This window comes from Hypoxylon fragiforme (assembly GCF_022984875.1).
Source record: "Hypoxylon fragiforme strain CBS 206.31 chromosome Unknown GGS25scaffold_10, whole genome shotgun sequence".
NCBI classification, from domain to species: domain Eukaryota; kingdom Fungi; phylum Ascomycota; class Sordariomycetes; order Xylariales; family Hypoxylaceae; genus Hypoxylon; species Hypoxylon fragiforme.
In genome coordinates, this window is record NW_026054765.1 from 619657 (window position 1) to 1146278 (window position 526622).

A 526622-nucleotide genomic window follows, 5' to 3' on the forward strand; every position below is an offset into this window, starting at 1 on the left:
CTTAGTCCAGCCCAGCCAGCGTTATCCGTGGTTTAGCGTCGCCCCCTAGCCAGGGGTGCGCTAGCTTATGCACAGTACTACATACTAGGTACCTACAGTAGGAATGTACAGTGCTGGATACCGTACAGAGGTATCGATCCATAATTACAGGTGAGGCGTCTAAGAGCATATTATACGCATTTAACGTTGATACTCATGTGGATAAAATATCCACTCTTTCTTTAACACCGACACATCCGGCAGCCTGCGAGAGCAGTTTCAGTGAATTTTTAATTTCCTATCAAAATTCATACGTACTGTATGTAGGTACCGTATGAAAAGATCAAGATCGAGATTCAAGACTACAGGTCAAAGACTGAAAACACAGTACCTGCTATGTACATAGTATGGGATTGTGGCTGTGTATTTCGAGTTGCTTCTCTCAGTATAGTGCTACGTATGTAACTATGCATGTACCGTTGAGATGCTACTAGGTTAGGTAACTGCTGGACATGGAGGCCAGAGTGGAAATTTATGCGATTGAGCACTAACTAACTATGTACACACCTTCAGGCTTCTATTTGAAACCAACATTGAACATGAAGGTACTGTATCTATGTATGCATTGCATTAAACGAGTACTAGTTGGGTACGATACTACTAGTAGTACAGTAACTTACTACGTCGTAGTAGAGTTTTTGCCATTGCCAAATCAAGCCGTCTTTGATTCATCAGTGGCAGGAGTACGTGTTCTATTGGTTGAGAAATCCCATTAGAACAGGGGTACATAATTAGGAGTTGCTTCAAGCCTTGAATGTCGCTTTGAATGTCGCTTTGAATGTCGCTTGAAGGAATTGTTCCAACCTCTGTGTGTCTGCCTGTCAGTGTCTGCCTGTCTGCCTGTCTACCTATCTATACATACTGTGCTTATAACTAGTTATGTACATACCTATCTGATCAGACACCAGACATCAGACAACCTCCATACCGGAGCTGCGGAGTTCAAACCCTTTGCTTCCTGCATTCCCTGCATGCCGAAAGAATCTTGACAGAATCTTACCATGCTGCCACATAACTATAGTATACATACAATACTGCCCGCCTCTGCCCGCCTACCTAAAATCAGAGTTCAACTTGTCATCTGAAGTATTTCCACTTGTCACCATCATGGTTCATCTTCACTACGGTCGGCTATACATAGGAGAGTACGATAGTTAGAGTTTCTGTCCTTTTTTTCTTCATGCATCGGACCGGCCGTTCATGTCTCTTCCGTCGGCTGGCCTAGCCAGGCCAAACCTACGCCAAGGACACAGTATATCCGATAGTACTAGAGATTAAGGTACTTGTGTACATACTGTATTATGTACATAACACTAACTACGAACATGTACTAGTGCAGTACATACATAATTAGTATGTACCTTTTAGAGCCAGAAACCGGCTCGTTTCACCACCAACACGCAATCGATCTTCAAATGTTAAAAAGCAAAACGATTTGCAAGTTGCCCCTTTATAAAATTGTCATGCAGCCCATGTACAATAAAGCTTCTCTTTCCCCCAGGAATAAATACATGATCTATTCAAAATGAAACGACATACAACTATTATTAATACTCACTAAAAAAAAGAATATAAAGAGGGTCAGACTGAGAATATCAAATATCGTATCGCACTCAACTAAAGATCGTGTTGTCTTCGTATTTAATTGTCAACAGCTACTTTTCGGCAAGGCATGTAACCCACCCAAAGCAGCTCAAGCCAGCCATTTGCAGCCATTTGCCACCAGTTCGGCCAAGTTCGTCTAAGATACGATACACCAAGATGCTGTCCACTTTACTTAGTATACTACGCCAACGCATGCCGTTTGTATAGTACTTAGGTATCTACACTTATCTCGTCGTGCCTACACGAATTGGAATTTTGATGATACATGTATGGAATATGATACATTCATATGGTACATTCACTTTCTTCGATCATCTAATTATTCATTTGTTCATTTCAGTCAACTACAAAGAGTGACGCGACTTCGATAAATGCGCCACCGGGCTACAAATCCTAAGAGGCGGGTGGTGAATGGTGAATAATGAGACAATGAGAGATAGTGAGACGGGAGGATGGGAGGGAGGGAGGGAAAGCCCTAATGACATGTCCGCTTCAATGTTGGGTATGTAATGTACATACTAGGTAACTAAGTATCTTATGTAGTATGAATGTACATATGTACGTCTGATTGACGGTTTGGCTGCCTACCTAAGTCAGAAAATCCGTGATGAATGTGCAGTGGCGTCCAATGAACGATACAGACGAACATTATTAACACGTTGACCTGCGGACTAGCGAATGGCGAGCCCGGTTTACATGCAGGTACCGGCCATTACTTTTCTTCTTGTGGCTTTTGATGACGAAATGCTCCAATTACATACGTATGTACATATCCATACAGTGTCATCATACGCGTAGCGCAATTTAAATATTCTGCAGGTAGTTGTAGTGAGGAACTGTCTATAACTCCATCATGATATGTGTAACTATATACATATAAATACTTTCCTATGTATGTAGGGCATCGTATGCACATAGAGAAACGGCCAGGAATCCCGCTTCCCACTGAGCGCGTTCAATGCGTCTGATTACCGATGTATGCACATAATAATGATAGATAATTTCATGTAGCCCAGCACTAGGTAAGCGTTTAAATACAAATACTATGTACTTTCACACTTGACTTAAACTTAAAGAATCAAACCAGTTTGGAGGCAAACTAAACTGGAAAGGATTTCCGAACAAAGTGTTCGATCTATTTTGGGCTACTACTAGTAGTACTAACTAGTATTATCTAGTTTAGGGGGCATGGGTCAATCTCGATGGTTGGTAGGATTCATCTTCCTACTAATATGCAATTCTTAACTTGATCTTCCTAGTTGGGAATTTCAGGGGGTGCAAAGCATCATCTCTAATATTCTGGTTGGCTGCACTCACGATATCTACTACTTACTAGCTACATAGTAAGTAGTGGTAGCACTGGTAGGTAGTGTATACTATGTTGGTTAGTTACCTGATCACTTACCTTCTAGGAACATTCGATCGAATATAGCAAAATCCTGAAGAAGAGGGAGAGAGAAAAAATTCGAAAAAAGTCAAGGTGGGATTCACTATTTTAGCGGACACAGATTCAACTCCGCTGTTCTCAGATAACTACATACATACCTCGCCATCAATCGATCAGCTGTAATCCTCTAATTCTCCCAAGTTCCACCTGTATTATGTAGTTGTAGTATCGCAAAGGCTTTCAGCAACCGATTTTAGAATGCACGTGAGGTATGACACTTATGATGCTTAAGTGTGTATGTTACACATACTACAGTACTATGTAGGTAGTGTGTGGTATTGTTCTATCCACCAGGTCAGGGGCTTTAATAAACGCTTTAAACGATCCATCAAATTCCTGTCAGCTCAAAAGTGCATGGACCTTAAATACTATGTACCCTAGGTAGGTAGGTAGGTAACCTAGTTAATTTGTTTGGTTGGAGAATTGAGTTTTAAGTTTCAACGTTTTAGTTACATGTATCGCAGGCAGGTCCGTTCGTCTGTAGTAGACTCTGTACGACGTATGGTACGATCGTATTACATAACTACCTCACCAGGCTCACCTAGGGTATTTATGTAGGTAGTAGTAGGTAGCACTGTGGTCCGTGACTCCGTGGTCTTTAGACGCGATCAGCCCCGCGTGTTGCCTGGCAACCAAAAAAAAACCCACTGTAGCTTACTAGGTATCAAACTTCCCTAGGTTACTTTTCAAAATCTTAACACTCCATGGCAATTAATAATTAACCACTTATAGCATTCGTTATGAAGTGAAGCACTATAAGCATACCGTCACCGTAATTATGTTAAGCAAGTCGGGGTTTAGTAGCGAGGACGAGTTCCCAGAAGTCGATGTGCTCATCCAACGAATCCAAGACAAAAACGAACTCAAGAGATTAAAAGAAACATCGAAACCACGGATAGAACGCATTGCAAAAGATGGACCTGCCAATTTAAACACGACAGGAAAACCTACCCCTCTTCGACGAAGAAAACTTGGCCAAGGTCAGACTATGGATGGCTCTCTCTTGAAACCTTGGAACGATACCGTACCCAGCAAGGAGAAAGAAGGCCGAACGTCCAAGTTTAGGGAATCTCGTCCTAGAGCTGGGGTGAGTACCGAGGCTGACGACCCCTCTGATGATGAATCAGAGCCATTAGCAATGAAGGCCCGACAAACGAAGGCTCGTAAAGCAAGCTCCCGTGTAGTTGCCTCTAAGATACACCCAGACAATCTATCAGAGGCAAAGGGTAAGGAACCACTCAAGCAAACCCGCACAGAGAAAAACGACTTTGTGAAGGGTGGAAAAGTCTCAGAGAAATCAACGAGCCGTTTGACACCCTCGACTCAGTTAGTTAAGGATTATGATGCCTTGAAAGACCTCTTGGAATTTAGCGAAGAGGAAGAGGAAGAGGAAGAGGAAGATGAGTCGGAATTCTTGTCAATGTCAGATTCCGAGACGGATACATGGAAATCAGATGCGGAACCAACCCTAACGCCACCGGGGCGACGTCCAAAAGGCTCAACATCTCAGTGGGCCAACCCCCAAAGAACGCTATTCAAAGATCCAAGCAAGAAGATAGCTGTTCCTGCTGGTAGGAAACCGATGGAGGCAATCACCGGCCCCAAAAAGCAAGCGTCTCGGAAACAGGCGCGCGGTGACTCTGTCCTCAGATCCTTAAAAGCATCTCAGTCCGGAAGCCTAGAAGATACCTTCCAGAAACTTCAGATGTAAGACCCAACAAAGACCTTGCCCCCCTTACTGTTATCGCAGACATGACGAACCATACTGATTATTGGTCTAGCTTTGACGAGGATTCGGAATCTGACGAGTCTTTGGTCAAGGGGCCTAAGAAGCATACTCTAGAACCCACCACACCGAAAAAGACACTCCCTGCCTCGCCCTTTAAAGCGCCTCCCATACCACCGTCGCCATGGAAGCCCGAGCAGAAGGAGTTCTGGGACAGCAACGCACACTTCGATTGGATCGACCAACACTCACCAGAGAAGAAGCCTGATGACGGCAGCAAGAATAAAGCGAAAAGGGACGACGCCAAAACCAAGATGAACCGCCAACATAGCATCAACCTCGAGAAGCGGAACGCGAAAAAGACGTTCGATGCGATCAAGGAGGAGCTAGCACGATCCTTCCTCGCTGAGCTTGATCAGCGTGTCACAGACGGCCAGCTAGGACAACTCACGCAAAACACGGGCGGGCTACAAATCACATGGTCCAAGACACTCAACTCCACGGCCGGGCGAGCGCACTGGAAATGCAAGACAGTCTCAGTAAGCACGCCGGCCGCGGACGGCAGCTTCCAGAAACGCGATACGCAGCAGCACTACGCGTCGATCGAGCTCGCCACCAAGGTCCTGGGCAACGAATCATCCCTGCTCAACACCGTGGCCCACGAGTTCTGTCATCTCGCCGTGTTTCTCCTCCACGGCAGGGTTAAGGCGGCGCACGGCTCCGAATTTAAATACTTTGGGGCACTATGCGGGCGCGCATTCGCGGACCGGGGCATCGAGGTCACCACGAAACACAATTACGAAATCGACTACAAATTCATCTGGCAGTGCGTCGCGTGTGGGTCTGAGGTGAAGCGGCACTCGAAAAGCCTGGATACGGAAGCCAAGCGGTGCGGTAAGTGTAGGGGACAGTTTATCCAGACCAAGCCTGCGGTGCGGGGAGCCGGTGGCGCCAGCAACGGCATGGCTAGTCTAGCGGGTGGTACCATCAACGGGAAGGAAACGGCAGTGACGACAGCAGCAGCAGCAGCCACGGCCGCGATGACTCCGGGCAAGAAGAAGCCGAGCGCGTACCAGGAGTTCACGGCCAAGGAGATAAAGACGCTGAAGCAGACGAACCCGAGCATGTCTTTTAAAGAGATGATGGCAATTGTGTCGGTGAGATGGAAGCAGCAGAAGGAGCAGAATGGGCTGCTGGAACAGAAGAGGGGACAGACTGTGAAGGAGCTGCGGACTGCGGTGGAGGTACTGACGATTGAAGACGACGATGACGATGATGGAAGAGGAGGCGGCAGTGATATGGGAAAGCGGGGCATGGTTAAGGCTACGGTTCAGAGCACCTACGATATCTTCGGGTAGTCTCCGTCGTCGGAAAACCTAGGTATCTCATCTAGGGAGCACTACGGGGCAATGACGGAAATTTGACGGTTAATTAATTCAGGGGCAAAATTGTGCAACCGATGGGATGAGCCAACGGACGAACGTACCATATGGACAGGGCAAGCATAGGAGCAAGAATGCGAATTCTAGCGAAACATATCACTGTGAATACCTACCTAGATAGTATGTATCATAAAATACCACCATGGAGTTGTTGTACCTACATAATCCAGGTCTGAAGCCAATATTGAAAAGAAGCACCTACCCGTAGCTAATATGCCTTGGCGGAACAGTAAAAGTTTGGAACACTTTATTTTTGGTAACATTCCCGAAAACAGGATCAAGTGACAAAGTAGGCGAGTAGTTACCTATAAAACAACCAGAAGAACATTTGAACTACGTCTTTTGCTATTGATCTATTGGGATCTAGCCGACCGTAGGACACGTACGATACACACTACCTAAGCTATCTAATGCGCATCACATCACATCACATTCCATCTCCTTTCATTCGATGTGAAAGAAGGCGATATATCCCAATCTCATCGTGGCCTTGTCGTAATGCCACCAGTTTCTTACCCGTGAGGTAAGTTACATAATATTTCGTTCGTAATTTCGTGTCAGTTCTTGAACCCTTCCCCATTCCAAAGGTTTCCAAATACAAGAATATAAAGAAAAGCAAGCAAGTCATTCCTCCAAATGTGGACCGCCATTCTCTTGTGCTCTCCCATCATCCTTTTTTTTTCCCCTCCTATCCGTCTCCCTACTTCTTCGAACCCAAACCCCAGATTCTTAAGTAGCGATATGTAGAAGTATATGATCCCATTAACGCACTAGCGGCGCACTGTTCCTCCGTGATCCAAGCTTCAGGAGCACTCAGACCTCATTGAATAGACCCCAATCCTTAACTTTGAAGGTCTCCCAGATCTTGGAAGCGTGATCGACGGCGTCGCCGATGAGCTTTCCCTGCTTACCGAGCTGCAGATCGACTTCCACCTCGTCGTACTCGCCGCGGATATGGGGTACGTTGATGGTAATGAGGATATCCGTCTTCTCGCGCTCAAGGCGTACCAGGGTCATGAGAAGGGCCGTGAAGTCAGTCTTGTTGCTAGCCGGGTTCGCGGGATCTGCTTTGGGGGTATGCGTTGCTATTAAGGTGTATGCCGGTATGTCATCACTGTGAGTTGTGGCGATTCCGGCGCAGGTTAGTTTCCCATCACGTTATGAGGTATTACAGCACAACACCAGGGGGGGGTAGGCAATACGTACTCTAGTCTCGAGAATTGAGTTGGGGTACTGTTCCAGACCTTGACATGTTCGATGTCATCTGCGACAAGCTCCTCCAGGTGTATGGTTAAAGCATTGCCATCGATCTCGGGGCCAGTTCCGGGGCCGCCGACGCGCTCAATGATATCGAAGATGATACTGGTGAAGCCATCCTTATCGATGTAGACTTCTTGGTTGTCGGGGACCTGTCTTATGGTACTAGCGTAGAAGGGTCCAAGATGTAAATGTTAGTCTTACTATTAATGTTATATTCATAAGGTATACATATGAATGCGACAAGACTTGAAAGAAGCAGGGTGAACATACCTCACATCGGCAAAGGTAGCAGGGAGATCCGCGATGAGGGCCCCTCCAAATAGCGGGGTGCTCTTGTATTCGGCCATGGCTTGTTTGTAGATAAGGTAACGTTGAAGACAAGATGTTTTTTGTTTTTGTTTTTGTTTTTCGGATACTGTTAGAGAAATAGAAGACTGTAATTCCTCAAGATTTCACACAAAACGGCCAACGTTAGAATGACTGAAGTTGTATTTAACTAATAAAGTTGGATCGGGCGATTGTTTTGCAGGTTTGCGACTTTGAACATTTGGTGGGGCGCTCGATGATGTAACTTTTGCTAGGTTCTACTACTTTTATTCTTACACAATCGTTGCTTCCCCAGGACTTCCTTACACCAAGCAATCGCATTCATTCGTTTCATTCACTTGTTTCGTTCATGCATTCTAGCTGTTCTAACCTCAATAGGCAGCATAACCCCGGTCCAAAATCTCAGTCATACTTCCAAGTTCCAAAGGTTAAAACATACCTACTAACTACTACTAGTATACCATGTCCATATATACTACTAGCAGTATAGGTATCAATAAATATTAGGTAGACAACTTTGAACATTTCTGTGTCACTATTTCACCACTTATACCTACATCTATGAATTCTGTATTGAGTCACCCAAAAGAGCTTTGAGTCATTTCTTGCAGAAATACCTACTAACCTAGGCAACAGGATATATTCATATCGAAATCATGAATACAGTATGCAGAATACGAGATTCTGGATATTTACAAATCGAAACTTGATATAGCAATATGAGTCACTTTCAAAGAATGAAAGTTGGGCTATACAGGATCGGATCATCACATGGTTTATAGGTGCAGGAGAACTTGTTATTGGGTACACTACACCCTTTATCATTTTCTCCTTCTCTAATCGTCCTGCCTGTTTACAAGCACAGTTAGGGGGGGTGCTTGAATGCCACGCTCCAGCCATAAGAAAACACCGTACCTCTCCATCAAGAATTTCATTAATGAGAAGATGAATAGGTCGATCAGGGGTCAGAATGAGCTGGAAAGAAGCAATAATGTCGGCTGCACTGCCACACAGTCAACATATGCAGATTATATCAGCCATGACACCTAGGAGCCTATAAACATCTAAAGCCGGATAATAGGCATGTTGGAGGCAAATCGCCCCCAACAGCCCATCGTCTACATACATCTATTTATCGTTTGCGTCCACCTCCGCTCCCCATCCACGGTCTTGATCAACCCAAGGTAGGTCACGGTAGGGGAAGATTCACATGTATGGAAGCCACAGTGGCAAAGGAAGGATTCTGGCCTGGAGAATAGCAATACTCACCCGACATACTCTCTCGACTATCGATTCCAGACCTGTAGCCATATGTTCAAGCATGATCCTCGCAATATTTGAAAGAATCACTTGCGATCTGATACCCCTTTGGGTACATAGTCTATAGATACCGCTGTTCATATTAATTCATTACAGAGTTGCGTGACTACTAAACTGTAGGGTGTCCTTCTACTCAGTCATGGGAAGCACAGAGGACGCTGTGTTATGTTTAGGTCGCTTTTGGGTATCTACAGCGAGTGACATTGAAATCACACTGCATCGGGCCTCAAAAAGGGGTCCTCGACGTGGTAGAGGTTTAGGGGATGGGTAGTATATTACCTTTATATAAATACCTACCTTGACACATAACAATGAAGTAATTCGAACCTGTGAAGCTGCGAGGTACATACTCAAGTAGGCAACAAGGACAAGGCGCTGCTTGAATGTAAGTTGCCCAAAAGATGTTGCTCTCATCGTCTCCCTATGCAGATCTCTTTACGATGTCTAATACACCTTAAGAATAATTTCATCATGGTATAGAAAAAACCATCGAATTGCAAGCTGGGAAATGCTTCACTGTCCATAGAAGGTAGGGCTATGTACGTTGCTGATCGCGTATTGGAACCTAACTTAACAATACTAATCACGAACTGACCGCAGTACTTCTAAAACAGGCACGATTTCAATTCGAAGTTGCAATATGATACGGATTGATTTATTCATTGTTCATTAATATAGGTGGTAAGCATAAGCTTTCGATTGGTATCGGGTCATTAAGTAGTCCATATCATCCCACAAGCCCACTCGTTCGCCGACGATCTGACTTTTTAGGGCATCTAATCCCCATGATATAATCCAACCGGCAAATCATCCTCAAATCCATGCTTCTTCTCCCTAGGGGTATCATTGATAAAAAGAAAGTCCAGAATGTGAAAAAAGAAGCTGTAAAAGAATATAGAGGAGTATCTGGGGTATATCGCGACAGACCGCCACCTACCCCTATGCGCCGTAATCTAAGAATTAGACCTGCCAGTAGCCGTTCATGCATTATGGTTAAGGATATCCGGGCGGGTTTCTATGTAAATGATTGGTGTTTTGAAATATTATCTTTTTGAAGTTGAAATTATTGTTTCGCTGGCGGTGAAGAGCTGAAGTCCTCTCAGGCACGGGAAGTTAATGCCCACGATTTAGAAGATCGATTGGATTCTCGGCGAACAGCCCAACCCTTTAGGGCCAGGAGTACGACAACCCATGCCATTAGAAGGCCGACAAATCCCATCGTAACGGTGTAGAAGAACATGGCATCCAAGTCGTAATGAATCATTCCGGAGACCGTATCGCTAGCCTGATGTAATCATTAGTACTCAAGTTACAATCCATGTTTACTAGTGTAATAGAATAAGTACTCACGCTCGCCATAAAGATGGTGCCTCCTGCAATGAGGCCGAAGGCAGTCAACAGTTCTGTCGGGGGCCGAGACGGTAAAATGGAACGTGGAGGCTTCAGATACATGAGCACATATGTGAGAGCTCGAGCAAACGATGCACCAGTCAGGAGATTGCCCCACTGCTTGTGAACCATGCTGGAAACCATAGACTGTTGCGTGTGCGAGCTCATCATGATGCCTAGAAGTAGAATCACGAGTGCTGGAATAGGGTTAATGGAAAACTCATATTCGCTCGGTGCCTGCAACGCTTCGCGCTCCTCGTCGCTGTACGCATGACTAGGATGCGCGAGAGCGGCGTCGTACACTGTGGTATTTAGAAGATCGCGGATTCGAGTTGACTCGATGAGCATGGAGAGCTACATCACCTTGTGAGCAAACATTCGACCTACTGGACTTGAAGGGAAGAAACTTACCAGACCACCTCCAATGAAGAGAACGGTAATGGAGATATGCTCCAAATCTTGAGCGCTAAACTCTTGCCCAGCATTGCCTAGATGCTCAAGGAAGATATTGGTCGCACCGTAAGTAAAGATGAGAGCGCCTTCGACAAATTCGGCTGTAGGCCTCCACTTCTGAGAGCTTTGCTTGGGACGGATATTCCATGACTACAAACTGTTAGTAAAAGGGGGAATAGTTCATTAAAAATAGAATCTCCAGTAATTGCTCCGACTTACCCAGCCCAGCTCACCGAAACTTCCGGACCATCTTCCGAGAGTTAATAAGCCGTACCAGAAGAAAATACCACCCTTGATCCAATGAGCTAGTCCACTAAAGATACCGTGTCCCTCCTATTTTCTCTAGTTAGTCAACAACAACCACCCTCGGTGTGGATTGGCTTACGAAGAATCGCGCAAATGTAATAATACCGGTACACAAGGCAATATAGCCTAGGATCAGAATTGTCCTGTCGATGAAATTGTAAATAAACATGAGAACCTTCCAAGCTCGGCTGGGAATTTTGCTAGTCCATTTGGCGATAAATGAGTTGGGAGCCTTGGAAGAGAGTAGCTCCTCAGGCTTGAAGTGAAGGTCCTCCTCCTCGTCTTCGTAGTGTGCTCCTCGATCGCTTAACTCAATAGGTGATTCTCGGCCGATAGTTGTTGAAACAGAGTTGCTTCGTAGAGACTCTGTATGTGGTTCCGTGCCTTGTCCACTGTCGTTGGACGATCGATACTGCTGAGATAACAGAGGGCCATTCATGCGCTGGTGCTCGGCCATGGCCTCTGTAGAAACCGGAATGAACGCCTGCTCCTCCTCCCTCCCAGCCGCCTGAGAAGACGCGCTCCTACTAGCTGCGCCCGCAATGCGGCTTATGAGGCTGATGACCACCTGCGCACTAACTACCCAAGTAACCAGCCAACCTAACTTGTGGTGCGCGTTGTTTGGATACAAATCGGGAGTTTTCGCGTTATAGGTAATGCCTAGCAGAAGGCCGACCGCATTCGTAACGAGGAACAGAAATTGGATCGCAAGGGTATATCGTGATCGCGCAATCGAAAACATGACGGCTGGGAAGATTGGTTAGAATTACTACACATGGCTATTATGGTCACTAGAACTCTTTTCCTACCTGATGGTAGAATGACTATCCAACTTATCACCATCAGTGCGATATGCGCATATATTTCCACTACATGCTCAGGATGGGAGAAATACGTCGGCGGGTAGGAGTCGAGGTCCGGCTTCGGGTCCTCTGCCATATTCATGTCCATGTCGGTTGCGTCTTGGTCATCGTGGCCGTGAGCAAGAGCTGTAGGAAGAGCGCCTGCTACGGCGACGAGCGCCAACAGCCGGAGCGCAAACCGGGTAGTCGACTTCATGTCGCGAGTTGGCTGTTTAGAATATATGCTGATCCGAAAGATGGCGCGTGTTTAACTGGAAGAGAAATTGTTACATGCCCAACCCCCGGCTCTTTGTCTGCTGGTGGGTTGGTCCGTGGATAAGCTAAGCTAGTAGCAAGCTTGGAAGCGTCTGATGGTCACTTATACACTCATACGCCCCCCTAAGGTTTGAAAGTTCAACTTGACTCCCACGCCTCTCGAAGCTTATGTGAGCCTGAGCAAGATCAGAGTGTAGAGTAGGTTAGTTTTTAGCTGTGTACGGCTGATCAATGGTATAGAATCAACAGAGATCAGATGAAGAAGCAGTGGAATCTAGTCCTCGTGTACTATAAGAGTAGGAAAGAGGACGGGGATAGGCAGAATAGAAAAGAATAACATCATGGTGGGAGGAAGAAAGAAAGCGCGTAGGTAGGCTTAGATTATATATACTTCGTATAATCTAATACCTACACGTGTATGTATACTGTGTATAAGTAAAAGTAGCACTTGAGGTAGATAATCTACCTACCTCGGGCTATGTATGTAGGTAAGTAGGTAGGTAGGTACAAGGTAGGTTAGCAGTCTTAGCAGTGACTTGAACTGTAAAAGTAAGAACATCAATGATTGAACTTGAATTCAGTAGTTACAAGTACCAAAGTCAAAAGACCAAAGACCAAAGACCAAAGACGGAAGATGGAAGATGGAAGATGGAAGACGGACATAAACGTTGTCAGCGATTTCCAATTCGTGCCCAGTGCAGTTGCCCACGAGGTCGCAATTCCGAACTTGTGGGTAGCTATGGATGTACTTCCTTTTTTTTCTGGGTACAACGGTACCCATTATGGATTACATGATGTATGTATGTAGTATTGATGTATGTGGGTGGGTTCACTGGGTTCACTGGGTTCAGAATAACTAAAATAAAACGGTAAGAGCTAGGTAAGAGCAACATCAAATGATTGAAACAAAAGGATGGGTCCACCTTAAGCGCATTTTCATTGTTCATCCGATCGAACCATCTTTTTCCATCCTCCTTCTAATTCTCATGTGGCTCTGGCCATGAAGCGATAGCGTGGTGGAAGTAGAAAATAGTACGATGGATCATCCGAGGCTTCCGAAGTAATTAACCAAAACGGCAACAATGGGTGTTGAAGCTGTCAAGGAATTAAGGAATTAAAAGAGGTTGAAGAGCTTGGAAGCTACAAGAAAGACCCGGCTATGGATTACCAGGATAGCAGGAATGGGTCCTGGACTAGGGTGAGATGGTGGGTCTAACTAGGAGATACTGTGGCAGGTGCCACCTACTATAGATAAGATAAGAGGACACAGGTAAAAGGCCTGTCCTGCGGGGATTGGTTTTTGACCTTTTCTCTCTTTTAATACATAGTCTGTTCGAAACTGGTAGATCTTTTCTGGTGATTTCGTCCAGGCTGTTTTTTGGTTTTGAACAAGTGTCATTCATCAATGTCTTACACGTTTCATTCAGATTCATCGTAAAAGATATTACTGTGGTATTCTGAAGGTGTTTCAATACTTCTAAACTGATTTTTATCGACCCTGCTGGGCCTGTTGATAACTATATTGTTGTTGAGAATCACTCGATTCAATTTGCTCATGTCCATATCCGAAGGGTCCCTGGACAAGTTACCTTATTGGTCTGATCTTCCCGACCGATTCATCGAGACAAATCACAATCCCCTTTTCTCCATTCTAATCCCTGCTACTTCATCAACTATTTCTCCCCTCTCAGAATCTTCCATGTCTGGAACGCCGATCATTCCCCAAACTGATCATCACCAACCCTGTCAGTTCCATCAATCCCATCAAACCAATCATCATACACCAACAAACCCATCTCCTGTATCATCACCTGTGGACCCCATTGTGGACCCTGTAGATCCACACACCAACAAAGAACCAGATACCGAAAACTCCATCCCATCTCCATTCCAAAATACTCCGGCTAGTCCAATGGCTACCCCACATTACTTTCAAGTCCCAGACCTGTCGGGATGTGGTCGTTTCAAAGGTGGCGAGTCAGCGGCGAGATGGCTGAACCGCCTGAAATGGCAGTTTCGGCGTGCAGGGTATGACATCCCTCCTATCTCCGGCATATTGCAGGCGATCGACATGCAGTGTGAGGGCGAAGCTGCGACCTTTTTGGATAGCAGCCCAGCACTCAGAGAGGCACTCGACCGAGCCGAGAACGGCACCGCCGTGCTGAAGGACCTCACAGATGTCGAGCAGGCCCTAAAAGACAGATTTCCAGCGACGCTGGTGGATAAGCTGAACGATCGGCCTGTATCCGATCTGAACGAGCTCGCCCAGGGCAAGGATGAGACACTCGCCGCATACTACTCACGGGTACAGAACCTTTTGAGACGCATGGGGGCCCGGGATCGGCCCCGAGAGCAGACGCCACAGACAAATGTACTGTCGCCGGCTCTGACCGCTCTTGAGATAAATATGCTTGAAACAATCATTGGTCGCTTTGTTGATGGCCTTCGAAACCAAGTTCTGCGGGCCGAGTGCATAGACAAGAATGCTCGGAACTGCAAGTCACTGTGGTTGGCATATGACGTTGTCCGGAACTGCCAATCGATAATCGAGGAAAAGGACAACATTGCGAAGTCCTATCGGTCCAAGACTCGACAAGAGATGCTGGAGAAGATGGTCGCTGATCGGACTGGAGTATCAGTTGATCAAGCTCTGGCAGCACAATACCCCTGGACGGTGGCATCAGGCATGACGACACTTGCCACATCGGCCTCTCCTTTATTTCCTCCGTCGGGCCCCCCGTATTTTCCTACATCGGGCTCTCCATTGTTTCCCATTGCACACCAGTCGACATGGGCATCACAAGGGACAACGGGACCGCGCTGGCCTCTCCCTGACTGGAGTGGCAGACACCAACATGCCTCGCTGAACACAAGGGGTCCCTCGATTGCTCCAACCTCTTCTAGCTCCTCTGGCAGCTCTAACACTCCCCACACTACTGCAACTGCTGCAGCCCCATCCGCTCCATCATCAACTTTTCCTCCACGAGATGCTCCGTTTGGAAACTCAACCTATGGCCGAGGCCGTGCCGGATATGAGAAGATCCCACCGAGAGAGACGTCGAAGAACCCAGTGGTAAATGGGTCGTATCAATTGAGACCATTCGAGAAAGTGTGCTTTCGCTGCGGCGAGCTCGGACATGTCTCCATGGCATGCTTGGCAACGAAGGAACAACAACTTCTTCCATGGGAGACTGCGACACTGAAGGCGATCCTATTTCCCCAGGGAAATAATGGTCAAGCTGGAGCAGCCCGAAATCTCAACTCTCGCAGTACAACTCTCGATTTTGGGGGGGGCTCAGCCTCGGACGGGTATGAGGCGCACACAGCTCAATTGTTCTACGAACAAATCCAGGACTCTTCTCCCTGGCAGTTTCAGGAACAGAGGTCAGGCAAGCCCGATCTCCATGTACATTTCGAGGAGGACGAGCGCATGTGTCGAGAGGCCCGGGAGACGCCATCCGACTCTGGGATCGATGATCCAGAGGCGTCAGCTGAGGGTGGACTTAGGTCACAGTCTCTCACGCTGGTTCTGGAAAAGGAGAGCCCCACATCTCTGGGTGGCCTCTCAGAAATGGAAGATGATCTGCGCGAGGAGGTCGTCGAACTTGCGTCGTACCTGGGCACAGCCTCACACGATGAGCCGCCACCAAAGCGTCGCCGGGACGGCTCTGGGGCCATCCCGATTGTTGTCGAAGGAGAGAAGAAGGGGAAGGGGACGAAGCCACGGAAGGGCCTTCAACAGATCCATGGTCTCGATGGAGAGGCGGTGTTCGACTTCAAATCCCTAGCCAAAAAGATACAAGTCTCCCTAACGCTCATGGACCTCTTTCAGATCTCCCCTGAAACGTCTAAACAGTTTAGGCATTTTTCAACACGAAAAAATGCAAGAGCTGAAAAGCGAGCCGCGCGGAAGATAGCCGCTTTGAAGAGGTCGGAGGCCGCCGACCCGCTGGGGTCGAAGGCAGCGGAGGTTGAGCGAATCGTGGTGCCGTCACGAGCCGGTTCCTTGGAGATTCTGGACAATGTCACGTCCAGAGAGCACCAAGAGGAGAACGGCAGCTCGTTGTGCAAGCTGGTCCGCTCTTTCTGTCTAGATGTGGCACTACGTTTCAAGAGGGGAGACGAAATGATGTCTACCGTGCTTCCACCCAAATCGACGCAAGCTGACCAGGGGAGCGACGTGAACGTAATTTCCAACAAGCTGGTGCAACAGCTTGGTCTGAAGCGGAGATTACTCAAGGACCTTGTTACGAGACCCCTTCACCTTCTGACCTCAGACGGAGGAAGATGCGAGATTCACGAGTTTGTGTTATTGAATGTCGGTGTGCGGGGGATCTGGCGTTCCGTGTGGGCAATTGTAAGGCCCAAGAGCCAGCCTGGGGATTGCCTGCTTTTGCTGGGAATTCCCTGGCTCTGGGATGTCTTAGCCAAGTTCGACATTCGAGCAAGCACGCTCACGATCGGGGACGTTCATGATGGTGAGACACAGACCACTTTGGTCGGCCCCTTGCTGGCCCCTGTGGGACGACATCGCATCGCGCTTGGTGCGGCAGGACCAATCGCTGATCCGGTCAACCATCTGCGAGTCCCGCCGACATCTGAGGAGCAAGCCTGGGATTCGGAGGATTCGGACGATGAGTCGTCCGACTCGGACTCGACAGATGAGTCGTCGGATTCGGAAAACTGAGTCGACCTGAGCATGTCGGGAAACTGCGTCGGAAGAGGTCGTCTGACGGTGACGAGGACATGGACACCGTTGATGCATACCACGATTGGGCTTTCTTCCATGCGCCTCGGCTTTCGGCGTCGGCCCCGCTTGGAGTGCGGTTCCGAGCAGCGCTGTCGTCCCGCTTTGCCTCCGTGTCGATGGAGGAGGCCCATACGCCATCGGCTGGGCGAGAGATGGTGCGGACCAGGATTGAGGGGGAGAAACAATCGGAGACGGATTGCTCTGGTAGAGTGCCATTTCCTACGAAACGGCGCATCGTTCGCCTGCCTCTGGTGTCTCGGGAAGAATTGTCGGACGCAGACGCGCTTGAATGGCTGGTGAAGACGGGTGTTCATGTTGGGCCGCTGGTGTCGGACAAGTTGCGCCTGAGGATAGCCAGGGGGATGTATACGTATCGTGAGCTGGATGCGAAATCTATCCTCGACATCCCACCCTCAGATCTGCATCAGCACCGCGTGAGGCTGACAGAGGGGACGAAACCGTGGAGCCGGTCGAAGCGGCGGCGATGGACCGTCCCGCAAAAGTACTGGCTGGATCACTTGATCCAGCTAGGGCTCGATGCGGGAATGTACGAGTCCACGAAAGCAGCCAATGGGGTCCTTTCGGACTGGTCCGCCGAGCCTGTCCTCGTGTCCAAGGACAAGGATGATCCAAATCCAGACCCTTGGGCCGAGCCGCGGTTGACGTTCAACTATTCGAATGTCAACGAAGACGTTCCGGGCACGAACATTACGCTCCTGTCAGACCTCCATACACACCTATCGGATCCCAGCATTGGGTCGTATTCAAAATTCGACCTAAAACATGGGTACTGGGCTGTCGAAGTCCATCCGGACGATCGGCATCTGTTTGCATTCTCGGTGGCGGGGTTTCCACAGCTGCAACCGACAAGGATGCCCCAGGGCTCACAGACGGCGAGTTTTACGTTTACGGAGATGATGCATGTCGCGTTCGGAGAGATTCCACCGCCCTCACCGGAGCCATCCCTGATCCGGTCGGCGGGGCCAACACAGGTTGCGGACATGGGCTTCTATATCGATGACATATTTCCTACGCATCGGAACGTGGAGGAACAGTGGGACTGGATCGAGGAACATTTCCTCCCTCGACTGCTCTGGGCCCGTCTGCGGCTGGCGTACAAGAAGGTCTACATAGGCTTTGAGGAGATTCTGGCAGTGGGGGTGGTGCACCACGTGGGCGGCCGCCTGTTTGTCAAGCCAGAGCGCTGCGAAAGGCTTCGGATGTGGCCGGTTCCCACGGAGCAGTCCCACATCAGGGCTTTTATGGGTGCGATCGGGCCGTGCAGGCAATGGATCAATAATTGCGCGGAGATTTCCAAGCCGCTGACACGACTCCTGGGAAATGTTGACTGGAAATGGGGCGAGGCGGAGGCGCTTGCATTCACGCTGCTGAAGGACTTGACGTCGGCGGTTGTTGAAATGCATGGTCTTGCATTTGACTCCCCGGTGGAGATGTACTCCGATGCCTCTGGACAAGGCGCTGGGTGTCTCGTGGTGCAGCTGAGGGACGGAGCCTACGTCCCGATCGTGTATGACAGCTTCACGTTCACGAAGACCCAGCGGAATTATGGCACGTACAAGCGGGAACTGTGTGCCATCGTGGAGTTCTCACGACGGCACGGTTTCATGTTTCAGGCCCGGGAGGTGTCAGTTATCCACACTGACCACAAGCCCTTGACGTGGTTCCTTGACTCGGCGAATGTAGATGGAATATATGCCAGGTGGGCGTCGGAGCTGCGCATGCTGAATGTGAAGATTGTGTACATTGAAGGCAGGCGGAATCGGGTAGCCGATGCATTATCGAGGACGATATTCCCGGGGGACGAGTGTGACCAGGTGGAACATCTGGCGCCGTTTGGTGAGAAGGGGCCGGATGGCTCTTGGGTCTGGAAGGATGGTGCCGGCGGGTACCAGGCCCTCCTCAAGTCCATGAAAAAGGAGGAAGGAGAGAAGATGATGGACGACATCTTCAACTCGCACAGGCGAGACCCGACGGATGTTGTCTCGCGATTCACCAGACTGGTGGAGAGCGGCGAATCCGAGTCTGCTATCCGCCAGCGGTGGAGGTGGAGTGATGGCGAGGATGGGTATGAGGCGTTGCTGGAGTCGTTGAGGGGTCCGGTACTGACCTCACGATCGGCGGAGTTTGAGGCACCTTCTGAGTACGCCCGGGACAGCTGGTATGCGGATGTGTACCAGGTGCTCACGGAGGGGATCGTCGACCCGCTGGATCGTGTGAGATCACGCCTTCTGCGGAATAGAGCGAGATACTACAAACTTCAGAACGGTAAACTGTGGCATGAATACAAGGGCCACTGGCAGAGGTGCCTCTGTCGGGGAGAGGTAGCCGGGGCACTCCAGATGGCTCATGATGTGGGCGGGCACTTCTCCAAGGCAATTACGCTGAAGCGGCTGAGTCGGTCTGTGTACTGGCCTTGCATGGCCCGGGATGTAACCAACTACATCGAAGGCTGCCTCTCCTGTGCGTACCATGGGCCGTCCCGACCTCCGATACCCCCGCAGCCCGTCACTGTGTACGCACCCTTGCAGGTTCTGGCCGCCGACTTTGTTGGGCCGTTTCCGACAATGCCGTATGGAATGCGACATATCCTGGTCATTGTGTGTTACTTCAGCCGATATGGTTGGGCCATTCCGACTGAAGGGGCCACGTCGGCAGACGCGCTGAAGGGATTTGACCTGTGGGTCGCGAACATGGGGACAAGACCTCTGGCCTTTTACCTCGACCCTGGGTCTGCGTTTGTGTCGGCGGAGACGGTGGCCAAGGTGAAGTCGATGGGAATCGCGGTGATCCATGGATCTTCGGGCTCACATGCCAGCGTGGGCCTCGCTGAGGTGTTCAACAGGGTCTTCCAGGCTGTGCTGAAAAAAACTGTCAATCCGTTGCCGACGGAGACACCGGTGGAGTCTGTGGACTGGGTGTCCCAGCTGGCAGGAGTAATGGCGAATGTAAACCGCCGGCACATGGAGAGTATTGGATTCTCGCCGTACGAGATCCTTTACGGGAACCTGCCGGTCGGAGCATTCGAGCAGGAGTACCCCCCGGAGAACCTGGGCTCACTGATGCGTCATCTGCGAAGCGGTGGGGCGGAGCTCCTCCCGGTTGAGGATCGGCTCGACGACTTGGTGATGGACCATTTGGCAAGGCTCCAACACTGTCGGGAGACGGTCCTCCAGCTGGGGGAGGAAAAACGGCTGGCGCGCAGCCGTGTGCATGCCTCTCGCACGCCCCGAGTGGAGAAGGATGACCTGGTGATGGTCTGCCAGGAAGGCAAGACCCCGAAGCTTCGGGAAAAATGGACGGGACCCTTTATCGTGGGAACACGAGTTGGGCGGTCCTCACACCAACTCCGCAATCTGGACGGATCCATTGTCGGAAAGATGACGTATCATGAGAACCGCCTCAAGCGTTTCTCCCCCCGGACGGGCTATCTCCGGACGGATAATGAGCTGGCCCTACCCCTATGGTCACGATTGCAAAGGAAGAGGTCAGGGAGAAAAAAGGACAAATAAGTGTGAGAGGGGAAGGGGACGCCTACTACATCCTTATGTTTCCTTTGTAACTGCATCCTTATAATTTTCCTTTGTTTATTTTTTCCTTTGTTAACAATTTCATTTGTCTATATCCTTACCTCTTTTTTTTCTTCTATTACAATCTCCTTTGTTACCATTTCATTTGCCGAGGTTTCCTTTGTTGGCGTTCCGTTTCTTTTCTTTTGGGACTTTTATTACTTTCCTTCATTCTTTTCCTTTTTGCTGGGAATTGCGAGATTTTCTCTGGGGGTATTAGGCTTTACTACATGGTTTGAGGACTCTTCTCATTATGCTATCACAACATTGTACCTTAGAAAGCGGGCCGCTCGCCCGACCTGTGTCCCCCCCAGTAGATACTGTGGCAGGTGCCACCTACTATAGATAAGATAAGAGGACACAGGTAAAAGGCCTGTCCTGCGGGGATTGGTTTTTGACCTTTTCTCTCTTTTAATACATAGTCTGTTCGAAACTGGTAGATCTTTTCTCTAGGGTAGCCTCACTTATCCATGTTCCATGTTATGTAGTCATTGCATGTACATAGTACTACAGTACTACTACTACATAACTAGTAGTACATAGTTATAAAAATCTGTATAAATCTTACAATTTCTTACATGTAATAAATCCGCTTCCGTGTCGGCCGTGTCGAGATCTCTGGGTGATCATGTGTGTTAGTGATGACACATCTCTCAGCCTTTTGAGCTTCTTGGGAGCCGCGCTAATACAACCGGTAGTTATTAAGGGTCTTGCTACTATGTAGCCTCCCTAGGTATGTATCTAACCTAGTAGATTTAAATTTTCCTTTTTTTTTTGGTGGGTGAGAAGGGGGGGGGGGGTGAAAGTCGGTTGCATTCATCCGTAAAATATTTCAAGATGCAATTCTCAACTTATACCGGAATTTGAAGATGGGCTTTTCGACTCGGTGCAAAAAAAGAAGCCCCCATCTCGTACATTATAATAAACATGCCCATAGGTATAGCCAAACTGCTATGAAAACGACATACTCACTGGGGACTTTTTGTTAATCTATACTCTATCTTGAGCAACCGCTGTCACAAAATTAACTCCGGTAGGATTGATTATCTGTATAGTGCAATAGCATCTATGGACTGCGTCGCTCATCGTTGCCCCTCGTTCGTCTAGTGCTTCCCGGAAGCCATCATGCAAGAGACGGCAGCACTAGCCGCACCGCTGTAACCCACCAATTGCCGATGGTGAAATCCTTCCATTGCTAGCCAGCTGTAACATGTGCTGACGATGAGCTTTTAAGAGGTTAGCAGTTAAGCTGACGAACCCCTCCTTGGATGGATCTCTGACTGGTCTGGTTTTAAGGCAAATGCAAGCATAGGTATGGTATGTATGGAGATAAGGATAGAAGAGTGGTTAGATACATATCCGTAGACATAAGATGGCAATCTACTGTGGCCTTGGGTCGGACGAAAAAAACCGGAGGGTGACATCTGCAACAACGTAGTTGCATGGACACGTTGGAAGCAATGGAAGCGACGGAAGCGAGTAAGACACCGACAACTCACATCTATATGCTAAACTTCTTCTTTCCATAGCTGCCTAGTAAGAACCAGTACATCGTTAGTTTGCATTAACTGTAAATATATCTCAGCATGATAAGGATCGAGAATCAAAATCGAAGGTATGTAGTAATGTATGTCGCTTATAAATTGTGACATATGGCAATCGTCTACTCGCCCAGCCTTACCGTACCAGTCTACATCGCAAAATGGAAATCTGAGATGCCTGATGTAAGGATCGTACCAATGTGCCATGCACTTGCATGTGCCTCGTGCCTCAATCGGACTCCGAGTTGTCCGCTTCACGTTGAACAGAAGCATCTAAAAAGGAAGAAGCAGCCCATAGCACTTGGGGGCTACACACCACTGACACCAGTCCTATGTAAGTATTCGAGACTAGCCTCGCAGTAAAACCAATCAACTGCTAGGCATTGGAAAAGATCGACGGCAACGACATACATGCATACCTAGGCACGATACACATGTACATATAGCCAACGACATTAGCAGCCATCCTAAGCGAGCGTTGACCGCAATCTTTTACCTTGTCTAGTAGGCACGTCACCAGGTAACTAGGCAAACGCCGATTTCCAAACTTCCCGAGCTCTTTCTCCAATATAGCCTCTTTATAGCATAAACTTCCACGCTGCTATGTACGTCTGACTTCTCTCTTCTCTCCACGGAGAACAGAGAAAACACAAAGAGGAAAAATAGAAGAACTTTGGTACAACAACTATTACAAATATTACTACTACTGCTAACCACTACCACCTGTGCCACCTGCCTTACTATTGCCTAGGTCTTGGTCACATTCCTTGGCCCTCTCGGCCTTCTCGGCCTCCTCGGGGCCTCAATTTTAACATCGTGAATGAGTATTGGCAGATTTCTTTTGTTCGTGGGCCCCGCCGCGGCCGACGGGGAATCCCCATCACCTAGTGGGCTAGTTTAAGACAACACAACCCCGTCGTCGAAACGGAAGGACGGCGAAGGAATTTCGCAGCATCAGCAGACAGCTGTTAGCTAGTATAGAGACGACCTAACGTGAGTATATCTAAATAAAGAAATGAATCCTTCTTGAAGCCTTGCCAGAGAAACCGTTTTCAGCTCTGTGTATGTAACCCGTAACTACCCTTCCCTTTACCTGCTTACAAATATCGGACTTCTTTTCTTGGCCCCGAGCTTCCGAAGATCCGGGTAGTCTCCACGGCTCCTAGAGCTTACAGCCGAGTGAAAACCCATGGTCGAGGTTGCAATGTATGTAGTTCAATAAAGGCCTCCTTGCATCCCCGCGTCTCACAAAATCTACCTGATAAATCTAAAAAGGGGCCCTATCTAAGATCTAAGGGGGGCTATTGACGTACATAGGTTGCTATGTATGTACGTCCGTCTCCCTGCGTGCCATATTAAGGCTGTGCGGCTCCCAACATGCTGGTACTACCCCGTAATGATCTCCATCCTGGATCCGTGACCCCTAAATGCTAGATTGAGGCGATATCTCTCCTAAACTAAATATATGTATGCGGAGGGCCGAGTCACGTAGGGCGAAAGCATTGAGTTGCCTAAGATCCGTCTGTCCCACTATGGCTTACGTGGTGATCGTAGCTTGCAGATCAGACTCAACGTCCATCATTCAAAGCGTTTAATTCATGTAAAGTCATCATCATCTCTGGCTGTCATTGATCCAATCCAATCTGTTTTTGTGCGAGACCTTCCCATCATGCTTCACTCCTGCATACTTAATGCTCTCCTTATAAGCTTGATCGATCTTTGAGGCGCCATCTATCCTCACCCTCTTGTACGACCTTGTCTTCGTCCTGGAGCTTTCGGAGTATCTGAACCACGCCACTTGCCGCGGGGATGTGTAGACTCTCGGGAACGCCGCGATATATGATCTTCACCAGCTCCATAGCCGTCCACAGGCTATCGTCCTTTTCAGATCCGAGAGTTTGTAGGACTTGCTTCTCTCTCTCTTGCCTGTGACTTATATACTCGGCGATCGTGGCGCTCGCTTGTGGCAGCACCGGACCGTGCCCTGGATAAGCGCGGCCCGAGACTAAGGTTTCCATCTTGGCTAGACTGCGCAGATAGGCGCCTAGGTCTTCAAACACGGCTGTGCCATGACCCAAGACGTTGTCGCCCGTGAACAGCACGCCTTCCTCTTGTAGGATGAAGGCCATGTGGTCAGTAGTGTGACCTGGGGTGTGTACGGCGGTCAAAGTAGCCCCCTCCACCTGGAATTTCTGACCTTCTGAGATACTCAGCTGGCCTTGGGTTGGCTCACATTTGTAGATATCCGTTTGTGGCGAATGCTCTAGGAGCTGGCTAATCCCGCTGGTGTGGTCATGATGCCAGTGCGTGATCAAAGCACTTTGGACCGTGGCTTTTTCTTCCTCGAGAGTCCGTTTTAGGGCGGCAATCCACGAAGGCTTCCCCTCGCCAGTATCAATTAATAACCTAGCTGACCCGGTCCCAACCAGGTACGTGTTGGTGCCCTGGAGTGTGAATTTGCTTGGATTGCCGCCGAGAATACGAATGCAAGCAGGACTTAGCCGTTCGACCTCGGGTAGATGCGCAAGCTGGACGGCCATGGTGAAAGCACTTTTTCGGAAAGCTTGCATATACTACCACTACTGGAGGTAATGAGTATGATGAATATATAATATTTAGAGGCCTGAGCTATCGAACACGCTATTGCTGTTAGTATCTAGGTGGAGGGAATATAATTAAAGTGTATTATCATGTTTGTGGCTGATCTGACTACTTAGTATAGTGTTAGTTGATGAGGATATAATGAGGCTGGATTGTGCCATATCGTAAATTACTAGTAATTGGGTTCAGGTTTGTATGATGCATGCACATTGAAATACCGAGGTGTCTTGGTCAGCTGAGTTTAAATGTTAAAATGTTATTACCATGTACATACCGTAGTTATGTATGTATCATGATGTAGGTGCTATCGCGAGAGTTCATTCGGTCGGTGGTCGGCATAGTTATTTCATACTACTAGGTTAGGTAGTTATTTAGTAGGTACTAGTCTAAAAGTACTTTTCATGGTTCAATGTATTTAACTTGAAGTAAATAGGTGCCAACGAACCCCTGGATCTTTTTTGCTACTAGTGTGTCGGATAAGAAGAATTAAAGCTATTAAAGGTAGCTTAATTAGGTGGATCAGGTGCTGATAAGGAATCGCAAGCATCTCGCAGCGCAAGCTTCAATTGTTCATCTGTGATCCATAATCCGTAATCCGGTAATCTTTCCTGCGATTTGTTGAAAGACAATACCAAGACTACACACGAGCAGTTATTTACGCTTCATAGAGTTCAACAACCTGTCTAACTAATATCTCAAAATTCTTGTAAGCCAAAACCTTTGGCCAACACTTGCCTTACTTGACTTATACTAGTAGTAGAAGACTAACACTAAAGGTGCAAAAAAGTGAAGCAAGACAAGAAATTTGGCGACGAGATCGCATTCATCTTTAATTAGGAGCTTACAATAGCACGCCGGCTCGGTGTAATCGCTCGTTATTTTGCTACCTTGGTCTACCTTGGTCTACCTTACTTTAGCATTACCTTTACCGACCTACACCGGAGCCTTACTCGTCCTTCTCTAGTCGAACTTACCTACCTACCTACCAATCTACCAGCCTACTTATTCAGTAGCCAATAAATTCATGTGTCTTCACTCTTTACACCCATTCCAATCACGGCAGAGAGCTGTCCCAGAACTTGAACCAGACCAAATACTGTCATCGTGATTACAAGCCCACCTGCCTTTCGTCCATCGTCCATCGTCCATCGTCCATCGTCCACTCTCAATTGTCCACTGTCCACTGTCCACCGTCCATCGTCTACCGTCTAACATCCACACAATCTATCTTCGTACCGGCCGCCACCACCAGAACTTCCAATCCACACCCCGCGCCCGAATCATCTTCCTTCTTACACTTCCTACACTTCCTACACTTCCTACCGTAGCCGTCATTCCATACATAGTTTATACTACATTACAATTGCGGTGGGAATCATGGCTGCGCGACCTACTACCCCGGCATCGCCTAAGAATGTCAAGATCAAGTCTCCCACCCCAGGAACACCTCTATTCGGTTGTGGTCAGTATTATAATCCCAAGAGAGGGGCTGAGTGATCTTGCTTGATCGCATGCTAACATCTTCCTCAGAGCACGTCCAGCTACTTTTGTCCAATAGCCCGGATGTTATGAATAGTTCTATACAATACTACAAGATGCTTCTGCGTGTCATCTTTGATAACACGCCCCTGGTCCCCCAGACTTGCAAGGGCCCGGATGGCCAGATTGTTACCTCTCTGACTTCCAACTACCTCTGCCTTCAGTGCTCTACCATTGTTCCTGAAGAAGAGCGCTCGAAGCATGGAAACAAGAAGAGCCACCGATTCTGTAAGTATTGCTCCAGTCCTACCAAGTATTTGTCCCTAGTCTCTAGTGTCTTTACTGACATACTGTAGATGTGGATTCGCGAAGTGGCGCACTATTCTGCCAATTCTGTCAAGACTTCGTATGGGACCCAACCTTAGAGGAACTGAGAGTAAGAAAGATAGGTACTGGATCATTTTCAAGTATGTCTACGCCCCTCTTCGTCTCATCACTCATGGCAACCTTTCTGCTGTAGAGTGTTGGGGCCAAGTTGTTTTGCAAACGATGCTTTGACTGAGCAACCGGGCTAACGTACCTAGGCCGTAAGAGAAAGCACGAGGAAATGTTCTCGGACTCGGTGAAAGATCCCCTGAAGGATGATCCTAGATATATATCCACCAATACCACCATCGCCTCATGTAGGGCGGATGGGCTTCGGGGTATTTACAACGCTGGCGCCACGTGCTACCAGAATGTCGTCCTACAGAGCTTTCTTCACAACCCCCTACTTAGAAATTTCTACCTCAGCGATGGACACCAGAGCAGTGATTGTCAAATACCTGCCTGTCTCAGCTGCGCGATGGACGATATGTTCCAGGATTTTTATGCCCTTGAGAATACTAACGGTTACACGGCGGCGAATATTCTATCTGGGTTCTGGATCTCGGAGAAGAAAGCTTTCGAGAATCTAGTCACAACCAAAGAGCAAGATGCTCATGAATTCTTCCAGTTTCTCGCCGAGGAGCTACATGAGAGGAACGGCGACGGTAAGAAACCCGAGACAGGCAGCGAACACAGCTGCAACTGCATCATCCACCAGACTTTCTACGGAAAGCTTCAGAGTCAGACGACATGTCAGCATTGTGGCGGAGTCACAAATGCGGTGGAATCGTTTCTGGATCTGAGCTTAGGCTTGGAGAACCTATCGCAGAAGAAGGGCAAGAAAGCTGCTAAGACCGCATCGTTGACCCTGCAAGAGTGTCTTGACGAGGAGTACATCAAATTCGACAAGTGTGAATATCGCTGTAGGAACTGCAATTCTTCACAACAGGCTCGACGTGATCATAGCATAAAACTCCTGCCCAACGTTCTGTCCATACAGCTTAAGGTAGGTGCCCCCTATTAGGCCAGCTTGTCAGTACACGAATGCTAATCAATATATTTAGAGATTTGAGTTCAAGCAAGGAAGTCGAGATCGCGTTGCCTCCAAGATTAGTACCAAAGTACAATTTCCACTGCAACTAAACATGCTTCCCTATACTACCCGTGGTAGGACGGCAGACGCACGGGACAGTCAGGAACTGAGCCGATCATGCACGTACGATTTACTAAGTGTCGTTGAACATGTTGGAGAAATTGACACAGGTAAGTACTCCTACTCTTGAATCTTGTAGAGTTCTATGAAACTAACCAAGTCAGGTCACTACGTGACGTATTCACGAGTGGGAGAACAAGTAAGTTACGCCTATCATGTATCCTTGGATGACTGTCAAGCTAACGTGGATTGTAGTGGTTTTCATTCAACGACCACCGTGTCGAACTGGCCAAGAAGTCGGATGTCCTCGGAAGCCAGGCTTACTTACTATTCTACATCATCCGATCACTGGCGTAAAGGATAATGTTGGAACCCACTTGGGTTTCCATGGAGAGGCGGGATCGGACCTGGGCGTTTTTGAAAGCATTTACATGGTTTAGGGGGGTTATGAGATGTTTTTACGCGTTGCGTTGCTTACTACGTGTACATTGTGTTGAATAGAGAAAAACACACATGCACATACATACACACAGAACGAAAGAGAGAAGAAAGAGACAGAGAAAGACGCATTAAACGAGCAATCCTAACGATGAACTCCAGTTTCCAACCTTTTGTGATGATATTGCTAGTTCTGATTCTATATGAATAAGGGGCGTTATTGAGCCGGCCCCATCTAATCCTGACTAGATATTTTAAGTAAATCACTAATAATGATGAGATCTAAAGAGGTAAACTGCATAGATGTAGAGATATATCTACCTAGGTATCCATCTATCTATCTATCTACGCCGCCTCATCCACAAAGACCCTCACCCTTCCTTATTAGGATCCCCCGTCGTCTCGGAACTGCCACAGGCCATCCCGCTCGTAGTTGGCGTAGCAGTAGAACTCGTTGCTAAGCCCGCGCGCGTGCCGCGGCTCGTACGTTGTGGTGCGCAGGCCGAAGAACCGGTACAGCTTCGTGATGAGGCTGGCCATGCGCTCACCTGTGCAGACTATGAGGCGTGGGGTTGCTGTCTTTGTGGCGCGGGAGAGCCAGCGGACGGTTAGGGCGGCTTTTGGTGTGGGTGAAGAAGAAGTCTTGTTAGTTGGGTTGGTTGGGAGGATAGGGAGGTAGGGACCTGAAGTATATGTATAAGGGGATGTGAGGGGGGGGGGGGGGGGGGGGGAGCAGGAGGGAAGAAACAACGAGAAAAGTAAGTAAAAAGAAGAAAAAGGAAATACAAACCTTTGGTCTGGCAATCCTCGCTAAGGAAAGGGGGGTCACAGATGATGCGATCCACGGCGCCTTTCAGCTGCGCGGGGAGCTTGGTAGGTTGTTGGAAGTCGTAGAAGACGAACTCGGGGAAGACGGCGAACCGCTGATCGTGCTCGAGAAGGTAGACTTGCTTTGGCTTTGGTTTGGGGACGGGGGCGCTGGTGTCGGAGGGTGTGTTCTGTGAAGACGGTGAGTGGGTGTTACTTGTACAGTATGCCTTTTGATATCAAGGGGGGAGGGGGGGTTTAGGCTCAGAAGCAACGTTGAGAGAAATATAGTACTTACCAACAGATTCTTCAGAGCGACAAAGACACTTGGCGCGGACACCACCGCAATAGTCTCATCCTCCCCAACGCCATCGAGCAGCTGTGTAGCCAGTAGCGTAGCCGTTTCGTCCGAATACTGTATTAAGTACACTTCAAGTCAGTCTCGGCCTACATAGAGACTGAGAGGCAGGGAGAGAAGTAAAAAGACGCATCACACACCCAAAACTGAGACTCATTCCAATCCTCAGTAAAGGCATCCATAGAAAGGGGCTGTGTTGGTGCGCCAGCAGTAGCAGCTGCATCGTCATGCTGCTTCTCCGCGGCCGTCTTCAGCTTCTCGAACTTGTCGGCGTGCGCATCACGCTCGCCGTAGAACTCCTGCAGCGCCGCGAGGGCGTGGGATGAGAGAGTTCTAAATGAAACATTAGTACTGGCTTTTTATTTATCTTTCGACATGGTGAGATGAGGGGAGAGTGTGTGTGTGCGTGTGTGCATATGGCATGTAGCCTTGAGGTGTTTCTTACATTGGTTCGTCGTCGCTATCGGTCATATCGACAACTTGAGTTGTTTCAATTTGGATATATATGCACTGAATATACCGATTATACCGATTATACTATGTAAAAACCCCCTTAGATGGAAATTTGAAGTTTTTGGATTCTTGTTTGGCTCGGCTTATAATAAAGAATAAGAATAATTGAGTTTTTTACAAGGCAAAATCACTACTAGTAGCAAGTACAAATTCAAGATAGTACAAGTACACAATTCATCCCGAGTTAAGAGCAGAGAAAATGGCTCTCAACACCAGAACATCATCACATGATAACAATACAACAATACAACAACATAATATGGTAGAATATGTTCATGTCAAAAATATTCATATAGTTACTACGTGACTTTTGTATCAAGGACAACTACGTAGGTCTTTGTATATTATTTACAATGCAATGACTTTCCATTTCTGCTTCTGCTTGTGTGAGAATTACAGAAAAAAAAGAGGAAAAAACTAAAATACTCAGGCTCAAGTTTCCTCTATTGATCATCTGCCACATGCAAATACTTTCTATCTTCCCTCTTCTCCTTCTCCGTTGCCGGCGGGAGATCGTACGTCGCAGAACTTCGGAACCCTTGCTGTTGGGCTGTTAGCCATACACATACACCACTGAATCAAGAGAGGGGGGTAATGCTTACTAGGTAGTGGTACGTAAAGTTGCTTATTTCACCAGGCGTGATATCTAAATCAGCAAATGTCTTGGCCTTCTTGTCGATCGTCTGGTCAATGAATTCCTTGTCTACATCTTCTGCCGAGAGTACTGGCCACCAGAGTACTTGGTTGAGTAGTTTGGCCGCCGGCCTCAGTATCGCCTTGGGCAAGTTGATATGCCTTCGCTTCTTGTGAATTTCATTCTCTACCATTTGGGAAATCTCGGCTGTCGAGTAGTTCGTAGGCCCGTAAAGCTCATACGTTTGTCCGGCTGTCGTATCGTCGTATAGCATGGTTTCTAGCGCTTGGCCAAGATCAATGGACTATATTCACATCGGTCAGATCCCTACTATTCCAACTTGTATCTTTCATGGATACGCACGTGAACAGGCCAGTATCTCTCCTCCATATTGTTTGACGTAAATATGTTGGTGATGCCAGCTAACCGAATGAGGAGTCTATCCTCGAACCCGAAAATAGGGGCCGGGCGAACGATGGTGGTTTCTGGAAAGATGCTTCTCGCAACCTGCTCTCCTCGCCCTTTGGTGGCGAAGAAGTCGGAGGGTGAGTTGGGGTCGGCATTATAGGAAGAGACGTGGATATAACGGTCGACATCGTACTTGGCGACAGCCTCGACAATGCGCTCAGTGCCCTCCACGTGAACATCTTCCAAAGTGAAGTTCTTAGTAGGATAATTCCGACCAATGAGGTTATATACCACATCGGAGTGTCTGACGCTGGCCTCGATCGATTCGGTGTTGCGTAGGTCGTACTCGATAAAACTGACACGACCCAGATCGCCAGCAACTTTGAGATGGCGCTTCGCCATCTCTTCTCGGTAAGGAATGACGACCGAACATCCTTGGCGTGCTACGACGTATCATTAGTTTGGAACGTACATCGTATGCGCCTAGGTTATGGCAAATTGTATGGTCCTTCGTTCGTACCTAGCCGATTCACGATATATCTTCCAAGTTGTCCGGTTGCGCCAAATACTGTCGCAGTGTGGCCTATATAGTAAACGATCAGGATTTAAAAGCGTCTGTAGTGGTTGGTCACAATATACCTCCGAGAGATGATCTAACAGTTAATACGGATTAGCAATTATCACTATATCAATTGTCAATTGACACAAGAGGATCATCGCAATGACTGACCTTCCACCCTGTACACGGAGGATGGGTTTGCCGGTACGGGTGATGGTGAGGTCGGATATGCGACGGGCTTGGATAATATTGAATGCTAGTCTTGGACTGGACCGCACTGCGGTGGGAAAGGAAGCCATCTTTACTTAAAGAGGCGGCCTTTCCAATTACGATACAGCTTTGGGAATGTTGAAGCTTTGACTGTTCGCTGTTCGCTGTTCGCTGTTCGGTACTTTGGTGGGATTTGGGACCTTGAAAGTTGAGCTCCGAAGAAGTCAAGCCACAATATTCAAGTTGGTTATTTGACGAAAGAAAGGCAAGCCACAAGGAATTATCGATTACACTAACTTACATAAGTTACATGTAACTACTAGGTATGTAGTACAATGGAACATGGAACTAAGAAAGTACCTACGTACCCTACTCAGCGCAGCTTCCTGGACAGGCTGCACACCAGCCGCGTATTGATTGTAGCTTCTTGAGCTTCATCCACATTTACATACCTAGGGTAGTTACCTAGTACTTCTTCCTCTTGTAGGTACTACTAGTAGTATCCACTTCAACTTTACTCAGCTCAACTCAACTTTACTCACCTTGAACATCCAACAGACAAAAGAAACAAACAACACCTCACTTACTGACCAAAATCATATCCGAACGGAAGGAAACAAAATTTACCAGAGCACAGAAGTCATAAACAATATCATGAACGTCGACACTATCGCCGACTTCCTCGCCGACCAGCGGGACGAGACCCCGGACGAACTTCAATACCTCATTATTCAGTTCGAGAACTATTGGGAGCGCAAGCTGTGGCATCAGCTTACTGACGCTTTAATCGAATTCTTCGCCAATCCCAAGAGCGAACCTCAGCGACTCAAGTTCTACAAGGTCTTCATATTAAAGTTTGCTGACAAGATCAACCAACTGAAGCTTGTCGACCTTGGACTCAAGGCTGCTACCCAATGTAAAGGTAATTCACTCACTCACTCTCTGTAGCCTGTTGGATACTCTGTTGGATACTCTGCAAGGAGTATCTTATATACGATGCGATACTAACACATGGCATAACAGATGACCAAGAACGTCTTGACTTCCTCCTTGACCTCGCCAAGAAAGTCGATAACGAAAACTCCCAAGATGCATTCGTATACGCTACTGTCGCCGTCTCCCGTGTCGAGCTCGACCTGCACAACCTTGAGGCTGCACGTGTAGATCTCGATAAGGCCGAGTCAATCTTGGACTCCTTTGACAGTGTCGAGACCAAGGTGCACGCTGCCTTCTACCAGGTAAACGCCGACTACTATCAGGCCAAGGCCGACTTCGCTTCGTACTATCGAAATGCCCTCCTCTACCTCGCCTGCATTGAGTTGTCCTCTCTATCCCCCGACGAGCGCAAGGCCCGGGCTTACGACCTGGGTATCGCCGCCCTCGTTTCCGACTCCATCTACAACTTTGGCGAGCTACTACAGCACCCTATTCTCGCTGCCCTGACTGGTGATGTCGCCTGGTTACAGGAGCTGCTTCTAGCCTTTAACCGGGGCGACCTAGCCGCTTACGATATGCTCTCGGGCCACATTTCGACGAACCCATTACTGAAGGAACACGTCGAGGATATCCGACAGAAGATCTACCTAGCGGCACTGACAGAAAGTGTATTTCGTCGGCCACCGCACCAGCGCGCCATGAGTTTCAACACTATTTCTGCTGATACCAAAGTGCGCAAGGATGAGATCGAACACTTGGTCATGAAGGCTTTAAGTCTGGGACTGGTAAGAGGTACGATCGACGAGGTGGATGAGCTTGTCAATTTCACATGGGTCCAGCCCCGTATTCTCGACATGACGCAGATCGCTAGCATGAGCCAGCGTCTCGGCGAATGGGGCGAGAATGTGAATAAGCTGGGCAACTGGATTGAGGCTACGGGGCAGGATATCTGGGCTCCTTGAGCTTAAGTGTGTCTGTCCATTTGCAATACTCATTTGAACACTTTTCTAAGTGGAAAAGTGTTGTCGAATTGCATGCATGAATATACGCCACAGGCAGAAACTTCGACAAGGAAGTGTCCACATCCCTTGCCCCCTTGCCTCTCTCTCCGAGAGGCAAAAATGGAGAGACAGATGAGAGGCCAACAAATAGCCTTGTATGATAGTCCATACTAATAGACACACGTCCTTGGAGGCAAGAAGACAAAAACATTATTAGTATTACTGCTATCACCGCGGTGCTTAGGTGCTTAGGTGCTTAGTGGCTAGTGCAAATTATAGTCGTAGTATGTAACTGATGGTATCGTGATATGTTTGTACACGCGAACTAAAGGCTTTGTAGAGCTGTTCCAAGTGATATGAATAGGTTCCCCCTTTTTCTTCCTTACTTGAGTTGAGGTAGGTACCTGAATGCTTTACCTTGAAGGTTGGAAGCGAGTGCGCACGAGTACAGTAGGTAGGCACCTAACCTTAGGTAGTTGGGTAATTTTCTTCCGAGTTTCGTTCTCTCCTATCTAGGTGCTATCGTGATCGAAGCAAGGACAAAACCTCGCTGCTCTATCGCTCTATCGTGTCATATGTAGGTACCTAGGCAAGTATTTACCCACCTACCTGACTAAATAATATGAGTAATGCATGAGGCAAGACACATACACATACTGGATGCTAGTACACCCGCTCCCTTCCTAATTCCCATCTCTCCCCATTCCCAGAGAACCAAGCCATGCCAGAAACATCGGATGAAAAGGAACTAAAAAAAAATAAGACTAAAACCAAAAAATTCACGCCTTCTTCTCCTTCCCTTCCCCATCGCTAACCGGCCGTCCCAGCACAATGACCTGGCCGACAAACCACGCAGGCCACCAGACGCACCACACGATGAGCGGGGTATACAGGCCCCAGACGCTCCAGCCGAACGCGGCCTCCGCGAGCACGGTCTCGACCCCGACGCCCGCGAGCAGACAGCCCGCGAGCACCACGACGGGCGGACTCAGCACGTGCAGGAGTCCCGAGTGGGCGTACCTGGCGACGGTGGCGGACCAGGGCTGGGAGAAGGTTAAGGGGGAGGAGAGGAGGCCGATGAGGAAGGAGAGGGAGAAGTTGAGGGTGGCGAGGGTGGAGAGGAACATGCCGAGCAGAAGGAGGGAGAAGGATTTGATGAGGTTGTACTGCTGGGCCGTGGGGGACTTGAAAATCCCGCTTGCGTTGCCGGTGTTGGTTAGGAGGTAAGAGACGAGGTGCGGGAGAGCCGCGTTGAGAAGGGTGAAGATGGCGAAGATTGGGGTGAGTAGCTATATTGGTGGTACGTTAGTTTAGAGCTGTATCGAAAAAAAGGGGGGAATATAAGGTGGGCATATGAGATAAGAGTAGAATAACACCATGATGTGAAGGGGTAAAGAGAAGGAGAGAAAACTTACACCAGACGGCGCCGTATTGAACACGAAAAGGGGCACAACGCCTAAGAACTGAGCACCCGCCACAAAGCACAGGGGAAGAAGTACATCTCGCTCAACAGCCACCGAGGCTGGTCTCACCACCTCTTTCGCCGCCTCCCCTCCCTGAGCAGCCCCCTTTACCTCTCCATCCGCTTTCTTAAGCTCAGCCTCCGTGCCCTCAGCAGCAGGGTCAACCTTTCTATATCCGCTCTTAACCCATAGAGAGATCGCCATGATGGTGAAATTGGCCGCGATCAGCATCGCACTCGGCAGATACGTGCCGATGCTCACAAATCGGTGCTTGTGGATCAGCAAATAGAAGAAGAAGCTCTGATGCAGCTTCTCGAGTAAGTTATTTAAACTTCGGAACAGGCCTTCCACCAGCCGTCCCAACTGCATCTCGTCGTGCCAGGTATTGCCCACAGGCTGCAGGGTGATTGCGTCGACGTGATACGGGATGAACGCGCTATGTGGACCGGAAGCGTGTCCCAAAGCCTGGGACAGCATGCCGCGGAGCACGGTCTCAAGGTTGTCGTCGTACTTTTGGGAGTGTTGGTGCTTGTTCTGCAGCACGGACCCTATGCCCATCTGGCCGCTAGCGATGCTAACGACCGAGTTGATCAGGTCGAGGTTGGGCAGTTGTCCGTTGACGCCGTCGTAGACAATGTGTACCGAGTCGAAGCGGCTGTCCTGCGTGTAGTCGAGCGCGAGGGCGCCTTGCAAGGCACCGGATTTGATGGGCAGCGGGGCTACCTGAGATGGGTCGTGGGCATCGTGGTAGGCATCGACCCACGCCTGCGGGCCAGCCCGGCTATCGTGTGGGACCACGAGAATGATGTCTTTGGACCACAGCGACCACCGCTTAAAGTACCGGGTTAAGGCCAGAGCCAAAGCCAAACCATTGCGGTTGAATTCGTCCTTAACGTTCTTCCACGCGGCGATGAGTACAATAGCTTCGGTAGCGTCGCCGCGGGGAGCTTGTAGGATCGCATAGACGTTTTCGCCGGCGTATGTGTGGCCGGAAGAGTGATACGTGTAATTTTGGCGGCCAACCTTAAGACCGACACCCTTGAAGATCTTCTCGAGCTCGTCGTTCACCCTATAAACCTGTCAGACCTGCACACCCAGTACCTGTAAAGAATGACAAGCAACCCACTCGATATTCGTCTTATTCTGTAGCGCATCGATCTCATGCCTATAAGCGCGGAAGACATTCTGATCGCTTCCGCCAAAATATGTGTGGACCTGACCGGGCAGGAGCGCATTCTCGCTAATATATGTACGGCGGGAGTATTGATCGAGAGGTAGCATTAATAGCCAAACAACGCCGACAATAATGCAGAGAAGAGACAAGTACGGTGGGAGCTTCTGTAGTCGAGGATCGCGCCGCAGGACGAGCGCCGCAGCTAGGAGTTTGGATATCTAAATTAGCCAATGCTTTATAGAAATTCGTAACGAAGAGAACTTACAGAGTAGACGCGGCATAGCTGCTCAAGTCTGTTGAATTAAAATACGAAACGAATGAATGGTATAACTACATCGAGCTCAACTTGATGTGTGTTTAAAGGGAACCTTGAAGTGTTCAGTTGAGAGTTCAAATGTTGTAAAGTAATTGAAGTGTGCAGATCGCGGTATACCTAGTAACTACTACATATGTAACCTAGGTAGTACATAAGTAGGTACCTACCTTAGTGTAGATACAGCACGAATTGAGTTAAAGTAACACGAAGTCTAACCGCGAACTTTCAGGGGTCCTCCTTTGGGTCCTTCTTTGGGTCATTAGGTCCTTTAATTTAGCGCTTTTTACTACTTAAGTTAGGTAATCAGCCTTATGGTCTAATTGACTTAAGTGACTTAATTGACTTAATTGACCTAATTAGCTTAATTAACCATTAACTATGTATATCATTGTATGCTTTACATGCTTATTTTCTAACAAGCTGCAGTTATACTACAGTGTATAGATGCATATAGGTACACGATGCATCGTAAAAAGGGTTCAAGGCGCTCGAGATTACTATTGATACAAGTCAAACAAACCCCCTTTTCTATGCTATTTTGGCCCACAAAGTATTCCAGACCTCATAACACGAATATACCAAAGTTTGTTTCCCTTCCAAGACTCCTGTGTCATGCAATGCCTGAATGCTGATTAAACGCATGCTATATACAAGGTAGCATTCTTTCACCTTGATCTTCTCTCATCTTCTGCTCTGTCTATGGCCACGCTGCGCAAACCGTACTACGGACCTAACCTCTGTGAAGAGCCTATTAGCCCTAGTGGTGTTGTCGAGCTGGTCGAGTTATTCGTCGGCAACACCCCAAATCTTCCGTACGTCTTCTGGTCCACGCTGACATAGTGCGGTAATCGTCCTAGTAGGTTTAGACGGCTTTCGATCCATCGTAGTACCTTCTCCGGTGGCGACAGGAATTTGAGGTATCCCAATCCGACTAGACAATTTCTCATGAGCGACAAGGAACCAAGCGCGTAAAAGCTGAACAGAAGGTGGACTTACATAGGTAGCCCGTGCACACTCCACACAGATGACCAACAAAGCTGGTGTTGGGGATGAGCGCTTCGACGACCAACACCATCACCAGAGGTGTTATCCAGGTCGGGACATGGTGTGTTCCGATTACAAGGTACGGGTTCGTTTTATAAGTGCGTATAGCTTCCACTCCAAGTAGGAGGAACACCCAGATACTATCCCGCCCCAACTGTCAGCACTCCAAATTGAGTCTTCAATAATATCGAAGGGTGATGTAAGTACCTAGCTCCCATGACCGCCGTGTTCCCTCTCAGTATAAACTTTTCTATGAAAATGTATGCGAAAGCAGGTATTGTCGTTAAGGCTATACTAGAGTGTCAACTTTGAGTTCGATCCAACTAGACACGGCCAGGAGTATTTGCCGCTGGATATTACACTTACGACCGAAGAACAGGGCGAGTGACGTCAATGTGCCGAACTCGGTCTCGAACCTCTCTAGCAGGGGCGTCAAGGAGAGTATGTTGAACAAGGCGTGGAAGAAGTTGAGGTGGATTAACGGGAATGTGTTGACCCGGTACACTGCATAGGAATCGCATTAGTCAGTGACAAGTTGGACCTCAATAACAGACGATCCACGAGGGCGCATTGCTGCGAATAAACTAAGACTCACTTGTCGCGAGGCCAATTTCATCCGGAATGAGCGCGCCCCATTGCCGCAGATCCCATACAGACTGAAGCCCGCCGAGCCAAAATGCCACCATAACGACTATCATGGCGCGAGTGAACAGCGGCAGCCGAAACACGTACGAGCGCGCCCGCAACGTACTGAACCCTTGGACCGTAGGCATCATTCCTCAGTAAAAGTTAGAGGTGACCGGTTGAGGTCGTGAGGTTGGGAGGGAATCGTGTCCACTAGTCGCTTGGTCTTGGTCGTTTTTTCTCAACGGGTATATCAGGTATTTTTTGATAAAAAAAAACAAAGTTGTTAGGCAGATATCTAGCCTAGGTAGGTAGTTATATATCGACAAAAGCACAGACAGTATATGTTTCTGTCTCGCTTAGATATATAATGGATTATTGGCTGCCAATCCGAATCACCGTAGAAGAGTGATGGGAGGCGACTTGGAGGAATAAAGTTGAGTGGTGTGCTTTGACGGCTGAAGTGTCAGTCCTACCAATAGTTACACAGGCGGCAGTAAGAAGAGGTTAATAATGTTGACAGGGGTTGAGTCTATTGAAATAAGCCGAACATTATTATACCTTACATACATACATGTAGTAAGGTACGAAGATGACACGCTAGAAAGGAACTCGATTGCAACTGCTATGTAAAGTACGTACTATGTATGTACTAAGGTAGCCCAGTGAACTGATCTACATACAATGCCTTATCGATTGCATTTAATCCAATCCCGGAAGTCCCGAGGCAAATATTTAATTATTATGTTGGCAGGTATTGTGGGAATTGTGGGGAACAGTCACGTGACCCACATGGCCCGTGCCCATCTTTGTAGCTTACTTCAATTGGGAAAGGATCTTCGATCCTTTCCATCCTACTTAACAACTTCAACTACATTCATGATTCTGACCTTTTATTTGCAACCCACCGTGATCACGGAACCACCTTATCTGTTCCAACACTGATCAGTGGTTGACAAGATAAGTCAATCACAGACAGCAAGGAGATTCATACCGAATAATACCGTCGATGGTATTGGGATAAGAAGAGACGGAGACCCGCAACTCTAGATTTGGTTGGAAATTCCTGGATAAGAAATTCCATCTGGAAATTCTGGACTGAAACTCCTCGAAATTCACAACCACTACAAGTACGGGAATCTTGTGCTAACTTGAAAACCTCGGGGCGCCGCATTGTGTCCGCGTCCACAGGTTTGCGTCCATCACGCACGAAGAGACCAGACCGAGATCTATCGGTAAATACTCGAGGCGCCGCGTACGTCTGTGCCAACAGTACCCGAGAACATCACGAGAAAGCCCTTCACACAAACGATCCGACTGACGATCCCTTCACTGGGCTACGAGACGACGTTTGCTTCGACAAAATTCGGCCGATTCCTCTACCCAAGCCGAAAACCTACCCAAACCGAAAAGCCTACCCGAGCTGATACCTATCCGGGCCGATCTGCTTGGAAAATACAGTTGGGAATAGACCTTCAAGACGACTACGTCATATTTTGACAGCTGAGTATTTGTGCGCTATCCATTTTGTGGACCCTAGCCCCGCGTTACCTCGCGCCAGTGCGCGACTGCACTATTGAAAAATTTTTCTTTGACCCGCGACTGCACTATTGAAAAATTTTTCTTTGACCCGCGACTGCACTTTTTGTGCTTGGACCCACTATCTCAGGTCACACTTTTTTTTTCACTACCCACAAAGTTTTTTTCCGCAAAAAGTTTTTCTCAAAAAACCTAAACCCACAAACACAAACCCAATTACACTAACGTCTATCCACTCTTTCACAACATCCACACCCAACTTCTTACTATCACCACACCCGATATCCACTCATTACAACAAGCTCTATACGTTCATTATTTTGCACTTGCATAAGTAACCGCCAAGATGGCGGGCCCTTCCAAGAAAGGAAAGGGACTAGCTACTACCCCGACTCCAGAGCCGGATCCCGAACGAAAATATGGCCGCCCGACATGGGATACGTATATCAAGGACGAATACAGCGGCAAGGAGGTGGACTTGGAAGGCATCGACGAGTTGGATGCCCTGGCGCTGGATACATATTGTGCGGAGACATTCCTGATGTACGACGATGACCTCTGTGATGAAGACCTCTGGGAGAAATACCGAGTCGACTTTGACGGTTGGGAAGCAAGACATTTCGACAGACTAAACCGAACACTGAAGTCGAAGATGACTGACCATCTCTTTAAGCACGGCATACGAACTCCCGGTCGCGCTTTTGCCGAGAAACTCGAGAGGGCTGCCAATGCAGAAGAATTTCCTGCACTATCAGAAGACGAGGCTGCGAACGCAAGTACGAAGTACCCTACAACATTTGTCTCCATGAAAAACCCCAGTTACCGGAGGAAGCTGCAGCAAGATGCGAAGAACATGAGTGGTACCGACTCAGAACGATCTTTTGGAGGAGACGACCAGAGTGAAGTTTCGGAAACCCATGAACGACGACCCATGGGATCGAACCAAGGCACTCCAAAAGTTGAGGTGACCGCTGCCACTCCAACCCCCGATGCGAACAAACGGGCTGGCTCGAACAGACCAGGTGGTCTGTTTGCCCCAAGCAACCAAGCTGGACGAAATCCAGCTCCAGCTCCAGCTCCAGCTCCAGGTCCGGGACCAGGTCCAGGTCCAGGCCGAGGCCAGAGACCCACTGTGTCTGGCCGATTCTTCGGTTATGACGATGATTACCCTTCATTTGGTAATACAACTGCTTTTCGACAGAAACCAGCTGCAGGCCCTTCGATTCCACAACGCAACTCACGACCCCCTGACCCTCCAGACATGAACCCAAGTTTCCGGTCAGGAACAGCCAACCGAGCCCAAGACAATCAGGACGACCAAGGATGGGACAACCAAGGGAACCGAGGCAATAGCCAGTCGGCAACCCCTTTTGAACAAAGACCGTCGTATGAACAACGACCGTCGTACGAACCACAATACTCGCGGGCGATTACCGACCTTGTTAAGATGTACAACAACGACAAAATCAAATTCGGTGGTGATAAGTATGATATCCTTGACGAAAAGATAAAGATCTTCAAGGATATGTGTGGCAAAGCCGGAGTCTCACCCTCGGGTTACGCTGCCGCCTACTCAACCATGCTAAAGGACCGCGCCTTGCAATATTACTATAACCAGATTGCCCAGAAAGGACTTACTTGGGAGCAAATGGTCGCCAAGACCAAAAGTTTCTTCCATACTACCGAAAATCAACAAATGTACATGCACGAGTGGAGAACGACCACGATCCATACTACGATGAAGGAGAATCCTGATAAGGATTTGCCTACTTGCCTCGATATACTGATTGAACATGTCCAACGTCTCCAGAAAGGACTGTCAATCGACTACATGGAAGATGTCAGCCTGAAGGATGGCATGATCAGCGCCGTCCAAGGCCACCCAGCTTTCAGCATTGTTGTTCTGAAACCATCTGCTACATTCGAGAGCATTTGCTCTGACCTGCGCAGTGCAGCCGGAATTGCCCACCGCTGCAGTACCCATAACTCACAGTACCTCGCACCTGACGATCAATATTGGACCGATCGAACATACAGGAACAACAACAACAGGCCTCAAGGGAACTACCGTCCCAGAAGTGCCCAATCTGGACGCCGCTATGATAACCGACAAGGCAAGAAAGACAAGAGATGCTTTGTCTGCGGCAAGTTTGGTTGTTGGTCAACGAAGCATCCGATGAGTGAACGCAAAGCCAAGAAGAACAAATGGCGTCGCTACGTTCAAGAAGTCGGAGAAGGAGATACGAATGAGGATTTTGCTGCCTTCCTCTTGGACTATGAGGGAATTGATGTCGCCACAAGCGACGATGGAGAGCAAGACCAAGCTGACTTTGACTCGTGGTATGCTACCCACGAAGACCAAGATGATATTTACGACGATGGTGAACAAGAACCGACCTTCTCAACACAGTACCTGACCCAATATGGTGCTGTTGATGGCGAAAACATTGCCAACATTCTTGCAAACCAGGCAGCAATGCATGCTTTCACTGGAATTGATTTGTTCGACAACGACGATCTGGAAAAGGCAACGGCCGCAACCCCTCACGAGACTTCCAAAGTACCGACCGCGTTCTACTTGGAAGACCGATATGCCAACGCCTTTCAGGGCATACTCCCCGATACGGGAGCAGCCGGGATATCATCGGGCGGTGAACCCCAATTGAAAGCTCTGCAACGAACCCATCCGAGTATCCGACTCGACACCACCACTGCCGGTCAACATACAGTTCGCTTTGGGGACAACCCAGAACAGCAGAACCTGGGCACAGCACGAGTCCCAACACCATTTGGAACAATCCCGTTCCAGATTATGCCCACAAACACCCCCTTCTTGCTCTGCTTGAACGATATGGACCGGCTGGGGATATACCTCAACAATGTGAAGAACGTGCTTACCCATAAGAATAAGGATTACCCTATTGTCCGCAAATGGGGCCATCCATGGTTCTTGGTGGAACGAGAACGCTCTGTCGCCTATTGCCACTTAACAGAGAAGGAACTACGCCAAATACACCGACGATTCGGCCATCCGGCGACCGAACGCCTTCACAATGTCCTTACAAAAGCCGGATATGACGATGTCGACCCTGAAATCATCAAGAAAATCACCAAATATTGTCACCAATGTCAACTGCACGGTAGTGCACCGGGAAGATTCAAATTTACCGTCAAGGATGACATCGATTTCAACCACACGATATACATTGACGTCATGTACATTGGTGGTCGACCGGTACTTCACGCTGTCGACAAGGCAACCTCATTCCAGGCCGCCAAGTTCTTGAAAGACATGTCTGCAAGACAAGCCTGGGACACCTTGAGAATGATTTGGATCGACACCTATTTAGGACCACCTGACAACCTGATATTTGATGCAGGTACGAACTTCACGGCAAATGAGTTCAAAATGAACGCAAAGGCCCTCGCCATTTCGGTGGAGGAAGTTCCTGTGGAGGCACACAACTCCATCGGCAAACTGGAACGATACCACGGACCGTTGAGACGCGCCTACGAAGTTATTTCCGAAGACATGAAAGAGCACCGCATGGAACCATCCTACATTCTGCAGATGGCTGTGAAAGCCGTCAATGACACAGCAGGACCCGATGGTCTGGTTCCGACATTGCTCGTCTTTGGGGCATATCCACGATTGGTCGAAAGCTCACCACCCATGCCATCACTGCACCAGCGAGCTGCCGCCATCAAGAAGGCCATGGTGGAAGTCCGAAAATTGAAGGCACGACGACAGGTGAGCGAGGCGCTCGGTATGCGAAACGGCCCAAATACGTTGAGCACCCTCAACCTCCCCCTGCAATCGGAAGTTCGAGTGTTTCGGGAAAACAAGGGCTGGAAGGGACCCTACAAGTTGGTAGCACGAGACGGCGAAACGTGCACCGTCCAGATCAACGACAGACCCGTCAAATTCAGGACAACTGTCGTGAAGCCCTATCACCGCGATGAGACTACGCACATCCCGATCGAATCCGAATCCGAAAGTGAACCGGAGGATGAAGACGATCTAGACGAATACGTTCCAGAGCAAGCACCGGAACGAGATCCGGAGCCACGCGTACCCAAAAGAGGACGAGGACGTCCCCGCGGTAGCAAGAACAAGCCAAAGGAGAATGCTGCCAATATGACCCAGAAAGAAGTCATCGATAGACAGCTGTCGATACAGCTACGTAACGAAGGCAAGATTACCACGCCGGGACAACCATTTGAAGCCTCCGATGCCCAAGAAATTGAAGGCTTGATCGGACGAGGCGTATTTTCATTTGAAAAATACGACCATGCCAAGCACGGCAACATCCGAATATTCAATTCACGAATCGTCCGTGAAATCAAGGGCAAAGCAACGGACAACCCATATGAGAAATCGAGACTTGTTGTCCAAGGACACAGTGACGTGGGAAAACGAGTGATACTGACCCAGTCACCAACGATCCAGCGAGCGAGCCAACGAGTTATTGCAGCTCTTGCCCCTGCGCTGCTACAAGAAGGCATGATTGTCTGGCTGCGTGACGTTACGCAAGCATATACACAATCCAACACGCCCCTTAATCGCAAGCTTCTAGCACGACTACCTACCGAACTTGTTCCGAAATACCCGGAGGGTACTATTATGGTAATTCTCAAACCGGTTTACGGGATTGCCGAAGCCGGAACACATTGGTGGGCTACTTACTTCAAGCACCATCGAGAACGACTCAATATGAAAACCTCAACCTACGACCCCTGTTTACTCGTCACGAAATCAGACGAACGTTTTGGTTTGGTCGGTATGCAAACCGATGACACCCTCGGTGTCTCCGACAAACAGTTCGACCGCCTTGAAGACGAAGAACTGAAGAAAGCCAAGCTTTTGGCCAAGCCTAAGACCTACCTCACCGACGAAGAACCCTTGATCTTCAATGGTTGTATTCTATCTAAAAATACAGACGGATCACTGTATTTGCGTCAGAAAGAGCAGGGAAAGAAAATTACCCTTGTTGAAGAGTCTGCTGACGATGCTGCCCAGCAGTATATCCGACAGAGAGCCCGTGGCGCCTACATCGCCACCATATGCCAACCGGAAGCAACTTGTGATATGTCCGAGGCAGCACAACACAAGGAGCCTGGGAAGGACGAGATTGCCCGACTGAACAACAGACTTCAATGGCAACTCGAGAACCTAGACAGAGGACTCCGATACGTTCCCCTTAACCTCCCAGATGCCAAACTGTTCTTGTTCGTGGACGGATCCTTCGCGAACAACAAAGACTTAAGCTCGCAGATAGGTTACATAATCGCTCTCGGAAACGAATTGACGAATAACGACGACGCGATGAACGACGAATTCTTCAAGGTAAAGGGCAACCTGATACACTGGAGCTCGACAAAATGTCGAAGAGTTACCAGAAGTGTCCTCGCCAGCGAGATATACGCGATGATCCATGGTGTTGATATGGGAATTGCCCTTGGCGAAACCCTTACAATGATCTTGAACCAACGAGGCATCCCGCCGACGGTTCCAGTCGTGGTTTGTACTGACTCTTTCTCCCTGTATGAATGCTTAGTCAAACTGGGTACTACTAAAGAGAAAAGGTTGATGATTGACATCATGTCACTACGACAATCATACGAACGCCGGGAAATTGCGGAGATCCGATGGATCCAGGGAGAGGACAACCCGGCTGATGCTATGACTAAAACGAAGGCTAACAAGGCACTGAAGACATTTGTCGATACTAACTGCCTTACACTACGATTACAGGGATGGGTTAAGAGAGGTTGATACATTGGGATGAAAATGGGAATGAAGTGATGGACGGAAGCAATGGGCACGAGAAAAGAAAAGATAGCCAGTGTGGGAATTGTGGGGAACAGTCACGTGACCCACATGGCCCGTGCCCATCTTTGTAGCTTACTTCAATTGGGAAAGGATCTTCGATCCTTTCCATCCTACTTAACAACTTCAACTACATTCATGATTCTGACCTTTTATTTGCAACCCACCGTGATCACGGAACCACCTTATCTGTTCCAACAGGTATGCTACGTGCTATTTTACCTTTACTAGGGCAGCTTGCTAGCAATCCATGGATAAATATTCAATACCCCTGGATTCCTTACCATTTCAACCTTCATGAACAAAACACAGGACACAGGACACAGGACACAGAATACAGAAGAGGTATTAGGTAGACAAGTGTTTTTTAAATAGGTATCTTTTAACGACTTCATTTTGTACAGACGTAGAAAATGTTCTGGAAATATCAAAGGTAAAACGTCACGGCGGGGTTTTGGAAATATAATGATCCCACGCAACATGACATCCGTACACCCAAACCCTCCCTATACACTCCATGAGCTTGTAGTAATTCTAGCATGCCTCCCCACAATACGCCGGCATGCACGTCCCCTATTTATTGCTGATTTCTTTTTACCAATTTAGGTCCTAAACCTTTTCATTTCCCCTTCTTGGCCATCGTGTTCAACGCGCTACCGTTCTTGAACCACTCGATCTGTGCCTCGTTAAACGTCTGGTTCAACTGGACGTCAAATGGCTTGCCATCCTTGGGGTGTACCCTCATCGTCATGGGCTTGCCAACAGCAAGTTCCGTGCAGAGCAGGTCAATCTAGATAGGAATGTATATTAGCCAACTTTTGTCTCATGAAACTGAATAGGGAAAAAAGTTTCAAAACTCACTCTGTCATCTGGCTTGATCTTGTCGTAGTCGGCAGGGTCCGCGAAGGTAAGAGGAAGCATACCCTGCTTCTTCAAGTTGGTCTCGTGAATACGGGCAAAGCTTCGTGTGATGATAGCAAGTCCACCAAGATGGCGGGGCTCTAGAGCGGCGTGCTCTCGCGAGCTACCCTCACCGTAGTTCCAGTCACCGATAACAACCCACTTAATACCCTTAGCCTTGTAGTCGCGAGCTACAGCCGGAACCGCGCCCCATTCCCCAGTGGTCGAGTTCTTGATCTTGTTCGCCTCGCCATTGGCCTCGTTGATGGCACCGATCAGCATGTTGTTCGAGATGTTGTCCAGATGTCCACGGTACTTGAGCCACGGGCCGGCCATGGAGATGTGGTCTGTCGTGGTCTTGCCCTTGGCCTTGATTAGAATAGGCATATCTAGGGCATCCTTGCCATCCCAAGGCTGGAAGGGTTGTAGGACCTGGAGACGGTCCGATGTGGGTGCAACTTGGACAGAGACGGTCGAGCGATCGGAAGGAGGGGCCTGGTAGGTGTTGTTACCAGGGTCGTATCCCCTGGCTGGGAGAGCATCACCGGTAGGAGGCGTCAGCAGGAATTCGTTACCATCCTTATCCTTTAGCTTGTCGGCCAAGGGGTTGAAGTGAAGAGTGCCAGCAATGGACAAAGCGACGACTAGATCGGGGGAAGTAACAAAGGAGTGGGTGGCAGGGTTGCCGTCGTTTCGACCAGTGAAGTTACGGTTGTAGGACGAGATGATCGAGTTGGCCTCGCCCTTCTTGACGTCTCGTCGATCCCATTGGCCGATGCAGGGACCGCAGGCATTGGCAAGGACGATACCGCCAAATTCCTCGAAAGTTTGAAGCTGACCGTCGCGTGCGATTGTTGCTCTTACTTGCTCACTTCCTGGAGTCACCACGAACGCCGCCTTGGCTTTCAGTCCGTGGTCCATAGCATCCCGAGCAATTGAAGCAGCTCGAGACATGTCCTACAAAGACGTTAGTTTCCAATTCCTGGTTCTGCATGGAACAAAGCTTATATCTTTTAAGACTTACTTCGTAGGAGCTGTTTGTGCAGGATCCAATCAAGCCGACCTTGAGGTCTTCAGGCCAGTTGTTGGCCTTGACAGCCTCGCTGAACTTGGAGATGGGGGTGGCCAAATCGGGGGTGAAGGGACCGTTGATGTGCGGCTCGAGCTCGGAAAGGTTGATTTCGATAAGCTGGTCGTACTCGGCGCCCTCATCCTCACGCAATTCCTTGGCGTATGAGCGAGCAAAGTCACCAATTTGCGAGCGCTTAGTGGCCTTCAGGTAATCGTATTGGCGTTCGTTGAAGGGGAATAGAGATGTAGTAGCTCCAATCTCGGCACCTAGTTCATAGTTAGTACAAGGGACAATGAAACTAAACGATAAAGGTCATAGAATGATATTGAGAGACGGAGGAAAGTGACATGAAAAGGGAGCAAAGACTGACCCATGTTGCAGATTGTACCAGCTCCAGTTGCACTAAGAGTCTCGACACCAGGTCCGTGGTACTCAACAATAGCACCAGTACCACCCTTGACAGTAAGAATACCGGCAACCTTGAGAATAATATCTAGAAGCTTTATTAGTATTTAGTAAGAATGCCGAGGAAGATTGAACACACCTTTGGGCGAGGTCCACCCGCTCATTTCACCGGTCAGCTTGACACCGATGACCTTTGGCGCCTTCAACTCCCAGGGCAGGTTGGCCATAACATCCACGGCATCAGCTCCACCAACACCAATAGCGCACATACCCAGGCCACCAGCGTTGGGGGTATGCGAATCAGTGCCGATCAGTAGACCACCGGGGAAAGCGTAGTTCTCGAGAAGAATCTGGTGGATAATACCAGAGCCAGGTCTCCAGAAACCAATGTTGTACTTGGCGCATGCTGAGGAAAGGAAGTCATACACCTCCTTGTTGATGTTGATGGCTCGTTCAAGATCCTTAACGCCACCGATTTGTGCTTCAATCAGATGGTCACAGTGGACGGTAGTTGGGTTAGCAACGGAAGGCACTGGAGTAGTGAATGTTAGTAATCATCGCTTTCAGTAATGGTCTGCAAGAATTGGGGTATATTTTGGAGTAGTTATGATGCAGTTAAGGAGTGGTTGCTCCTAAACCAGCTAGCTCCAAGAAGATATCTTTACTCTCAAGACAGAGGGGGGAATGGGCACATACTGCCGGCGGACATAAACTGGAGGATAGCCATCTGAGCAGTGGCATCCTGGCAAGCAACACGATCTGGTCGCAACCTAAGGTATGAGACACCCCGCTGGATGTCTTGGCCATGGGGGTCGTCAAGGTGGGAGTATAAGATCTTCTCGGCATAGGTCAAGGGTCGGTTTAGGCGGCTGCGTACAATCGCCAGGTTCTCAGACATCTTCTTGTAGTTGATAAAGTTGCCCTCTTCCCAGTTGTTTTGTTTGACCTATAATGTGCGGGAAATATTAGTCTTTGATCGCGGACATCTTAACAAGCTCTTGAGATTCGCGAACGGGATGATAAAGCTACCTTCTTGTCTAGAGGGGAGTCTGTCACAGTGGCCATGCACCTTCGCAGGTTCATGGCTGGCATGACCCGCGAGCGGGCGACATTGCCCAGGACCTGTCGAGTGGCCAACATGGTGACAACCGCGGTCCTGAGGAAGAGGTATGAGGGGTTCAGACGTGAAGGATCAGTCTGGACAAATCTACTATTAGATTATAGAGGTTGGAGGAGGGGAGGTAAGAAGATTCGTAGAGAAACACAATGGGTCTCTAGGAATAAGCTCAGGTGAAAGGGAATTGGTATGTTCGGACGAAGAAAGGGAAAAAAAAGAACGTTGTGATGGGAAAAGAAGAGAAAAGGTGGAGAGTTTTGTGGTTTGCGATTAAAGATGCTACTAATGACGGTACGACGGTACAGCGTTATAACGGTGCTACGGGAAAGGGAAGCTGGTAAGCCTACTGGTCCAAATCGACGCTTAGGTGGCTAGGCTTGCTGGGTATCAGGGAGTGGTAGGAAGTATCAGGGTACTTCGGCTAAGACGAAGAGGTACATCCACTGTAAATAATGTTACCCGGCTGAATGGACCAATCACAGTGAATCCGATTACTTTCAAGTAAAAGCTGTGACCTCACCCTGCCTTCTGGGATATGTCAGCCACACTGCATCGAGATAAAGAAAACGCCAATTTTATTAATTGGTCAAGAATTTGAAAGCTACGTATCGTCCTTATCAAATTCAACTTAACTCTCCATCTCATCCGCCCGTATATAGGTGTGTACCATTAATTTTTAAACATTTCCTTCCGTGTTGTTCATAACAATTATCGATACAAGTAAATTCTTACCCCGAATTAAAGAGTTCTGTCAAATTGTGCGGTTTGTGAATCGGATGAAAACGGTCTTGATGCTAACTTAGGCACCTCCGGACCCAGGCTTCAGTTTACCTACCTAGTACCTAGGTTAGTAAGTTAGTAGGTTAGTATTTGCCTAGCAGCTTCAATGTTAGTTCCAATGTTGAAGTTGACTAGTTACTAGTTATACATAGATTTCATGATAGGGAATATTCAATAGGCTTGTTTCCTTCAATCACATTATAGACATTGCTAAGACCTCCAACATTGAAAATACTGTAGGTACATCTCAAAGCCTCATTGGCAAGCTGAAAAGATCTATGACCTAACTTTGAAGTCGATCCCTGCCCATCTCTATAGCTTGGAGGGTAGCAAGCGCCACAAACCAACCTTGGAACTGATGTCTTTACACATGGCAAGATACTACCAGGAACTTCCGAACTACCTACTCTGCTACCATAGATACATGTAGTTAGGCTAGCCTTCCTTGTCTTGCTGCAACAAACTAAGCACACAACACTGAGTCCAGATTCTCTCTTCGTTGGTATGAGAGTCGCAAGACTGATAACACAAGTAACATCAATGCCTCTATACACATACATGTAGGTATATAGTTACCAACTTGGCATTCAACCTAAACTCCACTGTTCGTGCCTGAGCCTGTGAATGTATCTTCGAAATAGCCGCAGGTACCAGTTCGCTGTCCACAAAGTACCGCCGCAAATGCAGGAGCCCTGAATCGCTTCACGAATGCAAGTTGGCCCACATTTTCGAGGTCTGCAGGCCAAATTCGATAGGCCAAGACAAAATTTTGCAGAGTCTGGAGACCAATCGGGTGGGCCGCCATTGGCCAATCGGCGGAAATGCTAATGACAAGGGGAATATGGAAATCTTGCCTCGGTGTATGTTCAAAATTGTGGCCGAATTGTTTACACTAGGTTAGACTGAACCGATTCGGTAAAGAGGGAATTGTTAATTGCAAGTTGCAACACTGTTATTAGATCATAGATGCTATTATCAATATTGCTATTCAATATTCATTTTTAGATGCTGGCAAATATTGTGTCCCAAGGAGAACAAAAATAAGAAAATAGGAGGAAAATCATAAATGAATACTAGTAGTTATTAGTTTAGTGCTCGTTTAGTACTCGGTGCTTAATGCTGATTGCGTCAGCGTTAACTAGTTATTATTGTTCAAAATTTAACAATGTTTGTTAAAACTACAATGCCGCTCGCCCGGCCCTGCAACGCGGAATGGGTCCCCGGATCAAATTCGGAGGCACGGCACATGTAAATTTCCATAAAAAGAGAGTAAGAACGCTATGACCACCTTTTAGAACGCGACGGGGCCCAAAAAAAAGTTTGACCCCACCAAAATTTCTACAGTCGAGAAATCTGCAAATCAACTTACCTAATGTCATTTGCTACTACCAATGTCTACCATACCATCTTCACTCCATCATAGTACCATACAACATCTACACTACACCATATTCAGCCATCACGGATAGATCATGGGAGTCACCAACAAGCGCACGCTAAGCAAGACCCGTCGCAAGACGAGGGATCTTGATCAGATCAAAGCCGACCTCATCTCCCCGAAGCACCTTGCCCAATTCAAGGGAATGAAAGCCCCGGAAGATCTTCCAGACTTGGGTAAATGGTATTGTACCGAATGCGCCAAGTGGTACGAGAGCGAGGTGAACCTCGTAAGGCATAGGAAGGGAAAGCCACACAAGAGAAGGTCCGTTTGCATTCATCATTTTGGGTATCTAGCCTGCCTACCTAGTAGCTCATCTAACATTATCAATGCAGAGTCAAGCAACTTCGCGAAGAACCATACACTCAGAAGGAGGCTGAGGCAGCTGTGGGCCTGCAAACCAACAACCAAGAGCCCAGCCAAGCCGCGAAGACTGCCGACAACGAGATTATTATGGCAACCTGATTGTTTCCCATCTCACTTTATGAACCTCGAGAGACGCTCTCGTGATATAGGTCTCTCTCCATAGATCAACCAAGTGTCGTCGATCAAGCGCATTGCTGGGCGCATTTTACTATGAATTAGTATGCAACAATGCGGCAATGCAACTCCAGGCTTTTCACCACCATATAAATTCGTATGATTGATGGTCAATCATCAGCATGGCTCATCTTAACCCACGAGCTCTCGGCCTCACAAGACCACTCGGACGACCTCTGCTTGTCCCAGCTCTACCTCTCGATTGCGTGCCACCTCTTGATGGACCAGGCATACGGGATTGGCGGGTATCAGGTGTCGCGAACTTCTTGGGGGTCGCTTTGGACACGGTTGGTGGATTCTCTACGAAGGATGTATCCGTAGTCCTAGAGAGATAATCAGAATATTGGCACAGAGCCTCAAACAAACGGAATTCGCATACATGAATGTTGTCTCCCCATCCATCATCTCTCCTCGTTCTGTGCTTCGTGATCGGCCCGTGGTAGGTTGTTGGTCCTCGTTTAACTTGACTCTACGAAATGACTCGGCAATTGGTCCCTACAAACACCCCTTATTAGACCTTATCATATCTTGTATGTAGCTTTGTAAACCCTCCAGCCCACCTACCTCCGGAAAATCCACGCAAAAAGCGTTCATGTTTAGTCCGTACAGGAAGCTTGCGAAGTCCTCACTAAACCGAGCGAGACTTTCGTGCATAAGTTGGAAGTGCATCATGTTGGCCTCTAGATCGGCAACCGCGTCGGAAAGCTCGGCGAACGCTGGCTCGAAAACGTTCAACGGGAAGGGTTCGCTGCCCTCGACGCTGCGCTGGGCGGATTCGCGGAAGGAGGAGCGGGAGGAGGGGCGGAGGGGTGTTGTTGGACGCGATCGCGACGTGGAGCGCGGCCGTCGCACGCTTTCGTGGCCTTCGTTTGCAGACATTGGTGCGGGATTAAAGCCAATAGTAGTTTGTGTGGTCGAGTCTCGAATGTTTTCTTCTGATTGCCCTTGGTAGGTAGTTAAGAATTATCTAGGTGTTGCGATTTAGGTTGGTGACTCCAAGGGTTCAAGGTTGTCTTGCATAGGAAGGCTAGCTAAAGTTGCATGTACATAGTAGGTGTACAGTAGGTCAATCAATGCTTGGCAACGATGAAATAACCTGAACTTCGAAGGATGGTGGGGGTAGTTACTGTGCAGTGTGCACGTGCCATATTGCTAGTATTTAGATGTCTGAACGGTTGCGCAACGGCTCGGGTAGCACGATCCTAGAACTTGCATAATGATATCTTATATCTTACTAAAAGTGCCAACTGGTTACATAATGAAAGTCTAAGTAGTAAGTACTACACATGCATCTTGTATGGTACCGGTCGGAATACAGGGTTTCAGTTCATTCAACTTCAATGTTGTTAACCTTGGAATACAACTCCAATGTTACCTACGAACTAATTAGTACATACATATAATACTACCTTTGACCTAAAGATTCTCTAATAAAGATTCTCTAATAAAGATTCTCTAATAATACTTACTCCGGGCTCAAGGTACGGCATAGTACAGCTGACTAGCAAAATACGATTGGCTCATCAGAGACATACGAAAACTCGTATACATAACTACGTCAGCATTGGTAGCTCCAACATTTCAGACCTCTTTCTCCTTTATCTTTTTATTACTCGAGGCGCTACTTTGCGCCTTGTCACCCACGTCGCCTGTTTATCACGCAAACAAGCTACCCTCTTCCTTTTTCCTGCCACAGAATAAACAGCTAGCCAAGCTCGATACGCGGAAAGGGAGAAAAGTGCGCTTACACGGCGATACGGTAGCTCGGGTCCGTCGGACATTGGCTGTTCCTGGGCCATATGAAAGTATCAGCATCACAACCATTTCGCTTCTTCAAAGCTCCAAGGATAGGTTTAAATACTCTTACCGGTCTATCCGCAACCTGTAAAGCTCCCATTTTGCACAGCTCTCCATTTTGCTCTTCTTTTAAACCTCTACGCGCATTCTCGGCCACTGTCCATTCTCGAGCTCATCTAGCTTGGCCGTCTGCACTGCCCCGTGGGAAACCACCGCATCTTCGCATAAGCTGTACAAGTACGCGCGCATTCCGCTCATCGTTGCGCCCCTTCCTCACGAGGAACACGTATTTTGAGGCGCGGAGATACCCAGCCCACCACTGCGAAGACGAGAAGTGTTTGAAGAGTCAGATCTCTCTTGCGCTATATATTGCGCCCTTGTTCGCACTCGGCGCATTGGTACTTTACAACCTAGTACCTTTGGATTTAGCTTCAGCTTCAGCTTCGAAACCAAACGTTGGAGAGTACTCCAGCTACGACACTGAAGAAGTCATGGAAACCCTTCCAGGTAGACCGGGGAATTTAACCCCCGAGCAGGATGAGAAGCTGCGCAAGTTCTGGGAGATGTTTTTGCAGGTATGCGCCGTGATTGGCGAGGAGGGGACAGCTGAATCAGAGACCGCCTCTGAGGCACCGGGGAAAGCCAACAACTCGGGATCCGAAAAACCTAAGAAGAAACGAATGTCCCTTTTTAAGAAGAAGAAGGACAAGGATAAGGATAGCAGTAGCACGTCTTCCAAGAGTTTTGCCATGGATAGTATCAAAGAGAATGACCCTGAAGATAAATGGGGCGAGAACAAGACCTATCTCGAGACCCTCGCTACACATTCGCCAGAGCAGATAAGAGCCACGATTTGGTCTATGGTGAAACATGACCATCCTGACGCCCTTCTCCTCCGCTTCCTCAGAGCTAGAAAATGGGATTTGCAACGAGCACTCGTTATGCTCATGTCGACTATGAACTGGAGATGCTCGGACTCGCGCGTTGACGAAGAAATTATGGTGAATGGCGAGGAATATGCCGCCATCAACGAGAAAACAGCTGAGGGGAAGAACAAGAAATTAGCAGAGGATTTCCTATCGCAGTTGCGGATGGGGAAGAGTTATTGCTATGGAACCGACAAAGCAGGGAGGCCCATCTGTTTTGTTAGGGCCCGCCTGCACAGAGCGGGCGAGCAATCAGAAGAGGGTCTCGAGCGATTCACGGTCTACCTTATCGAGACAACCCGGTTTATGTTATCCCCCCCTGTCGACACTGCTGTGAGTTCCTCATGAAATCGAAATCTACCTAGGTACCTAGGATATAAAAACTGACCCTCAAAAAGTGCGTCGTCTTCGACCTAACCGGATTTTCATTGGCCAATATGGTGAGTTTCGCTCTTTTTTTCTTCCTTTCTCTTTTTTTTTTTTTAAAAAAAAAGGAAGAAAAAGGTTGTAGTGTCACTATGAAAGGCGGAAGCTAATTCTGCATAGGACTATGCGCCAGTTAAATTCATGATCAAGTGCTTCGAGGCGAACTACCCCGAGAGTCTAGGGGTAGTCCTTGTACATAAGTCCCCGTGGGTCTTCCAAGGTTCGTCATATCATGATATCATTAATATCCCCATCTCGTGCATGTGTAATCTCTAACCGAAACTATAGGCATCTGGAAGATTGTTCGTGGATGGCTTGACCCGGTAGTCGCAAGCAAGGTGCATTTCACCAACACTCTCAAGGACCTGGAAGAGTTCATTGCAGCGGACAAGGTACCAGATGACCTGGAAGGCACGTCAGGCTACTCGTACCAATACGTGGAACCCGTACCTGGCGAGAATGCCAAAATGAAGGATATCGAGACCAAGCAGAAACTCGTGAAAGAACGTGAGGCACTGTACGAGGAGTACGAGAGCAAAACAATCGAGTGGATCAACGAGACCGACGCCACGAAGAGAGCGGCCCTACACTCGGAGCGCGACGCCGTCGCCAAGCAGCTGAGGGAACAGTACTGGCGTCTGGACCCCTACCTCCGATCGAGATCCCTCTACGACAGGATAGGGGTCATCAAAGGTGATGGAAAGCTCGACTACTACCCTTCCAAGACAGCACCAGCCACCACCACCACCACCACTAACGGAACCGCGGCGGCTTTGGCAGCGGGAGAGACGTCGGTGGATGATCTGGATTGAAAACTCCAAGGAAGCGGGTAGATGGGTTGTGTGTAGAGGATTAAAAAAATTCATGGATAAAGGGTCATGGAAGTGGGCAAAGCGAATAGACTAAGGTTTAGGTACCATTACTATTACTACTACTTTGGTATCAATACATATCACCAAAAAGCGATCAAGGCGAATTCTGGAAGTTCTTTTTTATTTGATTTAGGTATTTATTCATGCTTATCACGTCACGTTCCCCTTTCTGTGTCGTGTAGGTAAGGACCTATAACAGAGTGATCTCCGACTGCAAGCTTTCGGCCCTCAGCGGAGGCCCCATCACATCTTAGACTTGAGCTCCTCGCCCAGGGCTTTGAGAGCTTCCATGTCGGTCTTCTGCTGAGGCCAGCCCACGCCAAGTCCTTGGTCTTGGTTTGGTTTGGGAATCTGGTGAGCGAGTTAGTTGATGTCAGTATCGATAACAAGGGGCTGACTGAGTAGGAGTAGGGGCAGAAGAGAGTAGGGAGTTAGTTGTCTTACCATGTGGAAGTGGACCTAGAGTTAGAGATGATGGTGATTTGGTTAGCTGTTTGCTCAGTACTAGGAGAATTTTTCTCTATTTCCTTTCTTCGAAATCGTCCGCTTCTACCTTCAATTACTCCACAAAACTGCTCGTGTAGAATAAAAGAACAGAGGACCAATGAGGAAGAGAGGAAGAACAGTTAAGGAGAAGCAGGAGGGATGATATATATATATATATATTAAAAAAAAAAGAAAGAAAGACTAAAAAACTCACGTGATCGACCTCCTGATGCGCAATGCGGCCATTGTTCTGGAGGATGTTGTAGTTAGAGGCGCCGGTGGCAGTCACCAGCTTCTTGGCCACGGGCAGGATCTCGCCCAGTTGGTCGTCGGGGATGTCGGTTAGCTTTGCGCCGTGGAACTTGGGGATGACGAGCTAGCGTGTTGTGTGAGTAGGTGGTGTTTACTTGATGTAGCAGGGGAAAGGGGAAAGGGGAGGGGAGAAAGGGGGGAAATCTTACAGCATGGCCCTTGCTCAAGGGGTTGATGTCGAGGAAGGCGAGGGTCTTGTCACTCTCGAAGAGCTTGAAGCAGGGGATTTCTCCTATTATTATTTTATATATACTGTTAGTTTGGCGGTTGCATTTCATATAAAGCTATTACTTTGTTTGTCCTGGGTGATGAAGTGACAATACGGGTATCTCGGGACTTGGTTGGACGCTTTAGCTTGCCTTTGATGATCTTGCAGAAGATACAAGCGGCCGACATGTTAAATATCTTAAATGTATAGTACTAATTAATTACTCAATGGTTTGGGATTGGAGATGGAAACGTGGACCTTGATGGCTGGCTTTTTAGATCCAGATATAATCCGTAAAAATAGGTAGGTAGATAAGTATAATTGAAGCTGAGCTTTCTCTGTCACAGCTAGAATTACTAGAACCTTTAAATCTTTAATAGCACGTCACTTCATTACATACACCCATAGCAACAGAGGGGCACAAAAGTAACTAGATACCTACCCCGCCTACTCTCATAATGTCTCATTGTTGGCACCGCGGTAATATCTCGGTAAGCTTTTCAATTGAAATGGGAAGTAAAAAAGGAAGTAAAAATAATTGCATGCATGCATCGACAACATGCTATCCATGAGGTGCAATAAAAAATATTAATAAAAAACATTAATACAAAACATCAATAATAAACATCAATAAATGAATTAATGAGTGTTGGTTGTTGGCGTTGGTTGGCGCATAGAAAAAAGAAAGGCCAAAAAAAAAAAAGAGAAAAGCAGTAAAACTAAAAATTGAATCTGGGTGTTCCAGAATAGTGTTTCCAAAGATTAGTGTAAAGGAGCATTGTGGGTTGCACAAGGTTGAGTCAGGTAAAAGGCATGAGTCAAGTACTTTTATACAATCCCGCTCCTGAGAATTTGCTGCTGTTATATCTTGCTATAAGACCTGTTTCCTGGTGCCGGTGCACGGACTTGGGTTGATGAGGATAGTTTACCCGAGATCCGACGCACGGTGCGTGTCGCTATTATACGGTAGGATTGATTGATATAGTATCGCGAGAGACACTGTTAAGAAACATGTTAGTCGAGCACAGTTGTAAGCGGTTACATGTGATGACTTTTGACTCATTATACCTATATGGATTCCTATCTACCTGTCTACCGAATACCCTCCTACCTGCGTAGTGGGTAGGTTTGGGTTTGTAGACGACTTGGTGGCCCACGGGTAACTTTTCATTCTGATAATATCCTCCCTTGATATGTCCCGCCTTTTAAGTAGATTCACATGTCAATGAATGTCATGATATATTCCCTTAGTCAAGGGATGTTCACCAGCTCCCGACCCCGACATGGTCAGAAACTGGTCCTTTTCTTCTTTTTTTCTCCTGCAACACCTGTTCCCTAAAATGTAGCATATGGCTTTGCTAACCTAGTCATCTTCTTTTCTTTTCTTCGGCCTGGTGATAGTTAAAGATCAACTATCAGGCCATGGGGAGTGAAAACTCCATACACCCCCTCTTTAATCAATCCGCTCTAATTCAATTTGCTATGCATCTTCCCCAAAGGCTCCTGGTTGAAAGAACCTATATCTCGTGGCCTGTAAATGTGGCATAATTATATTCCGCCCGCCAGCTGAACCCACCGCGGCGTAGGCAGCCTCATGACAGGCGGTTCCTGTAGTTTCGTTTTGTGGCCTCCTCCTCCGCCTCATTGTAGTGGTATATGGGTTATATCTTCTCCTTCTTGATCGAGGCATCCGGCTTGAAAATATTACCCATATGGTATATCATTAAAATCGTAAAGGGTGTATAGGTATATCGCAGCAACAACCGGAAGCCTCCAATTTTGGCGACGTAGTAAATTCAAGAATCGAATGACGCCGGAAATTTCGAGCTGAGAAAACTCCGTGTTCGGCTTGTAGCAAGGAGGTTTCAGAGACCATCCATGCTCAAGCACCGAGAGCAAATAAAAAGGCATAAACTCCTTCTGCAATGCAAGCTCTCCCCTTTTCCTTTTCTTTCTCTCTCGTCGTTGTAAGGCGCATCGTATCTCGAAGCCAGCCACCGGGCAGAAAACTGTCAAAAAGAAACAGTGGCAGGCCTCATTCCGCAGCCGGTATCCCCTGCGTCTTGAGGAACTCGACAACGTCGTCGACTCCCTTGGGTGAGTTGATCCAGTGGCCGCCGCTGGGATACTCGTGCCACGAGACATCCATGCCGAACCCGCGCAGCGCATCCCGCAGCTGCTTCCCGTACTCCACAAACACGATCGGGTCGTCAGCGCAGTGTCCCAGAAACGCCGGCGTCCTCCGCACGAAGTCGTCGTTCTCTAGCTTGTCTTCTTCTTCTCCTTCCACCTCTAAACCCCCTTCCTCTTCTAGCCCGAGCACTTCCCTTGTCTCCTGCAGCGAACCCCCTGGGAACGGCAGCCACGGGCAAAACCCAATCAGCCCACCGAGCCTCGACGGACGCACACCCTCCACCTCCCCATCCTCGCGATGCCCGAGGTGCAGCAGGGTATGCACAGCGGTGGCGCCGCCCTGGCTGATGCCGGCGAGGAAGACGCGGTGCAATCCGCCGACGCGCTGTGCCTCGGCGCGGACGATGCGGCGGAGGCTCTCGACGCTCTCGCGGAGCCCAAACACCTGGAGCTCCTCGTTGTCGGTGAAGTCGAGCATGTTCCAGACGTCAAACCACTGGGGTACCTCGACGCCCTGAATCTCGGCGAGCCGGTCCTCGGCCTGGGGGAAAACCCACCGCACGCTCGGGAACACGTCCATCAGCGACCGTCCTTCGGAATCGCGCGACCACCGCAGCAGCGCGTCCGCCACGTTCGTCGACGTGTCCCCCCGCCCGTGCAGGAAGATGATCGTGTGTGTGTGCTTCTGCGGGACAAGCGGCGCTACGATGGACCGGGCTAGATCCATTGTAGCTTTTTTTTATAGAAGTGTTTTGGCTCTTTTTCTTTCTTTTCTTTTGTAAACCTGCTATTAAGTAGGAGGTAATGTAGGTTAGTTTACCTATTAGCTGTTTTTCTCTTTCCCTTTTTTCCCTTTTACCCTTTTTGGCGGTGGAGCTTTGTAGATAGGTTAACTACGTAGGTAGTTATTTAAAATAAAATGGATGGATACAAAAACGTAGCACCCAAAAAGAATGATGTATGTAGGTACTAGGTTAGATGACGATGATGGTGGATAATTGTTAGTATGTATAGATGGTTATGTAGGTAGATATCTAAGATACTAAGACAAATAGATAGATAGATAGATACTGAATAGATGGATAGATGGATAGATGGGTGGATGAATGGCGTGCATGCACTGCCTCCCCGAAGGAGCGGGTGGGCAGGATTAGGTAATAATGTCGTGAGTCCTGAGTCTTTGAGTCTTGACTCGTGACTCGTGAGGAAATGCCAAAGTTTAATAGGATTCAATGGATTCTATGGAATTCTTATATTAAAATGCGCTTTAATGGAAGAAGGAAGAATGTTGATAGGTTTAATACATACCACTTAAGGTTAGACTTTAGTAAGCTTGACTACTAGTTAGTATTTACCTAACCTCCAGGGCTACGTACTACGTACTACGTAGTGCTGAATTACGTAGGCACGTAGGTAGGTCATGTACTTGTACCTCTTACCAGAATCAATGGTTCAATACAGTAAAAACTCCGGCCCGACCCGGTCCGCTGCCAAGCCAAAACACCACGGCGGAGTGTATCCAGAAACAGGTCCCTAGGTATCAACCGTATCATGCATGATGTATCATGTCTACCTACATAGTACATAGTACTATAGGTTACATATGTAGGTAGCTAGGTAAATATAGGTAGCATCTCCTGAGCAATATATATGTAGTATTTATAGGTCAATGTCACAGACGTGCATTCGGTATAACTTATCCACATCATCGAGTCTTTTTATACTTACTTACCTAGTATTACTTATATACTAGGTTACCTAAGTATTCTTATGTTACTTATATACACCTGCCTGGCACCTCCTCGTGTCGAGCATGTCGAGTATAACATGTCGAGTACCTACAATTCATCTTTAACTCTCTTCGTCTTTGCCTCGGTATCCTCATCAAGTCGTCTGCTCTTCGTGTTCTTCTCAACACCACCGTCATCTTCCCCAACTAACTTCTTCTGAGCATCACTATCGCCGATTGTGCTTGTATCTGCGGCTAACCCTCTCCGCCGTCGGTCAACGGCTGAGATCTCGTCGTCGTATGCAGTCCACTCCGGAACCTGCCTTCTCGCCCGGTCGAGCTTCGGCTCTTTGGTTTGCGGATTGTTACATAGATCGATAGTGCGCGCTTCCTTTAGACTCTCATCGCTGCACCACGTCTCGCACCAAAGCCACTCCTGCGGAAGGCTGTGGATCGGAATCACGAACTGCATATGATTTGGTAAGTCTTGATCGAGGTTGGAAAGGGATCCCGGATCGGCCGATAGCTGGTGGTAATGTTGTCTAAGTCTATCGCCGGCAGCGAGCTGTCGGAAGCGGCGGAGATCAACCACGTAGAGGGCTGAGATATGGTACGGCTTTCCCTTGAGGTAGTTCTTCCAATAACCCTGTTTCCAAAACCGGAAGCCCTCCATCTCTGTTCGGGAGTCGCACATCGGCGTAAATCCATAAGGCGCGCCCTCTAGGTCAAGATTTACGAGATCCATCAGGTCCGTCCTGACGATCTGATCCGCATCGACGAAAATGACCTTGTCGAGCGAGAGAGGAAAGAGCACATCGAGGAAGAGGATCTTGTAACCCCAAATCTCACGTTGCTTCTCTTTCTGCTGTCGTAGCCAGTGGGGCCATTTATATGTGACCATCTCGTACTTGAAGCCGTATTCTTCCGCCAAGTGCGGTATAAACTCCTTGAAGGAAGGCGATAGAAACTGCTCGATGAACCAGAACTTGACCGTTTGGTTTGTATTCTTCATGACAGAAACCATCATGATGTTGAGCATGCGCTCGTAAAGATGACCGCTTGCCACAGAGAAGACGTTAATATCGGCATGCTCCTCCGCCGAGACAGACTTAGATTTTGGCTTCGATCCGCCCAAAATCCCCTCGGCAAACTTAAGGCCACGAGATAGGAGGTCCCCACTGGAGTCTGCTGTACTCTCCTCGAGAACGTCTTCTAGCTCCATACCAGCTTTCCTCTCTAGCCGTGGGTATAGGGTGGTACCTTGGAAGTCCATAAGAGCCACTTCCGTGCCCTCATCGCCTGGAACGGCGTTGTAGCCTTTTGCGCCGACGCTGATGATATCGAATATCTCTGAGCTTCTCCCTTCTTTGAGGTAAATATTGTAATAACCAGGGTTGGCCTTGAATTGGAAGTAGCCCAGATTGGCCATGATGATTGTGTCATCAAAGTGAGTATTACTCTCAGTACCAAGCAATAGTTGCACACCGCGGGGCGCACCGCCCGAGGTTTCTCGAGAGTGGCCCTCGATGAGGATATGCTCGAGTTCGTACCCGGCGTCCACGTCTGACTTGATCGAGCTCAATTTGAGATTGTCAAGATCGTGAATCGAGTTCTTAGCTGCTACTAGCCAGACAGGTGGAACGTCCATGCCCAGATTTAGAAGAGCTTCGGAAGGAATCCCTTTGAATGTCGCGCCTCGAGAGATGACCTTTCCAGCATCGTCAAATGAAGGTGCTGAGTCTAATACGTAGCGGTAGAATCTCTTGACTGGAAGCTCACTGAGCTTCTCTTGGGGATTTAAGAAAATACGCATGTAGACACCATCAAGTTGTGACAAAACTTCGAGTATGGGAGCCCATTTTTGTCCCAACTCGCTAGCAGGGTTGATGACGGCCACAAAGTGAATACTGGCCGTGGAGGCTTCGCCGACATGGATCATTGTATGGGTTGAGTTCCACTGGTCAAACATGGTCGTTCGTAGGGTCGGCGCAGACTCAAATATTCCTTCTGGAAGGTCTGAAATGGTCGACAAGGCGGTGATTGACGTGAGCTTAGCCGCAGCTAGCGGATTTGAGATTTTATCCGTCAAACCCAGTGCTTGAATCGCATTATATACAGGATTAATACGAGTAGCCTGTTCAAATTCGAGGAGGAGCTCGAAGTCCGTTTCTTTGAACGTCGACTTGGCAATAAATGGACCGACAACACGACCGTTGATGATGAGAAGCTGGGCACCTGGCGCAAACCCAGTGGCTGATAGGAATCGAGACAAGGCGGCGTTATATCCGCCCTCCTTTGCATCACGCGGATCTTGCTCGAGGAATTCTAGCTCGTTGAGGTTCGCGAGTTCCAAGAGCTGGGTAGTGAGCAATTCGGCAATATCTTGTACATTGCTAGATGGTGGTGGGTTGTTGACAATGTCAATGCGTATTCCCGGGTTGTTGCGTCGGAAGGCCAAAGCAGAAGATACAAGATGCAGACCTTGCTCAGAGGTCAAATCAGCCACGATAGTAAGGGTTGCCCAAGATTCTTTGCTCGTATCTTGGTTGGCTTCGATGACCGGGATTTTGTTAAATAGGTCGCTATGTTCCGAGTACAACTTATTGACGTCTAAGACGACAAGGGCATTATTACTCTCTGGGAAGATGTAGGGGTTACGCCGAGTCGGGGCACCTTCTATGAAGAGTCCGGGTATCCACACATCGTCGCTGACTTTGCCCATGAAAATGCCTTGCTGGACCATCTGTAAATCGTTGCTCATCTTCATGCTCATTGTCTGAAGCCAGTTATCTTCTCGCGGTATAGCGAGTCCATTAAGAAACATCGGAGGTATTTCGGTATCAGCGTTGAGCCGTTCTACCCAATGCTTTGCAAGTTCGACTTGTTTCATATAGGCTTCAGACTCGATAACTTCATTAAACGGAAGAGCCCTGCTGTCCTCATCTTTCGGAGTTCGATTTTTGATGGCCTTCTCAAAAATCGATTGCTCAGTGGCTGTCCCTATGCTGCAAGCTTCTAGATAAGACATAAGAGTAGCCAGACCATAGTTCTCAAGCACGTAGTATACTATTTTTGCTCGTTCCTCAGCCTCCTTGGTTGGTGTTAATGGAACCAATCCAAAGCGGACAGGTAACAACCTCTTAATGAACATTTGGAGCTGCTGAACGACCAGAGTCAGATCTTCAGATTTAGTGAAGTCAATCGGAAGGACCAGATTGAAAATATCTTTTCGAATTGGTGGGATCTGCCCAGGGTATGTCCTTTGCATAAGCTGTCAAGATGGTCAGCCATTCAATAGTGCTCCATATTATCGGTGAACGAATACTCACAGCCATGAGACTTGTAGGGTATTCAGCATATCGCTTGTCTTTTTCAATATTGTTCAACCAGACAATAACACGACCCTCTTCAATTTCGTCTCGCCAATCAAATCTACTAGGCTCGTCGTCAGACTTGGCGATTGTCACTTCACGGTGGCCAAGTAAAGACACGGCTTCTTCCCCAGTCAAACCTAATTCTGTGACGCCCTCGATGAGCTTTCGTTCTCTGCGGATGCCATCAACGAGAGTAAATGGATCTATTTGTCGCTCGATCAGCTGAACGCCATTCATCCAAAGGACGTTCATCCCGGCAGGAACACTCAAAGCTCGATTTTTTCGGTGTTCTGTAACGAACGCGCTTGAAGCATTATGAGCTGCAATTGACGCAGAGAATTTGGGAAAGTCTTGAGTTAGCTTGATTAGGGTTTGAAAGGGGTCATCGCTTTGCATGATGAACGACCCAGCCTTAAGCCCTAACGATGATAGTTCGGAGCTCGATAGGGGTTTGAGATCTGTGACTTCCTGCTCCCCATCGAGCACCACTTCGGTAGGCACAGATTCGATAGCCGAACTTGTCTCAGACTTCTCAGCATCGCGGTCGTCAATAACGATGTAGTCTGTTCGTTTCAACTGAAGCTCCACCCCATATCCACTAACCGGCAGCGGCTCTCGTTCCTTGGCTTGGTCAATACGGTATCGTAGGCGGTAAGAAACTTCTCCTTTTCGGGCCATCTGAGCTAATGATTTGTGAAAAGGGCCAAACTCAGGCCTAGTGATATCGGCGTACAAAATGGCCTCAGCCCCAGCGCCCAAGGCTCGGTCGAACGGGAGTGAGCGTATTTGTCTGTCTTTTTGTAAGAAAAGGCCGATAAATTTGAAATAATAGTACATACGTGTCTCCTGAGACTTGACCTTCAGAGTTCGCAAGCGAGGCCGAACAATACTGTTTCCCACCCAGGAGCACCCATTCATCGCAGTCATTTCTAGCTTGTTCTAGTGACGGCACAACGGCCGTGTCATAGTATTGGTAATGCGCTTCTATCCTGGGAGCTGCTGATCTCATGGAGAGAGCGAGTCGAAAGGTGGACAAGGCCTCGGGACTTTGAAAATGACCATCTTGTTGAAGGATGTCAAGAAACTTTTCGTATAGGTCCTTATCCGTTTTTGCATTTGCGAAGGTTCCATCGGCGATTCGGTCGAGTAAGGGGAAATACGATGTTGTGTTCTCCCCCGCGGCAGTCTCTCTACGCTACATTTAGTTGTTGTTCATTATAAAGTCTGTCTCATATGTACGCAACCTACAGAAGCTCGACAAGATATGGAGGAGCAGGAAAGGCAGCCTGCATAGCAACATTGATAGATGGCCCGGCTACGACATGGCCAGAATGCAAGCAGAGAGTGGCCAAAAGAGTGGCAGTAAGGCCACATGGCAATTGGAGAAGTCGTATCATGATATCTTGTAGTTAGGGACCTACTAAATACTACTGGACACTGTAGGTGAGGCGTGTAAGTGGAGGGGCAAGAAGTATAATAGCTCTGTCGCAAGCTCAGGCAGGCGGCAGAGCTGAGCTAAAGAGATTATGAACAACACATATGCTGTATGTTGTAGACTGGCTGAAAGTAAGAATTCTTATTCGGTCGTCATCATAAATAAGTCTGTTATTGAAAGGCGCAAAGTGGCTTTTTCGTAGGTCTGGAACAAGTTATAAATGATGTATGTCACTGGTAATATATAATTATTTTAGGTATACCTAGGTAGTATAGTACGTCGATGAAGCAACTGTATTGTACTAGTATCAATTGAACACCTAAACAAATAGATAGGTACGTACAAGCACTGTACATGCATGCATGTAAGTAATAGCAGAGCTACAGAGGAACCTTAACCAATGAAGTTTAGCCAAAGATCCAAAGATCACCAATGAGAAGAAAGACTTGAGAAACTACATAATAGTACATAGAAACTTGAAGCTTGAAGCTACAGGGGTTCAATTTAGCGGATGTGGGCAGCCAGTTGACGTTACACGTTATTAAAGCTAACTTTATTAACTTTATTAACTTTATCAGTGCTACTGCTAGGTGAAACCTGCCCCTCCATCTTGTAGCTAGTACCTATATTCACTGGGGAAAATGCGTGTGAGTATCGTACCCAGTACACATAACCACTGTAGTGTCTGGAATAATAATTAGTCCGTCCGGCACAATCAGGACAGCTGGTGGACAGGCATGGGCAGAACTTGGAACCCAGTCAGGAATTAATCCACAGTTACTTTTGGGCCACGAATTGACTTGGTTAACTTAACGATTGTAAAGAACAATCAAAGTTGGTGTTAAGACATAATATTTCACAAAAATACAGAGCCACACAGCTCACCCACCATTTATCACAATTCCTTAATTCTACTTTCACCACCTCTAATTCTCTTCACAGCGTCTGGGCGCATCTTTTCTTTACCCTTCTTCATGACAGAAGCTTAGGGGCCTCCTGCTGCCTCTAATATCCTTCATAATGCAGGCCTCTTCGGGAATGTTAACAAAGGTATGCAGACACCTATTCATCTGCCCACACAGCTTCAAACCTAGTCGCATACCTTTCAGATCTTTACCTTTGCTTACTGATGCTTTCTACTATAGTTCGAGTCCAAGTCTTCAAGAGCGAAAGGCATTGCCTTTCACCCTAAAAGGTCGATACCTTCCCCCCCTTCGCGATATATCTCTACTTGTCGTCACCGCTGTTCAATACTGACTCGAGAACATTATCAGACCATGGATTCTTGTTTCCCTACACTCTTCGACCATTCAATTATGGGATTACCGCATGGGAACCCTTATTGACCGCTTCGAAGAGCACGATGGCCCCGTTCGAGGTATCGATTTCCATAAAACGCAACCTCTCTTCGTTTCCGGAGGCGACGACTACAAGATCAAGGTTTGGTCTTACCAGACGAGGCGATGTCTATTCACCTTGAACGGACATCTTGACTATGTCCGAACAGTCTTCTTCCACCACGAGTTGCCTTGGATAATATCTGCTTCAGATGACCAAACTATTCGGATATGGAATTGGCAGAATCGCTCGCTAAGTATGGATTACACCGAAAGAAGGCATTTCAAGGCAAAGATTTGCTGACATGGGGGTTTTAGTTTGTACGATGACTGGACATAACCACTATGTTATGTGTGCTCAGTTCCACCCCAAGGACGACCTTGTAGTATCCGCCTCCCTCGATCAGTCCGTCCGTGTATGGGATATTTCTGGGCTGCGAAAGAAGCACTCCGCCCCGACATCTATGTCATTCGAAGACCAGGTTGCCCGATCCAATGCGCAGCAGACCGATATGTTTGGTAACACCGACGCAATGGTTAAGTTTGTGCTCGAGGGCCACGATCGCGGCGTTAACTGGGTATCTTTCCATCCAACTGCTCCTCACATTGTCTCGGCCGGTGACGACCGACTTATAAAGCTATGGCGATTTAGCGAAACCAAGGCTTGGGAGGTTGACACCTGTCGCGGCCATTTCCAGAACGCCTCAGGTTGCTTGTTTCATCCTCATCAAGACCTTATCCTATCTTGTGGCGAGGACAAGACGATTCGAGTATGGGATTCGCAGAAACGTACCGCTGTCCAATCCTTTAAGAGAGAAAACGACCGGTTCTGGGTTATCGCAGCCCACCCCGAAATCAATTTGTTTGCGGCTGGTCACGACAATGGTGTAATGGTATTCAAACTAGAACGGGAACGTCCAGCTTCTACTGTCCATCAGAACTCGCTTTTTTTCATCACCAAAGAGAAGCACGTTCGCTCTTACGATTTCCAGAAGAATGCTGAGAGCCCGACATTGTTATCCCTGAAGCGACTTGGTAGTGCCTGGGTCCCGCCCCGGACATTGTCTTATAACCCTGCTGAACGTTCCGTCCTGGTTATCTCGCCCGCCGAGGGTGGCTCGTATGAGCTTATTAACCTGCCCCGGGATGGCTCTGGCGCGTTGGAAGCAACTGACTCGAAGCGTGGACAAGGAAATTCTGCCATCTTCGTCGCTCGGAATCGCTTTGCTGTCCTTAACACAGCTGCGCAGACTGTAGACATCAAGGATCTCTCAAATAACACGGCACGATCTTTTAAGCCTCCTGTGGGAACGACTGACATTTACTTTGGTGGTACCGGAAATCTACTCATAATCACTCCCACCGCAGTTCACCTTTACGACATCCAGCAAAAGAAGAGTGTTGCTGAGCTGGCCGTGAATGGTGTCAAGTATGTTGTCTGGTCTAACGATGGTCTTCATGCAGCGCTTTTGAGCAAGCACAATGTCACCATCGTGACAAAAACACTTGAGCAGGTCAGCACACTGCATGAGACTATTCGGATCAAGAGTGCAACTTGGGACGATGCAGGAGTCCTCCTATACTCTACCCTTAATCATATCAAGTACACGCTTATGAACGGCGACAATGGAATTGTTCGGACTCTTGACCAAACAGTATACCTTGTGAGAGTCAAGGGCCGAAGTGTCTACTGCCTTGACCGTGGTGCGAGGCCTAAGATTCTGAATATTGATCCGACTGAGTATCGCTTTAAGCTGTCGCTAGTCAAGCGCAACTATGAGGAGATGCTTCATATTATACGCACTTCTAGTCTGGTTGGTCAATCCATCATTTCGTACCTTCAAAAGAAAGGATACCCCGAGATCGCATTGCAGTTCGTACAAGACCCGACAACCCGATTTGAACTCGCTATCGAATGTGGAAACCTTGATGTGGCTGTAGAGATGGCTAAGGAACTAGACCGCCCTAAGCTTTGGACGAGATTGGGTGCTGAGGCGCTGGCGCATGGAAACCACCAGGTTGTTGAGATGGCATATCAGAAATTGAAACAGTTCGACAAGCTTTCATTCCTGTATCTTGCAACTGGCGACCACTCAAAGCTAGCAAGAATGGCCAAGATTGCTGAGCACCGAGGTGATTTCACGGCGAGATTCCAAAACGCGCTCTTTTTGGGTGAAGTTGAGGACAGGATTCAAATGTTTAAAGAAATCGACTTATGTGAGTAATCCGCGTCAAAATTGCTGTTTGCAAAAAAGAAGAAAAAGCTAATACTCCTTTAGATCCTTTGGCATATGTGACAGCCAAAGCACATGGCCTTGAGGAGGAGTGTCAATCTATCCTGGAAGCGACTGGCGTTACTGAAGACCAACTGAAACTGCCTACATTTGGCAAGGGCCTCACCTTACCAAAGCCAACTGTGCCAACTTACAAGGCCAACTGGCCCACAAAAGCGACGTCGCAATCATTTTTCGAGAAAGCTCTCGCTAGTGAACTGGAAGGCATACATCTTGAAGACGAACCTTCAGCAGCTGCCACTGGCTTGGAATTAGAAGAGGGTGCGGATGAGGCGACTACCAAGAGAAATGGCGCACTGGATGCTGAAGAAGATGAGGACGCTGCCGGATGGGACCTAGGCGACGACATTGTTCCCGAAGCTGAGAGTGACTTCGTGAATGTTGAGAGCACAGATGCTGGAGGTGCTGGTAGCAGCGAAGCGGATTTATGGGCTCGCAATTCTCCATTAGCTGCGGATCACATTGCTGGAGGTTCGTTTGAGTCAGCTATGAACCTCCTCAACCGACAAGTTGGCGCCGTCAACTTTGCGCCTCTTAAACCCCGTTTCCTAGAAATTTACTCCGCCTCAAGGACCTTCCTACCTGCCTCGGCTAACCTACCGCCCCTGGTCAACTATGTCCGCAGAAATCTGGATGAGACAGATCATAGGAAGGTTCTTCCCATCATCCCGCGCGACATTGAACACCTTGCTACCAATGACCTTCACAAGGGCTACGAGACGATGAAGGCAAATAAGCTCGAGGAGGGTGTACAGATTTTCAAGGGCATTCTACATGCTATGCTCGCGAACGTCGTTTCGAGCGAGAGTGAAGTTGCAGAAGCTAAGAAACTGATTACTTCGGCAAGTGAGTATACTACTGCAATGTCGATCGAGCTTGCGCGAAGGAAGTTAGGCCCCACCGACGTCGTGAATGGCAACCCTGCCCTTCTGAAGCGAAGTCTCGAGTTGTCTGCATATTTCACAATTCCCAAGATTGAAGTTCCTCACCGACAGCTTGCTCTACTCAATGCAATGAACTTAGCTTCAAGAAGTAAGAATTACAGCTCGGCATTAAGCTTTGCGAACCGTATTCTCGCCAACGGTGGTGCTAACAGGATTCTTGAAAATGTAAGTTTCTACCCCTTATGCATTATCCTACTATAGTTGTAACTTTATAATTAACTGTTTTGAATAGGCCCGAAAAATAAAAGCAACATGCGAGCGCAATCCGCATGACACAGTCGAGATCGAGTACGATCAGTTTGCAGAGTTTGAGATATGCGCGGCCAGTCACACGCCTATCTACAGCGGCACACCATACGAGGAGTGCGCGTTCGACGGGTCCAAGTACCACAGCAAGTACAAGGGAACTGTCTGCACTGTCTGTGAGGTGTGCGAGGTTGGAAAGCATGGAAGTGGGCTACGGTTGTTCTCTTGATGGGTGTAGTTCTTATGACTCTGGGCTGAATGAATGACGGAAACGAAGCACTGCTGTTGAACGAGAGGGGGGCCGGGAGGGGTCAAAAGATTCTAATGATATTAGAAATTTGGGATGGAAAGGAGTTGTCTGCACGAAAGTAAAAAACCCTGCTTATGTTGTCGAGGCGAGTTGATAGTAGGTACTTACTAAACTAACCTTAGGTAGTTGTCGTGTGGTAAAATAGGAGAGAGAATTATCGATCACAACACAAACTTAGGTTAGAAAAGAAAGTCCTTTTTTTGAGTCTCAAGTGGTGGCGGTATGACTTTACGGGTTCACTCGTATATATCACCCGTAGGTGCCTAGTATAGGTCATAAAACACGAATAGGGATGGTGATAACTTCAGTTCTTGGGTGGGCTCATGCCAGTGTCTATTGATTGATGCTTGCTTGCTTGTCCTTGTCTCTTTTTTTTTTATTTACGTCTGTATCATACACAAATACATAACGCCTGGCTACGGATAAAAACGCATTCCTTCCTTCCCAACTTCACCCTCTTTTCCATAGTTGGGTTGGATTGGGGTTGTCTGGCCCTGGACCTCTAAGATTGATAGATAGATAGATAGATAGTAGCTTGTTGTTGTTGTTGTCCCATGGCCTGTGTGTGGTATTATTAAACTTCATCGGAGATTTCCTCTCCTCTCCTGTTCCTATGTTATGCGAGCTATCATTTATTCATCTCATCCCATGACGTGTGTCCATGTGCTTGCTGCATGCCACTTTGCCAACCCATAGCGTTGTTCTTTCTCGTCTGCATCTGCCCCAGTTCTGTAAAGTGCATTTCAGTTTTATCTGAGCCCTCGTGGTCCAAAGAAGAGTTGGAATTTATAAGTTCTGCCCTCCTTAGATGAGATAGGAATTATTCGTCGTGGGACAAGCTTAGACGATAGTCTCGAGCTCGCGGGCGTAGCCGAGCGCGTTCTCGATAACCATGCGGCTGAACTCCTTTTCATCCTCGTCTTCGACCTCCCCGGCGGTCATGGGCTCGCCCTCGATGGTGACGGCGGTGCTGGGGAAGTAGATGTGGCCATCCCTGATAAGCCAGCCACGTTGGCGGGCGAAGTCGACGACGGCGCCCTCGGAGTCGAGGAAAAGGAGGGACTTGGTGCTGCTTATGGGGAGAGATGGGTATGCGCGCTCGCTGCTGGAGGCGATCTCGGAGCGGATTTGGGAGGTTAGGATCTGTGTCGGTGGGTGGTTAATCTATATTCAACCTTATGGTCTGGTAAAATGGGATCTGGTGATGGTGGGGGGGAAGGCGAGTGTGCTTACCTCTGAGAAAACACCATATTCCTCACTGGGAACCTCACGGCTCTTCATTGCCTTCCACACGCGATCGTAGCTGCCCTCCATGAGCCATCGCTCTAGCTTAATCGGGTACCCCAGGAACCGATCTCCCTCAATCTCGGTCGCACCACCACCTTCCTTGGCCCGTGTGCTCAGGGTCTCGAGCTCGGAGTGAAACTCGGCATATCGGCCCTGCGTGAGAAGGAGCAGCAGATACAGACCCGTCACCTTGTTTCGTTCGCTTGAGGACTGCGGGGCTAGGACGGTGGTGGGCAGCTCGTAAAAGGGCTGCAGCTGCGACACATAGCGGGTGAATGCTTCTGGATTGCGCGCACGGATACCGAAGAGGGCTCCTTGCTCGTAGACGTCACGGGCTAGTGCTAGATGCTGTGGTGTGGTGCCGGGTGCGCCCGGTGTCGCGGCCTTAAGTTGGAGTAGGGCGATCTTGGCTTTGGAGAGGAGGGTAGAGGCCTCGGAGTAGGGAAGTCCGGGGTTGGAACGGAGTTGGGTAAGTATCTGCTGAAGTGTTCGTTCGGCCATTGTTTCGGTAGACTGTGGTGTTGTTGTTGTTGCTGTCGGGATTAAGAAAGATGAGGATGAAGATGGAGTTGGGATGGTAATAATGGCTGCTTCGTTGTCGGGCTTAAGCTTCGCTACGAGTGAAGATGGCCTTGAAGGGAGTTTCACGATACGGGGTCCGGATAATTCCTGTTTTATTCGATGGGTAGATGATAAAGAAGAAGAGGACGAAGACGAAAGTGGTGTTTGGTTCGAGTTTGAGGAAATTGGTGAGGTTGATGATGTTGGTTTGGTATTATTTCTGGTATGGTTCAGGAAAGGCAAGCAGGCTGAGAGGCTGACGAAAGAGAAGGAGCTTGACCCACTTGGCTCCGATTTCGATTTCGATTTCGATTTCGATTGATGAGCTTGGTGCTGTTTGTGGCTGGAGCTGCTTTTTCTAGCAAGACAGTTGAGGCTGCTAAGCCTGTTAAGAGCAACTGTGGCTGGAGAGCCCGAGGTTCTTCCAACTTGAACCGTTGCTTCTTTCATTACTATTAGATGTATGTACAGTACTATGTACCTAAAACATTAATATTTTAATTATTAAAGAGTCTACCGCAAACTCAACTCATTCTTCGATTGGAATTCTATAAACTACCAAGTATGGATTATCATAAATTACTTAAATGTTCTGACTTTATACACCTGACCATAGCCGTGATGTGTTCGTTTTCTACATACATACGTGTTATAGACAGGTACCTGGGAAGCTAACGGACACTTTATCTTGTTAATTCACCAAACTATCGGTGGATGACCTTCACATGTTCACGAGGTATTGGTCACGCATCACCTCTCTCCTGTGTCTATTTCCACTTATGGCTTTCGCTTCTTTTGTCGCCTCTTATGTGTCAACCCCCTTGGGAACACATGGCACATTAGATGAACCCATGTTTATTGCATTATGCCCACTCCGACAAACACGTACGTACTGTTTACCTGCCTACATTAGTATCTACCTACCCATACAGAATGCTGTTAATACTTAACTTACTGCTTGAGATGTCGAGCAGTGATATTCTATGTCCTATGGATGTTGATGACATGCCTACCCGTCTCTTATATAATAACCATGGTGCTCTATTTATTTTATAGTGATTACCCCTTACCCATCCCAAGACATCATAAATTTGATAGGCTGATAGGGTAACTATTTGACATCTGTGGTTGCGTTTCCTTTTACGAGCACCCCTGTATAACATGTTAGCATGCCCCAAGAGGATCGTCATGAAATTGGATTGGGATCAATGGCGCAAATGGCTACCATAGTAATACCTCCTCGAGCCTTCGCGGCCGTGACAGCTTGTTACATCCTGATAGGTAGGAAAGAAGGTGACGGGCTAATGCCGCTGATCTTAGAATAGAAACATAATGAGGCTATGGCCCGTAACCGAAAACAGAGCCCCTTCAGCCTACATCTCTGCAATCTACCAGTTTACCTACGGTACCTAATCGTGTTAGTCTTTGGAGCATGCTCACCCGCAGACAAACCTGGCTAGGATGATACTATTCATTCCTCTCCTGCCCTCGTAGTATTCTTAACCTACAGGATGCGAAGGCTTCATTTCGCACCGGATGATTAGTTGCCTAAGTGAGAAGCACACATGTGCGTTGGACGATCCCTTCATCTCGCCTCACCCCTCAGACAATATTTGTTTGCTTCTGGGCTTGGTTTAATGCATCTGTTATGTATCAAATTTTTCTAGGGTGAAAGATAGGGAACCTGTTAGAATAGAAGCAATCGTGCTATATAGACGCCCGAGGATCCCAATCAAAACCTGAGGTTTTCGAGTTCTACAAAGCATGTTTTCTTGCCTTGCTTACTAGGTATCATCATGACATTGTTTCTTTTGGTCCTTTGATCCAGATATAACCTGAATTGCCATAATCATAACAAGGTCAGCACAAGGCTTAGGCCTTACCTAGTAGGGTTGCGAAGGCGATCGATTAACAAATCTGACAACGGCACCGCCCACCACAACGACAATGATGACGCAGAGTTCACAGGGTTCAGAGGCTAACGCGCGGCCTCAAGAAAGGGCTTCGGATATGGGACCTGGAAATGGTGTAGGTAAGTAATAAGCATAACAATGCTTTGCTTTCATTTCATTTAATCCTTTCCTGGATAATGGACCTGGACACCTGGACACCTTGACACCTTGACACCTTGACACCTGGACTCCGGGACTACGACCGAATATTGGTTAAGGCCTTCCCGGGTTGTTGGTCCACCATGGATGTTGCCGTCTGTTGGGACCCTCTATATGACCCCCTTATCCGGGTCGATCATGCAGGTACGCACTCTAGCACTACCGCCCAGCAGCAATATTTGTTTCGCACAGTCTGTGCCGGGTCGGCGATTCGTGTTCAGTCAGACCTTTCTCGGATACCTGCTTAGTACTTACTGGGTATTTACTAGGTATAGAAAAAGAAGAAGAAGATAACTAGTAATAGGCTTCAATCATTGATGTTGCTGAAGAAGCCCCGCGGAATATCAAATACCAGACCAACATACATATTTCTTAGGTACTGGCGGGACGTCGATACTTGTTGCCCAAGCGTTGGCTCACATGGATTTATTTATCGCAACCCTCCATAAAGAATCAAAAAGAATTTAATTTAAAAGATGAGATACGATAGGTGGACTGGATGGCCAAAGCCTCCAACGTTGGAACATTTAGAGAGGCTTTAGGTACCAGGTAGCCTATCAGACTTCCTAATCTACCTATACTCCAGCGCTATTTCCCGCCCGCCTACTATCTACCTGCTAGGTACCCATACCTTCCAAGGTTGCTTTGGTTGTTTTGGTTATGCTACAAGTACATAGCACCTACTGCCAGTCTGCGTTACATGTACTGTCTGCCACCTACCCAAGTATCTACAAGGTACCTAGGGCCTAGGCATATTCATGTATCAACCTAAGCACTTCAAGTTAGTAGTGGAAGGTCACTACAACCTTACAACCTTAGGGAGGTGGCAGTAGCGAGGACCGGTGCATACCTAAGCCTGCCCTGCCCCCCTTCTGCCCCTCAGCAATTGCAGCCGGAACCAGTTACAAGTTACTTACAGCAACTCATACACAGCAATTCTAACCCGACATTGGTCTTTCTTAAGAAGAAGCACCAGCCCTGGGGATAATCATTTGATACTGTTCTGAACTATGAACTGTGATCATTTATTACATTTATTACATTTATTACATTTATCACTATTATTCTTTTAACCCCCTTTCTATCGGAAATCGGCAAATAACATCCTAAGAACGCCTTTTACCACCAAAGCACAACATACACAGCTGCAGACTGCAGTACAAGTACAATACAAGTACAATACAATACATACCTGTAGCCTACAGGCCTTACACACCTGTAATACCAGCCGTACGCCGTGAGATCTATTCTTGGAACTCTAGGGCCTCATCATCCTTGTCACCATCGTCTCCATCATCCCCATCTGGATACAAGATACCGTACCTTAATCTGCTTAGGTCAAACTACCAAGTTAGCCCAAGATCAGATCAGAAAAGCAGCGCAAGTTTACGACCCTTGGAACATCTGGAACCTTGGTAGAGGAGGAGACGGAAGAAAATAAACGGAGAGGAACCCCGCCATAAATTGAAAACGGCTCCAGGGCTACAGCATCGACTCCTCCTTAAAACCAAAATCAGGACAGCGCAGCACAGTATAGGACAATATTACGCCGAACTGGACCTGAACTGGGGTTGACTATTGGCGCAAAAGAAAAACGGCGCGGGCTGACAGTGCATCTTTCTTATATTTATGTAGGTCCTCACCAGCCGCAGTCAAGCGAAGACGATTTCGATATGCCTAATTTCGGGGCAACCTTCTATCCCGGGGGCATGGACGACTATTATATGCCTGAAGTAGTGGCACCCTCACCACAAAGGTACGTGTTTTTTTTTTTGGTCTTCTTTTTTTTTTTTGGCGCTTTCTTTACTTGTTCCATTTTTCTGTCTCTATTTCTACCTTTTATCACTACTACGCCTTGTATACTACATACATCTTGAAACATAATCCTACATGCCAGACATATGTACCAGATGAACATTGTAACATACCAGACTGGTTCTTGTGACTGAATGCTGAATGTCAGCTTGCCACAACTTGCCCACACCACACCTGACCCCGACCCGACCCGGCCTGACCTGTCCTTCTCCCGCTCTAACATATAACCTAACCACTTATAACGTAATAGGGTAATGCCAGAAGTTCCTCAAAACATGCAGCAAGGTCTACAGCGAATGGAACTGGAAGCTCGATCTGTCGACTCGAGAAATCCATCCTCACAAACATCAGGAAATGGTCCGCGACACTCACGCGAACCATCTTTGTCGACTGTATTGAACACTCAGGTTGGAGGGTTTGGGCAGCAATACCAACAGGGTCGGAACCCCGCCACTGATTACAGTCCCGCATCCAACTTCGACAGCTCCACCTACAGTCCTTTTCACGAGACGCAGGACCGCAATCCACAATTCGAAAGGAACCTTCAGGATATGCGCGAATTACCCTCATTCTCCCCATTCCCCAAAGTCCAAGGAGAACACATACCTCCTAGCGATGACGAGAAGGAAGCCGTCTTGGCTGAGAGCCGCGAACATGTTCTTCACTCCAACGACCCCAATATGCAGATTTGCTGGGCTCGCGATGTCCTTTCATACGTCGAGATAGCCGCCGAGGCAGCCATTCGGGAAGAGGAGGCCTTACGCGTTACTAACGATCGAGATCCCCCGCCGCGCGTGGCAACGCCTAAGATTGAACATGAGTTGCGCATCGACGCTATCAACATAGTCTCTTACCTTGCTGACCAGGGTCATCCCGAAGCTCTATTCATTAGAGGCAAGTGGCTCGAGTTCGGTAAGTTTGGCAAGCGACAGGATAAGAAGGAAGCGTATACAAGTTATTCGACCGCTGCACAGGCTGGCTGGGGCCGTGCTGATTATCGAATTGGTATGCTATTTGAGAACTCAAATGACATGGAGAAGGCTATGAATCATTATCGATTGGGTATGACTGCGAAGGACTCGGCAGCTTCATATCGACTGGGAATGGTCAATCTTCTAGGCCAGCGAGGCCAGCCCAAAGATATTCCCAGAGGACTGGATCTGATACATTCCGCCGCTGATACAGCCGACGAAGATGCGCCTCAAGGCGCCTTCGTGTACGGAATGCTTATCGCGAGAGACCTCCCTGATGTCGCGATCCCCGAAGGAGTTTTGCCATATGATATTGGTGTTGCTCGGCAGTATATCGAAAAGGCTGCCTATCTCGGCTTTGCTAAGGCCCAACTGAAGATGGGACAGGCTTACGAGTTGTGCCAGCTCGGCTGCGACTTTAATCCGGCCCTATCGTTACACTACTATGGTCTCGCTGCCAGACAAGGCCAGCCTGAGGCATGTCTAGGTGTCAGCAGATGGTTTTTATTTGGATATGAGGGGACCTTTGCCAAGAATGAGATTCTTGCCTTCAAGTACGCCCAGCTAGCCGCTGCGACTAAGCTACCAACTGGTGAGTTCGCAATGGGCTACTACTACGAAATCGGAATATCGGTGGACAAGGATCTGCGAGAGGCCCGGAAGTGGTACGAGTTAGCAGCGGAGCATGGTAATAAGGACGCCGTAGGACGGTTGGAGAGTCTCTCGCAGTCTAAGACACTATCGAAGCAAGACCACGAGACTACGGCGTTGACGAGAATCAAGTCAAAGCACGGTTCTCAGCGAGGCAACAGACCTGAACGTTTTACCAAACCGAATAATGTTATGCCAGCAGTATCGGAAGACCAGAATTCGCCCCGAGCGTCTCCTCATCCATCTCCTAGAGTGCCAACTTTCAACCAGACCGATATGCCTGATATGTCTCGACTTGGTTTAAGCGGTGGTAACCGTCCCCCAGCCTTTACTGTAAACCTTCCCGAAAGGTCACAATCAGCAGCCCCGTACCCCGAAGATGACAGACCATCGAATTCGTCGATGCGCCCAGTATCTGCTGCTGTACCCTACCCGGAAGACGATATGTCAAAGCCGCAGCTGTCGCCCCACTTCAAATCAGGCATTCGGCCGTCTGCAGGCCCAGTCGCGGACCGCCCAGGAAGTTCCTTTGGAATTCGAACGCAATCTCCGGGCCACCCCGGAGGTTTACACACTTCCCAATCTGCCGGTCAACTCCCCATTCCTCCTGCTGGGATGGACCCGAACCGTGGTCGGCCAGTCTCTGCTACTTGGCAACCACAGGCCCCAGCCGGTTATCGGCAGCCCAGCCCAGGACCTAGAGGTCAAGCCCGTCCCGTCACGGGACAGTTTGATACACGGCCACCTCCGCAGGGGTATGACCAACGACCCGGATCGGGCCACAACCGACTCACTAAGCAAGGACCCCCACCAGGCCAGTACCCAGGTGGGTATGGCCCGAGAGAATCATCTATGCCAATGCCGCATGCTCCTGGCCCGAGGGCTTCTTCCGGCCCCTATGACCACGGCGGCCGGGTTCCAACGATGTCTACTCCGACTATGAGTGGTGGCCTTGGACCTCGCAATAGTTCCATGCCAATGGGACTGCCTCAAGGAGGTCCCGGTGGCCAGAGAATATCCAGCGGCGGCCGACCTGGACCTGGAGTACCGTTAAAGGAGCGACCTGGTCCAGCAGCGGATCACGTAGGCCGTGCAAGCGCACCACCCCAACCCGGACGGACAGCACTGGCGAGTCCGCCCCCCAACACGCCCGGCTCAGCCGCTTCGGCCCCTGCCTCAAAACCAGGGTCCAAAGTTAACCAGGGCCCTTCCACCTTTGAGGAAATGGGTATCCCTCAAGGAAAGCAAAACGACGACTGTGTAAGTTTCTCCCCCCTTGCTCCTCTATGTTTATCTCTATTCCCGTCACTCGTCTCGTAATGTTGTACACGTACTAATCTTCTTGATTCTAGGTTGTTATGTAACGTGTCACGTTTTATGCCTGACATATATTGGCAGTGGCTTTCCTGACTTATACATATGATACCATTTTGTTTGAAATGCACACAAGCCACATGCAAGTCCTGGCCATTCCCCAAACGAAGACGTCTCGACCAGCATTTCTCAGTTGGGTTAATACACAACAGCCCGCTGGATTAGTGCAAGGTATAGGATACGACTATAGCAGTCCGTGGATCTATTGCATTGTAGATCAAGGCATTAGATGCCTGGAAGTAGACTTGCGAACAAACTAAGGTGGCTTAGGTACATATAGGAAATTTATGAGAGATTTCCATTGTGCAGATGATTATTCATGCTTTACTTGCTAGCTTGCTGTGAGAATATAGAGTCTTGTGCCCAGGACATGTGCTAAGGATTAGATCTCATAATAGAAGAAAACTTGCCTTTATTTTGACGATGCTTGAGACATGCATACAAAGTTTGAAGAGATGGTACTTAGATGTGATCTGATGCGTATATCCAGCAATATCACGGAGTATATATATAAGATTTCTCCCGTCAAGCCTACATACGGAGGTGTACCTACCTAAATATCAAATGGCTTATAGCCAATACCTACGGAAGATATGCGAAGTACTCCTATCTTTGAAGAAAGGCAGGAGACATATTACTAGGTTAGGTAGGTACTATACTTCCGTCCCCCCCGTTACTTCGCATTCAGTACTTACGTGCTATATACCTACCTATGGCATTAGTAGGTAGTAGGTAGTTATAGAGTAGGTATGGAAACTGACATCACCTTCTAATATCCGTCATGACATCCATCACCACGACCACGATATTCTATTCTGAGAAAGGGCTACTTGAGAGCTTCCAGATCGGTGCTAATATGTGGTGAAGAACCTCGACGAACTTGAATAGCCCAACGGTAATAGCTTTAGATATCTATAAACAGGCAACGAATGAATAGTTAAGACTGGCTGGCTGGCTGGCTGGCTGGCCGTACAACAAAACATCACGAAAGCAACCATGCAACGCTCAACGCTTAATATACCCAAGGAAGCCAACAGAGCAAGTTTTCGGCCAATGCAACTTTATATACCTAGGTTAGGTTAGTCATCTAACAATGCATCATTCCTCGTGAAGCAACACCTCCGTGATTTCCTTAAACGCCCTTTGCGTGCAATGCCATATCATGTCGTGATCCCTCCCATCCGTCTGTCTTTACAGCACTATCAGCACTATATGTAGGTACCAACCCAACCCAACCATTAGATACACTTCCCGTAAGTCACATCGCCATACATACGCCCCTCTCTCTTCGCCGTTCCCAAGAATGAAGCAAAGCAAGTATGGGTATCTCGATGCCCTTCCTTAATGTGAGATATACTGGAACACAGCCGAGACCTCCTCCTCTCCACACTCCTGCCTAAGCAGCAAATCTTGTATAGGCTTCAGCCCGCTGTTCACAAAGTGATTCCAGGTACTCGTATCGCCGTACAGCATAGCGGGAGCTTTGATGAACTGCTTGCCGTCGGGCTTGCACCTCTTGCACTTGAACGTGTCGTGGGTGTCGCTGCGTGTGTCACCTCTGTACTGGAAAAGCTCTCTTAGACTGTCGAGCGAGAAGTGGCGCTCGACGTCCTCGGCTGAGTCGACGACGCAAGAGGATAGCGATTGCTTGTGGCTCTGCCGTTGGAAAATCTTCTCTTCGATCGTACCTGTAGCGATGAACCGATACACGAAACAGTCCTTCTTCTGTCCGTCACGCCACACACGCGCGAGCGCTTGTTGGTCAGCTGCCGGGTTCCAGTCGGGATCAAAGAGCACGAGACGATTGGCGCCGATCAGGTTGAGACCACAGCCACCAGCCTTGCTGGAAAGAAGAAAGACGAATTCGCTGCCATCTGGGTCGTTGAATTTGTCAACAAGCTTTTGGCGCTTGCTGACGTTCATGGTGCCATCGAGACGCAAGTGGCCGTATGCACGGTGGCGGCAGAGCTGAGCGAAGAGGTCGAGGGTGGAGGTATAATTGCTAATGAGAACAATCTTGTCGTTTGTATCTTGACGGATTCGTGCTAACATTCGGTCGAGGACCCGCATCTTTCCAGAGTACCACGGCTTGACATCTCGATCGCGTCCACGTGAATCTTTCGGTGTGTAATCCTCCGGCCAGAAATCCTCACAGCCAGGCAAATCATCGGCGAGGTTGAGTAGATCTGGATGATTGCATAACTTCTTGAGTAGGGTGATGGCTTTGAGAGGCTGGCTTCCTTTGCCACGCAGAAGCGCTTGAATATCTGGACTCTTGATGAAGTAGTTGTAGAGATCAAGTTGGAAGGGAGCCAGATTACAGAATACGACGTGTTCGTATTTAACTGGGAGATATTTGGATAGAATATCGTTGGTGCGCCGGATGATGAATTTGTTCACGACGCCAAGCAACTCACCTAAACACTCGTCCCCTTTGGAGCGTTCGTGTTCACTCGCATCGGCATCTCGACCTCGCAGAATAGGAAGCTCGAATCGTTTTCGAAATTCCAGCCGGTTACCAAGTAGGCCAGGATTTGCAAAGCTGATCAAGGAGAAGTATTCGGAAAGATCATTCTGGATGGGTGTACCAGAAAGAATCACTCTTCTAGTGACCTGAAGGTTGTTTAGAGCAGTAAACGTTCGACTGTCGCCATTTTTTAATCGATGGCCCTCATCACACAACATCAAGCCGATTTGAGTGTTCTTAAGCTCCTCAACATTCAGCCTAAGTGTCTCGTAGGAGACAATGATGACTGGCCGTGTTACTGCACGTCCGCTAGCAATTGCCCATTGGCGTAATTGTCTAACTAATTCTTCCTTGGTCGCCTTTCCATCGATTGCAAAAGGGGTGATGGCATCAGCACCAAGCCATTTAGTCAATTCGTTAGCCCAATTGCGGACCAAACTAGAGGGACATGCCACGATCGCTTTTTGAATCGTCGTCTTGCCGGCCTCTGGAGATTGTTTAAGTAAGGTCCAGAGAAGCGTGATGCATTGCAGCGTCTTTCCTAGACCCATTTCGTCGGCCATAATACAACCATTGGCCTTTTCGTCGATCATCCCAGTGACACATTGGTACATGAACTTGACACCTTCGATCTGATGTGGCCGCAACACTTTGGCGAGCCTTGGATCGATGACAACTGGAACTCTCGGGTGTTCACCCTCGACCTTCTTTCGAATGCCTAGAATCTCAGCCAAGCTCTTGTGGACCAGAGGCGCATCTATTTTCTCCTCATCCTTGACTTCATCTTCTTTCGGCTTATCTCCCACTTTGGGCTTGTCATCAATGGTAGGATCGTATAGCACAATGGAGAATTCGCCGGTGGGGTCGTGTAGGGGCTTGGCTACAAAGGCAGCGCCTTGTCTTAAGCCGAGGGTGGGTGGCGGACGGTTGGGGTTGTAGGAGCCATTGTTTTTGTTGATAAGAGGTATGCTGAAGGCTTTTCTGAAGACCTTGTCCTTGTCCTTTGGCTGGAAGACGGGAAAGCGGTTGACATCTCGGTTCGCTAAAGCTAATCGGTCGGCATTCGTATAAGGCTTGTCCTCTGAGTCATCACCACCAGCTCCTTTGTAGTCAACCTTTTTTCGTTTTCGAGCTGGACGGTCTGCGGCTGGTGTTGCTCTTGCCGCGCCAGGACATTTGAATGGCTTGAATAACTGATCCTTGGATTTTTGGGAGTGAAGACGTTTTCCTGGGTTATTATTCGGCTTGACTGATGGGGTCAAAGGTGAGTCTGTTGCCCTATGTAATGTTAGTTGCCGGATAGCTCAACGATATTGGGAGAGCAGGGCCAAGTAGTTACATTTGATCCGGGTTGATTTGTTTTTCTTGTTCCGTTTTTCTCTTTTCCCCGGGAGTATGAGTAATTTCTGGAATTATGATAATTAATATAATGAGTTGGAAATTAGTTAAAGGCCCAAGGTCAACAATAAAGTTCCAAAGTCTTGCAGCCTAGAATTTACAATTTTACATACTACTAGGTAGGTAGTACTTAATAATTATGCATGTACTCAGTAGGTACTTTGTTGATCGCTGGAAACCGCGACGCGCTTCATTAGCATTGTCTAGCGGGGGATTGACACCAGATCACGTGAAAATAAAACTCTAATTAATAATTGGCGATACTTAATTAGTTACTCATCATTTTTTTGTTTGTCTTTCTTCGACTTGTTCAATTTTGCTCCTATAACTTCGCGGCACCAGAGCTACTTCACATATGTAGGAAATCGGCATATCTCAGCTATTTATCAGATACTTAATATGCAACGCCTGTGTAGCAATGACAAAAGGTTAAAGCTGTTAACTTCTAGAGATGGTCGATACCTATGCACTAACCAACCCACTAATCATGCTTAGCTTCATTGCCCCGCATTCCAGCATTAACCTCAGATCACACCTTATCATTCAAGTAGTATCCGTTTGGTAACTTGTGTGTTTACCATAATCATAATTGTTAACGAGTATCTTATTGTTATCTTCCCATATGCTGCTTTCTCAATCAATACGATACTCATGGATTGGAGGTGACAAAATTTATGAATTGATAAACCAAGGAGCTGCATTTATTCAGGGGTCCCGAGGCATTTATCTGCCTTTGCTTTCCGCAGGCAAATGTCTGCCGATTTCTGGGCTGGCTATGTCAGTGGCGCTGTTGGCATCCTGATTGGCAACCCATTGGACCTCATCAAAGTTCGTTTACAAGCACAAGATGCTATACCTGCCCAGACGGCCACCTCCTATCTACGGCAGTTTGAGAGTAGGTCTGCCCTGCTCGCTGGAACAGCAGCGCCAGTACTCGGTTATGGCGCCCTGAACGCCCTCCTTTTCGTCTCATATAATCGTAGCGAGGCTGCTATAAATGGCGCACTCAATACATCGTCGAACCTCTGGACCACCTGGGTCGCTGGCGCTATCGGCGGCTTAGCAACCTGGGTAGTAAGCACTCCCACCGAACTTATCAAATGTAGGGCTCAGCTGTCGTCCCCACCAGCCTCCAGCTGGAGCATCGCCAAGCAAGTCTTTAAAGCCGAAGGCATCAGAGGCTTATACTTTGGAGGTGTTGTGACTGCGCTGAGGGATAGCATTGGATATGGATTTTACTTTTGGTCTTACGAGCTGAGTAGCAAATGGGTCGAATCCAATCGGCAAAGTTCTTCCCCTTGGTCGCAAGATGCAGCCAAGGTCTTGCTTTGTGGAGGCTTGGCCGGTGTTGTTACCTGGGCTAGTGTGTTTCCTCTTGATGTGATCAAGACCAGAGTTCAGACACAGACCTATGACGTGACGAGAACACCGTTACTAGGCTCATCTTTACCCGCAAAAAAGCGCTTGGGTGCTATGGATATAGCAAAAGGTGCATATAACGAAGGTGGCATGCGGGTCTTCTTTAGGGGATTGACTGTATGCAGTATCAGAGCCTTCTTCGTGAACGCGGTACAATGGGCCGTCTACGAATGGGTTATGCTTGAACTGGGCCAGGGCAGACAGAGGAAACTAGAGCCAATATAGATGTAGAAGAATGCTCATAGTGATGCAAAATGACTAGACCAAGACCAAATTTCCATCTCACGAAACAACCGGAATGTGAAATTAATTCTGGTAAATAACTAAAAGCTATTGTTGAATGATAGTTACCTATGAAATATTAAAAATTGAAGCTGACCAACCTGGGGAATATCCTGAATCACGTGTTTCTTAGCATCTGCGGCTGCTCGTGGCGTGATGCCGCACTGGGCACACTGTGAACTGCATAACTAGTTACTTAAAGGCACGGACGGATAAAGCGGCTTCCAGTTTACAAGCTCAGCGGGGTTGGGGGCAGTACATAGGAGTTTCAGTGCTAAAACATCTATTTAAAACAACAATGACGTATAAACTAGGTACGCTTATTAACTCATCAACCTTTCCAGTTAATCCATTAACATTGATCCTCAGCTTACCTACACACAATACCGTGATTACCTACCAACCTGTACTATCGCAGCTATCCGCACCTATAACCAGCAATATTCAACTAACCTAGGCTAGATTAATTAATCTATCTGTCTAGGTAGGTTAAATACTTAAAGACACTGGAGACATTCAGGGATAGGATCAATCGAATCAAGCTGAACTTAGCCTAACCTATCCTTTAAACCTCTAAACCTCCAAGCCAAAAAACGGAAACCTGACTTAGGAAATACTTGTGTTTGAGTCATGGCGAGCTTTTTTCGAGGAAAGCAGTCTGGCATGCAAAATGACCTGTCTGCTGGTATTCTCCCAGGCTCTTTTATACCCGACGATCGCGCGCGATATGGAATTAATTCTCAGATTAGGTAAGTACATAGTAGGCTATTACCTAGCACTATCATCACATCATCGTATATTATCATATCCGTATCCTATGGTTCTGCAACTGACTCCACTATGAAGCTGCATCGCCCATGAGCCTGTCCAGTCTCTTCTGGCTGTTGGCACAAATGAGTCTAAATTCGGAAGTGGCAGAATATATGTCTTTGGACAAGTTCGGGTCCATAAACTGCTGGTCCCGTCCCGATCATGCTCATTTTCAGATGTGCAATTCTGCAACAATCGCTTAGTCAGCTTGGATACTAAGAATGAGGTGACCATATGGGATATCGATACTGGCAAACGTATCGTGGGCTTTCGTGCCCCTGGTATCGTTTGTTGCATGCTTACTGATCCCATGCTGGATTGGTGTTTTCTCGGCATGCAGACTGGAGATATATATGCATACGATCTCGACCGGGAACGAATGTCGCCATTTCGACTACCTAATTTCTGGTTAGAGAAAGATCCAAATGCTAGAGCTGTGGCTTTAATATCGATGCAGTTACACCCCCGCGATATAGGGAAGTTGCTTATTGCCTATTCGCATGGTGTAGTGGTCTACTCATTCAAGCAGAACGTGCCAAACAAATTCTTTGAGTACCAAGTTCCACCAGGGGCCCCTGGCGGTTCTTGTCTAGCTTTTGAATCTATGAGAAGGCCAAAAGTCACACACGCATTATGGCATCCCACCGGGACTTTCATATTGACTGCACATGATGACGGAAGTTTGGTATTCTGGGATTCCAAGGACGGACGTCTGGTTATGGCCAGAACATTATATGACACCAATATAGACCGAGCTGTGCCACACCCGGGATCCTCAAGTCCAAAGCACCCTTATGAGCGTATCGCCTGGTGCTGTAAACAGAATCCCGAGGATAGCGGGCTTCTCATTGCTGGTGGTCAGAAGATGGACGAGCCGTCGAATGGTCTGACATTCATCGAACTTGGAGTAACCCCCAACTATGCAACCTCCACTTGGCAGATATTATCGGATTATCTGAAAGGTAAACGTCAAAATACTCTGGAGACTCCTCCTGGTGTGGGGATTGCCAACTTCTGTTTGATCCCACGCCTGTCACCTCACTTTTCTGGTGCTCAGGATCCTATCGCCGTCATGACTTTGCTCTCGTCGGGAGAAATTCTCACATTGAGTTTCCCAAGTGGCTATCCTATTTCGCCGACGAATCAACTGCATCCATCTCTATCCTTTGTTCATCCCTTTGCGACTCAGTTCGCCATTACCACCCTCGACCGTGGTCGCTGGCTTGGAATGATCGAGAACCGGACTCAAGGTGAACCTCTGGTAAAAGGAGGAGCCGCAGCGCCACACCCGCGCCGACGATTTGAGGGGCGGACTATTATTCAAGTTGCCCACGCGGACGGCACGGTGCGTATTTGGGATGTGGGTCATGGTGACGAGATTGAGAATCCTTCGCAACTACAAGTTGATGTTGCTAGAGCTCTCGACCGGTACGATGACGTGAATGTTACCGCAATGACTCTGGCTTCTGCCACTGGAGAATTCGCCGTAGGGACGAGCAGGGGCGAAGTTGTCATCTACCATTGGGAGGGCAATCAATACTTTGGGAAACCCACAACCCCACAGGTTGAATCCAACCCTGGCGGGATAACTAATATTAGCACGAGAGCCGAATCTTCTCTCAAGAGTGGCCTTCAACCACGCTCATTATACGAAATGATGCAAGGTTCGATAAGCGCCCTGAAAGCCTCGGATGCTGGATTCCTTGCTGTTGGCTCTGAAAATGGGTTCATCAGTATCATTGATCTTCGAGGTCCTTCCATCATCTTCCAAGCCTCGATGACCCAATTTGTGAAACAAGAGAGGCGATCATCCTTTCTCAAGAGCCGTTCAAGCGTATCAACGAGCAAAGAATGGCCAGTGATAATTGAATTCGGTGTGATGACCATCGACGAGGATAAATACTCTAGTATATGCTGCTTTGTCGGCACCAATCTCGGCAAGGTTATAACCTTTAAAATATTACCTTCTGGCGGTGGCTACAATGCTGCACTAGCAGGAGTGGCACAACTAAATGACCGAGTCGTGTCTATTTGTCCGATCGTTGCTGACACCGGCAAGCCTGCGCTTGCTACGGGCCACGCTGTTGCCGGACTCCGAGAAGGTAAACATGTTAATGGCCTGCTTGTAGTTGGTAAGTCGCCCGCTCTATTTGGCCACCAACATTCGAAGAAATTGCTAACCCCGTTGTAGTCACGCAGAGTGAAGCTCGCATTTTCAAGCCTGCTACTTCCAAAGGAGCGTCAAAATCATTTGACGATTATCTTTGTGATGCCGCTACTGTTACGGAATTTGAACTGCACGGAATGGCCTTAGTTGGCGTCTTTGGAGACCTAACAGCAAGAGCCTTTAGTCTACCGGGGCTAAAGGAAATCGGAAGCTATCCAATGCCGATGATAGATGGTAGTCGGGTTAGTAACTCCGTAGTTACTGAGGATGGCGAAGTATTTTGCTGGACCGGGCCGTCTGAACTTGCGATTCTTCAAGTATGGGGTACTGGTAAGGAGATAGAGAACACTGCTGACAAACTTATCAACCCCGAACTTGAAATACCACCGAGACCAACTATTTCGAATGTACAGTGGCTCTCGGGTACTCAGTATGTATCACCGACAGACCTGGATCTCTTAATTGGTGGCCCAGACCGGCCTGCAAGCAAGCGGATGATGTCTGCAACGGCGGCGATAGAACGGAACGCAGGGCAGTCCACTCAGAACTATGCAGCGGCTGGGAGCCAAGAGGGCTGGGGTGATTACCTTACCAGGCAGCTAAACGAGCGAACGGAGAAATTAAATCTCATGAACGATAGTTTAGACAACGCTGCCGACACGAGCCAGAAATGGGCCGACGATATGGGCAAGTATGTCAGCCAGCAAAAGAGGAAGATGATCTTTGGGACGGTTACGAGCAAATTCACATGAAATGTACGCTTATTTGTGCATGCCTACCTTTGTTTTTCCATTCTATTTTCTTAGGTGCCTACCTAGACGTTACCTATCCATGGATATGGGTTCTGTGGAGTGAAAAGGGGTAAGCTAGTGGAGGTATTCATAACGACGTTGGTGGATGACTGATAACCCCTTTTACTCCTACTTTCTCTGTTGGAATATTTTGTCGTGAATACCCTTTTAAGTAGTCTATATTCGAGGAGTCGAAATTAGAAATATGATTTAGGGCCTGGACATTGCTGTCTCGACTTTATCCTATGGTAGATCTTCCGGATTCTGCCGTAAATGAAAGACTCAATAGGCAATCGGACACCCGGTTCATTGAACCGATAATTCCTTCTGATTGCTTCGGTATGTTGCACCCCTTGACGGCAATCTAGATCTATGGGATACATTTATGGTAATTGGCTCCGTTCATAGATCTTAATGACACGACCAGACCACTTCGATTAGTTGCCTACTATGTACCTACCTTGTAGATACCTACCGATGAACCTAGAAGCTTCATCTTCGATCGTACTTGACGCTCGTCCCGATTTAACTGTGTATAGCTCGCAATTATTGCGGCCATAGATTGTAAGACAAACGAGAGAGAGAGTGGGAAGATATTAACACCATGCGAATTGTAGTAGCAGCAATCGTCGCTTTAGCCGCGGGTGCGGGCGCCCAGAAGAAGGCTACCTTTGAGCCATCGTATCCTTCGCCCTGGGGTACAGGAGGACCCGGGTGGGATGAGGCATACGAGAAGGCGCGGGAGTTCGTTAGCAAACTCACGTTGTTGGAGAAAGTCAACTTGACAACGGGAACTGGGAATCAGGCTGACTTGTGCACGGGAAATACGGGGTCGGTCCCTAGGCTCGGATTGAGACATTTGTGTCTGCAGGATGGACCTGTGGGGGTGCGGTATAGTAAGTTGCGTTGCATTTCCGACATGCTTTCCAAGGGGGTGAAGAGGGAAGGAGACGAGATGACGCAAGCAATGGAAATATGCTAATTGGCACGTACTGTGTCGTGACAGCCGATCTCAACTCCGTATTCCCGGCCGGTATCACCGCAGCGGCGACATGGTCGCGATCTCTTCTCCGGCGACGAGGCGAAGCGATAGGCCAGGAGTTTGCGGGAAAGGGAATTGGTAAGTCTTACGCACAAACCAATCCCCTGTTTACCGAAACGAAGAACATGACCCAGAAGCTGAAAATGGATGCGCCTCTGACGATATCTAGACATCCACCTCGGCCCCGTCGTGGGCCCACTCGGACGAGACCCGGCAGGCGGACGAAACTTCGAGGCCTTCGGGCCAGACCCGTTCCTGAGCGGGGTGGCGGTGGCGGAGACGATTCTGGGCACGCAGAGCGCGGGCGTCGTCGCCAGCGTCAAGCACTACGTGCTCAACGAGCAGGAGCACTTCCGCGGCAGCATCAGCAGCAACCTTGACGACAAGACCATGCACGAGCTGTACCTGTGGCCGTTCGCCGACGCCGTTAGGGCGGGTGTGGGCAGTGTCATGTGCTCGTACAACCAGGTCAATGGCAGCTTCGCGTGCGAGAACTCGTATGTGCTGAATAAGTTGCTGAAGAACGAGCTGGGGTTTCAGGGGTTTGGTAAGTTGCCTACCTAGTACTTACTTTCCTGTCCATCTAGCTATTTCAACATCGCAGTTGCTTGCCTCCGTGTCTACCTCTTGGTGATTCTCCGTCATTGAAATTATGGCAAGGTTGATAGTGAATCTAGTGGTCTCCGATTGGGGCGCCCAGCACAGCAACGTTGCTAGTGCGCTCGCTGGACTGGACATGACGATGCCTGGAGAGGGCTTCGGGACCAACAACGCGTACGGGACATTCTGGGGCGGAGCGCTGACGGAAGCCGTATTGAGCGGCGCCATCCCCCAATGGCGTCTCGACGACATGGCGATCCGCATCATGGCGGCGTTTTATAAGGTTGGGCGAGACACGAAGCAGGTCGATATCAACTACTCATCTTGGACGAACCAGACCGAGGACTTCCAATACTGGGCGGCGAAGATGGGGAAGACGACGGTGAATCGGCATGTGGACGTGCAGGCGGACCACGGCGCGTTGATTCGCGAGATCGGTGCGAAGGCGACGGTGTTGCTGAAGAATATCGGCGGAGCCCTGCCCCTCACAAAACCTGAGAGCATCGCGGTTATCGGTGAGGACGCGCAGGATAATCCGGATGGACCCAATGGCTGCGTGGACAGAATCTGCAATAACGGAACTCTTGCCATGGGGTGGGGGTCAGCGACAGCGGAGTACCCCTATTTGATCGCGCCAGCTACGGCTCTGGAAAAACAGGCGGGGGAGGATGGCACGGCATTCACGAATATCAAGGGGAACTTTGATCTGGACGCTGCTAGGGAGGCAGCGGCAAGTGCGTCTGTGGCTATTGTGTTTGCTAATGCGAACTCGGGAGAGGGATACACCACCCTCGATGGCAACATGGGAGATCGAAACAACCTAACCCTCTGGAAAGGGGGTGATGAGCTAATTCAGGCGGTGGCTTCGGTCAACCCTAACACCGTCGTGGTTATACATAGTGTCGGCCCGGTCCTGATCGATCATTTCAAAACACACCCGAACGTCAGCGCAATTCTTTGGGCAGGCCTACCTTCTCAGGAGTCGGGCAATTCGCTAACAGACGTACTATACGGCAAGGTCAACCCACAGGCCAGAACGCCGTTTACGTGGGGCAAGGAGGCGAAAGACTGGGGGGTGTCGATCCTCTTCAACTCGACGTCATCCACGCCGCAGCAGGACTTCGCTGAGGGCGTGTTCATCGACTACCGGTACTTCGACAGAGAAGAGATCGAACCGAGCTTCGAGTTCGGCTTCGGACTCAGCTACACCAACTTCACGTACACGAACCTGGTAGCCGAGCTTCGAGACCCAGGCGTGTACACACCGGCCAGCGGGACGACGCCGCCGGCGCCCACGTATGGCGAGCTGGACATGGACCCCGCGCATGCGGTGGCGCCTGAGGGGCTTGACAAGATTCCGAGGTTCATATACCCCTACGTCAACAGCCCCAGCTTCCCGAACTCCACGGAAAATATCCCGGCGGGCAGTCACAATGCGTCCGCGCAGCCGATCCTGCCGGCGGGTGGGCCGTCAGGAGGTAATCCGGATCAGTACGAGATCTTGTATGTCATACACGCGGACATCACGAATAGCGGGGACGTGACGGGGGCTGAGATCCCGCAGCTGGTGAGTTCTTCATCCATCCATCCATCCTATCAATTTACCCATCCTGGCTGCAGCGGTACTAAATCTGAAACAAATAACCAGTACATATCGCGCGGCGGCCCCAACGAACCAAAGGTCGTGCTGCGCGGGTTCGACGAGGTGCCCCTGGAGCCAGGCGAGACGGAGACCGTGGTGTTCAACGTCACGTACCGCGACTTGAGCAACTGGGATGCCGAGGCTGGGGATTGGCGGCTCACGGGGTCTCCGAAGAAGGCGTATGTCGGTGCGAGTTCGAGGGATTTGCGTTTGTGGGTGGATCTGCCGCTTCCGAGGTGAAAGGGTTCTTGAGGATGTGTGGCTGTCTGTTGAAGTTAGGTGGGTAGGGTGGTAAGTAGGTTGTGTGGCGGTAAGGGGGGGGGGGGGGTAGAGGGTGAACCATAGCCTACCTATGTAGTACCCTAGATACGAAGTACGTCGATCTTAGATGCTGAATTCAGAAAGTGGGGGCTATATCCCCGATATAGGTAACGGTACAATGCCACAAAGCTGTATGCATATGTACGTCATTGCATCCCGGGTATCTAGCAGCCAACATTAAAATAGAAGTGCCCACAAGGCTGTGGTTTCATTAGAAAGCCCTCCAAAGATCTCACCATATTCCCTAACCTAGTGCCTCATACGAATCGATTGGAATCCATATGAATCCCGCCAGCCCTCATACGAATATTAGCAAGTGGAATGACAAGGTGCAAAAATGCCTAGCCATTTCATCCTTTGGAAAAGGCCCGAACATTATCTCTAAATTGATCATTGATCGGAGTCGGTACGACACGCTTCATATCTCTGTTAGGCCTGACGAGGCTTTTGCCATGCCCATGCGAGATTATGTACAGTCCAGCAAAATCATAGGCGATCTTACTAAGGCTCCCAATAACCTGTCTATTCCCTTAGACAAGATTCACGAGGATGACCGTGGCAAAATTGTTGTGGTGTGCGGTACTCCCCGCCCCTGCCTGCTCCAGTTGTTGGGCTCTCGACTGAACATCGCTCCCGAGTTGTTTTTGGGCCACATTGATCCGCCAGTATCATTTAGGCCAGGTTCATTGCCGTCTCGACCCACAAACATTTTCACTGTCCAGTTCATCAGCATAGGGTTCTACCCAGATAAGGAAAACCGACTGGACATGGCACAGAAACTTGGAAGCAACACGGTAGATTATATAAGAGATCTTCTACAAGGTCAAATTGACGGGATGGAGAGAGTCCGGGGAGTCAGTCTGCATGGAGATCTATTCTTCACGGTTCAGCAGTCGGCATCACTACTCGTGCACCAAATGGACAACACACAATGGTCTGGTATTCTGATGACGGATTGTGGTCCTCGACTGGCTTCGCCCCCTTGGACCCCCATTTCACAGTACGGGGCGTACTTCTATCCTCTAAACACCTCCCATCCAATGAGTTTAATACATCCCCTGCACTGGGACTCCAACGCCTTTATTTCCCACCCGAATCCATTCCTCGCAAGAGCGGAAGTAGACACAGCCATGTCGGAAGATATTCGAAGATCCGCTCCACAAGAACCCCTCGCTTTTGTCGCCGATATGCTAGAAACCTCGGCTCTCTGCTGGCTACAATTCCTCGCATTCGTCCAGAAATGTCAACATAGCCGTCTGTCGTCGTTAGCAAATGAGCGCGCCGAGTATCTACAACGAGACAAGCTGGCCTTAGATCACGCTATACTCTACTTTACGGAAGCCATTGACTTCCTCGATGGGTGGGGCGACAGTGATAATCTACCACGGTGGCCAGCCTGTAGGCCAGTTGGATCAGGTGTAAATGTGTCAGATATGGCAACTTCTCTCCAACGCGACTTTCGACACCTCCGTGACAAAGCCGAAACACTATCTCAAAAGTGTAACGAGAACATCGCCATCGCCATGAACACCATGTCGATCTGGGAAGCTCAACGGAGTCTGGTGAACGCACATCGAGCAACCGTAATCACATATTTGGCTTTCTTCTTCGTTCCCATGACGCTTGTTGCAAGTCTTTTTGGGATGAACGTACAAGAGTTGTCAGATAGTCGAGCACCTGAAACGTGGGTTTACTTCGTGATTGCCATCCCATTGACCCTCCTCTGTCTCTCTGTTCCGTGGTATTTCCAGTGGAACGAGTCAAGGTCATCTCAAAGTGGTTGAGGAGATTGCATTGGAGTGACGAAGAGAAAAAACTAGACGGACTCAAAGGTCAACTATTTGAAGGTGATGCCCCCTCCACCAGAATAGGGGGAACCGAGCACGTGATGTGAAACTTTGGAGGGGGCATCTCAAAATTGAGTTTGTTAAGGGGTGGTGGTGTCACGTGGGCTCCCCTAGAGCAACCAGCTCCAGCCTCCGGGTACAATTAACATCATATACATACTACCTACCTACCGACTACGTAGGTAGGTATTGTTGATTTGGCTTTTAAAGCGATTGTTTCAACCAATGCTATGTTTCAAACAATCCTTTATTGCTTTTCTTTAATTCCATACAACGTCATTGTATAAAGCAGACCTAAGAAAAACAACATGCTATCATATTTCGAAAGAAAAAAAAACAAGTACAGCCAACTCCCAGGTATATATATGTCGATACATGCAGCGTAGATTCCAGAAAAATTAGAAGAAGCATCCACACACTCCAAACCCAAGTCATAGACTACTCTCTCAACTCTTCACTCTTCACTCTCAACTATCAACTCTTCACTCTTCAAACACTACAAAAAGCTCCTTTAGGACATTACCAAACCCCAACCAAAACATCCAAAATGTCTGCCATTGGCTACATCGTCCCTCGCCTCGTCCTGGTGACTCTCATCATCATTGCCCTCGCCGCAATTGTAAAGGGCGAGCCCACAGCCGCGACGGGCCAGGCGCTGCAAGTTGCAAATGCAGGTGGCTTCAACGCGGCATCTATCGCGCAGAAGATCTTCATCGCTATGCTGATCTCTATCACTGGCATCGTTGTTATGCTGTTCAAACCATGATAGACCATTGAGTATATCTACCTATCTTAGTATATATACTAGGTAGTATGTTTATCTGTTTTATAATCACCGATCAAGTGGAATAGTTAGCTGTTTAGATAAAAATCTTTTATATATACAAAAATAGTAGTTAAGCACTTATAAATGTCTGAATATGAAAAACGTGCTTTGTAAATTGCCATATTGGCAGTGATTCATTATTGATCGCAGCAGTGGAAGTGCCTGTGTCATGGCTTCCAACATATCGTGCTAACCTACATGATGATGCGTGACTTGGCCTTAAATGCTTGTATAATGCATTTTCATCCCATCTTGAAGATTAGAGTCATAGAACTTACCGTAGCAAATCCATGTTAAATAGACCGTCGAGCTCCTTCATTGGCAAGAACAATTCAACACCTGCTCGACAGTTCGACCAAAAGACCAATGCATATAGAAATGTCAAGTCACCGGACTTCAATATACACCGACCACGACAACCCATGCGAGAAGTGCCTGCAGAAAATAGAAGTCGCCGATGTCCTCATCGTCGGCACCGGACCCGCCGGCCTCGCAGTTGCGCAGTCCGTGCTAGACAAATCCAAGGACGGCTGGTCGCTAGATAGCCTAGTGATGGTGGAGGCAGGAGACGAACCCGGCCAGGGGAACACGTACTCCTCGAACACGGACGGCACCATCCTGAACCGGCGCGACGACACTATGTCCCTGATCCACGGCAAACCCAACGACTTCATAGACTGGAAGAAGAGTAAAATGTACGAGGATGGAAAAGGGGGGGACTACAGCGACAGAGAGGTGTACGGCCGATACCTGCGCGACACGCTGCGGAACATCAACCAGAAAGCCTGGGACCTCATCGTGGACTTCCGCTTAATTCACCGCGAGGCCGTGGATCTGAGTCGCTGTCAGCTTGGGGGAGAAGACGCCTTCGTGTACAGAGTCGCGTTTCCAGACGGGTGCTCGGTGTATGCGAAAAAGGTGGTGCTGGCGCTGGGTACCTTTCTGGCAAAAAAGACTACCTACCTCAACGGTGAGCAGAGTAACTTCCCCAGCAACTGGCCCGCGAAAAAGATCGGCGCGATTCCAAATGACGCTGCGGTAGGGGTGGTGGGCACTGGCTCCTCGGCCATGGACGTAGTGACAAAGCTGTACGAGTGCCATCACGAGGGGCCGATAGTAATGATGAGTCCCGACGGACGCTTCCCACGCGTGGAGGGCTACCCGCGGAGCTACCCGCTGACCTACACTATCCACACGCTGGTGCGTGGCTTGGAAAAGGGGGACGTAACCCTGGAGCAGCTGCTCAACCAGCTCGATCACATGTTCCTTCGAGCCAACGCCATGAATATACCCCCTCTGGAAACGAACGCACGCGAGAGGAGTAACGTGGTAGTGCGTCAGAAGACAAACGACGAGATTAGTAGTTTGGCTGCTAGTGGCGTCAGAACGCAGGATATCCTCGATGCACTGAAACCTATTGCCGAAAGAGTGTGGAACCGCGCGGCGTTGACGGGGAGTACCGAGATCTTGGAACAGCATCCGGCCTGGAGGGCGATATGCCAGGAGACTATGCCATTTTATGCCGCGGTGGTTCTACTCGACCTCGCTAAAAGAGACAACTTCAAGGTCATCAAGGACGAGGGCGTCGGCAACAAAAGGGGAACATTTCTGATGGGGCAGGAAAGCCGCATCGGCGTCGACTGCATCGTGCAGGCTGCGAGACTGGAACACGACATCAGCGTTATACAGCTAGAATCGCCTCTTATTAGACGAATGATCCGGAAAGACCTCGTAGAGCCCGACCAGCTGGGCGGCATCAAGGTCGGCTTCGCAGACCACAAAGCCGGCCCGGATCTCTACGCCATCGGCTCGCTCACTCGTGGAACCTATCATTTCGTGGACGATATCGGCAGGATCGCGAAACACGCCTCGCAGATCGCTGATGGCCTGGTTGGCCTACCGCCTAGCAAGCCTCTCCAAATAGCGCTGTTCGTCGACCGCGACCTCTTCTCCACAGTCATCATGATGGACCTCGTGCCCAAGCTTCTCGCCCAGGGCCACATGCCATTCGTATTCCTCATCGACCCCCCCGACACATCCATCTACCTCCCCGACAACGAGAAATGCTACCACTACTTCGAGTCCACCCTGATCCCCCACGTCATCGCCCCGCACCACAAACTCCACGGCGGGCCCCCCCAAGCCGCGCTAATAACCGCCGCCGCCCCCAACACGTACGGCGTCCTCGTCGAGCACGTCAAAGACCTCAACGACCCCCTCTTCACCCAGCGCCTGCAGCAGCAGCAGCAGCAGCACTCCCTCGACGCCGGCTTCCTCATCGGGCCCCGCGCCGAAGCCGCAGACACTCTCCGCGCCACCCCGCACCTCCTCCCCCTCCTCTGCCAGGTGAGGCCCGGCCAGCCCCCTCACTACCGCGACCTCCTCAGGCAGGACGGCGGCGCGCAGACGCGCTTCGGCTACAGCCTCACGCTCCTCGACCCGGCGTCCCCGCGCCGCGACCGGCTGATCGCGCGCCGCGACCGGGGCATCGCGGGCGCCCCGTGCGCGTGCACGGCGATGCTCGGGTGCCGCGCGCTCGCCGCGCAGCTGGTCGTCGAGGCGGTGGACTGCGTTTCGCGGGGCAGGGTGCCGGCGGGCGCGTCTGCGGCGCGCGGCGCGGAGAAGAGCAGCAGGGGGAGGAGGAGGAGCGGGGGCGCGTTCAAGCTGGTGGACGTGCCGGCCATGCTGAGGGAGGTGGTGGATATTTTCGCCACGCCGGAGACGAGGGAGGGTTTGCTGCGGGTTGTGCGGGAGGAGCTGAGGTATTGGGTTGGGGGGAGGGAGGAGGGGGCGCGGGATGGGCGGGAGGGGAGGGGGCTGTGGATATGATTGATTGATATAGGCACCACCTAGTAGTTGGGGGAAAACTTTGGCTTGGCTATGCTGGTTTTTGTCTACCTAGGTACTTGGATCTTATTATTAATTAAGAAGTGACTACGTAGTTATTGTTAATATACCTAATACTCATACGACTTCATAGACTGGAAAAAAAAAAAAAAAAACACTCGAGTTCCATGTTCATGACAAAGCCCCCTAGTGATCCTCCAACTCCCTACAAGATCACAAACCTCCCAATTACCCCTATTTCGAAAGCCCCACACGAACCGCGGGGTAAAGGGCTAACGATGTATTAAAGGGGCTCGCAAGGAACAAACATTGAACAAGTCTTTAAATAAACCCAGAGTCTAGAGAGCGTCCCCATGTATAAATAAGCGCACAGCTATTTGCGTGACAAACTTTTTTTTTTTTCAAATTGATTACATTTTGATTTGGGCATGCGACAAATAAAAATGATAATGGAGGGGAGCTGCAGGATACCCACTTTTAAAGGGGTATCCTAATCCAGCTTGTAGTCAAGGTATCAACTGAATACAGCTACGAGTCGTCAGAAGATACGTACAAATACCTTCCCCTTCCTCTATGTACCTATAAACCAGACATCTGACAGTCATATACCTACTAGGTACTTACCCTCACATCCCCAAACTTGGAGTACCACTCGCCGAACTAGAATAGGGGTAATTCCATTCAACCATTGTAATGACCTTAAACTATCAATTTGGGTACCTGTTCACCTGTAAGAGTTAAGATGGAAAACGAAACGTTCATTAATCATTACATAGTTCCTAACCTAGGCAATTACATTAGCCTAACCTAGTTATATGCAACCCCTAAGATCGAAAGGCGTGAAAGAAACCGACTCGTAAAACCCAAGCGACAAGCAAAGCAGGGAAAGAAAAGCCAAGCAAGATCCTATAACAATCACACCAACATCTGACAAGCGAAGATAAAAAAAAGAAAAAAGAAATCCACCTCACGTGGCCCTCTTCTCAGCACGAATCTTTCTCTGCTGCCTGACGGAGGGCTGACTCTCGTCGTCGGAGAGCTGTATCCCGCTATCATTACCCCGTTGCAATTCGGATTCATCGTATTCAATCTCCCTTTGCACTTCATCATCCAGAACCTCCGCTGAAGGGTCATGATTGCCCAACTCCAATCCCTCTTCGGCATACTCCTCGTCAGCGTCGTCGCCTTGCGCCCCACCCATGGGGACTAGGCCCACCGGCCGCGCCGTGTCTTCAGTGCGGAAGAATGGACTGGACTGGTTCAACAATTTGCCACTGCACAAGAATCCCATGGGAGTGTGGGTGAAGTCCTGTCCCCGCCGACGAACGGCTAGATACTCCTGCGTGAAAGTGTAAGGCTTCGATGTAAGTTTGGACTGATAACTGGACAGTTGACACTTTTTGGCAGCGGCATCCGATGAATCAGATGGGGCGGAAAATGCCTCGGTGCTTTGATCTTTGGCAGAGGTGGATTGTGGCTCGGCCGTGTCTACCTCTGAGCTGTCGAGCTCATCAACCCCTGGTGCCGATACGTCAATGCCGAGGAACCTGCATATGCTACCATACTCAGACCAATCGAAGTACAACCTCCCTGCAAAGTATCCAAGCTCGGTGGTGAGCCACTCGGATGGATTCCAATCTTCGGGGAGAGGCGGCATGGCAAAATACTTTAATTGGTTGAAGTGCATCATGCGTCTGGTGACTGGTGCTGCGTAGGTCATGAGATGGCTTATGCAGCCTCTTCGACTCCTCTGCGTTTCTCGGAGAATTGGGATTAGGAGCTCAGCTTCTTCGGGCGTCACCACCACCGCCACCTCTGGGGACGCAGTGTAGAGGATCCATTGTACAGGACGCTGTTAAGGAGTGTTAGCAATATACTACGTATCTAAGGTAAACCTTTGGACAAAGGCAGAGAAACAGTACCAGAAAGTTATCGTTAGCTGACTCAAATACCAGCTTCACGGTCCGTTCAAACTCGGATGAAACGAATAGCTGCGATGAACTCTTCCCGTGGTTGATTTTGTACTTTTTTCCTAGCGCGGTTTTTGAGAGAGCCTGCAGTATATGGACGAAGGTGTGCGAGTCAGCACCAAGCCTTCCTGTTCTAGCAAACGTTTCCAGATCTCTGTGTAGGCCAGGGAACTTCAGAGGTGTGCATGGAATTGGCTTTTTAACTTGTCGAACAGCCTCAACTTCTATTTCCGTCTCTCTCTCCTGTTCAACTTCCTGCAGGGCCGAGGCATGAACAGCCTGGCCAGTGTCTTGGAAAGATTTCTTCCGATTCTCAAGCTCTCGGACGAATCCCGCAACTTGAGGATTGGATTTCAGTGACACATCAACTTTAGCTTTAGCATGAGGCCCGTAGAGCTGTTGTAAGCTCTGTCGTTCCTTATGCCTGATAGCGTCAATGAATCCCGACCTGTCATCATCATCCTTCAAAAAGTCTGGGAAGTCGTCTGCTGCTTGCATTCGGTTACAGAAGTCTATGCCTTGGGAGTAATATAGCGGCTGCAGCTGTTCAATCCCATCGCATGTGTTGTTGATAAGCCAGCGGATTCTAGGACGTCGTTAGTGTATTTACATATGTAGTAGATATGGGTGACAGATGCATTCAGACAGTAAAAACATGCTATAACTTACACGTCATAAGAGGATACTTTCTCATGTTCTCTTTTATTACACAAGTCTCGAATGCTCTGGTTGACTTCAGGCGGAGCGAAGAATACCACGGATTGCGTCGTGCCTAACTGACGTAATCTCATCGCAGCTGATTAAAATCAGTTTGATGGTCTTGATAAATCCTGAACACATCGAGTTTGTTATGTACGTACCTTGTACAGTATGATCCTTAGTCTGGCCTAATCCTAAAGTAAGAGCAGCACGAGCTGTTCGTCCAAATTTGAGGTCTGTTCCTCGTGTATGAGCCTAAGGGGGTGTGAGTTTCATTTCTTTGAAAATTTCAGGGTGCTATAAATATACCTCGTCTAGATATACGAGAACCTCATTAAGATTGTCCGCATATGGTGAAGCCAGCAACGGTGTTCTCGCACCTTGCTTGGAGAGGATCCAGGGGCTATCGCCATCAAAATATAATGCCACAGTCGCTCGGCCATCTACCTTCAACCATGTTTCGGCAAGCTCTCTGTTAGACTTCTCAAGAATTTGTGCCCCAGAGTCTATGAGAATGCGAATGTCATGTCGTTTCAACACATTTAAGAATTGATCTTCATCGATCCGTTTCTGATATGAATCAACCATTATTTCGTAATTTCTAGACCGTGGCTGTAGCAAATATGTAAGAACCTCTGCGTTTGTGTGTGCCAATGATGGCAAGTCATCTTGTCGAATGGTCAAGGGCAGCAGTGGTTTGATGTCATTTGTGCCTATGAGGGGAGGATATCAGTGGGGCTTCATCCAAAGCTTTTACCTATTCCCAAGAACGATTAAAGGAGGAGTGCTGACTTGGTGAATACCTAGTAGGGATGGCTCTCGGGGAAGGTGATGATATTGATTAGATAGGTACTTACCAGAAAACCCAGTGGTTAATGCTCTGCGTGTGCTCAGTGTCTTGCTATTGGTTCCGTTATCATGCTGCACGTTGAATAAAGGTATATCCCAACCATTGGACTGCAATCGAATCCTGAACTGCTTCGCGTGTTTTGGAAACACAAAGTTGTTCATAAAGTAATCGATGACAGAAACTTTGTAGCGTACAAACCCCCAAATTTGAGTCAATTGCCGTGAGTCGTCAGTGTTGACTGAATGCCAATCACTGAGATACATTGGGAAGTCGTCGTCTTCTATCCACTTATCATATTCGGCAGCAGGGTCGTCAGATTTCAAAACAGCTTCCAAGGCCTGTCGGGTTTGCTCTACACTGATACCACGGTAATAAAAGGATAACGCTGTCAGAAGGATGGCCACCTATCATATCCATGTTAGCATATATATATATATCTCAACAACAAAGTACCATGTACAATAGTTATTGAATCAACAACTCTCGCGCTGAAATTACTCACATCAACATGTCCAAACTCAGACTGCTCACTTGGAACCCCCTTTGCGTGAAAGGGGACCGCCACGGGATCTCTAAGGGGGTGAAGACCATATTGGACGCCGTATCTCTTTTTGAGAACCATTAACAGAATCCGGTGGACGAATAGTCCTCGAAGCAGATAAACCGTCTTTTTGACGTGGGGCCGATCAGGACATAGGCGATTGATGCGGTCTAGGATGGAATCTTGGATTTTACCGCCAGATAAAAATTCTTTGATGGCTGAACGGTCAGCAGGCTCAAGCGAGTCAATTGGGATTATACCTCTTTCACCCATACAGACATCATATCTGAGGCGTCTCATCAATTCATTCTCCACATCTGGCCGAAGGAAGAAAATGAAAGGAAAACCACCCTGTGGACGTTTGACAACCTCGATAGAGTGGGGATATCTAACGGCAAGATCATCCAGATGCAGAGTCATGAGGGTTAAAAGTTGCTCGGCAACTTGCCATCGATGAGGATGTCCATCGACGGTCATTTGTGATCCAGAGGGGTAAATAAGTTGCGTTTTGACTGCTAGTGTATGGTCAGACTCATCCAACACATCTCGAGCATACAACTGGAGCCATTTTTGAACTCGAATCATCAAGCTGGCTTCTGGAATTTGCTGATCCAGAACACGTTGGAGGCCGCTGAGCATGAACGACATTTGATGTTCTGGAAGGCAGAGCATAACGCCTTGCCTTTTCTGAATATCGCGATGAATTCTCTGGAATAACTTTATGTGGTCTTCTTTTGTGGAAGTTTTTCGAGAGAACGGTACGTGGCATGTTTCTCTGCCAACGAGTCCGCCCAGACGTCCATGAAGTAGTTGAGCTGTCTGTTGCAATAGAGCTTTGGGAACAGAGACTCTTACGAGGTTTCTGCCATTCGCAAGGAGTACCGCAACCATGGGAATAATGCACGAAGTTTTGCCCTCACCCATGTTCAACTGAAGTACACTGTTGGCCCTGGACTCTGGATTTGTGATGGCCAATGCGACTTCAACTTGAGTTTCGCGAATGAGTAAATCGGATTCAACTTCGAGCAAGAGCCAGTCTGGGTAATCTTCCACGCGCCAGTTATGATGGCCCAAGTTCGCTAGCTCTTCTTCGTAGCGAGCATTTTCTTTCGACAGCAAATAAGATTGTAGACGCATTTCTCTTTGAAGGTTTGTTATTGATAAAGCAAAGTGAAGAATAGTTTCTTTCATTCCACTACCGAACGAGCAGTTTGCCGTCGATCGAATTTGTTCGAGTAGGGCGACCGGGGATATGGCAGGCCACAGCTGCCCCTTTTGCAGCCAAGTGATCTGTCGCCAAGAATGCGTAGCAGTCGGCTGTTGTAGTGCTGATTCAATCTCTTTGAAGAGATCCCGAATGAGCTTTTGAAGTTCAAGAACTGTATAGTGACTTGTATGCCGAGGTGATGCCATGACCGTTGCTATTCGCGAGTTACGACTTTTCAAGACAGCCAAACTTTCATTCAAATCACTGGCGTATCTCTGTTTTATAGCTGATTTTGATGTAGATAATTCCCAAATAATTTGTTTCAACTGCTGCGAAGGCCACGTCGAAGTGCCATTATCAGAGGCTATATGTAGCTGGGCTTTCTTTCCACGTGGATTCGAGTATCTTTTGGCGAGGGCTTGTGTGAACTTGGAAATAGAAACTCTCATCAATTGGCTTCCAAGACCAGGAAGATCATAGCCTGGTTGTTGAATGGGAAATGTTAAATCAGATGGCACAAAAGCAGGCTTTTGGAACTTGATATCCGAATGTCTTTGATCCAAAACCTTCTGAACTTCTTCAAGATGCATACAGAATTTGTAATTGCGGTATAATATATCCCACTCACGACGCACATTCTCCAGAGCCGCAGGCAAGTCTAACAGAAAATCATGATTGGCATCAGGGTTGAAATTCTTTCCGCTTGGGCTGGGGGTAGGCCACTCAGATATCAGGCACTGCGCAAAGTCTTTACAGTCTGCATTTGCGTTCTGGTAGTGTGTAGTTCTAGCTTGCCACCGCTTCCGTTGCTCCCTGCTGCTCGCATATTCCATCAGAGGTGGATCTTGTGGAGGGGGTGCTTGGAAGGGCTCGATAAGCTTAACAAGCACGTCGAGTTGTGGTGCTTGGCCTGGTCGGAAACTATGGTACTCTACACAATCAGGGAGAACTAAAGATTTCAGCATATCCCATTGTGCAAATGCAATTAATATTCGAATTAAGGGCATATTGGCATCAGACCGGAACGAGAGTATGCCAATGAAGAACATGAGCTTATACTGATCCTGCATGTCTTTCACCATGTTCACCAAAGGGCCCCATTCATGCCGAATATCAACATCGAGACGGTCTTGAAGAGTAATCCTCTCAAAGGTTTGTTGGTAACCCTTGATATCAAGGGACTGTGAAAGGTTCAGTGCGAGATCTCGTATGGTAGACATGAATACAGGCTTGTTGCGTATTAGACTGACTGCCTCCAGAACATTAGAGTATCTCAAACTCATATTGTTAGGAAAATGTCTGGATTCGTATATTTGGTCTTGTGGCTTCTTAATTACCAAGTCGTAGTTATTGGATCTCTCGTGTAGGCGACGTCGATGAAGGGCGCGAATGTTCAGATGGGTATCTCCAGATGAGGGGAACTCCACCGGTTCCATCTTTTGTGAGTGAAACTGGGCTAATCTGGTAGATTGCGAGACAATTTGATCTACTAGAATACTGAACTCTTCCCGCTGGATCATCGTGGGGAGCCGATGATCCCATATTTCCTTCTTCATTACTTTAGACTTTTCGGGATAATATTCCCGTTTTGGAGAAAGCCTTGAAATCGAGGATAAAATGGTAGAGGGAAGGACAGTTAAGGGTGACCACGGTTGAGATATTCCAGAATTTAAGATGGCCAAAGAACTCTCAATTCCAGTCAGGCCTGTAAGCGGGTCTGGCAAGAGGAAAGAAGTGAGGGCGTGTATCTCTGCTTTTTTGTAGACCAACCCAGGCTCAGCAGCACAATCAATCCGGCCAAGAGTCTTGTTTACTTTGAAGCGGCGATAAACGACTGTCGATGATGTATCTGACAATTGGGCACACACCTGAATGTGGCATCCTCTTTTTCTCGCTTTGAGAGGTCCTAGCGGTACAAGCACAAACTGCTCTTGAGGATCCATAAGACCGCGACAGACTAGTTTGCTATCAAATCCATACCACTAGATATACAGCTTAGTCTTCATCCCAAACGAACGATTTTAAGTGTTAATGTTAGATATAGTTCCAGGGGGTTACATACTGTGCCAATACATTGAGATGGATCAATCTCAGCTCGTAAATGCTGACATTGCAGCAGCGATTTTGGGTTCACAAACCATCTTAAGATCATACGTGGCATGTCGACAGTGAGCGAATAGCGGATACCTGGCTGATAGATAGTCAAATGCATAGGCTTCTCGAACCAGGAGAAGATGTTCGACACGCGCTTGAACAATGGACAGTAGGGATCCACCAGTGTCTCTTTTATTCTGGTATATGGAGTGAATCGTGAACATATAGATGTTGCTATATCCAACTTCCAGTTCTGCGGATGTGAACGCCATATGTTTTTGGTTTTGGGACGGATTTCGAGAATCCCGGATACAATATCGCTATATCTCATTTCAGCGTCGAAACGATTTTGAGGAATTATTTATCATGACTTACAGCCAGTGGATGCAATTGTCTAATAAAGGCGCAGGGAGGTCAAAATCACTGTCGTTGCGGAATACTTCTCTTGGGATAAGCTCTAGAACTTGTGTGCCTTTGATGGCGCGGATGATGAGCTTTCCATCGTCGTATCCAATATGAGTTTCGTACCCTTCCTTTTTGAAATCCAACACTAAATCATATCATATATTAGTGACGGGTCCCCCACTTTGGCTGAATCGAGCTATTGGAGAAGGGAAGGACATGGATACTCACCATGTGTCATTCCAGGACTATTGGATGGGTGTCTCATGAGGCTTGTCTGGCTTCCAAACAGTTCCTCTAGGATGATGGTACTTTTAGGGTCGGTAGGTAGTTTCTGCATGGACAGTGATTAGCAAAACGTATAGGGGGTTCATATGCCTGAAGAACACTTACACCCAGTGGCTCGCCATTTATCAGCAAAATACCAAAAATGTAGTTGAACTTGATGACATCAATTCTGTCATTGAAATCGTTCAATTCAATTTGCATCCAGTCATCAGTCTCGAATGTGATGGAGTTAATGAATTTAGATTTGGCCCCTGGCCACGAATTTTGTAGAAAGCTGAGTATAGCGACGTTTCCAGATAGGTTGAATGATCGGCGTATATGATTTTTCAAATTGTACATCATTCTTAAGTCGCGAATGTAGGTCTTCTTCAATATCGGCCCCAGAGAGTCAATGTTATCAGGGATATTATCGTAGACAGCTACACTACATTTCAGGAATGTAGGCAACTCACTCATTTCGAAGTCTTGATTTATTGCCATCTCATGAGAGGCAAATGTTCTCTTACAAAGGAGTGCAGCCCATAGTAGGTACGATTGACAGTTCTGAGCCGTCTTCAATGCATCTACCCACTCTAGAGTACATCTCCTCGCATCAAGGATAAGACTGGAGGCAATCTTAGACAAGTAAATGGTATCCGTGAATAAGGCTGTAAATGAGGCGACCCGCAATGCTAACATGATGACGATTTCCATCAAGTGCGTTTCACGCCAGTTGGAGGCAATCCCATCCAGTTTCACCCGGAGTTGACGCAATATGGCTTCACAGAAGGACGGATCACGGAAAACGTAGTGTATAGATCCAAAGAGTTCCTCACCAGTGTCAACTGCTCCGGTCTGGTGTATCAGGTGATCAAAGAGAAGCACGGCCATTTGGGTAGACAAATTGATATTAGATGACCCAAGCTCCGTCAAAATGGTGAGCCAGCGTCGACGCTTGCCAGATAGGAGAGATTGGAAGCCCATGTACTCATGCGGATTGATGCCAGGGGGGCAAGATGAATAAGATGCCGTAATTTCATAAGAAGATGGGCCATTCCCGTAAACGTTGAAGCTTGGAGATTCAAAGAGCGTTGAAAATGGTGATCCTTTGGGTAACATCAATTTGCAGTGGTGCTCGAAGGTGAATGGTACTCTCTCACGACCAGGCCATGATTGGGTAGCCTTATCGAAGTATCCAAGATAGCGGTTCAGTCCATTTGGGAGACATACTTGACTTAGCTCAACAGGAAACCTTTTCCTTATTTTGTAATGTGTCATCATGACTACACGATATTAGTGAAACTGCTTACATAAAGAACATAGGGAGTCAAACGCTTACAGGGTTTGATCGTTGACGCAAGTGATATGGTTCCGGGTACTTTAGAATATGGCTGCAGCCCCACGTATTCTTGAAGGCATATCTTTGGGTTGACTCCTGGCCCCTGATCTTCCTTTGCAACTCGATACAAGATTGCCCACGTAGCATCTCGATAAGCAGCAAGCGTCTCTGGGCATCTGAGTTCAAACACCACGGCCTTCGCCATGATGGGATCCTCAGGTAATGGGGACTCGAAGGCTCTGATTACCATTCTAGACCTTTGGTTATCAAGTTGGCACTTTGGACAAGAATGAGGGTTATGAACTGGGTAATCGCTATCGAACTGTGGAACGTAAATGCATGTCGCCGACTCAAACTGCTTCGTTAGTCGCTCATATTCACCATTCAATTCCCGCCATTCCTTTTCCTTCTCCTCTCGTTGCGATGCGGAGGTCGCTTGTATCTCGGCAAGGAGGTTTGCTACCGCGGCCGCACCAGGCGAATCATCAAAGTATCTGTCTGCAAAGCACCCCCTTCCGGGATCATCAAATAAAGTGCTCCTGGTTCCACCACATCTAGTGATGCGACTTTGAATATACGATTGGACGTTCCGTACTCGAGCAACATCGGGGACGAGAGGGAGATGAAGGACTTCCATCAACCGTGGGGTAAAAACGGGATGGAAGTCATACAAGATGGGAAACAAGGTACAGGCAATATCGTCGAGGGATTTCCACATTTCCATCACCGTTATGATCATATTGGACTTTTGTTCAGCATTATTATCGTAAAGGCCCTCGATTTTATCGATATAATGAAGAATAGCTGCGTGTAGTTTCCGGACTCGTGCCGACAAGCTCAAGGGACTTGTGCCCATGTTATCCACAGTATCGCGAATCTGCTTTTCTTCATCAAACAGACCAAGGAGTTTGTTCCCGAAGGCTTGAATATGTACCTTAGACTGATGTGCGTTGGAGTAAGTTTGTGGCCGTCTGTATAAGTCTGCATCTCGGAACCTGTTTCTAGCCTGGTCCAGGTAACCGCGGCTCAGTGTGAGACTCAATCGTTGATCTTCCGATTTTGCGCGTCTAGGTAATGGCGGGATGACTCTAGTTATCTTTGGCTGTTCTTTATCCCATGCACTGGCAATTCTGGTGGAACTGGCTCCAATTATACGGTTTAACTGAGGCATCAAGGCCTCGGTCAACTGTTTGCATGATTCTTGAATATCCTTTGAATGTCCCAGGCAATCCCTGTCAAGTTTATAGAGACGTCTGCATAGCTTTCTCTTGAGGAAGTCCTGATCCTCTAGATCGATGGCATCATGAGTGTCATTGAGGACTATCCCGTGAACCAGGCACATGAGAAATTTGTATTGAATTCTGCCATGTATTCCGCCCATCATTAAAGCCAAGTAACGTGCAATGGAAACACGCAAAACAAGCCAATAAGGAAGCCTTCTCCAGGGAGACTCACGGTCAAACCAACAAACATCGTCTTTGACTCTTTTGGAGAGTACCTTTGGTGAGATGCGCCTCCCATTGGCCTCAAGGAATGCCGTGAAGAATGATGTAATCAAAGCTGGATCAGGGGTTTCTCTGTCCTCTGCTACCGCACGTCCTGCCTTGGTGATATATTCAGAGAACTTTTGAGTCGACTCGACAGAAGATTGCTCGAGGAAGGCGGAGAGATTTTCAAGAAAGGAGTCTTCGTAAAACACTGAACAAGGTACTAAGACAGCTGTTCCCGGAAATTTCCATGAAAGAGTTTGCGATGCTAAAACATCTTCACGCTTTGGTGAGGCTTCGAAGGTTTCAAATAGGATATTTCCGCGAAACTCTAGGCTGTAGATATTTCATGAGTAAGGTATTCTATTGTGCGGGTTATAAAAACTTACTCTGTTGGTTTGTGAATCAGTACCCCTGCATTTTGAGCTTTTACATGGAGTATGACCAGGTCTGAGTTGCCAAGTCCTCTGAGATGGGAGATCAACTGGCTTCTCTCCAGCCTCCGACTCATATGAAGCGTCTTGCAGAACAAAAGCGTCCTCCGGATAGAGTCCCAAATTTGCCAACTGACGTACGGCTGTACATCTCTCATATGTTTGACGGCAATGATAAGGCGATCCAATATTCCAAGTTCTATCTCGTCGATATAAGATTCGGAGCCAGATGGTAGCTTTGCGGGTAGTGCAATATGATGAAATATACTTTGGAGAACCCTCATCGGGGTTTGCAGTTCTTCGAATTCCATCGCCGTGAGTAATTTGCCATGGATAAAAATTCAAGTTAAACTACTGTGTTTTCTCTGCTATGGAAAAGTTGTAGAAACTATGAAAAATAACTTGGGGAGACAGTCGAGGGCTGTTGAATGAAAAGATTAAAGGTTAGGGTGAGGGGGGTACTACTCTACCGGATCGTTGAAAATAATCGGATTATGCTAGATTTCGGTAGATGAGGATATGGATATGGGCGAATAGGCTGAGGATTCAAATGATAATGATGTAGATGGACATGTTGGTGAGTTGTAGGTAGAGATATGCAGTGTCTGGAGTCGTTCAGTCGAGTGGAACCACATGGCAAGATGGCAAATTCTATAAAGATAAATGATTTACTTTGAAACATTTGTTTGGATAGGCGCCGTGACGGGAAGCTGGCATCGGGAGGGGAGGCAAATGAGGCAACCGACACGAGGCTACATGTACTAACAAAGTACATACTAGTAGCTGGAGGTCTGGTGGTATTGGCCCAGCGTCCGTTTCAGCTGCAGGCAGCAAGGCAGTTACACCTAAAACCCCAAAGCCCAATATTTAAACTGCCTTTAATTGGTCAATACCGTAGTATGTAAACAGGTCGCTCCTACCTACATGCATACTATTAATATGATAAGTCATTACTACCCTACTATGTACGTATGTACCAACATCATTGAGCACTTACCTGAGGTGGTTATACTTATATACCCTATGTATGTAATATTCAACGCTATATGTGTCTAATAGGTAAGTATGAATATATACATACATCATTGATGTAATACAGTTGGTAGATACATATATGTACTACTATGGGGATACATGCATGCGTATAGGCATATCCCAATGATGAGGCTTGCAAACGACGCCCATTACAATGTAAATAAATTAACATGTACATACATAGTACATATATGTAGTACCTCCAGAAGTCTTCTTAAAATTGATTGACTCAACATCTGATGTATTCAGAACCTCGAGCGTAGCCGTTTATGCCTGGTTAATTTTACCAAGACTTCTACATTACTCTCGTGTCCCCCTCTTTTCTGTAGTTATTAGGGCTTTGACACGAGAAACCCGTTTCAACGTTTTGGTTGCCCTCTTCTGACGCCAAGATGCTGGAGAGAAAAGGTGATTGATCAGAATACATGTAGATACCTACTCATATGCCTGAGACATGGGTAGCTGCATCCATATCTAGATAGTAGGTATCTGTAGTGGCGTCAAACAAGAGCACGTTACGGAAGCCACAATCTGCAAATGCATGGGGTTAGAAAGGAAAATACAGTACACATTCATCAATGTTCTTGACTTCGTCTAGAAATGGTGCTTGCATGATTTCACATGTACACATGTGCAATCGTTCAATCTTCAACCTTAACTACTATGTATATGTATCTGCTTAATTTTCTATTGCCATACATATACATGCAGTTCAATGTTGCTGATATGATGACTCAATATGATACCAATGTAGATAGAGCGCGGATAGCGCCAGGGTGGGACGGTAAATTTTACATCGTCAAATTATGTGATTATAGCTATCCAACCGACCTACACAGCGAATAATTGTATAAATCAAGTATAGCATGCATATGCACCTAGGTATACATACAGGTATGTATTGGCTTGGCATTATATCTATGTTGCTGAGTAATGAAGAAGATACACATGTAACGTTAGGTAGGTAGGTTAGAGCATTGAATTTCATTGGCTTTTTTATGTCCGGTTCGCCTAATGCGGCTTGCTTACACTTTCGGGACTATTCTGGACTTAGGGTTCCAAAGACCGTGGACTTTGTAAAGATGCCACCCCGATTTAGTGATCTCACGCCTTATGCCCTATCTACATCTTATTTGACATATGCTTATTTTACGCCTCAAAGTCAGCAGCCGCATTGCCCCAGATCCGTAGACCTACATACTTAGGATTTAAACTCTCATACACCAAATCTATCAGACCCAGGAACAGGCGGGGAGGAGCTGATGGCCATTAGTTATCCATAATGATACCTAGTATATCTGCCTTGCAGAATCTCGATAGAACATCGATGTCATGATGTCTTACAGAAGAAGAGCTATGTAATGCGTATGAAGCCTTTACTAGTATTGAATGCGGCCTGTATACTACTATGCCGTCGTATGTCTTGATAAGGAGAGTCTTTATGGATTTGATTTGACTTGGTTTCGTATAAAGTAACTGGTACAACACCGATGCTATTTGGATTCAAGGATTTGTTGCTTTATGAATGACATAGCCAAACTGAACTTGACAACTCTGCCACGGTATTGTCTGATCGTACTAGATATCCAGAAATAAATGACACAGGACACGAGGTTCATCGGTTGTCACTAGATAAGCGGCGCAGTTCATAAGATAATCTTTCCATTGCCTACTACATGTGCACAAGTCACTAGGATCGCCAGCTTCTTCACAGCCTCCTAGATTCAGTCTTTTGAAACATTTCGATTCTGTGGTGCCGTTGATGAATGTGACAGCATCAGGGACGTGGCTATAGGAGGGAAGAAAAGATACTGTGTAGGATCCAAAGCTTGGTGGCTATACATACCTACACGTGCATGAAGCGTGCGGCGCTGTCTTCATATGTTTAGTAATCTCGGAACCTTCCACGCCAATGGAAAACACGTGGACCCCCCACCCTTAGGAACGCCGGAGAGGATTGGTCTCTTATATGGCGCAGTGCTGGTACAGTACATACATAGTATTACGTTAAATAAGGAGTTGCCGATTAGTAATCCTATTAACATCATGGATGCTGAGTAGTGTAGAAGGACCGATGCTATTCAAGCTGCAACGTAGTGATGAAAAGATGGAAATAGAACGTTAGTGCATAACCACTTATGTAAATACCGAAGTGATTTACCTACTTAGGTAATTTACATAGTAGTCACAGTCACATAGCCCTGGGGCAGTTGTCAAAAGGACTTGTGCCGTGCCTACCCTAGGTAGTGTAGGTGATTTCTCGATTGCCAAGGCAAGTAGATCAGTTACATGGTAGTAGCTGTTAAGTGAAAGTGAAAGTGAGGGGTGTTAATACTTTAATCGATACCCCTGCATCGTGACACCCCCACCTTCGTCTACCACTACGTCACTCTCCCGGGACTACGCAAGCACATGGCATAACCTTAAGTATGTACAATACCCAGCATGCATAATACCTACCAGGTCCTACCTAGTACCTACCTTAAAGGCTTAGGGTACCTGGTAGGTAAACTTCGAACCGAGCTAGTGGGGCAGATCCCTGCATGGTGCTACGAACAGACCTTCGGGTAAGTAGGAGCTACTTCCATTGTCATCGGTAGATAATGACCGGACGCCCGGTGCTTTGGTTCCGGGAGTAGGAAGGGGGATGGCACGTGTTTGTCAGACCAACCAAAAGCACAAGTGGTGCAAGGTTTTGGTCCATCTAGCGGTCTACTTTGGTAGAAGGACAAAGACAGCTGCAAGGGAGACATCATACATGAAAGCTGGGTCGAGGCTTAGTTGTAGGGCTGAAGCACGGCAGCAGACTAAACCCAATTAGACCTAACTAGACTTTCAAGGTTTGGAAATGTTGCTATAGATAGGTTAGTGTCAGTTACTAGGGTACTCAGATAGCCTGACAGTCTGTGCTAATAATGTAACCCCATATAAATTCGGCCGAAACTCGCTTAGTAAGGGCGCACGCCGCCAGCCAGCGGACCGGATACCAGGCATTCTAGATCGGACAACCTTGGAGTTTCTTATTCCAACGCCATTTTCCAAGTTTCCGTTCATACTCGATTACTCGGTCCCGAAAGCTTGGCGTTCTGAGGCAAAGCTTACGTTGAGTTTACGTTAACGTCTACGTTGACATATGGACATCATGTAAATAATTAAAAAGAAAAGGGGGAGAGAAAACAACCCTTGAATGATCCAACGTCAAATGCACAAAATAATAACATGGCTTTCATAGAAAATGAATAAGATTATAGACTTTTAGGAAAATTCTGAATCCTCTAAACTCTAAGCAAACAATCTACCTGTATACACCTAGCTATTATTATAGTATCATCTACTCATCGTGAGATGTCCCAACTCCATAGTGCTCTTGAAGCCTAACGCTCAAGGTGTCACAGCAAGAAAAACTTTATATAATAGTACCAATTGACTTCCAAGGTTGCCAATACCGCCACCAGTGATCCTTAAACTAGCATAATATTCCGAGATGTGACGTAGAGTGTCTTTGTCGAAAACTTTGCTTTGATGGCTTCGACGATATGATCGTTCGCAACATCCACCACCGGCAGTCCACTGCTCGATGATCGACTAGCGAACCGAATTGTCGGCGCAGAAAAAGTGACATGTCTTCCATCGCTGCAGCTTCTGTCACCCTCTGGGACGTTCACCCTTTGGCGCATCTTTCCAGACCTCAAATCGATCTCAGCGATGAAATCCTCAGTTGTCCTCTGCGCACGCCTCCCCTTCTGTGATGGTTCGAAGTTGGTAACCACTCTCGAATGAAGGTCGATCCAGATGGTCCCGCCATCAACGTGGACGTGAAGATAAGAGCATGTCGAGTCTAGCTCCATACAATGAGGACCCGTGTAGGGGCTGATGTCAACAGAGGAGACGATGTCACCAACTGAGATATCAAATATGGCGACCTCATGGGAAAGCTCGATGGGCGCGAAGGTGTTGCCTTGCCTGTGTCGTTGACTTATGTATAAAGAATTTCGACTCCAGTCATGAATAATCTCTTGTGGTTCTGCGAGAAGGTCGTCAAGTATATACATCCGGTATGAGACTGCGACATCCGCAAAGGCACAAGGCATGATTTCTGATCCCATACTTCTGATTCTTGGGGGACTCTTCGAAGCTTTCAAGTTGGTATTCTTTGTAGGAGAGTCACCTGGAGAGCGGTCTATGGCAGGAGAAACTTGAATGGGCTCTCCCTCCATCTTAATATCTTGTACAGACATGTTGACGTAGGTATGTGCAAGGTCAGCTTATACTGCTCTGTACTCGATAGTCGCTTCCTTGAACGAAGTCCCCACTCCTCCTCACGCTCGGTTTGACTACGAGGGAGGTATACTCGGAAAAGGAACAAATTATTCAATGTACACCCGAGTGACGAGGTTCCGTTGCATTCGTAATTGATGCCCAGTATATTAAAAAATATGTCAAGTATACAATGTCCTGTACCAAGCCTTGTCGTTTCTATGATGTAGGAGTTGGAGGCCGAAGTGACCGAGGATGTTAAGCCCCTGGGATTTGCAACAAAGCGCCTCGCCCTCCGCACCCACCGAAAGCCCCCGATAATGATCTCTCGTCGGCGTTTAGAAACTCTTCTATAAGAGGGCTGACCAATGATGATCCTATACGGCACTGTCGTATGGGGGAGCCACTCAGGGGAACGCTACGCTACCACGCCGCTTTGCCGCATCCTCGCATCGCCCCCCTTGAGACATGGGGAATATGGGATCTGGGTAGTGGGGAGATAGGATTCCATAAAAGAAGACGTTGATTTTTTTTTTTTTTAAAAAAAAGTCTCAAGTAGGCAGGAGTAGACGAATATGCAACAAGTATCCCAGTCCAAACCTAACGTAGCATTTCAAGAGGAGCTGGTCGTCCCACACTAAGAACCAGGGACATTGTAGATTGACGCTTTTCGGCTGAGAACATTTATATTTCCTAATTTATACTTAATCGATAATGCCATAAGTGTAAACCGATCTTTTAAACACGATCCAAAATTCGATTTTCATTTACCTCGGCGCGTACTCCTTGCGCATCAATGCATCCAGTTGAGTTTCTAGGTTAACTCGGCGTTAGACATTCTCACAATTGCCCGCTTAATTCCGAATGTATTTATTTGCCAATAACACAAGTCTACCTAGGTAGACAAAGGCTAGATGTTGTACATACTTTAATATGAACATGTGAATCTATAATATTGCCATGTGAGCACACAAAAAGCAAGTGCACTACAACAAGTGATCAATTCAGTGATGCATGGCCTTGCCACTACTGTATAGTCACCTATACGCTACGACTAAGAGGCAAAGAGCCTGCAACAACCCTCTAAAAGGTCGTGCTTTTAGTCCATATAATGCATTACACTTTTTATAGTCTTCTTAGCTAGAGTGCCCACAAGGACTATACCGCCGCGTAGATGCTCACTTTCAAACCTCGTCTTTAGCTGTTATGCAAGAAACAGAGCACCATAGTTACCTATGTTAGTAGGTAGTTAGGTACGTATAAGCACAAGGTGGGCTGTTTCAGTTAATATAATCATACAACCTCACCAATCAGGGATTTCCAACTTTCTACTTCACGAATCAAGTTACAAGTAGAAAGAACTAAGAAGACTATGGTAATTTGGATGCTACTAGTCATGGGATATATACCTACTACGTGATTAGTATAGGAGAATATACTCATCAAGTTCAAATGGCGTGGATAAATTGCTAAGTGCACATTATTCATTTTCCCAGGCTCCATCATTACCCAGTACAACTTCGATCAAATCGATTTGTACAGCGTTAGGTGTGAGCTTCATTAGGTTCTAAGTGCTATGAGCGCATATCTGTCCAATACCTAGATAGACTCGATACGGATAATCGTCATGGGTCTATGGGTAATAAATAGGTACCTTACCTAGGTATACACTTGGATTTCCAATACGTGACTGCCGGCCAGTCTCTCGCTCTCTGGCAACCCATATTGGTATTTCCCATATAACAGAAAGTACCTAGGCACCTACCTAATGCTACAATATCTCATACAACTGTGCAGTTAGTAGATAGTCTGTAGCGAATCGACTTCAATGTTGATGTTGCTTTGTGCCTTGAATGGCGCAACATTCACAGGAAATGTGCTGCCCCTATGTCATGTTTAGTGCCTATGTATGTACAACCTCAGCTGTTGAATTTTGACCTTTCCTCCTCTTCTCTGATTTAATCCAAGAAATAATTCAGCTCACTAGTTTCATCTAACGATCTTTTCCTTCTTCCCTCTTCCCATACGGCATCAAGTCAACCTTCTCCCTCTCTCTCATACCCACACACACACCCACTTACAACATAAAAGCAACTCGACTATTCTCCGTACTCATCTAGGAGCTGACTAGATAAATCATTTTCCAATCTTGCTTGACATTAATTGCAAACCCTCTCACCACAAAAGCAGAGGGGACATTGAAACAATTTGTGATACCTACTTTCTACGTTGCCAACGAAGGATGAGATCCTGTGGGCATTTCTGCCCCAATATGGGCAACGACGCCCGCGAGGCGACTTGTCAGCTCGCACTGGAGGGACGGAGCCTTTCTCTTCCTTGCGGCCACCTAATTACCGCACCTCAATGCTGGCAGGTTCAGGAACCACATCTCATCCAATGCGATGAACTTGTGAGAAAGACTATACCGATTTGCGGTCATCAGATAGAAGTTCCTTGCTTCCAAGATGTTACGGGTGCCAACTTGATTTGCCGGGCACCATGCGGTCGCAAACACAGCACCTGCACGCATGTGTGTGCCGAAGAGTGTCATCTTGGAGATAACTGCCCGCCATGTGAGATGCCATGTGAGGTCCGATGCTCGCATTCGAAGTGTTCCAAGACCTGTTCTGAGCCTTGCACGCCTTGCAATATGGCAACTTGCGCGTCCAGCTGCCCACACAGCCAGTGTACTTTACCGTGAGTCTACTATCCAGCACATCGGTCTCTATTTGTGCTAACTACAGATCTATTAGATGTGCGGCGCCGTGCAACTGGACACCCTGCTCTAAGCGTTGTAGCAAATTGTTATCATGTGGCCATCGATGTAAGTAGATACTTCAAGTTGCATCTTCAGAAGCTCCAGTGTTAATTTGTGCTTAACCTAGGCCCTTCGCTGTGCGGAGAAATCTGCCCTGATGCGAAATACTGTCAAGTGTGTGGCCCCGAAGAAATCAAGACCACTATGGTTGTCGTATTCGATGAACGAAAATACTGTGATATTGACCTGGATGCCGAACCCTGCATCTTTCTCGATTGCGGCCATATCATACCAGGAACTGCCATGGATTTCATCATAGGCTTTGAACAATATGAGCGTGATGCGGACGGCAAGATCATTTCTATCAAAAGCTTTCCTAAGCCTTTCTGGGAAACCGTCATCAAATCCTGCCAGCAATGTGGTGGCAGCCTGCGAAACATTGCACGATACGGTATGATTATCCGTCAATGCTTGCTTGACGATTCGGTCAAGAAAGTTGCTAGCTGGTCTCACTCCCGCATAATGGAGTTTGAACGACATCTCATTGACGAACAAGAGCAACTGCAGCAGTCAACGACATCCAACGAGTATCTCCAGCGGTTTGGAGGGCAAGGGGTTCTTCGTATCAGTGGAAGCTCCATCGCCCAAATGCTGACTATTTACGACTGGATTGGGAACAGTCGGTACACTGCGTTTATCGAACTTCACACATCCATTTACAAATTCCTACATGAAGTCATACGAGAAGAACAGCCGTATGCTTTAACTCAACACACTGGCCAGATGGCGGGAAGTGCAGTTCGTCTAGAAATTGATCAGTTCAAGTTTCAGCTTCGCGGCGAAATCATGCTGCGAATGCTGCTCATTCGCTGCTACTTGATCGTGCTGGGTGATTTTCTGCTGCTGAAGGGTAATGTATCAGAATCCCATACGACGGTGAAAATTAAGACAGGCGATACGGAGAAGGAATGTGAGCAAGTCATCCGCATGGCGGAAAGGCGAGGATATGCTCGTCAGGAAGAGGAATGCCGCATGCTATTGGCGAAATTCGTCGCCATGGCTCATCAGGCAAATCACAATATGGGAATTTACCCCCCTACACCAGAGAATCGCTCCTTCTGGGACGCGATAAGGGAAGATTTAAAGGAAACTGGCCGCTGGCGTAGATGTGTCCGTGGACACCCTTTCACCAGCCAGGTCAACGGCTCTAAGTGCCCAGATTGTGGTGCGCCTGATCATGGAATTACAAATGAATAGGCGAAATGATTCTGGCTATGAGTATGGGGTCCCCGCTTCAACGTCAGCAATTTTTCACTACTAAGTGTTGGAAAGGAGTCATGTTATTGCAACGGTGAATGATACTATGTACTCCGTAATCATAATTGAACCCCTATTCCCCTCAATGTCAAGCCTGGGTATACTGTGTGCCTACAACGTATGTGTTATGTGTACCTAATAATAAACTCATAGGTTCTAGGTACCTACCTACCTGAGTAATTGTATCATTATTATTTTAGGCATTTTAATATCTTCCTGTTGTCAAATTCTGTTTGTAGGTGAGTACTTCGTACTTTTGCAGGCATAGCATGGTTGTGTATAGTGGGCCACCACCGTCACCTATTGTAGTGTCACATAAAATTAGCACGTGACCACTTACATGGCAAATAAATACTTCCCACGTTTATTAGGTATTTTGAAACTTCCTTACAACTTCCAACTTTTCCTTCTCCTTTACAAAAAAAAAATTAAATCAAGCAACGCAGTTAACAAAACAATTATTCGCATTGTTGGGCAACAATCTGTAAAGGCGCTGCATACTGTGCCCTATGTTGTTGCGCCACACTATCAAGACCATCGAAGTCGTGTTGAATTAGAACGAAGAATTTGTCCTAATTGATGCCCGCCTTCGGTGCACGTGATCATTCGATAAATCACATTACTTTGTCCTCATCATATACCGAGTCTCGCCAGTCTTTCATTCAAGGGTACCGACAATATGTCAACTGAGAAAATGACAATGGAGGATCTCTTTGTGATTGGTGGATTACATTCCGCCACTGAATACCAGTTTGACGAGGAGCAGGCCGACGCCATTGTTCGAGCCACCGCCTACCATCGAGAAGACTTCTTTCGCTCTGCGATACATATCCCGAGTTACATATTAGAAAATGCTGAGTCAATAGCCACATCATTCCCACGGATGTCTTACACGGGACTCGGCTCCCTCAATCGAATACCTCTTGAGCTCTTGCAAGATGTGTTGTTACGCCTGGACATGCGTTCTCTAGCCCGATTTCGACAAACAAATTTGAGATCAAGACAGACAGTGGACTCTCTTAGGGAATATCAGGTTGTGACCTCCCATGGCATGAACCTTATCTGCGCCTTGGGGCGAACCGGGTATGCCCCCTTTGTTTCTCTATCTGAATGCTACTACGCACTATGCACCAAGGAGTGTGTTTCTTGCGGCGAATTTAGCGGATTTATATCCTTCTTAAACTGGCATCGATGCTGTTTTAAATGCCTGAAGGTGGCTCCGGAAGCCCAAGTGAAAACTTTAGCCGCTATCCGGAAACAGTTCGGCATGACCAAGGGCAGATCAAGGCAACTGAGGTCGTTCAGAACGTTGCCTGGAATCTACTCGATGGAGGAGTCCGTATACGAAACCCGTGTTAGGATCGCGTCTGTTTACCAGGCCATGCTAATTACTGGACGAATGTCGGATGCACCACCGCCGCCCAATCCGGTACGAGATCAAAAATTCAATTTCATGGGGGCGTGCGAGCTCCCTTATTATGATAAACGAACCGGCAAAGCTGAGCGAGGATTATCGTGTGCCGGATGTCAGCTCGCTCTCGAGGAAGGCCTCTTCGGCACCTCAATTGGAAATTGGGTATCCGAGGTTCGCGATAAGTTATATTTACGGCGCGAGTTTCTAGAACATTTTCGGCGGTGTAAACAGGCACAGCGCCTGTGGATATCCAGTGGTGAAGGTGCCCGCCGGGCACCCGAATTACCGGACTTTGCTTTGATGGGAGGCAGCTGCAAGGCTTTGCGTGCGTGATGATGAGAGGAAACTGCAAGATATGCTAACATGGATGGGGAAACGACTTCAATGCATTACAACTAGGCTGTCTACATAGCTACATAAACTAGAGCGATGAATTATCACAATGGCGACTGATTATCCTACTGATTGTCCCCAAGATGCGGAGGTACATGTAACTGTAATCATAAATGTGTGACAATTTGGTCCCAAGGGAGCCTCGATTGGCATTCTCTGCATACATGGCCTTGGATAGAGCGCAATCCAACCCCTTCAAGCGCTGCCCGTCTCCACAAGCCAATGGCGTCTGATTAAGCTTAAACGCATCCAGTACTTCTGGCTCGTCGATCTATTTACCTCCCCATCTAACCAGCAATCGAAAAGTTATATGTACAAGATGGCCACCATCCCCCTTACGTCAAACGCCTCGAAGATCGTGCTGGCCCGACAGAACGGGTTATCACGTCACATCAGTGATGATCCGGGTGTTCAGCGGCAGATCCTGGCGGGGAACGAGGGAGTTGCCCCGCGGACCTATTATTGACGAATGAGATTAGCGTTCCTTGTGCTCCTATTTGCCAAGATCGAATCAACAGCATTAGATTGTGTAAACAAAAATGGCAGTTGAAATACTACCTAGTACTAGGTACTAGGTAGCGACTCGGTAATTGTCACTTTAATTGTACATCATCTTAGAAATCAGTAGGTATGATGGGAGAACATGTTACATTGCTTCTATAATTCATGGTATCAAAAGAAAGTACATGTAAAAACTATATAAATATGTAACTACCTAGTATTTAGGAAATAAGTCTTCCTTTTCCCATCCTGGCCTACCTATCCGAAGAAGTTCCCCCCCACTTCTAAGACATCGTCATCACATCGTCATTCGAGCACAATTACCTAAACACTTTTTTTTTTTCTTTAATTTAATTTCTTTTTTTCCCCCCAACCTGTTTAATACATTTATTCTATTAATGAAATACCCATAACTCACTTACCTACATTATGTAGATACCTACCCAGTTATGTAGCCACATGTGCACATGTGCAGGTAAAAACGCTAGTGGTCAGTTTTTAAGATTAAGACATCAATCCATAGACGTTGGTAATTACATACATGTACTCGATGCCATCAATGCCATCAATACCATACTACCGGCCGGAAGCTGCTCCGCGCTAACAAAAGTCGCCACGGTCGCCACGAGAAAATCCAGTTGTGAAGATTGCCATTAGATTAGATTGCTATATGCGAGTCCTGCCTTTCTTAGGTTGTATCCATCACAATATTGATTGATGATCCATCATCATGTCCCCCGCTGGTGCTGGAACCAGGCGCGCTTCGAGTGTAAGCAGCACCGAATTGGCTAGGCAACGGGATCTAAACAAATATTATCAACCATGGCTTGATTCCAAGAAGTTGAAGACCGTACCAGATAATGTCGGTTCCGATGAAGCACCAACCGCCCGCTGCTCTCATGATACCACTCTTACCGCCCTTGCCCAACTGGCCGCCTTGAGATTGAACGTCAAGCGGGGCATGATATCTCTCATAGACTCCAGTTCTCAGATAATTCTCGCCGAAGCCACACAGACCCTTTCCCTCGTTGACGAGAGGCGCCATGCCCCAGAAGACCACTTATGGCTTGGAAATGTCTCTCTACCGCGCGACGACTGTATGGACCAGGAAGTTTTCGGAGTCACCGCTACATTCAAGGACGCTGAAGGCAGGGATGTACACTTTCCTGCTTTGATCGTTAACGATACTCTAGAGGACGTCCGCTTCAAATATCGCCGTTATGTCACATCCAACCCTGGTGTAAGGTTTTATGCTGGTGTACCCATCACCACAAAACAGGGCCACGCCATTGGCGTGTACGCCGTTTCCGACATGAAACCAAGGCCTCAAGGTCTCACTCTCGATGAAGTCCAATTCATGGAAGATGTTGCTCAGATCGTTACAAACCATCTTGAGAGGGTTAGTAAGTAAATAGTCGCTTTATCCTATTTGCCTGTGCTTTGTGGTATATTGAGAATATAGGGAGAGTAGAAGAATCTTGATCTCAGGTACCCAAACGGGTTTCCCATAACTCAATTACCAAGCACGTGAAAAATGAGATTTATTAACTCGGTGCATCTTAGTGGATACTGTCGGGCGCCTTTCAGAACGGGGTTTCATGAGAGGCATCTCATATTTCCTAGAGGATCTATCTGAATATAAATATCAATTAAGCAATGGCGATCGTGCCCAGGAATCCTCCAAGGCCAATCACAATCCAGACGTACCCCCAGTTGATCCTCAGCTTCCCCCCGCAAGAGGACGATCTAGCCCTCCAAGATCGGCAACTGCGACAGCATCCAATTACGTTTCACCTACCCGTGTTACGTTTACGGATGGTAAAGAGGACCCAAACCAAGGGCCCCAACACTCAACTGGTAGCAATGCGAAGAACAAGGAAAAATCAGACTCGTCTAAGGGTAACATTCGCAGAATCTTCACACAGGCATCGCAATTGCTCTGTCAGCAAGCACGGGCTACGGGATGTGCATTTGCAGACGCTGGATCCGGATTGTTCAACGGTCAATCCGAGGGGGTGGTTTCGCCTCCCACCAGTGCCCATGCCAACATAGCCGTAGATGACAACTTCGAGTCGACTGAAGATGAAGGGAAGAGGGCCGACAAGGTAGGGAGAGACATCATATCATCCCCTAAATATGGAACTAATTTACCCCAGGCAGTCTTCGGTGATCGATTAGACGAAATGGCAGATCTCCTGAGTATGTCTGTGGAGAATGGAGATGATGAAAAAAGCTGTCAAGGTATAGTGAAGCGAAAAGGCTTGAAGAAGCTTATATTACGATACCCTTTCGGCAAGTGTTTCTACTTGAGTAAAGGTCGCGCTGAGCCTGATAACGGTTTCGTCACCGACGAGGTAGTGGCTGGAGGCGGCTCAGGTCATGCTATCAAGATGTCTCTGGATCTCGAGGACCAATCTCACATTCTACTACCGCGAGAGCTATTGAGTTACCTTTCTGGTGCAAAATGGCTCATGTTTCTACCCCTTTTCAACTACGCCCAAGGCCAGTGGTTTGCAGCTGGGTTCCTTTGGGGCAACGATTTTAGCATGGGCGACCCTGACGATGCATTGCCGTACTTTAAGACCTTTGGCTCCTGCATGATGAGCGAAGTTGCGAGCATGGAAGTTTTAAATACGAACATTGCCAAGTCCACTTTCATTGCGTCTATATCTCACGACCTGCGATCCCCGCTACATGGGATGTTGGGAAGCTTAGAATTCCTCGAAGATACCATGACCTCAGCTTATCAGATGAGCTTAGTCGGTGCGATAGAAACGTGCGGAAAGACGCTCCTGGATACCATCGACCACCTCTTGGACTACGCAAAAATAAACAACCTAAATCGAGCGAGTTTGAAATTGGACTCCACCAAGGAAAGAAAAACATGGAGAGATTCACGCGATGTGACGACGGAACCTATGTCTACCAAATTTGATCTCGCGCTCCTCACCGAAGAAGTGGTCGAGGCAGTGTTTGTTGGACAGACGTTTCGAAAGATGAATCTTCGACATCACGATCCCGTCGATGAGGCATCTGAGCAAATAAAATCGATGGCCATCGACGACAGCTCGACCACTGAAGAGCAGATACACGCTGGCAGTATCAAGTTCTCTGGCAGGGTGTTTTTACTACTTCATATTCAGAAGCTACAATCTTGGTGGTTGGAAGGGCAAACAGGAGGGCTCCGCCGGGTCATTATGAATGTGGTTGGAAATGCGATTAAATATTGCGAAGAGGGTTGTATCGATATTTCGTTGAAGGCTAAGCCAATCACCCCGTCGGAGGTCGAGATCGAATTTTCCGTGAAAGACACTGGCATCGGCATGTCTGAAAACTTCATCAACAACCATTTGTTCCAAGCATTTTCACAGGAAAACTCCTTCACGCCGGGGACAGGACTAGGGCTTTCCATCACTTCACAGATTGTGAAAAATAGTACGTATAGTTCAGATTCAACATCCCCCTCCCCACCTCCCCACACACACGTTCTTCAGCCCCTCCGTCGCATCTTTCGAAAGACAGTCTTTCCCATTGGATATGTCCAGTTTCTATGATTATTTATCCCCCGTTGTCTCTTTACATCAAGATGCGACCGCTAACTTACTTTTGGTAGTGCGAGGAAAAATCAAAGTTGATAGCGAAAAAGGAGTTGGCACACAAGTTAGTATTACTATGCCCATGAAGATTGCCGATGGAGACCGTAATATTGGGATCCAAGAAGACCTGTCGCGCGAGACTATCAAAGTTACAACGGGTAAAACAGTCTGCATCTTGGACCCTCTCCTTGGCAGCGATAATTATATCTCTGGGGAGCTTTCAAAGCTTGAGTCTTCCATTGCTACTTTCTGTCGAGACTGGTTCGATATGAAGGTAATCCAAAGCAAGACTATTGAGACAGATCCCGACACAGCAGTATTCATTTACGCCGAGCCACCGCCGATTGAGCATCTAGTCCAGCAGCATTTTGAGCGAAGGTCGAAGGGCATTTCAGGCAAAGAAGCGGCACTGCTCGTTATATGTACAAATGCCTTCGAAGCTGCAGCTCTAAGGGCAGCCGGTATCAAAGATCTCGTGTCGTTGGGTAGGGTCATTGAAGTGATTAGCCAACCGGTGGGGGCGCGGAAGCTGGGCAAAGTACTTTTGAGATGTCTTCAACGTGTTGAAGCTAGTGAACTACACTTTAGAGATTCGTCACCAACTAGCAGTAAGTCCCCAGGGCGCGCCACGGAAGCTGGGTGGAATTCTCTACCAATCATCTACGACCAGGCGGAAAAACGATATAGGCCCTCACTTGAGATTTTAAGGTGGAAATCAGAACAATTGCGGTTGAAGACACCATTTGACAAGAAAGAGGTTACTCGACTGCTTCCAATACCTAGCGGCCAGCCCAGCAGCTCCACGACAGCTTCACACCTCCGCGACCGATCCAGCGATCGGGGGAAACGGATACCCCGTGTGCTCTTGGTGGACGACAACTCGATCAACCTCAAGCTTCTCGTGACGTTCATGACCAAGATCAAGCTTCCCCACGCCGAAGCCATGAACGGGCTAGAGGCAGTCAATAAATTCAAGGAAGCAGAGAAGCCATTTGACTTTGTGCTTATGGATCTGCAGATGCCAGTCATGGACGGTCTCGAAGCGACGCGGCAGATCCGCGAGTTTGAGAAGGAGAGAGGTACCCTATATGTAAAACCGTCGACTATCATCGCTATCACGGGTGTCGGTAACGAGGATACCCGCAAGGAGGCGATGGAGGCCGGTATGTCGCAGTTCTTGACCAAGCCGCTTAAATTCAAGGTGCTGCAGAGCTTGCTGTTGGAGGAGCAGGAGCTATGAAAGGATGCACGATGCGGAAAGTGGTTTAGCTACTTACGCGGTCGGATGAAATCTTGCTTTTTCTCTCTTTTGATATGATGGGTTATGATAGAGTAGACATGATGGTAACGTTCAGCAGATCATGATGAGAGATGTCATATCTCGACAGGTTATGTCATTACCTATACATACCTAGGTTCTTAGCATGGCGAGTTCAGAGTGCATTATACACGAGCATGTTGGGAGTTGATAGACGGGGTTATTTTAGAGTAATGCTATTTTTTTATACTACCTAACTGCATAATCCGTCTCAAAAGCGACCGAGAGAAAAGGGGTAAATATGGCAGGGGAAGAATCCTAACCTACCTAGTCATGTGACCAGGGTAGTACAACATATCGCTGACCTAACCTAACCCATTCACTGCCTTGGCGCCCTTTTCTTGCATCTTTCTCTTTCTCTCTTTCTATTCAAATACACCAGGGCCCAGGCTCTATTTCAGCTATTTTGGTCCTCTATTGTTTCCATTTCATTGTATGTAACATAACACCAATTTCTTGGTCTTTTAACTTGGGGGCTAATTGTTTCGTGGCCGCAGGTTGTTCTATAGAGGCTGAACCGATTGGCTCAGAGGTCTCGTAACCGCCCGCTAACAAAACCACGACCGCCTGAACGACCAATAACACGCAAGCGCGCGTCTCAATCTTTGACTTGTCAAACGCGAAATGAAGGGACTCAAAGAACCATCGCAGCGCTTAGCCAACCTTTCTTCAAACCCAATCTATACATGATACTGTAGGTAACAGCGAAAATGGGTTACCCTCACTCTAGCCGTTTAATCCAGCATCGTCGAAATAACCTAGGCTAAGACAATTTCATTGGATGAATTCTCCCGATCTATCTGGTATATCGGTTATATCGGGCCCTCTCCATGGCCCTCAAGCTGCTGTTATGAGTGTTCAACGTCCCATACTGGCCGAGACTACTGGGAAACCTAGTCTGTTCGGATCATGCGCGTAAAGGTCACGGTGAAGATAGGTCGGACAACATACCATGGCATTCCACGGTCTTGTTTCACTGCTCTTGTACAAGATGGCAGTGTTCCCCCTGCTTTTTGGGCAAAGATTTTCAAAAGTCGGTAATTGTCATTCTAGATTTCGTAGTTCGCCCTCGCGCATTATTGCGACTCTTTATTCTCCGTTATTCTTTTTTCTTTGTTCGCCTTCTATTATCATCATTGTTCCTTCCCCGTCCACTATTGTGTCCATATCCCTCCGTGCTCTTGTTCGATTCTAAAGATATTTTAGGCCTTTCTTTTAAGATAACTCCGTTCTTTATTAGACTGAGGTAATATGAATCGCCGTTCCATGCCAGCCATATCTTGAACTGCACCTACGATTCCCTTTCGGTTTTTGTATTTCCTATATACGTTCTTTTCATTTCTCCTTCCCAGGAAAAAAAAATAATATCCAAAACCATATTCCAAATGTTCATTCTAGTTTTATTCTCACACCTTCTACTATTCTCCGAGGCCTCGGCGGCAGGTCCGCTGAGGCGAGGAGAAAGGTATGTACTGAAGAAGATAGTCCGACTGGATGATGGTCGACTAATACCTTACAGCTTGAGATGGCGAGATGTAGCAGGAACCTCCAGTGTCTACAGCTTTGCGAACACGAGCAGCATAGCCACCACCCCCACGACGTCCTCCGATGCAGGCTCCTCGGCATCAGCGCTCGGTGAAGCGTCGACGCTATCTTCATCTCTAATCACCTTTTCAATAACAGATTTGAAATCAGCTACTTTATCAGCCTCGTCGTCGACTGTAGTTAGTTCCAGCACACACATTCCCTCGGTGCCGGGTAGCTCTGTATCTTCCGTGCTTTCCACACTTTCTGCATCTTCTACAGCATCTACAGCCTCTATTTCCATCTCTCGATCGTTCACTCTCAACGACAGTACTACCATCCCCACTGTGAGCATTTTTCCGTCTTCCACAGTGGCTATCGAGTCAGCTTCAACCACCGACGTCACAAACTCAACCACTAGCGTATCGAGTACGTCGTCATCAGTTCTAAATGCGACCCCGTCAACGAAGTCTACCGGGATGTCGAGCTCCTTGCTTCTTCCACTCACGCCAGCATCCTCGACCGTTTCCAATGCTGAATCGCAGGATGTCACATTGCCGAGTGTGACTCTTGTCACGGTTAGTTCCGCAGCTAGTTCAGCCTCGGTCACATCCGTTTCTACGCCTGCGTCCCAAGCTATTACAACGCCGCTTTTGACTTTCATCACGACTCCGGATAGCTCCACAGCTAGTTCAACGTCGGTCGCATCTGTGGAGACGCCGTCTACCAGCAGCACAAGTGCATCAGCGTCTAGCACCGTTACACCGTCTAGTACTGTGACCCTTACGTCTTCTAAAGTTAAGACGGTTACTGCAGGTTCCCCTTCAAGTACGCAAACTGCTTCTACCGCTTCAGCCAGCTCTCCTACTTCAGTTGCTGTTACGTCTACGTCAGTTTCTGCTACGTCCAGTTCAGCAGCTGATACATCTACAAAATCACCAGCCTCGTTTGTTCCGGTGGTGAAGTCATCTTACGTGTCTCACGCAGTATCAGCAACGGGCTCGCTAAATGCAGCGATCCCGACTATTATCAGTTCCGTTCCAGCCTCGACCGCCACAGTCTCCCCCGAAGTGCTCGCTAGCAATTTGGCTAGCGCGAACCAATACAACGCGGTATTTGCCGGACTAACTGAGGAGTCTGCATGCACAGCCGGGCAGGCTGCGTGTGTCCACGGAAACGTTGGGAAGTGTTCTAGTGCTGGGACGTTCGAGATCGTTCCTTGCCCTGGCGCCGAGACTTGCTACGCCCTACCCATGAACACGGTGGCAGGTGTGCAGATCGGTTGTTGGGATGACGCTACCGTAGCCAAAGCACTAGGGGGCGCTGCACCTTCTGCTCCCAGTTCAGCCGCAGCCAACTCCCCTACGGGATCCCAAGGCTCTGGCGGAGATGGAGTTACCGTGACGGTCACGCCGATCATCACCAAGACGGCCGAGACTACTGTGACTGCGGGTGCGGGGTCGTCTACCCAGACGTCTCCGTCGATCGCTAATCCGCTGCCTGCTGAAACTTCGAGCACAGAAACGCCGCTTAAGGAAACCGTAACGGTGACCTACGTGCCAACCACTTTCAGCACGTTGACTCGATCCAGCCCCATCGTACCACCGCAGACCGTCACGGCAACTGTTACCGTGATTCCTACCAGCTCAGAAAGCTCCACTTCCATCGCAGAAAGTTCAACATCCACTTCGGAGAGTTCGACATTTACCACAACCTCTGCTACTGCTACTTCTACTTCGTCCGCCGGCTCCCCTCTACGACCGCCCACACGCACCACATCCACATCCACATCCATGCCCGAACCCTCTCCTACTAATGATTCCGGCGCCGACGAGAACGGCCCGATCGTGAACCCCCTCCCGCCCTTGACAGCGATTCTTGGCGGCAGCAATCCGTTCGGGCCCATCGTGCCGACCGCGAACCGGGTCGAGATGACAAATGCCGCGGTCACTCCGGCGGCAGTCACCGTCACAGTGACGGAGAAGGAGATCGTGACGTCCACAACGACTGCTACGGACTTGGCGACGGTTACTGCGACGGTGAGGGCGTAAAAGAGTTTGGATTTTTGAGAATTATTATTTTAGCCGGAGTTCAGGTTCAGGGGGTAAAGGGGATAGGGGGAGGGGCATATTTAGTCGTTAAAGCTGTTACTGTCTGTTCATATTTGACTTGCTTGGTCTGGGAACATAAAAATGGAAATGGAAATGAATACCCTTGTGCTTTTTATATTTTAACTTAACTATCTAATTAATACCGAAGTAGTTTGAGCTTATGGATTGTTTCGTTGTATAAGAACTTTTTTACTTTTCATTATTGACTGCGTGGTAGAAGTACGCACCAAAGCGGGAACCCCTTAACTACCTGCGAGGATCATTGTAAACTTCACCCAATAATAGAAACTGGGAGAAATCATTCAAACTTGGGGAATTATTCTGATTAAAAAGTTATTTAACCATGGTAGGTTGGATACTGGGTCATCTTCTAGATGCTGTCATACATAAGTGGTACCAATCACGTACCTACCTGCCTTCCAACCTAGGCAGGTAAGATATGTAAGTCAAATACCAAATCTCCGATTCGCAACCCCCCCTATGTCATTCGAAGGGCTCGGGGAAATACGTCCTATGCCCGATGCACGCAACACAAGACCATCGTGATTGGCTTCGCTGGCCATTTATACGAAGCGGGGTTGGGAGGTAAGCGTAGCGTGTATAGGGGGGAGTATGGTGCAATCCAGTCCGATTTGATAGATCTCGGCTGCTGCCTACTGGGTAAGTAGGTACTCTATAGGAAGGTAATATTCTGATAGATAGGTGAGTAGGTACCTACCGAGCTTTTACTTGCATCATTAATCTTCAGCGTCCTCTATCTTATATAGGGACTATGTATCGTACTTTATCCAACCTTTGATCTCCTCACCTCCTAACTTACAAGGAAATCTTAATCGGCCACCCTTCGCACCACCGACAAGAGCTCGACTTAAGGAGAAAATGGTTTCCCGTCCCCTGGGTCCCCTAGAGAACAAGGCGATAGCCGAACATAATCATCATCATCATGATGACTTACAGAATAATACCTCACATACCACAACCCTCAGCGCAAGCAAAGCCCAAGTTGGAGAAGGCCAAGAAGGAGGAGAGCTAGACGGAGAAGCAGAAGACTCAGAAACGAGAAGACTCTCGACCAAATTCCAGTCCCACCGGCACCTCGTCCCCCTCGTCTCGCCGCCTGACTCCGACGTCCTCTTCCTCAACGCCGCCTCCGCGCCGCCCTCGAACCTCGTGATCCACGAGGCCATCACGGTAAGTAAGAAGCCAAAAAGAAACCCCCCCCCCCCCAAAAAAAAAAAGAAAAAAAAAAGAAAAAAGAAGTTGAACTCTGAACGCAACGCAACAATTTCTTTACTTAACTTAAAATCCCCAACAGCGCTACTCCTCCACCGCCCTCTACTCGTCCACCCCGCAGCTCCACTGGCAGGCCGCGCGCGAGGACACGCGCCGTCTGCTCGCGCGGTGCATCAACGCCGAGGACGCGGCCACGATCGCGTTCACGCGCGACACGACCGAGGGCCTGGGCGGCTTTATCGGCTGTTTGCGGTGGGAGAGGGGCGACAATGTGGTGCTGCTCGATACGGAGCACCCGAACCAGGTGTACGGGTGGTTGGCGCTTAGGGAGAGGGGGGTGGAGGTTAGGAGGGTGAGGACGGCGGGGTTAGGGGAGGGTGGTGGTGGTGATGGCGATGGTGGCAGGATCGACGCGGTCGACGCCGAGACCCTGCGCCCGTACGTCGACCACCGCACGCGCGCCATCGGCCTCAGCACCATCTCCTTCGACGCCGGCCAGCGGCACGACGTGGCTGGCATCAGCGCCGCGTTCGGCAGCAGCAGCAACAACAACAACGGCCGGGACATACTCGTCCTCGCCGACCTAACCCAGCACGTCGGCTTCGCGCCCGTCGACGTCCAGCGCCTCGGCGTCGCCGCCGCCGCCTTCAGCCTGCACAAGGGGCTCAACTGCCCCACGGGCCTCGGCGCCCTGTACGTCTCCCCCGCGGCGGCGGCGGCGATCGGCAGCGCGCCCCCGCCGATCGTGAGCATGTCCGCCGTGAAGAACCTGCCGGCGGACCTGGTGGTGAGAGGGGAGGGGGGAGGGGGCTGGGGCGAGGTGGAGCTCCGGGAGGAGGGCGCGCGGCGCTTCGAGCACGCGAACCTGAGCCTGCTGGGCGTCGTGGCCGCGCAGGCGTACCTGAGGTTCTACCTCGAGGTGCTGGGCCCCGAGGACGTCGAGGCCCATCTGTGCCGCCTGACGGGCTTGCTGGCGCGCGAGTGCGGCCGCTTGGGGATACCGCTCCTGGGCCCCCGGGAGGCCGGGAGGAGGGCGCCGCATATCTGTGTGCTGGGGCTGGATCCGGAGGGGTGGGGGGCGTATTTGAGGGAGCTGGGTGGGGTCAGGGTCACGGTTAACCGGTTGGGTTTGCGGGTTTCGTTTGGCTTTTATAACTCGGTGCGGGATGTGACGAGGTTTGTGGGTGTGTTGGAACGGGGGCTGGCGAAGGGGTTGTCGGTGAGGTAGGTGTTGGGGGAGAGGGGAGTTCGTGAGTCAATTTCATTCAGAAAATTTATTTATGGTGCATCTAGGTTGCCGTAGTAATATGTGCATGCCTCTTCCCTTGTAGCTGTTGTTTCTTCATAATATTTAATGAGTGTGTCAAAAGATCCTCCACCGCCTCCTCTCAGCGCTTCAAGGAGATTCTTCATGTCAAAGCGGTTAGACAGTCAAGGATCTCCTTCATTAATTCGACGGTATGTGAGTAGTTCAGCTTGTATTGCCGCCCGGATCAGTCCCAATTGTTCGTTGCTACAATAAACCACTTTCATTTTGGATTCCCTCTCAAATTTATGCATTTTATGATTGCAGTTCAAATCATCCTCCGAATCAAGAGGTTGTGATGGCCTGCTAGATGCTAGGTAGGTCGTGCTGGACGATGGCAACAAGAACTTCCCATCCAAGCCTAACATCAGCACTCCACGATTCCACAATTTCCAAAGTTGCCCGTGATGCTAGATCGGCTGCATTCATAGGTGTATGTTCGCAATAGTCCTCTGAGCTACCTATGTCCGAACAGTGCAGGAATGGATATCTCCGCAGTATCACAAGGATCGACCCGATAGACTAAAAGGCAGACAAGACAAGCTATCATGCCGAAGAGATTCTTGCCAGGCAGGCAGGAGTTAGCAACATGGAATGCAGTCAGGATAAGAGCGTGAAGAGATCCAGTCTTTAGTTCTGATCGGCAGTTTTGACAGCGCTTAGTAAACAAGCCACTCTTCGCGTTGATATTTGGTCGCCATGTCCCAAGGCACATTACTGCCACATTATGACAAACACTGTCAAACAGCTTGAACAAATGTATGGCAAAACATGTGCTTCCATTCAAGTGGAACTACTGGTATTCTCGAGTTGTACAGGTGCTGCATGCAAGGAGAGTCGGCACCCCGTCTCCCCCGGGGGTCAACCTGATCGCCAGGGAATCGAGACTGACCGGCAAACGTATCTCCCAAAACATCAGGTTTAACAGTACTATGAGACCTAAGGATCGTGATGAGCAAACTGTCCCTTACAGTATGCCCAGATGCGTTGATGTAATTGACACCAATGGAGTTCACCGGCACAATTGCGTTGGATTACTATGTACGTTTGAATAAATTACCGCGGGGGGTGAAGCCGGAAGGGTTTCTTGATCGATTTGGGGATCTAGATTAGACGACAGAGAGAGACCTTGCCTTGATCAAAGACAGGGTTCAAATCTCTGGCCCCTTGCCCCTGTACTCGGTTGTCATGAAGGCGTACATCCAAAAGTCGTGAAGCCATGTTCCAGCAGATCTAATAGCAATGATAAACGAGAAATATTTTGAATCCAGCAATCAACTTATGAACCCACTCTCTTTCTACTTTTGTCATTGGTGCAATAGGAATTTAATAGAAGTATGATAGGATGGCTAACTGGGCATCAAAACTATATTCGGTCTTCATTCGTTCGGCAAGCTGACCGAGCTTGTTGTTTTCTCCCATGTGAACTCGGATGATAACCTTCTTGAGATATTCCCACCTTTGGTCATGCGGAATATGTAAAAACTTTTGCAAGGGGCCTTCAGGTACAGAAGTTGTAGCTTAGTCCATTTTGGCGATGGGTGTTCAACTAAATATACTGAGGATTTTGTTGTCGTGTTGAGGGTTGTCTTAGGTAGGTTAGGTAATGGAGAAGTGGGAGGGGGTTATGCATGAGGCTATCACGGGTCGCAAATTAAGCAAAAGAGCCTCGAGGAACTTGAATCGTAGGCACGGGTACATCAGGTACCATAATTATGCAGGTATATTCATCATTTCACTCGTTATTTATTTATTCGTAGGCAAGGACCAATCTAGGCAAGATGCCGGTAATCAGCGACGGCGTCTGAACCTGCTTCCAGCTGCGGGTCCTTTAGCTCCATGGTTCTTCAACTTCAGCCTCTTGAAGTTGGCGTGAGCCAGTTCATTAACCTTCCTCACCGCCTTCTTGACTGTGCCCTCCTTCTTGTCTCCCTTCTTAGTCTCTTCTCCCTTCTTCGTCTTGTCGAGCTTCTTAGTCGGGACCTTCTTAGCCGGGACCTTCTTCTTTGGCTCCTGGCGCTCATCCTCGGAGGGGTCAAATTCATAGTCGGATCCCAAATCCAGCGGAGGCTCGCCACTACTCTTGGTGGTATTCACCTGCGTCTCAGGCACATCCTCATCGTCGACATCCGATTGCTCCTCGGTAGACTGCTGTGGCCGCTTACTCTGAGTCGGCTTCATGTTCACCTTTCGAGTAGTTCGCTTTTGCCCCTTCTTCTTGTAGACTCTCAGAGGCTGCCCGTTGCGGCCCAATGCTTCCTCTGGTGCGCTATCATAACGAGTGTCGTCATCAAATCCACCAAGAAGTTGCTGAGCTTGGCTATCTGGCTCAAGAATTTCATCATTCGGCTTCGCAGGCTTCGCAGGCTTGGTAGTGTTTGATGGATTTGTCCCACTCCCCTCTTCATTCTCCATCTCATGCAAGGCGTCCATGTCGTCCTCATCAGCTTCTTCTTCCAGTTTTCGAAGACCAGCAACTACGCTACTCAAACTGCGACCTAAAGGCTTGCGAGGAAGACGGAATGGAGCAGGGGAGATGAATTCACCATTCTCGTCTACCGCAGCAAGAGGGGCTCGTCTAAGGAAAGATGGCGTGGAAAATTGCAATCTGCTAACCGAATTTGGTGTTTTACCTAGGGCTGCGTTGTCGCTTTGTCGCTTTGAGGGTGTTACGAAAAGCATTGTGCCCTTATTTGTAGATGTTGGGGTTCTGCCCAATTTTGCGGTATCGATCCCTCCAGACTTCTTGCTAGGCGTAGCCTGGATGTTCATATCCTCCGAAGCATTGACTTGCCGACACGTCGAGGGGCTATTCTCATTATTTTCCTCCAGCAAGTCAAATAGTCCTAGAATTCGTCCATCCCTCTGAGGAGTAGGCCCAATTGAAGTAGGCATAGCAGGGCTGAAGAGCTTACGCGTGGATGGCGTCGCGAACATTTCGGGATCTATGATCCATTCTCGCATATGAGGGGGTGTTTCGGCTTCGACTTTCTTTGACCGTTTGGAGGGTGTTTCGGAGAGGTCTTCATCTGACTTATGCTTTCGCCTATTCATAGACTGCCGATTGCTTTCCTTGTCCTTGGGGGGAGGGATCTTTCCAGCAAGGATGTCACGAACTTGGTTGTATTTTTTATATTTCTGGGCTGAAGCCAATTTTTATTAGCCATCAGGTAGAAAAATCAGAAGCATACTTTTGTAATTAGCATACCTATTTCAGGATTCTGTTTGATATCCTCGCGTCGTGGTTTTGCACCGCTATTGCGACTTGCCCATTCAGCTTCAAATAGCTTCAAGTCTGCCCGCAATTCCTTGGACGTCGCTTCATATTTTTGTTTCTCAATGTCATCCATCTTGGTCGAATGTTTATGTGAGGAAGTTGAACGGGAGTTGTAAAGTTAGCAAGTTTAATTTCGGATTTGCTCAAGGGTTGGTGGCTTGCTTAAAAGTGATTTAATAGGAAATGTTTATTCGCGTATTGCTAGTGACGAAGTTTAATGGGGATTTATTAATTGAAGACGCGACGCGGTACAATACAAACCCCTTAACCTAGCTAACTAAGTGATAATGTAGTGGAACTAGTGGGGTTCTAGGATAAGTTAGTTATCATTGATGCAGCTACACAGCTTTCACCTGCATGCCAAGACAGCTCTAATCAATAAATCGTTCACGTTGACCATCGGTATATCTATCTTCCGAACAGTGTCCTAAAAATAAACCTTGATGAACTGAATGGGATCTCCACCTTTATTTTCCATTCATCCATTCTGCGGAGTACCTACTACCTAGTACCTAGGTCCTGGGCTAGTTACCAGGTACCTACCTACCTACGTATTATCAATTAAATCAACTAATCAGTCAGTTGCTTTGTTACCAACAACAACATTAACAATAACAACGACAACAACGACAACGTCATACGACTTGTATCTCTGTCGCTGACGCTCTACCAACATGGAAACAGACGTAGACGAAGCTGAAGTACCATCCAAAGTACTTCAAAATGCCCTTGCCGAAGTAGTATTACCATCAGAAAGACAATCCGGTAACACCGCCAACCAAAACGAAATATGTTGTGTTATTTGCCTCGATCGCGTCACTGAAGCCTGCGAGGCTCGACCTTGCGGTCACCGAAACTTCGATTATGTTTGCCTGATCAATTGGCTTGAGCAACAGGCGAAGTGCCCCCTCTGCAAGAGCAACGTCAACGAAGTCTGGTACGACTTCAACCATAATGGAGCGGATGCGAAAAACCAAGTATATCTAGTCCCTCCTCCAAAAGAGCCATCACAAAACGTATTACCCAACATATTACCAAACCTCTCACAACAACAATCTCAACACCCACCATGGCACCATGCGCAGTTGCGACTTCGGCATCAACAAACTCGATTTGCCTTACAAAGATATCTTCGCTCTCGGTCTCGGTACCCGCCTACAGCTCCAAGGCAGCTAACTTCTGAGGAGGCTCTTCTTCGTCGTAAACAAGTTTATCGTCACCAACTTTATTCTCTACACGTCGGATCTAATCATATATCTGGATTCCGCGACTTGACTCCCCAGTTGTTTCAGACTGACCCCGAGATGGTTTCTCGGGCACGATCATGGTTGAGAAGGGAATTGCAAGTCTTCGAGTTTCTCCATACCCCACCTACCGCGCAATCTAACGACGATGCAATGACAAGACGACGTGCAACCAACGCGGAGTTTCTGCTCGAGTATATAATTGCCATCCTGAAGGCTGTGGATATTCAAGGAAGTCAAGGCCAAGCAGAAGAAATGCTTAAAGACTTCCTGGGTCGAGCTAACACGAAGTTACTCCTTCATGAGCTTGCGAATTTCTTACGCAGTCCTTGGTCGATCGAGGATTGGGATCGCAAGGTCCAGTACCCCATCGTGAGAATGCATCCAGTAGTGCAAGATGAGCAAGAGGAGGAAGGGGGATTCCCTACAGGCCACAGACAAGTGGAAAGAGAAAGTTCGGACACGGGGACACTCACGGGGACACTCATGGGGACACACACGGGGACACAACGGACGGGGGATTTTTATCGTCCTAACTATTCTGACCAGAATCATAGAAGGACAAAGTCAACAAATGAAAATCAAACAGATTAAAACCTACTTGTCGGTTCAAGAGAATCAATAGTGCTGCCATAAATGATACTGACATCCCAAAAGCACGAATAAGAAATACAAAACGTTAACTAACCTACCTACCCTAAGTACACATGGACTCGCTACATTTCTTCACATGCACTTCAGAAGGCACCCACGCCTAGAAAAACTAGTCAATGCATTCAAACCCATCGCCTTATTTGCACAGGCACCAGGTGGTCAGATATTTAAAGGGATGATGCGTTTCGTTCAGCTCACAGAGTTTCTACTTCTGCCTACTTTTGTCTACGATATATGTCAAAGCTAGAACTCTAATATCACCCAAGTGCTAATGGAAGATCTGAGCACTGAGGATTATAAAGTCACCCTCCTCTCTCCCACATCCTTTGTAATTTTTCAAGTTAATTTTGCCCATCTCACCCACCTTATAATTCACAATTCTTGAGAAAATCCTGCTCTCCCCTCGCCATTCTTTCTCTGAAGTAGATAGTCACTAAGAAATATGTTCCCACTTTCGGATACAGATGATCAGACCCCGCTGGTCAACAATACCTCGCGCAGTTCTGGCATCCGAAACAGACATGAACGAATTTGGGGTCTTCCCGATCTAACTAAGAATAGCTCTTCCCAACCAATAAATCCCCTAAGTATGGAAGCCAGTGTCTCCAATGAGGTACCAGGAGACCGAATCATATTCCAGCATTCTCCTATTCACCAACGCTGCTACACAAGCTCTTCCACTGGGGAATTTAATATACCTCACAGCCCACAATATCCGACCAAGACCAGACAACTCAGGCGCGAAACTCGTGCCATACTTGGTGGCGCGTTCGATGCTAATATATCCGCGATGTATGGGGATCAATCGGCGCACGCCACATGTTTCCCAAACGAATCAGTACCGCCATATTCAAGCACAATGGACAACGCCATTGCCAAGATAGAAGGGTTTATAGCAAAGGTGAACAATACTTTCAAGGCAGAGAGTTCTCGCCCAGACCCCGATACAAGTCGCTACGAAACTGATGCAGAGAAATCGCCTGCCATATCCGACTCTCGCACCATCGACACAATCCCCACTCGGAAATCTCGCGGCAATATACAAAACTACGTGGGTAACTCGCACGTACGTGGTATGCGCGAGACATTTCATACGTTCCTCCAAGACGCGCGCTCAGAACTCTCGGACTGTCTAAAAAGAATGCGCGAGGAGTTTGATCGCTACATGTCGGAACTGAGGGCGGATCGGATGGGGTTTGGGCACCTCCCGGCTAGCTCGTCCCCCGAGTGGCCCTGCACCGAGTGCCGACACAGGGCTGGCCACATGGACTATTACCCTCGCCTCTTCCGTGACGAGGAATTGCAATCGTGGTCAGCCGAATGGGGCTGGCGAGACAACGGAGACGCTGGGGCTTCATACCAGGCGCAGAGAGGTTCTTTTACCTCTGCTATGGGCGATGGTGATATGACTGGTTCTTCCCAGCAGGCTCTGAGAATGGATCACCCAGGGCACAATAAACACTCTATCTTCTCTACTTACCAAACCTTCTTTCCCCAGTTTTCCTCTTCCAATCTAGAGAAAGAAGAAGAGGAGGAGAAGGGAGTCGCTAACGACAAAGAGGGAGGTGCAGTGTATTGTGAGCCAAGTGAAGAGGTTTGCTACCCCAATCCCATCGAGGAGAGCGACCAACAAGACGAAGTTGGGGATGACTACAAGGACTGCTGGAATGAAAGCAAACCCGAAGACAGCATCGTATCCGCAGTCGCGTATCCACAACTGGAGTCGGAGGGTTGGGATGTCGTTTCATCGGAGTCTGGCGAGGATAATGACGGCTTCGGCTGGTAGCTTCCATAGCCCTGGGGAGATGTTAGAGATCCCCGCGCAATAACGGTGTTTTGCGCCTTCGAGGTTCACTATAACTTAGTCATTCTAATCGTGAATAGTAACAGAGCTAGAATTCAAAGATTAAAAAATATATGATCTAGTTATCTAAGCTATCAGAAGGAACCTTGCACACTCTCCTGCACTCTAATCGGAGTAAGTCCTGCTGGTTGAGTTGAGGCCATGGTGACGCCGGCGTATACGTCGATAGAGTTCTTCGCGCAATAACTTTGTCTCGTTCCCAAACCTTCTCCTCTGGTCATGTGTCACCAAAATGCCTAAGCTGACTTCGGGAATATCTAACTTAACAAGGCGAGACATGCCAGCCCAAGTACTCGCTTCGAGGCCGATTTCTTGGCATTAGCTAAGCTATAAATGCTCTGTCTTCTGCGAACGGCTTGGCTAACCCTACTGTGATGATTATTTGAGGAAGGTCGTTGGAAACAGGTAGTTAGTCACAGGTATTGTGAATAATCAGAAGGATTTTTGTGATGATCAGAGAATTGTCGTCAAGAATTTACACACTGTGTAGAAGTTTGCTGGGTACAGGGGTACATAAGGACGTACTGTGGTAAATAAATAGCCAATCAAAATTCAGGATCGGTGCGCCGGATAATCAAAATAACTAGATCGGTACGTACCAATTGTGAGGGAAGTTTCTGTTTTAGGAAATGAACAAGGGTTCTGATTGGCCACTGTATTCTCCCCACCACAATGGCCAAGTCACTAACGCCCCCACTGTACAGAGCCTCAATATCGGAATATCAACCTTAGGCACAGTATCATCAGCACTACCATTGTCTCGCTACCACGACTACATTTAAGTTTTATTTAATTAATCCCAATGGGCTTTTTGCAATCAGAAATCAAATGGTACGAATCCGGATTAGCGCGTAATGGCTGATTCTAATCAGTAACTAGCCCCACTCCTCGAAAAAGTATTTAAGCAAGGCCGTCCTCCCAATTTTCCATCCTTCTTTTTCCATCCTTCCCAACTTTCGCCCGCAAGCAATCTGCCCGCCAAAGGTTTCTACTTTCGTGGGCAAGCAATCTGCCACGAAATGTCTATACACAGGTATGTCCATCTCTCTCATCTCTATCTAATATTGTGCTAACCTTTCATTAGGTGATCTATTCATACGATCTCTTCATGATCTATAGCGATCTACTTTACCATTTACATGGCCATCTATATAGCGATCTACAAAACAATCTACAAAACAATCTACAACACCATCTACAACACCATCTACAACACCATCTACAACACCATCTACATACATGATCTACCCTTTTTTGGCTTGTCTCCCCCCCTCCTCTACTAACTACTTACCACAGGGACTAACCACAGGTACTAACCTCACCAACATATATGGCTACTTGGCAAAGCACCTTCTTATGCGCTTATGCCTGCCCAACTATGTTGAAGAATGAAATGGGTATTCCAGCAACAGGGAGAACTTCATTGTCTCTTCTGCTCTGGAAAACACCCGACATTTGAACATCAATCAATAAGTCTGGTCTCAACCAGACTCCTCTAGTAGTAGATAAGTCATAGTAGCATTTCCAATCAAATCAAACCATTCTTCAATAGTTTTATCTGGTGACTTGGTTTCTGCGTAGGAATAGCACACCAAGTCTTCTCGTATATATTTATTTATCTCTGACTACTTGCCCATCCACCTGCTCACCTATCCATCCGCCCACCTGCAATTTTTATGTGTCCACACGATGGTATTCCCATGTCCTTTTTCTGGGATCTTCAAGACATCTTGTAGCCACCGAAATTCTTTGCGGTACGTGGGGTTGCCCCACTAACAGACACTTACAGAACAATACGAAAATACCTGGACACACTTATTCTAGATGGCCTCCATACCACTGTTACTCTATTCAATAACTCACTTTCTCTGTTCCCAGACTCCGACGCGATATCTTCATCAGACCCCATGCCGGTGCGCTCTGAATAGCTACAGGAGTTTCCGAAGCGCAGTAAGAACTACGTCTCAGACACGCTTGCTACCTAGTGCTTCATCAACTTGGCATTGCTGTTATCGATCCCGGGTGATATACGCACGAGGTGCCGTTAGAAGCCTCTCCCCATGGCAACATGATACACCATAGCTTGGTGTCACCTCAAGGCACCTTTGGCGGAGGCATCATCTGAAAGAGTCGTGAATTGCCACTCTGCCAATTCAAGTCCTTTCGGGACGCACCGTTGAAGCATGGATAAAGTCAAAACGCGATGAGTACGCCAAACCAGAAACACGGATATACCAACCACGAGTTCCTTAGCTATCAATTCAGGATCTATGACTACGTAGGTAGTCACAGAGGCACCACCGCGACCAAAGGCCTCCACCTCCACCTACGTTTCAACGCCATATCACATCCACCATCGTTTGCTTTGGAGTCCTAAGTGGACGGTCAAAACAGAGATGCCAGCAAGCCGTGAGATGGGAAAGAATGCGTGGATAGCATGTTTATCACCATCATTCTACGCGACAAACGTTTTTGCATATATTGCTACTTCCCCCTTCCTCCCCCGATACCATTAATGGCCTCTGATCCCAACATTCGACCAGCCCCATATGATGAAAATGAAGAATAAAGTTCCCAGTTCAACGCGAAATCGAGGTAGTTGTCTTTAAAAAATGACAGCCCTGTCGTACAGTGGTGCGGCGATGATTCATTTGGCTACGATTTGGGAAAGTAGGCCAGATTATGAGAAAGCCCTCTTCTACGGAAATATATCAGGTAGTGTGTATTGTACATTCAAGAAGCGGTCACGTTGCCCCAGTATTGTGTCGTGTTACTGCGATTCCTTTCTCAGGGGTCAGCGTTACAATGCCTTTTTAAACAAAGCATTGTTGCGTGGAAGCCGTGGCCATACACTCGCCAAACATAGAACCATTCACCAGCTGGCAGGGAATCATTTACGCTTTGTGCGCCGAAACAAAACAAAATGCCATTTCAACAAACAACAAGGGCATTTACCCGTAGTCCATTGTAGGCTAGTAGGGGGGGATCAATTGTCGAAACCTTGGGGCATTGCCATCCATCTTCTCAACAAACAAGAATGGCTACTTCGTATAGTACCTACCTATATATAACAACATTAACTCGTCTCAATAACCAAGGCCCTCCAATACCATCTCTCTCCCCTCCCCATCTCATCCCCAACCACCACTCCCTCCCCCCCCTTTCTCCGTCATTTTTCCCATACTAGGCAACCTCCTACCTAACCCCACACAAACCCGACACATAAACCCCCACCAACCAAACAATGTGCAACGCCGACCTAACCAACCTCTACTGCCCGCACTGCACGCGCTGGTACTTCTACGTGCGGAACTACGACCCGTGCCCGGAGCCCCTGGCCGGGACCCCCGAGTGCCCCAACCTGCGGCCCAACAACCTGGGGAGCCGGGTCATGGAGTGCGAGCCGTGCGAGAACAAGATCAAAGAACAGCAGCAGCAGCAGCAGCAGCGGCGGCAGCGGCGGCGGTAGGTTAGGTGAGTAGTAGTTGTAGTAAGTGTGTGAGCGAGTAAAAGCGTAAAAATTCCAGCTGGCGTTTTTTTTGGTCCGGCTTGACTGTTCTTGCCAGGAAGTCGCAGGTCAGTACCTAGGTAATATTTGCGTACAGCGGAGTACCTAGGTACGACGAATTGGCTTATGCCGTCGAGGCTGCTGAAGTTGGTTGGATACTAGGTAGTAGGTATGCGGGTAATACTACTACTAGCGGGGTCGAGGTATCTGTGATATCCTGAGTTTAGGTGATAAATAGTACCTAGCGTTTGACATACCTCCTGATAGGGAATTCGAAATTGAAAGTGATATTTTTACTACGTGTAAGCACCTAACTTAGGTATTTTACTTCTGCCGTAGATTGCTACTTCCCATTAAACAACGTATCTATGGAAACCTATTCAACACATACTTACTTGAAATACCTAGGTAGGCATTTAGTGCTGTCCATTGCTCAAAGTCTCTTTGAAGATAAGTACAACAGTAATTAGTTACTATAGCGATAGTGATCGAAGGTAGGTAACAATATGGATCGCGTATGTAATTTCCAGTCATTGCTAAACCTACACGTCACAGACAGAGAGTCAAGGTTGGAAATCTACCTAGGTAGTTAGCAAATTGCCAAGGTGAATCATATGCACGGAGGCAGTTGGATCCACAAGATAATCATTCGGAATGAAAAAGCTTCTATTCTAAACGAATGACCAATTCTATGTACCTAGCGGCTGTTCTCAGCGTTTTATTAAACAGTGGTTAATTGTACCTATGCTCTGGATCTGATAATGTAGCAAATACCCATGATACCAGTCTATCAGCTCATTGTAACGAACCTAGTTCGCTTTATTTTCACAGGAATAGTGGCCGTGGCCGTTCTGGACGACTCTTAAGCCCAGCACGCATGATTAAAGGTGGAATTGGGTGAAGATTCCGCCAATAGGTATGAGACATCGGGTCGTTCGCGCTATCATATGGGACTAATACGCCGGGGGGGGCGTCTCTTGGTTTTTTTAACTGGGGTGCTTCAGCATGGTGGAGCAGTGTTGCTACCGGCGGAGGCGAGTTTTGGGATAGATAATGAACATTGCTCGTCCATCCAAACGGAGTTGGCATAGTCAAGTCTCCAGCCTCGGAACCTTCCCAATCCTCCTAGAATTCTAGCGGCTCGTCTCCGAAGGCTACTTCTCCGTTGCGATGCTGGAAATACCACATCTCTGTCGGCACTTGGTAGCTCCCACCACCAGATTCATGGCCTTCGGTGGATAGGGGTGGACCCATATCGTCGTCAGCGCATCGTGAGTAATGTTGAATCTCCCTATGAATGTCCCAATGATATCTCCACGAGGGGGCTTCTTGTAGATGTTTGAGATGAGAAGCATTTTCCCTCGAGACTTTATCATAAGTGTTTGCCAAGTCCGACTCATTATAGTTAATGCGTGAAGGCGTGATATCTTGGCCGAAGGGCTCTGGATAGGGCCAAGTGGCACAATACCACAAGTCACGGTTATCCGAGTCCAGCAAAGCCATTTCCTCTTTCGAGTACGCGCGTGAGAATACACTCTCTCCATGGCGCTCCTCAATTACTGCTGTCTTCCAACCGCCTAGCTCCCAACCAAAATCCAGATTGCACACAAATGCAAACTCGTTGAATCTAATCTGCAGTGGTATCAGGTCATCCTCTTCTTGCGCCAGATATTCGTGGGCTGGAAGTCCCAACACTGACAAGCAGTGGTAGTTTTTCGTATGCGTGGGTACGATAGAAAGTTGCTCTAACTCAAGTCTATCTTCTCGTGCCAGTTGAAGGAATTTAGGGAGGACTTGTGGTTCAATGTTATCATCGATTCTCAGCGACTTTAAGGTCCTTGCGTGCCTCTTGAGAATTTGTAGCAGTATTCTCGGCTCGGTTCTTAATTCTGATACATGCAAAAAGCGCAATTTCGGTAGATGAAACTTTTGATGGCTGAAAAGAAGCTCGAATGCACCAACCTCATTCGGAGACACGTGAATGAGTGAGTTTTGGTGCTCAAAACATATACGGAGGTGAGTGAGCCCTTTCTCCGTCATAATGTAGTCCCGCAGGGCCTCCACATATTTATATTCTACTGGACGACTGATGTACATATCTAGATGTGTCAAGGTAGTGAAAAGGGAGTGAATATGTTTAAATTGAATACTAGGTAGGGTACCATATCTACTGCCCGAGTCGGAAAAGTAAAAGCGACTGAATGGACCACGCTTCAAGGGATAAGTATGGCGACTCTTCGTTATAGCAGTTCTTACAGCAGTGCTCACAGCAGTGCCCAAGAGCGTATGTTCGAGCATGGGTATAGGTATATCGGAATCGATGGCATGAGGCATGCCATGCAAAAGTTGTGCTGTTGCTGGGTAGGCTGTGGAAGAAGTGGTGAGTAGGCGGCATGGAGGCATTGCTTGACTGATAAAGGTACGTAACTGGGGCATGGCGTCCAGGGCAGTCCAAAACTGAGGGAAGAAATCGTCAAGGGTTGATGCTTTTTGTCGGAAGATTTCCTCGTCTAGGTCCCCGTCTGGGTCTCGCGTCGACTTTGGAGAGAACCAGAAGGTATCGAAGAGTATCTGTCGGGCGATATCCATGAAGAACTCTGGTGGATAATCTTGGTCCATATCATACAGAAGATCGTCCATATCATGCTATGATGTGCCTCTCTCTAGTTCGTACCACACGAGCATGCGAGGAATGGTGGATAGACGTGGGTGTCTTGCAATATTGAAAAATGTATCGCGGTCTCTGATAAGCGCAGAGAGGTACACTTGACGAAATAGCTCCCTTGTAGCTATGCCTTCCCATGACTTCTGGACGAGCCTCAGCGACTTTAGATCTTGGCTAGATATGGCGCAATTGGTGAATATGATGAGTAAGACTTCTGGCGGTAGCGACAGAGTCATTGTTACTGCATATAAGTCACCTGGGACTTGAAAAATGCTGCTTTGTGTGGGCTGGAGACTACAAGTGGGAGTTTGGTGCTATTTTTATATACTATGTAGTACATTGATCGATGAAAAATGGATGTCGTGATGATGGAGCGATAATGGAGTGCAGTCCTTTGGAGTTGTCATTGTTAACTTACTACTACCCTACTAAGTTAGGTATATACTTGTCAGGTACTACTGGTAGAACTACTAGGTACCACACAGTTTACTTTAAACTGTTGAAGTCAACCTTGAAAGTTCAAATGTCAACTGGTTCCAAGTTGGAGATGGATGGATAGGTACATGTGGATACATACATACGGCATAGTAGTACTTACTTACATAATTGCACCCCACTTTAATGCAGTAAAATACCCGGCAAATTGCAAGCAATTTAAATTAGTAAAACTTTATTAATTTGATATCTGGAAAATCGTCGCTCCGCAACAATTTTGATTTTAAATACTATTTTACTTATTTCATCTTTTGTTTATTTGTTTTTATCTTATTTAAACAGTAAACATTTAATCATGCCTCCGGCGGCTCCTGCGGAGTGCTGCTCGCTCCGCTCGAAAAGAAGAAAAACAGGTTTAAATCACCCAAATGTTTAACCCAATTAAAGGCCAGCCATTGGCCAGGTTAAATGGGCCCTTTCTTTCACGTGAGGCGATAGTTACATAACAATCACGTGACGGTAGGTTTCTTTAATATCAGGCACCGATTACGTAATACTCACGCGAGCGACGCGAATATCACGTGACTCCATTTACTAAGCTTAGATCAACCTATGCGCCGGGACTTACAGGTGTTAGGGCTGGAATCGGCTTGGCCGGATGGGGAGAAATTGTCGGATTGGGGGGATTTTTCGGAGTATGGGAGGGAGGTTCGGAGGAAAGCCGGTTGTCGGAGGCCGGCTGTATTTGGGAACCGCTTGCGGCGATGGGACTGCCCCGGGGGGGGATTTACGGCTGATGGCACATGTTAGCGTCAGGGATAAACCCTCCCGAAAGCTCTGAAAGCTCTCCTGGAGCAGGTCACGGCAGCAGCGGCGGCAGCGCAGCATTCCGGGGCCGGCCGACCCGCCTCGGAATGGGTGCATCAGCCATTAATTGAATGGATCAACTGGGTTGAGGCTGTGTGGCTCTTGAAAAGCTCTTGAAACCTGAAAGGTGGTTGAAAGGAGGAAGAAAAGAATTACAACAGCTTGGGGGTTGAGAGCCCTTATATAGACCGGTCTAGAGCACGCTCCATCAGTACGTACCCCAACCATCCAAGGCAAACAGTTAGGCAAACTAAGCGCTAGTAAGCCTATTGAAATTGAAGCCATCCTATTGGCTCAAATCTGGACCTATTGAGCCGCTAGTAAAAAGTGAAACGTTTGGAGCCAACTTTTCAAGCTGTTGATTGATTGATTGGGTGCATCGCTTTTCAGCCCCCAAATCCAGCAAACCACCTTCCACACCACCTTCAACACCACCATGTAAATCAATTATTTCAAATATTTCTTGAAATATTTGATTTAGGTGGTGGTGTTGAAGATGATTAATAAGATGGATTGAATGGATTAAATGGATTAAATAAATTAAATGGATCAAATGGATTGAATGGAAAAAAGTTGAAAAGAAGAAGTCGGAATGGAAGAATTAGAAAAGATGGATTGGATTAAAAAGATGGATTGGATTAGTCAGCTTTGATTATTAAGAATGGAACTGAATGGATGGAATTGAATGGAAAGTGGCTGAATTGAGGCTGTGGAGGCTCAGCTCCTTATCTTATCAGTTTTTGCAAGGAACGGGCCCGAGCTTTTTTTTTCACTCATAGGCTTATCTTATCAATTTTTGCAAGGAACGGGCCCGAGCTTTTTTTTTCACTCATAGGCACGGCTCCACAACACGATTTTATTAAGTAAAACTTTACATTTAACTCGTCCCTCCTTAGTAAAGTTTTACTAATTACTATGTAGTTCATTACTGCCAAGGAACAACTTTTCTCACTGCGTGCGTTGCTGGAGCTGACATAGCTGACATACTTTGATGCGGGCATTGGTGAAGTCCGTTCCGAAATATGCCACTCGCTGCCCTGATTGGTTAAGGGCATGTTGCGCTGGACAATCCTGCCTACTAGATTCTACCAAGAGATGTAAGCTTAGATCTCTTGCGTCCAAAGGGAGCGAAAACCGTCCGTAGTGCAAGCGGACGCGGAAGCGGAGTTTCTCTTGTCCCTTGCCTACTTGGTACAATTTATACCCTACTGTCCACCTACCCAGGTACCCAACAGGGTGACACTATTTTCTACTCAATTCCTCAATTTTATACGCCTCAATCTTTCAAGATTAAAGATTAATACAACGCCGCTATTGTTTACTGTCACCGCCCATTCTTCCAACTATTTCCAGCGTTGCATGATTAAACTACGTACCCGCCACACACGTCAACATGGATATTAACGGCGCAGACTCAACATTGCACCTACCGCGCATTCTCTGCTTGCACGGCGGTGGGACTAACGCTCGCATTTTTCGGGCGCAGTGCCGCGTGCTGTCGCGCACGCTCGAGCCCCACTTTCGCATGGTCTACGCAGAGGCCCCGTTCTCATCCACCGCCGGACCAGATGTCTTGTCAGTGTACGCAGAACACGGCCCCTTTAAGCGGTGGTTGCGCTGGTTACCCGAGCAGTCTGAGGTAGAAGACCACACCGCGGTCACTGAGATTGAAGCTCAGCTAAAGGAAGCTATGGATATGGACGACGAATTAGGCGCCACCGGCCCTTGGGTTGCTCTCCTCGGATTTAGCCAAGGCGCCAAAATGGTAGCTAGCCTGTTGTTTCGACAGCAAATCCGCACAGAAAAGTTGGGCAGTGATCGAGCGGGATCGAATTGGAAGTTCGCAGTTGTAATGGCTGGGCGCGCACCTCTTGTGAATTTAGACCCCGACGTGTTCAAATCATCGATGTTGGCCCACCCGTCGCAGATTGGCCTCACAGGTGGACCGGACCTGATGGAGATGATGAGCGGAAACCACATACTAAAGCTACCGACCATTCATGTGCACGGCCTTAACGATCCGGGCGTGAGTCTACACAGGGAACTTCTCGAGGAATACTGCGATCCCAACACCACGCGGTTAGTGGAGTGGAACGGCGATCATCGAATTCCCCTTAAGAGTACAGATGTACAGCCTCTGGTAAATCAGATCCTGGAAGTCGCGAGAGAAACGAAGGCACTGTAACTAGTGCTGAGACACTAAAATATTGTCCCCCGCGCCCGCGTGGAGCCGGACATGGGGGCTGAGGAGACGATTACGGCGCAGAGCGTAGGATGATGAGAACCCCACTAAAAGATACACCTGGATACCTGTTAGATTTCAACGCAATCCTCTGTCATGCTAACTAAATAGACATCAATAAACATTCTTTATCATTTTAAACAAAATGAAACGAAGGTGAAGCACCTCGCTCAAAATTCCAAGAGGCGTATAACGGAAAACAAGGAAGCATACTCGGCAACCGATGATTGATGACTGATAACTATACATAAGATTTCCGGGCCTTGGTATCACGTAAGCAGGCGGTGCAAAGCTAGTGCACCTATCTATACACGATCCTATCGCCAGTCACTGACTGCAGTGGTGTTTGTTATTATTGAGACCATACGAAGACAGGGGCCAAGTACCGCCAACCTTGAAGGCAACTGACGGACAATAGTACCGAACCCCGCCATTCTAGGAGCGGGGACATCGAGTCATATGGCGGATAACAGTGGGATTATAGGTGCCTACTAGCCTACTAGGTACCTAGCCTGGGTAATCAGCATACTATCAGCATCCCTCGGGGCTCTTATTAACGACCATCCGACAGCACATCCCTCTTACTGGAATACTATATGAAGTATGTCAGATCCTAGAACTTGTTTGCTTGCTCTGAGCTGACATGAACTTTTATTGCCAGTTCTGATAAACTTTCCTCTTTTTTTTTGGTTTGAAAAAGGTTCCGTTTTCACTTATAGTAACTTATAGCAGGAGATGAGATATACATAGATATACTTACTTACACCTCATCACAAAATGTTGAAATTCACCTCCCTTGATACCTTACCCGACGAATTAGTTCTCCTCATCCTTGAGTTCTCTACTTTACCCAACAACACTTTAGTTTGCAGGTGTCCCAAACGCCCAAGCCATGACACTGCCAAAGCCTTGACACTGGTATCCCGGCGTCTGAACCAGCTAGCCACGTCTTTCCTCTACCGCGACCTCACCTTTACTGTATCGTCGTCCGCCGAGCTGCATCGCACGGATATATCACTCCGCCGCTATTGTCGGCACTTGCTTATTTGGGGCACCGATCGTCCACTCCTCGCCACACCGGAATGGGACCCGCTGATCACAGATGACTTCCTAACAGGCTGCGCGCGAGTCCGGTGTCTGACTGTGCGCGGGGGCTTTCAACGATACCACAGCGAAACCTGGGACCTGATCTCCCGTCTTCTAGCCAACACCCCGGACCTCAAGCACTTGCGTCTCGAGAAACACAACGATGCTTTTGACCTCCCCACCGTGGTGAAATACGTCCAAGGCTCGGCGCTCCAGCACCTAGCTCTCCACGGGATCTCAAAATCAGCATCAGCCGAACCCCTTCTGGATAGCGCGCAGGCCGGCACCGCCCCCTTCACCTCCCTAATGCTCTCCGACTACGAGGAAGACGCCGACAGCACCGCCACCCTGATCCGCTGGCCCGCGCACCTCCGGCACTTCAGCCTCGAGAGCCGGCCAACCGGGCGCCACAGCATCACCCCCTCCATGGTCGGCTCCTGGCTCTCCTCCCACCAAGACACGCTCGAAAGCCTGACGCTCGGCGCCCTGTCCGCCGCCTCCACCACGAGCCACCTGCCCGACGCATCGCGCTTCCCGAAGCTGAGGGTGCTCGCGCTGTCGAAGTACTACTTCGCGCACCCGCTCGCCTACGACGAGGCGGAGGCGGCGATGCTGCTCGCGCCATGCCTCGAGAGCTTCACCTGGAACCTCAACGCGTACGCCGGCGCCGCCGAGTCGTGGGATACCTTTGGCGAGCGCGAGGAGCTGTGGCTGCGGCAGTTTGCGACAGCGGCGTCGAAGACGGTGCCGCTGAAGTCGATCCACGTGGTTTTTGGGCCGAACTTTTACTCGCCGGACGAGGAGACGGGGTTCCCGTGGGATGGGCTGGGGAGGGTGGCGGGGTTTTGTAGAGGGTTGGGGATCGAGGTTACGTATACGGAGCCGCCGTTGAGTAAGGGGGAGTGGTTGGCGTCGAGGCGGGTGCTGGAGAAGGAGGAGGTGGTGAAGGCGTGAGGGTTGAGGGGATGGCGGGGGGAGTGTGATTTAGCGAGCATGTTATTTTTGTGCAATGGCATGATTAGTTGAAAGGCGTATTCGTACTAAGTGAAAAATATCTATGGATTTTATATCAGGTTACGCGGTATGCTCGCGGGCAGTATTGTGGGATGAAAAATATAATCTGGCATACCAAGACTCGCAACATAGGTACCTAGTACCTAGGCAGGTACCCCCTATTTCGTGGAGTATGGTAAGTCAAGCATCTACTTCGTTAATACACCTACTTTGTCTGTACCTAGGTAGGTATATAAAACTGCTTCCAAGTTTATTATGGGTTGATGCGCATTACCGTGGTTCAAAGTATCACAGATGGTGAAGCCCAGGTTTAGTGACGCCTTGCACCCGGGCATGCGGGTTGATTTGGAATTACCTACCGGTCAAAATATTACGCCGAAAATCTCTAGACGTTTCTTTGGCAGCATATGCAAATAATGTAGATAAGCCTACATTTAATAGGTCATGGCTTGCTCGAGGGCAGAGTATTCATGAGTCCAAGATTCAGGGGGGTGGACAGAAGCCATCTGTGATTCGTGGAGTCGAGGTAGCATCCGCCATTGCCTAAATGTGCCAATATAGAAGCAATTTGAGAGGAACCGAACAAGATAGCGCCCAGCGGCATATGTCCTGGATGAAATCGTGGCAGGATCATCTCAGTATATAGGAGTTTACGACCCAATCCAGATCCATGGCCCAAGTTTTATCCCGGTTTCCTCTACCCAACCACCACGACAAGCCATTTTTATAATTCCTCGCCAACAACGGTAGGTACCAAGACTCCAAAATGCAGTGGAAAGCCCTCGCCCTCTTCCTCCTCATGGAGCGCGGGTACAGCCAAGGTGCGATGCCGATGATGCGCTTCAGCTGCTCTCAGCTCGTCGTCGACCGTCTCGACCCCCTCGTAACCCCCGGCTCCATCCCCTCGCCCCACCTGCACCAGATCGTCGGGGGCAACTCGTTCAACGCGTCCATGGACCCGGCGACCCACGACCTGCCGAGCCAGTCCACCTGCACCAGCTGCACCTTCTCGGAGGACTTCTCCAACTACTGGACGGCGGTGCTCTACTTCCGCGCGCGCAACGGCACGTACCGCCGCGTCCCGCAGTTCGCGAGCGAGGGCCTCCGCGCCGACGGCGGCATCACGGTGTACTACATCCCGACGCCGGACGGGTCGTCGCCGGTGACGGCGTTCAAGCCGGGCTTCCGCATGCTGGTCGGCGACGCGGCGCTCACGGGCCCGGGCGACGCGCCCAAGGTCTGCCACCGCTGCATGCCGCGCACGGGCGACAACACCAACATCAACTGCGGCGCGCCCGACAGCCAGACGCTGCCGAGCGGCTTCTGCGACGGCGGCATCAGATCGGTCATCACGTTCCCGACCTGCTGGGACGGGAAGAACACCGACAGCCCCGACCACAAGACGCACGTGGCGTACCCGAGCTCGGGGGCCCCGGGCACCGGGGTGGGCGCGTCGGGGGTGTGCCCTCAGAGTCATCCGGTTAAGATTCCGCAGGTCATGCTGGAGGTTATGTGGGATGTAAGCGTTGTTGATTTTTTTTCTCTTGCACGTTTTTGTCTCGAGGGTCAACGGACTCAGTTTGCGAGTTTTTTTTTTTGTCTCCTTAGCAAAGGGGCTTTGAAAAAGGGGCTCGCTATTATCCCCAGCTCAACTTTTCTCTGCGCTGTTCGATACGATACAGGCCACTCGCTAACCCCGATGTGTGAAAAATGACACAGACTCGAATCTTCAACGACAAGAACTTATGGCCCGAGGATGGCTCGCAGCCGTTCGTGTGGAGCACCAACGACAAGTGAGTTACTTTTAGCCCCCCCCCCTCTTTTCTTTTCTTTTTGTTTTTTTCTGTGAAGGATCCTTCCCCATAATTCGACAATACCCCTAACCACAATCGACAGGAACGGCTATTCGCAGCACGGCGACTACGTCTTCGGCTGGGAGGGCGACAGCCTCCAACGCGCCATGGACGCGCGCTGCAACGGCGCCGTCTGCAGCCAGCTCAAGACCCAGTCCTCCGAGGAGGCGATGAAGTGCACCAAGGCGCCTGTTGTGAAGGAGGAGATTGATGGATGTAAGTTACATCTCCCAAGTATCTATCTTAGGGCTTGTCCGGCTAACAGTATTACAGGGGTGACCTCCATTCCGGGCCAGGAAATGTCTGCGTAGGTTGCTGTTCAGGAGACGGTACCTAGACTTGGATGGTGGTAGGTTACGTCGTGTTGGATGAAGCCGTAATGCGCGATGCCAGCCAAAGCATGTAGGGCCTTGAGGTTTCTGTCTCGTCTATAATCTATATGTATTTGCAAAATAGAGCTGTTCCAATCATTCGTATGAATTGATGAGATTGATGTACCTTGTCTCCGTAAAGTCCATGTAAGGAAGTCAAGCTTAGGCCATATTACCATAGTAAGATCTCCCCCAGACCGAGATGGTCTTAAAATAAGCTTATGAATTGTGATAATCAAGTAATAATGCGACTGCTGACTGATAGAGATGAGAGTGGATTTATCGCTGTGCCACGCGGGATGAACCACGCACCTGCACGACACGAATTGCCTAGTTTAGTAGAAGTTCTCATACAAGTCCAATTATGAATGGCGTATTTCAAGAATGAAGTTATACTGTGGGCAATATATCCGGCATGTCAAAAAGAAATTGAAAAATTTATGTTAGCCAGCTGAGGAATCGAACCCCAGGACCTAGTGGCGGTTGTATTTGTGATTTGAATTTTTTTTTCTATTCTTCGAACACTTCGAACCACTAGGTCATTCCAATCCGGCTGAGAATTCTACTGCTTTAATGGTTTATATACTGTCTCTTGGTCCGGGTTGAATCTCGGATGTGGTTGCGCGGTGATGGGTGAGGGGGGAGAGGTTGTTGTTTGTGGCCGTGCGGAAAAGGAGCAAAATAAAGGACCGTGCGTCAGTGAGAGATCGCGACCGGAATAGTTGCATTTTAGTTGGCTGTGAGATACCTTATGTGTATAGCTTGACGACCTAATAGAATCGATCTAGTCCTGGCACATATCAGAAGCGTTTTGAGCATCGAAAAACACTACGAAGAAATAGCATCTTAATCTCTTGCGACACGAATTGGTCACAACTTATGATAAACATCTATTGACTGTAGGCTGTTGTGAATAGCGTCATAAGTCGATATACCCTCTTTGTCTAATGCTCAAACCGGAAATCCAAGCGCTTATTCCCTTCATCCGTAGTCGTCGACAAGTAATTGAGCTTCTCTGCAGCGGTCATGGCGTTCCACGTTCGATCCCGGGACTTGTTCCTCCAGACATAATATACCTTGGTCAAAACGTAGAGCACAATATTCATGGCGAGTATAGCCAGCAGCTGCTTATTACCCCTGCGGTATAAAGGAGCGTCGTCGGCACGGTAGATGTTGGATGCGATAATGCCACCGGCCTGCACGAACATGTTGTAGCAGGCGGCGGAGACCGTGCGAGCTCGGACGGTGTTTGAGTTGCGTGAGTTCCAGGCGACTTGGATGGGATGGGCTGATGATCGACGGTTAGCATTTTTACAGAAAGCAAATTGTCTTAAGGGGAAAGCGTTACCATTGGGATACCCTAACAAGAGAGTTGTGACTGTGTAGATAACCCATCTGTTGGTGTTGGCAGTGTCGGCGACGTTCAAGTAAATCAGGAAAGGCAGAATCCAGAACTGCCCAACCATGGCTATCAAAGTAAGCTCTCCAAATATCTCGGCTGCAAATGTGTTTGCAAGCATCATGATAACTAACCCTCTTTGTTAGTCTGTCGAACTCATGAACACTTCTCACTTGCATGTTTCAACTCACTGTGGATGACTGTATACGGGATAGACAAAAGGTTAGACGTGAAAGTGTCAAACTTCATCTGCCGAAGTGATAGCGTCAAGTATTGCTGCTCTGGAACCGCCGGGATCTGAAAGACGAGTCCTAGGATATAAAGCGGCCAGAGATCGTAATCCTTCAGACACTTCCACAACAGCTTCGGCGTGATCGGCTGTCGGTTGTGCATGTCGCTCTTACTCGGGTCCTCGCGCAACACCCGGTTGACAATGATCGTCTGTTCGCGAGGCGAGAACCAGCCGTTCTTCCCACGGAACCAGCTAGCGGTTTGACAAGGGCCAGCGGGCATGAGGAGGAAGGAGAAGACGCCTACTACGAGAGTGAGCAAGCCTTCAAGCAGGAACAACCAGCGCCAGCCGGAGTACCCGAGCACGCCTCGCAGGTGCAACAGGCCAGCGCCCAAGAGCGCTGAAATAATGTCGGCTACGCTCATCATAGTCCAGAAGAATCCAAGACGAAGAGTCAACTCGTGGTGTTTGTAGAAATACGACAGATAGAGGATGACCTAACATCATCGGATTAGTACTGGGTACCTAAACATAGGTAAGATTCGCGGGGGTCTAGAGTCAAATACTCACATCAGGAATGAAACCTCCTTGCAGTATACCGAGCAGAGCACGTGTAGCTAAGAACGAAGTTCGGCCTGAGAGCCAAAACTGCGCCCCACCTACAATGCTCCAGAGAATCATCTGCGAGGGAATCCATCGATCCGGACCCATCCACTTAGAAACCAGCTGAGATGGAAGCTCAGCGAGCAAGAAAGAGAGCTTGAAGACGGTGTTTCCGAGATTATAGTCTGCCGCCTGGTTAGTAATGTCAGTTTAGGCAGATGGGTAAACAAGCATACCGTTCGTAGTCAAGTTCAGATCCGTCAAGAAGTTGTCAGTCAGCGCCTGCGATATATTGGCTCTGTCTAACTCGAGCGCCATGAACATGATACACGCCCATACTGTGATCCTCCAGTCGATTTTGCGGACGATCGCATATTCTTCAGCCCACGTCCATCGAGCGTTGGGGTCGAAACGGTGCGAGTTCTCCCTATTGTCATGTGTAAGACTCCGCGCTTATATGCTTGGTAGGTAGTTGGTTTAGAGTGTGTGCAGCATACCAATCAGGGCGAGGAAGGTATTTCTCGGCGGTCTGGGCATCATCGAATACACTAGGCTGTATGTAGCAACTCGGGGTTAGTTGGTGTTCTTGGAGGTCAATGGCAGTTATAGGGCTGGGCTGAGCTGGGCTTGGGTTGCATTACCTGCGTAGCAATTGCGTTTTCGTCGAAGTCTTTCGTACGTTGAAACCAAAAACGTTTCTCCTCTTTGGGTGCACCTAGAGGTGGTGCGTCACTACCAAGCGATGTAGTCGACTCGGTGACTGTCTTTTTTTCGTCGAGGCCTCGAAAGAGTACGGTTGCCATTTTGATGTTGCGTCCTATGAGGAATCTGAGACGGTCGACCTTATCGAATTGAGAGGTCAGAGGGTACTACGTCTGTCTCTATATAGTAGCACCATTGGCTCAGATGAAGGCCGCCACAGTATCACCAACCGACCCACCAATCCAGCCATATGGTATCATCGACATGGATATGAAATCTCGACTACATATATCGGCCGAGAACCCTGCTTCTTCCATGTTTTCCGGTGTGGGGGTTCTAGATCTGGGTATAATGGGGTTTATTCTCGTAGATAACTACCCAAGTAGGTATGATTTGATCTCACAATGGAATGGCAGCTATGGTGTGATTGTAGATGAATAAAAAGCTGAGATATTAGAACCTGTTTTTCCACCCCGCCTCCTTCTGTCAAAAGCTTCCATTCTCGGGAGATAGTCAAAGGTAACCTACATTCGGACAGTGTCCGCTCGCCTGTACGCCCCCCTTTCGCACCCTTAGAAAACGCGCAGGTACTTCCAGGATTTCGGGAATAGCTTGCCATATCTAACATCACAACTGCCAATGATATTTGGTTCCGATTGAATTCGTACCTGACATAGTAGCGCAGCAAGGAACAGCACGTCACTATCAGAAGGGTCTTGAGCTATTCCACCCTTGGAGCTTACACCCTCCTACTACTAATACTCAACATAAGTACAGTAACGTTAAGATAGCACGACCCTTGAAGATATCACCATGCATTTAAGCATGAACGTGCGATAAGCCAATAGAAAGGCTCTGATTGAAGATTGTCTCAAGCATGTACCCTTTGAACTGCATAAATCTGATGATGAAAATTGGAGGTTAAATGTCGCGATTTGTCGCCATCCGCTCCGGTCCACTTTCATTGGCAGTCTCAAGCCAAAATAAAATTGTGGCAATTCAACACTTATGTGTGCTACAAGCATAGGTACATGCGTAGTGGTATCTATCGGTGTTTTCCTCCTAGATCATCCATGTGCTACCTGCTGGGGTGTTACCAAGGTATCGGTATGGCTTCGAGAAGGAAACGGGGGCTTCAAGCCTCAGCATGGAGTTGGGACTAAAAATAGGTATTCAAGGAAGCCATTCGCCTTATATCCTATAATATATATGCATATCTCATTCATTCATTCATGATTATTGTAACCTAAGTCAATTGTGGCAAAAGCGGCGAGTTACACTCAACCCAGCAGCTATGTAAGATATGCCTTCAACCATTGTGACAACCCCAGGCTAGGTACCTAATACATGTCAAAAATAATTCAGGGCTTCCTTTACATACTTCTAGAAGCAGGCCCACGTGCAAATATTCCTTATTTACCAGCCATCCCGCTAGCCTCCACTTAGATACATCATAGAAGCTAAGCTTTCTAGTTAAGCTACTGGTCCATAACCCATCGTGGGGAGCTACGATTCAAATGATCTAGTTCAAGATTATAGCCTCGGAGAGACCAAGAAAATGTGAGAGCTTAGGGTCTATTTGCTCTTTCAAAGCTTGCCTAGACCCTCTCTTGTTTCCCACTACATTGAGTTATCAGATCACGTCAAATATTAGCAAAACGCGAAATTGTTCCCTTAGGTGACTATTGCAGCTAAGCAGCAGCCAAGAAATGGGAAAAGAGAAACACCTGGGCAAGAAAGCTTGCTGTTGCAGTACAACTGCAATCAAGAAGAAGAAAGAGGAAAGGAAGAAAGCTTGCTTTATTCCTAAACTATGGATGGCGGAGTGCCAATATATATGGCCATAAAGGCCATATGGCTAAGGATGCCTAAGGCATTTGTAACATACCTTCGTTGGCATAAAGCCATGCAGCTATTGCCATATTTATTGTCGGTGGGTGGTTTTGAAGCTATGTAGTTAGGTAATTAAAGTATAATTTTCCATTTCTTTTTGAAATAATAATCGTTTTTTTTTTTTAATTTTTTGAAGTAATATTTGTAGGTTTATTCTTTCTATTCGTACTTTTCTAAACCTATTAATCGGATAAAGGCTTTGTGTTTTTCTTTTATCAGTGGTTTGGTTAGTCTATTTGTTATCATTTCTTTGGTTCCAACATGTTAGATTTCAATATCTCCACGTTAAACTCTGTTAATAATCCATTTATACCGGATATCGATATAACAGGTTCTTACTATATTTAGAGGATTAAGAACTGTAGCAATCGCGTTGGCTGAATCTGAGAAAAGCAGTAGAGGCTTTGGTTAGGGATATCCTAACTTTTGAAGGAATTTTAATATTTATATTCCCGATAGTTTTGCTAGAGATAGATTGATAAACTTTGTTTTTGTATTATTTAGTACGACTAGTGATTGTTTTTTTAAACTCCAATGTATAAGGCCTTTTGCTAGGGTCATTAGATGGGCTTCTGTTGATTTTCTTAATCTTAGATAGTCTGCAAAAGCAGTATCTGCCCAGATTGTCAACTTCAGGTTCCCAAGATTGTATTTACCACTAAGTCCTTGTTATTTGCCTTTTGTGTGAATTCTTCTAGGAATAGTTGCCAGGTCAGGATTCCCTTTTGGTAATCCCGTTTTAGGAATCGATATTAATTTGGATATCGTTCCTTAATGGCTTCCATCATGTTAAATATCTTTGCGGTTTCAGATAAATCAAGATTTAGTTACTTAAATCTGTCGGATATTTTCTTGAATTTAATCATATAGTCACGCAGAGTTATTCTATTTTTAAGGGTAAAATTTTTCAGTTGGTAATATAATTAGGATACTAATTGTTCAAAGATTTTGGGTATTGTTTTCAATACCAGATTGTAAACCACTTTAGGATCGTCTTCTTCATCTTCCCAACCAGCTGCTTCCAATTAGGCAGTTACGTTTGGATTGCGTAATGAATTTGTCAATAGAGCTATATAATGGATTTTTTTTTTGCGATATTTTCGTTTCACTTCATCGGATGCTCCTTGTAGAAACGCTTATCGTATACCATTAATAAATCTATTAAGTCTGTAATATTAGCAATGTTAGCATACTAATCTTTTCCATTCTTTAAATCCATACTCGTCGAAAAGCAATGGAATTGGTGGGAAATGTAATAAGCCTTCTGCTATTTTGGCGGGTTTCTTGATTAATTTTAATACTTATTTAGTGTTATATTTTATCGTTGATTTTTTGTTATTATTGATAATTAAGTTTATTGTTTTAGGATTTTTCCTGTCGTGTTGATATTTTGAATATTTTGGTGGCTTTGTTTAAAACCTTATTTGGTGGGTTCTTTTCAAAATGGATAGGCACGATACTCAACCTTAATACCTTTTTAGGCTCCTTCCTTAGTAACCTTATCTTTTAATTTGGTTTCATATTGGATAGGTTTTTTGCCTATATTTCGTTGGTTTAATCTTGGCTTTATAAAAACCGAGGGAAGCAATATTTCATAATATTTCCTTTAATTATCTGATGTCTTTTGGCATCAAATCGGCGCTTTTTAAGCGGCACGGAGCTCATAACTTGTTGTAATACAACTGCAATCAAGAAGAAGAAAGAGGAAAGGAAGAAAGTTTGCTTTATTCCCAAACTACGGATGGCGGAGTGCCAATATATATGGCCATAAGGGCCATATGGCTAAGGATGCCTAAGGCACCTGCAACACTTGCTTATTCTTAAATATGCTGGCGTCGTGCCAATATAAGGCAGCTCATAAGAAGCTAACCATACCCTAGTGGGGCCAGCAGCACCCGCAACAGTGACTGTAGCCACTGGCCAGAGTATCTGTAGTCTTGGCCTGAGTCCGTATGAGGTAGAGGTGAAAGCCATGTGTCTATCTACTCATCCCAGATGCATCTAACGCTACACGAGACCTTCCATGTTGAACATCCACTTACAGACACAAAACTCGAGGTTCCCAATATTACAACGCTAATTCGCAGCTGGATATCAAGCTCTAGTCTTCCTCCCTTGGCTTGACAGGACAAGAGGTATAGCATTGAGGATAGCGATCGTAGACCATATACTAAGGACAAGAAGACGCCTGTCAAGGGTCTTCCCGGGGGATAACAAAGGTAGGATAGACTATACGGGGCCTAGTTAGAACAAAGACGACAATACCTATGTCTACTGTCTAGGTACGTAGGTATGCAAGCTCCATAATCTCTGGGGAGATGTTAGAGATATTATATTCCATCCATCTCAGGATCGTTCCAATACACTTCACAAGTCACTTCAAACCACAAGGTTTCCAATTAACGTCTTCTATTTCTATTTCCCTCTACACCCCTATGTTATTGCACCTGCTGTTCCGCATCGACCTCCCTACCTATGTACAACGGTCTCCCATCATTAACCGCCCAGGTCCTTGTGACCGTAATCGCGTTGTTCCCCCCCGCCTCCAAATCCGTCGCCGTCGCCAGATCTTCAGCCGAGTGCGTCGCGGCACTGATATTCGTGATCCTAATATCATCGTCCCATGTCGCGCGACTGCCGCCGTCTGTCTGCTCACCACGCCTTGGATTCACAATACTACCACCACCACCACCACCTCCAGCTCCGCTTTCCGAGTCGGAGACTTTCTTATTCTCGTTTAGTTGGCGGCGGGCCTGGTTCGGCGGTTGTTGTCTCCGTTTGGGGAAGCATGTTCTTGCTATCTTCTTTATGACCGGTTTCAGGGTAGGCAGGCAGCAGTTCACGATCCCGAGTGCGGGCTCGAGGATCGAGTAGTTCGACCCGTCGGCCAGTGTGTAGGTGAGGTCGTTCAGGTCCCAGCTGTTTATCCAGATGATGCGCAGCAGTGAGATGATGCAGATTCTAAGTAAAACACCTAGCCATTAGCAATTTTTTCCCCCGAAGATGAGTAAAATCTGCAGGATTAGGTATAACTCACACTGAGCCCAAGCTGAACATAGCTATAAGACCTAGCTTCTTAGACAGCGACATACGTAAACCCAGCAGCGTCGGTATCGGCAGCGTCACAATAAACGCATCGATGACCAAATTGGTTATCCCCGTAGACAGATACGCGTGCACCTCGCCGTGACAGCTTCCGGGAATCTTCTTGTTCCAGTTATACTGGATGGGGTGGCAGAGCGCGAAAGTGGCGACCATGACAATGACGAAATATGCCCACGCGAGAACCATCATGGCGTAGCATATTCTGCAGAATTGCTTCCGCGGGAAGAGCCGCGTGTAGAGCGAGAGGATGGAACACTTCACGCATGAGTTTGCGACGGCCCAGAGGACTTGGCCGGGCACGAAGAGCTGGAGTGAAGGGGAGGGGCCCAAGTCAGTCAAGGGATCGTCGTTTGAGGCTAGGTTGTACCAGGGGGGGTCTGATACGAACCTGTAAACTGATGTCGAGCATCCTATCATCAACCTCGTTTAGATGAAACCCCAGAACTCCCATAAAACTAGCTATACCGTACCTATGTTAACCCTGATTTCACGAAAAGCAATACCGGTGGGAAAGGGGGGTGACTCACGTGCAATAAATGTAGCAGCTGTTGCGGCCGAGAACACCATGGCTACAGCTGCCATATAGTCGCTAAAGGCGATGCGAGTGCCTTGGATATATCTGGACCAGAATCGGAGGATAAGGCATGTGAAGGCTAGGGCGTTTGACACGAAAGCTATGATCGTGAACCGAAGGCCAGTAGACGATAGCGCCATGATGACTACCTACACGTAAACCGTAGCTGCTATAAGCGGATATGCATTAGTTCGGTATTTGTGTGAGATTTCTGGTTTCTGTGATGTGGTATAGTAGGATTTACTCGTCTAAAGACACCAAGTCAACCCGAAAACAAATGCTCGACCACCCACCCCGTTGCGTAGAAGACCTAGAAGACCTACGATGCGTTTTTCATGCTGATAGCATTTCGTAAATCCTCCACTCCCTCTCTTCGTCTCCAGTAGCCAAATCTCCTGTATAGTGGCGGGGGGTGAAAGAAAGGATCAGATAACAGGGTTAGCCTACCCGCGCTACAATGGCTTTGAAGTATTCCCGATGCGCCACCATACCCGCCAAACGGGTATCCCGACTTTCGGGATCCCGATGAACAAAGCTGTTTTCGGAGTCCATACCTAGGTTACCTTCTGAGACCTACCTCGGTAGCTACAGTTACCGACTTGCCATGTAGCTGGAATGTAGCATACTTCATAGTCCCGAACAAAGAGATCAAGGTCAAAAGCGTAAAGAGGCAACATAGGTACTCGACTCAAAAGTGTAACGAGACACAATTGTCTATCTAGGTAGTTTCGAAATCACAAAGGATTTTGCTTAGCAACAGCTTAACCATAAGTCCCGGTCTCAAATCTAATACCGTTGGACTATGGCAGACTCTGAGGCTGATAAGTTTCAGTTCGCCACAGGAGGCTGCCCGTAACACAAGGACTTCACAATTCTGTAATGCTATTAGTAATTTCTCTTTCAAACTACATGCCGCTTCTCTTTTTGGGGATGTTTGAGAGTTATTTTAACTCGCAGAAGTTGTAGGTTAATGTAGGAATGTTGCGGCCAAAAGTAGGTATAGAAATCTTGTACTTGAGCTACGTTGAAGCTAGCTCAGCAAGTAGGTAATTTCACAAACATGAAGTCACGATCTTAGAGTATGTATGATTTAAATGAGATGGCATTTCTACTTCCTCGGAGAAACATCAACAGTGCTGTATCTAGTAAGTAGGAAGAAGACTAGCCCTTTGTTCCCCCCCATAAACAAGACACTTTGTGACAACCCCCCGGGACGCCCGCACATACGTCAATGATGAAATAGGGTGGATCAATACAAGTCATTACTAATACGGAAGCTTTCCATCCTCGTAAATGCCCCCCCACGTTGCCTTGTTGAAAGGGAGGAGCCTTCTTTCAAGGCAGTGTTATATTCACCTGGGCAAGTGTAGCCGAGGGCCCTCCTCACTAGTTAGTAGATCTTCCCTGGTCATGTGTTTGTTGGATTTGCCGCTTCTAGAATCTTATTGTTAGTGGTGACACGGCTGGACTTTTGCTCGCGAGCTGCTTTCCTTAAACGTAGTAGTTATGGCCTGCTGGTCAACGACTTCCTCGTTTTTTGACATTCCCATAGGGTAGACCTCGGGTGGGCATTATGAGCAAGCCTTAGCAGTATATACACAAGTATTCCTTTATTTATTCCAAAGAAAACGACCTCATGTTATATTAATATGAGGAGTTTCTTAGGGAATAAGGGACATAACTAGGTCGACCTTCAAAGCCATCATGCTAAGGCCCACATATGCCTAGCCATCTGTTTGTCGATGGCCTGAAAAGAGGCCTGGAAGCTAGCAGATAGACAGCTAGTAACAGTAGCAATGTTGCTCAGTAAAGTCATAATACGAATGCTCGTTGACGACTAAGGTTAGGTAAGTTAGTTTCATCCGACCAGTAAATCTCAGAAGTGCCCCGCCAAGCCCGGTCCCCCGCCGGAAGCAACCCCAGCGCCGGTCTACCGTGATATTGCCGAAAAGTAGCTTCTCGACCCGAGCAAATGGAACAAACCGTAGGGTCTCGCTTAGTCTCCCGCTCGATCCAAACACAGATCCGCTTTAGAGTCCCGTATGCATCCACCCGCCCCCCCCCCCCCAAACAACCCAATCTAGTGCAGCGACGTCGTGGATACCTGGGTACCTGGCTATGTGAAACATGATCAAACTCCAACGCATCGTGGTCTCGCGCACGATCTCCCCTTATCAGCACAGCACATCACAACCAGCCTGCATATAACCGTACACGCCATAGCGGCACGGGCCGCCAGCACGACCGAAGAGAGACGCAGGAAGCAAGGGCTGGAATAACGTTTGGGTACCTATCTACCAGCATAGGTAACCTAGGTAGGTGTTCATAGATAAGTTCTAAATCGGAGGTGTTCCTTTAGAAATGACGTTACAAGAGTATGAATGCAATCCCCAACGAATCATGAACACAAACAAAAATAGCCCATCGAATCGCGATCCATATCCCCACGCAAACCAATAGAATTGTGGTTATGGTAAGTCGTATGTACCCACAGCTCACGAAGCCAAGGAATCAAGCAATAAAGCCGCAATCCAGAAGAGGCTCGCTAATGTGCGTCACTAAATTTAGGACACTGTGGAGAGTAGGTAGATGATACCCAATTAGTAATTCACCTTACAGCACACATATGTACACCAGACAATGAGGTTAAAGTGATGAACGGGTCCCAATGTAAGCAATAGCGATGCCACGTAAGTGACTGGAACACGTCGAGAATCATGATTCACCCCATACCGTGTGTCCTGCCAATGGCGGTCGTTTTAATGCCACGAGAGCCCCAGTGGGAATCTATTGTTCTATTCGCGCCTCCACACGACTGAGAGCCACTTACACACTGCGTTACCTCTGTTAGCCGACAACCTCATCACACCCGAAAAATAAAGAAAAAGCCGAAAAACATAAGAGAAGACAGAAGATTGAAGTTTGGCCAGATAGATGTCATGGAGGATAATCGGGGGAGCATTGGCGAGACGAATAGTACACATTCTTACTACACAGCATCCGCCGCTGCCACCGCTGCCACCTTTGTTACCGCCACCGCTGTTACTGCCCCCGCCTCTCCTTCAAGCGCACGCGCCGCCCCTGGGCCTCGAATATGGGGACTTCGCAAAGGATCAGTAACATCTGAGTGCACCTGTCCATCGAATCGGGGATCGGTGGCCCTCCGCGATAGCGTCGCATACCCCTCTTCCGACTCTACCTTTGAGGCCAGCATCATCAAGGGTACGGCGCAGGCCTGCCAATGTCACCCAAGCAAACCTCGGTTGATTGATCTCGACAATTTACGCCTCAAAGTAAAGGATCTTCGGCGGAGCATGTCCAGAAACAACAGCATCGCAGAAGAAACTTCGTCGTGGTCGAGAGACATCGAATTAAGCCCGCCCCAGCACATAGTTATCCACCCACCCACAGAGCAGCGAACCGCGACCGATATGTCCAACGAAACCCAGAGTGATAGCTTCAAAGTTGCCAAGACTCGATCACCCTCTTTGCTTATACCTCCAAAGAGATTTCGTGACAAGATTCGAAGTAAGCATTTTAATCGGACACCTGAAAATTTGGAGCTCGAATGCCCGGGCCACACGGAAGTCCAAAATGAGCGTAGGATAAAAGGAGTGTGGTCCCCGTGCTGCGTGATTCTGTAACCCGTGTTATGAGAAGAGAATCATTTCAATTGAGCAGTATCCGTGGAATTTTCAGGAAAATAGGGGCGTTGGAAGGAATAAGGGTTTCTCAGGCCTTGGGAAATGACTGATTCTTTATGGTCCGAATCAACAATTAGTAACAAACAGGTGGGGGTCCTTATTTTAGGGGATTGCACTTGTATAGGAATTTTAGGTGCGGTGTTCTATAGAGGGGCGGTAGAAAGGCCAGTTAAGCTCGCGACGGGGCCGTCAGCGAGCTTCGAAAATAATGACAGGGAATGCGGGGTGTATTATATGACATTCGAGGCATCTAGTAATATTAGCTTCCCGTACAAATTTGACAGAACAAATCAACATGAATATTAGATACCATTCAAGTTCTCTGTCCCTCCTCTGGTTGCCTTTCGGTTTCTTCAGCAGCTCTTTTGCGTCGTATCCTGCCCCTACTGGCAATATAGTCAATGTCCAGGTTGTGCTGGTTAGCCGGTACGTACATCCACTTCTCATGTTCAGCATTCCATCCTCTGTTGGGCAAGTAGGCCTCTAGCATATAATAGTTGTCCCTGTGAAAGGGGAAATCAAAGCTTGGAGGGCCACTTCTTTCTAAGAATAGGTCGGCACCGGATTCCATCTCCCGCCGGGACATGCGGAAACGATGCCTTTTATTGCCTTTGTTGGCGGCATGCCGACTTATTGACCTCACTGTTGAGCTCAAATGGGCCTCAAGTAGTCTAGCATACCAGAGAGGGCTATGGAGGGCTTTCCGTACGATAGCTGCATTGGAAGCTATTAGATTCCGATTCCATTCAGGATTCTTGCCTCTTCTTATCATCGGAATCGGTTCTCCCATATCTAAGTTCTTCTGCCAGTGGGAAAAGTCGACGATGAGGCATAAAGACAGCCAGCGCAACAGACAGGTTAGACAGGTGCATATCTCAGCTGGATCCGGGGCTTGAACGTGTTTATATGGTTTCTGATGAACGATGTGAAGGTCCAGTCTTTCGGGACTCTGGATGAAAGCTTGAATGCTTGGGTCAACCTTTTCCATGAGTACAGGCAACCTGAAGCATTTCTTAAGACAGGCATAGCGCCAATTCATGATAGACTTGGCGATCCAAGGTCCATCCTGAACAATGAATCCATGGTAAGCCTTGCTAACGCGTTGCAAGTTGAAGAGGTCGCTAGGACGAAGAAGCGTCAGAATTTGCAACACGAGTTCGTATGGCAAGTTCATCAGATCCTGTGATTGCTCTCCTATCTTTTTAGTCTTCTTCGCCTGCTTCTTCAATGCTCTCTCAGTCCGTTTGGAGCGCAAGGGAAGCGCCTCTGTTTTATCTTCCAATATCCCTAACTCATCATCCTCAGAGGGCTCAACTTTCCTCATGGTAAGGGCCTGAAGTTGGTATCACGAAAGGGAATTACGTGCTGTTTGTTGTTCTTGTCAAACGTTGAATATTGTTTGGATGTTTGAATTGACGTGGCAAATGTAAAGTTTCACGACTGAGCTGCAGGTTACACTGACGGTACTTGTTGGTCGGAGACTCGGAGTTAAAGAGCCTTAACAATACTTAAGAGATTAGTCATTGGAATTTGGTGGTACGGAGTATGTACGGCGTAGTTACAATACTATGTAAATACAATGTGGTGGGGTTATTTAAGCCGATAAACACATAACTTCCCGCATTGCATGTGCATCCTGACATAATACGTCAATGTATCACATAGTTACATGGTATAGTAGGGTACATATGCACAACTTCAAGGTGTGAACATGAAAAGGTACACACCTAAGTGACCTACATGTAAGTTTATCAAAGGATAAGCCTTTAATCAGATCTGGACTATGGGTTTGATAGACATCTTGTAAATCATGAGGCCTTTTTGAGCTAGAAGGAACCATTAATGCGGAGTAAGCGACATGGTCAGTTCAACGTCAGTCAGATGCCAGTCAGCAGTCAGCACACTCTGGAACTATCTATCCGAATCATCCATTGCCCCAGACAAAACCCAAATATGATTCTTGTTACCTCGTTTCTTTACTTGTCTCTCAATTTCATTCATGTCAAAAGCTACAATTCATAAAACCTGTCTGGCATTATAATCATTCACATCATGGCCATTTATCACCTGGTCCTGCTAAAGTTCAAGGATCTTATACCTCCCGAGGAGGTCAAATCTGTAAGACGTCCAAGCCACCTTATGCTAGTGTACCTGTCAGATGTCTATCATGAGGCACTTGCCTAGATTTACTAACCGTTTTCTGTCTACTTATTTAGGCTTGCAGTAAATTTCTTTCTCTGGGAGACAATTGTCTTCACCCCACAACTCAGAAAACGTATTTCAAAGTAGTCGGTGGAGGAAAAGACAACAGTCCAGAGAACCTTCAGGTCCGTTAAATCCCATTTCGTACATTTATCATCGGCATTCTGTTTGATAATCCCTAGTCAATGCTGATAGGCTCCAAAATAGAATGGATTGACACACGCATTCGTTGTCTACTTTGAGAATGGAGAAGAAGACAGGGAGTATTATCTGAAGACCGACCCTGTTCATATGGAGTTTTCCGTGGACATCAAAGAGCTAGTCGAGAAAATCCAAGTTGTCGACTTTACACCTGGAGTGTTCTAACCAAACATCTTACATATCTATCTACGTATAGGTTTGTTATGGCTTCTCGAAGGTCACCGGGCCTGGTCTTTGGTTGAGAATTAGAGAATTGGGGGAAGATGTAATGACGTCATCAGAGACTGCAATTAGCTTGTGATCTTCTATAGGTGTTCCAACTCGTAAGTACCTGGAGATGCTAAGTTGAAATTGTCAAAATGGGTTGGACTTTTAAAAGTATCTACTCCAAATTCGTCATTCCATATAATAGTTATACACTATTTACAATTGCAAGATTTCTAGGCAATGATCGCCATAAATACCTCTGGCGGCCTGGACTGCTAGGCTGATAAGGTTAGTTACCTAACCTAGTACCTAGTAGGTACTCATTGTAATTGAAGCCACTATCTTTCCAGGGCTACTTATGTACCTAAAACTTAAAAGAGGAAAAGGGTAAAAGGGTAGCGTACGGTAGCGTACCTACTTGGGAGTTAAAAGATGGAGATCTTTCAACGCTAAAGCCAATTGGGATTAATTACAGCCCTACGTCATCCCCCACCTTAGCTGCACCTCATACTACTAGCACTAGTAATGGTTTGGGAGGGCCCTGAAATCCATTGGGCGTGCAAATAGGTACGTAGGTACCTAGAGCTGTCCAAGGCAAAGCAAACACGCATCAAATTGATTCCAGATAGTTATGCCTTCCTTGTGTGGTATGGCTCCCTGTAATTCTTATTTCCTTCACTGAATCTTAAAAAATCAATGGTATTTCTTTGTCAACTGTCAACAATACATATACCTAATCAATCTTCGTCATCCCCCAATTAGATATCGTCTTGTTGTAATAATACATCAATAGCTTTTTTTTGCGCTGAACGCCTTGACAAAATAAATCGGCATTCATCATTGATCTATTTCTTCTCTGTCCCCATTCAAATCGTACAAACACTTTGCTTTCTCTCTTCCCCCCACCACACCAAGAACATCAGCCCATCTTTCCCATTCGTCATCCAACACGCCTTGTCGTGTCTTTGACAAGTCGTGTCTCTTGTCTTATCTTGACGCGCCAACCACGCGAAATAGAATCCCCGTATTCACCATTTGATCTTTAACCACCTCAGAAGTATCATCCACTACCAACGTCATCAAGATGTCGCAACAACAGACCGCACCAATGCTCATCAATGTGCCTCCCCCACCATCCAATCCGGATACTCCTAGTGATATGCCGTATGTTATCAATATAAGACATCTCCATCCCCATCTCTATCCTTATCCCTATCTATCCTATACCCCTTGCTTTCTTGATTCATGTTGGATATAGTAGTGACTAACTAGAAACATCGAGCAGTGGTACTCCTACCAGCACTACCACCTCCCTCTCCGCCCTTTCTACTACCGCTATCAAGGATGGCCATCGAGGTCATGCCTACCACGGTCTCGGAGGTCCCCGAGGCCATCAACATCACTCATCCACCAATAGCCTAGAAGCAGAGCGTGCAGATCGCATCAGTCGTCTTGCCGGTCTCGAGCGTGTAAATACCGTCCGCGCCCCCAACCAGAACCAACCACACAATGGCAATCCGAACGCTCTTCAGACTACGCCTACATCCAATGCCGCGCAACAGGCCGCTGCCCTCACACCCGCCTACTTCGACTCCAATGGCCAACCAGTCGCAATCACCAAGATGAGCACGGTCGGCACGGCCTCCGCGACGGGTAGTGTCGGAGCGCGGACAACTACCGAGGCCGAACAATTTGACATGGATGCCGACCTAACCGAAGTTGATGAAGACAGTAGCATGAGTATGGACACTAACTATCGTCCCATGGATGTTGATTCTACCTCCGGCGCCATGGATCCTATGGAAGACATAACCGGTCGTTCCGTTGGTGGTTTTGAGGACCGCATGAGTGATGACGGTACAGCCAGTCTAGTTGGTTTCGGCGAGGGCGCAAACAGCACTGTCAGTGGCCCTATATACCACCGTAGGCCCCTACCTGGTACCGCTGGGGCGACAGGTGTATGGGGCCTGGAGCGAAGCAGCTCGGGTCTAAGCCAAGAAGCTTCAGCACGCAGTCGAGAGATGCGAGACAATGGTAACGACACCCCCATCAGCGCGTCTGCTGCCGCAGAAACACGGCATGCTAAATATGTTGACGGCGTTGCTGTAGATGGTGGTGGTCATGTCGGTACTTCTGACGATGACGTTTTTGTCGACACCACAACCCGCGGTCCCATTCCTGTCCAACCCGGGCAGCCACGAACAAGTGCTCTTAGAGAAGGAGTTGGTGGACCAGCCTCTCGCGAAGCTGCCGAGCGCATTGTGCGAGAGCGCCTCGATGGTGGTGAGGCTGCCCGAGGCCCGATCCTAGGTAACTCGAAGGATGGTGATAAGCTGGGAAAGTTCTATTTTGAGGATAAGAAGTTGTAGTGGCAATAAAACACAAATGCTGTCATCAAGGTAGTTCAGAACATCAGGGAGGAGGTATTTGTCTTTTTTCACGATCCACGTATCGTTACGGAGTTATATGGGCGTTCCGCGGAAACACAAAAGCCAACCATAGCAGTCCGACCTAGGACGAAGACAGTGGCTCAACTGTCTTATTATAGATTGAAGACGTGCAGTCAAGAAGAGGCACACGCACTCGCCTCATATCTATGTCAGGCTTTTTTCAAGGAGAGGGTCAAGGTTTTATTAAAGAATGGTCGTATTTGATTAGGATTAGGTACCTACCTAGGGCAACATACCTACTTAGGATTGGGAGACGACCTTTATATGGTACCAAGTGAGCACTCGTGCGTATGATTATGCAACGCTTAGTTTTGCTTTTAATATAATGTTTGGCTGCTTTGGCCCTGTGATTATTGGCTTCGTTGGTTCGTTATGTATGTGTGTGTAGTTGTGCATGTGAAAGGTTGAGAGTAAATGAGAAAGACTACGGGGCTAGAGTATAGAGATGTGAAATGGCTTCCCATTATGCGTCTACATATGTGTACTTATTTTGCCAGGCACCGAGTAAACAGCCACTCATGTGAAAACCCCTTTATTCGAATGAGCCATCAGCCTACTTAGATTTGCTGACGAAGGTAAAAGATATGAATGTCAAGACGTAAAATCCTCAGGTTTTTTTTGTTTTTTTTATTGTCTAGTGATTACTACTTACTACACAGGCATGTATCATGATATCTCGTCGACAGCTTCATAAGCTAGCACCTACCCCCTTCTACCTAGCCTACCTAAGTATATACTTGCATATTAAATATCTCTACCTACCTACCTTCAATCCATTTCCCAAGGTACGCATATCAGATGCCACCCCTTTTACCCATCTCTCCTCAAAACAAAAACAAAATGCTTGCTTGCTTGCTTGCTTGCTTACTCTCTTTCCAATTCTCTTTTCATTCCCCTCTTCCGCATTTGCGGTTTCCATTTCCCACCTTACACAATCGTAATATCCACAAGTTTCGACACATCAACATTCGTCGAGTTCGCCAGCCCGAAGAACCGCTTCGTCTGGAAATCCTCGCCGTTCATCGCCCCGTGCAGGTACGCCTCGCCGACGTACTCGTACGTGGACTCTTCTTCCAGCGCCGCTGGGTTTCCTTCTCCCTCTCCCTCTGCCTCTGCTCTCGTTTCCGTACGTGGTGGTGGAAGCTTGGCGACGGGCCGCAGAATATAAGGAAAGAAACCCCCCACACACGCCACCACCAAGTCCCCCTTCATCACCCCGCCCCCCGCGCGCCTGCTCTCCGCCTCCTCCTCGCTCACCCCCGGCACCTCGCCCCTGAACGCGCGCGCCGCCACCTGCGCCATGTGCGGGTCGCGCTGCGCGAGGAACTGCTGGAACCCCTCCATCATCGAGCGCGCGAGGGAGTCGTTCAACAGGCGGCCCAGGTCGGGGCGTCTCGTTCCCTCCCCACCCCCCGCCTCTCGCTCTTCCGCCTCGGCAACCTCTCGCTCCGCGTCCTCGCCAACAAACGCGCCGTCCGCCGCGACCACGTCCTCCACGGCGCTCATCCCGAACCGCCCGTCCGCCGTCCGCCAGAACCGCCGCCCGACCGCCCGCGCCCGCAGCGCCTCCTCAAACGGCGCCGCGGCCCCGCACCGCGGCACCAGCGCCATCAGCTCCGCGCTCGCGCGGATCCGCGCCGCGTTCTCCGCCGTCTGCAGCTCCGCCAGCGTGCACCCCAGCATGCTGAGCACCGTCTGCGACCAGGCTCTCGAAGTGCGCTGCCATCGAGGGAGGGGGGGGCGGGAACGAGCGCAGGGATCCCGCGGCGTCGTGGGAGGTGGAGGTGTTGAGGAGGAGGGTGCGCCAGAAGCGGTCTTTGGTGAGGGCCAGGGGTTCGTTCGGGTAGTAGTTGTTGGGGGAGTTGGAGGTGTCGAGGATCAGCTTCTGGAACTCGGAGAAGCAGAGGCGTCGAAGGTTGCCGCCGTTGAAGATGGGTGAGACGTGCGTGATGCGCCCGAGGGGCCGCGCTTGTAAGTGTAGCCGGGCGGCGGTGCTGGTGCTGTCGTCGGCGTCGTCGTCGTCGGGGTACGAGACGCGCAGGGGTTTGCGCGCGGAGGCGGGGGTGATGTGGTCCCACCACCCGCGCATGTGGGTGTTCGGGTTGAATGGCGCCATGTTCTTTTTAGGCGGCTCGGCGGTGTAGTCGGGGACCCAGGTCGGCAGACCACCGCGGCGGGCGTGGCGGCGGAGACGGCGCGCGCAGGGGGGCCGCTCGCCGAACCAGATCATGAGGTCCTGGCGTTCGAGGACGGAGTACCGCGCGGCGTCGACGAAGACCTGCGGCACCGTCTTCGTGTAGTCGATCGCCGGGAGCGGCTGGGGCCCTTGGTCGTGGAACTCGATGCGGCGCGACGGCGTGGCGATGAGCTGCATGGAGAAGACGGTCTCGCGCGGGTCCTTGGTGGCGCACTCGCGCGCGGTCTGGATCATGGGGAGCAGCTCGACGGACTCGTTCAGGCGGCGGCGGCGCTCTGCAATCTCGATGGAGTTGGCGATCTCGAACCCTTTCAGCACGTGCGGCAGCAGCGGCACCCGGAAGAACTTGCCCTGGAAAATGGGCATGCCGCGCGACGCGGCGATGTAGTCGTGCCACCGGATGTTGCTGCGGCCGCACACGACGATTGGCGCCTTCGCGAGCACGATGTCCGACACGCTCTGCACGGACTGCCAGTACGACGCGCCGAAGACGTCGTAGATCACGTTCCAGTGGCTGAAGTCGAACGAGTTGAGATCGTCGAAGGCACAGTCGAAGAGCTTCTCCCGCAGCGCCATCAGCTGCTGCATGGTGATGCGGGTGAAGGCGTCGTCGGGGCCCACGCCCACCTCCTGACAAGCGGCGGAGTAGCGCCGGCTGATTTCGTGGATTGTCTGGAAGGCCCTAGTCGTTTTCTCGCCGTTGTCCGGCCCTAGCCAGCACAGCGTGCGCTCCGCGTTCTCCAACACCTGGCGCTGCATGCTCGCCTGTGCGCTGCGCTCCTCCGGCGTGCGGCCCGCCAGCAGGTCAGCCCAGAGATAGCGGGGCCGAAACTTGCGGCGAAACATGCGCAGTGCGCTTTCGAGAGCGGAGGGGATGGCCTGGTCCTCGCCGTCCACGGAGATGGTCACCAGGGTTTCGTTAGCTGAATTGGCCAAGGAACGATCGTACGAAATGCATTCGTAGACAGTGTCTTTCAAGCTCATATTTGTCATAACGACCTTGATAGGAGCATCGCGATCAGCGGCTGGCTGGAGGGAGGCTAGCTTAGCGATGGCGATCGAATCATGCTGCCCGAGAAGGGTTGAGAAGGGATTGGTATTTGTCATTGTTCCTATATGTCTTGTCGTAGTTTTGCAAGCAAGAGAACGAAAAGGCTTGGAGGAATGGCGATGCCAAGCAGGCAGCAGATGATGGGTCAGTTGGGCACTACTACTACTTCGCGCCACTGCTCTTGCTACTCTTGGTGATCCATCGCGATTTATATAGTTGGGTATCTGTCCCGAAAATGGAAATTTCATCTGGAGGCAGCAGTCGTTGCCTAGTATTTCATAAGGGGCGATGGTGAACGACTAGGCAGGTCGATGTAAGAAGTGAGTTGGGGAGTCACATGTAATTACCACATGTAATTAGTCACCTGACTATGCAGGTATCCCCCTGAAAAGTCCCGCTAACCCCAACCTACTACTAGTAGTAGTCCATCGCCTCTGGTCTGGAACAGTGCTAGGTACTTAGGCTAGGCATAGCACTCCAAGCCCTGGAGACTTGTCCATGAATTAATCACCCATAGGTACATAGACTTTTTAACTAGGCGACTGCTCAGCCTAGAATTCGGACAATAGGTACTTAGCAAACGCTAACTCAAGTTCCTCAAATGGATTGAACGACGCTATTCACGTTAATGCTAGGTTAGTTGCTACTATAGTCGAATCGTCGATTAATTAGATTAGTCCAAGTCTTAGCCGTCTCGGCGATTCGAGTGGATTTATATGGGTAACACCCGATCGATCGGTTCGCTTATAGATAGATCGGCTCAGTGGGTCTCGGGGGTCCGGAGACGTTGTGATAGATATAGTTGGTACATTCTGGCTTCCTTTTTTGGTTGCCAGTTGATACTAATATGGGGAGAGGGCATAGTAAGATGGCTAGATGGCTGTTGAAAGTGCTCGCTCAGTACCTGCCTAGGTAAGGTATAAGGCGTGCAACAAAATAGAAGCGTCAAGAAAATGGCAAACAACCGCCTCACAACAATTCGATTGTGAATAGCCTCATGTATTATTTTGTAAAACAATTGTAGTTAATGGTTCAAAGGTATGTGCCTAACTACGAAAATATGTAGGTACTCTACATATCACAACTTTTCCAATTCGCATAGTTTACTGAGTAAAGTGTTTATTTATTGTGGTTATCATAACTACCTAAGCAAGTGACCTCCCTCGACAGGCGGCACTCTAGCCCCATCTGCATCGCAATGCTTAGGTACCCAGGCAGAAAGTTCATTTTTATATTCATTTCCATCGGCCACCCTAAGCGACCGCCACCTTCTCCTCCGCCTTATTCTCCGGGATCTTCGCATCAGGGAACTGCACACCCATGTACCGCAAGTCGCCCGTGACACCGATGTTGCCCACGGGGTTCAGGCCGAGCCACTCCTTCATCTGGGGGTCGAGGGTATCCTGGATCTCCTTGGGCAGCTTCGCGGTCCAGTTGACCTGCTGGCGCATGAACGGCGCCGTGTAGTAGCCAAACAGCAGCGCGCGGTCCTCGTCCTTCGTCACGTTGCTGCCGGACGTGTGCCAGACGCGGCCGTCCATGACGATGATATCGCCCGCCTTTCCCTCAAAGGGCACCAGCAGGTCGGGGGCGTTGGGGGGCACCTCCTTGCGGTAGACCCACTTGTTGGAGCCGGGGATGTACTTGGTGGCGCCGTTGGCCTCGTGGACGTCGGTGAGGCACCAGATGACGTTGAGGGCCCAGATGTCCTGCCAGGGGTCGGGGAACACGATGCTCTGGTCGGAGTGCAGCGCCATGCTGTGGGACCCCGGCCGCGCGATGTTGGCGGTGAAGTTGCTGATGAGGAACTGCTCGCCCAGCACCGACTTCACCATCTCCACCGCTGTCGGGTGCGCGATCAGCTCCCGGAACAGCTTGTCCAGCTCCATCAGGTAGAACACCCGCACGTTGTTCGCGTTGGGGTCGAGAAAGGCGAGGTGAGAGTCCTCGCCGCGCGCTTTGGCCTTCGCGTTCGCCTGCCACAGCCGGTCCAGCGCCTCGGCCGCTTCCTCTTTGTTCAGCACCGAGGGGATGCGCGCCCAGCCGTGCTCCTTGAGGTGAGCCTTCGCTTCTTCGATGACCTTCGGCGATGTAGACATGATGGTTATTTTAAGTCTTGGGTTAGATGATAAAGGGGTGTGTGTGTTGTAGGTTGGTAAAATTCCAATCACGTGGTATATCGTGCGGGGGTGGTGGTAGTCGTTTTTTAAGGGGGAGGGAGGGGGTATGGTGATATGTGATAGATGGGATTTTCTGTTCTGCTGGATTTGGACTGCGGCTCGAAAAGGCTTATTTAAGTAGAATGCGTATCATGTATGATGTATGAACAAGCAAGCAAGTCATTCGGATTTGACCGCCTCTTACCTAAAATGTTTCGGTTGTATGAATGAGAGATACCTTCACCGCCGACAGAGGGTTGGATCTGAAAAAAGAAAGATTGATTATGATTCCCTCCATGGTTGGGTCAGGAATACCTAGTAGCTGCCTGATACCCATGTAGCCATGGCACGGGTAGCATAGTGCGGGACGGGTGGTAGGATGCGGCACGGGTGGTACTGTGTTAGTTCTCGGGGCAGTAGCCCGTGACGACCCGACCCTTACTAGTTCCGTGTCTCCATACTTGGCTCCTACCTTTAAGGGGCCGTTAGTGGCGGATTGCCCCAAGGAATCATTCCACTTGTTCTTCAGAGCTACAGCCTACAGCTACCCAGTACTTATATGTCGTAGAATGAACCCCCTGGCTGTTCACCATCACTAGCAAGATTACCACTATGAAGAGCCTCCTCTATTTAGCACCAAGCCTAGAAAGATATCTACTAATATCAAGGTACTCAGGCTCCAGGAACCCAGGCCTTTCGAGGCTTCTCAACGTTTGTAAGTAGTATGAAGTCTATCAGAATTGGAACTCCACGCAAACTAGGCATCTACGCACTATCCCGAAAATCAAGGGCCCGAAATTTGCACAGTTCCACTCTTGATCTACCGATGGATCATGGTTAATTTTCTGGAGTTCCTCCTGAATGACATTCAAAACTCCGCCATTGGCGTTGAACAGTGGGTGCGGGAGATAGCCAGGGGGAGTTCTGTGTAGGGGCTGATAATATATCATATTCTGGTATTTTGGTTTGCTGCCTGGCTGACGGTTGGTCTGTATACGTGTTGTAAGGTGGGGAGAGGGGGAGGGGGGAGGGGAGGATAGGCCATACAAACGAACAAACGTTCATATTGGTATGGGATTAGATAGTAGACCATCCATACGCACATGGTGAGATTAGATTTGGGAGGTACATATGTAGGGTAGGTAGGCTGGTATGCAGCAAAATCTTCGTGGTTACCTTCGTGGTTACCATTGTGGTTCAAAAAGAGCACTAGGTTAACCACGTGGTATTTGATGAAGAATGAGGAATAGTATCATGGATAGATCCAATCAACCGGAATCATAATCGCGTAGGTGTGCATTCTGCATGTGCCACTTAAGCCACCATCGGCCAACGTTCATCGGTTCGTCGTCAATTCAACCAATCAAATTCATCTTTTACTAAGGCCTTTTAAAAATCATAAGATGTGCATGTAAGGCTTTAACGCACAGACATACCAACCTACATATGGATACAATATCAGCTGCATCTGTGTGTAGGTACAGTATTTTGCTCTATAACTGTCTGGGTATATAAATCGTATACAAGTGGGCAAGGTAAGTACTGTATGTGCAATAGTATCATTATCATTTTATGGGTTTGTATATATTACATATCATATATCATGGATCTGGTGAATTATGCTACTCAAGGGGGAGGCAAAGGGGGGCAAATGGGGGAAATACACAATAACCAATTCAAGGTTCAAATGTTCTTATTTTGGGAAACGGAGAAATGGAGATGGAGATGGAGAAAGCCCCTGTTCTTTTGTCAGACAAAAGGTATTGTAAGTACTTACATGTGTCATGTAATATGCAGATGCAATGTCCAGTTCTATTGCTATTCGAATCTATCCAATCACAAGTATGGCACGGTTCATATACTGACCATAGACTTGACCTTCAGTTCAGCTTTGGAACTCTCTCCTATTTTGAAACAACACCGATTGCCCAATTGCCCAGTTGCCATAACGAAAAAGAAATCATAGGTAAAATCACCCTCGTCAATAAATAAAAATGGGCAGTTGAGCGACACAATCAACCCCCGTAAGCTCGGGAATTATTGCAACAACTTGGCCTTAATCTCTTTTATAACCGTGGTAGAAATAAAATCCACTACGTAAGCCCTTGATCAGTAAAGAAGAAGTCCCAGATGTCCCAGAAGTTCCAGACGTATCCCCCCCCTAATCCTGGTTTACGCTATGAACTATGTGCCTCTCTCGTCAATGAATGTAAAGGCATAACAACTTACAATCAACTATATGTACCTTCCTATATGTACCTGCATGTTGAATTCCAAGCAAAAGGAGTTCGTACCGTTTTTTCCGTTGACCAGGATCTTTGTAATTCTGTATTTTTGGATATGTTATTCGGCCGCGGATAGGGATCCCCAGCATCACGAACCTTGCAGTCTTGTGTATCGAATGTTTGAGGTTTCGAAAAGAAAAGAAAAAGAAATGCTTGAGAGATTCTAGATTTAAATGTATTAGCTATTTCTCCCCCCCCTAGTTACTACTACCCATATTTCTAGTCACTCTTTTATATCATATCCTATCATATCATATCAAGAGGCAAAGCGGCGACTGGAGCGCAAATTTTACTGTTTAAGCCCTATATTTGTGGAAAAGAAATAATAATACTACCTAAGAACCTTGAAGGAAATAACAGACCCAGAATGGTATATTTGCCTACCTCGTCCAGTTTCAATATTACCAACTTTTACTCCCGCCGTGCCAGTCTCCATACTTAATTCTCTCCCAACAGCAGCAAAAGCCACTACCCCGAGGAAGCGTGGCTGTGAACAGGTTCGCGAAGCGTTATCCGACGAGGTTTGAGGCCGGTGCGGTTGCCGTGTTGTGGTTGATCCGGTGCTTTGGAAGCACCTAGGTGGCGAAGATGGTCGAATACACGGATTCTATGCGGCCGGCTATCCATGCCATCATCAACATCCTATTTTTTCTGGGCGAAGGGAGCGCGCTATTGCGGTTATGGACGAAAGGCGTTATGTTACAATCTTTTGGCTATGATGACTGGGCGATGACATTGGTCGCGGTAAGTAACGAAGTAGTTTGCGCATAGTCACCAGGCCCTCCTTTGGCGACGATATTTGCGATTATCACCGACAGTCTTCTATACTTACTGAGTTACTAACGTCTACACATAGGTTGTCAACTGCGGACAGCATGCCATATTATACCTTTTCATGAGTGCTGGTGCTGGACTGTAAGTACTTGATTATTCTTTCCGCAACCAATGGCTCAACATATGTGGGTAGTTTACAAAACTAACAGTTTCGTTACAGACACCAAAAAGAAGTATTAGCAAATGATCCAACGGCATTGTCCCGTATGTTAAAGGTGGGTGGAAACAATATTTAAGAAAACGAAAGAAACAAAAAAAGAGCCTCCGCGCTCCCCAAGATCCCATACACAGAATCATAAACTGACGAGACCTGCGAGCCCCTTAACAGTATCTATTCGCCGAGGAGATCCTCTACCTTCTACTCCACTTCTGCATCAAGATGAGCTTCCTGCTCTTCTTCAAGCGGCTGTCGCCGGACAAGAACTTCCAGCTGGCCGTGCACTGCGTCATCGCCGCCAACGTCTTCGTGACGACGGGGACCTGGGTCCTGTACTGCCTGCAGTGCGTCCCCATCGAAGCATACTGGGCTCCCGAGAAGCACCCCGGCGTGAAGTGCGTTGACTTCGCGATTTCCCTGTGGTTGCCCGCCTCTTCGGTCAGTAGTCTAACCTAGTCCTCTCTCCCCCGTGTTCGGCGAGCTATCTCAGCATTTATATTACATGGGCGCGTAGACTAATCCATAGATAACAATAGCTCATCGCCGTCGACTGGGCCATCTTCTTCCTGCCCCTGACCACCGTCCTCTCGCTGCAAATGACACTGAAGCGGCGCCTCCAAGTCCTCGCCGTCGTCACCACCGGCGGCTCCTCCGTCGTCGTCTCCTGCCTGCGCCTCATCATCATCCACCGCTTCACCATCACCGACGACATCCTGTGGGAGATGGGCAACATCTGCACCGTCTCCGCCGCCGAGATGGAAGTCGCCATCATCGCCGCCAACATGCCCGGCATAAGCGCCTTCTACAAGGCCTGGCGCGGCGGCACCCTCAGCGGCTCCAGCCACACCGCGTCCGGCGGGCACCCGTCGCAAGGCTTCACCGGGGGCGGGGGCAAGAACGGCGGCGCGAGCGGGAGCAACAACAGCCACCCGCTGGTGACGTTCTCGCAGAAGCGGTCGCGCCCGCCGCCGCTGAACGACGACGAGCTGCTGCTGACGCGCCACGAGGACGAGACCGCCAGCAACCGGTACAACAACAGCACGACGAAGTCGTCCGACCTGTCGCGGCGGACGGACTCCGAGGAGGAGCTGACGCTCAAGAGCGGGGGCAAATCGAATATTGTCGTCAACTACGACGTCGTCATCACGGAGGAGCGCCAGGGGCCGGGCGACGCGGGGGCCCGCGATCCGTTTCCCTGGGATGAGGAGAATAATACGCACCAGCGGCGCTGACCTACCTAGGTTAGGTTAGTAGTTTTGGCCTCAAGGGGATAAAAAAAAAGGAGGGTGTGACAAAATTTATATGGGACTTTGGGATGTTTTAGACAGACATGGGATATAATTAGGTATTCTTCAGCACTTCACTAGAGATGGGAATACATAGGAGGATATTCAAACTAGGGTACTCTTATGGGATTGGGTTGCCATTCAATATATATATATTTAAGCATAACCATGTTACGCGCGGGCGTAACCTCTTCAACTTCATTACCTGGCAGATGGAATCTTCACTTAGTAATTTATCAAGTCTACCTAGCGTTTGGATTGCTTGCTAGGGAGATAAGCAAAATGACTTTATCATGACATAGGACGGTGTTGATATACGAAAGATTCAATACGAGGCCTAAGGTTGATCAGTGTAATGAAAAAATTAACTTGATAAGTGTTTGTAGCACCAAAAAACTTCGCGCCAATCTACCTGTGTCGGGCTCGACCCCTATCTATGGGATTATTCTGCGATACCCTAGGCGTATGGTGACATTACAACAATTACTATTATCCATTCTGACCTCCTGCCAAGCAAGTGAGCCCAAATCACTTACAATTACACCCCATTACCCATTATGCTCCAAGAATTGGGTTTCGTGTTTTTATGCTTCGACCAAAGTTGGATCGCGCCCATGTCACGAAATGGCACAGCCGTGACAGAAGAGTGAGACCTCATACCTAGTGATTAGGCGTGGATGGCCACTTGCACTTGAGGATAAACTCTTACCATGGCATCGTATATGTCGGGATGGTTCTGCATCAATGCCTGAGGCTCCCACGCAGTCGCTACGAAGATTGTGTCGATGCCGCTGCTCAACGGTGTTGTGAAGATATTGCAAATTTGTAGACCGATGAGGAAAGCGAAGGCCACCACAACTATTCACATTAAGCATTAGTTACGTTCCCAGCAACCATAGATACGATCTACTAAGCCCATATAATAAATAGGGTTCAATAGAAGCTTGGGAATACAAGAATTTACCAGCGGTGTAAGAGCCGTCAGCATTGTACGCTGGCCTAGTGAATACCTGTGATGTAATGTAAGCAAGTCGTCCGTAGTGGTTTTCATGAGTAAATCCTTACAAGGAATAAGTAGGCTAATAGGCTTGTTGCATAGCCCACAAACGTTGCTCCCATAGAAAGTACGGGGCCGATGAGACATTCATTGATGAGAGCGTCAATACCTCGCTGCTTGATCATATTCCATGTATCCTTAGCAGCAGCGATGTAGGACTTGCCGTAGAGCGCGATGTACGAGAAAGCGTAACGGTTCAGGAACTGGACTGCCCAGTCGAGGATTCCGATAAGACACCCGAGAATCCAAAACATGACAACCCCAATGATATTACCCTGGCCCGCCTCGTTTTGCCGAGCAACTGAACACATTTGTCTTAGGAAGTTGATGATGGCGACAATTAAGGAGCCGAAAGATATGGAACCGAAGCTGTATGTGAGGGCTCTTTTGAGGCTGCCTCTAGTAGCGCCCCTAGGGAGGTTGTGGGGATGGAAATACCAGGATCCATAGACTCCGGAGATAGTGGTGTGGATGGTATTCTTCAGCCATTCCGACATCCAGTACATTGCGAACGTGATGAAAACGATCAGGCCAGTAACTTTAGCGCTGCTACAGCCACCAGCCCCTTGCGCGCAAGCTGGATTTTGCCCTGGGGAAAACTTGGCATACACGGCTACTAAGGTGACAGAGTACCATGCAGCCAGAGCGGTTGCACAAAGGCCGCCAAGCGCACTCACTAGGTAAACATGACCGTAAGTCTTCGACACATCGACAGCCGTCTTGAGCATTAGCGCACTGAAAGGGATACGTGGAATCCAGGACTAATAGGTTAGCAAGTACAGCTCGTTTCAGGCACAATGAAGGACAAACTTACGATGAAGGCGAAGATCAGGAAGCCCACAAAAATCAAAAATACGATGCCGCCAGAGTAGTAGTGGCGGGTGAGCATGTAGATTGCGGTGACGAGGCCAAAAACGATGTTGAGAATGCCACTACACCGAAAGTCAGCTTCTGGGCATCGTCACCAAACGGGTCTTCTGTATGACTTACGTTATCCAGATAAACTGTTTAGGAAACTGGCGTGCCAGTAATACATAGACATAGCTGAAGACGATGGAGACACATAGCACAAAAGCGAACAGGATGAGGGTGTTGGTATTCAGTCCGACTTGTGAGCCGGAGTCATAAATGCCACCCCCCTGAAAGTGTTTGTTGGAAGCTGGATGATTGGTTAGAATGTGTGGAAGACAACTGGTGGCTGGAAGGAGACTAACCATAACCATTGATCGAGATACCAGAGACAACAACGAAACCAGCGACGACGATGAGGAACTAGAATGAGGTCAACAACTATATCTTCAAGTAGGATATGCGACGTGACAAACAAGAATGCCGGCCCACAAATCGTTGTATTTGGGGCGTTCCAGCTTAAAGGCTTGATCGAACATGGGTTTCTCGTTGCCATAGCCATTTCCATTATTCGGACCTGGGGCTGGACCTTGACCTTGAGGGCCTGGACCAGGTTGTCCATATTGAGGTTGTCCGTACTGAGGTTGTCCGTATTGACTAGGTGCCTGTTGTGTGTTGTTATAATACGAGGCAGCTTCACCTCCTGGCTGGTTGTAAGCCATTTTGACCACAATCGCATCTACCTACGTAGACGATCGACACGGCAAGATGTTTTGATTGACGGAAGAATAAAGAAATAGAAATAGAAATAGAAATAGAAATAGAGAAATGGTGTTGTGTTATGTTATGGAATGAGAGGCTCTAATTCAACAATGTTTGTGATTGAGCTAGAAAGGCAAGCTTGACATCATGAGGCGCTAATGAAAGCTTCTGAAGCTCAATGTGGAAATTCCTAGCTAGTGCAATTGTAGCTGCTTAGAGCGGAAGCCTACTAGTAGTATTGTATTGTACATACATTGGAGGTGCCGGCAGCCGGGTTGCACTAATTTTAAGGCTAATGAGATCCAGACTTCTAATTCTTGTCGAGTATAATCTTGTTTGAATTATATGATTGGTAGATCGATAAGTCAATGGCGTCACGGTTGTCCCACCACAAACGGGGAGACAGACAATACCTAGAGTAACCTGCGTGTCTCAGTCATGTTACTCAAATATGCACTTAAAGGAGAATTCAAACATGACCATAAAGCCAACATTGAAGCCGTGCATCTACAGTAACCTTAGCTAGGTTATGGTAGGTTGCCTTGGCGTCTGCATGATTTGCATATGATTATCATTTTGCACCTTGGAAAATATTTGGTCTAAATGGCACCACCATGCCGTCCCATCCGTCAGCACGCGGCCTCACCGCACTTTAAATGCAGCAAAAACAATAATCGCACTCAAATACAGAGCCGCGCTCACGAAGTAAGGCACTCCTAAGGTACCTGTTGATATGCCCCGAACCCATAGGGTTGCCATCAATGGCGCCCCCACCAACGAACCAAGAGTTTTGACCATCATCACAATGGAGAAGATGTGCGCTTCTGGGTCTGGTGAGCTAGTTGGGTCATCCCCCGCCTTTGGCGACACCGATGGCGACTTTAATAGGCCAAGAGTGAATACAGGAAGGGCTGCACCCAGAGAGTATAAAAGAAGGGATGGAAATAATAGCCACACCGTCACCGCCAAAGCGATGGCCAATGCGCCTAAGACTGAGAATATCAAACAGATTCGAACGTAACGAACATTGTCTCGATCCGAGAGCGATTGGGACTGGCTAGACGAACTTCGAGATCTGAGAATAGCGGGAATTACAAAGGTAAGCAACGTAAAGTTGACGATAGCCTTTCCAGATAAAAGATACCCCGCCGAGGCGAACGGCCAATGATACCTTTTTGATATATATTGAGCTAAGAGTTTAGTATCCGAGCTTGCGAGGGACGTGATAAAGAAGCTGGTCAGCAGAAGAGTAAGATTTCTGGGATGGCTCTTTAGGATAGAACGGAGAGTACGAAGGCGTTCGGTGATGGGTCCCAATATAGTAGACCTAGACGCTTGGGCCTTTAGAGTAGGCGACGATATAAGAGGCTGCCGCTGCTCCTCCTCTACTTCTGACGCTTTACGCGCGGGGTCCTCGATGAGTGAGATGGTGGGGATGGCCAAGACCAATAAGCATATGCTGATCCAAAATGGTAGGAGCAAGTTTAAGGTCATAGTTGCGCCAGCGAGACCTGGGCCAACGAAGGTCACAACATAAGATACAGCATTTGTCCAGCTAAAGTATGTCGCCCTGCGATAAATTAACTAACAGACACCTGAAGAGGTCAGTCACGGGGTTCATACCTAACTACATTATCATCCGTCAAACCAGCGGCGAGCGCATAAACAATGGAATTAAATACGCAATCACCACCGAGGATGGAAAGACTCGGGCCGACAACGATGGCCCTCAGGGGTAGGCTGTCTTCAAAATAGCCCACTATGACAATCCAAACCAGCATGAATAGTCTTGGGATGAGATTAAGCCAGAGTACTGTTCTTCGGCCATACTTTTCGGCGACGAAGCCCAGGGGAATAGTCATTACAAAATCTTATTTCATGTCAGCGTTTCCATTGAGCTTGGGCTTCGCGAGGCGACTCACCACCAACAATCCACAAAGTATCCACCATTCCCATAGTCCATGCTAGACCCTGCTGCACAGCATCAACCCCTTTGCAAAGCCTTTCATCGATTTTCCCATCGTCGTCGATGATAGAAGGGTCATGGACACTGTAGTAGTCTAGACAGAGGCGTCTCTCGATCAAGCGGTTCAGAGGAAGTTGGTAAAGGCTGGTAGCTAGATTGACTAGTAGCAGCAAAGCCAAAAGCGCTAGTATGGCCGACTTGCGTTGCGGCTTACGATGCGCTCCTGGTAAGGGGGCTTCTAGGCCGTTGTGCGTGCCCTCCATGTTGAGCCCTCGTCAATCAACACGGCACAGATGTATGTGCATCTGTGTAGTTACTTGGTACAGTAATTATCATGAAGTGTCAACCCTGCGCTCCAAGTTGAGGTCATGTTATCGAAATTAATGTGGGGAAGCTAAGTCAGCAAGATAAGAGACCTTGACTTTGAGAAGCGCCCTTTTAATGCATTATTTCTTTTTAGGTAAATATATTCCGGAATATCCGGATAATATCCCTAAAGAGTTTAACAGAACGTTTAGGGGAATGATTTGTCTTGGCTCAATACGACCGTATCTTACCAATCAAATACCTGAGAAGACATCTACAACTTCAATGTTACAATTCCAAGTTATATCACTACCTAGGTACCTACCTACCCAGGTATCACCTACCAGAAATGAAATTTAAACTCGTTAGTGCCAAGTAGAGGTACTGAGGATTAACTCCTTACACCTTTTTACGCGGCAAGTTTCCTGCATTGGTCTATTTCTGGTGGTGTTCATCAACGGCTTGAGAATAGAACCCGTTGTTGAACACCACAGGAATATGTGTCCAGGCAGTTTCTTTCTTCAAATATACAAAGGTCTTTCCCGGTATTTGGGTTCGTCTACAAGTTTTTTATAGCATTACATGGAACCAGATGCCACAACCTTTTGTGCTCTTTTTTATCCCAACCCTTGTCGTTGATTTAGGGCCTTCCGAAAAAAGATCCGGATATGCAACCTCCGCCGATCATTCACGGCAGAGCGATGTCCCCCAACCCACCGCGATATGTTACAGCACTAGGACCTTAATAGATCCTGGGCCGTCCCGCTTCCGTGCAGCGCCTCCGTGCCACTGGTCAGTTGTGAGGGAACTAAGCCTGACGGAGACACCTCACTACATATCTTCCGCTGTTTAGTAGTATTATTGAAGATGTGGTAGGGCCCGAGATTCCGGGCTGGGTGTTGCCAATACGGACATGGATATAGCAATTCCGGCTATTTATAAAAGATCATGTCTCCGGTTTACGCACTTCTAAATTAATAGATCTTCATTCCCGCTGATCTTAGCTATCAACTGAACACCGCATCAACCTTAATATACTCCTGGCATACAAGATGAGGTACTCTTTGCTAACAGCCGCCATCACCAGCGTGGGCTTGGCAAACGCTCATACTATATTTCTTCAGATTGAGGCTGACGGGACAACGACCCCGGTCTCATACGGCATCAGAACCCCATCCTACGATGGGCCTATCACGGATGTAACTTCTAACGACGTGGCGTGCAATGGCGGCCCTAACCCAACAACGCCTTCTGACAAGATCATCAACGTGAAAGCAGGGTCTACTGTCAACGCTATTTGGAGGCACACCCTGACGTCGGGTCCGGGCGACGTTATGGATGCTAGTCACTTAGGGCCTACTCTGGCCTATCTCAAGAAAGTTGACGATGCGACGACAGATAAGGGATACGGCAATGGCTGGTGAGTGCTGAAGACTTCTCACTCCAAAAGTCCAAATATCTGGTGCTAGAGTGATGCTTACTGTCTGCTAGGTTCAAGATCCAAGAAGATGGCTACAACAACGGGGTATGGGGCACCTCGAAAGTCATCAACAACCAGGGAAAGCATCCAATCACGATTCCCAACTGCCTTCCAGACGGTCAGTACCTCCTTCGCGCCGAGATGATCGCGCTGCACGGCGCCGGTTCTAACCAGGGCGCTCAGCTCTATGTATGTTTCCGTATTCCAAGTTCATCAAATACTTAACCGTCAACCTAACTATGTCTAGATGGAATGTGCGCAGATTAATATCTCGGGAGGCTCAGCATCCAAGACACCCACAGTCTACAGCCTCCCTGGTATCTACAAGCAAAACGACCCCGGCATCCTCATTAACATCTACTCCATGAACAAGGATAGCAAGTATACCATTCCAGGTAAGCATTTAATCTAACGTTGGGTATGAAGGTTTCACTGACATGTATCTCATTAGGGCCGGCACTATTTACCTGCTAGTACTTAGACAACTTCACTGGGGGGAATCTCAAATGTATGACGCATATGTCATCACGCAGACAGTTTTCAATACGTGTATGCGTATATTATCTAGCATGTGGAAGAGCTCGTAAACAAGATAAATCAATTCAGTCAAATCATAATCTCAACTAGTCTATCGATCCGCGATCCAGTCTGTCCTTCCTTGCCCCTGATTCACAAAGCCCGAACCCCCCACCCCTTTTTGAGCTTTGGGCTACCCATCCGGGCTACGCAACAACGAACCAGTTGCACCCCAATCCCGGATATCCTAGGTAGATATCCTGCTCTAGACATGTTGAAGTCATCGAACCACGAACGTAGATAGGTAGGTAGGTAGGTAGGTAGGTACCTAGGCAGCGCATCCGCCAGGCCCCGCCGGAACAGACATGACCAACGTGATCTACCGCAGCAGCAGCACGATCTATCAGCAGTGAGACTTGGTCAATACACAACATCACCAAGAAAAGAAGAAGAAGAAGAAAAACAAAAGTGGAGGCGGGAGGGGATCGAGACGAAAAAGGGGGCAAAGAACAAGCGACAAACCACACGCACCACAATCGTAACCGCAACCGCAGTAAACAGCACATAGTTGTGCCCACCCCCAACCAGTCCCCGTCCCCGTTCCGTCTCAGCCCTCTGCATCAGTCTCCTTTGCCGCGGCTGCGGCTTCGGCTTCGCCGGCCCCGGCCCCGTGGTGTCGGTCACGTCGTAGCCGCTGCGGCCCATGGGGCTGGGGCTGGCGCCGGTGTCCGTGTTGTCGGAGCAGTCGCAGCTGCCGGCGCGGCCGGGTCGGGCTGCTGATTGCGATGACATTTTTTTTTTTTTCGTACGATGAACGCGGTGGGATGCGAGTGGTTTCTTAGGTATGTTATGTTATGTATGTATGTTAAGTGTTGCGAAGACCGGTGCGTTGATGGAGAGCTGGGAGGCTGGATAGGATGGCGGGCGGCCTCCTGTGCTTCTTATACGCGAGGGGATTGGGGAAGTATCATCGTGGATAGATAGATAGGGGCGTGAGGGTTGATGGAGAGGTAGAGCGGCAGCAGGCCTGGTGAGCAGGTTAGGGGTTTGGGGGGGCCGTGCGCGTGGATGGGGGACAACGCAGAGCTGATATGATATGATATGTGTGACAAAGAACGGTGCTGGGGATCGTCATATTTCTGAGGGTAGAAATCTGCGCGCTCTCTTTGTGGAGGGGTGCGGCTGAGAGATATGGGTGGGTGGATTGGGGAAAGATGGAAAGCGTTGTATGGTGAGGTCGTGGCAGTTGGTGTTGATCTTGGGATTGCTCATTTTTTTTAAAAAAAAAAAAAGTTATTGGGATATTGGGATCAATGGATGGATGGATGGATTTGACTTGTTCGATGTAAGTTGTTACGGACATATATTATCACCGATATTCTTTGTCACACGACTGGGCGATGCCTTTCCCTATTCTAACCTTACATATGGTCTTTGCTATGCCTCCAGACTCTCTCGATAACTCTTCAAAGGTCATATTCATGCTAGCTTATATGTAGAAAGGAGGTTATAACCAAGTGTTGGAGGTGACTTGAGCCCCTCTCTCAGAGGAATCCTACGACTGGACTGACCTTTGGCAATTGGAGCGAAGTAAATAACCTACTTACACAGGTCATTTACGCTTCCAGATAAGTGTCATGATATGCGAATGGCGACCTCTGACCTTTGATAGTAGTCTGGAATGCTTCTTATCACATCCAAAAAGACATCGCGGCATATAGGTACAAAATGATGTGTACCATCGTATATATCAATGATATATCCTACATTTGTATTGAAAGAAATCGTGATTTTATCGCAGCGTCAAGTTTCAAAGATAATCCCATCCCTCTTCTTCGCGTCATCGTGATAATGTCAAGGCAAGTCCTTTGATGGTCTTTTATGTCCAATAGAGATAACGACAGACTAAGGTTAGACTAGCATATATATAGCTGGATTGGAGTGGTGTACATTTGAATGATCTTTACTACTCATCATCCATTTACAATTCATGAGCATTGGTTCCTTCTCCCCTTCCAACTCATAGCCACTGCTTGTTACCAAAGTGTGACAAAAACGCACCCCCGTCACCCTTCTCAACGCTGGCGTTATTGATAACGTCCAAACACATCTTGATGGATTGTTCTGGCGTGATTGCGCCTTTCCATTCCGGCGCATAGGCACTGAACTGGGCAATCATGTTATTAAGCCCCTGTTTTTCGGCGTCCGTGACTTATCCCCCGAGTATGACGTTAGCAGCCATCCTGAAGGGCGAAGGGGTCCTCTTCAAGAAATGAGGATAAGAACGGGAAAACTTACGTTCAAACTTCTCCTTCCCCTCACTGCCCGTATCCACAAGCCCTGGCGAGAGAGACAGGAACAAGATCCCCTCGCGGCTGTACTGGCCACTGAACTTTGCAACCAGGATGTTTAAGGCGGCTTTGCTCATGGAGTACGGGACAGCGGAGGTGACTCCGACTTTGTTGATCATGTCGAGATCAGCGTGGCCTGAACTTATCGCGATGACCTTCTTGGCGGTGCCGCGTCGGATCAGGGGTAAGAGGAGGTTGAAGAGGTGGAAGTTGCTGATGACGGTCGATTTGTACGCGTCTAAGCAGCTCTTCTCCACGAGCTCGGGTTCGTCAACGCTGTTTTTGTTAGAATGTGACTTGACACCAGCCTCACAACTGAATTTCTTTCCATAGAGTGTTAAGACGATGAAAGGAACTTACAGGGCTCCGATATCTCTGTAATCGACTCGGTCAGATACCACCGCGTTGGCAATGACATAGTCGAGGCTCCCGCCGGTAATCTTGGACGTGTCTTCAGCTGCTTTCTATTCATCACGTCAGCATAGTGCTCTCAAGAGAGCTTCAAGAGTTTTCAAGAGTTTTCAAGATCCATGGCTATTCTGACCTTCAAAGATGCATAATCTGTCAGATCCACCTGCAGGATGTGGATGTTGGAGCGTCCCAGTACAGAAGCTACTTTCTTTTCAGTAGCCTCCTTGTTTCGACTGGTTCCAATGACAATGGCGTTTGGGTCTGCGGATATCTGACGGACAAACTCGAACTAGTTGAGAGGTTAGTTATGGTCATTTTGGCTTGTTATTCTTACTATGGCACTTACGCCTAGTCCCCGGGACACTCCTGTTATAAAGTAAGAAGGCATGATGCTGAGATGTGTGTGGTTTTGATATAAGTATAGATAAGGGTAGTATGTCTTGTATGAAGAAGTGACTGTGACTGTTTTCTATCACTTAATCTTATTCAATGGGAAAGAGTTGGTTCTTATAAGGGGTAATCTATTGTTTTCAGATGCCAGCGAATACCCATGATTATATATAGAATTTTGGCATGCCAAAAGGAGTCATCGTCATATTCCATTGTATTCTATTATTACAATGTATTATAAAGAACGGTGCAATGGTATGGCCGCGTTTACGAAGGTGATTGTATGATTGAGTGGTAATAAGGGGTAGAGGGAGCGGGTTATTGCCCAAGGAGCACTATCCCGAATTACTTACTCATGCAGAATTTCGTCCGTCCGGCGACCGTTCACCGAGGGGGTCGATTTTTAATCACTTAATATGACCTAATATGACTGGTCGGTCAAACGCCAATCAGATGTCCAGTTGTTGAAGAAGCATGCCGAAAATGGTAGGTCCGTACTTTAGTACTACTAGTAGTATGCGACCTACTAATTATGTATATAGGGTTAATGCAAGAGCACTCGCAAATACTGTAAGCATTCCTTCGATTTCTATTTAGAGGTTCAGTCTCATCAATTCATGATACAACTTATTGAAATCATTGAGAACATTGAATACATTGAATACATTGAATACATTGAATACATTGAATACATTGAATACATTGAATACATTGAATAGTTACATTGACCCCGCCATGTCATTCCACTTTACAAAGCGGGATCCACTGTGAAATGCACATAGACTGACATAGTACGATGTAAGTTTCAATCGTACATAACAATAACTATAGTTATGTGCATGTGCCGCCTTTCCACTCTCCTACTAGTTACAACATTTGAAGTTCAATGTTGTGAAGCTACCCACTATGTACGCATTCAATAACCTAATATTCTACCAATATTTGTTTTACCTCTTTACTAGAAAGTTCAGTGCTTCAATAAGCCAATCTAAAATGACATCAATCTTACTTGAGAATATTCAGTCACTCAATGATATTTACGTACAGTATCTCCGTACTGGAAAACTGTACTATATTGTAACTACCATTGATTAAAACTTTGGAATGTTGAGTGGCGGTACGTACTAGAATTTTCTGAACCCCGCAAGGCTTTTCCGGACCAATTACAGCGGATTTCCAGGACGAGTCAAGCAAGAGCCAGTGGCCCAGAAGTGAAGCTAACGGCTAACGGTGGCTAACGGTGCCTGAAGGTGGACCACCTGGCACGCCGCTAGTCGCTAGGTCAGCACATCGTCGGCCCTGGCTGGGGGGCGTATTTTTTTTAAGGTTTCACCGTCTCTATGAATTCAAACATTTGAAGCTTTCCAAGCTTCTTTCTCTCTTAAACCGCTTACAATTCAACCCAACTCAACTACATCTCAACTACATCTCAAGCTATACATACGCATTATGTCCTTGGAAATATCCAAAGTAGGCTTATTATAATTATATGCGTGTGTAACTAGTAGATCTATTTCTCCGCCTCACATCTTGCTTCGTATCGTATCGTATCGTATCGTATCGTATCGTATCGTATCGTATCGTATCGTATCGTATCGTATCGTATCGTATCGCGTATCGTGCCGAGTATCGATCGATCGATATGGCGGACGCTCCACCATCAGACCAAACCAGGCATGAGGCCCAAGTTGTCTCCGAACACCTACCATCTGGGTACTCGGCTGCATTTGACGGGGAATTAATCAATGCTTCTTCTGCTGCATCATCGTCTAGTCCCGATATAACAGAAAATGTCCCCGCCGAATCTTCGCTGAAACTCCAAGGAGGTGACATTCACCGTGACCTCTTCAAGACAGCTGCTCGAGTAAAGATGCACAAGCGAGCAGCAACTTTTCACCATCCCCAAGATATCATGGGAGGCACCGATGCCGATGGACTAACCGTAAGCGACCAATTGGCCCCGGGAGGGTTCCGCAGAGCTTTTATACAGCAAAGACTCCAGCGGAAAATATGGGCCGCTAGGAACCCCATCACCAGAAATTTCGTCGAGTTTTTGGAGTTATATGGGAGCTTTGCTGGTGAGGATCTCGCTGATTCTGACGATGAAGCAGTCGCTTCTTCCGAGGAGGGGGATGACGATGACGAACGGGCTCGTGAAACTAGACCACTCCTCGGACGTCGTAAGAGCTCACGAGGACTGCGTTCTGCCACTGCTAACACCAAGCAAACCTTCTTCACCTTACTGAAGGCTTTCATCGGAACCGGAATCATGTTTCTCCCAAAAGCCTTCAAGAATGGCGGCATCTTATTTTCATCTATCACTATGTTGGTCGTGGCGGCAGTCACCATGTTAGCATTTCATCTGCTTCTTGCTTGTAAGTCACGGCATGGTGGTGGTTATGGAGATATCGGCCAGGCCATCGCAGGGGACCGAATGCGCGGGCTCATTTTAAGCTCCATTACTTTATCGCAATTGGGCTTTGTATGTGCAGGCATAGTGTTCGTGGCTGAGAACATGACATCCTTTCTCCAAGCCCTTGCCCATGGTGATAGTCCCCTATCTCCTACGACCCTCATTCTCATACAGCTCATCGTCTTGATTCCCCTCTCTTTTATCCGGAATATCGCAAAACTTGGTCCGGTGGCGCTACTCGCGGATTCTTGCATCCTACTCGGTGTAACCTATATCTACTATTTTGACATTGCCCACCTCGCAGCGAATGGCATCCACGAGAGTGTCGTCCTCTTCAACCCGGCCAAGTATACCTTGACTATTGGTGCAGCTATCTTCACATTCGAAGGCATCGGCCTCATTCTCCCGATCCAATCCTCTATGGCGAAGCCAGAACGGTTCGAGTGGCTTCTCGCCGTGGTTATGCTCATGATCACAGTCCTATTCACTGCTGTCGGTGTTCTCTGCTATGCCACATTCGGCGTAAACACCTCGATAGAGATTATCAACAATTACCCGCAAGACAGCAAATTCGTCAACGCCGTGCAATTCCTCTACTCGCTTGCAGTCCTCGTCGGAACCCCCGTCCAGATGTTCCCTGCCATTCGTATCATCGAGGGCAAGGTTTTCGGAAGCCACTCGGGTAAAAAGAGCACTCGCACGAAGTGGATCAAGAATGCTTTCAGGACATTGATAGTCATACTCTGCGGTGCTATTTCCATCGTCGGCGCCTCCAACCTCGACCGCTTCGTCGCTTTGATCGGGTCTTTTGCCTGTGTTCCCTTGGTCTACATCTACCCGGCATACCTACACTACAAGGGCGTCGCAACTTCGTGGCAGGCAAAAGCGGGTGATCTAGTGTTCATGGGGCTCGGAATCATCGCCATGGTTTATACAACAATCGTCACTGTCATCAACAGCTTTATGTGAATTTAAATAGTTCAGCGCATTTGGCGGTCTACATACATACCTACAGACTACCCATTCAATTTTTCCCCCCCTTTCCCCCTCTTTGGAAATAGGGGGGTTAGAGCGGTTGCAAGCGAATACAATACAATACCTACATACTAATAAATAAATAAATAAGATGAGATTGGACATTGCATACATAGGTACTTCTCTTTTCAATACGGAATGGAACGAAGTCGGAGTTTAGGTATTATCTGGGTATGTAGCGGGTTGAATACGAATAACATTATATACAGTACCTACCTAATAAACCAATACCTACATGTACATGACGGACTTTAACTTGGACTTGACTTGCTTACTACAACCCTCTCAGTGTGTGTGTTTTTTTATTTTTTAGTCGCTTTCGCCCGGGAACGTGGTAATGTAACGGTATGACGAGATGCATCCCTAGGTAGGTACCTACTCTGCCATGTGAACGATGGTTCCCGATCTATGTAGGCACGCAAACCCCCTCCCGTCACACGACAGGCACCTACCTAGGTACACATGATATCTAGCACAGGGAAACAAAAAGACTACCTAGGTACTTGAGTTTTTGAGTACCTATTTTTATAATTTTTTAGTACATAGTTACATATAACTATCACCGAACCATGTACACGTGGTGTTAACGTAGAACAGGTTACCTACCTGCCTCACCTAACCTGTATGTTGCTGTAGTAATCAAGACTTTTTCTCCAACAAATCAAAAAGTACCCAAACGTACATACATACTGCCTGTCATATCACCGGCCAGGCAACATATAGACAAGATTGTTGCCCTCCATTTGCAATGTACCAAAACCTAAATAAGAAAAAAGGATCCCAGCTCGGTTTTCCCGCTAGATAACCGACCGTTCCCGGTTAGAATTCCGAGAAGAAAACCCCGAGCGCAAAACTCGTCAAGCGAGGGTGGCGCTCTAGTTCGGATCCTCGCCCATGTAGTTTTCCCTCTTGCGGCGCTTCATGAAGATATCCCTAAGCTCGTCGCGGAAGCGGGTGGGGACCTCGGTGTAGGTGGCCTCGTACGCGTCGATCTGGGCCTTGTCCCAGATCAGATCGGCCTTTTCAGGAGCAACGAAGCTGGTGCGTCGGTAGATCTTCCAGCCGAAGTACGTGCAGAAGGCGACGATGGCCATGCTGTAGTACGAGAAGAAGTCGGCGATGTTGAAGCCGCCGGGCACGAACACCGTGTAGCCGAACGTGGCCTCCACGAACACCATCCATATCAGAGCGATGTATCCGCAGTATGGTTGGAAGTAGCCGTAGTATGGTAGCGTCTTACGATCGAGGCCTTGTGCCTTACAGGCTCGATGGAAGAATATGTACGTCAGGCTCATCATGATGTAGTTGATCATCTGCGCTCCCTGCGTGAGGGTGGCGAGCCATGTCACAACTTGGGCCGTGTTGTTTGACACTTGCAGGAACGACAAGAACGGGAAAACCATGACAGCCGCGAAGGCATAGACGGGAATACCGTTCTTGAGGGTCTTCTGAAAGATACGGGGGGCCTGACCGTCACACGCAAGTCCGTACAAGGATCGCATCGCGCAATAGGTGTAGGCATTGCCTGCGCTAAAAATACTGGTGATCATCAGGGCGTTGATAATGTGCGGTAGAATTCCAATGCCCATGTTCTGCATCGCGATAACATAGGGCGAGCCCGCGGCAGTTCCCGTATCGGCATTCTGTAGCGTGTTGTCGTTATACGGAAGAACAATACCAACGCAGAGCGCTCCTCCGATGAAGAAAACAGCGAATCGCCAATACACGGTCTTAAACCCATTCTTGAGATAAGTTCGTGGGCGGGCGGCCTCTCCGGCGACCATAGCGAGGTATTCGGGTCCGACTACGGTGAAACCGGCGGAGTAGACAGCACCTAGGAAGCCTCCAAAGCGGCCTAATGCGCCTTCGTGGAGGTGCTCGGCGAAAGCTCCTGGATTAGACCAATACCGAAAACCATAAGCGTCATGCTGAGGGTTTCCTCCGCACATGGTAACGAGCGTAAACGTGTATAATATGCATATAAGCAAGATTTTACCAGTGGATAGCCAAAACTCTGCCTCACTAAATCATCTAAATTAGTACAAAATACCAACTAAAGTAGGTAACCGAGGTAGAGCTAATTGGTTGGAGGCGGATGTGGTGGGGGTTGGGTGATAGTAAGACTGAGATTCTGGGGGAGATCCGGGGTAGAATGGGGGGAATGGGGGGGCCAAAACCAAACACTTACCCGAAATATTTCACGGCTGCGACATTGATTATCCTATAAAATTATTAATTACTTTGATACTCCAAGATAAAAATAGGGGCTAATTCAGGGATGGGCAACTTACGCGTAGAGTACAATACAAGCTACACAAATGGCTGCCGGAGGTATGTCATCTCGCCAAAATTCGAGTACCAGATTAATGGCGGAGATCTCAAAGGGGATAAGACAGGCTTCATAGAGAAAGAAGTTCCATCCAGCCGTAAACCCAGCAGCATCGTCGACCCATCTTCCAGCCATGCGGATGAAGGAACCCGAAACCGGCATGTACGTCACCATCTCAGCAAGAGAGTTGTTCACCATGCCAACCATGACGGAAAAGATAGCATATCCAATAAAAAGACTGCCGGGGCCGCCCTTGGCGAGACCACCACCGATGCTCACGAAGAGCGCGGTGCCGATACTACCTCCGATGGCAATCAATTGGATCTGACGATTGCCCAAATGACGAAGAAGTTGGTTCTCGGACGTAGCCTCGACCAGAGCCTCACGGTATTCGCCGCTCGAGGCATCACCACCCTTCTCGTCTCGTTTCATACTTTCGTCGATGATGCGTTCGGGCTTATCGTGTGCTGCCGCCATATTGAGAGCACGAGAGCGAACTCCGCTGAGAGAGCGGAATGTTGGAGATGGTGTAGGAAGTTTGTTGAAAGCGCCGTGGCCTCGATATCATTATAATACGCACGCAATGGCGTTTGGGGATTATTTCCACGGTCGGAAAATAACAGAGAGTAAGTAGTATACTCTGTATTGCTTATAGCAGAGCAAAGCAACAACAGCAACAACACCGAACAACAACGACTTGGCTAATGAAAACCGATACTACTACCTAGACAGATGATATTCTCTCTCTCTCTCTTTTCAACTGCCTTTTACCAGAGGGGTGGGATAGATAAGCATTAAATAAAAAGAAAAACCGTTAGGAAGATTAGTTAATAGGAATAGAACTTGAAGGCTATCGGCCGGGTGGTTACATGGTCTATACATGTACCTAGGTACCCTGGATAGGTATTGCCGTCAGGTACCGCTAATGTGAGGGCTACAAGCTATGTAGCCTTGTACTGTAGTTACTACAAGCATTCCCATAATGGTAAACCGCCAGAGTACCTAACTATTGATGTCATCATTACCGACAGGGTACTAGGAAAACTAAGCAGGGCTAACCCCATCCTGCCCGCCAGCTAGGCTCTAATTGTTTAGATAGTGGGGGTTACACCGCTGTTCGCGTGACGCTTGCTTGGTTTGGGCTGTGCCCCAATAGGTAGCACGCTGCACGAGCCATTCGGGGGTGATCTACAAGGCACAGACGGGGTAAGTTGTAACGTTTAGTGAATGGAGTACCTAGAATAGGTACCTCTGTAGGCTCTAAACCTTTGAAGCCTTGCACTCTAGGGCTACATAGAGGTGTCCTATGTAGTACTTGCTTATAGCCCGGTAAAATTGAATACATAGATCAACTATACCTACCTACCTCGGTACACATGCAGCCTCTTTGCAAAAACTGTCACCGAGAAGACGTATGCAGTGATGCAGTGTCACGGCTGAATCTCAATAGACATCTTAACTTAGCTGAGTATCAACATTCGAGCCAAGAAATGCCAAGGATACACAACAAACCTATGAATAAAGGAATGAGAAGAAATACCTGTGTCAAAGCAATTTCTACCAAAAATGCCCACTAACTCTGAACCGGCCCGTTGCCAAGATCATCTACACATGTCTGGAGTCACAGGTATCAGTCCACTGTGCCTACTTTTTTGTTTCTTTTACATGGTAAGCACTATGTATACTGTGAAAACCCATGCTACGTTTCTACCAGGTGTAGATAAGTTGCGTCAAGGGTCTAGCTCCACTAGACAGGCTGAAGACGCACGATGCCGTAATACTGCAGGACTCCAGGCGAATGAATTCAAGCGAAAGCCACGGCGAAGACTTTATTTTCGTTTTTTTCGTTAAAGGACATCGGTCCCGTGCCGCGACGTTCTGAGCAGCGATGGAATCAAACTTGAGCTGATATACCGACCGAACATAATATCATGTCGCAGGGTATGTCGCCTGCCTGCCTGCCTGCCTTGCCTGGGCTTGATAAACATACCTATTGGATAGCGCATCAAGGCTCAAGGCTCAATACCGAACCCCCGACCATGCAGATAAGAACTTTAAAGGGAAATAACTTATTGGAGGAAAACTGGCGGAGGGAAAAGAGCACGCGTGCGCGCAAGGCAGCTGAAAGATCCTCGACCTACTTTCGTTGATCGGACCTAAACTTGGCATAGCAGATCCTTCTTAAGCTACCGAGCCAGCCAGCCTCCGACTTGCTGGCTCGGTGCTAAATGCGGCGACACTTCTTGATTTGATTACTTACATAGTTAAGATAAGAGTTGGCAAGGCTCTAATTTAAATGGCAGCCTACCGACGTCGAAGAGTGAAGTCAAACGGAGATAATTCGATTTTGGTATCAATAGATGGGCTGCTGCTACATAGGAGACATGATAGATATCATATAGAGATAAGAAGGATCCATGAGTAACTGATATAAATGATATGACTTGAATACTTATCGAAAAACTGATATCAGGAGATATCGTTATCTTTTGGCCGCGTCAGGAGAGATGGCGTCGCGATGGAAATGGAGGCATAATCAACTGATGGCTAATGCGCATGGGCACCTAAGTATGCCTAGGCATGCGAGATATCGATCTGATGAGATACTGAGATAGTAGTATGCCTTCGAGAAGTTCTAGGGCTGAAACTCAGCAGAGGCTCTTCATACTACATAGGTGTATTTATTGTGTAGCCTCGAGTAGGGCACTAAACTATACGTATAGTCAATCATTATACGGTATTTATTCATACATACCGAATTATACCATTATACCCATACTAAAGTGGTATAGTATACCGTATAGTAAATTATCACATACAAACCTTTCATTTTTCATCTTTTTATCATTAAATCTAAAGCTTTCTTTGCTTCATTTCTTATCTTATCTCGATTATGTAATAAAGTGTTTATTTACTTATTTATTAACTAAGATTTTCTAAAATTTATCACAATTAATGTTAAAAGTTAAGGGAAAATATCGAAGATATATATGTGAAATATGAATAACCCCGTTATTTGTGGGCCCGGGAAGGGTTTTTCCGTTCCGCTATACGTATAACGAATCATTATACCGTGTAAATACATGTATCATACGTATAATACTTATACGTATAATAAAATTTCGTGCCCTAGCCTCGAGGTGCACATGTTAGTACTACATATGTATGTATGCATTCATTGCATTGGCAGCATTGCTGATCGCTATGTATTGTTTGGTACAAACATCAATTGAAGAACAAACTGTCTCTTTGACCTCAAAACATGCGATAACAACACACTACACCAAGTACCCAGTACATGCTAAATTACCTGAATTGTTATCCCTACAAGGGTCAGATGAACCACCTCTGGGAGTCATCGAGTTGCGTATTCTAGCGCTGCATGAAACCCCCGAGAAGGATACATGGTAGCGTGGAGATTCCTGTATTCGTAGGAAATGTGACAAGGCCCTCCCTGAAGGACATACCAAGCCGCTAAGTTGACACTGGAATCCTCCACGTTAAGCTAATTGTCCTACAGGAACCCAGCCAATAGAAACACCTAAACTTAACACCGGCCCATTATAATCCTCGCCTGTATGAATCCTCCCTGCGTACTTTGGTACCTGCTATGTAGTACTAAACGTATCTCATTTTCTTTTTTTCCTTCTTTTTTTTTTTTTTTTTTTTTCTTTTTCTCATCTTGTTTCTTTTTCGCCTCACCGGACGTTTAGTGCAAGAACATTAATGAAACTGCAAAAACTGCAGAAACTGGTTTACGGCCGCCCAGCCAGCCAGCCTACCTAATCGCAAGCGTTTTTTCTTTCATCCCACTGGTTGGGGGCTTGGGGCATCCCGAATCTTACATCCAGTTTGCCTATACCGACCGGTCTAGGGCCTCTCCCTCACCTTTAAATGACGGCACACCGTTGGCTTGGCCGGAACGCCTGTGCGCCGTGATTCGAACCGGCTCGGTCGAGCTAAAACGGGAACGGACAGGTATGTACCTAGGTACGAAGTAACTATATCGCGCATGAAAGTTCGTAATTTTAGCGAGCAACGTGTATCTTTCAGGACTGTAAATTGGGTCCAGTCGTGATCTGGATAGAAAGGATTTGGGATTTTGGGATTTTGAAGCGCGTCACTTAAGCTGGTGCGACTTAGATATTCCTGGGTATCTAGGGATTCAATTCCCATGCGCACTCCTACATCCAATCCTATATTCCACCATCGGCGTTATTCAACAATTAATTTTCTCCAAGTCCACTGACTTTCTGACTATAAATTTGGTACCTGTCTATACGAAGTTGTGACCAAACATACGAAAGGCCTGGAATTGCACAGTATCTACCCGTGTGGACAAGCATCATAGCGACCAATTGCAATCTCCTTGTCCCTCTAAAAAATCGAGTACACTGGCGTACCATATGTAAGGCGCATATTGGCAATTGCTAGCTTAGAATACTAGCAATGGCAGAAAAGGGGGGATAGACGGGGCGGCTCTCTACACACGTGTACGTGAGGACCCGGACGGCTGTCGGCCTGCAGAACGGCGCAGACTCCACATTTATCGTCCCCTTGGAAGGGAGGGACAATGATCGCTTAGGAATGTCGCTCATGAGCGACTCAGTGCTACCTGCTTGCGGCGTCTGTCGACGTGTTCAAAGGACTTGTCTCCTGAGGTGAATTTGGAGTGAGGAACTGCCAATTCTTCCCAAGGCAACTTCTGGTTCTCTCGATTTTCATCTCACATAAGCAGTATGTTGTCTACCAGAGGAGCAAGCTGGGCAAAGATCAGCTTCAATCATGGATACCAAAATTCTTATGACCCTGTGAGCAACCCGAATGGGGTTGTGAGTTTCTCAAATGCAGAAAATGTTAGCTGAAAATCTCACGGATATCTATGAGCAGTAGGTATCTATCTATTATAGACTCCTGACGACTGACATATTCGCAGTGGCTGGTGCAAGATGACCTCGCTCAATTCATCAACACCCATGTAGGCTATACCTGCAAAGCTATTTCCAGCCTCGGAATCACTAATAATATTGGTATTAGTGCCAATTTGATAAAATATGCTGCACGTACGGCGAGGGATTCACAGGTACGATCCGTCTGCGGAATGCGACGGCGAAGCATTTGAACGCGCACTTCAAGCCTGCGCAAAGCATCGATCCCGAGCAGATCACATATGCCGCCGGCGTGACGGGTCTGAACGAAGTCTGCGCTTTGGTAACCTGCAACCCCTACAGCAATGATTCCATTCTTCTTGGGAGACCTATCTACGGGTCTTTTTCCAAAGATTTGACCATGAGAACTGGGTAAGGAGTGATATATCACATCGATACCATGTTCCTAGGCCTAATGCATTACGCCCCTATAGTGTAACCCTGGAGTACGTAGATGTCGGCGACACCGATCAGTTTTCTGTAGACTGCGTTGCCGCATATGAAGCTGGATTCGAGGCTGCAAAGGCGCGCGGCATCAATATCAGAGCCTTGTTAATATGCAACCCACATAACCCCCTAGGTAAGTCAGTCGCTTCGTAGAAATAGCTGACTTAGCTACCAACTAACCCAACCCGATTAGGCCAATGCTACCCCCGTGAAACTCTCATTGGGTTGATGCGCCTCTGTGCGTCCAAGGGAATCCATATTATTAGCGACGAGATATATGCTCTCTCGGTGTACAAATGGGATGATGATAACCGCCCGTCCGAAAAATTCACGTCCATTCGAGAAATTGATCCTACAGGCATCATCGACCCTCGCCAAGTTCACGTGCTCTATGGAATGTCGAAAGTGGGTGACCTCTCCACCATCTACCGCCAGGCTCTAACACCGTGAATAGGACTTCGGCGCATGCGGAATGCGTCTCGGCTGCATAATATCTCAGAACACGGAGTTCACGAACGCCACACGTGCTATCTGGTAGGTCCCCTGCATCCGTGGACAGACATCTAGCGTGATTACTGCTCATACGTATCCTGTGATTAGTCGCTTTTCGTCCCCGTCGCAGTTCGCCATGGAGATAGCAGCTAAGATTCTTGAAGACCAGGAGTATGTCACGGGATTACTGGAGAAATCACACAGGCTATTGCTGCATGGTCGGCTGGTAGCCGAGGACCTTCTCGCTAAAGCTAACATTAGCTTCCATAAAAAGGGGTGCGCTTCTTTCTCCCCACACTGAGTATCAACTATGTGTCCATTCTAACGGCCGCTCAGCAACGCAGGCTTCTTCCTCTGGCTCGACCTGGCACCTTACTTACCCCTGGATGAAACCAACGGGGATGCATGGGCAGCTGAAAGATTGCTATCCAAGCGCTTTACTGCCGCGGGGGTCATCATGGCGACGGGAGAAGCATACTCAGCTGCCAATCCGGGTAGATTCCGGCTTATATTTAGTCTCAGGGAGTATGCCGTGAGGGAGGGGGTAAGGAGGTAAAAGCCCCCCCACGCCGTATCTATCTCTATGTGCTCTTTGGGTATGACTGTGTTGCTGACTTTTGAGGTTAGGATAGCGTGTGTTTTGGGACAATGATCTTGGCGATGTGGTTTTGCGAGTAGATTTACCTGGACGACGATGGTAAGCTGTGGTTACTCGGCCTAGTAGAGTGGGCATTGATAGCTTCAATTGTTCAAACACTGATGGTCAAAGCATGGCCAATACCTAGATACCCATCTAATATCTAAGCAGAGACAAGTGACAAAATAGCATACACGACATCTAATTGACCCAGACCCAGTGCCCCTAACGCCATGAAAACCCTCTCCTAACCTCACACAATCAAGCAATCAATCTTAAACCCCTGCAGCAGTATCAACCAATTCGTATCCGCGTCTCCCGGCCTCACCACTTCCCCCCCTGCCAAGCCAACTCCTTCCTCTCCATCACCACCTACCTCCCCTCCCCCTCCCGTCACACCAACCCCATCCCTCATCCTCCAGATCTGCACAAGCGTCTCAATCGTAGACGTAAGCATGCCCCACGGACAAATATCCCGCATCCCCCTCAGGCGATCAAGCACCCACTTCCTGCGCGCCGGGTCCGCCGTCTCCACCCCCGTGAGAAACGTCGGCCACGTCGCGAACTTGAACAGCGGGCTGTGGGGCGGGATGAACGACATGTGGTGCAGGATCGTGCTCGCGAGGTCGGGGGTGGACGGGAGGGCCGCGAGGAAGGTGAGCTGTTCCCCGCTTAGACTTAGCGGTGCAGGCACATCTGTATCTGCACGAGGTTGGGATTGGGATTGGTGCTGCCGCAGCGCCTGCCCCCTCGCCCCCGGCGCCGCGAGCAGTATGTACAGCGCGGCGGCCGCGCGGAACGTCGCCGCAATGTGCCTTCTGTACTCTAGCTCGAGCGCCGCGCCGTCGACCTCGCCGACGACCAGCGCGACCTTCGCGCACGCCTCCTCCGCCCAGCGCCCGCTGTCGAACGCGCGCGTCTCCTGCAGCAGGCTGACGCACCGCCGCATCTGCGCGTCGTCGAGGACCCCGCTGTTGCTGTTCCCGCGGATGTCGCGCGCTAGTTGGGAGGTGCGGAAGATGGCGTGCAGGAGGTGCGCGGGGCAGCTGTGGTAGCTGTTCGCTTCGGTGCGCAGGAGGATGTGCAGGATTTTGGAGGAGTCGGCGTCGGTGTCGGGGGTGGGGGTGGGGAAGAAGGGGGAGGGGAGGGAGGGAAGGGAGGGGGTGGTGCCGGATGAGACGAGGGAGTCGAGCGCGTGGTGCCAGACGTAGTAGGCCATGGAGTCGGAGACGACGTAGTCGCAGACGGATATGGATAAGGAGGAAGAAGGATATGGAGAAACCCCGGAAACAGCTCCCGATGGTTCAGCAGCGTCAGAGTAAGGGGAGGGGGAAGGGGAAGCTGGGGGGGTATCGAATCGCGAATCCAACTCCGTTGCCAGCGAAGTGTCTTGCTGCGGCGAGGAAGAAGGGGAAGAGGAAGAGGAAGAGGAGGAAGAAGAACTCGAACCCGAACCCGCTATCCGCATGCCGAGCAGCTTCCCCACGAACTTCATGTGCGCGCGCCAGTCGTCTTTACCAGAGTCGATCAGCGAGAAATTGACAAAGAAAAGAACAGCGGCAAGCAGGGCGTCTCTTTCCGTCTCGCTGTCCCAGAGCGGGCCCCGCTGCTGCTGCTCTCGCATCACGCGCTGCAGCGACTTGATGGCATGGTGACGCGCGCGCAGGGCGTCGACGAGGATATTGTTGATCGCACCGGGCTGCTGGGAGCAGCGGACGCCGGTGAAGAAGTGCAGCGCGGACGCCGCGACGATGATCTCCCGCAGGAAGGGGTACCGCTGCGATATGGGGATCAGGTCGCGGAAGGGGTTGGCGCCGCGACGGGGCGAGTCGTAGGTCACGAGGTCTTTGCAGAACTGGGCTGCGTCTGTGGGGATGGCATCAGATAAGATGATTTGACATTCGAAATAGGAAATATACCAAACAGACGAAAGGACGACGACGATGATGGTGATGATTAATGGTGGTGGTGGGATTGGGGCTGAGGACTGGACTGACTAACAGTAGTTGAGATAGAGCCGCGTCGACGAATCTAGATCCTGAAATAGCGGGTCTAGCAGGGGGTAGGTTGCCCTACCGGAGAAGATTTCGACATCTAGGGTGGTATCACGGCTGCTTGGCTGTGACGGGGTATGATTATTATGATGATGTTGTAGGCCGCCGTCTTGGGTCTTTGATAATACTACCTTTGGCCCGGCCGGAAGCTCCTTATTAATCGTCCGGCTCCCCGGCCCTGCTTTCTTGTCGACCCATTTAAACAGCTTGCCGTACCCAAGACATTCCTGCCCGGTGCTCGCGCACTTGAAACATACGGGGACTGAGCGGTCGCAGCGTCGACGACGCACACGGCAGTTATGGCAGGATTTCGGTGTAGCCATTACCTACCTACCCACCTACGAGGATCGGCAAGCTCTAGAGCCTACCTCGAGAAGGATGTTTGGTGGCTTTTCTCTGTGCCCCGTGTTCACACTGCCGGAAGAGGCGGTATTGGAAGTATGGAGATTCTGCGGCAGGCAGGGGGTTAGGATCGTTTGATTAAGCGAGTTATGGCCTCTTGTTATGGCTCTTTGCATTCATGACTAAACCAACTCCGGTGGTACGGAAAGGATTGTAGGTGAGAGCCTGTGGTAGACACAATGTATTACGTATAAAAATAAGGCTTGTCCTAGGTAAGGGACCTGAATACCGGGAATTAGTGTTCTTCAAACAAAAAACGCCCCCCGAAAGTTATGTAACAAGACGGACGAGTGGTTGACGATGACGGGTTGACCGTTGAATTGGTTTGTAAGAAATTCTCGACGAAGTGGAGCTTAGAGTGGACAGGCCGTCGACGAGTTAAAGCTGATAGTTAGCTCAGTCTATGCCGTAAAGGGCAGCCAAGACACAAGTTATGCAGCTTAGTAGGCCTATTATCAGTTTCTCCTAGCTTCTACATAGCACAACTTTATAGTCTTGTCCAATAACAGCTCTTCGAAGACTTCTCTTATATCCTCTTTTTTCCCATATACACTACCTCCCATAATAGTTATAGCCAAACGCTATCCACAAACTTCGATCGCATAATACGATGGGCTTCCCAATATGGTAACCAAGAAACACTTTCCGCAGACTCCATGACACGGACGGCAATTCTTTTTTTTTTCTGGGTGTCGTTGTTTCCGCCGTTGAAGAGTCATCGTTTATATCCTTAGCAGTCACTACTTAAATCGAACGAGATGTCCTTGCCATCACTTATAAGTGTGGGCTGGTGGGTTAATGTTTGGGAGAGTCTTGCCTTTGGATAGTTACCGCAACTTCTAGTTATTCGCTCTACTATTTGTTGTACTCTATTATTGTTTATCGAATTTAATCTATTACCATACAATACATCGAACCACTAAAAGCTATTTCACTGACGATACTAATAAATAAACACGCGAATCTCATAAACCATGGCCCAGCCAACAGAGGCTGTCGCCGCCATCTTCGACACCGCGCGCTCGGGAACCCCTGAAAGCGAGCACTCCGAGATCCTAGCCGGCGGCGGCAAGGACGAGCTCGAGCGTCTCGGCCGCCAACGCCCCCCAACGCTCCCTAACTGGCTCGCGGAGGCCGGCTTCGTCTTCACCATCGTGACCTCGCTGTGCGTGAGCGAGTACTTCATCAGCGGCTTCAACATCGTGATGCCCGCCATCGCCGAGGCCCTGGCCATCCCCGAGTCGCAGCGCACCTGGCCCGCCGGCGTCATCAACCTGACCACGGCCGCCCTGCTGCTGCCCTTCTCGCGCCTCTGCAGCCAGCACGGCGGGCGCTACGTCTTCCTCGGCGGCCACCTCTGGCTGCTCGTCTGGTCGATCGTCTGCGGTTTCAGCCGCAGCCCGCTGATGCTGATCGCCTGCCGCGCGATGCAGGGCATCGGGTCCTCCGCCTTCCTGCCCGCGGGCCTCGCGCTGCTGGGCCAGACGTACCGCCCGGGCCCGAGGAAGAACCTCGTGTTCGGCCTGTACGGCGCCGCGGCGTGCGTGGGGTTCTACATCGGCATCATCATCGGCGCCGTCACGGGCCAGCTCGCCGACTGGACCGTGTATTTCTGGGTCGGCGCCGCGTTTGTTTTTCTGCTCATCGTCACGGGCTTTTTCACCATCCCGAGGAACCTGGGAAACGATGGCCCCGATGTGAGGATGGATTGGTGGGGCGTGTGCACTATTGTGCCCGGGCTGGTTCTGGTCGTGTACGCGCTTACGGATGGCGGGAACGCTCCTGATGGTTGGAGGACACCGTATATCTACGTCACTTTCATCGTGGGCGCGCTGCTGCTTTGCGCGGCGGTGTATGTCCAGGGGTGGGTATCGACTCAGCCACTGTTGCCGGCGGAGCTGTTCCGCCCAAAGTACATGAAGCGTATATCCGTCTTTATCTTCTGCGGTTTCGGGGTCTTTTCTATATTTTTGTTTTATTCGAGCTTCTAGTAAGTTGATCATGCCCCCCTATCTTGTGAGATACGGTTGTACTAACCAGTCGGCCTATAGCATCGAGGAAGTTCTCCACGCAACCCCCATCCAGGCCGCCGTGTGGTTCATCCCCCTCGCTCTGGGCGGCTTCATACTCGCAATCATAGGAGGTTTTGTCCTGCATATGGTTTCGGGTCACATACTACTAATAATCTCCGGACTAGGCTATGTAGTGTGCACAATGCTATTTCCCCTGATACCTGTCTCAGGGCTTTCGACAACTCACATCTACTGGGCCTATATATTCCCGTCGATGGCATGCGGCACCATCGGCATCGACATCATGTACAACGTGACGAACATCTTCCTGACCACAGCGATGCCCCAGCGTCTCCAGGCTACCGCCGCGGGACTGATCACCAGCTTAGGATATCTCGGTTTGGCGTTTTGGCTCGGCGTGGCCGAGCTCTCGGTCTCGACGTGGGCTACTTTGCACGAGGATGAGAACCCGGGCCTGCGCGAGAGATACCAGGTTGGGTTTTGGACCGGGCTGGGCCTGGCTGCTTTCACGCTGTGTGCTGCGATAACGGTGCGGATCGGCAAGGCGTCTGCTGATATGACGGCGGACGAGAAGGATGAGCTGGCACGTAATGAGGTTGCGGAATGATGATACATGGACACTACAAAAAGGGATTGGTTTGCATAGCGGGAAAGCGTTGAATTTCGAGGGAATGATATAGGAATGATGAGCACTGGTTAATTTTAATCACAATTTACGACCAAAATGGCGCTCACTAATATGTCTGTTGGCTTTTGTTGGATTTGGCAACACTGGGGTCGATCTCATTTGTGAATTCCACTGACGTGACCTATTCCTGATATGAATCAAAGCTCAGTAAAAAACGTGGTCAATAAGTGTTTAACGCTATATTCATCATGCCTGGACGACCTCATCTATTATCTATCTGCCATCCATAATCGCCCCTACAGCGTCGCCTGTGCCTTCGCCACACTCTTCTTAACCACCTCCTCGACCTCATCAGGGGTAAGCTGCTTGATGCCCAAGAGCTCATTATCCAGCTTCTCGAAGTGGCCGCCGTACCCCGCGCCCCAGATCGCCGCCCTGAGACTCGCAAACAGGAAGACCCAGAAGTTCCCGTTCTCCTTCTTGATCTCCTCGTACCCTTCCTGGATCTTCTCCTGGATCGACGTCACCGTCTCCGTCCACCCTTCCGCGCCCACGGCCTTCTTCAGCAGCGCCGCGAGCTCCTTCTGCGTCAGCGCGAGGTCCTGCACGAAGACCTGGCGGTTCTTGGTCTGCTCGGGGTTCTTGAGCACGGCGACGACGGCTTTCCCGACGGTTGTTAGCGTGCTGGCCGAGAACTTGTTCTCGCCGCCGTCGGGCAGCTCGAGGGTACGGGTCTTGGGGTTCGCGAGGAACCCGGTCTCGATTCCCCAGTCGAAGAAGGGGCCGCACATGACGGCTGTCCACGTCAGGCCGCTCTCGCTAGCTGCCTTGGCCAGAGCCTTCTGCACCTCGACCTTTTGCTGATACGCGGGGAGTTGCGAGGCGTTCTCGTTGAAGGTGTTGGAGCCGAACTCGGACGGGAGGAACCGCTTGACGCCGGCTTTAGCGGCAGCTTCGACCAGCGGGATCTGCTGTGACAGTCCGTGGCCTCCGATGGTGGATACGACGGCATCTTGGCCTTGCAGGGCCTCGGTTAGGGAGTCAACGGAACTGTAGTCGACGTGCTTGACAGTAACAGTTGACGGGAAAGTCTGGGTGCTTTCTTTGCGGCTCAAGACGGTTACTTGGAAGCCGGCGTTTATGATAGCTTCCAACACAAATTCTCCAAGGGTACCTTTGGCCTACATCTTTGTTAGTGACTACTTGAAAAACATGTAGTGGTAAGTGTAATGGATGGTTTCTTCTGGTCACTTACCCCGGCAACGGCAACTTTCGTAATGGTGGTCATGTTGATGTTATATGTATATGATGAATCCGGTGTTTCTGTTAGGGTTATAAGAGTCGGTGTAGTTGTTGTAGTTGTTTGAGGTTATGAGATGAGGTAAATGGATGTTGTGTCTTCAGTAAGGGGGCCTCTTTGTCTTTATATACCGAGGTCCTCGTACAACATATCAATATACGAAGTGCTGAGCTTGCTCTTCTAGGCTAGGTAAGGGGATATTTCTAAGCATCACTTATTGAAGAAATGACTAATGGTATCTACCTCCGTTATTATAAGCTTCACATATAGTTACTAGTTTATGAGACAATTCTAACACAAGATTCGATCAGCCACTTGTGTAATGGAATCTCGCCGAAGCAAACACACATCCCTAGATCCCACATTCGAATCATGCGTTATGTAATTAGGTACCTAGTAACCTCAGTGCATTAAGGGGGAATCCCACATCCCACATCCCACATCCCACATGCACTAATTGCATTAATTGCACTAATTGCACTAAGATGATTAGTTAGCGTGCGGATATATCGGCTTACCAAAAGTAGAACCGAGATAACCGAGACAAAGAACCAGCTTGGCAGCTTCCCGTCTCTCCGTCTCCGTTTCTCTCTTGGAGTCTCTCCCTCTCTTTGCATTCGTTTCTGACCTACATAACAATACCAATACTTCGGCAATCAGTCCTCCCCGCAACACAAGCCCCCCTTTTACCCTCAGCAGGGGATCATTCCGGCGGACCTTTCCTTTTTATTCAAGCCTTCTCCGGAGTTAAGCTTGTATACCAACCAATCAGCGGTACCTTTTTCAAGACATACCATGAGTCCATGACTGTATACTAAGTACACCTTAAAGTTGTACAGTGACCCTTCTAGGTTAGGTGAGTAGCGTGGGAATCTAGTGGGTGTGACGACAAGGGGGTGAATCTCCATAAAGACTAGGACCATCTCGACATGTCCTCTCTATCACGGGGTTGGGAATGTGTGTTTCCAGGGTGTGGTAAGAAATTCACTAGAAAAGAACACTTGAATCGACACAACCTTGTTCACAACCCCGAGCATCAGTATAAATGTCATGTATGTGGCCGTCGTTACGCTAGGAGGTATTAACCATCTGAAATGGTACACGAGCTCATACAGAATCGCTAATATATACGCCAGTGATGTGTATAAGAGACATTTAAAACAACATGATCACAGCCCTGAACTCTCAAATTCACGAGGAGAAAGGGGAGCGCGACAGTGAGTGATCACACGAAAGTCCCCGCTACTTTAGATAGTTCTCAGATTAACTTGAGGTTAGAATCTGTCTGCCATGTCGTGAAAGAAACACCCAATGTGACGGACACTCGCCTTGCGAGGCTTGCATGTCTAGCTGGACAGAATGCCGCTTCAGTGGCGCAGACAATGGCCAAAGAGTAGACACCAGTCAATCCTCTGCCATATTATCTGCAGGCCAGACGCAAACCCCATGGTTTCCTCCAACGCCAGAGGGCTGGGTTTCGCAGCCGTTCTCAACCACGCCGGTTGATTTTAGCTCTGCTCACCAAACTCAGGCCGCTGCGACAGCAAATAGCCATGTCTCTCCTGAGTCGAGCACCAGTACAAATGGCGCCGAATCTACATCCCATGATGTATCGAACGGCTCAAATAGATCCTCCCAACCACCATCGTCACCTTGGTGGCAACAGCGAACTGCTCCTAGGCCACTTGAATCTCTTCATGTGTCAGACCTAGAAAACAAGTTCTTTAGGAATTCGCTTCTCACAAAGAGGCTCGTTGATGTGTTCTTCTCAGAGGTTCATCCGCATTGGCTCATACTACATGAGCCCACGTTCGAGGTAGAACAGGCACCTACGGTGTTGCTAGCATCCATGGTTATGTTGGCCAGCTGGCTTCAGAACGGTTCCGAACACGAGAAGATCTCCCCGGTGGTTTTTGACGAAGTAATACGGATTCGAATGGTGTGTAGTCCTCATCATGTTGCCTATTCGTTATCAAATTCGATGTATAAAAACTAACTCTAACCCTGGCAGGACCTTAACCCTCCACTGTATATATTACAAGCTGCTTTATTCTACGTCGTATATACATTCGGCTCCTTGGTGTGTAAATTGACTTCGGTGAGTATGGCTATCAGTGCGAAGCTAACGTGGACATGCATAGAGCGCGGATGGAATGGTCGCCAGGGCGCTCAACCTCACAGGGCTGCTAGTATCAACATGTCGGCACCTTGGCATATTTAACGGTCAATATACATGTCATGAGATGGCTAACATGGAAAACTGTGCCTGCCCATTTCTTGGTTGGCGTGTGCAAGAACAATTAAACAGGTAGGCACTTCCAACTAATTCACTACCATGCCAGTGCTGGCAACATACTAATAAAGCAACTCCTAATCAGATTTGCCTTCTCCGTTCTTCGAATAGACACCTACCTCAGCATCCTCCTAGACCACCCCCCTTCAGTGCGCTACCAAGAACTCTGCATCCCCCTCCCCAAGACCGCCGAGCTCTGGGCCGCCGCCAACGAAGAAGAGCGGCGCGCGCTCCAGTGGAACGAGCCCGCAGGCCGCGAAAAGGCACTTTTCTCCTTCTTCATGCGCGACGTCCTCGACGCCAACCGCGTGGGTAATCTACCCTACCGCCTGACGGAGATCGACTACCACCTGAGCACCTGCGCGACGGAGAGCCACCTCTGGGAGGCGGCGCGCGAGGCCCACAGCTCGATGTCGGACGAGCTCGTCAACGAGGCCTCGCCGGTCGACTTCGCGCGGCTGTCGGAGCCGCACATGACGCTGTGGCGCCACCTGCGGCGCTCCGACTGCGAGGTGCGCGCGGGGTACTTCGCTGGACGCCTGGACACCCGCAGGCAGCATCGGATTGCGCCGCTCACGTTCACGCTGATGTACATCTCGACGCTGAAGTTGCACGCGCCGCTCAACACGCTGCGGCCCCGCGGGCACTACCACAAGTCACGCCCAGGAGCCGCGATCCCGACCCGCCGACCCGCCGCCCACTTGCGCGGCTGGGTTGCTTCTGGATGTCCGCGTTCCGCGCTGTGGGGCGCCGCTCGCATATGCAGGATTTTTGCCATCGAGACTGCGCAAACGCAAACGCAAACGCAAACGCAGACGCCACACGCGAGCAGCCGTAGAAGCAGCCGCATCCTCAACCCCCTCCTCATCCCCGGCGTTCTCATGTCCGCCGTGCTAACGTGCTCCTACGCGAAATCCACGCGCTCCTGCGCTTCTTGCCGCCTCGACACTACCACCACCACCACCACCACCACCAATGCCCTTCCTTCTTCTTGCTCTTCCTCTTCCTCCCCTCCAGCCCTAAACTTATTCGACCTCGACGACCACGACCCCGCGCTAGAACGGTGGCGGCGCGGCGGCGAAGGGGTACCGTACTGGGGTAGCTCCAGCAACGCCCACAATAACCCCCATGATAATAACAACAATAATCATCATCACAACAGCAACGAAAACTGCAACAACGACAACAACAACAACAACAACAACAACGATAATAACAGCAAGAGCTTCCCCGTATGCCAATGCCGGCTCTCCGACATCGCGGCCTGGTTCCGGGACGCGTTCGCCGGCGACGAGAGCGCGGAGATGGAGTTTGTCTTGTTCTTGGCCGAGTTGAGTCGCGAGACGTAGGTAATGAGAGATCGAGAGATCGAGTTGCGTTAGTACACTACTGCGTCTTCCCCCCCCCCTTTTTCGTGATTTTTGGGAGAGGGGGGAAGGCGTAGGCATGTACTTCGCACAACTATACCTAGGTTAGGTACTTATATATATCGGTATACATACCTACATATACCTACCTGGGTAGGTAAATAGGTATATAGGTACCTACATATGATGGAAAGATGCCTGGAATAAAAACGGCATACCTACAAGCGATACGAAACGTGTATATAGCACCTTGCTCAAAAACACGCTGCTATTGTCATCATCCATGGCCAAACAACCCCAAATCTCCCCCTTTGTCAACCCCGCTCCACCTGATTGCTATCGTGAACACACTGGAAAAGGGTGAGAGATAGGGCGTACTTTTTACCTATATACCAGGTACCGAGGTATTCACTGTATAAATAACTACACAGTAATCATTTGATGTTCCATCTCACCGCCATCTCTATCAGCGGTAAAACACAAACAAGTACCACGCACCTCTCGAAAAGGCCTACGTAGAAAAACAGCAACCCATCACAACACATTTCACCCGTACAATAAATCAAAGCATCTAACAAAAACACTATGCAGTTGACGCTTGGATTTTATGTCTGGAGTTGTTTTTATATTAGCCATCCGCCCTGCCTAGATTCGAAGCAGTAGAGAATCAACCGCCTGCCTCTCCAGGAGTCAACTAAAACCGGCTAGCCTTTTCATTCCCCAAACGCCAGTTTTACAGTACATGGACTCTAATTTACCTAGCCCAAGGCCCCTAACCGGTGTCCTGCGAGTGGACTAACTAGAACCAAGTCCGACACATATCGAAGCCGCGTGATATTATCATTGGCCGCAAACTTTTACTCAATGAATTTCCTTCTCCATCGCCTCCAACTCCTTAACTACTGACGACTTCGTCGCGATCTTCTTCATCTGTGTATCCTCCAACTTTTCGCCGCCAGCATGTCGCATCTCCAAGTCCTCGATCGCACGGATCTTTTTCTGCAAGCTTCTAAGCTTTTTCGAAGCCGGATTCTGGCTACCGGGGGAGATTACGGCATCAAGACCAGCAGGGGGCTGGGAAGTTTGAATCTGTGGTGCCATAGGGGGTGCCTGACCATTCTGATGAGTTCCGCTGCGGTTGCGTCCAGGGTTGTTACCGCCTTGGGGGGTGTGCCGCGAGCGACTTCGGTGATGCCTCTGCTGGTTGTACTGCTGTCCTCGACGTTCAGGACTACGTCCTTCGTTTCCAGAATGCGGACCTCGCTCCTGAGTCGGGGGAGCCAAGCCACCGGTATCCCCGTCCTTGTGCTCCACATCCTTCGCCTTCTTATTATTCCTCTTCTTCTTGTTTTTCAAGGCTGCCTTGGACAAATTCTCGTCGCCGTTAGCTCCTGGAACATCCGATGGTGCACCAGGAACCCCGCGTGAACCGGCTTCAAGAAATTCTGCCCCCGGCACTTGGCGGCGTGACCTTCCAAATCCATTGAGACCCATGCCCTGAGACCCATTACTCACCACGTGAGCAGCGCCTCCTTCATCCTCACGTCTGAAATGGAGGGGTGTAGATGTGCCTCGGGCACCTGGAGGTCGGTAAGCACCTACAGGCTTCGATGGGGTCTTGACCGTTCCCAAGTATGCGATTGCAGAGGAATGCGGGGTGGGAACAGGATGGAGCGGATCACCACCTGGTAGGTTTTCTGGAAGAACTGGTCTCCAGGTCACGTTGTAGAGTTCCACCATGTCCTCAGTGTACATGATGCCTCCCCCAACATGCCAAATCTTGACTCCGTTATCAACACGGAGACGAGGGGACGTAGTGGCAGTCATGATGTAGCGGCTGTCAGGACTCCACTGGCACACACTAGGATTCCCACTTTCGATAGTGCAGACCTTTCGATAGTCTTTCTCGAGATCGTAAACGTCGATCTGACCAGCGAGGTTACCAAATCCGGCAACCAAAGTGAACCGTCCAGTTGGTGAAAAACTGAGAGTGTTTCGGGGGCCGATCGGGAAAGAGTGTGCGGCGATGCCGCGATGATTGAATATAGTGGTCTTCGCGGGCATGTAGCCATAAATGACACCAAACTCCTTCCCGTTCGGTGACCAGGCAACGTCGTGGATTGGCCCATCTTTATCTAGAGTAACGCGAGCATCGAGAGTGCCGTTAGCGCTAAGTAGATAGAGAGTTGTTTCCCCGTAATAACTCTTGTTGGACTTATCAACATCCGTTTGTGCCAGCACAATTAGGCTCGTTCCCAGGCTATTCCACTTGAGTTGAACCTTGTCACCCTTAAAGAACGTCTTCTGCGAGATGCAGTCGGTGAATTGAGGAACATTGAAAACCTTGACAGCAGCAGGTTGTCCCTATATAAAGGATTAGTTTTCAGGTCAACTTGAAAAATGGTGGTAGGAGACAAACCTTTCGTTCGGGGATAAAAACGGCGACGTTATGGGTTTTGTCAGGCGCAATAGCAAAATCAGCAACGCCTTCGGCACGGAGCTTGTTCCAGACCGTGGTGAGATCGTCGCTGTTGTAAAATTGTACCTCGTTGGTTACCATGCGGGCGCAGAACATCTCATCGGAAGTGTACTGAAGATTCCAACCTGTTTGGGATTTTTGAACAAACTTTCCTAAGGGTTGCTTTTCAGCTCCTTCAGGTAAGTCTTCGACTGTCCGCCAGATCTTGAAGTTTTTGTTGGCATCACCAGCCTCGTCCCTCGCAGGGCGCTCCCACGTGCTCAGGTAGGTTCCGCGGGGTGAAAAAGCGACTTCGAAGACGTTGGCGAGAGTTATTTCGGTTAAAACATGGCCAACGGATGCATCAACGACGCAAACACGATCGCTGGAGGCCCAGGCAAGATATCGACCACAGGGCGAGTAGACACAGCACCGCAAAGTCCCCTCGGGTTTGTCAAATCCAGGAAGAGGCTCGTAGACAGGCGCGGCATCAGTGACGCCGATAGCCTTCTGGGTTCGGTAAGCAAACTGCAAAGGATTCGCCATGACTAGTCAAAGTCACAGAAAAAAGATCCAAGTTGCAGAATTATATCGTTCTCGTAGTTTATTTTGTATTGAAATTCTCGTTACCGGAAGGTCGGGCAGCAGCGAGGCAGACAAGGCAACTGAGTGAAATTTTTTACAGGAAAAAAAAAATCGATGATTTGGTCAGTTGGGCTAGTCAGAGTGAGCTTGGTGGCAGCGGTAATGATTCTTGAAATTCTTTTTAAAGAATACTAGGCAGAAAATGTAGGGTTATCGGAAGACTCGTGTCCGATAGGGTGCCTATTTTTTCTGCGCAAGGCTCTTGATGAATTTGTGCTACAGTCGCGATAGATTGCTGCACAAGAAGGCTGCTGCTTTCTCTTTTAGAAGCGGCGCGGCGATGCTGACTGTTTCTGGTGCTTTGGAGGATTGCAGAATTACTTGTCGAACCAAAATGTTGGCAAGCTCGGAAAACGCACGCGGGGGCGGAGAACCAAAAGTGATAAAACCGTCGAGAAGAATAAGAAGAGAATTTGACAGGTCACCCAGAAAGGAAGATTGACGCAAGGCGGTGGGTGGACGTGACCGTGACGGAACGGAGCTTGAGGGTGGGCTAAAAGAAAGAAAGGGACGAAGGTTGAAAGAAGTGAAAAAATCAGAAGCGAGTCATGTTTTCTTTTTTACTCTTTCTTTCTTTTTTTGGGATGTACGTTTGGCTAATCGCCGTCTCCAACACCTGTCTCCACCTGTTGACAACTGCAAATATACCCTGCATCAGCCACACAGCCTCAACTCTACTATGCCGTATGATTAACATTTTATTGATGCCCACTGTGCAGTTGCCGTCAAGGTCCAAGCTACTCGATGGCCTAGACCCAACTGACCCCTGTAATTTCCAATTGGCACTGGTAGTATTTGCTCTATTATAACATGACGTACCACCTGAAACGAAGCATCTGAAGCGCTTAGGTGCATAGTTAGAAGCCTGCATAATAAATGCATACCATGTTTAGAAGATTGGGGGCTATGTAGGTTAAAGTCTGCGTAAATAGAAACAAGAGAAAAAAATCATGGATATTACTTAGTATCTTGAAATAGGGTTTCTGAGTGCTCCTGTTACTGTAGATTCTAGATATATCACAATATTATGTTTGGGCCACATGCATCTTTATGATACTTGTCATAAACTCGAGATAAGAGATCAATAACGCAAGAAAAGGTATGCACCTAAGGGACTAGCGGGCTTGGCTGAATGTTGGTGGCAGTGCTATGGTGGAAGAAGACTCGAAACTTGAACCTTCCGATGTCAGCGGTCCAAGCTAGAACTTTGAGAATAACAGTTAAAAGGCAACTACTAGGTACCTAGTAGCTGTGGCTCATTACTAGGTACCTAGCATACATAAATAGATGTACTATGTAAGACCGAGTAAATGCATATCACCTCTGTACTAGATAATTACAAACCTGGGATAAATACATAATGGATATATACATACCTTAGCTAATGGATTCAATGTTGAATTTACTCTCTACATCTCGTCTCAGCTTTCTTTAGGTAACTTTTTAGGTAAATTCTTTAAACTCCACGAGACCGGATGATTTCACAGATGAACGAAACGAATATAGTCAACACGAGATACTATTAAACAAAGATCCTTTTTTGATCTTTACTCTTTACTCATTAGTGACTTCGGCATGACGTGGCAAAAGCAATCTTCTCGGGACACAAACGGAAGCACCACTTTGCCAACATCACCAGACCCTTATGCCCTTTAATCACACAGTCTATTTATCCAACAACTCCGTCCACACAAGAAACATGTTAGGCAACTTTGACTTCTCGAAAGGCCGCATCTTCTTGCCGTCTTCATCCTTTTCGTAAAACCAAGTGGGAAACACGCATATGGTAGAACTCCTGAATGGTTCCGGGGGGGTAGACCACACCCGGTGGACCTGCGGCGCTCCACAGTTGATCTGAATCGCTTGAAACCCTCTGGCTTTCATCTCAAGCATGATGAATCTGGCTAGAGACTTCATGAGTCCCTTCCCTTGATGATCCTCCCTTGTACCCGTTCCTGCCCGCTCGATTACCTGCCCCGGTGCTGTTGGCTCCCATGACCCTTTAGGGCGTGGATCGTGTATTTCATAATACTCTCCTAGCAGCTTTATCAGGGGGATGGCCTTCATTCCGGCCTCCCACCTCTTCGGATCTTTAGGGACGAACTTGTCATAGGACAAGCCGAAGCCGACAATCGGGAAATCCAATGCATCGCTCAACTTCTGCTGCGCATTTACTTCAAGGTCGGGGTCGTTAAGATCAAAGTCATCCCAGTAACACGCACCACCCTTGGCGGCTGATTCGGGCCTCTTGAAAACAAACTCCTTGTCCCATATACAATAGGAGAGGCCATTCCTAGTTGCCATTTCGGGCATCTCGTAGAGGAACTTGCCAAGATGGTATGCCTTCAAAGCCATACTCGCTAGATGACCCTCGTCTATAGCGCTCCACATAGCCGACTCGAAATGATGATTGAAGTATGTCAAGGCCGAAATCCAGTCACTGAGGTCGGGCGTTATGAGACGAATCTCATACCTCGGGGGCAACTCAACCCCGTGAGTTTCGTTTATCGGAGCGCCAGGAGCCATCATTCTTTTTGTCGTACAGATTGATGATTCATAGATGTTTTGTTTGGGTTATAAACTTGTTAAATATTCGGCGCCACAAAAGAGTATCCTTTATAACAAAACACGAATAAAAGGGATGAGTGTCTAACGTCAGCGCTGACGCCAGTTTTATCTTACACCGCCGAAAGCATCTCTTCGAAGCCTACGATATATTAACAATCAATAGCACCAACCCAACATTCGGCACATGCGATACTTCATAGGGTGTATCCCGATACAGCAAGGAGCTCGCCAGATATTCTTTGATTCGGTAGCCAATTGCGTTTGCGCATATCCCAAGATGTGCCATTTCATTCAGAACACCTATTGACGTTTTAGGAAGCTAAGTTAGCTGTGATGACTTGGCAGTCTGCTATCGTCACTTATGACAGGCTGCGGCTTGGATTCTAACCTAACTTATAGCCTTTCCCGGGTAATAAGTTGCAACCTATGTTAAATACTTGTTGCCATGATTGGAATACGCTTAGCCTTACTGAAAAGGGTATTGGTATGTGAACATGCGTATAAGGAGGAGAGGTTAACAAGATCTTACCAATTAACACATCTACCATTTCGGACAATTTTTTCTTCTGACTACTAGGTGTGTGTTGCATGCATGACCCCGATGCGCTGTCTTCGCCGTATTCTGGGGTCTACCAACCTGCCACTGCAGCGTCAAGCAATAGGATGTCGATAACATCTCCCTTATAGAGCAAGCCCACACTCACGGCTCCTGTAGGTGCCTCGATCACAGCGGATCCAGACCAATAGCGTAGGTTACTGACTGGGCTTTCGACTTCACCAAGGTTGACTACTGTCCGTATGATCTTAGGCACCAGAGTAAGAGGCTGCGCCACCGGAGCTCCGATCTCGACGGCCAGTTGCGACGCATCAAAATCAATATTCCCTATCCTTGTTGCGACCGTGACAGACACTTTGCCGTTATCAAGGTTAGTCATACTGGGAATAACAAATCCTTCATCTTGAATCTGGCAGACTTGGGGCTCAAAGCCGTTCGTCGCGATAGTAAAAGATGACGCCTCTAACAGATTAGTACTTTGTATCGAAAACGATAGATATCGCGCCGTAGCATTTGCTTGGCTATCGGCTAGTCTAAACGCAGAAGTTCCTAGGCCGTCTTCAGGGACCAACATCTCTGTGTAGCCATTCGAGAAAGTGATCGAAACTGGGTCACTTGAGACTTCCCCAGGATACAACAACTGACTACTTCTTAGCAATTTATCCCTTCGGTTTCCTGAGTTGCATCTAGCACTTACCCTGATTCTCCCTGAAAGCACCATTTGGTTCTCACTGGTGACATCCCAGGTCACGTTGACCGGCTTGATCAGTGCTGGCGTGATCGCAGGCTGAAGTTGAACACTGGAAGGAACGGTGTTGAGCATGCGCTCTAGCAAGGTGACACAGGTGTCCTGGAACCCATCGCCTTGTGCGTATAAGTCCAGCATGGTCTTGTTCCCATCGCTTGCATACAGGCGCAAATCCGACCTATTTGTCTCATTATAGCTGGTTACGAGCGCGCCACCCCTAGCGCCGGTGTTGTCGATATACTCACGCACCACCAATGGATCGAAGACTGCCCGGCTAGAGTCGAAGTTTGATGCTCCGTTGGTGTTGTTTGATGTTATCAGAGTTTGTTCGAGTACTTCGGGGAAGCCGCCGGCATGTACCTGCAATTCAGTCAGTGTGTGCTTCGACCAACGATAAGGGGGAGACTTCGACTCACAGATCCTATCGTATGGCCACAAGCCGTCAAGCCAATGGCATCTGCTTGATTAAAGCCCGCCTGTTCGAACTGGGCGAGCGTCGCCTCTATACTCGTCCCTACCTCAGGCACGCCGGTCCTAGGATCTGCCTCGGTTGCGTCTATCCTGCCATACTGATACGGTATATACTTCCCACCACACAAATGCACCGACATGACTGTCCCCACCGCTAGCAGATCGGCCACTTTGAAGCCGTCGGGCTTATGTTTAGCTTTCTGCAATAATCCACAAAGATCCATTCCACTATAAATAAAACAACTTACTAGAAACGAACTCATTCACAAACGGCCGCCAGAACGTAAAACTATCATTAAACGCACTCCCCTTGTTCTCCTCGCGCGCCGTCTCGAACCCAATGCTCGCGTCGATGCCCCCCGTCCCCGCGCCCACATCCGCGGTCGCGAAGTCGTGGAAGGCCACGCGCAGCCACTGCGCAGACGTCGTTCTGTGAGAGTTTATGGCCGCGGCGCCGACTTCCGTGACGTACCGGTCGCAGGGTGTGATGGCGGACGAGAAGTTGGACGCGTAGGCGCCCCAGGTGTCCACGAGGATGTGCTCGAGGAGGGAGGCGGTGGGGTGCGGGTAGAAGAATGTGGTGAGGCTGGGGGTGGGGAGGAGGGATAGGAGGGATATAGATATAGCGAGGGGACGCATCTTGGGTCTATCAAGGGGATAGTTATTCGGGATGATATGTCTAGGAATGGGCTGATGCGGTTGGGTCGTTCAGTGAGTAGGATACTCTTATATAGGTACCTAAAGTCAAGATTAGGTAGGAAGCATATATCCTTCACGACCTATACAGTTATAGTTATGCCCGTCCTCTGCCTATTACGTAGGTGCCTACCATAAGTTGAAGGCAAATTTATTATCGAGATAGCATCATAATATTAATACTATAACAGCTCATAGAAAAGAGCTTCTGATTAGTAAACACTTGCCTCAGTTGGTGATAAATACCTGCTTGGGTTGGTGAGTAAGCCATGCATGGCCAACCGAATGTAACATCGCCATGCTGGCCCCGTCATTCGGCTCCAGGGGGTCAAAGGGGGTCCTCTAGACCCGTTGCACATGCTATCTTGCTTTGGCTTATTAGCCCAATACCTACCGCGAGCTATCTGTGTCATGGAGATACACATACCTAGGTACCTACTCCCTGAACCGTCTTGCGTAGTAAGGGTAGGGAAGGGAGAAAGGAAGTGGACGATGTCGCATTGAGCTACATGGTGGGATAACGCGGGAGCCAATGGTGAGCTGTCATGCTTTCCCCGCGAGTTTGGTGGCGATTGCATGTAAGGATTTAGGTAGGTAGCTAGGAAGGTAGCTGCAAGCGTGGTGGGCGCTAGGTACCTAATAGGGAGGGAGGTAGGTTGGGAGTTGGGTGTGTAAGCGTGCGGTTGCACCAATACTTGGATAGATTGTGGGGTGGTGAAGACAGGTGAAGACATGATACCGATAGAGTGGTTGGTTGGATTAGTGTAGGCCGTGGCAGATGATGCGAGAAAGTGAGGTACTTGATAGTTAAGGTAGCTTAGATATGCTTGTTGCCTGTAGTGTGGAATACAATTGCATCGCTAGTTTAATAGGAGGGGCCTTGCGTTGTGAATAACTTCATTTCATAAACATAGCATTGGGTAACTACCTAGTAGGTAGATACCTAGGTACATGTTGGAAGAAAAAGAAAAGTCGAAAAAAAAAAAGTTTTGCGGTAGGATTGAACCCGCACCCTCGGGCGTCCCACAGTGGTTTTCGTTCTGAACCCGCACTCTTTGGGGAGCCCTGGTGGTTTTCGCACCTTACCACTGAGCCAACCTAGGTTGAAAACCCAGGTACCCGAGTTCTCACCCAGGAAGTGAGAGTTGTTGCTTTCCGGGGACCTATAAGTTTAACTTCGGGAGGTAGAAAGGTCGGTTACGAGCGAGGGCGGTGGTGGTGAGTTTTGCGATCCTGAGGCACCAGTTAAGGGGCCACTTTTTCAACCTTAAAAATAAGGCTGTCTAGGTAAATATTCACGCAGTACGCAGCACAGAATAGCGTGGAGGCGGTACTGTGAGAGGTCATAGGATCGTTTTGACGTATAATGGCTTGGCCTCCGTATTTTCTCGAGCTGGGAGCAGAAGCCGTTGGAGTCTTCGAGCGAAAATCATCAAGTTTCTACCTAGGTTAGAGTGGTGTAGAGTGCTATGAAGACTAAGTAGCTGGATAGAAGAAAGGCCTGTAGATCAGGCTCTTGAACTATGTGAGAAGGGGTTAGGTGTCATGTCGAGCATATCTTCGATGTAGGACGTGTTGAATATCTACTACGCAGGCTCCCAATAAGGTCTTAAACCCCTTGAATCAAGGAGACTGTCGAAGTTGAGGAGAAGACGTTATCAAAAGGATGATAGAGATATACATCAAGATAATACACTGGTTACTTAAAACATAGCAGCAGTCAATGCCCAAAGATATCTTGCGGTACATATGGAGACTTTATCCGGTGCTGTTCAAACTGGGGTTCGACAACACCATATACCATTGCCGGTTATTGTGAAGACCACTTTAAGTAGCTCATATACCTATTTTCAAATTAACCGTTCACAGCCTAGTTTCATCCTCTTGTGTGTTCGCAACTCATAGTTCCTAGATCGACAGTTGTAGTCAGCCCCTGAGCTTTCCCGAAAGAATTTCCGTAAGCCCGATCTCATGGCATGTATGATTGACAAGAAAATATCTTCTGAATATTCACAGTCCCCAAAGTATCATAGAGTATTAGCACACGGCTGCCATTCCTTATCGAAATATTTGCCAGCAGCACCATCATGAAGACGATAACAATCCTCACCTTCCTAGCCACCACCACCCTCTCCCTGGCGCAAACCTCCCCCCAAACCATCCCCACCATCCTCAGCATCCGCGGCGCCAACTCAGCCGGCTGCTTCTCCGCCACGAGCCTGAGCCTCGCCCTACAACCCAATACCCTCAAGCTCGACTTCGCCGACATGCGCGCCAGCGTGTCGCCAGCCGACGAGTACGACAGCGAGGCGGCGATCTGCGTGATGTCGATCGAGCTCGGGGCGTTTCCCTCGGGGTGGCGGTTCGCGCTGGAGGACGTCACGTACACGGGGCACGCGAAGCTGAGCGGGGGCGCGAGGCTGGAGAGCTTTGCGGCGAACGCGTACTTCCAGTGGGAGCATTTGAAGAACAGCGAGCCGATCAATGAGCCGACGGTCAAGAATGCTTCGGGGTCGTATCTGGTGAGTCTTTTTCCCCTCCCATGCCCGTAGCACAATTAAGCCAGTGATATTATTACCCTGGTAGGTAGTTAGATAGGTATTCGCTTTTGCTGATAATGGGACTAGATGAACATTCCTCGAGCGAGAGTGGACTTCGGGAGCACCGGGTTCTACGACGCAGACTTCAAGGTCCCGATCCGCAACGACAAGCCCGCCTGGTCCCCGTGCTTCACCGGCGCCGAGTACTCGTACGACGACAAGATGCAGGTGCAGTTCCAGTTCCAGGCCTACCTGACCAAGGAAGGGTACTCGAAGACGGGCAACGGGGTCTTTGGACGACTGGTCGGCCCGGCTTTGACGGCGACGTTTGGGGTGGTGTGGGAGACGTGCGATCCGGTGGAGAGGAATGCGTGGGGCCAGTTTCGGATGGGCGATTATGAGAGTTGTCAGCGTATAGATCCGTCGGGGAGCTCTGATGATAAGCCGACTGTGCATTGGTGAGATAGGGGTGTTGGGTTTTACTTGGTTGTGTTTGTGATTAAGGGGAGAGACGGACCTTTGAATAACCAACGGGAACTTTAACAAGATAATCTGTTCTTCTTTTGTATTTATCTAAGGCGCATACATGTCTTAATCCCACCCCCTATTCATCACATCTAGCTACGTAACTACACAATCACACCGCAATCGCCCAGTCAGGATAAACCTCCTGCTCCCTCGGCCTCGACGCCACATTGCGATCATGTATATGCTCCTGCACCGGCAAATCCATGTGCTGGCTGCGCTCGCCCATATCCACGCCCCTCTTATGGATGTACCTCGCGAACCCCATCGTCTCCCTCTTCCACTCCTCCCTCGACACCTTACCGGCGACGTAATCAGCGTACAGCATCGCGTCGAACGCAGCCTGCGACGTTGACGCCACGGTGTGCGGGCGGAACCCCGCCAGCGCGTCGCCGATGAGCACGACCTTGCCGTCGAGGTACTCGTTGCGCGGGCTCAGCACGTCCGTGACCGCCTGCACGAAGGGGCGCTGCGTCCCGCAGACGATCTCCGCGAACTGCGCCGGCAGCCGCTCGCGCGCGAGCCGCCGCTGCTTCTCCCACGCGGCCGGGCTCGTCACGCCGGGCGGCACCGTGATCTGGCGGCTTCGGCCATCTTTATCCGTCATGATCTCCTCGAGCTCGGCGGAGCCCTCGGGGAAGTTGGTGTAGTAGACGAAGTTGATGAGGCGCCGGCCGGGCTCGACGGTGCCGTCTTTCCCGGGGATCAGGTACGCGAGGATCTGGACGCCGGGGCTGTGGAAGAAGGTGAAGCGGTTGCTGAAGGCCGCCCTGGCGCATGCGCTGGCCTCGCTCTCGATGAGCGTCCCGCGCAGCGCGCAGTAGCCCGAGTACTTGCGCTCGACGCTGGGCTCGAGGAGCTTGCGGATCGTGGAGCTGGGCCCGTCGGCGCCGATCAGGATGTCGCCGGCTGTGCTGCCTTCTTCCCCCGAGCTGGTCTTCCAGAACACGCGTATGCCGTCGCCTTCTTCTTTGAAATGTGTTACCTGGCGATCATGCAGGTGCGTGGCTTTCCCATGCCCGGGAATAGGGGGCGGGACTTTGCAGTACGGGCTCTCGATGCCGTCGTAGTTGGCCCGCATGAGGTAGTACGTCAGGTCCCACGAGGTCATGTACTGCATTGTGTCCACCTTGTGCACAACGTTGCCATCTCTGTCGAGGTACTGTCTTCGCTCTGATGGTACCGAGAATGGCTGGTCGCATCGATTGTACCGCTCGAACAACTTGAGAGTGTCGCCTCCTGCGACTATCCCGGCCCCCTGGTCTTGCAATAGGGGCGCGGGGTTGCGCTCTAGTATCGTAGTGTCATGGCCGAGCGCTTTGAGCGCAAGACCGGTTGCGAGACCGCCTAGCGAGCCGCCGACCTAGAAGTATTATCAGTACTAATGTTTTCATGCATAGTTGGTCTATAGGAACTTGGAAGGTATACGTACAATCACGAAATGTAGCTTTTTCGACCCTGGGCTTTCCGCCAGCCGTTGATCGGAAAGGGTGGCCATGACCCAGTACAAACTCCAATATACGGTTTCAAGATAAAATGCGCATGAGTACAGTTTATAAAGAATCGGTAGTTCATTTGTATTGCACTGGGAAACATACGTCTTCTGAATTACCCGGTGGGGTGGCTCTGGACTTGACGTCGCATTGAACTAGTATCATCGTACGGCAGATGTCTAAAGTCACTCATTGTAATACTTGGCCAGAGCCGACGGACAGGATAAGATATAGTAAGCTTCGATATATTGGAAAGTAATAGGGTTCGCTGCAAACTTGAGGAGTCTTGACATACATTACTACCTAGTAAGCTCTCAACAATCGAGTTGTGCTAATATCGAGGAAAGAGTTGTAAGTTGGCTTTGCATATGAGCAGTCGAGAAGGATAAAACGTTGGTCCGTTTTCATGGAATTAAATCTCAAATTATTCTGCAATTTGTCAAAATACATATTGCCATTCGTAGTAACTTGATGTTTCTGCCAACGCCGTCTATAATGAAATTATTATCTTGGTATGTATTATTATGCTTGGCTCGTGAGTAATTCTCAAGTCTTCGGATAGTCACCGACGATTTACTACCTGGCAAGATCATTTAAGTTAGGGAATGGCCCCCTTTATCACCGTTATGGCAATATCCATGTACTCCAAAGTAGATTGAATGGCATTCTCAATAAAGCATCACTCGTTGATCGTCTGATTGCCTGAATACATTCATAATAAACTCACTTTGATAAATAGAATAGGGGTAAATGTCGACATAGGCAGGAAAGTAGGTATCTATCAGAGATAACGACAGGCGAATGCGTCGTTGTGAGACAATAACTTCAAGGACCAGCCTGTGTTCAGTCTCACTCGCTTTAAGTTTTGATTTGTACCCCGTGTACCGTACTAGGCTAGCACCTAACATCTCCAATTCAATATTTCACCCACCTGCAACTATCAAGTGATCATTGATTTCAAGACCTGCAAATACGGTATACGGTAACCACCTACCTACCCTAGGTACCTTCCCCACCCAAGAACAAAGGAAACCCCCAAATGCCTCTACAAACCATCCTAATCACCGGCTGCGGCCCCGGCGGCATCGGCTCCGCCCTCGCCATCGAGTTCCAGATGCGGGGCCACCGCGTCCTCGCCACCGACGTCTCCGCCGCGCATCTCGCTCCCTTACGCGACCGCGGCATCGAGACCCTTGAACTAGACGTGACGTCCGAGGATTCCATCGCGCAGGCTGTGCGCGATGTCGCTGTCCTAACCGGTGGCAACAAGGACGAGGGAGGCTTCCTCGACATCCTGATCAACAACGCTGGGATCATGCACGTGATGCCCTTCGCCGACGCCACGGTCGCCGACGCGCGGCGCGTGTTCGACGTCAACGTCCTCGGCGTAGTCGCCGTGACGCAGGCGTTTCTGCCACTCCTGCTCACATCAGCGCGGAGAAACAACCCACACGACGCCGGAGGTGGGGGGCCAATGGTGGTCAACATCTGCAGCATCAACTCGCAAGTGCGCCCGCCGTTCTTCGGGATCTACAACGCGTCGAAGGCGGCCATCGAAGTCCTGGGCGGGACGATCCGCCCGGAGCTCGCGCCGCTCGGCATCCGCGTCGTGACCGTCAAGACGGGGAGCGTGCACACGGAGCTGTTTGGGAACTTGGCGCCGACGAGGTTGCCGGAGAGGAGTTTGTATGCGGCTGCGAGGGGGTTCATTGAGGGGAGGGAGATGCTGGAGAGGGCACCGCATATGGATCGCGAGGTTTATGCGAGGAGGGTGGTGGATGAGCTGCTGAGGCCGGAGGTGAAGAAGGTTATTTGGCAGGGGGGGTTGACGACGTTTGCGTGGGTCTTGAGTTGGTTTGGGTGGGAGGGGATGTTGGTGAGTTGTGACTTTTTTGGTCCTCTTGATATTGATTATTATTGTGCTAATGAAAATAGGATGGCCTCTACATAAGAGAAAATCAATTAAATAGTATACGGCTGTAGAAGAGACTGGTAGTTTACGGAGTAGCAACCTGAAGCTGAAAGACTAGACTAAACTGCTCTGAAAACGAGATAGTGATTTGGTCGGGTCTGTATTGCCCAACACCAAGAGATATGCAAACCAATTGTATTAAATGGTGTCATGAAACTCCAGGTCGCCAATAATTAAGAAAGATCGAACTTTGTGTCCTAATCTCAGGAACAGCTCGACAAGTTCTCATTCTTCAATAGCCAATAAACATCATTCAAGACTATTTACGTCCCCGGCGAGACAGTAATGAGTTCACAGGACTTACCCACGTCCGGCCCCTCCGACCCGGGCCATCAAGGGACTTGCATAGTCGAGCCTACCTCCGTGCACTCCCACTCCATCATCCTTCTCCACGGCCTAAGCTCCACCGGCGAGAAATTCGGCAAAGAGTTCCTCTCTACAGGGCTAACCTCCAGCGGGAAGACATTGCCTGAGCTGCTCCCGGGAGACCGCTGGATATTCCCGACTGCTCAGTCTTGAGTATCCGTTGGGTGGGTTTGTGGGCATGTGCGGGTACGTCCCGTTTCGCAGCGATATTGAGGATGCCGTTAAGCAGGATACTGTTAAATCGGATGGAGAGAATGGCCCATTTACAGCTGACAATACGGGCGACGACGAACCAAAGAACGCGGTAGTCAAGGTTTCCCAGTACGAAAGAGATCTTCTATATCTTGATCCGATACCTAATCCCACGATGGAAACTACAGCGAAATCTACTCCGACATTTCTGGGACATGGAAAAGAAGACGACAAGAAGCCGGTCGAATTAGGAGAGGCTGCTGGGTACGAAGTGCAATGGAGGGTTTACCAAAATCTGGGACATTGATAAGATTCCTGATGAGATCAATGATATTGTAGGCTATTGTAGGCTTTATTCGATCTCATGTTGGCTGGGATCTTGAAGGTGAATAATGACAAGTAAAGGAAAGAATGACATGTTATTTCGGGGGGCTGCTAAGAACAATGAATAAATCGAATTAATTAATACAGGCATAAAACGGTTACTGCTGGCGTAGTTTAATGAATAATAGCAAAAGAATCAAAATCCGATAGAAATAACTAACTAAAAATTCAAAAAGCAAAAGAAAGGGTTTGGCCGGGGATCGAACCCGGGACCTCTCGCAAGCTGAGCATAGGGTGTACCCTAAGCGAGAATCATACCACTAGACCACCAAACCAGGATGTTGTAGGCTTCTGTTGCCAGGAACCTGTTCTGAGTTGAAATTTGGGTAAGATATAATTGCCTATATTGGTCCTGGAAGACGGTGTATGTAAAGCGGGGTGATGGAGATCGCACATTGGCCAAAGTTGGGGCAGACGTTTCAAGAACGGTTAGCCTGGTTTTACGTCAAATGTGGGTTCGGGCAAATTAACGGTATTAACGGTGATTGACCCACTCCTAAGTCTGTACTACTAGTAATTAGTAGTCTCCCAGACTCTCCCTTCATTTGCTAGATTTTGAATAATCTTTAATGTTGCTCCATACTCCATCTTTGATGCTGGCAACCTCTTATATTAACCTTAGGTCCATACAACTGTTTGATACTTGGAGAATCACATCCTCTATCAGTATAAGACATGCAGTAGCTTCATTGTGTGTCTCGTCGACTGCTGCGCGTCGGCATCACACTTACATCCCGACCTTCAAAGCCGGAAGTGATAACCACTAGCCATTTACATACTACTAGTAGTAGTAAGATGTGCATTAAAAATATAGCTATTATTAGTGGCTTATCTCCAAGACCAAGAGAAATGGTACCGAGTCCCGAGTACTACGTAGCGTCCTTTTCGTGACACGGTACACGATCCTGATTCTGGTCCTGGTTTTGGTCCTGATGCCGTTGACAATTTAACAGCTTGATCATCCTAACTCAAGGTAAAATACCGATTGCGCTCTTCAATACTTATGAAAAAAGAACATAGTCCCGACCGTCAAGATAGGCTTCAAAGTCTCCGAATAGCAACATTGAAGTTCCTACGGATAACCGGAGTTACTAAATTCAACGAGAGAAAACCGCTGACTTTCAGTTTAAAAGATGGATTGGCCATGGCGAATTATTGCCCTTGATGAGGCTCAAAAAACCGCTCGCCGGCAGTCGTTGGATCGACATGCGGCGTACGCGCAACTTTCAGCATTAGTCCCTATCGCCCTGTTCCTACTCTACCGGTTCATGTCCTGGGTGGTGAAGAGACTTACACCACAACGCGGTTTTTACTCAGCTGTTCCGGGTTCACCTACTTTAAAACGAGCTAGACGCAGTACTACCGGCTCTTTGGCTAGTTTATTAAGGAGATTCGCATGGTGGTTCAGCGATGATGTCGTGTTTCTGGGGAAAACCTGGGGGCAGAGAGATCAGATCATCATCGGCATCATTTGGACTGTATGGCTGATGTTTCTTTGCGTGGTTGACACTGGAAATGGTAGGTTTGATTATTCAATTGATGCCTTTCATGCCTTTTCATACCTGCAGCGACTCTTTGCTTAGTCAATATGAAATCATTGCTTGGTGGATCCATCTCATGGCTGATGAATAGGAGAAAATGCTAATTTTATCCAGATTACATTCACTTGACTAAGAGATTCGGGATAGTGGCGCTTTCTCAATTGCCAATGCAATACTTGCTGGCACTTAAGAGTATCAACCCCATCGCCTTCGTCTTTAGCTCTTCTCACGAGCAAGTTAATCGATGGCATCGAGTCCTTGGTTGGATCATATATTTCCTGCTATTCTTGCATGTGTCCTTCTTCCTTAATTTCTATATTCAAGAGGGCGTATTGGCTGAACGAATCGTCCGCCTTATCCCAGCACTTGGTCTTGGTTCCTTCATCGGCCTGAGCTTCATGAACACCACCGCTCTTCGAATTGTCCGTCAATATTCTTATAGGGTTTTTTTTATCACCCACCTTATTGTAGCATTCAGCCTCCCACCGGCCATCTTCTTCCATTCTCACCATGGAGGTCGTGAATACGTGATCGAGGCACTTGCTGTCTTCGTCCTCGATATCATGAAACGCAGATTCGACACTATTACGGCACCTGCGACTCTAGAGCGCATCCCAGGCACCAGCTTGGTCAAGATCGTAGCCAGCCTCCCACCCAAGAAACTCGGTCGCTTCCGCAAGTATCACGGGATGCACGTGTACCTGAGTATTCCGATTGCTGCCCGTCGTGCCTCTGGTGCCAATTTTGCGGCGTTCCTCCTCTTTGAAGCCACCTTCAATCCTTTTACCATTGCATTGGTGAACGAGGAGTCGCAAAATCTAACTCTAATTGCGCGATGCCAGAACGGACTCATGACTAAGACCCTAGCTCGTCTCGCCCAGAACCATTTGACAGGTACCAAGATACCACTGAATATCGACGGTACCTACGGGTGCGCCAAGAAGTTTCCAAGCTTGACAGGTTCAGAATTTAATCGTATTCTTCTCGTCGCCGGTGGAGTCGGCGCCACCTATATTTTGCCTCTGTATCGGTAAGTAATGTCCCTTGGGTCGAATTCTTTCGGGGTCCGCACCCGTCTTATAACTCATATATGTAGATGCTAACTAAAGTCTAGTAAGTATACTATCTTTTCCAGTCCCGGCGCCCTACGTCTAGTTTCTCTTTTAAAGACGGTAACTACCCAAGTAGTGCCTACTGAATGCGGCACTTCCAGTCTTAAGCCCATCTAGATGTATTTTCTGATATTGCGGGAGGGTAAGCTAACACAGTTTAGGGTTAATTACTACTGAAAGCCCAGCTGCCCGCGTACGGATGGTCTGGGCTGTCCGTGAAGCCGGCGATGCGACATGGCCGGTTAATGGGACTGCGGGAAGCATTCTAGACGACGAAAACCTCCACTTATACCTAACTGGGGACGTCTTTGGGGACGCGGACCAAGTTACTGACTCGGGCGACGAGGATGATGCGATAGAGTTGGCTAGTAATCTCGATACTGACTCAAGACGCATGGGCAAACGGCCCGACCTAAAGAAGATTGTTGATGACTTCTTTAAGCAAGGTTTAGAGGAACGGGTTGCCGTGATCGTATGTGGACCTGAAGCCATGGCTCGTGAACTGAAGTCCCATGTTGGAGTCTGGGTTCAGAAAGGCCGGAATGTCTGGTGGCATAATGAAAGTTTTGTTTGGTGATATTCCCTAGCCCTTTTGAAGCAGGGAAGATAATCAATCTTATCAATCGTGGTGGGGATTTGTGATGGTCAGAAAGAATACGATTTTCCACTTGGTATAATCTCGCAAACCCATCCTCTTGGCAACCAGTCCGAGGTTTCGGAATCGCAATTCTAACAATAGCGAGCTCTTGCCCATGTCGACATAATAATGATCACCACTAGATGCCTATTACGTGCAAAGGATCTACGCCTAGGTAAATTCACACATTAGACTAACTACTCCGAACTCGCTTATGAGTTGATATCTCATGTCTACCTACTACTTACCTAATCATTATATGTTTTCACCAGCAAGCAAGCACATACGCGACGCATCCTTTGACTTTAATATAACACAATAATTCGGTGACGATATTCTACCCATCACCAAGTTCACGGTTGGATTTGCAGGATCTTACGAATATGTGTTCAATGTTTTCCCGAAGGATTTAATACCAAGGATTACGTGCGATGCCAATATTCGTTATTTTTCGGACGAAACTCCACCTGCTCTTATGAGTATTAGGTTGCCGAGCTGAGAGATGATAATGCAGCTTGGGCTGTGCTGTTCATATAAATATTGAAGAGGGCAATCAGATCGTTTCAACCGACACTTGGCATTTATTTGTAAGCCTTATCAAGAGGTTTCTCTGTCATCCATCGTTATAATGCCCATACTATACACTAGACCAGCCTTGATCGTATCCACTGATCTTCAGCCTAGAATGTGCCTTAGCCTACCTTGTACCTAGCAGCCCTAGCTGCTTAAGGTAGCTTCGAGTCTACATTACTACCCTCCTCTTGTAGGTACCGACGCATGAATCCGATGTCAGGTACCGGCTGCTATCTTGTACCATGTTCTGGCTCCGACTGACCGGGCATCACATGCATTGGTACGTAGCTTAAAACTAGCCTCTCTCGGCGGACCGATCCTGCTAACAGAGACAGGTGTATTGACCGAGCACCCCCAAGGCCTCGTTTGGGACTATGGTGAGAAGGTATATAGGCGGACCGGAAGACTCGGTCGAACCGGGCTCAATAAATTAGTTGGTTCCTGACACGAACATCACCATAGCTACTAACTCTGGCAACGATACCCTTGGTCGAAATAGGAAAGAGACAAGAGAAAAAAATATTATTAGTTAAGGAACCAAAAGCAAATTCATGAAATCTTTGCCCCCGCCCCGGCCAAGGATGGCGCATGATGTAAGATGGGTCATTCTCTTCAAATCCCGGGCACGTTTCTATTCCTTGAATAGATGATGGGAGTTGCGCTTGGCCTTGGCAACGATGACAGAATCGACTACTGCTTGCTGCGCTGGTGAACCTTAACAGCAACTCCTTCCAAAAGAGAGATGGTCAGGCACGGAGCTAAGATGTACCTAGACGGGCACTAGAGAAATGTAGCTGCGAAGAAGCTCATGCTGCACATTATATAATAAGATGAGAGGATTCCTTCTTCATGGAGGGTGGTGTTCTTATACACTACTCTATCCCCCCATCCCATCATCCCAGCTCCGAAGTGTTCTGTACCGGTAATCCCTCACACTACGTCACTTAATACTTGATACCTACCTAGATTCAAGTAGCTCAAGATGCGTCACGTACTTACTTCGCTCTGCGCCGTTGGAGGAGCTCTGGCGGCACGTCCATTCCTCAACGAGCCTGACACTGGGTGAGTTCACTATTTACCCCGACCATACTACATACCTAGGTATATAGTAAAGAAAGAAAGCTAACAAAGATTCAAGTTTCGATGATGTATTTGGCAGTCTCCCAGCCGGAGAACTACCGCCTCTCGACCAGTTGGTAGGACTACCAGACTTCGATGCGGCGGCCCGAAGACATCTACCTATCCAGAACTACACCTATTATCGCAATGGTGCCGCTGCTGAGTGGTCGTATCGCAACAACCTCGAGGTCTTCAACCGCTATTCGCTTCGTCCTAGAACCATGGTAGATATTGTGGATATCGAGTCGTCGTTACCGTACGCTATCCCACTTACACATCTTTCTCTGGCACGGCTTCTTACACAGTGATATAGGACTACCATCCTCGGCCACAACTTCTCTGCGCCCTTTTTCATCAGCCCCTGTGCCCGCGGTGGCTATGGCAACAACGATGCTGAGAAAGGATTAATTGAGGGTGCCGCAAACGGAAACATTCTATACATAGTATGTGCTCCCCTCCCCCAAACCTTTCTCAGTAAAAAACGCATACTAACTCCGGGGGAAAATAGCCCGCCATCTATGCGAGCTTGACGATTGAAGAGATCTCGACGTTCAAGAAAGAAGAGCAGGTCGTGTTCCAGCAGCTATACCTCGACTCCAACGACACCGCCTCGGAAGCGCTATTCGCCCGTGCCGAGGCTTCGGGCGCCAAGGCTCTCGTCTTCACCATCGACTCGGCCGCCAACGGCAACCGCCACCGCGCCGCTCGCTACGGTGTCGGTTCTGCGTAAGTTTCTCTCTTTATCCACCACCTACTCCCCGAAACGCACTTGGGGACATTTTGAACTAACGTATACGCCATCTATAGTGATGCCTCCTACACTAAAATCACCGTAAGTTTATACCACCGCCACCCCTTAATAAGCGACCAAAAAACTAACCCAAACCACAGTGGGACTTCTACGACCACATCCGCACCCTAACCAGCCTCCCCATCATCCTCAAGGGCATCCAGACTGTCGAGGACGCCAAGATTGCCGTCGAGCGCCAGGTGCCCGCGATCTACCTCTCGAACCACGGCGGGCGGCAGATCGACGGCGCGCGGTCACCGCTCGACGTCGCCATCGAGATCCAGCGCGAGGCCCCCGAGGTCTTCTCCCAGATCGAGGTCTACGCCGACGGCGGCGTCCGCTACGGCGCCGACGTCGTCAAGTTGTTGGCTACCGGCGTGCGTGCCGTCGGGCTGGGACGCCCGTTCATGTACGCGAATGTTTATGGCACGGCGGGTGTCGAGCGCGCGATCGAGCTGCTGAAGAATGAGATTGCAATTGATGCGGCGAATGCGGGCATCGCGGATCTCAAGAAGATTGATCCTTCGGTTGTGAGTTTCCCACCTTTTCCACCATCCCCTTCCCCCTTTCCCCCCCCCCCCCCGTCTACCCAAGAACCCACCCAGCAGTAGACTAACAAGAGGAAATAGGTTGACTGGACTCCCAACTGGGCTTCCTCGTAAATATAGAAACCAAAAAAAAAAAAAAAAAAGCAACAACAAATAGACAATAACAACAAAAGGGGTTTTGGGGGTGTCAGTAATGGAATGCTGTAAATGATAATGCGTCTAGATTGGGGTCCTGTACCATTGGCTGTTCATAAATTAGCGATAAACTGCATTATTATTATTTTTGATAGACTTACAAAAATTGAATACCCTGCCTACGTTGGTGGTTTAACCATGCTATATTTGCGGTTTACAAATTGCTTAGCGGTTCGATGAGATCAAGTGAAAGCCATGCTTGCGGTCGAGGATGTTGAACTTCACCATAACAGTTGACACCAATTATATGTATGGAAATACCTACAACTAAAGATCCTTCCTCAAACTCGGCCCCCCAATCATCTTCCCCATCCTTCACCGTGCTCTCGTCCACCTCCTCGGGCCCCTTTCCACCGACGAAGAAAAGCCGGCACATCTCCTCGACCTCGCGCCGCCCCGCGCGAGCTTCCGCTCCATCGCGCCGACGATCCACCGCTTGTTGTACGTCTACAGCCTGCGCCAGGCACCGACTTTCTTCTAGTCGAGCGCGAAGCCGTTGAGCCGCTGCGCGTGGCACTTGAATATGTCGTGGAACGTTGGGTCACAGACTTATTTGACCCCTATCTATTCAAATTTTTTTTTTTTACTCAACACTTCATCACTTCAAAGCATGACGAACCCGAAGCTTCAATATCTAAATCAAGGATATTTGGAATCTGAAACCTCGTTTATGTCATAAGATTCGATTTTCATTATGTACGCAATACCAAACCATCTTGGTAGAGACGCTATCTAGGTAGGTAGATAACCCCTGAACCGGGATAAGAAATATCGTGTCACTCATTACACAGATGTGCCGTTCAACCCTCCTGCCATAGGTGGCCGTATGCCCAAGTTTGATGTGGCAATGCTGCCACAGCGTTCAACCGTTCACTAGGAGAGGGTAGGTAGTTCAGATGACCAGACAAGTCATCCATCCATCTAGCTCGCTGTCAACGAAGCGTGCTGGCAGTGACTCCCAGAATACCTACCTGAAACTTACAGCGCTGTAATACACACTCTCTCGTTCACTATAATTATCTCGAGACGTCTCCGCCATCAAGCACCAGGGCGTCTATTTCTCACGGTATGCTCCGTCGACCAGCCAGCCAACCAACCAACCAACCTATGCTTCGCCAGTACCACGAGAGAGAGAGAGAGCGTGCGAACCCTTCGAATCTACCTCGGGTATATATATATAACAACACCCAGATATCTTTCACCCCCTTGTCCCGACAACCACAACTTCATGAAACCAGAGCCGCTTTTCCTTCCCTCCCCCCCCTCCCCCCCCTTCGCCAACTCGCCATGTCCCTTCTGCCAAGGCGCCGGCGTCTCAAGACGACGGACCGATGGCTCAACGGCCAAGCTCGCTCGCGCGGCGCCCCGCGACAGCCGAGCAGACGCCAAAGCTCAGCGAGCTGCACCACCCATCTGCTGCATCATGGAGTGAGTGGGATCTATGTAGTTCGCCAAGCGCGCGAAAAGGACGAGGTGCATCAGCGGCGGACGATGGCGCAGTGGGTGCGCGGGGGGAGGGGGGGGGGGGACGTTTATGGTGGTTACGGGGGATGATGAAAGGGTTTGGTTTGGTTTGGTTTGGTTTGTCTGGGTACCTAGGTAGGTAGGCTAAGAAGCATAGACTTTGACGGTTGCGGAGGAGAGGGGGGGGGAAGAATGTCAGACATGCTTTTATGGGAGGGGGAAGAGTAGAAGGAGAAAAAGACATCGGTTGGTTGGCTGGCTGGTTGGTTGGCAAGTTTAACGCCGCGACACGGTGGCAGCAGAACTCGTTCTCGAAACACCCCTAACCTAGGTACCTACGGACATGCGGCGGGTAGACTTGCACGGTGAATGAAGTAGGTGCGCAGTGAGGAGAAAGCAGAGTCGGGTAATAGTGGCAGGTAGCTGCGACCATTTGTCGTGCCTACTACTAGGCGCTTATTTCGCATTCACGATCCCAACTATACTTAGCATCATATTTGAGCCGAATCGTTTGGCCGTGTTTGGAATGTGAAATTGCTTATTGATATTCGAAGTTATGATGGGATATTTATAAAAATATTGGGAAGGGGGTGAGTGGGCGAGAGCTGGCCGTATAACACAAACTGCACAGCATCTGATCTGTTACGTAACACGATCCCTTATGTTGTCCTTTTCTCCAGCGGTTGGATTTGAAATGCTTCAATGTTGTTTCTGGGTAACGTCACGCTGGGAGGTGAGTTGTTATACAACTATCACAGAGCTGTCGTTGAACTGCCACGATGGTTTCGTCTGCCCAAGTCTCCGTACGACCTTCGCACAACTGGCTGACTACCTAGTATCACATTTATGTGTTATTCTATACAAATCTCATTATCATAGGATGGTTTCCTACATCCCTTCCATTACAATACAGTGTTACTATATGCCATTTACAAAGTGACAACAATCTTGGCCGCTGACACTCCAGCCTTCTGCTCATCGAACGCTGACTGAAGTATTTCTAGGCCCTTCCCTACAACCTTCGGTGGCGGGGACGGTTTGAATTGCCCGGACTTCAGTGCTTGCGGGAGGAAGTCTTCCCAAACTGCCTTGCCTACCTCCGCGTGCTCCTTGAAAATGGATAAAGCGAGAGCTGGATGATATCGGTTAGCGAGGGTGCTTTGAGTAAAAAGGGTAGCAAGGTTCATACGTACTCCCTTTTATGGTTACCTTGGCAGGGGCATCTTCGATCGCAGGAAGAACGGTAGCAATGAAACCTCCGCCGAGTTCCTGCTCCACCTGTGCAATGGCAAGTTGAGTCTCGCGCAAGCTGATGGCTACATTTGCGCAGTGGAATTAGTCCTGCATTGATGAAAATATCGACCTACCCAAGTAGATATCCTCCCGGCGAGATATTTACTTACCATCATAAGCACCAACAAACTCGCCCTTCTTCAATTCGGCCACTAGGTCTGCCACGATGGTGGGGCTACGGTGGTCAAAGACAGCTGTAGCACCTAGACTCTTCACCAGCCCAAAGTTCTTTTCGGACGCCGTTGCAATGACATCGTACCCCGCAGCTACGGCTAGTTGGACGGCTGAAGTGCCGACGCTCGAGCTAGCGCCCCAGACAAGCAGCTTCTTGCCATTCTTCTTGGGAGTCGTACTCGGCTTGTCCAGGGCAAGGTGCGAGGACTGGAACAGCCCAGCGGATGCAGTAGAGACGGAAAGGGGTAGCACGACGCCGGCCTCGTAACTGATAGAGTCAGGGAGGAGGGCGACAGCTTCCTGAATGTTGAGGACATATTCTTGGAAGCCCGCCTTGTCAGCGCTTTGGTTTAGAAACGCGGTCGAGTGAGTGATGACGCGCTGTCCCTTGGAAAACCTAGTGACCTGTTCGCCGACTTCAATGATCTCGCCAGCGATGTCTTCTCCGACGATGGTGGGCCATTTGGTAACGAATGCGCCATATTGCTGGATCTTCCAGTCGACAGGGTTAATAGCTACGGCTGCGACCTTGATGAAGACTTCTGTGGGACCAGGCTTCTTCGTATCAATGGGACCGACACGAAGAGGCTTATTGACGCCATCGAGGAATGCGGCTTGATGTTGGGCCATGATGAGCAGCGATTGAAGGTCTTGTGGAGTGTTTAACAATGTGTAACGAGACTTTCAAGTTTGAGTCGTGATGAAGAAAACGGAGACAGTTGTAAGTAAAGGAGTAGAAAGGTTTGATGATAATTTCACGATTGTTATACGAGCGCAGACCGAAACCTTCTTATAGTTTCTATTCTTCTGCCATTACTCTTAATATGAGACACAATATCTGCATGCAACGTCGTCATCGTTTAAACGCTGCCCCACTTCTGTAAGTGTATACATATGTAGCTGCCACTTGAGCCTTTGGCTACCACTATGTTTTCAGGTACCTAGGTGCAGACATCAATCGATATCAGCCGATTGGTAATCAGATGCCTCTGATAACTCCGGTTCATATCTCCGTCCTGATCTTACCTAACACTGGAAGTTCCGCCGTTGCCGATTTGATGGAATAATGCATGGAGACAATTTGTCAGCGACAGTTATGGTGTAATCACGCTTATCCGACATGATAAATATTGCATGAATCAAGGCCGACCTGTCAATGGTTCTTCCTGTTCTAGCAACCTCAGGTAGGTAACAAAATAATCATCTTGTTAAGCATTTCAAATTGCATCAATCCAACTATACCTATGAAATGGATGCTAACATTGTTCTGTCAAGGTCTGAATAGAGGTGGAAACATCAAAGGTCCGCTGAGCGATGCCAATGAGTCGAAGATTGAGATCATTGCCTTCTATGAGAAGAGGTGATGCCATTCTCGAACCAAATATCGTAAATAGGTTGGTGTACAAGGAAGCAAGGAAGGTTTCAGGGGAAAAAGGGGGGGAGTGTCCGAGGAAAATCAATAAATCAGACCGGAATTGCGGAATCACGTGACTACAATTAGGCGCGACCTCGCGTTGAAATCGTTTGTCTGAGATTTTACGGAGTATGCTTGGGTACCTATCTTTCTTGTAAATTCCGTCATTGATATAAGGTAACAAGTTTACCTAAAGGTAATTTCAAACCGAATGACATGAAGTTGGGATTCCGATGTGCGGATCCAAACCAATGGCCTCGAAGAGATACTATATTACTACGTACATACCTAGTAGTATATATGAATTAACGTAATTCGCCGTGAACGGAAAGGAGTGTAGTATGATTGAAAGGTGCGGAGGTGGTGGATGGTAATATAGGTGATATCTTCCCCGAATGACGCAATCGACAGTGCATGAAACTACACTCGGGCATCCAACCTCTAGTGGACAATATAATATATAGGTAATGGAAGATGCCTGTTAACTCAGGCCAAGCGTCAACATATATCGACGAGTACAATTTAACACCATGTCTACTACCGTTACCTATTTAGTTACGCCTCCCGCTGTGGCCCCCCCTGGGCAGCCAGATATTTCATACGCACCAGACTTCACCAAATACCAAGCTAGAAGGGACTGGCGTCTCAAGTCTGATACGTTGCCAAAAGAGCTTCCGAAAGGACTGCCCCAGGAACTTACTGGGAAGTTGGTATGGGAGGGAAGCACCCTTGCGAAAACATACGACTGGACTTATGTCTTAGCACCAACCCAGCTCGATGAAATAGAGCTCGCAGTCAAGCATTTTAAGTGTAAGTGGCACATCTTTTTAATAAACCAGGTACATGCCATATTGACAGTGTTATCCATAGCGCTCGGCTTGCCTATCGGTTATGTAAACCAGGAGACGTTCCCTTTACCAAATCTTCACGATGAGCTCCGGCGCCTGTCAGATGAACTCCATAATGGCCATGGGTTCTTCGTGATTCGCGGCCTACGCGTCGATGAACACACGCGGGAAGAGAACGTCATCATCTACGCGGGATTATCGTCGCACATCGCTCCTCTTCGAGGCTGTCAAGATAGAAGATACGATGGTAAACCTGCTGCAGTCACCTTAGCTCACATCAAGGACTTGAGCGGCCCCGAGAGAAACGGCATCATCGGCAGCCCCGCATATACCACTGACAAGCAGGTATTTCATACAGACTCTGGCGATATAGTGGCTCTTTTTGCCCTGGAAACTGCCGCTGCAGGTGGTGCGAGTAAGCTCGCGAGTACATGGAGGGTATACAACGAGATTGCTCGTACCCGTCCTGACCTCATCCATACATTGACCGAGAACTGGGCTGTAGACAGGTATGCTACCCCTGATACTAAATCCTAGTTGACCATCATAAAAACTGACATAAGACTTTTATTAGCTATGGGAAGTCGGACCCACAGTACACGTTAAGGCCATTGATGCATTATCTGCCCGCCACCGATTCCTCTCCAGAACGCCTAGCCTTGCAGTATGCCCGCAGGTCGTTCGTCGGGTTTGGCGCTCTACCTCGAAGCCCGAACATCCCACCCATCACTGAAGCCCAAGCTGAGGCTCTAGATACACTGCACTTCCTCGGAGAAAAGTTTTGCGTCGATACGTATTTCCAGAAAGGGGATATCCAGTATGTGAACAACCTGGCACTGTTCCATGCGAGGGACGGTTTCACAAACGAGGGAGAGAAACAGTAAGTTCAACCGTCCAGCTTCATCAAGTACCATCGCTTGTGTTTCTAACTTGCATTTTAAGACGACATCTTCTGAGGCTTTGGCTTCGTGATCCGGGGAATGCGTGGCAGACGCCGGAGGTGCTGAAGGAGAGATGGGTTCAGCTTTATGATAACGTACCTCCTGAGTCACAGATTCTGCCCCTTGAGCCATACATCCGAACCACGAGTAACGGGACAAAATGAAGAGAAGGTCTTGGTTTACATGCGTATACCCTTTATCGTCAACAGCGGTGGGCACCGTGGGGGGGATAGTTTGGATGACTGGCGATATAACCTTTGTACCCCCTGATTTCCAACCTGGCGGCCTAAGGGTGAGAATTTAGGGTGAAGTATCACAACCCACCAGTTGCCCATACCCATTCCAAAACCTATCTACCTTATAACACGTACCACAGTAGAGTAGGGTATATAAATCTAAATTGCATTGTAAACTTCAACCGACCCCACATGTTGGGTAGACAAGAGGTTAGAGAAAACTACCGCCGACTGGTCATATGCTGGATGCGTCCCTTCACTAAAACGCTAACTTGACAGTACGACTTGCTCACAGGAGTTTTTCGTAGGTACTGGATTCAATCCTGGGGGGTACCGAGCTTTTTTGTATTTTTTTCAAATCTTTTTTTCTTTTTAATAGTAAATACCTACCTACCTTGTACCTACCTATACTTATTCTTTTTTTCTTCTTTTTCTTTTTGAACATTTTGATTTCCTGCCACTACGAAGACCGCTGCAATTGGCTGCTCTTCAATGATTGCATACATTCAACGCGATGCAGTATATTTTCGTGGAATCTATTGGCTGTATTCATACACACATAGATTCCGATCTGAATTGCCCTGGGTACGGGGATGCACACCTACATATAGGGGGGTGCACAGGAATATATGGTGACCCCCAATCGCATGTTTTGCCTGCCGCGTATGGTATACGAGCATTGCTACCACCAAGATTCCCATGTGTAACTGCCGATTAAGACGACATTTCAGCATCAAATTATGGCAACGTGAAGATAAGGATTTGAGACGCTATCCACAGCCTCTACGCTCTAGCTCGACCAGGACCCGGTGAATGGGCTATACCAAGAACTCCAAGCCAAAACCACAAGAAGAAAGTATAACCACACGTATGCTTCTAGAAAATCGACGCCTAACTTTTATTTTTTTCCCTGCATCTTTACGCTTAGGGCCGGTCCGTGACATCGGCGGCCCCGCGGTACATGGTTGTCATGTCCAACTCGGATTGCGTGATTCCTCGGCCCCTCTCACCTAGGAAGGTCAACAGTTCCACCAACTAACATTATCTCTACTCGTTCTCCAAGAAAAAAATAATACGTGTCTTGGCCTGCTACCAAGAAGCCCCATGGCTTGTATTCGTCAATGTTAGGTTTCAGATAATGGGTCTGCCTCGGCCGAATTGGCTCCTACTAAAAACACACACTCTAGAGCCTTGGTACACCGAAACGGCTTCTGGTCTGGCACCGATTGTACCATCGGGCCTTGTCATCTCGTACGAAAGGGGGGACCTTGTTAGCGCCTTCGTTGTTGATATTTCATCATTTGCAACCATGTTGTACGCATAATCTATTTTTTTTCTAAAAATGGACTGTATCTAGTAGATATCCTCTAATATATGTCGCGGGCAGCGACGATTCCTCCCGAAAGTTGACTACCATTTCCCTTCCCATTTTCTAACCAGAAGTTACGGGATTTACTGCGCTAATGGCCTTCTCGAAGTTTTGGCAGCGGCAGGCTGCTAGCGAGGTGACAGCCGTCGAGCTCGATCCGTCCGCGTCTGATGTGTCGGTTATTCACGACGGCCATCTCGCGTATACCGTTGAGAAGTCGGGCAACGGCGCAAAGCCTTCCTACCAAGAGGCCGTTGGGGCGCCCGTGGAATCGAAGTCGCCGTTGGGGTACCAAGTCGGCTGGCTGAGCGTGATCTTCCTCAATGTCAACCAGATGATCGGCACTGGTATTTTCTCAACGCGTAAGGCCTCCTAATCACTATGCAATTTCTACTTTGCGCCTCGCTAACCCGCGTCTTATATCTAAGCTGGAACCATCTTGAACAGAACGGGATCAGTCGGTCTCGCTCTAATTTACTGGACAATTGGCCTGCTACTCGCACTCGCGGGCTTCCACGTCTATCTCGAGTTCGCCAGCTTCTTTCCGAACCGTTCCGGATCCGAGGTCGTCTATCTGGAGCAGGCGTATCCCAGGCCCAAGCATTTCTTCCCCATTGCGTTCGCCGTGTTTTCCGTCGTCTTGTCGTTTGCTAGCAGTAATGCGATTGGTGTGTATAAACTTCTCAATGCAATGCGATCGAATATGCCACTAACACTCTACCAGTCCTGGCGCGATATGTCTACCAAGCTGCGGGCACCACACCAACGGACTGGCAGTTGAAAGGGGTAGCAGTGGCTAGCTACACTGTCGCAGTCATATGTAGGCCATCACTCTCCACCCCTTCAAGCCATCGCCGGCTTTATTAATAAGAACAATTAGGCGTTATCGTCAGCAACAAGTACTCACTATATCTCTCCAACATCCTCGGCGCCGTAAAAATCATAACCCTCATCTTGTATGTCTTTTTCCCACCCCTCCAAACCCCCTTTGCAAGTAGCTGCAACGACTAACGATCATCCCCCCTCCACAGCATCAGCATCACGGGCCTCGTAGTGCTGGGCGGCAACGTGAAGCACATCACGGACCCGGGCGTCAACTTCCGGAACTCGTTCGAGGGCACGACGGACAACGGCAACGACCTCGCCGTCGCGCTCGTCAACATCGTCTTCTCGTACACCGGCTTCGCCAACGCCTTCAACGTCGTCAACGAGATCAAGAACCCCATCCCCACACTAAGGAGGAACGGTGTCACGTCAGTTATGGTGGTCGGCATCTTGTATCTGCTTTGCAACATCGCGTATTTCGCTGCTGGTATGTCTCCACGCCCCGTTGCACTATATATGTTTTCTTTATGATCCCCCCCCCCCCCCCCCTGTGCAGGCCTAAGTGAGAAGCTAATTAATGGATGCATCTACGTAGTGCCGAAGGAAGAGTTTGCCAAGTCCAAGGAGGTTGCCGCCGGCGTCTTCTTCATCACTGTCTTCGGCAAGGGACGCGCTGAGCAAGCGCTGAACGTCCTCGTTTTACTGAGCGCATTCGCAAATCTAGTAGCCGTGATGATCGGCCAGTCTCGCATGATCCGAGAAATTGGACGGTAAGCCTTCCCCTTCTATCCTAGGTATGCTATATGATCTTCTCACTGAACCTGACATCTGCAACAGACAAGGCGTGCTGCCATTCACCGAGTTCTGGGTCTCGACTAAGCCCTTCGGCACACCGTTGGGGCCGTACCTGATCATCTGGTTCACGACATTCATCATGACCGTCGCCCCCCCTGCCGGCGATGCTTTCCAATTCGGTACGTCTACCTACCACGTCTCCCCCCCTCCTCCATTTCTCTCCCCCCCATTCTGGGATCTCAAGATACTAACCAAAAGAAAACAGTCGTAAGCCTACGCTCCTACCCCACCGGAATATTCCACCTCTTCCTCGCCATCGGCCTCTACCTCGTGCGGTACCGGCACAAGCGCGTCGGCCACGCCGCCCCCTACCGGACCTGGGACGTCGTCGTCATCTTCTACATCCTCCTGCAGGTCTACATCATCGCGACGCCCTGGATCCCTCCCAAGGGCGGGCCCTTCGCCGGCGAGGTGTCGTTCTGGTACGCGACGTACTGCGTCGTCGGCATCGGCTTCATCCTTCTCTGCGGCGTGTACTACGTGTTCTGGATGTACCTGCTGCCGCGGTGGGGGAAATACGAAGTTCGGGCCGAGATCTTCACTGTGGACGATGGGAGCGGCGCGACGATGCATCGGTTGGTGCGGGTCCCGCTGGGGGAACTGGCGAGGTGGGACGAGGAGCATGATGAGGCGGGGAGGCTGAGGAGGCACACGGCGGTCGAGGAGGCGGCGGACTCGAAGGGGGAGGATGGGGATGAGCGGGCCCGGGAGGTTTGAGCGAGGAGAGTCTTTGGGGGAGGGGTTTGGGTCTGATGGATCAAATCTCGCGCAGGATCTGTTAACATCGGATATAGACCATATATACCATTCTAAAAGAGCCAGGTACGGCGATTTATCTCAATATAGAATACCTACGTGAAAGACTTCACGACTACATGCAAAGGCAGGCAATTCGCACTAGCACATACGTACATACCTACTCACCTTCATCACCGAAAAGACAATCAATCGCCTTAATTGAGGTTAAAGACTTGTATCAATAATCATGCGCATACAATAAACTTGCTACTGAGTACTGTCAATATTTACACAGGTATTCTTTTTCATCTCCAAGCCACGAAGGACATCGTCTATCCATCCCTTCATCCGTCTATCATCCAGGAGACATCCGCGCGTAGCATATATGCCAAGTGACGCGCACGGAACGGTTTATAAATATTCCAAGCACCTCCCTCTCTCTCCCTTTCCTCTCTCCATCTATCTCCCTCACGCCCCCTTATCCAACCCCTGCGCATGCCTAATCCTCTCCTGCTCCCTCTGCGCCTCCCCCAGCGCCTCGAAATCCTCATCCTGGTTCCTGCTCCCCTTGAACAAGCTATCCGGCAGCGCGTTCAGCGTCTCCTCCTCGCGGTCGAGCTTCGCGAAGTTGATCCAGAAGCCGACGCCTCCCAGCACCGAGATGATGGCGACCGTGACGTACAGCCAGACCAGGGTCGGGTCCGTGGCGAGGGGCACGAACGCCTGGCCGATGGCGGCGGAGAAGGCCTGCGAGAACCAGAAGACGCCCGTGATGAAGCCGCGCATGTTGCGCGGCGCCTTCGTGAAGGCGTACTCGAGCCCCGTGATGGAGGCGGCGATCTCGGCGAACGCGATGAGGATGTAGGCCGGGGTCTGGATCCAGACGCTGAGCGGGGGCTTGAAGGCGGACTCGGGCGCGTCGGCGGGGAGGCCGAGGTACGCGCGGCAGTTGTCGACGTAGCCGTAGCCGACGGGCAGGCGGCAGGGCGACTGCATGTAGATGTAGTGCTGGATGATGGCCGCCACCACCATGGACAGCGACCCGATGAAGAAGCCGGCGGTGATCTTCTTGATGGGCGTCAGCTTGATGCCGGCGCGGCGCAGCGCGGGGTAGATGAACTTGTCGCAGATGGGGATGAAGATGAGCAGGGCGATGGGGTCGAGGTTGTTGACGACGTCGTTGGGCACGCCGTTGAGCGTCATGGTCGCCGCCTGGGACACGAGGTTGTTGCTCAGCTGGTTGTACGAGAGCCAGTAGATGGGGTACCAGACGAAGACGCTGCAGGCCTTGAAGCCGCGGCGCACCTCGTCCACCCAGTGGTCGTCGAACGTCATCCACGCCGGGCGCTCCGAATCGGGGATCTTGCTCGGCTTCACGCGCTCGAAGAACCCGGGCTCGCGCAGGTTCTTGATCGTGGTGATCGGGTTCGCGGACCAGCGGCCCTTCATCGATAGACCGACCAACGCGATGGCCTTTCCGAGCACGGACCCGGTCGGCGGTCGGCGCACGTACTTGTTCTTGAAGCCGAGGAGCATGAGGGGGCAGAAGATGAACAGGGCGGTGGGCAGGGTGTACGAGAGCCAGAAGCCGACGTACTTCTCGGCGTACACCATCGCGATCGAGCCGGTCAAGCTTCCGACGTTGATGAAGAAGTAGTAGCGCATGTAGATGACGGAGATGGTCAAGACGGGGTCGACGACAACACGCTCGCCGCTTTTTAGCACCTTGATGACGGCTCTCGGCTGCGTGCTCTCGTACTGCTCGGCGATCATGGGCGAGATGTTCGCCTTGAAGAAGCCCACGCCGATGCCGAAGAAGATGAGGCCGACGGAGAAGCAGCCTAGGGCGCCTTGCGGGTTGGCTATGACGGGTGGTAGAGCCGAGACGATGAGGATGATGTGGCCGAACATGGCGAGCACGATGGCAACGTGGATGGTCTTGTATTTGCCCCAGTAGGTATCGGCCATGTAACCACCTATGATTAAATAGTTCGCCAACGGTTAGAATTACTCTTACTACTACAACTACAATTGGAGCTACTTACCGACTAGAGGCATCAGGTAGGACCAGAAGCTGTTGAATAGGGTCAAGCCAGTGGAGGCTCGTTGGCCTTGGCCGAGAGCACCAGCTTGTAGATCTGTACCGCCAGCGCCCGTGGTAGAGCCTGCCGGAAGAGGCTGGGCGATGAAGTTGACGACTATTCACCGGTTAGCTACCTAGTACGTACGTACCTAGGATTGCTGATGCAAGGCCATCACGGTTTTAGACTTACAGACGGCCGTAGTGCCATAGAATGCGAATCGCTCGCAAAGCTCGATGAAAGCAATAGTGTATATAATCCAGGTGATGGGGCCCTTCACGCGACGCAAGGTATCGAACTCTTCCTGGGTGGGATATTGCTCGCCATTGGGTCCCCGCAGAATATCATCAACGTCCGATCCCGAACCGGTTTTCACGGCAGCGAGATCCGGTTCCGTCGGTGCCATCTTCTCACTCACTGCTGGTGGGGCACCTTCAGTGGCCTCCACGCCATTGTGATTCGTGTCGGCCGACATGGTGTCGGAATTTAGGGAACTGGTCTGTACGCGGCTTTGCGATTGTCTTCTCGGAGCAGAAGCTAGGTACCAGATACTGAATTAGAATAGCATATAAAAGTAATACTATTTAATAGCGATTGATTGAATTAAAAGCCGCTAGAAGCTATTGAAGTCGACATTGAGCTGGGCACTGCCCGCAAGGATGATATTTATACTATTCGAACAGCAGCTTGACGATAGTCAAAACACTGCTTATGCTTTGGGAGCGATTTAGAGGGAGGAAGAAAACAAAATATAATTATTGTAACGCGAAGTTAATGGGAGAGAGGCTTGTGATAAAGAGCTGTGCTTAACCTTATTATGTACGTACTTGACATGTATGACAGCCTATCTAGGGTATCTACCTTCCTCCTATTGTATCGGTCTGACGGTGCGACTTGCTTGGCTAGTACCTAGCATTCATAGCCCTGGAGTTCCGTAGCTTACCTGGCTGCCGTACCTATCCGGGGCAAGACCCTTTGCCGTTTGGGGCTGCTCCAGTTCTGCAGCACAAGACGATACCACTTCAGATCCTACCGTGTGACGATCTTATCCTGATCCGTACCTCGCTTGGTGTATGTATAAAGCCGCCAAGGACAAGAGATCTGGTCACGCCACTATGTTACTGGGCAAGACAAGAACTGGTTATTGGCTTGAGTCTTGTTATCGTGCTGACATACATGGAGGGCCAAGAGTCCAAGAAGTAAGTTGCTTATCAAATACTAGGTCGGGAAGCTAACAAGCTTAGAGAGCTTGTTGCAAATTGGTAGTTGTAAAATAATACGAAGGCTTTGGATACGTTAAAGTCAAGTTTCCATGTGAACGAGAAGATACTTTCAAAATTCGAGTATGAGTCTCAGTTGAGCTCCATACTGATGTTATTGCCCAACAGCAGCCACATCATCATCAACAACAGTTAATGGCCATTGCGAATATGTATGGCGCCACCAAATGCCAGTGGCATATCTGATATGATACCTAGGTAGTTACCTAGTTACATATTATCGTTAGACCTTGCTTCTAGCAAGTTTCTAGAAGCCTTCCAACACGATTACATGTAAGTGAACGAGACGTTACCATGAAGTAGAATCCAATCATATAATAATCATCCCATACCACTCAGTGCCCAGCTATCCTTTCGGCCCGTCGTAATAATTACTCGCTGTCAAAACTCGTCTTGGACAGACATGCCTGTCAATATCCCGGTGATCATCAATCTGCAGCAGGCATCTGTAACCCCATAGTTAACCCCATAATTGGCTAAAGCAAAAAGACGATATAATGAAACACCACGGCGTGCCTAAGTAGCGAGCTATCTATATAACAACCGTCGCCTTTCACATTCAACATACTTGGTAGGAACTTCTATTGCATTTGCCGGACACGCGCGAAGAAACGATCATATTGTCGAACACGAAACACTATCAGCGAAACTCGAGTCACTCGAGAAATGCCCTGCCAGGCAGCCCCTGCACTTGGCGTAAGATCTAACCACGGACCTGTAGCCGATACGGAATCTAGGACCTAAGATACCACCAATCGTTCGTGTTTTTCAATATGTTCAGCATTATTGGTTAATAGCTTGCGTACCGAGGCACGCGAAGCGGCAGGCACCGAAGTTCAATCACCGTCACCTTGGTAGATGACTAAACACGTTCATTCTCTGTTTGAATCGAGCAGTCAGTCTGTGATTTCGTGAATAAGAAATTCTTGCCAAGATATCTACTCTTGTAAAGACGGAGTGAGTAGTGGCCAAGTCTGATGTCATTCCAGCTGCTTATATTCAGCGAATGAGTGGCTGGACTGAGGGTAAGCATTGCCATTGTCTATCACCCCTCCGCATTTGCAGTCTGAGGATTACCTACTGAACGGGCGAGTAGGTACACTTGTAAGTGTCAGTGCCTTTGTACGCGATCAAACGCCATATTGAGTCAAACTATATTTACTTGCAAATTAAGACCGGCGCATCATAAGAACACCAACTATGGTGCGCCATATCAACGAAACCGCCAACCCGCCAAAACATGAAAAAAAAGCACGTGGTACACGGCTTATCTTACAAATTTATATGGTAATAAATGTACCTTGCGCCCACACCATATATACCACCATTAAAGACTTTGGATATTTGACAAAACTTATTCTGAATAGTCAATATATATATATATATAGTTAATTGAATAGGTAAACAACAGCTCAACAACAGCTGAACAACGGCTGAACAACGGCTGAACAACAGCTCAACAACGGGTCAACAACAGCTTAACAACGGGTTAACAACAGCCCTAAAGGTCTCTGCAGTTGTTATTCTAGCCTCTAGCTGCTTAAATAGCTGTTTAGGAGGTATCTTAGAGGCTTGTAGCATACGTAGGCACCTAAATACATACTTAGCCACCTATGTAATTGGGTTGTTGTTTAGCTGTTGTTGAGCTGTTGTTGAGCTGTTGTTGACCCGTTGTTCACCCGTTGTTCACCCGTTGTTCAGCTGTTGTTTACCTCTCTAATTAATTGTATATATATATTGACTATTCAGAATAAGTTTTATCAAATATCTAGAGTCTTTGATGGTGGTATATAAGATGGTATATAAGATGGTATATATGGTGGTATATATGGTGGTATATGGTGGTATATGGTAGGTTATGTAGCATTATTCCTCCTTAAAAAGGTACATTTATTACCATATAAATTTGTATGGCGAGCCTTGTACCCTGTGCTTATATAATCAATATTTTTAATGTTTTGGCGGGTTGGCGGTTTCAATTGATTTGGCCCACCGTCCCAACACCACGTGGTCATCATAGAGCTTTGAAACTAACTTGACCAAAGTTCTCCTATTCAACGCGAGACGTGATACAAACCTCCCTTACATCCACGCCGTCATGTCCCGTCAATCTAGCTCCCGCGTACTACCCATAAACCTAGCGCTACCGCCTCCATCTCCCGGGACTAAAATGCGCATCGAACTAATACGCTAGCTCCCTAGGTATGTTAGTCTACGATAGCACTAAAACCCACGGAAAATAAAAAAACGAAAAAAAGGTCAAAAAAACATACAACACCAGGGATTCGCTGGTCGTCACCGACCCAACTACTGATCTGGCGGTATTCGGCTTATCTATGGGAGAGCGGACGGGATCCCGAGTTTTCCGAATCCTATGGTCGTATGTGATAGTCCGTTGTGTTGATGATGTTTATATACCTAGGGCACAGTATTTCCATTATGTGCGCACATCATCGACGACATGACTAAGCTTCATGATCAACAGTAGCTTTTATTTTGGGTTTGGTAGATATACCTGGTCTAGACGGTTTTATACAAGTTACTTAATGGAGGAAAAAAAAAAGAAAAAAATGCATACATTTTATACGATCTTGTCGCAAAAAAGCGACGTCAACTTTGCGCCTGAACTTTTCAGTCGGGATTTGCAGTTGTGTTATGTAACCTTCCAGGATAACTCGGCCGAGGTTATTGTCAAAATCTCTTGATTGGCAACGAACGGCCTATTACTAGCGCATGGGATACATCAAGACAGCAGACCGTGGCACAACCATATTATGGTTGATTCATCTAGTCACGTTGGATCGCTTCGGGTAGTGAATGGCAGGCCTTATGTCCTTATTTCTTTGAAAAGCAGAAGCACTTTTGTACGTTCGCCGCCGGATTCGAACCCGACGTACATAGTTATCCACCTTACTGCTAGAACGAGTCTGGCTCTGGGGCTGGACTCTGGAGGCCATATACCGCGGCGCTAACCGGGCTTACAGTCAGACGCTATCGAGACTGTCGCTGGTGATTTCAGAGGAATCGGGGCTTATATAGCGCCGCCGTACCCCCCACTAACGCTTCCCCTTATAACGGAGACAGCCACAGGAAGTCCAATGGGCACTCTGCAACGGGCAATATCACGCCGGATCCATAATTCGATCAATTATAGTCTAACATGACATATCGTATCGCTTGATGTGGGCTTTCAAGTTGAGTAAACATACGAAGTTGAGATGAGCCAAGGACTATGTCATCAGGGGGAGCTGCCACCAGCTACCAACGGGTTATCAAGTGCAACATCGCGAGTTTGGCATCTACTTACCCACTGGTATATATCATATCCCAACTACTCTAATAAAGATGTGCTATATTCATTACAATTTTGTTATCTGCACTATATCCAAGACTGTTTGTTTTCCTATCTTGATCCATCCAGCATATCCAAAATAACTCTCTGAATGTATCCAATTGACCACGCTATGTATCCGTACAACAACATATCTACTTGCCTCCCTAGGCATATACCGTTCGAAAAAATATTGCGTTGTACCTTTTCAGCAGAATAGGTATTTCATAACCGGCTCTTCTCAGGCCGCCACATCTCGTTAAGCAGCCGCGTAGCATTGACCATCTCAGGGCGTGCCTCATCCAGGGACGTTATCCCCAGGAGTCGCATGCCGGATTGTAGTTCTTCCGCGAGCACTGCGCAAAGCACACATTAGCACCCACGTCCGAAGACATCTCTTTGAAAATAGGAGAGGGGGGAACGAAAACCTACAATCAAGACACCTCTCCACGCCCAACCCCCCATACGCCCCCATCGCATAAAAGAACGGCCTCCCCACCCCCACCGCCGTCGCCCCCAAGCAAACCGCCTTCAGCACATCCGCGCCATCCCTGCACCCCCCATCCACAAAGACCTCCAACCCCGCCAGCAGCACCTCCGGCGCGTACTCCCGTATCTCCAGCAGCGTCGTCAGCGCATCCGGCGCCGAGTGCGCCTGGCGTCCGCCGTGATTGCTCAGCGCGACCCCTCTGCACCCGTGCTGCAGCGCGAGGCGCGCGTCCTCCGCGCTCTGCACGCCCTTCAGCACCACGGGCCTGTCGGCGCCCCACTCCGCCTGGATCCACGCCAGGTCGGCCCACGAGACGGAGGGCGACAGGTGGCCCTGCGGCGCGTGCGTGCGCCGGCCCAAGCCTGCCTGCGCGGCGGTGGCGGCGGGGAGCCCGGCGTCGAGGGCGGAGGCGGCTTGGAGCCGGCGGTCGGCGGTGCGCTTGCCGAGGACGGGGGTGTCGACGGTGATCCAGAGGCTGCGGTAGCCGGCGGCGCGGGCGCGGCGGATGCGGGCGGTGGTGATGGCGCGGGACGTGTGCACGTAGAGCTGGTAGTGGAGCTGGGAGGGCGGGAACGCGGCCGTCTGGCTGGACGGTGGTGGTAGTAGTGGTGGTTTCTGCTGCTCGTCTTTGAGCGCGGCGGCGATGTCCTCGAGAGGGAGCGTGGACTCGGCGCTGATAAGCGCGTGGGCGCCGCGGCGCGCGATGGCGCGGACGAGCTCGGCTTCGGCGCCCGGGTGGCAGCGCCCGAGCTGGCCCATGGCGGAGGGGTAGAAGGGGTACGGCGAGGCGTGCCCGAAGATGGAGGTCTGTGGGGAGACGTGCTGGACGTCGCGGAGGACGCGCGGGCGGAAGCGGATGCGCGACCAGGAGGCTAGGTTCGCCTGGAGGGAGAGCGCGGAGTTGGCGGAGCTGGAGACGTAGGTGAGTGCGTTGCGGGACAGGACGCCCTGCGCCGCGGCCTCGAAGTCGGACACCTTTACGCAGTGGGCGATGTGCGGTGGGCCGTCCTGGGCGGGCGATGGAGACGATGCTGCTGTGGATGGAGACGATGACTCGCTCGATGATGCTGCTAAAGCAGTTAATGAGGCCTGGGTCGCGGCATCTATCTCACCCAAGCAGCTCCCTTTCGGTAGATGTTGCAGCGAATCTGGTGAATGGACCTTACGAAAGCCGGCTGTAGCATCCTATTACCTATCTTGTTATTTCCGTAGTGCACGAGGCAGTGAAGTTCGAAGAAGATTACAGATTTAATAAGACGAGATATTATCTTGGGCAACGTACTCTTCCGCCTCTCTTTACCAAAATCGCCGCTCCGCCTGGGTGCATTTCCAAATATGATGTCACATCGTACACCTTGCTGTCGATGACGATCCAGCACGAGGAAGCGGTGTTATGCTTCGTGATCTCGTCAGCCTTAAGTGCCATCATATATTTCTTACCCAAAAAGCCGCTTGATTTGATGCCTTATGACGTGGCGAAAGGTATTATGATGATGATTTTGGGTTCGAGATGAGAGCGGCACGTCTGCACCTTATTTGAAATCGGGACATTGCCTACATGGATATTACACCGCAGACATATTTCCCGAACTTCGGTTTCGCTCGGGTCGACCTCTATTCGCATGGTCAGTATGCTTCAGGGGTCGTATATTCTCCAACCCCGCAATACAATCTTGACTGGTATTGGACCGACCCCTGGCCTAACTCCCGTATCTTACTTGTATTTCTCGCTTCTCGTTGCGATTGACCTATGGACTGGTACGGCATTAGTTCGTGAAAAGTGTGATTGGTCGGTTGCCGTCTACCCAAAGCGGAGCTCAGAATGGTTCGGGCATATTTTGTACGTTGATCACGAAATATTCGGCACAGCTTTATGAATCCTACTCTGGTATTCCCTTGCAAGACCCATAGCTGGCGCCTGGGGATGATCAAGGGGTAAATTGTACTTAGTTGATGGAGGAAAAGAATTATTTTGAGATGACGTATTGTAGCGAATTCGGTATCGGGTCCAAGGAGAGATGCTTCTAAATCGAATATTACGCCTCGCACCTAAACACCTGGGCACTTGTAAAACAGGAAACATTTAATGGCATGGATCTCTTCTTAGCTACCTAATCGAAAGACTCTACCTAGGTAGGTAGGTCAGTGAAAATAAGAGTTTGTGCTGTAAGTCACATCGCATCGGTGATTCTAAAAGGGAAACCCGGAAATCTGTAAGCAAAGCAATACTTTTGCCATTTGCCATTCATCCATCATAAGAGTAGGTATTCATGCCCCCGCCATTAGCCAATAAACACTCATACCAACCCTCCTCATAATTTCGTGTAATACTTCGCAAGTGCCTGCCTCCCTAAAAAAAAGTCATTATCGAACGGAGACGCAAATGAAAACATCGTCAAATGATGGACGATGTTTAATGAGCCATGACCTCGTGGGACTTGGATTCGGCAGTAGGCTTCTCATCGACATCCATGGCATCGTCACCACCCTCGACAACCTCGCCCTCAACCTCCTCTTCGAGCTCATCTTCACTCTCGTTCTCAAGGTCGACACTTCCTTCTTCAGACATCTCGTCTTCCTCAGCAGGCTCTCCATTCTCCTCAACGCCTGCCATCTCGGCATCGCCATCAGCAGTCGCAGCGGCAGCGCTACTCTCACCAGCATTCTCGGCGGCAGCTCCCTCTTCCTCTTCAGCATCATCTTCGAGTTCCTCGGCGCCGTATTCTTCGTCGTCAGCTTGAAGGTCGGCTTCCGGTTGCTCAGGAGGGAACTCGGGTGGAGCAGATGCCTCAGAATCCCTTCATCTCAGATTAGCAAGGACCTCTTGAACAAGTGTAGTGATTGGATGTCAACATACCACTTGATAGCAAAGCGAGTGACTCGTGGCTTGTCAGCCAGGACGTTGCGGCGGATCTTTTCAACGATCGGCTTGGCAGGGGGGTCGGCGTTCAACTCATCCGACTCGTATTCGTTGTTGACATAGTAGCCAACGCGAACGAACTCACGACCATCGTAGGAGCAGGTTAGAAGAACGACGGTAACACCTAGGATATCGGCATCGGGAATACGGGTGGTCTTAGGAGCGTCGGCCTCGAAGATAAACTTGTTAACTCCAACGGGAATAGGGCCGACCAGGAGAGAGTCGAGCTCTTGGTCATATTGATCGCTATTGATCGATTGAGATTAGCGACTATGCTGGTTGGGTAGCAAAGCCAGAAAGAATAAGTGACTTACGAGGTCGCAGAGCCAACATAGGTCAATTTCCACTCCAGATCTACACCACTGTTAGTTAATTGAAGGTTCAGTTATATCTAAGTACTTGGGTAGTATTGCCAGATAATTAAATATACCATACCTTTCTCGAGTTGCTCGAGGCATTCGAAGGTGATCTCGAAGACATAGTTGTCGGTGAACTTGGCGGGGTTGTTCAGGATATTTACGCCCAGAAGGGATACGACCGACATCTTGGAGGTTGTGGCGGTGTATGAGTTATTGTGTATGGGTTGATAAATTTATGAAAGAAAATGGAATGGAGAAAGCTGGTGGTTTGAGAAGAGTTCAATTGTGTGTGCATGTGGTAAAAAGAAAAGAAACAGTTCGTAGACCTGGAGAGTTGGCGGTGGGCAACTGCTTCCCTACACTAGTGTTTGTTTTGCGACGAAAAGGTACCTAACCAGGTTAACTTGGCGCGGGTCCAGCAGGGGCCCTATTTTATTTTATTCTATTTTTCCAGTTGCGAGGGACGCGCTTTCTACAAATTGAAAGCGCGTTCAGTGGTTGCATCGGGTACGTACTTTTTTATAGTCGGGTACTGTCGATCATGTCTAACATGGAAGGATCGAGTGTTGGTCTGTGCACAGTACGTGGCTTGTGCTTAACCGTTCAGTGTGTTAATTGTTGAGATGGATATGTATCCAGGTACTTACAGCAATGTAGCACTTGAGTACATAATGTAATTAATACTAGGTAACTACCTACTAACTAGGTATTATGTTACATATCTAGGTAGGACCTGGTAGATATTTGATGTATGCACAGCACTTAAATGTGGCAGCTGCCTCTGCATAAATACTTGGTCTACTTCAATATGTAGTGATATTCATTGTAAACAGATCTATCTACCTGTACATAAAGTTGGTAGTCACCAACATTGAAGGCATGGCATACAATTTTGAAGCTAGCAGGATCACTAACAACTGGAATGGATATGCAAAAAGTTAAAAACTTGTACCTGCATCTGAATGGTTGGCCGAGGTTCAATCCGATGCCAATAACAAGGTGCAAAATAAATCCTTGTATTTTATCTCCATCTCCATTGATCAGTACATATTGAGGCACAAGCAGTTACGATGTACCGTGTACTGCTCAATGTACCTCATAATTCGAGCTTCAAGGCAAGTGTTATATGCATGTGTATGAACTTTATGGTAGGGACAGTACAGTGTAGACACCTAGGTTAGGATTCTAGGAAGGTATTACATGTCGATTTCGTGGTACGTGCGCAGAGATTTGAGCCGCGCTAATGCCAAAATAGCTAGCGTCTGATTTACTTAGTGTGTTCTGCCCTTGATAGCAAGAGCGCTATTCTTACATAGTACTGTTTTGTGAAAGCTCCAGACTGGTTAGAACCTTTCTTTAACAACTTCTTTCATTGTCCTCGACCAGATCACTCCCATTCATGTGCACCTACGTGAATGCCGATTGACAACATCTTAACTCTTGGGACGGCTTGCATTATCGTACTTGATACGATACTAATTACTTATCTTCTAGTCGCCTTCACTACCCGATATCCCTTCCCATCCTCAATTAAATCTCTGCTAATGACCTTCGCTGCGACCTTTGCGACTCCCCCCACGACTCTCTTTACTCACACTACCTTGCGCGATCATCTATAATACCTCCGACAACTCAGCCATCAACTCGACATCCATTTCCATCTAGCGCACTTCCCACACTATGGCTACCGACGATTCGGGCGACGTGTTTGCCCAGCAGGGCGGCCCTCCCGCATGGAGCGGCGCAGATGGTTGGAATGGTATTGCTACTGACTCTGCTTCTGAGAATCAAACATCACATACTGAGAATAGCGATCAACAAAAGCAAGAATCTTCTGTTTCTATTGAACAAGCTCCATCTGCTGGTGATGACTCCAATGATGAAGACGGTGGAGAATATGATCCAGAATCCGTTACTATTCCTGTTGCACCGGCGCCTATTGTAGAGCGTCCTGCTTCTGATTCCCCGCGCCCTTCCAAGAAGCCCAAGACTGCAGGTGGTTTTATTGTCAATTCCTCTGACGAGGAGGATGATGATGTCCCCGCCCCCGCCCCCAATTATCCCCCAGTTGCTCTGAAACCTGTTCCATCGGAGGCGCAAGCCCAACCGTTCACTCACTCACCTATACAACAGCTCCAGCAAACTTCTGTCTCGCAAGATATGGCTAACTATGCTCCTGCTCAAGTGAGCAGTGATCCTGCACCAAAGTCATCTTCTAATCCCGCAAGTGCTGCTGCTGCGACACGTTCAAGGTTACCTGCTGATACCGTTGGTATCCTCGAGGACCGTATTACCGAAGATCCCCGCGGAGACCTCGAGGCTTGGTTAGCTCTGATTGATGAGCAGAAGAAAAGACACAAGATAGACGAGACGCGATCTGTCTATGAACGCTTTTTAACTGTGTTCCCACAAGCTGTAAGTTTCAATATCTTTGTTCGTTTGTTGCACACATTACTAACATCTTTGTAGGCGGAGATTTGGGCCACATACATTGACATGGAGCTTAGCCTTGACAACACCAAGGAAGCCGAGTCGATTTTCACCCGAACCCTACGAGCGATTCCTCATGTTCAACTTTGGACAACGTACCTCAACTACATTCGCCGCAGAAATGACCTGAACGACCCCACTGGTCGAGCACGACAAACCGTCAGCCAATCCTATGAATTCGTTCTCAGCTCCATTGGCCAAGACCGAGACGCAGGAAACATCTGGCAAGATTATATACAGTTTCTCAAGGCTGGCCCTGGCCAGATTGGCGGTGCTGGTTGGCAAGACCAACAGAAGATGGATCTTCTTCGAAAAGCGTACCAACGGGCTATCTCTATTCCCATGGCAAATCTGAACTTGTTGTGGAAGGAGTATGACCAATTTGAAATGGGGTTGAATAAGATGACGGTAAGTAGTACCTCACTTCCACGATATAAACCCATGGCTAATAGAATACAGGGTCGCAAATTCCTTCAGGAACGGTCGCCATCCTATATGACGGCTAGGAGTGCTAACACTCATCTGGAGAACATAACCCGTGGTCTTCAGCGAACGACTTTGCCCCGCCTACCTCCAGCTTCGGGCTTTGGGGGCAGCGAGGAATACCAGGAGCAAGTCCGATTGTGGAAAGCCTGGATCGCCTGGGAGAAAAGCGACCCGCTTGTATTGAAAAGTGACGATCCGAATACTTATCAACAAAGAATTCTTCACACATACAAGCAATCACTGATGGCGTTACGCTTTTGGCCAGAGATGTGGGTTGATGCAGCTGAATGGTGTTTTGAATCCAATATCATTAGTCCAGAAGGCCAGGACGTCGGTCTTCAATTTCTTGTCGAGGGTAGTGAAGCTAACCCGGAGAGCTCTTTACTGGCTCTGAAGCATGCTGACCGAATCGAATCAACCCAAGCCCCGCATGATGATGACGTCGACAAAGCCGCTCTTGTACAATCCATCAGGGCACCTTGCGACCAGGTTCTCGAGACACTTTATAACATGATTAAGAAACTGAAAGATCGAGAAACCACGACTATCGCAAGATACGAAGAAGACGCTGCCCTCAATTCTACGGCCACGGGTAACGAGGATGGTGACGAAGAAGACGAGGGAGAGATAAATGAGAAACCCTCGGCAGATGCTATAAATGTGAAGTCGAAGATTAAAGCAGTGCAGGATGGGTTTGCTGCCCAAATCCAAATGTTATCACAACACATATCCTATATTTGGATTGCCCTCGCACGCATCTACCGGAGACTACAAGGACAAGGACATGGCAAAAGCACTCCCCCAGTTGGCATGCGAGGTTTATTTATTGAAGCTCGACAGAGAGGCCGACTTACTAGCGATGTGTACCTTGAAATCGCACATATGGAGTGGGATGTATATCAGGATGACGTGGCAACTAAAATATTCGAACGAGGTGCCAAGTTATTCCCGGAACAAGAGCATTTCATCGTTGAATATCTCAAACATCTTCACGTCAAGCGTGATTTCACTAGTAAGTACCTACACTGATGGTTTTATCCACATTTCAGAATTTGCTAACGCCTTCTAAGATGCTCGGGTTGTCTTCTCCCAGACTGTTAAACGCTTCAAGGAGAAGTCAGAACTGACCCCCAAGTTGAAACCGATCTATGCCTACTTCCATGGTTATGAGGCCCAATTCGGCGAACTGGCTCAGGTCAAAGAGCTTGAAAAGCAGATGACTGAGCTATTCCCTGAAGACACTAGTCTCGCACATTTTGCGGCCAGATTTTCGACAGATAGATTTAACCCTATCACGGCCAGAGTTATCGTCTCCCCTGCCAAACAGATGCGACCTAAGATTATGCAATCTGTAGAACAAATATCCCTCTCGTCTCGAAGTACTCCTCGCCAAGTACCACAGATAGAACGAAGCCCTTTGCCGCAGTTTGCACCACTTGTAAACTCACCCAAACGTCCCTTTCCGCAAGAGGATCAGGATGATTATCCACCTCGAAAGTTGGCTCGCGGTGTTTCGCCCTTGAAAGGTGCTGCAGGTCGACGCCTCGACCAACAACGACGGGCACAAGGCCAGGGCACATCTTCGCATACTGCTGGACCATATGCTCATATTCCCAGAGATCTTCTCTTCCTCCTTGGTCTCATTCCTACTATGGAGAATCTCGGTGGCTATAACTTCAACATGGATCGCGTAGTTCGTTTGATCCAGAACACTTTCATTCCCCCTTACAGTGAATGGAAAGCTCAGAAGGATATCGCAACGCGCAACACGGCCCAATCACATGCTCACACTCGACCAGCCTCGTCCGAGTATCAGTCATATCCGCATACCAACCGAGACTCACCAGGCCCTTCTGCCCGGCCAGCTAGTCCCTTCGCCGGAGCAAACCGTGGAATTGGCCAGGCATCAGCGCCCTATCGCAACTCCCCACTCCGCCCTGGTTCAAGCGGATCATACGAGCCGCCTCCTGCTGTTTACCAAGCACCTGGAATGACACAGTTCAATCCCCTCGCGCAGAACTCCGCCCAAGGAAATGCGGCCTTTGCTGCATGGCAAAATGGAGCTTATGCGCCTCCCCAGTATAATACAGGGGCAACTCAACATCCTCAGCAGTATGGTGGCTTTTATTAGCGCCGTACTCTACATTTATAAACTATGTGGATTCAACCTAACGACAAGGTCTTGTGGTACTCGCCCAATACTGTTGCACACAGCAGCCGATTGCTGTCTAGTTGAATATAGAACCACTAGTGGCGTTATAAAGGAGGAATCCCCCATGCATAGAATGTCTTGTGACTGATTGCATCTCTGGAGTTTGGTTTTTATTCGATGAAATGAGTGGTATGCGTAAATCGGAGGACGAGAACTACGCTCGGGTTCCCATCAAAGTACTGTCCGATCAAGATTCAATCCTAAGCTGGGTTCTAGGAGCCATACTATGATGGAAAGCTAGGTATGGGGAAAATATGTATCAATGTCTACGTAGGTAGTCGATGAATTTCACTTTGCACATGATGACATTCTCCTATTGCGTATATCTACCATGTCAATGCGGGCCCTTTACTCATATTGTCGAGCTTTGCTGAAAGATCTATGTAAATACCAAATAAGTTGATCGAGATATTCTACCCATCTCTCTTGCTCTATTCATGTAATCGTGGGTTGTACGTAGGGCTCAAAGCCATATTTCGTCTATGCTGATTACGTTAAGTAATGGTTCTGGGAAAAAATTATATGCATCGTTATTTTCTCAAAGTCATTGGGTCTCGTACGAATGAGTTAAGGGTTCTTCGGCTTAGGGATAATGGCTCCCTGACAGAGTTGTGTTGTGCCAAGATGAAGCCCGGATTACGCTATGCTCTGTATTCATGAGACGGCCGAGACGGTAGTGATCACAACTCGATCTCTGCTTTCATATTCGAAGCTTTCACAATAATGGTGTAGGAGACACTCAAGTTAGGGGGAAGACTTTAAACTTTTGCCCTTTGATACATCAACCCTCCTAGGCACTCATAAGTTTACCCATCGGACTTCCCCTTCTCTCCCTTCATGCGAACTAACAAGAGACGATAACACGAAACGAGAGGAGCTGCTCATTCATCTAGAAACCTTTTTCACAAAATAGCAAACAGTAACTACTCATAATTGAGTACCTACCCAATTATTGGGTGAAAACAGTTATGTTAAATCCTCTCTAATGGTTTTGAAACGTTACCAATTCTTGGTCTAATAATAATTTACTTCTATCGAAGCTCAACTACATCCGGCCAATTGCTAACTTTTTACTATTGCCTAAGCAGTTTATTTCCGTTAAATTTATTCGCAAGTACGACGCGGGCAGATGATAAATTCAGTGTCATCATATAGAACCCCGGAAGCAAGATGATGAGCGATGCTGAGACCAAGGTACAGGTGGCTGGGAGTCATAGTGACAGGGCATTCTTTACATAACTTCAAGCGCTGTGTTGGCAGCTTCTTAGAGTTAGTTAAAGCCCTTATTCAAATGGTCTGCGAGAAATTATGTGGTCTTGTCTCTCCGCACGCGCTGATCAACCCCTTAAAAATATCCTAGAGTATCTAGCGTGTCATCCTTTGTCGGTGCTAACAATAATGTATATACTTTGTGGAAATTGAAAAGGAAGATAATGCTGGTGTATGAAATATATTTAGGTAAATCCTTTCTGGTCACGCATGACGGGTCTTGTCTTTAATGATGTGTATGTTGGTCGCATGGAGACGTGAAAAGTCATGTGACCTTTTGGACGGTCGCGTAGACAAAAGCTCACGTGATACCCTACAGTAAAGCATAATATGTTTGCATTCTAGTAGATTTGGATGACTTCATCAGTCGTTAACATCATGGTTATTTTCAATTCAATGCAATACTCTCATGAGCCGTATGAAATTGAAAATTGCCGCTTGGCGAATACCTTAGGCGTCATATATAGACGATTGCCATGCCTACCAGAAATGGCATGCCATTATGGATGGACGGTAACTTAGAGTAGATACCTGATATCCAAGGCAGTTGTAAAAAAAAGAAAAAAAGAAAAAAAAGGCTTACCGTGGGCGTTCTGCAAATGATATGTAGTTAGCCGGTACCTAGGTACATATTTACTTCGATTCTCTACCTAGCAACCTATTACCAACTCCCCAGGAACCATTCTTGGGCTTCATATGAGGTTCAATAACTTGGTAGATAGTCCTACATGCTATTCGTATATCGATTCTTACACTACCCAACGCTACGTATCTGCCACATATGGCCTTGTAATGAAAGTACTCTTCTCGTGTCTGATCGCCGATGATATAAATTGTGTCCTATGTATCCATAGAGTGGCCTCTGACTTTCCTGGGTCTAAACTTGGAAGTTACATGATCTGACCACGGCTTGATATTGTTCCATGACGTAGAACTTAATAGCTAATAAATGAATAGCCTCGTAGGTATGACACTGACTGACAGGTGTAGGTGCATTGTACCACCTAGTACGGACGCACCTTCCTTATATCTGAAATCTATCTCCTTGAGCCTCACAATTAAAGGCAACATCAAACATTGTAAGCCCCACGTACCCATATAATGTAGATACATTCATATATGCATTCGGTAAATCGGGATTTCACTAGACAGACTCTGAATGTCGCTAAAACATGCCGCCTGAGTCCTTCCTGCCCTGTAGAGGTAGATACTTCTAAGAAAACCCAATTCATGGTACAGACCTAGGATTTACCCCTTGGCTACCAGGCACCAACATCATGGGACATTTAATCGACCACTTATATCCAAAAAAACATAAGACCCTAACTTTTAAGGATGCCATTGAGCAAAATACATCCATAACTCGATGAAACCCATCAAATCTAGTTTGTACTTTCCCTATTTTGTCGAAATACAAGGACGTCAAGCACCTATTTATTTCTTCAAAGTACGCTTTCCCTATTTTGTCAAATTTCTGACCTGGCTGTCGTTCAAGGCTGATTCTCTTCCGCCTTTCGACTATTTAATAATTTTTCGACCTCGCCATTTTTCGACCTCTTCTTCCTCCACACACCATATTCCCGCATTCCTACATTCTCACTTCACCGGTTCATTAATCATAACACAAACACGACCTTCCTCCTTATTCTCAAGGTAAGCACATTAATTCCTCTTAATATTCTACCGTGAACTTCCTTCAGAATAAACCCATGAACCGTCATCATCGCTCCTTCACTTACTTTTTACGTTAATCGCCCCATACTCTTACGCATCTTCCTTTCCCCAGATTCACGTTCCTGCACTTTATACGACCGCGGCCTAGAACTTCCCGACCATCTTGTTTACATGGTAACTCCAACTAACGTGTCCCTAGACAGATAACTCTTGCTCAATCAAATTTAGAAGCTAGGTAAGTCGTTTTTCATTTCCTCATAACACCGCTTACAAGGGACCATTCTATTCTGCTTCTCAACACCTACTCTCATCTCATTTCTACATCCTATAATACAAAACACACCTGCGTGAAGCAATCCTGGGATGAGAAACCAGGTGAGTAACACGTTTCTTTGCTCAGCATGATGAAAGCAATAGTGGGTGACCAATCGTGGATTGCCCTGGGTTGGTACCTACCAGCCTAGGCACCTATTAGGTACCTAGGTAGTCAACTATAAGGCTTCAATGTTGTTCCCTAGTGCAAACCACCCCAATCATATCCGCAACTCTACCACAAGCACGTTCTTACTCAACGCCATCTTTTTATGAGAAATATTTAACTTGGAAAGAATTAAACCTTTGTTACTTCTTTTCTTTTCTTTTCGCAGCCACAACATCCTATCGATATTCAATCAGTTCTTGAGCAACACTCTTCCATCACCATTGTTGTTCTATCGCATCTTCTTCTACCACATCATAGTGCTAACAAGTCCCTCGACACCAGGTAATATCTCAGACCGACACATTTTCTCATTAATAAATTTTATCCGACCTTTTTCTTTCGACGGTTTTATCTAATCAATATCGTTTAACAACCATTCATTTACTGATACCAAGTCGTCTATTGATAGTCTCTCTATCTTAGGAGATAGACGTGATACAAGCAGGTGAGTATCCATTTCAGGTTTTGTCTGTCCCTTTACCTTGTCATTCATTGTCTCACCACTCTTACATATCAATCATTCTATGACAACCTTTGCGAAACTTCTCATCTTATTATTCTTAATGTTGGTTTTCTTGGTCCGGAAAGAAACTAACCTTTGATATCCTTTAGACTAGCCAAAATGTCTAGCCATCACGGATCCATCGGCGGATCCGCTTCAGGTGGCTCTCATCATGGTGGCTCTCATCATGGTGGCTCACAGCATGGTGGCTCACAGCATGGCGGCTCACAGCATGGCGGCTCACAGCATGGCGGCTCTCGTCATGGTGGTTCACAGCACGGTTCACAGCACGGTTCTCAGCATGGATCCCAGCATGGATCCCAAGTTGGATCTCCAACGCGAAGCACCGGAAAGCCTTCTGGATTTCCCAAAGGCACGGGAGTTGACCCTGCTCGTGATCGTGCACCTATAACTGCGACTGAACTTGTTGGAAAGCGAGTGGATCTTCCAGCTGATGCCTTCCGAATGGTTAGTCCCCCCTACCTCCTCATATCTACATAATACTGACCGGTCCATTTAGGGCAAGGAGAGCCGTTTTGCGGCTCGTCCGGGTTTTAACACGGATGGAAAGGGGATTAAGGTACAGCTCAACCTTTTCCCAGTCACAAGTTGGTCGGACAAGGATATCTATCAGTACGATGTGAGTATTTGACTATTCCATGATTAATTTCAACCTCTGACCAGGTAACAGGTTACTGTTGAACCCAATCTCAAGGATTCGCATGCCTTGGTTAAGAAGGTTTGGAACACAAAGACCGTGACCGAGATGCTTGGGAAGAAGGGGGGTAAATGGTTGTATGATGGTAACAAGCTCGCTTGGTAAGTTTTCTTCTTGATCGAGATTTGAATGCTCCAAGCTTATACTTGCGCAGGTCTTCGGAAATGATTGAGCGAAATGAGACACGCGTCATCGTTGACCTTGATTCACTCAAGGAAAAAGCTGAGGCTATTCATAAGGACGTGGCCCAGAAGGTCACCCGCCATAGCGTGTATCATCTTTTTATTCGCCAGACTAAGGTAATTCGTCTGGCTTATCTCAAGGGTTACCTCCTTGGCAAAACTAGTTGGGATTCGCACGTGTTGGAGTGCATGAGTAAGTCTTTGAATTATACTTACACGCTTTTGATGAGCATCACTAATAGGCTGATAGATTTCTTTGACCACTGTCTACGTCAGTTCCCATCTGAGCAGTGGGTCACCATCAAACGCAACTTCTATGATCCCTTGTTCCCTCGTGGCACCCTTGCAGGCGACCTTGTCGTCAACCAAGGCGTTTATTGCGCTCCTCGACTGAGCGAGGTAAGTGCAAGACTCCTTGGATAGCCTCATAATAGTTGCTAACTAGTTCTTTTTCAGACGATCAACAGAGGAGGCACGGGCCTTATGATCAACGTTGACAGATGCCAGACAGCCTTCTGGCCCGTTGATAGCATTGATTCATTGGCATTGAGAATAGTCATCTCTCAAAAAGATGAGTGGCAACAGTGTAAGTCTTGCCGGGATTAATGCGGAATATCCTTTCTAACATATTTCTGTAGGGAATATTCCGAAGATGGCGTATAATCTAAAGCCACAAATGGCCGGGGACAAGATCATCCCATCCGAGCCCTTTACGTTCTTGCGGCGATTACACAAGCTGAAATTCAATGTGAACCATCGAGGAAAGATAGGTGAGCCCAAGATCTATACGATCAAGCGCATTATGTTCGATACCAAGTACGGCCTCGAGGGTGCGACTTCAAAGACTGTTACCTTCGAGAAAGAACTAGAAGACGGAAGCAAACAGAACATCTCTGTCTTTGAACATTACAGACAGCGATGGAACATCCGTCTCGAATTTCCCAACTTGCCTTTGGTTGAGAGCGCGCGTGGGGGGTTTTTCCCCATGGAGCTGTGCAACATCATCAACCACCAAAGGTACACTTTCAAGTTGAATCCTCACCAGGTATGTTCCCAGCACCTTCCACCTTAAAAATAATTGGGCTTCAGCTAATGCGTCCTGCAGACTTCGGACATGATTAAGCAGGCCGCTACTAGGCCTCCAAAGCGAAAGCAAGATATCATGGAGGGCGTTACGCATCTGAAGTGGACAGAAGACCCTTACCTTAAAGCATTCGGCATTAAGGTGAACCCTCAGATGGTAACTACAGATGCCAGGCTTCTCCCAGCTCCCGAAGTCGCTTTTGGCAATCAGAAGATCAACCCCGGAACTTCTGGCCGTTGGGATCTACGGGGAAAGAAGTTCTTGGAGCCAAACACTGTTCCTCTAAAGGCATGGTCCTTTATCCTCTGCGGGGACATGAAGACATGTCAAATGAACGAGCTCGAGCACTTTGCTCGACAATTCTCTGGTGTTTACCGCAATCATGGCGGTAGAGTTGAGAAACCGGCATACGTCAAGCAAATCCCATTTGGAAGCGGCAGTTACTCCGAGATTTGCGAAAAAGCATGGAATGACACTGGCAATTTTTGCAAAGCCTATCCTCAAATCATCTTTTTCGTTTTACCGACAAAGAATCAGCTCGTGTACGAGCGTATTAAGAGGAACATGGACTGCCGGTTCGGCATTGTGTCTCAGTGTCTCCAAGGCAACCACGTGAAGACGTGTCAAGCTCAATATATGAGCAACGTTGCTATGAAAGTAAATAGCAAGCTTGGTGGTGTTACCTGCAAGGTCCCCAACCCTTCGAAACCAGCATCTCCACCGTTCTGGACACGACCGACCGCCATGATTGGAGTTGATGTCTCGCATGGTGGAGCAGGTAGTTCGCAACCATCCATGGCTGCCCTTACTATGTCAATGGATAAGAATGCGACTCGATTTGCCGCAGCGTGCCAAACCAACGGTTATCGTCAAGAAACGATCCAACCTCAAAGCATGCACTCGATGCTTACAAATCTTGTTAGATTCTGGATTGCCTCCAACAATGCGTCTCCACTTCATATCTATTACCTTCGCGATGGTGTTTCGGAAGGGCAGTTCCAAGCTGTTCTGGATGAGGAGGTTGAACAGATGCGAATTGTCTTCAAGAAATTGGGTTGCCCTGATCCTGATTTCACAGTCATCATTGCGACAAAGCGTCATCACGTCCGCTTCTTCCCGAAAGCTGGTGACAAGTTTTCTTCTGATCGCAACAGCAACCCATTGCCCGGCACACTTGTGGATAAAGATGTAACGCATCCCCAGCATTTCGATTTCTATCTTTGCTCACATTCGGCAATCCAGGGCACAGCTCGCCCGGTGCACTACCAGGTCATTCTCGATGAAGCTAAAGTGAAGTCGAATGATCTAATGAGAATGATTTACCAGCAATGCTACCAGTATTGCCGATCCACAACGCCAGTATCTCTACACCCTGCGGTGTACTATTCGCACTTGGCGTCAAATCGTGCTCGCTCACATGAGTCAATCCCGGCCGAAAACTTCATTGCGCCGGGCAGTAAGCCGGGACACCCACAGAAAGGACGTGACGAGGACATCTATAGCGAGCAATCCAAGTATACGGAGGCACCAAAGCTTCTTCCCATGGAGGGCGAGAAATCAACTCAACAAATGGTCCAATTCATCAACAGCACTATGTGGTATGTCTAAGTTGCTTCTCAGTTACTTCTCAGTGGTACAACATATCTTTTGTTCTACCCATGCCTCTCTCTCTCGGTTTCGGCTACTCGGTTCACTGTACATTCGGAACACCGGTTGGACTTCGGTCCAGATTTCTAGGGGTTGATCAATTTTCACTACGATTTTCTCGCCAACAAATTGGACTGATTGAGACCAGGGCCCTCACAACAATTTAGCAGCCTCTCGGGGCGTTGTGAGGTGCCTTGCTCATGATTTGATGATGATATGGATTTGACGATGACAAGGATTTGATGATGACAAGGGTTTTATGTTGACGGCATTGCTCCTGTGCTCTTCGGAGATTTCAGGTGGAGGATGTGCATTGGTGTACCAAGAATTTACTATGGCCCATCACCTCGTAAGGCTGCATATTGGGGGGATAAAGTCAGATAAAATATGTGGTATGAGGGGAGACAAGGAACTCAGATTTACATCTGAGCCGTAGTTAGATTGGTTGCTAGATAGTTCATCCTAGTGCTGTTGATTTGTGAAAAGGAACATTCTCGTTATAAGTGCGCTACAAGTGACTTGATAATTAGGTATTTTTACCTAGTTACTAGTAAGCTTCTACACATAGTACCTAGGTAGTGTTTAGTATCAAGGTAAACATTGACTCTAGGACCTCACAGCTGCCGACCGAACCAGGCCACCAGAGGTTGCCAGTTTCTGGAGGTTGGATTTGAATGCACTGAGACGATAGTGTATGTCGTGAACTTGATCAACTCGATAAAAGCCTCACGTCATCAAGCAGATGTGGGGAATTGGTGTGGTGTGGTGGGGGTGAGCCGCCGCAGCGCCCCGCAGTCTGGGTAGGGAAGTGATGCGGGACATATTAGTTAATAGTGAGCTAACTAACTCCATTTGGTGGTGAGATATCCAGCTATGTAGTTTAGTTAGGTACCTAGGTAGTTATGGGGATGGATCCAATCATATGTGAGTTAGTTAGTAACCAATCGGTGCCCCCACTTCCCTTCCCTAATCGATACTACATATGTATCTTGAGGTACGTCATGCAATGTTTCACAAGACTCCCCTTGCCTATGTAACCCTCTAACCTGCAAAATCGGCAGGTACTGTACAGCTAAAGTGAATGAAAAGAAAAGTTAACACGGCACGAAAAAAGAAGTAAAACCAAAACTTTCTATCGTATCACATTGTATCAATCATTTACAGCTTCATGGGTATGTACTATATACTCGTAGGCAGCCTTTGCACCTAGGGCACCCAGGTACAAGGTACTAATTCAAAAACAATTCTACTTCCTTCTCGGGTATCATGGTAGTTCTCTTCTCCTTTTTTTGGCCTCCCAGCTCAACCTCCTCTAACCCTTCGACGGGCTCTAACCGCCGCGAGCTCCTCTTGCTCGACCCAGAGCTGGACCGCGATATCCCATTGCCTCGTAGAAGCACCTCTTGGCTCTCGCTTGCGCCTCGGCTCCTTCCGGCCTTGGCCTTGTGGTCTGGGTCCTCTTCTTCGTGCGCCTCTGGGACGCTGTTCAAACTGTGTGCCCTGACCATTCCTGCTGGTGCCTCCAACGTCATGGCAGGTGTTGACGTAGATGTGGATATGGAGGTGGCTGTGGTGTTTGTCGTAGTGGTGCTACTGCTGACGCTTCTGATGATGCTCGCCTCGCAGCTTATCTGTCTCGACGAGAGAGAGTCCCCTCTTGGCCTCGGCTGCGCTACGGCTACTGACCCCGCGCTGATAATGCTGTCTCGCTGATCCTGGCTGTCCTCCCAGCCAAACTCAACACCTAGTGCCTTATTGATATCCTCTTTGGAGTAATTTCCGGCGCTTGATCGTCGCCGAATGTACTCATCAAACTGCGTATCTCGCTTGTGGTCATAGCTGCCATGACGCGACCGTGATTGGGCTTCTTCTGGCGAGGGTGCCGCCGGAGTTAGGGAGGAGCGGTTATTGAGAGTCATGGATAAGTGTCGACTGGCGGCGGACAAGGAGCGTGGCCGTGTGGCCGTGGCTGAAGGATTCGTGGGATCATACATCGTAGGTGCTTCGAGCCACGATGCGCGGTAAGCCGCCTCCTCGGGCTCCTCCGCGCTGGCGTAGCCGTACGGCTTGGCGTTGTAAGGACTGTGGTAGTCATCGTACTCGAGTAGGCGGCGGTAGATGACGACCGAGTAAAATGTAGGGATGAGGGTGAAGGCTCTGATGATTGGTTAGTTATTTCCCCTATAGCGCACCTATATCGGACCCGACTCACATTATTATGCAGTCCATCGCTATACCCGTCAATGAGTACTTTCTATCGGGGAAGCGGGTGTAAACCACGATATCAAGCGCCAAGACGGCGGACGCGAGGACGAGGTTCATGATGTTTGCGAATAGTAACGGCAGCGGCGTTAACACCTCGGCGATATACTTCGCCACCGATACAAATATTATGATGAGCGAAACGAAAGAGAACACCACATTAATGATTTCCCATCTGCAGCAACTCAGGTTAGCGTTACCAATCTTCATGGCAACCTAGGCCTGGCCCCCATTTTCGGGACCCAACAACTCTGAAAACTTACACGAACTCTACCATAGGAACGTCTCCCTTGTTCTCCTGCTCCTCCCAGGTGTAGACCGTACGTGAAAGTCGAAATGAGAACAAGCCAACGATTCCCAGTAGAAGGCCTATTTGGATAATCCAGCATGGTATGAGCAACCGCTTCCTCCATTTTGCCCTGCTGAATTGCGCATTATCCCTGTGTTTGTAGTTCATCGTCGATATTCCCTGTTTTATAAAGCCTTCGGTTCACCCCTTATCCACCGGGGGTTCCTAGCACTACGATTATATTTCTGGCTCTGAGGTGGAGAAAGGTGAGTATTTTCCCTCCTTTATTCGGTAAGTGTAAGGGGTTCGTATTTATAAGGCTAAACTAAAGCTGCACCTAATAGTTATCGTTGTCGTCGTTGAAGTGGTGAAGATTAGATTATGTAGCAAATGTTGAACGACATCTTGCGAAGCAAGTTCGGGTGGGCATAGGGGCCATCATATAAAGATCACCAGGCAGAAAATTGTGTAGGAAAAAGCAAACGTGATATCCCAGGAACATCCATTAACATAGCCTCAGTCCATCCACATGGCGCCCGGTGCATAAGAGACTTACGCCAAACACATTGGGTCTTTTCAGCCCAGTTGCCGGGTCCCGGATCAGGCAGACGTATGTATCCACTTTGCTGGGAAATAACGAAATAAACGCCATTGAACCATTCCAATGCCCACAGTTAGCCAATGTGCGTCGGCACCAAACCGCCCTATGCTGTTGGGTTGCCAGCAGCACCTGGCTTTTTTCGCCAACAGGCAACAGCCATTGGATCCAGGAGATAACTATTTCGTTCCAGCAGCTAACAACCAGCCAGCTTCCCCTAGTCCTAAACCTAGTTCATAAACGTGGAGTAAATTACCATGTAGGACTTTTGGCTCGCTAAGCCCATACAGATAGAAAATAGGGCTTGGGAAATGGGGTTGCGGCTGAGTTTTTTCTGACAGGAGAATCCTTAGATGCTAGGACGGGCCTAAGCTGGTTTTGGGCGGTTTGGGACGAAGCCATCCAATGGTTGGTGTTCTTGTTATGGGGACGTTGGAGGGAATGGATGGATGAACTGTCAACTGTGTAGGGATGGGACGACGAGAATCGAACGTGGAAAAGCTAACCTGGCTCCTCCTACTTCTTGATATGTGCTAGTTATGTACTGTACGTACATACATCCAACTTGCAGCTCATCATCTATTCTATTAGTGTAGGTTAGTTAGTTCGTTGGTTAGTTACTAGTTATGCATTAACAGAGATGTTGATGCAAATGCTCATGTGCGAATTTCGGGCTTTTCCCCTCAAAAATATCTGCATCAAAAACACAAGACAGAATAAAAATAGAAGGAGTAGTTGATCGCTAACGAACAAGCAATATTCCCCTTGCTTGAGTTTTGAGATCACCCCTTGAAGGTACGAAATTAATACTCCGAATGGTGATGTTTACGAACGATCTACTACCTAACTATGTAGTTGTGCATGCAGTGAGTGGGAACTTGGAAGATGTGTGTATTGTATTGTACCTACGCTACACTATGTAGGTACCTACCTATTAAAGTGCAGTACCTAGGTAGGTACTGGATCAAAATAAACATCACAGCAATGGATTTCGGGCTGAACGGATGTAACTAAACAAAACCCATCTATGTATGTATCCAGCTTCTTTTCGCAGGCAGCCAGCTAACCTAGAGGTAACTAGTTACATCTATTCTAATTATTAAAACACCATTCGCCGGTCCATAGTTAATGCTTCAGTGCTGTTGTAACTTGTACAAAAGGAACCTAACCCACATAGTTACCTACATTAAAATAAGTGCTTGCTGCCTTCAGCCACAACCCATGCCGCGGCATATGCTAAATTTAGAAAAAAAAACCCCCCCCAAAAAAACCCACGGTGCAATGGGGACCATCCATCCATCCATCCACCCCTAATCGCCTAACTATTATAATCGACTATCACAATGTTATTCATGTTGGCCATAGCTGGCTGGCTGGCTGCTCAATGTTCTTCCGAACGGGGCGCGTTTATGGATGGGATTTGTCAGGTTTCCTTATTACAATGAATGCATAAAGGGGATACATTAACTATGTACATAAACTACATAGGTGCCTGCCTGCCTGCCGTATGGGTTGATTCTTTCTTTCGTTTTTTTTTCTCCTCGGGATTTAATAACGTTAACTAAATTCATCGTTAACTATTAAGAGGTCATGGCGACGGGAACTATGTATAACTAAGCGATGCAAGAGATTCGATGTTCCCTGGTCTGGTCTGGTCTGGTCTGGTCTGCCTAGTTATGTATCTGCCCCCAGTAACAAGAGACAGGGCACGGTGAAGCGGCAGGAATGTTGGATGAATTAAAAAGAAAAAAGAAAAAAAAAAGGATGCCGCTCCCGTGTTAATTCTTCTTTGCATCGTTCCTTATTAGTTATTCCTTGCTTCTGCGTTCTTCCCTCTTGGTTATCTTACCTTTTCCCTTTCCCTTTCCCTTCCTCCTTTGCGGTTTATTGGTGCTATTACTGTACGCCGTACATGCGCCATCTACTGTAGTTATACGCCATGCTTGTATGCCAGTTCGCTTTATCACGGGATGCGGGTTGCGGGATGCTATCGATGGATTAACTACCAACTAACTAACTAACCTAGTAGTTATCCAACCTTAATTACATTCACGATTGGCTCGAGTAAGCGCCCGCTCTCTCAACGTACACCAAGACCAAGACCAAGACCAAAAAAAAAAAAGGAAATGGAAGAAAGAAGCGTCGACGAATAAATAATAATCCACCGCTTCCAACTGAGTAAATGGAATGTTGTGGGGGATCCAGTCGTAAAAGCATTGAACTTCCTCGTTCCCTACCTAGGTACATAGCAGTCAGTTACCAGAATAGTTAAGAGAGGGATAGATGAAGACGGAGTTATGTGCTAAAAACAAACTAGACGCCGGTGATATACGCAACTATTGCGCCTATGAGCTGCGCCTTGGCTTTAGACCTTCAGCTGAGCTAAAATGGTGTTTACTGCATGCTTAGTATGTACTATGTATGTACTATGTATGTACTATGTAGGAGGGAATCAAGTAGGGCACGAAATTTTATTATACGTATAAGTATTATACGTATGATACATGTATTTACACGGTATAATGATTCGTTATACGTATAGCGGAACGGAAGAACCCTCCCGGGCCCACAAATAACGGGGTTATTCACATTTCACATATATATCTTCGATATTTTCCCTTAACTTTCAGCATTAATTGTAATAAATTTCAAAAAATCTCGAAAAAGTTTTCAAAAATATTAGTAAATAAATAAGTAAACAAACAATTTATTACATAATCGAGATAAGATAAGAAATGAAGCAAGGAAAGCTTTGGACTTAATGGTAAAAAGATGGAAAATGGAAGGTTTGTATGTGATAATCTACTATACGGTATATTATACCACTTTAGTATGGGTATAATGGTATAATTCGGTATGTATGAATAAATACCGTATAATGATTAACTATACGTATAGTTTAGTGCCCTAGAATCAAGAATCAAGAACCTGCCAATTCCCAGGTTATTATTCAGCCCTGATCCATGATACAAGTGAATAATTACAGGGGTTGCTACACGTGTAGGTCAGGTGTGCATCTACGACTGGAGGGAGAAGCATTGAACCCTACTCGACTTGACTTAAAGGGTGATTTTTTGTAGATTATCAGATATTCACAAATACTCTAGGTATAAGTTCAAGCTCGGCTCGATCTAATTCGAGCCCTAAGTTTCCATTTCCCATTTGCCCATTTCATTACCCATCCGCGCTCGTTCGCCTTCGCTCCCCCGTCGATCCCCCTCCACCCTTCAGTGCTTTCTATAAATTATATCCATCCTTGACGCCTGGTAGTCATGCACCATTCTGTATAGGTGGTGGTTGGTATCAATTGCAATTCGGCCGTAGAATGAAAATGTCGGATGTAACGAATTGGTCGTACGTAAGTTGGCAGAGATGTGGACTGGTAGGTATTCTTCCACGCTTGTCTTGTTGGCTCTCCATCCGAAAAGTACTTGTTTAGAGGCCAGCGTCCTTGCTGGCTTGGTAGACGTTGGCGGCATCGAAGGGGATGACTTCGCCGTTGGCGGTCGTCATGGACGCCGATTGGACTTGGGCGTCACCCGCCTGCCGAGAGCGGATCTTTTGCGAACGAGGGACTTTCTCTGGAGTGGAGGTTAGTACATCTACTGAATACATGACATGTCCATCATCTGATGATCAGAGTTGGATCTTGGGAGATCAACGTACTAAGTTCCGCCATCGCGACGGTGGTGAAGAGAGCGAAGATAGCAACGGAGAGCTTCATGTTGACTGATTTTTGGGTTTCGTCGTTGGACTACTGGTAAAGAGTCGTTTTGTTCTTTGTTTAATGAAAGAATGGTAAAGGTCGGCCGGCGACGAGCTTGTGCGAATATGCTGAAATGAAATGAAGGCTGATCAACTAGATTACTCACAGAGGATGAAGAGGAAAAGGGAAAATCAAGAAAAATTGGCACTGGACTAGAGGCCCTTTTGTAATGGCGATTTCATCCTTATCGTATTTTCTTATTGATACATTACTACGCGATGACGGACGCATCTGGATCGTCATGAATTTCTTGACGGATCTTCGACATACGCAAGGCTACTTGAGACACGCGGATAGGTGATTTCCCGTCAGCGGTGCTGGATCGGGTAACGAGCTGCGACTCCGCCTGCGCCGCCTTGACGTTGGGTCCAGGCCTTCCTCTCCTCTCTTTTCCCCAGGGGGGCTTGCTCGAAGAAACAAACAGGACTGAAAGACAAGAAAAGACAAGACGAGACAGGCCTTAGCACTAGCTCATACCCGACCATAAGGAAGACCCATTTCCCCAAGGGGTTATAGATCTACCGACAAGCGGACAAGATCTTTGAAAAGAAGTTTAACGAGCGGATCGGGCCAGGTAACATTGCTGGGTTGGCGAGAAAAAGGATTGGGCGACGAGCTTCCGGAAGGCCAGCAGGCCAGTTTGGCAGGCCGGGGTATGAGACGACGCTGTGACAGATTGTAATGCTTGTTTTTGAGCCGCGCTTGGTGTTTTGCTATGGAAAGGCTAGGTTACGAGGTGCGATGTAACGCTGCAGTCCTATTAGTATGAGAGAAACAGCGAAACAAGCTTGGCATCGAAGAAGCCGATCAGGGACGGCACTGGGGATCCCGTGTTCCAAGTGTTCCAAGATGAAATACCCGGAGATATAACAATTAATATTTCGTGTCTATTTCGTATTTCGCTTTTACATGTAGTTACATTCTTTTGTTTTGTTGTTATTTTGTTTGGAGGTGCACGCACACTTGCACTGCCTAGGTTAGCACTGTTAGGTACCTACTTACTACTAGTAGTAGATAGGTATCTACCCCAGAGATGACTCGTCATCAGAAGCCAGTGCGTTCTGACCCTTCTAATCTTTGAACCTTTTATCGATGCGAGAAGGATGAGACCGGATTAACTTCTTTGGTGTTTGAGAGAAGGAGAAAAAAGAAGAACCTTGACGGCAATCAAATCATTCCTGATGTTGAAGCCACTAACCTTAGCACATGAAATAGTAAGAGCACAGCCACATTCACGTTACACTTTCAATCACATACATTTCTACATAATACAAGCCACCACAAGTTTTTCAGTTCCTACCTCAACATCTTCTTTCTTGTACCACGATGTCAATCGTGGATATTGGCCATTTGGCAGATCTTCAACATGCTAGACACTCCATCACACTTTCCAATGGCAAGCGCCTTGTTCTCTTCCGTCTACCAAAAATTGGTCGCATAGGTGCCATAACACCTCCTACCGCAGAAGACTCAGATTCATGGACTTATTATGCCATGGAGGCTGAATGCCCGCACGCTGGTGGGCCTATGACGGATGCGCATATAGACATCGAAGATTCATCCTACATTGCCTCCTGTCCCTGGCACGCATATGATTTCAACGTAGAGACCGGTGAGTCAAGTTACGGCATCAAAGCCTGCACCTTTCCGGTTACCGTGCAAGATGGACGCGTGGCGATACGCATCCCCGAGGCCCAGAATCTACAGCTGGTCAAGGTCGAGCCTGTAAGCGAAAAGGTGAAGTTCAAACATGGCCCCAGAGTCGAGCCTTCAGGTTCTCCAACGTATCTTGGCGAAGATGCTTCCCTTTGCGATTGGTGTGTTCATATTTTGAATACGTGCAATCCCGAGCACAAAATCGAGCTTACCACTCATCTCTTCTCTCTATTCGCTACGCGCGAACAAACTTCTTCACCCATGCCAATCGGGGCTGACACCGTGACTCCTCCCCAAGAGCCGCCGAGGCAAAACCTAACGCAGGTAGAGCCAGGCAAGATGCCCAAGGCGGGCAAGGGGGGAAATCTGAAGAGCAGGATCATGATGCTCCATGCTTTGGCTAATATTGAACAATGGGCTATCGATCTCGCTATTGATATCGTTGTCCGATTTGCTTCATTCCACACAGCCATATCCGATGGCGAGGGTACTGCACAGCCATTGCCGCGGACGTTTTTCTATGATTGGCTCAAGGTCGCCAACGATGAGGCAAAGCACTTTTCACTTCTGCGAGCAAGGCTGGAAGAAATGGGGAGTCGCTTTGGCGCATTACCAGTGCATCACGGTTTATGGGAGTCCGCCACCAGAACAGCACACGACCTCCGTGCTCGAATAAGCGTCATCGCGCTAGTCCACGAGGCACGGGGCCTGGACATCAATCCTCTGACGATCGAGAAATTCCGGAACGCAAAGGACGGCGAAAGTGTTGAGGTCCTGGATATAATTCATAACGACGAGATCACGCATGTTACAACGGGACACCGGTGGCTCAGTTGGATCTGCCAACAGGAGGGTACGGACCCTGTGCAGGTCTTTCGGAGCAGTGTGCAGAAGCATTTTAGGGGGGCTGTTAAAGGCCCGTTTAACGCCGAAGCGAGAGAGATGGCGGGTATGGATAAGAGTTACTATGAAGATTTGCATGGGCAACCATGGAAGGGGGAGATTATTGCTGGTGGATGATGTGTCTTCTGCAATCATGGACTATTGATTCCTAGTGCCAGACCTTGGTTTGGGGGTTGACCTCTGTGAACAAGCGGGCAGGCAATGATCACAACCACGTGGGCTGCAATGTAGGTTTGAGTGGCGTATCTATGGATCATCGCTCAATTGTATACCCTAACACAACTATTTGGATACGTAGGTATCTAGGCTCCGTGCTTCCTAAGTATGCAGTTACTTCCATTGAAGTCAGCAATGAGGAGTGAGAGAGATGCATACGATGATGTGTTAATATTTGTGTACTGAATCAAGCTTGCATGCTGCCAACGCCTTCAAGTTTGAGCATGAATGATACGTACTAGTTACCTAGGTTAGGTAAGATTAGCTATTCTTAGTTTGGGTCGGCGAGAGATAACTACATATGTACCTACATGTAAGTGAGGCTTTGTTGGATAAGGTCGGTTTATTATGCAAGTTGTGCAAATGGAATGCACTGCTAATCGACTGCTAATCGACTGCTAATCTACAAACTTACTTCAAGGTTCTCCAACAGAAAGCGGGGTGATGAGGATATGTTTAAGTGCATGTGGTTCATGGATTCTCCATCGCGGCCTAAATTATTAATTCATTTTCTTGCCTTTCCGTTTCTTTTTCTTCTCTTTTCTTCTCTTACCCGCCGCCGCCGCTAGTTTCCAACTTGCCCTCAAGTTTTATAGTTCCCAGTATAGGTATCTATTTACTCCATGTGTTGATTCGTTCTAGTTCTCGTTTCTTTCTATTGTCTCGCTTTTCTCAGGTATTCTCAGGTATTCTCTTGGCGTCTGGGCAGCCTACCTATCTAGGTACCTAGTGGCCGTCACCCAACAGTTTCCTCACTCAAACCTACCAAGATTCGAGTAACCATAAAGCAAATATGGCGACTATCGAACATTGCCTCTACTGCTTCGAGACTCTGGCTGCGCATCTCGAAAATCGCAAGTCTATGAGCCTTAAGGAGATCCAAAAGACTTGGGCTAAATATAACAATGATCTAGAAAGTAGGGCAGGGCAAGCCGCAGACAAAACAGAAAGTCTCGAGAAGCGCATCCCAGCCCTCAGACGGGTAGTCGATTCAGATGCTTCCGAGTTAAGCAGTTCATCTTCACCTTCATCCGGTTCGACCACGTCCCTTAGCACCGCCACTCCCGCAACTTCTTTAGACTCTCTTCCAGACACCGAAGACGTAATCACCAAGTCGCCGCTATTCGTGACATGGAATACTGTGTCTCCTCGCTCGGGAAATACTTCTCTGAGGGGTTGCATTGGGACGTTCGAGGCCCAGGAACTTGATGAAGGATTGTCGTCCTACGCTATCACTTCGGCTGTGCACGATACCCGATTCGATCCTATTTCCAAGCGGGAACTGCCTTCGCTCGAGGTCGCCGTTACCTTGCTGACCAACTTTGAGGACTGCGATGACGCAATGGATTGGGAGATCGGCACCCACGGTCTACGCATCAGTTTCACGGACCGCGGTCGTCGCTACGGTGCCACTTACCTACCGGATGTTGCTCTAGAACAGGGCTGGACGAAGGAGGAGACTTTGCTAAGCCTCATGCGCAAGGCCGGGTGGGTTGGTCGGAAAGAGAAATGGCAGAGTGTGGACCTCAAGGTGGTGCGCTATCAGGGCAAGAAAAATTCACTGCAGTACCCCGAATACAAACAGTGGCGGGACTGGGTAAATGAGGCGGATGAGGCCGAGGCATAGAGACTGCAAACAGAACCCGCACACAAATGTCTACGCGAATGAGCGAGCAAGCGAACGAGTAAGAAATGAGAGAAGTATGCATGCATGAATGAAGATGGTTATACTACAACTGCATTGGACCGCATAGGCAATTCCCTCCGGTAAGAGGGAAGGAAGATGGGCGGGAGTCTAAGAGTACGGCGCTTGGGAGCGGTTAGGCCAGATGGGTCATTTTGACGATACAGGTAGATCTGGGGGTTTGATTTTTTTGATGGTGAATGGTAATGCTAAATGTTTTCTCATGCCAATTCAACATACTATGTAGCTGTCGAATACCCTTCGTCGGCGTATAGTGCCTCCCTTCGAAACGAAAGCTTTAGTCCTTTGCTCATCCCTCGGTAAGATGCAATTTCCGTGCACCTCCCCTTTCGCTATATTAGAACTACGAATGGAACTGGGTAGGTCGCAAAATCGTACACAATGCCCCATTCTTGAAAGTTCGTCGACCTATCGATTGCCTAGAATCGTTTATCGTCAATTATTATTGAGCGGATAGGTTGTATAATGCAGATGAACTTAAGCTATCGTGATCAAACAAGAAGAAAAAGGGGGGAAGGGGGGAAGGGAACTACTTTTAGTTCAATCGAGATCTCATGCCAACGAGTGAGCAATCTAGGAGAGCTACTAGATTGAATGTTCGCCCTAGAACAAGGTAAAGAATCGAGATCGATGAACGAGCCCCCTTAATATAGAAATTGGAGACACCCAAATCCAACTCAAAACCAGCCCCCTCCATCCCTTGGTTGCTCGACCGACCAACAAGATTTATGTGCCTGGCATGTCTCAGTGTCTTGGTGGTTCTCGCCCTAAGCCACGGGTGGATGAGAGACTGGAGAATGGGAGAGTATATATATGGATGTCTCTGAAGCATGTGTGTCCCTACATTCTTCTCCGTCGATTTCCATCCCCTCGGGAACAGGGAAGAACGGAGCATAGGGGTGGGCCTTGAGCATCGCCTGGGTATCGGTTTCGAATTCCATGACTGAGGATGTGATATACTCACGATGCCGCCCATGAAATGGAAACTTTTTTTTCGTCACACACACTCTCTCTCTTCTGATTGATTGTCAGGTCATTCGCTTGTTCGTCGATCTTTTATACGACATAAACATTCATTTTTTTTATTTTCAATACCATTCTTTTTATCTTTTACGATACAGACACTCGCTACGCCGCTGAACAAGCACAGCAAGCAATCATGTCGTCGTTCTCCCCCTCTTCTTCTTCCCGCCCCCCTTCCCGCATACTGTTCTCCATCGCGAGCTCCCTGCTCATAGGCGTCGGGCGCGCGGCTACCTTCCCGAATGTCACGACCACAACCATGAGTAGTGGATCGGTGAACAACAGCAGCAGCAATGCTACGGCTATGTTCAAAGATGTGTCGGCGGTACTCTCGCTCCCGCTCCGCCGTGTCGAGAGCCGCGGCGTGGGGACCCCGAGTCTGGCACGCCGGTACTTTGCCACGGAGGTTTTGGGCGTGTATGGGGCTGCGTATTTCGCCGAGTGTAAGTTTCTCCATTTATCTTTCCCAAGATTACCCACCCCAATAGCAAACGAGAAGAAAAAAATGTCGGGACTCGAACTTCATATACGAGCATGACTAACACGATAAGCAGTAACCATCGGCACCGACGCCGCAAACCCGCAGACCGTCGACGTGCTCATCGACACGGGCTCCTTCGAGCTCTGGGTCAACCCCAACTGCTCCGCCACCGACGTCACAGAGTACTGCGAGGCCTTCGGCCACTACGACCCCACCCTGTCGTCCACGGCGCAGGACCTGGGAACGGGGTTTGGGATCGAGTATGGTGAGGGGAGTGCGTCGGGGAGCTATTATACGGATGATGTGTTTATTTCTGGTGGGTTTTCGCTTTTTTTATTGCTTTTTCTCCCCTTTTCATTGCTAACGCCAGAGATGCAGGTGCAAGAATCCAGGACCAGCAGTTCGGCGTCTCGAATTCGTCCAGTGATGTCTGGTTCGGGATCCTGGGTCTAGGTCGTGGCCAGGGTGGCGGCGTCATTGATTATCCCTCCGTCGTGGACTCGTTGGATGCCCAGGGATACACGAATAGCAAGTTGTTCAGCTTGGATTTGGGCGGGCAAAACGCGCCTTCTGGTGAGTGTCTATCAAAGTTTGCAAGAAATTGCTTGTCGCATGGATGGATGAGTGTATGCTAATTAGGGAATATCAAAAGCTGCCGTCACGGGAGAAATGGTCTTCGGTGGCGTCGACACTAATAAGTATGTCGGCAATTTGGCCAAGATTCCTACCGACCCTTCTGATCCGTAAGTTGGCCACCTTTTCCCCCCTTAATTTATACATACCTACATTCATATTTCAGGCTGACAGTCTAACCTCCATCGAACCTAGGCACTACGCAGTAACCCTCACCTCGCTCACCCTCAACCCCGACCCCAACACCAACGCCCCCGTATCCCGCCGCCAATCCCCACCCATCACCGACCCCAGCTTCCCCCTCTCCGTCGTCGTCGACTCCGGCACCACCCTCTCCCTGCTCCCCGAGTCCCTCGTCTCCGCCATCGCCGCCCAGTTCCCCGGCGCCCAGTCCGACGACAACGGCGGCTACACGGTGCCCTGCGACCTGAGGAACGGGACCGGCACGGTGGATTTTGGGTTCGCGGGCGATGGGGGCAGCACGGTGACGATCACGGTTGGCTACAGTGATTTCATCTGGTATGGCGGCGATAGCTGCTTTTTGGGTGTGTGGTATACGGAGGATATTGGCGTGTGGATCTTGGGGGATACGTTTTTGAGGGGGGCGTATGGTAGGTCGTTCATTCCTTTTTGATTTCCCTGCTGTAGTTTCTTGTTTCCGTCGAGGGACCGGAGAATACTGACCTTGTTACAGTTACGTTCGATCAAGACAATAATGCGCTTTACATGGCAGAATACGTCCCCTGCGGCGACGGATCGAACTTGGTTCCCGTACCTGCTGGCCCCGATGCGGCGGCTAACATTCCCGGCTCCTGCGATACTCCGACAGTGGCCCAACGGCTGCCGGTAGCGACAACTACTCTTGAGGGTGGTGGGATTGATCCTGATTGTACAGATTCCCCAATGCTGCCGCCTCCTGCTTCTACTGTCGACAGGGCGGTTCCTGGGCCCAATTCTCCCGACTTCCGCGACGAAGATTGTGATGAGAACGAATCTGAGGAGCACCGCTTTGCCTACTCTATGGACTACTCCATCGGCTACTCCATGGGCGAAACCTTCACAGCGTCAGAGACATTTACGAGCACCTTTTACCGGCATTTCGAGTACACGATGAGCGAGCAAGTCATGACTAGTCACGAAATGGTCGTCACGACCTATTGCCCCGGCGACATCGTCACCCCTCCCGCTCCAGTTTCTCTCCCGACTCCAGCTGCCGCCAAAATCGAAACGACCCCAACTACTATCGCAACACAGACGAGACCCGAAATCGACGTGACACGCGTAGCCGCAACCGTCACACAAACACTGGTCACGACAGAGCGCTGCGAAACCAACACGTACACCATCACGTCCTGCGACTCCGTGTCAGCAGCTGGCTGCACCGTCGGCGCCATCACAACCGAAATGGTGACGATACTCGAGACGGTGCACGTGCTCGCGCAGCAGAACCCGAGCTTGGGGCTATCGACGTTCCCGATGTCGCCGCCTACATTCACGCCCTCGGTGTCGGTTTCTGTGTCTCTCCCGCATGATTTCAACCCTTCCTATCCCACGCCGCAGTTTTCTGCTGCGCCGAGTATTACTACCACCACCCGTTCCACGTCCTTGCCAGCGCCGGCGCCGGCGCAAGAACAACCACAGGGACAACAGCTACCACAACAACAACAACAGCAGCAACAACGTCCCCAACAGCAACACCCAACCATCAGCCCAGGCACAACCATCAACAACCTAACCTGGACCTTCACCAACACCACCGCTCCAAACAACGCCATCGCCGGCATACCAAACTTCGCCAGCAGCAACAACAACAACAGCAGCAATAGCAATAGTAACACCACGATCAACGCAGGCATCGCCGTCGCAACGCCCACGCGCCCCAACCCTAATGTCTACTCGTACTCGCGAACCAGCACGGCTACGCCGGCGGGGCAGAGCACGTACACGATTCCCATTGCTAGTTCGGGGGCTGGCAGGAGGGGCACGGGGATGGGGATGGGGATGGGGATGGTGGCGGTGGCGGCGTTGGTGTGGGGGGTTGTGTTATGATGTTCATGATGCTTGTTTTTTGGGGGTTGCTGCGCTGCGTTGATTTGATGTCTTGTGTTTTTTTTCTGTGCGTTTGGCCGATGAAATGAATTTATGATTTTTTTTTAAAGGGGGGAATAAAAAAAAGGGGGGGGGATGTGCGATAGGTTGTAGGTCGGGAATTGGACTTGTGATACCTAGGTAATGTGAAGATAGGGGTAGATGGGATGAGTACGGGGATTTGAGGAGGAAACTGTAAGGGTCGTTGATCGGGATACCAAGTAGCAGTTCGGGATACCTTGGGTAGGATAGATAGGTGCCTAGTCCTTCGATGGAACAGCTATTAAGAGGTAGATATACGAATAATAGAGATAACTAGTAGTTTAATCATTTCAAGCTGTTTAGTTTGCATATGTGATGAAAAGACCCGTAGTTAGATGTCTGAATGTGAGCATGTGCTGTAGTAGCTGGTCACGCGGTCCGGAGGGCGAGCTTTCTTCAAACACTACATCGACACAAAGCTTAGGATAGTAATCGGCAGGCTTTCTTTACATCATGAAAGAGGGAAGCCGGATAGAGATAACCAAAGGTAGGTATCTAGGTAAGTACCTAGTCATTGTAGGACCGTACGAGACTTACCACTCTACGGATATGTGAACAAGCGGCCGCGCGCGTATGGGAAGAGTACCGAAACACGCGATGCATCGTTTCTTGGACCCTAATTGATTCGGCGAGCCCCTATCCTATGCAATGGAACACCGGAGTACACCTAGGCAGGGATTGATTGTGAAACTTCCTCCACCCGCAAAGCTGCACTTTTATGCTTAGAATCCAACTAGATGTGAAGCTTCACTTTTGGAGATTGGATTAGGTAGGTCTGCGAAACGGAGGTCTTGCTGTTCTCTCTTTAGGTATAGAAAAGGCTGAAGGGTTTCTTGCAAAGTCATCGGCGGGTTCATTGCAGCATAATGGATACCTAGCAGGCCATCCACATTTCACCTTGTTCGTATCATACATAAAAGAAAGGAAGCCGCACTAACCTCTGAAGCTCATATATAGGTATCCATCAGGAGAACTGGCAAGCCATTCTCGATCTCACTTACCCCAGAAAGTTATTGTTCTACCCACTACCTAGGTACCCAGGAACATAATGGACCAAAACAAACCTCCTCCTCCTCAACGCACATTCACCCACCCCCAAGGCCTCCCCACAGGACGGGGATGACGAAGGGTATGGTTTTATTCTGGAGACAGGGCATAGTGGGCTCGGGCTACCTATGTAGGCTACGTACGATGTGCAGACGGGGACGGCGTGGAATCCGCTGGATGGATGGACCGTTACTTTACTTAGGTAGGTACAGATAGAAACGGCCATCTTCGAGAGCCATGATCGATTCGATCGATGTTAGCTTGGAGCTGCGAGAGAGATACCCTGTTTGCGTCTTGCACGCGATTCGATTACCTGACGACGGGATCACCGCCCCCCGAGGATGAGAAGGGGCTTTCGACGAAGCTGCGCGCTATGCACGGGGGCCTGTACCCAACCCGCGCTCTCACCTGGTGGTAGCCGATGACCTGGCGGCAGAGATCGCGGCGCGCACCTGGATCGACCAGACGTCCGGTCTTGATCGCGGCGAGCTGCTGCGCATGCCTTATAACCAGTAGCTGACGCAGGCTGGGAAGGAGGTTGTGGCTGCCGTTAGGAAGATTAACGAGGGGGGGTTTGTGGCGAATACTGCACTGGAGGAGGAGGTGAGGGTATTGGGGGACATGGGGGATGCAAAGAAGTCGAGTAGGTAGTAGTACGATATACTCGGACCCGACGGTTAGGTCGTGGTTGAGGGAGCACTATCCCTCGCTGGGCGATGCATTGCACACCCTAAGAAGCAAGTATACAACAGGGTAGCTAGAGGCTATGAGGTTGATTAGGCATACCTACAGTACACTGCGATATATGAGAGAGCGTTCGAGTGGTTCCCAGGTACCTAGTCGGAGGGACTGGATTTCCCTGGCGACGAAAGGCAAGAAAGAATACGCGGCCCTACTAACTAGGCTAGACACGTCAGTCTATGTAGAGTCGCCCTCTCCTCTCTCAAGCGCGGGTGATGAAACAGACGTAAGGCGTGTGGCATATGCTGCTGCTACAAGGCGCAGAGCAAACAAAACATCGTCGCTGCGCGGGGATCTCTGGCATACCTACTTAGGCAATCCCCGGAGCCTACGGAGGCTGCATACGTCCTTACATATAACTATATAGCCCTCTTCGTCATATAGCCCCTCCCCCCCCGCTCCCATGCAAAGATCTCTGCCTGGGCTACCCCCCCGGGTAACTAGACCCTTGACATACCTAGCACCTAACCTAAAGTCGCTCTTAGTTTGAAACGTCAAGCCATCCCGTCTTTTTTGTTTGTTTAGCCATTGTACATAGTTAGTTATTGGGATTTGCACGCTGCTTGGTCCCAGATATATACATACTAGGTATCTTACCTTGCAGATCCGGGGCATAGGACTGGGCAGGGCTGAGGTCTAGAATTACGTACCTATGATTTATGCTGTTGCTTGCTCTTATGTGTGCGGCGAGAAATTTGACCACGTCCCATTCATCGACTTGATCTGGTAATCCACTATTATGCTATAACTAAGGTATGTATATGCAGATGCATTTTTGACATTAGAAGCCTTGCTTTTACCATGTCCATTATTCGCACGGCTCGTATACTTCGTATAACTAGCATGTAAACCTGAATTACCTAGTCCTCCATCATTTAGTTGTTTAGAAATCAACCACCTCAATATCTTATTTCGCGTTCGTTTTTCCTCCTTTAATAGCTTTTGCTATTATTAAGGGGTCTCAATAACAACATGTGCCTTAGAAAGGAAAAAGAAGATACAATATCTGGGATTACCAGATTATCATCGACATTAGTATTATTCATCGGAGCGGACGACATGCATTGGATGCGTTGAAACACCCTCTCCAATTCCCGCAGCCTCACATAGTCAGGTACGAACATAAAAGTATGAGTGTTCGAAAGTTCTTCAATGTATTATGGTATGTAAAGCGAGCGACTCGTAAAAAGAGCCGAAATCCTTTTAGTTTTAGCATCTCATCTCCAGCAAGCCTTCATGTATGCGCATCCACGCCAAGCAGCCAGAATGCATCTCCCCAACCGTAGACAGAAGAATCGCAAAGCCCGTAAACCCCAATATGCGATCTGCTTGCTTTCCTTCATGCTAAACGCCTGAATCCTTGGGATATAATATGTCGTTTGAAAAGAGTGCAAGTTCTCATTCGATTTCCTCGCCTTGGTACCCAAGTGCTGACTCCTAAAAACACACAACTCACTTGGGGTTAAGCCTAGTGGATCACAACCATTGTACTTAGGTACCTAGGCTGAGAATGATTTGCTTCGTTGATTCGTAAGATCCTCCAATAGTACGGCACTGTTGCCCTCCGTGCACTGTTCCGTGCATCGTGTCCAGTTTTCTCTCTTCGGAGAGTCCTGGGGGATGAGAATGATTTTCGCCTGATTCATTATAGCGATCGTATTAGGCAATAATGGAGAATATCCCTCCCTACCAACATCGCAGACTTCTCCAGAACCCATCTCTTCCCCTCATGCCGAAACCGAGTCGTTGGCCGTCGCCGAGTCGTGGTCCTCGCATCAGGCCCGAGCGTCCTGGCTTCTCCGTATCCGTATCGCGGTCATCGCTGCTACCCAGGGGCGTGAGGGGCTTTGTGACACCACGGCGATCCATCTCGGTGTTGTCAAGAACGCCCATCTCGGCTAGACGGCGGCCTTCTACAACGCGACGTACGATGAGAGCGAACGTCTCTTCAATGTTGACCTCGAGGCGTGCACTTGTCTCCATAAAGCCGCATCCACGTTTGCGTGCCCACTCTAGGCCCTGGGCTGCCAAGACCTGTCGTGACTCTTGTAGGTCACACTTGTTACCGGCGACGATCTTGACTGGGGGGATCATCCTCGCACCACTGCCAGCGCCTCCCATTCCACCGGGCCCTCTTCTGTTTCCAGCATTTAGGCCAGCCTTCTTCGCCCGCGCCGCATTATCTAAGCGCGTTTCCGATTCCATATCAATAAGATCGTTGAAATAATTCAGAGCGTCGAGACTATCGAGCGAGGTGATATCATAAACTAGGAGGAAAGCGTCGGCGCTGAGATTCGACGATGCCCACATGCCGCGATACTCTTCTTGGCCGGCAGTATCTGTCAGGGATAGGTGATAGGTAGTACCATCGATGCGTCGGGTGATGCTGTAGCTGTCTTCGATGGTTGGATCGTACTCGGACGTCCACTGTGAACGGACTAATCGTAGGGTGATAGATGACTTACCACAACCGCCATCACCACATATCGTAATCGATATAGGTACGGGTGGTTGTGGAGCCGAAGTGGGTTGTTGCTGATGTTGTTGGTGGTTCATGGTTGCGGTTGTGTCCGCTCGTATGCTCGCACCTATTCCCTTGCCTTTCTCTCCTCGTATCAGTCCTTCCTGAAAAGGCGACAATATGTTCTTCGAGCAGCAAAGTACGTGTATGTGGGTGAGCTGTTAGTCCCAATATGGCAATAGCCCTGCTAGAGGTGAGTACTAGCTAGGGAGTGTGTAGAGCTCGTTCTCTCACGGTTGTTTCTTTACTGCCAAGCAGGGACTGTATGCATTCGAAAGGAGCTCAAGAGGGCAAAGATAGCTGCAAGGAAGGAAGTTTCGCTTGACTACAATTTCTCCTTTTCTCTTTTTTTTTGCTTTTTCTTTTCTATTTTTCTTTTGGGGCCCGACCTTGGATTCCCTAGTGCCTGGTACCAAGAGAAACGGCAGGTACAGGATATAGGTAGGATGCGAAGCAATTAGTTCTTGTAGCTAGCGTAGCTCCACTTGCATCCAACAGCTTTCCTTCGTTTCAGTCTGACCGCCGTTAAATTTGACTTATAACACACGTTTTATAGCGGTCACAGGAAGTGAACCAACCCAGTAGGTGCCTAGTAAGTGCCCAATAGGTGAACCGTGGTAAAAGCAGAATATCCCAAATTTCACTTGATAAAGGCTTGATATAATTCTAGGCGTTCAGGAATTAAAATCAACTTTAAAGCGATGGGTCGAAAAAAAAGATTAATTTAATCACGTTCCGGTTTGAAGTTGGGTTTAAGACAATTCAAGCAGTGAAGAGGTGGCGAGGTAGAGTGTGATGCGATGCGATTCAATGCGATTGGGGAATATCTAGAGGTCGAAACGTGTGCTCGGATCGCGAAACCAAAAGGACCAATCAATAAATTGAAAGGTAAAAGTTTGGGTGCGCGAAGTCGATCCAAAGAAGCGGAGGAGGTGGGTTCGGATGGTAAATGACGAAAAGAAAAAAAAAGAGATGAGACGATGATTTGTTTAACTTGACGCAGGACAAGTTGTGAAAGTAGTGGAGGTGATGCGTGATGGTGTGATGTGATTGTCGTGGAAGTCGAAAAAAGTGCTATGAATAAAAAATAAATAAAAAATAAAAAAGTTCAATGTTTCTGAGAAAGTAAAACAAGAAAGAAAGAATTGTGATGGCGATGATAAGACCCGGATGGCTGGGCCGAGCTGTTGTAATACGGCAGGTACATACACTATTACACGCAACTTTTGGAGTTGATACATTAGGTACTACATAGTGAGTACCTACTACTAGTAGTAGCATCTACGATCCAAGGTTACCCAGGTCTTGATGATACGTCTAGTACCATTTTCAGCGCTCTAGGTAACAATAAAGATAGGTCGGCAGGTACGATTCTAGGTGGTACTAGTACACATAGGTCGATACAACCCTGGAATACCTAATAGAACGGGGTACAGAACCCTGAGAGTCGCTGGCGTGTCCCCTTGTCTCTGTGCTACCTGATGCATAGGCGGGCTAGTGGGGGTCCCCTTTTTAGCGTATTCTTTTTCTGGGTAGTGGGGGGTAAGGGGTTTTAAGGGTTCCAAGGTTCAATGCTGTGTACAACGTGAATGCAGCAAAACCTCAAGCTTCCAAGGTTTACAAGCTTTGAAGCTTGAAGTGACAAGAACCTCGACAAGTTATTCTATTCGTCAATTAACTTAGTTTCTCTTCAAACTCACAAAACCCCATCCCCTTAAGGTGTATATCCCGCTCGAGCCCCCTATAACTTGTTGATCTTACAGTTCTTGGTCCTATATCAAACTGCAAATAATCCCCGAAACTACTAGGTTGAGAACTGCCAGGTAGGTCTAAACGATAATCTCGCTAGCATCGGCAAGACCGACTATTTGTCGTTGAAGATGGGAGAGGTGTCTAGTGTAAGTCGACAATGATCAAAATTCTCGTGATGTTGAAAGTTTGCTTTTGATATTAATTGCCGACCTAACGTAGGTAGGTAGGTATATATAAATAAACCTCCCCAGAGACACGATGTCAAGGTTAAAAAGAGGAGGATCGAAAGAAAAGAATTAGTAGCATTTAGTTATTAAAAGAGGATCAAGAACGGTAAGCTTAAGAGACTTGTCACAAATCATCTCGGGCACCAACACCAATATTTTCGAAATCTCGACCTTACAGCATCATCACATTCATCTACATCTCACTTCTAACTGTACGCACAGAACTGGCAAGCCGATGAAAGGCAGCGATCTTTCAGAATCAGACGATTTATTACCAGTCTCGGGAAGTAGCTAAACTCCAAGCTTCTTTCATCACAATCAATATGGTGTGCAGATGACCGATTAGATGTGATTAGGAACAATTTTACACACCTACATGCCTAGAAATAGAAGACAATCAGATAGACATGCATATGGCTAAGGCGTCACTTGCATAAGTTAAGTGTCGAATAAAAAGAAAAAGAAAAAAAACGATCAAACGATTAGTAAGGATGGTTCGGAGGAACCTCTTCCTTGTTCCCCGGACGTCATCCCCCTCTTCTCCCCTCCCCCTAGAGCCGCCGAGGTTCAAGATGTTGGGTTGCTGTCCGCTTTGATAGGTACGGCCCCCCTCCCCGCGCACTTGCCCAATCCCCCCGTGTATCCCGCCCTGGTCCTTGGGGGGGTGGTCGCTCGCACACTGCATGCAGGTCAGAACGCATGGTGCCGGTTCCTCTCTAGTTGGGAAAATCAAACAGTGATTGGTTGTTAATGGTGTTAAGGATTTTAAGGCTTGCATATTGTTTCTAAGAATGGGCCGACAGAATTATAAGTTGCTTGCGCGTTCGCTTTCTACGTACGACATACTAAATAACCTAGACCAGTCTTGTGGTCAAATCCTCCGAAGAAGCAATTCGCAACTAGGTTCGTGGGAAGAAGTAAGTAAGCGAGGAGTTTTTTTTTTTCGGCTTGCGCATGGGAAACTGTAAAAAGCATCTTGTCTCGCCTCGTCTCATCTCAATTCATGACGCACACGAGACGGAAAGTTAGGCTTGGCCAGCTGGGCGTATTCTTCTTTATTCTCCGTCTGATCTGATAGAGGTAGGTACGGAATTATAGCCGCTGCCGCTAGCCATGTTCTGCCTCATGCAGTGATAAAATCGCCACATTCCCCCTTCAAAGGCACATACAGACGTACATAATATTGTATGTACTGTACTAGGCAGGTAGTTATGTAGCTATCCTTGAATTATTACCTATTCAATCAAGTCAGTCCCCAGACTCGAGGCAAACATAGATCTGTAGGACTTGATCTGGTTCCCGCTTTGCAGTGTCCGCTACGCCGGTTACGATAGATTGAAAAGTAGTAATATCCTACAATTACGATTGGCCCCAATGCTAATTAATCCACAGCTGCAGAATTGTTATCTTGTTTGGGACTCATTTGCCAAGCATCAAAGCGTTTTTTTTTTTTTTTTACCTTTTCTTTTCTCCCGCCTTACTCCCGGAAGGTACATAAGTTTAGTCCGTTTAGGTAGGTAGATATCTCAGGCTGTACGTGTATCTAAGTAAAATCGGAGAATTTCCGACGGGTGATCACGGAATCGTAGATGATGCCAGGGATATGCCATTGCTATAGTCACCGTACATACACGAATGTTTACATACCTACATAGGGGATTTTATATATCCTCAACAAAGTTCGATATGATATTATGACATGCTCTATCGGCAATTAGGACAATTTCTCGAATTCTTCGAATGCCGGTGAGAAATAGGTATATACCGCTTGTCTGTGCCGTACCAAAGGAGTCTAGTGCCGGCGATATACTACTGCATGTGAACTTGCTGAACGGGGAATGGCACTAGGCCGATTTCCCTCTACTATCCACGTGCATGCAGGGATCAAGCAATTAATTATCTTCCCAAGGTAGCAAATTCAGAAAGCGGTCACAGCGTATGGTATGTACGCTAATACGCTATTATCATCCAGACTCCAGAGGGTCCAGAGGTTCCAGACGGGCTCTCGTCCAGATTCATGTCACCCAAGGGTCGTTTAGAGCTACATATCATATCTATCTCTCTTTCTGCACCCCGCCATTTCCAGTAATTGGTTGTGGGAATGCTTTGCTGTGGTCTGCTCGAGTTATCGTCAATCATTTCAAAGGCGAACGAACCTTGGGTAATAGTTAGTTAATAGGATATCTACAGATATGTATGCAGGTCCATAGTTTTTTTTTTTGGTTTTTTTTTTTCAATATTCCTGACGTTAATCAATGCAGTCTGTACACCGTATGCAGGTCCCGGCATACATATCTCTTCAGTAGAACCCTAAAATCCTACACCGTAGCACTGAGCAAACACATGCAAACTTGGAAACGGTCTGTCTGGTCTGGTAATACTTGCTATTTTGAGTAAGTGGTCACCTGGAAATCAGCAGAACGGCTCATGTCCACGATGGTTCTTTGTGTAGATGCGTAGACTGTAACCCAATCTCCAACTCTTTGCTCTGCAATTCAGGCCCCAGTCACCATATTCCTTGTTATATGAGGCAACTGTGCATACTAGGTACATGAAGGGCACAGTAGCAGTGCTTAGACCGACTCTACAAAAGACCGGTTGTGTGATATTTATTACCTCTGTCGTAGCGATGATAGATAACCATGAGAGGCCCATGTGTATTTACCCCATTATCATTTATATGTTGCTGTGCTAAATTAACGCAGTCTCTTTGATTCGCCAAACAACAAATTGTCCATCCGACGATTTCTCGTGGTAGCAGTCCGGCATTCTTAGTCCATCGTATAACTAGAACACTTCGGTTCGCTTCGCTTCGCCATACAATCCAATCCAATCCCGTGCTGTCTCAACGGAATATTTCCGATGGAGTTTAGTTTGGGATATGACAGTAATGAATAGGGGTACTAAGGTAGCTTTTTGCTAGCTTACCCTACCTACCTACATTACCGTCCACTGTTGCAGTTTGAGTGCGCACGGATGGTGGGAAAAGGAGGAGAAAGGCCCAATTGCGACACAGCTGTCCCATCGAGCCATAGTTAGAGGCTGCTTTTATATGTCACATTTTGGTTCCTAGTTGGTGTAGCGTGTTGGGCGTGCTCTTTTATCTTATTCTGACCTTCCTGTTTCGAGTATTCAACACTCTTTTTCACATGATACTCTACACCTTGGGGGGAGGTCTGGTTTTCAACTATTACGTATGTGCTGCTTGGAGCCTTTTGTCGCTTCAATGTTTGCAATTGGAACTTGGTTCAGCCTACGGAGTGAGGCGAGGGACTTTGTGGTAAGAGAATTAGTGAGTAGAACTTCTGTTAATCGGGTCTTCTTGACCTCCTTGGTAGAAATATGCGTAGTTGAGGAACCGTCCCGTGACGGTTACGGGATGGTTCCAATGATTACAAAAAAAGGAACTATCCCCAAAAGGCTGGAATCATCCCAAAAGGGCTCAATCATTCCAAAAACACCCTATTCCAACGATGGCCCCGACACATTTAATATTGAAATTAATTATGTATTGCGAAACAAAGACTGCAGGCAGGTGAATTAGGTTGGTAGCTATCGGGGTTATCACATGACTCTCCGGGTCTACTACCATCGTCCTTTAGCACGTGACGCCTCCAGTTTCTCGACATGATGCTTTCGATTTCCGTCGAGACTACCTACGAGGGTATGATAATAGTTCCGATCGGTGAAGCTCATCCGCTTGCCTCCTAAAAGATTACGAGGCATATTAGTAAAGAAAGTGATGAAAATGGATTATTGAGGAGTGTCGGGGGAGGATTATCAACGCTTGTTTTGGAATTGATGTTTTTATATGTCGTGGTAAAAGTTGGAGGACCTCTCGCGAATATACTGCCTGCCACCAGTGTGACCGTTTGAGTGAGCCCAGCGTTGTAGGTGACTATCTTCTTCCTGTGATGGACGAGAACCAGGCACCTAGGTAGTTGTTTGGCAAGAGCATTAAGAAATGAGTATGCGGATTAGTCCGAAAATATGATTGCAGTTTTTGGATGCAGGGTGGGTATAGTGTATTGGCTCTGGCTAGAAGAATGTATGGGTACAACATGGAGTAAAGAAGGCGAGATAATATCTATCCATGGTGTTTGGTGCTACAAAAAGGTAAAAAGATAAAAAGTAAAAAAAGTCGAAAAAAACAAAAGATTTGTGGCAGGATTGAACCCGCACCCTCGGGCGTCCCACAGTGGTTTTCGTTCGGAACCCGCACTTTTTGGGGAGCCCTGGTGGTTTTCGCACCTCACCACTGAGCCAACCTAGGTTGAAAACCCAGGTACCTGAGTTCTCACCCAGGAAGTGATAGTTGTTGCTTTCCGGGCACTTATAAGTTTAACTTCGGGAGGTAGTACTAGGTACCTAGGTACCTAGGTAGAAAGGTCGGTTACGAGGGCGATGATAAGGTTTGCGATCCTTGTGGGGCCAAATTATCAACCTTAGAAATAAGGCACGCCTGCTATTCTTCGTTCGGTACCAAGTACAGAGCCCCGCCCAGCGTGGAGGTACTATTGCATATTGCAAACGGAGAAATGCATGATAGGTATTGCGATGGCTTCTTTTATCCATTCGATCCTCAATGAGCCCTTCAGCATCCAGTAAAGGAAGGAATTCCAAAATTTTATCAGAGGTTGGAATTAGGGGGGAAATATACGAAATAGGGGGTGGCTTATGTAATACTCTACATGACACGATTTATAAGCTTACCCCTGAGTACCTACCTACCTACTTAGGTAACAAAGGGGCTCTACAGACTTGGAAACAAGATGAAATTTATTAAAGAATGTGATGTATTTGGGCACCTGCCTTAACGAAAGTCTGCAATATCTCATGTGCGGAGAGAAAAGGAATGGCTTGACGCAAGCTTGAGACAATGGCCTGCTCCATTTGGAGACGGCGCCGACCCTAAGCTCTCCTGCTGAGGTATAGTAGCTCCCCCACTCCATCCAAAAAATGACATCGTAACCTTCCCACCCCATCCCCTCTCCCCCTCTAACAACTGCAGCCGCAAGAGTCACACTTGCCATCACCCGCCACTTGCCCGCAAGCGTAGGCCGTCTTGCAGTCGCTGTCCTTGCTGCACGTGTACCAGTCGCCGAAGCCGCCGCTGCGCGCAGTCCAGCACCAGGGCCCGTTGCCGCAGCTCTTCCAGCAGTAGCCGTTGGTGCAGCCACTCGGCTTGCCGTACCAGCAGGTGCGCTCGACGAGGTCTCGGCGCACAGGCGTGGAGCGGTCGTCGTTGATTTTTCCTAGGGGGTGCTCGATGCATTTCCGCGCGGCGGAAGGGTCGATGCCCGAGGGGAGGTGGGTTGGTTTCATGATGCCGAGAGTGCCGCATTCTAAGTCTTAGGGGGCAGGAGAGGGAGAGGAGAGGACGCTGAGGGCCTGGGCGGCGAGGAGAAGGATGGTGGAGTTTGTCTTCATCTTTGATGGTGGGGAGAGTAGAGAAAGTCAAGCGGTAAAGTATGGGTTCTGTTGTGAAGGCTTGAAGGTTGAGGCCTGCTTGTTTTCCAGGTTGGTTTGAGTGTTTGATCTCTGTGTAGAAACCAAATTCCCAGGACGGACGGCTCTGTGTTTTTATATTCTTCGACGCTGTATTTTTAGGATGCTTCTCACCGTATACTGCTGCCATGAATTACATAGCTGCCACACCTTGAAGACATCCATGTGAAATGGCTCCTGGTATCCTACCATCACATTGTTGAATAACCCGCCTTATTCATCTTATGGCTTGCACCTAAATATCTCATGATCATAACGGCGTACGGATTCAAGGCATTCTAGATTCTGAGTAGCACACCCATCTGGTTCAAGCTACTCCAAGACTTAACCTAAATTATACTGAATCTACGCGAAATGTGTATACTACCTAGCTCTATGTAATATTATGGTATGAAATTTGTTAAGTTTTATATTTCACATTAGGGACGGGGCTCTTGGAATCTCGATGAGCCCTCTCCAATCTCAGGGGGGTGAGGTGATACAGGCGACGCTATAAGGAGCACGACTAAAAACTCGGAAAGTACCATGACCTTTCTGCATTTATGTTGTGCCAGCTGGTACCTAATTATTACCTAATTATTCATGTCGACATTCAATCTCGGTTTCTCCTGTCTTTGTCGACAGGACTGTCTCAGTTGACCGCCCTAGCTGAGAATTCTTATTTCTTCGTCAGCTTCCCCGCGTTGTGGAACAGATTAGTATTCTTATACGATCTAGTCACTGAAGAGTACAAAAGTACATGGATATATTCTATTGCAGGGCAAATTCCAACCGAATGGAAGTAACAAGGATGGAAGAAATCTGGGTTTATTCCAGACTACGATGGCGGAGTGCCAATATATGGCAGGCCTAGTGGAGCCATGTGCCTCAGGTGCCATGGCTCCTCAGGCACCTGCAACATATTCCAAGGCTTATTTAGGGCTGACTACCCCGTAAAGCCTAGATTCTCTCTAATGACTACCTAGATACCTATCTAGGAGGTGAGTCTGCTTACTTACCTACCTTAGGTAGGCAGCTACATGTGTATATGCTCTAGTTATGGTAGGCTACATTCGCAGGTAATAATTCAGTTCAAAGAGGCTATGAGGTGTAGCTGAAGTAGCGGATACCATCTTGCCGATCCGTCAGCTCTATCTGAATACAGCGTATAGCTGGACAGCTACTACAGGTTACCCCTATCACAATGAATCATATCGAACGCTTCTATGTTTTGAATTCTTCATTGGAGATACTATTTAATAACCTATAGAACCGTGCGAGAACCACCAATAATCTATAATAGAGTCATTAAAAAAAAGAAAACCCTCTATGCCTTAGCCTCTATCCCCGCCGTAGCAATACCCCCCAGGTCCTCGAGCGTGCACGTCTTCCCCAGCAGCATCAATAGCGGGACATCGACCGCCATATTCTGGTAGAACCACGTCCTGAACTCCGCCGCAATCATGCTGTCCATACCATAGTCCGCGAGCGGCTTCTTGACATCCACCGCCTCATACTTCATCAGCACCAGGTTGCCGAACCGCCGGCGAATGTGGTCCAGCACCGCCTCGCCCAGCGTCTGGCCCGCCTCAACCCCCTTCGCCACCTCCGCGGGCAACCCACCGACGCTCGCGTTGCGCATGGCGTTGTCGCCCTCGAGCGCGCTCTGCAGCACGCTCGCGCGCGGGTCGTCCAGCGCCGGGAACGACCCCTCGAACCCCTTCTTGCGCAGCTCCTTGAGCCCGAACGCCTCGAGCCCCGTCAGCAGGTGCGCCGCGGCCAGCGTGTCGTGGGCGTGGTGAATGCCCATCGTGGCACTCGACGAGATGGCGAGGTCGATGAGCTGGACGAGCTCGTCGGCGTCGATCGCCTGGATGCCTTTGCGCAGGAGGATGGCCTCGATCTCCGGGTTGTCGTGCAGGTAGCCGACCTCGGAGATCATGCCGAGGCCGACGGAGACGGCGGGGAGCCCCTGGCTGCGCAGGTGCCGCGCGAAGTGGTCGAGGAAGTGGTTCGCGGAGCAGTAGTTGGCCTCGGTCGCGGTGCCGACGCTGCCGGAGACCGAGGACGTCATGAGGAAGAAGTCGAGCTGCGCGTCCTGGCCGATCGCCTTCAGGCTGTTGAGCAGGTGCCACGAGCCGTGGACCTTGGGGTCGATGCCCGTGCGCCAGTAGGCGTTCGGCATCACGGACCACAGCGCCTCGTTGAGCCCCATGGCGGCCTGCACGACGCCGCCGATGTTCCCCAGCGCGTGGCCGGCCGCGATCACGGCCGCGACGTCCGCGGCGTTGCACACGTCGCCCTTGACGACGGTGCACTCGGCGCCCAGCGCCTGCAGGTCCTGGATCAGGTTTCGCGCGGCAGGCTTCGCGGTGCCCGAGCGGCCGAGGAACGCGAACTTGCGCGCGCCGTACTGCACCATCCAGCGCGAGAGCGTGCGTCCGAGCCCGCCGAGGCACCCGACCATCACGTAGCTCTTCTCGCTGTCGAAGCGCGTGCGGTGGCGCAGCTTCTGCACCTTGATGATGGAGGCGGCGTTCTCGAGGTTGATGGCGACCTTGCCCATGCGGCTGCGCGACGAGAAGTAGCGGAACGCGGTCGTGGCTTCGCTGACGTCGAAGACCTTCAGCGGCTCGAGCTTGGCGATGCGACCTTGGCGGTACAGCGCCATGGTGCGCGAGAGCAGGCTCTGCCAAAGCGTGTGGTACTCGTCGTTGTCGGCGTGGTACAGGTTGCTCAGGTCGAAGGCCGTGAAGGTCGTGTTCTTCAGGAACTGGTCCATCTCCAGGCGGCCCGCGCTAGTCAGGTCGACTTTGCCGATTTCTACGAATCGTCCGAAGGCCGCGGCGCAGCGCCAGGTCGCGTGCAGCTGGTCGCCGGTCAGGGAGTTTAGGATGACGTCTACGCCACGCCCGGAAGTGGCTTTGAGGATGCCGTCTAGGAAGGAGGTGTCGCGTGAGCTCAGGATGTTCGCTGGCTTGAGGCCGTAGGTATCGATCAGGAACTGCTTCTTCTCCTCGGTCGAGACGGTGGTGAATACCTAAAACCCTTTTGTTAGCTTAAATCACCCCATTAACTTGAAACTATACTTCTTCTTACCTCCGCTCCCGCGTTAAGTGCGAGTTGAATTGCTGCCATTCCCACACCTCCGGCACCAGAGTGAATGAGGATCTTCTCACCCGACTGGAGGTTAGCGCGGTAGTGTAAGGCGTAGATAGCAGTAGAGTAGACCAAAGGCAGTGTTGCGCAGACGTCGAAACTCTCTGTGCTTAGCAATTTGTGGCATGCCCACCGAGGCAGGGTCTGGTAGGATTGGAAGTGCGTCGGCGCCATGGCGACGACTCGGTCGCCCACGGTAAGGTCTGTGATAGCTGAACCTACTTGCACTACTGTACCAGCGCACTCGAGCTGGCATGTCGCGTTGGGCGTGTCCACACGGCCGGCTAGGACGTAGTAGTCTTTGGCATTCATGCCCACCGAGGCCACCTTGACGCGGACCTCGGTCTCGCCAATAGACTGCGGCGGCTCAAGCTGCTTGAAGTAAACCGTGTCGAACTGCCCAGGGTGCTTGATATCCAGTCTCACATCGCCAACATCTCCCAGACTCGAGTCGGATGTCTCGAGGCCCTGCTTCACGCGGAACTCCTTGTTGATCTCCTCATCCGGCGTGAATCGGCTGATGTGCACCACACCCTTGCGCTGCACGAACTCTAGATCTTCCTTGGCGCCCGGCTGGTTCAGGACGGAAATGAGACGCTGCGAAGTGATGTGGGCATTGACGTCGGGCTCGTCTACATCGAAGTTGTAGAACTTGAGCGACGGCTGTTCAAGAGACAGAGTACGTGCCAGACCGGATGCAAGAGCGTAGTCGGGCTTGTCTCCTTCTAGCATGTTTCCGTTGGTGACCCATACTAGAGAAGACGCGCCGTCGGTGATGATCTTGATACGCTTCATGTCTTCCTCGGATGTTACTGACAAGAGAGGAGCGTTGACCTCGCAGAGATTGAAGACGGTGCTCTCGGCCGCCACATGTTCCGCAGTGAGCTCATGTAGCAGAACGCGCGTGGTCCAGTGGCCTTGGATGGCGCTGAGGGCATCGGCCAATGCTGAGCCAAGTCTCGACTGCTCTCTTTCGACAATCAAAAATTTGTGGCTCTTTAGCTTCTCCTTGTTTGGCTCAATTGCTTGACGGGCAACGACGAGGTTAGCCTGTTCTTGAGAAACAGGGAAAGAAAGGCATGATAGGTCGCTTGAAGTCAAGTAGTCTCCTGTGGCGCCGGGGCAAAGGGCTAGTATCGTTGCGTCGTCTGCCAGCAGCGCTTTAACCTTGCTAACACTGTCGCTAAGCCAAGAGCCAGCCCCTGGAATGATAACGAGGTCAAATACGCCATCTTCCAGAGTTGCGGGCTTTTCGTTGCGCTCCCCTGTCTCGAGATCTACGACACCTCCTGAGAACGATCCGTCTTCCGTAATAGAGGCGGTGCTGTAGGTCGACATGCGCTTGAAGTCGGTATGGTAGGCCAAGAGCTCCAGAACGGCAAGGGTCAAGTCATGAGAAGAATTACCCAACTCGAGAACACGTAGGCGCGGGTTTTTATGCACAAGCAGGTCTAGAATAGCCCCAAGCTTGAGCAGTCCATCATCGGAGACAGGAGAATCAGCCTCATCAGCGAACTTCTGCGCGTGTGCTGCCGCGTCGTCGCTGCTCATGAAACCAAGACCATAAACATCGGGTTTCCACAGGACGCGAAGGACAGGGTGTCGCTTATCCTCGTCTTCAGCTTGGCCAGCGGCCTGGTAAGGGGCTAGCCTCAGTTTGTCGAATTGTGCCAGGACCTCGCCGTTGGGACTGAGGATCTCGACACCTCCCTCGGATGATCCGGGGCCGGTTCTCTGTACCAGTGTGTTCATTACAGCCTGCTCATCTGAGTATCGTGCGGCTGTGTTCAACGTAATGGATGCTAGTCTAGTAGGGACCTGAGCTCGGAGCGCCTTGGGAACACCGTTCGTGGAAGCGATAATGGCTAATTGGATCATCGCATCAAGTGTAATGGGGTGAATGGGATATTTGGTCAATGGATCCCCGCAGGCAGTCAGTAAGGGCGTCGTCGCGCCGCAGAATGAGGCTGACTTCATGCGTGGTGCTAGAACCTCGGAGATCGCCTGGAAGGATGGGCCGTAGTTCAGACCGTACTTGATGAACTTCTCGTACCAAATACGCTTGGCTGTCGACTCCAATAACCCCTCAGGAGCCTGGTACTTTGGCTTCAACGCTACACTGCCAGCGTTGATGGCGATGGATCCTGTAGCGTGTTGGACCGATGTACCCTCTTGGTACGTAGAGATGCTAAAGTCCCACCAGGTAGATGAACTCGTGGTGTTCGTGATGGCTGTCTTGCGCAGCATGGTAAATATTTCCTTTTGGGAAACGGCATCTTCCGAAAGAGCCAGTGCGTTTATGATGTTGACATTCGAGAGCTCAAACGAAGGGTCTTTGCTTATGTCGGTGTTCGTGACCTGTGTTACCGCTTCCATGGCCATGCACAAGTATCCAGCACCAGGGAACACCACAGTCTCTTCGAGCTTGTGGTCTTTCAACCAGCTAACATCGTCCACTTTGAGGATGTTGCGGAAGATGAACTCTTCGCCGTTACCGCCAGGCGTCAACGTTCCTAGCAGCTCGTGGCGAGGGTACTTGCGCTGGCGGTACTCAAGACTAGCACGGCACTCGGTCCATAGAGTGTTCTCGTAGCTAAACTTGTAGGGCGGGAGATCGGTCACCACGCGGCAGAGGGGTGTCGAGGACTTCAAGGATGTGTTGAGCCCGTTGACCTTGGACCAGTCGATGTTGAATCCCTGCAGCCACAGGCTTCCGGCGAAGCTCAGTGCAGATTCTAGCGCATTGCTGTTGCGCTTGACCGGGGCTGCGTACTTGACTTGAGAACCCGAGATGCCCGCAACTGCCAGAGTCTGCTTAATGGGCAACTCGAGGGAGGAGTGAGGGCCAAGCTCAATGTAACAGTGTTCACCAATCTTGTTGATCTGGTCAATGGCTTGAGTGAATAGGACGGGGCTTTCGAGGTTGCTGCGCCAGTAACTCGGAGTGAAACCGGATGACTTCGGTCCCACAACGACTGAGGACATGACAGTGGCGCCCTTCGGCATCCGGATTGAATCTCCTAGTGTTGGCAGGACTTGGGCGAGATTCGATTCATATTCCTCTCCAATGGCCAACATGTGGTGGGAGTGGTAAGCCTGCCCACCTGTCTTTAACTTTCTCGCAAACGTCTTCTTCTCCTGCAAGAGCGCCAGTAGCTTGTCGATGGCGTCGTTGTTCCCAGAGATTGTGACACCTTCTGGAGAGTTGACACACGCAACTCGTATTTGCCCGTCGAGTCCCTGGTTGTGGATTTCCTCGGTGGCGGCCGCTTGAGACAAGCCGGCAGCCATCATGGAGCCGTTCGTGGTAGACTTTGATACGCAATACCCACGGTAGTAGGCGATCACGATGGCTTCGGCTGCGGATATATGCCCAGCTGCGAAAGCAGCAGCAATCTCTCCGGAGGAATGCCCAACAGTCATGCTGGGGAAGATACCCCAGGTTGCGAGGAGCTGTAGGAGCGCAACCTGGATAGCAGTACAGCAGGTCTGCGACCTCTGGGGTAGGTGGATAAGGTCCACATTCTGCGTATCCAAGGTAGCTTCTTGGAGAGACCAGTCCGGCTTGTGGGGAAGAGATTGCAGTACTGAATCCATCTCGGCGATAGCATGACGGAATACAGGGAACTCAGTAAACAGTTCGCGGCACATGCCAGGCCATTGTGATCCTTGTCCCGTGAAGACGAAAGCGAAGGGAGAGCTTGTGCTCTTGGATGGAGACGCGCTGGTGATCAAAGTTCGTGTTTTCAACGAACTTGCGATTGGCTCCGCCCGCGAAGCGACTAGGAAACCTCGCACGGGAAAATGGGTGCGTCGAGACCCCAGGGTATAGGAGAGGTCCAGAATATCGACGTTGGTGAAGTCGAAATCGGCTAAATCCGCCAGTCTGGCGTCCAAGGATTCTGGGGTCGTGGCGGATAGGGGTAGCACCACGGCAGATTGGGAGACAACTATGTCTCTAGACTCGCCTTGAGGGATCTTGCTCAGGGGCGCTTCTTCAAGAATCACATGGGCGTTGGCTCCTCCGTATCCAAATGAGTTAATTCCAATGCGTCGTACGGGGGGTGAGTTAGCAGGCCATTTGGTGACCTCAGTTGGGATGCCGAAGTTGCGTTCCTCGATCTTCAATTTGGGGTTAACAACTTTCAGGCCGTAGGTCGGCGGAATCTGGCCATGTTCGAGGGCTAGAGTTGCTTTGAGAACACCCGCGATACCGCTTGCAGCTTCGGAATGACCCACGTTACTTTTGACGGATCCGATAAGAAGAGGTTGCTGGGGCGTGCGTTGGAACACGCGCGACAAGGCATCCACCTCGATGGCGTCTCCTACCTTAGTGCCTGTTCCGTGACACTCGATGTACGTGATGTCACTTGGGCTTATTCCGCCCTTTGCCATAGCCTTGCGAATGACGGCTTCCTGGCCATCTGCACTGGGAAGACTGATTCCAGCGGTTTTCCCATTGGCGTTAATGGCTGAGGCTCGGACAACGCTTCGGATAGGATCTCCATCTCGGATCGCATCGCTGAGCCTCTTCACATACAAGGCTCCGATACCATCACCTCTACCGTAGCCGTCCGCAGAGGCGTCGAATGTGTGGCATGTAGATGTTGGAGAGAGCACACCGGCCTTCATTGTGGCAATGTGTTGCTCTGCGGATTGGATGAGGTTGGCACCAGCAACAACAGCCGCATCGCACTCATAGTTCTCTAGGGCCTTGCATGCTACGTGGAGACAGTAGAGGGATGAGGAACATGCGGTATCAAGTACAAGGCTAAGGAAGAGACCCGGGTCAGTAATGCGGCCTCCATGAGAAATATGGCAGAAATAACTTACCTAGGGCCTAACAAATTAAAAACATGGCTGATACGGTTTCCAAGGATAGTAGTTCCTAGACCAGTTGCAGAGTAACGGTTCATACTGGTTACTTCAGTCAGCCCTATCTCTTGTCTCAAAAAAGGGGCTAATATGGGGTGAGGGGGATACGTACTAGTCGGACTCCCTAATCTGCATGGAAATGAAATCAAAGGTAAAATTTCCAACGTAACAGCCAGTGTTTGACCCGGAAGCCTGATCGAGAGGAATGCCTGCATTTTCAAGACACTCGAACACAACTTCTAAGAGTTTCCTCTGCTGAGGATCCATGTATGTCGCCTCCAAGTTGTTGATCCCAAAGAAGGAATTCTCAAACTCTCGGAGATCTTCATTGAGAAAATATCCGCCCTTTGTCACCATGCTTCCTGGGCGGTCCATGCCCTGGGGGTGATAGAAGCTGTCCACATTAAAGCGATCTTTCGGAACCTCGCATTGGCCAGACTTGGCTTTCGATAGGAGATCCCAGAACTTGGACGGGGACGACGAGTCTCCAGGTAACCGACAAGCTAGAAGAGTGAGCTAACATAGATACTACGGAATCTTATGGCTAGGCCATGTGAGAACTTACCCAACCCACAGATCGCTATTGGCTCAGAAGGTCTTATAGAAGACACGCTTTGAGGGGGGGTAGATGGACCTGACGAGTCTTCGCTCGAGTCAGGGGAAAACATCATAGGTGCCATTGTGAATGAAATTGTGTTTAGGAATGTCTAGGACCCTCTGAATCTAGACTATGGATAGAGATAGATACTAGAGTTGACCTGGATATCAAACTTCGAAACGTGGAAAAACAACTAGATGTAATATACCAAAGACACTCGATGTAGATTACGTGAGACATGTTTCAACGGCTATCAAATCTGACCGTCTTATGGTCTCATTATCGGAGCATATAGCATTAGAGAACTGCATTTTCCCCTTGATCGCTGTCCATAGAAGACGATCCAACCAGACGTTTCGTGAGAAAGGCGATGGGAAAATCAATTGCCGAGCATATCTCTGTAGGATCCCCCTTTTCCGCGAACGGAGATGTCACCGATTCACCGGAATGATCTTCAGATAAGCGTCCCCAGGTGAGCTCTAGACTCTTACTAGCATTACCGATATACATGCTGCCGGCCGCATCGGCGACTGGCGAGGATGGTGCCGGAGACCAGAGGCCGGCTAGGTGCAGTTGCCGACGCCGGCTAGAAGGAAGCTAAGACGCGTATCGATGACCCTTTCTAATCAGAAGGGAAATCTGATATCTCAAAAAATGAGGAAGTGATAAATCTCGCATAGTAATATTTTTCAAGTTAGAATATTTACTTGCGTTTGTATGTTCCTGCCAAGTAACCCCCCTTTTCCACTCATTGACATTTCTCTAATCTACAACAAATCTGTCTTGTTGAACTAGGATTGCTCTTTTCCACCAACAATGAAGGAGCCACGTGCTCCATGCGTTTTGATCACTGGGTAAGAGCAGAAGACAAAAGACAAATGGCCTATTTATTGTACTTACAAGCTTTTAGTTGTGGTGAGGGAGGAATTGGACATGCTCTCGCCGCTGAGTTCAAGTCAAAGGGTATGTGATAACTCTTTGGGTTTTTGCAGGATAATAACTTAGGTGTCTATACTATGTCTCAAGGCTGTAGAGTCTTCACGACTCTATTGGCTCACGAACCACGCGATCATCTCACAAACAATGGCATCAACGCATATACGGCAGATGTCACCAAAGATGACGATGTCATAACACTACGAGATACTATTTCTGAAATTACAAATGGTAATCTCGACGTTCTCGTGAACTGCGCGTAAGTTTTCCGAAACATGACATTGTTGATTCACTGAACTAACAGTAACGTAGCGGAATTTGTATGGAACCTTTATTTACCATTTTATTGGTACCTTAGGCAGATGTCTAACAAGGTACTTAGGCTACACGATGACAGCGATCGACACCGAGGTGAAAGAAGTCGAGAAGATGTTTGCTGTCAACGTCTTCGGGCCAATGAGAATGGTCCACATCTTTCACCCAATGCTTATCAAGTCGAAGGGCAAGATTGTTAACATTGGCAGTGTTGGGGGTATCGTTCCTTATGTTTATGGGTGTAAGTCAACCCACGTTTCACACTTTGACTATCTACCTTAGATACGAATAGCTTACATATTTTTCCAGCAAGTTACAATGCGACCAAAGCAGCTCTTCACCATTGGGGGAACACGCTTCGAGTAGAGTTGAAGCCACTGGGGTAAATCTTTACACACCCTACAAACCTACCTCCCCATCCATCCTCTTTTGGTGTTTTGATGCTAACAGTGTAGTGTCGATGTAATCAACATCATCTCCGGTGAAGTTGGCACGAACATTTTGAAGCGTGACAACAGCCGCAAACTGCCCGAAAAGTCATTTTATCGTCCTCTAGAGAAGGAATTTCAGAACCATGTGCGAAGATCTCCGCGTAAGTTTCAAATCGAGATAGCAAAAGTTTTCGAAGTAAGATGCTTGGGCTCCAACTAACATGCGTATGTGTAAAAGAGACCGTAAGCCCACAGCAGTACGCGACTGCAGTTGTCGCCGAGGTGTTGAAAGAGCACCCGCGGGCTTGGTTCTGGACTGGGGCACGGTCATTCGAAGTTTGGTTTGGAGATACGTTTCTACCAAAGACTTTCTGGGTAACGCATACCCCGTAACCCCTTTATCCTGTTCTGCTGTTTTTGTTAACAACCTTGAAGGACGGCATCTTCACGCGGGAGTTCAATCTGACCAAGTTGCTTGCCAAATGATTCAGCCGTTTGCAGTAACCCACCCACACACAAACACACCGAATCCCGAATGATATCTAGTGACTAGGTAAAGGAGAGATTATCTGATAGGTATTATATCATTTCAAGAACGAGGAGTTGGTTCGTAAGAAATAAGATAGCCAAGATAGCTGAGTGAATACGAAGCATCTACACCTTCAGAATTGATTAGTCTTCACAACACATACCTAGGTAATGATATCTAGTAGGTAGTAGTGGTGAGAAAAGGTACTTGTTTGCGTGCGTTACCTTGATGGAACGGAACGGCGTGACATGTACAACCCGTTTTATAAGCAAACGACAGTATGGTACTGACGAAATGGCTTCGTGTGACGGAATAATGCATGTTCTAAAGATAAGGCCACCGGGGCGGTTTATCGAGGCCAATGACCAGGTTGGGATGCGGGATGCGAGACGGAAAGTCGTATTGGTGGCGTTGGTAGATGCATGTGCGTGACCACACAAATCCTATCACCTCCTCATCTCACCTTCTACATACATTATGTATGTAGGGACATATGTAGTTGGATGTAGCATTGTAGCACTGTATATAATACCTACGTACATATCTTGATTACATTGCAGAGGAGAGAAATATCCATGCTGTCCTAGAACTGCCGATAATCTATCAGTCTACTCTTGATAATCGCTAGGAATTGCCTGGCAGATTTGGTAGGTAACTGCCCATGGAAGTAGATAAATCTGTAGATAGGTAAGTAGGCATTGTCAGCAGCACTCGTACGAACCGTCAGCGTTGATCTTTTGAAATGTGACAGCTTTGTTCTTTTGTAACTATGTTTCTCATTACGCGTTCATTGATACAGATAGAGTGGCCAAGGCGTATGCAGTGACAAACTATCTACGTACAGGGTTAGCAGCAGGAGGCCATGGTCTGGCCTATCTATTACTCCTAAGCTTACACCATTGAGCCGGCTAGGGGATCTCGAGGCCTAGCCCTGCTTCACGATCCTCGCATCCAAGAACTATGCTCGAAGCTGTTTCTGGTGTGATACACGCCCAATGTCTTTGACACGGGGAAATTTAGTGGAGAAACTTGTCTGACAGGCATGAGAAGTGAGTTGAATTGAATGAATGGAATTGATATTGATGGATGAGATAATCAGGCGAGTGTCTGGATCAATGGAAATAACTGTCTATAATAAGTTCTTAGCTTGCTGCCCCTTTATCGTCTCCTTTGCCGAGCCCGAAAACCGCCTGTTTCTCAATGCCATGACATGATAACATCGATTGATGGCAAAGTTGCTAAATTGCGTGCATCTTGCGATGCGTGCAATGAGTCCAAAGTACGATGTAGCCAGGCAAAGCCAAAATGTGCACGTTGTGAGCGGCAAGGGATCGGTTGTATATACGGGCTGTCGCGTCGAAGCCACAAAAGCGCTCCTCGCATCGGGGCATCATCTCAGTCCGCACTATCCCCTTTACCCCCAGCCAATTCCCAAACAGATACTACAATAGACTTTTCACGGCAAAGAAATGGTTCCATTCACGTTGCAACCGAGCCTACGGTGGCTTTTCAGCACGAGATGGCCTTGGGATCGCATAACGACGGCTCCCTTTCTTCCTCTTCCGAGCAGCACTTTATGTCCGGATTCGAGATGGAGGGTCATCCTGAGCCGATGGACATTTCGTCGGGGCTGGGGTCGACATTCGATCCGATTGCTGACATGACGGCGGAGACGTATGACTTTCTTAGCAACGGCCTGTCCCTTGTGAGCCCAGACATGGGGGGCAACAACACGCGGGGTGGGTTGGGGGGGCTGTTCGCTTCCAGTAACTCCGATCGTCCCACATGCGGCTGCATGTCACGAGTCGTCAAGCAGCTTCTATCCATTCCTACTTCGTTACAGAGTGATGACGCTTCCTTCGATACCCACCTCTCCATACTCCGGGGCGCCATCAATGTTTCAGAAGACTGCATCTGCTGCCCCTGCACCGCGGGGGATGAGATGTCTATGGGTATGAGTCAGTCCTTGGTTTATTTACACTACACTCCAAACTACAATGCTTCTATCTCCTTCTCTTTTATGTTTTATGTTTTATTTCTTTTCCTTCTGTTTTTGTTTTGTCATGGCTAGGCAAGTTCATAAAAGGCTGACTGTAGTGTAGTGGCCATAAGCGTATTAATTGGCCAAGTGCTTCAGGGGTTCGAATCACTGCTCGCAAAGGCAAGCCTATCAGGGGGCTCGCTGTATTCATCCAACACGTCAGAGAGCTCACACGGGGGCAAGGTCAACACAACAGCAGCTCCCAGATTATCCTGGGGGGTGTTACAAATCGAACCAGACGAGGAGGATGAGCTAAAACAACACCTATGGCGACTGCAATTCAGAAAGTTAGAAAACGTACTGAAACAGTTCAGTGCGTCCGTGGACCGGCTCAGGAACGCACAGGGGCAAGGCAGCGGGAACTCAGCACACGTCATGGCCTGCCAATGCATTCACATGTGGTTAGTCCAGAAGGCAGAGGCAGTGAAGAACAGGTATTTATCACAGGACGGGCTCGGCGTGGGATCGGAGGCCTAGGTAGATTGGTTTGCGGAGGAAAAGCTACATACCTAGAAAGTGCCAAGAAGTTCTACCAATAGATAGAAGAAGAAGACAGACAGACGTCAAAATAAACGCACAATGATTTGACTTGGGTAAAAGGATTATCTGCATACACGTCAAGTGGATCCTTGCATATGTACACATCTAAATACCTAGACAAGTCAAGCGCGTCAGCACCTACCCTCACTCTACGACACTCTATTACCTACTTAGGTACTCTACATGTAAGCCACAGTCGGACCGGTACTCCGCAAGGGCTCTGATAATGTAGTTCATAGGGCAGAGCCTCATCAATAGGAGCAGGGGGAAGCGTGGGATACGAAAGCTGCAGTCGGGAGGTGGCAGGTTGCACTAGGGGGTATTGGCGTGGATTAAGATGTACCTGTTCAGTTTAGTCAGGGGAACTCGGAAATATATAGGGTATACCGGTTTACCTGTTGCGGTAGTCATGTAACGAACCAATGACGTCTCTCGCCATCCAGCCTGTTAGGTTATCTGATTGCATACCTAGTAGTAGGTAGGTAGCTAGGTGGTATGTACGTATGCACCTAGGGTACCTAAGATGCGTATGGTACCTAATGTAGGGCATGTACGGTACCGACCTGGTATATATGGTGCCTTAGGTATGTACCTAGGCATGCATGATATGTATACCCAGTAAAGAAACATCCAATACATGCATCCTCACCACTGCAGCCAATCCGAGTGCCTGGAACGCTTAGCACATCCACAAAGCGTCCTACCCGCCAATCTTCAACGATGCTCGCATTACTTCTGGCTCGGACTTGACCCTGAGGAATTTGATTGCATATCGGAGCTAGACGGAGATGCGGCGACATAAAAAAATGCCTAATCAACATAGTAATAGTAATACTAAATGTATGCATATAAGCTGCTCGTCAGCACTAAAGCTCTGGGAAGTTGAGTTCTTACCTACTAGGTAGGTAGGTATGGATGCGTATCTACCTACCTATCGAAGTACAGCGGGAAGGCGAGCGGCAGTGGGTTGCCGGGCGTGCCCGGCCTACCCGGGCCACACGGTCTACACGGTCTACACGGCTCAGGGGTAATTCTGCTAATTCCCGACTAAACGCTGAAGCGACGTCGTTCCGTGCTGTCCGTGGATTCTAAGCCATCCCCGATTTGCATTTGTATTTGAGCAGACGAGGACACTTCATCCCTTGCCCACGAAGGTGCTTGCTCTGTATCTTCCACCAGTGACATTGGCTATAGCCTGTTATCCTACATTCCGCCGGCTTATTCTGCATTGCATATACCATATACCTATTAGGGTCTAGGTGCCTTTTCTACTTCACTCACTTACTTACTTACTTACTTTGCGCAATACCTAGGTATTAATTACTAAGGGGGTTTTAGACGAACAAGGCATGGCTCTTATGATCGATGGGGTCGCGGTAGTGACTGGGGCGGGTAAGCAACCCCCGGTTCTTGAGCGGGTATACCCGCAGAATAGTGTTCTGACAACTCAACAGGGAGCGGCATTGGCCAGGAATGTGCCTTAGCTTACGCCGCGGAGGGCGCGAGGGGCGTGGTGTTGGCAGATCTCAACTACGAGGCCGCGCTGAAGACTGCGAAGGAGAGTGAGGCCATCGCCACCAACCCCAACTACAAGGCATTAGCTGTCGCTGTCGACGTAAGCAATGTCGAAAGCGTCGACAAGATGGTTCAGGCTGCCGTAGATACCTTTGGGCGCATCGACTACAGCGTCAATAGCGCAGGTGTTGGTGTGCAGAAGCATCTCTCGATCGAGGAGACGGATCTTGCCGAGATGAACCGGTTCTGGCAAATCAATGTCATCGGCACTTTCAACTGCATCCAAGCCGTGGCTCGAGTGATGAAGACCCAGACAATAGCCACAGTCACCAACAACCGTGGCAAAGCGCGGGAGGTGGGCCGCGGCGTGATCCTGAATCTTGGATCTGCCAACTCCTACATGGCTACCGCTCACATCACCCAATACACCACCACCAAGCACGCCGTCATCGGATTGACCAAGAACGCCGGTAAGTTCCGATTAGAAATCAAGCCCAACATCTCAAGTCTGGGTTAAATAAAAAAAAATGACGTTGACCGTTTTGAAACATACTTAGCCATTGACCTCGCGACACACGGGATTCGGGTAAACGCGATTTGCCCCGGGTGGGTGGACACGCCAATGGTGTCAGACGCAGCCAAGGGGAACCCAGACATCACCAAGATGATAAACTCCGTTGTGCCGATGCGCAGGCTGGCGAGGACGGAGGAGATATCTGACGCGGTCCTGTATATGACAAGCCCCAGATCGAGCTTCGTCACGGGGGTGGGATGGGTTGTGGATGGTGGTTTGACCATACAGGTGAAGAGCTCCTAACAGGTACCTAATCTAGGTAACTAGGAACACGAATATACCTTGCGCATAAAATCTGTATGGGGTTTGGGTTAGCTATCTGTCGTGTCATGGCCATCATTGGACCATTTCGAGTTCTTCCCCGTGTCTCTGAGTGCTTGCATGTTCGTTTAGAACTACATACCAACCTACCTAAGTTACAGTACAAAATTACAGCCCTAAGAATTTAAGAATTATGCAGCGTTCGTCAGATGTTCAACATAAGACATTAAGGTGAGCATGTCAGCTGCAACCCGATCCATCCCGTCTTACGTCTTACTATTGTCTGCATTAGTGTCTGAGGTGTGCCAGGTGTGCCAGGTGTGTGAGAGGGTTATGATACGAAGATCAGTTGTAAGTAGCTAATAGGCAGGTAGGTACATGCCTCCTACCTAGGCCAGTTAGCAGCTGGAGGTCAGCATCTTAACGAAGTCGCGACCAAATGCCGATATCAGATGAAGTTCACAGGTACACTAATCAAGCAGGGTGAGATAACCAGGGCTATCAGGTTTATTTACTTCGCGTAACTTCGCGTAGGTGGGTGTTAGATAAGCTCTGGTGAGAAAATGCCAACAATTGGGTCATTGGGTGGAAGCGATACATATCTTCAAGGCAGTCAGCGTGTTATTACTGTCACAGTTTCTATTAGGGTTGAAGTATGATGATCTCTACGAATTTTTCCTAATACTACCTACCACTTTCTAGGTACCTAGTTATCATTACAAAACCAACTGGCAGGTAGGTATTGAGCAGTTTATAAATCAGAATTGTTATTCAGGGGTAAGATTTGCGATGGCCTTACTTGCTGAGCACCTGGGTACTCAAGTATCTACCCAGTACCCAAAACCAAGTAGGTAGTTCAATGTGCCATTTCAAAAAAGAATTATGATATCTGCTCCTGGGTAGGTAGTTGATTACCCTCCTTAACCTTAAACATCTTTTCATCAAGCTATCTCGAATAGATACTAAAAATGTCCGCCTCCGCCCTCGCCGCATCCGCAAGAATCACCTCCTTGCGCTTCTCCGATCTAACCGTGATATCGACCTCGAACGGGCGACACTGGTTCAAAAACCCATCATCGTACCCCGTTTCAGGCGCTATGTCAATGCTAATCGGGTTCCCCGCCGCATCCCTCTTCTGCTGGAAATCAAACCCCCAGATTAACTTAGCAACGCCTAAGAAGAGTGCGCGCTCTGCTAGATGAATGCCGGGGCAGATGCGCCGCCCAATCCCGTAGCTGTAGTGATCCCGCTTCTCGTAGTCGCCCGAGTTGGCGTAGACTGAGGCGAGTTGAGTGTGCGCGGCGAACCGTGAGGGGTTGAACTTTTCTGGGTCGCGGTAGCGCGTCGCGTCTTGGTGCACGCCCCAGACGTTCAGCACGACTGTTGATCCGTTGGGAAGTTTCATGCCCTCAATTTCATCGTCTAGTATATGTTAGCTTAGAGAATATTTTCCACGTATACTTCGGGGAAACCAAAAAAAACTTACCCTTGACTAATGCATGTGGAAAAGCGGTAGGGGCAGGCGGCCGCCAACGCAGGAGCTCCTTGACCACCATATTGACATACGGGAGTCTCTCCAAGTCCTTCCAAGTAGGCAATTCAGTGTCAGACAGTACCGCGTCAATCTCCCTATGCGCTTCTTCCTGGAAGTCTGGATAGAGCGCCATGGCCTGGCAAAGCGTGAGGATGGTGTTTGCCATCGTGTCTGTGCCTCCCTCGAGGAGATTTCCGCACATAACATCGATTTCGTTTCTCGTAAGCTTCAACTTCTCCTGCTGGTCCAGGACGTGGTCGAGGAAGGAATCGCACGACCCGAGCTTTTCGCGGCGCTCCATTACTCGGTCGACCAGCGGAGAGTGGAGATCGTGGATGCCTTTTCGCAGAACGTCGGCCCGGGTTTTCCAATTTCCCCAGAGACGCTGCGGTAAGTATTTTGTGAAGGAGATAAGTTCAACGGGCGGAGTAGCGCCAATTTCACCGAGCACGCTGAGCTCTGTCATGATTTTGCGCAGCTCGACGTAGTGGGGCGTATTGTATTCAGGGGTACGAACACCGTACACTAAAGTATATGAGATTAGTTTTCTCATTTCCTTTCAAAACGTGGACACTAATTGTCCTACCTAGACACATCGTGACGCTGTTGGCCATCCGTCCTGGATGAAACATCAAAGAATCCGGCTCAAGGCATATATCGCGAACCAGCTGCGCAGACTCGGCCTCGAGAAGCGGGATGTGCTCCCTGTCGCACCTCGACTCCTGCAGCAGCTGGAAGTATAGCTTCCGCCGCAACTTCCATCGCTCGTCGGCATTCATGAACATCGGGTGGTCTCCAGAAAAGACCCGTTCACCTAGCACGTACGAGGGAGGCCTGTTGCTCGAGTACGCCGAGCGCTTATCTAACAGCTGGGATCCGTGATACGCTGAAGTCAGGACGACCATGGTCCCGCGCCCGATTTTGAGTGAAAACACCGGTCCGTAAGTCTTGGCCCATTTTGTAAATCTATCGTTTGTTAGTATACCTGAATGTTCACGTGAGGGGGGACGGTTGGGCAAATACAGTAAATGAACTCCTGTTTTGGGAATTTCGTGCGAGTTTCCGAGAAAGGGGAGAACGGGGGGTCCTAGAAATTGTTAAGACACAGTTCTACATCCATCAACGTATACTAGCTGGAGAGCATACCAGGTGGCAGCGACTTTGTCCGCAGTCCAGGCAAAGTAAAGGCCCAAAGAATCAGTTTTGATGCTGACCAAGCGAGTAATGGAATGAGGAGAAGTATAAGATAGTGCATCTCTGTGTAGCTGGTATGTATTTCGTAATACCTATCTTTTTCTGATCTACAGAGGTCTGGAATGTGCAACAAAGTCGTTTATAAATGGAACTCAGGTAGACTCCTACACAATCCAGCGAAAATCGACCGTCCAGTCTACATCACACGATCCTTATTCTAAAGCATTATCCTAAAATCAATCATCATACCCAAATTCTGGAGTTAAGCACGCATACCTTGAGTTGTCTGCAAGCTTGTCGGAGATAAACCAAAAAAGCGATATCCTTGCCTTAAACATTCGATGTCAGCAAAGTGTCTGCGGGCAATGAAGTCGGGGAACATAGGGTATCTAAGGCGGAGGTAACGTCGACTATCAACTTCATCCACGGAAAGTTCCGTAGGTCGGTCATGTCGGTAACCTCGGGGATCTCGGCGAGCCGGCGATGTACTCGGTAAACGGATCCCCAGAGGTGCAGGTTCTCCCATAATCTCAATTTAAGGCTTAGGTATGATAGATAACGTAGGTAGATAGTAGATAGATTTGTATAGGAGTTTTCAACATGGATGCTATGGGAATTGTCTCTGTCCGGGTGGTGTTGGCTACAAGTACTCTTCGGTCGGTTGATGACGGAAAGGGGTACAACTTGGGGCGATTGGAGCAGCTTGGTCGCACATTCACGCTTACATACATACATAGCAGTTATAATACACAGAATCAGTGAGCTTTTTATCGATTGTCTGCTTTCCTGCAACATCGATTAATTCAATCCACATGCAATCGTGATGTCGGCGCTCTCCTTTCTTCGTTCCCAGCTTTTTGTGAAGCTTCCTGTGCCCAGCTATGATTTCACAGGCCAGACCGTTCTCATAACCGGAGGAAATAGAGGTATAGGCTTTGAAGCTGCCCGCCACGTGCTTCGCTTAAATGCCGCACATGTCATCATCGCCGTGCGAGCCCTGGAGGGCAGCGACGAAGCGGTTGCAGAGCTGGAGAAATCTACCGGGCGGCAAGGCGTGGTGAGCATCTATGAGCTTGAAATGCTGGATCAAAAGTCAGTGGAAGAATTTGCAGCCAAGATGCAGACTTTGGATCGTCTGGATGCTGTAATCCTGAACGCTGGCATGTTCACCCAGGACTTTGTACTTGCTGAGGGCTACGAGAGCACGTTGACTGTCAACGTGATCAACACCTTTTTGCTAGCGATTCTCCTCCTACCAGTTTTGAGAAGCTCTGCTCAGAAGTGGAAAATCTCGCCGCGACTCACGATAGTTGCGTCGGATCGGCATGTCATGGTGAACCTACCGGAGTCAAAAGAGGGCAATACATTCCAAGTGCTAAGTGACAAGCGAAAAGCAAAGATGAACCAGCGGTATGTTGAGCAACTTGCAGCAATTTTCCATGTGTTCTGTCTCGATCATTATGCCGAAAATACTTACATGTCTATTAGCTACTTCACATCGAAACTTCTCCTGATTTTGCTTGGCAGGGAGCTGGCGAGCCAACTCGTTCGTCCCAATCACAGTTTGTCAAGTCCCGACCCGTGCATCATTGTGAACTTCCTCACTCCCGGCTATTGTATTTCTGGACTCACTAAGAATTCCCATTTTCCTGTGAGTTTTGGCTTTTGGGTCATGACCAAGACAGTAGCCCGCACGACTGAAGAAGGGGGGAGAACTCTGGTGGCAGGTATTGTGAAAGGCAAGGAAAGCCACGGGAAATACCTTAATGATTGCGAAATAGATGAGTATGTGTTCCTGATTTCTCTTTACCAAAACAGCAGATTCTAATATAATTCCTTGCGTAGTTCTGCGCTGTCTCCATTCGTGAGGAGCGATGATGGAGCCCGTACACAGAAAAAGGTATGGGCAGAACTGCTGGAGATATTGGAGAACAAGCACCCAGGAATCAGTTCTTTGATCAGCGAAGCATAGATTGTAACTCTAGCAGATAATAACTTGAAATAATTCCATCTACGTTCAATTTGGCATATAAACACTTTCATACCTGAGGTACCACCTACCTAGTAGTACTTCACCCCTATTAGATCCAGATAGTTTGCTGCCTACTAGGTAGTAAAATAGGTGCAATATACATCGACACAAGATAACTTGTCGAAAATTTATTTAATAGCTCCATATTTACATCGAGACTCTGCATACCAAGGTAGTTAGGTAGATAGGCGTTTTACTATATTGGCATGAACGGCATGTTGTAGCTATCAGTGCCGATGAATCTGACACCGGTCGGGATCGACGGATGCACGCTGGTACGGCACATATTACCAATTTCGCATCCCCGAGACCATCGCCATCAATAAATGCAGTGTATCCGGGAACACTGTAGATGCCCGAGTCAGACGGGACAACGGTAAACACATCCGGGCATATCGAGCCTCGACATCACATAGTTAAATTTGGTACCTTTTCGTCTCAAATCAATGCCATGAGAACAAGATCATCAAATCTTCCTTATAAGCCAGTATCCTTAGATTTCTATAAAAGTGTCTCCCAAGTTCAATTGCAAAAAAAAGTTAGATTTCAACCCCCTCAATCCATCCATCATGTCTGCCACAAAAGGACCCATCACCAAATTCCCCGCCGAGGACCTTCGCCCCGCGCGCCGGTACATCAGCACGCACAACAAGGACGGCAAGGGCGTGTTCATTGCCGACGACGATGGCGACCACCACAGGCTGATGGTGCAAGGACAGGCCGTCGCCAACATCATCTACAGCACCAAGGGCAACCCCATCGACATGAACAACGAAGCTGACATCGCCTATGCCAAAAACAACGAGGTGAATTATACCCATTTCCACACTTCCCCAACTCTCTCCGGCCGCCGCATTTGTGTGTATGTGGTAGCACGACGGTACTTTTGTTGCTGACCCCTCCTCCTCTTCAAACCAAAACAGCCCGCCATCCATGTGCCCAACGGTAGCGTGGCCCGCCTGATCGACTTCGCCCCAGGCATGGAGTCGCCCATTCACCGAGCCATGTCGCTCGACTACGGTGTCGTGATCGAGGGGAAGTTCTTGTTCTCTCTCGACAGCGGCGAGAGCAAGGTCATGTTGCCCGGCGACTGCAGTGAGCATCCCCCACCCAACCCCCCCCTCTCTCTGTGGTTCAACGCTAGCTGTAGCGGCCGCTGACATGACGAAACCTAGGCGTCAACCGTGGCTGCATGCACAAGTGGAAGAACTTGGACGAGGAGAAGTCCGGCCGTATGCTTTTCATCCTGCTGGATGTTACGCCTCTGACGGTGAATGGCGAGGTTATCGGAGAGTATCTGGGCGATTTGGCTGGCGACTATGCTGATGTTGCGCACTGAGCTTAGTCGGCTCGAGGCTGGCTGACGGAGAGGGAATCGTGTAAACTCCTCACGTACTCTAAGTAGACTATAGTAACGCTCGGATTTTCGAGTGATCCACCTGGGCAGTGATGAACACGCCTTATTTGACAATCTTGGCTGCTTTATTGTGATTTTTTCTTTTTTTCTCTTCTTTTGTTTCCCAATTTCTGTCGTGACACCGCGCCCCCGCCCCCCAAATGCCTCGTCTCACGGACAAAAGTCCCTTCAAGGAGGCCGGAATTAATTATTGCAAGAGTTGGCTCCCGGAATTATCTTTCCTCGGTCCCATTATGTATTCTGTCTGTCGTTTCCCGCGTTCCCGAATCGTTTCGGCAACGAGTGATTGAATTGAAAAGCTCGATATAATTTTGAAGAAATAAACATTCGCCATAATACCAAGCCAATGTCTCATAGAACCCACTAATTAACCCTTATTTGATACATATTTTCAGCAATGATGCGGCTTTACTTATTCGTGACGCGCGGCATCAGCCTCTTCTCCCTTGCCAAGGCATTTTACCTGGATGATGATATGTGTCTAGCAACACGGGCAACCCCACCAAACCCTCAGATAGAGCATGATCTTGGACCCTTACTTGACAGTTCTTCAAGTATATTTGGTCCAGATGACCCACGATGGTATAATGCTACGGCTAGATGGCAGGCCTACCTGCCTCCTCACCCCTTTATCGCCGTGCAAGTCGGGGTAGAGCGGGACATCGCTACTGTCGTGCGTACCAGCCTACCAACTTAACTCTTTCCAAATCAACTATTATGTTGAAGATTTCAAGTTCGCTAAATTAAACTAGGTCGAATACTCTAAGCGCAATGGTATCCCCTTTTACGCTGTCAACCGCGGCCATGGCCTTGCAGCACAGCAGGGAAATTTCACTGGAATCGAGATTGACTTGCAATTATTGACCAACATTACTCTTGCTGAAGATCGGCAGTCTGCCCTTTTCCAGGGAGGAACTTATGATCAGCAGGTCATCGACTACCTCTGGGACCTTGGCTATGTGACTAGTACGTGCATTGAGAAATTTCTCATACCATGTTTTGAAATTTCCTCAAAAACACTACCTCGTCCTAAAAGAAAGGATAAGCTGACTGCGAGTAGCTACCGGTAGCTGTGGCTGCGTTGGCATGCTAGGCCCCGGCCTAGGGGGTGGCCACGGGCGATGGCAAGGGTTCCACGGGATGATCAGCGACAACTTCGTCAAGCTGAACGTCGTGCTCGCAGACGGGTCGGCTATTGAGGTCTCGCAGGACTCTCACGCCGACTTATTCTGGGCCATGCAAGGTGCCGGTCACAACTTTGGAATCGTGACAAGCTTCGAGCTCAAGATCTACCCGCGTCTATACGACACATGGTATTTCAAGATTTACATCTTCACTCAAGACAAGCTGGAGCCGTTGTTTGAAGAGCTGAATAAGCTGCAGAATAATGGCACCCAGCCTATCAACATGGCTGCGCAGTTTGGGATGTATCTCATTAACACGAACTTTAGTAAAACAGAGGTAAGTTCCTACTCACCTGACACTTATGTTCCTCGGCTGATACCAAACAGGCCGTAATCTGGTGGTCTTTCGCCTACGCGGGCACTCAGGCGGAAGCGCAACAGTACTTGACACCGTTCGATAGTCTCGGGCCCGTCAATATCACGGACGGCAACGTCCCGTACACAGAAATTATGCATGTCACAGGCACCGGCGTGGGCGACAGTCTTTGCGACAAGGGGCTGGCTCGCCATGTCGGCACCGCCGGTTTGCAGGTATACAACATCACGACGCAGCGCCAGATCTACGACCTGTTCAACAAGAAAATAGCCGAGTATCCGGCGTTCGCTGCAGACACTGCCGTGATCATGGAAGGCTACTCGATTGAAAACGTGAGGAACAAGGACCCGAAGGCGTCGGCGTATCCGCTCCGCGATGACTATCTCCTCATGTGCGTCTGCCTTTGTTTCCTGCCCACTTTCAAAAGCTCATCCAACACATAACGCAATGAATTCCCCTCAAGCTAACAAGGATGTCAGGCAAACCGTCGTTTCATACCTGCCAAATTCGAGCCTCGACGCTGCTGTGATGGAGTGGGCTCGGAATAATGTCGACCTGTGGAACGAAGGCCAGCCAGGGAGGCTTCCGACGACCTACGTCAACTACGGGTCGGGTGCCGAGTCGCTGGAGTCCATCTATGGCTACGAGCCGTGGCGTCTTGAGAAGTTGAGGGCACTTAAGAAACGGTATGACCCGCATAACCAATTCCGCTATTATTTTCCCATCATCCAGTAGCGAGTTTTGGATAAATCTTTCGCGAGGATTGTAGCTGCAGGGCGTGTGAAGGGGTGGAGATGGCTGGGGCTCCACTAGATAGGCACATTTGTAGGCGCTGAAGCTCCCTGATATATAGTGGTACGCCGCCTATACTTTAGTGGACTAGCCGCTATTTAACTAGCTTGTTTGTTACAGTGTGTATAAATATGTGTCTACTATAACTACCTAACCTAGTTAACTATATGGTTGTGTTAATTAAAAGCCAACCTTGGAGGTTAGGGAACTTGTAGCGATATATCCCCTAAGCTTTAGGTGATACGTACTAGGTACTAGGTACTCTCCTTATGACCCCAGCAAGCTTAGCCAGTAAAGTACAGTGTTCCTTTAAATTCTATTTACAGTGTAACCTCAATCATATTCCCAAGTAGTTACCCTAGGTATATTTTCTTCAGCGTAGCAGGTTCTGGCTCTTTCCCACTCTAACATTTCAATTCACCAATTCTACATTCTCTAATTCTAATCTATACGCCATTTAACCGCTTACCACAGCTGTCTTATGCCTTCTAGTAGCGAGGACATGTTCCCGGTAAAGCCAAGCCAAACCAAGCATCGTCCCATTCCCACCGATCAAGTGCAAGAGGCCACCGTAGACAGCCAGCCTAAGCCAGCTCTCGCGGATCATGCCAGCAGCCTTAAGATCCCAGATAAAAATCGCAACCCAAAAGATATTACCAGCGGCAAAGAACACCTGGTCCCATTTCAAGAACTCGTGGAAAAGCTGTTCAAAGCTGAAGCTGCTGAAGTCCGCGCTGATGAAGGGCAGGAAGATGTCAGCCAATGACTGTCCGCTATACCATATGGTATACTGCCAAATGCCGGTCGTGATGGCGCAGAGCACCCCAATAGTCGCGCGGATAACGGGTATGTCGCGCTTCACGTTTGCCAGACGGTCTTTCTGCACCGTGCTCTCGGGGAGAATATACCGAACCGCCACCTCCTGTGCTAGGAAAGCCCAGACGGGGAAAAGCTCCCAGAGGTAGGCAGCCATTTGGCGGTGCGAAGGATTGGGCAGGAGGTAAGCGTCTACATACGTGGCGAAATGAGTCGCTAGGATCACAGGAAGCACGGTGGAGGTATAGGAAATATCGGTAAGTCTCATATCCAGTGCGGCGAGGGAGGAGATGGGGGTCGCGACGTAGTGGACGAACTGGTATACTGGGCCGAAGATACCGATCCCCCACATGTTTAACATGCCCCAGAATAGGACGCTGCGAGTTCGTGTTAGCAACGGCACTGAGAGGTAGTAAGTAGTACTAGTCAAATTAACAACTTACACGCCCAACGGGGTGAGCTGGTTGGCGCGTCGAGCAGATTCCAGCAGCATAATGGCGTACCAGACGCCGTAGTCGGCAAAGAACGAGAAGGTCTGGTAAAAGAAGTGCTCGCCGCTTACTATAAAGCGCAGGACTCCGGATCGCGAAAAGTTGTCGAGAGGTCTAAAATGATAGAATGCATTCATGATATGGAACTCGGCACCCCCGGAGCGATAAACTCCACGATCCAAGATATCGAGGATTGATTCGATCGGAGCCACGGTGAACATTATCTTGAGCGCCGCAAAAGCCATTATTAAGAGCGGCAGTGCTGTCGCCGCTCTTACCCAGGGACTCTCGCCCGTTCCGAAGCCATGCGAGGGATTGAACGGCGTCGTGCCCTTAGTTGAGCGCGGAGGAATAGGAAGATACTCAATAAGGGGGGCGCCCATCGCGATATCGCAAATCTGATCTACGCGCGAGTCGACAGCGATTGGAAGCAAGAATTTCACGATAAGACGGTGCTTGAAGTTCCGCAGGGTCGCAAGACGTGCCAGATCACCAGCAGCCTTGACTTTCGCGGCGGCTCGCGCGTGAAATATACTCTCGTGCTGTCGCAGTGCCGTTTCTACTTGATGGGTTGACGGCGGTGACTTTCCGTGTGCTTCCTTCACAAGGCGAACGAAGGTGTTTGCCAACCCGGCTGCTGTCTCAATGGCCAACATACCCCCAGTCCCCGTATGCGGTGTCATTTTATGAATGCTGTCGCCCATGCAGATGATGCGGCCGACACTCCATCGCGTGAACGCACTTTCCTCCAACGGCAACAGTGTTGCGACCTCTCGTCGGTCCCACAAGAGGCCGAACGTGATTTCTCCACCTGATCTAATGGGGACCTTGCGATGGTCTTGAGCGAACTTGACAGCGTCTTCGGTGGTGAACCGTGGCATCTCGCCGGCTTGATAGATACGCGGCATACGCTCAAAAAGAAACCAATAAATAGTCCCTCCTGGGCCGATGCTGGTGACAGTCGACACATCTTTCCCCCAGGTATCGTCAGTGGATCCGGGCTCCATGCCAGCCACCGGCTTGGACATACCGAATAGGCACTTGTACTCAGCCGTCATAGCTATTTGTCTCAGTAAATATCAAAATTTAGACCAAATAAATTTCAATGTTTATCATGCTTACCACAGCGTTCTCTAGCAACGAGCTCCCGATATCCACGCTCCTCCAACGTTCTCCAGAGCTCATTGCGCACCGCGCTATGCACACCATCAGCGCCCACCACGACATCGCCGTGATACGACGATCCATCCGTGCAGAAAACCGTGGCCCCATCCTTCTCACTCTGCTGTACTCGGCTAACCCGCTTATTCGTCAAAATTGTGCCCTTGCTATGGTCCAGGTGCTCCATCAGCGTCTTCACTATCGTGCGACGCTCACACCAAGACAAGGGATATCCCATCCTCGCACCGACGAGCTTCCCCGTATCGGAACGCTCCTTTATCAACAGCGTTCCATTTGCATCATAGACTCCGCTGTCGCCGACTTCTTGGGTCTGGCGCGCTAAAGCTGGATATACCCCGAGTTGATCGAGGATCCTAGACCCGTTGGGTAGGAGTACTATCCCGGCGCCTAGCTGGGGCGCGATGGTGCCGTAGGCTTCAAGGATGACGTATTCGATGTCCACGGGTGCCTTCTGTAGAGCATTTGCTAGGGTTAGCCCTGCAATGCCGGCGCCCACGATAATAACCTTGAACGGCTGAGGTTGAGGTTGAGGCTTGGGGTCCGACATGGCGTGTAGATGAACAGAATAATGAGTAGATCGGTTTGGGATGCATAATAACCCTTGCTCGTGGATAGTGAAGCATTTATACCGATACTTCCAACTGCCCACTAATACAAATAACGACAAATTTTGCAAATGCCTCCCAAACCTCTCAGTAGTCCCAAAGTAGGCTAATCAGGCCTTGAAAGCCACTACCCGGTATGCTTTCAGCCATCCTGATTTACAAATTCCAGCCCTGAATCCGTAGATTCCGGCAGCATTCACTCTATTCCCCGACAACAAGGACCTTGTCGGTAGCCAGCTAATCTCAGACAGCAGGAGTCTCGACGTCAACACCACCAATCAAGGTCAATACCGGATCTTGGTAACATGGATGAGGGATTAATAAGAACAATAGGTAAGCAACCATTACATCACAACTTCTTGCATATCTATGTATGTCTCGGGTATAACTTCGAAATACCTAGGTACTTAGCATCTGGATTTCATGTGGGCAACCGTGGCTCGGACGCTTTCCTATATCACTCACATATCACGTAGGTAACCCGAGCGTGTGCCACGACCCATCCTAATCGTGTCACTTGGCACAACAGCGATAGAGGTAGGACGACTAATGATGCCAAGCTGGTCTCATTGATACACCGGAAGCAAGGGCATAAGAAGCTGTGAAGACTCTGCGTAGAAGGGACGGGGCAGGACGGCGCAGTCCGTGCCGACAAATCCGGGTGACGAAGCTGGATGACCTGAATCCTGTCCGTGCAAGGACCATTGTCATGCTGGTGATACTCTGGCAATACGCTGGTCATAATATTTGGACGTCTTTCAGAGTAGGATGAACTTTCGGATGACACCATCCATCCCCTATTGAAGCCGGATCTGACATTGAAAATTCTCAACCTTGACCGGTTCCCCAATCTGCTTGATGCAAACTCTGCAGCGGCAATAGTAGGGTCATTGTCAGTAATATCGATTATAACGCCCATTAGGTACGCCCGTAATTTTGACCATCTTGTTTCCATAAACGACACCAGGAGTTAGTATTCCCCGGCATCAAGTATTTGAATTACCGCTGCAATGCCAAAGTTCTAGGAATGAGTTATGTAGCTTTGAGGTCCGTAATTGGTTCTGGTGTAGGTTATTGGTAGGAACTTTGGGAATGAATGGGAATAGGGGATAGAAGGACAGTGTGCCACCCGAAGCTTCAAATACTTATTGGAATTATTCGGAGTACTGGCAGCAGCAGCAGCAACAGTTACTCAGCAACAGTCGACCAAAATCACGCGTCCGGCTTGGGATTCCCATACCATTTTCTCTTTTTCTATCCCCCTCACGTTGTATTATAACATCAAGATCCCCGAGTGCCCGACATGCGATGCCATCCAAACCGTTGATCCAAGAGTGGATATTGGTATATGCCGTCGTGATCAAGGTTCCTATATGAGCTGGTGTTTCAATTAGAACCGGTATGTTTGTTATTTTGTATATATTGACGATGATCTTGGAACTAGGTACGGGTAGCAGGATAGTTACCTAGGTAGCTACCGCTGTAGTTTTTATGAGAAACCCCAAGTTTCAAGATTCATGAAAAGAGAGCAACATGGCCGAAGTTTCTAAGTCATCTAACGTATATGCAGTTCTGTCGAAATGCCTACCGCCGCGCAACCAAGACGACGATTACAAGTGGCAGTTGACAGGTCCGCACCTGGCCAGTATGCTACACGCAGCTGGCTACACTCCCGAGAAACAGTTTGAATCGATTCTGTATCATTATCATTGGTTTGTAAGTCCACCCAACCATATATCCCACGTATCAAACTTTTCATCATAATACCTGACACAATGAAAAGGTGCCATACATGGGCCCCAAACCCGGACCCAACGGAAGTCTCAAATGGGAGTCTCTGCTCGGCCACGAAGGGTCACCAATCGAGTATTCCTGGAAGTGGAACACGGCTGCCGGCAAGCCTGACGTGCGGTTCACCATGGAAGGCATCAACCAGTTCACCGGCGCGGCCATGGATCCGCTGAACCAGCAAGCCTCCATCGAGCTGCTGCATCGCCTAAAGGAAGCGATACCAAGCGTTGATCTCACCTGGGCGAACCACTTCATCAATACGCTGTTCGACCATGATCGCTCGAGGTACGTTCAGCAAGCAGCCGCTGGTGCACATTACACGACTACCATCATGACGGCCGCCGAGTTTCTCCCCGCGGGTATGAGGCTCAAGACGTATTTCATTCCGCGCCGGCTAGGCCAAACGGAGGAACAGATTCCCATGGCTCTGTGGGAAGAGAAGTTGGACCCTGACAGTCCTGCCCGCGCTGCGATGCACAAGTTCCTGAATAGCCACCCCGAAGGCCAAGCGCTTAGCCCCTTGTGTGTGCCTACACTGTGACCCGGCTCCCCTGAACCAAAGGATATACTAATTTAGCCACCACAGCATGCTAGCCATGGACGACGTCGCACCCTCCCAAGCGCGCCTAAAACTCTACTTCCAAACCCCGCACACCAGCTTCAACTCCGTCCTCTCCTTCATGTCCCTCGGCGGCCTGACCCCCCTCTCCTCCCAGCAGACCGCCGACCTGCGCAGCCTCGTCGCCGCCTCCCTCGGCGCCAACTTCCCCGACGACCAGGAGGTCCCCTACCCGGCCGCGTACCACCCCGCCGCGGAAGACAACTTCGTCGAGCTGCCGATCCTGCTCGCGGGGTACCTGTACTACTTCGACATCGCGCCCGGACATCAAGCTTTACGTGCCGACGCGGTGCTACGGGCCCGACGACCGCCGGCTCGCGCAGGGGCTGGGCCGGTGGATGAGCGCGCATGGGCGGGGCGCTTACACGGAAAGATACTTGGGGATGCTGGAGGGCATGGCGCAGCATCGGGGGCTGGGGGATGGGAAGGGGATGCAGACGTATGTCAGTGCGCTGTTTAAGAAGAGCGGCGAGCTCGAGGTCACGTCGTATATTGGGCCGGAGGCGTTCGATCCGCAGAGGGTGGCGAAGAGGGGTGGGACGGGTGGGAGGCGGTCGCCGAGGGGTACGAGGCGGAGTGATAGTCGGTGAAATGGTGTTGTGGTCAGGGGGGGGTAGCCACGAAGGTTCATACTTGCGGACCATTATAGTGCCTACGTACCTAGGTTTAAGCACACTGCAAATACTAGTATAATGGGGTTAGATATGCTCTCAACATTGAAGTCAAGTCAAATCTAGTGTGCCTTAGGTACCGAACACATTTGCTTGTGTGATTACCCTGCCTAGGTAGGCACCTACTTAAGGTTACATTGCCCCTATTCATTTATAGCTAGATCTGCAGCCCCCTGAGTAAAATCCGGGAAAAAAACACACATCATCAAAAATTGAACCTCCATGGATGATAATTGAATTATGCGTAATATATAGGTATCTTCATCATATTATTGCTTAGCAGGCATTAACCAAGTCGACATCTTCTCTAGTCTCGTAGCTATCTACCTAAAGATCGGGCGACTCATTCGCCCCGAATTCGTTTACACTGGCCTCCTTCCAGACAGCCTCAAACCATGTCCCGGATATATATAAGTGTAGCCTCGCGCAATGTTGCCCTTCTATAAACCGTTGATACATGACAGACAGCAAAAAAAAAAAAACATGATATCAAATCAGCTCATTCGAGCATCTCAAAATTCGCCGGCATCTGGCCCTTTTCGATCCACTCCCGTACCCCCTTCGCAAAGAGCAGCGGGTTTTGCAGATTCCACGCGTGGATGGCCTCCCGCACCACGAACACCCTCGTCTCCTTGCCCTCGTTCACCCCCATCGCCTGCATGATCCGGCCCATCTCCCGCATGCCCTCGACGTTATCCTGCTTCCCGCCCGCCACCAGCGCGATCCGCTTATCCTTCTTCCCCACCGCCGCCATATCCTCCGCCGTCCAGTTCGCCGTCTCGCGACAGCCCGCGGTGTACAAGCGCGAGGTGATGTTCTGCTTGACCTCCTTGAGCAGCTCGTTGTTCTGGAACTCGGGGGCCCAGCCGGTGGCCTTGAGGAGCAGGCTCCTGGGGCTGTAGAGCATGGCGCTGAGGCCGAGGAAGGTGATCTTGGGGCTGGAGTTGACGACCTTCCAGAAGTCGTTGACGGGCGTGGCGCCGGAGACGAAGGCGGAGAGCACGACGTCCGGGTGCCGGCGGATCAGCTCGAGCGTGATGAAGCCGCCCGTCGACAGCCCCACGACGTGCGCGCGCCCGTCGTGCGCGTGCGCCCGGATCATGTCCGCGACGAGGTCGGCGGCCACCACGAAGGAGAAGGGCCCCGCGTGCTTCGAGCGCGAGTGCTGCGGCAGGTCCGGCAGCAGCAGGTGGTACTCGGTCAGCTTGGGCCAGCAGTGCGCCCACTCGAGGTGGGATGATAAGAGCACGTGCAGCATGACGATGGTGGTCGGCGCGAGGGAGTTGAGAGAGGTGAAGAAGAGGCCTTCGGTGCTGGTGTTGTCGCGCGAGCTCGTCGTCGCCCAGCTGCTGGCCGTTGACATGGACCGCCCGGTTATCGGGAGGGTGGAGGAGTCATTGTTGGTTCGTTTACTTCCTTCGGTCGTTGTTGACCTGCCGTCGGCTGTTGCTGACCTGCCATCTGTTTTCGTCGACCTACCATCGGTCGTCCTTATTGACCTTCCGTCGTTCATTATCGACCTGCCATCGTTCATTGACCTGCCGTCGGTCATTGACCTGCCATCATTCATTGATCTGCCATCATTCATTGACCTGCTATCGTTCATTGACCTGCCATCTTTCATTGATCTGCCATCAGTCATTGACCTGCCATCGTTCATTGACCTGCCATCGGTCGTGGCTGACATTGATGGGGTGAGCCTAGGCATAGCAACAATTGTAAATGTGCTGTCCTATTTGATTTTATGTGGATTATTCGCAAATGTCGAGCTATCGCCCAACTCTCACCCTCATCTCATATCCTTAGGAATAAGTATAGATTGCCGGTATATGCTAAGATTTGAAGAATTGCAGTAGGTATATCCAGAGTAAACAGCGTAAGTACACGAATAAGGTGCCGTGTTCGACGACTGTCAAAAAAAATAACTGGGTAAGTAGGTAATGTGGAGGTTGAAGGGTTTCAAGATTCGCAAATCGTCGTTGTCAGTTGAATAGTGATCAGAAAAGACCTGGCTAGGGCTTATCGTACCAGTGCCGCCTTGTCGCCGCAGCAGATGACATTATAGGTTTTCCAAAGTGAGTCTCTAGCTGGGATGTGAATCAGGGCTGGACCCAGCTACGTACATTAGTGTGATTTGGCATTAAAGGCTCCATCCTTGGATGTGTTTTGCAATAGGCTTGCTGCTGCTGGACAAATATGCCGGCGTGGTCTCTTTAATTGGGCTTCCGGGTACAGCCACGAGGGAGAGGTCCATACTTCGGACGGTGCTAAGGAGGATAGGGCCAGAAGCTGAAGAGAAGTCGCAACTTTCCGAATATTATAGTACAATTTGTATGATATACAACGTGGTCGCAATACTACGGTACTAGATACCCCAGGACGCCCAAGCTCATAAAATGGGAATCAGGTTTCGTTTCTGGGCTAGCTCGCACTACGAAACCACTACCATATATCGGGTTAACGATGGACGTAGTAACTTACTGCGTAGTATGCTACCCAGGTATGGATGGAATGAACTAGTATAGGCCAGGTAGGTGCCTAGTAGACATGGTTCATAATCCCTTGATAGAACCAGGTGAGCGGAGAGGTGTTATACACAATAGGTACCTACCTAGGTTAGGTAGGCACACAGTAAATAGTTACTATGGTACACGAGCACTTTAAAAGCGAATATAGTGTCATTTTAATGGAGAATATAAGAGTCTAGATGTCCTTCGAGTTGTTTATCAACCTTTCTTGTGGAATCTAGATCGATCTCTATTAGCTTCATAAGTAGGTACGCGACGATTCGATTATCCTATTTCTACATACTATGCAGTAGTATATGAATAGGTAAACATCCCTTAGGAAATAATACAGGTACCTGCCCGTTGCAACTATTTTTTCCTCCGCACCCACATGTCAAGGCTCCACTAGTTAAGATTGATAGCATCCATTATATCCATGAGGGACTTGTGGAGAGGGCCAATCACGGTAGTATCCTGCATCAAAGACTAAACCAAACCATGGGAATCTTCAGTCGATCTGTCAATGCGTCAGGTGTCAGAACCTCGTCGTTACCATGCAGCTGCAATGTACAGCCACTAAAAACCCTTTACATAGTACATAGATTAGAGCTTTCCTGAATGCTCAAACAACATTCAAGGTTCTTATCACTCAAGAGACTGCTGAAGATTCAAATTTCTCTCAAAAAAAGATAACGTACGAGTCAAAGCTACTGACCTAAGTAATTACCTAGCTTCTGAATGACAAGGACATGGAGCTACATACAACAGGGATGAGATGTTTTGTATTACTGCATAGTATAGATAGTAGTAACATCGTCATATTTCTTCCACTCCATCCAAGCCCAGCTCATACTAATCAAGGCCAACAACAAAGCTTTCCCGAAACATCACAAGATCGTTCGTTATGATATTAAATAGGGGCGGGTGCGGACATCAAAAAATCTTGTCATCTCTTGGCAACTCGAATGTTTTAACTCAAGCTTGCCGCATCGAGTGCGAGGGGCACTATTACGTCAAGGTCCGGTACTGTTAGTGCTTTCTCTCGATGCTTGGCGAGATGGCCATCTAGGCGAACCGAAGCTAAGGACGAAACTCTTGGGAGGCTAAGGAAACGAAGCAGATCTCTTCTCCGGACATAAATATATTTAGCAACGTTCACATATTACCTACTACCCAGGTTATCATGAACCCCGTGCTTTGTTCGTGCACTACTAACCAGTTATAGTTATATGTTGCGAGTTTATACGTGCTATGTATGATGGTCATTGATGTTTACCTCTTTCACGTGAGATTTATATCATGCGGCTAACGGAATCATCCGCCTGTCTCGTAACGTCTCTCGGCAGTGTCAAAAGGGGTCATGGTGCCCAGGTGAAAAGCACCCATGGGGGGATATTCGTATTGCTTATCAAACCCTACCGAGCCAGAAACACCCCTGACGCATTCGATCTGTCTGTGCTTGTAGCCGGACAAGTTCAATTCACAATCGTGAACAGATCACAAATAATTAGACATTGTCTCATATTTCTATCCTAATATTCTCAATGAGAGGTTGTGGCAGTTTCATGCGATATCCTCCACTCTTTCTTGACGTTAATACGTAGAGGTTTCGTAGCTTGAATCACTTCACTTGAACCTCCTAGGACTCCATTTGTCGAATTATTCTCATGTGTGTCGTACTTGTTTAGATTCGTGGTTGATGCTGTTGGAGTACCCGCCCTGATCGCAACCTCGTACTGCGTGCGGTTGTCTTGGGTTAAGAAGTTCGTCCATGCGAAGGAACAACGGTCCTTAACTTCACTGATACTTTGGCGAACGTTGTTTCCGTGAAGATTTTCCTGCGACTGTCCCGTCTGGGCACGGAGGCGTGCGCGGAGCTTGCCCCATAGCGGGCGTACTACGGGGACGCAGAGACAGAACACTGCCAGTACCGCCTCGAGGGTGTAAAGATTCATGCTGTGGCTGCCGTCCGCGATGAGTTTATGTGCGCTGAGATCTAATTGCACAAGCCTATTCAGGCGGTAAATCGAGACCACGGTAACACTATTCGGTTAGCTCTAGCTACTCTACAGCAGTGCATTAATCAAGAACCATGACCTACCCGAACCCAAGGCTGAAGAGACATATGAGCCCAATCTTATCCCCGATGCTCATCTGTAGTTGCCATACGGGGTAGATAGGCAACAAGAAGACGATCAGGTTCCCTAGTATGTTGACGCAGGCGACGCAAATCTCGATATTTTTCTTATTTGTATCGCCTTCAAGTACATCGGTATCCCAGAGTTCGACCACCAGCTGTGATACCGTGAATTCTTGGATCAAGACTACCAGGTACATGATTATTATGCAAAATATAATGACTTTACACATCGTGCGGAATTTCTTCTGAATGAAGATTCGCATGTAGAGACAGACGGCGCTGACTTTCGCGAGAGACATGGCGAACAGATACAGGACCTCGAACGCAAGGAGGAGCTAATAGAGTGATGACAGTTCTATGGTCAGCATACGCATCTTCTCATCGAAAAGGAATCAAGAAAGAAAACATACTGTCAGGATGGTGGGTATCTCGATCCCTATATCTGTAAGCAAAATTCGATCGTATCCGAAGTTCCAAACTAGACAGAAAGTCCGTTAGTAATCCCGAATCTTTTCTGGAAAAGGGGGTGGCATGAATACATACAGTAGCAAGAAAGGCCAAACAGCGCAACACAGCAAGCCATCGCAACTATGATGAGGCCATCGTCCCAGCCGATGCCCGCCTTCATTAGCCACCGAGAGTACAGGCGAAGGGCTACAGAGAAAAGGCTGAGAGTGAAGAAGATGAAAATTACCACGAATATCGGGGCGGCCATTATGATGCTAGTTTGATGGATCAAGTCGCTGTTGTCGCGGTTCTCCGAGCATTGTGGATTACTCGAAGAAGGGAGAACCCCTTTACGCAGATTGATTTACGCTGGAATAAGAAGGTTGTGTGCAGATATATAGAGCAATACCGTCACTGCATATTGGGAATGCTGCAGATGCAAAACCAGTCTGCTAGTTTACCAGTCCGTCAGACAGTATGAGCGGTGTCTACTAAGTTCAGATGAATTACATAACTACAGCAAAGAGCTGTGGTATTTCGATAATGTAGTCTACAAGTCACATAAAACATCACGTACCAGATATACCATCTACAGTGAATCAGAAGAGATATCAAAAGGTCTTGCGATTAGCTATCAATACAAGTAGTTCACACGCACCGCATGCACAGACAATACTATTCACACACACTTACAGCTGTACTTGCTCGGTGTCAACAACTTGAATCATCATAAAACACCGTCAGTAGCAGAGGCATATCTTGATGAGTTGGCTAGACCAACAAGTTGACTGAGACAGCTACCAAGCGCATATAAATGTGTTGGAATAGGGGTATCACGTGACCACTATGAAACGGCGACGTGACTGTTTCCAGCTGATATCTGATTCAAACAAGCCGGTTCATTGCATTGATCCCATTGTAAAATAGCCCTCTACTTATACGTGACTAAGAGGCATACCATGGGTTCGTCGAAAGTTTATTCAAGTCTGGAGTCATTATATCTTTCGAGGTTGTTTACATGGTGGTGCTATGGCATCGAGTCTCTTCACGAAAACCTAAATTACATTGCAACTTGTTACCGTGGACTAAATGCCCTCTCTATCTAGAGTTTACGGTTTCTGTAAGTACGTCTTACCCAAATATTATTATCAGCGTTCAATTGTCGAGATGAGGTGCATAGGTAGGTATTAATAGGACGAGTCGAGTTTTTCATCGCGCTAGTTCAGCAAACATGATATGAATGAATCCATCATTCCAGCAAGTTCTAGAATCAGTATGCACTGAGGGCCACCGTAGGTAGCATATATCTATAGATGTTCCGTCCTCTTCCTACACACCAGACTATGCGTGACTATATGGATGGTTGCATAGGTACTTCTCCAAGGTAAAATAATAGAAAAAAGAAAAAGAAAAGAAAAAGGAAAGAAAGCATCGAGATTAGGGGTAGCAGTATTCAATTTCAAGGGGGCATAATTAATTACCTGTCTACAAACAGCATGAGCTATTTTAGATGGCAACCAATCTATCTGACCTCACGGCCACGCAGCATTCCCCAATTAAATCCTCGGTTGACCTGCGTAGAGTCGCAGCGAATGCAACATATAAATCGGTGGGGAGCCGCCCGAGGTGACGAAAATCGACGGGGTCCAGGACGGCCGTTTAGCCGCCCCTGTAATTGGCACGGCAATAGAGAAAGAAAAAGGGGGTGAGGGACGACAAGAATGACAGAACCGGATTTCTCTGACCCCAAAATAGGAGTAACTAACAAGAATAATAGCAGAACAAAGAACTCCTAGCATTTGCAACGAACCTTGAATGTAACATTGCGCATGTCTCTGATTGAAGGAAAACAAACGCGCAAGAGACAGACCACGCAAAAAACCACCTGACCGGACGACAAGCGGCGCTGTCTATGGCGCGCTTCTCCCATCGTGGAGTATGTGTAGGGGGCGGGAGGGGGTCCCGAACTCGTATTTGCAACGCAAACTGGCGGGCGGGTGATCATACCCCAGAAATCCGGATCCATATTGCCTTCGATTCTCCACAGCGGGCGAGGCAGCGTGACGACCGACCCCCCCCTGGCCGTTCATGCGCATATATGGGCAATATATGAATAGGCCAGAGTCGCCCGCTTTACAAAGCACGGAATATTAATATCATGTCGTGAGCAATCATTCGGTCTTGCCTTGCTGCATTGTCGATCGTTGCATATCATCACAGGCGATCATCTCTTGAAAAAAAAAAATTTCGCGATGCATCTACTCCGCACGTTAGTCCTCGCGACTTTGTCGTCGCTCGCACAGGCAAGCTTGCAAGTTGTGTCTGGAGCAACATGGACTGCAGTACGCCCCTTTCCCTTTTAATTTATTTGAATATCTTATTTATACTGCCCCACACCAAAATTACCTACCTGAATACCTACTAATCCCACATATGCACACAGTCTAACCACGAACACCTCCAAGCGCACGGCGCCGGCGTGATCAAGGTCGACTCAACGTACTACCTAATCGGCGAGGACAAGACCAACGGCAGCGCCTTCCAGAACATAAACTGCTACTCCTCGCCGGACCTCGTGCAATGGACCTACGTCGGCGCCCTGCTCTCCCGCACCAGCAGCGGCGACCTGGGGCCTAACCGGGTCGTCGAGCGGCCCAAGGTCCTCTACAACGCCCAGACGTCCAAGTACGTGCTGTACATGCACATCGACTCGTCGAACTACGGCGAGGCCAAGGTCGGGGTCGCGACGGGCGACACCGTGTGCGGGCAGTACACGTACGTGAACTCGTTCCAGCCGCTGAGCCACCAGAGCCGGGACATGGGGCTGTTCGCCGACGACGACGGGACCGGGTACCTGCTGTCCGAGGACCGGCAGAACGGGCTGCGCATCATGCAGCTGTCGGACGACTACCTCAGCGTCGCGAGCAGCACCTACCTGTGGTCCGACAGCATCGAGGCCCCCGCCCTGCTCAAGCTCAACGGCCGGTACTACATGTTCGGCTCGAAGCTGACCGGGTGGGACCCCAACGACAACGTGTACTCGACCTCGACCTCGCTGACCTCGGGGTGGAGCGCGTGGGCGACCTTCGCCGACGCCGGCAGCAAGACGTACACCTCGCAGACGAACTACGTGCTGCCCGTCGGCTCCAACGCCGCCATCTACCTCGGCGACCGGTGGCACAGCAGCGCCCTGATGACCTCCACCTACGTGTGGCTGCCGCTCACCATCGACGGGACCTCCGTCACGATGCCGAACGCCGAGTCCTGGGTTCCCGACCTCAGCGCGACCAGCGCGTCCGCGTCCGCCGCCAAGCCGGCCGAGAACGCGTACGAGGCCGAGGCCGCGGCCTACGGCGGCCAGGCGCGCGACGTCAGCTGCAGCAGCTGCTCGGGCAGCACGGCCGCGGGGTACATCGGCGGGCCTGACCTGGGCACGGTCACGTTCAGCGGCGTGCACAGCGACGCGACGACGCGGACGACGATCCGCGTGCGCTACGTCAACGGCGACAGCTCGCCGCGGTACGCGAACGTCCGCGTGAACGGGGGCTCCCCGCAGGAGCTCGCGTTCTTGCCCTCGGGTAGCAGTGTGATGAGCAGCACGCTGCACGCGGACTTGAAGGAGGGTGATAACGAGATTAGCTTTGAGGGCATCGACGGTGGATGGGGGCCTGATATCGATGAATTGATTGTGCCCGTGTCATAAACTGTGCTTGTTGAAGCAATGGGAAAGTCAGGGGTAAGCAAACAAACACTTTGTACTTGAGGCTATAACTTCGTAACCTATGGTTACGGAGGTAGAGATTTAGGCATCAGACAATACATTTGAGTGTTGAACAAAAAGAAAAAGCATTTCCCAGTATTGTACAAGACTTTTCACGTGCACATAATTAACTTAGTCGCATTCGTGACAAAATAACATTTCCTTTTTCTCGTCTAGGCTCTCTTCGATTCATTATGTATGCTGAGCCCCTTAAACTAAAATGCTACATGATTCCTTCACAATCCTCGTCGAAAAGCTCGAGGAATATAGACATTGCAGATGTACCATGACAAAAAGCCGCCGGACCAGCCGTTATGACAATAGTAGAGCAATATTAAACCTATAGACAATTCCTCCCTCTTGGATACCCATTTGGATCCCATTGTTCTGCATTTGACAAATGGACCTGACAAATGGACTTTCGACTGCTTAGATATATAAACGCCTTCCATCGTACTTCCTCGACCCGACACCAACAAAAACTGTAGCATCGACATTACGAAACGTCTTCTGTACCATCTCCTTCCCAGAGAGGGCCCAAAGATATGTCGTGGACAGACAATTTTTCAACTAGGCCTCTCTACCACTCAAAACACACAAGACATTGCGACCCCCAATAATTAGAAGACTAGAAACGACGTTCGTGCCGATAGTAATTCGTTTTTTTTTTCGTCGTCGGCACCGAGCCGAAAAGAAAATGCCGACTTTACATGCGTATAATATTCGCAGTCGGTTTGAGTGGAATTGACCCTATTGGCAGGTAGTTGCCAGACGTATCGAGGGTTAGTTATTATTAATTCGTGACAATTGGCGTATATAGCAACTCTGGATGCGCAGCCAAAAACAATAGGACGTAGACCTCATTGGAAATGAGTGCAACACCGACAAAGCAAAAGAAAATGGTATCAAAGTCGTAACGAGCCGTGAACGCCGCGCCAGGTCCTAGAAACAAACGTGCTGCATGTAGATGGAGCAAAATGAGCCGACATGACCAGAGAACATTTGACTACGATACCAGCATTTTGTGATCACCAGCCCTTTTTCCTGGCAAAGCGCTTGTTCAATAAGGCTAGGACCTTAGTGACGTTGAATTGTACGTATTCGAGATCCAGATCGTCCTGGTTGTCCTTCTGCATCTCCAGCAGGTCATCAAGCTTGAGGTCGAGTTCTAGAAGGCCACGGTTCCGCCCTAAAAGACGATTAGCTAGCAGAACATCAAACCTGTCCGATTTCAACTTACCCTTGTAATGTAGCGAAATAACAAAAGTTCCTGGCAAGGGGCTGGTGAAATTGAAGTAGATGTTCGCTCTCCTATTGTCAGGAACATTGCTCTTCTGTATCACACCCTCCTTCTCCAATTGCTGATGAGTAAATTTGTACGGCCCAAGAACTTGTTGCTTCTGCTGCTTTCGTCGCGTACCTTCAGACTGACTTCGCACGTTGTGGAGATAACTCTTGTACGTTTCTAGTTGCCCAACCAAGTAAGCGTTGTGGTCCCTGATCGTCTTGTACACCTCTTCAAGCTTTGCGGTTTCGGCGATAACACCATCCTTCAACGAGCCTAGGTGCTGTAGCTCTTGCTCGACCTCGTCCCTCAGCAGGCTGAATTGGTCCGACTTATCGATAACCTTCATCTCCTGGAGTTGACTGAGTAATTCCATAGCCCGGATACCTTTCCGAACCATTACCGCATCGTTTCGTGATGTAGCCGCCGCATCGGCAATTCTCTCTAAGCGTAGGGGTCGGCGAGAAATAGAGTTATTCGCAGGAATAGAGCGCATGACTTGTACAAAAATTGACTTAGCCTCCATGAAGTACACTTCCTCCTGCGTGATGTCGAGCGCTGCTGTCAAGTCATCTATGGCCGTCTCCCATCGGCTAAATAGGGGCAGATTAATAGCTCTGTTCTCCTTTCGAGGCACTTGTGGTGGTGCATGGCCAAGCTCTGTGATGATCTGCGACAAGTGCGAGTTTTCGTCCTTGCAAAGCTCTCCGGTATGCTTCTCGATCAAGGCATGCATGGCGTATATCTCGTTGAGAGTGATGGATAGTTCGAGGTCCTTCTTCGAAAGAGCAACGTAGTTATCCATCTCCAAACTTTCGTAGAAATCTTGAACCTCGCAGAGATCTAGCATGAACTTGTTGACGCGGTCTTTGTTCTGCTGGATGAACGGTTGCAACTTCGCCATGTATGGTTCTTTTGCATACGATGGTTTATTGGCAAGATTCTGCAACATCTTAGCTACTAACGTTAGCGTACGTCGTGGTCGTTCCGAGGGTGCTCCGTCGATGAGCATGTACGATTTCGGGGTGACAATAGCCGGATTGATAAAACGCAGGAAGAAAAAGCCGCCGATCAAGGTACAGATAACCTGGTCATTCGCATCGGGGTATTTTCGCTTCGTCAGACTCCGAATCTGCTTGCAAATCCATCGAATTCCGTAAGGAGCCTCCTCAAGCCCTTCGATAATCGTATTTAGGAAGCCATTGGCAATTTCTGTGAGCATTGTTAAACGCGGCTCAATGATGGCCTGGACCTGGGGATTCTCGGCGGCTTGCTCGCCAGTAATCCCTCTGGGGAGCGATGCTGGAAGACTGCCGGTATCCTCTTCAATCTGTTGACACATGCGTTCGTAAACCTTGAGGGGGTTAATTTCTAGGTCTAGGTCCGTCAACTCGATGAGGCTATTGATTCTATTCGCCAGTACCGTTCGCAGGAAACTCTGCCCGGGACCACGCCTAGTGTAGGTAGTCATCATGCGAGAGACTGGCGTGTTCGCTCGGAGAAGGGAGGAGTACTCTGGTGTCGTGTCGAACTGATATGTCAAGACAGACTACAGGAGGTCAGTATACTAAATTCTAGAGATTAGAAGCAACGTACCTGAAACATGGTCAAAAGCAGATGCTCTTCACGGCTTTCATACTGATTTCCGTAAATTGTGAACATGACCGTCTGCAAGAGAGAGTCGATCTCGGACATGGACACGAGCCTACAGAGGTGGGCGATATGCCGAGGCTCAGATTGTAATAAGAACAAGAGGTTGCCGTATTTCTGCGTCTTGTCGTCGTTGGGAAATGTGCCTTCCTGTAGATCGGTTGCGTCTTCGAGATGGCTTGCTACTTCGTTTTGCTGGTGACCGGATCAGTCAAAGATCATTTAAACTACGGGAGAAGGATTCAACAAACCTCTTCTAAAGCCATACGATTCTGAATGAGAAGTGCAATTCGCGAGTCGAGGTACCGGACATCCTTCTCCAGAACGAAATTCTTCTTCGACTGAGAGGAAATCTTTGACTTCAATTCACGTAGTATTTTCTGAGCTGTATTTCACCCATATCATTAGCCCGAGTGCTTCCTACTTATAAATATTTAGTATCTCCTTACTGTCGGTGGACAAGGTCTACCGAATATATCACGTATTGCAATACAATGGTAGGTAGTAATGTATACGCTGCTGCGTTGCAGCAGCGCTGGGTGGGATACCAAACACGTGGTGTATAACTGTATTAATATCTAAGGAGCAAGAGAAGACTATTGTAAATGGCTATCTAAATGAATCTACTTAAATGCGTAATCACGTCACGTGATCACGCATTACTAATCACTGTATGACTAACCCATATTCCTCATTCTCCTTCAGTGGTATTCCAACACTGGCAAATTTTTCTTTTTACGGTAGTGTGAGATAGCGGCTTGAGGGGTGCATCGCCGAGGTGTAGATTAGGCCATTATTACGTGGTTGCGCGTTTGGTGTGCGTGGTTGCCTTGTTGCGGCGTCGGCGTGCAAGGGGTAAAGGAGGGGTAACAAAAGTAAAAGGGCTTGCTGTGCTTCTTTCGTAAGGAAGAAGGTGAAGGTATTCACATCGTTTTGCTTACTGCTTCTGTGAGCCTTATTCACGCGTGGTACCTTCCTGAGTCACCTATCGGTCACTATGGTACCGTTTTGTGATATGTCAGAAAGGTACCGGAGAGTTGAGGTGTATAAGGCTGGGCTCTCCCTCTACGTTATTCCTTGATCTTTTGTCCTTTTCTTCCATCAAGTCAATCCCTCTGGCTGTATATTTTTTTGAATTCTCAACATGTCATCGCGTTCCATGCCGTGTCGCCGCTGCGCCTATGCCATGACAGGGTGGGTACCCGGAGTCGATGATATCGATGACGGTCATACTTGTTATGGGTGTTTCGAAACCGATAGTAGGTACGTCTACTCCCTTAGGTTCTCGCGGGGCTGACTTTGCCTTAGACGGGTCGGCAAAGTGTGATCGTTGTTATCATGCGAAGAAACCGTGTGTTCAGGTATGTATGCAAGGAGAGGAGGAATAAGTAACTGCGTTGCTGATACTTGGCTAGCTCGAGGCGGCTGCGGCTCGGATTGCCGTGGCCTGTTACCGTGCGTTGCGGGAGGATGCAGGAGTGCGCTCGGTAGGTGGTTGGAAGAGAATGTCGTCCCGTTGTGGTGTCTGACTGCTCGTGTATAGATCGCCGTTCGTCGTGCTCAGATGGCGTTATACAAGTGTCTTCAGGACGTGAAGAATAGGAATGGGATGAGCGAGGTTCGCGCTGCTCGTCATCGTCGCCGTGCCGAGGAAGACTTTAAGGACGCGATGGTGAATGCCGCGCAGGACATGGTTGTGCAAATAACCAGGCTGGTTGACAATGTGTCTGCCTTTCGTGGGCAGTTGGAACAGGTATGTTGCTCTGTGCCCGAAGTGAGGGTGGCGCTAATCGTGGCCGTAGGCTTCTGCTACTGGTGGTGCTGGGGGTGCTGATGGGGTTGTGGGTTCCGGGAGCGGATCTGTTGTTGGGGATGGGGTGAGTGGTGGTTTTTCGGGCGTTGACTTGGGTGGTGACGATGGTGATGATGGTATCGTCCATGGTCCTCCTTCTGGGCTGCCGAGGCGTGGCCGGGGCAAGCGGGAGGGCTCCTACGGCTCTGATGAGGCCTAGGCTATGTTCCTAGCTCCTCTTCACCCATCCTTGTAGGCGCATGGTGATGCGGTTGTGATCAACAAACGTCTTGAGTGCTTTGTTGGCGGTTGACTTGGTCATCGCATCGGCTGGGTTGTCTTCACCGTGGATCCATCTGATATCACTTATCTCCCTTCGTTCGTATGATTGGCGTAGTGACATAATGTCAATCATCAGGCGTTTTTCCTTCGTTGTTCCCAGCTTGACCAGACATTCGTATAGCGAGAATGAGTCCGTACACACAATCATTTGGGTTGCTGGGATACCTAGCTTACTGAGGATCGACGTGACTGTTGTAGAGATTGCGATGCCCATATCAACACCATGGATCATGGCGTATATCTCGCTAGCTAGTACGCTTCTAGTTACCCTTTTGCACTTGGTGGAGCTCCAATGTATGATATTCCCTTCCATCGTGAACGTGTTGTCCTGGGTGGTTTCATTTGCAACAAAGATGATATATCCAATCTGGGAACTCAAGTCTTTGTTGTTGGCAAACGAGCCATCAACGAAGACGTATGTTTTGGCCGTTGCGAGGTCGATTGGGATATAGTGCAGGCCTCGCTCGATGTTGTCCATCTGCCATTGGAGTCGCTTGTTTAGTCTCACGATAGCCTCCTTATCAGGGTCCGGGTGCTGTGCAGCCTCGGACAGATCAAACGTAGCCTCTGGCTGGCAAATTGAGGCGATATAGGCACCTCGGGCGCGTTGCTGCACATACTGCTGCTTCGCATCCTTTGGGTTGTGCTCAATAAGCTCTATCTTCGTTCCTTGTGCTTTCTGTTGAAGATGAAGGGATCCTTTTTCTTCTATAGAGAGCGTGCAACCATTGAACAGTAGTGGTTCACTTGGTGTGAGATAGGTCTTGGGTTTCGCAGTGAATGCCGCCTTCTTGAGTTCGTCCTCTTCAAGCTTACTGAACGCATCGTCTGATAGTCCCAGTGTATCGTCTGTCTGCATGCCAATGAGGCCGAATCGTTGGTCGGATTCGGTTACCAGTAAGCACGGGTCGTACGTAGAGGTTATCATCCGCAGGTTTTCCCGGTGGTGTTTGAAGTATGTTGCCCACCAGTGGGTTCCTGCTTCGGCTATACCGTACAATGGTTTGATTACCTTCATGATCGTTCCCTTGGGGTACTTGTGTACGATCTGCGGAGGGAGCTTTGCGAGGATGGTGCGGTTCAGCGTTGTGTTTGACTGTGTGTAGGCCTGGGTGATGTCTCGAAGCCATAGCTTCATACCTTCCTTTACTAGTGCGGGCGCCAGGGCGACGATGATTCGTTGGCTTGATCGTTGGATCGTGGGGGATTGAGTCAAAACAAAGTCCTTGCCAGCGTCGTTGTGGCCTTGAATGACCAACCGCGACTTCTCGTAAGGCGTTGTTGTCTTGCCCTTGATCTCCCTTACGATCCTAGCGTTGAACAACCTGTTCCCTCCATGCCGGCGCTCATCATACCTTTCGAATTGGAAAACACCGCGTTCAATAAGAGAGTCAATCTCTTGTGCATCTGATGCTTCGAACGGTTCCCCAGGTGTAGTTATTTTTCCTTCCTTCCTGAGTTGAATTGCCAGTTCCGCATCAGCGGCCTCCTTGGTTGTGATGTAGGACACTTTTCCAAACGTAACATGCTGGGCCTTGTTCTTACTTCCCTTCGGTCGTCCACGTCCGCGACGTTGTGGAGTCGGGGGAATGTCCTCAAGAGTCGGAACGTATTCGTCGTTCTGTCCGTCGCTGTCTGAACCAGATTCACTGTCATATGCCATCGGCGTCTCCGTGTTCTCATCGCGTAGGTACGGTTTGACAATCGTTGTCCTAAAGTTGGTGAGCTTGCCGTTGACGTCTACCGTGCATGTCTCTCCTTGTCGTGCAATGAGTGTATGGGGGCCCGTCCATCCTCTGTTTTCCCTGTATACTCGCACTTCTGATTGTAGCGGGAGGTTAAGGGTGTCGATGGTCGAGGGGCCATTTCTCATCCCGAGGGCCTCTTTAACTTGTCGATTTGCCTTCAGCCTTCGCACGATCTGCATTGCCTTCTTTATTGCTGCTGCACGGGCTGTCAACGAGGGTGCGGGTGGTGTACTGTCGGCAAGGCGTGGGTACGCTCCAAACACGAGGAGGGTAGGTACAAGTCCATCGGGGCCAGCTGTGTCATTGACCGCCTTGACTGCCATCTGTAGGATAGATGCTTCATCTGCCTCGGTGCCTTGCAGGTCACCCGAGATTACCTCGTAGGCACGTCGGAGTGGTCCATGATAGCGTTCAACTTTACCGATTGAGTTATGAGCCTCGACGGGGACTTCTTCAACAGTAATTGACATTGCCCTTGCGTTGCTGGTGAACTCTTGGGAGGTGAAGTTCTTGCCAGCATCAAATACCATGTTGTCAGGTGGTCCTAGATAGGTATCGATCCAGGCCATCCTAAGTACATTCCATGTATGTCTGGCCGTTATGTCCTTCATGAACTTGGCTGCTTGGAAGGAGGTGGCTTTGTCGACTACGTGAAGGACCGGCTTGTTGTGGATATACATCACGTCGACGTAGATGCTATGGTTGAAGTCGACATCGTCCTTCACCGTGAACTTGAATCGTCCTGGTGTCGGGCTATGTAGTTGGCACTGGTGGCAGAACTTATTGATGTTCTCGATTACCTTCGCATCAATATTGTCGTATCCTGCCTTCGTGAGGACGTTGTGTAGCCGCTCCGCCGCGGGGTGTCCGAATCGTCGGTGGATCTGTCGTAGTTCTCCTTCTGTTAAATGACAGTATGCGAGGCTTCGTTCCTTGTCGTCAAATAGGTACCAGGGATGTCCCCATTTCCTCACAATTGGGTACTCTTTCTCTTCGTGGACAAGGACGTTGTCGACGTTATTGAGAAAGACATGCATCCGATCCATGTCTCGGAGGCACATTAGGAAAGGGGTGTTGGCCGGTACAATTTGGAATGGGATTACTCCAAATGGTGTTGATACATTTGCCGTGCCGATATTGTGTTGCTCTGGGTTATCACCAAAGCGGACGCTGTGGTTCCCTGCTGTGGATGTATCGAGGGTCACTTCTGGGTGCATGCGTTGGAGCGCCATAAATTGCTGCTGGCCTCCTGTAGATACTCCAGCGGCTCCTGTGTCTGGCATGATACCTTGGAAGGTCGACGAGTATCGGTCCTCGAGGTAGAACATGCAAGGGCTGCTGTGGGATTTCCTCACGGGATCCGGTAGGTGATCCAGCCCATTGCCAAATGTGTTGGAGCCGGTAAATGCATGGTACGTTGATTGGTTGGCCAGGATGGTGGCAATCTCTTCACCATTTACTGTGCCATATGCCGTCATGTATTGAGAGGTTCCTTCCGGTTCCTGCTCGTTCTGGTCTTGCTGCGCTATCCATGTATCGTAGTCAGTGTCTGCTTCGTCCCCTGACTCAGTGGGGACTGTCTCTATTCCTTCGTAGTCGATGAGGAATGCAGCAAAGTCGTCATCGTTGTCTTCATATCCTTGTGCTTGGACAAAGCGGCGATAGCTAGAGCGGTTGCTTCTCCTTTCAGACATTGGGTGTTTAGTAGACCAACACCCTGCTTTGCCACATACAAAGCACTTCTTCGAGCGGTCGCTGCTGGTGCCGCGTCGGCTATCCGACTTTTTACCTGGTGTAAAGTTCCTGCGGTTGGGCACAAAACCTCTGCCTCGATTGGTGCTTCGGTAGGTGCGATCAACCCAATACTGACTATCAGTCGCAGCGTTGTGCATTGTATACGCCCTGCATCGCAGTGAATTGCCAGCGGCGCTCCGCAGGTCGGAACAGACGCTTTCAAAGGTGTCTGCGGGCCGTAGCAGTACGCCAGCGAATGCCGGGTGTCCTTGTACCGCGCTTATCATTCCTTCTCGCAGGTTAACGTCTTCGAGGTAATTGATTGATAAGCCTTTGTGTATTCTCTGGATTTGTTCGATAAGCTTTTCCAGGCATGTGACAATGTCGGCGTCGGGGTTCTCCCTCATTACGGTGTGGATGGTTGTACTCCTCCATTCGGACATATACATTTGTTGATTCTCTGTCGTGTGGTAGAAGTTTTTCGTTCGGATCACCATCTCCTCGAATGTAAGGTCCTTCTCGGCTAGGTAGTTGAAGTAGAACATTAGTGCTCGTCCCTTTAGCATTGTCGAGTATGCGTCGCGGTACTGGTGAGCTTGCACATTGGCTCGTCTGCACATATCCTTGAAAATCTTCAGTTTTTCGTCCAAGATGTCATACTTGTCTCCGCCAAACTTGGAGTCCTCGTTTGTGTACATCCTCGCTAGATCCGCGAGTGCTCGGGGTGAGGACATAGTGGGAGCACTGGGTCCGCTATAGGGCTGGTATTGGGGTTGTCTGTCTGGGGGAGGCATTGTTTGGTTGTGCATCATCTGTGAAGGGAACGGTGACTGGTTGTATGGCAGGGGTAATCGGGAGCCGGGTGGTGGGTCTAAGGAGGGGCCTTGTATGCTCCTCTGATTGAACTCGCCGTAGGTTGGACGCGGATTGTCGGCTCTGAGGTTATTCATTGCAGTCTCGGTTGCGGGTACTGGGGTGGGGAAGCGGTTGTCTTGTGTGGACGGGGTCTGGGACTGTGCCTGCGTCGCCTGCCTGGGATGCTGGGTCGGGGGTGTTGTTCTGTGTGGAATCTCGATCGATGGGACTACGTTGGGTTCGTGTGGCGGTTCAGGGGGATTAGTCTGTTGATCCTGAACCGGAGCTTGTTCGGGTTCAGTCGGGGTAGGTGGCTCCTCAGGCGGTATAATTTTGGGTAGTTTTGCCGTGAAAAATGGGTTGCTCCTTGAGATGAAGTCGGGGTTGATCTCTCCAACTTGTCTGGCTTCTTCTTCGGGGTACCTTGGAAATTCCTCGGCGGTTAGGATCTCAACTAGCCGCGTAGCGCTGTTTCCGCGATCTGAGCTGTATATACCGTGGTCGTTTAAGTGCTTGATGGCCCTTGTGCGGAGGTTACGATTTGATGCTCTAAAGTGAACGAGTGTCCATCCTTCGAAGTCGTTGCGGAAGGTATCCCAAAGGGGTTCGTCTATAAGTTGGTCATCATATCCCGAGAAGCATTCGGCAATATAACTATCCGTCACTGCCCTGGTAAAGGGTGGGTTATCCACGTCGAATTCGTTGCCTTCATGTTCTTCGCTGATGTAATGTTGCCAGGTCTGGTCCGGGTTTGCCATTTTGTGGGATTGCGTAGTACTGAGTACGGTTGAAAGTAAGTGATAGAAAATAACAGAGGTACGTGGTTGGTGAAGTTAGTCATGAGACGTATGCTGGTAATTTGCCCTTCGCCATGTAGGTTGGCTCTGTGCCGTCTTTATGTTCCTACGCCTTCGTCTCCGAATAATTCCATCGTCTTCAAGGATTAGCCGTCTGGTGACTCCCGTGGTTCGGTGCCGAGGGTTGCCATATCTTGTTTTTCGCCATGCCTTGGAAATAGCGGTATGCCAGCATTAGGTAATTGCTGGAGCGCGCTAGATGGCGGTAAATATGGCGCTTGAGTTAGGGGCAATGCTGGGGCAATAGGAAGACGCTATCACCAATAGCTCGCAATGCTATTAGACGAGGGTATCGTAGAATGTGAAACAATTCCCTGGATATAGGGATGAAAATTCGAAATGAATATAGGGATGGTCAACAATCTTGGAATAAGAATGTAAGGGGGAAAGGAGATTGTGTTTGTCTTTTCAAGGGCTGTGTGGGTCGAAGCTGGGGAGGTTTGCGCTTCAGTGTGTTGGCGAAGGTGTAGTTGGGTCTGTAATCAGGTTTTCGAATGGTTCTCGATGCCACGTAGGTTCGGCAGTTGTTGGGTGAATGATACAGAGGTTGTTGAACAACTCTTCTATGAGATGATCTTGCTCCTATAACCGTATAGTAGTTTTGCAATGGTGGGACTGCAACGTTCAACGGTCCTAAGACTTGTTCGAATCTCGAATAGTAGTGTTGGTTGAAGGTCTTCGAACAACTCTTCTATGAGATGATCTCCTCCTATAACCGTATAGTAGTTTCGCAGTTGTAGAACTGCAAAGTTCAACGGTCCTAAGACTTGTTCAAATCTCGGATAGTAGTGTTGGTTGAAGGTTCCTTCGTGCGTTGATGGACGCGATCCTATAACCGTATAGTAGTTTCGCAGCTGTGAAGCTTTGACGTTCAACGGTCCTAAGATCTTGATATTAGCATGTAGTCCACACAATCCTACTTGGGCTTTGAGGCCGGTAGGGTTGTGTCTCTTCATCTCTTCTTGTCCGGATGCCTTATAGTTTCCTTACAGTGAGTTGCCATTGAAGGGTTCACTGCTTGGCCTATCCGATATCCTTCCTCTGAATACCTTGCTGTTCTGTAGTCAACTTGTCGGGTCGACTACTGATCAGTGTCGGTGGACAAGGTCTACCGAATATATCACGTATTGCAATACAATGGTAGGTAGTAATGTATACGCTGCTGCGTTGCAGCAGCGCTGGGTGGGATACCAAACACGTGGTGTATAACTGTATTAATATCTAAGGAGCAAGAGAAGACTATTGTAAATGGCTATCTAAATGAATCTACTTAAATGCGTAATCACGTCACGTGATCACGCATTACTAATCACTGTATGACTAACCCATATTCCTCATTCTCCTTCAGTGGTATTCCAACACTTACCTTTGGCCAAATCATCTTCGATTTCTAGATCTGATTCGTTTGCGGACATAGACAGGTATAAAGCGGACATGGAGTATCGTTTGGACTGGCGCGCCGAGCGCGAGCCCTCGTAGGAAGACATGGTGTTTTGGCGTGAGATGGGTTGAAAGGATGAAGACGAGGCCGTGGATGCCCTCGAAGGAGTCTGTAGCATTACTGACATGTTCAGCAAGGATTTGATGTTGCGGTTAATTCGTTCAGCTTGACCGCCGCTTGCTATGTTATCAACCCTTGCAGTGTTGACTCAGTAGCAAAGACGAATGCGATCATTCCACCAAAATCGAAGACCAAAGACTAACAAGAACAACCAACAAATTGGATGGGTATATCGAGGCGAAGTTATAGGTTTCTCTATAATCTATTACAGTCGATTAACTATATTAAAGTGTATGCGAGTCGTCGATCGATGTAATCGTGGGGTGGATCTTGTCTATCGCGACCTTTCGTGTCTTATTGATTCGTGGGATTTTGTGGAATTTATTATTGACGTATTTCGGGAGGATTCGCTCATCGAGGGACTTAAATGGATCGAAATCGAGGTCGACACAACGGGCCAGCCAGCGCCAATGACAACGTGGTTAAACCGGGAAGGGTTTGATCCGTCAAACGATGGGTGAAGATGATTCGGAATCCCGCAAGGGGTTAAAGATATAATGGTATTTTTCGGGCGCTGTTTATAGACTTTGAAGCGTTTCGGTTATAGCTTCTAACGGCAAGTCACTTTGCGATTAAACTAGACGCCGGATTGTTGTTGTTGTTGATTTGGCGAGATGGGGGATTCTCGTCCGAAACAGATTTAAGGGGGGGATTGGATGTCAATAAAATTGACTCTCTTTTCTGGATGATATCGTCGCTCGATCGGTTAATGAAGGCTTGACTTCACAACACAAGGCCGCCTATGTAGGCTGGCGACGAAAGGGCTGCGCTGCGTTGCGCTGCGACGAAACAATATTGCCGCACGAGAAGGAAGAAGTTAAGTCGCACACACGGATGAGCAACTATCAAGACATAGGGTCCCAAAGATGGTCGTGCGGGAAGTTGCACGGAATTGATTGAAAAAATGGGCTAAGACGAAGAAGGATGAGTGACAAGAAGAGAGAGGGGTTGGCGCTCAAGACCAGAGACTAAACTGTGACAGGGCGCAAAGCGGTCGGCCGGGGATTGAGTGGTATATGGTGTGTGGTGTGTAATCTGTATGTGGGTGTGGTATATAAGAAAGGGGAGAAGGGAAATAGGTGTGGGTGGATGTATGTATGTGTGTGTTTAGATGTAATGTACGGATCAAAGTCCAATCGATTATCGGTTTTTTTTTCTTCGCGGTATGGATAGTTAGGTACTAACTAACTAACTACAGTACGACTTTACTTTAGAGCACTTTTGGGCTTGGGGGTTCAATGTTCAGTTCAAATGTGTTGTTAAGTGATTGATGAGTGTGGTATCCATGTACAAGTTACCTAAGTTGTACGAAGTACTAGGATAGTACCAGCCCTGAATTTAAAAAATAAAAAAACCACCCCCCAAACCAATACTAACGTCACGCTATGGATTAAACCGAGAAGTAGTCGGTGGGTTAGCTAGTTGATAAACGGTGTAATAACCATAAACGGAGGAACCCCCAAATTTGATAACCTTACTGGAAGTTTAGCAACGCCAGCCGATTGAAAAATGTTTTTAAAGGCCGGTCCGATATTAGATACTAATGTAGTAGCAGGCTAGAAAGATGAAATGGGAGAGAGGGATATCGAGAGAAGTTTTACAATTCTTGACTGGCAATTTTTGATTTCAAGATGAAACTTACCTCCTAGCTAAGTATTTACTTTGTACCTATGTTTGTTAGGTTTGTTAGGTTTCTTGGGGTTTTTCTTGTTTTTCCCTTTCTCTTCTTCATCGACTCATTCCATTTATGTGCATCCTTATAATATCCAAGATCGATATGCAGCCAAGGTCGAGTTTTATAACCTTGGGTCCTTTCTTTCTCTTTTCCCTTCACTTCACCTTTCCTCCCTTCCTGCCTTGAGGTGTCGCATGTAACATTGGGATGGTGTGCATTATGTATATGTGCGTGTTAATGCCAGGGGTAAAAGGTCTTTTTTCTAGCGGTCTGACAATCACAGTCGCAATAGTAAATATTCATATATTTCCATTCCGCCAGTATGATTATTCCAACAATAAAATGCCTTACTTATTCCCAAGAGAGGCACACTCCAAAGGATACTAGGTCAAAAGGCGAGGGGCGATATTAATAAGGTACTATGCAGATCGATCCTGACTTACAGCTGCCGATTAAGCTGTATAAAGTATATACTCCGGATAGATGTTACAACATTTTAACCTTGCCCATAACATAACTAGGTGCATACATATCATACCTGATAGTATTATCAATGAAACCATTCGACTTTGCCAACATCTCCATCATCTCCATTCAATGTTCTCACTACCATACTTATGAAAGTAGTACCGAACGGACCATATCATGACAATACACAGTATAGGGCCATGACAAAATGCTCGATTCAGACTCTTAGACCCCCATCATAAAATGGCATCACAACCTTATAACTTTATTATCCCCATCAAATTGACGGTGGTTACCTACGTCTGGTGTAGGTAGACAGGTAAGGTACCTACTATTATGTATGTAGTAGGGTATTCATGAAACACAAGTCAACCACCGGATCCATATGAAACATAACAATGACCTAAATGATGAGTAGAGCATGTACTAATAGTGCCTCGAGATCGGCGTGTCCAGAGAGCAATCTAGACAATATGCAATGAAAAGATAAGTGAGCGATCCTTATGAGTAAAATCGATGGTTCCTTACAAGTAGCTCCGCTTACCCGTACATTCTATTCGTGGCCCCATCTTCTTGATTCAAATGTTGTTTACGAAATCCAAAAAATACTAGGCATCTACAGGGGCCGAGGTAACGACTCGAGAGTCGATACATACCCAAGTGGTCCGCAGTGGAGAAGATAGTTAGGGTTGCGGAATGTATTATTCAAACGTATTATTCGCGTATTATTCAAATATAATATTGCATTTTATTATAAAATGCAGTGGGTCCGAATTGGAAAAGTGGATCGGTACATAAGTGGAGTAAATTTTGCACCAAAATTTGGTGATATTACCTAATTTTACAGGTAACTATCTAAGGCGCGCAAATCTCGATATGTCGTTTAAGTGATCCGGCTGAACTAAGCTTTGAAGATTGCGTTGGACTTTGATCATAATGTGCTCGAAGAGCATGATCAAATGGGCGCCTCATTGCATAGCAAAAATGGTAAAATTTCCCATATATTGAAATTCAATTCGAAATATTTTTCCCATATTATTTTAAGTGTTGAAAGTTTGTTTACATGTAAGTATATACTAAGTGTATTAGGCTAGGGTGGTCACGTGACCCACTTTTGAATAATACGGTATAATACGCATTTTACAAGGGTTTTGAATAATACGCGCATTTTATTTTAAAGTGCGCATTTTACGCAACCCTAAAGATAGTATCATGGATCGCGCCAATGCGGCTGCACGACTCAATACCAGTACGGGGATATAGGACCTTTAGATCCCAAGTTATTATAGACGGTATTATATCTACTATCTAGTGCAGTCCAGTAGGTCGAAGTCGAGCACTACCCTAACCTAGGTAGGTAGGTTCTTGTTTGTTTAGTGATACAAGCAGTGACACTACATACATATATCATTGATGTATTATAACTTGAGCATATGAACTTGGCAGCTGAAATGATTCTTAATGAAACTTTTAATGTTGGGCTCTGCTCCCTCAGAATATTGAACTTCATAAAAGATTGTACTTAATATGTACCTGCCAAACTCATATTAGCACTAGCTTATTCAGGGTTAGTGTAGTTGAAAATCTAAGCTATAAAGAGTAGGCCGTTTACCTAACAGTCCATTTCGATGAGATCTCCAGTTATCCAGGAACCATGTGCTCCAAAAGCCCAATAAAAGGTCTTGTCGAACAGGGGGTCACCAGGGGCAAAAGAGCTCGGGAGGGGTAACATCTCCTACATAGTTAGTGCCTAGTACCTAATACATAATTGGCAGGGTGCATGTAAGTAAGATTCGACACGCGCTTGTCGGCTTAAAGTTTGCGACTCCTTCCCTGCACCATTGTTCACGTAACTCGAACCTGCGCTGCTGCATGTTATCGAGATAATGCAATAAGTCGATAAAGCGCGAAGAACCTTTGAAATTAGTACAAATTTACTACTTGGTACCTAACTTTAATACCATTAACCAACCAAATCTTCAAACCTTCCATCTTGAGTCTCTTCTCGAAACGAAATTTCCATTTGAAGCGAATCAGCTTTGGAAAATGCATGTTGCGCATGAACGGCGTAAGAATTTCAAATGCTCACTTCCAGCCTCTCTAGTGTCGCAATTAGCAATGTACCATACCAGGTACATACTCATGGTATCTAACCTAGGTAGGTAGGTAGACATATTGAACAATCAAGGCCACTTGCAGTACATCTTGTTTTGTTTCAACGACTCGTATTACCGTTTAACTGAGCGCTTAGAGACGTCGCCGAACACAAATCCATTTCAACATATAAAAATATCCATGGATAGATGCACATACAAAGGCATTGAAGGAAGAGAAGGCCCGACGAGGATGAATATCATCTAGTTATGCGTTAGCATGATAAAAACTTGTTGGATGAATAGGCTGATGAAACGGTCATCAAAGAAGGCGGTAATCAGGGCCTTTCCTCGCAAAGTCTCTTGCCGTCGTCCCAAAAATAGAATCCGACTCTGCTTCTATTTTGCTTCGACCGCCACCATCATGATCATGCGATACCTGTTTGTTTGTTTGTATGTACGTACGTACTACGTAGGTACATACATAGTAACATACATAGTAACATACACGCCTACATTACCAATACCCCGTCCCCTGTTCCCACATGAACCACAAACCAGCACTGAAGCTAAAGAGCATGCAGTACTAGGTATCTATCTAACAAGTTACAACCTACCTACTTAACTAGGTACACCACATAGGACAAGTTACCAACGCTATGTCAGCCAAGCCAGCTAACTGTAGCCGTTCCAATACCGGCGTGAATCCGTTTGCGGGGGGTTGGACCATCTAGTGTATGTATGAATTGTACATATGTACATGTACAATCATGCCTACAGTTCCACGCTACGGCAGAGTTGCGAAGCATTCGCGTGTGCGTGCTCAGGTAAAGTTGGTTGTGGGTGTTAATTATCCTCAACCACATGTTCGTTCGCCCCGTCCCAAACTTGCGTTACATTGGGATACTGGACCCACGATCAGCTGAAAGGGAGGACGATCAGGTTCGCGATAAGCGGCAAGGATTCATGCGACCAATCACAACTTGTGTTCAGTTCACCGTTCATCTCTACCGTGACTGTTAGTGCGTTATATCGCATAGCATGCTTGTAGCTTCGAGGCTCAGCAAAGGAAACTATTGTATCGAGCATCAACAACTTCCGATCTTGAATTCTACCCGGTTCTACACCAAGAACCAATAACCTAATCTTCTCCAGGCCAGCTACATATGTACCAAACTACCACCTATGTATTACCATACTAGGTTAGGTACTATAGTTAAAATCTACATATATGTAGCTCAGCAGGCAGTTTGCAAGCTTCATGCCCATCGTTATTCCTTGATATTAGGAAGTTCACACCATATTCAGCTAACCGGTTCCTTTCGTGACGACATAAATTCACACGTCTAAATGCGCTCGTTTAGTCTTTCGGTTCCCGGGACTTCTGGGGTTTCGGAATATTTCCAAATTACAACCATCCTACTGGCGTCTTACTGGCGTCTTACTGGCGTACCTGCCTAGTAGTAAGAGTGGCTATGCCTGTTCGAGTTCTGCTAAGACTGCTGGGTCTGCTAGTGCGGCAATATTATAGTAGGTACCTTACACACTGCCAATGCAAGAAGGGCGGCGGGCAACGAATCGAATTCTAGATTCGTATCCGATACCAGATTGTCGGGCGAAAGCTCTGTACTTTTTTAGCAATTCGAAGGTTACTAGTCCTACGCCTTGGGATTTTCGTGGCTGCAGCAATATCGATAGTACATGATCCCGAATCCCTAATTCCCCGTGTCTCCTTAACAACTGTTCAGGACATCTAGAAGTAAGCCATAGCCTTGCATATGACAGGCCTGCTGTCCAACACATTTCATGTGCAACATATACATATGTGCTTACTGCTTACCTGCCTACATTATATATGTAGGTACCTAGGTACGGTAGACATGATTGTTTGACAGCTGGAACATTCAATGTTGTAGTACGTGTTTACACGTACGATAGGTGCTCCACCGCCATTCCGGGGACAAGCAGGCTTGAGATGATATCAGTTTCAGATGCCATCATTCGACAATCTTGTGCACGTTCAAATTGTTGTGGGGTAATGTTTACAATACAAATAAATGTTTCTCTGTCTGTTCTTTCAGCTTTCAACTTGAACTAATGCTACATGTATGTATGTACAGCGATCTGCGTCAAGTTTTCTGACTGGTTCGATGTTAGTTCATCGGGCGTACACATTTATCAGCCCCAGCTAGTCATTTCAAGTTAATGTTTCCTTCGTCGATGATTCGGAGGTAGGTAATCTTTGTTAATTTAGTCGGCGACCATAAATAGAACGGGTGTTTACATAATGTGTATATATATACCTCAATTTAGATCAGATTGCCTTGTCTGCTCATGATATATATAGCATCTTCATTTCCCAGTTCCGTGTTACTAACTTGGAATCACACCTACACACGTACATATAAGTACTATGTATATAGGAGTGAGTACAAGTTGCTATAATACAAACGTCATTTATGATTTTAGTCGAATTGTCCGGCTACGCCCTAAGATTTCGGCACATCCACCGTTAGACCGTTGGCCGTTGCGCTAAGATAGTTCCAACCGAAATAGCAATTAACTATCAGCCTCGGAACAAGAAGTAAAAAGAAAAGTTCACGATTTCATTTGCAAGGATGATTTTAAGTTGGGGCAACTCTTACCGATGACGCCACATGAGTTGTGATAGAAAAGGTAGAAAGGTACAGTACAGTACATTATTCGAGTTTGTTAGTCATCTTGAGCCCGGGCAATTTAAAGACTACATGTAGCAACATCCATCCAGCCGAGTTCGAGATACAATCGCAAATCCTAAAATATCAACTGTCGGCGCCTAGGTATTATAGAGTGATCGATCACAAAAAGGGGGGGAAGGGGGATTCAAACCTACCTATATATAGGTATTTGTACCCATCAAAAGCAGATATTCACGGATTTATTGGTCTTGGTTTTCAATATTTCGACTCAATTATTTTAAAGCTATATATGGCCCAGTGCACTTGCATACCTATCGCCTGCTATCTACATGTGCATTACAGTAGTACATCCAACCTCCCAAAGATACCTTACCTACCTACTAAAAAGTACATAGGTTATTATTGTACCAACGCCCGCGGATCCCGCGTAGTGGTGGGTGGGTATATGTAGGTGGGTGAATTCAGCCAACGTATCCAGATAACCAAAATATAAACGCTCCAGGGAGGGGCATATGTTGGTCGCAGCTGGATACCTACCTGGGTAGTTAGGTAGCCTTGAGTCAACACTTTAGGTTGACTCATTGCGAAAATTTGTACCCACCCACTCACCCATCCAGCTGCAGCAGGATGCAACCCCGGCTCCCGCCGCTTCGGCAACTACTTACCTAGGCATCTAGCGTTTTCTGGTGGTCAAGGGCCGCGAGTGCTTTTCCCACGCACTCCGTAGCACCCCGACGGCATTTGGTGGCGTCGGCGTGTAATCCGTGGGGGTTTTTGGGCGTGGCGGCGGTGGTCCAGTTGGGAAATTTGTATCCCAGGACGATTCGTACCGCAGACGGGAGGGGACCAGCGGCGCGGTTGACGGCCCGGCGTCTGGTCGGCCTAATACCTGGACCGGTGTTGGGACATGGGCGCGGCTTTCTTGGGCGGAAACCCGGTGCCCGTTGCCGTGGTAGAATGTCTCCCGGGACTCTTTATCTTTAGTCTTGGACCCCCTGACGCTGCTGCCCCGGCCCCGGGTCAGTGCCGCCAGCGGGTTGCGGATGAGCTCCTCCAGGGGGCTTACCGTTGACACGCCGTCCAGTATATCCTTGGATCTAGATCTGGACTTGGACTTGCGGGACTCACCTCCTCCATTTTCTTCCTCCGAGGTATATCCTGCGTCCGTTTCGGACATGAGCCTCTCCAGGGGGTATGCCGTGGTGTTACTCCGCTGCGGCGTGTTCCGCTGGGGCACGAACGCAGCGTCATTGACCCACGGCGCCCGCGTCTTTCCCATCGGACCATCTACAGCCGTGTTCGGATTCGACGACACCAGGTTTTCCAATCCCACCGGCGCCGTGTTCGAGCGACGCACCGCGTTCCTGCGCTGCAGCGGTGCCTGCAAGGTTCTGCTGCGCGGCGGCATCTCTGCGCTCGGCGACGACGATGGTAGTGATAGTCTCTCGAATTCCTCAAGTTCCAGGAAGCGCTCGACTTCGTGGCTGCTGCTGGGCCGGTCGATGTGCTCGGTAAAGCGGCCCGGTCGTGGCTTCAACGGGGAGCCCGGCTCGCGCCGGGAGCTGGGTCTGCTGCTGCTGCTGCTGCTGGTCGACATCGGGTTTCGGGTCTAGACGCGATTAACAGTTGCGCTATCTTATCAACGCGAGGTACTTAAGATGATTCTCAATGGTTTCTTAAGACTATTACTTAATCCGGTTATATTTCTTTATTGTCTGACTGTCAATTTGCTCCGAAAAAAAATGATACACTGTACCTACTGGAAGTACAGCTTGTAGCTGCGTAAACTGTGTAAACTGTGTCTGAGATGCCACAAAGGAAGTCTATGACACCGTGGCGTAGATATTCATATTTATTCTCGAACTAGACAAGGCGATTTTTTCGAGGGATGATGGACAAAGGGGTGGTTTGGCATTGTATGTTGTTGTTCAAGGTGCTAGATGTGATTGTTCAGGGATAAAAGAGGACTTGTGTATACCCTCGATGCTAAGGGGGGAGTAAGGGGAGATGGGTTTGCTGGGCGCTGAACAATGTTCTTCGTTTCTCTCCTGGTACCTACCTAGGTATGTAGGAGTAACTCTCCTTCGTACGTAGAAAGTATGAGTGGTTGATTGTTGAATTGAATTCGGGAAGATACCTATCTACATTTGCTAGAGATTGTACCTGTCGAGTGGTATGACAATAAGAGATATGGATCCTTGTCACGAGGCAGAACTTAGAAGACGCAAAACAGCACCGTTGTTCCGCGGGGGTTTCTAAGCATCTCCCAGGGCTATAGAGACGATGGAAGCTACATGCATATGTACGCTGTCTTTGTTCTATGTGACCCCCCCATATAGTTTCAGGTACCTACCTAGGTTAGACCATTGACAACCCTGAAGCCGGGGAAGAGTCGTCTACCTAGGTTATAGCCCATCGTAGATGATTTACGATTTGTAGCCTTATGTTTGAGTATGTTCGGGACTGCAAGTGCTCGGTTCCTATAGGTATGTATCTGGCGATGCATGGCTTCCGACGACGGCGGACTAAAATAGGGGCAATCGGCGATAATTCAAGTAGCCTTTGTTCACACACATGTTGGTTTGCGTACCTGAGCTTTTTGAGGGTTACATAGGTACCTACCTAGAAATATGAAACTCTTAAACGCCAGCAGCATGCTTGGTAGGTAGTAAATTACAGCATGTAGGTGTATTGCCATACCTACAGGTTACATATCGTTGTGGATCTAGCGCACGCTCCTTCACCGAAGCCTAGGTATGGTACCTATACAGGGACGAATGCTGTTTACATGTGACGCGAGATATATGCGCGATATTGATGATACCAGGTATATCTGGCTGAACGAGGAGAACTATAGCAGGTTCTACGAAAAGGGTCCTGGATGAGAACTTGCGACCACCAACTTCAACCCATACAAATCGCAGTTGTTTTCACAACTCCTAGATAACTTCTACTGATACATCTTCGCCCGTAACACAGCCTATTCGGATAATTAACAAGCGATTGTCGCCCTCTCTTGCCATACAACTCAATGCTTAGGTATGTTATCGCCATGGGAGGAACAGCCTTTGCGACTCTCCAGACTGGTTTTCAACCGACGTAGACGTAATCTGATATATCGTCCCATCCGACGACAACAGCAGCGACGCTCCCAACGTTCGAAGGTGTCACTTGGTGAAGGTACTTATGCACACGTGACATGCAAGAAGCCTATGATAAGCCCCTTCCACCAGCTAACGGTGGTCAAGCTTTACTTCGTTCAACGCTCGGCCCCCCTATGTGCGCGAACTGAAGCTTAACTAACTTAGTATTGGAGTTATATATATCTTAGAGAAATACCAGAAAGCGACCAGGGTACAATGTATCTATACAGAAATGAACGAGAACAACTGAGATGGGATATCATCGTTTAAGTACGAGTAGTGGCCTAGGTTATCATACCTACATCACTCATACCTGCCAGACATGCTGCTTAGTGTAGGGCTTCATGCTTTTGGCCGTTTACACGTACGTAGATGGTGATGTGTAAGTGTTTTTGTGAGTACCTACCTAATTGTAACAACAAAAACCGAATTACTTACTTTTTTTATCCCTGAATAAAATCTTGTTCCTGATAAAGAGAAAAAACACAAATCAATAATCAATAGTATCCATCTGCGTATGCGATATGCAATATGCAAGCCAAGAACAAAAAAAAAAAGAATTGGACCAGTAGGGAGTCGAACCCTAGACTTCTCGCAATAGTCGATTAGATGCGAAGCGAGCACTCTACCACTGAGTTACAGGCCCCGTTGTACCCGGAGATGGAGATATCTCGGGGTTATCATTGGTAAAACTTAGTGTGAACATGCTTTATATTCGATGCAGTTTGATGGATTGGCTAGTAATAGACTGCATTAGATAGTTTTGGGGAAACGTTTTTTTAGTGTTGCTACTCAGGGGCATTAGCGAAAACTCCTAATATTAGGTAGGTAGCTGTATATTCCCCTTTCTAGTTCTTAGAAAATATCTACCCTAGGCGCACAAAATCAAATAGAACAATGCCCTTCTAACGTCATGATATACATAGGACTATATGGTATTAAGGACAATATATTTAGGGAGAAGAGCAGAAGGGCAGGGTTCATTGCGGGCTAGCATTTGGTAGCTAGTATTCATATGTCCTGCTTATATCAACGTCGACATCCTCGTTTCTTTTCAAGGTACTCGTGGAGAGTGATTACAGGGAAACTAGCAGTCACTTTAGGCAAAAGAGCGAGTCATTGTTCACGTCGCGTAGTGGCAAATATGACTTAATTCATAAAGTCATTATCTGATATGATCATGCCGAAAACCGTTCGTCATGCAAAACGGAAACCATTTCCGATAGACCAGATTCTTCCCAGACCCGAGACCCGATTTCATTCCCTAAGACACCTGAAACGAAGCATTTATGTAGCCTTGGCAGTCTGCGTAGGGGTAACCTTCTTGCCGTCCTTGTTGTAACGAACACGAGGCGGGGGTGCTCTGTTTCGGCGACCGACGCGCGATCGGACACTAGAGAATAATTTTGTTAGCATATTTGACCCTAACTTACGATAATATGGGGGTGGGGATTCGATCGAGGTTCAACCAAGGCTCATCTCAGGCGCATACGCAGTCCTCAGATGAGCGCGTAGTCGTTCTCTCGACGAGACGACGTACCGGACAATCTTGCCGTGAATGGCACAAGAGACACAGTACTGCAGCTTGAGGTACATCTTGGGAACCGTGTACTCGGCGAAGACGGAAGCATCCGAGATATCACCTGTTATGTAAAAGTTAGTTATTTGTTGGCTTCCTAGGCTTTTCCCCTGGCGGGTAAATTTGAGGGAAGGGAGGAGGGAATAGTCATACGGATGGCGGCAGACTCGACCATGTTGCGGATGGTGAATCTCTTGATTGCCTTGTCCTTGGGCGTGCATCGCGAGCAGTTGCTGCATCGGATGGGCTTGACGTGACCGCGGCCCTTCTTGTTGCGGCCGTTGTTCTTTCTCTTTTTGACCATGATTGCGGTATTCTATAATTCTCAAAGTGTTAGAGAGAATTGAATACTAGAGATTGAATTGGAATGGAACATACGATTTGTGGTTGTTGGTAGTTGTCGAAGAGAGAAGTGGGTGGTTAGAGGTTTGGGAGATTTGTCTTGTCAAGAGAAAATGGTGGGCGGAAATTTGTCTGGTCAAAGGTCGAGAGACAGGACCCCACTGCACAAAGGAAAAGAATGAGGGATGGACCAATGAGAACAATGCCTACATAGAAGTGGTAGGTGCTTAGTATTAAAGGGCAGGGTATAAAGTCAACCCTACCACGTGATTAATGATAATTATGAATAATAGTTTAGTGGTCAATGCTCAATTACCCGAATTTTGCAAGGACCCACCACACTAAGGACGACCTCAATAACTTTCGCGCTTCCTCCCCTCCATTTTTTATTTTCTTCCTTTCCACAATCCAGAATCATATTGATTGCTTAGGACGGCAGTACTCATATTGTCTAGGTATGTCTTCCTAACAGCCACAGAACTCTCCCATAATGACTATCTAACATGCTTTCTTTTATAGGCGATCATGCAGATTTTCGTCAAGACCCTCACGGGCAAGACTATCACCCTTGAGGTGGAGTCGAGCGACACCATCGACAATGTCAAGTCCAAGATCCAGGACAAGGAGGGCATCCCCCCCGACCAGCAGCGATTGATTTTCGCCGGCAAGCAACTCGAGGATGGACGTACCCTCTCCGACTACAACATCCAGAAGGAGAGCACCCTCCATCTCGTCCTCCGCCTTCGTGGTGGTGCCAAGAAGAGAAAGAAGAAGGTGTACACTACCCCCAAGAAGATCAAGCATAAGCGCAAGAAGACCAAGTTGGCTGTACTTAAGTACTACAAGGTCGACGGTGATGGCAAGATCGAGCGCCTGCGCCGAGAATGCCCTGCCGACACCGTGAGTCATCCCCATCTAACCAATTTTTGTCTTCATGCCTCGATACTAATACCAGAACAGTGCGGTGCCGGCATCTTCATGGCTGCTATGCAAGACCGACAATACTGTGGCCGATGCCACCTTACTTACGTCTTCGAAAAGCAGTAAATGCTTCGCAAGATCGACCTGGAGACTCTGGAAGTTGGGAAATAGTAAAACTGGAAATGGCTCATGGAGTATTCATGATATTACGTAAATGACTTGGCTCAGTGCCAATGAATACGAAATCATGACCAAACAATCCCAATTCTTATGATATGACATGCTTTCGATGAAAATCTGCTGTAAAGGAAGCTCTGATACTGTTGTCTGTTTATGATCCAGCGATGAGCATGGCACCGTCACACCCTTTGTGTCTCGAACCCACACTCAATATCTGTATTGGTGCTTATATGCAACTTTCGTGTCCTCTCTGAAATATGTAGTTACTGCAGTATTGCAAATTAAGTCTCGCTCTATTCGACTAAATCCCAGCTGTAAAAGCAACCAGACCGGCAAGTAATTTGCCATTGATTTTTTTTTCATTCACATAGTAGTATATCTACTACTTACTCTCTATCTTTCAATCCGTGAGAGAATTCCCTATGGACTGCCTACCTAGGTAGGTAGGTAGGTAGTCAAGGCACATAAAAGCCCATACCCATCCACAAGAAAAGAAGCATCAGCTTCCAAGAGGCGTGTCTATCTACATATATGCCCTCTGCTATCCCTCATTCGCCACAAGTATTCCCATTCTCATCCGAACCCTTTTCCCCATAAGATCCCAAGCATGTTTACCCAGGTACCTAGGTAGCGCAGCCTAATTATTAGGAAACCCCGCCCTCAGATTCTCATACTTGGTAAACGGCACATCGACACAGTTCGGCGTGCGATCCAGATTCTGCGGGCCGCCCAGGACCTCCACCACATTACTGATCAGGCTCTCGGGCCCCTCCTTATCGGCGCTGCTCTCCCACCACATGGCGCCGCCGAGGCGGTGGTCGCGCACATACTTCGCCTTCGCGCGCGCCAGGGGCACCGTGTCGTAGCTGACCATCGTCCGCGTGCTGGGGGAGTAGCAGTAGCTGGCGGCGACCTGGTAGTCGATTTGCTCGGTGGACCCCGGGAGCGGGAGCTTCTTGTAGTCGTGCACGCCGTTCTCCCAGGTGCCCTCGCCGACGCCGTTGTAGGGGGTCCCCGGGCCGTCGGTGTTCTGGAAGGCGCGGCCGTAGAGCGGCATGCCGATTACGATCTTGTGCGGGGGCACGCCGTGAGAGGTGTAGTACTGCAGGGCGGCGGAGGTGCTGAAGGGGGTGGACTTGGGGTTCGACGTGCTGGGGTAGATGTTGGCTTGGTGGCCGGACGTGGAGTCCCAGGAGCCGGCGTAGTCGTACGCCATCAGGTTCCAGAAGTCAAGGAGGCGGTCCATGGCGGGGAGGTCCAGCTTGGAGTAGTTCTGCGCGCCGGCTGGGCAGGCGACGGTTAGCTCGAAGTGGTACGGTCGCGGCAGGGTGCGGCTGTAGGCGTCCATGGCTTCGCGCACGGCGCGCAGAAGGGATACCCAGTCCGCGGCTTCGGACGGCGACTGCGGGTACTCCCAGTCAATGTCGATGCCGTCGAAGCCCAGGTTCTTGATGAGTTCGACGCAGCTGTTCGCAAAAGTGGCGCGGCCCTGGGGCGTCGAGGCCGGCTGCCGGAAGTTGCTGCTATATGTCCATCCGCCCACTGACAACTTTTTTTAGTTCATTAAAGTTAGTATTCTGATACGTAGGTAGGTAGGTAAGTAGGTTCGAAGGAATCTCAGCTACTGTTTACATACTAAAACTTTGAGATTCCGGTTCCTCCGCTTCAGCAAGTTGAGCTGTTTCAGGCATCCATACAGGTTGTTGCCCGAGTCGTTCCAGCTGTCGCCTTCCCAGTGAATATCGGTGTCGGCCCAGGTGTCCGTGAGCCACACCTCGCCGGTCTCGGGGCGCACGTTGGCGAAGGCGTAGAGGACGTGGGTGAGCTTCTCGACGGGCAGGTCTTGCGGCCGGTGCTTGCGGCCGTAGATGGCCCAGTTCACGAAGTAGGCGACTGTGCGGTATTGCTCTGGTCCATGCCCTCCTCTCATTTTGTCGGAGCTCCAAGGGTATAGAATAGATAAACTAGTAGGAATAAGTTGGTGGAAGGCAGTGGTAAGAGGACTGATGAGTGAGATAGACAAGCAGGAAGGATAGAGATGGGTGAGTATGAAGGCGGTTAAGAGTACTGTCACGGGTAGAATGTAAGTGAGAAGAGTTCGTAGACTGGGCATATATGCAGTTCTTATAAAGTCAGTCGGACTCTTTAATAATATGTTGTATTTTACGTTGTATTTTCTTTGTTCCTAGTTTTCATGTATGTATTATCAAGGTACGATACTTCGTATAACGCTTAAAACATGTACGAGCTCAGCTTGAGCTATGCTATGTATGTGTGATGCGTGGCGCGGGGCTTGTCAGAGTGGCAATGCAGATGCAACATCAAGCAAGCTATCCATGGATGTATCAGTAGCTCATTAGATCCTGGGGTGTTGTAATCCAATCAATTCTCAACATTCCAGGTAACGATCCCCGCGAATGGTGAATTCTGTTGTCATGATGTGGGTTCATTGGCGGTGGAGTCGCAGAGTTGTAGCTCTCCAGCTGGACGGCACGGAAGACCGAGAGAGATGCATAACGGATGAGTGGAGATCAGGTACCTAGTTAGTTACCATTCAAAGTTACATACATCATCAATGTGGGAGACCTCCCATTGCGTGGCAGTGTGGCTGAGAACTACTAGTAGTAACTACATAGATGTGGCTTGTGCGTACTCATGCAGTGACCCATAATTCCGGATGGCCATCCGGAAGAGGATCACGGACCACGTGCTAATTAATGCTCATTCATCGCCGTTCTCTAAGTTGGCCATTCTTCTTCTTATTTTTTTATTCTGCATTTAAGTTATTTAGTGCTTTTCATATCGTCCTCTCGCTATTATCTGCTATTTAACATCCTTAGTGGATATTGGATATCCTACTGATACAGAAAGTACAAACTTGAGGGTCCCATGTGACTAGGAAGTCTACACCGGGCAGGGCGGCGCCGGCGCCGGCTTCAGGTAGTGGCACTAACTAGCAAAGATTATGGCGAAGACTATTTTGATTGAGTGAGAGGAGTTAAAAACCACCATGGCGAGTAAATATCTAATTGAAACCACTAACAACACATATACCAAATTCTGAGTGGCAGATACCGGCTATTTTTCCAAAGTAGTCTAAACTTACGATGTAGCCTCCCGGGGCACCTTTGACGCGGGAGCATTTGTGTTTTCCACGTGGTCTATCTTTCGTGAATGTCTATTTATACTTTCAACAACGAAGCTTGCTGAAAAGTCCCAGTAGTGACAGATACTGACTATGAGGTAGCACATTACTCTAACCTACTGTAAGAACTAAGATAGTATAAGATTTATCTTGATGGTTTGGAGCATTTGTGTCAGCTTTAAGCACTGCTCTAGCCAGCCAATGTTTACACCTGATGCCAAATGTTTACAGTTACACGTCAAATGCCACGGCAGCTTCATTCTTACTACCGTGTTTGAAAAATCAAGAACGGGAAAACTGATATTGGACTTCAATAATTGAAGTTCAGAGCCCCCAAAGGGCAGGTAACCTAGATTCATGGAAGAGATGAGGTATAAGCATTTGTATATAGGGGTGGTATTAGGCCAGCTTAATACTATGAAGTCACATTATACTTGATACAGAAACTCTGGGTTAAATACTACGAAATAACCCGCAGCACATCCAAATAGTAGAAAGCCACCAGCCGAATAGTACGCACGATAACCTTCAACTAATCTATGTCTGGTTTCTATCAAGCATCTCCGTCTTAAAATAATGTCAGATTTTAGATCTATGGCTTCTTTGGTGGAAAGGTTATTGCTACCATATGTCTTTCGGAGATAAACAATAATCACCCATAAATACCAGCCTTCCCCGAGAAGGTCAAAAGAGCCTTGGACCAAGAGAGAAGAAAACCCCCCCTGTTTCTAGTTGTGCTCAAGAAACAATACAACTCTTCAAGATCTATCTGGATTAATTTCCCCCATCTTCCTTCTTATCCCCAATTCACTCTAACCAACTCTTCCACTACAAGAGTAGTCCTCTACCACAGCTTATAGCTTCCCCGTCTAAATCATCTACTGTTTCAAGATGCCTACCGGTTGGTCTGATCTCCCCATGGAGCTGAAGTTGATGGTCTTCGGACACCTAGATGGCAAAAACTGCACTTCGAGAGACGAGAAGCAAGACGACCGTCTTGCTCACCACAAGTCGGCATACGCCGCAGTCTCGAGGCAATGGCAAGCCTACTTCGAGCCCATCAACTTCGAGCGACTAGTGGTCCGCCAATCCGAGCTCTCCTATTTCGACCAAATCATCGACGACCATCGGATGTTCGATGTGCGGGCGTTGTGGCTGCGTATCGAGCTCCCGCGCTATGGCTGCGACTCGTGTGCCAAGGCGGAGAGCAAGAAGGAGGCCTCGACCAACAACCGCATCTTCACCGAGGCGCTGTGGAACCTCTTCAACATCCTGGACAAGTGGCAGAAGAGGAGTGGTGCCATCGGAACCCGCAAGCTCTGGCTCAAACTGATCCTTAGCGTATACTCGCCCAGCGACCGCGAGCACCACTACCGCTCCCACTGCTTCGATGACGACATCCAGGGGGGCTACACGGGCGACTACGTACCACACCATGACCCGGCCCACCACTGGCGCCGCGGCCAGCAGACGCGGCCGAACGTGGAGACGCAACTGCGCCACATGGGCTCCCCCCTCTACTACGACTTCAGCCGCATCCACCCCCCCGAGGCCCGCCACTTCCCCCAACTCAAGTTCGTCCGGGCCCTGCTCACGCCGCGCCAGTACTCCCGGCCCCTCTCCAATCTGCACCTGGTCATCCGCAGCCTCCCGCGGCTCGAGGTCCTGCGCCTCGAGACCTTCCGCGACGTGACCGGCGACCGGGAGTGGGACCGGGCCTGGGACTTCGCCGCGACGCTGCGCGCGCTGCCGCGCTCCCTGCGCAAGTTCAGCGCCTTCGAGGACTCGAGCCCCGCGCTCGCGCCCCCCGCCCCCGTCGTCATCGCGCCGATGTCGTCGACGCTGCTCGAGGCCACGGCGCAGCGCCTGGCCGAGATCGACGCCTCCTTCCTCGTCTGCGCCGAGTGGTTCTTCCGCCGGTTCCTGCCCAGCGAGATCGACGAGACGGCCCAGCGCGACTTCTGGCCCAGGCTGCGCGCGCTCTCGCTGACCTCGGCGCAGCTTCGGGTGGAGGGGGCCGCCGATGACCGCGCCGAGGTGCTCGAGTGCGCGGCGCGCGCGGCGCTGCGCATGCCGGTGCTAGGCGTCATGGAGATCTGGCACGGCGAGGAGGGCGAGGTGCGTATCTTTCGGTACACGTGCCGCAAGGAGAACGCCAACGATAGGGGGAAGACGTCGACGGTGCATGTGCTGGACTCGCACGCGGTTCCCATGGAGCTCCGCGAGAGTGTTGTAAGCGAGTGGCAGGCGGTTGCGTGCAAGTATGGCAACGGCGCGTTGAAAGTGGAGCGCACGAAGCTGTCGAGTCGTGATATCAGGTCGCATGGATCGGCGCTGCGCTGGCTGGAGAGGCGCCGCGATATCGTCTCGGCGGGGTCGGCGCGGCAGCTCGCGTGGGAGGCGAGGAACTTGAGACGTGTGCTGCCGACGCCGAGTGTGCCGGCGGCGCCGCGTGGGATTAATTGAGGCATCCCTGTCATGTTCACACTTGCGATAATTCTGCTGCGTTTACTTATTCATCAGGTAAGCCATATTTAGCTTCTATCTTCATACGTGATTAGTAGCTGACCAAACAAGCAGGTTTTATACCTTTCATCGAAAACTTGTCATTCATAATATCATCAGCGCTACCAGCCCTGCAGTCTGGTCGCTTGACCTATCAACCTACTGGTATTATTCGTGGATGCCTAGGCCACACAAATCCATGGCTACCTCAACACGCCCCGACCGAGCCTTACATAGTCCCTGGAGCCGTCAACGACAACCCACCGTCAACAACCATGATCGTGCCCCAGATGAATTCGTTGGTAGCCAGCGTCAGCACCACCTACACGACCGTCATTTGTTAGTCAGTCCAGCTACAACAACCTAAGTTTAAAACCAAAACCAAAAAAAAAAGAACAAAAAAAATGAAGAAAAGGAACGAGAAGGAACGAGAAGCCACATCACTTCACATAAAAAAAGAATTTACGAAATCTCGAAGAAAAAGAGGGGGTTGGAAAGGGGGTAACATACACTCGCCAGCTCCCCCGGCGTACCCATCCTTTTCCCCTTCTTCGTGATGCCCATGCCCTCCACGAACCGCAGGAACCGCTCCTCGTCGACCACGCTCAGATTCTCCTCGTTGGAGGGGCCTGTTGTTAGCTCCGAGGGGAAGTAGCCTGTTTTGCCCATTTGTTAGTTACTAGGTACGCAAGCATGTGGTATGGTTGGTTTGGCTTGGATTGGTTTTGGAATTTGAGGAATGAGATGGAATGAAATAAGCGAGTTATGTTGCAGGATTGATAGGGAGGAGGAGGATGGAAAGTGGTGGAGGCTTTTTTAGGTGCTTATGGAGAAATAGGGGCAGAAAAGGTGGGGATAGAGCGTCCAATGAACACAAAAAATCTGCTTTTTGTTTCTCTCTTACCTGGCGCGATGCCATTCACGCGAATATTGATATTGTCATGGCTGAGCTCAAACGCCAACTGGCGCGTTAGGTGCGTGAATGCGGCTTTGCTGGCCTGAAATATGATATCATCTAGGTATTAGCGAAGAAAAAAAAACCACCCTAAGAACAACAACCTCCTAGGACGATAGGAAGAAGAAGAGAAGAGAAGAGGGACTAGGTAGGTAGGCGTACGTTGTACGCGAACTGGCGGTTTTGCGGTCTGGAAAAGGGGTGTTAATTATTTTGTCCCCTCCATTCTAAGCAAGTACTAGGGTAGATAGGGAGGGAAGACTAACAACCGCAACAGACCCGAGATCGAACCAATATTAATCACGTTCCCGGGCCTCCCGGCCGGGCTGGACGCGGCCTTGGCGAGGAGAGGGACGAAGGCGGCCGTGACGAAGTACTGCGAGGTTACGTTGATGTCGTACGCTGTGTAGCCATGGAGTAGTTAGACTCCCATCACACACAGTAGCGGGGGGGGGGGGGCTGTTTCGCACTCTTCTGCCAGTTCCCTTCCTTATCCTCAGCAAGCATACCCTCGCTAAACGCCTCGGGGCCATCCTCAGGCGTTGCTTCCGTCTTGCCGAGCCACGTACCGGCGTTATTGACAAGACTGCCGCGCGCAACAATCAGCACACAACGCATTCAACCCCCCTCGTTTTTTTCCCTTCTCCCTCTTTCCTGGAGGGGGAAGAACCTTACACATTAACAAAACCCTCTCTATCCCTAATCTTCGCCACAACATCCCTAATGCTGTCCTTAGACGTGATGTCGCCGACAACCGGCACGATGCTGCCTCCCGACAGCCCCAGCCTCTCGGGGGAGCCGTGGATGCGGGCGCTCGTCTCGAGGACGTCGGCGCGGCGGCCTGTGATGTAGACCCTGGCTCCGTTGACTGCGAGGGTTTGGGCTATCACTGAGAACGAGGGAAAGAAACACCTTGTGCATTAATAGGGGTAAAAGAGAAAATAGGGGGAGAGGGGGGGTAAAAGTTGCTATGACCTCCGATAATAGGGGGGTAGGTAGGTACTTACTCAGTCCGATGCCGGTGCCCCCGCCAGTGACTGCGTAAAACCAAGAATTGGTTAGTAAAAGAGGGGGCTCTGAGGTAGAAAAGGGGCGGAAAACCAACCGACGGCCACCCAACCCTTTACTGAAAGCAACGCCGCGGCGGAAAGGGGGTGAGGAGTTGCCATGCTGAATAGGAAGCTTGACTGATAAAAAGGGGGTGATAGCAAAAGGGGAAGAAGCGATTACAGGAGAAAGTAATTAGAGCGAGAGAGCAAGAAAAGAAAGAGCAAGAAAAGAGAGAAAGAGGAAAAAAGCAAGGAAAGGGGCAAAGGAAAAGAGACAGAGCGACGCTTATAAATGTCCCATACCCTTGGCGAAGCATCAGTACGACCAATAGTATCTTCCTAGGCAGCTAAGTAGGCACGCAGCATGATAGACGGGACAGGGGATGGTCTGTCAATGCAAAAGCCTCCTCATGCTGAGAAACACACACAAAACCAGTTGTCACAAGCCGTTACGCCTCTTTACGGATATCCACTTTGCGGCCGATCCGGATAGACCCAGGCAGCTAGGTAACCGAGTCACTGCACCGCTACCACATGAATAGCGGGGAAGACGAGGTTTGACCAATCAACTTATTCCAGATAATCTAGGAATGTAGGTCAGGGTCAGCCACCAAATTCTCAAAATTCACACATTCTCATATTTTCAAATCCTTTCAATTTACACTCATCTCACTTAATTATGTCGAGTATCGCAAAAAGTACAGTCTCCTTGTAGTCTGGCGCCTGAACCTCGATGCTCCTGTACAAAATAAACATGCATTACGATACGACATTGGATGCTCGCCAACTAAAAACTAAGCTAACCCATCCGTCCGTCGTCGTCAAATGGGTATACGCAAGATCCTTTCCCTTAGCCCCGATGTGTGTCAAGGGACATCGTAAGAATCCATCGAAATCGGGGGGTTGACACGCTCCGTCTGTGACGTCCTCCTGCTATGATGCCCCTTGTCGATTAATAGTGACTGTCGCCGAACGCCTGTGGTGGTATACAATTGTATTCATTGCCTTCCCCATGCCAATCCCTAAGCTCCACTTTACCCCTGATTGCTCTACAAACCAGCAAACTGTGGACTGCCTGGATGAAGAACGTTGTATGACCCTCCATTTGTTGATTTTAAGAATGCAGATTCACGCTCGGCCTTCTCGCGATCCATCTGAGCCTTGTCGGCTTTAGTCATCCGAGGTTTTCTTACGGCGCCACCACGAGATCCGGGTCCGCCTCCACGGCCTCTTCCTGCAGCGGCAGTAGCTCCGCGGGCACCGCCACGACCACCGCGCGAGCCTCGTCCTCTCTTGGGCTGACCGTCACTACTAAAACGTATTAGTATAATTAAATGATTAAAATGTAGGCGGTATACGTACCGTCCAGGTTCTGGCTTCTCGACCTCTGGTATCAACGGGCCAGAGTAAACGAAGAAGCCATCCCTGCTGGCAGCAGCCTGCTCCTCCCATAACAATTCAGAGTCATCCACAAAGTCGTCGTCCTTGTCATATTCATCCTCCTTGAAATGTCTCTTCTTCTTTGCCGGTTTGCCATCGGTGGCTTTATCTGGTCCACTCATACCGCCCATCTCAACATTGGAGTCCTCGTTGTCCGACTCATCAACAGACATTTCGTCACCTTCCCGACTAGAGTCGTTTTGGGCCAACGCCGCAGACGCAGCAGCGATACGAGCTTTACGAGCCTTATGCTCAGCCTGTCGTGGGTGGAGCGCATCCCAACCATATTGATCCTCGGCCATTCGCATGAAGTTGATATACTTGTTTGTCTCTCCATTCAATGGAATGTTGAGAACAATAGACGGCGCGATGAATTCAGAACCAGGTTCGGCTTTCCCAAAATCCAGGATAGAGCGGTCGGACCCACCAGGAAGAGGCGCAAGTGCTTCTTTCGAAGCATTAACATGAGGGGATGATGAGGCTGTACTGTGATTTTTCGGCGCGGACTTCTTTGTAACAGCTGCACCAATCGTAGTAATTGATGTTGGTCGGATCTCAATCTTGGAAGCAGCGGTAGGTGCCAGAGGTGGTGCTAGCTTTTTGCTCTCCTTGGGTTCCTTGGGTTCCTTGGGCTCCTTGTGTTCCTTAGCCTCCTTGGTATTCTTGCTTTCTTTAGCCTCGGTCGTGTGTGGCTTGGGAACCGGAGGAGCTACGAACTCCTTCCGGAAGGGATTAGGTGATTCTGACATTGATTTGGCCTCTTTCTGAATACGTGGTGGAGGTTGGGAATGAGATTGTGATTGTTGTTGAAGGCTTTGAGCAAAAGAGGTATGTGATGGAACAGGAGAAATAATATTGGGTACAGGTGGATCAACAAGACTGGCAATGGAGGGGGAGGCACTTGCTCGATTAATGATGTTTGAGGTGGAAGGAGCACGAGGAGAGCCCATGGGGTTAGAATAGCTATGTGTAACCATCGTTTCTCTGATAGGGTCGTAATTAGATGAGCGAATGGGGTCATAGTTGGTACCACTCGTCCGAGAAGGAGCAGTAGGGCGTGTTGGTTGTTGAGATTGCTGAGATTGTTGACGAAGGTATGTTTGTGGGGGCTCAGGTTCCGCGTTCAAAATGCTGGACATTGATCCTGGCATGCCCTCACGTTTCACTTCCCGGGGAGGAATCGGTTGTTGACGATTGTTAACTGTGCTCGACTCGGTGACTTTGGCCTGCCGTGATGATGTAAGAACACTAGAGCCAGCACCACCAGCGACGCTTGTAGCACGTGATGGTGGTTCACCGGCCTCGCCATCGAGGGAAGTTATCTTTCGCCTCCTTGAAGTAGTGGGCGCATTGGGATCCTTTTGTTTTCGAACCCGCTTGACCTTCTCTCCTTCCTCCGGGTTGGCACTGGCACTACTTCGCTTGTTAATTCTTGTTCCGGGCTTAGGGCCAGGTTTCCTTCTAGGCAAACCGTCTTTGGTAAGCATGGGCTGGCCAGTTCCATCATATCGAATAGTCGTAGGGTCTACTACAATTTCATCGAGTTCCCCACCATTCTTTGACCTGTTATATGCACTGGGTGATGCAGGGGCTGACAGCATAGAAGGCGGATCTGATAATTCCGGAGAAGAGCTGTATCGCTGTGGGGCATTGCTAGAACCCGCAGCCATTATGGCGGTCGAACGATCAAGCCCAAATAAATGCCAATCCAGTCCAATCCACTGATGCAACCCAAACGCTTGACCAAATCGAACGTCGACCAAGATCCCCTTTAATTCCTCCTAAGTGATGTTGTTGCCAGTGTGCGTATGTGTGGATGCGATGCGAGATGAGGAATGAGAGGAAGCCAACTGAGACCCAAAATTCTAGGATGAATTAAAATTCACCTAGTAATGAGGATTCTTATAGCTGAAGTGAAGTCAAGTCAAGCCAAGTCAAGTCAAGTGAAGTGAAGTGAAGTGACAGTGTGAATTTGTGAAAGCAGCTATGAAGCCAGTTGATAGTCGTTCATGTATAAATAAATCCAAAGTTCCAAGTAGGTATAAGTATAAGTGGATTGGTTAATACAATTAGTGTCGACTGTCGTAACTGATTGGCGACAAATTGCAAATTGCAAATTGTAATTTGCGGTGGGTTGCAGATAATTTGGTAACAAGTTGGAAGTTATACCTACACTATGTAGGTACTTGGTAATAGTATTAGTAGTATTAGTAGTAGGCGTAGTGCGCTACCACCTAATACCTAATAGGTAATATGTACCGTATCGAATTGGCTCAGATTGGGCGCACGTGGGTCCAGCTACTGCTAACGTAGGTACGCGACAATAAAAAAAAAGAAATAAGAAAAAAGGGAATCGATTGATTGAGTTAAGTGCGATGTCCCCGATGGAGCGAGTTGTACCGGGTATACACGCTATTGAGTAACGTGACCTTGAAATCGTGTGGTCGGTGCGGCGTTGGAGATGGAGTTCGGTCTTGTCTGAATAACTTCGCGAGAGTTGTGTAGGGAGATGCGCGAAGTAGAAAGGCGAGCCAGACTTTATTCGACTAAAAAGTCGTAATTATAGAGGTATAAGACTTCCAGACTAGTGTAATCAGATGCACTGGATTTTAGTGCACATGAAGAAGAAAAAAAGTGAATGGAAAAGTGCGTCTAAATGATAAGTTTAGATGGATTTATCTTCAAAACCACATCATTGTTGTGATGAAAAAGTAGTAGAGAAGAGGGAAGAATTGAGAGTTTGTGAAAGATTGCGGAAGAGATGGGGATGGCTACGTTTTGGAAAATGAAAATGGGAATGGGAATCAATTATTTCTCCTACACGGCGAAGAAAAATGGGGGCACGTTCTAGCTCAAGCTACCTAGGTAGAAATAAGAGTTGCGTGGGAAATTTTATTATTATTAAAAAAATTGAATTAGAGATCGGAACTAGGTAAGCCTGGGGGGGTGTCATTGGAACAATTAGGAATTCAAGGGGAAACTGGAAACTGAGCAATGGGAATTTTGGGGGGGCAAAAGGTAAGAGCAGTAAGAAAACCGAATTAGGCGCATAGCCATTAGAGCCATTAGATCGCGAAAGTCATCCGACGGGGGAGGGTCATGGTCATGGGCAAGGTCATTAACTACAAATGCCTAGGTAGGTTAAGAGCCAAGTGGTGGTCCATCTGGCCAAAGCTCGGGGATGACGATGGAGCCTAATACATTATTGTACCAAAGCCAAAAGCCAAAGGGGGGGAAACTTTGGGAACTTTAGACAAATGGAGAACATTGAATGCATGTAGATAATGTAGAGAATGTAGAGAATGTCAGGTAAGTGTGTAATTATGTACATCGTATATACATACATCAAGGAAACGACAAGGAACAGCTTAGGAAAGGAGGGGGGCGTATGACACTTCACAAGCAGGAAACGATGAGGTGGCCCTAGTTACCTAGGTACCTAGCATACTGGTATGTATGTAGGTAGGGTGTTCGTGACAGTGACAAGTGACAGCGAAGTCTTCTAGGTTCGTGTTAGGGCTGTTGTATACATATGTATATACTTCTATAACTATGTACATATGCAGACAGGTTACAAAAATAAAAAATAATGAACAACGAAAGCACCAGGGGTATGGTAATGCACCGGGACTTTCCCTAAAAAGGGAGAACCAGGACGGGAGTTATGAAGGACCTAGGACAAAAACAGATACTTCTATGTACATACATGTACACTATTAGGTGGGATCGCATAGCTATCAGCTAATTAGCAGTCTTGGAATACAAGATAGAAGAAGGTAAGGAACTAAAAATTCCCGATGTGGCTGGACATACTGTAAGTATGGGGTATTGTACTTTCTATCGCTAACTAATGCTCTTTTCACGTATCAATTATACATACCGGGCCCAAAGCTATACATTATATGTACATCCATACATCTGTATACATAATACTAGCGTATGTACTACTGCATGCGGATCGCTTACATGTATGTACATGCGTAGGTACATAATCAGTACAAAACACATACGTACATATTAGAGTATCTGAGTATGCAGGTACTAGGTACTCAGTAATGAAATCAAGAAAGGGCAAGAGATTTCTTCAATTGAGACATCCTGTACGTGTGTGAGGTACGCTTTTGTCGTTGAATGCACATCAGGCAACGAGCTGGAGGTAATGTCGGATGTTATCTGAGACGATAAAAATGTAGGTGGTCAGGTACAGCTGCAGAAGTATATCCTTTTCTTGAATGGGTCAGCTATCTAGGGACGCGGGTTGGATGAGCCGAGCGGTCGGCAAACTTAAAAAAGGTAGGGCGAGTGGGGAACTGTTGGATTTCATGCAGCTTGAGCCTCTAGTCTCTCTCCGCCCGAATTCGTAGATGTGTACTTAGGTACTTTGTATACGGACAGGAGGGAAAAGGTGGGGTACGTACTTCTGTTTCATCAACAATCCCCAACGTCTAACAGGACCCACCAGATTGGTTTAACGCAAGATAGCCGCGATACTTACAAGGGTGTAATTGACAATTGGAGAAATATTACTAAGATATGGATGCACGAAAAAGAAAGACAGGGATCTAAGGTTAAGTGTGGTACCTATTATTAGACGTAACATTTTCAATTCTATACGTATATAGAACAAGTTCTGCACTTTGCTTGCATCTGGCGTTTCTATGATTTTACATTTGTGCCTTACTAGTTGATGCGATTTTCATTGACTATGAGTTAGGTAGGTAAGTAATCAATACCTGGATTGGGTGGGGAAATGAATGTGCCGAAGGATTTGAACTTAGAAGCTTCCTCCTTTCTTTTCTTTACCCTTGCGCTATCACAAAGCAGTAGTGTACCTAAGACCTATGGATGTATTTCTGACATGGCGGGATTTCTCTCGGTTTAGGTGGGGTTTATGGTGTTGTACATACTGTGCTATACTGTCACATATGTATCAACAAATCGCACGTTTTTGGTTTACTGATCAAGGGCTGTGCATCCATGAATCCTTTAAAATATTACGGGATGAATTGGCAAATAAATGACTGGTTACTCAGCTTAGGTTATGTACTTATATGGCAGTACATGTACCTACTAAGGTTTCTTTAGTCCTAGAACCTTGAATGCCAAAAATGTTAAGAGTGTCAGTTTCCAAGGTTATCTTGCTTTATAAGATATTGTTGCTGATACATATGTACCTAGTAGTGTATGTGCTCAGATGCAATAGTATAATCATGAGATAAATAATTTAATCAGTCCATGAACATATACAATTTATGTAGCATACTTGTTTAATTTAGTTGTAATCTATAGCATTGCCCGATTTAGAGGCTGCATGAAAATACTACCTCGAATTAAGCTGAGGAGTAACGTAACCCGCCAAGGATTGGAAATTCGTTCTCTGCCGGTACGTACCTCTTTTAAGTTTCAGCCCAAGACCCTTGCTTCAACTCCCGTCACAATGAAACGCGGGCCGATGACGTATCATTGGTCCGTTAAGCGTTCATCCGCGCTTATTCCTTTTAGCTTCTAGAATAGAGCTACTTGACGCTAGTGATACGCTATTTGATGCACCAGCCACAGATTAAGTCTTTATCAGCTACATTCAAGATACAAGTTGATACCCGTGACGATTTAGAGGGGCGTTAGTGGCTGTTACGTCAATCTTCCAAATTTTGTAATTTCTTCGATTTCTTTCGTTGATTGAATTATGATCAACCCAGTTAACACCAACACCAACGCCAACACCAACCTTCCCCTTCAGAGTTATATTTTCTCAAGCATCCTTTTGATCTTATAGCACAAACTAAGTTATATATCAAATATGGATTTCCTCATCACAGATATCCAGGAGAAGGAAGTGACTCAGCCAAAATCTCCAAGCTTTCCTCAAATTAAATCCACGACGACTGGTTTCCCCGAGCACAAGAAGCGCACGCGCATCTCGACCTTCAAATCAAAACGGCAGGGCGCAAAGTCTGATGAGAAAGCATTCACCACAGCTTCGAAAGAGCCACTTCCCACACCACTACACAATGCGAGCCCACCGACGCAACCGAGTAGGGGAGATTTAAAGCAAAATGAGTTTCAAGGCATAGACCGAGAGAACAACGAAAGACTGGCATCCATGTCCCCAGAGGAGATCGAAGAGGCCCGGCGAGAATTATTTAGCGGCTTGGATCAATCTACACTAGAGATGCTTTTAAAGCGCGCCAACCTCGACGAAGCCTGCAACTCCTCGCCCTTCGACCAGCCCAATGAAAGCAGCACCGGGGGAAATCCGAGCGAAGCGACGCGGACACAAGACCCTCCGAAGATACAGATAGAAGACACATCCGACCAGCCGAGCGTCAGCGCTGCCGATCCTAACGTTGCGCAAAGTCCAACTACCAGTCACTCCAAGCGCGTACACTTTGCTTCGGTAGCAGATGAAGACGAGGAAGAAAAAGCGACCACGGCACCCTTACCACAACACACACCCACTCACAAACCCTATGACGATGACGCAGCCCCGAGCGAACCCCCCAAAGACTACATAATCGACCCCAATGCCCCCAACGTTGATAAAGCACCCCTCCCCAAACCACACTGGCCGCACCCACCCCAACCCGCGGACCTCGACCCCCACGACCCTAATTTTCTCCAACTCCTTCACGAGAAATACTTCCCCCAACTCCCCGCCGACCCCTCCAAGCTAGCCTGGATGGCGCCCGTGCCAACACCCAACTCGATCGCAGACCACGACAGCCCCTACCACCCCTCCCAATCCTCCCTCCCCGTATCCGCTCTCCGCTTCGACTTCCGGGGCCTCCTCCTGCCCCCGCGGATCTCTCGCGCCGTCCCCGTAACCAAAGGTCTGCACCACCATGGCGAGGCCCCCGAGGCCGCGGGTTACACCGTGCGCGAGCTAGCACGACTATGCCGCAGCGCCGTCCCGGGGCAGCGGTGCGTCGCGTACCAGACGCTCGGCCGCGTGCTGTACCGGCTCGGGCGCGGCGAGTACGGCGGCGCCGTCGATGCCGTGCCCCAGGGCCTGTGGGCCGAGTTCGAGGAAGGGGCTGTCCTCCGCAGTTTGTACGAGGAAGCTGCGACCGAGGAAGGCCGCGGTCACCGCAGCGCGAGGGCGTTTGCCATCGAGGCGATCTGGTTATTCGAGAAGGGGGGTTGGAAGGAGAGGATGCGGAAGGGGAGGTAGAAGAAGAATAAAAACAGAAACAGGAAAAAGGCAGAAGTAGAAGTAGAAGGATAAGAAGTAAATAGGATACCTATGCTATGAAGCCTACCTAGGTAGTAGCTACATACCTCTAACTAGCCAGCTAAATGGTAAAAAGGAAATGCAACCTTGAAGGAACAACAGCAAGGTTTTTTTTTTTTTTTTTTTTGCTGTTTTGTTGTTTGCTCCAAACATGCAGAACAATTTGAGAATTCGGAAATTCTTCAAGTTACATATATATACAAGAATAAGAAGGTTGAAGAAGAAGAAAAGAAGAAGAAGAAGAAATAATAATGCTCATGACATGACATGATCTTGATATACATCGTCTAACCACCTTCCCATACCCACCTACCTACCTAGGTCAGGTAGGTAGGTATTAACGTGATGTAGAATCATCAAATTAAACACAAACCCCAGCAACCAACATCCAACCAAACAAACAAACCAACAAACAAACAAACACAAAACCAACCAGCCCATCAAATAAATAGGTATCTATTCCCACAAGACGTCAGTCATATACGGCGGCAGTAGTGGCGGCGAAGAAAGAAGAAAGACCAAACAGAAACAAATCGTGGCAAAGAAGAAGAAACACCGAGGGGAGGACGAGGAGAAGCATGGAGGATGAGAAAAAAAAAACAAGAATCCATGATTTTTAGACTATTACAACACGGTCGGGAAAAATGACATGATTGATTGGGAACCTCTTCTCTCCTTTGCAAAGTCCTTGCCTAATGGGTACCGTTAAGAAGTTTTCTTTCCATCCCTTCTCTCCTCTCCTCCTCCTTTGAACCCCCCGTCCTTTCCCCCCCTTTTATAGCTCTCTTCATTCCATCTCTCCCTATTTCTAATGGGATGTTTGTGTAGGTTTTTTGCCCGTCGCCCCGTCCGGAAATCCTCAGTGGGTTCATGGGCACAATATTCACATGCCCCCTTTTTCTCTCTCCTCCCCCGTGTATCATTTCGTTTGTTTCAAAAACCCCGTGACTCCGCGGTTACATGCAAGTTTGTTCCTGAATCAAACCTCCTTTCTTTAATCCAGAACGACTCTCGTCCGCAATGGTATCGTCGAAGAATAACGGGTGGGAATCGGGTTGTATTAGGAAATTGAGAATTTAGGTATTGGGTAAAATGGATATGGTGCCGGACAGTCAAGTTTGGCGAGGTAAAGTGCCAGTTAGGTTCGTATCATAATAGTGGAAAGGGATTAAAATTCAGTTGGGAACTGGAGTCTACAGTAGTGAATCAAGGCGAGTGAACACGCTCAAGCACGCGGCAACAACTTCAAGTTGCAATTCCTTATCCTTGGCAGTATTGATTTCCTGTGGTTGTATTTTGATTAGCATGATATTGCTTTCCGAGGGAAAATATTGGGGGAAGGATCAAGTAGACTCACATCGGAAATGACTTGGGGAAGGTTAGCTCCGATCCCAGTGGTGGTAGTCTTCTTGCCAAAGGGCCACTGGGAGTACTCGGCGAGTAGCTCGTCCGTCTGTGTGAAAGCGCGCTCTCGAGCCTCATGACCCAAGGTGCTAAGCGCGTTTTCTAGGACGTTGGCAGCGTAGGCGGCGCATACCATGGAGATAGTACGGATATATCGGAACTCGAGGTTCTCGGGGAGGAACTGGGAAGCGGGAAGAACAACGGTACGCTGAGTTAGAACGTTTCTAACGCGCCGTCGAATCTCGTCTTTTGCACCACCATCCGCTACGGGGTGGGTGGCCATGTCGAAGAGCAAGAAGTTACGTTTTTCGGTGCGGAGGATGCCCTTGTCAACGAGGCCTTTGCAAAGGCGCTCACGAACTTGCTTCAGTTGGTAACCGATCTTCATGAGGTTCCAGGTTTCTCCTACATTGCGCGTAACCATAGTCAGTAACCAAATAAAACGATGGCGATTTTAGGAACAAGTTAGCATACCGCTCATCAGGTCGATCCAGGAGCTGACGCTCATCTTCTCGCTTTGCTTCATCATCTTTAAAGCCTCGTCGAGTAAGACCTCTCCCGTTAGGGTATCGTCAACGACTTCGATCACACGGTCGGCTAGAGGAAAACGCCGTCTAGATGGATCTTTTTGCATGCTGATGCGACCGCGGAAAGCTAACTCGAGGACGATACAACCGCGCAAAGCATAACTGATGTTATCGTTCCAAAATGAGAGGTAACCCTATTTGATTACAGGCTTCATTAGGACAATTATTCTATACAGATGAATGATGCTGGGGTCGTCAATACCTGCTTGTCCTTAAGTCCCAGTAGTATGACCTCCTCCATCAGGGTAAGCTTAGGCTGTTTACTCCTCTCGGCGCTTTCGCTGATGTCGCGCGGATCAAAGGCAATCTTGTGGCCATTCTCGCTATTCTCGTAACTCGTCTCGGGGGCGCTGTCGCGCACATTTTGGGCAGAGTTGGATCGATTGACACCATTGGTCTCATCGTTAGCCGCGCCGCCACCCGCTCCGCGGCGTCTCGTCAATCCCGACGACATATTATTATTGTTATTATTATGTTTTATCCTTCCCCTTTTATCAAAGGTCAATAGTAGGGGTCGGGCTTGAAGTTGAGGTTCGGGTTGGAATTCGTCGCGTGAGGGTAAAGATCCCTCAAAAGCACCAAATGTGTTCAATGCTGTAATGTAGTAGTCAAAGAGTGTTTCTCGAAGTCGAATCGAGGGAAGTAATTGTGGGTTCTAGGATTTTTACAATTAGTATAGGTAAGCAACTGACGTTGCCCGGATACTATGTAGGGTACTGGATAAGGTATAGCCGGGACGAGTTGGATGTTTTCGCAAAGATGATTGATTTGTATGTAGGATTATTATTTTTTTGCGTCCCCTTTCCAGCTCACGATCCCTGGGGGGCCCTGGCACGTACTTGTACTGCAGTTTAGTAGAATATTTAAGAGGTCGATCCTATAAAAAAGGGTGGACCCGGCGTTAATCAATGGTTAACACTTTGGCTAATGGACCCTCCCAAATTAGGTACTTTATTTATTATCCCTCGATAACAGAATCGTAGTATGTAGTAGTTAATAGTAATGGCAGTAATGGTAGTCGTCGTAGTTGTAGACGTAGTCAAGTTCGAAGCTGAAGCCGAAGCCGAAGTCGCATTCAAAGTCCAAAAGCTCCCACAAATGGCCAAACTGGACGAGTGGACGAGTGGACGAGTCTAAGACCTCAAGGGCTGAATTGTGTCTGGTATGTCTGTCTGGTTTGCCTGTCTTTCTCCCTGTCTGGCCTATCTGTCGCCGTTGGTCAACAGTCGGACAAATGTATGTTGCGACGTGTGGGATAACCAATCAAAAAAGAAATAATAATAAAAATTAAAAAAGAAAATCGAAACAGGAACCTGGAAAAATAAGATAAAGCGATTGAAATCTGTTAAATTGAATAACTCACCAATAACTACAATATCCCTACTAGGTTAATGTAGTAGGGTGGTACTGGTAAGTATAAGGAATAATAGTTGGTGGACTAGAATTGGTGCATCATTTTCTTTATCTGGAGGCTTGCAGTGCACTCTGGCAGACTCTGGCAGTAGTTAAAGATGCTGGACTGACTTGGCTGACTTGGCTCACTGGACATTTATTTGGCCTTAAAATTTTTGGCGCCAATCTTCTCGGGCCCTAGCAGCTTTTGAAACCAACCGCACCGCCACAGTTTAATTGCATCACTCAAGGTTTAATTTGTTCAGCCTCATTTGACGTAGCAAAGTTCAGTTTGTATGCCTACCCTAGAACAGTCAACCATAACTTCAACTTTATCACATTCATCTTTCATGTTAGATTCATTGTTGGGAGATATTATTATTTTTATTTTTATTTATCATCAACCCAAATGTAATAGGTTAAAGTACCTCCTTAAGTTCCAAAAGCCTTGTCATAATCAACAAGTGTAAATCTATAACGCACGTCATTCCTACGAACCCTATCAACTGCCTCCGCGCACCCTTTCTCGCCCACCGGAATCGTCTCCACTATCGGAGTCAGCTTCTTCTCAGCCGCCAGCTTTAGCATAGCAAGGCACTCAGGTCGGGAGCCGATATGACTAGCACCTATACTCGAGCCGTTCGCCATGAATTGTTTAGGGCTCAGATCTTGCATCGGCTTATCGGGGATGCCGACCTGGTGGAACTGGCATCCAACTTTCAGTATCGACAAGTAGTCAGTGATGTTGAACTCGTGTGTCATGTCCGCCGTATTCAGCACGAAGTCGAATGTGAAGGCTAGCGGCTTGGCCCAGTCCTTGTCCCCGCTACTGACGAAGTGTTTTGCGCCCAGCTTCAAAGCGTCCGCCTTCTTGCTAGGTGAGTGCGAGATCACGGTCACTTCGGCTCCGAGCGCCGTGGCCCACATCACTGCAAAGTGGCCCAGCCCGCCCAACCCGACGACGGCGATGTGCTTGCCCGGACCCGTGCCTGCTCGTACAAGAGGTGACCATACCGTTAATCCTGCGCATAGCATAGGTGCCGCATGGTGTGACTCGATTGCGTCGGGTATGGGAAACACGAAATACTCGTGGGCGCGGATATGCGATGAAAAGCCTCCCTGACTTATGGTCTCGGCGGGATCCGCTTCCTTTGGATACGGAGCGCCGTACGTGTCTATATTCGAAGTCAGTCTCCTTCATGTAGACCCTTCCCTATTTTCACTACCCCCCGTTACAATATTTCCTTCCGGCAAGTGCCCGAAAGACCTCCGAATTGGGGGGAGGGATGTGAGTTATGAAAAAGGTAGCTTACCAACCATGCTTGGGCAATAATTCTCATTATTGTTCTTACACTGCCCACACTTGAGGCAAGACCAAATCTGCGCACCCACACCTACGCGATCTCCAATTTGGACATCCTTAACTTTGGACCCAACTTTGACCGCCTTGCCTACGACCTCGTGGCCGACGCACAGCGGCGTCGGGGCGTCACCCCAGCCGCCCGTCACCGTGTGCACATCTGATCCGCACACGCCACAGCACTCAATCTGGATGTCGATATCGTTATCACCAAATATCTTGGGTTTGAACTATGAGCGAGATTGACTGTCAGTGGGTAGGTAGAGAGTGGAAAAGGCCGTAATTACTAACAGATTGTTTTTTAAAGTCCTTGTACTTCCCCAATTCCGTTATCATGAAACCCTCGAATTCGTCAGGGTACGGCATCTTGTATGCTGATTTCTGCTTCTTGTTTTTATCTATATGAATTCCAGATATGTATATGGTTCTCAATCATAGATACGAGCGTTCATGTCTTTTCAAATACAAAAGTTTAGAAGTTCCTACTTGGAAAAGAATTCCTAAGTACGCATCATCAGTATTTATACACCAACTACATCATCATCATCACAAACTAACTCCTATGCAGCTACTAACAAGAAAAAACCCACTCGTGAGACAACCACAAATGGCTATCCGCCCCGTCTATAAACACAATGACGACATGATATCATAATTCCCAACACCGTTATCTATCTTGCGGGTTTCCCAGTGCCACAAGCAAAACTGGTGACGTAGCTCATTAGCAACCGGAGGGGGGGGGGGCGTTGTTTTACGGCTTTTGCATCCGATGCGTTTTCGTCTTTGCTTTTTTGTTGCGCTTCTATGACATGACGATGAGATAGACAGAACAATTGAGCCCTAACTAAAATTTTGTTTAATTATTTCAACCTGGTTTGATCAAGAGCGGTCTATATTGCTACGCCGAAAGGTGAATGATTGACCTCTCACTAAACGGTTCTCCTCGTTTATATCAGAATATCCGATAACAGCCAAGAAAGAGAATGCTCATGCTTGAGAAGACTAGGTACTGTACCTAGGTATGATTCAAGTAACCTCGACCCTGAAATCAGATAATCCCCTAACTACGACTTGGGGTTCTAGCTCTAGCATAATCTTCAAAAGAAACAAAAGAAGAAAGACGATTCGAATTTTAGCCCTCGTCTCTACTATCTATAATACATAGACATTGGCCAAATATCCTCAATAGGTACCTAGAACCTCACATCAATCCCTCGTAATGGACGATCTACATATGTGTATGTACAAGTAGGCAGCATAGCCTCGGCACGAAATAATCTCTTCGCAAATGAACTTCTAGTAATAGACACTCGCGCCATCTATACATTCCCGGTGACAATTGAACTGAAGAGGGATAGGGGGCTTATATACACACACAACAGTTATCTTAAAGTCATCATTGCTGGCGAAGCGAAGCTGCTCGTCCTCATCTTTCTACACAGATCACATTCGTACCTATGCATACACACATTACTGGGTATATACGCAACCCCCAAAGCCACCTGTTCAACTTTCCCCTTAGGTTGGAATACCGATCATCTCATTGTAATAACCAAATCTAGTAACCGTCTCCGAGGAAACCGCCGCTCGACATGAACTGGATTTGATATTCTCTGAGACTGGCCCAATTTCGTAACTCTTCCTCTTCGTTTTGAGGCGTCATCGCTACATTACGTGGAGCCGCTCCCACCTTTTCCAACCTCATAAGGATGTCGAGGAATCCGTTCAGGTACTCCTCCGCCTTGGCAGCTACAACTCCCTTGTGTTCTGCGCTGCCAGGTAGCAAGGTGCTAGCTACTTGCCGTATTTTGTTGATGAGCGAGCAGCCGTTTGGTTCCATGTTTAGCTGGTTAATGGACGCTAGCACTGTGACGAGATTCTGAATGATGACTTCTCGTTCGTCTTCCATCATCTTATCTCGCTCATCCTTCTCCTTGGTCCTCTCCCGTTCAGCAAAGTTAGGGCCTGCGCGATGTGCTTCGCGGAGGTTGAGGTATCGCTCTACAAAATAAGAACGAGTCGCAAGTTGTGATAATTGAATATTGGCTTTCTGTATCTCAAATTGGAGATGGCGACGACGAACAGGCTGCTCCGCAAATATGCGTCGCAAATCATTTGTAGCCTGTGCGTGAGGGAGAGCAGGCGGATAGTACTCCAAGTCCGAATTATCGAATCCCATGTTGTGGTTCTGAACATGTTGGAGATTATCCGTCTTCACTTGAAGCTCTGGGGGTAGGTCCTCGGCAGCCTGTTTAGCACTTGCCAGGGCGTTGCTGAGTATATTCTTCTGGGCATTCCAGTCGAAAAAACTTATCCCATAGCACATATCGACGCCGATCAGTTCATTCATCGTCATGTAGACACGAACGTTACGGTTGAAGCCAGTAATCAACGAAACAGTACCTTCGGGTTGGGGCAGTATATGATCACGATATATGTGCTCATCGTCAACTTCTGCAGGCTGCTCAGGGTACGGCTCCTGGGAAGTAAGCGGGGGCAAAGGGATCTCGTTAATGGATACTCCTAGCTGGGTCATGGTTCTAAATGATTATTAGTACATGTTAAGCTATGCTTTTAGAAGTATCATCGAGTAGCTAAATAGAGTCTTACCTAACCCCAGCAACCATAACCCAAAAGATTCGCTTGCCGATCTGATCCTGTATGTGATCGATAGGCTTATCAACCACAGTGTTAGATTCTGATCCAAGGGCGAGTGACTGGGAATCAGTACTGGGTTCGCTTCTTTGGCGATGGATCCCAAGCTCTCGGCAGAATGTCATGGTTTCCGTCAGGAAGCGCTTACACATCTTCCATTGTAGTGTATCAGCGGCAGCAATTCCCAGAAAGTAGCTGGTCGCTGCATCATCAATACTCATCTCCTCCTTCATTATGAAACGGGAGCCCCGAGCTTCCATTGCAACAGCTCGACATTGTTCCACCATGGAGGATGCAGAAGGGAAGAGGCCGGTACTGTGCTGTGCCTTGAGGTGGGCTCGCGCACTTCGGGGAAAAGAGCCGACAAGGACGCCCACCATACTAGCCAGCAATGCCAAGAATTCACCACTTGATCTATCCATGCGGTTGTTGAATGCGGCGCGGAAGGAAGGTTCGTGCGGGAAAGGCAACAAGGGGTGTATGTAGGTGAAGAAGTCGTCGATGAGCAGCTCCAAGATGGGCCAAGGCGCAATGTTTTCGGCATCCAAAGCGCCTGAAGGGGGATTTGCGGCAATGGAAACCAACGTCTCAGCGGCGTGATGAGGGACAGGAGATGCATCTTCGTTACCGTTACGAGGCCGTTTCGCAGCTCTCGCAGCCTCAGCATGCTTATTGGGTGGTCCACGTCGCTTCATCTCTCGGTTGAAGGTGCAATCAACTTGAAGATCTGCACAGGGTTTACATGGCGGGCCGCTCTCGTCGCACTGTATTTGGGTGTATGTTAGATTGCTTCTGAGGGTCATGTGGTTGGTTGGAAAAGAAATAGCAAGAAGACAAAGATTACAGTAGGTAGTCACAGCAACATACCTTGACCTTTCGTTGGCTGCACATATCACAGGCACGTCTTAGTCGCGATACCTTTTGCGACGCAGGTGTTATTGCCGAGGGGGGGCTAACAGTAGGCGTTGTGCCCATAGCAATAAACTGGCCGTCGCCCATTTGTAGAGTTGCTGACTGAGCATACTGCTGCGCTAAGTCGACGGGATCGGGAGTTGTTGGGTGAGCTGCAGATGCAGCTTGTAGGACCTGAAGGCCATGATGCGCGACGGTAGTAGCGGGCAGCTGTGAAGGGAGGCCATCATATACTTGCGATTGATCATGAGGGTGAAGATGTGGAAGAGGTTGGTGTTGTGGTTGTGGTTGTGGTTGTGGTTGAGATTGAGGTTGAGGTTGAGAGATGGCTGGTGGCGACGGCGAGGAGGATTGGGGTTGTGATACTGAAGCTGGGACCTCAGCTGGCTCAGCTTCAGCAGATGAAGGTTCAGGATAAGATGCCATCTAAGATCGTCATAAACTGTTTAAAAGAAAGGTAATAGGACTAATGTACGGCAAGTTGTCGGCGGATGTCCGGGGAATCTTCGTGAGATGCGGCGTGCAGTTGGTCGACGCGATTTGTGTACTTGGTTACTCGTTTCGGTACTTGGCTGCTTCAAGGATGGTTGCTTAGTGGTTGATTTGAGATGCGAGAAAAAGCCGAGAGGGAAAAATAACATTGAAATGTGAAAGAAGATTTAGACTAGGCCCACTCTTTACCGTTACTACTGTGTACGGTACGGTACCTGACTTATCATTGGATGTGTAACTAATCTGTATGGTAATCCGTATGGCAGGAAAGCACCGATAAGGATAGCGATAACAGCAGCAATGTTCAAAGGTCATGTATGTGCATGTAGGACTTATTCGCTACATAATGTATGTACTACTAGTAGTAAAGCTGAAGATCGACGCTGAATGGTATTTATACCGTACAAGCGGTCTTCAATTTAGATGCTTACATGTATATATTCAGAATTATCTATAATTAACATGTTCACTTACTCAACCATAAATTTTATGAGTAATCTGAGAGTGACTGCTTATGCGTAAACTATCCATGAAGGTAGTTATGTAGGTATGTATGATATGGGACACAATGAACATGATACTACATAGATGCCTTAGATAGATAGGTGGGTGCCATATATATGTAGGTATGTATACTGCATTTGAAACTCAGGTGTGCTGGGACAGGGGTCCACGTGACTACCCCCAAGTCCCTCAGTCTACATGTACATACTTATGTAGGCTACAGCCGTGCAATTCCCCAGGCTTCGGTGAATCTCTATTGAAGTAATGGGTCTTATAAACTCCAATCACCATCACATCCTCGGATGCTAGTAAGAGTCATCATTGCAAGCCTTAAGCCAAACGATGATACAGAGATGCCGCGCTTAGAAGAATAATCTTATTGCCATGCACAGAAATGATGTAATATAGAGATTATTAAGCATGCATGTTTATACAAGGGTGAGCTGAGTTCGTATGAATGATTTCATCAAGGTACATATGTAGGTATCAGTCAGGTACTCACTGCTGCCGCGATGCGATTTCCAAGATTATGGAATTACATGATGGGAAGGCGCGCTGCTGCCCAAACATGTTACTGCCAGGTACGTATTACTACTAGTAGTATGTAGGTTTATGGTACATATGTATGGCCAGACACTCGGTCATCGCCACCAACCAGATACATGCATCCATGGATGCATCATAAACGGGCCGTACACCGGGAAGCAACATCCCATCTAAAATCAAGTCATGTGCCTAGACTGCAAACGCTTTCAATCAATCAGACAACATTTGGGAAGGGCCGTCCGCCTTACTATCTCGCCCTACATAATGGTTCGGATGGTAGCAGTTGCAGCATTGCCTTCAATAAACGAGCGAAACTGCAACTGCCCTCAGCATAGAAACATGGAAGGCTCCTACTTACATAAAGTATTTAGAGTACCTAGGTAGGCATATGTGCACGGGTGGGTGCCACATGTGCAGTAAACATACCTGCTACATAGGTACCTACCTACCATTCCATGAATGTCATTTCAACCTTCAAATGTTTAAATATTGGTTCCAGATGTTAACCATCCAGTGTTAGCCATCCAGAAGAAGAAGAAAAGCCCCCACCGCTGGGCATTAACATTGCCAAATATCATTTGCTGTCTTCATTCATATTCCGTCTAAAATCTTGCACAATCTGATCACTCATCCCGTGTCAACTTTCGATATACCCACCTAGGTATCTACGCCTATAATATCCATCTTCTAGTAGCCGAGAGCATTTCCAGTACAAAGACAAGAGCACCGAAAGCAAGAACTTGAAAATCTCACTCTTGTTATCGTTTTATACACCCTCCAAGTTCACACCTACTTCCAACAGCATTATCACCCACAAGCGTTTGGCCCGTCATGCCACCAATACCTGCGGCAGACCCCACTTCTCCCCTTGAAAGAGGGCGTTTGGCCTGGAACACCTACTTGACTATGAAAAGTCAGGACTATCGAGGACTAGCTGAGCTTAGACGTCAAGTAAGAACCTCACCTTATTTCAAACAAGCAGCTGGTTGGTGACTGAGGCTTACTCCTTATTTTGGGCGATCATAGGGATGGGAAAACCCCCAAGGCGATACGCATTTCAAGACCCAACGAGAGCGTGCTGATTACCCTACGGCCATGGGGAAGCTCAAGTTCTTTCAAATGATGAGAGAGATTGGCGAAGAGATGAATAAGTTTAGTTCCATCTTGAAATTCTCTGATAAGCTAACTGATACACCTTTGCGTGTCTTGGACTTGTGTTTCGCGCCTGGTGGCTTCTCGTCTACTGTCATGGATCTAAATCAGCGCGCTATTGTGCGTGGCACTACCCTACCACCATCACTAGGCGGCCACGAAGTCCTGTTTCCACAGTGGGAAACGCATCCACGTTTACGCATTAAGTTCTGCGACCTTACAATGCGTGCCGGTGAGATGGGAATCGATCCGACTACTGTCCCCGAGGAGCACCCTGACCGCAGCAACTTTGACTATTCTATGCGCCTTTTCACTAAGGATGCATACGGCGATGATGAAGCAGATGAGCCATTCAATCTCATCATTTGTGATGGGCAAGTTCTGCGTACACACGCGTACGCGCGTGCTGAGTACCGTGAGAATTGTGAAGCCGCACGCTTAACACTCTCGCAACTAATAATTGGCTTGCAACGACTTCAGGGGGTGGGGGATAACGGGCGAATGGTGATATTGTTGCATAGACCTGATGCGCTGGACACGGCTTTTCTGCTATGGTCACTGAGTACATTCGCCCGAATCAAGCTGTTCAAGCCAAGAGTTAAGCATGCTGTACGATCATCATTCTATGTACTAGCTACAAAGATACGCGTGAACAGCGACGAGGCAGTTCGGGCCATTGATGGGTGGAAAGAGGACTGGACTGTAGCAACTTTCGGAACCGAGGAAGAATGGGAAGCGCGGCGTATAAAACAATTCTACAGCCTGGACGTTGTGGAAGATTTGATAAACAAATTTGGCCAAGAGCTAGTACGGCTCGCGGAGCCAATATGGCGTATCCAAGCGCGGAAGTTGAAGAAAGCTCAAGCGGCGTGGAGTAATCCGACGGGGTAGATTGATATATACCTCGGATATGCTTAGGTGCCTAGGTAAATAAGAATCTGGAAGAAAATACACATGTGTAGAACTGAGGCGGTACTTGAAAGAAAGGGGTAATCGCTTGGCGGTGAGCCTTATGGATGTTACGGTCTAAAATAAGAAATTGAGTTGTTGGAGCTAGACCTATAAATGATGAGTGTTGCAGTATCTACAGAAAGTTGTCAAGCTTTTGAAGGTACGTATAGGAATGATACTTGTCCAAGTACCCTTATGTGGATAGAGTGTGTCAAAGGATGCCGTTGTCTACCTCGGAAGATGTAGAACAGGATGATAGAGACGTAACGCTAGGTATTTATCCTGGCATTGAAGTTGAGCTTTACAAGAAGACCGCTCATATGAAGGATACCTATACATTTTGAGTGACATCGGATGACTGATGTTCAGTCTGTGAATTCTCGATAGAGGTAGTAGTCAAAGACATATGGAACGTTAATGGCGTATGAAAAAATATGAAACTTGCAACACGTACTGGGATTGTTACCCCCCAATACCATGATCTCCTTACCTACCACCATTTCGTTGTCGAATTCAATATCAACTTTCTTTTCGACATTGATCTTTATACCGCCTACCTTTAGGCATGAAAGTGTATGCAGAGAGGCTAGCCTACAGATACTAATGATTAATGTCATTCTTATTTGCTAGACTCCTAGCCTCCTTTTCGGTCTCGTTGGGCCTTACTCGAGATGAACCCAATACCAACTAGCAAGTCGCGATCAATGACTACTTGATTGACCCCCAACAACCTCCCTGCGATCTTGCATCTGCTAAATGATGTCGAATGATCTTCCAAATGGCCACGAGTAATCAAAACAGAGGGACCTTACGCTGACCTCCCCGATTTCAGAGAGGAATATATCTATTGGACCCCTAACTGATTCATATGATTCTCCAATGCAGTTGCCCTCGGTCGGTTAGCTAATTCCTTCGAACTGCCCGCAATGAAGGAATTAACTGCCACCGACTACCTATCTGAGCCGTGGTGGATTGAGGGTTTGATGCAGGAAGCACCACGACCACGACAAGCTGAATGAATCACTCACCAATCTACGGACAGTTGAGGGCAACTTTTAGAATAATGGGGAGAATGTGAATTCTGGACGAGAGAGCCATTGGGAAGTCCGTAGGCTACAGAGGAACACTTGGGCTTATATTACGGGTTGTCCAACATTTGCATCCACAACAGTCAATGTGCGGAAACAATTTCGACAAATTCAACACAGGCGCGGCAGGCTGACAGGAAGTCTTTGAGGGAGGAAACACTTCCCTATTTTATAGCATTTAGCAGTTGAAACCCATTCGATGTATCAATCATGCAATGTAAGGAAATCCACGAAACTAGCAGCTAGCACGAAGCCCTAGGCTCGCTAACATTAGCGTGCTGTGCTAGTTATATAGAGCGGAATAACAGCCCCATGATTCCATGAGAAATTGCCCATTGGCCCAGTGGTAAAGGCGTCTGACTGTTAGTTACTAGCTTCTAGCAAGCAAAACAGCGAAATCAGAAGATCCCTGGTTCGACCCCAGGATGGGCAGTTACCTTTTGCCATTTTTTGGTGTTTGCTTATTTATTTATTTTTTATTTTGTTATAGCGAAATAAGAATTATCATTATGGACTAGCTACAGTTCAACTTAACTTCTATTGAATTCGCGATAGGCAGACAAGTAAGTAGGTTAGGTAGGTTCAATACTAGATATTGATATCTACTACCTATATACATCCCCCCCCTACTCAGCAAGTGGTTTGCCCATTGCCTTCAAACGTCCCTTCTTTGTAGGCGCCATTGGCATCGTCGAGACACTCGGCTAGCAATCGTCTCATGTTAGCAACTAATCCCGCCAACAACGACTCGAAGCATTTACTCACCAACCGTAACAATCTGCAGATTGTTCGTCTTAGCCCAGTCGATGAGCCAGTTTGTCAAGGTGGTGACAGTGCCCTGGTAAGTCTCGTGCATGAGGGGGATGTGGCCGTTGCCGGCGGCGCCGGCCTGCTGGAACTTCTGCTGGCTCTGCTGCGGCGACTGGTTGTTCCAGTCGCCCGCGTCGACGTCGTCCGTGATCACCGTGTAGTTCATCTCCTTCATCACGCCGAGGAACTGCCCGCCCGTCTCCAGGTACGGCGGCCGCATGTACTGCGGCTTCTTGCCCACCAGGTTCACGAACGCCTGCTCCACCTTCTCCATCTCGCTCTTGATCTGCGCCGCGCCCATGCTGCCCATGTGCGGGTGCGTCCTTTTGGAACGGGGAGTTCGCGGGTTAGCTGGACCTGGGAAACTAGGTAAAGTGTGTCTGGTGTGGGTTTGCTTGCCGTACCATGTGTGCGAGGCAATCTGGTGCCCGCTTTCATACGCCTTCTTGACCGCGGCCTGCTGGTTGTAGATGCAGCCTAGAGTTATACGCCTGTCTGTAAGCAAGCAGCTTGGCAACGCAACGCACTCCCCTACACCACACGGAAAACACAACAAAAAAAAGTCCTCTCTCTCGTACTTACCGTACAGGGTGCCGGTCCAGAAGAAGGTCCCCTTCACCCCGGCCTTGTCCAGGGTGTCCACCAGCGAGGACGTGAACTGGTAGGGCCCGTCGTCGTAGGCGAGCGCCAGCACGCCGGGCTTCGAGCACTTGCTTATCACGGTGCCGGCGGTGTGCGCGCGCTTGAACACCTCGACTGGGTTCGGGACGGCAAGGGCGGAGGCGCTGAGCGCGAGGGCGAGGGTTGTGATGGCGGTTTCGAAGAGCATCTTGCTTGCTTGATCGATTGATTGATTGATTGATAGTGGTGACAAGGACAAGTAGATAACTCGGCGCGAAGGAAAAGAAAAAAAAGGGGGGGGGAGGGATCGTGGGTAGGTATCAATTCTACCTACCTCTAGGCTGGGCTATATATATATGTACCTCTTGCATATATGTATCATGAGAGCCGGGGCGAATCAGACTGGGATGCCCGGAGCTTCTTCCAGACCCCAACTTGTGGGGTATACCCCTGATCTTGTTCCCGGTGCCATAACGTGGAGATGGATATAACCTAACCTAGGTAGGTAGGTAGGTAGCTTCCGTGGCTCAAGTTTCAAATGCTCCGGCTCGGCGTTGAGGGGTTGATTGGCGCTTGTTATGGGGCGTGGTTAGGGAGAGAGAGAGAGAGAGAGAGTAAGGTCTTATGTGGTATTATATACGTCGCCTCCCATACCTATGTACCTATTTAGCCGCGAGGAACGTCTTGTCTGCATGTGGTTCAGGGTTGACAAGCCGAGCCTTTGACGTTGCCACGGATGGAACGGATAAAAGGATGGCTTGTGCATTAATAATCTAACCTTGCACTTCATGTGAACGTTGAAGGTATTGATGGCGTGTGCCTATCTGTGTTTCTATAACATGAGTAGTGTAGTCATCCTTGGAACACTACCCCTGTACCGTGCCCTGGCCACCTTACGAGAAGGATACCGATATCCAGCGAAGAGAGGTAGAATGGCGTTGAAATAAACTACGCAATGGCACAAACAGTGTAACTGGATAGGTACGCGCCTTTCGATTTTGAAAGATTTCATCAAGATATTAGTTGAGGGCTTTGATACTTGTTTCAGTTCACAATTTAACTAACACATTATGGGATGTATAGAGATCTTAAAGAATGTGGTTATGGATCTACTCTTCGCGGTTTATTCTGACGCTATCCCGGGAGGTTACTCGAAACTTTTATGATTTCTTCATATACAACGAATTCAGCTTTCTGGGTTTCCTTGGATGAAAACGTGATTACAAATTAGCAAGTCGCGATGGTACGTGTCTTGGTAATGTGCATTTGTCAGTGAAGCTCTCGGGATGGGTTGCCATACATAGACTGGATGTTGAGGAAGTGGTCTTGCGAGGGTGCTTCACAGTCTACCTATATATAGGAATATGTAAGAAAACATACCAGATCGAGTACTAGCTCCTAGTATCCTTGATGATATTGGGGTGTTTATGATTTGATTTATCACATTTTTTATATGTTTATACATCAACCCAACTTGAATCTTTCCGTTTCCGGGGCTATACGACGCCGAGCAGGTTTGTGATGACCCGATTAATGCATGGCGGGACAACGTTGCGATGCGCTGAGATACATACCTCCAGGGCTAGATGCTATCTATAAACATATAAATCGACAATGAAGCTATCAACTTCCCTCCTTTCGATACTGGCCACAAGCGCCACCATCTTGGCCCAGCCCATTGTCCTGAACATGGCTCGCGAGCAAGGCACCCATGAGCAGCCTTCCCTTGTTGCCAAGGGCGAGGAGGCCGATGATTTCAAAGGCCTCAACTACAAGTCTTCACCAGAAATTAGCGTTGTCGAGGCCCGGAAAGTCTTGAGCGAGGAGACTTTGGACGATGGTACGGAAGGGGTCTGGAACTCGGCGGATGGAAAGCGTGAGGGCAAGAGGGAGAGTGAAGATGTTGCTGATGATGACTTCAAGGGCCTGAACGGTTGAACCATGCGAGGAAGTGCTAGGTACCTAACTATGTACAACTTGAACATTGAAGTTTGAACTGATTCATCGTGGCGCGGCATGTGGCTCCTACATAAATAACCTAAGGTTTCGCCTGGTCTGACCGCCTTTGCTTACCTACCTAGTTTACCTTGACACCTGAGATGACCTTGGAACTTGGAAGTAGCCTGGAGTTCAATCAATTTGAAACAGTGTCTTACCCTTAGTTAGGCGTACTCGTGCTGTACATATGCAAACACCCGGCTTACGGTTTACAGTGGATATTTTTGGGATTTTTTCTTCTGCCATATGTTCGACTTGAAGTATACGGCCGAATGTATCCCTTCTTGGGGATTGGTGCCAGGACCTACTGGCGGTAGCACAGCAGAAGTCTAGGCGGATACGATAACCCTCATTTGTCAACACGCCTTGGAAGGACAGGCTCAATCTATACAGGACAAGTAATACGATATTAGTCGAGGCTAAAAGAAAGGTACACTAGATTTATCATAAGAATGTAGGGATTTCTCCTTCATCTCAAGGAGATGAACTAAGTAACCTTGAGATGACAGAGAATTACTAACCAAACCTGTTGCACTACTATTCCAAGCTCAGCCAACCCTTGTCACACTCAACACAATGAAGCGAGGCAGCTAAACCAATTCATCAAGCCGTGGAGACTAACCGGATGTAAGATGCCTACCAAATAACGCGACAGCTGTCACTACAATGAACGAACACTATACGAGCAACCTCGCTACTCGAATTCGTGATGGAGCATCCCTGGAGCAGGTGAAGAAGTTTATCGAGAATGCTGAGAATAAGAACGAATGTGTTACCGCAAAAACTTTACGTGATGAAACTGCTCTCCACATAGCAGCCAGAGAAGGGGATGTCAACATTCTTCGTCTGCTTATCGACAATGCTGAGGATAAGAACAAATATGTCACTGCAAAAAATTGGACTCATCAAACTGCCCTCCATATAGCAGTTGAGTTCTGCCATGCTGACATGGTTCGTCTACTTATCGAGAATGCTGATGACAAGGACAAATATGTCACTGCAGGAGGTCGGTACAATGAAACTGCCCTTCACCTAGCAGCTGAAAAAGGAGACGTCGACACAGTTTGTCTGCTTCTCGAAAATGCTAATGATAAGAACGAATATGTCACCGCAAGAACGTCATATAATGCAACTGCCCTCCATTTAGCAGCTAAAAGGGGAGACGTTGATACGGTCCGTCAGCTTCTCGATGTTGCTGAGGACAAGAGAGAATATATCAGCGCAAGGGATCAGCGTGGTAAAACTGCCTTCCTTATCGCAGTCGCTGCTGACAACGGGGGCACTGTTTCATTTCTCTTGGAAAATGGAGCAAAAGTAACGGAAGAAGGCTGGGGTGAGGAAACAGTATGGGATCTCGCAGTTCCTGAAAAGGGAAATGAAGGGGAAGTCATTGCTGATTTTATTCTTCGAGAAGAAGTTGAGAATCAACGTGTGAAACAGCTCCGTTGGGGTTTTGGTAAATGGGAGACAATAGATGGCAATAGTGTAAGCCCGATGGTGACCATGCAGGAAAAGGGGTTAGGTATTTTGCTAACAAATCATTGTGTAGATGGCCCTGATAAATGTACTCAGCTTCCGCTATTTATACCTACCTAATTGGGAACCTTTTTATTAATTAACTATTATGCTAGATGCTCCTCGGTCTTATCGCTCGCCTCATATCACAGGAATGCCCCGGAAACCGTGACGAAGGCACCAAAAAGTCCATACCAACCCTCATGTGCATCCTCGGCCAAGTTCGTCGAGAATTCCACGAAAGCCAGGAGGCACCCCAGCACTTGAGATACAGAGAACCTTTGTGCATTTTTCAAACTTTGAAATATTCAGAATGTAAACAAGTTGGTTCCAAAGATTTCGTTTCCCTTGTGGTTAGTTACGTCTACACTCAGTCCCTGTGAGCAGTTGGGTTTTGACAACTTTAGTTGCCTTTCATTTTCATCGATGAGTTGTTGACCATAGAAGAGAGGAAGACAAGTCGTATCAACGTTAAATCACTAAAGTATTGCAATAGCGAAACCGGAAAATGGCTCGAGAATCATATTGCGCATACATTAGATGAGTACTGCCATCCAGCGTTGCCCCAAGATGTTCTTGAGTTCCGCAACCATGACCAGGTACTAAGTCGTCACGAAAAGAAGAGACAACAAAGGGGAAATGCTACACAAACACTGCCCAACGATATCGATGGAGGACACCCCTTCGAGTTTCTAGGTGAGCTATGGATTTTTGCATGGGCATATCTCCGTAAGCTTGGTTATTTGATAGATCTAGGAACGTGGAAAATGCCCGAGGGTCACCGGCAAAAGAGGACGGTAGCCAACAAGGATCTATCACCAACAAGTGCAGTCTTCATCCACCAAACTTGGATTTGGAAAATTGACAACCGTGTGATCGCAACCCTACCGCTGGAAATGAAATATGATTTACATTCCAAGGGGATATTTGAGAAAGATGGGCATGTAGGTATCGCATTTGTTCTTATGTATCTTGTGGAACTCTTCGATAAACCCTCAGGCAGGACACACACATCGCTCCTCAAAATATACGAGAATGAGTTGTCCATCATATCGGAGGAGGTCAATTGGTACATGAAGAGTGTGCTTGTTGAGGACATTGACATCGACCAGGAAAAGGCTTTTTTCCACGAGATCAGCGACCTTCGCGAAGAGCTTTCGATGATAAAATCGGTACTCGCGGAGCAGGAGGAAGTGTGGGAGGAATTCATGAGCACGGCGTGGCCTCATCAGGAGCAGCGTCAGCAGCAAGGTTATCAATCATATGCGAAAGAAACCGAACGTGGCGTGCCACAAATTCCAGGCGGTTTTAAGAATGAAGCAGAATGGAACGCGGTCTGGCGGCCTCGAGTATTATTCAACAAATACCGGCGACGAATTGCGAAACTGGAAGAAGATGCCGAGAGGGTGGAGCGAAATATTTCGACTCAGTTGGACCTAAAACAAAAGCACGCAGCCTTGAAAGAAGCCCACTCTACAGCTATCGCGGGCGCGATGGTATTTGGCTTCACGATCGTCACAGTCATATTTGCCCCCTTGTCGTTTGTTGCCGCACTCTTCGCACTCCCCATAGACAAGTTCAATGAAGGGAAAGCTGGAAACCAGCAGGAAGGTGTTTACTCATCTAATTATGTTGGAAAATGGAGTGGTAAGTTGGCTAGCTTCATATAAACTATTGGCTTAGTGCTGACCGAACTATTAGCGGCTACCGTACTGATCTCAGTTGCTGTGACTCTACTAGCGATGTGGGCTGGGTTGCAGTTCGCAGGTCTCCACGTTTGGGGAAAGAAAGGGCTGCGAGCATACATTAGACAAAAAGCAAATGCCATCCTCGCAGAAGAAAGAAACGCGGGAGAGAAGAGCACGGTAGTTGAGGACAGGGGATATGAGGACACAGACAAGGACATGGAAGATGAGGATACAGAGGAGGGGAGCACGCAAGAGAGGAATAAAGAAGAGGGGGAGCGAGAGGGATCAGTTGGGTATAGGGCTAAGTCAAAGAGGCTTATGGAAAGATGGGGTACCCTTTTCAAAGGCAACAAGACCGCTGATGTTGAGCGAGGGTATCTAAAAACCTAAGAAGGTATCGACGCGACACAGAGTGCCACTATGAGGCTATTATATAGGTAACCTAACCCAACTGATGGGCTCGCTTCTACTTCAATCGATGTCTCTCCTTCGATTGTGAAGAACTTCTTTCATAAAGAGCTGTGCTAATCCTAAAGTGTCCCTGGAATAACTGTTCTGACCAGCCCAATGACAAGTACCACCTGCTTACGTAATACAATACACTACACCGTAAATGATAATTGAAGTTATTCGCATTCAGCCCGTTTAAGCCGTAGGCATCAATTATAATTGTTATTCCTGACTAGATACCTACTTAACCTGCCCAGGTACATGGTTACATACCTAGTTCAGGTATCATCTACATGTAGTACCTACATATGTACATATAACTGCCGAATCTCCTCACGTTGGAGACGGCTAGGGGTCTGCGGCAAGGCGCGCTAGTAACCCCTTTTCCTCCTATTCCGTCTTTACGTACATAACATATATATCTATATAGAAAATTCCCTAGTGCAACTTGATTTAAACAAGAGCCCCTGCCTACATTTCATCATTTGCACCTAAGTAAAAACACTAACGGCTTAACAATTTCGGGTGACGCCGTTTAGCAAGCCCGAGTCTTTACCAGCCGCTCCCCTCTCCCCACCCCCGGCCACACCTCACGACAGGATGGCCTCGCCAGCAACCGCAAAGCCACTGACGGTGCGGTGCCAATGCGGGCACGTGTCGTTCCCGACGCCGACGGCGCAGCCGCTCTCGCTCTTCTACTGCCACTGCACCGAGTGCCAGAAGCAGACGAGCTCCGCCTTCGGCACCTCCGCCATCTACCCCGCCTCCGGCCTGTTTCCCCTGCCGCCCCAGCTCGCCGCGCGCATGCGCGTCTTCCGGCGCGCCCCCCACGCGACCAACGGCCGCAGCCAGGACTGCTACTTCTGCGCCGAGTGCGGCTCCCGCTTGCTGCATCGCATTGTTGATGCTGATGGGAGGGCGAGGGACACGGTCAGTGTTAAGGGGGGCTGCATCGAGGGCCTGGAGTGGAGGTGGGAGACGAGCATGCATATTTTTGTCCGCTCGGCGGTCATCCCGCTGCCTGAGGGGTTCGAGACGTATGAGACGATTCCGGCGTGGATGCAGAAGTCGCTGGATGGCAAATAGTTGATTGGAGTTATTTGCTTATAAGCCACCATATGTTAGGTATGTATGTACTATGTATCGCCGATTGTTGTGGCGTTTGTGTACATGTACATAGTATGTAAATAGGTAGTGCAGCAGGTGTAATGATCGGAGGTATGTAAAGTACCTATGAGGTCATCGATCTACAGGAACGGGAACACTGTGAAACCAAATCGACGAATAAAAGTAAAAGAACCCGCCACTCAGCTCTCAATTTATACACACCATCTTCAAAGTTGCAATAAACAATTATCTCTTATACTTATAGGGTTACAATGACAGATCACCTATTTAATCTCCAATAAGTGCCTACTCAAGCTTACAAGATGCCACCCTACAAAAACCCCCCTTGGGGCTTACGCTGGCGCTCCAACACCCTCTTCATCATCGCCACCGTCGCCATCGGCCTTTTCACAGACCTGTTCCTCTACGGCCTCGTCGTCCCCGTCCTACCCTTTATGCTGCGGAACCGCCTGGCCATCCCGGAGGAGGAGATCCAATCCTACGTGTCCAACCTCTTGGCAGCTTATGCGGGCGCTTCCGTCCTCTCGTCCTTGCCGGCCGGGTGGATTGCCGACCGGACCAAGTCCCGCCAGGCCCCCTTTCTCAGTGGCCTTGCAGCCCTGCTTGCGGCTACGGTGCTGCTCGCGTTCGGCCAGAGCATAGCCGTGCTGTTCCTCGCTAGGGTCCTGCAGGGCATCAGTGCCGCGGTGGTGTGGACGATTGGTCTCGCCATGATTCTGGATACCGTCGGCCCCGAAAATTTAGGCAAAGTCGTCGGTTCCATCTTCTCCTTCATATCCATAGGCGAACTAATGGCCCCGGTGATTGGCGGCGTGCTGTACGAAAAGACGGGTTACTCGGGCGTCTTCGGGGTGGCTGCCGGCGTGCTGGGACTAGACTTCCTCATGCGCTTGGTCATGATTGAGAAGAAGACTGCTGCTAGGTATCTCGATCTTCCGGTTTCGGGTTCTCGTGGTGGGTTGCAAAGTGCGAATGGCGTAGAGGGGAACGCGAGGGGCAATGAAGAAGTCGGTGGCGACCATAATGAACCTGCTACCGAACATGACGCTCTATTACCGAATAAGAGGCGAGACAACGATGACGACTTTTACAAGATACGCCATGAACCAAATCGTATTGTTCGAGTACTCCCTTTGCTTGTGTGTTTCAAGGACCCTAGGCTACTTGCCGGTCTAAGTGTCGCCTTCGTCCAGGCTTCCCTCCTTGCCCTCTTCGACGCCACCATCCCGACAGAGGCTCAAAGTCTCTTTGGCTTTACGTCTCTCCAAGCTGGTCTCTTATTCATCGCGCTGGATGTACCCTACCTTGTGCTAGGGCCCATTGCAGGATGGGCAGTGGACCGATACGGCACCAAAATGGCTGCAGTCATCGGATTCGGATATCTGGTTCCTGTTCTCATCCTCCTGAGACTACCCTCAGATAACCCGCTACCCGGAAACTCCAATATCATTCTATACTGCGCACTGCTGGCATTGAACGGTATAGGGCTAGCCATCATTGGCTCTCCTAGTGTAGTCGAATCAAGCGACGTGGTGCGCAAGTTCGAGAAGGCCAATCCCGGATTCTTCGGTACCAATGGCCCTTACGCTCAACTTTACGGCTTCAACTCCCTCTTTTTCTGTGCGGGACTCACTGTAGGCCCCCTCGTGGCGGGAGCGCTACGCGATGGCATAGGATATGGTAACATGAACCTTGTATTTGGCATTGTGGCAGCCATCACCGCTATCATGTCATTTTTGGTCATTGGCGGAAAGCCGCGCAAGGATCTTTTTCAAAGAATCTTCCGGAGGGACAGGTGAGGTGATTGTTGGGATAAACTACCGGGCGTTTGAAAACATTACATCGTGCATTACCAATGGAAACATGGGTCGGATTAGCAAAAGAACTATTCCTAGATAGAGCATATAGAGAGGGGATATTATAAAAGCTGGTACCTATGTAAGAATTATAGACTAGGAATCGCATCACATCATACCCTAAAAATGGGGCAATTCGCACCATCGAAGATAGACCATCACGACATACCGATCAATGTAATTCGGCCTCATTTAGACCGGTTTACAATCCCGCTGCGGTATGAGGTGGTGTCACTTAGATCTAGGCCGTGCCAAGACAAAAAAATCGAAGTTGCGATATATCCGGCTCCGAGCACGTAAGCACGACAAAGAAAACAACGCAAGGGGCTTACTTCATAGGTAGGCCGCGGCATAAATAGGTGCAAGTAACTTCACCATCATCACCAATTCTGTGACTTTGCAATTACTTACTTCTCTACATTCCACTGATACATATTCTGTTCAAGTATATTCTATAACCCCAAACACACACACACACACACACACACACACCCAATCAACCACCACCATGGCCTCCAACACCAACACCAACACAACCACCCTCTACGACCTCGTAATCCCCACGTACACCAGCGGCCTGCAAACCCTCTCGCACATCCTCACCACCGCCTCCACCCACTCCTCCAACCTCAACCTCCCCACCGCCCGCCTGGTCCCCGACCAGCTCCCCCTGACCTTCCAGATCCACAACGCGACCAAGCACGTGCACCTGAGCGTGAGCCGGCTCACCGGCGACGCGGCGGGCGTCGCCAACCCCCCCTCGTACGACGCGACGGAGGACTCGTTCGCGCAGCTGCTGGCGCGCGTGGACAGGGCGCTGGAGGCGCTCAAGAGCGTGGATAAGGGGAGGGCCGGGGGGTTCGAGGGCGCGGAGACGGAGATGTGAGATTTTTTCCTTTTCTTTCCTTTTCTTTTCCTTTACCCCCCCCCCCCCCCCCCCCCCCCTTTTTTTTTTTGTTAGGTTGCTTTTTGATGCTAAAACCACCTGACTGATGAACGAAAAACAACAAAACAGAGCCTGGAAGAACGAAACCCACAAGATCTCCGTGCGCCAGGCGATCCTCGAACACAACGTCCCCAACTTCTACTTCCACCTCGTCACGGCCTACTCCATCCTCCGCGCCCAGGGGGTCCCGCTCGGCAAGGCCGATTATCTCGCGGCTTTCCTGCATTTGTGATTGGAGAGTATTCGTACCTACCTACTAGGTACCTAACCTATCGCGGTAACCTATGTACTACATATGTAGGTAGCTAGGTAGCTAGGTAGACCTATGGTTGATCAAAGTACAATACATAGGTACCTAGTAACTAAATTAAGAATTAAAAAAAAAAGTACCTACTTGCCCATATTCGGGTGGCCTAACCATGGATGTATCTTCCTATCGGGGTCTGTGATGATGAGTATGTATTTTAAATGCCTATGGCCTGGAAACTGAGTTTGGTAACTTACGTACCTAAGTACGTGGCCCGTGACTGCAAAACTCACTTGACATCCATCCACCAAAACTACTTCATCACATAATGAATGTATTGCACGGACTGAAAGTTAAAGGGGGTCTCTGAACGAGAGATGGTATTATCTACCTAAACCACGTATTCATCGCCTACACCGGGATCTGATCACGAATATATCGCCAAACATGTACTAGAATGTAACGAAAGAAAGAGAACCAGACAAATAAGTATCCAACAGATTGGGGTATCAATCCCACAGTACGTACGAATCCAAACCACCCTCCCCCCCCCCCGGATCATGGAATGAGAAATCAGGTCTTGTCTAACTAGCGAAGCAACAGCCCCAAGGTCCGCCGGAGGAACCACACAATTCACTGCTGCGCGCAGAAAACCGTAATAATAAAAGACCAACATTAGTTCCTCCGTCTTGTGATTACCCTCATCTGAAAATGAATGGGTATCTCTGAGTCATGTCATCAGTCATCAACTAAGAAAGATAAATCATCGCTAATTTCCATGTCTTGTGCAAATCCACAACAACCAATCCAGAAACAAAATAAGAATGAGAGGATACCCAAAGTAAACACCGCCATACATACGACAGGGAAGATATAGCTGTGATCATGTAACGAGTGGATGGCCCTTCTCACCTACATAACACCCTCTTAGAAAATGAGTCTTCTGCCCCCAACGCCACGTGTGCCGCCGTAGTATAACCCAATTCAATATCAAATGCAACCGCAAGCCTCGTTAAAAAATGAAAATAATCAGAATAGAAAAAACTAGCAGATGGTATATTTCGTGAGTCGAGTAACGATCGTATATCATGCAGATGCTTGATGGAAGAACAACTAAAAGAGAAATCGTGAGCCTCATCAATCCATTGCGACTGGGCATCGTAAAAGTTCAAGGTGTATTATATTTCGTAGGTATATTTCGCAGATATATGGCGTATTGATAGGTCGTAAGATATGTCATGAGGAAGTATAAGAGTTCTGCGGTATAGATTTCTACAATCTTCAGTATGCCGTGGTTGCACTCCCCTCACTTGTCGCAACGGCTACTAGAGCCTGCAGACGAAGCATGTTATCTCGTTCTCCAGAGTTATCGTCTCTGGGCGAAGGATTAGGTGCATTCTCGCGAGCTGGAAATCCAGGAAATTCGCGGATATTTGGGTGAACCATGCGATCGACTCGTGCGATTTTCTCCGGCGGTGCGTCCGCGTGCACCGTTACAGGCCCATTGTACCACCCTCGTCGCTTAGATTCCCTTGAACTGGCAATTGATGGCGCCGACATCGTGTGTTGGTGAAATGTCCTCGGTAGACCTGCGGGGCCAGGTGGTCGACGATCAACAATTACCGGCTCGTGAAATCGTACAGTCGGAGGATTTAATCTAATTCGATCCGCCTCTGCTTCGACGGCTTGATGTGCCTCACGGGCCCAATTACTGGCAGTATCTGTAGGTGGTGGATTATTCGACGCAATTTCCAGTCTAGTCAAACCGCGATGTAAGCCCATGTCCCAGTTAGCTGTACCGCGCCTGTCGTCCGAGTCGCCAGAATGGGTGGAAGGCAGCATTGCCGGTGGGTGGGAAACCTCAGAGTCCACCATCATGGGGGAAGGGTTTCGTCTAGGGGGCGTTGCCGGACGATGTGGAATAGGTCCAAACGACTCTATTCCAGGCAACCGAAGTGTTGTGCTCTGTTGCTGTGGAACAGCTAAAGGTAGCGGCGCTGCGACAGGGCTGTCGAATTGTGATGGCGTAACGACATTACTCAAACGACTGCTGGGGTTGACAGCGTTGAAATTAGTCGAGTCGGGATGCCAAGTACGGCGGCGCCAGTCTTCTGTTTGCGAGGTTGACTCGCGTCTAGAAGAGAATACTGAAGATGTCGGTGATCCTATAATACTGCTACTTGGTGAAAATGGAGGATGGCTGGAAGCGTTTGGAGGAACTGGGCCAAACAGGGGGCGGCCGAGGCTTGTACCGTGGGGAGATTGGAATGGTATACCACCCGATGGTACGCTGAGCCGGCGGCCTGGTGTTCTATGGCCGGAGTACATAGGTTGAGACCTTGGATGAGACGCGCCTGGGGACGCCATGACAGGTCCCCATCGTGGGCTATTTTGTCCAGTCGAGAAAGTTGCTGAGGTAGGCGTGCTGAAATCGCTTGGGGATGGTGGCCGGTACGAATATGCGGTTTCGGTGCCAGGGTGATAGGTCTCAATGGAAAGTCGAGACCTCGGATCTGCCATCACTAGAGGAGGTGGTCGTCGGCGTACGTCCTCGCGTGTGCTAAAGGTTGAGCCAACAGAGCTGATGCTTGAAGTCGAAAGAGATTTGGCATGACCCCGGGTTGGTGTACCCATACTACCTGCTGTTGAAGCCCGAGCCCTCCCAGGTTGTCGTACTCGATCGGTTCGAATCTGTCTTTGAAATCTTGTGCCCGTGGCCGCAAGTGAATCAATCGGGATGTCTTCATTGACGTGAACAGTTTGCGCATGCTGTCGCAAGTTATCCAATCGCGAAAATCGTCTGGAGCAATGGCATTGAAATGGACGCTCCCCAGTATGTTTCCTATCATGAAAGTCAGTTAAACCCTTCGCCCAGAGAGAAAAAAATAGGAACAGCGATTAATACCGAATATGCCTGGCTAGGTGTTCGCTTCTCGTAAAGCTCAGGTTGCAGGGCGGGTAGTCGGTGCAATAGAATCTCTGCGACTTCTTTTTCTTATTCGACTTTGACCCATCCGCATTCACGCTCTCATCATCTGATCCTGCACCATCTTCTCCTTGGTTTTCCCCATCTGAATCATCCATATCCACGTCTTCCGAGTCTCCTCGAGACTTTCTCGAATGTTGTGAGTTCTCTCGCTTCGGAGTATGTTTCTCTTCGATACTTTCGGGAATCTGGACTGCTTGCGGGAACGGTGAAGTTGGTAATGGCCGTTGGCCGAAGGTGGCTTTTGTTGGAGTGGGTGTGGTTGGCGACCGTGCAGCCCCATCATCTTTCTTCATATCTATCACCATTGGAGTATTGACGGGCCGGAAAGTCGCCGCCATGGTATAGTTTCCGAAATCCGTCGTGAAATTAATTGAATACCAGCGCTGAGGACCCTGGCAAGTGATTATTCAAGGTTTTTTGTTCTCTTTGAAAGACTTCTTTCCCGGTGTAGAAACCTAGTTTCGGCCAGAGCTCTCAAGTCTCGAGGCGAGTTTCTAAAGGACGAGCGGCGGAGATAGCGGGGTTGATAGGGATATTTAAAGGGGTATTTTAAATATAAAAGCGGAGAGGGTAGTAAGAGGGGAGAGAAATGATGATAAATAGTCGGTATTATTCATTCGCAGTTGTCAGTTGTTGATATTCTGAGAGTGTGTTTCCTAAGAATGAGCACTCAGGTCCCGGAAGTTCTCGGTAGAGAGATCGAGTCAGGTCGGGCGGGCAGCGGCTGAAAGTAAGACAGATGGGGACTTGGGTAGTAGGATACGATAGGATGGACCTTAGGAATGACGAATGCTGGTCTTTTGGAACGTTGCGAATGCAACCGCAACCGCAAGCGGCAAGAAAGAATTCAAGCAACACTATTAGGTCTGATGTTAAAATAAATAATAACATCAACCAACAAGGACGACACAACAATTTCCCTGGTATTTCTAACCAGTTATGGTACTCCTACCGACAGAACATTTCATCCCGAACGGCGAGTGAGAAGAGAGCCTGAGAGTCTAGGCCAGGGACTAGCCAACCACCAAAAGGGTTGAATCTAGAAGCGGGAGTTGGGTCGATCAAGCTGAAAGCGAGTTGAGAGTTGAGAGTTAAGAGTGGAATTAAAAATTCCTGCAGGTTTCCGACTCGAGGGCCAACCGAGGAACTTAATCGAATATCCCTGAATTAAATGTAGAGTGAGAAACCAGTGAACGTTTAACTGGTTATGTTGACGATAACGTTATGATACTAATAATGGAAATTGGTCTACAGGTGGCAAGAAGGGATGACGGAGAGAAAAGGGGAGGGATCTTAAAACGGAACAAAAAAGGGTTGGAGGGGTAATGAAGCAATATGATGAGATTGGTAGGTAGGTAAGTAGTATGTAGGAGGGATGGGTTGGAATGGCCGGCTTGTCAATGATGACTTGTGATGGGATACCTACTAGGTATGGTCTAGATGGATGGGGATCCCTAGTCAAAATCGGAAAGACATATGTATGCGCGCGTATAGTAGTAGTACCTATCTTATGTATGTATATACATAGTATGTAGGTGTATGTAGGTGTATGTGTATGTGTATGTGTGTGTAAATTGCAGGGAATATGTTGTGTGTGGTATGTATGGTATGTATAGGTAAGTGAGGAGGTATGTATGGATGTATGTATTTGGGATTCAGGGTGTATGTATTGAATAATTGATGTGCGCGCGTGTGTGTCTAAGTAAAATCTTCTAAGGAACACCGTAGCGTAGCTAAGTAAACTACCGTACCTATGGCACTTTTTTTTTTCTTTGACAGGGACGGTTGACACTTGGTGGGAAGGCTTGGCGGTATGGAAATATGCACGAATGAAGAGCTATACGAAGTGTCTGCGTGCGTGTGTGCCTGGTAAAGTGGATAGAGGGACGGACGTACAGTAGTGGATATCTGGCCTGGTGATTATCGCAACAGTTCATTCGTTAGAGGCGCAGGAAGAGCCATCGATTTAATAAAGACGGAAAGGCTAGTGAGGTCATCGAACCATAGGGCCTTTATTTGAATTGTTTGTGGTTACAAAATACCTTTTTCTATTGTCTCTGATGGAGGATTTGGACAACAGTTGGTATTATCATCTATGAAGGATGAGGGGATGACACCAAGAGAATGTGAGGTAAAAAAAAAAAAAACAACAGAACAAGATCCAAAGATTACTTATTAGTAATGCGATAGGGTATATGTATGTAGGGCAGAAACATATCCATGGATATATATGTACCTACCTAAGATAGGTAGTATAAACTGAAAATGTGAGACAGCAGAGCTGCGGACTTTAGGTGGAGGATTCCAACCGCACAGACATTATTCATATCACGAAGAGGAGCAAGAATTACAATGAACACCTTTCCCTTTTTCTTGGGGCTTATGGGTTGTTGGTCTTTTTTGATGTTGGGTTGGTGGGATGGAGGGAAGTCGGTTTGATCTCTTTGGCTACTAAGAGAGGGGCAGGCACAGAATAAACTAGGTACAGTAGAGGGGACAAGAGGGGGGGTTTTTACGTTGCAGCTTTCAACGTTATTCCTGTCTGCTGTTGGTGCGAGGGGCTGGGGCGCGCCGCTACAGGGCAGTTTATCTACCCCTGTTCTCCAAGGCTGTTTTATGTATATGCATGTACTTTCCCTGTGCAAGAACCTTGAATCATCATCCATGTGGGTCCTAACTAGTATAAACCCTGCGAGGTACCTCTCCGGTACCTTTTCTCCTGCGTACACTACGGCGTACATACGATGATCAATAATTAGGACTGAGGAGTCAGGGCTTAGGACAGTAAGGACTACATACCTGAATAGTACTAGAAGCACTAAGGAAGTCAGCGCAGGGAACAGGCCTAGAAGTTGGCGAGGAGTCAGGACAGGCTGACAGGGGTTTGCACCTCTATAAAAAGAGACGTCATGGTATGATTGGTGCAACTTTTAGCGTATTTCTTGTGTTCCAGGGAATCAGCCCCCGGGCTTCGGGTACGATGATGTGTAGGTAAGTACTAGGTACTAGGAAAGAATCATGGGATCAAATTCAATCGTTCAATGTTCCTCCTAGCATTGAATGCCATTAATTAACTAACAATCGAAAACGAAAACAAAAATCCATAAACCCAAACCAATCCTCTTTACCTACCACACACATACGTCCCCACAACTAGCCGTGATCGCAGACAGAATACATCATGGATCATAATCTAATATGCTAGCTACATCGAACTACTCGGGTAGTTGGTATAAATAGTCCTGATTCCTGATATTAAGCGCTTCAGCTCGTAAGGCAGCAGAGATATTTCAGTTCGACTATAAACACTAGGCTAGCTACATGCATCGAATCGGTACCAGACATCAGTTGCAATCACTGTCCCTGAACGAACGCCCCGAACGTTTTTGTCATCATCTGTTGTGTCACCTCACCCATTCTGACCGCTTGGGTAGATACTGTTAGAAAAGAAGTCCAACTATTATTATACTGCCATATATCGCAAAGAGAAGGGAATATATATTCAAATCGGCCGGACTACGTATAAGATTTGCTGAACATGGCCTCTTTCCGCGAGACTACTAAGGGACCTAGGTACGCTATAGTTGAATCACGAGCTTACTTCTCTGCTTCCCTCTTCCCTTCAAAGTTCTCCCTTCTCCCTGGATCCATCTTCAGACTCCCCACCCCCCTTTTATTTCTAGCCTATCTCTTATAAACACAAGTCCCATACAAGTATCCACATAAATCCATCAGTGACATAGAATGGCTCGCTCTCAAGTGTGATTCTGTTATGGAAAGGGGAGATGCATATTGTTGTTTAATAATGCGAGTTGCTCAAAATGATCTCTCGTCACCCGCTAGATCTCTACGACCCTTGAAGAGATGGTCGCTGCTAACTAGGCTCAATATGGGTATGATCTACACCACCGCGGCGCCCTCTGACGCAGTGACGCAACGCCCGTCCAGCATCTACTACAATTAACTTACATATCCTATTCAGTTAACATTCATCCTCCAACTTTTATTCTACGTTATATGATTGGAAAGGGACGCCGAGAAATATTACGGTCTAGTCGATACTTGTAGTCTGATTTCTCACAACAGCCTCATCGCACGAGAATGTCAACAGACAAGATGAGGTCCTGTCCCTTTTAAGGGGTCATTCCATATACCTACTTCAAGTGCTGTATGTAATCGGGACTGTCGTGTAAGGGCTCATTCGGGTTCCCGGACATCCATCTTATCCATTAGTTTCGCCGCATTCCTGCCAGTTCATCACAACTGGCCTGTACCTTGCTTCGGGTACCTATCAAGTATCGTGGCCGGGTAATTATAGTATATGTATAGGTATGTACCTGAGATAAGAGTCTGCATGTACATGTTATGTAGTACATACTTGACGATTACGCCTATTTCACCACAATGGTCTTGTACCAATGGACATGACCCTTATGTAGTTTAGCACACACCACATTTATCTAACATGATATTTCGTGGCTACATATGTATTGCTTGCACTCGAATCAACGACCAAGGCTGTATAGCCTTTCTCGTTGAGAGATAGGCGAACTTGCCACTCAACCCTCACCGCCTGCCACATGGAACACAAAGTCTGTGTGCTACAGACAGACGTAATGCTATCCATTATCGTGGTTCTTGTACCTGATGATCCACCATCTCTCTACCACGTACGCGGTAGTTTTATCTGCATTAGTCCTGAAACACCAGGTTCGCCCGGCCTACTAATTGTAAGACCCAAAAACATTGCCTAGACAAGTAGCCCTTTTGTCTCTGTATTGTGCTCTGGATAACTACTGGTTCCTAGATATTCACCGAAGCTACGATCGTCGGCAAGGACGAAAATCGTACCTCACTTTCACTTTCACATTGATAACTCTTACAGTACCTAGGAGAGGTCCAAGCTTTATTTCGGATACGCGAATTAGTTGTTTACTACACCCGAACTTACACGGGAGCTTTCTTAGATGGTTTCACCTATACGATATTACCCAAGTTTTCGAAAGGCCCGGCACATACTGTACATCTATGTATGTAGGTATTCAATGTTAGTCTGAGACGTCTTATTAAAGAGTCACATGCAGGTCTACATACCTACATACCTACATATCTCAGTGCTATTAGGTACCTAATAGGTACGAAGAGCGGTACCTAAACCTTGCAACGACCTAGGGTCCATAAGGTCCATTGAGACAAGGGGGGGCCAGAGTCAGTCATCACCGGCCAGACCCGAACCCCTCTCTCCCACCCCTCGCTTTACCCCCTCTTCCCCTCCCCCGCCATCAATTTGACGCAACACTGTAGCTTATCGATATGCCCTACCAGGAGACGGGATGGTCGGCGATAGGTATGGGTGGCGTCATATCATATTGCTAATATCGACTCATGGTAGGGCTATATTACCTACCGTTAATTATCTCTGATGATCTGGGATTACTTCCCACGTTCTGTCTAGTGCATTTCCTAGTTGAGGCATCTGCAGAACGGAAAATTAACTCAAGCAGGGCTGTACATCAGATGACTGCTCACTTTGGATTATTAGTCCGTTATCACCGGTCCATCGTCTTGTGTGTTGCGTGTACAGTATACGAACTTCCCAGGACCATATTTCCACACCAGTACATACATATACACACTACTATGTATGTACATCCGTGCCTGAATCGCGGCCCTGCCAAGGGACAGGGCTGAGATGAAACGGAATCCACGACGACTTTTGAAATGCATGGATATTATATGTGCCATACCGGCGCATCGGTATGGTGCTTACTGGATGCGCGTTTTAGTTGAGTGATAGGAGGAGCCTGTTACTTGGTACTAAGTACCTAGGCGAAGTTTACATATGGATGTTGGATCGAAACATGACGCGGCTCTCTACCACATGTTAGTACACAGATTGGTAGAGGTGTGTGTACTAGGTAGATCATTGTTCGAGACTCCCAGCAACCCGGGTCGTCCTAATACAACACCGACATTCTAACCAACAGTCCCTTTGGTCTCTTTGGGTATTGATGTATCGGCATTTTTCAAAAAGAAGTGATAAAAGACTTGGAGTATAGATAGCTGCTTCATGCCTATTGACGTTGAGTATAATTTAGCACTTGATATGACCTAACTTCCTGTACTTCTAGCAATAGTGTAACTAATCCGCAGGATGCAAGGCACGATCCATCCATGATGGATGCATATCTAATACTAACTAAGTACATCAAGCTCACTTTACCCGCGACGGTCATCACTCGCTTTCGCACCACATTACTTATCGCCGTCCTCGCTTATCGTACATGCCTAACTTGACATCCACGATACTAACCTACTTTGATGTACTACTTTGATGTACTTACCTAGGTACATAGCATACATACATACATGGATGAGTAAGGTACTAAGGTTAGAGTAAGGGAATAATAGTGCCAACCTAAGTTAGTACCTCCTAGATACCTACCCTCTATATTAGATCCATTAGTATTAGGCACTATACTGCGTTACAGTGTTTGAGTTCCCAGCTACGGGCGCTTCCACTTCTAACACCAAACTTTAATAGAGAACTAGTCAGGTACTCCAAGAACTGTTCCTTGCTCCACTTCTGCCAACACTGAATCATGTTCCTTACTAAAAAAGACGAAAGTCAAATAGCAAATCCTGATCTGATTGTTTATAATAAAGTTTAGTTTAAGAGATGTCCATCGAGATCAAGTTTCCAGATCCTTTTTAGACTTCAACTATTCCCCTTAACCACCACCTATACGTCCCATGGATGACTCAACCCGAATCATCATGATTCTATCCTCGTCTCCCAAGTTCTTCGAATCGTGGTAATATGGAACCACTTCCTACAGTAGCAGCAAGTTAACCATATAGATATTGCGGCATTGCAACCTCATCCCGAGATCCAGACTACGCCCGACATGCCAGAACTGACTGGTGCAAACTCGCAATCAACGCCCTAAGACTTTGTAATGTTTGCCATTCTTGCCCAACCAAGCCAGCCAGCTTCGGATTGTGAGTGTATGACGATATACCTTGCTTTCTGTTACTACTACCAATACCCATTCAAATGGTACGCGGCACCCCCACGTACGACAAGACTACTAGGCTAGGTAGTCTTCTTGGTCAAGATAGCTGTAGTATTACTACCATATGCCACCCACAAACCAGGGGAGAGGGGGAACAGCGAAAGGAAAAAAAAGAAATGGCACTTTAGACGAGGTTTGACCAGGGCGTCCCTTATTACTATTTGTGTGGTTTTGGTTTACATGATGATAATAGGTATCAATAGAAATGTTGCCCAGGTGTACTGGCGTATCCACCATACAGCCGTACTGTAGTACTTGGTAGCGTGGTTTACCACATGCAAGTGCTACATAGTAGGTTCCGCATCTTTATTCGCAGCCAATACGATTCTTCCTACGTGTCATACATACATACCTACCTACATAACATGCCAGCGTCGTTCATTCATTCATATTTTTGCTTTTTTTTTTGCTTTTTCCCCTTAAGCGAGAACCGGGATCGTCGCCCGAGTTTTCTGCTCTGCACAACGAGCCCGGCGTGGTGTAAGATATTGACAGGCAATACGGTGTAGCGGGCTCTTGCTCACATATATCTCTAGGTAGGCAGGTAGGCATATGTGCTGTACTTTTGAACCTCCACGAATATATAAGTGCCGATGATAGGTTGCGTCGTAAACATACACCTCCGTTGGTAAGTAATAAACAGAATACCACGCACGCGGTTACGGCCGGCGTCTCTCCGGGTGGTAATTTTTAATTTCTCGCGCCGTTCGAAAGGCTCGGGGTGGCAACGGCAACCGGAGAGGCCGGGAAAAGCAATAACCAATGCATACGTTGATTCGGTTCTCGGATCTATCCATCCATGCCTACCTAAGGTATCCATCCACTCCTGGGGACCCGTGTTGACCTTTTACCGGTTCCACGTGTACTACGTCCCAATCCAAAATGCAGAATCCTATCGCTTCGCTTGCAAAGTCCACAGCACAGGAACGTACTAGGTAGGTATGTAAGGTCGATCATTTTTTTTCGGCAATGTAGGTACGCTTAGCCCCTATTCATATCAATGGAGGCTCTCTACGTCATTCTCTTTTTTTTTATCAACTTTTCTTTTCATGCATGTGAAACGTGATAGGTGCTTTGAGAACTAGACAAACAAATGAAACATATGGATTCATTCCAGCTCAAAACTTCCATACTGAGGCATGGTTGAGGTCTTACTGAAGCGTCGTAGTTTCTGGTGGAAAGTGCTGGGTCCATTACTTGATCATGACTTTTTTTCTTGTTGTATCTGTTTTGAGGGTGTCTCCAGTCCTAGTCGTGATGACTTTTTTTGCCGTAGATAGAGAAAAGAAGAGAAAAAGAAACACGGCATAACAACCCTTGTGAACTCAGGCAAAGAAACGACGAGATGTATGTGCTATTATGAAAGGCCCAGCTCAGCTACACTTCTCCAGCGGGCTTTAAACCTGTCCAGGTGATGAAGATCACCTTAAGGGATCTTGAATACCTAGATGATCTCTTATTATGGCTACCTAAGGTTTGGAGGCATTGGCGCCTATACCTATTTCAGAGCCAACAGTTGCAGTAAACATCGAAAACGTCACGACCGACACGAAGTCCGGACCGCAGCACTGGTAACTGGAAGACGTGGCAGTACTAATCGACCTCGTGGTAACTAGAGAAGAAGAAGTCTTCTTCTTTTGAGACACCGGAATCGAAGAAGTGACTGATATCGTAGGGCTTATTAGTGGGAAGCCGATAGAAAAGGTGGTAGTTAAAGAATAAGAAGACGTCACGGTCACGCCCATCGCCCCCTGAAGCTGATGCATAGGGGCACGAGCCGTCCCGCTTCTGCCGCCCTGGCAGCTGTTGGCCACACAGTCCCGCTGGTACGGCGACGACTCCAGCCACACGCGACACGCGCCGTGCTTCGGCGTGTACGGCAGGGACTCGTCGGCCAGCTGGTTCGGGTCGTACTGTACGACGACTACCACTGAGTCAGCCAGCCATCCCGTCTAAAACGGCGTATAAAGCCACCATACCCAACCTTAAGGGGCCCGAGACTAGGGAGAACTGACCTTTGCCCCTCGCAGACGTATCGACCAGCGAATCGACCTCGTCTGTCCTCCGGCTTGACATGCCCCCTCCTCGTCACCTTGACCCCCCGCAAACGGCGTGCCCAATTCCGAACACCGTGTCAAGCAGGGCGTCGATTCTGCCGCACTCCGCGTTGGTGCGCCATCGTCTCAGACCTTGTTCCCGCCGGCGTCGGTGGTGTAGGCGCGCACGGGCCCGAGACATAGATCTGCAGTCTCTGTTGAGGTCGCCGCCGGGACTGGAAAGGTCGGAGGGCTTGAGGTAGTTGGTGGTGCCGCCCGGTGTCGTCCATCAGCCCGGTTTCGGTGAAGTGCGATAGCCAGGCGCCCCTTTTTTTTCAGAGCTGGTCACGATGGAGGTGCAGCTTGGGAAAGTTGAGGGTTAGTTGGGATGGATGGTGGTGCTAAAAGAAACGGCATATGAGCTTAGGTGGTGTACTTAATTGACTTGACTAGAGCGTTATGGGCTATGAGGGCATGCCTAGATTATATACATATTCTCGACGTGACTCCATACACTGTACCTGAGAGCAGTCCCTAGACATTCATTTAAGTAGAGAGTCAGATCTAGGGGCATTATAAATGCCCTAGTATATACTCAGGCAGGTAGATAGATACCTCTGATTCATACATATAGGAGTTAGTATAGAGAATCTACTGAGAACATCAAGATATGATTAGGAGAAGGAAGGCTTGGTGATAAAGCCAAAGAGAGTCTTGACAGGCTTTGTTGACAACAGTAAATTGCAAAACAGGGTAAACCTACCTACAACAATGAATGAAAAGCCAAAACAGCGATGACAGTGAGTCAGCATTCGATTTTCTCATATGTGATTGCTCCGCAAATGATGATAGACCTACTTTTGTGCTACATGTGCTCAAATTTAACTTCGCATGATATCCTAAATCGATATCATAGACACAAATCTGATGATTAATAATAAGGGGGATACAATGCATGACAAAGGATACCTAGTACTATGTATTCACCATCGCTTTTCATAAATAAACTTAATTATGAATTCTTACTAAACCATCATTCGTTATCACTGGATTCAAGATGGATGCCTACCTCTGGCCTAATAGCACCCCAGCCACTCACCCAAAAATAGGGGATGTATCAATAACACCATAACGGAAGGAAGTCCTTCGTAACCTTCAACCTCGATACTTCTAGGGTTAATACTTTATGGCCACTAGGCTCAAAATACATCGTTCATGTATGGGTAACTCGAAATACCTAGAAGGATCACTGAAAAGTCACATACAACCGACCAATGGAAAAAACCACACGTGCCGAGACAAGTGTGGCCTGGTAACCTTCTGAATAAATTCACTTCATGTTCCTAAATGGGAAAAGCTTGCCTTTTACTGATTCTGAGAGGGACATTGTCGATTTCGACATCAGAAAAAAATATATAAACAAGGTCTGCCTCCCACTGATTTCACTTTTGTTTCTTTTCTTCTTCAACAATCATCAGCAATCATCATCAACAAACGACACTTCATATATGACAACTTCATCTCCAGATCAAACCTCTTATAAAATTCTGATATCATTCTCACTTTAAATCAAGTTATTTTTCTTCACTTCAATTTGTTCAAGATGGTATTCACTCTACCAACTTCATCCACCTCTCTACCTTCTCTATGGGTATAATGTACTAGGTACTAGAAGCATATCGTTTCCTGCTCCAAACTAGATTTCAAGCAGGAATCGATGATACTTCTAGTACTAATGCTCACCAATCTTATCCATATATGGATACAGAGACTGTCCTAAAAGGCAATTGAGGTCTTTGGCAATGTGAAGACCTCAATCACTGGGCTGCGGTGCGTTCGATACAATGACAAAACGGTGACTCGAGTCACCCGACGGGTCAATTTATTAAGGTACGAATTCAAGCGGAATAGTATCTATTCCACATTCTCGCCTGTCGGTACATTACTCACCAGACGCTTTTACTAGGATGTCATGATATACGCCAATCGTGTTGAAGCACTCTGCTTTACTGAGTTACCCAGACTGCAGTCCCAGCTTGAGAGCATGCGAGCCGACGTGACGCGCCTTCACCAAGTCCATCGTGATTTGGAGGCCTGGCTTGGCCATGTACTGGTCTGTAAACGGATCTTCCTGTCACGAGGCGGAACCTAGAAGATGCAGAACAACATCGTTTTTGCGAGGGGTGTACCTATCTTATAAATGCGAACATATTGCCTGAGCAGGTGTTTCTGCACGAAAACTTATTTTCTGTCTAGTTACGCGGAAAGGACACAATTCATACGTCGGTTTCCACAAAAGTAACGAAAGAAACGAAAGAGGAAAGATAAATGAAGAAACAAAAGAGGGAAACATGACATGAAGTTGGCAGCGGCGATAGTCACGGTTGGATGACTGCTCACAGCTTCCTCCTTCAATACCAAACGCTTTAGCCCATGGCGGGCGGTATCCCGCCCAAGCTTCTTTCCTCCTAGAGGAGAACGCCCGAGAATTTTACGAGTATTCGAAGCAGGTTGATGTCCTAATTCTGGGCAAAACGAAATGGCCTGCCGAGCAGAACTATAAGATCACCTCTTCCATTCGCTCGCTCAGGCTGCTTGCTTCCGGTGCCACCCGCAGTCTCGTTATTCGAGACTGTGACGAGAACTTGGCAGAGTGGATTGCTCGAAACGACTTGGACCACATTCATAACCTTGTCATTGTGAAGGTTGCCTTTATAGGTCGTGATTGCTAAATCCAGACAAACTCTGTCAATTATGCATAGGCATATCTGCAAGAATGACGAGCCATATGCACAACGTTCCTTCGGAATCGATGGTTGTTTAGGTTGGAACTGCAGTTTCATGCTCTTGGAAGGTTTATCGCCCTGGAAAGTGCCAGATCCAGTGCTTGCCAGCATTAGATGTTGAACAGGTCAATGTTCAAAACAAAAGACCCGGCCAAGGAACCCTCACACCTTTCCGACACATTTCAACACATTTCAACCCATTTCCAACACATTTCCCACGAAATTCCTAAGCAAATAGGCTCTTCTCAATATACGACGATGAGCTTACGGACTAAACTCAAGGCCCTTATTCCCACAATCACCGTTAGTTTCCTTGAAGTTAGGAAGAACTACAAAATACCCCGCGGCATAAATGAGGTCTAATCTTCCTCATCATTCGGGGCCGCTCCTCTCTCTCCTTTACTTTTCACATCAGATTGTGTACGGTATTTCGCCATTACTCCCACATCACAGCTAGTTTCCTTGAAGTTAGGCAGAACCACAAAGTATCCCGCGGCATGAATGAGGTCTAATCTTCCTCATCATTCGGGGCCGCTGCTCTCTCTCCTTTACTTTCCACGTCAGATTGTGTACAGCATTTGGCTATCTGATCTTTGGCAACATGGGCCTCAATCATTATCTACCCAATTTTACGCAGAATCACAACCCACAGCTACGTCAGAGAAGCCATCCTCAATTCCATCGAACCTACAAAACATTGCTTCCAATCGTCGGCTTACAACGTACTGTTGCAAACCATAAAGCGATTTCTGCTATTTTGACCGCTGTTCACCTCCGTCTTGGCCAGCACTTGGGCCGCGGATGAAATATGTCCGTCATGTCAAGTCACAATATCCGACCACCAGTCGGGCCTCTTTGTGAAACGGTTCATACACATTCGCCTTCGACCAGACATGCCACATTACTCAGGCCGGAGCTTTCAATTTATACGAGGCTTTTGAAGGATCAAGTCAAACTCCAGAGCTTCAACGAAATTCACAGACACCGATGTTGCTCCCCAGAGAGATTTGGGATGGTGGTGGGGTGTTTCTCACTTATAAGATGTTGCAGGTGCCTCAGGCACCATAGGCTCCACTAGAGCCATATGGCCTTATGTTGGCACTCCGCCACTGTAGTTAGGAATAAAGCAAGCTGTCTTCCTTTTCTCTTCTTCTTGGTTGCAGCAGTAGCTGCAACATAAGATGTACGCATTTCAGCAACCTAGCTACCTGGGTACTTGCCCGATAGCCCCCAGCAATTGGGCCAGCCTTGCTGATTGGTATTCTTCAAGATATCTCACCGTCTCTTCCTTTCTACAAGGCCAAAGGAGTGTGCCTATTGTTGTGCTCCATCCTATGAAGTTAAGCAGCACGTATTCTTGCGGCTGTGCCGGATTCTACGACCTGTACAGTCGACGTGGGGTGTGCTGTCGCATATCTAGCAACGAAAGAGGTACTCTCTTGTACTAGAGTCGTCAGTACCAGAATCAATAGTCTACACGTCATCGATTAAAGTAAGACTACCAAACTTCACAGCAGTCGAAGTGATTTCAGCGATGGTCAACGTCCAAGCCAGTCTCGGTCTACCTTCCCACATGCAAGAACGCTTTGGGACAGTTGTGGCTGTCTCTGAGCAATCTGATTCTGGAGGAAACACTAGGAGCCTATTCGACCCGACTACTGGGACATACGAGCCTGTCGATACGCCATCACTTTCTCTGCCCGATTACACCAGGCTACCTAGACGAGAGCGATCAGATTACTCATCTTCGAATAGGTCAGGAGAGTGCTATGCCTGTGCACGTACTGGTCACAATTTCAATGCGTGCCCTCTTCTTTGCAACATGATAAGAGAAGAAGTCCTCATTTATGACGGTGAGGAGAAAGCTTACAAGATCGGATGGCTCGACAGCAGTCTGGGAAGAGCAGGTTCAAGAGTTCCAGGAAACGTTATAACCGCGGCAAGAGCAAAAGGGGAGAGTTGCATCTACCACATTCTAAAGTGGATGTATGACAACTGCGAGCGTCTCAAAGGAGAAGTATCTAACTCTACTGTGCCCGTCTGCGGTAGGGTATAAGCGCCGTGAAGCTTCTATAAAGGTCCGTAGTCAGGCCTAATTAGTTCTTTCTGCACAATTTTGCGACAGCTGACCTATTGACAACCCCTGTTAGCTGGGTTTGGCTAAACAGCATCCTAAACAGATGCCAGAGGCACCACTGCTCCACCAAATACTGTGTCCCTGTGAACAAGAAGAAGGCAGCGGAGGCAGCGGAGAAGAACATCCCCCCTCAGAGCGGGAGTGCTGGTTCTACTACTGTCACATACGCTTGTATCGCTCCTTCGAGCTCTAGTCAACTATATAAAATATAAACAGATCTCTAAGATCTCCAATATTAGATGATCTTAGAAAAGACAAGCCTCTACTCACTGATCTCATGTCTATACAGGCAAGACTAACACCATCCTGACATTATCAAGACAGTAACAGTACTTACTGAAGTAAACCTTAGAATGCAGGAGACCATCTCATTGCTCTGGTGGGAGGTCTGGTCTACTGGAGTTGCGGGTGTCGGTACTTCACTTGGAATTCAAACCCCTAATGTACCTACTTACTTTATGAAGCCTTTCAAGTTTTATAATCGAATTGTTCAAAGATGTGACTATGTCTTCAAAGCGTTGGTTTCATGGTCTATGATTTAAAGGGGCCTAAGACAAGGAACATGTAGCAGCTTCTACGTATGGGAATAATATCATAAGCTAAGTGGCTTGGAAAGGTTTGACACATGGTTGAATATGAGAACTGGTCAAGGTTGAAAGACAAAGAATATAGTGGAATCAACGCGCAAAGATCAAATTTTTGGCTTGTCAGACAAAGCAAAGACTACCTACCTCCTGCTTACTTACCAGACTAAGCAAGCAAGCAAGGAAGAAGATATTAGGCACTAAAAGAGCTAAGAGGTTGCTAGGTCGTAGTGAAGGAAGCTTCTTCTAACGCTGAGCGCGTCTGGTTGTTATGGTGATGAGGAGAGGGGGGTGGTTGTCTGTCGAGGAAGAAGACTGACTACTAGCATTTCCATACGGTATACTTTTACCAGTCATACGCCTGGTACCTAGCGAACATTTGACATTTGACTGTCAGCTTATCATCTCGGGCTTTAACACCATCGCGCTGCATAGACCTCGCCGTCGACCCTTAGCCGCAACTTTCTTTCCACCTTTCTACCTTTCAAAACTCTCTCTCATATTTACCTAGCTTAGGTGTCCATTTGCGACGCCTATATACATCTGTGGCCTTTTCTCTTTCTATCACTCTCTTTCACAAACATCATCCAATCCTTTCTTTCTCTATCCATCATCCATCAATAGCATCTCCAACACTCGCTTATTTCAATTCGAAATGCCACCACGACCAAAACCAAACCAGCAGGCCACGGGACAAGATGGCGCCGATTGGGTATATCGGGGCACGACGCCGGTGCTGATCAACACGACCGACCCCAACATGCGTCGCTACGTCGAGGCCGGCATGTCGCTGTACGATGCCAGTGCCAGGGCCAATTGCGAGGCCTTCTACGCCTCGCTCGTGGCCTACCTCCGGAACAAGGTGGCGGGGCCGCCGCCGCAGTACGTGGAGAGCATCGTGAGGGGATTGAGGCCGCCGGTGCCGAAGGACGACGAGAGTAAGTTGATTTGTTTGTGTTGTTGTCTAAAAGTATTAGCTACCTAGGTAGTGAGTTGAGCAAAGAAGGCTGACGTTAGACTCTATACAGAGGCCTACCTCCTATACCTAAATGACAAGTTCCATTATTGGAGCCAGTTCAACAAGTTCGTCGCCGAGCAGCAGATGGCCAAGGCCCAGGATGTGCAGAAGCTCGTCACTCTCGTGGAGGCCCTGACGGCACACAAATTTCTAGATCCGAATTTCGTGTACCATTCGATGATGGGGGCGTGTAGTAAGTTACCTCCCTACCTCACTTCCTTCACTTCATCCATTCATCGATCTATCTCCCATCTCATCACATTCTATCTCTCCTCTTCCTCCTCCTCCTCCTTTTCCACCCCCCCCCCCCCCATCTCTCTCACTAATGTCCTAACCACTTGACTAACCCTACAAACAGGATGCTACGCGCGGGGCGCCCCAACCCCAATCGAGACAAGGCGTCTCTACGGCTTGGCCATCATGCTTCAGGCACGAGGCCTCATGAGTGACACCGAAGAGAAGTTCCCTATGCACCCCTCGGAGGCCAACTGGACTTTGGGCGTGGAACCTCAGCTGGGCGTGCAACTTGACGCGGACGGGTGCCCTAAAGTGGCCGGGCGCCCTAACGTGGGCGCGATCCCCAACATGGGCGTGCGCCACAACATCGGTGCAGTCCCTAACGTGGGCGTGATCCCCAACATGGGCGCGCAACTTAACGTGGGTGCTGTCCCTAAAATGGGCGTGCGCCACAACATGGGGGCAGTCCCTACCGTGGGCGCGATCCCCAACATGAGCGCGCAACTTAACGTGGGTGCTGTCCCCAACATGGGAGCGCAACTTAACGTGGGTGCTGTCCCCAACATGGGCGTGCGCCACAACATGGGGGCAGTCCCTAACGTGGGCGCGATACCTAACATGGGCGCGCAACTTGACGTGGGCGCTGTCCCTAACATGGGAGCGCAACTTAACGTGGGTGCTGTCCCCAACATGGGCGTGCGCCACGACGTGGGCGCTGTCCCTAACGTGGGCGCGATCCCTAACATGGGCGCGCAACTTAACGTGGGTGCTGTCCCCAACATGGGCATGCGTCGCAACATGAGCGTGGCCCATAACATGGGCGCGGTTCCGGGCGCGAACTACAACCAGAACCAGAACCAGAACCAGAACGCGCAGAACTGGTATGCCTAGGTTTCACAACGCCCAGAGCCACGTCCCCCCAGTTGCAGAACCCCCAGGTCTAGTCGTCGGTTTTGGGTTTGGCTCGGATGGATGGAATTAATGAAGATTACGGATTAATGTGCATTGGGACGGCGTATATGGTGTTTTTTTTTTTTTTTTTTTTTTTTTTTTTGTTGGAGTCGCGGGGGGTACATATTTATTCATGGCAGGACATTGGGATCGCGGAGTTGGGGGGATACGATATACCATTTGCTGTTTTGCGTGCATGGCGGATTGGCTTACCTACCCGTTAATGTGCCTGCCTACCTAGGTACCTACCTAGGGTTAGGTGCTTAGGTATATTTCGACAAAATTAAAGATCATAATCTCTAATTCGTTGCTGCTCGGACTAGTACCTACGGTATAAACTTCATGCTTGGATCGGAGGTGGTGCAGGACACCCAGGTACCCCTTCTAGGGGGCAAGTTCCGTGCCGAATCCGTGCGGTGGTGGGCTCCCTGTGTGCGGACTAACTCGAGCGGCCCGAGCCCGGTAGGGAGGGGAGGGGAGGACCGTCGTCGACTTTTTACTATTTTTTTTAATAGGTATCCTAATGATGTGGTCGCAGGACAACTCAGAAGGTACAGGGTACAGGTGTCTACAGGAGGCCTCATGTTCGATTTAATGGATGTAGTTATAATGAAAAGAGATGAGAATGGTTGAACAGGTTCCATACCTAATACGATTATTGTGAGCTAATTACTAGGTAAATTGGTGGCTCTCTATATTTCTTAGGCGACGGCCGATGGCCAACTTGAGAGGAGAGAAACGTAAATCAAATAGGTACTGATAGTTAGCAAATATCGATTTGATGATGGTTCCTATATTTCACGTATGTAGGTACGTCCAAAAAAAAAAAAGAAAAAAAAAGAGCTCATTCATTATAAGAGTGTTACCTAACTAGTCAGGTAGGTAGGTAGGTATCTATGATAACAATAACGCGTTGCAACAGATTCAAACATGAAGCGTCTTTAGTCAGTCCCTTTCAGTCCTTGTTGATGAAGAAAGGCTGGAAATTCTCCCGAAGTATGGCGGGCTTCCTGTCCGCCAGGTCCATGATCAGCTGGCCGAAGAGGCCGTTTGCCCAGGTGAACCTGTATTGTTGTTGTAGTTCAGTTAGCTAGTTTGAGGGATCTCGGTGATGACGTCGTAGTTTGAAAAGATGGTTGAGGGAGGGGAGGGACTTACCATTGCCTGGTCCATTGGCTGGGGTCGTGGGTGTCGACGCTTTCGTGGATGAGCCCGAACCCGTCGGTGCTGCGTAGCACGTCCTTGACGGCTGTGATGATTTCTTCGTCGTTGTCGGTGGTCATTGCTCGCACTGGGGAGTCAGTACTTGATCAAGTATATATATATGTATATAGTGTAATAATACAAATGAAAGGGCAAGAAAAACGAGTAGACGCTGTAGTTGGTTCTATAGCGTATAAGCTTGGAATACGACGACTGGAAATTACTCACTGATGCTGGACATGGGCCACGCCATTCCAGGCCTAATGTGCGGGCTCCCGATGGCGTTGATATACGGGCCAGAGCACCACCACGGATTGCTTCTGCTGAGAACGAAGTCTCGCGTGTTTTGATAGACGGGGTCCTTTTTATCCAGGTACCCGAGGAATGGCGCCGAGAGCAGCGAGGGAATATTCGCATCGTCCATCAGGTTCTGGCCACCGAAGCCGTCTACTTCGTAAGCGAATATCTGTTTGCCGTTCGGTGCTTTCACAATTCCCCAGTGGCTGATGGCATCCTTAATCCCGCTGGCCATATCTCGCATTTGGCGTGTTAACTCCTTTGGTGCGTTCGGTAGTCGTTCCATGATCTTCGAAGTCGATTCTAGGTACCTTGCCAACATCATATTCGCCGGAATGGAAAAGTCGAACGCGGCGGCGTCGTCGCTGGGCCTGAATGGAGACCGCACCATACCTGTTTCGTTGACGGGGCTCCCTATGCCATTATTCCCTAACGTGCCCGAGCCCGACATGGTCTGCGACTGAAATGTGTACGCGGGCCTGATCCATACTCCGTCGGGTCCATAGGTAGGCTTCCTCATCTCCTCCGACGCGGCAAGAATCGACTGTACCGCGGAAATCCACTGGAATTTGCCGAAGAATTCAACATCGCCGGTAGCAGTGTAGTAATCGTGCGAAAGCTGCAGGAAGCCTCCAAAGTCGTCGAGCTCGAAGTTGCAAGTGTAGACTATATTGCGATCGTACGATGGCGTGACGGCGTAGATGCCGCCGTTCTGGTCCGGGCGCATGCTCGACTCGGGTGGGGGCTGGAAGGCATTGCAATAGGGGGATATGATGAGGTATCGGGCCTGCAAGTTGATAACACCACGGAACAGCGAGGCGATGTCATCTTTCTTATCCTTCAGTACAGTTTTATAGGGCGCGATCTGGTTTGCCGAGTCCCTAATCCACATGGCGTTTATATCCCCGGTAATGACAAAGGCTAGCTCCTCGGCGGAGTTGTTGGCAGCAACCCCTTGCCATTTGACGGCCGTGTCGAGGGTATTCGGGAATGTGTTCTCGAAAAGGCGGAATAGCTCCTCATCGTAGATCTTATCCTTTAGCTGCTTAATGGCGTCCTCCACCAGGGTTGAGTTGAAGGTGCGGCATTCTGGGGCCGGTCGCTGAGATGCGAGCTTGTAAGCCCCGGACGATAGGGGTGGGTTTCGTGATTGAGAAAAGCTAGAGTAATTGGGACAAGATTTGCCAATCGCATGCCCGATAGGCATGCTGGCCAATGATAACAACCATGTCACATCTTGCAAACGCATCGCTACCTGGTTATTTGACGAGTTTTTATCTTTTCAGGTTGGTAAAAACGCGACAGCGACAGTGGAATAGAGAATAGATGGAAGAATCGTATCCTGCTTTCCTCAGCATGCTAATACTATTGGAGCTGTGCCATATAGGCTCATCCCCTGTGCCATTTCTACGTCCATAAATAGGTATGTAAGCCGCACAAAAAACCAACAGACCAACGAGCCAACAGGCCTGGAGTCTTGGGTTGTATTATCCATGTGGATAGTTGTTATTATTAAAAGTGTTGCATTGATGACCTTGGCATAACGGCATGGTTAAAGGACGATGAATAATACTATTATGTACCTGTTAACAGCTGGTTACCAGTGACAAATATTGTTGACTCTTGGGTAGTGTTATAGAGTATAAAGTATATAGTATACCTAGGGTAGAGTATAACAGAGTAACTATAGAGAATTGAAAGAATTGGTGTTTTGAGTATTACACATGTGCAGAGTAAAAGGTTACAAGAGAAGTTGAGGTGTTGAAATTGACTTTTTGGTTTTCTTCAAAGACAAACACTTGAACGTGACTGGTTGACTATCATTGGCTGCAGAATATTCAATGTACTGTATCTATCTGCCTTACTAATGTAGGTTCCTCCTATGTAGGTAATCCAGTTACTTACCTAACTTCCAAGACCCCAAGAATCTTGGCTCAATAGAACTTCGGGATGACGTACTTAGCGGTATAAACCCCCTGTTATCAGTGCCTAACTATCCCCAAGTCGGTTTATCGCGCTAGTCATACGCAGTACAGAGCATCAGCTGTTTGCCCTTGAGCGACTTTTTTTTTTTTCGCAAAAGTCAATTGCAGCGATCCGAAGCTCCGGATTAGTTAGTCGTTCTTCGTCTCCACCTCTATTCTCTACTCTCTGAGTTAAGAGTTCTACCTTATACAACCTCGCCATTTTCACATTTCTTCTTTTCTTTTTTATTCTCTTAATTGTGCCATGGTTGGTATCTTTGTCGTCTTTAAATCTGGCCATGATTCTAATATCTTAATGTTACTGTGATCAACCTCTTATCCCCAATAATCAACAAAAGACGACGACCAAAACCCCGCGCAATCCGCAGTCCGTCTTAGTTGCCACCATGACTCTCATCAATGTACGCGACCTACTCTCTTTCCCGCAGGGCGACAATGCTACCGATACAGTCATCAATAATATCCATTTTAACCTCACCACCCTAAACTTTTGGAACTATACCTACTATTCCAATGGCACTTTGTCCAATGGCTCGTGGTGTTTCCTGGTCGACAATCCCTACACTCCGGTCAGCGTCCTAAGCAATGGCACTTTTCTCAACAGTACTTGGTGCTATGTAGCCATCCAACCTATTGGCGACCGAGCGCGCGCTGGTATTGGTTTCGCCGTGGCTTTTGCGCTATCATTGATATTCATATTTGTCAACTTGAAGAAGCACGGCGAGTTGCATTTGCCCGCCGAGAAGAGGTTTTATCCCATAGGAAGACGGTGGCAATGGTACTGGGGAATTTTCGTCTGTGCTGCGGCCCTCATCGGACTTTTTACCGGAATCGATGTTGACCGATACCGCGTCGTGGAACTCCCTCTTGTCCTTAACGTCTTCTTTTGGTTTCTCTTGCAGATGGGTGTAATGGCCCTCGTCTGGGAAAGTGTACGACATTGGGGTAGCTGGATGGAGCGCCAGTTTATCGATCCAAATCCCTTTGTCCTGCACCAAACCGATAAAAGGGGCATGTTCGAGCTTTGGCTGCCAATTTGGTTTTACTTTTGGTTATGGTTGGTAAGTGAACATGAAAATCAATGTGACGAATACGATGAGCTATGTATTAATGAGTTTTGCCACTGTAGAACTTCTTCCTCGTTATCCCACGAAATTGGGGCGCGATTGAGCTTCAAAGATCCCCTGACCAGACGGTAGAAAACGCCATACCAGCCGCCACAGATGGGCGCTTTAAGGCGGGAACATTTTGCCTTTTCGTGTGCTGGTGTACTATTGTCGTCTCTCTTTGGCATTCTATCCTCCACTACGAACCTCGCAATCGCGGATTATTCAACCGCATCATCGGGTTCTTGGGATACATGCCATTCCGATTCACATTGATGCTACCCCTTTCGTTAGCGGTCGTTGGGTATCAGGGTCTGTGTGCTTGGGATTTTGCCTTATCGCCTCTCAATGCAAAGACCAACCTACTTGCCATGTATCTCGGAGGATATGCGCCTACTTTTCTCATTCTCCTCATCCAAATTATCGCTGGATTCTTACGTCCGAACGAGGACCGTGAGCTCCAGCGTCAGCGACGCGACCGAGGGCAAGCTCTAGACCAGGAACTTGGACTTGTTCGAAAGCCAGCTTGGTGGCGCCGTGCCAACGGAGATCTTCCACCAGGTAGCATGCGAGACCGCATCATGCGGAATGTACGGGAGGTTGGAGGTGGACGACCAACGGCGAGAAACATTGAAACTCTTGCGGAGCAGAGGGCGGCGGAGGCTGAAAGTGAGGCGCCAGGCAGAAATAATAGCGTCATCGAGATGAACGAGATACAACGCACAAATAGCATTCGTAGCAACGTGCCGAGGTCAACACCTGCGCCGCCACCGTACACTCCTTATGGAGGCAAGTCAGGCCAGCGGAGGTCTGAGCGCACCATGGAGGTGGCAGCTGACCTTTTGTTCCCGAGCGCAAACACGGGCGCCTCTACAAACAGGGGCAGAAACACAGAGGCAAACAGCGATCAGCCTCGGCGACCAGGTACGAGTGAGAGGAGCTCGAGTACTGTTAGTGGCATGTCTACGAGTGGCAATCCACAACAGATAAGAAGCATGTTAGATGTATAGTTTGGGAGGCATTAGATTCGGAATCGGAATCGGAAGCATGATATACACGGTCGGTCTTTACTCAGGGTTTATGATGACTGAATGCGGCGTTTTGAACTGGGTACCTGGGCGGTCAAGAAGCCATCAGGAAAATTGGTCATTGGTTAGGTGTCTTTGGAAAGGAAAGGCCTTAAGCAAGGGACTATCCAGATTATGTGCAAGGGACTTTTATGTCTTTGCTTAACGAATTCTTCACTTGGATAAACATATATTAAGATATTTTAATACCATATAAATAGCCGTCGAGCGCACTTTATGCCGGTGTTGTTGACTTGAATGCCTGTCGTAGTGATAGTGATAAATAACTAGGTTAGTGGATAGCGGGCCTACATAAGAACGCACTAAACCTTGATAAGGCTTGATACAGACAACAGAGCCAGCAACTCATCAACTCTTTAACTCTCTCTCTTTCAACTTTCCTTTTCAACTCTTTTTGTTTTTCATCTTTTCGATTTTGATTCAACCAAGTTGAAATGCTTCATACGAATCAATACTCAAGAAATGTGAAGTTCATTCAATATTTCCCTCTTTCCCATAAATGACTCGGAAAGCATCAAGCAACTTGAGCGTTTTATAAACAAATATCCGGGAAGGTCGGCGAAACTCTACAACGCTGGCCTGGCCATAATCCACAATCCACAATAAGTGTTTCATCGGTTTCTCTTTGGGATAATCTTATAGTATGATATTACAGCCCAGGCTTCTCTTCTGCATATTGGAACAGTTCAAATATGCGAGTGAGACAGCGTAGTAACGCCGGTGTGTGGGGTCGACCTTTGGGCTGAAAATGTGTGACGACGCTGAGCGAAATTAATGTCACTCGATGCCGGAGGCTGCCAATCACGGTTACCGTTGGGGATTCCTTCTTAGCTAGGTAATGCAACCCTCCGTGCATCACAATTAACACGGCTGTAGTACCTATACAGCGGCATAGGCAGGCTCTTGTCCTGTGTCCTTATATCAAGCTTTTTCTAATATTCAGCTCAAGTGAGGTGCATAGCATGGATAGATATCTAACCCCAAATGCCAACCTAGGGTGATAGAGTCAATATGGTCAAGGATTCATCTTCAGCAGCTTCCCTAACGTAAGCTTCGTTTACAATACCTTGGAAGCTGGGGATCCGGAGTACTGTATGTCCTGAGAGCCTCGAGGCAGACAGGTCAGACGGATAAAATATCCTAGGTCCATGATCGACCATTGGATACCCACATCCCTGGAGAAGAAGCCTCCCCCAAGGATGGTTGACTGGCAGCATAACGAGCCAGGGGCATTAGATATGGCTATTGGTCATCGACTCAAGCAGTGTTTTCTGAGCTTCTAGATATATGTGCTTACGTGCATGCACATTGAAACACGCAGGACCATACCTATCATTCTGGTTGCTAACAGCCTCTAGCTGGTGCTATTGATTTGATTTCCTGCTATTCGCCTAGGTATCCCGTCTATCAACTACAATCTTATTTAATCCTTTTGCTTTTTATTATTTTGTGTTACGTTTCCGCCACTTTTCTCTAGCACGCTATCATTTCTTGTCCCGTCCCCCTTCGAGCTTGCCCTCCCTCTAATGGATGTAACCACCGCGTCTAAAGATTCCATCGAGCTGCGAGAAGCGTCTCGGACTAATCTAGGCAGTAGTCCCCTTTCCGATTCCCTTTTCTCCGACTTTGGCGCTCTTCAGGCCTCCCGCGACGATGCCACCCTCAGGCGCCTCGGGAAGCGCCCGCTTCTCAATCGGAGCTTTGGCTTCATGTCTAGCTTAGGGCTGTCCTGCTCAGTGCTGTTGTCGTGGGAAGGCATACTCGTGACATCCGTGCCGACGTTTCTGCACGTAGGGCCCGCGGGCGTCATATGGGCGTTCCTGATCGGCTGGGTAGGGGTTACTTCGGTGTACGCCTCCGTCGCCGAGCTGGCTTCTATTGCGCCCACTGCAGGCGGGCAGTACCATTGGGTGGCCATGATGGCGCCGGAATGGTGCGCTAACTTCCTGTGCTATCTGACGGCCTGGCTCACGACACTCGCTTGGCAAGCCATCGCCATCACCACTAGTTATTCTGTCGCTACGCTTATCCAGGGCCTAGTCGTCCTAGCGGAACCGAGCTATGTCCCTCTGCAATGGCACACGGTGCTGATAATGTGGGCTGCCGCCGTGTTTTCCGTCCTCATCAACTCGACTACCGGCCGTATTCTCGCCAAGGTTGAGGGTTTCGTCCTGATCTTGCATCTGACCGGCTTCTTTGGCGTATTAGTGCCGATGATCTATTTTGCGCCGCATAACACGCCGGCCGCCGTTTTCACGACGTTTACGAATAATGGCGAATGGTCATCGCAAGCTCTGGCTTTTCTCGTCGGCCTCCCCACGGTAGCTAGCACCCTTACCGGCGCCGATTGCGCCGTGCACATGTCGGAGGAGGTCCGGTCGGCCAATGTCGTGGTGCCGCGGGCTTTGATCTACACGATTATAATCAATGGGGCACTAGGATTCTCCATGGTCATCGCACTGATGTTCTGCACCGGAGACGTGGATGCCGCGGTGGAAGCCGCCGATAAGGTGTTTTACCCTTTTATTCAGATCTTCGAGGACTCGGTTAAGTCGACGCCTGGCGCGTGCATCATGGTGGGCGTTATTTTGACAATGGCGATTACTAGCTGCATCAGCACCTATGCGTCCGCTTCAAGGATGATGTGGTCTTTTGCAAGGGATAAGGGGCTTCCGTTTGATACGTATTTAGTTAGGGTGAGTAATTACCGATCTACCTGCCTACCTAGCACTGGAAACGAAATCCAGTACTAGCCCATATACTCCTCTTTTTCATAGAGTATTCGGTGCATCTAACTAACTCGGTTCACAACCTTCTAGCTAAACAAAAACACGCTTCCCGTCTACTCGATCCTCACCACCATGATGTTCACCGTCCTCATCTCCTTCATCGTCCTCGGCTCCTCCGCCGTCCTCTCCGCCCTCCTCTCCCTCCTCCTCGCCGCCCTCTACTCCTCCTACCTCCTCGCCTGCGCCCTCCTCCTCTACCGCCGCTGCACCGGCGCCCTGCACCCCTATGTCCCCGGCGCCGACATCGACCTCCACCACCAGCTCGTCTGGGGCCCCTGGAGGGTCCCAGAGCCGTTCGGTACGGTCAATAATGCGTTCGCGTGCGTGTATGCGGGGTTCTTGCTGTTTTGGTCGTTTTGGCCAATGGATAATCATCCGGGGGCGCAGGATCTCAATTGGAGTGTGGTGGTTTATGGCACGGTTATGGTTTTCAGTGTTGTGTGGTATGTGCTGAGGGCGAGGCATTATTTTAAGGGGCCGATTAGGGAGGTATAGGGGGGGTTGTATGGGATGGGTGAGTAGGTAGGTAGGTACGTAAGGGGGGCAGGTGGTGTTAGGGGGTGCTTTGGCTAGTGAATAGGTACCGACGTAAATACAGTATACCTTATATTTAACCATTACATACTAGGAATTCATCATTCACTGTATCTAACTACCTAGTAGGTATCTATCTATCTATCTATCTATCGTCTATGTCGCTGTCGTATGGTAAGGTAGCTACTAGGGGGGTTATGTACCTAGGTAACATGTATCCATGTTATAATAATAGGGAAAGATGGGGACATCTATCTGCATAAGGCTCTAAGATACCTATCTATATCCATATTCATAGTACCTACCTACCCGCCCAGGTTAGGTATATGGGAGCCGAGTTTCGCGCTGGCGCAACTATTGACTACAAGCCCGCCCGTGTATTATCCTATTCTGGTTCTAGGTAGATAGGTTAGGTATGCATGGGTATATATATTCCTACCTGCTTAGGTATATAGCTAACTATCTTGTGGATGTCGCGATGCGTTGCATTGGAAGGAGGAGGGGGCAGAGGGTTCAGCGCCCACGTTGCAGTGCAACGCTGGTCTGCTAGCGTTGCGACGTAAGTTGTAATGCCGCCGAATGAGTGAATGCTTGTACAGAACGCATCTGCATTTAGCGTGAATCGACCTGGGCAGGTAGGCAGGCATTATTTGATCGTGAATGCTAAGTAGTAACTATGTACGCCCCGACCTAGGTAGGGCGATCATATACGGGTGGCGCGGGCGGGACGGGAGGACCCTTGCTTTCCAATACAAGCCTTTTTTGATCCACCTGAGTATGCCGTGCTAGCATCGTTTAGGAGTTGAGGTAGGTATCTACACCCTTTATTGGATACATAGTATGGTTACAATAGCGAGGGAGGACGCACGCACTAGATAGGTGCATTGGGTAGTTATCCTCTAACTCCTTAGATACTACCTAGGTAATACTACGCTGCTAGCTGCCTGGGCAGGTATGGGCTCGATGATGTTTATCTCTACAGCGGGGATGAGCGAGTCAAGAGATACTGAAAGCTTAACTTCCGAGGTGGATAGCCAATCAACCCTAGGTTAGGGGTATTCGTCAGGTAGGTATTCTCTAATCGGCTATCATCACGACTATCAAACGCCACCATCACCATAGCATCACATCCCTCTCCACACATACTGTCGTACAGCATCTCAGAGGATCCAACCCATGAACATAGGCAGACACCGAAATTTCCCTAACTTGGGTGATCATCTATCATCATCCATGCTCCCGGGCTTCTCTCGAAGATCTCTCTACTCGTGAGCCGCGTCCACGACATCGGCGTGCGCGATGATGCTTGGGTGAAATGGCTCGCGGGCTACGGCCTTCTCGGACCGTTGTCCTGGAGTTGTGAGTTAGCGATGTGCTTGCGAGAATGTACAATATCTAGGGTAGCTGGGTATAATGAACTATGGAATGTTACCTAGAACCATGGCGGAGACGGCGCCGTTGAGCCCGAGGAAGGCGAGGAGGAGCGTCTTGTAGAGCATTGTTTATGATGCTGTGAAGTTGGACTTTTGATGAAGGGGCAGTGGTTGAGAGCTTTTAGGTTCTGTGTTTGTTTGTTCAAGTCTCTAGGGGTAGTCTCAAAGGTGGTGTAGAAAGGTGAGGTGTCGGCTCAGGGACTCGTCGCTGGGATTCGCCTGCTCTTATGCTGGAAGAAAGTCCTACCCAACCTAGGTCATACACGGAAGATCGAGGAAGTACATGTGAAGTCGCATATCGATATTGATCGATCACCAGGAGTGCCACACAGAACCCAAAAAGGGGAGCGGTCTGTTTCCCAGTAAGATGTGCATGCAGTCCTACGGTAACGGTAAGTACATAACTGAACCAAATATCTCGGTACTTGGTTGCACTGCTGGGATCCAAGTAATCCTTCACCCCTACGTAACTATCTTGCGCCATATGCTTACAGGCCCCTGACATGCAGACACTATACCCATCACGTTTCGGCCTTACCATCCTATCATCCAACTAGGGCAAGCTGATATGTAGGATGTATCTCGACATGCCCTGTCCCGCAGCCTTTGGTCATCTATTTTCGGTGAATGGTCATTCTGGTGGTCAATCCCACGACAATTACTAGGTATATACCCAGGACTTAGGTTAATGGTCGGCGATCGATCCCTCCAGGTCCGCTCAAGTCTAGAATATTCCACCTTCCCAAACCTCCCCTCTTCGCGATATCCCTTAATCCACTCCAAGTTTCTTTCACGGTCTCTTACTTTACACGATGGAGAAACACTCTGAAGAATCGAGCGACCCTCTGCTTCGTCAGTCGGCAGAAGAAGAGAGCTCTATATATAGTACAAGTAACCCTCCTAGTGATTTTGGGGATGGCCGTCGGCGAATCTATGCGTGGCTACGTGAGCATGCTGTCTCGATAGCGACTATCTCATTGCTCTTCTATATTGCGGTGGCGTTGACGGTCGATATTGCGATCAGAGCTGCTCAGCAACCGCCTGAACCATTGGGCAAGATTATTAGTACGTATCTAGGTATATCTATGTCAGAATCTTTTGAAGTTTTACTTACAATATTGGAAAGGCCTAGTGAGCGACAGCCTACAATTCGAGGAGAGGAAGGAGTGGTATCCCCCAGATGCCCCATGGACTCTAGGACCCTCGGATGAGCTAGATGCGGCATGGGAGGATTTACTCTACGGTTCGTACTTTATAATCGCAACTCCATCATGCGAATATTGCTGACCTGAAGAACAGCCATCGATATTAGGGTTACAGGCGACGAGCTGGACACACTCGGGGTCAATATGACGAACCGAGTCCAGGTGAACGGCGGTGACTATCTGGGGTCCATAGGCGTCTACCACCACTTGCATTGTCTGAATAACTTGCGGATGATTGTGCACTGGGACTACTACGAGCCGAAATTCGCGGACTCTGAGTACTTGGAACACATGGGCACAGAACACTCAGGTAGGCTCTACGCTACTACATTCATACATTCACATATCGCTAACCTTTCGGGCGATGAACCAGACCACTGCATCAACAGCCTTCGCCAGGCCGTGATGTGTCATGCGAATACCGCAATATCCACCTTCGAGTGGGTGGACGAGGAAAACCTGCTCCAGGGGAAAGAGCAAAGGCTGGAAGGCTCGACGACGTGCGCGAACTGGGAGAGTCTGGACGGCTGGGCACGCCAGAGGACATTGGTCTCGGGGAATTACACATATCGACCTGGGCCCTTCGCGGCCAATAAAGCCAAGGACATGGATGTAGAGTGAGGTGATTGTAAGATTGAGTCGGTGCTTATCTGATGGCCACGGCAGTCAGAGCAAAATCGGGCGAGAGGGAGAGGGATCATATGATGCCAGCCAATAATCTCGTCAACACAGCTGTTTGAGTGACAATCCCATGCCACCGAATTTATTATAATCCCCTGCATATTGCAGCCCTACGATATCCCTACAATGTAACAGTAAGGGATGGCATTGGTTAGAGAGCGGGGTGTCATCCTCATCACCGTCATCTTATAAGTTGTACGTACTTGTATAGCCCCCAATGTAATAATACATACTACGTGAAGGAAGAGAATAATGTGAATATAATATATGTATCTATGTAAGCCATGCAGGTGTTGCATAACAGGTACCGGTACATACATCTCACCGAGAACGAGAAGGGAATACGTTACACTGCACTACGCAGTAACAGCTTAGGTTAGATAATTGTGCATAATTGTATTTATTCTTCCCCTCCTTTGTTCCTCCTCCAGATTCTTACACACTACTAAGTAATCCCAACCCCAGATGTCCTAATCTTACCCGCCTTTCCTTGGCTACTTATACTTACCTACTGACCTACCTATCCACCCCCTCCATTATACCAAATAGAAAGTCATGTCAGCGCCATACCCCACATCTTCCGGCGAACTCCCCTTCGACGCCCCTGGCGCGGGGAAGCCCTGCAAGACATGGTACACCACCATCGGGGACCTGTCATCAACTCCCCAAAAGCCAGTCCTCATCGGCATCCACGGCGGTCCCGGATCCGGGCACGACTACCTCCTCGGCCTCGCAGACGTGTACGCGCAGCGTGGCGTCCCCGTTCTCCTGTACGACCAGATCGGGTGCGGGCACTCGACGCACCTGCGCGAGAAGGCCGGGGACGCGAGCTTCTGGACGGTGGACTTGTTCCTGCAGGAGCTCGAGAACCTCGTCGCGCATCTCGGCCTGCACGACCGCGGCTTCCACCTCCTCGGCCAGAGCTGGGGCGGCATGCTGGTCTGCGAGTACGCGAGCCGCAGGCCCAAAGGCCTCAGGCGCGTCGTCATGTCCGGCGCGCCGGCGAGCATGCCGCTGTACAAGCAGGCGTGCCAGCTGAGACTCGCGGAGATGCCGGGGGATGTTGCGGCGTCGCTGGCGGAGTGCGATAGGAAGGGCGACCATGAGAGCGAGGCGTTCAAGAAGGCGGCGGCGGTGTTCATGAAGAACTTTGTGTGTAGGTTGGAGGATATACCGGAGCCGCTGCAGAGGACGTTTGGGAATGTTAAGGAGGACTCGACGGCGTATAATACTATGTAAGTGACCCCCACCTGCAGACACATACATCATAGAGGGAGAGACATCCTCTTACCGGAACCCCTCCGCCCAAATGACAGGCAAGGCCACGCGGAATTCGAAACGATTGGCACGCTGAAGGACTGGGAAGGGTGGCGGTACGCGCACCAGATCGAGGTCCCCACGCTGCTGCTCAACGGCAAGTACGACGAGGTCATGGACTTCGTCATGGAGCCCTTTTTCCGCGTCATCAATAAGGTCAGGTGGGTGACGCTCCCGAACTCGAGCCATGTGTCGATGTGGGAGGACCGCGAGAGGTACATGCAGCTTGTTGGGGATTTTCTTGAGGGTGCGTAAGTTGTGAGTACCTAGTGAGTGGGCAAGCGAAAGGCAAAGGGGAGCGGTTGAAGAAAGTGTACTCTTATTGAAGTGAATATAAGGTTCTGACAAGATGAGTAATGAAGTTCTCGTAACTGTCATTTCACACATATATGTAGGCGCTGTACCTAGGCCAGACACTTTTGCAATGTGTATCACTTCCAGAAACGCGATTCCGCTATAAGACGATGATGGGCGAAAGTAGGCATCTAACCTGCACGCTTTCAATATTATCTCCAATGAAACAGGAATTATTCAAGGATACTACACCGATCCTATCAACGCCAGATATATAGCATCTACAAGTATAGGAAAGGGGAGGGGAGTGAAAGAGAAGACTCAAAGAAAACAACGATGCCTTGAAATATCCAAACATCTTAGTCCTTCCATGTATTATCCTACCTACGGTCTCCCAAACCCCCTCATCTCCAACGGCCTCCTCCGCTCATTCTCCCTCCTCCTCACAACCCTCTTCCTATACGGCGCCGCCTTGTACCCCGGCAACGGCTCCACACCCCCCCTCGTAAACAAACTGCCCCTCGTATCCCCCGCCGCCTCCGTCCCCGCCGTCAACCCCGTCCTCCCCATCGCCAGCAGCGCAAAGTGGCCCCCGACCACCGGGCGCGCCGCGAAATGCGGTATCTGCAGCGGATACTCGCCGGTCCCCACGACCTCGTAGAGGTCCGAGAACGGCAGGTTCGTGCTGGTCCCGTTGAGCCAGTGCGCGATGGCGTTGACGAAGAGCCGGCGCGTGCCCGGGCCGCACGTCGCGGCCGTCCACACCTCCCAGTCGGACTTGGTGTAGTGGTGGCGGCTGTCGAGCGGGACGCCGAACGTCTGCGACACCTGCGCGTACCACCTCGACTGCATCTCGTACACCCTCGGGTCGACGAGCCCCATGTTCAGCAGCTTGTCCATGTACACGTTGTACAGCAGCCCCCAGCTCGAGCGCCACTGGTACGCGAGCAGCGTGTGCGACCCCGACGGGTCGATCGCGTAGCCCTCCCACGCCGCGTAGTACGACTGCGCCTTTTCGGCGAAGAGGGCGGCGTCCGGGGCGGCGCCGACGACGCGCGCGATCGCCGATATGGCCTGCAGCCCGACGATCCCCTTGATGGCGAGGTTCGTCTGGTTCGCGAGCTCGCCGGCGAAGTCGTCCGTGCTCAGCTGCGCGGCGGGGACCAGCGAGAAGTCGATCAGGTACTGCGCGAACTGCTTCAGCAGGCCGTAGTGCGCCGACAGCCACGCGGAGTCGCCCGTGAACTTGTAGTACGCGTAGCTCATCAGGATCGCGTTGCCGCTGTTCTCGACGGGCATGTACTCGTCGGTCCCTTCGACGTGGCCTGTTGCGAGCGGGAAGTGCGTCCCGATGTCGTGGGTTGAGTACGTGTTTGGGTAGAAGTCGCCCTCTTGTAGCTCGTAGAGTGGTTGGAGGATGTACTTGAGGAGGGTGGGGTTGGCGTACAGGAAGAAGGGGACGGCGGGGTAGAGCACGTCCACGGTGTTCATGTTGCCGTTGCTGGAGATCTCCTTCTGGAACATGAGAGGTTCCACGTCGTCCGCTGACGAGCTGTCGGGCGTGGAGGGGGGGACGGCGAAAACGTAGGCGCCCATGACTTGGCGCGCCGAGAGTGCTACGATTGCGTAGTACGACTCTGCTTCTGAGACAAAGGGCACGGCGATGCCCGTACCGTTGCCTGGCTCGAGGTAGCCGTAAGCGGAGTTCGGGTCGAACTCGAAGTATTGTCCGTACTGGTCCGTTCCATTCAAAACATCCTGAGCCGTATATGTTGTGCCGTTTGTATAGGCTGCAGTTTGCGTGCGGTTGCTAGGGACAGGAACCGGAGGCTCGCTGTCTTTGTAGAAAGCGTTGATATCATCACGCAGCTCCGTCTCAAACTCGTTGGCCAGCTCCGTGACGGTGTCGAAGTCGTTCCAATGGAAGCGGATCATGTCATGCATTCCCCCGTAACACTTTTGCCACCAAGGAGCCAAGTCCGATAACCCGCCTTTGTGAAGATACCGTACGACGGGATACTGGATTGAGCCGATGGTATAACGGACTGATGCCTCCAGTGAAGTGCCCATGTCGTGAGAGAAGCCATACACGGGCTCTTGGTTGCCGAAGCCACGAATAGCTGACCCGGCATCGTTGTTAAGATAGCGATTGTTGATAAATCCAAATCGAACGCTGGTCGCAGAACCACTTTGGTAGGTGAAATTCGTAGCTCCCATGGAACTAGTGCTGTAGGAGAAGTTTCCCCATCGCGGAATCTCGGCTGCCTCCGCAAAGAGGACGGGATATCTGGGGCGCAGTATCCAGCTCGTCGGCGTATTGGTAGAATTCACCGTTCCGTTGCCGGATGCCGGGCCGGTGTGGAACTCCTTGATGATGTCGTATTCGCTCCCTAGCCCTATCCATTGAGCATTTACGTCCGAGTAGAACTGTATGTGGTGGGGGCGGCCATCGTTAGACGTCGCCGTGGTAGTCAAATAACTGAGCGGGATAGAACTTCGACAGATATCTTTGGGGGTGACGGGTGAGAAGAAGCTCGCAGTGATAGTTACTGGACCAGCCAAGAATGTAAAGTTTGAGTACTGAGAGTCGAAACTGACTGCTGTTGGAATTGACGAGTTGAAATAGGGGAGCTCTGGATATTCGTTGATGACCCTGCCCATGTACTCGAATGAGTTGCCATCGACCACCACAATCCCTTCCCATCCTAACCCCTGGCCGAACCAAAATATGGGATTTTGGCTGTTCAAAGTTCCACCTCCGGCAGTAGATGACCAGGTACTAGTGTAGGGGCTCCTGACAGCTAGAGGTATGGCGGGTGGTCTAAGGGGAGAGTATTTTATAACAGGTGGGTCAGCAAGTTCGGGGTAGATGGTGAAATTCGTGAACGGTTCCTGAGCTGCCACATTAGGCGAAGCAAAGGTGACGGCCAATGAGATGGCAGCTGTCGGCGTGCCGAGTTTGCACATGGCTGCTTGGATATCCTATAGCTTACAGGAAGAGGGACTGGTTTAGTAGTGCTATCTGAGACCCTACTGGGCGTTGGATTGGTTGGTTCCTGCATCTTAGGAAACGACATGACATATATATGACTTCATGAACGTGGAAATATCTTTGCCTTCCTACGGTCTGGAAAGTTCCGTGCTGTTAGAACGATGGCGATATATTAAGTGGGGGTTTTTCTCGGGGAGATCGGGCGAGTCGTTAATAACAAGAAGCTCGTGTATTGTTAGCAAAGGCTACCCAAGAAAGAGATCTAGATATGACTGCAGGATGATAAATGATGAAAAAGTGATTGTAAGTGGCCGTTTAATGTATGGAGGGATGGATCGAAATTGGAGTAACTACATGATGGAGCCAAAGAATACCTAAGTTGTACGATCTTAGGTGTGTCTTAGGTGTCTACTTTAGTCACAACCCAGGTACATAGCACTACGTATGTAGACATTGAAGTGATATTCTACATGTATCAACAGTGATGGACTACAGGATGCAATGCAAGACAACCTTGCTGTCCCAGCTCTCGGGTTGCATGGTGTGATGGTTCATAAGAGCCATGGAAGAATATAATTCCAATTCTGCTGTTTGAGCCAAACAGGGGAGAAAACACCCTCCATGGATATTTCTTTCATGTAATACGTATACCTAATACACATAGTACTATGTATTGAAGCAGCTTCACACATGGTTATAGTAGTGATCAGGTGCTTTACTTGTCTGGAGATGGGGGACTTCTTAATACGGCCCCCATCCTACAAATATCCATGTAACCCTATAAGTAATCGATTTGCAGATTGAAAAACTGGAAGTCATCGTCAATACAGCAGTTGATCGATTTTACCTGGGTAACCTAACCGTTATCGGGGCATATGCGATTAGCCTAGCTTCTCTTACATGATTGGCCGAATGCGTATCGAATTTACCCTTTTAGGTAATTTTTTGTTAGTTCTTCATTAAGGGGGGGCGCTCTGCAGAACCGCATTGAATGTTCTGGACCGTCTGGAACCTCTAAAAGCCAATTGATTGCTACGGAGCGACCACCATATTCTCGGAGCTACCTACATATTATATTGATCAATTGATATATAAAAGACTGTAAAAGGCCATGGCTTGGCCTAGTGTTAGTGTAAGATAGCGAGTATTTCATATTCTCCTAATGATCGGCAGTTCAAAGGAATCTAGTGGTTAAATTCGGTCTTTTGATATTGCCTACCTAGGAGGTAGGCAGGAAACGTTCTAGGCTTCTTGAGAAAAGAATACCCGGCACTGGGAAGACAGGGGAATCTATATATTTATTACTGGGCGTTGCGTTAGTTATCTCGCGCACAAAATAGATTACTACATCTTGGAACCTGGTGTTGGAGACGCGAAGAAAATGCTCCGAGTATCTGCACTAGGTAGGGTAGGTAGCTGGAGGCATTATCATGATAGCGCTGGAGGTTACAGGTAACACCATATTATTCAGTGTCGGAGCTACATGCTCCACACGAATGGCTCCCTTTACCCCCTACTCGCCTGGCAACCCTACAGCCTTATACTAGGTCCCTACCCAGTATAGAACAATCAAATATCCGCACTGGTTGTATAACCCATACTAACATCTCATTGGGTATTGATTCCTCTTAAAATAGCATGTGGTATAGCATATACGTTATCTATGGTGGGTGTATTTCGATAGGTTGAACTCATGCTTAGCATATATTGTACAAGATCATCGTATTTTAAACTATTGTTTTTAAAGCCCGCCCGCGAGTAGCACGTGGGCGCAATGGGTTTCCTTAAAACTGGGATTCGTATTCTAGGTTGTGCCCAAATCAAAGTAACGGGACACTCAGAATCGTCCCGATGTTCCATAAATAAATACACTTCTAAGTATATAGTCAATGTGATATGTTGTGGTACCAGTAGGGATAAATATCCAATATTCTTTTGGTTCTTATCGGCTCTACTCCAATGCCTAGAAGCACAGTCTGACTAAATACCCAAGCAAAAAAAGGATCACCGTTAGCCTGGGCATCGTTGGTGGAAGAACCGCATCCTCGTAATCAGGTAGCGATTAAGTGGGATAGATGGGGTAACTTAAGACAGTATCAATCAATTCGAACTGGGATGGGATAATGCGCCTCTCAGGATACTCAACACTGTCGACTGAATGTTTCGTGGGGAAGGCAAGTAGATCGGCTATCTTAGCGGTAGGCGAGTGAGAGGCGAGATCGCCCGGTTTCCGTTGTCGTAATATGGCGTGCTACAATATCCAGATATCTGACATGTGATTTGAATTGTGGAGAGCGTTATGCTGATTCTTAGAAGTGATGCGCGTCGTCATCTATTATAAATGACGAATGGTTGATTCGGCGGCTGGGAAAAAGAGGAATGCCGACGAGAATTGCTGACACAATTTATGCCAAGCTTTGCCGGCAGGATGCCAGGGGAATCTCCTCAGTGACTCGTCAGACTTCGCCCAATGATAAATTAATCGCGCTGCGGCTGAACTTCGAAGGCCGCAATGCCGACTTCAATTGCCCGGCTGCATGTATCCACCAGAAGCTCTCGTTTGGCCGTCTTCAGTCAGACCCTGTTCGTGGTTTTCAAGTTACCAGCTTGAGTATTCCCGGGATGACAATTCCGAACCATAGGTCGCACAGCTCATACAAACACCACAGGAATGGCCATGCGAAAAATGTGACGCGTGTGCGACGTCCTAGGCTTGCGCAGTTTGGGTACCAAGTCTCGAGCTGCAGATTTCTCCTACAATTATCGTGTACCTTGCCGAGAGTTATGGCACGAAAAGAGCGCCCACACCTGATACGGCTACAGTTGTTGGGATGGCCCGTAGCATACCATCCATTCCAACGCCCCTTCTCTAGTGACACGGAATTGGATCGCCTGGTGACAGAACTAGGTTATATGAATTGGGACATAAGCTAGTAAATTTCCCCTAGGAGATATTCAATGCGGGAGCATAGTCAACTATGAAGTATCGTCTTATTGTAGGCAAATAAATAGGAGGTAACTTCGTGAACTATGACGCTCAACCCGACGTGTCGTTATCATGCTGATCCGATTTTGCCTTCAATATTGCTGCGTGACGCTTGGCGTGGAATTTTGCATCTTGCTTGTGTAAGGGGTTATAAAGCATGTTGCATTGCTTGCATTCCGTAAATCCCTTTTCATCTGCTGATAAGCTTAAAGTTGTCTGAACCGTGGCTGATTTGGAGGCCCGTGCTCGTCTTCCAGCTTCCGATCTGTTTATCAGTGGTATTTTCTGATTGAGCGTGTCCGCGCTGACATCGGATAGCGTATCCTTTTTTTCTTTCACCGGTATATGATGGTCGCCAATAAAATGCGACTCTGTGATTTCTTCGTCCGTTCTCGTTGGTTCTGTTGGGCATTTCAAGTCTTCGGATGTAGCTCGAGAGGGCACGCGAGTGGTAAGTCTTCGTCGTTTCCTTAGTTGAATATTTGGCATAGGAGGAGACGACGGCGGGGTGCTTGTAGGTTCTGCCAGTTCGGACGAAGGTTCAGGTGAAGGCTCGGTCGAAGATAACGCATGGTTTCGTGCGGATGGCATAATTTTGAAATAACTCAGGATTGAGCCATTCGTTGCTGGGGGTATGGCCGGAATGGGTTGACGAACATAAGGAGGGCGTGTGGGTTGTGTTGTTTCAACCTGGCATTCTACGATTTGTTCCTCAGCTTCGACACGCCGTTTTTTCGATACGGGCTCTTTTCCATCATTTGACAAAGGGCGCTTGCTATATGTTCGTAGTGGTCGTCTGTACGGATTAGCTTGTTTCCCAATTGCATTGAGAGGGCGGAAAACTAACGACCGAGGTGGCTTGTCTTTACTCCTGTGATACCAGTATTAGCAAAGGCCATGGATTATTAGTTGTCGCCGTACAAACCTTTCTGTATCGTGGGCTTTAATGGTTGGTCGCTCCATATCGATGGCTACCTAGTATATAACTTTTTCTTATTAGGTAGATTCTTGAATATTACAGATCAGCTTAAGGCATTTCTTAAATATTGCGCAAGTTAAGACCAAACGGATTAAACATTCAGATGTCGAGGATAGTGATAGTTTGGCAATTGCCTAGTAAGGGAGAAAAGTCGCGTAAATTGGTACAGATTTTAGCAGACGCGTCGCGGGTAAACGCGAATGTGGGGTTACTTAAGTGGAGAATAATTAATGATACTGTACTGTATTTCGCAGGTGGTGAGTTTAGCTTGGCAGCTGCCCGCCTAAGCTAACAACTTTAGTAAGACCACTATTTTGCACTGTATACACGGTAAAGGGGTCAGTTAATAATGTAAGTGCGGTCTGTAAGTTAGAATAGAGAAAAAGAAGAAAAAAAGGCGGAAACGGATATGTATAAATCTCGGATTCAAGTTTTGTGGCCTGTTGAATTCATGTCGGACTTTTATTCCTTCGGCGAAGATTAGTCTCGGAATTTGCATCATCCTGGGCCGTTAGATTGAAGGGCTCATCGTTAACTTTCTGGCCATTATCGTCCTCTCCAACAATCCAAGTCTGAACAATTTTCTTGACTTCCTTCTTTTTCTTTTCCACTTTTTCGCCCTCTTCCATTCGCCATGTATAAGCCGAGTAGACTGCAACTTCGGCGATGGCAACCATGATGCTGCCACCTAAACTCAGGAAGAGCCGTGCTGGGACGCTCCACCATCTTGCTGCCATCCAAAGAGCTGCAGCGCACCCAAAGACACTGACCAAAAAATTGATCACCAGTGTTATCTGTTTCTGAATGTCTCCATGCTCGATTTCATCACCTATATCAGACGCTCTAGAGGGTCTATTGACCTCAGCAAACGAATGCGCCATCGGAGCTGTGGGATCCCTCCGGGCGAATGATTCCCTCGGAGGTGCCTTCTTTAGCATCCGTTCATACGACCTTTCTTCCTCTTCGTGTCGTAATCTAGCCATCAATGCTTTATATTCTTGTGTCTATAGGCACGGGAGTCAACATCGCATAGTCAAGCAACATAAAGAAAGCGATGCCGAACCTGTTCTGGCTTCGGAGGTGGTGGGGGGATATAGACCGTGGCGCCACGCAAGAGTTCTTCCAGCTTGATCTTATCCCCTCCTTCTGAAGCTTTTAGTGTCGTCCATATATCGATAATCTGACCATGGCTTATGGGTTTTCCAATTGACGGATCTTCTAATGATGGCTCAACGTTGTCATTCATATTCGAATTACCCTCGTGGCTTTTGGCAACATCACCAATATTTGTCTTGGATAATTGGTTTAGTGCCTCTACTATGGAGGGGGTCATAGTAAGAAGAACCATGGTGTATGATGTTTGAAGAAGATGAATTAAGTTTCAAGTCGAGAAAGTGAGATGAGAAACTCAAAAACGAGTGAACTGATGAACATTGAAGTTTACATAGTGGCATGTATGTACCTATGTAACCTACATATGTATCTCTAGACTGAGTCAGCCACAGATCGGACCTTCCAAGTTCCAACGCCGACTCTAGGCGAGTTATCAAAGCTTAGCCACACCATCTATGTACCCGGGTACCTACCGTGCCACATCGAAGCATACGATCGATTTCCAATTCCTCGGTAAATTTTACTCGTGGTAGAAAATCAGCGTCATTTGTATGACAATTATTAATGAAAAAAAAAGAGGAAAAGAAGACAAGAAGAATAGGAAAAAAAGAATCACAATACAACCTGGGTCTATCGCCAATGCTCCGTCCACCTATCTCACAGCCTCTTTAAACCAATTGGATTCTTGGAAAATTTTCCAAATCCCAACTGATATTCAGTCGCAATGCAGCTTCGAACTGGAGCTTCGGTGCTCTTCAAAATTCGACCCGCAGCGGGCCGACCAACAGTTTTTTCACCATGTTCAGATTGCCGTAGAGCGGCCTCTTTAGATCTTCGGATACGCATATCAAAATCGCTATATCATAATAGTCCCAAAAGATCCTCAATATGGGCGGCGGCAGCCTCGGTAGCTTCGAATATGGTGTCCAATGCGGTCACTCGAGCTACCAAGTCCGAACTACCTATAGATCCTCTACGAATTGTCGCAAAGGAAATGAAGCACTTGACTGGCGGTATTCGGCATCTTCTAGGCTCGGGAAATCCTTCTCTGGATCGAATCGCAAAATACTACACACAAAGCGAGGGAAAACATGTGCGGCCACTAATAGTTTTACTCATGTCTAGAGCGACTTCGTTATGTCCTAAAGCTCCGGAATCCCCCCCATCGCATTCTACGGCAACGATAGACTCTGCGATTTCTCCCCTCGACGTACTATCTGACGATAACCCCTCTTCGCCGGAATTCTCCTCGCAGCCCGAATCCTCCGATGGCGACGTGTTACCTTCCCAGCGGCGCCTTGCCGAAATCGCGGAGTTGATTCATACTGCATCACTGCTGCACGACGACGTCATAGATCACTCAGTGTCCCGACGTGGTTCTCCATCCGCCAATTCCGAGTTCGGTAATAAGATGGCTGTTCTGGCGGGCGATTTCCTTTTAGGAAGAGCTTCAGTCGCTCTAGCGCGACTACGCAATGCCGAAGTAGTCGAACTCCTAGCCACCGTTATTGCCAACTTGGTAGAAGGCGAGTTCATGCAGCTGCAGAACACGGAGCGCGACGAGCGGAATCCTAAGTGGTCGGAGGATACATTCACATACTACCTTCAAAAAACATATCTCAAGACGGCTAGCTTGATCTCGAAATCTTGTAGAGCTGCAGCACTTCTAGGGCGAGCAGACGCGGCCACCGTAGATGCCGCCTACGCATACGGAAAGAATTTGGGTCTCGCATTCCAATTGGTCGATGATATGCTAGATTATACGAAGTCTGGGAAAGATTTGGGAAAACCGGCCGGGGCGGATCTAGAGCTAGGACTTGCGACTGCGCCCTTATTGTTCGCATGGAAGACAACACCGGAGTTGGGGAAGTTGGTCGGGCGGAAGTTCCTGCAAGAGGGTGACGTGCAAAGGGTAAGGCCCATCCACGTGTCGTTCGCGTCTTATAAGGGATCTGCTAACCATGTTTCCTAGGCACGCGAGTTAGTCTACCAAAGCGACGGTATCGAACAAACGAGGGCGTTAGCAGAAGATTACTCATCACAAGCGATCGCTGCGCTTAATGCGTTCCCTGCCAGCGAAGCGAAAGACGGGTTGATAGAAATGGCGATGAACACGTTGAAACGTCAAAAATAAAATACCCCTTATAGACTTGTATTACATTACCACTCAGAAGCAAGTATCTTTGGTGTTAGAGCGGGTTTGTTTGTATGCTGCGTGCCGTTGTACAAGTACATGTGTTTCTAGGCACATCGCAAACAAGCAGCCACTCGTGTGGTTGTATAGATACCGATTTATGTACAATTATGGACGGACGGCACATGTATAGACAGAAACCACCAAACTCAAATATTGAACCATCCAGACGCCTGTTTTAGAGAACCACCACCATTGTCTCCTATCTCCATATTCCATCCGTGAATGCCTCTAGGGCTGCATCATAGTGTCACCTTAGGCTGTCTTTAACATTGCAGGTTATATCACTTTCCCCACTTGAAGTCCTGACAGTATAAGGACAGCATCGGATTCTAGGTAAGACGAAATTTCAGCCACAGGGTCAACCACTATATACGAAGCAAGATACAAGGAGGGATAGGTAGTAGGTAGACATCTACTACTAACTCACCAGTGCCGTGACTTGGCAACACACCTTCACGCCGGGACAGCCCTCCAGATTACCATGACCTAAAAGCAACCATTTCCCCCGTCAGTTACAAAGCTTAAACGAAAAGGGGGCCACTTCCTATTCAAAGTAGTGGTTGATCAGGCAGGTATTGAATTGACAAACTTACACAGAACACCATTAACATCGTTCGGATTCAACCGGTACCCATACAGCGCCGCGAGCCATTGGATCAGCGGCAGGTCGCCTGCTAACGTCCCCTGGCAGCACTGCAGCTCCCCCGCGTTGACGGCCGCGCACCTAGGAGATGGGCGAGGCGTCCAGAGGAACGAGGGCGGTGGCGCGTTGCCAATTTCTTTGAGGATGTCGAGGATGGGGGAGAGTTGGATGGGGTTGGGTTCTCGAGTAGCGGCTGTGATGAGGGTGGACGAGAGGAGGGGGGAGAGGAAGAAGGGGGTGAGAGGGATGGTGGAGATGTGCATGGTGGGCTAATGATATTATTGTAGGTCGGTGGTCTTCAGCGTTGGATTGAGTCTTGGAATTATCTGGCTCTAACCTGAGTTATGATCGACAAGCTCTCTATTGGGCTTGACCAGTCATCGCCAGCTTGCTTATATACACCACCGCCTATTAGCTGCCCAGTGAACTTCCATTTATTTTGGCTAACATACCAACTCGAGCACATAAGATGGTGATCAAAGGTACGTCGCATATCGTGAACTATTTTCTGCTCCGGCGAGGCCGTACTCGTAGATAGGTACCCAAATTCCTGTCGATGGTAGCTCAAGCAAGTGTCAACTCTAGTAGACATCATTGAGTGATAGTCTCGGTCTGTATAACCTCTTTCCAGACAAAACCCAGGATTTACGTGCAAGGACACACCTTCATCATTCATCATTCCTACGACTGTGCAATCGCCGACCCTTTACTTTATTTGAAGTCGAAATAAGAGATGTGGTATTGACGTACTGCTTATAAACGCCACGCAATCCTAAATTTTCGACCGGCCAGAAATTCATATAAGGCTTAAGTAGATCGGCAGGGTCTTACCTGCGGTTCGTCCCGACTGACTGTTCCATCTTTGAATGATCTTCAGGAACCGGCTACTTGGGTCTTACTTGACTCGCACCATAGCGCCTTTGTGCTAGGATTTTGCACATGATCAATATATTGAGAGACATATGAAACATTTACAGTGCTATCTGCTTCATCTAGCTGTATCTGGTAAAGAGTTACGTTGAGATGAGTCCCTGATAATACCTATCCAGTATGGACCCCCACAATACTCTCGTCTCCCACATAGAAGATCTAACTGTTCTCGAAAAGCGGACGAAAAGATCCGACTTCGTGCGCCCAGCAGTATTTCCTTAGAACAACCTTAGACACTTAAGACCTGTTTCTCTAGCCTTCCCTCGACTATCATTATGTTCCTGGATTCCCGTTTCTCGATACTGAACTCTGATTAGCCCAGAGTTGCAGCCACAGCCCACTACTCATGCTTCAACCCGAGATATTGGAATTTTCTAAAGATAGAATGATATAAGGCGGGCCTTCCATAATTTCCAGAATACTTCTAGACTGGCTCCTGTCGTACGGAAATGATAGATCGGCCTATGGCTGCGGTCACGAAGTACAATATGTGATCTTCAACTGGGCAGTAAGCACTTGACTCTTGATGACTCCCATCTGATTTGATAGTCGTACAGGTATGCGCAGGCTCTTACTAGGAAAATTGTTTACACAATTATCGAACTTTCAATTAACGAAGAGGTGAGAAGTTAGAGTGAATAGGTAGTCAGTATGATCCTACACGTCATTAGCTTCACTATCCAACTTCCGTCCGATTACCCCCCTATCTTCTAAGATACTGGCCGACTTACGATGTCCTGAGTTGGTATGACTGATAACTACTCAAAAATACTGAACTAGGGACTTACCTGAACATTACTGATTTCACACTGTCCGATTATACGTAACTCCTGCTTGAAGACATCGCTATGCTAATAATACCCGAACAATTATAGACGAGATGCATGGTTCAAAGATGAAGATCTCTTTAGTGTCAAAGACAGATGTCTCATTATTCTTTCAAGTCAACCTCAATACTAGTTCAACTGTCCCTGTCTTGAAAGCCATCGAGCATCATCAGCAGTGTTGACTGCTTTCCCTCCAACTCAAACCCCAACGTTAATACTACCTTCCGGCCGAGATATATGCCTAGACAATGCAAGATAAATGTATGAATTCTAGTCGGATAGCTTCTATATAGGCAAGCAGAAGAACCTTTCATTATATATTGAAGACGAATTATCGTATTCATTCATCGTAGCGACTTTACCCTACCGCTCTTCGCTGCTCCCCTTTTCGTGCCGGAGCCTACCGAATAGCATGGCAGTCTTCACTCATACAGTCCTCATCGCTTCTGCAGTAATTCTAGTAACTATTATAGCCATCACCTTTATGAACCTTGTTCTCCGTCTTTTCTCGAACGCCTCACTCCCACCTAACCTCCCCTGGGCCGGGACCGGAGAAAAGGGGAGCCGCTGGGCTCGAGCTAAAGCAAATTTAACTGGCATAACGAATTTGAGAGCTCTTCTGGACGAGGGGTACAGCAAGGTAAAGTCTGATATCAAGAACCAACCAAAGCATTTCCAAGACTCATTCTAATTTTAACGATGTAGTACTCCAAGCTCGGCCAGACTTACGTGCTACCATACTATATCAACGGGCCTCAAATCATCCTGCCAAACTCACAGATCCGATGGCTTCTAGAGCAACCAGACACCGTGCTGAGCCAGGAAAAGGTCAACCGCCAATTCCTCGAGGCAGACTACACCTTCTTACATGCCAACCTTGTCGATGGTCCCGTTCACCCAGAGATTATCCAGCACCAGCTCACGAAGAGACTTAACACTTTTACCAACGACGTAGTGGAAGAGGTAAATATTTGCCTGGAAGAGATCTGGGGCACAGATACCGAGGAGTGGCGCGAAGTGAAGGTCTACGACACGATGCTCACCCTCGTCGCCCGGCTCTCAACTAGGGTACTGGTGGGAGTGCCCCTATGTCGTAACGCGGACTTCTTAAAAGCCTGTAGTCAGTTCATTAGGAAAGTCGCTCTCACCGCCGCAGCTATAAGTCTGTTTCCAAGGTTTCTGAAGCCGTAAGTGAAGGAACTCTAGCAATAACGACTGGGCTGATATATCAGCTTACTAGGTTGGTCGGTCCCATCTTCACCCTGTATGACTATATCCAATACCAGCGGTGTAGCGCATTCCTCATGCCAACCATCCTCTCACGACTCGAAAATCTGCGCAAGTACGGGCCCCAGGATAAAGCCGAAGCCCCCTCTCCGGTATGAAGAAACCCCCCCCAGCAACTACCTACTACTCATTTCGTAAGCACCGACTAACTTTTTCCAGAACGATTACATCCAATGGGCCATCGACCACGCCCTCTCCAAACCCACCATCAACCCCACGGAGCTAGACCCCCGCGTCATAGCCTGCCGCTTCTCCGTCCTCGCCTTCGCCGCGATCCAGTCCTCCGCCATCACCCTCACCAACACGCTCTTCGACCTCGCGGCCTCTCCTTCGTGCACTGGCTCGCTAGCCCGAATGCGCGACGAGGTGCTACGCGCTACCACCGCCGCTTGCCCCCCTAACACAACAGCAGCAGCAGCACCACAAAACCAACAACCCTGGTCAAAAACAACCCTTCCCCACACCGACTCCGCCCTCCGCGAAAGCCTCCGGTTGAACGGGTTCATCGAGCGCGGCGTCATGAAGACCGTCGTCGCGCCCCAGGGCGTCACGATTCCAGATGGCTCGCGCATCCCGTTCGGTACCAAGGTGGGCGTTTCGGGGTACAGCATTCATCACGACGAGGACATCTATGTTGACGCGCGGCGGTATCGGGCGTTTCGGTTCGTGGGTGGGGTTATGGGGGAGAAGGGGGAGGGAAACGGGAAGGCGCGGGGTTTGGTTGCGACGAGCGAGACGTTCTTGGGGTTTAGTCATGGCCGCCATGCTTGGTATGTACCTACCTACCTACCTACCGTCATCGCCATCATCATCATCACCACCCCTATCGTATCCCATCCAATCCCAACCCGTCTAGGAAGAGCGCTGACCATCATGACTACCTACCTATACGTAGCCCCGGCCGCTTCTTCGCCGCTAACCAGTTGAAGATCGCGCTGGCGCATATCGCGCTGCTCTACGAGATCGAGCCGATCCCTCGAAGACCGGCTAATCGTTGGTTCTTTGGACATATTGCGCCGCCTATGACTGAGGTGTTGAGGGTGAGGCGGAGGAAGGGGTGAGAGTTGTGATGTCTATTATCGTAGGGCTGTAGATTTGAGTAGAAGGGGGGTATGGATGGGACAGAGGGGGGGGGGGGGGTTGCTTCATTCTCAATACCTATACCTACCTACTCCCTACCTGGGAAAGGAGCTCGTCTGGCAGGCTCTGTGTAAATTAAAATCGATTACCTAGTATTCCTCACGTATACATGTTACCTAGTCACTGGCATCGAGAGGTGGATTTCAGTAACGTTCAGGTTTGGATTGGTATCTTCATATCCTCATGTCTTCGTATTCCCATGTCTTCGTAAAACCGTCATCTCGTGATCCACCCACCATCTACAACACGTAGAATTAATACTCTGACTCCCAGGCAACATCAACCAGACCACCCAAGTCACTGCAACCTGGAGTCCATCTACCCCATCACCCCCCCCCCCCCCCCCCACTGCACGCCTACCCCCTCCTCCTCACCCTAAACGTCTCCCCACTCCACCCAAACGCGCGATTCAATCTCCTCCCGTACCTCCTCGCGATCGTGAACGGGATCTTGCCCCGCGGATGCGGCTCGTGGAACTGGATCCTCCCCAGGCCCAGCCCATCCGATCTCTCGAACTGCCACACCGAGCCGTACAGCTTGTCCGCCGAGAACAAGCCCGTCGATGTCATGGCGTGCAGGAAGTCGGCCCAGGCGATCTCGCCCGGCGTGGAGGTCGACTCGGGGTTGAAGAAGAGGGTGCGGAAGACCTTGAAGGACTTGGAGTCGACGGTGATAGGGGCGGGCTGGGGTTCTGTGTTCGCGAGCTCGGTGTCGAGAGGTGACGATGGGCTTGTCGGGGGCTGGGCCTGCTGCGGTACTCCTCTGGTCTTCTGCTTGGTTCTCTGGATGTCTTGTGCGTCTTTCGATTCCTGGGGGTGGAGCCCGAAATAGAGCGTTGATAAAGGTCGGTACAAAGTATCCAGATCATCCAGCTTCTGCTCCTGTTGTTTAGTTGCCACGGGAGCTTTCGCAGTCCAAGGAGGCGTGCGTTGCAAGATGCGAGGCTGCGATAGAAGCTGCCGTGCCGCGGTTCTGTCCATCTTTCCACACTTGGCGTGCATCAGGCGATCGAGCCTGTCCCATACGTCGTCTAGATTGCGTTCAGCCAGTCGAAGCGTTTCCACGTTTTCCTTAGTCCGGCGCTTCTCTACCGGGTAGAAGAACTTCTTGCGCAGAGGGTTAGCTAGCGTTGCCACCTCTTGAAGGTCATCGGCTTGAAGAGCAGCCGATATTTCTTGCCATGGTGCGAAGGTTTCCGTGTAATCCTTGTCGATGCTGTTTTGTTGATCTAGTGTGACGTGCTCGAAGGTTCGCGCCCATGGGAGGTACAGGTCGATCTGGTTAATGCACTGGGATAGTATAGATAGATCTCCAATTGTTCCAGCGACGCGGGCGGATAACAGGTCTGATGCACTCTTCTCCGCTTGCAGCAACCTCTCGAGTTCGTCTAGGATCAAGGGCATGCTGATTAGGAATAGGGAGAACCCGTCGACCATCAAGGTTGACAGCAGCCAATTCGTTTCCAGCTCAACGGTGCTGCCTTTAACGATTCGTCTTAGTCGGATGTCCATCTCGGATGATGTGCTGTTCCAAGGTTGGCATCGCACATAGCGGGAGCGAAGCGGTGGGGATGCAGGAACTTCATCCCTGAGTACAGCCAAATGGCCTTGAGCTAGCTTGTCTGCGTAATGGCGGAACTTTAGAATGGCTAATCGATATTCTTGAGGCAAATCCTTAGTAGGATCTATGTTGGAGCGATGCTTCTGCTGTAATTCTTGTAGGTTCTTGGCTTGCCGGCGAAGCTCCGAGAAGGCTTCCAGTTGGGCGTAGGCGGAGGCGACTACTTGACCGATGAGGCGAGCCCAGAATGTGGTTTCGTGGCCAGGTCTAAGGGTAGGGTGTATATCCCCATTAATATCTTTCAACATTTCTGATCGATGCTCCTTCGCGTCCTCAAGCTGCTCAGCGAAGTAGCTCGGGTCTTCTCGCAAGGCCCAAAGATGATCTTCGGCGGCAGATTCTCTGGCGCCGAGGAGAGATACAATTCGGCCTAGGTCGAGATGCGTGGGGACTCGATACGGAGCTTCTGCCGCCAGTAAAGCAAGGGATCCAAGACCGCTCGACTCGCCTTCGACATGAATTGCTGGCTCGGGTTGAACAGGGAAGGCATCAGTTGTTAGGGTGTCCTCTGGAACATCATGCAGAATCTGCTTGCAGCAATCTACTAGAAATTTCAAAAGCCTTTCCTGTGCTTCCAAGACAAGAAGACCTTCTCCTGGTAAATACTGCTTCCGGGTCATCATCCAGACAAAAGCGTGCGGATGGTCCTCCCATGAAATTAATCTGCCATAGTCTGTAGCGTTGGTGGCTCCGTCTATGATCATGACATGCTTGCTTAAGAAGATGGGTATGATAGCCTTTGTGACGTGACCCAGGTGCATGGCAGCCCCATCCGTACCGGAGAACTCAAATGGGGGATGACGACCTCGTGCATTAAGCAGCAATAGCAGCGTTTTGGGTTGTACAAGATCTTCTTGGTTGATGTACGGCCATATGAACTCTGACCTATATTGAGGATCGGCCTTTAGGTATTGCCCTCGCGCGGAACACTTTCGGATTGCATCGAAATCTGGACGATGCATTACGGGCATGCCCGGCCAGGCATTCAACAGTATCTTGAGCCTTTGGGGCCGTATTTTCTTTCCCCACCGCTTCCTAATTGTAGCTTCATGACGAATCATGATCTCGTGGAGTGTATCATAGCTGCTGAATATCGCTTCTGATCTCACCTTGGCTTCTTGACGGACGGCAGCTGGCGATTTGTGCTCGAACTCGCTTAATAGAATATCACGCAGGAAGCCTGAGTCGTTGTACCCAGCTTCAGCTAGGGCTTGGGCAGCCCAATCCGGACTAACCTTACGTGCCATCATGATATTCCTGTGCTGGGTCTACAACATAAATGGATGTGCATCAAGTCTCATGATGATTTGTAACATACCTGGATTGTCGGCAATCGGCAGACAAAAGCGGGCGTTTGGTTTGGTGGCATCATTGGAAGGTTTCAATAACTTGATGAATGGTAATGTGTTTTCTTTGACCTCGTTTTTTCCATTTTCTTTTGTTGTAGAAAACAATCTGAATAAATGGCATGGATATGAGATAAGTAGTAGAACTACATAGTATACTGTAGGTACCTAACCGCACACTGGTTTGGCAGCTATTGGTCATCGTCGTGGATGGTACATGTATGCAATGGCCCATGTTCCATTGCCCATCTCCGAATGCTTCAAACGATCCAATGTCGATTCCCGCCCCCAGAGAAAGATCATGCTACTTTGAACGGGAACCTGCGTTGCTCTGCCCTAACATGTAGCGCGCGTACATATGAAGAATTTGTCGCTTACACAACATAATGCATAACTTAACTTCAGTCTATATAGGCGAAAGCCTCATGGCATCTTCATCTCGAGGCAATAAAAATACGACAGGACTTCAGGTCCAATATATTGCAAGCCAAACTCATATTTGGTGTTTTTAGGGAGCAAAGATTGTGAGACACTACAATCATTGAGCGAGAAGTTGTATTAAACAGCAAAGAATAATACATGTATGTATGCAGTATGTAGTATGAACAAACAGAGAACGCATCAAATACATGAGAATGCAAACGCAGTAGGTTACCCAATGGGGTATCACGTGACCGGCAATAAGTCACATGACTTTATGCTTACAAAATTAATTGAATCAATCACCTAACCTAACCCATTGACAGGTTGCGTTGTGATTGATTATCTCGCAATCGCAAGAAGCGCATGCTACATACATCGCCTTGATGCATGTATGAAAGGCTCTGGAGCCATAAAAAAAGCTTCGAAGGGCTGAGATGCGGAAATGCGGCACAGTACCGCACAGCAGGGACGGTGAATTGTGCTGCCTCACGTCAGCCGCGATAGCGAGAAAAGAATTGAATCTCGAGAGTCTGGACAGTGGAGGGAGGGTACCTGGGTACGGTCCCCCCTTGCTTCGGGTGCTAGCGTCAAGCATTTTAGAAGCCGGACCGGCTTGTTGGCCCGTAGGCTAAGTAACTACCTACCTACCTAATTATTTCAATTGAAGCGCTGGTTTATGCCCCTGACTAACTGTCTTAATAACTATACCTATCATTGATGTTTTATGACAGGCAAATACATGTCATTACTACCTACATGTAGGTAGGTATACAATTCATAGCCTACCTAGCAATGCTAATAATACTCAATGTTGGTTATATGCTATGCTGCCAGGCAGTCAAATTAAATCAACCCTGATACGCAAAAGTTCACTCAATCACAGCATCACTGACCATTCTTAGTATATTCGCTATAACTAACCACTTACTAGGTATTTTATGTGATATCTTGTTACCTAATCTCTGAGTACCATAGGTAGCCCTGACAATGAATGCGGCACAGTTAAACAAGCATCACTGCAATGCCCGCCCCATAGCCTACCCTTTCTTCATCGCAATTGCGGCCATTGCTTCTGTGTGGGGCGTTGGCGGGCGTCTGCCAGGGATAGACTGCCTTGTTTAGCCCTGTTTAAATGGATGCCTGGGAACTAAGGCGATGTTGTGCATTCTAGAATCCTTGACTGGTAGGGATCGAGCTTCTCCAGTGGAGCCCCCCCTGGCTTTCAGTTCTTTTTAGGGCGGGGTGTGCGCTAGATTAGGTAACTAACTATGCTACTGGCCTCACCGTCTGTCTGTATTGCAATATCGTGTGTTAACGACGTAGGTTAGATGTCTCAGGTCTGGAACACAAATCTAAGTTTGAATCACATATCAGATTTGAGACCTGTGCGGCTAATTCTTGTTAGGTGAGATGTTAGTAACGATAGTTATCCATAGCTCTTAGCATTATATCACGTCTGGATTTTTAAAGGGAGCCACCTAGGTATTGTAACGTTGCTTGAACGAGTGAGTATACCTAGAGTCCTAGACGACCTACTACGAAAATCATACCACCTGCACGGTTTATCACGTATTATGTACGTAAAGTTATAATATTGCGCAATCCGATTCAATTGTATTTTGCTAGTGGTAGGGTAGGTAGGTAAGCACATATCATGATGTGTAGCTATTAGGTACTAACTAGGTGCATTTCGGTTTCGGTAGTGGTTCAAAATCTTCTCAGGGGTGGTGTTTCCCATCTAGCCTAGGCCTTGAAGAACTAGGACGAGTATGGGCATCTTCGCATCGCTCTAAACCGTTTCAACTTCTTCTCCATTTTTCCCCAACCCGAATTTCCAGACTTGGCCCAACGTAATACTAACGATTTGGAGAATTTTGTAGTCGAGGGGTCGAAACCCTCTCGGGGGGCAATGTCTCCTAGGTAGTATTGTAGGCAGGTAGGTATCGGTGGCTTCATTTCTTTCCCTGAAACTAGCGACTCTACCCAACCAGCCACTTGTATCTTCTAATAAGTTGTCGTCAGCGATAGTAGGTAGGTACCCCCATTTACTCGGACCATTTCTCGTAGTCTGGGAAGTACTGGTCGTGGATCCTGGCAGCCCAATCCAAGATGACGGGATGGCTGCGGACGCTCTTCTGTGTTTCCGGCGCACTACATATATATGGGGGGTTCTGTTAGCATTGCATTACGTACGTGGCAGCGGGACATTCCTAGCGGGAAAAAAGTAGTGTAGAAGGGGTGGGTGGGTTTGGCGGGTAGGTGGGTAGTCCTTACGCTTCGCAAACGAGACCAGAGGCTACAAATCCGTAGAGCGTAGCGTCTGCCTCTGTGGGTTCAGGGCCGCCGAAGACCCAGAACGGTTTTTTGCTGTCGGTGGCTGCCTTGGTTCGTGCCTCAGATAGTATGTCATCGGCCGCTTGCCAGGCTTCCTGCTGGATGGCTAGCCGCTCCTCGGGGGTCCAGCGCGCAGTACCCTGTCCATGGAGGGTTCGCATCACGCCTTTGTGGGCCAGCAGGCCGACGAGCACCTGGATTGGGTAGGGGATGGCGGCCATGACGGTCGAGCGCATCGTGACATAGTTATCATTCCATCTCTCGTGAGTCTTGACGCGCACATTTGTTAGCCGACAGGGTTCGATCAAAATTTGGTAGCTCCATCAACTCGCCTGAATGAAGTAGACTTTGTCCTCGAACAAGCTGCGCAGAGCCAGGTCCTGAGCGCGCTGGACCGGCGTTAGCTTGGCGTTAAGGTCCGGTACTTGTCCGTCTTGGGCGAGCTTGCGGATGATGAAGGCGCTGTCGCTGATAAGCTCTGTGCTCCCCGGAAGGCTGACGTAGGGGATTTTGCCGCGGGGTGCCTGGCCTAGCGAGCCCTGCTCAATCTGGTACGGGAGCCCGGCGAAGCGCAGGCGAGTCTCGAGCTTGCCTACGAAGGGTGACCAGACGTAGGCGTTCTTCACGGGGAATCCGCGGTAAATGATGAGTTTACTCGCCATTTTGTATATAGTGGTTTGGTGAAGATAGGGGAGGGGAGGGGAGGGAAGACTTGTAGGGATGTGCACGACAATTTGGTGCTTTGGAATCTGCTATTGGGCGGTTGAGCGCTTTCAATTCTACCAGTAAAATAGGATGCTTGGGTACAAAAATCGTTTGACGATGTTTAAAATCAAGGTCAAGGAAGAGGTTGAGATCAAGTTGAGGTCGGTTGATAAGGGCGAAGGATTCGATTCAAGTACCGAGCAGTTCCAAGTTATAAGTCGGGGACATAGATCGGAGGTTCCAAGGGTCGGCCTCCGAGAAAGAGATAGGCACCTGGTAGGCAAGGTAAGGTCCTGGGTAGTATATTAGTAGGCAGATAACTAGGCGAATCCTTCCAACGAGCGCGGCTTGGGGGCCGTTATATGTATGTATGGCCCTAGAGGTCGCGAAGGATTAAGCACTAAGCGCGAGCGCGAGAGCTGGGGTGATGAGTCAGGCTAAATCGTGAAATCGGCCTTCGCCTTCGCGCTGATCGTTGATTGTTGGCGTTAGAGGGAAACCGCTGAAACTACGTATGTAGGTAACGGCCAACAGTCTACCTTTTTCGAAATGTCACCAATCTACTAGGTTAGGTACCTACCTAAGGTAGGCAGATATGCAATGCACCCTGTTTAATGCATCCATTAATAGATTATTCCAGGATAGCCTTTGCAAGAAGATGAGATCTACATGTCAACTAATTCACATATCTTCGCGAATAATATGCCACGTGATATTATATGATTTAACCTGGGAGATGCAAGAATTTTAATGGAAAATGCCATTTTCTACGCAAATCCTGGAGATAGTACCTGGTAGGTACATAGCCCTAATTGGAGCTGATCAATTTACGTGACACTGCATTAAACGCTGAATTTCTGGCCAATCAGAAGACGCCTTCCACTGTGAATATTCCAACTTGGGTAGTATTTTATGTTGTGTAACACATGCAGGCCACACGTGTTACACGAATATCACCAACGACAGTTCTGGGTATGTATTGAAGTACTCAAGTGAATGGTACTTAGTCTTTAGTGGAATGCGATGAAGAAATGTCAATGTCAATGAGGCAAACTTCAAATTGTATAATGTAGGTACTTTTTACCCCGTCGCTTTTATTTAGGTACGCTAAATACATAAATCACAACTATCTATAGGCTAATGTAACAACCGACGAAAGGGGCTGATGAAGTTGTTTGGATACTGTACATTTTCCTTATGATAAGGCGTCCTAATGAATTTCAAACATTGTGGTTATGATCGTCGGTCATCTTGTAGACGGCTTGCTGCTTCTGCTTTCAAGTCCTTCAGTCGGCGGTCCAGCACTTCCACCACTCCATTCGAGCTTTCGCTATTCACATCCCCAGGAAAAGGATCCCGTAGGACATCTCCAAGGACCGTCTGTAAGCGTTCCAATGTGTCTACTACTATGCACGCACGGATTCGACCCCCAAGGCTGGCATCGGCTGAGAACTGTCCAACCCGGACGGGCATGTGACTCCCCGTGACCAGACGTTCTGACCCATCTGTCTCGAAAAGGCTCCTGTAGGCAGAAGCCCGCTCTTCTCCCTGATCGCAGAGGATTATTGCGTTCCAGGATATCAGTTTCTCGCAGATAACGAGTAGTAGCATCCGTACTGTTCTCTTGGATATACAGGGGCATTCGGCGATCCGTTTCACGGCGTCGAGAGCGTTTTCGTTGTTGCTGAGTGCCTCATCAACCATCCGTGGCTGGTGATATGCTGTTGACTGGTTTACGATGCAAAATGAAGATGGGTACGGTATATGTAGGCCTCGAAGTGTGTTCAAGCCTAATATCATACATGTCTCTGGGTTGGTGCAGGTTCCAGGGGCTGTTGTTGTTGATGCTTCGGGAGGTGCTTGTAAGTCCATCCCAAAATTCTGCTCCATAGTCATATGGCTTTGCTGAATATCGCTCTGTAGAAAGTGATCGAAGTACTGATCGGAAAAGTTGTCGGTTCCTAAGAAGTCGTGCTCGGATAGGGGCGTTGAGAGGGAGAAGTCGACGGGCTTTTCAGCACCTGATGGAGACTCCTGAGATGTGAGTTCGTTATTGGTTAGGTCCATACTCTCGAGCCATTCTTGGTCTAGCATCATGTCCGTTGGTATTTGGGTAGGAGAGTGCATTGTCGTTGTTGCAGGTCATAAAATGAAGTCGAGCTAAGGTTCTATGTCAAGGTTAGTAAGATAATCTACACGATGTGAAGCTTTCTATATAATACGTCCACGATCTTTAGCAAAGGGGCTTGTTCAACGTCGAAACAAACTTGGAATTCACCAGACGAATGCCAAGCAAAATAGGCTGTCGTCTACCGACATACCGGTGATCTACCCAGTAGGCAGGTAGCGATGATGCTTACCCGACAGAAATGGAATCCGATCCTAGTTGCCTAAGTCTTCCAGAACTGGGGTAAACTGAATACATAGGTAGGTATACATAGGCACTTATGTAGGTCTGTATAGCTTGGAGAATACCTAGTAAGGAGGCTATAATCCCTTTTCACGCCAATTCTAATTTTGTATTAGGTAACTATTCGACGCTCCAATCCTTCTCGAACTTCTGTGTAACATTTGCCATTTTCGATGCACCCGAATCGAAACTTAAACAACCTCAGCCCCGTTAGGAGGTCCAATAATTCAATACACATGCATTGTTTGACTGCTCAGTTAATTGTCTGGTGTCTAATTAATCTAGATAGATGTCCAATAAAAGATTGGAGAGGCCTACCGGATGCTATGTAACCTATAATCTATCCCTAACGGCCACAACCAACTACATATGTAAAGCTCCTCCAATGCTATCTCTCAGCTATAAGCAACGGCCATGGCCCTAAACTACTAACGTACATAGGTACTCTGCACCTCTAGCCAACTAGGTTAGCATACTCTGCAAACCACCATTATAATGAGGTGGATTTATCATTGAACCCTTTCCTTAGTGCGACGTCTGCTAAAAATGGGTAGGGCTTAGAACCGTCTGGATTAAGTGCGATCATAGAAATTACAGACGCGGCATATTACTATGTATATATTGGCCAACTATCTCTGTTAGCATAGAAGCTATTATATTCTATTATATATCCACGTAAGCTATGAAGCGTATACTAATGTATGTTCAACTGGTCTGTCGGTAGCGTATCTTGAGCACGTTCTAAGCTTTCCAGCCGGGCTACTATCCGTGTGGTGGTGCCGGCCGGCACTAAACAGGCGGCGCTGGCGCTGGTATTAACAGGTATCCAGTATTTTGTTCCAAACCCCACATCAGTAATCCTTGGCCTGGATCGTGGTAGGGCGACTGAAGCTGGTCAGAAATTGGTATATGCATGCTGACTTTATTTTATGGACAGACTTTTACGCTGTATGTATGTCGTATCGATGGTGTCGTGTATACATCTTAATTAAGCAACACAGCTGGGCTATAGCGAAAGACTTAGGCACACCGTGAGTAGAGGCCGTGGCATAGTACTGAAGTAATTTGCCTGCCTAGGTGTTTGCATTAGGTAAATATAGACGGCTCTGTGGCTTTCACATTGAATGACAGTTAGGTCAAACAGGGGCTTCACGCTTAAATTATTATGATAAATTTTCAACCTCAATATCACGTAGATTAGGTGCCTACTAGGTAGGTACTTATGGGCAGCAAAGAAGGGTCACGTCCACTAGGTGGCGTGATATACTCGTAAATTAGTCCAAATCGCCTCAAGCGCCACCAAAAATACTACGTATTGTACAAACCGCCCTGTGAGTACTGTGTATTGTACCTACATAGCTTAGATTTACCAGGTAGTCTTCGGCCGAGCCGTGTACAATCGTCTGTGGTCTACTCGTTTATGATGAAAGATGCCGGCCGGTACACCATGTCAAGATCGGCAGTAGTGCAATCCCCAATCTAACCAAGGGCTTGTTCCGCAAAGACTAGATCAAGGCTTATGATGAATCAAGCATTCCTGAATTTGCACTTATCCAACAGTAAAGGAGCTGAACTGCTCAAAATAGGCAGGAGCCTTGTAAGAAGAGCATTATCTCAGGATTCATCTTGGGATTATCTCAGGGATCGATTGCCCACCATGATTATCACACCCGCCGTTCGTGCGGGGTGCGTTTCTTTGTATTTGATAATATCCGTTTTCAATGACACGTGGCTAGCGAAAGAAATTGTAGGACTGCACTGCTGATTCTGGACCCCTGAACCGCTCACCAACCTACAAACCATGCATCCCGTAGAATATCGTGAAATTACGCGTACAAGAACCATCATATCGCACTCGGTTCTTTTACTAGCGCAACGACATGAAAAGCTCTAGGTTAGAGCTCGCATTTGGTGGGACAGACCCTATCATAGGGTATCCTTCCGCACGCTTATCATCTCATAACTCGTTCTCCGTTGAAAAATGGCGTCAGAATATATATGGTTATACATCTGCCTACTGGCTTCAAACATCATACCCCATTTCGTGAACGCAAGCCTCGATGGTTAGTGAAATATTACGAGCTGCCCAATACCTAGCATCTGCCACCTAGTTCCCTCTAGGTACCTACCCTACGTAAGGTAAGTATTTAGTTAAACTACCTACCTAACCTAGTGTGTTACTTATCTTGGACGGCTCTGTGGCTGAGATGGATAGTACTATGCAATGATGTTTTGTAAGCCAGATAGGGTGTGATGACATCCACGGAAGTATGATCCCGCTCACTTGGAGAAGGTACAATCTTCGTTCAGGGCGTTGAGTGGTCGCCTAATATTTCCAGCCGCAACACCATAAAGTCTTGTCCTTCAAAGGATTTAAAAATAGCCAGGCAGGCTCAGGTAGCAGGTTATGAAAGCGGTTGTAAGGTTATCTCGCCTGAATTATGAGGTAGTAGACCAGGTTTCAGCTTGATCTATTTTATTACCATTGAACCTATCATCGGGCCCGAGTGTATTGGTTGTTTACCTTCTTTCTTTGTTACTTTGGCGTGCTATAAATGTGCTGCTGTGCTACAACATGTTGGCGTACGTTTTGTAAAATGAATCCCAAAATCCCCCAAATCTCCAAGTGATGGTGACGTGTGTAAGTGTTGCAGCAGGACCTCAGTGCCCTTCTTCATTCATAAGGCTGTAGCTTTTATAACTCGACGGCAGCCGGGTCCAAAGTGTACGGCACGGCCAAGTAGTGTATACCATTGGGACGGAACGATGAAGGGCATCGATTGTTGCCCACGGCATGCATATACTTACTGCGTGCACCAACTGGGCTTAGTCCATGTAAGCAGGGTCTTATCCTCAATTGGCAATGAGACTTGGCCACCCATGGATCTTCGTCTTGGCTCTACCCAACTAACCCTTAGATCGTGCAAGCTATAGGACGTGGGGCTGCAGGCTACAATAAACGGCTGCCTTCGGGTTCTGGGACAGGTTGTATGGAGTAATATGATGGGCCTTGAAAAAGAGGATCCATAAGTGCATGGCCATTTTTATCGCTACCAGTCTGCCAGTTAACCAGCTCACAGACCTAGTGCCTGGCCGGTTCATTTACTAAAGATGTAGGGAAGCTTTCGAGATACATACTACTCCCAGTAGAACTTAGTGAGGCTTAGACTTCTATCCCGTTGCCACCCCAGGTGCCAATCCTGAGAAAATAGGCCAGGGTGTGCTTGATCTCGAAGAATATATATGATATATGTTCTCTGTATATTTCACCCCTAAAAGGGAGGATAACTCTCTTCGAGTATAAGCACAATACTCCATCATCTCTTCAATTCATACCAAACTACTGTTCTGTTCTATCACGACACAATCGACTATTACTTAGGTCACTCATCTTATTACCTCCAAGTTTCAACAACTACCAAGCCCGTCATGGACACCAACACCAGACCGGGGATGTCTCGGAAGCAAAAGCTGAAGGACTCGTGTGACGCGTGTTCCGCGTCCAAGGTTCGCTGCACAAAAGAAAAGCCTTCGTGCGCAAGGTGCACAAGACTCGGTAACAGATGCTCATATAGTGTGACCCGGCGGATGGGAAGGCCATACCCCGGAGGTCGCACGCAGAGTCGGACACAAGCACAAGCACCGGAGAACACACCATCCTCATCATCATCACACTCACACCACGGCAGTATCTGCAGATCTAGGGCCCACCAGCGCTCCATGAGTCGATCTTCACCAGAGTCACAGTCGCCCCCGGGGAGTTCCTATTCTAGTGCAGAAGAACACGCACTGAATAACATCTACACTCTTCCTCTACCCATGCCATCTCCGAGCTTTGACGACTTCGTGGTGGGTCCCGAGATATCAGAAGACCTTTCCTACACCACCGACTGTGCCTCATCGTTGATGGACATGATGCACCACCTAAGCTTACAACAACTACAAACCGACACCCTATGCACAGCGCCTGGGTTCCTGACCCAGTGCTACAAGAGCATCTGCCGCATCTTAATATGCCCCTGCTCGCAGCGGCTTGAGATAGTCCTCTTGGCCGCCGCTGCCTGCAACACCATTCTCGACACATTCACATCCCTGATCCGTGAGACACGGACGAACGGCACAGACGAGGAAGGAAACTCCTCGCGGTTACTGTCAGAGCTTAGGCAGCTAACAAGGCTCATGCTGCAGTATACGCGACGGTATAGCAACGAGGAAGAGAGCCAGATGGGCGCAATCGTGCCTGAATTGGCCAGCGAGCTGAAGCTAAGGCTCCAAGCTACGATAGACGAGGCAGCAAGCCTACAGTTTCAGGTTGTTTAGGTACTGGGAACGGGAAGGACTATCTTTATAACCTTTCTAGGCATAGAAGGGATGGGTTCATTCATTTGATTTGAAGGAAGGAAAAGGGACAGTGATACCAAGATCATGATCTTCATGACATAGCTTCGGGCGTTTTTAGGGAGTTTAGAGACGAGATATGAAGCAGATGTACGATCAGATGTAAGATCAACTCTGTATTACCACTTGATAGCTAGATCTCGCGATGTTTAGAGACAGAATCATACAAGGCTCAAGCCGACACTTGATATACCAGATGCCTCCTTATTTACCGTGTGGACACCGCTGAAGATACCGTAAAACTAAGGGTCCATTATGTTATCAGATGAGTATTAATCATTTGGGTCATAGGGTACTACAACTACTATAGCTGTGATTATTTCAAATTCGGTGCTTATAAGACGCGTATTCGTTCATCCAAGTTAGCCTACTTTTCCAATGACGCTTTCAAAAGGGGTTAGGAGGAATAGCTTAAATACGACCCTTCACGCATGATTACTAAAATATTACCTCTTCGTAGGATGCAACCTTTGGAATAAGGGGAAGTTTCTGGAACCTTGTTCCCTCCCTTCCTTCTTTATAACCCGCGTATTGAAAAAACGTGGCAGGCCCGAACTAAAGGGGTAGTAGGTGAGCTAACCGACCCAATCAACACCAGAACGTGCTTGATGTATTATTCCTGCAGTAAGGGGTCCCGGGTAAGGATCGTGGGGGCTTCAGCTAACTATCGCATCCTGCGCTAGACATGTGGGAGTGAAGCAAGCCTAGTTAGGAGATTTCATCGGATGCCGAATTCCAAGTGCTACCTTCTTTGGGACGACGCGTATCGGTACCGAATAGCTGGGGGGAGACATGGTCCTTCTGAAAGTACGCGAGTCATGAGTAGCTCCTACGTATCAGTGCTATGAATTTCATTCCCCTGACATACGTACTCCCAGTTTCATCATGAATGCAAGCCACAGCTTTCACATCGAGTGAAAGTACTAGGTACCTACGTACCGACATCACGAAGTACTCAGACACACAGAATACCCCTTTATTTATAAGCATCTCCTTACAGGTACCCGGCAAGCGCTAAGCAACAGCACAATCATCCATTTCTATTTATACAACATTGAGGCCGCGTATAGCTTGCATATACCTGAGTAGTAAATGGATACACCTGTGATGTTTGCTGGTGGAAAATAAATCAACGTTTTTTCAGATCTGATATAAAAAGTCCTATGCTGAAACCAACCTTAAAAACATGACTACACCCAGCTACTACCATCCTAGATACCTACCTAGGTAGTTAAGGAGGTATCTAAGGTTTACTATAGTATCAAAAATTTCAACATGAGCTCCTCAAAATAGAGCCTAAGGTAGACAGGGGGAGAAAGATAGGAAGTGTAAAGACAAGTATATTCATGCTTAACAAAGGTCTTCGTTGCGAATAGCTTCAATTAACGAGTTGCACGAATTATGAAAGGACTCAGTACCTAGTAGATAGAAGAAAAATACACGTCAGCTATTTGCTGGAGGCGAGCTTAAAGTTTCACTACCTAGGTAGTAACCATGTTGCGAATAGGGGCATTTTTCACGCGGGAAACAGTAAAACTGAAACTAAAGGTTAGAATCTCGGATTTATATTTTAATCTATTCCCTCTGCCCATACCTATCAATCTGATAGTAAGAAGTTGTCGAATATAGTCGTAACCAAAAACAAAACTCGAAATCTCATAGCCGCGTGACCTGCCCCAGAAACTCAAACCAGTATACGCCCCTAAATATTACAAGCCACATAGAGCAGCAAAAGACAAAAAAAAAAAAGAAAAAAAAAGAACTCGCAGTCTAAAAACAGTCCAACCACACAAACCATCCCCTCCCATCACCTCATCATCCACTCAGCAATAATCCGCCAGCCACTCCTTAAACGCCTTGACATTCGCGCACTCCAAGAACAGCGAGCTCTTGACCTCGAGCTGCAGCTCGGAGCGGAACTTCTCCGCCAGCACCAGCGACATGAGCGAGTCGATGCCGACCTCCGCGAACAGCGCCTCGTCCTTCAGCTGCTCCATTTCCAGCCCGGACTCCCGGCAGATCAGCAGCAGCGCCTCCTGCACCGTCGAGTTCTCCTCCCCGTCCAGACTTTCTTCGTCGGTCTGTGGTGGGGTGAGGATGACGGGTGACGGGGAAGGTGAGAATGCGGGCGGCGTGGGTGCTGAGAGCACGACTAGTGGTGCGGGTGTATGCCTGGGTGCAGGAGCAGGAACAGGAAGAGGGGTGGGCAGTGGCTTCGGCGCGACCGCCTTGACCTTCTTCACCGACGCATCATGATGGCCAGCCCCAGCGCCCCCACCCTCAGCCGGCGAGAAAAAGCGATTCATCAGCACGCGCGCCACGCGCCTAAACTTCATCTCCTCCATGACCCCCACGATCTCCTCGCCCTGCAAGATATACACGTCCCCGGAAAACATATTCTGCTCCCCCGTCGGCGCCATGCGGACATAACTCTGATACGTCTCCCCCCCCCTCATTCTCCCCATCATCCTGAAGCTCCCCCACCCCGGCGTAACATAGAAGCTCTCCCTGTAGTCCTCGCCCGCGTTGAGCACGAACCCGCCGACGTGGCACACGCTGTCGATGTAGTGCGGCGGCGAGTGCCAGGTGCCGAGCTGCTCGGCGAACAGCGCGACGTCGGCGACGGCCTCGGCGCCGACCATCGTGACGGAGCGCATGCCGCGGTACTTGGGCGCGTAGTCGACGACGTTGCCGAAGAGCGAGTACGCGAGCGCGCGCCCGACGCGGTTCCCGGCCTCGTGCGCGTGCACGGCGGCGATGCGCGAGCGCACGAGGTGGCTCACGCGCCGCCACTCGCGCGCCCAGGCGGACGCGTGCTCGTACCGGACTGTGCAGGTTGCGAAGGGCTCGGCGGGGTCCGAGGGGCCGGTGGGGGCGAAGAAGCGCAGGTGCGCTTGTTGCGTGGCCCAGTCGAGGTCGGCGTCGACGCAGATCAGGTGCTCCTTTGTGGAGTCCGGGGACACGACTTGCGCGTGCAGGACGACCATGTCGGAGACGTTCATGTGCAGCTCGGTGTTCTGGGAGCTCGGGTCGAGGTACTTGTAGATGTACTCGCCGAGGGTGAGGGCCATGTCGGCCCAGATGGACTGTTTGTGGTGGTTAGCATATGAACTCGGTAATTGGGGTGGTGAGATAGGTGCATTGAGCGGTTGGGTAGAGACTTACAGTTGTAGCGACACCGTAGCCGTTCATCTTGTGGCCCGTCACGGACGGGAGAAGCGTCGGGTGCTGGAGGTCTGACACGGCGCTTACCTTCGCCGTGGACCCATCTTTCTCCTGGGAGGTGATGAGGTGGATAGACGACGTAATTAGAGGAGAGGAGCCAATAGTCGGTTTAGCCGGCTCGATCTGCTTCGGCCCCTTGTGCAGCGTGTATGTGCCTTCGTAGGTGATCCAGTAGTTCTTCTCGTTCCACTGGTAAGACTCCAACGTCAACATTCTGTGCGACGTCTCGTACGGTTTAAAGTACTCGTTCCAAGCAATAGGCACTCCCTTGGCGTGCAGCGCAGCCATGGATGTCGCCATGGTGCTGAAATCGTCTTCGTCCCGGCGGAGGGAGCTAAAGGTACCCTGCTTGGAGTCCCAGCTGCTCACGAAAGTGTTGCAGACGGCATGTGGGCCGCACTCGAGCCAGAGCGTGTTGTTCTCTACAACTTCCATGTCGACCGCGGCGTCAAGCGCACCGACGAAGTTCACAGGCTCGCGAGACGCACGGGTGAGATATTCGGCATTCACCGTCTTGCCGTCGAACACGCAATCCTGGAGGAGCGGCGAGATGATGGGGACCTGCGGCGTCTTATACACCACATGGCTAGCGATCTCCGTGAAGGCCGGGAGGATGGGCTCGATCTGTTCGCTGTGGAAGGCGAACGGGACCTCAAGGAGCATAGCCTTGAGTCCCGCTTCGCTGAGCAGCGAGCGGATCGCATTCAGCTCCTCTACCTTACCGCTGATCACCGTGTTTTCGCGGCCGTTCACGCACGAGACCTCATATGCGTGGCGATCGCCTACCTTCTCCTCGATGGCGTCGGCGCTGGCGCGGACGGACAGCATGGCGTGGCTGCCGACGGTGCACTCGGAGAGTAAAAGCTCCGCTCGCTTTCCGACGAGGTAGATGGCATCACTTGCCGATATGACACCCGCGATTACTAGTGCTGCGTACTCACCTAGACTGTGACCGATAACGGCACTCGGCGTTACTCCCAGGAACTCCCAAAGTCGGGCGAGCGCGATCTCAACCACGAGAATGGTTAGCTGGGTCTGGAGGGGATTCGCCTCGGCCGAGTCAGTGGCACCAGCCTCGATAAATGGAATGACGGAAGAGAAGCCGAGCCGTTCGACGACAGCGTCGAGGCGCTGAACCTCGCGCTGGTAAAAGGGGAAATCGTGGTATAGCTTGGAGCTGATACCTTTGTAGAAGGATCCCTGTCCGGTGAAGACCATGATAACGTTGGTCTCGGAGGAGACGCTCTTGAGAGTGTCGACATCATCTAAGGAGGCGGTAAGGAACTTACGTAGCTGCGCTGCGCTGCTGGCGGAGGTGGCTACTCGGATGGAGTGGTGCATGCGTCGGGCGCATAGGGTGTACGAAAGGTCGCTCAGACAAGTCTCGGGCTCGGTGTCCAAAAGCTTCAGTAGAGTGCTAATATTCCCCTTGAGCGACTTCTTGCTCTTCGCAGACACGATGAAGGGGTAGGTTGATCGGGGGTCCCGGCCAACCCTTTCACGCTCGGGGGCATCCTCGAGCAAGATAGTCGTGTTTCCGCCGTGAGCGCCAAAGCTGTTGACCAGGGCATGTCGCTTAGAGCCCGCCTTTCTCGGCCAAGAAACCATTTCCGACGGCAGTCCCATGTTGCGGTGGTCGATGTTTCTGAGGACGGCAGGGTTCATGCTCCTGATGGGGACGTGCGGTGGGATCTGCCCCTTGCGGAACACTAGGAGAGCTTTGAGCAGGGATGCGATACCTGCTGCCGCCTCACCGTGGCCTATGTTCGACTTGACAGCACCGAGATGGAGAAACTGGTCCGGTCGGCGTCTAGCTGACATGGGGGACATAGGCGAGAAGACAGACGCGACGGATTCGGACTCAATGGCGTCTCCGACCTGGGTGCCGGTTCCATGGAGCTCGATATAGGTTACATCGAGCGGGTTGATACCTGTCGCGTGAATGAGCTGGTTGTAGTTATCCATTTGCGCGCCAGCATGGGGCTGCGTGATAGACAGAGCTTCGGCCGAGTGATTGGTGGCACCAGCCGCGATGACGGCGATGATATTATCATTATCGGCTTCCGCATCTTCAAGTCGCTTTATGACAACCGACCCAATACCGTCAGCGCGGCAGTACCCATCTGCATCTTTCTCCCAGACCTTGCACTGTAGGGAGAATTCAGTTAGTTATGTCGCCCATACCAAGAGAAGAAGACGTTACGAACCTGGCCTGTCTTAGATAGAAAGTGTCCTCTGCACAACATGCAGAAGTTGTCAGGGTTAGTAATGACATTCAAACCACCAGCGATCGTCATGTCGGCCTCTCCGTTCCAAAGAGCCGAGCAAGCAGACTGAACAGCGGCCAGACCACTAGAGCAGGCAGTATCAATGTTGAAGCTAGGGCCGCCGAAGTTAAACAAGTAGTTGATGCGGCCATTGGCAAATGCTCGCTCACCGCCGGGAACGCCGTACGTGCCAATGTTGATGGCGGCGTTTACTTCACGCCAGTCATCACTTGCCTGGCCGTAGAATGTGCCCACGCGCTTGGGGTTTGTTGAGGGTGTACGGTTTGGGGTATATCCGGCCATCTCGAGAGCTTCGTATGCGGTCACGAGGGCAAGTCGGTGCATGGGATCAGTTTGCTCTGCCTGTATAAGGGGTTAGTGTAATGAACGGTCAATGACCTAGGTAAGATAGGGGGGGGGGGGCTCGTACCTCAAGAGGAGACATGCTGAAGAAGCCCGCGTCAAATAGACCGGGTTCGTTGATGAAGCTTCCAAACTGTGTCTCTGTACAATTGGGCGTTTTACCCGTAGGGTCGTAGTGTGCCTCCAGGTCAAACCGATCGGCTGGGATCTTCGAGTGGACATCTCGACGGTTGACCATGAGGTCCCAAAAGAGTTCCAAGTTGTCCGCACCGCCTGGGAGACGGCAAGACATACCGACCACAGCCAGTTTGGAGGATTTTGTCGACGCAGGGGCCCTGTACTCAGGGGCCGGCAATGTAGTCCAGTCGACGAGATCAACGTGGTTGATCTTGAGTTCTGCCAGATTGGATTCGATCTCCGACACGATAGCCTTGGAAACTATGGAGGTTCGGAATTGCACGAATCGGCAGCTTGATGAAGTTGAAAGTATGTCGACGATACCGTTGGTCAACTTGTCGAGGTAAATGGTTCCGGTGAGAATTTCGGAAACAATTGCCTCGAGCAAGTTGCCAACAGTTTGGGCCCCAAATGGGACCCCGTGTTGGACGGAGAACACAGGTATGAACACTGGGCGGCGGTGGCTGTAGATGGGAACGATTCCGTGCGATCCTCGGACAATCACTGTTACGTCTTGCTGTCCGTATAAATGGGGGGCGTGGCATAAACCGCCGTATACAGGCAGTGGTAGATGCCGGGAGTATCGAAGCTTCTGAGAAAACAAGAATGCATTCTTAAGTCGAGACGGTGGTCCGGTAACGCTTACGGAGTGCTTGTCAGAGGCACTGATGAACACCTTGCTGAGCTCCGAGTTTGACTGCAATGTTTTGTTAGCTACCTGGCACTAAACTAAGACAATGAAATGGTACTGAGAGGTTACGAACAGTAGTAGTGTGGAAGAGATCCAGTTCACTCTGAATCTCCTCAGCAGTGAGTCCCGTAACTACGTATGCCCAGCTATCGAGACGGCCCTCGCCATCTCGAGCTTCCAGATTCTGCGACACACGATCGACATGTATCCCGAGTCTGAAAGCTACCCTTACGCTCTCAGGTCCAGCCTGAGCCAGATCGAACAGAGATGGAGATGCTGAAATAGCGGCAGCAGAGAGCATACCGATACTGAGTCCGGACAAGTGACTTGATTCTTGGTGGAGATTGTACTCAAGGCCGTGCTCTTCGTAGTGTCTGGGGTGGATTATGTTAGCAGATGAGATCCTACCATAGTCGTTTGTGATTATGATCTTACCCTATAAGAATGCCAACTTGTAACACGCAAAGCAAAGCACTCTCTAAAGCGCTGGCTAGGGGTCCCGGGCCGTTGTTCGTGTAGAAATCGGCTAGGGCTGCGACATTCTGGAAAGCCGGCACCGACACCTGCAACGGCTGGGGGAGGTTGGCAACCTCTTTCCTGAATACATGGGTACACCTTTCCAAGAACAAGGTGAGTATCGGAAATTTGCCGTCTCTTGCGCGCCGCTGTAAAGCATAGAAATGGCCTTTGAAGTCTCCACTCGGAGCTTCGTTGCCGCAGAAAAGAATGCTACTATTCATGAGTCCGCTCTCGCTAGGCGTCGTTGAAGAAAATGCGTCAGATTGAGTCATGATGATAGTTGTTGAATACTAGGAATGCTCGGATGGGCTGAAGGGTATAATGAAACAGTTGAAATTGTAAGTTGAATGATAAAAGACAAAAGATGAATATTGACTACTGAAGATGATTGAAGTTGACTTTTGAAGGCTGAGATGTGAAGATTGGGGAGACTAAGGAAAGATGCTAAGCCAGTTGCCTAAAGAACATAACATTTATTTCTGTATAAATGTCTCTTGTCGATATCCGATATGAGATCTAGCTACCTAGTATGGAATCATATCGGATACAATAACAATTGTTGGTGTTTTGTCAGGAATTCCTACCGGTAGGCACCGGTACCAATATCGGATTCCGGTGATCGGGTACCGATGTTGATGTGAACAATGACTGCGCATTTTGCGATGCGAGTAAGAGTCCTGCTAGTGAGAAATACTAATAATAACTTTCTAGTTGTCATTAGAGTAAATAAAAGCCTTAGATGATTACTATTTTCTTCCGAGGTCATGTTCTAGACAACGTGGATATACTCTCATAGTCAGACAGTACGAGTCTTGGTATCAACCTCTTCTAGCCTTGCTCGCCTCGTATCCACTACTACGACAATCTTTGCATTCCTTCCGATCTATCTCTACCTAGCTATTCATCATGGAGCACTTTTTGTTCAAGCCACTGCTGGTTACCAGCATCTCGGCGTCAACCTTCGTGGCTGGTGAGTAAACCCCTTATCCCCTCTCAAGATCGCCAAAATTTCTAACACACACAACTTCAGGTTGCCAACTTAGTCTCTCCAACGTTTCCGTGTCCATGATCCTCGACCAGCCGAACCTCTCCGAAGCCACATCTCTAAGCCAGTTCAAGACCCTTTTCCTACGCGGCTTCCGACTCTGCCCGCTGCCTTCGATCTTTTCGGCCCTGTGCTGCGCTTCCAACGCAGGTCTGGCGTATTACAAGCACGGAAGCATCACTCCGACGGTATCTCGGCTGTCGCTAGCCGCGGCTTTGATGGTTGGGCTTATACCGTTTACGTTGGCGTTTGTTTTGCCTACGGAGGAGAAGATCTTGAAGAGGGCTGCGAGATTTGCGAGCGGGGAATCAGTGGCTAAGGACGCTGATAAGAAAGAAGAGGATACACGGGCACTGATGGAGAAGTGGAGTGTCTTGAACTATGCGAGGACTCTATTCCCAGTTGCTGGAGTTGTTGTTGCTTGGACTTTGTTGTAAACACATTACGCGGATCATTGTACGAGATATTTCATGGGAACATTGGTGTTTAGGTATTTTTTTGTTTAAATTTTCAATCGAGCACCCAACATGGGCTTCACGACTTTGCCATCCATAACTTGACCAAAAGTCCATCATACATGACGTCTCCGTAACGGCAACGTGCATGGCGAGAATTATTCGTTAATCTCGAGAGTCTATGTTGCCACCAATTCCAGGATTTCAGTAGATCGCCATACAATACTCAAAAATCGGAGGAGTCGATAATTTTATCAGTTCCAACTTTTAATACCGAAATGATTAATTTCAACTCATTCAGTGTATAAATGATCTTCTCATGTAACTGTTTGCATTGTATTGTGAATTTTGCAGCTTTGTATTGTTGGGTGCGCAGCGAAGCGCTTTTGCCAAGAGGAAAAAAAGGGGTATTCAATATAGAAAAACAAAAAAACCGTCTATTCGTAAACGAATGCGTCAACAAAGTACAAGGCAAAGAAAGTAAACCACTAAAAATCTCTGAATCCAATAATCCAACCCAAAACCCGTTCGATATTCGAACAACTCCGCGCCTGCCAATACCCATTCCGACCATCCATTAAACGTTACGTGTGTCTGCCCATCTATCATCATTTCCACCCTATGCCACCATCATCCGCTCCTTGACAAACCACTGCCTCCTCCCCCTTTTCAACTCAAACCCCACCTTCCTATCCTCGGCCAGCTTCCACAAGACCTGCGAAATGAACGGCTCCAGCGCCGCCTTCACCATGCTGCGCGGCAGATCTCCGTGCAGCAGCTCGATCAGCGTGTCAATCGGGACGCTGTGTCTGCCCTTGGCGCCCTTCTTCTGCACGCCGAGGCTGCGCAGCACCTGCAGGATCTGGCGCTCGCGGTCCTCCTTGTGGCGGATGTACTGGTCCATCTTGGCCGGCAAGTTGCCGATGGCGGCGCCGTGGGCGGGGTAGCCGACGGCGCAGCCGAGGGCGCGCATGCGGTGCAGGCTGCGCAGGTAGCCGCCGAGGTCCTCCTCGACGCTGAAGCCGTGGCCCAGCACGTTGTCGCCCGTCAGCAGCGCGTTCTCCTCGTCGAGCAGGAAGCACATGTGGTCGACGGCGTGGCCCGGCGTGTGCACGGCGCGCACCGTCGCGCCCTGCACTTTGAAGTCTTGGAGGTCCGCGATGGGCTGTTGGCCCGGGTCCGGCATGTGCTTGTAGATGCGGTCTGCGAGGGCTGGGTCGTGGGCGATGAGGTCGGGGATGCCGCCCGTGTGGTCGCCGTGCCAGTGTGTGAGCAGCACGTAGGCGATCTTGAGGTGGTTTTCGGTGATGAATTTGATGATGTTTTTGGACCAGGCGGCTTTGCCCTCGCCGGTGTCGATCAAGATCCTGTCTTGACCGGTCCCCAGGAGATACGTGTTGGTGCCTTGCAGCTGCATGGTGCCCGGGTTCCCGCCCATGATGCGGACGACCCGGTCTGTGACTTGCTCTACATCGTTGAGATGTGGTAGACTGGCCCCCTGAGCAGAGAGGTAGTCTTCAAAGATGACACTCTCGAGGTTGATGGGATTGCGAGCCATGTTGATGAACTTGTTGAAACGTTCGATGATGAGATGGCTGAAAAGAAACACAGTAGTATCTCACTTGCTCCGTCAGTGATGAAAAAGACTTGGGAAATAAACTAATACAGTAGGGTGAAGAGAGTGTTGAACTGACGCCAAGGCCTTTGGGGATTTTCAAAATGAATGGAATATGTGAAACAACAAAATCCCAAAAGGTTCTTAAGGCCGGTGTCCGATATGTAAATGCTGGAGGAAATTACTCTGCGTCTAGAACTATCAATACATGTATCAAATTGTAAGCGAAGCATCTACCTAATCGATCTAGGTCGGACACCGGCCTCGGGAGTGAATAATGGCTTAGAAACGAATCCACCCGATCCACGTTGTTAATCGCCTCCTCTACTCAGTGTTCCAATGCTAGTTTAGTTTCCGCCCTTGGCCAGTTCTTCTCACTTCTGCTGGGCTCAGCTTGACAGTTTCAGCTCTAAGCCTTGACTTAGGTTGATAACCAATGAGTAGTTGATGTGATACCAACCTGGGCCTACTTACCTACCTACTAATTCAACCAATACCTACGGGGCAGACTATGCGATTCCGAGAAGATCCACCTTGAGTGTAGATATTGTGGATTTGTAAATGTTCTTTGGTTAGAGGTGGTTAGGTTTAATACAGACAGCGAATAGATGAGTGAGTTGAAGTTTTGACTAGAACAACGAATAACAACAAATCATAGCGTGAAGCATAAACGAATCAATCTTCTTTCCAGGTACCTACTTAGGGACCAAGATAATTGGAAGGGGTAGTTCGTAGTATCATACTACCTGGGTGCCTAACTAACTCCATCTTTCCTTTCAGAGAGTGTTGATTTTCTACTAGGTAGGTAGCCAAGAAGCTAGCTTCATTTTATTTGAATCGTGAACAATTGCCTGGTTGATGGTTTAGGCAGACGTTTTGTACTATAATTAACTCGCTCCATAACAATAATGCCCCAGTCTAATTTTGTAGCAAGACACATGGCAACGGAATGCTACCTCAGGTATTCAAGGCTAGTGGACAGGAGCTCTGATAGCATCGGATCCGAATAGCCTGAGGCGTTGCTTAGGTAGCTTGCTAAGTTTCACGGATTTCGAATCAGAGGTTTGTAATAATCTCATCATGTACGAGTAACTAACACTTCGGAGCTTAGGTCTTGCTATTGTGAATGATCGTAAAGCATTACAGACAGATAGTCACTTGGTGCATTGGCGAAAGAACAGATACATGCGGCACATGATTCCATTTTCAAATCTAGACAAAATAACGTAGATACATCGCAAGTCCAAAACACCCTAAATCAACTCCTAAGCCAGATTTGCCCCTGTATCTTGTAATATACCCCTAAGAACCATTTTCCATTATGATCGTGTTGTGCTGTGATGTAATATCTTCAGCCGCTATTCCATGACTCAATCCACCGTCTCTCTAACCTAATCTATATCTTTTTGGACCCAATACCTCCATATGCAATTCGTGACGCCAAAAAGAGCAAAGTTCCAATACCGCAAGCAACTCCCCCAAAGATCTTGACGTTGTCAAAACTTCCAAAGCTCTTCGCAATGATCTGACCACCAATGGGAGATCCCGTCAGGGCCGCAAATGAGGATATGGTCAGGGCAGTTCCGGACCTTATGTTGATTTCAGTGATGGGCGAGATATGAGCACACAGGACAGGAGTCAGGCCAATACCCGCACCGGATGAGATGCCGAATAATGCGGCAAAAGCCACGGTGGCTGCATCGCCGCTGGTCGGAAGCCACACTCCCAGTATCAAAACAGTGGTTAGGGTGGCCATCATGATCATCATGTTGTAATGTCCCACCTTGTCCGCGAGAGCATTAGGCACAGTTCGGCCGATGATACTAAGGGGAACGGTTAGTCTTATTTCCATAGAAGGTATATAGTATTGTGGTGACACTTACCTTGCGCCGTTCAAGATAGGAACAAGATAATCAGCCAAGTGACCCGACATTCCTTGCGCGCGTGCCTCGACGACAATGAAAGTGATCGGAATAAACATCCCCCCTATTTAACTCATCAGCTTTCCATACGCACAGAGAGACTTCTTTTCTTTTTTTTTTTTGGTAAAGTAAAATGGCACACTTACAGTAAAAGAAGAAAATAGCCGCAGTCAGGAGAGCAAAGGGGTGCTCAGAAAGGGGCACCAAGAAAGACTTGGCCGTGAGCGGGCGCTTTTGCGGCGGAAGTCGCGATTTGACCGTGAAGTTGGCAAACGTCAAAAGCGCCAGAATGAGAAAAGCGCAGATACGCACAGCCCAGCCAAATCCGATTTTGGGAATCAGATTAATGAGCATGATTGGGAAAATGACACCGCCGATGGATGAGCCCATGGCGACGAGGCCAAGTGCCGCACCACGCTTTTTCAAGAACCAAGTAGAAGCCTGTTGTTGAAAACCAGTTAGTTGTGGTGCTCGTTGATAATAGGGGGTGGGGGGGAACGAACGCAGTTGAAGGATGGGTTGAAGACCATCGATGCACCGATAGATGACAGGACTCCTTGGGAGAGAAGAATAGAGACGTAGTTGTCCGCAACGCTCGTCAGCATCAGGCCGAACACATGGAGAAATGTTCCGAGTGCAATGGGAAGACCAGGGCCATAGTCATCCATCATTTTGCCAACGAAAAGACCACCGAAGATCATAAAGAAGACTGTGGCGCTGAGTTAGCTATTGACCCAGGTATCTCGTACGTCTTGGACGAAGCTTTTTCCTGACATACCTTGAAGCGACGAAATCCATGCAATATCTGACGGACTGTAGTCTTTGAGCTGGTTGGTCTGATATTGGTCTTGAAAGATGCCAACACAGTTGATCCATCCAAACGAAGCGAAGAGACAGGCTGATGCACCGAGCACCGTTAACCAGGCATCGCGACCTCCTTCCGGAAAGTCGGAATGTGGTTTGGCAAGATCATCGGCTGGAACATCATGATAATCGCCATTATAGTCGGGTAAAGGAATGCCATTTGGTTGCACTAGGTGATTGTTGGAATCTGTAGGATATCTGTACGTAGCTTCATATTCTGGTCCCCCAAAATCAGACGTGGAAGATAGGTAAAGATTTGATTGTTGGGTTTGGAACTGGAATTCCCCAGGTGGTGGCTGATAATGCTGCTGTTGGTGGTGTTGTTGAGACATGGTCTCTCCGGGCTGCAACAGCGATAGTACTGGTGAAGATGACTTTAATTCGTGATTGGTGTTAAAAGAGTCTAGACCAGGAATAGAACCAAAGTTGCAACACTAAAAATCAGCTCGGATATGCAAGTTGGAAAGCCAAGTAACATAGCAAGAGAAGACTCGGCGGTTTAGAAACCAGGAAGACTTCCAAGAAATAGCATCGGCTGTTCCCACCTCTCGGCTCTTCGCGTTTTTCACAGGGATGCGAAAGTTAGTTGGGGGCTGTAAAGAGTCTAAAGACTTCGGAGTCCTAGGCAAGATCTAAAGATATCATCGGCCGGGGCTGACGACCCCGGATTATGGTTCCATTATCGGTGTTCGCTGATCCTTCGTCGGGATCCGATGTACTAGGTCCAACCATTATGGGGTCTTTCTATAGGGCTGCCTATACTACCACGCTATACCAGGGCAGACTATACAGATTACACAGCTGCCTACATCGTAGTATAGAGATGAATATTTGTATAAAGACAAGTTAAATCGAACGAATTTGGAGAGAAGAAGAAATAGAATACACACACACCAGCCTCATTCACATCATCATAGCAACATTTCAACAATTTTCATTACTCTTTACTCTTTACTCTTTTCACTTTTTTGGATTTCCTCATTTCTTATCTTTTTTGATTCCAATACCATCTTCAACAATGTCTGTTCCTCAGCGATGCACTGTTCTAGTAGTCGGGGGTGGCCCTGCTGGCTCCTACTGCGCTTCCGCCTTGGCACGAGAAGGCATTGACACTGTACTTCTAGAAGCGGAAAAGTTCCCACGGTTAGCAGCTCCTTTTCACTGCAATTCGCGTCTTATTTTAAGGACGAGTGACTAATATTATCCATAGATACCACATTGGAGAGAGCATGCTTCCTTCCATTCGTCACTTCCTACGATTCATTGATCTTGACAAGAAGTTCGACAGCTATGGATTCCGCGTCAAGGTACCTATTAAACCACCTTAGTCTTTCTACCCAATCTTAATTGGGAAGCGCTCTAAGCTAGAACCAGACTAACGCTTATGACACCAGAACGGCGCTGCTTTCAAGCTTAACCACTCTATGCCCCATGCCTACACCGACTTCCTAGGCGCTGGTGGCCCTGAGGGCTACGCATACAACGTCGTCCGCTCTGAAGCCGACGAGTTGATTTTCAGACACGCTGGAAAGAGTGGTGCTCAGATCTTCGACGGCATCAAGGTGAACGGCCTCGAGTTTGAGGACTTCCCCGGCTACGATGGCAAGGACGAGATCCCCAACCCTGGTCGACCTACTTCTGCGACCTGGTCGCGGAAAGAGGATGGCGCCACTGGCACCATCAACTTCGACTACCTCGTCGACGGCAGTGGACGCGCGGGAATTAGTAAGTTTGGCATTCTTCCTGGGTACTCTAGCAACATCAATCACTAACCTCGAGCCTGCAGTGAGCACCAAGTACCTAAAGAACCGCAAGTACAACGAAGGCTCGCAACTTAAGAGCGTCGCTACTTGGGGATACTGGGAGGGCCACGGCACATATGGTCTTGGCACCAAGCGAGAAGGTGCTCCCTTCTTCGAGGCCTTGACTGGTAAGCACTTAACTCTCAACTCCCCTTCACTTATACCATATCAGTTCTTCGAACTAACTCCGCTCTAGATGCCTCTGGCTGGGTGTGGTTTATCCCCCTTCACACCGGAAGAGTTTCCGTTGGTGTGGTCATGAACCAGCACCTCTCCACTGCCCGCAAGCGGGAGACCGGCATGGACAGCAAGGCTCTCTACCACGATGTCCTGAAGTCTACTCCTGAAATGGCGGGTCTTCTCAAGGATGCTACCATGGTTACGGATCTCAAATCCGCATCCGATTGGTCTTACAGCGCGCCTGCCTACGCTAGCCCCTACGTCCGCATGGCCGGCGACGCTGCATGCTTCATCGACCCCTTCTTCTCCTCCGGTGTGCACTTGGCCTTGGCCGGTGGTCTATCCGCCGCCACGACCATCTGCGCTTCCATCAGGGGCCAGTGCGACGAGATCGCAGCCGCCACGTGGCACTCCAAGAAGATCGCTGAGGGATACACCCGCTTCCTACTAGTCGTTTCCAGCGCCCTAAAGCAGATCAAGTCGCAGGACAACCCCGTCATCTCCGACTGGGACGAGAAGTCCTTCGACCGCGCTTTCAACCACTTCCGACCCATCATCCAGGGACAAGCCGACGTCCAGGGCAAGCTCTCCGAGGAGGAAGTATCCAAGACCATCGACTTCTGCTTCAACGCTTTCATCCCCGTGGATGCTAAGCAGAAGGAGAGCCTTCTCGAGAGGATGCGCGAGCTAGGCATCGAAGATCTCAGCCAGATCGAGGACAATGAGCAGTACGCCAAGGGTGTCGCTGAGCTCGAGGGGCTTCTCTCCCCCGAGCAGATGCGCATCATGCACTCCATCCGCGCCCGCCAGATGCTCCGCTCCGAAGACACCATCAACATCGACAACTTCGGCTCCGATGTCATCGACGGCTTGACCGTTAACCTAAAGGTTGGCCAGCTAGGCCTGGTAGCACCTACCAAGAAGGCTAGCACCCGACCCGATGTCCTCGCCTTGATGAGCGGCGAGGAGCAGCTCGAGAAGAAGGAAGAGGCCCCGGTTGCCGTCGCAGTTGAAGAGACCGGCGACTCCTTCACTGGTGTCGAGCAACTCGCCAAGGGCGCCGCCAACGGTGTCACCGAGCACACTGTCCACCTCACCCCCCTCAAGGGTAACTCGGCCGGCCCCGGTAACGAAGCCAGCCGCCTGCAAATGGAGGACACTCTCCGCGGTCTAGCCGAGAACTTGGAGACGCCTCACGATACCATGCTGAGAATGTTCAACTCTGTAAGTCAACTAAGTCATCACGCCCAACCTAGCAAAGAATAGCAAGGCTAACCAATCCACGCACAGGCCCTGGAAATCTCCGTCGTGAAATCCGCCTTCGACCTCAACATCTTCAAGCGCCTCTCGGAAAGCGCCACTCCCCTCAGCGTCGACGAGCTCTCCGCCCCCACCAACTCCGACCCCCTCCTAATCGGCCGCCTGCTCCGCTACCTCGCCTCGATCCGCATGATCGTCGAGACGGGCAAAGACCTCTTCACCGCGAACAACGCCAGCCGCGCCTTCTCCGACGGCCGCGTCGAGGGCGCCCTCAAGTACGCCTTCCACATCGGCGGGCCGACCTACCAGGCTCTTCCCGACTTCTTGAAGGAGACGGGGTACCAGAACCACACGGGCGGCAAGTTTGCGTGGCACAAGGGCGCGCGGACGGACCTCGACTTCTTCCCGTGGGCGCAGCAGCACCCGGAGAGCCTGCAGTGGTTCCAGGGGCTGATGAGCATCCCGCGCGAGGGCGACTGGCTCGACGTGGTCCCCATGCCCGTCGACGCTGGCAAGGAGCCCGTCTTCGTCGACGTCGGCGGCGGCATGGGCCACCAGTGCGCGCGGCTGACGGCCAAGCTGCCCGCGCTCCAGGGGCGCGTGGTTCTGCAAGACCGGCCGGAGACGATCTCGATCGCGCCCGCCATCCCGGGAGTGCAGGCGATGGGCCACGACTTCTTCAAGGACCAGACGGTCAAGGGCTCCAAGTACTACTACCTGCGCACGGTGCTGCACGACTGGGAGGACCCCGAGGCCATCACGATCCTCCGCAACCTGGTCCCGGCCATGCGCCCGGACTCCAAGATCCTGATCGACGAGATGGTGCTGCCCAACACGGGGGTGCACTGGTGGTCGGCTTGCTTGGACCTGCACATGTACGCGATGCTCGGTGCCATGGAGCGCAACGAGGACCAGTGGCACAGTCTGCTTGACAAGGCTGGGCTCCGCATTGTGGAGATCAAGACGTACAGCCCGGTTATGAGGCACTCGATCATTGTTGCCGAGCCTAAATAAGCGGATGGCTTTGGGAGGTACTTGAGGGAAAAGTTGTATTTGGGCATTGATTGGTATTTGCTTTTGACGATGTATTCTAAAACGGACATGACATATGAGGCTTGGTTGTTCGGCTTACTTGCGGGATAGGATCTTTTTGGCATTTTTTTTCTTTGTTCCTTTGTTGGTTTTTTTAGACAGTTTCAAGTTTATTTTACGAAGCAATTTACATACCATTAACTTAACACACTTTTTCGTGGTGCTTTAACTCGTGATTTGTTGCAACAATTGGTTTGGTTCATGACCCTGTGATGTTTTTTTAAGGGCACCTATGGGAAAGATCACCACCCCCAAGGAAATCAGTTTAGTTGCATATTTATACCTCGAAGACTGCATAAACAGGCATACAAGAATTTGCACCTAAATACGTGTCCGAGGCTTGCGTCGGGCGAACCAAATTACAGAACACCACAATGGCGCCACCGCGGCATCCATCCGGAGACTCTGCCCGGCGGAGATGCAAGTTGTAAATACATACATACATACCTACGTGGACTTCAAAAACGATAACCCTTGATTTATTTGGTTTCTATACATATTCAGGGAGATAATCAGCTGGATTGAACAATCTATCTATCAAAGGGTTATAATTGAACGCATCGGAACGGGTTTTTATCGTTGTGTGGTCTTGTGATCGAAAAAGCAAAGGCAAAAGCAAAAGAGCAAGAAAAAGCCAAAAAAGAAACCCCCAACAACCTTGGCACGTGAATCACTACTACTAAATCGTTGCCAAAACTTCTCGGCTCACCCAAACCTTGAACAAAAAAAGCCATGGACGAAGCATCCCCCTACTTCAACCTCGGCACCTACTCTCGCCCCGTGTCCTCCCCTAGCGCCGCCGCCCGCACATGGGTAAACCGGGGCCTGATCTGGTCGTACGGGTTCAACCACGAGGAGTCCGTGAAATGCTTCGAGCGCGCCATCGCATGCGACGCCGAGTGCGTGCTCGCGTACTGGGGGCTCGCGTACGTGCTGGGCCCCAACTACAACAAGCCGTGGGACTTCTTTGACCCCGTGGAGCTGGAGGCTGTGATGCGCAGGACGCATGGTGTGGTTGACCAGGCGCTGGTCTTGGCTAAGGGGGGTGAGGATGATGATGATGATGGTAAGAAGGAGGGCAGCAAGGTGACGCCCGTGGAAAGGGCGTTGGTTGAGGCGTTGAAGTTTCGGTATCCGCATGGGCACTCTGCGGGAGAAGGGGAGGGAGATGAGAAGGAGAAGGAGAAGGAGGGCAAGGGGAACCGCGACCGAAACTTCCCGATCTGGAACGCGCGCTACGCCGACGCCATGGGTGCCGTGTACCGGCGATTCCCCACTGACCTCGACGTCGCAACCCTCTACGTCGACGCGATGATGAACCTAACTCCCTGGCAGCTCTGGGACATCCACACCGGCTCCCCCGCCCCCGGCGCACGCACTCTAGAATGCAAAGCCGTGCTCGAGCGATCCATGGCCCAAAACAACGAAAACGGTGATGGTTCACGGCACCCGGGCCTACTACACCTATACATCCACCTAATGGAGATGTCCACCACCCCCGAAGCCGCCCTCCCCGCCGCCAACACCCTGCGGGACCTCGTGCCGGACGCGGGCCACCTCGACCACATGCCCACGCACATCGACGTGCTCGTCGGCGACTACCAGCGCGCCATGTCCTCCAACCAAACCGCCATCATCGCCGACGACCTCTTCTTCTCCCACCCCTCCCTGTCCTCCGAGCCGCCAGGCTTCTACACCCTCTACCGCATGCACGACCTGCACTTCCGCCTCTACGCCGCCATGTTCGCGGGCCAATCCGCCGTCGCCCTCGAGACCGTCGCGCGCCTCGAGCAAGCCGTGCCCGAGTCCCTGCTCCGCGTGGAGTCCCCGCCCATGGCCGACTGGCTCGAGGGCTTCCTCGCCATGCGCGTGCACGCCCTGATCCGCTTCGGGCGGTGGCGCGCCCTGCTCTCCCTGCCCCTGCCCCCCGACGCCGCCCTGTACTGCACCACGCACGCGCTGACGCACTACGCGCGCGGCGTCGCCTTCGCCGCCACCGGCGACGTCGCCTCCGCCGCACAGTCGCGGTCGCGGTTCCTCGACGCCGTCGACCGGGTCCCCGCGTCCCGCATGCTCTTCAACAACACCTGCCGCGACATCCTGGCCGTCGCCGCCGCGATGCTCGACGGCGAGCTCGAGTACCGCCGCGGCAACCACGAGGCCGCCTACCGCTTGCTCCGCGAGGCCGGGCGGCGCAGCCGCGGGCTCCCGTACGACGAGCCGTGGGGGTGGATGCAGCCGCCGAGCCACGCGCTGGGCGCGCTGCTGGCGGAGCAGGGGCACTACGACCGTGCGGTGGGGGTGTATGCGGAGGATCTGGGGATGGGGGAGGAAGGGGCATTGTTGCCGCGCGCGCTGCAGCATCGGGGCAATGTGTGGGCGCTGCATGGGTACCACGAGTGTCTGGTGAAGCTGGGGAGGGAGGAGGAGGCGGAGGCGGTTAGGCCGCAGTTGGATGCGGCGCTGGCGGTGGCGGATGTCCCGATTAAGGCGTCGTGTTTTTGCCGGACGAGCGCGTATTAGGTGGTTACCTACCTAGATTAGGTGGCTCTTTGGAAGCCTTGGAGCGTTTTGTTGGGCATGATGAGCACGACTTGATGAGCATTGAGCATATGCATAGCTATGCATCATTTAGGTAGCATTTACCGTAGATATCACAACCACGTTAAGGAGATAGGCCTATATACTATATATATCTTGTATTTCAATATCTGCCTAGCAAAACATCATATCGTCGTCAGAGCCGCCACAGCTAGCATAAAATAAATAGACCATTTACAAGCCAAGAGCCTTCGCGAAGGCCTCACCCACCGCCTTCGAGCTACCGGGGTTCTGTCCCGTGATCAGCTTTCCATCATCAGCCACCAGCACGTACGGGGCCCACAGCTCGGGGGCCTTCTTGTAGATAGCGCCGGCCTCCTTGATGCGGTCCTCGAGGGAGAAGGGGACGTGCTTCGTCAAGCCGACGGCCTCCTCCTCAGCGTTGCTGAAGCCCGTGACCTCCTTGCCGGTGAGCAGGTGTCGGCCACCGGGGAGGGTGACATTGACAAAGACGGCGGGGCCGTGGCAGACGGCGCCGACGGGCTTGTTGGCGGCGACGAACTCGTTGATGAGGGCGATGGACTCCTTGTCGACGGCGAGGTCGAACATGGGGCCGTGGCCGCCGGGGAAGAAGAGGCCGGCGAACTCGGAGGTCTTGCCCAGGAACGACGAGATCGGCTCCGTCTTCTCCCACAGCGCGGTCTGCGACTTGAGGAACGACGCCGACGACTCGTCGGCCTTGAACATCTCCACCGAGCTAGGGTCGAGCGGCGCCTTGCCGCCCTTGGGCGAGGCGGTTACCACCTCGACGCCCTTGCTGGATAGGACATCCCACGGGTGGGCGAATTCGGGCTATGGCGGTGGCTGGTTAGCTGAAAAGTTGGAAGAATATAGGTCGGTGCTACCCATTTCAGGTAGACAAAGAGGGACATACCAGATACCAGCCTGTTGGGGCGTTGGCACTCTCGATACGATCGTTAGAGGTAAGAACGACGAGGACCTTAGGAGCCATATTTGTAGATTTCTTATCTTTATATCTGTATCTTTTGTGTTGTTGTTTTTAGTGAACTTCAGCTTGGATTGGAGAGTAGGTAGTGTAGTGTAGGTGTTTAGATAGCTGTATGTAGTCCAAACAAAAAAAGATGCCCGGATCTAACGAAACCTTTATACCTCAAAAAAACTTGGATCTAAGTACCTACATTAGGTTGATGATCCAATCTTCCAAGAAAGCTCTAACCTAGCATGATCAGGTATATACCAGGTACCTTACCCTACAGCCGATCTGATACTCTGCTTTCATGACAATCACCGCACACTGCTATGACGCAGGTACCGAACCGAACCGTATTGGAACAAGGACAGCGTTTGTATATGTAATCCGAGCTACTTCCGACATCATTTTTCTTTATTCCCCCAACTTTTTTTTTTGCTTCCCATGATCGAGGAAGCTAAACGAACCCCGCCTATTACCTACATGTATGTATTGTACTTCGCTAACAACTAACCCTTGACGTCAGTGAATCTAATCTCCTTAAAGGACATGAAATTTTCAAGGTTCCTTCTATGTATGTGGTAGTATGTACATCATACATAGTACAAAATTCGATAATATCTAGTACGATACACTAGGTAGTTACATCTCAATAGTAATGATTAATCTTCGATATTCAATGTGGATCCATGTCTTCCCTCGAATTACAACATACCATCAAGTTTTTTTTTTTTTAGTTGTTTCTTCTTTTTCCATTCGGGGGGTCCTTTAGGCCGGGTTTCAAGGTCATCAATTCCTAACGGAGTTGACGGAGTTGAATACCCTTCCTACGGGTATGTATCATCACGAAATCATCCCAACCTACATAGCATGAACATGTGGTATCTGGGAGTAATGTGTACCACTGTAATCAAGGATGGCTTTAATAAGCATTCCAAGGCTGCTTGGCGCAGATTCGCCGTAGGGGTTAACGATTGATCGATACAACTCCCATCGGCTTTTAGCTACTGCATAGGTACTAGCACTTGCTTCACATCCACGTGGTATGCGGAGCTAGTCTTAGTATTCTAGACGGACCTTCCAGACTTCGATACTCCTATCGCCGTTACAGCTCAAGCAATAATCACACCGCTTTATTAATGTAAATCTAAGAGCCTAGGTAGGTAGGTAGGTAGGTAGGTAGGTAGTAGGTGGTAGGTAGGGAGGTTTGTTGCCTCGGTTGCGCATAAACTCGTGAACTTCGTCGCTCCATAATATGTACTGCGTAGATCCAAAAAAGAACACGAAAGAAAATATACAACTAAGGCATCGCAGTTTGTCCTCAAGACTTTCTCGTCTTCTCTACAACGCTCCGCCACCTCGTTCTAGTCAGCCGCAAAAGAATCCACGCAATTAGCCTATATACCACAATCGTTGCTGCCAATGCGCCGATGTTGACTATCGGATCCACATTCAGCTTGTACAGATCAAGCACCTGCTCGCCCGTCTCGATGATGCACTGCCCACTAGAAAGTCTTTGCTCGTCGTTACATGTGAACTTGATGTCACGGAGAGAGAACGCAGCCAAGGCCGCCGTCGCATACTTGAGCGGACTGATGTAGTTGAAGGCCTTGAACAGCTCGGGCATATTGATCGACATAATCCCTGCCATAATCTGCGCCACCGATAACAAGATCGATATGATATTGACTGCAAATCCAGTGTGGTTGAAGAGCGTATTGAATATAATACCCAAACTCTCACCGCATGATACAATCCCGAAGCAGCAGAAGACATAGACGAAGTACATCTCGGCTGTGTGTGGGAACCCCACCGCGAAATCAGCCAGGATGCCAAAAATCAGACAAGAGAAGAGCTCAAAGGGTAACTCGAGGAGCGTATAGGTGGAGAGGAAAGCCTCAACGCTGTACACGCCATCGTCGTCTTCCCGATAAAACACTTCCCTTTCTGCCGGATATACTGCCACGTTTTGGAGCATTCCAACAAAATAGAAGGCGCCTACTTCTTGCACAAAACCTACGCGGTTCTGCACACTGAAGTAATCATTGTGCAGTGGCGAGAAAAACAACGCTAGGACGACCCCCAATCCAACGACTTGCATGATGCGTGCCAAAATGAGAGGTGGCTGTCGACGAAAGTTGATCGTTGCGCGATGTAGTAAGAGCGGAAACGCTGTCAAGAAAGAGGCACGTTTGTGGACAAGTGCGCCAAGTTCCGCCGGTGTTGCTAGGGCAGCTTTGTGCAGCGACCGACGCGGTATTGGGTTGGAATATTGTTTCTCGAGCGCATTAATCCCTGGATGATCAGGAGCCGTCTCTTTTTCATTCGCCGAATTAGCTTTGATGCTCTCGGTCTCGTCGATGTGTGATATTTGACGAGTAACTAATGGTGCTCTCGGCGGCGACTGCATGGATTCAGCCCATGACTCGACAAGACGTCGAACTTTCTCTCGACTCTCGGCTTCTCGGTGTGCCTCTTGAAGATCTATGGTGATAAGATCAAGTGCGAAATCCGCTGGGTTAGTATGTTGAGGGCAATGATACCCAAGCCCGCCAAAATAAGGCAGCATATCTTTAGCAGAGCCCGAGTAAGCAAGACGGCCACCCCTGGCTAATAAGAGTATATTCCCAAAGTGAACAAATATATCTGATCTGGCTTGATGAATTGTTAGAATCAACGTACGCCCTTCGTTAGCTAGGCCTCGAAGAACTTCCAAAATACTATTCGCCGTGAAAGCATCCAGCCCGCTTGTTGGTTCGTCGAGTAATAAAACTCGCGGATCAGTCAAGATCTGAACGGCGATACTAACACGGCGCTTCTCTCCCCCGGAGATACCCTTCACAAGTTCATTGCCGATTAGATTATCAGCGCAGTCCTTCAACCCCATTTTAACTAAGACCTCCTCAGCTCGCTGATTCTTTTCAGATTTACTCATCCATCTCGGAAGACGAAGTCCTGCCGCAAAACGCAGTGTCTCGCGAACAGTTAGGGATGGGAGTAAAGCGTCATCATCTTGGCAAACATATGATACAACAGACCGTATTACGGAGTCGGATGGGACAGCATCGTTAAATGTCAGCTTTCCAGATGACCTGTACCTAGTACTAATAGTACTATGTAAACGAAGCGCCATAGCATTTAGCAAGCTCGTCTTCCCGGACCCAGACGGACCCATAATAATGTTCAGCATGCCAGCCTGGAACGTCGTAGTAACAGGGTCGAGGATAGTCTTTCTTGGTAGCTTTTTGCCCGTTGAAGATCTCTTGTCTAGCGCCAGGGAGAAATCGTCGAGGCCGACATCTATTGCTCGGACTTCATGTATTGATCTCACATTCATCTTCTCTTTTCCAGCTGAAAGGTCCGTATCAGAGGCTCGTGCTCGCGCAATTGTCATTTCGACTTTCAAGAAAGCAAGTCCGATCCAAGACACAAGCAAGAATAGAAGAACGAAACCCACCATGGCGATAATCGGCCGAGCGACCCAGTTCCTAGGTAGTCCAAGATTATCCATGATGTACTGCCCAGTGTACTGCTGGCAACCTGGGTTCGATGCACCGCCAGGTAACGGACAATCATAAAAGCTACCCTCGAACTCATTGCCACAAAGAGCTCCGAAAGCATAGTACTATTGGGGGTGATTAGGGGTAATGAAGCATGTAGATGGGAGAGGTGGTGTGCTTTAACGTACAGTATATGTGATATACTTGGTCCATCTTACATAAACAGGTAATGTATTGGCTTGGATGAAATATCCGCAAGCTAGGCTTTGTAAGGTGTATGCGAGGTTGGCAATCAAACTTGCCCCGGGGAAATTCCTCACAGCCGCAACTGATGCTACGGCGAGCGTCACGGCGATATAGTGATTAAGTAGGAGGATAGAAAAAAATGTGAAAAACTTGGACACATTGAGATCGAACCCCACCATGAAATAGTAGATGACGCTGTACAAGAAAGGTACGGGAACATCTTCGGTGAAGCAGCGCGCAATGCGACGCGACAGGATAAATGGAAATGCTGTCACACAGCCCTCACTATGCTCTCGGTCGAAGGTGGGAATATCTATGGTCAGGCGATAAATCTCAAACGTCAAGAACAAGTAGCCTTGCAAGCCTACTGAGATATACAGAGCAGCTTCCCTTGACCGTATGCCAGGCTGATCCCTAGCGAGGTTAAAGAAGACGTATCCTGTTATGATTGCCATGAGGATAGCTTCCATAATGGATCCAGCCATCCCCATTGGATCTCGATAAGTGACCTTTAGCGTTCTGTCGGTCAATACACGTAGCTGGCGGAAGAAGCCTGCGTGGTGTTCCATTTTCGGTCTCCTGCGCTTAATTTCCGTCTCAGCGATATCCTTGGAGGGGGAAGCCATGAATACCCTCTTCGACTCCTCTTTCCAAGCTGTCATCAGACTCTCGACCCTAACAGTGCTCTCCGCTTCAAGCTCTGGTGTGCGGTTATCAATCGCAGCATGATCGATTACGAATTCAGCAGGGTTAACGAAAGGAGGCAGTTCAAACCCCAGATTTGAAAACCACGGAATACATTCCTTCATAGGCCCAGAATATACAGGACTGCCCTTAGACAGGACGATGAGGTTATCAAACAGATCCCATATTTCGGATCGTGGTTGGTGGATAGTTGTGATGACCGTGCGACCCTTATTTGCCAAAGCTTTGAGAGTTCTTACCAGTTGATACGCACTTGTTGCGTCCAATCCAGTCGTCGGCTCATCCAGAAAAAGAATTGATGGGTTGGCGAGGAGCTGTACCCCAATACTAGTTCTTCGCTTTTCCCCGCCGCTGCATCCACGATGTTGACTATTTCCAATTCTCGTGTCTGCACAATCCTTCAGGCCTAATTCGAGAATCACCTCTTCCACAATCCGCATACGCTCCTCTTCAGTGGTTGGTGGGGGTAGTCTCAGATTTGCCGAATATCTTAAAGTCTCTCGTACTGTCAGTGTAGGAAGCAGTATGTCCTGTTGCATCACATATGCATGCCTAGCCGAGTGCACACCTTCTTGTCCGTTGAATGTGGTAATTCCAGTTTGTGACAACCTCGGGCTACGCATGCGTTCTGCGATTGTGTTTAATAAAGTCGTCTTTCCAGAGCCACTACCACCAAGTATTGCAGTCAAGGTACCAGGCTTTAAAGAGGCATTGATGGAACTAAGAAGAGTCTTAGTCGTCGGGCTGTTAACCTTCTTGCCAAATGTCTTGCCAAGCAAATCTGTGTACGTTGCGGGATCCCAAATCGATGGGGATGTATCGACGGAGACGGATAGATTTCGAATCTGAACGTCAATTGCCTCAACATCATCTAATGATAAGTGGCCAGCTCCGGATAATGATAGTCGGTGCCCCAGCTGGGTATGACCAGCATCCATAGAGACGACATTAGAGCTTATAGGCTTGGTATTCTCGGCAATGCTCGACATGTGATCATCTCCATTTTGTTCACGTCTAGCAACGGTATTATCTGAGCTCGAGGATTCCATAGCAGCGACGGACTGCAGTAGGTTAGGGCTATGTTAGCAGCCGGTACTGGTGGTGATATGGCATGCGGAATCTGTCGGAGGCGCAGAGCTGGGGTGATTAGAGACCCAGAAGCTGGGTTATGTACCTATGACATTTGGGATGTTAAGCAAGCCAACACTTCTCAGTGGCGATTTGTATCAGTATGCTTCCTAAAAGATGTTTAGGATGCGATGAAGGGACAAGACAGGTACTGTGTTTTCGTGATGAAGAATTTCAATGTTGAATAGAGCATTAAATCTGAAAGATCGCAACGTTCTCGACTAGAAGGGTCGTTATAGATAGCTAAATAGCGTAATATGCAACGCTGAGTTGACAAGGGTCAATCCCATGTTAGATGGATCTTCCCCGATCCTTATTTGTGGGCTGTACCGCACAAGCGATTGCCACTCTGTTGGACCCCAGGCGCAAGTTTACTTACTAACTACCCATCGAGCTCGAAACATCTTAAGCGATGCCTCCATTTACAGCATGTCAATGTCCTCCAACCAGTCGCAATGTTTCTAGTCAGCGGATGTTTCACTTTCCGAGCTACTTACCGCTCGATTTCCAACGCCTAGCATTGTTCACAAGATAAAGGAACTTGCCATCTGGGCATCTTCTGGCATGTGTTGCCTCTCAGTCTTTTCGTATATAAATGCACTCACGCTTCCAACGTTAAAAGTCAGCAGCTAGGATCGGATCGAATTGGACTTGCTGTTTCGGTACCTAAGAGGTGTGTAGTAGTTAACACCGCAAGTGCTGTAAGCGAAGTTGGCTTGAGTTGTCAGACAACAACGTGCCGAGGGAATTCCTTGTTAGGTTTTGCAGATGTACGAAGTAATCCAGCCTACTACTAGTATACCAAGCACCTGGTTGGGTTGTATGTCGTTTGGGTCTGCTCGGTTCGAGATCAGTTACTGCATATGGTAGTAGTATGCACTATGGTAGTTGCTAGATTGACAGACAGCGGTAAAGTCTCGGCACTGGATCCTCTTTGCTTTACGCGAGCTTCTTCTAGCCGACACGTTAGACTAATAGAATCTCGGCCATGTAAAGGCCAAGATTTAGCAGCCCCGAATCCAGTAAGGTCATGTTCGGGAACTGGGGACTCCGCCTCGCTTACAGAACCGAACCGCAACAGGGGGCTTGGTTTAGTGTAGTGTAGGGTAGGGCGTGTGCCAGAAGCTGGATAAGCTGGGGCCCTGGGGGAGCTACTACGCCGTACATTGCGTGCATGATACTCGAATTGTAAGCCGCTAACATGGGACAAACCCGATGATATTAATGTGATATCTTGTCCAGCACGTGTCTAAGAGATGGACACAAGGATCTGTTGGTTAGGGATGTACGCTGATAAAAAAACAGGTTGAATTCCCAGCAGTATAATTGTCAGACGACTGAACGACTGAACTACCTAATACAGGCACTCCATTCAAGGAGATGCATGAAAAGGAAGAGGAGCAAACGCTTAGCAATCCCATCAGCAATGCATACATAAGTGATGTAGGTTAGGCTATTAGAACCTTGAATATGGAAAGGTATATTGACTGAGACTAGACGAAGAAGATTGAACATCCGATAATCAACGTATTCGTTTAGAAATAAAATCAATAAAATTCGAAGTGGGCTTAATTAATTGGATTGAAATTGATTGTGGTGATTAGTTACTACGCCGTATGGCGATTATGGTGATGGTGAGTAAGGATGCGATCGCTAAGACACGGAAGACCTAACCGACCAGCAACTGGAATGATTGGTACCGGTGCTAGTAGTAGAAATGCCAAGGCCATATTACATACCCCTGCACCTTCAAACTGTAACCGAAGTGTAAATCATCTCTTTAATACCTTGAAGGTTCAAGTTCTTCCCCACCAAATTTTAACATAGCAGCTGACCTAGATGTAAGTAGATTGAGAAACAATTTAGGTTGGGCAGGTACCAATGACCCTGTAACATCTGCCCCATTAACACAACCTTAAAAAGAACTCGAACAAATAAAGTTGCCCAGGTGGTGTCGAGTAATACTTGAGCCGAGTGTATGCGCCGCAGTACAGTTGTGGTGTAGACCGGTAAGTCACGTCATAACTAATGTTTGCTTCAAATCTCGACATGATATTTATAGCAGCAACAAAGGAGCATAAGAAGTCACAAGAGCTCTTACAACCATTTTAATCATCGAAGCGCCTTAGCCAGTACTTACCTAGGTACGAAGTATACAGCATGTCAATAGTTTATTGGATGGTATTGTAGTACGAGGTCACCTACATATTGATTGAGTCAGAAAGAAAAAAAAGCACGTCAATTGGCGTGATGAGCTGTAAGACGCCAGGCCAGTATCAGAGACATCCACGGGATATTTCTAAAAAAAATCTTCAATCAATTCTCTTTAGTTGCTCTCTTTAAAACCTTCTCCTTTGACAGATGCGTAATATGTATGATGCCTGGACTCCGTCTGAAACCACTCCTATTCCCCTACTCGCAATCCATGCTTTGTCATTAAGTTCATCACGAAATATCAGTCATTAACGCCAGCTTTGTTTGCTTCTCCGTCTTCCCCATCTATTCCCCATTTCATCAACCCCGCGCCCAGTCTTTTTCTAATGCTCAAGCCATCCTCTTCTCCGTGATTGCCTCACCCACGGGCTTTCCACTAATGAATCCACCATTAATGCCTCCATACTCGAAGACTTTCTGACCTCGTAGCCAAGTTTCCTTGACGCGGCCCGCAAATCGCTGACCTTCCCAAGGCGAGCAACGGTTTTTCCAATGCATACCACCGGAGTTCAGCACCCATTCCTCCGTATCATCGAACACACAAATATCGGCATCCATACCCACTTTGAGCGCCCCCTTGCGGTGCGATAGTCCGACCTGTTTAGCAGTCGCAACAGAACATAAGCGCACGATGTCGAGGATGCTCGGAGCTACGCTGCCGGCAGCGGTACGTTTCTTAGCTGATGAGTAAAGGATAGGTAGGCCAAGCCCGACCGACGATATGCCGCCCCACGCCGCAAAGAAGTCGCCCACTTGTTTGGCTACTTGTGCATTTTCCTGCGTCTGCTCTTGTTCCGTCAGGGCCAAGTCTGCCGTCATATCGATACCCGAATCGGAATGGTGCATATTAGGAGCTTCAATGGTCAGGAGGTGAGGCGGGAGGAGCTTGAGCTCCGGTGTGCAGGGCGAATGGTCGGAAACGACCGTCTTAATGCACGAGTCCGGCGCCATCAGTTCCTCCCAAAGCCCATCTTGGTTTAGTTGTTCGCGAATTGGCGGACAGCACTTGTATCTGCAGTCACCATCTTCAACGCTTTCAGCTGCCAATCCCAAGTAATGGAAGCACGTCTCAGCAGTGATGTCTATTCCGGACTTGCGGGCAGCTTTGAGGATCGGGATCGCTTGGGTTGCCGACAGGTGTACGATATGAAGATGTAGACTTGGAGCCAGGGGCGCAAGGGAGATAATCTCGTCGATCGCGTAGGTTTCGAAGGACGGTGGTCGGGATTCTAGGAATGTTTGGTACGACTTCAATTCGCCGTGGGGCGCTAGCGGGGGGTCCGAGGCTTGCACTGCGTCACCAACAGAATCTGCAATCGGGGGAATCATCTCGGCATGAAACATAAGCGTCGTCGGTGCGCCGTTCAATGCTTTCATAGCGAGCGCGATATCCCCAGACGAGATGGCTGGAAACTCCTCGACCTATTGACTCTTTGTCAGCGATTTATGCATAAAAAGGTCACCTGCCAAAAGCGTTAACTTACACCCGATTCGATCAAGAACCCCTTGAACCCACGAACGCCTGCTTCCACTAACGGTTGCAACTCATTCGCATTTCCGGGGATAACGCCTCCGTAAAACCCTACATCAACCCAGCATTGGCCTTTGCTAGCAGCAAGCTTTTCCTTGAAGCCAGCCAAGGTGGTAGTAGGCGGAATAGCATTAAGCGGCATATCAACCACGGTAGTCACACCACCAGAAGCAGCCGCTCTGGTGCCGGTATTGAACCCCTCCCATTCTGTCCGGCCTGGCTCGTTAAGGTGCACGTGGGCGTCAACGAGTCCCGGGATGATGAGTTTGGAGCCGTAGTTGATATAGGTGGTCGAAGGGGGAAATGACACCTTGGGTAGGATAGTATGTGCAATTTCAACTATCTTCCCGGTAGTAGGTGAAATAGATATGGTAGCTGGACTGAGAAAGAGGCTATCATCGGGCAGGGTTAACACCGCTCTCGTGGACACGATAACGGTTAACGAGCCCCCATGTGGTCTAGAAGTAATGGTCATTATGTAAGGTCAATTATCTTGCTGGCGAATACTCCGAAAAGAGGCAAGACGCTGACAGATAACGAGGCTGGCTGGCAGATAAAGACAACAATGAAGCAAAGGCGAGAACAGGGGTTTTTGGTTATCGCGAGACCCCTTTAAGGTGCCTTAAAGGTGGTGGGTGGGCGAATGATAAGAAAGACAAAGAAAGAAAGATAAGAAGATAGTGTGCGGTCGAGCAACGGAAGACCAACAACGTCTTAGCTCAATGGTACTACTAGGTAATCAGGGTTCAATGGTGGTTAAGATGAAAGCGATGGTATACAGTATCTTTGAAGGATATCAAGAAAATAATATCGAGACAGGACGAAACCTACTGGATGTGGTGATTTACTAGGTGCTGTAGTGATACGGGTTTATGATGAGAAGACGGAACAAAGCGAGAAAATGGAAAATGAAGGAAAGAAATAGCTAAGCGGTTGATGGATACGATCGACTAAGCAGATTTACCTTCAATCCGATAACCTCTAGGGGCTCACTTCGGGTTCTACTGAGAACTAAGGGAGGCATACCCGGTCAGCAGCGATACCGCAATAACCACATATTCCATTTTGACTGACTCTACGCGGTAGTACGGGTCGGGTGAGCGGTGAGTACCTTGTGGGGGTACTTTATCACGAAGCTACTATCTACGCACATAGTAATAATAGAAGGGAAAGATTCGGAAGATAGGGGACTATCCTGATTCAGGAGGGCATGGGTGGTTAGGCGGATAGTCGAGAATATCACAGGAAAGATAAGGAAGCCACGGCAAAGTTGATCTTAAAGTGGGCGTGTATGATGTTGATAGTGAGAGGGTGCATCGATAAATAGATAAAGCCCATGGAGGAAACCCGGAAATCCATCCTTCTTTTTTTTCTTTGAAAGAAGGTGGGACCCTGAACTGGAAAGATTTGGTGTTATCAGCAGCATGTGATTGGTTTACAGACACCAACAAAGTGTTAAGGAAATGGTCTAGTGCTATGACTTGCATTAGCCTGCAGCCATACTGTAAGGGCGCACTTATTTTAGCCATGCGCTTGCTTCTTCTTCTCATATCGACATCGGGCCTCGCCGTCTGAGTCAAAAACTATTTAAGCCACGGCAGATAAGTGACTTGAATGCCATCGAGCACAATATTCTTTTTATCATCCTCTAGTTAATTCTAACATGAATCTGATGTAGAACCATACAAAGACCACGACAAATAACATTATTAGGATGTAGTTGCTCTACTGCAATTATGCTTATCTACTACATAATGTAGGTAAGCCGGTACGTCAATAGCGTCGCATAGTTACAGATCTATGTTTTTCTGTCTTGACGACAGTCCTACGTTAGATAAGCCCCAGCTTAATGGATATTGTGGGTCTAACCCGATAAGCCAAGGTTTAAAAAGTTGGCCATCGACTTCTTTTTACTCGATAAATACTCGATCAATTCGAATAAATGTCGAGTCAAACAACAAAAGATATGAAAAAGGGGGGTGGGGGAGGGGCTGATGGCAATTACGAATGGCCTCAAATTCCCACCAAATTTAGCAAAACCTCGTGGACTGTTCCTCTCCCGTCTCTAGCCTGCTTGCCTAGGCGTTATACCTATATCACCCAATTTTGAATATTCATAAAGTAATATTCAAGTAATATTTTCGGTTGTTTTCGGCGAGCAAAGGCCTCGACTTTTCAGTTTTCAAGGGGCAGAACTCCCACCAGCTCATCAACTCCACTTTCACGACTACTCGTCACCGTCTCTTCTTAACTGACTGCCCTGTGTCACTGCTACGGCCTGCAAGTGGTAAACTTTGATTGTCGAAAGACCAAAGTTGAAAAAGCAGACAAGCGATCGAGTCAAGGTCACGAGCCGTATCATAAGAGTTCCAATAATACTCGTGGTCATACACTATTAATAGGTGCTAATGGTGAGGCTATCCCATTCCGGGCCCAGACCATCGGGTCATACTTTTCCACAACCTTCGAGTACAGGCATTTTCTTCTCACTTCCAAGAAATATTTATCCAAAAGATCTATAGATGGATTTCTAATGATTAACAATAGCTAGCTTTCGATTGCAATGCACAAGGCCGTGCCACCCAAGATAACTATTCTCTTACAGTATTCAAAGTTGTCCTTTTGGCCGCACGGGGCATATATCAGCCCGTGTGGCGCACGTGGCGACAGGTGGCCTAGCATATAGTTCCCACTTCAACATTTGTGAATAGCTTCACATCAACCAAATCATCTTCAGCAACCTCCATCACCGCGCAACCCCAACCGAGAACTTACCCGCGCCAAAGAAGAGCATATAAGCCGCAAGAGCAAAAGAAATTTCAGCCGGTTTGGTATGGCCTAGTGGTAAATCGAAGAGATTGAAGAAAAAAAGATTCAAATCACCTTTACAACCACCGCTAGGCCCTGGGGTTCGATTCCTCAGCTGGCTAACAATATTTGATGCGCTTAATTACGCGCAGGGGGTCTACAATATTTTTCGCTTCCAATATTCCTGTCACGGGACCAAACCCATGGCTCTGGACACCCTGGATATCGCCTACGTGATATCCCTATAAAGTAGGAAGACGCATCACGCTCTTTCCACGTTTCCTTCCTTCTCTTCTTTGTGCTTCAACAAGAAACATTCTGGAACCATGACAGTTTGAGGCACCAAGAAGAGAAGGAATGTCATGGTTCCTGGATGTTGCTCGTTGAAGCACAAGGAAGAGAGGGAAAGAAACGTGTAAAGGGCGTGATGCGTCTTCCTACTTTATAGGGATATCACGTGGGGCGATATCCAGGGGTGTCCGGAGACATGGGTTTGGTCCCTTGACAATTCCAGATCACCCTGGAGATGGTAATATGTCGCCTGCGTTGGTGTTATCACAAGAGCCATATACCACAGCTTAACTACTTCCTTTTATCAGTCGATGAGCTTAATCAAAGCAAAGCCATTAGATTTACAATCTCACTTAGACGAGTGTAAATATTCAATGCCATGAAGCGGGAATGTGACCTTAGTCATAGCGATACCGTCAACTCCGATTGTTGGTAAGGTTAGACTCTTGAGACCTTATCAAGCATTAAACACTGTTGCAATGTCGTCGTTATCAAAGGACTTGCAAGAAATAGCAGTCTCAAGGCAGGTTTCTTCACACGTCTCTTCTTTGATAATGGTAAAAGTCTCCTAAAATGAACCCATAGGATTTATGAGTGTTTGTAGAAAGATCAGACAGAGGCTTGGGTGGCTCATTAGTGATTTGCCTGAGGTGATAATAGAAGAAAACTGAAGATCATGCACTTTGCCTATCACCGATGTTCAGTTGTTCTCAATCCTGCTCGCTTCAATGAAGTCAAAACTTGTATTATAACCTACCTAGGAATGCTTAAAAGACGTACCCGAAGTAGGTACATACCTAGGTACCCAATTACTAACATCCCATTTTACCATAAATGTCCTGAAGGAAAAACACGTTATCATACTCATTAATATTCCCTTGTGAACGCCAAGAACAATAACCCCTATTACCCATATATACTGACTCGCGAGGCATCTCATCATGTAAGCACCTCATATCGCTCTTGCAACCAAGTTGTTCATGCCCGTATAACTCTTCAATGTCCTTTTCTTAATCAATCGACTTCCTCAACATCTGTCCCCAGTATCTATGTCTTTGCATTTGTTTAGGCGTAGATCATAGTTGATTACGTTGTGTGAACTGTGATACTTGGATTTACTCGCCAGCAGTCCCATTGAAATAGATTGTGTAACCCCTTTACATTCTCACAATCTCGTCTCTGTTCCAAGTTTTGTTGTCAGCTCAAACGTTCTTGCTTCATAGCCTTTGTCCGGGCCAACTTCTTACCAGCTAAGGCTCTCCACATGTACACTGTATCTGGATATGCATCGTAGTCGGGGCGCTTCGATTCCGGCTTAGGGTCAGACTTAGGCTTATGCTTGGACTTGGAAGACGATTCTTTGTTCCCCAGCTTCGACTTGGCCTTCTTGACAGCCTTACTCATGATGCTAGGCAGCGAGCCGGTACTGGTTCGGCTTCTAGTCGAGGATGTCTCGGCGGATGACTTGTGGTCTATAGGGGAGAAGATGGTGGTTAGTGATTTGTTGAATGGAAGAAGGATGATAGGGTGTGAGTCAGATGGTAACTCACCATTGTGTTTCGCCTGAAGCTTCTCCTCTGTGGCACCCGCAGCTTGAGTGTCTACTAAGGTCTTCTCGGAAACAATTGACGAGCGTCGTAGGCTTGAAGAAAAAGACGAATGTGTATATTGATGAGACATATTGATATACAGAGGTATGAAGTAGAAGTAGAAGTAAATAATTTATATATTTCCTGATTTGGTCGAATGCAGTCCGCGGGTTGGCTCCGGTAACTCTGACAGTTCAAGGTATATATTTTTATATTAAGATACAAAACTCACCGAGCCAAGATTGGTCCTGTTATATATAGGCACATATATACACTTTGAAAAAAAAATCATTTCCAAGTCCAATTTCAAGTCCATGAGTCACACCGTTGGTTTCTTGCAGATGCTTCATAATCATCAGCCGATATAGGTTTAGGTTACCGATACCTAGCTGAAGCATTGCTTCGGTTTGGAAGCCGACCTAGCAAGCCGATGCTACACACGACAACTCTATTTTTATGACTTGTTATAGATTAGTACTCGAGCATGCAAGACTCATTGAGCCAATAGAACAGTGGCTTCTTTGTGGAGACTGTCATCATCAGCTGGGCTTGTACGGCACTTAGTTATTTACTAGGCAGCATTTTAAAAGGAGCTGACTGCTGAGCCGAAGCCGAAGCCGAGCTTTGTTCTTAGCAAATATCGGAGCGACGCTTCAATATCAACGTCAACGACGCTGCACGGCTTGCGGCTTCGGAATTATCGACATTGGAGTCGTAGGTGTTACAGATTGTGTCAATGACTCATATTAATCTTGTCTTTTGATGGATGATATTGCACCGCCCCGAAGACCCAATGGCCGACTACAGGCATGCGATGTAAGTGACTCACACGTACCTATATGTATCAGCCCCTATCCGAAGCACTCTACTAACAAGGTCTATAAGCCATGCCGAAAGCGTAAACTGGCCTGCGACCACACACAGCCTATCTGTGGCCGGTGCACAAAGAGAAAGCAGGAATCAGAATGCGTGTATCTCAGCACCGGCCCCAAAAGGCCCAGGTCTCGGAGTCCGCTGCCGTCTCCGACATCATCCGCACAGCTCTCCAGCAGTACCCGACACGAACCTCACCGGCTTAGCCAGAGCACTCCGGCTGTGAGACCCGATGCACAGGCTCCGGGGTCCATTGGGACCGGCTACCTCGGCCCGACCAGCTACTGCCACGTCTACGACAGCCTATCGCTTCTCCATGGATCCGAGGGTATCGTCTCGCCTCAGTCCGAGAATACCACCCACCCCACCCCCGCTGTAGAAGCAGCGCAGCAGCATTCGCAGAGCCATCTCTCGGTCCGGGTGCGCGACATGGCTCTCACAGTCCTACGCAACGTGCCGGACCCCGTGCGCGGGACCCGGCTGCTCCTTTCTTTCAAGAACGACGGTTGGGACCGCATGGTCACGCTGCGGCTGGTGCAGTCCTTCTACTCTACCTTCGGGCACTACTTCAGCTCCCCGCCCCCCTCCGTCGACCGCCGGGACTTCGAGGCCGTGATCCAAACCCTGTGCACGAACACCGCGCGGCCGTTCACCGACGACGAACCCGACCCCGAGCGGTGGTACGCGCAGTTCTCGGGCGCGAACATGCGCTGGGAGTCGCTCGGCATGCTGTCGATCTACTGGCAGTTTGTGCCCGGCTCGGACCGCGGCGCGTGGAACGCGAAGAGGTCGGCGGAGTTTGATCGGAACTTCGGCATCGCGAGGGAGAATCTGAGGCTGTGCGTCGAGCTGTGCAAGGAGTTCTCGGCGGGGAACACGCTGATGGTGTACTTGAGCCAGAAGTGCACGGCGGTGGACTCGATGCTGGTTGGTGATGCTGGTACGTGGATGGTTTGGGTTTAAAATTCCTACGCCCCCCCCCTTTTACTCCGGGGTAGAATATGGTGCTATGCAAGCTGCACCGCGCGTCAAAATGGTTGCGCACAGAGTTGCTAATTCCGAGTCTTGTCGTAGATTTGCTCGTATGGAGATCGCACGCCGAAGCCATGGCCCTGGTGACGTTCCTCGGCTTCCACGTCCTCGAAGAGCGGGACCGCCACCGCGTATCCTTCATGTCCGAGATCAAGAAGAGCCTGTACCATCACATGTACGCCATGGCGCAGCTGCTAGTCTCTTTCACCGGCAGACCCCCCATGATGAGCCGACGATTCGCGTCAGCGCCTCTCCCGCTAGATATCGGCGCCGAGTATCTGTTCGCGGGCCACGACGATCTCGTGAAAGCGATCGAGCGCCTAGACGAAAAGGGGTGGAATACTGATGGGAAGATGCATTTCTTTACCCGTATACGCGCCCGCTCGATCCTCGCGGCGATCCGCGAGGAGATCTTTGAGATTGCGCTTAGCAATGAACAAGTCGCGTCCATTGAAACCTTGCTGTGAGTCTACCCAGGCATGCTGGACATACTTCACGAAGTTCAATCATTGACTAGTTGGCGCAGAAAACTTCGAGATCGAGAGTTACAAGCAGTGTCCGAGTTTCCCTCCTGCATCCAGTTCAACCCCCTCGACTTGGAGGACCAGACGGTTCCCATGCTAACGGTAAGCGCAAGGTTGTTCTTGCAGCAGGAACACTTGCAGAACATGTTTTTCGTCGACAGACTCTTGCTTCGATATGGATATGAGGATAAAGGTGATTTATTGAAGATCAGCTATGACTTGGTCACTCTGACGTTGCCCAGGTATGTAGTAATATCAAACCTCCCATTTGTCTGGAAAATGAAACTGACAAGTTGCAGTAAGTCGATGCATTCAATTGAGAAGCACATATTTGGCAATATGTATTGACGTATGGTAGACTACCTGCAGCTCGATAGATTTGCAGCATTTCGAAATGATGCAGAATGGCTTGTAAGTACACACATGCGTGCATGCACTCGACACGATTCTTAGTCTCTAATGTCTAATCGCGCCTCCCTAGGTCATGGCCTACGCCGTGCCCGCCGGTGGGATTCTCTGTCTGGAGCTACTGAAGCCCAGTCTTCACGTCAAGTTTCCCAACGACCCCAAAATCACCCGCTCCAACATAATCCAGAAGCTTAGCCTCCTTGTGGCCTATCTAGACTGGGTCGGTCCGTCGGGAGTGAACGGCGCCCTTTGTAGCGATGCAAAGTCGATTATCCAGCGAGTTCTCGACCAAACGTTGAACGCTGCATCGAGCGTTTATGAGCAGCCCACGGTGTTTGAGTGGGACCCTCCAACACAGCTCGACTTCAACTTCGACCTCCTCGATACCTTCAACTGGAATCGGCCGGATTTCCCCTCGAGCCAACAATCTAATCAATAGAACAGTATGACGAATCTAGATAGGTAGATAACTTGCGATACCCTCAACCAGCAACCAAGCGGAGTTCATTGGCGTGTGATTTAATTGACCCCTGAATGCGCAATGTGATCTACTAACCTTAGCGATATGCCGGCATCGGGAAAGATCCGATAGGATGCCCCCCCCCTATGATCGTGTACCTACTCCTCCTGCCTGCCTTGCATGCTGCGATGTTCATCAACTTTTTAGAGATCCACAAAGTCGATGCAACAATTCACAGAGAAAAAGGGGGAGCCGCATACGTGATTATTATTTAACGGGAAGTTTGATTGTTAATAACTGGCTGCTACGTAGCACACCGTGGACTTCGTGCAGCTTCCAATCCTCGACCTTCCTCTTCCTGCATGGCGTTTGCAGCAACTAATTTCCCGGAAACACAGCGGAAAGCCATCGGTGCGCGAGGTAGATTCCTACTTCCATATATATGTAGGCATTTGCTACATAAACTAATACCGAGCCCCTTATCCCTACCTAGGTACCTAGATTGGTTATGATGGGCTCGGCTCCTTATGTCCGTCCGGCATTGGAGTAGGTAGTGTTATTATATCTCTCACTCCAGCCTCTCCCTGCAGATGCAGATCGCAGGATTGAATACCCCGCGCATTTCAAGATAACGATGGATAAGAGGACGCGACTTATGGAAACACGCGATGGTAAAGCAAATTACCTACTACCTAATGTAACGGTGGGACGACGATTGGAACACCTGCTTCGGTCACTGGTTGCGGCCTTCTGCAGCGCGCATGATGCAAATGATACATAATAGCGAAAGATACACCCGCGTCGCCAGGAATGGAAGGTTATTCCCTTGATGGCCCTAATGACCCCTTCCCTACCAGGTACCGACCTCCTAGGTAGGTGGCTACCTAGTAGCAGTTGTGAATCTTGTGATAACACGCGAGCTTTGTCGAGGTCACTCGGCGGGACCCAAGACAATGTCTCTAGCTCCTGCTATTTGGAAAAATAATATTGATCTCATCGTACTTAGCACTCAACTATTTACTTACATATGTAGGTAAGTGGTGGACGAGTTCTTTAGTATTGAGTTAAGGTTGTTATGTGTCTCTCCCAAAGAAAGTAGCGGTTCAAGCTCGTTGCCCTTGAGGAATGTATGTATATTGACTGGACACCAATGAATTAATAAGGGTTATGATCGAACGTACCTGGTACCTAAACCTCACATTCGTTTCCCCTGCACTTCTCTCTGTCCTGTCGCAGCAAAGAGATTAGTCGCAATGCATTCATTCGGCATGCGTCTAGGCTCAATCGCCATAATCATCGCGGCGAAGACACTAGGGACCAATGCCGCGGAATATGACCCCCTTTCATACGTCGACCAGCTAATCGGGAGCCGAAATGGAGGCAACATTTTCCCAGGCGCCACACTGCCGTACGGCATGGCGAAGGCCGTCGCCGACACCACCAGCGTAAGCAACCAAGGCGGCTTCACTCTCGACGGCACCCCCATCTCCGGCTTTTCGGCGATGCACGATTCCGGAACCGGAGGATCCCCGTCCCTGGGGAACTTCCCGCTCTTCCCGTATGCGAGCTGCCCGGGCGACGACATCGACCGATGCGAATACCCCAAGAAAACGCGATCGGCAAACCACGGTCAGTTCAACGATAACAGCGTCGTGGCGCGCCCGGGCTACTTTGGAGTCACCCTCAACTCTGGAATCGACGTCGCGATGACGGCGGCGCAGCATACGGCGCTCTTCCAGTTCACCTTTCCGGCAACGGATGGGCATCCCCTGCTCTTACAGGATCTGACCGATCTTTCGGATTCGCGCCAAAATAATGGCACTGTTGCGATCGACCCCGAGACGGGGAGAATTACGGGTTCCGCGCGTTTCCAGTCGAGTTTCAGTCAAGGGCAATAGTAAGTGGTGTCTTAGCTGTACTGCCGAACACGTTTGTCAGTGCTGTTGCTAACTTGCGAAAAACAATAGCGTACTTCACTTCTGCACCGATTTCTCGGGTCCTGCAATCTTTGACACTGGCATCTTTGTTAACAGCAGAGCCAGCACAGACGCAAAGAACCTGACCATCTCTCGGTCAATCAACGGGTACCCCCTTCCCGGAGGCGCTTTTATCAGATTCCAGTCCGCCGACACACCGGTACTCGCGCGTGTGGGCCTGAGCTTTATCAGCTCCGAGCAAGCATGCTCTAATGCGGAGAGCGAAATCCCGGACTACAACTTTGATCAGATCGAGCAGACTGCGGCGGATGCCTGGAGAGAGAAGCTCAGCCCAATCAGCGTGTCTTCGGAAGGCGTCAGTGAGGATTTCCTGAAGAACTTCTACAGCGGCGTGTACAGAACGATGGTGAACCCTCAGAACTACACGGGAGAAAATCCGCTTTTCAATACCGGCGAGCCGTATTTTGACTCGTTTTATTGGTTAGTCTACGTGGTGCGGTCTGGAATGTCTCATGTCTTACTAACACAACGAAGCCTCTGGGATAGCTTTAGGAGCCAGATCCCGTTTTTGACTCTGCTCGACCCGGCCGCAGTGGCACAGATGATCCGCTCTTTGATCGATACTTATAGGTATGAGGGTTGGCTGCCAGATTGTCGGATGACTTTTTCCAAGGGCTATACGCAGGTATGATATTGCGATTCCTTCAGTCTAGAAACTTTACTAATAGTTGCCAGGGTGGCTCGAATGCGGACGTAATACTAGCAGATGGGTTCCTCAAGGGTATCACGGATGGCATCGACTGGGACACGGGCTACGAAGCAGTCGTAAAAGACGCAGAAGTAGAGCCCTTCGACTGGTCAAGCGAAGGACGCGGTGGACTCGACAGCTGGAAAGCGCTCGGATACATCCCTGTGCAAGACTTTGACTACAAGGGCTTTGGGACGATGACGAGGAGTATATCTCGCACTCTCGAGTACAGTTACAACGACTTCACGATTTCCCAAATGGCTCAGCTACGTAACAATACCGCCGACGCGGAGAAGTATCTCCGCACTAGCGACAATTGGAAGCGTCTCTACAAAGCAGACCAAACATCAAAATTCGACAGCGGCGCCGACACGGGGTTTACCGGGTTCTTCCAGCCGAAATTCCTGAACGAGACGTGGGACTACCAGGACCCGCTCTGGTGCAGCAACATCGACAACTCCGGAACATCGTGCTCGCTGCAGAACACGGCGCACGAGACGTTCGAGAGCAGCGTGTGGGAGTACGGCTTCTTCGTGCCGCACAACCAGGGCGACCTGATCGCGCTGTACGGCGGCGCCGGGCCGTTCGTGCGGCGGCTCGACTTCCTGCACGACAGCAACATCACCTACATCGGCAACGAGCCGGCCTTCCTCACCGTCTTCCAGTACCACTACGCCGGCCGCCCCGCCCTCTCCGCCCGCCGCGCCCACTTCTACATCCCCCGCTTCTTCGACACCACTCCCGAGGGCCTCCCCGGCAACGACGACAGCGGCGCCATGGGCTCCTTCGTCGCCTTCTCCATGATGGGGCTGTTCCCCAACCCGGGGCAGAACGTGTATCTCATCATCCCGCCCTTCTTCGAGAGCGTCAACGTCACGAGCCCGCTCACGGGGAACACGGCGACGATACGGAATGTCAATTTCGATCCGGCGTACGAGGCGATATACATACAGAGCGCGACGCTGGATGGCGAGCCGTACACGAGGAACTGGGTCGACCATAGCTTTTTTACGGAGGGCAAGGAGCTCGTGCTTACGCTCGGCAGGAACGAGAGTTCCTGGGGCACGAAGGTCGAGGATCTGCCGCCGAGCGTGGGTGACTATGAGGGGTTCAATCGGACGGTGGCGTCGAGGAAGAGGGGGGGTGGGCCGAGATATGATGCTGGGCTTGGGCTGAGGTAATGAGTGGTGTTAGGTTGTGATAGAGGAGTCTTGGGCTTGGGCTTAACTACTAACTATATTCATATCCATATGTTAGGTATACATATAATTGAAAGTTTCTTATTTAATGAGTCGGATTGGGTTTGTCTTTTGTGTGATGTGATGGTTATTGTGGGAACGGATAGCCCCTGATAGCTTAGGTCTGGGGGTATGAATGATACATTCAGGGGTTAGCTGAAATCAAAAGATTACGAGAATAATACCTACCGTGCCTAGGTACCTATGTTTCTGGGTAGCCATCTAAGGGACTGTTCTAGCTACTGGGTTGACTTGACTGTCTATTAGCTATGCGAGACATTCCAAATAATTAGCCACACGCGCGTGAAGGGGGCATGGTATAGTTACACCAAATATCTTTTATTACAAATAGATAACAATTTTTATCACAAGCAGTCCTTTTACTCACATTAGTAGTTGGGCAGTTGCCTTTGCTAGATACACAAGAATAGACCTAATACAGGAACAAATGTAAGCCTGTGATGTATTGTTGCAGTTGCACTGCCACAAATAACAAGAAAGATGAAAGGAAGAAAGCTTGCTTTATTCTAGACTACACTGGCGGAGTGCCAATATATGGCTGGCAGGCCTAGTGGGGCCATGAAGCCTCAGACACCTGCAACATGTATTTATGGGTTGGTCAAGATACTACTCATGACTATGAACACCACTCTAGCAAAAGATCGATAACTGGCGTCACTTTCGTGTTGACATCGTGTGCCGCTATTTTTTCCCCGATACTCTTCAGTGCCGTTTTGGTATGATTGCGTAGTAAATCTCGGTTCTCCCTGTCAAGCATATTCTCCTCGACAAACCACTCTTTATATTTCAAGCTCCTTCTTGTCAGCTCAGGACTAGGTCGTATGAGAAGCCGAGGAGCGACAAGTTTTATATACCGTAGGCGCTGCATGCCCTCAAGGACCCGGGTATCCCACCGCGTTATGGTATAACCGGGGTCCATAACGCCGAGAGCGAGATTTCGGACACGGAAGATCCAATGGTTGTAAAGTAGCGGCTGGTCTTGGTTAATCGGGTTGTGGAGGAAGCGGAACCACTCCTTCGTTGTCCTTCTGCTGCTACTTCCGTAACGGCTGTACTCGCACGGGCCGAAGCAGAAGATGTCGCGCTCCATATCTACCCGAATGTAGACGAAAGACTGGCCGCTTTGCATCAAACTGTCTGTACTGAAGAAGTCACTTAACTTATAGTTCCCAATTTCATGCAACCAGACAATTACAGTGCCAGGAAACCGAATCCGGCTTTCGTAAGGTAGTAACTCTTGAGGGTTATATTCTCGGCTCACTCTGTTGCGGACAATCTCTCCCGTCTTGGAGTCGATGGCTACGTACATACGAACCCGCCTTCTGTTTATCGTGAAGCAGTGCCTTATAACTGGGAGGTTCAATTTGTGCGCATCCCAAATCATGAATTGTATTTCCCTGGGTAGCTTAGGGAAGCATGTGAATTCTGTCGCGGCTTCACTATCCGGAGCCATGTTGATTTAATGCTGACGTAGGCCTTGCGAGGCTCACTCTGTATGTAGGTAGGTATGTAGGGAATATTTGGAGTAGATGTTGATAGCCTGGTTTGACGAGAATGGAAATAGAGCATGGGAATTTATATACTGCCTACATACATATGTGTCAAGTCACTAGCTGCCCTAGGTAGTGTTGTTGCTGGAGAGGCCTAGAAGTCCCATTGTAAAGTTGACTTGGCCTGAGCACAGCTTCGGCCTAGGCAGGCATGTGCTCACACGGTTCCTCAGGAGACTGTCTACATGGTACTAGGTGTGCCTGACTTACCCACAAGCTGCTTCAAAGGACGCGACCAGTTGTGTAAGTGATCATAGAAAGACTTACTTATGGCGAGAGTCCCCAGTGGTAGACACGGGCATTGTCGAAATACGGTGAAAATAGGTACCTAAGGATTCGGTGTGAAGGAGGGCGCGAACTTTGGTATGGATCCCTAAATATTTCATGATCGCCCCACGAATGTGGTAGTAAGGGGTGAAACGAACCCCCCCCCCCCCTGATAGATATGTACCCCCCCTTAACCAATGACTATGCTCCAGTTACAGCAAAAGACCGAAAAAAAAGGAATAAAAAAGAAAAGCCCGAAGAGTAAAATGCAAGGTAAAAAAAGGTAAACGCCGTCCGAAATATTCCATAACTGGTTGTAGAACCATCAAAGCCCGCCTGTTCTCGGGACAACAAAGAACAACTCAACAAACAGCTTCATTTCCTTCCCCCCCCTAGTAGCCCCCCTTTAGCCCCAGACCAACCAAGCCCTTCGAGAAGAAACGCCATGTTGCCAGAAAGATAGGTGAATAACCCTAGCTGCTGCTGCTAACTGCGCCAGCCGGCCAGCCAACAAACCAACCAAGTGCCCATATGCTAGGCATAGAAGATGGCGTGCACACCGCAATGACCATGTCGTCGTCATCCATCCGTCGTCTGGAATATTTTCGCAATATCTCATCCTTCACCCGTTCCTCCCCCCCCCCCCTCCCTTTGAGCGCCGCCCCCATCACTACCGCCTCCGAATAAATATGCCTGTGGTATAAACCTCTCCTCACGCTGTAATTTGTTTGATAACATAAACCAAGACTGTTGACCTATGGGTATAAATGTACGATGATAGATAAAGTTGATCGCCGATAAAAAAAAATAGAAGGGAAAAAAACGAAAGATGGGTGAAAGATGTGTTTTTTTGTTGGGATTTTTCCTTCATCAAAAAAGAAAAAAAAAAAGGGAATAGGTACGAGAAAAAGAAAAAAGAGGCTCAACCCCCGAAAAAAATATATTCTCATCGGGCGGGCTTCATACCCGACATCCCCGGGTCCTGTGAGCAACATAGACTCGCAGACCTACTTATGACGGGTACGGAGAAGAAGAGTTCGGGATAACCACGAGCAGTTAAATTGGGAGAGGGACAACAGCGGGAGAGAATGCGCGGCGAGCGTGTCAAGCGCAGGAGAAATCCAGGCCCATGCCGCGCGCAACGCCCTGCCAGTCCCACACGCGCGTCCAGTCGCCGAGCTCCATGAGCCGCCACACCTCCTCCAGCACCTCGCCCACGCGGTCGCAGTTGCGCAGCCCCGTGTACCCGCGCACCGTGCGCACCGCGCCGCGCACGCGCTCGCGCTGCGCCGGCGCGAAGCACGCGCACCCGATCACGAGGCACGGCACCAGGAGGAGCGTCTGCACCGGGTCGCTGGGCTTGAAGGAGTCGAGGATCGCGAGGGACTCGTCGACGGCGAGGGTGATGCGGTGGTCGTGGTGCGGGGGGTAGCGGATGGGGGGAGGCGACTCGCCGCGCGGGGGGGTGGTGATGTTGGTGATGGTGTTGGTGTTGGTGTTGGTGTTGGTAGTAGTGGTGTTGGTGTTGATGGTGGCAGTGGAGGTGGAGGTGGCGGTGGCAGTGGTGTGGCCGCTGCTCGTGGGCCGGTCCGAAGCTGATGACGGCGGCGTGCGGGCGGAGTGAGGCTGCGAGGTCGGGGATAAGGGGATGATACTTGCCGTGGCTGTCGTCGTCGCCGGCTGCTGCTGCGTGAATAGAGCAGCGGACGGCGAGGTGGTCGAGGAGGGCGGGTAGATCGTCCGGAAGAGATATACCCACATCATTTGCTTGTACAGCAAACCCACGCGGTCGCGGCTGTCGCCCGGCGGCCAGTGAGGCGTCCACTCGCGTATGGCGGAGTCGATCTCGGCGGCGCGGTATAGCGACGTGTAGTCGACGACGGGGTCGACCTCCGCGGCCATATTCGAGCGGATGACGTTCCGGATCGTGGTAATCTGGGCGAGGTAGTGGAACAGCCCGTCCGCCACGCCGATCAGACGTGCCGGCTGTATCGCCAACCACGGCTCCCAGTCCTCGGTTGCCAGGCGCGGGGTGCGGAGGTCGTGGTAACGTATGAGTTCGTCGGCGAAGACCCGGTACTGGAAGAACTCGGTGATGAATATCAGGAAGGCGTTGTCCGGGGGCGGGGACTGCTGGATGAGGTTCTTGTAGGCCTGGAGGTGCACCCGGTGCTCGCCGTTGGGGTTGCCTTCTGCGAGCGTTTGGAGGAGGAGGCAGAGCATCTGTCCGTAGCGGGGAGATAGGTTCGCCTTGTTCTTCGGATCATTTTCGTTGCCCACGGGTTCGCAGAGCTTCTTCATGGCCTCGTTGTGGTGGAACTGAGACCTGGCTACTAATGAAGACATGTTGATTTTCGGATTGGAGCTGAGTATTTTGATGCCGTATGGGGTGTCGTAGTCGATATGTCTGCTGGCCACGGATAGGATCGAGTGCATTAGGCCTCGATGTTCCACGGCCATCTGGAGGAGCATGTCCTTGAAAGCGTTCTTGTGCTGCCCCTCAACCGTGAGCACGCCGCTTAAGTGGCTGATGTAGTGGTTGAGGAAGATTATGTCTTCGGGCGTCTCAACTCCCTGGAATATGGGCTGGAGAGTAATATGTGGCAAACTGTGTCGCTTCTGTCGCTCTATACCGAAATGTTAGAGGATGAGCGTACACCTAGTAACTAGTTATCAATACCTTCTTCTGCCCTCTCCCTCCCACTCTTCCAGATGGTCTTTTCGTGATACCCTTCACACACGACAGCATTCTTCTCGCAATTTAAGCCTGCGCGGGGGGGTTAGCCTCGAGGGGATGGATGGGTGTTAGTCTAGCTTACAACGCGGCTTTGCTTCGTCGCATTTCTTTTTTCTTTTCCGGCATGTGATACATCCAGTCTTGGACCGGCCTTTGGCTATCTTATTCGTCGCTACCTGGGGTGTGAGGGGGTGTTTTCGGGGCCGGCCTCTCGGTCTCTTCAGCTTCGCCTGTAACGCTGGGACGGTATTTGAGTCCGGCATTGGTGTGCGGGGGGCTTCTTTAACCTCGTCCATCTGAAAACCATCGTCTTCAAGGGGCTCTATCTTGGGAACCGTCAACACGTCATCTGAGCTCTTCTCCCATGATACGTCGTTCTCGGTGTCTTCGCCCATGTCGGCACCATCACTATAGCTAGTGCTCCAGGACTCTGCGCTCGACGAAGTAGCGGAGTGAATCATAGTCGGCACGGAAGACGCGCCTATGCCCACGGGAGGGATATCGAGTTCGGTGCTGATAGGGGACAGCTGTCCGGTATCCATTCGATTGGTGTGGACGGGATTTGTCCACAGTGGAGATGTAGGCATGACGACGGAGGATCCTTCGGAGGCCATACTGTGACTATCTGACCAAGGCATATCTCCATTATCCGTTACCAGAGCCAACGGGCATTCCATAGCTCATGAGAAAGGGTATATCATGCCCACGAGGTAATTCAACCAGCGGCAAACGGACAGGTTCTATCCTGCGAGAGAACGCCGAAACCCGGAATTCATATGACAGGAATAGAAGAAAAGAAAAAAAAAGGAAAGCCGAAAAAAACCCTCCCCAGTTAAAAAAATTGAAAAGGAATTTTAAAATAAAAAAGAATTTAGAGCCAGAGTGGCAACGTCCACTGAAGATCCGATCCTGCTGTATACGGCCTATAGGCCTATCCCCTAGGATATTGATGCAGAAGTATGGAGATGGTGTCAAGCTGGTCGCAACTAGACAGCAGCACTGATTGGTCTCCTCAAAAGCAAAGCCTTGCTGCGGTCGTCGGCAAAAGACAAATGGGGGGGACAATCGAGACGACCCGGCGTCTGATTGAACCGCAGCTATGAATGTCACGTCTGTGTAGAGAAGCGAGGAGACAGACAGATGGAGGGGTCGGGCTTGGGCAGCGGAGGTGGAATGTAGGTCTTATTTGGACCGTGGATGTGATACCGTGGGGCGGCTAGCGGAAAACGAAGATACGTGGGCGGGAGATGCACATCAGCGTACCGTAGTATGTACGAGTAGGGGTAGGACTAATGGGGCACGGTTGGATGGACAGACGGCGAAGGCCCGAAGACGTAACTGAGCTTCTCCACCCCCATCCTCGGGGCCTTGTAACGCCTTGGTATAGAGAGAGCAGAGAGGAAATGAGAAAATGAGACGAGCTTTGTGGGCCACGAAGAGTAAAAGAGCAATAAGCAGTGCAGTTGCGAGATCTATCTTACATTCATGGATATAATGATGGAACAAACGGGCAACCGGGCAAACGGGCATAAGAGCACAAGAGCATGTATGTCTGTAACTACCTACATAGCTACAATTTTGAGAGTCAGTTATCGACCCTCGGTAGACCTACCGATAAACATTTTGGCTTCACGTGCGTAAGCTTGGGTGTGTGAGAGCTGACCAGTGTAGGTAAATAGGTACTTGAGATAGGTGCTACAACTTACAGCGACACACAAAGAGTCATACTATCTACATGAGTAGTACCTAATAGGTAAGTATGCATGTGTATGTAGAAATCCCATGGTGAAGGAGATGGGAACATTTGAAGGAGAAGGAGACCAGACCAAAGACCAAGAGACATAATAGAGTGAGATGCTGTGATGGGATGGGGTTGCCAGCGCTTGGCACCTCTCGGACCCCAGTCGCTCATCGCGAGACCCCTCGGTACATGCCTACTACATAGTAGTATGATAGTACATACTAGGTAGTTATGTATGCCACTACTAATGTATGTAGACTTGCTCCCACCACTATGTGGTCCCCCAGCCTGCACATGCAGCATTAGCGGGGACCCTGCGAGACCTAAAAGGTACTTGGTGATACTTGGAGTGACATTGTTTGGGATCCATATGGATTGTAGCATACAGAGCTACAGTGAAGCTTCTGCGCTAGGCCCTCGATCTGGAAAAAGAGCTGCCATGCGATGCGGTTTGTTGAAAATCGTCGGTACCAATGTGAGTCTAGTCATCCAAAAGACATACATAGGCCAAGACCCAATTTTACCAACGCCGCAAGAATTGTTTCAAGTATGTATGTAGGTAGTTATGTACTTGTGTTGTATGTAAGTTGTATGCAAGTTGTGGGCGATGACAAGGTAAGGGATCCGCAGTATTAAAAGGTAGATAGATAGGTGCTAGTAAAATGGATGTATTGCGCATTAATGGATAACTAGGACGACTGGAACGACTGAAATGACTGGAGCGGTTGTAAATGACTGGGAACGACAGCGTGCACTCTGCACAGGCGATACATGTGGTGATAATATGAACTATATGTATAGTGCCCTATAAAACCCTACTATTTTGCTGATCTCTTCACTACTAGGTATATATACCCACACGGCCGCTATCATGGATATGACGGAATGTGAGCCTACTCACCACTGTGGGAACGATCAGTGCATTCAAAACATTGAAGGGGGGTATCGCAACTCAACGTCGCATCTCATTATTCCGCTACCGGTTGTAAACGCCGAATGCCTGAGGTCGCCTAAACTACCCATTTCTTTAGTATCATCAAACCCCTAATAGATAAAACATTGAAGTCGCTTTTGACATCTTTCCTTTTCAAATGGAATGAACTACATATAGTTACAATTATCAGCCACATCTCTCCCCCACGTCCTACCAACTCTTGAGGTTACAAGGTATGCTTCCCGGCAGTGATGCATAATGAGTAAGATATCCACCTACCTATCTAGGTAGGTTGTCATGAGTAATATGCTAAAGTCAGTGTGTCTACCGAAATAGAAGCGGCTGTTAAACAATCAAGAACCCTGTCCATGGGTTGTAGAATGGGAAGCGAGTTCCGAAACATAGTATGTCTATCTCTGGGTAATAAGTTATATTGTATTGAAGAGAAAAGCTGGATTTCGGTAAAGGGAAAACGCCATGTTGGGGAGATGTAGATAATTTGATTTGACCGGGCTCAGCGGATGGGGGGTCCCGACCCTAGCTGTGGCGTACCGCTCTGCTGTTCGCTGTTTACCTATAGTACCTGTTGTGCGTTTGTGAGGTCTGAAATAGGTTCCAAGGTTGTATGTATGGCGATATGTATGCGTCCAACTCCAGCGTACATAGGGACTTCATTCGTTCGTCTGCAGCCCCTATTTGGCCAGGTAACGAGAAGGAAGGTCGATGCTACAGCGGCCACATGTATGTGCAATCCCTTCCCTTCCCTTCGTACCAGCTCAGGTGAAATGCCTTCCGAGTTGATCGCCTCTACATACATAACACCCAACCAGTTTCTGGGTAAGTTTGGGGACACTGCTGTACTACGCGAGATGACATGTGCGACTGGTTGCTGATATCAGCTTGCATCTGCCATCTGATCCGACTTCCGAAACATCTGGGTTATGTTGATGATGCTTATCAATGTACTTAGTAGGTTGGTTAGTAAGGCAATGTCCAGCACGCGCCCACTGTGCACATACCTATCTATCTATAATTTTATATGTCTACATACATGTGTATGTATGTATGTCAGGGCGACTCGGCCCGAGACTGCTTAAGGAGTAGGCAATAGGAGTAAGTTGGTAGTTTGAGCCTCAATATTCAACACCACTTTTTCAACATTCAGAACCTTGGAAGTATCCTATAATACCCTAGCATATAGAGGAACAAGTACTACACCTACCTACAGAGTATGTAGGTTCTAATGTAGGTTAGTATGCATGTATTGTACATACATGTATGAGTTTGCAGATCTACGCCGGTCGCTCCCCCTGCCAATGGCCACTGACTGTCCTCTCCTACATAGAATCGTATTACTAAGTACTCATCCTCACCTACCTGTAGTACCGTATTCCTCCACATACAAGGTAGGTATACAACAACCCCAACGCTTAGCGGGAAACGGGATCCGAATCGCAGATCTGAGAATTGATCCTTTTATTATAAGTGATGCTTCATAACCTTAAACCATGTGCACTTAAAGTGGTATGTAGGTAGATTCCCGTGTAGAGTAGTACACAATATGTACATGCCTTGTTCCCCGTGGTTTCTCAACAGCTTTCTTTCCCTCGTCTTATGCACCACATGTACTGGCATCAGCATATATGTACATGTAGTCTTTTAGTATACAACATTGAACTAACCAACATATATGTGCATGTAGTTATGTAGGTACTTACTAAGTACTGCATCTATGCATACCTACATAAGGTGTTCATATGTGCAGCGGATGATCATTGGCATTGTAATATGTACACACCTACCGAGGCTATGTATAGGTGTTTATAACGTGCAAGAATAGATCCTAGTATAGCTATCTATTGTATTTAGGACAGGTAAATAGGTAGTAGGTAACGTAATTACCTATCGTTAATCCTGATTCGCTTGGTCGTCCATAAAGCTGAATGCCGGCCGGAGGGTAAGCCAATCATACTTATAGTCAACTTCATCAACCAAAAAAATCTAATTAAACGGCTATCGAATCTGAATATCGTTCCATAACGTCGTCATAGCAAGATAAAAACTGCCCCAACCATCTGCACCTACCTAGATATGTTTCGGCAGCTATAGTTGTGGATGTGAGATGGATGTAAGGTATCATCATTTCTGGGTCTACTGACTCCACCCGGTCGAGGGAACACTTCACAGTACTACATACATGTAGGTATACATAACAAGTACTTTGTAACTTGGCAGGTAAGAAGATACCCTACATATATGTAGGTAAATAGGAAGAGGAATACAAAGAAGTACTTCCCGTGCCAGACCTTGAGTCTTGACCCCCACGGGCTCACTAACTTATTTCTGTCATGTTGGGCGCTCTTTATATTCCGACGTAGACAATATAATTACAACTACTACGCAAAACCTCTTCCGGGCGAGGGAGACTTGCCAGTCTTGCCGAATTTATTCCTCACCTTTGATGTATCGCACAAGATTCTTTCTATTGAATATCTCATTAAGACGTTTTTCGATTTTCAATAAGGCTTGTCTACCACCGAACAGCGCTTCTCATTTTTTTTTTTTTTTTTTTTTTTTGCCGTGGAATTATTGGCCTAAAAGGGGAATGTATAAGCTACCCCTCACTCACATGAAATAGGGGCACATAACCAAAGCTCTTGCGCAAATGTTGGTATTATTCACATATTCACGACGAAGTCATCGTACATTATCGCTAATCTTCCACTATGCACTGTGTCATCATTTTTACGAGATCGGGCAGCAGTGCTGTCCAATACAATAAATTAGATGCGCAATCGCATAAACAAATAGGTAACTACCTACATAAGTATAAGGAGGGGGATCATCGCATATCGTCGTGTGAGTGAACGAACGCGAGGAGAGAGTGTTGAGTATTTCGAGCTAGGCTGGTAGTACCGTGCGTTGCGCGCCTCACAGATACGTCGCATGCAGCTGCCAGAAAGCGTGTCTCCGGCTTACCCCGAGCATAGGTATACTATACTTGTTTCGATTCCGGGGTCCTCTGGATCTAGTCACAACTCGACTTCTTGGCGATCGGGGTAACAACGTTTTCCTTCCTACCTAGTTTACTACATACCTAGGTAGGTAGGTATATAGGTAGGTTAAACGTTACCAAGGTCTTTGCCTATAATATAAAACAGCTATATATCAACCTACATTATGTTATACATATAGGTTAGGTGCCTACCTACCTAGATAGGTGCATAGGCAAGCAGGATGATATCCGATATCGAGATATTCTTGACAAACATGGTTTCACTCCACTTTCTTCAAGTCCGACCTGGGTGGATTTCCCTGGCCGGATTCATACATGCGCACTGCGCAGAGCTGTCGACTAGCGGGGGAGCTAGTGTTGAAGTAACATCGGTTGTCTAGGTCGTATAGGATGCGTAGATCTTATACATCGCATTTTAGGCCGAAGGTGAGCAATGCCAGCCCAAGACTAACATTGACTAACGTGCGGGATACCTACATATACCTAACTGCCTAGGTAACCTTAGATACGGTAGGCTAGACACATATGTAGTAGTAGCAGAAGCTTCAATATGCATACATGTAAGGTAGGCAGGCAGGTAGGCAGGCAGGCAGGGAGGCAGGGACACAGCTACATAGATAGGTAGGTAACCTAGGTAGGGACCCGGCATATGGTCGAAATGGTGTAGCTCTCATGTGTGTTACCGTTCCATGTATGTATTATCCCCCCTTGTGGGCATGCGAGTATCCATTGAGCTGCGTTCGGAGATCTCGCACCAACCTTCCATCAATCGGTTGACTGGCTTGATATCAGCCGGGGCTAGTTACAAATCCTAGTGTATTATCCTTCTAACATATAGGTATGTATCTGTCTGGTTATTTTACTAGGTCCACGTAGGAGAATAGCTTATAAATTGCCTTGGTTGACTTGCAGGTGGTACCTCATGATACCTTCATGAACGCCGAACCTATTACGTGCCTAAATATGTACCTAACACTTAAGACAGGTCATAGATCGCATAAACAAAGGACGCCGGCTCACCTGTAGGTAACTCAAACGCTACTACGTAAGGCTAGCGAGAGCTGACCTTTCGGAGGTTTACTTATGGTCTAGAGAGCCTCTAGCGGCCAGAGATGAGTATAATGATATGTAATCTGGAGGAAAGTACTCCAAAGGATCTCGTGATGAATCACTGCTCCTCATTCCCTACTATCTGGCTCCACAAAGAACATGGCGTTGGATGGATGAGAAAAAGGCTTCCTTAGTCTAGGCTCTTGGCATCAGGTTTTGGTCTCTTTTTTCTTACCAGTCCAGGTATCAGCGACGCCAAAAGTAAGCCAATAATTCACAGCTTCATTGCTGATCATGCCTGTTAACGGATTATCTTTATATAATTACTATTACATTGCCATGATCGGAGCACTCATCTCGCTAGATCGACAGCTAACATGCGGGATGTCATTTCAAGCCTGACAGATTTCATGGCAGTAGATCGATCTTCGCTTGTCACCTTAGCTAACCATAGCCATCACGACACTAGCCTCAAAGCCACTATGGTCGACTGGCTACTAAATCATCGTCTAGTCGCCTCGCCTCAGCTAAGTCGACTAGCTACATACCCAGAGACCTACCTATCCACGAGATAGGCATGTACAATCTCTAGTAGGTAAGTATCTACTGCATAAGTTCGATCTACATACCTTCCAACGGACCGAGGCGAACTAAACCTAAGCCCATGACACAAAAACCGGCTCCAACGCTCCCAACATGGCTCCCATTCGGCTAAACATTGAAGCTCATAACATCCAATCTCCACCATATTCGATCGGCATGGATAGCACGGCAAGATTCAGCAACTTGCATAACTATCACCTACCTGACTCGGCGAGTCAAGCCCGAATTCTCTATAGAGTGTATATATGGGGGCGAGTAACACCGGTGGCGATGATGGCATCAACTTTAGAACAGTTCAGTAGTCTTGGGCGAAGGGATCTTGACCCTTCTCGGATAAATTATAGTCCCCAAAGCCCTTTGTGGGATAATATAATCGCGCCACGCCAACAGAACGGAGTTTGGCATGATCCTTCAAAGAAATGATGAGGAACCCAGTGATATGGACCGTCTATGTAGACGACTTATCTCTATAACCCCGTATCTAGCAGTAAATATCCACGGGTGCTACCCGTTCAAGCCGTTCAATACGAACCGTCGTACATATGAAGAAGACCATAGCCTAGCTTCTAGCCCAAACACAGTAAGAAACTAGTTCGAGCCGGTGCCCGTATGGTGTTCGTCGTAGGGGTCTTTACTCCGTGGAGATTGCAACCACGGGCTGCTCCTACACTACCATCGTACTGGTATCCAGGCTAGTCCCGAGCCCTAACCCCTCTGGCAGTCGACCCTTCAAGACCGCCAAGTTGGTTGGTTGGGCGTGGAAAGTCTATCTATCTTCTCGACACGATTAGATGCTACTAGACCTCTCTGCAAAGGTTAGCATTCGTACGATTATGACGGCATCACTCACGAAGAGGCTCCCTACTGCCCCTTTCTACCCCCGTGCTGGAAAGAAGAGCGTCCATACCTAGCTACCGTTGTCGTTTATAGAGAACTGCTCTACACCGCTTCATGGCATCCGGGCCTTGTCATTCACTACTAGAATGGGGCCACATCATGGGATCTGCGAAAAAAGAAAAGGGGGAGAAAAGGTCTTATTGATGCCCATCGACGATTGATTAATTTACCGATACCTGCCCAAGCCACTCCTCTCTTTTATGTGTTTGGAGGCAAGATAGGTACAGTAGGCAGGCAGGTTATGTGAGCATTGCAACTTTACCTACGAGCAGAAGAACGTTCGACCAGACAAAATCGTCACGGAAGTTTTTTGCAACGTGGTCGAACGGGACTGGCGTCGTTCTCCTGTCAGGAACGGTTGATGCAATATTGGCATGGCATTAGCTCCCCATGAGACGATCACCGCCCCCCGGCCCCCGAGGGGCGAATAGGAGAATCCTGTGCAACCCTTCCGTCTACCACCACCACCACCTCCGCTTCTCTCCCAGCTACCAAGCTAAAGAACCCAGTGCCCCTGATTCGAGGCTGTGGGATCCTATAAACTTGATACAAAGCATACAACTCTTTATTTCCGTCTACCTCCCTCCCGTGTGTAACCGTGGAAAAGCGGCTCGGTGCCGTATCCTTCCCCTCCCCCCTTTTTTCTCTCCCGTTGGGCTTCGGCGCAGCGGTGCTTATCAGAAGAATAAAGTGGATGTTCTCGGGACACTTATCTCATATATGAAAAAGAAAAGAAAATCGTCGAATAAGAGTAATGTGCGTTAGTTAGGTCTTACGAACGGGCGGGGGAAAGGGGGGTGTGATTCGTGGATATTTCTGTGAAACTTGGGTTCTCGCTGGATTGGGCTGCAGTTGACTGACTTTTTGAGATGAAAATGACATGAATGAATCGCGTAGATGTTCTGGTATTATGGCTAACTTCTGTGTGTGGTGCTCAAAACAGAAAGAAACCCCTGTTTAAGAGCCACGAGTGAGAGAAAAGAAAACGCAAAACGAGTTGCAGGCCTCTATGCGTAGCACTCACTACTAACCTAGACGATATCAGCCCCTAAAGATACTTACTAGGTACCTAGGAGTCTTGGGTAGGCTCATAGTCACGGAGTTCTACCTAATACACCTATAGCTATATAAACTTGGCTTGGATAATAGCTATTCGAGTAGGCACTAGGCTTGACAAAGGCAAGCTTTGTAAGCTGCATATGTATATGCTACCTATATGAATCTCATCACAGTTAATCATACCTGAACAAGGGAAGCCATGTGGCCCAAAAACCTCACTGTGACCGAAAGCAGTTACTGCAGGGCTCTTTCTTACCCAAGTCTACCTAATCTACCATAAATATACCCAGGTAGTAACTCTCTGCATACGTATCTAAGCCGCAATATGTAAGTCGTTGCAAGTACTCCTCGGCATGGAACGATCCTTTCATGCAAGACTGCGCGCACCTCCGCAGAGCCTTAACTGCCCTTAGCTTTTAGCGATCTGCGTGCAATGCTTCATAACCTTTTGCTGCTCGCCCATCCCAAAACACGGGTTGAAAATGATTTTGACGATGATGATCGCTTCCCGTTTTTCTCCCGTGGGCGAAATGCATTTGGCCCAGTGGCAAGATTTGGAGACCGTCGCGGCATGCAGCGTTGCATCCCCGGTGCGTTCATGCATATATATGCATGTGTCAAGCTGTACATCTTCTCTAAGAAAGCCGTTGAGAGTATATTCAATGGCGGCCTTTGTATAACCATAAGCTCGCTGTACCCCCACCGGCTATTATTACAGCGAGAGTGAATCAAACCTTCGAGGCTGGGTGTGGAGGTGACAGTGAATACTATATATCTGACCGCTAGTTTGCCGTATATACCTGGCTGACCGAATAGCAGAGTGTCTAGGTAGCGTGTGCTTCAACGATGAAGCGTCGTTAGCCGAGTTTCCTTTGGGCGACAGGAGATCACACAGCACGAGAACTTGGCTCAGGGAACCATCATGATGAAGCTCCAGGAGGTGCAAGTCACCGAGGTGATACAACAAGCATATGTCCACGCTCTTATATGCAACCTTCGGGGCCCTCGGCATTTTGATATATGGTACAGAATGGTAACAGATCATGCATTGAGGTGCCTCGGTGACCATGTATCGTCTTGTACAAATAACAGTACCTACTTAGACTTGGCACCTGTAGGTAAAAGAATGGTAGAGTGTGGCTAGTCCTAGTACCTGGTAGATACAGTACTACCATATCTGCCTTGGATCGTAGGATTCGAAATAGTCAAGGAGTTCCAGAAAGGGGGATCGGTAGCTTAGAAACCTTGGAAGGCTCTAGGCCTGTATGAGATATCTTGCAGAAATGTATTTCTGCAAGTCTTTCTACATAGACAGTACCTACCTAGCCAGACTTAGCTCAATAGCCTCCCTTACCTGGAAACTTGATATTACACTGTCCTACCAACTTAGGTAGGCAATCTCCTCGCCATCAAAGTCACGATGATCTCGTGTTCATGTTGTACGAGGAACTATCAGAGCCATTATCCAGGTCTGGTTCTTATCGATACTAAAAAGCCTGTTCTGCTTCAGTTCGCATGTGCTATATAGAGGGCTTGCTATAGACATGCATGGTGACCGGCATCAGAATAACAAGGTTGCGCGCAAGTTATTCTTTGCGGAGACAATCACTTGCCTTTTCCCCGCCGCCAGCTGAATCCGGGGAACCTGATGTGAGATGAAACATAAAACCTGCTTTTATACATACATACATACATACCTATCTGGCTTACGGCAAGGCGGAGATAAGAAGCAAAACAATCAACCAACGATATCTATGAAACATCTGGCCTATAAGTTCCAAGTTATTAAGATAGATAGATTACCTACCTACCTAGTACCGAGCTCGATGGAAATGTGGTAGTGTATAGCAAGGCTTTGCATTACCCCAAAGAGGCAATAGGAAGGCGTGCTACCTGAAAACATTCACGATGAAGAGGTGTTGAACAACCACGCATAGGCCTCTTTAATTGGATATAATTGGATATAATTAAACTTATCTTCCTTAACACACAGCGAATTTGATGTATGTTACAATCGTTTGGGTTACCTCAGGGACTAAGCAGCAAGTACTTCGTATATGGCTCTGTGAATTATCGACTCAACAACAGTCAGCTTATGTCTTTCTAGATACCTAAGGATATTTATATTACACCTATGATGTCCATAGATGCCTTGTATCGAGGTCTTTGACACTAGTAAAGGAGTCACTTGCACAATACATTTGAGCTTTTTATAGTGAGCAAACGCTGACCCAAACCCATTCCTAGCGTCATAACCATTATTCCACAGACAGCGGCAAGTATATTACACCACGGCTTTCGCATCCGCACACCCTCTCCCCCCCCCTTGATTCATGAACCACAAGCGCCATCCGCAAGTCCCAGCGGCTATACAGACGAGACCATATGTACCTACCGAAAGAGGCACATACGAGCGTCGCGGTTAATGACGCCAATAGCAAGGTCCGTACCACCAGTCGAACGCGGCTAAATTACAGCGGCCCGCGTTACGGCCTCGGTTGGGTCGTAGGACCGACGAAGGATAGCCGCGGTCGTAGTACCTAAGACAAGTAGACGACTTGCTAGACGGGTAGCATGGGATGTTAATATACGTTGATGTTGAGTCCCTGTCTGCCTGTTGGCCTAGGTACTAAGGTAGGCCAGGTTGTACTGCATCGACAGTACACGCGTCCCTGGTCGTTGATCGTAGACGCGAGTGGGAATCGTTATAGAGTTCCTCAGGTACCTAATATGCATCTACCCACAAGTAAGGCTACCTATATATTAAGAATTGAGGAATAGTTTCCCGTACCGTGACAATATACCTAAACCTAGTTCCAAATGATTCCGGCTATATTGCAACTTACAAATGCCCTTGGATAGTGGTTAACAGACTCAGACTATGTGTTTGGCGCCTGGCGGTTGCCGCCAGTACGATGAATCAAAAGGCAATGGGCTGAATATCGAGTATCTACATAGGTGGCTGCCGAACACACATCTAACCATGGATGTGTTTGAGCGCAACAGCTCGCTATTATTTCTTCTATAGTCCATGATATCTGCTAGCCCCTGAATGCATTCGACCTAGGGGCTGTCCGTTCTTACTACGGCCAGCACATCCCAAACATAAAAATCCCAACCTGACTAATTAAATCAGAAACTTTCATTTGCGTCAGCAATATGGTGTTCAAGAATCAGTACAGAGTAATAACTTTGAATTCTTTAGATTTTTGCTACGAACAGAGTAAACTAGGGTACAGCGTAGTTCAACGTCCAATGGAGACACAAGCGACTAGGTACATCAACTTGCAACCAGACCCTCATATCAGTTCGAACGAGCCAGTGTCCAGCGATGTACGGTAGGTACCTGGGCTAGGCAAGTAGGTCCAGCATTCTGTCTTATAGGAAATAAAGCACGCAATCGAGTGGGCGACACCTAGTGAGCCTACATACTCCGTTACCACCGTCAGTCAACACCTGTACAAGAAAAAAAGGGGCAAACTTCCTAATTTCCACTCACCTCCTGCAGCGGCTTAACCTCCACCATCAGCTTGCCCACATTCTTCCCCGCGAACAGGTCATTGAACGTCGAGTCCACGACCCCGATGCCCCCTTTCACAATCGTCTCCTTCCTCTTGATCTTCCCCTCCACCAGCCACTTCCCCAGCGCCTGGCGGGCCTCGGGGTAGTCGTCGCGGTAGTCGAAGACGATGAAGCCCTCCATGCGGATGCGCTGCATGAGGACCTGGATCAGGTTGCGGATGCCCTTGTTCTCGGCGGCGCCGAGGCTGTTGTAGATGCTGATGCTGCCGCAGATGACGAAGCGGGAGTGCACGGCGGCGCGGGCCAGGCATTCGTCGAGGACTGGGGGGTTTGTTTTAGCGTTAATGATATTTTTTTTACGGGAGACATACAGAAAGGGGGGATCGTAGATATAAAAAAAAAAGGAAAAAGGAAAAAGAAACCCATAAAACTCACTCTCGCCCCCCACATTATCCCAATAAACATCGATGTACTTCGGCGTCGCCTTCGCCAACTCCTCTCTAAAAGCGGGCGACTTGTAGTTTAGCGCGACGTCGAAGCCGAGCTCGTCGACGAGGAGCCGACACTTGTCGTCGGACCCCGCGATGCCGACGACGCGGCACCCGTGGATCTTGGCGATCTGGCCCACGATGATCCCCGTGGCGCCCGCGGCCCCCGACACGACGACGGTCTCGCCGGCTTTGGGCTGCCCGATGTGCTTGAGGCCGATGTAGGCGGTTATGCCTGTGTTGCCTGTTTGTTGTGTTATTTTTGAGTAAGTAACGACGTCTTCAGGCATAGCTGTGTTGGATTTGTAAAGTAAAACTGCGTCAAGATGCCCACGTATGTAGGTTATCACAACTTCATGGGAATATTCTCACTCACCGGCAGCACCCAGCGCATCCGTGACATTCGCCCCCTCAGGCAAGTTAATGACCTGGAGCTCATTCTCGCCCACAATAGCCACCTCGGTCCAGCCGGTCAACGCGGTGACCAAGTCGCCCTCCTTCGCCTTGGCAGACTTGCTCGCGAGGACCCTGGCGATGCCGTTGCCCTTCATTTTCTCGCCTAAAGCGAGGGCGGGCACGTAGGATCGGCTATCTGCATCGACGAAGGTGAGTTAGGTAGTGCAATCGCAAGTAGATAAATATTAGGAACCTCCTGGGCAATGTAGTGTTTTAAGCCACGAGTGAACCTTTTTCTTCTTTATGGAAAATGGGAAAAGGTAGAAAAGCCTACCGTACAGCACACTGCGCATCCCAGGGTCTACCGACAGGTAAATAACCTCCACCAGCACCTGTCCATCCTCCAAGTCGTCAGCCGTAGGCGCATCCGACTCCACGAGCTTGAACGTTTTGCCTGGGACGATGAGGCCCTGGGGGCGTTCCGCGAAATAGAAGGTTGAATTCTTGCGAGTCATGATGTCAAGATGAGTCGGTGTTGTAAGTATTCAAGCTAGGAGGTGGACAAATGACTTTTTATTTGTTTCTTTGTTTAAAAAATATGGAAACCAGCAACTTGCTGTTCCTGGCCGAAGTATGTTCGAGGAGGGAGCTAATTGGTGCTAAGGTTAGACGTCTTGATGTCGCATTAGTTACCGAGGGGGTAAACGAGCGTTGTCACCTTGAAGGTGGGCCACCTTTTTTTATATACACCATAGGTGAACCTGCGTTTCTCATGACAAGTACTAGAGTTTTGAGTAACTTGTAGATAAATGCCTAGGTAGATACCTAATAAAACTACGTATATCTAATGGATGAGGAGGCAATGTAACGTCTACCTACCTGATAAGGATGCATATATCATTCACCCCCTAGGTATGTTTACAAGAGGTTCTGATATACCCCAATCACGACATCGCCAGATTAGTAAACCTATTGCTGCCTGGGTGTGCCCTGCATTTACAGGATTATAAATCTTTAAAAGTCCTAGCATGTATACACATACCTACCTCCCTTTCCAGTTCATCCGTGCCGAATATAATGCATTGCGGCTTATTCAAAATCCGTGGAACGGATAGTTTAATAGCTTCGTGCGAAGTAAAGCATTTCGGTGTAATACTACGATAGGTAGAACCGAGATAACTGTGCTGTTGACGGACATGAGGCAAAACTGCCGTGTCCGATTGCTGCATGGATGAAAATACTGTACCTCCAGGGTTACTCGAAACTTAAGTTCAACGTCAACAATCTAGTCCATCTATTCACAAAAAAGACACTCGGTCTTGTTCTTTCATTGCAACCTTGGAAGTCATTACAATCCCTTCACGATTCGTGGCCTGATCTGGGATAAGCTGCATATACAGAGAAGGCCATGGCGAGCTTAGCTACTGATGAGTAATCTTGTATTTAATCCTCAAAAAAGCCACATGGACAAACAAAGGGGTATCGCAACCTTTCGTTATTTCAACACTTATCCATCCTCAAAGTCCAGCATTAAACGCACCTAGGTGTCGCTCCGTAAACCTCACCCGTTCCACTTGGTGATGTGCCAAATGAACTATTGAGATGAATTGGCGAAGCTCAATGCTCACATTCCATGCGCATGACCGGGTGAATTGATCGGAGGAATGGCACAGGGTCAAAAAGTAGGGAAAGTAGGTATATACTAAGTTGTCTGGTGTAAAGGAGGCCCACCCATAGATTAAGACAAGTGAATGTCATTTCGGCTAGGTACCTATTCGGGTAGAAAACCAGAATGATATAGAGTTGTTCAGGCCTGGAATGATCAGTTTGCTGGAATGCTCTCCACCTCACTTGCGTTGGTGTCACTGCTTAATTCTTCCTCCTCAGATTCCTCGACGACTTTGTTGGCCTTCTTCGACTGTTTAGTAGAGTTCTTGCGTTCCACTGTAGCCCTGCTTGATGAACCATAGCTCTTCCGGCCTTTTTGACTCCTTTGAGGCTTAAAATTAGCGATAGAACCGGCGTCACTTGAATCCTCGGCTTGAAGACTTTCCTCCTTGTGACTTGTGCTGTCCTTCACTGAAACATCCTCCTCATTATCTTCAGGTTGACTAGGAGAGGCCTCATCATCCTTACTGCTATGTTGGTCATCTTCGTCTTCATCGTCGCTTTGATCAACGATTTCGTCGTTTTCATTGCTTTTGCTGGCATCTTCGTCATCTTCACTCTCATGCACATTACTCTCTGAGGCGTCCCTGCGACTTTTCGCCTGCTCCTGCTCCTGCTCCTCCTGCTCCTCCTCTTCTTCCTCTTCTTCCTCTTCTTCCTCTTCTTCCTCTTCTTCCCCCTCTTCCTCTTCACCACCTTCTTCATCGTCGTTAAGAGCCTCCTCATCCTCATCGTCGGTCTTATCGACAATTCGCGCTGATTTTGGCGCACGATTGACCTTTAGAATCTTTTTCACCTTTTGTTCCATCTCACGGTATTCTGCGTCCTCGTCGTAGTCCTCTCCGCTGGGATATTCCAACTTTGTAGTGTGTTGGTATCTCGTGGTTAACTGTTGAATGATTTCGGGGATTGAGAAGATCGAGGGTGGGTCTGGTAGGGAATGCTTCAAACGATACCAGACCAACATAAGAGTTACGCGTGTATACTTGTCGCCAAAGTTCTTTTCTCGGACCTTGACCCATGGAATCCGACTTTCGGCATTCACTTTAGTGATGCGAATAGCCTTAACAAGGGACATACGCTGCCGATAAGTCATCTCGTCGGCCTCATCTCGAGCAGTCTGAATGATCTCATCAACAGAGAGGGGTTCGCTCCCATCAATGCTCCCCTTGCCGTCTTGCCCTTGGATCGTCTTCCATTTTTTCCACTTTGCCATGCATTGCAGGCGACTACGGGTACGATCCATACACTCACTAACTCTTTGCCAGTCAATTAAATCTTCGTCTGAGTCTTTTGGAGAAAGATGACCTCCACGACGACGCTCCCTGATCGTTTCGAGAGCGTCAGATATGATTTGTTCGAGCTTATCCTCTTCCTCCTGGGTCCATGGGTTGACACGACGGCTCTCACCACATACAACGTAATTCCGAATGCGATCCCGCACATCTTCAGGGTGACGGTTGATCAGTTTTCCAATCAAAGAATACTTGTTTCCATGCAGATCCCACATTTCCTTTAATTCTCTCTGCTGTTCAGCATTCCAAGTGCCACGAGCGACAAAGTTGTGGAATTTGCGGCGGCACTGATTTATCACTTTCTGGCGACGTCGGTTCGGACAAGTTGCAATAATTCGAGCCCAAAACTCATGAGATCCTACCTCACGAGGGTTCGCCTGAATCAACTCGTTCACCTGGGCCTGAGTTAGGTTGTGGTCGTCTCTCCAGCGTTCGAC

The 526622-nt window shown here is 48.7% G+C and overlaps 153 protein-coding genes and 3 non-coding genes across 156 annotated transcripts in view; 76 read left to right on the forward strand and 80 right to left on the reverse strand.

The window, feature by feature from the left end:
• The first annotated feature begins 3664 nt into the window (after window positions 1–3664).
• On the forward strand, window positions 3665–6453 carry GGS25DRAFT_509641 (SprT-like family-domain-containing protein). Its single transcript, XM_049262582.1, has 2 exons — window positions 3665–4798; window positions 4873–6453. The coding sequence occupies exons 1-2, from the start codon at window positions 3870–3872 to the stop codon at window positions 6173–6175; spliced, it is 2232 nt and encodes a 743-aa protein (XP_049112083.1). The 5' UTR covers window positions 3665–3869; the 3' UTR covers window positions 6176–6453.
• Window positions 6454–6979: 526 nt separating this feature from the next.
• GGS25DRAFT_77532 (Mog1p/PsbP-like protein) lies at window positions 6980–8183 on the reverse strand. The gene is made up of 3 exons (XM_049266011.1): window positions 7788–8183; window positions 7466–7694; window positions 6980–7373 (listed from the first exon to the last, which is right to left on the reverse strand). The coding sequence occupies exons 1-3, from the start codon at window positions 7864–7866 to the stop codon at window positions 7073–7075; spliced, it is 609 nt and encodes a 202-aa protein (XP_049112084.1). The 5' UTR covers window positions 7867–8183; the 3' UTR covers window positions 6980–7072.
• A 1615-nt stretch (window positions 8184–9798) lies between these two features.
• On the reverse strand, window positions 9799–12373 carry GGS25DRAFT_527989 (uncharacterized protein; the record flags this gene model as incomplete). The annotated part of the gene is made up of 6 exons (XM_049265137.1): window positions 9799–10451; window positions 10517–10909; window positions 10967–11158; window positions 11228–11341; window positions 11394–12061; window positions 12124–12373. The coding sequence occupies 6 exons, from the start codon at window positions 12371–12373 to the stop codon at window positions 10266–10268; spliced, it is 1803 nt and encodes a 600-aa protein (XP_049112085.1). The 3' UTR covers window positions 9799–10265.
• A 1614-nt stretch (window positions 12374–13987) lies between these two features.
• Window positions 13988–17119, forward strand: GGS25DRAFT_526047 (uncharacterized protein; the record flags this gene model as incomplete). Its single annotated transcript, XM_049264908.1, has 1 exon — window positions 13988–17119. One exon carries the CDS (start codon window positions 13988–13990, stop codon window positions 17117–17119), a length of 3132 nt encoding a protein of 1043 aa, XP_049112086.1.
• A 6891-nt stretch (window positions 17120–24010) lies between these two features.
• On the reverse strand, window positions 24011–24850 carry GGS25DRAFT_526049 (Metallo-hydrolase/oxidoreductase; the record flags this gene model as incomplete). The annotated part of the gene is made up of 1 exon (XM_049264909.1): window positions 24011–24850. The coding sequence occupies one exon, from the start codon at window positions 24848–24850 to the stop codon at window positions 24011–24013; it is 840 nt and encodes a 279-aa protein (XP_049112087.1).
• A 1199-nt stretch (window positions 24851–26049) lies between these two features.
• GGS25DRAFT_509670 (ubiquitin carboxyl-terminal hydrolase) lies at window positions 26050–28581 on the forward strand. The gene is made up of 7 exons (XM_049262583.1): window positions 26050–26373; window positions 26442–26678; window positions 26747–26857; window positions 26975–27762; window positions 27821–28019; window positions 28074–28108; window positions 28165–28581. The coding sequence occupies exons 1-7, from the start codon at window positions 26289–26291 to the stop codon at window positions 28264–28266; spliced, it is 1557 nt and encodes a 518-aa protein (XP_049112088.1). The 5' UTR covers window positions 26050–26288; the 3' UTR covers window positions 28267–28581.
• Window positions 28582–28731: 150 nt separating this feature from the next.
• GGS25DRAFT_516083 (putative N6-adenine methyltransferase-domain-containing protein) lies at window positions 28732–31925 on the reverse strand (the record flags this gene model as incomplete). Its single annotated transcript, XM_049263155.1, has 9 exons — window positions 28732–28964; window positions 29138–29345; window positions 29453–29569; window positions 29653–29845; window positions 30497–30567; window positions 30628–30963; window positions 31023–31510; window positions 31588–31650; window positions 31772–31925. The coding sequence occupies 9 exons, from the start codon at window positions 31923–31925 to the stop codon at window positions 28732–28734; spliced, it is 1863 nt and encodes a 620-aa protein (XP_049112089.1).
• Window positions 31926–32180: 255 nt separating this feature from the next.
• GGS25DRAFT_509678 (uncharacterized protein) lies at window positions 32181–34066 on the forward strand. The gene is made up of 3 exons (XM_049262584.1): window positions 32181–32319; window positions 32395–32758; window positions 32860–34066. The coding sequence occupies exons 2-3, from the start codon at window positions 32491–32493 to the stop codon at window positions 33732–33734; spliced, it is 1143 nt and encodes a 380-aa protein (XP_049112090.1). The 5' UTR covers window positions 32181–32319; window positions 32395–32490; the 3' UTR covers window positions 33735–34066.
• Window positions 34067–34143: 77 nt separating this feature from the next.
• Window positions 34144–36908, reverse strand: GGS25DRAFT_78134 (GPI transamidase component GAA1). Its single transcript, XM_049266012.1, has 4 exons — window positions 36676–36908; window positions 36363–36612; window positions 35189–36305; window positions 34144–35062 (listed from the first exon to the last, which is right to left on the reverse strand). Exons 1-4 carry the CDS (start codon window positions 36689–36691, stop codon window positions 34553–34555), a joined length of 1893 nt encoding a protein of 630 aa, XP_049112091.1. The 5' UTR covers window positions 36692–36908; the 3' UTR covers window positions 34144–34552.
• A 167-nt stretch (window positions 36909–37075) lies between these two features.
• GGS25DRAFT_509682 (uncharacterized protein) lies at window positions 37076–39070 on the reverse strand. Its single transcript, XM_049262585.1, has 5 exons — window positions 38366–39070; window positions 38137–38274; window positions 37978–38059; window positions 37723–37910; window positions 37076–37657 (listed from the first exon to the last, which is right to left on the reverse strand). Exons 1-5 carry the CDS (start codon window positions 38544–38546, stop codon window positions 37449–37451), a joined length of 798 nt encoding a protein of 265 aa, XP_049112092.1. The 5' UTR covers window positions 38547–39070; the 3' UTR covers window positions 37076–37448.
• Window positions 39071–45937: 6867 nt separating this feature from the next.
• Window positions 45938–49280, reverse strand: GGS25DRAFT_528007 (aconitase family-domain-containing protein; the record flags this gene model as incomplete). Its single annotated transcript, XM_049265138.1, has 7 exons — window positions 45938–46553; window positions 46625–47620; window positions 47688–48001; window positions 48106–48228; window positions 48280–48672; window positions 48837–49086; window positions 49170–49280. 7 exons carry the CDS (start codon window positions 49278–49280, stop codon window positions 46383–46385), a joined length of 2358 nt encoding a protein of 785 aa, XP_049112093.1. The 3' UTR covers window positions 45938–46382.
• A 2121-nt stretch (window positions 49281–51401) lies between these two features.
• GGS25DRAFT_509688 (uncharacterized protein) lies at window positions 51402–52416 on the forward strand. Its single transcript, XM_049262586.1, has 2 exons — window positions 51402–51739; window positions 51811–52416. The coding sequence occupies exons 1-2, from the start codon at window positions 51510–51512 to the stop codon at window positions 51938–51940; spliced, it is 360 nt and encodes a 119-aa protein (XP_049112094.1). The 5' UTR covers window positions 51402–51509; the 3' UTR covers window positions 51941–52416.
• On the reverse strand, window positions 51948–53026 carry GGS25DRAFT_78342 (DASH complex subunit Dam1-domain-containing protein). The gene is made up of 3 exons (XM_049266013.1): window positions 52580–53026; window positions 52395–52510; window positions 51948–52338 (listed from the first exon to the last, which is right to left on the reverse strand). Exons 1-3 carry the CDS (start codon window positions 52892–52894, stop codon window positions 52143–52145), a joined length of 627 nt encoding a protein of 208 aa, XP_049112095.1. The 5' UTR covers window positions 52895–53026; the 3' UTR covers window positions 51948–52142.
• Window positions 53027–54303: 1277 nt separating this feature from the next.
• GGS25DRAFT_516087 (phosphatidylinositol transfer protein CSR1) lies at window positions 54304–55976 on the forward strand (the record flags this gene model as incomplete). The annotated part of the gene is made up of 4 exons (XM_049263156.1): window positions 54304–55071; window positions 55137–55178; window positions 55285–55384; window positions 55453–55976. The coding sequence occupies 4 exons, from the start codon at window positions 54304–54306 to the stop codon at window positions 55974–55976; spliced, it is 1434 nt and encodes a 477-aa protein (XP_049112096.1).
• Window positions 55977–56139: 163 nt separating this feature from the next.
• GGS25DRAFT_509693 (HIT-like domain-containing protein) lies at window positions 56140–57406 on the reverse strand. Its single transcript, XM_049262587.1, has 4 exons — window positions 56984–57406; window positions 56737–56898; window positions 56481–56495; window positions 56140–56387 (listed from the first exon to the last, which is right to left on the reverse strand). The coding sequence occupies exons 1-4, from the start codon at window positions 57110–57112 to the stop codon at window positions 56280–56282; spliced, it is 414 nt and encodes a 137-aa protein (XP_049112097.1). The 5' UTR covers window positions 57113–57406; the 3' UTR covers window positions 56140–56279.
• A 1671-nt stretch (window positions 57407–59077) lies between these two features.
• GGS25DRAFT_526063 (alpha/beta-hydrolase) lies at window positions 59078–59902 on the reverse strand (the record flags this gene model as incomplete). The annotated part of the gene is made up of 1 exon (XM_049264910.1): window positions 59078–59902. The coding sequence occupies one exon, from the start codon at window positions 59900–59902 to the stop codon at window positions 59078–59080; it is 825 nt and encodes a 274-aa protein (XP_049112098.1).
• A 937-nt stretch (window positions 59903–60839) lies between these two features.
• Window positions 60840–66013, reverse strand: GGS25DRAFT_509703 (glycosyltransferase family 24 protein). The gene is made up of 4 exons (XM_049262588.1): window positions 65527–66013; window positions 65118–65468; window positions 64234–65068; window positions 60840–64175 (listed from the first exon to the last, which is right to left on the reverse strand). The coding sequence occupies exons 1-4, from the start codon at window positions 65673–65675 to the stop codon at window positions 61014–61016; spliced, it is 4497 nt and encodes a 1498-aa protein (XP_049112099.1). The 5' UTR covers window positions 65676–66013; the 3' UTR covers window positions 60840–61013.
• Window positions 66014–66489: 476 nt separating this feature from the next.
• GGS25DRAFT_509704 (Coatomer, alpha subunit) lies at window positions 66490–71138 on the forward strand. Its single transcript, XM_049262589.1, has 6 exons — window positions 66490–66763; window positions 66859–66908; window positions 66988–67307; window positions 67369–69267; window positions 69330–70453; window positions 70521–71138. Exons 1-6 carry the CDS (start codon window positions 66734–66736, stop codon window positions 70761–70763), a joined length of 3666 nt encoding a protein of 1221 aa, XP_049112100.1. The 5' UTR covers window positions 66490–66733; the 3' UTR covers window positions 70764–71138.
• On the reverse strand, window positions 71139–72976 carry GGS25DRAFT_509711 (SAC3/GANP/Nin1/mts3/eIF-3 p25 family-domain-containing protein). The gene is made up of 2 exons (XM_049262590.1): window positions 72078–72976; window positions 71139–71987 (listed from the first exon to the last, which is right to left on the reverse strand). The coding sequence occupies exons 1-2, from the start codon at window positions 72630–72632 to the stop codon at window positions 71685–71687; spliced, it is 858 nt and encodes a 285-aa protein (XP_049112101.1). The 5' UTR covers window positions 72633–72976; the 3' UTR covers window positions 71139–71684.
• Window positions 72977–76537: 3561 nt separating this feature from the next.
• On the forward strand, window positions 76538–80035 carry GGS25DRAFT_509714 (uncharacterized protein). Its single transcript, XM_049262591.1, has 2 exons — window positions 76538–79500; window positions 79593–80035. The coding sequence occupies exons 1-2, from the start codon at window positions 76873–76875 to the stop codon at window positions 79602–79604; spliced, it is 2640 nt and encodes an 879-aa protein (XP_049112102.1). The 5' UTR covers window positions 76538–76872; the 3' UTR covers window positions 79605–80035.
• A 499-nt stretch (window positions 80036–80534) lies between these two features.
• Window positions 80535–83634, reverse strand: GGS25DRAFT_509715 (recombinational repair protein). The gene is made up of 2 exons (XM_049262592.1): window positions 83421–83634; window positions 80535–83359 (listed from the first exon to the last, which is right to left on the reverse strand). Coding segments are annotated over exons 1-2 (2406 nt in total). The 5' UTR covers window positions 83423–83634; the 3' UTR covers window positions 80535–80955.
• Window positions 83635–85238, forward strand: GGS25DRAFT_509716 (solute carrier family 25 member 45). The gene has a single exon (XM_049262593.1). The coding sequence runs from the start codon at window positions 84230–84232 to the stop codon at window positions 85121–85123; it is 894 nt and encodes a 297-aa protein (XP_049112104.1). The 5' UTR covers window positions 83635–84229; the 3' UTR covers window positions 85124–85238.
• A 572-nt stretch (window positions 85239–85810) lies between these two features.
• GGS25DRAFT_516095 (lethal giant larvae like, C-terminal-domain-containing protein) lies at window positions 85811–88909 on the forward strand (the record flags this gene model as incomplete). Its single annotated transcript, XM_049263157.1, has 3 exons — window positions 85811–85929; window positions 86027–88122; window positions 88182–88909. 3 exons carry the CDS (start codon window positions 85811–85813, stop codon window positions 88907–88909), a joined length of 2943 nt encoding a protein of 980 aa, XP_049112105.1.
• Window positions 88910–89027: 118 nt separating this feature from the next.
• GGS25DRAFT_528019 (glycoside hydrolase family 3 protein) lies at window positions 89028–92543 on the forward strand. Its single transcript, XM_049265139.1, has 5 exons — window positions 89028–89844; window positions 89955–90068; window positions 90160–90537; window positions 90668–92157; window positions 92239–92543. The coding sequence occupies exons 1-5, from the start codon at window positions 89553–89555 to the stop codon at window positions 92470–92472; spliced, it is 2508 nt and encodes an 835-aa protein (XP_049112106.1). The 5' UTR covers window positions 89028–89552; the 3' UTR covers window positions 92473–92543.
• A 136-nt stretch (window positions 92544–92679) lies between these two features.
• On the forward strand, window positions 92680–94642 carry GGS25DRAFT_78711 (uncharacterized protein). Its single transcript, XM_049266014.1, has one exon. It carries the CDS (start codon window positions 92835–92837, stop codon window positions 94335–94337), a length of 1503 nt encoding a protein of 500 aa, XP_049112107.1. The 5' UTR covers window positions 92680–92834; the 3' UTR covers window positions 94338–94642.
• Window positions 94643–94947: 305 nt separating this feature from the next.
• On the forward strand, window positions 94948–98055 carry GGS25DRAFT_528021 (FAD-NAD(P)-binding-domain-containing protein; the record flags this gene model as incomplete). The annotated part of the gene is made up of 2 exons (XM_049265140.1): window positions 94948–95153; window positions 95577–98055. 2 exons carry the CDS (start codon window positions 94948–94950, stop codon window positions 98053–98055), a joined length of 2685 nt encoding a protein of 894 aa, XP_049112108.1.
• A 985-nt stretch (window positions 98056–99040) lies between these two features.
• GGS25DRAFT_526075 (uncharacterized protein) lies at window positions 99041–109674 on the reverse strand (the record flags this gene model as incomplete). The annotated part of the gene is made up of 13 exons (XM_049264911.1): window positions 99041–99925; window positions 99996–100629; window positions 100713–100839; window positions 100904–100997; window positions 101052–101455; window positions 101600–101996; window positions 102095–105322; window positions 105403–105754; window positions 105810–105984; window positions 106068–106170; window positions 106230–107386; window positions 107443–109265; window positions 109319–109674. 13 exons carry the CDS (start codon window positions 109672–109674, stop codon window positions 99041–99043), a joined length of 9735 nt encoding a protein of 3244 aa, XP_049112109.1.
• A 4185-nt stretch (window positions 109675–113859) lies between these two features.
• Window positions 113860–114636, reverse strand: GGS25DRAFT_526076 (uncharacterized protein; the record flags this gene model as incomplete). The annotated part of the gene is made up of 1 exon (XM_049264912.1): window positions 113860–114636. One exon carries the CDS (start codon window positions 114634–114636, stop codon window positions 113860–113862), a length of 777 nt encoding a protein of 258 aa, XP_049112110.1.
• A 2981-nt stretch (window positions 114637–117617) lies between these two features.
• GGS25DRAFT_526077 (uncharacterized protein) lies at window positions 117618–118670 on the forward strand (the record flags this gene model as incomplete). Its single annotated transcript, XM_049264913.1, has 1 exon — window positions 117618–118670. One exon carries the CDS (start codon window positions 117618–117620, stop codon window positions 118668–118670), a length of 1053 nt encoding a protein of 350 aa, XP_049112111.1.
• A 449-nt stretch (window positions 118671–119119) lies between these two features.
• Window positions 119120–120609, forward strand: GGS25DRAFT_509735 (uncharacterized protein). The gene has a single exon (XM_049262594.1). The coding sequence runs from the start codon at window positions 119410–119412 to the stop codon at window positions 120475–120477; it is 1068 nt and encodes a 355-aa protein (XP_049112112.1). The 5' UTR covers window positions 119120–119409; the 3' UTR covers window positions 120478–120609.
• An 895-nt stretch (window positions 120610–121504) lies between these two features.
• Window positions 121505–126149, forward strand: GGS25DRAFT_78789 (uncharacterized protein). The gene is made up of 4 exons (XM_049266015.1): window positions 121505–122441; window positions 122602–123143; window positions 123195–124473; window positions 124652–126149. Exons 1-4 carry the CDS (start codon window positions 121769–121771, stop codon window positions 125872–125874), a joined length of 3717 nt encoding a protein of 1238 aa, XP_049112113.1. The 5' UTR covers window positions 121505–121768; the 3' UTR covers window positions 125875–126149.
• Window positions 126150–127337: 1188 nt separating this feature from the next.
• Window positions 127338–129527, forward strand: GGS25DRAFT_526081 (uncharacterized protein; the record flags this gene model as incomplete). The annotated part of the gene is made up of 2 exons (XM_049264914.1): window positions 127338–127417; window positions 127472–129527. 2 exons carry the CDS (start codon window positions 127338–127340, stop codon window positions 129525–129527), a joined length of 2136 nt encoding a protein of 711 aa, XP_049112114.1.
• Window positions 129528–130466: 939 nt separating this feature from the next.
• On the forward strand, window positions 130467–132048 carry GGS25DRAFT_526082 (PLP-dependent transferase; the record flags this gene model as incomplete). Its single annotated transcript, XM_049264915.1, has 2 exons — window positions 130467–130778; window positions 130903–132048. The coding sequence occupies 2 exons, from the start codon at window positions 130467–130469 to the stop codon at window positions 132046–132048; spliced, it is 1458 nt and encodes a 485-aa protein (XP_049112115.1).
• Window positions 132049–133442: 1394 nt separating this feature from the next.
• GGS25DRAFT_78835 (DNA replication/checkpoint protein) lies at window positions 133443–135658 on the reverse strand. The gene is made up of 2 exons (XM_049266016.1): window positions 135335–135658; window positions 133443–135269 (listed from the first exon to the last, which is right to left on the reverse strand). The coding sequence occupies exons 1-2, from the start codon at window positions 135474–135476 to the stop codon at window positions 133918–133920; spliced, it is 1494 nt and encodes a 497-aa protein (XP_049112116.1). The 5' UTR covers window positions 135477–135658; the 3' UTR covers window positions 133443–133917.
• A 236-nt stretch (window positions 135659–135894) lies between these two features.
• On the forward strand, window positions 135895–137687 carry GGS25DRAFT_509741 (uncharacterized protein). Its single transcript, XM_049262595.1, has one exon. The coding sequence runs from the start codon at window positions 136078–136080 to the stop codon at window positions 137239–137241; it is 1164 nt and encodes a 387-aa protein (XP_049112117.1). The 5' UTR covers window positions 135895–136077; the 3' UTR covers window positions 137242–137687.
• Window positions 137688–137743: 56 nt separating this feature from the next.
• GGS25DRAFT_526085 (uncharacterized protein) lies at window positions 137744–139087 on the forward strand (the record flags this gene model as incomplete). Its single annotated transcript, XM_049264916.1, has 1 exon — window positions 137744–139087. One exon carries the CDS (start codon window positions 137744–137746, stop codon window positions 139085–139087), a length of 1344 nt encoding a protein of 447 aa, XP_049112118.1.
• Window positions 139088–144685: 5598 nt separating this feature from the next.
• Window positions 144686–145700, reverse strand: GGS25DRAFT_509744 (uncharacterized protein). Its single transcript, XM_049262596.1, has one exon. It carries the CDS (start codon window positions 145572–145574, stop codon window positions 145320–145322), a length of 255 nt encoding a protein of 84 aa, XP_049112119.1. The 5' UTR covers window positions 145575–145700; the 3' UTR covers window positions 144686–145319.
• A 2164-nt stretch (window positions 145701–147864) lies between these two features.
• GGS25DRAFT_78858 (serine hydrolase FSH) lies at window positions 147865–149492 on the forward strand. Its single transcript, XM_049266017.1, has one exon. It carries the CDS (start codon window positions 148034–148036, stop codon window positions 148823–148825), a length of 792 nt encoding a protein of 263 aa, XP_049112120.1. The 5' UTR covers window positions 147865–148033; the 3' UTR covers window positions 148826–149492.
• GGS25DRAFT_509750 (uncharacterized protein) lies at window positions 149461–151366 on the forward strand. Its single transcript, XM_049262597.1, has one exon. The coding sequence runs from the start codon at window positions 149660–149662 to the stop codon at window positions 150920–150922; it is 1263 nt and encodes a 420-aa protein (XP_049112121.1). The 5' UTR covers window positions 149461–149659; the 3' UTR covers window positions 150923–151366.
• A 104-nt stretch (window positions 151367–151470) lies between these two features.
• On the forward strand, window positions 151471–153146 carry GGS25DRAFT_528035 (uncharacterized protein; the record flags this gene model as incomplete). Its single annotated transcript, XM_049265141.1, has 4 exons — window positions 151471–152501; window positions 152702–152775; window positions 152879–153051; window positions 153109–153146. Exons 1-4 carry the CDS (start codon window positions 151749–151751, stop codon window positions 153144–153146), a joined length of 1038 nt encoding a protein of 345 aa, XP_049112122.1. The 5' UTR covers window positions 151471–151748.
• A 1004-nt stretch (window positions 153147–154150) lies between these two features.
• On the reverse strand, window positions 154151–156243 carry GGS25DRAFT_528037 (MFS general substrate transporter; the record flags this gene model as incomplete). The annotated part of the gene is made up of 7 exons (XM_049265142.1): window positions 154151–154494; window positions 154555–154734; window positions 154797–155334; window positions 155408–155625; window positions 155677–155867; window positions 155938–155993; window positions 156082–156243. The coding sequence occupies 7 exons, from the start codon at window positions 156241–156243 to the stop codon at window positions 154151–154153; spliced, it is 1689 nt and encodes a 562-aa protein (XP_049112123.1).
• Window positions 156244–160473: 4230 nt separating this feature from the next.
• Window positions 160474–161854, reverse strand: GGS25DRAFT_528038 (uncharacterized protein; the record flags this gene model as incomplete). The annotated part of the gene is made up of 4 exons (XM_049265143.1): window positions 160474–160996; window positions 161073–161446; window positions 161529–161599; window positions 161668–161854. 4 exons carry the CDS (start codon window positions 161852–161854, stop codon window positions 160474–160476), a joined length of 1155 nt encoding a protein of 384 aa, XP_049112124.1.
• Window positions 161855–164653: 2799 nt separating this feature from the next.
• GGS25DRAFT_526093 (uncharacterized protein) lies at window positions 164654–165358 on the forward strand (the record flags this gene model as incomplete). The annotated part of the gene is made up of 1 exon (XM_049264917.1): window positions 164654–165358. The coding sequence occupies one exon, from the start codon at window positions 164654–164656 to the stop codon at window positions 165356–165358; it is 705 nt and encodes a 234-aa protein (XP_049112125.1).
• Window positions 165359–165514: 156 nt separating this feature from the next.
• GGS25DRAFT_78905 (uncharacterized protein) lies at window positions 165515–167003 on the reverse strand. The gene is made up of 2 exons (XM_049266018.1): window positions 165729–167003; window positions 165515–165668 (listed from the first exon to the last, which is right to left on the reverse strand). The coding sequence occupies exon 1, from the start codon at window positions 166740–166742 to the stop codon at window positions 165732–165734; it is 1011 nt and encodes a 336-aa protein (XP_049112126.1). The 5' UTR covers window positions 166743–167003; the 3' UTR covers window positions 165515–165668; window positions 165729–165731.
• Window positions 167004–167143: 140 nt separating this feature from the next.
• GGS25DRAFT_509761 (stress responsive A/B barrel domain-containing protein) lies at window positions 167144–168377 on the forward strand. Its single transcript, XM_049262598.1, has 3 exons — window positions 167144–167536; window positions 167635–167745; window positions 167828–168377. Exons 1-3 carry the CDS (start codon window positions 167471–167473, stop codon window positions 167984–167986), a joined length of 336 nt encoding a protein of 111 aa, XP_049112127.1. The 5' UTR covers window positions 167144–167470; the 3' UTR covers window positions 167987–168377.
• Window positions 168378–168686: 309 nt separating this feature from the next.
• Window positions 168687–170828, forward strand: GGS25DRAFT_509763 (uncharacterized protein). Its single transcript, XM_049262599.1, has 2 exons — window positions 168687–169192; window positions 169314–170828. The coding sequence occupies exons 1-2, from the start codon at window positions 169113–169115 to the stop codon at window positions 170395–170397; spliced, it is 1164 nt and encodes a 387-aa protein (XP_049112128.1). The 5' UTR covers window positions 168687–169112; the 3' UTR covers window positions 170398–170828.
• Window positions 170829–171063: 235 nt separating this feature from the next.
• On the forward strand, window positions 171064–171671 carry GGS25DRAFT_509765 (uncharacterized protein). Its single transcript, XM_049262600.1, has one exon. It carries the CDS (start codon window positions 171147–171149, stop codon window positions 171417–171419), a length of 273 nt encoding a protein of 90 aa, XP_049112129.1. The 5' UTR covers window positions 171064–171146; the 3' UTR covers window positions 171420–171671.
• Window positions 171672–172022: 351 nt separating this feature from the next.
• On the reverse strand, window positions 172023–174044 carry GGS25DRAFT_509766 (uncharacterized protein). Its single transcript, XM_049262601.1, has one exon. It carries the CDS (start codon window positions 173972–173974, stop codon window positions 172049–172051), a length of 1926 nt encoding a protein of 641 aa, XP_049112130.1. The 5' UTR covers window positions 173975–174044; the 3' UTR covers window positions 172023–172048.
• A 789-nt stretch (window positions 174045–174833) lies between these two features.
• Window positions 174834–176334, reverse strand: GGS25DRAFT_509767 (phytanoyl-CoA dioxygenase family protein). Its single transcript, XM_049262602.1, has one exon. The coding sequence runs from the start codon at window positions 175823–175825 to the stop codon at window positions 174980–174982; it is 846 nt and encodes a 281-aa protein (XP_049112131.1). The 5' UTR covers window positions 175826–176334; the 3' UTR covers window positions 174834–174979.
• Window positions 176335–178758: 2424 nt separating this feature from the next.
• Window positions 178759–180393, forward strand: GGS25DRAFT_528041 (uncharacterized protein; the record flags this gene model as incomplete). Its single annotated transcript, XM_049265144.1, has 5 exons — window positions 178759–178914; window positions 179027–179085; window positions 179165–179219; window positions 179333–179599; window positions 179698–180393. 5 exons carry the CDS (start codon window positions 178759–178761, stop codon window positions 180391–180393), a joined length of 1233 nt encoding a protein of 410 aa, XP_049112132.1.
• Window positions 180394–180790: 397 nt separating this feature from the next.
• GGS25DRAFT_509773 (DUF580-domain-containing protein) lies at window positions 180791–183169 on the reverse strand. Its single transcript, XM_049262603.1, has 7 exons — window positions 182830–183169; window positions 182719–182776; window positions 182495–182663; window positions 182319–182436; window positions 181513–182265; window positions 181412–181457; window positions 180791–181305 (listed from the first exon to the last, which is right to left on the reverse strand). Exons 1-7 carry the CDS (start codon window positions 183073–183075, stop codon window positions 181115–181117), a joined length of 1581 nt encoding a protein of 526 aa, XP_049112133.1. The 5' UTR covers window positions 183076–183169; the 3' UTR covers window positions 180791–181114.
• Window positions 183170–183434: 265 nt separating this feature from the next.
• GGS25DRAFT_509776 (major facilitator superfamily transporter) lies at window positions 183435–185509 on the reverse strand. The gene is made up of 3 exons (XM_049262604.1): window positions 185038–185509; window positions 184739–184985; window positions 183435–184685 (listed from the first exon to the last, which is right to left on the reverse strand). Exons 1-3 carry the CDS (start codon window positions 185342–185344, stop codon window positions 183758–183760), a joined length of 1482 nt encoding a protein of 493 aa, XP_049112134.1. The 5' UTR covers window positions 185345–185509; the 3' UTR covers window positions 183435–183757.
• Window positions 185510–186439: 930 nt separating this feature from the next.
• On the forward strand, window positions 186440–187605 carry GGS25DRAFT_528044 (lytic polysaccharide monooxygenase; the record flags this gene model as incomplete). The annotated part of the gene is made up of 4 exons (XM_049265145.1): window positions 186440–186807; window positions 186879–187056; window positions 187115–187262; window positions 187319–187605. The coding sequence occupies 4 exons, from the start codon at window positions 186440–186442 to the stop codon at window positions 187339–187341; spliced, it is 717 nt and encodes a 238-aa protein (XP_049112135.1). The 3' UTR covers window positions 187342–187605.
• Window positions 187606–188592: 987 nt separating this feature from the next.
• Window positions 188593–188867, forward strand: GGS25DRAFT_509781 (uncharacterized protein). Its single transcript, XM_049262605.1, has one exon. It carries the CDS (start codon window positions 188612–188614, stop codon window positions 188843–188845), a length of 234 nt encoding a protein of 77 aa, XP_049112136.1. The 5' UTR covers window positions 188593–188611; the 3' UTR covers window positions 188846–188867.
• Window positions 188868–189403: 536 nt separating this feature from the next.
• Window positions 189404–190853, reverse strand: GGS25DRAFT_528048 (NAD(P)-binding protein; the record flags this gene model as incomplete). Its single annotated transcript, XM_049265146.1, has 5 exons — window positions 190492–190853; window positions 190279–190434; window positions 190095–190198; window positions 189682–190010; window positions 189404–189594 (listed from the first exon to the last, which is right to left on the reverse strand). Exons 1-5 carry the CDS (start codon window positions 190531–190533, stop codon window positions 189404–189406), a joined length of 822 nt encoding a protein of 273 aa, XP_049112137.1. The 5' UTR covers window positions 190534–190853.
• Window positions 190854–191883: 1030 nt separating this feature from the next.
• GGS25DRAFT_509785 (transmembrane amino acid transporter protein-domain-containing protein) lies at window positions 191884–194223 on the forward strand. The gene has a single exon (XM_049262606.1). It carries the CDS (start codon window positions 192178–192180, stop codon window positions 193915–193917), a length of 1740 nt encoding a protein of 579 aa, XP_049112138.1. The 5' UTR covers window positions 191884–192177; the 3' UTR covers window positions 193918–194223.
• Window positions 194224–194475: 252 nt separating this feature from the next.
• GGS25DRAFT_509788 (amino acid permease/ SLC12A domain-containing protein) lies at window positions 194476–197181 on the reverse strand. Its single transcript, XM_049262607.1, has 4 exons — window positions 197041–197181; window positions 196275–196938; window positions 196172–196204; window positions 194476–196005 (listed from the first exon to the last, which is right to left on the reverse strand). The coding sequence occupies exons 2-4, from the start codon at window positions 196787–196789 to the stop codon at window positions 194859–194861; spliced, it is 1695 nt and encodes a 564-aa protein (XP_049112139.1). The 5' UTR covers window positions 196790–196938; window positions 197041–197181; the 3' UTR covers window positions 194476–194858.
• Window positions 197182–200133: 2952 nt separating this feature from the next.
• Window positions 200134–200884, reverse strand: GGS25DRAFT_79146 (uncharacterized protein). The gene is made up of 2 exons (XM_049266021.1): window positions 200585–200884; window positions 200134–200298 (listed from the first exon to the last, which is right to left on the reverse strand). Exons 1-2 carry the CDS (start codon window positions 200716–200718, stop codon window positions 200169–200171), a joined length of 264 nt encoding a protein of 87 aa, XP_049112140.1. The 5' UTR covers window positions 200719–200884; the 3' UTR covers window positions 200134–200168.
• A 167-nt stretch (window positions 200885–201051) lies between these two features.
• GGS25DRAFT_526107 (pyridoxal phosphate-dependent transferase) lies at window positions 201052–202880 on the forward strand (the record flags this gene model as incomplete). Its single annotated transcript, XM_049264918.1, has 9 exons — window positions 201052–201144; window positions 201249–201290; window positions 201350–201612; window positions 201675–201820; window positions 201881–202092; window positions 202142–202221; window positions 202288–202455; window positions 202516–202723; window positions 202812–202880. The coding sequence occupies 9 exons, from the start codon at window positions 201052–201054 to the stop codon at window positions 202878–202880; spliced, it is 1281 nt and encodes a 426-aa protein (XP_049112141.1).
• On the reverse strand, window positions 202513–205741 carry GGS25DRAFT_79108 (fungal-specific transcription factor domain-containing protein). The gene is made up of 3 exons (XM_049266020.1): window positions 205002–205741; window positions 204818–204935; window positions 202513–204682 (listed from the first exon to the last, which is right to left on the reverse strand). Exons 1-3 carry the CDS (start codon window positions 205191–205193, stop codon window positions 203070–203072), a joined length of 1923 nt encoding a protein of 640 aa, XP_049112142.1. The 5' UTR covers window positions 205194–205741; the 3' UTR covers window positions 202513–203069.
• Window positions 205742–206062: 321 nt separating this feature from the next.
• GGS25DRAFT_528054 (MFS general substrate transporter) lies at window positions 206063–208019 on the forward strand. Its single transcript, XM_049265147.1, has 2 exons — window positions 206063–207262; window positions 207324–208019. The coding sequence occupies exons 1-2, from the start codon at window positions 206247–206249 to the stop codon at window positions 207910–207912; spliced, it is 1605 nt and encodes a 534-aa protein (XP_049112143.1). The 5' UTR covers window positions 206063–206246; the 3' UTR covers window positions 207913–208019.
• A 64-nt stretch (window positions 208020–208083) lies between these two features.
• On the reverse strand, window positions 208084–209585 carry GGS25DRAFT_509802 (NAD(P)-binding protein). The gene is made up of 2 exons (XM_049262608.1): window positions 209189–209585; window positions 208084–209114 (listed from the first exon to the last, which is right to left on the reverse strand). The coding sequence occupies exons 1-2, from the start codon at window positions 209219–209221 to the stop codon at window positions 208230–208232; spliced, it is 918 nt and encodes a 305-aa protein (XP_049112144.1). The 5' UTR covers window positions 209222–209585; the 3' UTR covers window positions 208084–208229.
• A 241-nt stretch (window positions 209586–209826) lies between these two features.
• Window positions 209827–213535, forward strand: GGS25DRAFT_509809 (uncharacterized protein). Its single transcript, XM_049262609.1, has 7 exons — window positions 209827–210311; window positions 210370–210450; window positions 210512–211172; window positions 211245–211313; window positions 211375–211541; window positions 211612–212987; window positions 213112–213535. Exons 1-6 carry the CDS (start codon window positions 210163–210165, stop codon window positions 212873–212875), a joined length of 2391 nt encoding a protein of 796 aa, XP_049112145.1. The 5' UTR covers window positions 209827–210162; the 3' UTR covers window positions 212876–212987; window positions 213112–213535.
• Window positions 213343–216214, reverse strand: GGS25DRAFT_79243 (translation initiation factor eIF-2A). The gene is made up of 2 exons (XM_049266022.1): window positions 215313–216214; window positions 213343–215257 (listed from the first exon to the last, which is right to left on the reverse strand). The coding sequence occupies exons 1-2, from the start codon at window positions 215895–215897 to the stop codon at window positions 213755–213757; spliced, it is 2088 nt and encodes a 695-aa protein (XP_049112146.1). The 5' UTR covers window positions 215898–216214; the 3' UTR covers window positions 213343–213754.
• Window positions 216215–217420: 1206 nt separating this feature from the next.
• On the reverse strand, window positions 217421–218805 carry GGS25DRAFT_79307 (uncharacterized protein). Its single transcript, XM_049266023.1, has one exon. The coding sequence runs from the start codon at window positions 218523–218525 to the stop codon at window positions 217662–217664; it is 864 nt and encodes a 287-aa protein (XP_049112147.1). The 5' UTR covers window positions 218526–218805; the 3' UTR covers window positions 217421–217661.
• Window positions 218806–219193: 388 nt separating this feature from the next.
• Window positions 219194–220978, reverse strand: GGS25DRAFT_516110 (heme peroxidase; the record flags this gene model as incomplete). Its single annotated transcript, XM_049263158.1, has 4 exons — window positions 219194–219760; window positions 219818–220228; window positions 220285–220508; window positions 220588–220978. The coding sequence occupies 4 exons, from the start codon at window positions 220976–220978 to the stop codon at window positions 219194–219196; spliced, it is 1593 nt and encodes a 530-aa protein (XP_049112148.1).
• A 2144-nt stretch (window positions 220979–223122) lies between these two features.
• On the forward strand, window positions 223123–224037 carry GGS25DRAFT_526115 (uncharacterized protein; the record flags this gene model as incomplete). Its single annotated transcript, XM_049264919.1, has 2 exons — window positions 223123–223557; window positions 223663–224037. 2 exons carry the CDS (start codon window positions 223123–223125, stop codon window positions 224035–224037), a joined length of 810 nt encoding a protein of 269 aa, XP_049112149.1.
• A 128-nt stretch (window positions 224038–224165) lies between these two features.
• On the reverse strand, window positions 224166–225973 carry GGS25DRAFT_528072 (FAD/NAD(P)-binding domain-containing protein). Its single transcript, XM_049265149.1, has 2 exons — window positions 225533–225973; window positions 224166–225463 (listed from the first exon to the last, which is right to left on the reverse strand). The coding sequence occupies exons 1-2, from the start codon at window positions 225596–225598 to the stop codon at window positions 224213–224215; spliced, it is 1317 nt and encodes a 438-aa protein (XP_049112150.1). The 5' UTR covers window positions 225599–225973; the 3' UTR covers window positions 224166–224212.
• A 365-nt stretch (window positions 225974–226338) lies between these two features.
• On the forward strand, window positions 226339–227843 carry GGS25DRAFT_79447 (putative short-chain dehydrogenase/reductase). The gene is made up of 2 exons (XM_049266024.1): window positions 226339–227469; window positions 227529–227843. Exons 1-2 carry the CDS (start codon window positions 226633–226635, stop codon window positions 227574–227576), a joined length of 885 nt encoding a protein of 294 aa, XP_049112151.1. The 5' UTR covers window positions 226339–226632; the 3' UTR covers window positions 227577–227843.
• Window positions 227844–228692: 849 nt separating this feature from the next.
• GGS25DRAFT_t120 lies at window positions 228693–228782 on the reverse strand. Its single transcript has one exon. It is a non-coding gene; the product is annotated as a tRNA-Pro (tRNA).
• Window positions 228783–229640: 858 nt separating this feature from the next.
• On the forward strand, window positions 229641–231737 carry GGS25DRAFT_526118 (metalloreductase Fre8; the record flags this gene model as incomplete). Its single annotated transcript, XM_049264920.1, has 4 exons — window positions 229641–230025; window positions 230163–231078; window positions 231163–231197; window positions 231322–231737. 4 exons carry the CDS (start codon window positions 229641–229643, stop codon window positions 231735–231737), a joined length of 1752 nt encoding a protein of 583 aa, XP_049112152.1.
• Window positions 231738–233156: 1419 nt separating this feature from the next.
• Window positions 233157–235152, forward strand: GGS25DRAFT_79469 (FMN-dependent alpha-hydroxy acid dehydrogenase). Its single transcript, XM_049266025.1, has 7 exons — window positions 233157–233432; window positions 233509–233745; window positions 233803–233932; window positions 233998–234215; window positions 234297–234321; window positions 234381–234809; window positions 234909–235152. The coding sequence occupies exons 1-7, from the start codon at window positions 233353–233355 to the stop codon at window positions 234939–234941; spliced, it is 1152 nt and encodes a 383-aa protein (XP_049112153.1). The 5' UTR covers window positions 233157–233352; the 3' UTR covers window positions 234942–235152.
• Window positions 235153–237415: 2263 nt separating this feature from the next.
• On the reverse strand, window positions 237416–238583 carry GGS25DRAFT_526120 (oxidoreductase; the record flags this gene model as incomplete). The annotated part of the gene is made up of 3 exons (XM_049264921.1): window positions 237416–237618; window positions 237680–237802; window positions 237890–238583. 3 exons carry the CDS (start codon window positions 238581–238583, stop codon window positions 237416–237418), a joined length of 1020 nt encoding a protein of 339 aa, XP_049112154.1.
• A 1013-nt stretch (window positions 238584–239596) lies between these two features.
• GGS25DRAFT_79552 (Clavaminate synthase-like protein) lies at window positions 239597–241328 on the forward strand. Its single transcript, XM_049266026.1, has 4 exons — window positions 239597–240177; window positions 240238–240724; window positions 240790–241095; window positions 241158–241328. Exons 1-4 carry the CDS (start codon window positions 239898–239900, stop codon window positions 241318–241320), a joined length of 1236 nt encoding a protein of 411 aa, XP_049112155.1. The 5' UTR covers window positions 239597–239897; the 3' UTR covers window positions 241321–241328.
• A 1527-nt stretch (window positions 241329–242855) lies between these two features.
• GGS25DRAFT_528088 (amino acid transporter) lies at window positions 242856–245158 on the forward strand (the record flags this gene model as incomplete). Its single annotated transcript, XM_049265150.1, has 8 exons — window positions 242856–243123; window positions 243190–243429; window positions 243486–243581; window positions 243642–243717; window positions 243793–244073; window positions 244182–244356; window positions 244424–244560; window positions 244647–245158. The coding sequence occupies 8 exons, from the start codon at window positions 242856–242858 to the stop codon at window positions 245156–245158; spliced, it is 1785 nt and encodes a 594-aa protein (XP_049112156.1).
• Window positions 245159–245403: 245 nt separating this feature from the next.
• On the reverse strand, window positions 245404–248234 carry GGS25DRAFT_509839 (PTR2-domain-containing protein). The gene is made up of 3 exons (XM_049262610.1): window positions 247453–248234; window positions 247225–247377; window positions 245404–247155 (listed from the first exon to the last, which is right to left on the reverse strand). The coding sequence occupies exons 1-3, from the start codon at window positions 247733–247735 to the stop codon at window positions 245648–245650; spliced, it is 1944 nt and encodes a 647-aa protein (XP_049112157.1). The 5' UTR covers window positions 247736–248234; the 3' UTR covers window positions 245404–245647.
• Window positions 248235–252096: 3862 nt separating this feature from the next.
• Window positions 252097–254506, reverse strand: GGS25DRAFT_528091 (FMN-dependent dehydrogenase-domain-containing protein; the record flags this gene model as incomplete). The annotated part of the gene is made up of 3 exons (XM_049265151.1): window positions 253644–254506; window positions 252304–253546; window positions 252097–252227 (listed from the first exon to the last, which is right to left on the reverse strand). The coding sequence occupies exons 1-3, from the start codon at window positions 253788–253790 to the stop codon at window positions 252097–252099; spliced, it is 1521 nt and encodes a 506-aa protein (XP_049112158.1). The 5' UTR covers window positions 253791–254506.
• On the reverse strand, window positions 254444–256119 carry GGS25DRAFT_509854 (ASF1 like histone chaperone-domain-containing protein). The gene is made up of 4 exons (XM_049262611.1): window positions 255717–256119; window positions 255596–255635; window positions 255219–255527; window positions 254444–255159 (listed from the first exon to the last, which is right to left on the reverse strand). Exons 1-4 carry the CDS (start codon window positions 255823–255825, stop codon window positions 254775–254777), a joined length of 843 nt encoding a protein of 280 aa, XP_049112159.1. The 5' UTR covers window positions 255826–256119; the 3' UTR covers window positions 254444–254774.
• Window positions 256120–256972: 853 nt separating this feature from the next.
• GGS25DRAFT_509857 (uncharacterized protein) lies at window positions 256973–261259 on the forward strand. Its single transcript, XM_049262612.1, has 4 exons — window positions 256973–258055; window positions 258110–258538; window positions 258590–259628; window positions 259687–261259. The coding sequence occupies exons 1-4, from the start codon at window positions 257321–257323 to the stop codon at window positions 260745–260747; spliced, it is 3264 nt and encodes a 1087-aa protein (XP_049112160.1). The 5' UTR covers window positions 256973–257320; the 3' UTR covers window positions 260748–261259.
• A 2875-nt stretch (window positions 261260–264134) lies between these two features.
• Window positions 264135–268495, forward strand: GGS25DRAFT_528094 (Piwi-domain-containing protein; the record flags this gene model as incomplete). The annotated part of the gene is made up of 9 exons (XM_049265152.1): window positions 264135–264146; window positions 265001–265222; window positions 265275–265394; window positions 265446–265573; window positions 265627–265847; window positions 265905–266053; window positions 266111–266240; window positions 266293–266699; window positions 266760–268495. The coding sequence occupies 9 exons, from the start codon at window positions 264135–264137 to the stop codon at window positions 268344–268346; spliced, it is 2976 nt and encodes a 991-aa protein (XP_049112161.1). The 3' UTR covers window positions 268347–268495.
• Window positions 268496–269426: 931 nt separating this feature from the next.
• GGS25DRAFT_79734 (uncharacterized protein) lies at window positions 269427–271352 on the reverse strand. The gene is made up of 3 exons (XM_049266029.1): window positions 270911–271352; window positions 270598–270822; window positions 269427–270542 (listed from the first exon to the last, which is right to left on the reverse strand). Exons 1-3 carry the CDS (start codon window positions 271102–271104, stop codon window positions 269615–269617), a joined length of 1347 nt encoding a protein of 448 aa, XP_049112162.1. The 5' UTR covers window positions 271105–271352; the 3' UTR covers window positions 269427–269614.
• A 3617-nt stretch (window positions 271353–274969) lies between these two features.
• GGS25DRAFT_526129 (uncharacterized protein) lies at window positions 274970–275258 on the reverse strand (the record flags this gene model as incomplete). Its single annotated transcript, XM_049264922.1, has 2 exons — window positions 274970–275115; window positions 275201–275258. The coding sequence occupies 2 exons, from the start codon at window positions 275256–275258 to the stop codon at window positions 274970–274972; spliced, it is 204 nt and encodes a 67-aa protein (XP_049112163.1).
• Window positions 275259–276151: 893 nt separating this feature from the next.
• GGS25DRAFT_79772 (DUF455-domain-containing protein) lies at window positions 276152–278151 on the forward strand. Its single transcript, XM_049266030.1, has one exon. The coding sequence runs from the start codon at window positions 276627–276629 to the stop codon at window positions 277974–277976; it is 1350 nt and encodes a 449-aa protein (XP_049112164.1). The 5' UTR covers window positions 276152–276626; the 3' UTR covers window positions 277977–278151.
• A 323-nt stretch (window positions 278152–278474) lies between these two features.
• On the forward strand, window positions 278475–280078 carry GGS25DRAFT_79860 (AMMECR1 domain-containing protein). The gene is made up of 2 exons (XM_049266032.1): window positions 278475–278683; window positions 278752–280078. The coding sequence occupies exon 2, from the start codon at window positions 278869–278871 to the stop codon at window positions 279700–279702; it is 834 nt and encodes a 277-aa protein (XP_049112165.1). The 5' UTR covers window positions 278475–278683; window positions 278752–278868; the 3' UTR covers window positions 279703–280078.
• A 770-nt stretch (window positions 280079–280848) lies between these two features.
• Window positions 280849–284335, forward strand: GGS25DRAFT_79858 (acid protease). The gene is made up of 6 exons (XM_049266031.1): window positions 280849–281246; window positions 281358–281600; window positions 281663–281857; window positions 281937–282027; window positions 282113–282528; window positions 282612–284335. Exons 1-6 carry the CDS (start codon window positions 280940–280942, stop codon window positions 283964–283966), a joined length of 2607 nt encoding a protein of 868 aa, XP_049112166.1. The 5' UTR covers window positions 280849–280939; the 3' UTR covers window positions 283967–284335.
• A 2905-nt stretch (window positions 284336–287240) lies between these two features.
• On the reverse strand, window positions 287241–288868 carry GGS25DRAFT_79945 (ras-domain-containing protein). Its single transcript, XM_049266033.1, has one exon. The coding sequence runs from the start codon at window positions 288389–288391 to the stop codon at window positions 287522–287524; it is 870 nt and encodes a 289-aa protein (XP_049112167.1). The 5' UTR covers window positions 288392–288868; the 3' UTR covers window positions 287241–287521.
• Window positions 288869–295325: 6457 nt separating this feature from the next.
• GGS25DRAFT_79978 (uncharacterized protein) lies at window positions 295326–295714 on the reverse strand. Its single transcript, XM_049266034.1, has one exon. It carries the CDS (start codon window positions 295658–295660, stop codon window positions 295334–295336), a length of 327 nt encoding a protein of 108 aa, XP_049112168.1. The 5' UTR covers window positions 295661–295714; the 3' UTR covers window positions 295326–295333.
• A 1435-nt stretch (window positions 295715–297149) lies between these two features.
• Window positions 297150–304536, reverse strand: GGS25DRAFT_528105 (reducing type I polyketide synthase 10; the record flags this gene model as incomplete). Its single annotated transcript, XM_049265153.1, has 5 exons — window positions 297150–298862; window positions 298922–303752; window positions 303815–303898; window positions 303969–304359; window positions 304422–304536. 5 exons carry the CDS (start codon window positions 304534–304536, stop codon window positions 297150–297152), a joined length of 7134 nt encoding a protein of 2377 aa, XP_049112169.1.
• A 734-nt stretch (window positions 304537–305270) lies between these two features.
• Window positions 305271–306622, forward strand: GGS25DRAFT_526136 (short chain dehydrogenase; the record flags this gene model as incomplete). The annotated part of the gene is made up of 9 exons (XM_049264923.1): window positions 305271–305308; window positions 305365–305417; window positions 305481–305649; window positions 305703–305710; window positions 305773–305946; window positions 306015–306087; window positions 306161–306297; window positions 306375–306511; window positions 306572–306622. 9 exons carry the CDS (start codon window positions 305271–305273, stop codon window positions 306620–306622), a joined length of 840 nt encoding a protein of 279 aa, XP_049112170.1.
• Window positions 306623–307428: 806 nt separating this feature from the next.
• GGS25DRAFT_509924 (uncharacterized protein) lies at window positions 307429–309554 on the forward strand. Its single transcript, XM_049262613.1, has 3 exons — window positions 307429–308616; window positions 308767–309359; window positions 309417–309554. The coding sequence occupies exons 1-2, from the start codon at window positions 307876–307878 to the stop codon at window positions 309181–309183; spliced, it is 1158 nt and encodes a 385-aa protein (XP_049112171.1). The 5' UTR covers window positions 307429–307875; the 3' UTR covers window positions 309184–309359; window positions 309417–309554.
• A 516-nt stretch (window positions 309555–310070) lies between these two features.
• On the forward strand, window positions 310071–311769 carry GGS25DRAFT_509928 (short-chain dehydrogenase/reductase SDR). Its single transcript, XM_049262614.1, has 3 exons — window positions 310071–310638; window positions 310701–311231; window positions 311319–311769. Exons 1-3 carry the CDS (start codon window positions 310596–310598, stop codon window positions 311576–311578), a joined length of 834 nt encoding a protein of 277 aa, XP_049112172.1. The 5' UTR covers window positions 310071–310595; the 3' UTR covers window positions 311579–311769.
• Window positions 311770–312347: 578 nt separating this feature from the next.
• Window positions 312348–315013, reverse strand: GGS25DRAFT_509930 (cytochrome P450). The gene is made up of 5 exons (XM_049262615.1): window positions 314277–315013; window positions 314154–314217; window positions 313717–314096; window positions 313083–313655; window positions 312348–313018 (listed from the first exon to the last, which is right to left on the reverse strand). The coding sequence occupies exons 1-5, from the start codon at window positions 314383–314385 to the stop codon at window positions 312543–312545; spliced, it is 1602 nt and encodes a 533-aa protein (XP_049112173.1). The 5' UTR covers window positions 314386–315013; the 3' UTR covers window positions 312348–312542.
• A 3-nt stretch (window positions 315014–315016) lies between these two features.
• GGS25DRAFT_509932 (short-chain dehydrogenase/reductase) lies at window positions 315017–316351 on the forward strand. The gene is made up of 3 exons (XM_049262616.1): window positions 315017–315734; window positions 315813–316109; window positions 316170–316351. The coding sequence occupies exons 1-3, from the start codon at window positions 315148–315150 to the stop codon at window positions 316294–316296; spliced, it is 1011 nt and encodes a 336-aa protein (XP_049112174.1). The 5' UTR covers window positions 315017–315147; the 3' UTR covers window positions 316297–316351.
• A 574-nt stretch (window positions 316352–316925) lies between these two features.
• On the forward strand, window positions 316926–317695 carry GGS25DRAFT_526141 (uncharacterized protein; the record flags this gene model as incomplete). Its single annotated transcript, XM_049264924.1, has 3 exons — window positions 316926–317162; window positions 317280–317451; window positions 317532–317695. 3 exons carry the CDS (start codon window positions 316926–316928, stop codon window positions 317693–317695), a joined length of 573 nt encoding a protein of 190 aa, XP_049112175.1.
• A 475-nt stretch (window positions 317696–318170) lies between these two features.
• On the forward strand, window positions 318171–320008 carry GGS25DRAFT_526142 (uncharacterized protein; the record flags this gene model as incomplete). The annotated part of the gene is made up of 5 exons (XM_049264925.1): window positions 318171–318446; window positions 318526–318739; window positions 318834–319234; window positions 319285–319664; window positions 319753–320008. 5 exons carry the CDS (start codon window positions 318171–318173, stop codon window positions 320006–320008), a joined length of 1527 nt encoding a protein of 508 aa, XP_049112176.1.
• A 514-nt stretch (window positions 320009–320522) lies between these two features.
• Window positions 320523–323101, reverse strand: GGS25DRAFT_516125 (uncharacterized protein; the record flags this gene model as incomplete). The annotated part of the gene is made up of 3 exons (XM_049263159.1): window positions 320523–321197; window positions 321327–322432; window positions 322495–323101. The coding sequence occupies 3 exons, from the start codon at window positions 323099–323101 to the stop codon at window positions 320523–320525; spliced, it is 2388 nt and encodes a 795-aa protein (XP_049112177.1).
• Window positions 323102–324692: 1591 nt separating this feature from the next.
• Window positions 324693–326149, forward strand: GGS25DRAFT_528114 (tryptophan dimethylallyltransferase-domain-containing protein; the record flags this gene model as incomplete). Its single annotated transcript, XM_049265154.1, has 4 exons — window positions 324693–324875; window positions 324943–325472; window positions 325537–326008; window positions 326090–326149. 4 exons carry the CDS (start codon window positions 324693–324695, stop codon window positions 326147–326149), a joined length of 1245 nt encoding a protein of 414 aa, XP_049112178.1.
• Window positions 326150–326739: 590 nt separating this feature from the next.
• GGS25DRAFT_526145 (alpha/beta-hydrolase) lies at window positions 326740–327753 on the reverse strand (the record flags this gene model as incomplete). Its single annotated transcript, XM_049264926.1, has 1 exon — window positions 326740–327753. One exon carries the CDS (start codon window positions 327751–327753, stop codon window positions 326740–326742), a length of 1014 nt encoding a protein of 337 aa, XP_049112179.1.
• Window positions 327754–330288: 2535 nt separating this feature from the next.
• GGS25DRAFT_526146 (uncharacterized protein) lies at window positions 330289–331602 on the reverse strand (the record flags this gene model as incomplete). The annotated part of the gene is made up of 4 exons (XM_049264927.1): window positions 330289–330790; window positions 330849–331222; window positions 331298–331365; window positions 331431–331602. The coding sequence occupies 4 exons, from the start codon at window positions 331600–331602 to the stop codon at window positions 330289–330291; spliced, it is 1116 nt and encodes a 371-aa protein (XP_049112180.1).
• A 1927-nt stretch (window positions 331603–333529) lies between these two features.
• On the forward strand, window positions 333530–335148 carry GGS25DRAFT_528117 (carbohydrate-binding module family 35 protein). The gene is made up of 2 exons (XM_049265155.1): window positions 333530–333676; window positions 333778–335148. Exons 1-2 carry the CDS (start codon window positions 333587–333589, stop codon window positions 335035–335037), a joined length of 1350 nt encoding a protein of 449 aa, XP_049112181.1. The 5' UTR covers window positions 333530–333586; the 3' UTR covers window positions 335038–335148.
• A 974-nt stretch (window positions 335149–336122) lies between these two features.
• On the reverse strand, window positions 336123–338295 carry GGS25DRAFT_526148 (GTPase; the record flags this gene model as incomplete). Its single annotated transcript, XM_049264928.1, has 4 exons — window positions 336123–336283; window positions 336335–337928; window positions 337976–338224; window positions 338281–338295. 4 exons carry the CDS (start codon window positions 338293–338295, stop codon window positions 336123–336125), a joined length of 2019 nt encoding a protein of 672 aa, XP_049112182.1.
• A 7527-nt stretch (window positions 338296–345822) lies between these two features.
• GGS25DRAFT_528125 (uncharacterized protein) lies at window positions 345823–346844 on the reverse strand (the record flags this gene model as incomplete). Its single annotated transcript, XM_049265156.1, has 2 exons — window positions 345823–346237; window positions 346724–346844. The coding sequence occupies 2 exons, from the start codon at window positions 346842–346844 to the stop codon at window positions 345921–345923; spliced, it is 438 nt and encodes a 145-aa protein (XP_049112183.1). The 3' UTR covers window positions 345823–345920.
• Window positions 346845–354505: 7661 nt separating this feature from the next.
• GGS25DRAFT_526152 (uncharacterized protein) lies at window positions 354506–355429 on the reverse strand (the record flags this gene model as incomplete). Its single annotated transcript, XM_049264929.1, has 1 exon — window positions 354506–355429. The coding sequence occupies one exon, from the start codon at window positions 355427–355429 to the stop codon at window positions 354506–354508; it is 924 nt and encodes a 307-aa protein (XP_049112184.1).
• Window positions 355430–357536: 2107 nt separating this feature from the next.
• On the reverse strand, window positions 357537–357621 carry GGS25DRAFT_t119. Its single transcript has one exon. It is a non-coding gene; the product is annotated as a tRNA-Ala (tRNA).
• Window positions 357622–358097: 476 nt separating this feature from the next.
• Window positions 358098–359080, reverse strand: GGS25DRAFT_509977 (ribosomal protein). The gene is made up of 4 exons (XM_049262617.1): window positions 358933–359080; window positions 358708–358870; window positions 358516–358618; window positions 358098–358368 (listed from the first exon to the last, which is right to left on the reverse strand). The coding sequence occupies exons 2-4, from the start codon at window positions 358856–358858 to the stop codon at window positions 358263–358265; spliced, it is 360 nt and encodes a 119-aa protein (XP_049112185.1). The 5' UTR covers window positions 358859–358870; window positions 358933–359080; the 3' UTR covers window positions 358098–358262.
• A 341-nt stretch (window positions 359081–359421) lies between these two features.
• Window positions 359422–359943, forward strand: GGS25DRAFT_516128 (ubiquitin family-domain-containing protein; the record flags this gene model as incomplete). Its single annotated transcript, XM_049263160.1, has 2 exons — window positions 359422–359796; window positions 359857–359943. 2 exons carry the CDS (start codon window positions 359422–359424, stop codon window positions 359941–359943), a joined length of 462 nt encoding a protein of 153 aa, XP_049112186.1.
• Window positions 359944–360634: 691 nt separating this feature from the next.
• Window positions 360635–361927, reverse strand: GGS25DRAFT_516129 (glycoside hydrolase family 18 protein; the record flags this gene model as incomplete). The annotated part of the gene is made up of 2 exons (XM_049263161.1): window positions 360635–361546; window positions 361634–361927. The coding sequence occupies 2 exons, from the start codon at window positions 361925–361927 to the stop codon at window positions 360635–360637; spliced, it is 1206 nt and encodes a 401-aa protein (XP_049112187.1).
• A 1741-nt stretch (window positions 361928–363668) lies between these two features.
• On the forward strand, window positions 363669–365749 carry GGS25DRAFT_528129 (uncharacterized protein). The gene has a single exon (XM_049265157.1). It carries the CDS (start codon window positions 364034–364036, stop codon window positions 365606–365608), a length of 1575 nt encoding a protein of 524 aa, XP_049112188.1. The 5' UTR covers window positions 363669–364033; the 3' UTR covers window positions 365609–365749.
• A 65-nt stretch (window positions 365750–365814) lies between these two features.
• On the reverse strand, window positions 365815–367902 carry GGS25DRAFT_80382 (NAD(P)-binding protein). Its single transcript, XM_049266035.1, has 9 exons — window positions 367708–367902; window positions 367610–367639; window positions 367278–367491; window positions 367073–367188; window positions 366869–367004; window positions 366765–366792; window positions 366552–366645; window positions 366158–366303; window positions 365815–365969 (listed from the first exon to the last, which is right to left on the reverse strand). The coding sequence occupies exons 1-9, from the start codon at window positions 367769–367771 to the stop codon at window positions 365877–365879; spliced, it is 921 nt and encodes a 306-aa protein (XP_049112189.1). The 5' UTR covers window positions 367772–367902; the 3' UTR covers window positions 365815–365876.
• Window positions 367903–368700: 798 nt separating this feature from the next.
• GGS25DRAFT_516130 (HPC2-domain-containing protein) lies at window positions 368701–370761 on the reverse strand (the record flags this gene model as incomplete). Its single annotated transcript, XM_049263162.1, has 2 exons — window positions 368701–368962; window positions 369014–370761. 2 exons carry the CDS (start codon window positions 370759–370761, stop codon window positions 368701–368703), a joined length of 2010 nt encoding a protein of 669 aa, XP_049112190.1.
• Window positions 370762–374774: 4013 nt separating this feature from the next.
• On the forward strand, window positions 374775–376449 carry GGS25DRAFT_510030 (uncharacterized protein). The gene has a single exon (XM_049262618.1). It carries the CDS (start codon window positions 374892–374894, stop codon window positions 376260–376262), a length of 1371 nt encoding a protein of 456 aa, XP_049112191.1. The 5' UTR covers window positions 374775–374891; the 3' UTR covers window positions 376263–376449.
• A 1066-nt stretch (window positions 376450–377515) lies between these two features.
• GGS25DRAFT_526160 (Golgi phosphoprotein 3) lies at window positions 377516–378767 on the reverse strand (the record flags this gene model as incomplete). The annotated part of the gene is made up of 4 exons (XM_049264930.1): window positions 377516–377605; window positions 377680–378131; window positions 378201–378447; window positions 378516–378767. 4 exons carry the CDS (start codon window positions 378765–378767, stop codon window positions 377516–377518), a joined length of 1041 nt encoding a protein of 346 aa, XP_049112192.1.
• A 1370-nt stretch (window positions 378768–380137) lies between these two features.
• Window positions 380138–381431, reverse strand: GGS25DRAFT_526161 (GroES-like protein; the record flags this gene model as incomplete). Its single annotated transcript, XM_049264931.1, has 3 exons — window positions 380138–380880; window positions 381019–381295; window positions 381357–381431. The coding sequence occupies 3 exons, from the start codon at window positions 381429–381431 to the stop codon at window positions 380138–380140; spliced, it is 1095 nt and encodes a 364-aa protein (XP_049112193.1).
• Window positions 381432–382173: 742 nt separating this feature from the next.
• GGS25DRAFT_510054 (uncharacterized protein) lies at window positions 382174–385332 on the reverse strand. Its single transcript, XM_049262619.1, has 3 exons — window positions 384588–385332; window positions 383676–384484; window positions 382174–383605 (listed from the first exon to the last, which is right to left on the reverse strand). The coding sequence occupies exons 1-3, from the start codon at window positions 385056–385058 to the stop codon at window positions 382624–382626; spliced, it is 2262 nt and encodes a 753-aa protein (XP_049112194.1). The 5' UTR covers window positions 385059–385332; the 3' UTR covers window positions 382174–382623.
• Window positions 385333–386308: 976 nt separating this feature from the next.
• GGS25DRAFT_510055 (uncharacterized protein) lies at window positions 386309–388384 on the forward strand. Its single transcript, XM_049262620.1, has 3 exons — window positions 386309–386611; window positions 386695–387125; window positions 387201–388384. Exons 2-3 carry the CDS (start codon window positions 387006–387008, stop codon window positions 388215–388217), a joined length of 1137 nt encoding a protein of 378 aa, XP_049112195.1. The 5' UTR covers window positions 386309–386611; window positions 386695–387005; the 3' UTR covers window positions 388218–388384.
• A 1310-nt stretch (window positions 388385–389694) lies between these two features.
• Window positions 389695–389798, forward strand: GGS25DRAFT_t114. The gene has a single exon. It is a non-coding gene; the product is annotated as a tRNA-Asn (tRNA).
• Window positions 389799–389995: 197 nt separating this feature from the next.
• On the reverse strand, window positions 389996–391004 carry GGS25DRAFT_526164 (carbohydrate esterase family 4 protein; the record flags this gene model as incomplete). The annotated part of the gene is made up of 3 exons (XM_049264932.1): window positions 389996–390069; window positions 390131–390652; window positions 390758–391004. 3 exons carry the CDS (start codon window positions 391002–391004, stop codon window positions 389996–389998), a joined length of 843 nt encoding a protein of 280 aa, XP_049112196.1.
• A 1260-nt stretch (window positions 391005–392264) lies between these two features.
• GGS25DRAFT_510058 (uncharacterized protein) lies at window positions 392265–392767 on the forward strand. Its single transcript, XM_049262621.1, has 2 exons — window positions 392265–392292; window positions 392371–392767. The coding sequence occupies exon 2, from the start codon at window positions 392411–392413 to the stop codon at window positions 392732–392734; it is 324 nt and encodes a 107-aa protein (XP_049112197.1). The 5' UTR covers window positions 392265–392292; window positions 392371–392410; the 3' UTR covers window positions 392735–392767.
• A 166-nt stretch (window positions 392768–392933) lies between these two features.
• On the forward strand, window positions 392934–396572 carry GGS25DRAFT_510063 (uncharacterized protein). The gene is made up of 5 exons (XM_049262622.1): window positions 392934–394279; window positions 394344–394358; window positions 394426–394662; window positions 394717–395956; window positions 396011–396572. Exons 1-5 carry the CDS (start codon window positions 393461–393463, stop codon window positions 396385–396387), a joined length of 2688 nt encoding a protein of 895 aa, XP_049112198.1. The 5' UTR covers window positions 392934–393460; the 3' UTR covers window positions 396388–396572.
• A 77-nt stretch (window positions 396573–396649) lies between these two features.
• Window positions 396650–397777, forward strand: GGS25DRAFT_510078 (Mss4-like protein). Its single transcript, XM_049262623.1, has one exon. It carries the CDS (start codon window positions 397048–397050, stop codon window positions 397531–397533), a length of 486 nt encoding a protein of 161 aa, XP_049112199.1. The 5' UTR covers window positions 396650–397047; the 3' UTR covers window positions 397534–397777.
• Window positions 397778–399749, forward strand: GGS25DRAFT_510079 (MFS general substrate transporter). Its single transcript, XM_049262624.1, has one exon. The coding sequence runs from the start codon at window positions 397878–397880 to the stop codon at window positions 399372–399374; it is 1497 nt and encodes a 498-aa protein (XP_049112200.1). The 5' UTR covers window positions 397778–397877; the 3' UTR covers window positions 399375–399749.
• Window positions 399750–400917, forward strand: GGS25DRAFT_510080 (uncharacterized protein). Its single transcript, XM_049262625.1, has 3 exons — window positions 399750–400313; window positions 400447–400820; window positions 400886–400917. The coding sequence occupies exons 1-2, from the start codon at window positions 399940–399942 to the stop codon at window positions 400607–400609; spliced, it is 537 nt and encodes a 178-aa protein (XP_049112201.1). The 5' UTR covers window positions 399750–399939; the 3' UTR covers window positions 400610–400820; window positions 400886–400917.
• Window positions 400918–401662: 745 nt separating this feature from the next.
• GGS25DRAFT_510093 (uncharacterized protein) lies at window positions 401663–403467 on the reverse strand. Its single transcript, XM_049262626.1, has one exon. The coding sequence runs from the start codon at window positions 403256–403258 to the stop codon at window positions 401906–401908; it is 1353 nt and encodes a 450-aa protein (XP_049112202.1). The 5' UTR covers window positions 403259–403467; the 3' UTR covers window positions 401663–401905.
• An 8691-nt stretch (window positions 403468–412158) lies between these two features.
• On the reverse strand, window positions 412159–412978 carry GGS25DRAFT_528148 (uncharacterized protein; the record flags this gene model as incomplete). The annotated part of the gene is made up of 2 exons (XM_049265158.1): window positions 412705–412978; window positions 412159–412613 (listed from the first exon to the last, which is right to left on the reverse strand). The coding sequence occupies exons 1-2, from the start codon at window positions 412763–412765 to the stop codon at window positions 412159–412161; spliced, it is 516 nt and encodes a 171-aa protein (XP_049112203.1). The 5' UTR covers window positions 412766–412978.
• A 3919-nt stretch (window positions 412979–416897) lies between these two features.
• Window positions 416898–417907, forward strand: GGS25DRAFT_528156 (uncharacterized protein). The gene is made up of 2 exons (XM_049265159.1): window positions 416898–417556; window positions 417637–417907. Exons 1-2 carry the CDS (start codon window positions 417046–417048, stop codon window positions 417858–417860), a joined length of 735 nt encoding a protein of 244 aa, XP_049112204.1. The 5' UTR covers window positions 416898–417045; the 3' UTR covers window positions 417861–417907.
• A 3359-nt stretch (window positions 417908–421266) lies between these two features.
• Window positions 421267–423716, reverse strand: GGS25DRAFT_510182 (glycoside hydrolase family 125 protein). The gene is made up of 3 exons (XM_049262627.1): window positions 421870–423716; window positions 421597–421729; window positions 421267–421502 (listed from the first exon to the last, which is right to left on the reverse strand). The coding sequence occupies exons 1-3, from the start codon at window positions 423185–423187 to the stop codon at window positions 421394–421396; spliced, it is 1560 nt and encodes a 519-aa protein (XP_049112205.1). The 5' UTR covers window positions 423188–423716; the 3' UTR covers window positions 421267–421393.
• A 308-nt stretch (window positions 423717–424024) lies between these two features.
• GGS25DRAFT_510184 (uncharacterized protein) lies at window positions 424025–426329 on the forward strand. Its single transcript, XM_049262628.1, has 2 exons — window positions 424025–424984; window positions 425053–426329. Exons 1-2 carry the CDS (start codon window positions 424310–424312, stop codon window positions 426037–426039), a joined length of 1662 nt encoding a protein of 553 aa, XP_049112206.1. The 5' UTR covers window positions 424025–424309; the 3' UTR covers window positions 426040–426329.
• Window positions 426330–427643: 1314 nt separating this feature from the next.
• Window positions 427644–429401, forward strand: GGS25DRAFT_516136 (amino acid transporter; the record flags this gene model as incomplete). The annotated part of the gene is made up of 2 exons (XM_049263163.1): window positions 427644–428813; window positions 428937–429401. 2 exons carry the CDS (start codon window positions 427644–427646, stop codon window positions 429399–429401), a joined length of 1635 nt encoding a protein of 544 aa, XP_049112207.1.
• Window positions 429402–431148: 1747 nt separating this feature from the next.
• On the forward strand, window positions 431149–433010 carry GGS25DRAFT_510192 (uncharacterized protein). Its single transcript, XM_049262629.1, has 4 exons — window positions 431149–431938; window positions 432000–432116; window positions 432173–432388; window positions 432452–433010. Exons 1-4 carry the CDS (start codon window positions 431686–431688, stop codon window positions 432697–432699), a joined length of 834 nt encoding a protein of 277 aa, XP_049112208.1. The 5' UTR covers window positions 431149–431685; the 3' UTR covers window positions 432700–433010.
• Window positions 433011–433148: 138 nt separating this feature from the next.
• On the forward strand, window positions 433149–434490 carry GGS25DRAFT_510194 (proline-specific peptidase). The gene is made up of 2 exons (XM_049262630.1): window positions 433149–433994; window positions 434076–434490. The coding sequence occupies exons 1-2, from the start codon at window positions 433315–433317 to the stop codon at window positions 434329–434331; spliced, it is 936 nt and encodes a 311-aa protein (XP_049112209.1). The 5' UTR covers window positions 433149–433314; the 3' UTR covers window positions 434332–434490.
• A 264-nt stretch (window positions 434491–434754) lies between these two features.
• On the reverse strand, window positions 434755–437337 carry GGS25DRAFT_528163 (DUF1793-domain-containing protein; the record flags this gene model as incomplete). The annotated part of the gene is made up of 1 exon (XM_049265160.1): window positions 434755–437337. One exon carries the CDS (start codon window positions 437335–437337, stop codon window positions 434755–434757), a length of 2583 nt encoding a protein of 860 aa, XP_049112210.1.
• A 3010-nt stretch (window positions 437338–440347) lies between these two features.
• Window positions 440348–441543, reverse strand: GGS25DRAFT_81096 (uncharacterized protein). Its single transcript, XM_049266037.1, has 3 exons — window positions 441274–441543; window positions 441199–441219; window positions 440348–441144 (listed from the first exon to the last, which is right to left on the reverse strand). Exons 1-3 carry the CDS (start codon window positions 441309–441311, stop codon window positions 440400–440402), a joined length of 804 nt encoding a protein of 267 aa, XP_049112211.1. The 5' UTR covers window positions 441312–441543; the 3' UTR covers window positions 440348–440399.
• A 233-nt stretch (window positions 441544–441776) lies between these two features.
• On the reverse strand, window positions 441777–442675 carry GGS25DRAFT_526183 (endoplasmic reticulum-based factor for assembly of V-ATPase-domain-containing protein; the record flags this gene model as incomplete). The annotated part of the gene is made up of 2 exons (XM_049264933.1): window positions 441777–442331; window positions 442391–442675. 2 exons carry the CDS (start codon window positions 442673–442675, stop codon window positions 441777–441779), a joined length of 840 nt encoding a protein of 279 aa, XP_049112212.1.
• A 386-nt stretch (window positions 442676–443061) lies between these two features.
• GGS25DRAFT_81082 (hexaprenyl pyrophosphate synthase) lies at window positions 443062–444850 on the forward strand. The gene is made up of 2 exons (XM_049266036.1): window positions 443062–444352; window positions 444413–444850. Exons 1-2 carry the CDS (start codon window positions 443165–443167, stop codon window positions 444572–444574), a joined length of 1350 nt encoding a protein of 449 aa, XP_049112213.1. The 5' UTR covers window positions 443062–443164; the 3' UTR covers window positions 444575–444850.
• Window positions 444851–445201: 351 nt separating this feature from the next.
• Window positions 445202–445543, reverse strand: GGS25DRAFT_526185 (uncharacterized protein; the record flags this gene model as incomplete). Its single annotated transcript, XM_049264934.1, has 1 exon — window positions 445202–445543. The coding sequence occupies one exon, from the start codon at window positions 445541–445543 to the stop codon at window positions 445202–445204; it is 342 nt and encodes a 113-aa protein (XP_049112214.1).
• A 1906-nt stretch (window positions 445544–447449) lies between these two features.
• GGS25DRAFT_526186 (cytochrome P450) lies at window positions 447450–449385 on the forward strand (the record flags this gene model as incomplete). The annotated part of the gene is made up of 5 exons (XM_049264935.1): window positions 447450–447677; window positions 447743–448224; window positions 448278–448416; window positions 448484–449094; window positions 449220–449385. The coding sequence occupies 5 exons, from the start codon at window positions 447450–447452 to the stop codon at window positions 449383–449385; spliced, it is 1626 nt and encodes a 541-aa protein (XP_049112215.1).
• A 435-nt stretch (window positions 449386–449820) lies between these two features.
• Window positions 449821–452331, reverse strand: GGS25DRAFT_528173 (uncharacterized protein; the record flags this gene model as incomplete). Its single annotated transcript, XM_049265161.1, has 1 exon — window positions 449821–452331. One exon carries the CDS (start codon window positions 452329–452331, stop codon window positions 449821–449823), a length of 2511 nt encoding a protein of 836 aa, XP_049112216.1.
• A 2369-nt stretch (window positions 452332–454700) lies between these two features.
• GGS25DRAFT_81116 (uncharacterized protein) lies at window positions 454701–456532 on the reverse strand. The gene is made up of 3 exons (XM_049266038.1): window positions 455520–456532; window positions 455128–455456; window positions 454701–455004 (listed from the first exon to the last, which is right to left on the reverse strand). Exons 1-3 carry the CDS (start codon window positions 455847–455849, stop codon window positions 454899–454901), a joined length of 765 nt encoding a protein of 254 aa, XP_049112217.1. The 5' UTR covers window positions 455850–456532; the 3' UTR covers window positions 454701–454898.
• Window positions 456533–456920: 388 nt separating this feature from the next.
• On the reverse strand, window positions 456921–458128 carry GGS25DRAFT_510202 (uncharacterized protein). The gene has a single exon (XM_049262631.1). The coding sequence runs from the start codon at window positions 458017–458019 to the stop codon at window positions 457126–457128; it is 894 nt and encodes a 297-aa protein (XP_049112218.1). The 5' UTR covers window positions 458020–458128; the 3' UTR covers window positions 456921–457125.
• Window positions 458129–461218: 3090 nt separating this feature from the next.
• GGS25DRAFT_510204 (uncharacterized protein) lies at window positions 461219–462887 on the forward strand. The gene has a single exon (XM_049262632.1). The coding sequence runs from the start codon at window positions 461732–461734 to the stop codon at window positions 462620–462622; it is 891 nt and encodes a 296-aa protein (XP_049112219.1). The 5' UTR covers window positions 461219–461731; the 3' UTR covers window positions 462623–462887.
• A 1636-nt stretch (window positions 462888–464523) lies between these two features.
• GGS25DRAFT_528174 (beta-ketoacyl synthase domain-containing protein) lies at window positions 464524–470214 on the reverse strand (the record flags this gene model as incomplete). Its single annotated transcript, XM_049265162.1, has 6 exons — window positions 464524–465786; window positions 465866–468073; window positions 468133–468555; window positions 468623–469429; window positions 469497–469797; window positions 469859–470214. The coding sequence occupies 6 exons, from the start codon at window positions 470212–470214 to the stop codon at window positions 464524–464526; spliced, it is 5358 nt and encodes a 1785-aa protein (XP_049112220.1).
• A 634-nt stretch (window positions 470215–470848) lies between these two features.
• On the forward strand, window positions 470849–471424 carry GGS25DRAFT_526193 (uncharacterized protein; the record flags this gene model as incomplete). Its single annotated transcript, XM_049264936.1, has 2 exons — window positions 470849–470912; window positions 470973–471424. 2 exons carry the CDS (start codon window positions 470849–470851, stop codon window positions 471422–471424), a joined length of 516 nt encoding a protein of 171 aa, XP_049112221.1.
• A 637-nt stretch (window positions 471425–472061) lies between these two features.
• Window positions 472062–473000, reverse strand: GGS25DRAFT_526194 (metallo-beta-lactamase superfamily protein; the record flags this gene model as incomplete). The annotated part of the gene is made up of 1 exon (XM_049264937.1): window positions 472062–473000. The coding sequence occupies one exon, from the start codon at window positions 472998–473000 to the stop codon at window positions 472062–472064; it is 939 nt and encodes a 312-aa protein (XP_049112222.1).
• Window positions 473001–474241: 1241 nt separating this feature from the next.
• Window positions 474242–476416, reverse strand: GGS25DRAFT_510205 (major facilitator superfamily domain-containing protein). Its single transcript, XM_049262633.1, has 5 exons — window positions 475758–476416; window positions 475483–475688; window positions 475126–475420; window positions 474941–475043; window positions 474242–474880 (listed from the first exon to the last, which is right to left on the reverse strand). Exons 1-5 carry the CDS (start codon window positions 476173–476175, stop codon window positions 474454–474456), a joined length of 1449 nt encoding a protein of 482 aa, XP_049112223.1. The 5' UTR covers window positions 476176–476416; the 3' UTR covers window positions 474242–474453.
• Window positions 476345–480099, forward strand: GGS25DRAFT_528175 (uncharacterized protein; the record flags this gene model as incomplete). The annotated part of the gene is made up of 6 exons (XM_049265163.1): window positions 476345–476986; window positions 477054–477150; window positions 477238–477568; window positions 477630–477773; window positions 477842–479049; window positions 479116–480099. The coding sequence occupies exons 1-6, from the start codon at window positions 476862–476864 to the stop codon at window positions 480097–480099; spliced, it is 2889 nt and encodes a 962-aa protein (XP_049112224.1). The 5' UTR covers window positions 476345–476861.
• Window positions 480100–480766: 667 nt separating this feature from the next.
• On the forward strand, window positions 480767–482900 carry GGS25DRAFT_81160 (TPR domain protein). The gene has a single exon (XM_049266039.1). The coding sequence runs from the start codon at window positions 480910–480912 to the stop codon at window positions 482698–482700; it is 1791 nt and encodes a 596-aa protein (XP_049112225.1). The 5' UTR covers window positions 480767–480909; the 3' UTR covers window positions 482701–482900.
• On the reverse strand, window positions 482859–484192 carry GGS25DRAFT_510212 (class I glutamine amidotransferase-like protein). The gene is made up of 3 exons (XM_049262634.1): window positions 483918–484192; window positions 483653–483761; window positions 482859–483570 (listed from the first exon to the last, which is right to left on the reverse strand). Exons 2-3 carry the CDS (start codon window positions 483728–483730, stop codon window positions 482953–482955), a joined length of 696 nt encoding a protein of 231 aa, XP_049112226.1. The 5' UTR covers window positions 483731–483761; window positions 483918–484192; the 3' UTR covers window positions 482859–482952.
• An 838-nt stretch (window positions 484193–485030) lies between these two features.
• GGS25DRAFT_516145 (P-loop containing nucleoside triphosphate hydrolase protein) lies at window positions 485031–489098 on the reverse strand (the record flags this gene model as incomplete). Its single annotated transcript, XM_049263164.1, has 2 exons — window positions 485031–487334; window positions 487398–489098. 2 exons carry the CDS (start codon window positions 489096–489098, stop codon window positions 485031–485033), a joined length of 4005 nt encoding a protein of 1334 aa, XP_049112227.1.
• A 2547-nt stretch (window positions 489099–491645) lies between these two features.
• GGS25DRAFT_81489 (allantoinase) lies at window positions 491646–493884 on the reverse strand. Its single transcript, XM_049266040.1, has 3 exons — window positions 493865–493884; window positions 492987–493764; window positions 491646–492924 (listed from the first exon to the last, which is right to left on the reverse strand). The coding sequence occupies exons 2-3, from the start codon at window positions 493506–493508 to the stop codon at window positions 491833–491835; spliced, it is 1614 nt and encodes a 537-aa protein (XP_049112228.1). The 5' UTR covers window positions 493509–493764; window positions 493865–493884; the 3' UTR covers window positions 491646–491832.
• A 2989-nt stretch (window positions 493885–496873) lies between these two features.
• Window positions 496874–498276, reverse strand: GGS25DRAFT_510238 (uncharacterized protein). Its single transcript, XM_049262635.1, has 3 exons — window positions 497683–498276; window positions 497380–497604; window positions 496874–497311 (listed from the first exon to the last, which is right to left on the reverse strand). Exons 1-3 carry the CDS (start codon window positions 497810–497812, stop codon window positions 497298–497300), a joined length of 369 nt encoding a protein of 122 aa, XP_049112229.1. The 5' UTR covers window positions 497813–498276; the 3' UTR covers window positions 496874–497297.
• A 207-nt stretch (window positions 498277–498483) lies between these two features.
• Window positions 498484–500997, forward strand: GGS25DRAFT_526202 (uncharacterized protein; the record flags this gene model as incomplete). The annotated part of the gene is made up of 6 exons (XM_049264938.1): window positions 498484–498537; window positions 498607–499534; window positions 499669–500089; window positions 500153–500392; window positions 500528–500561; window positions 500632–500997. The coding sequence occupies 6 exons, from the start codon at window positions 498484–498486 to the stop codon at window positions 500995–500997; spliced, it is 2043 nt and encodes a 680-aa protein (XP_049112230.1).
• A 1140-nt stretch (window positions 500998–502137) lies between these two features.
• Window positions 502138–504946, forward strand: GGS25DRAFT_81601 (glycoside hydrolase family 92 protein). Its single transcript, XM_049266043.1, has 4 exons — window positions 502138–502915; window positions 502986–503435; window positions 503490–503640; window positions 503691–504946. Exons 1-4 carry the CDS (start codon window positions 502272–502274, stop codon window positions 504882–504884), a joined length of 2439 nt encoding a protein of 812 aa, XP_049112231.1. The 5' UTR covers window positions 502138–502271; the 3' UTR covers window positions 504885–504946.
• Window positions 504947–505406: 460 nt separating this feature from the next.
• Window positions 505407–506595, reverse strand: GGS25DRAFT_528191 (uncharacterized protein). The gene has a single exon (XM_049265164.1). It carries the CDS (start codon window positions 506413–506415, stop codon window positions 505579–505581), a length of 837 nt encoding a protein of 278 aa, XP_049112232.1. The 5' UTR covers window positions 506416–506595; the 3' UTR covers window positions 505407–505578.
• Window positions 506596–507883: 1288 nt separating this feature from the next.
• Window positions 507884–510130, reverse strand: GGS25DRAFT_526205 (fungal-specific transcription factor domain-containing protein; the record flags this gene model as incomplete). The annotated part of the gene is made up of 3 exons (XM_049264939.1): window positions 507884–509406; window positions 509460–509546; window positions 509599–510130. 3 exons carry the CDS (start codon window positions 510128–510130, stop codon window positions 507884–507886), a joined length of 2142 nt encoding a protein of 713 aa, XP_049112233.1.
• An 11902-nt stretch (window positions 510131–522032) lies between these two features.
• Window positions 522033–524076, reverse strand: GGS25DRAFT_81724 (uncharacterized protein). Its single transcript, XM_049266045.1, has 5 exons — window positions 523557–524076; window positions 523203–523418; window positions 522774–523070; window positions 522316–522659; window positions 522033–522240 (listed from the first exon to the last, which is right to left on the reverse strand). The coding sequence occupies exons 1-5, from the start codon at window positions 523735–523737 to the stop codon at window positions 522232–522234; spliced, it is 1047 nt and encodes a 348-aa protein (XP_049112234.1). The 5' UTR covers window positions 523738–524076; the 3' UTR covers window positions 522033–522231.
• Window positions 524077–524826: 750 nt separating this feature from the next.
• Window positions 524827–526622, reverse strand: part of GGS25DRAFT_81727 (uncharacterized protein) — a 3541-nt gene continuing 1745 nt past the window's right edge. The window contains exon 1 of the mRNA XM_049266046.1: window positions 524827–526622. This exon is cut by the window's right edge and continues 1745 nt beyond it. Coding sequence (XP_049112235.1) covers window positions 525045–526622 — 1578 coding nt within the window. The 3' untranslated portion in view covers window positions 524827–525044.

Coding starts and splice junctions, on each gene's coding strand:
- GGS25DRAFT_509765 (XM_049262600.1), top strand. CDS start 171,147: ATGATATCTCGTCGACAGCTTCATAAGCTAGCACCTACCCCCTTCTAC.
- GGS25DRAFT_509761 (XM_049262598.1), top strand. CDS start 167,471: ATGGCCATTTATCACCTGGTCCTGCTAAAGTTCAAGGATCTTATACCT. Junction 167,537..167,634: donor CTCCCGAGGAGGTCAAATCT/GTAAGACGTCCA, acceptor CTACTTATTTAG/GCTTGCAGTAAATTTCTTTC. Junction 167,746..167,827: donor ACAGTCCAGAGAACCTTCAG/GTCCGTTAAATC, acceptor GCTCCAAAATAG/AATGGATTGACACACGCATT.
- GGS25DRAFT_509711 (XM_049262590.1), bottom strand. CDS start 72,632: ATGGCCGAACGAACACTTCAGCAGATACTTACCCAACTCCGTTCCAAC. Junction 71,988..72,077: donor AATATGGTGTTTTCTCAGAG/GTAAGCACACTC, acceptor CCACCGACACAG/ATCCTAACCTCCCAAATCCG.
- GGS25DRAFT_79307 (XM_049266023.1), bottom strand. CDS start 218,525: ATGATGGCTCCTGGCGCTCCGATAAACGAAACTCACGGGGTTGAGTTG.
- GGS25DRAFT_528117 (XM_049265155.1), top strand. CDS start 333,587: ATGCATCTACTCCGCACGTTAGTCCTCGCGACTTTGTCGTCGCTCGCA. Junction 333,677..333,777: donor CTGGAGCAACATGGACTGCA/GTACGCCCCTTT, acceptor ATATGCACACAG/TCTAACCACGAACACCTCCA.
- GGS25DRAFT_510055 (XM_049262620.1), top strand. CDS start 387,006: ATGCCACCAATACCTGCGGCAGACCCCACTTCTCCCCTTGAAAGAGGG. Junction 387,126..387,200: donor TAGCTGAGCTTAGACGTCAA/GTAAGAACCTCA, acceptor GGGCGATCATAG/GGATGGGAAAACCCCCAAGG.
- GGS25DRAFT_509714 (XM_049262591.1), top strand. CDS start 76,873: ATGCCAGAAGTTCCTCAAAACATGCAGCAAGGTCTACAGCGAATGGAA.
- GGS25DRAFT_510202 (XM_049262631.1), bottom strand. CDS start 458,019: ATGCACTCTCCTACCCAAATACCAACGGACATGATGCTAGACCAAGAA.
- GGS25DRAFT_509682 (XM_049262585.1), bottom strand. CDS start 38,546: ATGATGCCTACGGTCCAAGGGTTCAGTACGTTGCGGGCGCGCTCGTAC. Junction 38,275..38,365: donor TGAAATTGGCCTCGCGACAA/GTGAGTCTTAGT, acceptor ATTCCTATGCAG/TGTACCGGGTCAACACATTC. Junction 37,911..37,977: donor ACGGCGGTCATGGGAGCTAG/GTACTTACATCA, acceptor GGGGCGGGATAG/TATCTGGGTGTTCCTCCTAC.
- GGS25DRAFT_509703 (XM_049262588.1), bottom strand. CDS start 65,675: ATGATACGACTTCTCCAATTGCCATGTGGCCTTACTGCCACTCTTTTG. Junction 65,469..65,526: donor CCATATCTTGTCGAGCTTCT/GTAGGTTGCGTA, acceptor AATGTAGCGTAG/AGAGACTGCCGCGGGGGAGA. Junction 65,069..65,117: donor GGTCAAGTCTCAGGAGACAC/GTATGTACTATT, acceptor ACAAAAAGACAG/ACAAATACGCTCACTCCCGT.
- GGS25DRAFT_81082 (XM_049266036.1), top strand. CDS start 443,165: ATGCAGCTTCGAACTGGAGCTTCGGTGCTCTTCAAAATTCGACCCGCA. Junction 444,353..444,412: donor AAGAGGGTGACGTGCAAAGG/GTAAGGCCCATC, acceptor CATGTTTCCTAG/GCACGCGAGTTAGTCTACCA.
- GGS25DRAFT_528019 (XM_049265139.1), top strand. CDS start 89,553: ATGCGAATTGTAGTAGCAGCAATCGTCGCTTTAGCCGCGGGTGCGGGC. Junction 89,845..89,954: donor ACCTGTGGGGGTGCGGTATA/GTAAGTTGCGTT, acceptor GTGTCGTGACAG/CCGATCTCAACTCCGTATTC. Junction 90,069..90,159: donor GTTTGCGGGAAAGGGAATTG/GTAAGTCTTACG, acceptor GACGATATCTAG/ACATCCACCTCGGCCCCGTC.
- GGS25DRAFT_510030 (XM_049262618.1), top strand. CDS start 374,892: ATGGATTTCCTCATCACAGATATCCAGGAGAAGGAAGTGACTCAGCCA.
- GGS25DRAFT_81096 (XM_049266037.1), bottom strand. CDS start 441,311: ATGGAGCGACCAACCATTAAAGCCCACGATACAGAAAG. Junction 441,220..441,273: donor AAAGCCCACGATACAGAAAG/GTTTGTACGGCG, acceptor CTGGTATCACAG/GAGTAAAGACAAGCCACCTC. Junction 441,145..441,198: donor AGTAAAGACAAGCCACCTCG/GTCGTTAGTTTT, acceptor TAATCCGTACAG/ACGACCACTACGAACATATA.
- GGS25DRAFT_509741 (XM_049262595.1), top strand. CDS start 136,078: ATGGAAACAGACGTAGACGAAGCTGAAGTACCATCCAAAGTACTTCAA.
- GGS25DRAFT_510079 (XM_049262624.1), top strand. CDS start 397,878: ATGCCACCCTACAAAAACCCCCCTTGGGGCTTACGCTGGCGCTCCAAC.
- GGS25DRAFT_509773 (XM_049262603.1), bottom strand. CDS start 183,075: ATGGCTTACAACCAGCCAGGAGGTGAAGCTGCCTCGTATTATAACAAC. Junction 182,777..182,829: donor ATTTGTGGGCCGGCATTCTT/GTTTGTCACGTC, acceptor ACCTCATTCTAG/TTCCTCATCGTCGTCGCTGG. Junction 181,306..181,411: donor TGACGGCTCTTACACCGCTG/GTAAATTCTTGT, acceptor TAATGTGAATAG/TTGTGGTGGCCTTCGCTTTC.
- GGS25DRAFT_78789 (XM_049266015.1), top strand. CDS start 121,769: ATGTCCCCCGCTGGTGCTGGAACCAGGCGCGCTTCGAGTGTAAGCAGC. Junction 123,144..123,194: donor AAGGGAAGAGGGCCGACAAG/GTAGGGAGAGAC, acceptor AATTTACCCCAG/GCAGTCTTCGGTGATCGATT. Junction 124,474..124,651: donor TTCACAGATTGTGAAAAATA/GTACGTATAGTT, acceptor TACTTTTGGTAG/TGCGAGGAAAAATCAAAGTT.
- GGS25DRAFT_528129 (XM_049265157.1), top strand. CDS start 364,034: ATGCCTACCGGTTGGTCTGATCTCCCCATGGAGCTGAAGTTGATGGTC.
- GGS25DRAFT_510184 (XM_049262628.1), top strand. CDS start 424,310: ATGACTCTCATCAATGTACGCGACCTACTCTCTTTCCCGCAGGGCGAC. Junction 424,985..425,052: donor TTTACTTTTGGTTATGGTTG/GTAAGTGAACAT, acceptor TTGCCACTGTAG/AACTTCTTCCTCGTTATCCC.
- GGS25DRAFT_528191 (XM_049265164.1), bottom strand. CDS start 506,415: ATGGCTCCGGATAGTGAAGCCGCGACAGAATTCACATGCTTCCCTAAG.
- GGS25DRAFT_79146 (XM_049266021.1), bottom strand. CDS start 200,718: ATGGTACGCCAGTGTACTCGATTTTTTAGAGGGACAAGGAGATTGCAA. Junction 200,299..200,584: donor TCACAACTTCGTATAGACAG/GTACCAAATTTA, acceptor CTTCGTACCTAG/GTACATACCTGTCCGTTCCC.
- GGS25DRAFT_509977 (XM_049262617.1), bottom strand. CDS start 358,858: ATGGTCAAAAAGAGAAAGAACAACGGCCGCAACAAGAAGGGCCGCGGT. Junction 358,619..358,707: donor GGTCGAGTCTGCCGCCATCC/GTATGACTATTC, acceptor TTTACATAACAG/GTGATATCTCGGATGCTTCC. Junction 358,369..358,515: donor ATTCACGGCAAGATTGTCCG/GTACGTCGTCTC, acceptor ATTATTCTCTAG/TGTCCGATCGCGCGTCGGTC.
- GGS25DRAFT_509735 (XM_049262594.1), top strand. CDS start 119,410: ATGTCAACTGAGAAAATGACAATGGAGGATCTCTTTGTGATTGGTGGA.
- GGS25DRAFT_509767 (XM_049262602.1), bottom strand. CDS start 175,825: ATGTCTACATCGCCGAAGGTCATCGAAGAAGCGAAGGCTCACCTCAAG.
- GGS25DRAFT_510182 (XM_049262627.1), bottom strand. CDS start 423,187: ATGCGTTTGCAAGATGTGACATGGTTGTTATCATTGGCCAGCATGCCT. Junction 421,730..421,869: donor GTGGCCCATGTCCAGCATCA/GTGAGTAATTTC, acceptor CTGACTCCCCAG/TGCGAGCAATGACCACCGAC. Junction 421,503..421,596: donor AGCCAATGGACCAGGCAATG/GTAAGTCCCTCC, acceptor ACAACAATACAG/GTTCACCTGGGCAAACGGCC.
- GGS25DRAFT_509839 (XM_049262610.1), bottom strand. CDS start 247,735: ATGTCGGCCGACACGAATCACAATGGCGTGGAGGCCACTGAAGGTGCC. Junction 247,378..247,452: donor CTATGGCACTACGGCCGTCT/GTAAGTCTAAAA, acceptor ACCGGTGAATAG/TCGTCAACTTCATCGCCCAG. Junction 247,156..247,224: donor CTACCTGATGCCTCTAGTCG/GTAAGTAGCTCC, acceptor ATTTAATCATAG/GTGGTTACATGGCCGATACC.
- GGS25DRAFT_81489 (XM_049266040.1), bottom strand. CDS start 493,508: ATGACCATTACTTCTAGACCACATGGGGGCTCGTTAACCGTTATCGTG. Junction 492,925..492,986: donor GGTTCTTGATCGAATCGGGT/GTAAGTTAACGC, acceptor AAGAGTCAATAG/GTCGAGGAGTTTCCAGCCAT.
- GGS25DRAFT_77532 (XM_049266011.1), bottom strand. CDS start 7,866: ATGGCCGAATACAAGAGCACCCCGCTATTTGGAGGGGCCCTCATCGCG. Junction 7,695..7,787: donor TACCTTTGCCGATGTGAGGT/ATGTTCACCCTG, acceptor TACATCTTGGAC/CCTTCTACGCTAGTACCATA. Junction 7,374..7,465: donor ACTCAATTCTCGAGACTAGA/GTACGTATTGCC, acceptor CACAACTCACAG/TGATGACATACCGGCATACA.
- GGS25DRAFT_509670 (XM_049262583.1), top strand. CDS start 26,289: ATGGCTGCGCGACCTACTACCCCGGCATCGCCTAAGAATGTCAAGATC. Junction 26,374..26,441: donor AACACCTCTATTCGGTTGTG/GTCAGTATTATA, acceptor CATCTTCCTCAG/AGCACGTCCAGCTACTTTTG. Junction 28,020..28,073: donor TGTTGGAGAAATTGACACAG/GTAAGTACTCCT, acceptor TAACCAAGTCAG/GTCACTACGTGACGTATTCA.
- GGS25DRAFT_510078 (XM_049262623.1), top strand. CDS start 397,048: ATGGCCTCGCCAGCAACCGCAAAGCCACTGACGGTGCGGTGCCAATGC.
- GGS25DRAFT_509930 (XM_049262615.1), bottom strand. CDS start 314,385: ATGCACTATCTTATACTTCTCCTCATTCCATTACTCGCTTGGTCAGCA. Junction 314,218..314,276: donor GACAAAGTCGCTGCCACCTG/GTATGCTCTCCA, acceptor AACAATTTCTAG/GACCCCCCGTTCTCCCCTTT. Junction 313,019..313,082: donor TCCACATGCATTAGTCAAGG/GTAAGTTTTTTT, acceptor AACATATACTAG/ACGATGAAATTGAGGGCATG.
- GGS25DRAFT_509802 (XM_049262608.1), bottom strand. CDS start 209,221: ATGACCACCATTACGAAAGTTGCCGTTGCCGGG. Junction 209,115..209,188: donor CGAAAGTTGCCGTTGCCGGG/GTAAGTGACCAG, acceptor ACAAAGATGTAG/GCCAAAGGTACCCTTGGAGA.
- GGS25DRAFT_78835 (XM_049266016.1), bottom strand. CDS start 135,476: ATGGATGACATTGAGAAACAAAAATATGAAGCGACGTCCAAGGAATTG. Junction 135,270..135,334: donor CAAACAGAATCCTGAAATAG/GTATGCTAATTA, acceptor AATTGGCTTCAG/CCCAGAAATATAAAAAATAC.
- GGS25DRAFT_510054 (XM_049262619.1), bottom strand. CDS start 385,058: ATGGCATCTTATCCTGAACCTTCATCTGCTGAAGCTGAGCCAGCTGAG. Junction 384,485..384,587: donor GCAGCCAACGAAAGGTCAAG/GTATGTTGCTGT, acceptor ACCCAAATACAG/TGCGACGAGAGCGGCCCGCC. Junction 383,606..383,675: donor GTTATGGTTGCTGGGGTTAG/GTAAGACTCTAT, acceptor ATAATCATTTAG/AACCATGACCCAGCTAGGAG.
- GGS25DRAFT_509932 (XM_049262616.1), top strand. CDS start 315,148: ATGTCGGCGCTCTCCTTTCTTCGTTCCCAGCTTTTTGTGAAGCTTCCT. Junction 315,735..315,812: donor AAAGCAAAGATGAACCAGCG/GTATGTTGAGCA, acceptor CATGTCTATTAG/CTACTTCACATCGAAACTTC. Junction 316,110..316,169: donor AATGATTGCGAAATAGATGA/GTATGTGTTCCT, acceptor TTCCTTGCGTAG/TTCTGCGCTGTCTCCATTCG.
- GGS25DRAFT_78905 (XM_049266018.1), bottom strand. CDS start 166,742: ATGAGGAAAGTTGAGCCCTCTGAGGATGATGAGTTAGGGATATTGGAA.
- GGS25DRAFT_509716 (XM_049262593.1), top strand. CDS start 84,230: ATGTCTGCCGATTTCTGGGCTGGCTATGTCAGTGGCGCTGTTGGCATC.
- GGS25DRAFT_509693 (XM_049262587.1), bottom strand. CDS start 57,112: ATGAAATGCAACCGCCAAACTAACAGTATATATAAAATAATAATAGGA. Junction 56,899..56,983: donor CCTTGAGCAAGGGCCATGCT/GTAAGATTTCCC, acceptor ACAACACGCTAG/CTCGTCATCCCCAAGTTCCA.
- GGS25DRAFT_509809 (XM_049262609.1), top strand. CDS start 210,163: ATGTCCTCTCTATCACGGGGTTGGGAATGTGTGTTTCCAGGGTGTGGT. Junction 211,173..211,244: donor AAGTAATACGGATTCGAATG/GTGTGTAGTCCT, acceptor TAACCCTGGCAG/GACCTTAACCCTCCACTGTA. Junction 211,542..211,611: donor GTGCAAGAACAATTAAACAG/GTAGGCACTTCC, acceptor ACTCCTAATCAG/ATTTGCCTTCTCCGTTCTTC.
- GGS25DRAFT_509766 (XM_049262601.1), bottom strand. CDS start 173,974: ATGAAATTTCCATTTTCGGGACAGATACCCAACTATATAAATCGCGAT.
- GGS25DRAFT_509688 (XM_049262586.1), top strand. CDS start 51,510: ATGGGAGTCACCAACAAGCGCACGCTAAGCAAGACCCGTCGCAAGACG. Junction 51,740..51,810: donor GGAAAGCCACACAAGAGAAG/GTCCGTTTGCAT, acceptor TTATCAATGCAG/AGTCAAGCAACTTCGCGAAG.
- GGS25DRAFT_80382 (XM_049266035.1), bottom strand. CDS start 367,771: ATGGCAACTCCTCACCCCCTTTCCGCCGCGGCGTTGCTTTCAGTAAAG. Junction 367,189..367,277: donor AGAGAGGGTTTTGTTAATGT/GTAAGGTTCTTC, acceptor TGCGCGCGGCAG/TCTTGTCAATAACGCCGGTA. Junction 365,970..366,157: donor CGCCGGGGGAGCTGGCGAGT/GTATGTTACCCC, acceptor ACGGTCGTGTAG/GTGGTGCTGACGCTGGCTAC.
- GGS25DRAFT_79734 (XM_049266029.1), bottom strand. CDS start 271,104: ATGAACTACAAACACAGGGATAATGCGCAATTCAGCAGGGCAAAATGG. Junction 270,823..270,910: donor GTTCCTATGGTAGAGTTCGT/GTAAGTTTTCAG, acceptor GAGTTGCTGCAG/ATGGGAAATCATTAATGTGG. Junction 270,543..270,597: donor GCGATGGACTGCATAATAAT/GTGAGTCGGGTC, acceptor ACCAATCATCAG/AGCCTTCACCCTCATCCCTA.
- GGS25DRAFT_79552 (XM_049266026.1), top strand. CDS start 239,898: ATGTCTACTACCGTTACCTATTTAGTTACGCCTCCCGCTGTGGCCCCC. Junction 240,725..240,789: donor GAGAACTGGGCTGTAGACAG/GTATGCTACCCC, acceptor GACTTTTATTAG/CTATGGGAAGTCGGACCCAC. Junction 241,096..241,157: donor ACAAACGAGGGAGAGAAACA/GTAAGTTCAACC, acceptor TTGCATTTTAAG/ACGACATCTTCTGAGGCTTT.
- GGS25DRAFT_81116 (XM_049266038.1), bottom strand. CDS start 455,849: ATGGCGAGTAAACTCATCATTTACCGCGGATTCCCCGTGAAGAACGCC. Junction 455,457..455,519: donor ACAAAGTCTACTTCATTCAG/GCGAGTTGATGG, acceptor GTGCGCGTCAAG/ACTCACGAGAGATGGAATGA. Junction 455,005..455,127: donor TCTGGTCTCGTTTGCGAAGC/GTAAGGACTACC, acceptor ATATATATGTAG/TGCGCCGGAAACACAGAAGA.
- GGS25DRAFT_510058 (XM_049262621.1), top strand. CDS start 392,411: ATGAAGCTATCAACTTCCCTCCTTTCGATACTGGCCACAAGCGCCACC.
- GGS25DRAFT_79469 (XM_049266025.1), top strand. CDS start 233,353: ATGCGTCACGTACTTACTTCGCTCTGCGCCGTTGGAGGAGCTCTGGCG. Junction 233,746..233,802: donor GATATCGAGTCGTCGTTACC/GTACGCTATCCC, acceptor ACAGTGATATAG/GACTACCATCCTCGGCCACA. Junction 234,216..234,296: donor CGCTACGGTGTCGGTTCTGC/GTAAGTTTCTCT, acceptor CGCCATCTATAG/TGATGCCTCCTACACTAAAA.
- GGS25DRAFT_509744 (XM_049262596.1), bottom strand. CDS start 145,574: ATGACTCTGTCGCTACCGCCAGAAGTCTTACTCATCATATTCACCAAT.
- GGS25DRAFT_510205 (XM_049262633.1), bottom strand. CDS start 476,175: ATGTCTCAACAACACCACCAACAGCAGCATTATCAGCCACCACCTGGG. Junction 475,689..475,757: donor ATGGATTTCGTCGCTTCAAG/GTATGTCAGGAA, acceptor TCAGCGCCACAG/TCTTCTTTATGATCTTCGGT. Junction 474,881..474,940: donor CCTATCTTGAACGGCGCAAG/GTAAGTGTCACC, acceptor CGTTCCCCTTAG/TATCATCGGCCGAACTGTGC.
- GGS25DRAFT_510063 (XM_049262622.1), top strand. CDS start 393,461: ATGAACGAACACTATACGAGCAACCTCGCTACTCGAATTCGTGATGGA. Junction 394,663..394,716: donor AAGATTTCGTTTCCCTTGTG/GTTAGTTACGTC, acceptor TGACAACTTTAG/TTGCCTTTCATTTTCATCGA. Junction 395,957..396,010: donor TTATGTTGGAAAATGGAGTG/GTAAGTTGGCTA, acceptor CCGAACTATTAG/CGGCTACCGTACTGATCTCA.
- GGS25DRAFT_509788 (XM_049262607.1), bottom strand. CDS start 196,789: ATGGCGGCAGCACACGATAAGCCCGAACGCATCATCGACGAAAGTATG. Junction 196,205..196,274: donor GCTTGTATTGTACTCTACGC/GTAAGTTGCCCA, acceptor ATAATTTTATAG/GATAATCAATGTCGCAGCCG. Junction 196,006..196,171: donor GCAGCCGTGAAATATTTCGG/GTAAGTGTTTGG, acceptor TAGATGATTTAG/TGAGGCAGAGTTTTGGCTAT.
- GGS25DRAFT_79108 (XM_049266020.1), bottom strand. CDS start 205,193: ATGGCTACACCGAAATCCTGCCATAACTGCCGTGTGCGTCGTCGACGC. Junction 204,936..205,001: donor AGCTTCCGGCCGGGCCAAAG/GTAGTATTATCA, acceptor ACCCCGTCACAG/CCAAGCAGCCGTGATACCAC. Junction 204,683..204,817: donor GCGGCTCTATCTCAACTACT/GTTAGTCAGTCC, acceptor CCATCCCCACAG/ACGCAGCCCAGTTCTGCAAA.
- GGS25DRAFT_78134 (XM_049266012.1), bottom strand. Junction 36,306..36,362: donor CAGAATAAGACGAATATCGA/GTGGGTTGCTTG, acceptor ACAGGTTTATAG/GGTGAACGACGAGCTCGAGA. Junction 35,063..35,188: donor TCAATACGGCGCCGTCTGGT/GTAAGTTTTCTC, acceptor CCACCAATATAG/CTACTCACCCCAATCTTCGC.
- GGS25DRAFT_81160 (XM_049266039.1), top strand. CDS start 480,910: ATGGACGAAGCATCCCCCTACTTCAACCTCGGCACCTACTCTCGCCCC.
- GGS25DRAFT_510194 (XM_049262630.1), top strand. CDS start 433,315: ATGTCAGCGCCATACCCCACATCTTCCGGCGAACTCCCCTTCGACGCC. Junction 433,995..434,075: donor TCGACGGCGTATAATACTAT/GTAAGTGACCCC, acceptor CCCAAATGACAG/GCAAGGCCACGCGGAATTCG.
- GGS25DRAFT_79860 (XM_049266032.1), top strand. CDS start 278,869: ATGGCGACTATCGAACATTGCCTCTACTGCTTCGAGACTCTGGCTGCG.
- GGS25DRAFT_528156 (XM_049265159.1), top strand. CDS start 417,046: ATGGTCAACGTCCAAGCCAGTCTCGGTCTACCTTCCCACATGCAAGAA. Junction 417,557..417,636: donor CTCTACTGTGCCCGTCTGCG/GTAGGGTATAAG, acceptor ATTTTGCGACAG/CTGACCTATTGACAACCCCT.
- GGS25DRAFT_81601 (XM_049266043.1), top strand. CDS start 502,272: ATGCATTCATTCGGCATGCGTCTAGGCTCAATCGCCATAATCATCGCG. Junction 502,916..502,985: donor AGTTTCAGTCAAGGGCAATA/GTAAGTGGTGTC, acceptor GAAAAACAATAG/CGTACTTCACTTCTGCACCG. Junction 503,641..503,690: donor TTTCCAAGGGCTATACGCAG/GTATGATATTGC, acceptor AATAGTTGCCAG/GGTGGCTCGAATGCGGACGT.
- GGS25DRAFT_528054 (XM_049265147.1), top strand. CDS start 206,247: ATGGCCCAGCCAACAGAGGCTGTCGCCGCCATCTTCGACACCGCGCGC. Junction 207,263..207,323: donor TTGTTTTATTCGAGCTTCTA/GTAAGTTGATCA, acceptor GTCGGCCTATAG/CATCGAGGAAGTTCTCCACG.
- GGS25DRAFT_78342 (XM_049266013.1), bottom strand. CDS start 52,894: ATGTCTGCAAACGAAGGCCACGAAAGCGTGCGACGGCCGCGCTCCACG. Junction 52,511..52,579: donor TTTGCGTGGATTTTCCGGAG/GTAGGTGGGCTG, acceptor GGGTGTTTGTAG/GGACCAATTGCCGAGTCATT. Junction 52,339..52,394: donor GATGGGGAGACAACATTCAT/GTATGCGAATTC, acceptor TTATCTCTCTAG/GACTACGGATACATCCTTCG.
- GGS25DRAFT_509928 (XM_049262614.1), top strand. CDS start 310,596: ATGGCTCTTATGATCGATGGGGTCGCGGTAGTGACTGGGGCGG. Junction 310,639..310,700: donor CGCGGTAGTGACTGGGGCGG/GTAAGCAACCCC, acceptor ACAACTCAACAG/GGAGCGGCATTGGCCAGGAA. Junction 311,232..311,318: donor CGGATTGACCAAGAACGCCG/GTAAGTTCCGAT, acceptor AAACATACTTAG/CCATTGACCTCGCGACACAC.
- GGS25DRAFT_510238 (XM_049262635.1), bottom strand. CDS start 497,812: ATGTCTCATCAATATACACATTCGTCTTTTTCTTCAAGCCTACGACGC. Junction 497,605..497,682: donor GCTTCAGGCGAAACACAATG/GTGAGTTACCAT, acceptor TCTCCCCTATAG/ACCACAAGTCATCCGCCGAG.
- GGS25DRAFT_510192 (XM_049262629.1), top strand. CDS start 431,686: ATGGAGAAACACTCTGAAGAATCGAGCGACCCTCTGCTTCGTCAGTCG. Junction 431,939..431,999: donor ACCATTGGGCAAGATTATTA/GTACGTATCTAG, acceptor AATATTGGAAAG/GCCTAGTGAGCGACAGCCTA. Junction 432,117..432,172: donor ATGGGAGGATTTACTCTACG/GTTCGTACTTTA, acceptor CCTGAAGAACAG/CCATCGATATTAGGGTTACA.
- GGS25DRAFT_78858 (XM_049266017.1), top strand. CDS start 148,034: ATGGATATTAACGGCGCAGACTCAACATTGCACCTACCGCGCATTCTC.
- GGS25DRAFT_509641 (XM_049262582.1), top strand. CDS start 3,870: ATGTTAAGCAAGTCGGGGTTTAGTAGCGAGGACGAGTTCCCAGAAGTC. Junction 4,799..4,872: donor ACCTTCCAGAAACTTCAGAT/GTAAGACCCAAC, acceptor TTATTGGTCTAG/CTTTGACGAGGATTCGGAAT.
- GGS25DRAFT_79945 (XM_049266033.1), bottom strand. CDS start 288,391: ATGAACCACCAACAACATCAGCAACAACCCACTTCGGCTCCACAACCA.
- GGS25DRAFT_509781 (XM_049262605.1), top strand. CDS start 188,612: ATGGTGAGGTCGTGGCAGTTGGTGTTGATCTTGGGATTGCTCATTTTT.
- GGS25DRAFT_510212 (XM_049262634.1), bottom strand. CDS start 483,730: ATGGCTCCTAAGGTCCTCGTCGTTCTTACCTCTAACGATCGTATCGAG. Junction 483,571..483,652: donor CCCCAACAGGCTGGTATCTG/GTATGTCCCTCT, acceptor CCACCGCCATAG/CCCGAATTCGCCCACCCGTG.
- GGS25DRAFT_79243 (XM_049266022.1), bottom strand. CDS start 215,897: ATGGCGAATCCTTTGCAGTTTGCTTACCGAACCCAGAAGGCTATCGGC. Junction 215,258..215,312: donor TTTTTATCCCCGAACGAAAG/GTTTGTCTCCTA, acceptor TCCTTTATATAG/GGACAACCTGCTGCTGTCAA.
- GGS25DRAFT_81724 (XM_049266045.1), bottom strand. CDS start 523,737: ATGACTCGCAAGAATTCAACCTTCTATTTCGCGGAACGCCCCCAGGGC. Junction 523,419..523,556: donor GATGCGCAGTGTGCTGTACG/GTAGGCTTTTCT, acceptor TCGTCGATGCAG/ATAGCCGATCCTACGTGCCC. Junction 522,660..522,773: donor GGATAATGTGGGGGGCGAGA/GTGAGTTTTATG, acceptor CAAACCCCCCAG/TCCTCGACGAATGCCTGGCC.
- GGS25DRAFT_509704 (XM_049262589.1), top strand. CDS start 66,734: ATGCAGGCCTCTTCGGGAATGTTAACAAAG. Junction 66,764..66,858: donor CTTCGGGAATGTTAACAAAG/GTATGCAGACAC, acceptor TTTCTACTATAG/TTCGAGTCCAAGTCTTCAAG. Junction 66,909..66,987: donor ATTGCCTTTCACCCTAAAAG/GTCGATACCTTC, acceptor GAACATTATCAG/ACCATGGATTCTTGTTTCCC.
- GGS25DRAFT_509785 (XM_049262606.1), top strand. CDS start 192,178: ATGGCGGACGCTCCACCATCAGACCAAACCAGGCATGAGGCCCAAGTT.
- GGS25DRAFT_510080 (XM_049262625.1), top strand. CDS start 399,940: ATGGCCTCCAACACCAACACCAACACAACCACCCTCTACGACCTCGTA. Junction 400,314..400,446: donor GAGGGCGCGGAGACGGAGAT/GTGAGATTTTTT, acceptor ACAACAAAACAG/AGCCTGGAAGAACGAAACCC.
- GGS25DRAFT_79978 (XM_049266034.1), bottom strand. CDS start 295,660: ATGAAACCAACCCACCTCCCCTCGGGCATCGACCCTTCCGCCGCGCGG.
- GGS25DRAFT_79858 (XM_049266031.1), top strand. CDS start 280,940: ATGTCGTCGTTCTCCCCCTCTTCTTCTTCCCGCCCCCCTTCCCGCATA. Junction 281,247..281,357: donor GGCTGCGTATTTCGCCGAGT/GTAAGTTTCTCC, acceptor CACGATAAGCAG/TAACCATCGGCACCGACGCC. Junction 281,601..281,662: donor GGATGATGTGTTTATTTCTG/GTGGGTTTTCGC, acceptor CCAGAGATGCAG/GTGCAAGAATCCAGGACCAG.
- GGS25DRAFT_509776 (XM_049262604.1), bottom strand. CDS start 185,344: ATGGAGGGCACGCACAACGGCCTAGAAGCCCCCTTACCAGGAGCGCAT. Junction 184,986..185,037: donor TACTTTGTGGATTGTTGGTG/GTGAGTCGCCTC, acceptor ACATGAAATAAG/ATTTTGTAATGACTATTCCC. Junction 184,686..184,738: donor ACGGATGATAATGTAGTTAG/GTATGAACCCCG, acceptor AATTTATCGCAG/GGCGACATACTTTAGCTGGA.
- GGS25DRAFT_510204 (XM_049262632.1), top strand. CDS start 461,732: ATGGACACCAACACCAGACCGGGGATGTCTCGGAAGCAAAAGCTGAAG.
- GGS25DRAFT_509678 (XM_049262584.1), top strand. CDS start 32,491: ATGAACGTCGACACTATCGCCGACTTCCTCGCCGACCAGCGGGACGAG. Junction 32,759..32,859: donor GGCTGCTACCCAATGTAAAG/GTAATTCACTCA, acceptor ATGGCATAACAG/ATGACCAAGAACGTCTTGAC.
- GGS25DRAFT_78711 (XM_049266014.1), top strand. CDS start 92,835: ATGAATCCCGCCAGCCCTCATACGAATATTAGCAAGTGGAATGACAAG.
- GGS25DRAFT_509763 (XM_049262599.1), top strand. CDS start 169,113: ATGTCGCAACAACAGACCGCACCAATGCTCATCAATGTGCCTCCCCCA. Junction 169,193..169,313: donor GATACTCCTAGTGATATGCC/GTATGTTATCAA, acceptor AACATCGAGCAG/TGGTACTCCTACCAGCACTA.
- GGS25DRAFT_509854 (XM_049262611.1), bottom strand. CDS start 255,825: ATGTCGGTCGTATCCCTTCTGGGCGTAAATATCCTGAACAACCCCGCC. Junction 255,528..255,595: donor TATGTTGGCTCTGCGACCTC/GTAAGTCACTTA, acceptor ATCGATCAATAG/CGATCAATATGACCAAGAGC. Junction 255,160..255,218: donor ACTCGCTTTGCTATCAAGTG/GTATGTTGACAT, acceptor TCTGAGATGAAG/GGATTCTGAGGCATCTGCTC.
- GGS25DRAFT_79772 (XM_049266030.1), top strand. CDS start 276,627: ATGTCAATCGTGGATATTGGCCATTTGGCAGATCTTCAACATGCTAGA.
- GGS25DRAFT_509857 (XM_049262612.1), top strand. CDS start 257,321: ATGGCTACCGACGATTCGGGCGACGTGTTTGCCCAGCAGGGCGGCCCT. Junction 258,056..258,109: donor TAACTGTGTTCCCACAAGCT/GTAAGTTTCAAT, acceptor ACATCTTTGTAG/GCGGAGATTTGGGCCACATA. Junction 259,629..259,686: donor CGTCAAGCGTGATTTCACTA/GTAAGTACCTAC, acceptor ACGCCTTCTAAG/ATGCTCGGGTTGTCTTCTCC.
- GGS25DRAFT_528072 (XM_049265149.1), bottom strand. CDS start 225,598: ATGGCCACCCTTTCCGATCAACGGCTGGCGGAAAGCCCAGGGTCGAAA. Junction 225,464..225,532: donor AAAAGCTACATTTCGTGATT/GTACGTATACCT, acceptor TAATACTTCTAG/GTCGGCGGCTCGCTAGGCGG.
- GGS25DRAFT_510093 (XM_049262626.1), bottom strand. CDS start 403,258: ATGGGTACACCAACCCGGGGTCATGCCAAATCTCTTTCGACTTCAAGC.
- GGS25DRAFT_509750 (XM_049262597.1), top strand. CDS start 149,660: ATGTTGAAATTCACCTCCCTTGATACCTTACCCGACGAATTAGTTCTC.
- GGS25DRAFT_79447 (XM_049266024.1), top strand. CDS start 226,633: ATGCCTCTACAAACCATCCTAATCACCGGCTGCGGCCCCGGCGGCATC. Junction 227,470..227,528: donor TTGGGTGGGAGGGGATGTTG/GTGAGTTGTGAC, acceptor TAATGAAAATAG/GATGGCCTCTACATAAGAGA.
- GGS25DRAFT_509924 (XM_049262613.1), top strand. CDS start 307,876: ATGATAACATCGATTGATGGCAAAGTTGCTAAATTGCGTGCATCTTGC. Junction 308,617..308,766: donor CGGGGGATGAGATGTCTATG/GGTATGAGTCAG, acceptor GACTGTAGTGTA/GTGGCCATAAGCGTATTAAT.